Source organism: Anoplopoma fimbria, chromosome 17 (genome assembly GCF_027596085.1).
Source record: "Anoplopoma fimbria isolate UVic2021 breed Golden Eagle Sablefish chromosome 17, Afim_UVic_2022, whole genome shotgun sequence".
Classification (NCBI taxonomy): Eukaryota; Metazoa; Chordata; class Actinopteri; order Perciformes; family Anoplopomatidae; genus Anoplopoma; species Anoplopoma fimbria.
This window is the reverse complement of record NC_072465.1, coordinates 17867662-18397660: the sequence shown is the minus strand read 5'-3', so window position 1 is coordinate 18397660 and position 529999 is coordinate 17867662. Positions and strand designations below refer to the sequence as shown.

Here is a 529999-nt window from a genome sequence, read left to right as displayed (position 1 = left end):
CTAAATACGTTCACATGCGTGCACATAGAGTAATCAGATTAAGACAATGGATTAATTTAACTACAGTGGGGCATTTCCACAAGCTCTTCACCATCAGATTTTATGAGAATTTTTTGTTAGTGTGTGTTCGTTATTATTAATTTAGGCAACATAATTGTTTATCACGATATTTCAATATATGATTTAATCACGATATGATTCCATTGAAAAACAATAAATTATCATATTGAATTATCATTCAAGGCCTTTTCTTATTCTTCTTTCAAAACACAAAATAGGTAGACATCTTTCTAGACACTACCCATCCCAACATACGGGCATGTTAAACTGGTAGTAAATAAATACACAAGAAGAGACACAATGTTTACAGTATCCTTTTTCATTAAACAAAGTTCTACAGTACTTTGACGTTTTGGAAAGAACACCTATATTCTTTCTCGCGACGATGAGAAGACTGATACCACTCACACATATTGGTCGGGTGAAAAAAAGGGTACGGTCAGCAGCTGGTTAGCTTAGTACCAAGACTACATATGAGTAGTTGCTAGGCAACCAGGGAGACTCCAGGAAGTTACTGCTCCCAGCCAAGAAATAGTCCATCCCTGTCAACTTTGGTTCATGTACAGATTGTACAAACAAAATATCATTTTCATTAGTTAGCCTTAGAGGTGCTGGTAGGCGGATTCTGTTGCCTTCGTACAGAGCCGGCTAGCTAGCACTTTACCCCTGTTTTCAATCTGTGTGCTAAGCTAACAGCTGCTGGCTGTAGCTTTATATTTAATGGACATGAGAGTGGTACAAAATTTGTCATCTGACTCCCCACCAAAAAGTTAATAAATGTCTTTCCCAAAATGTCAAAGTATTCCTTTCATTCCTGTGTGTGAAGTGTGAACTTCAATCTGAAACACGATTCAGGTTTGGATTTATGAAGCTTCTTCGGTGTGAGGCACAGTTGTGAATGTAAAAAATTTGTACCTTGAACTAATTTTAACTGACACAAGTCTGACCAAAGTTCTGCATCACTTAACATTTCCACTTCGCTATAATAATTTGAACACATTTCTCAAAAGAACGTCTTTCAACAGATCATATACATTGCTGCAGTTTTGGAAATAACTGCCGAAAGGGATTCAAAGCAATTTTGCGACTCTCAACTTGAGTTGGTTGACAAGGAAAGATGTGTTATATTAAAATATATGTGGCAGTTTTGGACCATGTAAAAAACCCATGGACCCACATCAATTTTATATGTTACTTTAATTCAGCTTACAGAGGGTATGAGAGTTAAGTGCACAATGTAAGATCAAGCTCAGTGTTTAGAGGACATTAGTGGTGTTGTCTTCTTCTTCCACATAATCAAATTAAACTCAGGCATCTTTGACTACAATGTCTGGTGCAGCCTCAACCTTTAAAGCAGACTCCTCCAAGTAAAATATCTGGTCATCTGAGCGTCTCTAACTGAGCTGTCACAGATGATTAGAGGAGGAACAACTCGTCTTGGTATCCCGAAGAGCATGGGGTCCTCACGAGAGAGTGAGCCACAACTAGAATCAATGTCACCGTTCAGATAATCACGCATTGCCGATTCACCATGTAAGATGCATTTTGTTTGCTGCCTAACTGTGTAAAGCCTCTATTCATTTTCAGATTTTTCCCCAGAAAAAACGTGGTCAACTCAATAATGACGCTCTTCTCTTGAAATTTCAGCCACGGTTGTTGAGAATCAAGTATTTTTTTGTGTTATGTTGAAATTATTTCTGTGACAAACCAAACTGACAAAATGTTCAAATTTTTCTGAACACGCATCCTTGGTTTTCTTTTCAGTTATATAAGTGTGTGAGAATTTGGGTAGCATGATATATTGGTGCTTAAACATTATGTACTATGAAGTATTTCACATTCCGGCATTTTGTTTTCAGTATTTGTCATGTTTCCCCTTCAAACATAGCATAAATAATTTGCAATAACATCCTAGCTACAGAGTTCTGCATTATTAGTTCATAATTAGAGAGGGATTTAACTTAATAAGTTAGTTAGACTACATTACAGAAGAAATTGTAAAATATAAAGTGGAAACCGTCTATGCATTCTTTACTGAAAACTTTGAAAACATGTGATGGAATGGGATTAAAATCAATTGTATAAAAAAATGTTTTTATAAATATTCTAAGCAATGTCTATTATGCTGTTTGTAAGTCAAACCTTGCCTTATTTATGAGGAGTCACACAGGGACAGTTGGATATTTTCAGAAATACAAACGAGGGCCCATCTCCTTTGTGTGTCTTCTGTGACCTCTCCCCACAGAAAACCATGTGTTTGTCACACACACACAGAAAAACAAGCTTTACACAACAGGAGTGTGAAATCACCATGTTCCAAGACTGGGGGGGTATTTGTGCTCCCAGTGGGCAGAGATCTCTTGCACTCAGACGACATCAGGCAAAGCAATGACCCCTGAATTCATGATCGCTCCTCAGGAAACAAGTGTTTCATCTCTGCTGGGGTCAACAGTGGAAACTGATTTGAAACTCAATGCATTTCTGATGTAAGACGCACAATACATGTAGAGTAGAAATGATAGAAAATAGTATGTGAAAGATTACCTGTCTGATGGCACAGATATAACCAGAGAGCTTATAAAATGAAATGAAGTTATTTAGCATTTATACATATACATGATATATAAGTGATATATAGTCTATTGCACTTTTCAATCCACTGCATTTATCCGACAGCTGAAGTTACTAGATTATAATTTTACATACAAAACTAAATCTGTTTATAAAATATGAAATTAATTAAACTACCCATCAGTAGGCCTATAAAACGTAGTTTAAATTGGATCCACCTCAACCAGCTAAAGTATTTAAATGCTGCTTAATATACCAATAATAATCATAATAATAATAATAATACAATTATATGATGTAGTAGGAGCTAATATAATATTAGCACTTCATCAGTCACCAGGGGGAATCCTGTATAATGAGTAGGCCTACTTTTACGTTTGATACTTCAAGTATCATTAGGCTGATAAAATTGTAATTTTACTTAAACTTGAATGCATGACTAAACTTATACTATATTATATTACTTAATAGTGTGTTAGTAATACTTTTATTTAAGAATCTGAGTATTTCTTCCACCTATGAAAAAAGTAATTCATAAAATCACAGCATACAAACTTGACTGTAATGTCCATGTTTAATGGGGCATTTTAAATAAGTTATTTTTTAAAGTTGAGTGACATACTCAAGGCTGACATAAAACATCTTCAAAATAGTTTTAATGTGTCCGAAAATATTTCACACTGAAGCATACACGTTCACAACTCAAACTTTAACAGTAGGCTACACGGTATTGTAAGCCAGGCCTTTAGTTTCCTGCGGTAGAGTGGAGAGCAGTGCAACAGCGCCATCTGGCGTCACTATGATGCAGTGACGTCTGATGTAGCTACGTCACTTCCTGTTAAAACATGGCCGCGCACTGACAAATGTCACATTTGTCCTGCTGCTGTAAACATACAGTTATTAACGTTGATTTTATCACCTGTCCAGCGCATAAAAAAAGGCAAAAACTGGGGAGATTTTGCTTCACTACGTTTAACATCTGCAGAGGTATTTTGCTCATTTTTTGCTCGTTTCTAAACTGCACGTTAAACGTTAGTCCTCCAACAGGAGATGCGCTTTAAGAAGTTAGCCATTAGCAACAGCTACATATTACATTACAGCCATTTAGCAGACGCTTTTATCCATAGCGACTTACAATAAGTGTATTCAACATAGCTATTCAGTGTTTATCAATGGATATGTAATGAACATGTGACAGTATGCGACTTACTGCTGGCGTTGTTTAATAAAACACGTTTAATATGAAATAGACTGGTCCAGTATATCAGTGTATCTGTAATGTGTAGGAGTTGGATTGTGTTCACATTTGTTTAAACTTGGTTTGAAATGCATTTTGTTCATTTGTTCACATCGTGCTATTGCTGTAAACCCATCTGGGCTGGGCACCTTTTGGTCCATCCTGTTTCGAAAAATAAATGACTTACCTACTACTAATATACACTTTGGTTTAAAGTTAACTTTTTTGTTGTTTGCAGGATAATCGAGCCAACACCATGGTTCATTTATGTGAGTATACTACAGGCACATCCAGACGGGTTTGATGTTTTTGTCTTTAAGTGTATGTGCAGTCACACGTTTCACTACTGCTCCTCCCCTCATGTCTCTTCCTTCCATCTTGATTTGTAAAACATAGGGTTGTCAAGCAAGATGTCAGTCCGTGGTTTAATTTCATGATCTGAAATATGCTTTATTGAAAAATTACTTAAACAAGATGGTCAATATCTCTAAAGTTACAATAACAATGTTTACTGTGCTCATTTCCTTCTGCAGCATCTCTCCTGCTTAAGAAGTACCATGGAGGTTACGTTGTCCTCCGATTGGCCCTTGCAGGCCACAAACAAGCAAACAGACCTTTTTATCGAATAGTGGCAGCTTACAACAAGAGGGCCAGAGATGGAAAATATATAGAGCAGCTGGGTACCTATGACCCCCTCCCCAACATCTACAATGAGAAACTTGTCAGCTTCAACTTCGACCGAATCAAGTACTGGATCGGCTGTGGCGCACACCCTACGAAGCCAGTGGCCAAACTTCTAGGTATGTATTCACTACATGAGCAGGTTCTTTTAAGGTGGATCAACATTTTTACTAAAATACATTGGCTTCCTCTTTCCCCCTACTTCTTTCTGCAGGGTTGGCAGGATTTTTCCCTCTCCATCCAATGACGATAACTGAGGCAGAGCGTCAACGAGCACAAACACAGCTGATAGCAACAGGAACAGAAGAGGGACTGCAGGAGGAACAGAAAGAGGCTGAAGTGTGAGAGTTAAAGCTGTGGCCTGTGTGTGTGACTGTCCAGGTCAAAAGGATGTCACAGTTATTTGGAGGGAACTGATCTATTTGTTTCCTGACTTGTTTGGTGGACTGCTTGAAGCAATGTCAGATGGCATATTGTAGTTCTAGTTACTCTATTTGTCGCTATGGACCATTCTTATTAAAACTGATTCTCGATAAAACGCAATGGTTTCAGGTTATGTCTATGAGAGTGGAGTGCCATGAAAGACAGTTGTGTGTATTTACTGTTATATTTGACTTAAATAAAACATTTCAATATAATTCCATTTGGATGAGGTTAATAAGCTGATTTTTTTTTCTATCGTCCTCTGTCTTACATTTTCAAGACCTTTATGAAAAAATGATTTATGATACTTTGAACCTGACTTGTGAAGGGTGTTATAATTCCTTATTTGTCTGTGTTCTTTCTTTTGAAATGAATAAATATTTAATAGTCCCTAGCCTATGCCAACATATAAAATAAATTACCTGGCTTTGTTGAGACTGTCTATTGAGCTCCGCTGGCTCTCAGTGCCCGGGACAGTGCCGAAATGACCCACACACCCTCTACACACACAAACGGCACTAGCCGTCTGACAATAAATCAAAGAAATTCCTGTTGATTCTTAATAAATCATTTGAGATTTTGGGTTATTTGGGATTTTTGGGGTAATGCATAGCATATATATAAGGGAAAGAAAGGTGCATTCAAATAGTGATTTGGACGTCAATTACCATGGCAATAGTTGAGGCATTTGGTTCGGCTGTAGTAAATGTCAAACACAAGAATAAGGAGAAATCAGAAATGAGTGGGTTTGCTGATATTCTTATTGACAAGCTTTACGGCACTTAATTTCTTATAGGCTCAATTGTAAATTCTCCACCAGTATGCTGAACTGTGTTGCTGAAACCTTTTCAAACTGGAAACTTACTGTTAACCATTACATGAGTTCTGGGAGTTAACAATGTTGTTGAAACCATTATGCAGTGAATCATGTTTGTCCTGTTTCAAAGGAAACAGCCGAGTGTCGTTTTATTTTTTTAAATATTAGAGTGAATATTTACGGACCATATTAAGCTACTATCGGTTATGCTGTAAGCTCTACTTTGTATTGATGACCACTTAAATGAAAAACAAATCATACACAAAGTAAATAATCAGTTTCAGAATATATTTGACCTTCATGATGGAAAAATAAATGGTAATATAATTTTGATATCGCTAAAACATGATAACTCCATACTTAACTGTGTGGTTAACAACCTTAAGCAGCAAATCTCTTCTTTATTAACCGGTCATATTGTAGAAATAAGATTGCTCAACCTACTGCAATGAAAACAAACACACTATGTAATTATTTCTGTACTGTATTGTTTCGGCTCTCTGTTAACAAAAAACTCTTAAATGAGCTCTGTGGACAGATCATTCAATGAAGTACTACAAACACTGAACTGATATGTAGTCATGTTTAGATAATATTTTTTCCTTAGTATATGTAAATTGCTGTCTGGTGTGCCTGTCACATGTGTTTCCTTGCATGCTTATTTTATTCTGAAGAGGTCCATATGTCAAACCACAAGTATGGCTTGCGTCAGTCAGGTAATTATTAAAAGAGTAATTTGAGCCAAAACACACTTGACAACGCCTAGGTGATATTTGATAGTCCCGCAGAAACAAACAAAACTTAAAATATTCCTGCCCAGATTATTGTAGCCCTGCTCTGACATTTTTGCAATGTAACAGGAAGTAATATGTATTTTTTAATGTTGCGTGGCATTCCAAGAAATGATTTTCTAATAAGCAAACAGGGGCGTGGAGAGCTTTACAAAAAAACGTACGTGGCTCAAAGGGAATATTAGTGTTTAACCTCATCACAGCTCATTTTATCCTTGTGCTACTGAGTCGGTTCATTTACCCTCCTGTGATCATGTTTACCAGTCTATTTATAGCATAACTTCAATTCAAATGACTTTACTGTCAATATGTTGCTCAATGTAAAATTCCTTAACTAAGCATAATTTGACCTTATGTATTATGTCCAGCTGAATGCCACAGCATGTTATTGGATTGAATTGAATGTCAACAACAAAGCAAATAAAATACTATTTTCCAGATCTATTGCAATAAAACAACTAATCAAATAAATGTGTATGAAAAGCATAACAATGCATGCATAGTCATATGAATAAGACCATTCTATTAATAACTATTTCTGTACTTACAGGATGAAAATTTCTATCACTTGTCAAGCTATTGCATGACACGTGTATATTAAATATCACGGGTGTCATTGACAATTAATAATGGTTAATGATATAATATTGGTTTATAAGTCTTTTCATAAAACACAGCAACCCAAACCCTGCCTCACCCACTCAGTCCTTGTCCACTTCAACATCACAGGTGTGCACTTCCAGGGAAACTCACAAATCTCTGCAGCTCCATGCCACAATGCATAAAAAAAAGGTTTGCCTAGGGAGGGCACTGCATCAGTAACAACCTCGGTTTACAAGTTGATCATTGATGACACAGAGTATATATGGTACTAATAGACAAATGTTTATATGGCATACGACTGCCAACAGGATCAGACTGAAGTGACAACTTGCAGAAGTTTATGAGGGGCAATAAAAGTGTAGTGAAAGACTGAAAATAGCATTACATCTAAATTATTCAGCTACATTAAACTGTATGCAAGTTTATGGATTGAAAGTAATTGCAGCAGGTGAGATATCTCAGTTTTACATCTTTGGATGATTACCTGAATGGACGGGAAAATGTTAAAGTGGATTTATTTGGGATCCTGTAATTGGAGGAGGCATTCTCTTATAATCCCTATTTTTGTGGTCATCGTGTTCTTGGCATTTTGTGTGTTCTTAACACAAAAAAGAGGTAAGTCTATGATTTCTGATATTCTTTGCATAATCAGGTGAGCCTGTATCAATTGACTTAAGATGAATTTTGAATATACTACTCTTCACACTGATATCATTGGAGAGTATTTATGTACTGTATATTGCCATAACATTTTGACATTCATTTTAGTCCTGATAATCCTTTAGGACAAACTACAATTAATGCAGAACGTGCAAGCACTGCTCATCCCTGTTAACATGCACACTAAACATCACACTATAATTTATATTCCATATATATAAGTTTTTTGGATCATAAATGTTCACAAAAATGGGACTGAATTTGGTGACTCATATATTAATTTATTTTAAATGTTTATGTATAAGTCACCTGGAGTAATGTTTTGTGGATGCAGTTTAGGTAGCTTATTCACAAACCTATCTCACATCCAAATCACTTTTTTTCTATTACTTGCAAAGCGCAGCCTAATACCGATGGGTTTTTACGTCAGTTTTCAGTTCATTTTTAGTATGCATAATCTCAGGATTGGATTTTTTTTCACGGGTGCAAATTGATACTGTAGATTAACTGGCATATTCAGTTAATAATTGAAGAAACAGAATGGTGTGAGAAAACAAACATTACACAGCCTTTGGATATTTGCACGAGCTAATCAAAATAAACTTATTCAGTGTTGGAGGAAGTGATTATATCAAAGTTCAGAAATCAGCCTCTGTACTACTGTAAATAACAATGCTAAAGTAGTTAGCATTGTTATGCTAACTACTACTAGTTCCAAGCAAACGTTGTTGAAACAATAAAACAACTAAATATTTTAAATAAAGTGTAAAATAATTTTAACTTAAGTTTTGACTGAACTTTAATGGTGATGCCAGTTGCTGTGATGTGCAATGACAAATACATTCATCATGCACAAATATTGTCTTCCTAAACAGATGATCAAAATGCAAAACAAGATCAAACGGACGAAACATGGAGGAAACCACAGAAAGCGAATAACCACAAAGAAAATAATCTGTCAAACATAAATGTCCAACCATATATGATTAATTTACTAGAATCACAGGAATCACCCCTACTGACTACTGACTTCACTGAAACTTCAACTGAACAAAAAACTGAATCATCAACATCAGCTGCCAGCACAACTCAGACTCAATTGAATAGCCAGGAAACATCTACAACAATGGTGCCTTCGACGACAGAGCAACAACATACGACCAATGAAACGGCAATACCCACAGGGAGAAGGGAATCAACAGTATCAACCTCAACACTCACCACAAATGGAGGAAGAAGCACTACCATCACTGATCATTCCGCAACAACAATCAATCCCACCACAAATACAGAGGTATCAGGAGGTTCAATGTCTATATCCCCCCCACTGACTGCTCACTTTACTGAAACATCAACTGAACAAAATACTGAAACATCACCAGCAGGTACCAGCACAATTCAGACCCCATTGACTAGTCAGGAAACATCGACACCAATGGTTCCTTCGTCTACAGAGCAACAACATACGACCAATGAAACGGCAAGACCCACAGGGAAAATGGAAACAACAGTGTCAACGTCAACACTCACCTCAAATGGAGAAAGAAGTACTACCATGACTGATCATTCCACAACAACAATCAATCCCACCACAAATACAGAGGTATCAGGAGGTTCAATGTCTACATCCCCCCCACTGACAACTGACTTCACTCAAACTTCAACTGAACAAAAAACTGAATCATCACCATCAGTTGGAAGCACAAGTCAGACTCAATTGACTAGCCAGGAAACATCGACACAAATGGTTCCTTCGTCGACAGAGCAACAACATACGACCAATGCCACGGTAAGACCCACAGGGAGAATGGAATCAACAGTGTCAACGTCAACATTCACCTCAAATGAAGGAAGAAGCACTACCTTCACTGATCATTCAACAACAAGAATTAATCCCACCACGAATACAGATGTCTCAGCAAGTTCAATGTCTAAATCCCCCCCACTGACTGCTCACTTTACTGAAACTTCAACTGAACAAAAAACTGAATCATCACCATCAGTTGGAAGCACAAGTCAGACTCAATTGACTAGCCAGGAAACATCGACACAAATGGTTTCTTCGTCGACAGAGCAACAACATACGACCAATGAAACGGCAAGACCCACAGGGAGAATGGAATCAACAGTGTCATCCTCTATACTCACCTCAAATGGAGGAAGAAGCACTACCATCACTGATCATTCCACAACAACATTCAATCCAACCACAAATACAGATGTCTCAGCAAGTTCAATGTCTACATCCCTGCCACTGACTACTGACTTCACTCAAACTTCAACTGAACAAAAAACTGAATCGTCACCATCAGGTGCCAGCACAACTCAGACTCAATTGACTAGCCAGGAAACATCGACACAAATGGTTTCTTCGTCGACAGAGCAACAACATACGACCAATGAAACTGCAAGACCCACAGGGAGAATGGAATCAACAGTGTCATCCTCTATACTCACCTCAAATGGAGGAAGAAGCACTACCATCACTGATCATTCCACAACAATAATCAATCCAACCACAAATTTAGAGGTATCAGGAGGTTCAATGTCTACATCCCCCCTACTGACTACTGACTCCACTCAAACTTCAACTGAACAAAAAACTGAATCATCACCATCAGGTGCCAGCACAACTCAGACTCAATTGACTAGCCAGGAAACATCTACAGAAATGGTTCCTTCCTCGACAGAGCAACAACATACGACCAATGAAACGGCAATACCCACAGGGAGAATGGAATCAACAGTGTCGACGTCACCACTCACCTCAAATGGAGGAGGAAGCACTACCATCACTGATCATTACACAGCAACAATCAATCCCACCACAAATACAGAGGTATCAGGAGGTTCAATGTCTACATCACCCCTACTGACTACTGACTTCACTGAAACTTCAACTGAACAAAAAACTGAATCATCACCATCAGTTGGAAGCACAAGTCAGACTCAATTGACTAGCCAGGAAACATCGACACAAATGGTTCCTTCGTCACAGAGCGACAACATACGACCAATGCCACGGTAAGACCCACAGGGAGAATGGAATCAACAGTGTCAACGTCAACATTCACCTCAAATGAAGGAAGAAGCACTACCATGACTGATCATTCCACAACAACATTCAATCCAACCACAAATACAGATGTCTCAGCAAGTTCAATGTCTACATCCCTGCCACTGACTACTGACTTCACTCAAACTTCAACTGAACAAAAAACTGAATCATCACCATCAGGTGCCAGCACAACTCAGACTCAATTGACTAGCCAGGAAACATCGACACAAATGGTTTCTTCGTCGACAGAGCAACAACATACGACCAATGAAACGGCAAGACCCACAGGGAGAATGGAATCAACAGTGTCATCCTCTATACTCACCTCAAATGGAGGAAGAAGCACTACCATCACTGATCATTCCACAACAATAATCAATCCAACCACAAATTTAGAGGTATCAGGAGGTTCAATGTCTACATCACCCCTACTGACTACTGACTTCACTCAAACATTAACTGAACAAAAAACTGAATCATCACCATCAGGTGCCAGCACAACTCAGACTCAATTGACTAGCCAGGAAACATCTACAGAAATGATTCCTTCCTCGACAGAGCAACAACATACGACCAATGAAACGGCAATACCCACAGGGAGAATGGAATCAACAGTGTCGAACGTCACCACTCACCTTAAATGGAGGAAGAAGCACTACCATCACTGATCATTCCACAACAACAATCAATCCCACCACAAATACAGAGGTATCCGGGGATTCAATGTCTACATCACCCCTACTGACTACTGACTTCACTGAAACTTCAACTGAACAAAAAACTGAATCATCAACATCAGCTGCAAGCACAACTCAGACTCAATTGAATAGCCAGGAAACATCTTCAACAATGGTGCCTTCGTCGACAGAGCAACAACATACGACCAATGAAACGGCAAGACCCACAGGGAGAATGGAATCAACAGTGTCATCCTCTATACTCACCTCAAATGGAGGAAGAAGCACTACCATGACTGATCATTCCACAACAACAATCAATCCCACCACAAATACAGAGGTACAGGAGGTTCAATGTCTACATCCCCCCACTGACAACTGACTTCACTCAAACTTCAACTGAACAAAAAACTGAATCATCACCATCAGGTGCCAGCACAACTCAGACTCAATTGACTAGCCAGGAAACATCTACAGAAATGGTTCCTTCCTCGACAGAGCAACAACATACGACCAATGAAACGGCAATACCCACAGGGAGAATGGAATCAACAGTGTCATCACTCACTCACCTCAAATGGAGGAGGAAGCACTACCATCACTGATCATTACACAGCAACAATCAATCCCACCACAAATACAGAGTTATCAGGAGGTTCAATGTCTACATCCCCCCTACTGACTACTGACTTCACTCAAACTTCAACTGAACAAAAAACTGAATCGTCACCATCAGGTGCCAGCACAACTCAGACTCAATTGACTAGCCAGGAAACATCTACAGAAATGGTTCCTTCCTCGACAGAGCAACAACATACGACCAATGAAACGGCAATACCCACAGGGAGAATGGAATCAACAGTGTCAACGTCAACACTCACCTTAAATGGAGGAAGAAGCACTACCATCACTGATCATTCCACAACAACAATCAATCCCACCACAAATACAGAGGTATCAGGAGGTTCAATGTCTACATCCCCCCTACTGACTACTGACTTCACTGAAACTTCAACTGAACAAAAAACTGAATCATCACCATCAGTTGGAAGCACAAGTCAGACTCAATTGACTAGCCAGGAAACATCGACACAAATGGTTCCTTCGTCAACAGAGCAACAACATACAACCAATGCAACTGTAAGACCGACAGGGAGAATGGAATCAACACTGTCAACATCAACACTCACCTCAAATGAAGGAAGAAGTACTACCATGACTGATCATTCCACAACAACATTCAATCCAACCACAAATACAGATGTCTCAGCAAGTTCAATGTCTACATCCCTGCCACTGACTACTGACTTCACTCAAACTTCAACTGAACAAAAAACTGAATCATCACCATCAGGTGCCAGCACAACTCAGACTCAATTGACTAGCCAGGAAACATCGACACAAATGGTTTCTTCCTCGACAGAGCAACAACATACGACCAATGAAACGGCAAGACCCACAGGGAGAATGGAATCAACAGTGTCATCCTCTATACTCACCTCAAATGGAGGAAGAAGCACTACCATCACTGATCATTCCACAACAATAATCAATCCAACCACAAATTTAGAGGTATCAGGAGGTTCAATGTCTACATCCCCCCTACTGACTACTGACTCCACTCAAACTTCAACTGAACAAAAAACTGAATCATCACCATCAGGTGCCAGCACAACTCAGACTCAATTGACTAGCCAGGAAACATCTACAGAAATGGTTCCTTCCTCGACAGAGCAACAACATACGACCAATGAAACGGCAATACCCACAGGGAGAATGGAATCAACAGTGTCATCGTCACCACTCACCTCAAATGAAGGAAGAAGCACTACCTTCACTGATCATTCCACAACAACAATCAATCCCACCACAAATACAGAGTTATCAGGAGGTTCAATGGCTACATCCCCCCACTGACTACTGACTTCACTCAACTGAACAAAAAACTTCAATCAGCTGAACAAAAACTCAATTGAATCATCACCATCAGGTGCCAGCACAACTCAGACTCAATTGACTAGCCAGGAAACATCGACACAAATGGTTTCTTCGTCGACAGAGCAACAACATACGACCAATGAAACTGCAAGACCCACAGGGAGAATGGAATCAACAGTGTCATCCTCTATACTCACCTCAAATGGAGGAAGAAGCACTACCATCACTGATCATTCCACAACAATAATCAATCCAACCACAAATTTAGAGGTATCAGGAGGTTCAATGTCTACATCCCCCCTACTGACTACTGACTCCACTCAAACTTCAACTGAACAAAAAACTGAATCATCACCATCAGTTGGAAGCACAAGTCAGACTCAATTGACTACCCAGGAAACATCTACACAAATGGTTCCTTCGTCACAGAGCAACAACATACAACCAATGCAACTGTAAGACCGACAGGGAGAATGGAATCAACACTGTCAACATCAACACTCACCTCAAATGAAGGAAGAAGTACTACCATGACTGATCATTCCACAACAACATTCAATCCAACCACAAATACAGATGTCTCAGCAAGTTCAATGTCTACATCCCTGCCACTGACTACTGACTTCACTCAAACTTCAACTGAACAAAAAACTGAATCATCACCATCAGGTGCCAGCACAACTCAGACTCAATTGACTAGCCAGGAAACATCGACACAAATGGTTTCTTCGTCGACAGAGCAACAACATACGACCAATGAAACGGCAAGACCCACAGGGAGAATGGAATCAACAGTGTCATCCTCTATACTCACCTCAAATGGAGGAAGAAGCACTACCATCACTGATCATTCCACAACAATAATCAATCCAACCACAAATTTAGAGGTATCAGGAGGTTCAATGTCTACATCCCCCCTACTGACTACTGACTCCACTCAAACTTCAACTGAACAAAAAACTGAATCATCACCATCAGGTGCCAGCACAACTCAGACTCAATTGACTAGCCAGGAAACATCTACAGAAATGGTTCCTTCCTCGACAGAGCAACAACATACGACCAATGAAACGGCAATACCCACAGGGAGAATGGAATCAACAGTGTCGACGTCACCACTCACCTCAAATGGAGGAAGAAGCACTACCATCACTGATCATTCCACAACAACAATCAATCCCACCACAAATACAGAGGTATCAGGAATTTCAATGTCTACATCCCCCCTACTGACTACTGACTTCACTGAAACTTCAACTGAACAAAAAACTGAATCATCACCATCAGTTGGAAGCACAAGTCAGACTCAATTGACTAGCCAGGAAACATCGACACAAATGGTTCCTTCGTCAACAGAGCAACAACATACAACCAATGCAACTGTAAGACCGACAGGGAGAATGGAATCAACACTGTCAACATCAACACTCACCTCAAATGAAGGAAGAAGTACTACCATGACTGATCATTCCACAACAACATTCAATCCAACCACAAATACAGATGTCTCAGCAAGTTCAATGTCTACATCCCTGCCACTGACTACTGACTTCACTCAAACTTCAACTGAACAAAAAACTGAATCGTCACCATCAGGTGCCAGCACAACTCAGACTCAATTGACTAGCCAGGAAACATCGACACAAATGGTTTCTTCGTCGACAGAGCAACAACATACGACCAATGAAACGGCAAGACCCACAGGGAGAATGGAATCAACAGTGTCATCCTCTATACTCACCTCAAATGGAGGAAGAAGCACTACCATCACTGATCATTCCACAACAATAATCAATCCAACCACAAATTTAGAGGTATCAGGAGGTTCAATGTCTACATCCCCCCTACTGACTACTGACTCCACTCAAACTTCAACTGAACAAAAAACTGAATCATCACCATCAGGTGCCAGCACAACTCAGACTCAATTGACTAGCCAGGAAACATCTACAGAAATGATTCCTTCCTCGACAGAGCAACAACATACGACCAATGAAACGGCAATACCCACAGGGAGAATGGAATCAACAGTGTCGACGTCACCACTCACCTTAAATGGAGGAAGAAGCACTACCATCACTGATCATTCCACAACAACAATCAATCCCACCACAAATACAGAGGTATCCGGGGATTCAATGTCTACATCACCCCTACTGACTACTGACTTCACTGAAACTTCAACTGAACAAAAAACTGAATCATCAACATCAGCTGCAAGCACAACTCAGACTCAATTGAATAGCCAGGAAACATCTTCAACAATGGTGCCTTCGTCGACAGAGCAACAACATACGACCAATGAAACGGCAAGACCCACAGGGAGAATGGAATCAACAGTGTCATCCTCTATACTCACCTCAAATGGAGGAAGAAGCACTACCATGACTGATCATTCCACAACAACAATCAATCCCACCACAAATACAGAGGTATCAGGAGGTTCAATGTCTACATCCCCCCCACTGACAACTGACTTCACTCAAACTTCAACTGAACAAAAAACTGAATCATCACTATCAGCTGCCAGCACAACTCAGACTCAATTGACTAGCCAGGAAACATCTACAGAAATGGTTCCTTCCTCGACAGAGCAACAACATACGACCAATGAAACGGCAATACCCACAGGGAGAATGGAATCAACAGTGTCGACGTCACCACTCACCTCAAATGGAGGAAGAACCACTACCAACACAGATCATTCCACAACAACAATCAATCCCACCACAAATACAGAGGTATCAGGAATTTCAATGTCTACATCCCCCCTACTGACTACTGACTTCACTGAAACTTCAACTGAACAAAAAACTGAATCATCACCATCAGTTGGAAGCACAAGTCAGACTCAATTGACTAGCCAGGAAACATCGACACAAATGGTTCCTTCGTCAACAGAGCAACAACATACAACCAATGCAACTGTAAGACCGACAGGGAGAATGGAATCAACAGTGTCAACGTCAACATTCACCTCAAATGAAGGAAGAAGCACTACCTTCACTGATCATTCAACAACAAGAATTAATCCCACCACGAATACAGATGTCTCAGCAAGTTCAATGTCTACATCCCCCACTGACTACTGACTTCACTCAAACTTCAACTGAACAAAAACTGAATCATCACCATCAGGTGCCAGCACAACTCAGACTCAATTGACTAGTCCAGGAAACATCGACACCAATGGTTCCTTCATCGACAGAGCAACAACATACGACTAATGAAACGGCAAGACCCACAGGGAGAATGGAATCAACAGTGTCAACGTCAACATTCACCTCAAATGGAGGAAGAAGCACTACCATCACTGATCATTCCACAACAATAATCAATCCAACCACAAATTTAGAGGTATCAGGAGGTTCAATGTCTACATCCCCCCACTGACTACTGACTTCACTCAAACTTCAACTGAACAAAAAACTGAACAAAAAACTGAATCATCACCATCAGGTGCCAGCACAACTCAGACTCAATTGACTAGCCAGGAAACATCTACAGAAATGGTTCCTTCCTCGACAGAGCAACAACATACGACCAATAAAACTGCAAGACCCACAGGGAAAATGGAATCAACAGTGGCATCCTCTATACTCACCTCAAATGGAGTAAGAAGCACTACCATGACTGATCATTCCACAACAACAATCAATCCCACAACAAAGACAGAGGTATCAGGAGGTTCAATGTCTACATCCCCCCTACTGACTACTGACTTCAATCAAACATCAACTGAACAACATACTGAAACATCACCAGCAGGTACCAGCACAATTCAGACCCCATTGACTAGCCAGGAAACATCGACACCAATAGTGCCCACAACGACAGAGCAACACTATACAACCAGACCAACAGGGAGAATGGAATCAACAGTATCAACCTCAACACTCACCACAAATGGAGGAAGAAGCACTACCATCACTGATCATTCCACAACAACAATCAATCCAACCACAAATACAGAGGTATCAGGAGGTTCAATGGCAACATCCCCCATACTGACTACTGACTTCACATCTCCTCCGTGTGAGGACTGTCACTGTATCAGAGGTACCTGTAAATTCAACCAGACACTTGGACGATGTCATTGCCAATGTCAAGCATTATTCCTTGGAGATACATGCTCTCTTGGAAATAATGACGTCCCAGCACGTGTCGGTGAGGTTTTATGAAAATCAATCACAGTTCTTTAAAACATTGTATAAATTGCAGGGAAAAAATGAATGCAGCTAAATTATAGGATTTAAGCAGTATGCCAACATTAATATGTCTAATACTGGCATTAATATTTCTTACCACAGTTTTTTTAAATGTTATTGGAAGATCTATTATGATTTAGCAATGTCAATTTCATGTGTGTCATCATCTTTTGCAGATACTGGAGCAATTCCAACTCGAAAAGCAAATCTTACTTTGGAAATCAACATGAATTATTCCCTGGCTTTCAATGATCTAAGCTCACCTCAATCATTAGAATTCATCACTACATTAAAGCGGGAGGTATATATATATATATTTCTTTTTTTATTATGGTTGCATGACTTAATGATATAAGTCTTCGGTATTATATTAGTATTCATCATGTCTTGTAATACTTTTTTACTAGGCAATAATTGCACTAACTCATACTATATAAAGATCTTTTGTTTTTCATTCATGTTTTGCTCTATGCTGTTTTTGATGTTATTGATGTTTTGTTTTTGATAATGATCACAGAATTGTATTTATTTTGTAACCGTGCTATAATGACATCTGTCCTGAGTTTCAGCTTGAAGTCTTATGCAAAGAAGCAGATCCTGAAACCTTTAAAAAAGTACAAGTCATCAAGTTATCGTAGGTTTTCCATAAACTTTACTGATACAATTATTTTAATTACTCTTTAATCAAGCACAAGCTGTTTTCTTTTGGTAATACCTTTTATATTTTTCTACTGTAGACCAGGAAGTGTTGTTGCAGATAGCGTGGTGGAGTACATCTATCCAAACAATGAAACTCAAATCCAGTTTGTCAACACTCAGCTTGATGGGGTGTTGACAAATATCTTGAAAAACAAAAGTAATATCAAAAAGATTTCTCAGGCCTTTAACAATTCTGGTGTGCAGTTAAATGGACTCACCTTTCAGACACCTGAGATTACAAGTAAGTGTACTCTGTCAGTTCTAAATATTTGACCTATTGCTGCTTTGCACAGTCAGTGTTTTGTCATTCAATGCATGTCATCATTTCTATATTTGCATAATGGTACTAATTAATACAACCCTTTTTATAAATCAGATATCACAGATCTGAAGCATTATGTAAAATGCTCACAGTTTGCTAATTACACTGCTGTGATTGTAAATGGTCAATGGCAGTGTGATGGACCTTGCAAAACAAACCCTGACTACTGTCATCAACATGGAGAATGTCTCAATGACATTAACAAAGGGCCAACCTGTAGGCAAGTATCTCTTTGTAAGGAGTTTAAATACGTCTAATATTTTGGCTAATAATGATAATCTCATTAACATAATTCACTCTTTTGACCCTTCATTCCAGGTGCTACAAGTCTAGCCTTGAGCAGTTTTATGGCCCACAGTGTGACCTCTTCCGTCGGGGTCCAGGTTTCTACGGTGCCCTGTTTGGATCATTGGCAGCAGCACTCCTGCTCTTGATTATAATTGTCATTGCTGTCATCCTTTTCAAAAAGAGACATACGGGCATTCGGTGGGTTATGATGCCCAAAATGCTTTTTCCTTTACTGAAATATGCAAATGTTGATTATTTTTGCCTGTTATCGTAAAGTTACAAACATTGCCATGTGAAACTAATGAAACTTTCTCTCCATATTAGGAAAATAAGCAACTCCTATAACAGAAGACTGTCTGCTTTTGAGGAAGATTTCTTTGACTTCTCCATTAACGGTGCGTCCTGAACTCGTTTTTTTTTTGTTATCACAGATTTTTTTTTGTATTTTAACAATTTTTAACAATAACATCGATTATTTTCCCCAGGAGATCACAACGTGGGATTGGCAGGCACTTACACATCAGTAATCAATTTTGACAACCAATAGCAGGTATTATTGTGTATCTTGTGTACTATTCTAAATCATATATATAGTACATATGGACAGCTTCTGGAGTACAAGGATCAGATAAATGATTGTCGTTAAAATGTTGATACAAAAATGTGATCATTCTATGGACCGCAACATTTTCTTTTAACTACAATGGCTTTCGATTCTTGCGGATCAGTATGAGCCAACAACTTAATATTGAACATATCAAAAAAAAAAATGACTGTAATGTAAATGAACATGATATTATATACTAGTGATTTGTTGTTTTTATATTTATGATTTTATATCTATTCTAGTTCCCTTCGTGTTCCCATATATACAAATGAACATCAGACTCCAGTTAATTCACACCACACTACAGCAAACTGTTTTTGCCAAGATTTGTTTTAAATGTTGTCCTCATCTGAGGTCACAAAGCAGGGACTTGTTGTCAATGCGCAATACTGCCGTGCTGAATGGAGTAACAAAAGGAACAAATGTAACATTTGTTGGGGTCAATAAAATGCTGTTCTTCACATTTTTGACCTGGTGTTATTTTGCTGAAAGCATTGTACTGTACATCTACATTTACAAAGAATACACAAACTAATTTAAAATATGTATAAAATGCTCTCAAGTCCCATAGGTTCCACATGCAATAGGGACCAGGAGTAACCTATACAGTTAGTATTCCCATAGCAGTTATTGATATTTATTGTAACCATATAATATCTGTAACAAAAACAATAATATTTAGGTTCAATCACATGGGCTGGATTTTTTTTTTGCAATCCAATACAGTGGCCTTACCAAATTCTACTTCAACTGCCTAAGAGGTTTGTGTTTGCTTGTCGGCATCCCTTAAAATCAGTACAATATCCTGTCACTAGATGGCATACACACACTCATTTTAATGATGTTTTGCCTTTGCAGTATGTGAAAAGAGAGGCACAGAGATATAGTGAGTTTAATACTGTAGTGACCCTGTTACCTATCAAAAAAGGCCCCTATGTTTGCTGATTGCTTTTGATTAGCAGTAAATGCAATAAATTATGTAAAATCCAGTTTCCAAATTAAATGCAATTTATTTGCTTACATTTACAGGGTTTTCAAACACTAACAGAGCACAGCCTCTTTCTCTGTTAAAAGTGTATTCCATGTGTCCTACACAAAATAAATCATAACATTCATCTTCATTCACTAAAGCATGGTCAAAAACTGTTTGCTCCTCCCAGTCAGCAACAGCTGTTTTCAGGTTCCCCCACTGATTATATTGAGCTCTCTATGCCACCAATTGGTTGGAGGTTTACCAAAACAAAACAATAACAAAATGGCTCTACAAATACATGTATGATCTATAAAACAAATGAGAGTGATCTGAAAATGTGTCATTGTTTAATCAACCTCAGAAGTGACCATCACTGTCCTGTTGTAGAATTGGGACTGTGTACTGTCAGCTTCAGGTAATAACAGCTCTACTGAGCAATCCTACTAGTTATGATAATAGAGTTGGTAAGATTTTTTTTTAACTGTGCTACTGCACCTCGTAATACTTGCTGGTCCTCAACAGCAATATACAGTTTGTCGATTGTCTTCCCATCAGAGCAGGTGATGGCTGTTTGTGTCCACCTCGTGGTTGACTCATAGCACAGACTTGTAACCAATTTCTTTACCTCGCTTGATGTACTATATTTTCTTTACAAGTACTCAGACCAGGGTAAAATTTAACTAGCAGCACTTCAGTCAAAGTTAAATATTAACAACTCAGTCCACCACTCACAGCAAATGATAGGAAAAGTTACACCAAAAGTAAATGCACACAATGGAATTCATTTGCAGATTTTTCCGATTATCTGGCTGCATGTTTTCATCTATTGAAATTATGACAGATTGCTCTTGTTAAAACTAAAGTATATTTATATATAATAGACATGAGTGAGCACAACAAGTAATATTCCCAGAATAGCACCGTGGATTCTTTATCAATATTTGTCAGCTTTTCCAGCTCAGATTCTCATTCTTTTTTAAGATATAACAAAAGCCTGCAGTTAACTTTCACTCACAATGAATCACAATACATTGCCAAAAAATGGGCACAATTTTATGAGAAAGGAGTTTCAAAAAAATAGCATATAGTTGAACGTAAAAAAAACATTGCAGATGTTTTATAGATGGATTAGAAATGAGATCTGGTTTGAATATCCTTAAACTTCGAAGACTATATTGTTGAGTAGGCCTATTTCAGAACAAAAATAAAAATGCAGAAGAAAGCTATTTGGACCTTTAAAGGTTTTAAACCAAATATTGATTGTGAATTTGCTTCCATATAGCCCTGATTTGCAACACATTAGACAAAGGTTGCATTTAACCAATTCATTGTTGTGTGTAAATAACAAAAGCTGCTTGAAAATCTATTTCAATTTTTGGCCTAGGCATCACGTCAAATAATTAAGGTCACTGAATTTGATCTCTCAGTTATGTTCGTGGTCTTGGTGCATTTTTGGAGAGTGTTTCATATTATACTGGACAGTATATCATTTGCAGTTAATTGTACGCCGTGCATCCAATGTAATGACTTATGTGCCCGTATCAGTTTTCACGGGATATGAGGAACTGTAATGAGTTTGTTTTCGTGGAAACGTGCGTAAACCCTGGATAACGTTACCCGGCAGCATCATCCAACTGTTACTACAACCGTTAATTACCAATCTGATGAACAGAGGACACTGAAACCCTTGGGATTGCATATTACTTGAATTGTACGTTGAGTTGTACGAGTTCATGTGACAAACGGATAAAGGGATGGAGTGTTTTATTGTTATGCTAACAGGACCTGCCCCCACCGAGACTCAATTTTCTCCAGCTCCACCTGGGAGCTACTATCAAACAACAAAATGAGCACACAGCCAAAACATTCTAAAGGTGCGTGGGTGCATAAGGGTGCTGGCCTTTCTTCTACTTCCTGGAAAACAAACAAGAAGTCATTGCAAAAGCTGCGAATAGTATTGTGTCAAATCTTATCTATGACTTACTGAACCAGAAACTGAATAACAGAAAACTAAACTTTTTTTTTTACAGCCATTAAAATAAATGAGGTCTTACCTTTGTTTGTTGTTTGTTGTTTGTTTGTTTGTTGTGATCAAAACTTGTGCTCCAGGGCATGTCAATAATGCTAATTGATACTCCAATGTCTCTGGGTCATTTCGGGTCGATTCCATCTGTCTGTTATTGATTAGTTGCACTCATTTACTTGAGTATCGAACAGCCCGCATAGGGCTTTCACATAAAAGGCTGACCTTTTATGTGAAAACCTGGTCTATGTTTCCATCTTGTGGATGAGTAGTGGAACTGCTTTATAATAAAAGAATTGACCTTCAATACTTGCATGAGATCAAATAGACCAATGGGTTATAATTTTCTTTGAATGGCAGCATGTATAGAACATATGTAGAGGTCTGATTGATTTATTTTTTTCTGAAACAAAGCAAAGAAAATGCTGGATTTAGGGACATGTAAAGAGTGTTACTGTTACTTGAAAAAAGTTTCAAATCTCACTCACGCTAAAAAGTGTTCAGTTTTGTTAATCTACATTTACATATACCCAGTAACATAAATGCTGATGCTGACACCTGCAGAAATCTCACAAGTGTTACCTATATTATGATACCAATAGACATTGCAGTTGCAGATAAACACTGGGGCCTGAGCCAGAGGCCACGCAGCATACCTTTTTATTTAAAGCAGAATTTAAAGTCGTTTTTTTTATCATTTTCTTTGCTCTCTCAAATTTTGATCGTATATCTGTATCTATCTAGCAGTGCAGCCATGTGTTAAGAGTCACAGAAAACCTTCATTGCTCTCTTCCGCTCAGACAACTGCAGACTAATCAGCAGAGGACATAAAGCAATAATGAGGCAGTAATCTTAATTACTGTAATAATTTTTATCATTAAAGTTTGTTGCACTTGTTAATCCATCAGCAGTGCTGTTCAAGGACTTCAATCTCATTAACTGGAATTAACTGACTATGTCGTAAAAAATGGATGTAGTTGAGCCACTACAAGTGGAAGTTAAGTCCCATATACTCGATGCTGAATTGAACCCATGTGAGGGTCAAAATCCAATGATGTATTTAAGCAAAAGATTCAAGTTTTGTTGACTAAATCAAGCTAAAAAGGTTTAAGGAGACATAATCAGCCACATAAATGGTTTGGGAGACAAACTGACTTAATTTAACAAAGAATGGTAATGATCTCTCGTACCTTTTTTATGCCAAGTTAGATAAAAACGTAATGAAAATGGTGAAAGTGGAGCCTGAGCATGTCGGAGCTCTTATTTAGAGCACAACAATCCCTATTAGTGCCACAGCAGTGCAATAATGTGTTTCCCTCACAAGCTAATCACAAACCACACGCTTTGTTAATTCACCTGGCACTTGATCTTTCTTGCCCCCAACGGACATTCAGAATGAGCAGCCTGTGTCTTTAGTTGCTATGGTCACCTCCCATGCTGTCGCCCAGCAGCTCACCTTAAGACGAACCAGGTGAAAGGGTTTGCCTTGATAGTTCAAACTGCCGCCTTTTGTTCGATTAAGACAATAATGGTATACCATAAACCTACCTAAATGGTCCCTGACTTGCTGAGAGTTTATGGTGGACATTGTTATTGCAGCTAAATTTGCATCTTATTTAGTAATTACTTGACCTCTAATGCTCTGTGTGTGTTTCGCTGCGGTTTGGGCTCCATGCCTAAACCACATGGACTCAAGTCAAGAGTAAAACACTTGCAACATTGTTAAGCGCATAGAAAACCTGTGGGCGCAAATCTGGCTGCCACAGAGCATCTGAGCCGTCATGCAGGAGGAGAGCGTGTCATAACCAGGAAGAGGAAGGCAAATGCACTGTACACCTGTCAGTGGACCATTGTAAGTGACTCTTCTTTCTCTGGATAGAGGCCAGTCACAATAAGGCACAGCATGAGGGTGTGTGGGTGATACAACAGGCCAAACAGCTGAGTCAAGAGTTCAGGCTTGACAGATTCAAGAAACAGAACGAAGCAGGCTCATAAATAAGTCATTTTATTTTGCTTTCTTTTTAAAGACTATATAGGTATCAACTATTCATAACAACAAATGGAATTGTTAAATACTGTACACAGCATACTGTACCCTCCCAGTGCATGTCTTCACCACAGCAGAGAAGTTATTTCATGATAAACTAGTCTTCATTCAGTTTTATTATTTCTAATAAGACATATGAATACCTTAAGATTAAATAGTATCAGTGTATGATGTAAACATTTTAAATGACATTTAAGTCAAAAAGCAACATTGTGTTGGCAAGGTTTTGTGAGCAGGAGGGAGAGAGAAAGTATATTTCAATGACCGTTTGACCTTAGCAGTTATCCGTTTCCCAAACTCAACACCGTGTTCGATACCAAGGGTTACTTCAATACATGTGCTACATTTATTATATCATCCTGACGCCTTTTTAATTAATCTACAACAATAAAAATCATATATTTTCTAGGCTGCCAGCAGCCAAAGTCTCTCAGACCACACCCACTGCAATCATGTAAGGCAGGAATGCATGAGCAGAACAGGAAAGTCTGTGTCAGGTAGGTAAACCCTGCACTGTCTTTGTGATGCACGTCTGTATTAACAGGTTAGCCTAACATCTCCGTGAACTAAGATCAGCGTGATCTAAAATTTCTATTTAAGGACATCCGGTTTTAATTACCTTTGTGTTACTTTTAACTTTAGTGTACTTGAATTAAACAGTTAAACAGTTTGTCAGATCACATATGGAGCTGGTTACCTCATCTTTTGTGGATAATATTTTCAAATTGTTCCATTATTAATGGGGAGTATGTGAAATATAGGATTAATATCAAAGGGAGGTAGTACTTGAGGCAAATTAGTTCCAAGCAATGACTCACAGCTTGACAAAAAAAGAAAAAAAAGAAAAAAGCTCCTCCAACTGTTTGATGGAATTTCACTGAGAATTGCATTCACTTAATGTTCAACAGGCCAATTTCTGTGCAACAAAACAGACCTGGACACTAAAAGAAAGCAATCACTTTTTTAGAGGGCTGTACTTAAAAGCAGGCGCTGAAAACAAGCAGCGCACAGTAACAACTATGGTTGACAGTTCTCTACCAATTGTAGAAAAGTCATTTTTATAAAGTCTCACCGGAACACTTTTCCAACTGATGATCACAAACACGTCCACGCTCACACATATACACACACACACACACACACACACACAGACACACATACTCATCAACAGACAACTACACCACATAAGCTGCACTAGACATTCCAATGGAAACATGCGTAGCTACCAGTAATGTACCCACCTCTTAGTACAAGGTGTACCATCTGGGAAATATTAATTTACACAGATACAGTGGCCTGAGTAAGACTGAAACTTCATCAAGGCATGGAAACAACATCGGTATTGATATACAATAGCAAACAGAAAAGAGATTTGTGTGCTAGCATCCTTCATTTTGTTAAAAATTAATTGGCCTTGTATTTAGACTTCATATATTAAGTAATTCATGGTTACATTACTGACCTTTGTCCCTTGTGAGACATAAAAGCAGCGTCAATGCATCTCACAAAACATCCTCAACCTTCCAGACACAGAAAAAACACTGAGCACATGAGGTTCAAGGCCCGCTTGTACCTTCTGACTGTACCACGACTTCAGCAAAAACACACATTATTGAATGTCATGAAATAAAAAATATTATCAAAAGTAAGCTCTACAACGTTGAATTTTCCCCACAATCTATAGTCAGAGATACAGTTTTTATAGAAAGTATCTCAGCTGTGATAGCTACTCAACATTACCAGTAACTGAATACAGTGCGCTCATACCCTGTGTGTTCAGAATACATAGAGGGTTAAAAAATAAAAAGTAAAAGCAGCAGTTTGAGTGTTGTTAGCGTCCAGTTTCACCATTTTTCTTCAAGTGGCTTTTGCTCATGTACAGTAGAGTCCTCTGCTACTTCCACTTAAACTTTTTAAACTAAATCCACATGTGCTTTCCTCCTGGGGTGACAGTCCCAGTCTGAGTCTGATACATCTGTACTGCGAGCTGCGGGGCTTTCCATGACCCGAAGAAATCTATCTACACAAGGTGAGTCCACGAAAGCGGGCCGCTGAGGCAGGAGATAGTAATGTGTGGTGCTGGACTTCCTGCCGTTCTCCATATCGGGGAGGATGCAGGGGGAGCCCTCACTGTTCTGTCTCATTAAACCCCGACAGCTGACGTATTTAGGATCCGGTGCAAAGCTTTGGGTTGGGGGCATGACCCCATTAATGTACGTCGGGAGGCTCTTGGGGCTCGGGGTGCGGGAGCTGCCTGTAGACAAAGGTTCCCTCGGCGGCACCTTGGGTGGTTTGTCCTCATCGCTGTAAGCCCCGGACGAGACCTCTGCTGACCAGCGGCGGTAGTCTCCTGTCTTGATTGTTCTCGGAGGGATAGGGGGCGGCACTTCGGGCTTATCCATACTTTGGGTGTGGCGTTTGTGGCACGTGAGGCGCAGCAGCGAGGGCTTGTTAAAAGATCCAGCCGGGCCAGAGTGCGAACGTCGCAGTCTCCTCTGAGCTTTCTCCTGCTGTCTCTGATATACCACCGGCTCAGGTGGTTCCTGTCGCTGCAGCTCATAATGTTCCTGTTTAGGATGTGCCTGATGCTGCTGCTGCTGCTGCTGCTGCTGCTGCTGCTGCTGCTGCTGCTGCTGCTGCTGCTGCTGCTTGGGCTGCCTCTGGCTTTGCGGTCCTAATGGGCCATCATAGTAAGCATAGTTAATCTGCCCGCAGTCCCTGAAGCTCCTCCGACTGGGGACTCCATATCGAAAGGGAGACGATTTGGGTAACTGATCTGACACCAGGCAGCGGCTGTCGTCCGAACTCGTGAAAAATTCTACCTCATTGTCCATAGCCTGCTCAGGGGAGATGTCCGTTTGCGGAGGGATGGGGGGCAGAGGCTTGGAGCATCTGCCCGGCGTCTGTGGTGGACTGCTGCACTCGTACACCGAGAGCCTCTGGAATGAGGGGACCACCTGGTCGTCATCAGCAGGACTCGGAGTGGAGGGTTCAGCACTGCAGGACAGGGGGAGATGGGAGGGCCGGGATTTCTTTGGAGGTAATCTCTGTGAACTGGGACTGTGTTTCTGTCCTGTCAGAGAGAAAAAAATAACCATCACATTAATGACGCAGTAATAAATTATAAAGGTTGGTTAACGACAATCACAATTTACTACTTCAAACCACTTACTACATGTAAGGCAGGAATGCTTGAGCAGAATCTAATATGCATGTAGCAGATGATTCAAAGAAACAGCACGTCCAAAGTAGCATGTGTGTATTTCAGAAAACCTGCACGATGCAGATGACAGATCAGCACTTACTTTCAGAATTTAGAGACGGTGGCGGTGGCCCTTTATGATGAGCACGAGAGCTGTGATCTGAGTGTGCAGTGTCCATACTGAAGTAGAAGCTGTTAAAAAGGAACAAAAAAAGAATTAGTACCGGTTTTTAAAAAAAACACATAACCTTTCATCCTAATTACCAAAAGAACCTCTGACTTGAACCATAAAATTGCAGTACGCATGCAGATTTTTAAAAAACCCTTTCTAAGAATCTTCCCCTAAAGGGCCTGCTAGTCTTGGCACCTGAACACTCACTTGTCCAGCTCATGGCGATAGTTCCAGGAGGGTTTGGATCCCGCCATGCAGTGACAGTAGCTGCCCCTCAGGAAGGGGTTTTCTACGGGAAAAGAAATCTCCTGGGCCGTCAAGCCCACTGTGGACATGCTCCAGGCAAACTCGGGTCGCATCAAAGTCAGGAAACACTCAGATCACCCGGCTGGCTGCCCCTGCTTCTGGTGTACCTGTAACACAGCCAAGACACAAGGCATGAATGACGGGGAAAGGGGGTTAAAAGCAAAAGCAGATGAAGAGAAACAGAACATGTGGTAGCACATTGAAAAGTACTCTCTGTAAGCAGAGCCCACATCATCTGCTGAAGAGAAGAAAGAAATTCAGTCCTGATATTAGAGAGCAAATGACACAAATCTGCCCCATTCTGCTGCCCACCAAACCAAATATTTAGGGATGGCCTTGTGCTTTGTTTCCCTCTGAGAAGACAAGTCAACAAGCTCCTGTGACAGAAGAATGAATAAAGCTCACTTTGACTGGATTTTAGGACTCTCGTGTCAAAAAACACCAATAGGACGGAGCCGTTCATAACTTTCTTGTCAGAGTATTTTACAAAAGAAAGCAGAAAAGTAGTCAAATAGACCAAAATAACAAACAAGGATCTTGATGTTAGAATGTCCCTATAATGTTGTTTTTTTGCGTTCTTCAAGTCTTCTCTATTTGAACAGTTGGCCTGAAGTAGATAGAAGTTAAGAGAGTTGAGTTTTATAAAGTGTAAACAGTAAGAATAACTTGTGCTTCAAATTGGTAAACAAATACAATTGTTATTTTTCCACCAGCTCACTGAATGATCTCTACATTACTATAGCCAGAGAGTACATAAAAGTCTAAATTCAACCATACTCAATAAGCTCAATCTTATGTGTGACCTCATTAAGCAACTTTCAGACTTCTATTTGTACAGACTGTTCCACCTCATAATAAGTTTACAGTTTATTTTAAACTAGACTGTGCCGTGCTCCAGTGCTGCAATCTCGCTTGTCCTGAACAGCAGAGGAAAGGGCTCCTCTGGTTACCAGAGATATACCTGATGTTGCAAGAACTCCTAAAGTCAAATGACCTGAATGTGTCATGTCAAGTATGTGTCACGGCTGAGTAAACAATGTGTACAATATTCAGAGGGGGAGAAACCTGGCAGCATTTTGATATTTCTTGGGTCAGCAATACATTGGATGTAAAAATCTGACCAATATATTTTTTCCTCGCACTGGATTAACCTGCTCAGTATGTCACGATATCTGGAGACATACGTTTAGAAAGTGTTGTATCAGAGTATGCAGAGCCTTTAGGTTTTCAAGCAAGTGTATCATGGGTAACTATAGGTGTCTTTGTTTGTCTTTGACTTCAGCGCCCTATCAGAAGTCCTTTTTTCCAGAATGCAGCAAAACAGGTGCATCCGTCAGCCTGGTGGTCAACTCTTCCGGAGACCACAAATGAGGTGCGTGCACACCCAGAGACACGCTGTCCTCCTTATAACGCTGAAGTGATGACTGAGAAGAACACGGCCCCCCCCTCGCTCCTGGTCTCCTATGAGCCATATTTATGTGCTGCACTGACAGCTGGTGAGAAACAAAGCTCTAAAACAACAGGAAGTCCGGGGCATCAACATGAGCCAAACTGCCCAACAAGGCATGCAATCCCAATGCCCAGGGTCGTCGATTCGGAGGGGATGGGGAAGCAACATGATCCTCGATAATGAACCCCGGGGGCTTGTGCTTCCTCTTGCAACAGGTGCAAAGACGGTTCATCCTGGCAGTTAACTACAGGAGAATTTACAGGCAACAGGATTAAAACAAATGACGAGTCATGCAGAGCATTAACCCTCTTTACAGGGAATGTGTTTAAGTCAGTTTTAATAATTCAGATAACTCGGCCAGAGAATGGGAGTCTGTATATGGTCTATAAATGGTCTTTAAAGTCTGGCCTTTAAAGTCTGGCCTTTAAAGTCTGGCCTTTTTCTGTTTATACAATAGGTGGCCAGGCTGAATGCGTGTGGAGTGTGGAGATAACACAGGGCCCATGGGTGCTGGAGAGGAAGAGGCCTGATGGGGTTAGCGGTGATGTAAAACGCCAGGAGGGAGCTCGCCTTTGATTGAGGATTGCAGCAGTCACGCAGACCTTGAAAGAAGGAGTTCACACCCCGCTCATGACACCCCTGCAGCGGTTTCCGAGCAACCATACCCGCTCTACCTGTGCGGCAAGCAAACAGCGCGCACACCCCCTCACTTTACCGGATTGAGATAATAATGGTTAAAAGCCCTCTAGCAGGCAGGTGACTCACACCACAACAAGTCAGCTATCTGGCAAGGACAGGCAGTGATGATACAGAATGGATTGCTATTTCCCTTTAGTATAAGCGGAAAAAGATACAAAGATTTATTGAAGACCTCGTAATAAAAAAATAAATAAAAATAAAAATAAAAAACAGTAATAGGTTTGCAATCGATTTACAGTTATGTAAGGGATCACACATTTTATATCCATCATAAAAGACAGACATAGTCTTATATACTGAGTAAAAAAATGAAAAATGTGTTCCCAATTTGTGGTTTAATTTTGTAAGAACTTTTTTTTTTTTTTTTTTTTTTTAAATCCTCGAAATGTCGATTTAAATGACAAGTTGCTCTTTTGAATGGCTTAGAACAAAACAAAAAAAAATAAAAAAAATAAAGAAACACACATATACATAAACGAACAAATTAAAATACACACGAATAGGTGTCTAATCGCAATGTTCCATCAATCAGTCGTGTCTGTCGTGCTGGCACCGACATACACAACAATAGACAGACGTGGGCTCTGGCTTACAGAAGCCCACACCAGACGTTTCAAACCCTGTTTCTGAACTCACCTAAATAACTTCAGTAGTTTTCCCTCCGCGGACTCCTAGACTCCTCTTTGGTGTAATATAGCTCCTCCGTTTCTTTTGGCTTGTTTGAGTCTGTAATGGTCTTATTGCATCAGGGGGGACAGAAATTGTAGCGCTCCGGTTTAACTGTGACACTTTTTATAGATAAGTCTAGTATTGTAGTGTGCAATGTCTTATAAGCTCCACCGCACAAGAGGCGCACTGGCTCCGCCTCGAACACTTGCCCTTAAAGGCGCAGTCGTCGTTTTTCACCACGTCTCTCTGCAGCCTACGTGCCCCAGGACAGGCTGAGTGCACATATGGGACATATACACACAGGGTCTACTTTTGAGCGTTAAGTTCATTTGATGTGATCAAAGTCTACTTTTAAACCATAGGAGAGCTTGAGCAGGTGTGAACACAAGGATGCAGTCAGCTTGGGGGACATGTAATATACAGTAAAACACCTCAACAATTATTATATTATTATATTCCTTTATTGATCCCCATGGGGGAAATTCAAGTGTTGCAGCAGCTCAACTACACAGACACAGACAATAAATACACATACTATACAACTACACAGACAATAAATACACATACTATACAACTACACAGACACAGACAATAAATACACATACTATACAACTACACAGACACAGACAATAAATACACATACTATACAACTACACAGACAACAAATACACATACTATACAACTACACAGACAATAAATACACATACTATACAACTACACAGACAATAAATACACATACTATACAACTACACAGACAATAAATACAGACAAGACAATAAATACACATACTATACAACTACACAGACACAGACAATAAATACACATACTATACAACAAAATAAAGATAGAACAGGAATAAAAATAAAAATGTACAGTATATAATTAAGACTGTTAGGCATGCAGCTGCTCTGCGAACTGGCTGCAGCAGCTCAATGGGGATTGGTTGATGCAGTGTAGTGATGTTTAGGCATAATTGTATACTACTGCTTTGCATAAGTAAATCGATAATTATAAGGTGCCACATTGTTTTTGTTAGTTTAGCCTTTAAAAACATTCCACGTCTTGACCTATATTGTGCTTTTACTGTGTCTCTGCTGTGTGGGTTTTAATCAACAGCAAGCATATGTGCTGCAGTCACACATAAAGTTCATGGATCTGCAGGGAGACAAAGGGCAGTAATGGGGATGCCTCCAGGGTTGATAACACAGACAACAGGCAAAGCTACACAACAAGAAACACTCTTATCTGCAAAGCTGCTAGCTGAGTGGAGCCCAGATTGTTTAGCAGCTCGCTTATCAAACAAGATTCTGATTATTTCAACTTGACCTGTTTACTTGACATAATGTTCACTTAAACCCAGTATAATATGATAATCCAGTCTACAGGGTTGATGTAAATAGATTTTTCTTTGTTTCTGTTTAGGGTAATATGTGAATTAATTGTGCATGTGCCATCCCTCGGTCCCCCACCCTCTATTTTCAGTCACTTAACCTACTTAGATCTTAAGTGGTGTTGTATTAACTATGTCACCTACCATAACCTGGCTATACAAACCCCATCACTGACATGCACACTAACCAAACACAGTGATACAATGGCTACAAACAGCTTGTATGTTGAATCAATAGTTACAGAAAGCAGAGGTGTGTGCAGAGAGAGAACAGAGTGTTCTTGTGCCTGAGTTCGTAAATCCTTTCCAGCTTGGGCACGGGGGCCGCTGAAACCCAAAAGGCTTATCATTACATATTTGGCCCCAACATGGACCAGGCTACTGCTAATCCCTCTTTATAATTTCAGGCACATTTTTGGGATTCCCTTGGCCAGTTGTGAATAGCCGAGGAGGGGGTTTTGCTGGGTGATAAGTTTGTGTGTGAAGGTGAATAACATGAGCATCAGAGTTTTATAAATGATTTACATGCTTGATTTGATGAATGGTGCAGGAAATACTCACCTTTAATGATAAATGTACATTTTGTGAGAGAAATGAAATGCATTCAAATCCAGTTCAATAAAGCATCTGCTTATGATTATTCCTGCTTTACATCTCTGAATCTGTCAGTAAAACTCTTTCCATGTTTCACCAAGCAGACACACTCAGTTGGATAAATAGGCCTCAGTTCAAACAGTCTCTCCTCCCACTCCAGTCCCCCTCCCCTCCCTGTTTGTGAGCCACATCGTGATGTCATCACTCACAGGAAGTTCCTTATAAAGTTAGTCAGGGAGGGAAAAAAAAAAAGTAAGGGAGGGAGATAAGCACCCACTGCTCGAAGCAGCTCTGATGAGAGTTTGAGATGGCAGATGAAAATAAATCGTGCCAAATAGGATGTCCTTCTCAGGGAAAATTACACTGCCTTTTTTTTTTGGTTCTGCTTCATGACTCACGCTGAGATTTATCCAGCAATATCCAGCATCCTCCCAGCCCCGAAAAAGTGACACTTTCAGCTCGTCTCTCAATCATCTGCACTTGGAGCAGAAAGGAATTTCCCTTCATGGTTCACACGCCAACACAAATGTATACTTATCGAGTGACGCTTCAGTCTCTCGGCTTATTAGGAATCATCAACAGGAAGGGAGGAGTTCAGATGGAAATGAAAAGAAAAAAAACCTGTATCATCATTGTAAATGATTTATTGACTATGGAGGTCATAGCATTGATTGCTTCTACCTGCAGAGGTAATTACATTTTGGTATAATTAGTCTACGTCCAAAGTTCACGCTGATATAAACAGAGCAGCAGAAGGTTCAGTGTTGTAGTAAGGTGATGTCAAGCTTTTCTAGATTCCAGTGAGTAGGTGATAAAGTTGTGTTTGTTTTTGCTCTGTTAACATTTTTTTTTCTGTTAAACTAAGGACAGGATTGGACCATTGTTTGCTAGCTATCCATCTGTCAAATTGAAAGGTTATTGTAAGGAAAGTCTTCAACTTTCTCCCGTTAGACATGAGAATTGTGGCCGATGTTGAGAGTTTTAAAAATCACTGTAGTTAAGTTAAAAAACTAAGGTTAAGTAGAAATCTGCATATAGCCTATTATATTTACCCCCTATTGGTATTGATCAAGTCACACTATTCCTTTGAAAGCAAATTTTCAAAGCTTTTAGAAAAATAATCACATTCACTTACATTATATTTGCCATGTGGAATTGGGGGGAACTGATTTGACCTGACTTATTTTGATGTATTTGCAATTAAAATAATTTGTGACTCTACAGAGGTGCCAACAAATGAACTGTTATGAGAACCAATAGTATCGATAAATCATTAAATATCCACAAAGAAATGGCCAGATTATCCACAGATAGACTCTACTTTTCAGATCTATATGACTGTGCTCACACCGTAGATGAGCTGAGCTTCCATCCAGTGCAGCTGTGGGCAGCAAAGTCGAGACTCGGGCTGACACATCGCTGTGTATTAGTGCTGGATCGTGGTTTTGTCTGGCAGACCCACACACTTGGCTCTTGCCCTGGAAACAATACACAAATCCCCAGGCAACGGACTGTCATTTCTCTCTACTATGTAAATACGACCATATTAAAGCACTTCTACTTGTTAACCATACCAAACTCCTGAGAATCCTCCAGCTGCCTCAGTTATTAATCACTTCCTGTATTGGTACAAAGACTTCTGGGAAATGAAGGGATTTTAGAGTAAATTGCCTCACACACAGGTATTTTCTATTTGGAGTGTAATATAATCAAAAGCAGCAACAACGAGTCATGATTGCATCACTCCCCGACATTGTTATGTGGAGTGGTTCATTGCAGCCACAGCCTGCTGTTAGTTACGGGTGGAGCGAGCCACACCGCCTCCTTGATGATGACAGGGTGTGTTTAGTCTCCATGACCGGAGGATCACTTTAGACATAGACTGGGGGAGTTATTGGCGAGCTCATCCTATGACTGAGACTGAATCAAAGTCATGTTAGTGATTATGACGACTTAATATAATTAAAGCTAACATACCTTACTAATTCTTCCTTTTTGGATTACGGGCAGTAGTAAGAAAGAATGGAAACATACACTCGCAGTCACACGTAATCCTCTACACAGACACCCACACAAACGTTCTCATTTGAGTCTGGTGTTTGGGGAGAAGCTGTGAAAACGACAGCTGTGGTGTGATGGAGAACGTCACGCTGGTTCTCCAGCCGCTGGTTCAGAGCCAACTCTGCTCACAGGCTGCACCTCAGGAGCTCTACAGGATTGACTGACACAGATGGAAACCCGCGCCTAATGTGCCTTGTTTCCGGCCTCACAGCTAATGTTCAGTCCACAGAACATCAGTTATCTTTTGCCTACATTTTCATTTTCTGTGCTGTCTGCATTATTAAATCCTAAAGGGTCTAGTGAAGAGCCTGTTACCCGCAATGTAATGCCTGTATTGTATTTCAAACATTTCAAACAGAAGTTTCTGGCATTTGGCCAATGAGTATCCCAGATTTCCGTTGCTTTTGATGTCAGCCTGCAGAGGAGAAGGTTTAGGTTTTTGCTTAATGTAGCAATCTATTAATCTTAGGTAACATCTGATTGCTGGGGGAATTCGTTCTTCCCCAGATTTCCTGCCTCAGCCTCACTCATGGGGAATATTAGAACTCAGGACACAGCAGGACCCAAGGCCGCTGATAAAGATTTCAGATGTTGTCCACTGAGAAGATCACCAGTCTTAACATCAAAGGAGGACACTTAATTTGCAGTAAGGTATAAATCAGTAACCACAGGGTTAGGAAAGTATTGCTCTCTTGGTGCACCAACAGGACAGAAAAACACATGTTCAATGAAGGATGGGGTCCACAGATGAGCTACAGTCAGTGAACTGAACAAGTCCTGTTTCCCCATTTGTATATGTGTGTGTGGGTGTGTGTATGTGTATGAATATTTTTATGTGGTGGGGTCTGATGACAGGCACTGAGTCATTCAGGGCAGAGTATGTGCTTTGTCAGAGTGCCTTTTGTTCCATTCACACATGGATTTAGGGCCCCTGATGAAGTCAGCCAGACTACCTGATCTGACGCTGGGCAGCAGCCACATTAATTCCTCACGACAGAAATGCTATGGATCACCGCTCACACAAGCCTCTTAATGAGCGAGCCTCCTGGATCGGGAGAATGCAGATGAGGTCCAGCTCCCATTTTTCCATCCCTTATGAGTAGATTGGTTGTGCAGATGCATATGTTTGGGGCAAAATGTGGCGCTTCAAGGGAGAACCGTGCATGGGTGTAAATATAGTCCTGTCCTGAACTCAATCGTCAGGGTAGGAGGACTATTACAGCCTTGGGCTTTCACGGTGGAAGCTAATGATTAATTAAACTGTCATCTAATCTGCACCAAAACATCATTTGTACCTTTCTCAAGAGTTAATGCAAAGTCACACTAACCGAAGGTGTGAAATGGAGAACACTAAATTCTGGACAGTCACAGCTTCATTAATGCGTTTAGTAAAGGTCCCTTAGACGTATTCATGCATAGTATACTGACCTGTTCCTTTTCATTATTTTAATTTTCCACGTTTTATATTTATAAAAGGTGAAGGAAAAACCTAAATAAATTCAGGGATTCAAAGATATTCAAGGTTTTATTTACACAAACAATATGTAGTGAAAGACCCTTATGGCTGAGCCAAAAAAACAAGAATGCAATGAACACTAATAAATAAAATAAGAATTTGAAAAATCAAACAGAGGGTATGAAAAAAAAGTACTGCAAGTACAACAGAAGTATTGGAATGCATGTATATCAGTTGAGTGTGTGGGTGGGTTGTCCAAGTTTTCAGTTTGTTAATATGTAAAATTGTACGCAATTGCAAGGCAAACTATACAAATGTGTACGCTGGGGTGCAAATATACAAATGCTAAGAGTAATAAATGAGCGGAGAGACTGAACAAATGCAGATGCTTTTATACAAGGCAGGAAGGGTCACTGAGTGATTTGATGTTTATGAGAAAGATGTTACATTTTAAAAAATGCCATGGCCTCAGCAATCAACAGACCTCAACCCAGCTGGACACTTTTATTTACATCTTCATATTGTATCATATTTACTGTACTTACTCCCAAAACAACTGTATAATGCAGAATATTTTACACCATGGTACAGCCAAGACAAAACCAAAGGCAAAATATAGGCTTCACAGGAGCCACCTTCACTGCTTTGTAAATTTAGCTCTGGGTGGAAAGAACATTCAAAGTCAAGTTTCAATAAGGGCTGTAATTATCTTGGAGCCAGCAGATTATTCTCAGCTTTGCAGAAAAATAATGAGTTATCACTGTGGTACACCCTATTTTTAAATCATGAAACAAGTAAAGATGATGGTTCTTGAGCTGAAATTACTTCTGTGCAACAGAGCAATTGTGATTTAGCTTCTCTAACATAGTTCATGCTTTGTTCTGTAGGTCTACTGTGCATTCATTGAACTAACCGTTTCTAAAACAGGAGGGTAACTAAGACGTACCGCTTCTGTTTGAAGAGGCATTGAAATGTGTAATTAACTGATGTTATGCCTGGTAAATTTAACATAAATCTCAGTTTATCCTTGTCCTATTTATGCCCTCTTGCAAACCCTGCAGTCACTCTCCTCCCCGCACCGATGTGGTCCCCAGCAGGAAGTAAATCAGCCAGGGAGCCGCCCCAGACCAAACACTGCAAGGGCCTCTGGAGCCTGAAGGCGTGTGGGAGGTGTGCACCGAGCTCACGGGGCACAGTGTGCTTGTTACTTCCTCGTCAAGTGAAAAAACAGACTCTGCTGTATACACATACTTGCAAATAAACTCATATTGACTCATGAAAAAAAGCATGCACCTAAAGACGCTTGCACATAGTTCAGTATACACACAGACAGATGTACAGACAGGAATGTTTAAGTCAAACATTTTCATTTTCATTTTTCTTTCCACACTCTAAACAACACTTTGAGCGCAGTAGTCTATACTTAACACCCTCTACCTACAAATCTCCCTTTGAAACTATATTTACTGTAAAGCCCCTCACAAAATTACTCCATCATTTGGAGCCTTCCCCGAATCCCCTTGACTGACAAGCGCTGTGAGATATCCACTACTCAGGAAAAGAGTGTCGTTTTACACTTCTCTGAGAGATATCACACTCACATACGTGTGCTTCTGACCTCAGACTGCCTTTGTTGAAGGACTGGCTTTAAATAGGGGCTCATGTCGAAGTGATTAAGAACCATTGTGACACTTCTGCTTGCGTTAAAGAGCCTTGCGTGTTATCTCTCGTGACCCAAACCAGCCCCTGAACGTGTCTGGATTCAGGAGACATTCTCAAAAGAATTAAAGATAGGAACAATTTCTCTAATTTTACAAAAGAAAATAAATGGCATCTTGTTTCTTACAGCATGTTTACCAATACTACTCTCTCAGAACATAGAGACAGTATTGTGAAAACATCCTCAGCTCATGTTAAGTGTCCACTGTGAGTTTTAAGAGAGATCAAACATATAATACATCAGACAATAGAAAGCGTGTCTCCCTGAATTAATCCGGCCTGATAATTAGCCTTTATTAAAATGCTGCTATAATACCCTGGAATAACTCTGCCCTGAATACACTTGAGCACAAAGCCTCAGATGAAAGCATGGGTAGTTTTCCATGAGCATGTGTGTCTGTGACGTCTGAGACATCAGTATCTGTGTCCTTCATTTGTAGGCGACTGTAGCTGGCCATCCAATTACCAATCCTGTTTCCTTGACAAGGATAAGCTCGGCTATCTTGACTAACAATGATAGTCCTGACGCATCTGCTCTTCACTTGATTATTTAATCATATCCATTTCCGTAACCCTTATCCTCAGACAGGATGAGGAGCCTAATGTTTGCATTAGTCCCACCACAAACACAGATTTGAATGCATTTTTCCCATAGACTGGCCTCTGGCCACCATCGTGTCATAAACGAGAGAGAGGACACACAGTGTGATAGACAGACCAGACAGACGGGGAGGAGGCCTGTCTTTGAATGTTTACTCAGATTAGAGTTCAAACTGAAAGTAAGCATCTTGAAATGCACGAGAAGTTGCCAGGAGAACAAGATTGCAGTTTGTCACGTTGAAAGGCTTCATAAAAAAACAATGATGGCAAAGGCAATCACACCTACTTGGCCACGACAAGAGAAACAGGGTAAAGTTAAAGTTTATATAAAAAACATCACATTTTAAACAGATGTTTGGCATATAAATGTGATGGTATATTATAGGCTCTGGTTGTTTATATAAAACAGCATGCTGCTACACAGTGAGTGCTTTGAGCTTATCCCGCATAGCTGCAATTTTCTTTTGAAGTGAGCTTGCAAAGTGTTCCCACCAGGACGCACTAATTAAGTTCATGCTCATTAAAATGCTGAAAGTAGCTCCTTTGAAATACTGTCTGAAATTCTGCAAACACCAAACAAATCCCTGTGATATCTCTCAGCAAAAATCTTTCAGATTAATGTATAAATGTCTGCTCTCTGTGTGGTGAGAAAGCATGATTCAAGTCAGGATGTAAAGGTGTTTTTACATTAAAGTCCACTGATGAAGAGCTATCTGTAGCTCTGCAAAAATTGGTTCCTATTTGTAATGGAGAGGGGAAGCAAGGCTCTAACACATTCTCTCAAACTGTGCCCAGCTCTAACTAGTGGATGCATACCAAACTCAGGCCAGATAAGATTGTAAGTCATTGAAAGCGGTCCAAAACACCCAGCTCTCCCCCCCTTTTTCCAACAGCTCCTTTCAGGGGTATCTCTACTTGAACCTCTATCAGGACAGGAAGCACCCAGCAGAGAGAGAGACAACAACAGCTCTGCTTCCTCTGGCTTTTCCCCTGCCCTAGGAAACTGCGCTAATGGGAAGTAGATAAAGCAATCCTGGAAAATGAAATGTGATGAGTTTGTTTTTATGAGCTTTTGCATGCACGTACAGTATGTCCACATGCACATTGTGTCGTAAGAGTGGGACATATGACGTCAGCATGGGATGAACAGCAGAGCTCAGAGCACAGGCAGCACTTCATGGGAGTATGTCAGCATGTTGTTGGCACTCCGTGTGAGAAGAAGCAGACGCGACCCTATGTGTTTTTCTAGCTCCCTGGTTGCCTGTTACTCAGAAGAACAGCAGACACACAGGGGAAGAATTGCTTTTTTTAATGGGACAGACTTTGGTCTGATGGACGTGCTGGCCTGCACCGAACACCTTACTTATACAAGAGCACAAACACCACTCCCTGCTGTCTTCTGGCCCTTTGTGTTTGCATAGTCACATGTCCATGTGACGTAATGCGATCTCTCATGTGACATGGCTAGAGCTCGGCAAACAGAGCTGTGTCATGTTGTTCCAAAGCCAGTGTAGTATTGGTGAGATTTTACACCTTCAGTCAGATCTTGGTCAGGAGGTGAAGAGAGTATTTCTGAGGCTAAACATTCTTAAAAAAAAAATCTACTTGGTGATTCACATGGAAAAGAGGGAGTTCAAGAGGAAGAGAAGCCACCCACACTTACCACAGAGGCTTGACTCATGCGGTTTGGTTGGCACACAGCTGTGGGACGGGGACATTACACTGGGGATCCTCTGCAGGATGTGATGCCCTGCCCCTGAGACGGAGCAGAGTGGAGCATCCAGATCACTCATAGCAGCTTTCACGACTGGAGCCACAGTGACTGGCCACTGATTAGAATGGACACACAATTATCTTAATCATGACATACAACCCTGCAGAGAGCACACAATGTCAGAGCGTGGAGTCATGCACACTGTCATAAGTGTCACTCCTACTGCAGTGAGGGTGTGTAGCATGCTTCAGCAGTGAATAACTGAGCTCTGCAACGCTTTATACTTCTGATTGTCCGATCGCTACTTTTCTACAACTGTTTGTTTGGTACTGTGTTTGAACAGTAGTGATATACACTGTTGAGAAAGGACTGTTTGACATATTGTGTGCTTGTTATTGCTCTTTTTCTACAATCTCTAATCAGCTCTAACAGGGTCAATCATATCTGTGTGGTGGTCAGAGAAAACAAGACAAGCTCCTCTTCCTGGAAGAGAGATTGCTTTCCTTCACATGACAAAGTAAGACATGAGAAAGGACGTTAGGCAAATGAGCTGTGGTGCAATTTCTTAAGTATTTATTGTTCCTGTCCCATGTTAGCTATCAACCTGAGTTGTTATGATTGTATGTAACACCTGATGTTTTGTTTTAGCACCTGGCCTTCCCTGTTTTCCTCTCACTGTGTCCCTGGTCACTTTGTGTACACTCTGTTTCTCTCCGGCTTGTGTAGCCAAGCTGATAAAACCCTCCCTCCTATGGACACTAAGATAAGAGTCTGTGATTACAACATCTAGAATGGTTAGCGTGCACTCTTTCCAGGGCACAACACACACATGTGATGTGTATAAATCTGTTCTTACCAGCTCTCCCAGGGCTTTAGGGTGTTTCCTGATTGGATATGTTGAAATCTTTTTGTTCTACGGAGGCCACACGGTGACACGCAATGTAAAAACTTTCCTGGAGTGCACCTTGTGTAGGACTTGATTACTCAACAGCCCAGGGGTCAAGTTGTGTTTGTCACCATTATATTAAATTAAGAGCAGGTGCCAGCTCTGGTGTTAGTCAGCTTGGCCAGATGCATACAATTAAAGTCAGATGAACAACTGCACAAGCATACTACAGTATGAGGTATTACATATTTTGATTTTAAACACCCGTGTAAAAATGTTGAAAGACTGGCCATCTTAAACACATTATTGAATTGGCGTCTCCAAGTTATCATGACCTGTCATTGTTCCAAGCCACAATGTTACCAAAAGTCTGGGAAAAGTTAAACAGTTAGGAGCCAGCTCATCTCAGAGTCAAGTCAGCTGGAAGAGACCTCAGTGAGCTCTGGATCCAGGCATGCCGGGTTGTTGGAATAATGTTGTGGCAAACCCATGTGTTTACTGAGCTCCCCATTTTGGTAAACATGGATTAGAAAAGGTCTGACAGTTTTTAAACTCCCACCACCCACACTGTCTCATAAAGGCAGGACGTGGTTGGAAGTACAGCTTGAACTGGGCGCAGACCTTTGAGCTGCATTTTGTGTGGCTGACTGATTTGAGTCTAGTGTTTCATCCACATTCAAAACCCACACATTGTTTGTTTTACTTGTTGCCATAGTGATAGTGGCATCTCTCAATAGTTGACCTGAATAGATGCCATGGGTTTAGTGGAAGGCGCAGCTTCAATTTGCTTTGCTTCTGCTAAACGTATGGGAATAGAAATGGACTATAGTCTATCAATCCAAGCAAATAAATCATACTGGGCTTGCTTGCTTTCAGTAGCAAAGTATACAGTCTCTGTCAGCTGCTGATATACTCTTACAGTGCTGCTGTCCATAAGGCTTTGTCTTAAATAAGACCTTTCCAATAGGTAAATTCTAAAATAACATGGTCACTTTCAGGGCTGTGTGTATGATTGGTAGCGCTATCCTACGTGAAGGAAGCCTGCAGTCTTATTCTGGACTGACAGTGATGGAGAGCGACTAAAAACAGATCATCCTGGGCCAGATGGGGAGGCGTGGGGGCTGTACGCTTTTTGTTTCTGGATCAACACGCTGTTCCTTTCCTGCTCTTGTTAGCTATTTGATAGGCAGAAGGGTATATTACCTCTGTCTGATTGCTTTACAACCCGTTGGCACCAGACCGTCTGCCTCAGGTAGGATCTGCACCTGTGTGCTCAGCAAGACTGATAGGGCGCACACACACAAACTACACACAGGTCTGGAGACAGCCTCCTAAGACTTCAAAAGCTGACTGTCTCCTGAGTCAGACTAGTCAGGTATTTTATGAGCAAGTGTTAAGTGAGGATTCAGAGGAAACCATACAACACTGTCACACACTGGAACAGTGAATTCAATGCTACTGTGCCGACAATATGAACATAAAAGTGCTTAACAACAAACTATGAAGTTACAGAGACTTCTATTAGTTCCACAAACCTTTAAAAATGAATAATCTGAAACTTATTTACAAAATAATGCCAGAAATTCAAATAAGTTGGTTGCATTAACAAGAAATAAAACTTTTCAAAGAGAAGAAATTCAGAAGAAATTCAAAGAAAGACTCTTGCAGAGGGTTCAAATGTTTGTCAGATAATCGTGGGGCAACACTGAAGGTTTGTCATCTGTGACTGGTTGGACCTGATCTGTCACTTGTATCTCTGTCCTCCCTCTGAGCACAGGGGGTGGGGTTTACCCCTGGCCTTTCTGCACAGAAGGGTAAAAGAAAAAATAAGATTTACACTGAATGTTTCTGTCTGTATCGTTGAGCATTTTCTGTTTTGAAAATCATAGCGTCTCTCCACTTTCCCAAGGCAACTGGGTAAAAAACAACAGTTTTTTTTCTCGAAACAAATTAGATTAAGTTAAAATATGTCTTTTGTGGAATAGGTAAAAGTTTTTTACTAAAACAATGATGTGACCACTCACTTTTTATTAGGCATCTGAGAAAGGAAGGCTAATTGTTGCTGCGATGCTCTGACAATATAACTACCGATATGCAGTTTATAAAAGTGTCACATATATTTATTGCAGCTGTGGTACACTTCTATCTTTACAATATTTGATGCATGACTTGGTTCACAACTGCATGCACTCACTGAAGCAGAGAAAAAAACAGGACAGCGTATTGAGCAACCATTTGACACAGAGATCGTTGTGAGGCAGGCCATGCAAGTACAATGTGTGCAGAAACAAATGCAAAAATTGCATTTTGTAACCTGAATGTGCATACACGTGCATCTCTGATTCCATGTCCACACAGATGTATGATTTATTTATTTTAATGCATTACTGAAAAACGTATTTTATACGGACAGATTTGTAGATTGAAGTACTATCGAGTAAGTCAAACCTGGCCTCTCTCTCTGTTCTAAGCATGTATTTAAAGAAAAAGAAAAAAAACATGGAAAGTCAAACAGGAAAGTCAGGATTTATGAAAGCAGAAAAAATGTGTTGCTGCAAGGTTAACCCAGTGTTGTACAGGAGAAATGTACCGATCTCAAAGCGAGCACCCCCCCTTTCATGTTACCTAACCTCTGGACATACATGAGTACATGTGTTTCGATCACCTGTGGATCTGTGCATATACATGTGCACTGCAGGCTCTCAGTGTGTCATATGGCTACAGTTTACAAACAGAGTCAGTCTCCCGTTACCGGACACCGGAGCTATTCTAGCCTCCTCTTCCGATGCACACCATCCTAGTGTCCGGTCTCCATGTGGAAGTCGGCAAGCCAAGGTCACCGGGTCACATTCCTCCAGCTCTTTGGCATTCTGCCCCGGGGTTCAAGTAGTGTGGAAGTGTGTGCGTGCGCATGTGTGTTTGTGTGGCGTGTGTGCATGAAATGTTTGTCTTTCATGCCACAAACTGCATTCTGTTAGAGGAGAGGCATTGCAAGAGAGTTTTGCACTTGTGACAGATAGAGGGGCACACACATACACACACACACACACACACACACACACACACACACACACACACACACACACACACACACACACAGGTTGTATTTGAAATATAGAGCTTTAAAAGGACATGTTATACAGGAGTGTGATTAATGTGGCTGTCTCCACACATACTTTCAACAGTGCTGGTTGGCTGGGAAGTGAGTGCTCTGAGGAACTGCTGTTTGCTCGGGGGTGGACACTGATCCTTTAGGATCAGTTGCAGATAGGCATAGTCTAAGTCTATCTGGTTGATTTAGACTCTGTGCACTTGACACTTGAGCACACCAGCGGAAGTGAAGAGAGTCCATGGAGCACTATAGTGTGAGAAATTCAACACAGTTTGGCATCTTAAAAATCCAGTCGTAGAGATCCAGCCGAGGCAGAGACTATAGAAATAAACTTGTTTTTTTTCATATAGAGTGCAGGACTACTGCATGGGTAACCGGCATCAGAGATAATTTGATGATTATTTTTCTTAAATTAGATTTGGAATCAAATTCTTTATGTGAATAAGAGTATTAATACTACACTACAAAAAAACTGCATTAAAATAGCAGCCCAACATTAATGAAAGAACAACCTAATATCAACAAATCAGCAGAAGAATTGAATGCATTAACAGAATGCAGTTTAATGAATAGCAATTTATCATATTTTATAAAACCATCAGAGTAATCTGTAAAGTTATAGTAACAACAGCTGTTACATAAATGCAGTGGAGCAAATGTGTATTGAATTAAAAGTTTAAAGAAGCAGACAGTAATAATACTAATGTAAAGTCAGAAAGTCACAAAACAGTGTACTACTTGAGTAAGTGTATTTATAGTTATATACATTACACCACTGGCTACAGCTTTGAGTTTTTGTATCCATATCCAGAAACAATTCATGCCAAATTTCATGCAAATCCAACCAAATTTCTCTAACGGTAAACTTTCACTGGATACATACACTGTATCAGTAGTAATACTCCTCTGAGCTGACGTGTTTGTTTTGGTAGCCCAGTGAGGGAGAGGAGGCCCAGGTAATCCCAAAACACCAAGTCCTGGTCTAGTTTTCTTCCCTGGCCAGCATCTGGAAAGGGAGGAGCAATCTGATGAGCCCACAGAGGACGAGACACACATACACTCAGCAGATCTCTGTCTGTCTGGAGAGGGTGGGACGTGGAGCATGGGAGGCCAAGACAAAGCTTTTTTTTCTTCAACAACTGTGATTACATGACAACACCAGTCAATCACTGACATGAGACATGTCTTAATGCTGCAAACAGATGAAATACAAACAGCACTGTGAGGTTTATTGTTGGATGACCAACTGATTTTGGTAAAAACACATGTGCAGGTTTTAAGTTAGGGCTAACAGGAATCTTGTCACACACCAAAAATGTTAATCATTAAATGCATGAAAACATGCTCACGTGTTAGCATGTTAGCATTTGGCTTGCTGAAAATAATGTCACCATATTGAAACACAGTTAGCATGTCAACATTAGGCATGTTTTCAATGTTAGGATTAACATGCTAGCGTACTGTACTAAAATTAGCATTTACCATTCATCAAAGAATAGCTTAAATGTTGGACAAGTGGAAATTCAGACCTGTTGGTGGCTCTAGACTATAAAAGTCACTCAGATTTATCCTCTAGGTACCTTAACAGTCTGAATCAATTTTTATACTTTAATATTTACTTGCTGTCTTATAGGACGCATCCTAAAGAGACTTAATACACATGTCTCTTTAATTCAATTCAATTCAATTCAGTTTATTTTGTATAGCCCAGAATCACAAATTACAAATTTGCCTCAGAGGGCTTTACAATCTGTACACATGCGACATCCTCTGTCCTTCCCTCACATCGGCACAGGAAAAACTCCCCTAAAAAACCCATTTAACAGGGAGAAAAAAGGAAGAAACCTATGGGAGAACGACAGAGGAGGGATCCTTCTCCCAGGATGGACAGAATGCAATAGATGTCATGTGTACAGAATGAACAGCATAACAGAGATACAACACATTCAATGTATATGACATAAATGATTCATATAATGAGACTACTTATAATAACAGCAGCAATTATTATAGTAGTCGGCTCACAGCAGGAGGCACGACTACGGTCCAGGTACCACAACAATTCATGGAAACCTGCAGAGCGAGAAAGCAAAAGGGCTTCAGGGTGGAAGTAAAGCTAAAATGCTTAATGGTACAGGTAATAGTAATAGTAATGTGACTAGTAATAATAATGGTGGTAGCAGTCGGTGTCAGCAGGGCCGTAGCAGGATGCACGACCACGGTCCAGGTACAGCCACGATTTATAGAAGCCTGCGAAGCGAGAAAGCACAAAGACTCCAGGGTAGAAGCAAGTCAATAAGCGTAATAGTACAGGCAATAATAATAGTAATGTGATTAATAATGATAGTGGTAGTAGGATGCGTCCTATAAGACAGCCAGTCAGTGGCAGACTCAGGCTGTCTGAGGGGCAGGGAAGAAGAAGTCCGTTTGGTGGGACTCCAGCACGTACAACATTTTCTAGGAAATAGCGCACTTAATATGGCATTGCATCATATTTTTTTCCACTGGAAAGCCACCCTAGAGGACACTTCATCCTGTTTTCTTGCACATTGGGACATTGTAGAGCATTTAACCATGTTTTATTTACTATAGGGGCATCCGAGAGGGCACTTTTGTAAAGTGAGAACTTTCGTCCGCCAGTGCCACCAGTGGTTATGAAATGAGTGCTTTGGTTTTGTAATTAACACTCACTTGCTTACTTTGATTTTAGAAAAGTGCAGACCAGTTGAGCTTATTGCATGGGTCTCTGATCAGTTATAGATCAGTGATCATTATCAGCTGTGAAGGAAGTCAAAATACTACTTTTAACCTTTATGCCCATCCTATTCTTCTACCTTTAGGCATCAAACGTAGTTTAAACCTATTTACTAAAACTCCATTTTTCCCACAGTAAATGACTCAAATTAAACAACAGACATGTTTTATTTACAATAGGACAGTGAAGCCTGAACCCAAACAAGGCCATATCCCAGAGCTTCCTGGAGTTCTGTTCCCTGAAATTCCAAGAGTGCTGCCGGAAATCCAACATGAGGCAACAGGCCGCCCCCTTGAAAGGGTCGCAGAGTGTGAATAAGTCCACAGAGCGAACATGGTCGTGGCTGACAGACGGACTGAGTCAGCGCCGCATTCCAGTGGAGTCAACCATCCACTTTGCCCTCACAACACACACCCCTCCACACACACACACACACACACACACACACACACACTCACACACACACACACACACATCACACACTCACACACACACATACACATCACCTCTTTACAGTTTTTCTCTTGCTTACACACACATACTGAACACTTAAGGTGTACCCAATATATACCATCTACTTTACCCTGAAAAAACTTTCCCCTTTCACACCATCTGTCTTGCTCTTCTGCACATACACAAAGTATTCCCAGTGCACATCACGCTTTTCATAACAGTCTCAATCTTGTTGCTGCCAACCAAATGTAAACATATGCAGTTTGAGGTCTTAAGATATGAAGAGTAGCTCCTCCCTGCTCCTGTTTTGTCCACTCAACTCTCTCTCTATCTCTCTCTCTCACACACACACACACACACACACACACACACACACACACACACACACACACACTCTCTCTCTGCTAAAGCGAGGTCTGGCACTGAATAGCAATAGCTGGTGGTTCGGACTGTGCTCTCCTTCACACACTGACCAACAGCAGCAATACAGCAGCATGCAACTGGTTTAAATTGATGTAAATGCATCTCTCTGAGGACTTGACAGTCAGTACAGTATATCCCACGCAGCTGCTAATGGATGTCTAGATTGCGCCTTGAGTCATTTGCTCGTAGACTAATCCTCTGCCACATCAATCCAGTGAGTCCTACTTTACAGCAAAAGCACAGTTGCAACAGTAATTTGCAGTAACGAAAGTAAAAATTAATAGAGAGAGACATTTTTTTATAGTGTATCAGTAAACACCAAACAACAATTATATTAATTGATTGATTTAGTACATGCCACTTCAAACAAATGAAAGGTCAAATATAGATCAAACAGAGTCTGTCTCATTGTTCTCTCTCTCTCTCTCTCTCTCTCTCTTCTGTCAGTCAGGAACAGTGCAGGCTGTTCTGCTGCGCCGTAAAGGTGTGTGATTAACTCTGTGTGAGTCAGATACAGGTGTTTTGCAATTTAAGGGAGGCCTCTTAAGCCTCCCCCTTCCCCAGGTTTTTTTAAGGTTTATAGTCATGAGGCAGCCTGCATCTTCACACGCAAGCCCGCTGTCAGTCAGGAGCAGCATCCAGGTTATTATTCATCACACTGGAGACAGTCGGAGGGTCTGCAGCTGGGGTGTCTGTGTTTACACGTTGATAGATTTAGTCCATGCTTGGATACAACTGATCTCTCCCTTGGGTGGCAAGTTGATAGCAGACGCAGGTAAAGTTTGCACGTACTGTGGTTAAGGATAACAAACACTGATAATGGTTGTATTGCGCACCATAAAAGAGACAAACAGAGTTAAATCTGGATGTTCAGATTAGATACACACACACTGAGGATCTAAAAACACAGAAGACATTCTTCCTTTTAGGTTAAGGGAGTTTTCAACAAAGTCAGGGGTCTTCGGTCCAACCCAGAGCCCTGCCCTATATCACAGTGCTAGCCTGTCATCATCAGGGCTATTACCAATGTATGATAATGGTGATGACTGGTATTGTCACTTGCCTGGAGTAATGCAATGTGGATTTTCCTGTAAGGTCACCAGAGTGACGCAAAAGCCGATGTCTCAAGAGTACAAACTCAGTCATCTATCCAAATAAAATGCAATATACCTGGTGTGAGTACAGCGCTTTTACATGTCTATCAGCTTGTGTTTAAAACATATTGTGCCAAATCTAACAACATGATAAACAGCAGCCCTCTTATGCAGATTTTCATCTTGAGTAGATGACAAGAAATCCTCATGGTTCAGTGGTTCGGAACCTGACCAGGTTAGACAGGCGTGTTTCTGAGTGTAGTTTTATTGATCTCTCTATATGGGTTTCCACAAGTCATTTTAACTCTGATACTGATTCGTATAACACCTACAACACCATGTCAACCTCATACGTTAATAAGTAGACCACAGGACACCCTTAAGGATCACATTTTAAAACTGTTTTAACAAGCCTGTATGTATGAAAGATACATTTATGTATGAAAGCAGTCATTCCAAAAGACTGGGTAAGGAGATTTCAGTAGGGTTGCCAAATAAATTTGCTGAATTTTGAACTTTTTAATTTAATATTTGTAGCTCCAGTAGACCTTGAAGTCCCATGAGGGAACTTGAATGTTCGTTTTGTTCTGATAATTGAGGCCTACTTATATCATTTAATCTAAAATGACAGGCTGTCGATCGTTCTGTTTGTTTAACTGATGAGAGGAAATAAAAACAACGAGATAGCTCAACTCGTGAACAATAAAGCTTACGACATCTACATGTTTGCCAGCCCAGCTAGCAAACAGACCTCAGAAATGTCTCACACAAAAGAGTCTAACTAACTTAAGGCTGTATGATTGTTTTTAAGACACACTTAAAAAACATGATATCACAAATCACAAATTTGTCTCAGAGGTCTTTACAATCTGTACAAAATACAACATCCTCTGTCCTTGGACCGTCGCATAGGATAAGGAATCCCCCCAAAAAAATATTATTTTTTTATACCAATGAATCAAGTGACTTTGTGTAATGTTAAAGCAGTCCCTCATTGTGGCGAACCTCGAAAGAATGATCAGACTTACAGTTCCCCTCAGCTTTATTGTCTTTCAGCTTTTTGTTCTCATTTTCCGGCCCGCTAACAGACTGCTTGATTCACTCTCACCACACTCCTATTGTTGCAAGCAGCTGTTTTTAGCCCAAAAAGAGCCCACTCACTGCACACTTTCTGTCTAGCAACAGAGAGAAGACAGACAAAGTTAACGTCTGGCTGTGAACATTGTGGAGCATTTAGCAGCTTAGGAACCAGATATTTCCCTCAGGAGTCGGTGGAGAGCAAAGAGCTGATTGGCCAGTGAATTAGGGATCTATATAGGTGGACAGAAACATGAGTACAAATGAATGCTAATGTTGCTCTGTGTTTGCTTGATGCGTAATAGGCAACTGTTTGCAAACAACTTTGCTATATAAAGGTGATAATATGTCCGTGTCTTGTTACAGCTTAAATAGACTCCAGCTTGATTAATGTTCCGATGGCAAAAGAAGGTCATTTAAAGGAGTTTAGAATAGTAAGACCATTTGTTTTAATACAGCTAACACAGCACATAAAAAACCCTTCCTCCTTCCTGAAAAAACAAATCTGTTAATATCCTTTTTACCAATTTCCATTTTTTCATCCCCTCCCTCTCGTTTCTCCCTCGTTTCTCTCACCCACACGGCTGCCCTTGGGCTGGCGGCACTAAAAATAATTGAAATAGTGATACACTGTCAAGCAGCCTTAATGAGCAGCTGGAAAGAGCTGCAGAGGTACTGCCTTCATCCGAAACTCATCAGTGATCGCTGGAAAATTTGGGACAGTGATAACAGTAACGTGAAGGCTGCTCTAGTTAAGTGATGATGAGGGTCATGCCAGTGTTTCCATTACATCTAACAAAAGAGGCTGGCAAAAGTCCAAATCTGAATTATCTTTCTTTCTTTTTTAGTAACTCTTTATTTTAACTTCCAATTGTGAAGCATTAATAGGCAGTATAGAAACATTTAATAAATGGTTAACACACTATCAGCTGTATACAGATATAAGCTTTAATTATTGTGTTAATGTACTTTAACTCCTTCTGTGGATACACATAAGTGGCTGCTGCATAAACAGATAATGAATGAAAATATAGTAGAAAACATGTGGTAATAATATAAAATAGGATTTCAGGAGATATTAAAGGCTAATTGTTGACAAATAACTACAGGTGAAAGCAGAGTGTTACCCATGTAACGTACATGAAAGTATAAGTTTTGTTTAAAACTAATGAAATTGCCACAGAAAATTAAAAATGATTCATTCGAATTTCTTCATGTGCATTGTATGATTTCAGTGATGATGGTACACTTTTTTTAAAGATTTAAAATGGCAAAATTGACCTAAAACAATGAGTCATTTACCAAGATAATGCAAGTGGAAGCTTAGCAATGATGATATAAGGACTATGACTGGAGACAGAGTCGGGTTCCCTGACTGGGCATGTGGCTGCATGGGGCAGCTCCTAACCTGTGTAGAGGAAGACAGACACCCCGAGGGTCAGACTGTGGCAGCTGGCATGCTTCTAAAAACAGTCAACCTACCCTCCCTTCCTCACCTCCTCCACTATTCTTCACAGCAGATGCTGATCCTGTCTGTCTTCAGGAGGAAGCAATTATTGAGTCAGAGGGTGAGACGCGCCTCCTTTTAATAAACCCACATCAAATCATCCGATGACTGACAACCTGGGAGTGTGACTCACATGTTGGACGGAAGTGAAGAGCTTCCACAGTGACAAAGAGAAAACAGATTTATAGGTCTTAATAGAGGCAGAGTCATGCAGTCAGGACAGAGCTTCGGGCACCAGACATCCCACACTTTCATTTCTCTCCTCATGAACAGCATTTCAATCCTCCACTCGAGCAGTGTGACTTGGCTACAGTCTCTCTGTCCTCTGTGTCCGTCTGGTTGTTTGACTCTCATCCTCTGTCCTATTACATAAAGTTGACCTGGTAAAATCCCACAATGCTCGCATTTCTCCCTGCTCCTCTCACGTCCAGGTGTCTCACCCTGTAGCGACAAAAAATGTCTTACTGTTCAGATCTAGCTGCCCACTCATAGGATGTTTTTCCAGCTGCTCACAAACAGGCCGCTTCACTTTAAATGGAGCCTGAATGGAGGAGAGGCTTCACCTTTATGAGAGTCCATCATCTGAAAACACTGTGTGTCACTGTTGTTAGTGGTCTTCCCACTCTCAAGCGTCTTCTGAAGCTACTCATGTGAACTGGTGACGCTTTGTCTGCTACTGATCTGAAGGACTTTTATCTATAGGGAATAGGAAACTAAATATGTGATTGAACTAAAGTTGGCTAAACACTGAACACAGCAACTATCGGATGCTAATGTGGTAGTAATATATTAAATACTATATTAAGTTTGTTCACTTAATAAAAAAATTTAAATCAGGGAGCTTTGCACATGTTTACAAAGTTTCAGGAAAAAAATGTTTGCAGCTGTAACTGACAAAATTATAATGTCTGAATGCAAATGAAATGTGCAATAACTATTTTTCCACTTGGTTGAAGAGAAAACAGTTAAATGCACAAAATTGACAAAATATTGAATTTTATAATTAAAATGAAATGAAAAATGCCCTTTAACCCTTTTAAATCCACAGTCATATTGTGCAACTATTGTCCAAATATACATTAACAAAAACTACATTTCTTCATATTTTTATATCAATATCTAATCATTGTTTTTTCCTGTAAAGTAAAATATGAAGTATACTAACATAAGCTAGTACTGACCAATTTCAACCAATAATATCATGACAATCTTTAACTTTAGCAACAAGGGAATTCTAATCCCTCCCACTTTTTAGCCATCCAATCAAATACAAAGGATTCGATTAAAATCTCTTGTGTAACTGTACACCAATACGTTCTGTTCTACTGGGGAGTAGATCACATTATAGGAGCTCAAGGGTCTCTAACTTCTGTTTCACTAGGCAAACTTGTTAGCACAGAGTATTTACACATCCATGATTAAGGAGAACTATTTTCATTCATTTGGAGTTGTTTCTGTTCCAATTCACTCTCTTTAAGATCTGTTTTGGTCTCCGCCAACTCCTGGCTCTTAAGCTGCTAAATACTGCACTATGTTCACCAGCTTGTTGCCAATTCTCTCCATCTGCTGTTTGGTGCTGGACAGTGGGCTGTTCATGTATGGCATAAGATAGGCTTTTAGAACTTTTTCACTGAGAAGAGGTGAGATTGTGCCAAGACAGTAAAGTTGTGTACCGGACAGCTAAACAATGAGCGGAAACTTTATGTAAAGCGCCATAAAGCTGAGGCGAACTGAAGATTCAGGTAATAATTCTCTGTAGATTCATCACTATGGGCCACCCCTATCACATTGTCATGTCATTTTATACAATGTTATGATGAAAAATATAGTTCACAGCTGCTTTAATCTTTTAAAAGTCTGACTCTAACCCTGTTGCACTAAATTGTCTGTTCATTTCTTAATTGCTGATCAGATTCAATTTATTTTCTACTTTAGAGAATGTCTCAGATCACCAGTTCCAGCAGGTAAAAACCGCAGCAGGAGAGAAGATCAACTCAGAGATCACAGATAACTCACTTGATGAGTCACACACCAGAGGATGGCAGATGAGACCTATCAGTTCGCTTTGGGATGTAACACAACACCACCAGAGGAGAGCTCACACACACACAGACACAGACACAGACACACACACACACACACACACACACACACACACACACACACACACACACACACACACACACACACACACACACACACACAGTCAAACATGACGGATATAAAGTCAGATAGTAAGAGCTTTCTGCTGCATTACTCATGTTCATTTGAAATCTGTAAATCCACAGAGTGCAGCATCAATAAAATGGATCAGTTACACACATCCTGGCTGATGCAATTCCCAAACTACTAAATTGTTTCTTTCTTTTTCTAAACACTGACATCTGAAGAATTATATCTGAATATGTTTGTATACTACGATCACATGATGTTCCTTAACAGATGAACAACTTTGTCCGACAATGTGCATTTTATGCGCAAGATAACAACTGAGCACATCTTACTTTTTCTGTTCAACATATATACAGTGCAGTGAGTGCATATTGTGTATTCAATTTTGTACAGGTCTGGCATTGGTTGTACAACACAAACTGTTCTTTCTCTCCATAATGTCAACAGACTTTACACAGCTGTGACAACCTGGATTTCTAAACACTGAAAGATAACCGAATCAATCGTTACACTGATGTCAAAATCTCAAGGTCTTCTGTCATTCTATCGTTCACTTCTCCCCCCTCCAACTTTCTGCCCTCACAGTCTGAATAAATCATGCAACATTTGCAACACTTAAAATAGTAACTCGACTTTTTGCGTGACAACTGAGTGCAAGTTTGCCAATCCCTTTTCATGTCAACACAACACGAGCCTCCAGAACCAGGTGAATCACTTTTCTTTTTCTTACTCTGATTATTGAACAGCTCATAAATTTCCAACTGCTTCAAGCCCATGAGCTGCTGCTAGTCAGTCATTCACAACTATGTAAGTAGGAGTGCAGACTGACAGAGATGAAGCCAAACACTCTTGTCCCAGATATGAACTGTAAATGGTTTTCAGAGCCGAACACCAACAAGAGCTTTTCTTTTTTCCTGCAGGTTAGTCAACTCAGAGTGCAAACACCAATGTTCCAGTCCTTGGACAGTGCTGACACAGTTCTAGGAATCGGGTTAATTTGTAGGCACCCTTTGTTGAATTTTAGTTAAGTTTTCTCACTGCTGTGTACAGTAAAATGTTGTAGCCGTGGATAAACCTCCACAGAGAAGATTAGGCACTCGTGGATGTGAAACAAAGCAAGGGCCTGAACAGTCATCCGACTGTAACTACATAAATCAATGCACAATAATGTATCCTATTGTTTATATATCCCTGCACATGTGAATGTATGTACAAATACAAGTTGCAACACACTTGTGAGCCACACACACACACACACACACACACACACACACACACACACACACACACACACACACACACACACACACACACACACACACACACACACACACACACACACACACACACAGGCTAAAGACACGAAGAAGAACAAGTTTTACTGCTGGAAGGAGGGAGGATGAATCCTTTATTTAACCCTTCGTGGTGCAGTAACAACACCTTCCTACTGCAAGTGTTCAGGCTGTGATAAAACGCACAAGCGTTTCTGCATGATGTAATAAACTGAGCAATGTTGCACCACCACAGCTAGTTCAACTGTTCAACCAGCCGCCCCCACACCGTCGTATAACAGAATCATGTCGTTTCCACATTTCCTCTAGAATCAATGCCACAGAGCTGATCAAGACAGATGTCCGGCAGCACAGCTTAGCTCTCTAGTGCATGGCTGCACAGACCCGCTGGCTGGCTGGCCTCACTCTGCACCGAGAGGCTGGCTAATAATTTGTCAGCCCCTGTGGGGTATGAGGCCAGCATGTCAACAACGGGCCCAGTGTTTCTCAGGCCAGCGATGGAGATTAGAGAGCGGGGCTGATCCGGCCACTGTGCTAAAGGGGGGGCAGTAGTGGGAGGGAAGGAGGGTGAAAGGAAGCAAGGGAGAGAGGGTGGTATTCCTGGGTCTCTCTCAGGGAGGGAATGTAGATCAGTGTTTTGCAGCAGTCACGGCCGTATGGGACTGACAGAGGGGGCACTGGTGGGATATTATGTTTGCCAGCCACAGTACATAACACATGCACAAAGCACACAAACATGACCGTGTATGTATTTCTTCATAGCACACATGGTGCTCCCTTGATGCAAAGAACGTCTGTGTTTTCACGATCTGAGAGGTGTTGTGCAACAATGTTCCCTTCTTTGCAGGTCATGAGGCTAACCCGGGGAAATCTACTGACAGCACAAAACCTGTGTCTTCAGGAACCAAAACATGGCAGTAACAAAAAAATCGTTTCAGCATTTACGCAGGTTGACTCCCCTCCGTTATCAGTTGTTCAGCCCTTTGCTACACAATGTACCTGCTGCCCACACAGCAACAGGAAGCTCCTCCTTCACCTCCATCACCAGCAACACAATACGTCTCGTTCTGAGTTTTCTCAACAGCTCCTCATAACGTAAATATTCACTATCTGTATCTACAAGTAAAGTGACAGATTTCAACAGCCCTACTAGACAGATAATATGAGTCCAAGGGTGAAGATACAATACAATACACACACATGACATCTAGTGGTTGAGCTATGTAAATGTACACATATCATAAGATTCACTATATCGGGCAACCAGAGGAGTAGATGTAAGTGTGAACCACTTTTTAGAGGATCAGTTCATCCAAGATACGGAAGGAAATATATGTTCTCATTTGCCTCTATCAAGTCAGGTACATTTTATTTACATTAGAGCTGCTCAATTTAATAGTCTACAACTATTGATAATTGATAATCATTTCAGTCATTATTCAAGCAAAACTGCCAGAAATGTGATGGTTACAGTTTCCTAAAATGTGAGACTTTGCTGCTTCTTCTTGACCTATTTATTGTCAATGATGTGATATTTTTGGTTTTGGACTGTTGGTTGCACAAAGTTAGACATTTGAAGACAACACCTTGGACTTTTGTCACAGTTTTCTGATGTTTTTTTGGCCAAACTATTAACAGTTTTCTAGGTTTTTGGGAGAACAACTGGGCATGGGAAAAAGGTTTTTGTGGCTCCAGAGAAAGCTGATAAATCATAAAAAAAGAGACACTTCAGACAGCGTTGGTTGTGGTTGAAGTTTACAAGATTAAAAATGAAAAGAATCTGGAGGTGTGGAGTTAGAAAGAAGTGGGATTAGAGCGGTTTAGAGGCTAGTAGCCGCACCTCTCTCATCTTAGACTGAACTGTCTGCGCTGCGGTCAAGTTGCATTGTGGGTAATGTAGCTGCCACGTTTTGACAAGGAACAAAAATGCATGGAATAAGTGCAGTGCTTAATCGGTGCTGTAATCTTGTAATTATTTAGTGTGCAAAATGATATGCAGATTAATTTATATTGAAAATAAACATTAGATCCAGTTGTAAATGTTGTGTGTACAGAATGGACCGGAATAAATCAAATTATATTATTGAAAAACAGGATGACATAAGGTGTCCAGTCAATTTTGGTTTACATTTCACCACTGAATACTCTGATTATGGTTTTCCGTCCATTTACGAAATTTACAAAACTACTTTGTCAATGACATTTCTATGTCTGCCCCTGTAGGTAGGAGGAGGGAATGGATTGGTCAAATGTGTGAAACTAAAAGCATGGTACCTATTTTAACCAAAAAATATATCTTTTACGAAATGTAGTATTTTTGTTAAAAACCTAAACGTCTTTGAGAGTGCAGTTTCAAAACAGCAAAAGTGCCACGAGTGGTTAAAACACTTTAAAAGTGATACACACATGTGTAGAAATATTGATATTACAAGTAATTTTGGTTCAGAAGCACACGTATGTAGAAACTGAGATTGATTTTGAGTAGAGGGTTTCTATGAAAACAGTTGACAGTAATATATGTGGATTATCCAGTGTAACTGGGACATTGCATTTAAAAATATATATATTTTGCAGTTTTTCAATGCTGATGCACCATTAACAAAATTGTATTTTGATTAAAGCATAAATCAATATCCAACTAATGTCCCAAAACCGAACGTATAAAAACAAAACTATTTCCATGCCATTTTTTAGTTGCCATGTAATTTGAGGGTTTAACAAGCATTCATCTTATTGCTTACACTACGTTTACCTCCAAACCACAACATTATTATCATGCATTGACTCTTCTGAACAACCCACAGGGAGCTTACTTATTTGACCATCAAGTGGCAATAATGATAGTGATTGTCCATGAACCAGTTGTTTTCTATTAAATGTGTCTCAGTCCACTGAGAAAATATGTAATACTTAGAAACAAAACAGAGAGATGTGTTTGCATGTATGATGCTGGCTCAACCAATCAATGAAAGTTTTCTGCAGCTATGACACACAACAAGGTAAAAGGTGAATTCATGCTTGAGAAAGAAAGCTGCTCAAACATAAACAAGATGTTAATCTAAATTCACTGTCTGCACACAAGAACAGAGCAGAAACACCGAGCCAACACAAGAACCAATCAGGAGTTTGTTTGCAACTTCAAATGTTTCTGCAAATAAAGTGATTCAGATTATACACAGAGAGGATTGAACCTTGAATACCTAGCTGTTTTGTATAAGAACGTTCAGTAGGTGGAACAAGATGACATGCTGTGCTAAAGGAAAACATTCAGCGTTATCAACGGTCTTCTTACGTCAAGATGACTAACAAGATAGGCAACAGAATACCTTCTTTATGTCCCTGAACAAACCCTTCCTGTAACTGATACGTCTTTGCAACAGTCTGATTCACCTCAAAAGATAGATTCACATGAGATATATGATAATGCAAGAAAAAAAAAAAGTTGCAATCAAATATAATTACAAGAACCTGCAGAGATAAATGTGTCTTGGTAACTGCAAAATTATTAGGAGTAAACTTGAAATTCTATATTGTGATAAGACATCAAATCTGATGCAAAATGCTACAGTCAATGAACAAAATCTATAGTTTTTAAAAAGTCAAGTAAATAGGCCAAAAGACAAATATGTCTATGTAGCATTTTTCCACAAAAACAACAACACTTTGAAACCAATGTAAATAAAAAAACAAAAAAATAGATATTATAAGAGCCAATTGCACTGTTCAGTCAAATCATTAATGAATGGAAACTAAAAGTGGTTGTTGATTCAAGTAACATTAAGGTGTGCAGGGTAATTACTTTACACTGACGCTTGCTCTGTCCGGTTTGGCAACTAATTCTTGACCTATAAATCAAATGAGAATCTTGTGTTCAGATGTGATTCAGAAGGATACGTTTGCCCCATGTGAGGCGCATAAAAGAAAACACTTCCTCCACTGACTCTGTAGTCTGTATGAAAGTGAGTATGCAAACATCAAAGAGAAATGCTCAGGAACAAAAGCAAAGTCTTCCTTGTATAATACAATGAAGCAGTCTCCCTTTGTTTCTGTTTTCAATTACCGCATCCATCATTCTGTCATTGTGCTGCAATGAATTAGTTAATGTAACATTTCTAGCCTGTGACAAATGCCATTAACTTAATTTTCTTACTTTAGTGATGTAATAGCAGACAAGATTATTCTCATATTTAGCCTTTGTTTGAGACAGTGCAGCATAGTTCACCATGCAGATTTTAAATATCTTTACTGTACAAGAGGATGTACATTTCATGTTAAATCAGAAGAAACAAAGCCCCGACAGTCACAGATAAAAAGTATTTTTTTGTTTATCGTGGGAAAATTACGAACGTGCTACAGCTTGAAGCTATCACAAAAAAAGATCCTTTATCTGTGAGTGCCGGTGCTTTGTTTCCTCTGCCCTTGCTACTTCCATGCACCCAATACAAAATTTGGAGCCGTGCGCGCTGCCACTTTCCACTATATCATAACATGTTAGATAAGAAAGGATCATTTTCTCTTCTTATGAAAAAACCTTCTAATTACTTTCCTGACGAAATACATAAAAAGCATGACAAGAATTGACCAATGAGTACAATGACTATGAGTAGTATTCTGATAACAAGACAGCTGAAAGGGCAGTTTGCATATTTAAATATTTGCTTAAAATTTGGAAAAGTAATATGGCTGACACTCGAAACCTTTGAGAAAAGTGTACCTAACATGCTTTTGACCCTCTGGACAAAATCATTTATAATGTAAGTGAATAAAACAGAAACAATCTGGGCTGGTTTAATTGTGATAGTTAAACTCTGTATTCATTCAGGAAAACTAATTATAATCAAGGTGAACATTTATGAAAAAAAAATGTTTTGTATTTACCTTCAAATATAGCTAAATAATACACATTTGTTCTTATTTCACCACTTTAATTGTTTTCTACTATACATGTTAAAACATGTAAACAAAGAAGCTATGTGGTTTACCAAGTTCTGTGATCAACAGCTTTGAAAAAAGTAGCCTGGACCTGTAACAGAACAAAAATATTACAGCTTGTTCAAAATGCTGTTGACAAAGACCATTTAAAAAGAGCATTATGTCTACTGTAGGTTTACGCAAATATCTTGGGAGGAAATATGTCAATGTCCTTGTATGGATGACAAACAATCAGTGTTGCATGCAAATGTTCATGCAAAAGCAACACTGAGGTGAATGCAAAACATAACAACTAAAAAATAAAAGCATCCAATACAAAAAAGTCTTAACATATATTGTATTATAAGCTTTAGGAGTATTGAGCTTGACACTTATTGGTGGTTTTCTTAACTACACACTTAACTGTTAAACAGTGACTAGGTTAATGTGGTATACATTTTGATAAGACAACCACAAAAAGTAACATTTGCAAAGTGCTTAATGTGAGGTTTTGCTGTGATTACAACTCAGGGTGAGAAGGAAAAAGGGAATTTACTGCGCTTATCTCCCGACAGATAGTTAAACCAAAGAGAATCAAAGAGCAAGCCACAAGCAAATGTCAGGAAAATGCTCCGGAAAGATGAACACCACTTGCACGACACAAACGTATACAAACACACAAGGTGCAGAGTGAACCTTTCCTTCTTTCATGCAGCGCCTGACAAATAAGACAATAATGTCATAAAATAAGATGCTCATCATTCACAATTCCTTCAGAATTAAGGTTCTATTGATCTACATGATCACAATAAAAGTGCAATTAATGCTACAGCTATGGCTTTTTCTGATAACATTAGCAAAAAAATATTATAAAATTCCATGTTCTTTAATGCCACAAATGGAAATATGGGTGAAAAATTCTAAGGATCATTTCACATGATTTGCAGTAACTTGGTATTACACCCTCAGGTGGCCGGTAAGGGGAGGGGCCAGTTCTACCAATTTCACTTTGGGGGTTTCGGCTGAGTTTGCATACAACAACTGATGTACTGACACTTATGCACGCTGTCTCATTACTTTAGCTTCAGTCCCCCGGTTATCTGCATCATGGCTGCACCTTTCACTCTGCTGGTTTTGTGCTGTGCTTTCACACTGAGCTGCAGTGAGAAACCTGAATGGTTCCACAACATTTCTACCAATCTCTTCAATTTGTCCGGGGACATTATGCTCGGAGGGCTCTTTCCCATTAACCAGCTCTCCAGCAACCTCAGCCAGATGACGGAGCCTAACAACATCAGCTGTGAAAGGTAAGGGGTTGGGGAAATAGCATTTTTGGGAAATAATGACCCTATTCTTTAAGATTCTACACAAATATTCATGCTCTACCCAACTAACAAGCCTTGTACTTTGTTTTTTATCTGCTTGTGGTCCCACAGTATAAATGAGTTTGGACTGGGCCTCGCTTTTGTAATGAAATATGCAGTGGATGAGATCAACGCAAAACAAGTTCTGCTCCCTGGCATCAAGTTGGGTTATGAAATCTATGATACGTGCAAACAATCATCCATGATTGTGAAGTCCACCCTTTCTTTCCTCACTGCAAAATCTAACAAAGCCCTATCTGTGGAGTGTAATTACACAAATTATGAGACCAGCATATCAGCAGTGATTGGTCCTCTAAGCTCAGAAATGGTGTCAGTCATTGGAAAACTCCTGGGATTCTTTCTGATGCCGCAGGTTTGGCTACAAATATGTCTGGTCATTTGTTTGCTGACATTCACGTCCTGGGCTGATTTGACATTTACTCAAGAAATACTCCTGATGTTAAAATTTTATTTTGAAAGTGAGGCTAAACATTTGCCTCTAGAGTGTGGTGGTTTATTCTTTTATCTCAGAGGGAATTGAGAAAAAAATGAATACTTGCTGTCCTTCAAAGCAAGCTGTATCACATAAAAAAATAATTTGTTATCAATCGTTAACTGCTTTGTCATTTTTTTTACAGTTTAGTTACATAAAGAACAACTGCCCACTTGCCGTGCAAATTATCTGCAACCTCAGTAAATGTGCATTAGGCCTATTTCAATAAGGGAGAATTGCTGGGTAACGTAAGTGGTATAATGTAACTTTTCTCACTTCAGGTAAGCTACCGTGCCACCAGTGACAAATTCAGTAACAAGCTCCTCTACCCGTCATTCTTCCGTACGGTGCCTAGTGACAAATGGCAAGTGTATGTCATGGTGCTTCTGCTGAAGGAGTTTAACTGGAACTGGGTGGCAGTGGTGGGCAGTGAAGAGGAGTATGGACAACAAGGTGTGCAGGAATTCTCCAAAACAGCAGAAAAACAGTCTGTCTGTGTGGCCTATCAGGCACTGATTCCAGTGTATAGTGACTCTAAAACAGCAATCGATACCATCATCACTAATATCCAAGCAACAAAAGTTAAAGTGGTAGTGGTCTTTTCTGTCACAGGGCCAGCTGTGGCCTTTTTTAAAGAGGTTAGCGAAGTACTTTAGACAAAAATTACATGAAATTGTTGTATAGATTATATTCAATTCACTACCAACGGTCAAATCTAATCCACTCCAGGTCATCAGGAGGAACGTAACTGCTGTGTGGATTGCTAGCACAAGTTGGGGCATCAGCGAACAACTGTCTTCGCTCCCCAATATCCGAACAGTCGGCACAATTATTGGATTCATTGACAAGACACAGGACCTGGACCTGCTCATTCCCTACACACTGGAGCTCTTCACCAAACTGAGTGAAGAGAGGGCGAGGACTTCCCCTCCAGCTCGAAAGTCCACAGGCCTTCCTGACAATCCCTGCCCACAATGTTGGGACCTAACCACTGCTAATATTAGCTTGGTGAAAACCCCTGCAGTGACGCATGCAGCTTTCAGTGTGTATGCTGCCACCTACAGTGTGGCTCAGGCCCTGCACAACCTGCTGGGATGCAATTCAACCGCCTGTATGCAGGGACCGGAAACCAAAATCTTACCCTGGAAGGTGATGTCTTTTTCTTTTGGTCTGCTATATAGGTGATTGTTATTTGGAATGAAAGATTTTTTAACAACATTGAGATTAATTTATGAATAAAATCTTCTTTTGCAGCTGTTGGAGGTTTTAAAGAATACTTCTGTGGACATAAATGGCACACATTTAAAGTTTGACAGTGATGGCAACCCAAACATGGGATACAATATCATTGAGTGGGTCTGGAAAGATTCGGATGTCGACTTTTTAGATATTGGAAACTTTCATGTACAACTGTCCATCAACAAAACCCTCATCAAATGGCACACTGAAAACTCTGAGGTTATTTCTGCAATTTGTTAAGAAATTGTTATAAACTTTTGAACATGTATACTTTAAAAGTTTTCCACCTCATAGTCATCTAGTTTGGGTTCCTGAAATTACCTAATTGTTACTGTAACAATCCTAACTCTAATGGAACAACTTTTGCAGGTTCCTCAATCTACCTGTTCAGCAGACTGTGAGAAAGGCCAGGTCCGCAGAGTCAAAGGCTTCCATTCCTGCTGTTTTGATTGTATTGACTGTTTGCCAGGAACTTACCAAGCAGATCAGGGTAATGTGGTATCTGTCAAATACTTGATCCTTATTTAAAGTAATAGGGGAGCTTTTTCGGGAAATGTGCTTATTGGCTAAACCAACAGCTAAATAAGAAGATTAATTTAAATCTTTCCAAAGGTAACATAATCTGCCTAAAAAAACAACTTCACATTTTCACAGTTCAGTTTTACTTACAGATTAAACATAAAAGATAATGGGTTAATTAGTGAATTTTGGAGCTGCTAGTATGCAGATTTTTACAACATTCGGACACAGCCATGCTAGTCTGCCTCAGTCTTTAGTGCTAAACTAATCAAGACAGCTGCTGGCTGTATCTTCAGATTGAATACACAGACATGAGAGTGGTCTTCTCATCTAACTCTCTGCAAGACAGTGGATTAGCTATTAGCTAATTTAACTAAAAGGTCAAACTACTAATATTCCTTTAAAAGTTATGCAATCGAACCACACATCATATACAGTCATGGTTTGGTTTGATTTCTAGATGGTGTGCTTGTTAATCAAAATAAAATTCTCTTTGTGCTTTCTGACACATAGATGACATCCAGTGCACTAAGTGCCCCGATCGTAAATGGTCTCTGATCCGCAGCAATAATTGCACTGAACCCAACTTTTTCTATTTGTCCTGGGACACGCCTGAGGCTCTGGGAATGACACTGGCTGTGGTGGGACTCCTGGTTATTCAGATTTCAGTGTGTGTCGTGTTCCTGAAACACCGGGGGACCCTGTTGGTAACGGCCTCGGGTGGAGCCCTGAGTTTTGTCACTCTGCTTAGCCTGATGGTAGCTTGCCTCAGTCTGCTACTCTTCCTCGGGGAGCCAGGGGACTTGGTGTGTCGTCTTCAGCTGCCCCTCACCTCCATTTTCCAAACAGTGGCCCTCTCCATTATCATGTCCATCTCACTGCAGGTGAGGAATGACAAGTAAAATACATTAATGTAGACAGCTGTAAAACAAAATAAAGAGCGCGCATTGTAATCTGGCTGCAAACCCGTCTTTTTAAACAGATTCTGTACGTGACAGAGTTCCCAAAGATGGCCGCCTCTCACCTGCACATACTAAGAGGCCCTGGAAGATGGCTGTTTGTGCTGGTCTGCTGCACTGTGCAGGCTGGTCTCTGCGGCTGGTTTGTTCAGGAAGGTCCTTCGCTGTCTGAGTATATGTCAAAAATGGAAATAACCTTTGTGAGAGAATTTCTATCATGTCCAATGGCACCTTTGTCCGGATTTGCTATAATACAAGGTTTCAACGGCGTGATGGCCCTTGTATCATTCATGTGCACCTTCATGGCAGCAAAGCCTCTTCGTCAGTATAACCTCGCCAGGGACATCACCTTTTCCTCTCTGATCTACTGTGTGATTTGGGTGAGCTTTATTCCGATCTACATAGGTCTGAATGAGAAGAACAGGTCTTTAGTGCATGTTCATTTCTCCCTGGCAAGCAACCTGGGATTGGTAGTAGCCTACTACTTCCCAAAATGTCACTTCCTGTTGAGAAAGCCTGAGCTCAATACAGCAGAGCACTTTTGTACCTTCCTAGAGGGCGCTTCAGTAACACAAGCTCAGGAGGAATCACAGCCCCAGAAAGACTCAGGGAATTAAACTTAAGTGCAGTTTTATACCTAAAAACTCAAAGAAAGTATCTGTACCAGTCATATGTCTTCTAAATTGTACATTTGCATGCTTTATATGTTAACAAAGAATGTTTGTGAGTTTTGAAAGCTAGTTTAGGCCCACATTTAGGCTCCTATAATGTAATAGGAATATGATTTTGTGAAAAACATGCATTTTGTAGTGTTCCATAATAATAAAAGGCCAACATTTCTTGTTAACAACTCAAATGTGCATTTTGTAGTGTTCCATAATAATAAAAGGCCAACATTTCTTGTTAACATTGCTAACATTTCTATGTTTATGCAATATAAACTTAGAAATAAGTATATACGTATATGTATATATGTATATATATATATATATATATATATATATATATACATATATATATATATGTATATATATATGTATGTATATATATATATGAACCCATCAGTGGTGAAGATGTCTTCAGGCAATATAAACTTAGAAATAAGTATATATGTATATATATGTATATATATATATATATATATATATATATATATATATATATATATATATATGTATATATATATATATATATATATGAACCCATCAGTGGTGAAGATGTCTTCAGGTTTTTTTAATATATTTTTTTTATTGTTACTATCTAAATGTACTTAAGTTCAAAAAACAAATGCTGTCATTAATATGTGACTTATATTTTACTTCTGTATTGTCTCAACAATTAAAGAGTATTTCAATGTGGCTGGTCAAGTTGGAGGCTTGGAGCCAATAATGGGGTTGCCGAATTGATGATATTGTGACTTTTTTTTTTTACTCAATATGGGGTTAATGTTAAAACTATTTGGCATTAATTCACTGTACATTTTAACTCGGATCCCAGGCAGAGCATTTGTTGTCAAGGCAACAACTAAATGTGTAAAAAATAAACTGTAACAAGATAAAAAAAAAAATTATATCTATTTTCATAGTCTGACAAAAATGCATTTTCTTGGGTTTGAATGCTTTGTAATTGAATACACAAACAAGAAATAGCTGTGAAGCTAGTTATCATCTTAACGAGAGCAGTGGAGCATTAGAGTGTTAGCAGACTGTTTGATCATTTGGCAGTGAGCGTACGAGACAAAGTAGAAGGAAAGATACTACATACATGACCGCGCCAGAGCCCATAAACAAATACAGTTCAAACCTCAAAAAACATGAAATCTGCAAAGCTCTTTTACTGAGTCTCCACACAGCACGGATCCTGACAGCAGTGGCTGAGGATACATAGAATAAATCCTGACAAACAATGCACTCATTAATCCAAAACTGGATATTTATAAAAAATATAAATGGAAAAATATAAAATATTACACCACCTGTAATCAACCACTGGTGCTAACATACTCACGTCGGCCTAGGTTTATTTATTTATTAATATTTATTGATATTCTTCAAACGTTACCCTGTTGTGTGGTTGCAGCAAAGACTTAATATAAGAATGTCTTGCATATGGTCATTCAATTGTCTTGACTTTTATTTTGAATACTTTTGAAGTTACTTTTCTAACCTGTTTTGCTCCGGTCTTTTTTTTTTTAAAGGAAACAACAAAAAAAAATTTAACAATCCATTAGAATGCTCACAGACCCTTCTCCTATCAGGTTGTTTGTTTGTGCTGCTGGCAGACTCGGACTTCTTTACTAAACCTGGCCATTAGGGACTTCCGGTCCCAGGGCACTTAGCAACGGTTGCTAACAACTCAGGCTGCTGTGAGCCTGCTGTGTGTCCTGGGAGTTGCCACTGGGGTTTTTACTTTTTAAACATTAAACTGGTGAGATAAATTCTTATTTGTCCCTAACAGCAGCCACCTTTTACACACCTTTCATATGTTAGATAACTATTACCAAGATAAGTATTTCAAGTTTTCCATAACAGCTAGGAAGAATCATGGCAAATTTGTTTGGTTTAGCTAGCTATGTTATTAATGTGTGTTGTGGATACCCTAGATTTGACGACCTGTTCATCTTATAAATGAATGTGATGCCTATGATTTGCTATTCTGCTAGTTAGATGATCTTAAACCTAGATTTTAATATCAAGGTATGATTGATATATGCTGTAAAGATAGGAACATGCAGCAGTGCACACTAATGGTTAGTGAAGATAAATGTGTCTCATTCAACGTAAACCTATAACACAAAGTATGCAATAATCAAATAGAATGTCTGCATTTTCAAATGGATGTTTTAAGTAAATGGGTAAGACAACAAGACAAATATGTCTATGTAGCATTCCTTACATAACATACAACTTCAAAAACAATGTAAGGGGGAAGAACTATTTCAATTTCCCCTCCAATCTTAAGTCTTACTCTAGTGATGCAATATGCTGACAAGATCAATGTTAATCAAATGCTGCTTCAAGACACTCACTGAAATGAAACATTCTAACTCATTTAGTCTTATATTCAGGTGAGGTTGAGGTTTGTAAGCTAAATATGAGATTAGGTTGGATAAAACTTAATGTTCAGAGGACAATGACATTTCCACAAGTGAAAGTACAATATTTTCTGCGAACAACGTCATTTTACTTTTTATTTTCACCTGGTAAAGCCCAGTGTCACCATGCCACGTGGAAGATTGGCCACTAGTGCCCGCTCTGACAGCAGTGAGATGGATATTGATGGTACAGGTAATGTTGGTTATGTTGCTATCAACTAGTAGATGTAGATGCTCTCTTAGTAATAATATTTTGCAAGTTGCATGGTTAAAACGGTTATAATATGCATATTGTTTTTTTTAAAGCAGAATCAGAGATAGCTAAGCTGCAGAGACAGTTCAGGATCATGGAAGGAGATCGGCAGGCCTACAACATTCAGGCCCGGGAGCAGATCCGCAAACAACAGTGAATAAGCACTACACCTACATCACATTGTAAACCGTGTATGTGTGGGTTTTTTAATTCACCTGATTGGTTGTATATGTGTGGTGGATGAAGGCAGGAGATAGAGAAGCTGCTGAAGGAGCAGGAGGAACTGCATAGAAACCTTGGTGCATGTAAAAGCTTGTCACGCCAACAGCAGGACAGTGAGGACACCCAGAGTCTTCGTGCTCTGCTGGAGCAGAGAGACATGTTGGAGGAGGAGCTGTGGAAAGAGAAGCAGTGTCAAAAAGAGCTGGAGAAGGAGGTGAATTAAGTCCACTCACTATATATGATACTATACATTTCATGTTGACTGATATTTTTGGTCACAAACCACAGTTTATGACATGTGTCTGTAATGTAAGCAGATTACAAACATGGAGTTGAAGCTGGCAGAGTTGAGAAAAGGGAAGGTCAGTTCTGGAGATACACAAATGTCTGAGATACGGCAGACTCAGAAGGCCATAAGCACTTTGGAATACAAACTGGACCGAGTGAGTTGTTAAAGTCATTATCACAAAATACCCCAAAAACGTATCTCCAAATATTACCATATTATGAAATCATATTAATGTCCTTAATGTCTGTTTTCACAGTGCATAGAATATCTTCACATATACTTACATTGTTTTAAGTTTGTTACTGTTCTATGTCCTCTCCAGTCCTCGACTCGCTTCAATGAGCAGCTGACCAAAAACAGCCACCTGAGAGAGGAGTTGCAGACACTTCATATTGAGCGCATCCGTTTCCAGCAACTACACAACAAGCTGGACAAGGTCAGAGGTCACACCACACTTGATTTAAAGACATGTTTGTAGACTGGTTTTCAACACCTCGTTGTTCTTTTTTGTGTGTTTTAGGAACTTTACGATGTCCGCAGGAAAATTGGGGAAATTGTCAACCTGTCCACTGCTGCATACGATGCCAGGTCAGATTTTAGATGGTTGTGTTATAATATTTAAGAATCAAAATGATATGCACGTCATCATCTTGGTTTTGGGATTATTTATCAACCTTTCTACCTCAGGGTGGAGGCTCAGTCCAAGATGACCATGATGAGGGAGAAGGCAGTGAAGGACCTCGCCCAGTACAACGCTGAGATGAAGGAGCTGGAGAGGGTTATTGCACATGAGTGCAGCCTGAAAGAGTTCATGACCATAAAGTGCAGCGAGAGGAGCGGGCAGGATGAGGGCCATGAGATGGGAGACAGACAACGTAAGAAACAGCCACTGTGTTGTAGCTCATATTGCAGTTTTGACAATATTCATAATTATGCTAATGGAAGTAGTGTTAGCGACCATAATCACGCTGGCAGTGATTATTCAGTGTTTATTCAGTGGGGAGTCTGAGCAGTTATTAGCTTGTGCTTTATGAATGCCCCGGCAACAGTCTCATAAAATAAATAGAACAAGCTCAAGCTAGAGAGAAGAATCCAATGTGGTCTACATGTAATACAAATGTAAGGTCCAAGAAGTAAGATTTTTGAAACGATTCAAAGGCCTGATGTAGCAACATTGAGAAGGTTTTTCAGGGATTCTGTGTTATGATGGTTAAACAACAACAGCAGGGCTCAACAATCAGGATCGCCCTATTCTTGGGCTCCTAAATCTAGCACTTCGTTTTTCACAGTTAAGCTCACTCACTTACTCACTCACTCTTCACATCGATGACATACTTTGTCTTTGTTCTGATTTATTTGAAGACAGATTAAACATGACAATTAAATTCAGTATTTGCTATATAACCGCTAATAAATAAAACAATTTGTATAGGGGTAAGTTAATAAAAATTAAAAAAGTAGATTTCTGACCCACTTGCTCAACTGGGCATGTGAAAAAAAAACCTTAGTGTTGAACCCTGGACACTACAGATATATATCAATGTAACAATGTAGAGGAACTTTTTGTTTGATTCATCAACATCTATTCGTCATTCCCTGTCTGTGCCAAACTGTATTCTGGCAAACACCATAGCATTGCTTTGTTCAGTTTATGCTCACAAAAATAAGGATGGTTTGCTAAAAATCAGTATGTCCTCAGATGTATCAGTAATGTTTGTTTGTTTTTAATGATAGCTTTGTGTTTCCTTTCAGTCAGGACAAAATAAGAATATAAGAATATAACTACATTACCACCAGCAGTGCCTGCTCAATGCAAATAGTAGGCAATACAACGTTAATAACAACTTACAGTTGACACAGTAGCCAACAATTATTTAGGATTTTATAGCAGAAACAATCAGACAGCAGCCAGAGTTAAGGTTATATTACCACAAATGAAAATAATAAAAATCAGTAAAAAAAAAAAACTGAAGAAAGAAACTGTGCAAAGGTTCCTGTTGCCTTGAGACAAAGAAGAGGGAAACAGTATAGTCTGTCCTGCCAGCGAGTCCTTGCACACTGTGCTATGACCTGGCCCAAGTGGAAATAACAAAGACAGACACGCCATATGAACAGCTAACAAAATAGGGTTTATCTAACAAATTAAAGCACTCTACACCAAATTAAAGGGTTAACTTAAGTATTTGAAATATGGGGCGTGGATATCAGTAAAGTCTGACGCGTGTGGCGTGCATGAGTGGAAGATGTGGGTGCGGGTGTTGAAAAGGTGCATTAAAGCTAAACAAGAAACTAAAGCAACATAACAAAGCCAAAAAGGAGAGAAACGAAGCTGCAGCAGAGTGGATGGTCAGTCAGAGCTGCCTTAAAGAGCCCTCAGGTATTCTCAGTTGCTCTAACAATCACCTGCAGAGAGAGCCCTGACAGGGGAATCAGGCAGCAAACTAAATAAAGGAGAGGAGTCATCACAACTGTAATAGAACCAAACACTACACTTTTCCCAGAGTGTGTTAACTTGTTTCAGCCACTAGTAGCCAGAAATGGGGATTTCAACAAGTTACTCAAGTCACACACACAATGACTTGAGACTTTGTGTAAGTTGGAGACCCAGTGTAATTATACAATAACCATAACTGTTATTGAAAAACAGGTTATGCTTATTTTTGCATTCCCAATAATGTTAGCAATATTTTCCTGTTACCCTCAGCAATGTTGTTCTATATTGATTTTAGGGGCAAAATACAGTAATTTACCTTACATTGTTAATTTAGGCTTGTTAAAGGAGGATTATAGGAATAAGAAAAACGTCAGAGTTAAAATCATTCAAAGCAGTAATAGATGATGATGATGGTTTTGCTGATCGTGGCTGTTATACAGCTCTGATGATACTGATATGAAGGTGCTTTTTTGTCCAAGTGTCAGAGATGAAGGAGCAGAGGAGGATGGACTCGGGGAAGAGTCGCTGGACGCTTTAGAGGAGGTGTTCGAGAGGATCCACTCAGTGACAGGGGAGGACGACCTGGACATGCTGGTGACCAGGTTCATCCAGGGTAAGTCCTACCAACCCAGGCTGACTGGTTCAGACTCATGCATTCAGAAAGACAACACTTCTTACGGTCGTTTTGGCTCTGGAGCTTGTCTTCATTATTCGAGTTACGAAAATGTATAATATTTGCATAGTTATTGTTGATTCATAAACAATGACAACATAATTACATCTCTTTACTTTGATAAAAGATTATATAGGATTTTTTTGAATTTTGTTTACATTTCTTTACCTTCCACTAAATCAATTTTAGGTCCCCCTTTGATAATAATCAGTTTCAGATGAAGATATTTAAATGTGTCTCTCTGTTGTATTGCTGTTTCGCTGTGTAGTTGAAGACCAGAACTTTGCTCTCTTCAACTTTGTTAATGAGCAAAACAATGAGGCTGAGGCACTGAGGGATCAAATCAGCAAGGTGAGTTTGTTTTCTCCATCTACTCTTTTTTAGCTTCACAAAATGTACCTATGGGGTGGCTATGGCGTAGTGGAGAGCAAGGTAGTTCTCCAATCAGAAGGTAGGTGGTTCGATACCCGGCTTCAGCAGTCGATGTGTCCTTGGGCAAGATACTTAACCCCAAGTTGCTCCCGAAGGCTTGCCATCGGTGTGGACTGGATGTTGCATGAATGTTAGTTAGAGTCTGATGGTGGCACCTTGCATGGTGTGTGTCATCAGTGTGTGAATGGGTGAATGATATGTAATATACTATTGATTGTAAGTCGCTTTGGATAAAAGCGTCTGCTAAATGACTGTAATGTAATGTACCTTTACTCCTACTCATTGCAACAATTGAGCAGTACTAATTCTAGCAAGTTCTTGCTATTTAAATGAAAACGGTAAATTTTTGACTGCAGTTAGAGCAAGTGAAAGGGAGCATGTGGTATTCAGTGTTGTTGGTTCACACCAATTATCTATATATTTGAATGTCTATGTGTGAATGTGTGAATTTGCAGACACAAGCAGAGATACAGCAGTTCCGAGTTGCAGGTTTGCAACAGGAGGAGGATCATTGCTCTCTGCTGAGAGACATTGATGAGCAGCAAAAGGAAAGCGAGTCTAAAGCTGAGGACTATGAAAACCAAGCCAGCATCATAAGCCAAATCCTGGACCAGATCAAAACAGGTTTGACATACAGCTTGGACTTATGTCAATATTGTGAAATGAGACAAGATGTATTACATTTTGATATCCTAATATCGCACAAACGTCTTTTCCTGGTTTTAAAAGTGAGTCATTTTTTCCACATTACTGATGATTTTATCCAAAATCTCATTGTCATAAATATTTTGTGAATACACCAATAGTCAACACTACATTATCATTGCAATATTGATATCTAATTATTAATTAAAAAATATTATGATGTTCTATTTGGCCCATAATGCCCAGCATTAGTTTGGCAACAATTTATTCTGCTGGTTGTAATTTCATCATTCGTCGTTTTATAATTGGTAATTATAAGGGAAATAATCATAATCAAATAATGATTCCAATAAATAATCAGCGTAACCTGGAGGCTTTTAGTCAGTGTTTAGCAGGTCGGATGAACATGCAAAGATTTAGAATTTGTCTACAGGCAAGCATGCAGTTCCACACAATATCCAAAACTAATATCCAATAGTAAATTGATAATCACTGAATATTTACATTGGGTTGATTTGACCAGTTATTTCTAGCAAAACCTATTTTCCTTAAAATAAGTATCATATTATTTTTCCAGGTTATGTTCCTTAAAATGATCAAGCAATTACAGATATATGTATATATTTTTATCACACAAGAAAACACAGACAGTTCCAGGTACTCCTGACTCTGGTCTTTCCCATCTCACAGGTGTGAACAGCATCTTCTCTAAAATGGAGTGCGACCGCTCAGTGATAGAGGATATGCTGAGCTCCTCTACTGGGATCAGTGAGAACAACATCATGTCCTACCTGGGTCTGGTGGAACAGAAGACCAACGAGCTGCTCACCATACAAGCTTTCCTCAATTCTAAAGTAACCCGTCAACCTGTGGTTCTGTCTTTACTTAGAAACATTCCCGTTTTTTCTTCCATGTAATGTAATGTGTTCTCTGAATTTTTGACTCTTACAGGATCTAGAAAAAGACTACAATCCAAAAGACCTGGCCAAATATCTTTTGGGTCAAAATCCAGAACTGCTTCAGCAGAGCGTTAGCATCCCTACAATCAACAGGTCTGACTGTTATCAGTTTATTTAAAACTCATGTGTTTATAACAAGTAAACCTACAGATACATTTAAACACCTCAAACATCAGCTTGATGAGTGTATCTGTGTTGGTTTGAACCCCCCAGTGTGGAATATGACGCAGAAGAGTCTCCTGTCACTGATGAGGAAGAACGACCGCTTTCACAGGGGGAACTTCGCCAACGAATACTAGAAGGGGTTAGTGCAATGCAAAGTGCCAATCCTGCACTTAAGTGATTGTTTACGCTTTACATCATGATACATTTAACAGGTACTCTGTTCATTCTTCTGGATCTGATTCACAGGTTCTGCATAAAGAGAGTTCAGCCCGGCAGGCAGCAACCAAAGCCTCAAAGATCAGCCAGCAGTTTGATGGCAAACAACGCTCACTGGAGGACGCACTAATCTGACCCATTGAGCTGATGTTTAAAATAGGATCCTCGTCATCTGCATCTGAAGGGCCTGCTTTCATTGTTTAATATTATGTAGATCAATGACCATGGTCGCTGATGGAACCAGCCTGATTGGCCATTTTGAAATGTTGCAGCTTGCACATGTAGACATTTAAAGCTTAATTATGTTATGTATGTCCCCTTTTATGATGAATTATTGGCATGGCCTGTGCAATGCCTGCATGTTGGTGTGATTTGTTTTGTTGGAACTAATTAGGTTTGGAGCTATAAAGATGCCTTTTCAGATTCTGGTAACCAGCTGTCCTTTTTGATGTGGGACTTGCCATCTGGCTTTGACTATGCAATCTGGTTGCAGTACAACCCTCCCGCACTGGCAACGTTTCATTACATGATAGTTGCTGCTATGCTCAAACGGAAAGGTTGGGGGCAGCAGAACCTTTTGTAATTCTAATTGGCATGCTGAGACCTTGAGTCTGTGTTTCCGTAAAGGACATGAGGAGCTTTCACTGTAACACACATTTTTGTTGCTGGAATAATGCTGATTTTTCTCAGATGTATTTTGCTGAATCACGCTCATTTATTCAGATTTATGTGATCAAATCAGTGTCATTATTTAAATGACTGTTACCTTCCTATTAAATTCATTATATGTTTATTTACACCACAATCATTAACCTTGACCCTTTCTTCATGCTCAGTCAGCTACCTATTTGTACTGTAGGCTTGCCATATTATCTTCCTGTGTACCAGTAATATCAGGAGCGTCTATCTTTTTTTCAGCCAGTGTGGCCTATAATGTGCAAAAGAAACTTCGCTTTGATCTGCATGAGTTTCAAATTTCATCTTATCCAAACATCCTGGTGCTCGCCTGTGGTGGGGAAAAGATGGCAGTCACTGCTGCAGAGATCAGTTTCCTCTGTCTAAATGAGAACATCGTGAGAGGGGGACTTATTTTAAGGAACATATTTTTTTAACTGTGAAACAATTAACAAAGGGTGTTGCTATTTTTAGCATTAAAGGTCATCCTGATGCCATCATAGTTTTTTTTTATTCATCATGGGCTGTTCAAGGAAAGAAAGATTTGACAAGTGTGCCTGTCCAAACAAGAAAGAGACACATAGGTTAATATGATAATTATTTAACTTGAGATATGTGGCTTTAATTAGCTAATCTGTTGAAGGTTTTTTTCCTGTCTCGACGGCAGCGATTTTGGGAAGTGAAACTGTTACTGTGCAAACATTTATGACTGATTGACCAATGACTTGGTTTGCTCAGGATAATCCTCCTTGCAGTCTGAACTGTGTGGCTGTGAAAACAGATTATCGGAGATAAAAGAGCGCTGTGGAAAGGCAGACGGGTGGCGATGGTGGGAGATGAGATGGAGGAGGCTGCTTTCTTTGAAATTCTACTCTCACTTAGCCCCCTCCACTCCCAGCAAACGCTCTGTGCACACGGCCCTCTGCATTGCCATAGAAACCTTCCTTTTAATCACAACAGAAACCTCATTTCCTACTCCTGACAAAAGAGTCCTCATGCCTGTAGAGACCGCCTGCATCAGCCATTTCCAAGGCCCGCCTCCTTCTGCTGGCTGTACCTACCAGCAGCAGCAGCTTTATTTACCCCTCCCTCTCCATATAAGCACATTTTCCACCTTTTCTCTTTCTTTAGCCTAACACTTTCCTCGTTTTTCTAGTGCACCTTCTGCTTCGCACCTTGTAATCTTTTGTAATTGTAGTCCTTTTCATTCTTTTTTTATATTAACTGCAGGCTGTTGAGATTGTTGTGTTAAGTCCAACTTGTCCTGATCAAAAAGAAATAATTAGCCATTCCTTGGAAACACCTACACACCAAACCACAGCAACAAAAACATGCAAGAACAGGTAGCGTTTCTCAACACTCATCAAGAAACTACACGCTTGTCCGCGGCCTGTTCATCTGTTCCTCATCAAACTGTTACACATTATCAACTGCAGCCTCCCATGTCTTTTTATGACCATACTGTTACTCACAATTCCACTCAATCTCTCCAAAAACTAATGCTGGAACACATTTGTCTCAAGCCACTATAGCAGCTTATTATGGAATGTAAAGTTCTTGTCAACTTTCATCTCACTACAGGCAAAGTTTTCAGTGTAACGCTCTCAACTTCCTATCTCTAGTCTTGTTCTGCTTTAGGAACAGACTGTGTTAGCACTTATAAAATGCCTTGTTCCGTTTATCTCAAACATGATTGTTATCCGGACCCAGAAAGTACCCAAGTCCTCTGTCTCCCGCTCTGCCCTCCTCTCTCTCTCTCTCTCTCTCTCTGGTTTGTTTATTTGGGAATTTTGCCAGGTATTTCCCCAGCCAGTCTGTCTGCTGCACCCTCAATGTTCCCTCCTCTAGACAAACTCCACCCCCCCCACCCCCGAACCTCCACCCCCTCCCCCTCTGCTTCCCAACTCTCACACCCTCCCACCCACAATCAGCCCTTCCATGAATGTTGCTAAGCAACATGAGAGCTGGTGCATTTTCCGGCCAATCAAATGATTGAACATATTTTCGAACAGTGTTGAGGAAGGAACAAGGATATCACTTTTTTTCCACTATCAAGTCCTTCTTCAATTACGGGGTTTACACCTTGCAGGTAACTGTGGCTATTTCATTTGGCTGCACACATATTTTAGAGAAGTGAGCCTTTGATCGTGTTCAGTGCCAGTTCATTCCTAGCTTGTACTGACAGAGCACCACTGGGTGGCAGCAGGATCAGTTTCTGTTACCACACAGGCTGCAAGAATCTTTTACTGCTGTTGCTAAGCAATCCTGACTCTCATGTCTTACCTGTGAAACATTTTTTGATTTTTACAGATGTCCCTGCCACCATTTTGTCTTTGTTTTCACCATTTTGAAATGCAAAATTCCACTCTAAAGAAAAAAAATATTGGTTGCACTATAAAATCTCGTCACATCCCAAAATATTAGCCCTCATAAAGATATTATTACCAGTCAGGGCACTGCAGAGACAAAGCCTGTGTGTTTCTGCCGGCAGAAGGAATGAGATATCCGCCGTGTATGAGATCAAGGTTTGGGTTAAATATTAGCCTTGAACGGCTTCAGTTGACTTCATCTCATCATGCAGGAGGCAGGAAATGTGCTCTTGAGTGATTAGGCCAGCAGCTCTTGTCTTCCACTTTACCAGCAGTGGAGCGATCCATACACTCTGGGCTGATACGTTGTACAGCTTCCTGTTTTCTTTTTTTACAAACCCTATGAGATATTCAGCACTGACTGCTTTGATGTTTTTAGACAGCATCCAGCTGATCAATACCCATTCAAATGTTTCTTAATCACTGATTTTTTTATTTTATTTTTACACTCCCCAGGTTCCAGTGTCCCTCCCCCTCCTAGATCCCCCTGTGTGCGAGTCCCTCATCTCAGCTTTGGTTGCTGTGCAGATGGCTCTTTGTTGGTGCTTCACAATGGGTCTAAGGTCAGTGTGCCTCATGCCATCAACACACTCAAACTTCTCCACTGCAGCTGTCTCGTGGCTTTATTTGTAGTATATCTAAAATAATTCACCAGCAAGCATCAGGGCCCCTTGTGTGTACACGTTATGTTGTGGTCTTGAAATAAGAGGAAGTTATAAAACCACAGATGTAGCGTAGAGAGCCTGGACCTCTGAGGCTGTAAACACGATAACAGACATCACCTTGTTTTCAAAAGCCTGCACTAAGCCGGGGCCTTCTTTGTGAGCTCTTAAACACTCGTTACATTTCCTGATTCTTGATATGACAGTTGAAGAGCATCTCTGAAACCAACCAGACAGCAGAATATCAGATCAGGAAGAGAAATAGAAATGCAAATCTCCCATCTGTTCTGTGATCCCAATCCAACCCTTCATCATTCAAGAGTGAGTGTAATACTTACACTTATAGCTTCCCGTTTTTTGTAGTAATTCTGAGGACAACTAGATGTAGTTTCAGATTAGTAAACAAAGAAACATTTTTGCATCTATCTCAGAAAGATCATTGCAAATTACACATGTACTAATCTGACTGGCATCCACATGAAATAGATCTTAAAGCTCTAATCTTTAACATGTTCAGTTTAAGGACAATAATTTGGTGCAAATAACATACATTTATACATAAATGATAATGCCATAATCATAAACAGATGTTATATTTTGTCTATGGGAGAAATAGTAGGTTTTTCCATTGTACAAAGTAAAATCAGCTGGGCCACACACGGCTCAGCAGCAGAGGGCCGTGAGGTCTTGGTGTTTGCAGCAGGAAGGAGCAGGTAGACTGAAAGGCGGGAAACTGGAAGGGGGAGGAGCATTTCTTGCAAAGCAGAAGGAATTACTGGAAATTTCCACTTCACTGGCAAAGCAGTTACACGGGTGGAGCTGTAGGAGGTGAAATAAATAAGGTAGTGCAGCTGAACTTCAACAGTGAGGAGGGAAAACTGTAGCTACTCTTACAAGCATGTATTTCTTTATTAAGTTTATGAAACCTAAAAGACATTTTTATGTGTGCTCAGTAATTATAACACTATAACAATACAGACATTTTTCAATTATATCCATCTGATAAGTGACACCTGTGTTCCTATTTTTGTTACTTTGTTTGTTCAGTTATGCATCCAGCTTAATATACTGTGAGGCAATGTTAGAAAATGGGCTTATGTAAATGCAATAAGTTGTTGAATAATTCATGTATGTTCAATTTCTGATTCCTCAGTACAGAATGTTGGAAATTTTTAGAGCAATCACAAACAGTAGTATTTTTTCAGGTTCTGGCATAAAATAATCAGGATATCTTACTTGAATAAACCAAAGTCACCACAAAAAGCTTGGGATATGCAAGATCTATGAAAGACATTGTAATTTGAAATTTAAGAAAAATAAAATAAGACTTAAATGATCCCTGATGATTCACAAATTCAGCTTAAGATTTCAATATAAAATATGAATCTTGTTTTTGTTTTAAAGAGAAATGTAGTATGCATGTGCTCTATTGGTATTATGTATAGTTTTCCAGTTAAGTGGGATGAGTGCTTTCTGACACATGATATGTTGCACTGCAATCAGATGGCAGGACTGAAATATGCAATATGACATTTGCTATTGCTCTGTTGTAATAATAAATACAAACACAGTATAAATCTGTGCACATTTCAACGTCTGTTGAATTTAAATAAATTATTTGACATTTAAACCTTTGTTTTGTTCATACAATGTACAAAATACATGCAGTATCTTGACTTCTGTAACTTGAGTACATAATACATTTACACATCTCTTCATCCATCAATCCATTTATTCATTTTCCAGCAGCTTCTCTGAGTCAACCTAGCTGTGGCAACACAGTGAGTAGAGTCACCCAAGTGACCTTTTCCACAGCAGTTCCTTCCAACACCTCCACCAAACGCTCACAAGCTAGCTGGGAGATGTAGTCCCCAATGTAATGTCCTGAGTCTGTTCTGGGATCCTTTTCCAGTCCTTCAGAGGGAGGCCTCCATCCAGTCTGTAGTTTGATTTTTTTCCCCCAAGATTTCAGCTGCATGTATTCTCATTGTTATTCTTGGTCATTACTTTTAGGTCAGAGACAAAATAAAGATGGACAGCCAAAAAGCATGCTTAATGGTCCAGTAGCTTACAATGGCTACTGCAGCTGATGCACTTTAGAGTTCTACTCACATTTGTTAATAATGAGACCCTGCAATATCTGAACTCCTCTCCATATGGTAGTTGCTTTCCCCTCCCTTGGATGGGAAAAGACATCTTTATCTTATGGAGAGAATTCTTAGCCTCAGTTTGGGAGGTGTTACTCCCCCCCGATTACTTTACACCCAGGAGCCGTTGGCTGCTGTGCTTAAAAAATGGAGCCAGAGCCAGCGGAGTTCATCTCCAGACTTTTTGCTGCGCCATGATATCCTGGAAACAGGAAAGGAGACAACGCACATCCTTTTGAACTGGGTTGAGATAGTGACAAACTATAAGTGTTTTAAATCCGTGTGTACGGAGACCAATAGACTTTGATATTGGGAAACACTAGCTCTGGCATTTTCTAAATCCTCAAAGAACCTACAGACTAATCCGTGCAACACTGAAGAGACAACTACAACAACCCCAAATAGAAAACCGCAGGATTTTAGGATCTCTTGGCAGTCTGCCTCCGAGGAGCTTCTGTTTACATTATGTGTGTTCTTCATAACTTTTTCATTCTGCATCTAAATTTATTTTGTTCTATTCTTACTAGCCGTTTGTTTTTAATTTAGCTATTTTGTTGAAACATTTCTTTTTTTCACATACATTTAATGTAGTCCTGCACTTATTATTGCTTACTTTTATACCGTTTTTTCTCTTCCCTTTATCAGTTGAATCTTCTATGGCTCCAAAATAATAAATAGATTTTTCAATGAATTTTTGGGTTAATTATTTAGTTTTCAGGGGAAATTTGTTGGACCCTTGCAATGTAAAAAAGTTGTTTAATTTCATATACAGTATTAATGTACTTATTTATTTATTTTATTGTTGTTGTTTTATTATGTTTTCTTTGTTTGGTGTTTGTGTTGTTATTGAGTGATACTGATGCACTTTTATTGTTCCAACAATTATTTGTATCATGTCAAATAATATTTAATGGGATATTAAACAACAACAATATTCATTAAAATGCCATTGTTTAATTCAATATACACCTTGCATAACTGCATTAGTTTACATAAATTATATTATACATGTGACTCTTGGCCATGAAGTCACTTTAGAAACTCCATGAGCGTCTGGGGGTCTTGTGGCAGCACTACTAGTGTACATGTTGTCATTATGGTCCACAATGGCTGTACTTAATTGTGTTAATTATAGATCAATAACTTTCTTCCCTCACTATGCATTCGACTGAAGCGTGCCACTGAGAAGTCAACTTCATGTTGTCCTGTTCTGGAAGCCAGAGAAAGCCAGACGGACCATGCAGGACCCCGCTGTTCAAGACAAAAGAGCTCAGTTTGCCCCCCACCAATTCAACCAATTATTGGGACCCTTCCCCCGCCTAATCCCGACCTCCGCTCTCTGATGGGCCTCCTTTACCTCTGAGCACTGACATTCCACAAGTCAGGTCAGTCCTTTATCCTGAAGAAATTAAGGTGCTGCACTTCCCATCCTATATCCAGTTTAAGAAATGTTTCCCGAAGCTATGGGAACTGATGCAAAACACTTAATTTACTGTTTAATTTAATGTTATTGCAAACACAAAGAGGCTTTTCTTTCATACAGTATTGCTTTCTGTGTTTCCATAACTTTCAAAAGCATCTAAAACGTTTTCCTGTTCCTACTTGTGGAAAGTGTGGTAAACACTCCAGCTGTTGGGAAATGAGAAGTTTGCAAAAATCACCACATAAATAGAATCTCTTTTTCAGCTTTTCCTTGACCGCCCTACTTGCTGCAACAGTTTGGTTCACTTCTTTACCTGCGGAGTGAAATAGGCTGCCCATAGATGGACTTTTTTGTTTTGCTACAGATTGGTGTTACATGGAAACATGTTGAGGTAGGCAAATAAGAAAAAAAGGGACAGGAAATGATCTCACAAACACTCCCCCTCTGATTGCTCCCATTTTCCAGTTACAGAAAAAGAGTGAGTAATGCCTTCTGCTGCTTTGAGTCTGCTCCTCTGTTCCTCCCGAGGATCTACTGAAGACCATAACATTGTGGATGTCTGCTTCAATGCTCTGTAGTCTCCACATGGTCTTCGTTTCCCAAATAAAAGGGTAATACACTTTAAGCAAGGCCCAGAGGAGTCCTTGCCTTTAAGTGCAGTGACATAATGCCTTAAATGGCTGTGTCAGTGTTGTTTTCTTTTGTGTGTTGTTTGTGATGAGATATATATATATATATATATATATATATATATATATATATATATATATATATATCTTTCACATAATATATAGTATATACCCCAAGTTGCTCCCTGGGCGCTTCTTAGCAGAAGGGAAATTTCGTGTATATGTATCTATGTATGTACATGACCATTTAAGATGATAATCGTTCATTTATATTCATATTCATGTCAAGATTTTGTATTAAAATAAACATTTTTTTACATGTCCTTATAGTAATGTTTGAACAATAGAATAAGTAAAAAAAACATTCTTATAATAGGCATAAAATAAATCTCAAAGTAACCAGATGGCACACTGACACACAACACTTTGATCTCTGTAATTACAGTCTTTATGATAATATGTCAGCTGAATGTGAGGTGAATGACTAAATGAGGCCTGGAGGCTTCTTCAAAAGCTTGAAGTAGCTTGAATACTGGCATAGAGAATAAGTGAGGCGGTTTAGGATCAGGCCCTGAAATTAGAGACTGAAAACATACTTGTGTCAAGATATCCTCCATGAGTTTGTTGGGGCAAATTAAGGACACAAACAGTTGTAAGGCTGTCTAGATATATTTAAAATTCATATAATCTGGGACACACCCAAATATGTTTTGTAAACTAGATTCATGCAAGTGGAAATTACTCTGTTGCTCTGACAACGATCTGATAACTGCAGGTAAAAGTTTTATGATAGCTGTGTGTGGGTGGAAAACAATAACAGGCGTGGCAAATAAGGTTGTTCTCGTTGATTATGTTGAAACTTGAGTTCATGGTATCTTGTCAAAAGAATGTGTAGATTTTACCTGTGATAAAAAACGATGCCTTCTTTTTAATTGAGGGACTGACCATGTGGAGGTTTAAATTACAGAGTCCAGGACCCACAAAGTGCTGTGTGTTGCCACTTCCTTTGGTTTAGCAGTTGGATGAGTGAGCGCAGTGACGGCAAAGAAAGAGCAGTGTTAAAAAGTAAAATAACTTCTGAAGGAGAAGTAAAACAGACACTGTTTAAATAAGACAATGCTTCTTAATTAAGAGGAAAGGGGACACATATCTGAAGAAATACAACCTTTAAATAAACAGTTGCACGTGAAACTGTCTATATATAAAAAACAATCGTATCTCAGAAGCATCTATCAGGTCTGGCAAGTCTCTTCCAACCAAAAACCCCAAGACACATCATACTGTATTCATAAGGTGCATCCTGTGATTTATCATTTTTTGCATCTGTATATAAGTGCTTATAGCAAGGTCACCTTGTACTTTCCCTAGGGGAGAAAAAAAATCACCTTTAATGGTATATGACAATAACAGTGATTCAATGCGTGCTGTTAATGTTTTCATACACTTACTGTACCACACATCACCCCGTTACTGTCCCCGATACTCACTAATCACAATGCAATTTATTGCTTAGCCTGTTCTCAGCAAGTGTGTGGCACATTATGTTTTTCCTTTTCTTTCTATCAAATATTGCCTTAAACAGACTCTAGTTTCACTAACTTATTGTTCTCCAAATTCTTCAGAAGGAAAACATTATATAAAATGATCAATTTATGTTTATTGATATCAAACTATTAATCACTGCCAACTTTAGCGTTTGAATACATGTGTAAAGTGGATGTATAGCTCATAAGCTTTGCAGCTATGTTGTCTTTAGGGAGTTTTGTAGTAGAATAATTAATTGCTTAATTACGCTTGTTTAATGTGCAAATTTGCAGTGTTGTAGTTTACCAGGTTGTTCAAGCTGTAAAGTGTAAGCACATTTTAAGCCAGAACACATTTTGTTACATGTGTAAAATATAAAAGGAGGAGTGGCCTTAGTGTGTTTTGAACTCGTCACATTAATCCTTTCTGCTTGTAATTTGATACCCCATCTCTGCAGAGAAAGGGCGCTAAGACAAAAGATGCCGCTCATGGGCATATGTTTAGAAACTTTTTCACTCCATCTACTCGATTCAATATTCAACTATGAGTAGACTCTCGTGGTTTATCAAAACTTGAACAAATGGCCACTTACATTCATTGTTAACATTTGAGGAACAAAATTCAAACGCAAAGTGATGTGTAGTAAAATAAATAAGAAGAAACGAAGTCTGATACCTTAATGCGGCGCTTTAATACAATTGACCAATCAGCGATGAGATAGCCAGTAGGCGGGTTACCTTGGGATGATTGACAGGGCATCCCGCCAATCAGATATTCCGGTGGAAGAAATTGACCAATCGTGTGCCGGATCGACCCGCTGTATCCAACACCAGTGGATTTTCAACGAGCTCGAGAGAAAAGCGGAGACGGGCAGACATCATTTCTCTCTCAGAGCCCTTTGGACTATCCACACGAAGGCAAAGAGCCAAGAAATAAAACAAAAAATTCTGAACAGTAATATATTTATCTAAATTAATTTAGAAAAATTAGCCATGGCCGACACAGCTGTTGACACAACCGCAACTGCAGAGGTTACAGCCAAGGTGCGTTTCATTCCCTTTCTTTTTATTTATTTTTTAATTTTTTTTTTATATTTAACGCATGTACCGTCGTGTGAAAAAGATTTTGGGGGAACTTTTTTTGAAGTTGTTGTATTATTTGTGCCAAGTGCACAGTGGTGGGCGGTGTGCAGCAGCTGAACGGTACCGACAGCCTTACTTCATTTTGAAGTTCACAGTAATTGGGGGAAAAATGTGAATTACCTAAATGAGTCTTTTTTTAATTGTAACCTGTCGACAACCTTTCACCCCAGAGGTGATGCATGTGTTATCTCCATTGTGCACAGATGAATATATTGTGTGTGTGGAAACTAAAAATGTGGATGTGGTTTGCTGAACATGTCTTGTTGAGCAGACAAAGCGGTGAAACTGTGCAGAGAAGCGGGGCTGCTGCTGCTGCTGTGGGCGGGAAGACACAGTGTCGGTAACGCTACATTAAGGGTTGGGAGGAAAAACGCTCCACATTACCACTAATTCACTCCAACATAGTCTCGCGTGAATTTGACTTTTTATCCCAGTTAAGGACAAACCAGCTTTCTCATTAAAACCAGACGTGTGTGTGTGGGGGGGTTAAGACCGTGCGGCACTTCAGAATAAACTCTTTGCATTGATCCAGAGCCCATGCTTTTATTTTGTAGGAGCTGAAAGAGAAGAAAGAAGCAGACGTGAAGGAGAAGGACAAGAAGAAGGAGGAGGAGGAGGAGGAGAAGGAGAAGAAGACCGACAACGGGGACGCACCTGCCAATGGCACAGTGAGTTGGAAACGAGGACCAGCCTCATGGCCTTTTGTCTTAGCGCCCCTCATCATGCAGGTGTCGCTGCACCCGCCTCCCCTCTCTGTTCAGCTGCTCTCCACACAGCGCTTTGTTTGGGTTGTGAAATGGCACAGATGTTAGCTAGTCTCCATTGGTGTCTTTAGTTTAGCTTGGTGGCTAATCCTCTGGGGAGTAAGAGCTCACCACACACAAGCCTTTTTTTTTGTTTTGTTTAAGTGTCCCCACAGGGGTCTGTATGTGTAAGACCCTAGGAGGATTATTTTAAATATGCTTGAGTTTCATGTTTTGTTTTTTTGGTTTTTTGGTTTTTTTTTAATGCAACATTACTCTTGTCATAAAAGCCCAATTCTTGAATTTTGATGAATTTTGATGTTTTATTGGACTTACATCTCTCTCTCTCTCTCTCTCTCCCTTCAGAATGGTGCTGATCACAGTGACAAAGTGGAAAAAAAGAAAGAGGAGAAACACAAGAATGGAGATGGTATGTTTATATAAAGAAGTGTTACTGTTTTCAGGAAAATACTTTAAAAATCAAGTTTAAAAGTCTTTACATGTCTGACTTTGTTGTTTTTGAATTTGCGTCTTGTGTGGCCTTGAGATCAAAATTCTATTTTGACAAGACACATTTTTTTTTTATTTTTTTTTTTCACGAATCTTGTCCTATTTACACTCAAAGTGAAGGGTTTGTATTTTTCTGAAGTGACAAACTGTGCTTACAGGAGATGCAGAGGAGGCGCCCCCTGCTGAGGAGACTGATGCACAGCCTGTGAAGCGTGCAGCGGAAGAGGAGGAGGAGGAAGAGGAGGAGGTGGGTTGTCACAAGGCTGAAATATACAATTATAATCAAGTGCTTTCAAATGTGTTGCCTAATCTGGTGAACTTCAGCCTTTGGTAATGCTTGATTATAATTGATAATATTTCTATTTTTTTCCCCTGTTTTTTTAATAGGAAAAGGTGGAGACAAAAAAGCAGAAGACAGAGGAAAATGGAGATTCAAAAGAGGCAGAAGTGAAGGCTTAGGTCTCTGTCCTTCTACTTGTTTGCAGCACTGTCCCACCGGCCTGGTCAACATCCTGTTGTAGAGCTTGTGCTTTCTATACCTTTTGAGAAATATTTCTTTTTGTTTGCTCCCATGTTATCACATTGCACTGGAGTCCTGAAACATAGTGGCCCTGCATCCTTTTTTTTTATGAAATGTTATTTATTGGTCTTTAAAATGAGCTTTTTTTTTTACTTGTACAAATTGGGCCACACCATGAGATCATTTTGTTTTCATTTCTTGAGGTTTTATATCAGTATGTTCGAAGCACAATCTCTATTATGTCAGTGCTGACCAGATGATTCATACGTACAGGCAGCTGCTCAACTCCTCCATGGCTCATGTTGACCTCTCGGATTCACTTAAGGACCAAAGATAAGTTTTAAGCAGGGGCTAATGGACAGTTGTTAGCATTATTAGTTGAGGCATCATTTTTTTCTTGTGTTGAGCTGCTTGTTAATCCTTGGCTTGGCTGCCCTGTTAACATAACAGATGGTGCAAATGAATAAAGGGGCTCTGTCTTGCGCCTCCATGATAAGATCTCTTGACCTTGTTTAATGGAGGCAGGATTTTGCAATGTTAATTAACCCCTCTTAAATCTTAAAGCTTTGGTCATTTGTTCTGTATGCATTCCACGCAAGTTTGTACCATTTATACTTTGTTTTTCTTACAATTTCAATGAGTTTTATGTTATGGCTGGGTAGCCCAGTTTTGTGTCCAAGACTGCCTTTTTCCGAACCAGAATGACATTCGGTTACTTCAGCCACTGCTTTGTATATTCTGATTAACAAATAAATTGTCTTTTTACTTAAGTATATTGTTTTTTTGTGTGTATGTTACTTGATCATCTGTGCTTCTTGAAACCATGGTTTTATAAGTAGATGATGTCACTTGACCCAATTTCTTCTTAACATGGAAAATGGCTGGCTTAGATGCAGGAAGGAATAATCTAATTCACTTGGTTATGGAAAAGGGGGCTGAGAGTGGATTGCAGTCTTGTCTCCTGGCGCCCCCGTGTGGTGTACTTAAAGATTGCAGATCATTATTCCATCAGTCAGCTGGCTCGGCAACTGGTAGGGACCATAATGGTTATCAGTGCAAAACAATAATTGACACAGGAGTCCAAAATGGCAAAATGATCATTTTAGTTTTTTAACTGAACCCTGAATAAAAGTAGCTTTTACAGTAACACTGCTAATATTGAGCATTAGGTGGTACCATATAACACAAAAACTGGTGTTTTTCTTTTTTTTTTTCTCAAGCAAGCTGCAACAGCATGATCCATACAGTTACTGTTCCCTCAGAAACGTTAGCAGGGTGTGCATCCATTCAGTCCAGGAGGCTTAAATAGTAGGCAATTAATGACATTCTGCTGAGGCAGCACTTAAGACTGGCACCCTAATGTTGGTGTATTCAGTGTGAGAGCCAGTCAATGACACTTATCACAATGGTAGGCTTAAAACAGGTTCTATACTTGAATTAACCTTTAGTTAAAGCCCTGAAGTCAGACATGGTGCCTGTGTTGGCCAGGCTGAATAGACAAAGCGTACCGTTTGCCCTGAATCAACATGTAAAAACAAAGAAACAAAAAAATACGTTTTCTTTAGGATGCAAAAAGGAAGTGAGGAAGCTGGCTAACGAACATAAGATAATTACTATGCTTTGTTGATGGGCCGAGCGGGGTGGAGCAGAAGCCTACTACCTTTAGCATGCGCCCTAATGATGACAATAAGCACTTGCTGCTGGCTCTATGAACCCCCACAGTCTGTTTCCTTGAATGTCGTCCACCTTCAGGGTTACCCATAGTTCACATGAGTCTTCTCCCTGTTTGCTGCTCTTCAGTTTTGTTCGGTTTCCGACTGAATGCTGAATCACACCCCAGTTTCAACTTCTCCTCTTCCTGATAATGACAAGAATCACTGTCATTATTACAATGGCATGGCCAGGAGCAGGGTGACAGCTCACGGCTGCACCGTGGCTTTAGTGAGGGCCCAGGCAGAATTTGCCACCGGCACGCATTTCTCTGTGTTTTTTGAAAGTTTGTGTACGAGCGTGTGTATGTGCGTCATGTTATAAGTCATGGATTGATGCTGATTAGGTACTTAATTGGCATTGTACTCATACTTGGGACTTGATTAAGAGTCAACCAGCACCAACGTGTGAAATTTGGGAATAGCACACTGGTAAGTCTCATAATGATTGTTTTTTTGTGGAAAATGTTGTTTTTATTTGCTGTTAAATGTGAACAATGTGAAGCCCTTCAAGACTGTTACAGTGATTAAGCGTAGCTCAGCTTCTAGTAAATATTAAGTATGTGTTTGCTAAACTAAAAAGCTCTCAAATGAATGAAGGTGCATTAACAGTGAGTGCGAGTGGTCACTGGCGGCACATTCATTTAGTCAGACAAAAGCTGCCAAAAGGTGTAATGCTAATATTCTAACTCAGAGAAACAGGCAGGTAGACATTCCCTTGGCCGTGTGACCAAACAAAACAATAACACGAGGCTTTTAAGAGATTACATTGCAGCTCATGCAGACGTTAGGCAACTGATAAAAGGAAGAAAAAGAGGGGGGAAGCTGTGGTTAGCCTGTACGTAGTGATCAACATTTCTATACTCGACACAAACAGGCAAGAAAAGATGATGCAAGATGTTACAGCAAAGAATCAGACAGAGGAACAGATCAGGCTTTTCTATCCTCAAAGAGATCACTCATACTCTCTCTCTCTCTCTCTCTCTCTCTCTCTCTCTCCCACATCCACTTATCCCACACTGCATTCAAAAAGGTCACACATTTGTTTTCAAGAGTTAGGGAAAAAAGGCATGGGCACGCACACACTGTATGAACACACGGGTCATGTATACACCTATTAGAGCGGTGGCCAATGTCTGTCTGTCTGTCTAGCTCTGAGAAGAGCGGTGCCGATTGGTGTGATATAACCCTATATACGGAATTGTGCTGTACAATGTGCGGCGTGTTTGTCCTGTTGACTACTGTGAAGGTCAAACACACTCAGACGCTAAGCGGCAGCGTGAGAGCGTGTGTTCGTCGAGACTGCGTGTGTGAGGTGGAAGTAAATAAAGAGACTTTTCTAAATGTGCACCAGTAGTGGCTGGGTCTCGCTATCGGGGGGCTCACCCTCAGGGGGGGGCAGATGGTACACCACGAAGAGAGAGGAGTACAGGCAGCCCACGAATGACATCAGGCTCGCAAAGTACATCACTCCCTGGGCCCCACCCACCAGTGAGGTCAGAGGTCCCATCGCCACGGAGACCAGGATCTGTGCCAGGAAGTACTGGCAGCTGAGCAGAGAGATGTCCACCCCCATCCCTCGTCTGGTCCCTTCCTCCGACGAGCCACAGAACTGAGGAACATATTCAAACAGTTTACGTACAGGATCAATCTCTGTAGTGCGCCACAACACTAACAGCGTTAAAGGAGTAGTTAAACATTTTTGGGACATACATTCATACACGTTCTTGCTGAGATTTAGATGAGAAGATTGATACCACTCATGCCTGTGCGCTATATATGCAGCTACTTTTAAGCATTTGGCTAACTAACATTTGCATTAAGAATGCAAAACAGGGAAACAATGGTGTGAAAATCTGGCTACCAGTACTTTTTAAATATCTTAAATAGTCTGGTACATAAAGCTTCATTGTTACACTTTGTTTTTATGTACAAAACAAAGTCTTAGTGCTAAGCTAAGACAACCATCTGCTGGCTCCGGCTGCATATTTACTGTACAAACATGTGAGCGGGATAGATCTTCTCATCAAACTCCAAACAAAAAAACGCAAATTAGCTTATTTCCCCAAAAATATTGAACTGTTCCTTGAAGTAATTAAAATATCATAAAGCTCCATATGTAGGTACTGACCTGTGGGCTCTGGTAGTATTCACACAGAAGAGAGTAAGGCAGCGTGCATAGAGAGGAGAAGAGCACCCCATAGGTGACACAGAGAGAAAGTACCACGTAGAGGTTGGTGGATAGTGTGGCCAGGCCTGTGCCCAAACCGAACGCCAGGTAGGCAAAAAAATAAAGAGTGCGAAGAGAGAAACGCTCCTCCAGTTTCTCCAATATGGCTGAAAGTTGAAGAAGAAACCCAGAAAGGAAACAGAAGGCACAGATTTAAAGATTACCAAAGGAACGGGAAAACAAATGAATGTACAGAGATGCACATGCGGTGATTGTGAGTGTAGCTTACCTGAGTAGAAAGCAGCACTGAATGCATAGATGCACATTCCCCAGCAGCCCATGCTGACGCCAGCATTGTACCGTTGGTAAGCCTCAGAGTCGTGGGGTGCTTTGGGGTCTCCTTCAAACACAACCTCCCCCATGAAGTCAGTGTAGAAGAGCAGCATGCCTTCAAAGGACAGCCAGCCTACAGAGAGACAATTAGTATCAACTCTGTTATTAATAAATACAAGGCAGGCAGTTTTTACAGTGTTGCAGGCTTGTTTTATGTGCCACAAATTATTAATAGTGGTAATTCTCACCCAGGAAATGATTAGTGCATAAGCTCCGCAGAGAGGGCGGCATCCTGTAGATGGCCACACACAGCAGCCTCATTGACATTTGCGACTCTCCAGTCTCCACATTCTCACTGATGTCACTCTCATATTTGACCCCATTCAGCAAAATGTTTGCGACCTTAATCAGAAAAGGAAAGACACAGTGTTTAAAAATGCTGCAGTGGCCTCTACCGATTAAACACCTTTTTATCATTTTCAAAATATGTGTCTAGACCTGCTGGCTGAAGGTCACTGTTCTCCTGCGTCCGTTCTCCATCCCAACAATCTGGGTTGCACTGGGGTCCTCCATTAGTGCAAGACTCTGGGGTCGCTTCAGGATGCTAGCAGAGGAGCCCCGATGTGATCCAGCACCACGCTGAGCCCCAGCTGTGACCTGAGATTGTGCTTCTCCATCAGGCTGTGGCGCTTCTGCATCCTGAGCTCCCCCAGCTGGATGAGACACCACGGCGGCCTGGGTCTGTCCTGCAGGATGGCTCCCTGGTCCCTGCGTGGACTCGTCAGGTGGATGGGAGTCCCCTGGAGGCAGGGCCACAGTGGAGGCCTGGGCCTGTGGTGTCTGCTGACCCGTGTAGCAGTTTATGAGCACACTGTCTATATAGGAGGTTCCTAATGAAGAAGCAAAGTCATTGATGCCAGTGAGAGAGCTGTCCCTGCTAATAAAGCTGCCGTATTTCGGAGTGAGGGGGCTCATGGGCGATATGGGGCTAGTGAGACCGGCACAGAGGCGTGCATTGGCACTGCAAGAGTGGGCAAGATGCTCCGAGTTATATGGGTGAGACTTTGAGAAATTGTAGCTGTAAAGACCTTCCTCGTCTTCCTCGTCCAGTCCCAGTGCTGGGGGGATAGGAGGGGAGGGAGGTAGAGGGAGGATGGGGCTTTTTAGATGAGTTTTGCTGGAGTTTTTGTTCTTTGGTAGGGGCCGTTCGGGGATACTCATCAGAGTCATGGCTGTGGCGAACACCAAAGTGATACTCGTAAACATGTAAATGACCCGAAGTTGACCTCCCATCGACCTTCCAAATTGTGTCTGGTCCCAGTTGATGCCACCCACAATGTAGCCAAATCCACCTCCTAGTCCTGCAGAGCAAGAGTAAGAAACACAAAAAATATTAGTGAAGTCTTAAAGCTTTATTTTAGGTCTGTTTTCTCCAAATAATAATGAGTATAAGTTATTGCTTCCACTTTGTATTGATAAAGTAACCCTGAGTTTGTACCGTGTGAAGTGTTTTCTTACCTGCCAGTAGTGCATGGATGTTCAGCCCCCGATCCTGGTCCTCTGGGCTGCACACATCCATCATGTACGCATGGCTCGGGTTGTCGGCTGAATCAGCACTGAAGTCCATCAGGACCACACCACACACCGTCAGGATGATTCCCCACTTGTGATTTGATGCAGTGTCAGCCAGCGCAACTCCAATGTCCCGCCCATTCAGCACCAGGGTTAAACCAAACAGAGCCCCTAAGAAAGGAGGAAAGTAAAGTTAAAATGAAATCCTGGGTCCAGGGTTAGGGTTAACCTACCCTCCTCTGAGTTTACAGACAATTTACTAGGCATGGAGAGAAGCGCAAAGCAGTTGTATAATGTCTTCTGTGTTTCTGGAGGAGCTTTGTCAAATATTCATGTGACATCAACGAGGCTTCTCGGTGTGGGCTTAGAAACTGTTTAAAACTGGGCTGTGGGGTTTGGAAGACATTTGCAATAACCAGGCAGGAAAAAGTCTAACAAAAGATGCATTACGAGAAGCTTAAAATCCTGTGTTTTTATGTTATAATACAGATTAAAAGTCAGGATGTTATAGCTTCTGTTGCATCAGTTTCAACCATTTATCTGTCTCTTTTAAGTCCCCCAACTTTACAAAAGAATACAAACATACATACTTTTATTTAGTATTGTACTTACTAGGCACAATACTTTTCTTACCTATAGCCAAGGCAAAAATGAAAGGTCTCCTTCGTCCAAACCGGGATGTGCAACGATCACTCCATGCACCGAGGAGAGGCTGAACGAGGAATCCTTCAAACCAAAGACAGAGGAAGGAGTGAGAGCCTTAAGTACTTCACAAAATCATTGGCACTCAAAATCACAAGATAATGTATCATAAATCCCAACGGATAGTCATCTCGCCTTGCCCTTCGCTTACCCAGAATGGGGCTAATGAACCACACCAAGCTGTAGAATTGATCAGGCAAGCCCATCTGTAGAAGCACGGGTGTCACATAAGCCGTTTCCATGGCATAGCTGAATTCAATACCAAACAGGATGCAGCCATTGAAGAGCAGATCTTGGAAAGTACGCCTCGGGGGAAGCTCACTGAGGTCCAGCTGGTCCAGGGGACAGGGTGTGTTGGGCGGCGGAGGTGGTGAAGGTCTTATCAGCTTCCGGCGCTTTGGCTGTCTTTGGAAGTTGTTGGCTCTGTGACTGAGGTGCCGGGTGGTGGACGTTGGGAAGCTGGCTGTTTTGGAGAGTGAGCTCCTCCAGAGACCTTCCTGAGCTGAGGATAACCTCCCTCCTGGACTGGCCAAGAGGGGGTCACTGGGGGTGCCCATACCCGGAGATGACATCTCTCTCAAGCCAGCGTAAACTGCAGCATATAAAGGGGTTGATACACATTGATTTTTACACATTAGAGGTCATTCAAGATCATCATAATGTAGCATGAAAGAAATATATTTTATTTTTTTCATGTGAGCAACTTAGTGCCGCTGATGGTTATGTGGTGCTACCAAGAGGACACTAAAGTCATCAGCAGACAGCAGCGATGGCACAGCAGTGATGAGCACGACGCAATGCAACCAATGCGCATGTTAGTGTTGTGCGCAAAAGCCCATGTGCTCGGCGTGGCTGACTATACAGCAGGGTCGTATGCGGCATCGCTCTCATGAAGCCTGTTTCCATTTTAAATATTTTATGGAGGAAGATCAAACCGGGCACAATGGAGTCGCTTGGGGGGGGGGGTCACAATGACGGCTTTCAAGGCTGTTACAAGGATAACGTTATCATTATCGCTCAGATTTAAACTAAACATTTGTCCAATATAGATCCCGCATGTAGCCAGGTAGCCGATCGATTGCTTTTTTTTTTTAAAGTGTTTTCTTCTAATAGATAGAGAGATATTAATTGACATTTGGTCCTTAACGTGAAGACCACACAATCGTAATCTAACTGTGTTAGAAGATGATGCAGGCGTGCACATTGAAAACGTGAAAGATGGTAATTACCTTATCGGGGAGGCTCGTCATTTATTGCGGCATACTGAGTAGGTAAACAGACCAAAGCATTATGATTTATAAAAGAACGAAGGATGAATTACGGGAGTCATGATTGTTGTTTTTTGTTTTTGTATTTTTAGTTTTTTCCTTTTCACGCAGTCATCCCCCCGCTCTCTCCTCCGTCCCTTCTCCTTCCCCCTCTTCTCATCTCCTCCTTCGCCTCATCATCACGGTCTCTCCCGTGACGTCACGTCCCTCCCTGCAACATCAGCACCGCGGAGAGTCACCGGTGGAAAAAACAACTGTCTGTCCATGTGCGCATCTACTTTTATATATAGTGTACTTCAGAACTGAAGTAAGATGATAATAGTCAGTGAATAATGTTGATTGACTGAATATTCGTTGTGTTTAAAGGGGCACATACATACATACATAAATATATATTTATATATTCTCTTTCAAGCACTTTACAATCTATTTGTTAGAGATAAGGTTTATTAACCTAAAACACATGTTTCCCTTTTTGGGAGAAATTCAATTCAATTCAGTTTATTTTGTATAGCCCAGAATCACAAATTACAAATTTGCCTCAGAGGGCTTTACAATCTGTACACATGCGACATCCTCTGTCCTTCCCTCACATCGGCACAGGAAAAACTCCCCTAACAGGGAGAAAAAAGGAAGAAAGCTATGGGAGAACGACAGAGGAGGGATCCTTCTCCCAGGATGGACAGAATGCAATAGATGTCATGGGTACAGAATGAACAGCATAACAGAGATACAACACATTCAATGTATATGACATAAATGATTCATATAATAAGACTACTTATAATAACAGCAGCAATTATTATAGTAGAATTCTAATTATGAAAATAGGGATAGTAATGTGATTAATAATAATAATCGAAGTAGCAGTGGGTGACTACGGTCTAGGTACCACAACGATTCATGGAAACCTGCAGAGCGAGAAAGCAAAAAGGGCTTCAGGGTGGAAGTAAAGCTAAAATGCTTAATGGTACAGGTAATAGTAATAGTAATGTGACTAGTAATAATAATGGTGGTAGCAGTCGGTGTCAGCAGGGCCGTAGCAGGATGCACGACCACGGTCCAGGTACAGCCACGATTTATAGAAGCCTGCGAAGCGAGAAAGCACAAAGACTCCAGGGTACAAGCAAGTCAATAAGCGTAATAGTACAGGCAATAATAATAGTAATGTGACTAATAATGATAGTGGTAGTAGTAGTGGGTGTCAGCAGGGCCTCAGCAGGTGGCACGATGACAGTCCAAATATAACCCCGATTCCTGGGAACCTGCGAGGCGAGAAAGCACAAGAAAGAAAAGGCTCCAGAACAATTATATGTAATATTAAAGGGTCTTCAGTTGTTTAAAACCCCTTAAACCTTGGTGGGTCAATTATTACAAACACATGTTGTGCAGCTAAACATTGTTCAAACCTAAACAAGTTTATTTTAAATTCTAGTCAATAGTTAAAGTTTTAAAGATACCAAATATTCCAGTATGTACTTTGGGGAAATGTGCATAATGTGAGGGAGAAAGAAATATACAATATTCATTATAATGGTAGGTTTGATTGTTTCACTGTCTAAACATCATAGAGCGTAAATGAGGATGCAAACAAGCTGCATATACATAATATACAATTGTCAAATAATGCAAAATAAGACACTTTTTAACAACCGTATGGCTTCTTCAAGACCAAATGGGAAAGCTGGGTTAAATACATTTTTCTCTGAAACAATGAATTGTTAAATAATTAGTATAAACTCAATTTGTGATTAAACAATTATATAGAAAAAATATGGTCACTAAAATAAATAAAACTAATCAAATCAAAAAAATTGCAAGCTATGAAAGATAAATGAAATACATCTTTGAAGTGTAAAATAAAATGAGGAGACTGTAATATAACAAAGGTACAATTTTTTTTCAGCTATTAAAATGTGTACATAGGAATAATTTCAGAAGGCTCTAGCTCATTAATTTCAGTCTATTTTTTCGGGTTTAATATTGTAATATACCATTAGGGGTTTTAGCCTACAAGCAACAGAAGACAAGCGTATAACATTTGTGCATCTTTTGTTCAATCAGTGAAAGTGAAAACAGGTGTGCATGATTAGGTCCATGGTGGTGAGAGAGCACCGTCAATGTGTAGAAGGAAGGAAAAGCACAGGTGACTACTATTTCATTAACAAGGTGACAGTCTCATCAAGTGTTCCAGTAAGATATGACAATACTAAGACCATGAAACTAGCTAACTTAAATAGAGTTTAATGTCATCAATTACACCTGTGCTTGTCCTGCTATGACGTGCAGTAAATGCACCCATGGGTGTATACGTTTGTGACCAATAGGAACTTGTGATTGTCAGCCATAATTAAGGAATCCTAGAAGAATTATTTGTTGAATGTTTTGAATTGGTTTGGCTCACCTTATGGAAACCTGAGTAGGTTACAGTTAGGCGAGGCAGAGAAGGTGCTGTCACTGGTCAGTAGAGGTGGCAGATGCTGTGAGGCTGCATCGTCGTAGCTGACGTGTAGATCGATAGTTAGTTAGTATTATTAATAAATACAACTTTTAGATACCTTATTTTCATTTCATACACTATATCAGGATGCACCGATACCTATAGAAATACTTAAGGGATTTTAGGGCCACTTCTGACAGCAGGCTCATCTCATATCTAATTGACCTGTTGTAAGGTCTGGCCTGCAGGTTGTCCAGCTTGATACTGAGGGATGGCAACAACGGCTAAGACACTGATGTATTAAATGAATTGTCACTGAACCACAGATATAATACTTTTTTTTATGTACACTAAAATCTTGATCTTCAAAGTAACTAACTATATATGTTTGAAGAATGTAGTGCAGTAAACAATGAACAATATTTCGTTCAGAAATTGAGTAGAAGTATAAAGAGGTAGAAGAGGGAAATGCTTAAGTTAAGTACATTTTTAGTTTTTAGTCTAGTTTAGTTTATTTGCACAATTGAAAAATATAAAAAACATAACATTGATAAATGATATTACAGTGCAGGAAGAGGCAGAAAGCCCACTGGGCTTATTTGAAGCCTCCGCCTATATAATATTTTTTTTAAAATCACAATACTATAACGAATACAAAAAGAAAATACATATGATATGAAAATATCGTTGAAAAAGATATGATTTATAATAACAATACATTATAAACAACAAGAAAACAAAGAAAAAAATGCAATGAGTCAAGATGTGAATGAGCACAAGTGCCAAACAGCAGAACAAAGTGTCTCTGGTTGGCTCAGGGGTTAATAGAAAACAGACAGATGGGACCCAACTAGCAGTAATAAAATGCAAACAAAGGCCGTGCAATAAACGGTGTTACCTTTGAGCTCACCTGTACTACACGCCTCGTGCACCCTGCATTATGAAAAACTGAATGCGTTCAATTTATTGTCACTATTTGAGTTTATGTTAAAACTGTTTTCATGTGTGGTGCTAGTTATGAGAAACCAGTAAATGTAAGCTGATGCCGGCTCTTAATAACAAAAACACAAGGAGTAGATTTGAGAGGTGTAAATGCACGTTTTGACAGCTGCCCTTCCGAAGCCCCGCCTCCATTCCACACCGCTTCGCTCTAATTGGCTCACTTTTCAGCGCCAACAGAATCTGATTGGACGTCAGTGCTCAGTGGGCGTATCAGGATGCAGATGTTTTGCAACTGTTGTGTGGGCGTTACTACTGCTACTGTGTAACGTTATACAATTACTACCGAAGGAAAGCTGCACGTTTCCTGTAGCTTCGTTCAGCAGGTTAAGTCAGTGTAGGTTAATTGTAGAAAAATGGCAAACGTCGACCTCGTTCAACTCGGAAAGAACCTGTTAAAGAGCGGTGAAACTGGAGAGGTAAGCTGGAAAGCCAGACGACTGTATGTTTAGAAAGATAATTGTAATTATAATAATATGTATTTAAAGGTGCTCTGTTTTAATCTAAAGCCTTGCTGTTAGATTAACTGAGAATCCCTGCTGAGACCAGCTGTGTTATACCTGCCATTACCTCACAGCATTGACATAATTGGTGTCAAATGAGGCCTCAAGGGTGACGTAATGATGATCTGAAGGAAACACATTTGGATGTTAATAATGATACTGCTCTGTTATTATCTATGATGTGTGTCATAGTGTGTAATCTATCCACACCTTATACATTCCACCTGTGCGTCACATGTTTTGTGGCCTCACTGTGAGTTCCCCCCCCCTGTGTGTTTCAGAGTGTGGAGCTCCAGTCCCTGTGGCAGGACCAGCCGGTGGTCTTGTTCTTCCTGCGCAGGTTTGGCTGTCAGGTGTGTCGGTGGATGGCAACGGAGATCAGCAAACTGGAGCCCGACCTGAAAGCCAGCGGTGTAGCCCTGGTGGGGGTCGGACCGGAGGAGTTTGGGCTGAAGGAGTTCATGGAAGGAGAGTTTTTCAAAGGATGTAAGCAGTGCTTACTCATCTACGACAAACACACTGGTTTATTTTCATATTCAAATAGCTAGCACCTAGGACCTTCATTGTGGTCAGGTATATTTTTCATTTCATTTCATTTTTTTTTTACTTGAGCTTTGCTACAACACTCTTTTTGTAGCTTCTAAATAGCTGCATTGTCACTCTTACACAACCAAACTATGAAGTTGAAAATTTGGGTGTGTCATGAGTTGGGATTCACCAATTTGACTTTTTGAGTCCAGATACCGATACCTGGGCTTTAAGTATCGGACGAAATTGAGTACAGATCCAATACGAGAGTTAGATTAATAAGCCGTATGTCTCACTGTGTGGACAAAGCTGGGCTCATTCTTTTATGTGTAGGGCAACATGTAGGCTTGATTAAAACATTGCTTCCTAACATTTATAAAACAAAATGTAACTACATATAAATACATAGATATAAATGTACTGAAATGTTGTTTATGAAAATATTGGTATCAGATACAAGATCCAGCTTTTTGAGTCTGCATCGGGCTGACATCAGTATCGGTATTGATGCATCTCTAGTCACAAGGATTCAGACACGCTTATTGAGCCCATCACTTTCAACAGCCAGTTATTTTGTAGGATTGTAAATGACCATCTAACAATCTTCCTCTTTCAGCCATTTATGTTGATGAACACAAGAAAAGCTACAAGGATCTGGGCTTCAAAAGGTGAGTACAGCAAATCCACATTCCCTTTGTGTAATAGAAAAGCTGTTTTATGTGACATTTTGCTTGACCCTGATGTAAATTGCTTTCAATTGTCAAAGATGATCTTAACTTCAATCACATGATTTTGAGCCACAATGAGTAATCTATTCGTCATTTAGTAATTTTTTAAGCAAAAAGCCAAACATTTTCCGGTTCTATCTTTTTTTGTTATATATGATATAAATCTAAATATCTCTGGGTTTTGGACCTTTGTTCACATAAATTAGGACATTTTACTAAATCTCCTTGGCTGTGGGGAATTATAAGGTTATTAGCTTTTACCGCTCATGCTAATCCGCTCATGCTAATCTTCTCTCCTTTGCAAAAGATTAGCTGCCTTGTGATGATCTGTAATTGAGAAACTGTGTTTCTTTACACTCAGATACACAGCATTGTCTGTGGTACCTGCTGCTTTGGGGAAGAAAGTACGAGATGCAGCTGGAAAGGTATGTAGCTAATGGTTGTATAATTACTTCACGGCTCATATGCGTGGTCACAGGAGAAGCAGTAAAGTTGCTGAGTCCCAGATTGACACTCTGACCCCTGACTGCCTGTTTTCTGTGCTGTTTTCAGGCCAGTGCTGAAGGCATCAAGGGAAACTTCTCAGGAGATCTGCTCCAGAGCGGAGGCATGCTCATTGTGGCCAAAGGTACGGTCAAAATACAATAGAAGGGGTATTACTAGGGTCTGTCTTGAGAAGGTGTATAAAGGAATTGAACAAATCGATAGTTTAAAACACCTTATGGGGATGTCAACATGTAAATGACCTTGTAGCATTGCACTGGTAAGGGTGAAGTTTGTCCTGTCATGTATATAAAGGTAAATAAATGGTCAAAGGAATGCATTTTTGCACCCTGTCCTCTAGAGGGCAGTGCTGCATTGTAGTTCAAACCACTCACCCTCGAACGACTTCAGAGCTCTCCAGGGCTGGCGACTTCCCTCACTTCTTTATTTCTCGTATTTACAAAAGTATAAAGATTAAACTATTCAATGAATTTAACTTTCCAAATATACAATTGTGTGTTGGTTACAGTAAGGATGGTTTTAATGTGGTGTGTAGAAGCACAGACAGTCCAAAATAATTTACAGCACAGCACTAGGAAAACTAAGTAGCGCGTCAACATTTAATCGTGTGCCTTCTTTATGGGCAGCTTGTTCTTATGGAAATAAATCAGCTGGAGGAAGGAGATTGCAGGTCATTCTCTCCAGATCTTGGCTCCACCAAAAGTCCTTATTGGAGACAGTTCTCAGCCAGCATTACTCCTCTTAAACCAAACCGCATTGCACAGGACTTATATCTTTTTCCTTTGTTAATATCTTTTTTATTATCGGCAGTAACATGTGGATTTGAAATGTGCATTAAGTATTTACTTGAACTCTATCTTGTGTTTTATTACTGCTTTTATGAGTCATGAGTTCACCAAAGCAAATTCATAACAATCTTTATTTGTAATGGATAAAGTCAGCAGGCTGCTTCCTTAGCTGATTTCTCTGACATATTCTTTGCTCTGAAAAGGAGGAGAAAAGGTCCTACTGCACTTTATCCAGGATTCACCAGGAGACCACGTACCTCTGGAGGATATTTCCACGGCCTTGAGTATCTCATCCAAAGCAAAAACAGGACAGATGCCAGTGGTAAGACATCCCATAAACAAGAAAAGATGCACACTATTACCATGTTCCATTATTCATTTCCTCCCTCTATTTTCTTTACTCCCCGTCTTCACCCTTGAGTGATCTTGAAGCTGCATAGTGAAGGATTAAGCACAATGGTATCATTGTTTCTACTAAACCACACTGGACGGATGTCAGTTCGTCACTTTCTTCCAGCAGTTTCTGTTTTACGTCAGTAGTGACACATGAATCAGAGTAGCCTTGAAAGACAATTTCACACTTATTACCCCATCTTCATGGTCCGTCAGTATCATCGGACCCCTAAACCTTTTTAAACTTGAGTGATGATACAGTATGTTTTCCATAATTTAAAAAAGAGAGAATGAGCCTCGTAGTTGATTCAAGTCTGGTGGTGCGAATATATAATAGATCAGAAAATAGAAACTACCATGTAAAATGCAGTCAAAGCGTAGTAAGGGAGAAATCGCTCAGAGGTCATAGACTTAATATCTTGTGTCCAGAGCGCCAGGGGGTTTGTCCTGTGATCGTCAGGGCTTTCAGCATGCCCACGACATCCAGCACATGGTGTTCATAGCCCAGTCCCCCTGGCTCTGTTTGCTTCCCACAAGACCCACCATGTCAGAGCTTTTGCAGCATGTACAGTTTGGCATCCCCATGACCTGTCTGAAGACAAACAGATGTCATGCTGAGCCCCGGGAACAGCAGAGTACTTGTTTATTTCCGAGGGGGTCAAAAGGTGTCAGAAACAAATGCGAGTCACAAGTTAGCTGACAGGCTTGTGTGGAAGAGGCCCTGAAAAAGTTGAAGCCCTGTTACCAGAGTGAAGTCGTCGGCTGATCTGGATAAAACAAACAAACGTCTTCTTGTTCAAACCTTTCCTGTTCAAACAGCTGATAGACCTTGTTCACTTCTCTTATCAGCGTCTAGAAAACCTCATACTAGATACTTTCTCTGAAGAAAACTCTATCTTAACTTCAGCACAATGATTCTGAGGCCCCATAAACAAGACGTGTTTAACGCTTCGTCTAACATGGGCCTCTTACCTATAACTTGAGTGCTACTCACCTATCACCTTATCTAAGTAACTCACAGATGAGTTGTGAAAGTCAGCAACATTGTGTTTCATGGTGGCCTAGTCAACACAAATACTTATCCACAGCATCCTCAGTATGATCCTGTTTCTCACCATGTTTCCTGGCTACCTTACTACTGTGTAAAGGCAAATTGCCCCCAAAAATTATAAAAAGTGTTTTTACATAAGCGAAACCAGGCACAACAGGAAATAAGCCTGTTATGATGAATCTAGCTCATTAAAAAAAAATCCCATTTGATCAGCATTGTCCCTGGGGAAAAAAATAAATATATATAATAATGTAATGCAATGTAAACATCTAATTATATGCCTGATCATACAGAAATCAATTGTCTTGCATTACATATCAAAACACTTGATATGCAGTAAGCTGTAAAATCTTACCTACCTTGCTTGCCATCCTCCAAAATCCTTTTTCTTCATATATATTCAAATCATATTTTTCATATGGATTGTCTATACTATAATCTATCCCATGTCTGTCTGTCCAAGGAGAGGGATCTCTCCTCAATTACTCCTCCTGAGGTTTCCACTTTTTTCCATGAATTGAATGAATTTTTCCTTATCGAAAAGCGATGGTCAAAGGACAGAGAGGATGTACAGATTGTTATGCACCCTGAGGCAAATTTATAATTTGTGATATTAGGCTATAAAACTGATTTGACTTGACTTCTCCTGTACCTTCTCTTGCAGTGCAATGATGATGTTTGTACACGATGAGGACAGCTGCACATCCTACCAGATGAATCTCTACACATCTGGAAGCTAAAATGGAGATTTGAAGTGGAATGTCAGTGAAATCATGAGCTGCACATAAAACTACTGCCAATATTCTTAATTGCTTTTAATTTCTTTGTGACAGCCACATAATATGTAAATCTACAGGGAAAGCAACAGCAACATTTAAGTGACATTTTAATTGTATGTGGATTGTGTTTCTTGAACTAATATTGGCTTTTTATGAATTTGCACTTATTACAATTTATAAAATAAATAATTTTATTTATATAAAAAACATTATTTGCTTTAATTAATGAGCAGTTCCATGCAGACGTGAGTGGAGTTCAGTTAAAGGTGAGGAGGTCTCTTACTTGATGACATAGGTATACTGACCATATGGAAGATCAATTGTTTATTACATTTAAAATGAAAAACTCTTGTGGCTCCATCACAAAACTAAAGTGTTTTCTTTACTCGCCTACAGCGAGAATTCTTCACTTTATATCCACTGCTGTGTTGACTCTCCATCAATGTGTTGACCTGAGACTAGAATAGCATGATTATGTCACCTCCAGTGTCTCAACGTTTTGAGATAAAAATACACATTGTGTTTTTGAGTGCTTTTACAGGATCACAAATGCATGAATAGAATTTATAATGAACTAAAATGGCAAGAACCATTAAAAAACTTCTTCACAGATTTTGAATTAATGTTTTTATATAAATCTATTAAATAAAAATTACACATTTAAATTTGAGACTTGAGATCGTACCAGTTGAGACAGTCACTTTAATGGCAATCTAGATAATTACATAGCAGCAGGAACATTCATAAAACATCTTTAACGTCTAAATTCTTGCAAAGCAACAATGTTATATCATAAATATTCATGTAGATAAATAAACTCTTCTGATGGGTATATAGATGAAACATCTTCATATATAACAATAATGTATTTGTACTTGGCTGGTAATTTTAAAACGACACAATTTCACCATGTACGTAAATGTGAAGCTAGAACTAAGGTAAGAGATGTACGCCTCCTTTCTTACCCGATTTAAATTCTTTATATGTAAATACTGCAGAATAGAACATCAAGTATCTACAATAACACATTCTATATGATATACCCTTTAATGTTCAGTTAACAGTTTAGAACGGTTTTACTCCTTTAGAGGAAAACAGACAAAATAAGGAGTCTAAGCTGTCGCCCTTCAAACAGCAGCCTGGGTCAAATCCGACCTGTACGATTTACAGACGGAGTAGTTTGACATTTGGGGTAGGACGCTTCATCGCTTTCTGGAGTAGACTGAGATGAGAAGACTGATACCACTCTCGATTGTTTGTCTGTTAAAAATAAGGCTTCAGCCATCAGTAAGTAAGACTGGAAACGGGAAGACAGCTTTCCTGACTCAGTCAACTTGAAACAAAATCAACCTGTTTAGTGGTTCACCCAAGTGTTACATTTATATTAGTCCAGCATATATGGCAAATTAGTGACGACAGTTTTAGTGTTGCTGAAAGGCAGATTCTGTTAATAATGCCAGACTTGTATGGAGCCAAGACATTGGCTTTAGATCTGAGCATTAAAACTAAAAGTTGTATTGGCACTGTAAAAAGTTTTAAACGCGGGTGTTCAAAAAAAATCAATTTTTCCAATAAAGAATGAGGTCAACACACTTGTTAATTTTGTGACCCTTCTTTTTCAATGATTATCCCTTTTTGTTTTCCATGTCACTCTTCTTTCAGGCTGACAGCTTCTAGTCAGTGTTTACTACAGAGTTTGACAGAGGGCCTCTGGAACAAGTGTTAGGTTTTCAACACAAGTTTTTAAATAGTATTTCAATAGTTTCTTTTTTTGATCAGTTTATTTTTTCAAAGCCAAAATCTAGTCCCTGTTCTAATCTCGTCAATCTCACTTGACCCACCAGATGGTTATAAGCATCTGAGAAACCGCCGTTAGAAACTGAAGAATGAAAACATCTTTTCCATTGAGGAAAGCCTTCAGTGTCGTTCTTTGCTCCTATATTTTCCAGTTCTGAAATAACTGATGCTGCTGCAGCATCTAAACTAAATGTCTTCATAAGCAGCAATTGTTGTTAAGAACGAACAGTTGTCCCTCCGTGCCGTCTCACACACACCTAAGCCACTCATTGCTGTCTGTTGATTCATATTTAACAAACAGATATGAAAATGTATACATTTCCTCATCTAAGTGTTGAACTCTCAAAATGTCAAACTTTTGCCACACTATCACTACTTACATGGTAGTTAATCAATGTGTCCTCTCCCTCTGCTAAACACAACAGTATTTGCCAATATGCGAAGATGGAGAGACAGACTTTGAGTAAAGCTTCTATATGCACATTCAATTCGGCAGCCTCTGTTGAGACCTAAAAAGTTGTGTTCAGGTTACCAAGGCATCCTGAATGTGAGTAATGACAAGCAAACATTCAAAACTGCATTGTGTATTTGTTTTTCTGCTGTGTTTGAAAGCTTTCTTCAGCACAAAAACGGTGGCTTCCTGCAGCCAGTACCTCTCTGATGAGTTCTGCTATGCTTTGATTCTCCTGTCATTACTTGTTAATAAAGGTAGAAAATAACAGTCCTGGCCCTGGCCATCTCTTTAATGACAAGCCCCATTCTTACCCGTGTGTGTGTGTGTGTGTGTGTGTGTGTGTGTGTGTGTGTGTGTGTGTGTGTGTGTGTGTGTGTGTGTGTGTGTGTGTGTGTGTGTGTGTGTGTGTGTGTGTGTGTGTGCGCCCGCCCGTGGGCTCGAGGCTTGGCTACAGCGGTCGCAACGCTTCACCACACCACACTTCATCCTTTAATCTTACACAGCACTGATCAATGTGAGATCAGAGGACAAACCACTTCATCTGCTGCTTGTCCATGTGTGAGTGTCTCTGTCTGTGTGTCTGTGTGTGAGTGTCTCTGTCTGTGTGTGTGTGTGTGTGTGTGTGTGTGTGTGTGTGTGTGTGTGTGTGCGTCTCTGTCTGAGGGGTTTTCTTCTCCCTTAGCATGTAATTGGCTTTACCAGAGGCTAAAAGTCTTGTTATCACTGTGTTCGCGTTTCTTGTCAGGAGGTCGTGTGGTGAAGGAAATAACAGTTTGTCTATATATCGATCACCATGTCGACTTAAATGTAAACTTTCAGATATGATAAAAGCAGTCATTATAATTTGAAAGTGTCATCTAACAAATGGCACGTTAGTTTTATATAACCTCTCGGTCAAAATCTGGTAAAAGGTTGAATGTGTGGAAGCAGAAAAAAAGAGAAGCAAGCTTCAAACACATAACACCTAACCTACTGTTTATCCAAACCTGTATCTAAACTTGTCAGTTAGCATTAATGCAATTAAATGATATACATTGTTTTTATCATTATCACATCACTATCTCCAGCACAAGTTTTCTCACTAGCTAAAAAATTTGCAAGCCAGCAGTATTTTTCAAAACACCTGGAATATGGTTTCTTACAGTAAAACTTTCATGACATATGGATACATTTCTGCAGTGAGTACTGAACAACAATCATTTGCAGGACATGATAAAGAAACTTAGAAAAAAATTGTCCTCTAAAAAGTACTAAATAGCTTTGTATATTTTAAATATCTATCCACTCTGTAAATGTAAAAATGTTGAAAGCCGCAGCTCTCAGAATGTTAATTTAAGGTTAAAGCTGCAAAGATTTAACAGTCTTAAAGTCTTTAGGTAATTTGTTTCATGTAACAGTAAATGAACAAACTCTTAGAGTGTGACTAATTCCATTGTAGTTCTATTTCGGCAAAGCCCCGAGCTTCCATTTATTTCATACTCTACAGTGAGAGTTGGATTTTTTCACTATTGTTTCTTCTGAAGTGGCCCACTGTCTTGAAAACAATACATCAGGGGAAAGATACCAAGGCAGCTCCGTGCCAAATGAAAATGGATAAATCACAAAGATCTGCACTTTTTCCAGCACTGATTTCTTTAAGGATTATTCAAGAAAGGCTGGCCAAGCATTTAAAGCTAGCCGTATAAGCTCTAACCTTTTACACAAGGTCTTAGTTTTCTATGTAGCTTTTTTTATTCATGTACCCGCACATCTGCGGTGGGACACAGCAAAAAAAAGAACATGTGACTTACTCATCCAGAGACAAACTTGAGGAGATATTTTAGAAAGTTTCCTTTTAAAAGTATATTCTTTAAGTTTATTTGCTTCGAGTTTTGAAATTAGGATGTAGTCCAGACATGACATCCATTTTAATTACGTCTACAGTGTATGCAAATATCTGTGTCATCAGACGCCCAAATAAATTGGAAATTAGCAGTGTGTCTCTGTGGGTTTAAGGAGCACAACTTGTTCTTTTGATTTAAGTTGCCCAAGTGGAGAAATACATTTCTTAAGAATAAAACTTTCTACCAGACGCGACACTTCTGCTCGGGGTTCATTTGACTGCCTTTTTGGCACTGAAAGGCTTCTGAGAAGGCTTCGAAATTCTGGAGAGATCCAAGCACCCTAAAGACAAAAGAAGAACAAAACACAATGACAAAAGCTTCAATGAGTTATGATTGCCGGAGGTCCAGCTTCCAAGTCCTTTTATCAGGGATCAACGAATGGGCCTGCTGATTATAATTAATTTAAAATAAAACTTATTTAAAAACTTAATTGAGTTTTCATGCACACATCGAATAACAGGCACAGGCCGGTAAGGAGAAAGACAGAATTATTATACATATTGCATTTAGAAACAAATCTCAGATTTGTCATTACACAAGAATTTAAACCTATAATAACTGTTTTTTCTTTGGCCACTTTGAGGGCAATAATAATTTGTAGTTTTGTTTCCTGCCACCTGACTAATGTAAATCCAATATTCAGTCTCCTTTTAGCTCCATATTTGGTCTCTACCAACTCATGACAAAAACATCAGTATCTTTAGCTGCTTAATGCTCCACTATGTTCTACAGCTTGTCACATACTTTGTTTGGCTGTCGTTTGGTGCTGAGCAGGTTGAGTATAAAAAGTTTTTTGGGAGCTTTTTTGCTTAAATCTGCTGCTGCACCCAAACACAAGAGGGTCTGCAGAGTAATAATTATCTGTTGGTTCAAACTGAAAATATCGCAAAACTACTTATGTTGATACTGAAACACATGACCAAAGCTACAGGAACTTCTTTGAGTTTAGCACAGCTGTTAGAATAAAAGTTGGCCACAGATTTTCAGTTCTAAACCAGAGTGAGTCAATTTAGCAGCAAGCTGATCGTATGGCTGCACAAACAGAGTGCCTGGTTCATAATAATGATTGTGAAAACATAGTAATGTACTTATTCTTTATTTCATTTAGAGTTTTGATAATTTGCACTGCAAATTTGGATAAAAAAAATGTAATTACAACAATAGATTCCAGACCACAATGTACTTACAAGTAAGCTACAAGTAATTAAATCAGTCAAACTACTTATTAAAATATTCAAAGCTCCTTACCTGTACTCCAAGGGACTGTGTGAGTCAGTCTTGATGGACTGGCTGGCATACTCAGGCCGATAAGCACCACACCACACCTAGAAACAAAAAGTGATTACATGAGTTGAGAATAATCTACTTTTAAAAGCACTCATTTAAATAGGGTGCTACACATTTTGTATTTTACTTCAAATATGAGTCCTGTTTATACTATGTATTTACAGCACTTTGCATCTAATTAAAGTGACTGTAATCATGTACCAACCTCACTTGGAAAAATTCACCATCACAATGGGGAATCATTTGGAATACTTGTAACGTTTGACCTGTTTAATTGTAAATTTAAGTTTTCTGCTTATTCTTTACGTTACCTGTCACTGAGATGCTCTTCTTCCACCCGTGTGTGTGTGTGTGTGTGTGTGTGTGTGTGTGTGTGTGTGTGTGTGTGTGTGTGTGTGTGTGTGTGTGTGTGTGTGTGTGTGTGTGTGTGTGTGTGTGTGTGTGTGTGTGTGTGTGTGTGTGCATCTTATCAAAGATTTTCTCTGGCAGCCTCTCCCCCTCGACCCTCTCCCTTTGCCCTGTTGTTTACTTCTCCGCACTAAACATCCACCGTAAAAATGTACCTCTGAACTTTGACTCTCGACTGCAGTCGGAGAAGTCATTGTCTGCTGAAATAATACACTCACCATCCCCTCATTATTCTTACTTACTTGGGCAAAGTTAAGAAAGAAAAGTTGCTTGTGATCCATGTCTAGACCAGGTAGACGAGGCTCCTCACCCTCCATCTCCACCCACTTCAGATAAGCCTGTAAACACACACGCACAAGCTAAACATTTTGGACTTTGTCATTGTTGCTGGAATAGTAACATGTGGTTTTGTTCAACATCCAACCTTATATGCTTGACGAACGCCTCCATTATCTGCTATATTCTCCCCCAAAGTGCTGATTCCACTGACCTGCAGCCACACAGACCAAACCATGAACACACACACACACACCGACATAAAAACACTCATTCTGGTGGTCACTTAATACATGGTTTACATTGTCTGGGATTACATGCCACTGGGTGCTTACGTTTTGTCCACCTGCTAGCTTCCAGTTGAAGTTGCCATATTGTTGCACCATGCACTGGGACTGCTCTTTAAAATGCTCAGCAGAGTAATTACTCCACCAGTTTAGCATATTACCATCCTTGTCAAAATTACGCCCTGTGAGGAAACAACGCATTAGAGTAAAGTACTGTTTGCAACACATGATGCATCTAAAAAAAAGTCACTTGTGTAACCAGCAAACTGTAAAATTAAACTGTTGAAATGACAGTGAATGATAAACTGCTCAAAATAAACATGAGTCATTCATGTCTTACCGTTGTCATCAAATCCGTGTGTGATCTCATGTCCGATAACCATTCCTATTCCACCAAAGTTAAGAGCCTGGTGCTGCTGTTTACTGAAGAAAGGTGGCTGCAGGATTCCTGCTGGGAACACTGGGCAAACAACAAAAACAACAGGAATGAAAACACAATAAGCACTGTTAACAGTAAACAGGATTACACTGAAGGGGTAACTCTGTTACCGTAAAAAAACATTATTGCTATTATTTGTCCACAGAGGCAAAGCTCTTACCGATCTGGTTTCTGTTGGGTGAGTAGAATGCATTCACCACAGCGGCACCAATGATCCACCTGAGGAGTGATTGGTTTATTATTGATAAAAGAGCATTAAACTGCATTTTCATTTTCTAGACGCTATGCTGTGAAATCCATGAACAGAGCATATTTTGCTCCATGAAATATTTAGACCTTTTTCAATATTTGTTGGAGTTTGTTTGATGAAGACACAGAGAACCTTTCTCTGTTCAAACATTCAATGCAAACTTTTAGAAAATAATTTGTGTTGTGTTTTGGCTGAGAACAAGGCTACTACCATCTTTGCAACAGAAAGGTGGAGCAAAAATGTCATTTATCAACCTAATTTAAGAGTTTATGTTGTCACCCTCCATGACGTTTTATGTCTTGAGATTTCTCTGACCACCTGATTACAAGTTTTGCTGATAAGGTCAGATTGGAATGTCAGATGTATCGACATCTTACAAGTCAGGGTCAACTGGTTCTCGGAGCTTCTTCAGACTCTTGTGCGCTTCAGACTTGAGGTTCTCGAGGATGTTCTCAAAGTAGTGTTCTTCACTAAAATTCAGCTGGAACGAGACATTGGAATAAAATCAGATATCAGTGTTGACATATGTCAGCCTTTTTCCAACACGGCTTGGAAACAGACTCAGCTCTTACTTACATGAGCGTACTCCTCATCAAGCTTCTGGTTGCTTTCCTGCAGGATATGATCCGGGTAGCCAATATGCTCCTTGATCGCCATGGCCTACATGACGTGCAGAACAATAATTATGATAATATGGCAACTTCTAAATATACACCCTTATTTACTTAGCTTGGCTGTGTACTTTACCTTCTCTCTTGCCTTCTCCTTTGAGGGAAAATCCATCCAGCTCAACTCCTCCAGTGTTTCCACATACGCTTTTTGGATCTTGCCGATAAGGTCACTGACCTGAGAACAATGTAATCACAATCCCATTCAGCAACACACTGTTATAGTTATAGGGTCCCAGGTAACACAATGCATTTTGTGAACAAATAGATTGCACTTGATGTACAAAAGTGTTAATTAACATAGAGAAATTATTCTGAATCAATTTGCTTGATTTAGTGGTACATTTCAACAGCAATGCAGCATGTGACAGTTACAGCTTGCATTCATAGTTTAACTGCCTCTGTGGTGATAACTGATTTCCATGCATCAAGGAAGCTGATGTTTCTGATATGTTCAGGAGGAGGGTTACAGACAGAAAGGACTTACCATCTGTTTACTTTCACCAGCAAAGGTTTCACGCACATACAGAGCTCCAACTGCATTCTCCATGCTGCTCTGGACATAACGGACACATTCTCGCCACCAAGCATCCTCCACAGTTGTCCCATAGAGAGTCTGAACGTACAGACACGCACACAGACCGTCAACACATTATAATTCAGTTTTTGAACGAGCTCATTTTTAATCTGTGCTGCTCTGTTATGTCACGCTCATCTCACCTTTCTGTAACGAGCTCTGGCATCTTTGAAACGGCGACTCAAGCTATTAACTCTGTCAATGATGAGCTGCCAGGTGAGGTAGTTCTGCATAGTTCTGCAAACATTAATGTTTTTTGGGTTTAAGTGTTATGATAATTACATTTTCATGGACTCCTGTTTGCATAACTCTCTCGGACTGACCTGACACTGTGTTTAGAGAGAACGTCATTCATCTTCTCAAGGTAAGGGGAGCTGTAAACCACCACCTCCTCCTCTAGACGCACCTCAACAGACACACTGGACAGCACACCTTGAATAAATTGTGTCCAGTTAAAACCCTGGAAAACAAAAGGTAGGAGACGTTTTGCATGTTAAATATGGTTCGAATACCATAAGGTTAAATATGTTTTAAATGAAAGTGTTCTCAGCTCCTTTTCTAATCGTTTCACAGAGTTTGGGAAAGTTCATAGTAATGACACCACAGTCAGTGCAGCTTAATTCAATCTCTATATACAAGTTTCTATGCAGTATTTTGTGCCATTTAATAGAAATAAGCTACCTCTTTTGAACAAAAAAAAAAGAAAGAAAGAACCAAGTCAAAGGTAGAGCTAACCAATTACTTCATGTTTTGCTTTTTATTTTATTGATGCATCTTGTACACTGTCAGGAGGGGTATCTATGCTACTTTGTACCTTTTTTCTGCTTCCTTTTTAGATCCTATTTTCTACTATTTTTCTAATGCAATACTATGAATACCTGTCTCTGCACGAACAACAATGGTCTCAAAGTCTGCCATGTTGTATTATCATAAATATATTAGAATTTTATCAACATTCAATGTGTGTTTGAGCAACAACACTTACAGCGAGCAAGAAGTTAACAATAAACAGTGACCTGATTGCACTTTATGTGACACACAATGAAGAAGGGAAATCACACGTACATTGAAGCTGAATGTGCTCTGCAGCTCTCCAAGTGTCGTCTTGTAGTAGAGAACAGTGACATCTTGGCGCTCCTCTGCTGGTGATGTGGCCTGTCCATCAACAGGAAGGGAGAAAACTTCTACAAACTCATGCTTGATTATTTATGATTATTTATATATATATATATATATATATATATATATATATATATATATAAATAAATGTGAATATATATATATATATATTCACATTTTGCTCTCCTTTCATCAGCAATGTCTCATTTGGCATGCTCCTCTTGACAGACACGGAAAAAAATGGTTTTATGCTTGGCTTATCTCCTGTCTCCACACTAAATGTAGCCTGGTTCGTTCATTTACTGGAAGCAGAGATGAAGTACTCATTTTTCAGTTGTCATTATTCATTTTCCTGTTTTGACTGGCACTCACATTGGCGATGTCTGTCTCCAGCTCCAGCACTTGCATCATTTCCTCCCACACACGGTCGTCATCCTGAGTCAAGTTCCTGTCCTCTCGGGTTATCTTCGCAATGGAAACCATGAAATGTAGGTAGGCCTCTCGAACCTATGGTGCAATGACAAGCTAATAAATGTTGTTTTCACAACAAAATCACAGGTTCAAACAACAGGGGTGAATAGAATCATATTTGTACCACTCAAATATTATTTTCTAAAAATAAACTGTATACCAAGGATAACCCAGAGACTAGTAAAACCAGAGATGATTAACACGTGACTGTGGACAGTTTCTTCAGTAGAGAGTGATTTCATAGCAACCGTGACAAACAAAATATCTTGTGACAAATGATCCGACTGACTACAAGTCCGAAAATATGTTCTTTTGTGATTTGTGTGAACCGATCGTTGAGGCCCTCACCTTTTTGTAGTTTCCATCATTGAAGTAATAGTCTCTTGATGGCATTCCAAGTCCTGGTTGGTCAATCTAATCAAAGTAACCAAAAATAACAATAAAGCATTATGGTTTGGTTTTAACAATTTATTTATAGGATATTGATATTCTATATCTGTCTTATTGTTAATAATTCCCATTAAATTACCAAAACCAATAATGAACATATTTTACAAGGAGGAATGATATGAGTAGGTAAACCCTGAGTCTAAAAACACATCAATGAGCCAACGTGTTGCCTTGGACGTTCCTTCATTGCCATGAACAAGGTCACTGTAGTTTATATTGAGTCCATCCCAAATACCCATAGAGATTTACATCTTCAGTATAATGAATAGGTGTGAGCTGACTGCCACAGACAGGGTAGGGAAGCTGGATACATACTGACTGTATAATTACATTATAATGGTAATTTGTTCTTTGTGATCTTACATAAATTATGTGGCGCCGAGAGTCACGGTCGTCCGTCCACACGTACATGTCCAGCAGAACCTTCTTGTGGAAATGAGCGGTGAGCTTTGCCAGTGTGTTCTCAAGGCTCCACGCTTCCTCTGCAAGTGCACAAAAAAAACCAGCTCTTAATTCAAACAGTTATCTAGCTGTAAAGAACTATTCAAAGTAGCAGGATACAAAATATCTGTCTCCCTCTCTGCCTCTGCTGCCCATTTAACTGGGCTCTCTTTGTAAATCTGTGCGTGCAGATGCAGTAATGTGTGATTAATTCTGTTTGAGCCACCGTCCATGATTACATTTAATTAAAGTGGCAAGAGCCAGGAGCTTGGGGAAGAGCTGCGTGGACTATTTAAAGCATCCTTCACAGTCCTGAGTGAGGACCTGCTCCTCTGCCCACTCATCACGCTCCTGAACCCCACACGACTGCTCAGCTGAAGAGCCCGATCCCGCTAACAAAGCTCACACTCAGCAATTCAGTGCAAATATGACTGAACTAGCTCTGCATGAGCACATATTATTGAGTAGGAACATGAATGCTTGTTTGTGCGGATGTGTTGCACGTGCATGTTTGTTCAGAACAAGTTGCAGATATTGATCAGAGTGTGTTTCTACCTGTAGTGGTGTTCCAGGCATCTGACGCCACAGGCCAGTCTCCGATACTCTCAATGAGCTTCAGGAGGGGCTGGGAGTCACGCTGCTCTATGAGGCCTGCAGGTAAAAAAACACAACTTATAGAACATAACCACAACACTGTCATCTTTCTACTACTCGTTCTGTATGACAACATGCCTTATTGTGGCCCAATCCAAAACTCTACACTCAAGGATTTACGGACTTTGAGGCGCGCTCCTACAAAATCCGGTTGGGTTAAGGTCTGTCCCGCTGTCAAATAGTTGTGTTTAAGGGCTCTCTCACAGACATTTTGAGCCCTTTATGAACACTTTCTATGAGTCTGCATTTCTGCAGACTTTGCCCAGGGGAATTACCCACAATTCATAGCAAAGTAAAGTTAAACACAGGGTTACCAGTGTAACCATGGACGTAAAAAAGGTAAACAAAGAGGACAGCACATGGGTGTTCAGCCTGGCAGATAACATTTACTCAGAAACATTAAGGTTTAAAGGCAGAACATAAAAACACATGAAATCAGAGGAAAAGAAGCAGAGACTATTACAAAGATTTATTCATCAAACTTTTAATTTACTTATTTAAGCTGTTTTGACAAAAAACTAAATAGATTATTTTTTTCATTTTGTAAGGAAAGAACCTGGAATACTTTCAAATCAGGGTGTAAAAGGTTAGAATAAATACCCAGAATTGTACATTAAATTATTCTGACGTTGTCATGGTAACCTGATATGCAGCAAAGTGCTGTCAAATTCGTTTATACACTATTTCAAGCCCTTACAGTCTCTCACAGTCAACCAATTACCAGGTGACATCAGTCAGTCCCTGAGCGTTCAGGGTTTAAGGCCTTAGAGGAGGAATTGGGATCAGGCCATTGAATGAAGTTTTTGTTACTTTAGAAACAGCAGTTAACAAAAACAATCCCGCCACAAGAATAAACTTTAAATCTCAATCCTAATCTTAACCAATATGGACAAGAAATCCTCAAAGGGAAAGTAGAACATCTACTTCTATAGGCAGTTACTTGGTTCTTGTATCTGCCAGGAGAAGTTTCACGTATAAAAGTGGGATTGTTTTGACCGATGAATGAACTTTAGGAGGCCCTTCAGTCTTCTCTGGTGAATTTTCAGTTTGCAACATCAGACCTATGCTTCTATACTTGTAAGTACTGAAAAACGTGATATAATATTAAATAAATTGAGGCCATTTCTTCTCTACTGGTTTCCATTAAAATCCTACTATGGCCAGTATGATCTTGAAACAGGTATTAAATTGCATTCTATTTGTAATTAAAAATGGCTTAAAAAGACTAGACATCCAGGACGAAACAGCTCCAGAAACACAAACTATTTATGTCTACGTATTCTCGTCTCCTTTTAGAGGAATACACCCGTTTTTAGACAATGTAAACAGAGCCTTACTGTCATTCATGCAGGAGTTGTACAGTACTTTTGCCTTCATGATGGCATTTCTGTCCTGTTCATTCTCCGTCTCAAGAACACCTGCAACAACAAAACACAAGCACACGTCATCTCGTCTCTGAATGAAGCCCAGGCATTGGCTCTGAATGCTCCAGCCCACTGACCACCAAAGATTATACCCCGCTGACCTTTGAGGACAATCTCCAGCTTGTCCCTCAGAATGTCAAAGACGCTGTGGCGGGAGCTCGTCTCTGGGATAACGTGTCTCTCCAGCCAACCCCCGCAGGCATACTGGTAGAAATTATCGCACGGCTTCACAGACTTATCCATGTTCTGCAAGAGCCGAGCAGCTTTTAGGTATCACAGAGACGAGAGGGGAGAGAGAGGGAGAGAAAGAGAGAGAGACACATGATGGTGAACATCCACATGTGGTAAGCTTTTTCTGCAGTGATGGGGGGGTTTCACTTTGTTTGCAAAATGACACAGCAGGATGAGAGAAGAAAAAACAGTTTCCCTCACCTGCAGTAACACAGTCTGCAGTTGTGCACACACTGTTGATGCCGGAGCGAAACAGCTGGCCTGGAAAAATCAGTTTCAACATTCATGAGAAAGCATGCAGGGTTTTTGACAAATTACACACAAATGAGACGAGAAGGATGCTCTTATGTGAAAAAACAAGCTCATTCTAAATAGTTTAGATCAATGGTGTAGTCTCTATATGTGCGTGTGTGATGGGCAATGTCTATGTCAGCAGTGACTCTGATCTCTCACTTTTGTGTGGCACTGCTGATCAGGCAGTGAAGGGAATTACAGTGACTATCAGAGGTGCAGGCTCCAATATGACACATGCCAGTCCACTTATAACACAGCGCTTTCTGTGTTCAGTTAACAAGCTTAATGCAACGACACTCACCTTCACTTGTTGAGCTCCTTGACACACTCGTCTGGTTATATTGTTCTGAATTGGTTGGACAAAAACATTTTTGGACATCAGACACAGTCAGGACGACTTTATTCTAAATTGTAATAATTTAACAGTGAGACAAGAGAAACACAATCAAGTCTTAAACAGGGTTGTTCTTTTGTTTCTATTCCTAAAAAAAAAAAACTCTTGAAAAGCGACCAGATGACACGTGCATCAGTACATTGCAATAAACATTGTCATTGTCATATCTGAAAGCGTTTCAAAGGTCAGGATCATTTCCTGTGTTAATGTCAGCTTGCAGTCACACATAAAACAGAGCAGAGACGCTGCCGTGTCATTATCGCTGCCATCTGTAATATCTGGATCTTTCCACAGTCAGTCTGACAGAGCCATTACCTTTCACAATCGATGTGTAGAGGACTGCCAGCCCGGCCAAGGCACAGCTGACCAACAGCAGCAGGACGGACAGACCGATTTCTGCAACAGTCCAACGACGCTTTCCTGGTTTACTTGATTTCTCCATGATATCCATTTGGCTTTCCGATTTGCCCATATTCCTCCTGACTGCCGGCTCTGTGGGAAAGACACCGTTTGAGTGTGGGATGGTCCAGGCACAGAGCTACGAGAGTGTGTGTGTGTGTGTGTGTGTGTGTGTGTGTGGGCTGTGCAGTGATCCATCAGTAAACTGTGCCAGCTGACCTGCAGTGAGTGAGCTTCAACTGCTGAACACCTACAACAACTTCACTGACAGGAGTTGTGAAACTGTTCTGGGCTCGTTGCACAATACAGTTGTACATGTTATTCTTTGCTTTAGTGTAGTATGTTCATTTTTATAGCCTTTTCATTACTAGTTTTTGAGCCTGTTGATTGCACAAAATTGGCCTTTTGGTTTTTTCCTCACCTTTAAAAGGTCACGACAGCTTTGATTGGGAGATTTAGGACAATGATTGCCTTGTCAGAACAACTTTACTCATTGGTTCCCAACCTGGGGGTCCAACATTATTCAGAAGGGTCACAAGATGATTAAAGGGTCAAGAAATAAAATAAGATTTGAAAGGTTTCTTTTTTTCTGACTTTTGCCTTTGTCATGTCGAATTTTGGATACGTTTAGCTCCTCAGGTCATCTCAAATCCTCTAAATTAAACATCTGAGAAAGATACAAAAAAACAAAAAAAAAAACACTGCTCACATCTCATGTTCTCACTCTGATCAAAGCCTTTGAGGCGTCAAGCACTATATTCTTTTATTAGAGATATACGCAAGTATATCATCTCACTAAGACAAAAAGGTTATTTTCTTACAATAAGACCTCTGCTCTAGACCAATAAGATTATTATTGTCCATTTTGTAAGGGTACTTTGGTAGCCGTCTTTATACATTTTGTTATCCAAGTTAACGATATACATGTTAACACATGTTCAGGGTATGAGTTAATTTAGGACATTGCTTCCAACTTTACTATTGAGCTCCATCTGTTGTTAATATGGATAAAGAGTTATTTAATGTGACATTGAATCTGGAAACAATTAGTGGAACAGTAAATTAACCATTAAACTTACTTTCACTGACTATTGTTTGACATATTTGCTACGCACACATGCAGACACACACGCACACAGAAACACACACACCAGGCCTCCAGCCATAAGCCTACTTCAAGAGAGCTAATTTCTATGCACAATAATTATGTATGTGTGAACACAATATTGCAAATGAGCATTTGTGCAGGGGACAAAATGACAATCACCCATGGCTTTCAGCAGCATTGCTTTGCATCTATTCACTCTGCAGCACCTGTTTCTTCACTAACCAGCCCCATTGCCCTATCATTAAGGCCTGACAGGGGCCGGGCTGTAAATCAAAGGTTCCCACTGCTGTGCTCCATTAGCCCTCCCTGATGAATACTCATGGGCACATATCTGGCACTACAGTGATGAAGAGCACGCAGGGGCTTGTTAGAGCTTCACGGATATCCTCAGCATCAGACTGAACACAGAAACAGTCTGAGGCAAAATCCTGTTCTACTGCATCAAAGACAGGCCCTCACACGGTGGAGAACTGAGCAATAACTTGTCTACTGTGACAATACAAAAATACTTGTCCAGTAGAAAGAGTTGGTCACATCTTAAAAAATGTCCCTTGATGTTAAGCTGTGTGTGATTTCTTTTTAATATTTCTACCCATTTTAGTAACACCCATTTCTAATTGTATTTATAAGCAGGACAAATTCATGCATATAAAGTCCATTGCCTCTTTCATTTCAAGAGGAAACGATAAAAACAATTAAAAAAAGACACGCACATCCCAGAACCCAATAGGGTGGGTGCTGGATCAAAGAAATATCTAGCAGAAAATGTTACAAAGCATTATAATCCTTCTCACAGGAGCTATTTTGAGGGCATTTCTATTTGTTTCAAGTCCATTTTAATACAGCAAAATACAGACAGGGCTAAAGACTTATATCCTAATCTTTTAAGTATTGGTGTATATCATTGTGATAAAGTGGGTGAGAATACACAATTTGTCCCCATATTTTACTGCCATGTTGTTACAAATCCAACCATGCTTGGCAATTGTTTGTTTAGCCATAGTCCATGATCTGTAATTGCAGACACTAACTATCCCGGGTTTGTTTGTGTTTTGTATTTTATGTTATTTTAGTACAGATCATATAATAGCAACATCACTGGTTAAAGCAAAACACAGACAGGTATTGTAAGGTTTAAGTATTGACTTAGCATATCCACCATGTGTTCCAGACTCTAAAAGGAGGAGGTGCTCAAACATTTCCTCTATTTATACACTGGATGACATCAGCATTGATGTCATTGGGTTAAACCAAGACGATGATGTAAAGGTATGTATTTAGTTTAGATGTTATCCCTTATGCATGGTTGCAACTGTATAAGCATATGGTGAGTTATTTAAAAGTGGTTTCTATCAGAAGGTTTGTAGTAAGGTAAAGCCATTGTCACTTACCTGTTTGAGAAGGTAATACGTTTCCCCTGCACTCATGGTACGAACCAGATCCTGCTAATGGAAGGCTCTATTTAAGCAGAGGCCTTTGGCACTTACAGGAGGAGGGACATCAGTGTGTAGCTGTGTGCATGGGGTGTTAGGTTAAAGCGAAGTAAACGTTATTATGAGTTGAGATAACTGTTTGTCTTATTTATATATATTTGGTTGCACATATAGCAGGGTGACTTTTGTAAATAAATACATTTTGTTCTCTGGACAAAGTTTCTCATGTCTGCCTCCTACCACTTTCCTAGCCACTCTGGTCAGGCTTCCTCACAATCCTTATTATTGGTGTGTCATTAATGCACTAACACTGCTGAATATCATGTTATTTTATTATTTGAAAGATATAATACAACAAATATTGAAAACAAAAAATTACAAACAGATATACAGTATTTCCTGTTTTGCACTTTACTGTCTTTTTACTTGATGATGTGCTGATTGTTCTTTTATGTTGTCATTTTTTATTCTTTTATCTGATATGTTTTATCTTATGTTTATGTAAAGGAATTTGTAACATTGTTACAAACATGATGTATAAATAAAGTATTATTATAATTAACTTATATAAGTTGACTTTGAAGCTTTGTAGCTTTGTAACAGAAATGTTAAACAGTGAGTTAAGTATAAAGAGGTAAAGTGACAGTATATGGTCTGTGGGATGAATCTGTCCTTGAGCCTGGTGGTGTGGGACCAGTTGCTGAAGAAAATTCTGAAGTACTAATTAATAAATAATATAAATAATAAATAATTGAAAACTGATCTAGTTCATTTTCATCAGTGTGAACTGGACTTTGAGCTCGTACTTGTTAAGTGTGAAGATGCACAACACTGATTCAATATAAAATATTGGTTTCAAATTGACTTCAAATTGCAGCTTATATAGCTTCTATGCATTAATGCAGACAGTTTGACAGATGTAGATAAGAAACACAATCTATCTCTCTGTCAACAGTGAAAGGAGCATCAATGCAAAAAGCTACTGATCCGGTCAGTGACATTGATGATTTAGTTCAGCTCAAGGATTCTGAGTTAACAATGTGGTCGTTCATGCAGAGACTGAACTCAAATAACAATTTTCTGACTATGTCTCAACAAAACGAGTAAGAAAAGGACATTATATGAAGCATGAAACGAAGCATTAGCACGGTGCATTCTAACAGGGCAACGGTTCAGTCTGTCAAAATAAAATCCATTTTCTGAAAGTGAGACCAATCTGTACTAAATGTTTTCAGTTCTCCTTGTCTTAAGCACAATACGATTACATTCAGTGACTGGTACTGTTCTCTAAACTTACTGCTCCAAACAAAACAAGGATTAACTCACAGGTCAGACTGCCAACACACTTTCTTTTATTCAGCACTTTGCTACTGAGTATATAGCTTCAAGACTATAATTATGACAGCAGCATTAAATTCAAAGTCCAACCAGTGCAAAATCGTATAAAATGTCTTATAAATCTATCCTGGGACTGCTGACATGAGTGATGCCTTAAGGCTGCAGTTTCAGTTGGCTAACTTTAACCATCTTTACTTCGGTGCTTGACAGCAAACAGGAATGTAATCTAAAGGATCCAGAGGCTTACCTTTGTATGTGGATGGTAGAAGTCCCTGAGCCGTTGCCCCCCCCACAGCGCGCTAATATCTCAAACACCCCTGCTGAGCATCCACTCAGAGCTGGTGTGTGGAGAAATGAGTCTGTGCTGCGGGTTGAAAGAGACGTTATCCGGCTCAGTGTGCTGCTCAGGGACTGAGTGAGGCAGCAGAGACAGACGGAGAGCAGGAGATGGAAGGAGGGAGGGAGGGAGGGAGGGAAGGAGGGGAGGAAGATGGGAGGTGATAGTGGGCTGCAGGATTGTTTTCGATTAAAGTAGATGTTGGGGATGTGTGTGTTATGTGGGGTTATGATTTGTGTGTATCTGAAGGGTCAACATGATGTGTTACAGTGATCATCGATTCCTCTTTTTTTCTCTCTGTGGAGTGACCACAGCTGCTGAGAGGAAAGAAATTCTGGAAATCTTACAGGGAGATAAGACAAACATGTTCTTAAAGCACTCTGTGGGCGGATAAGACAGATTCCTGAAGCCCTTTCAGCTGTTTTTATCATCCCTGCAGCCATAAAAATGTGGAGTTATGCCCTCCTGTTATCATGAAAACGAGCACCACTCATCACTGTTGACCTTGTCATCCCTTTCTCCTCTCACGTCCAGAAGGACCCGTCTTCAGGGAGATCTCTGATGCCCAAGGTGATTCTTGGTGGGGATCTGAACCCTGGCCTGGTGTCAGATTGAAATGGCATAGCGCCAAGGCTCATTATCAGCCTGATTAACCACACTAATCAGCTGATAATAAAAAAGGAAGAGTGTGTTTGGCCGACGCTCAGTTGCTCAGGTGGCTGATGCTGCCCAAGATGAGATGAGAGTCAACAAATTTAGTGGATCGAACCCAAAATAGATTGCGCATTTAATACGTTAAGGATCCTTTTTGTTGCTCACATGCCAACACATTCTCACACCAATGCACATGCAGGATCATTAAATATATTGAGGATTAATGTCGCAGAAATGTTTGTAAGTGAGGAAGAATGCAGACATTTAACAACAACATGACTGATGGAGTGCAACACGGCGGGGAGCGGAGGTTTGCAACAGAGTTCATAATTTATTCATAGATTTTATTTAGCAGGGAGGATGTTTCAGCTCACATTGTGTGAAGTGCCATATCATTTATTACCTTATATACTGAATCCTGAATTTCATTTTTAGGGTTGAGGGAATTGAGACGTTAATAACACGTCCTTGAGGTTTGATATTAGTAATTAAATATCCAGGTGGAGGGGTGAAAATAACCAAAAATATTGTTCTTTTGAGGTTGTAGTCATTTCTTACATTCTATACCAGTAATACACACCTCTCCCCTAATTTCAGATCACTTCAATTCCTGCCTTTAAGTGTTTAGCCACAAGTTTGTGTGTTACTGTATTGAATAGTTTTGAAGCATTTTTATTTGCAGTGATCTGAATTGTTTTGACAAAATGAGCCCTGTTTTCATAATCATGCTTGGGAAACCGTGAACATTTTTAAGAATTCTGTCTCCAGAACTTCAGGTTTGGTTTGAAAAACCCACAGACTTCAGCTGAGGCTGCATACTGGGTTTATGCATTTGTGGCTGCTCAAAGAAAAAAAACAGTTCATTCAAAGGCTGGAAGAAGGACAGCCAGAATCCTGTCAGCCCAACATGACCCAAGACTAGACCTGAGTGTTGGTTAGTCTCCTGTGAGATTGAAATCTTCATCCAAAATGCTCCAAAAGCATCTTGCAGAACCCTTACTTGCTATTTGTGTTCACAGGACCAGAACCCAGTTAAACTCTCTCAGATGTGCTTTGTTCCCAGGGAGAGAGTTGTGAAGTCCTTAAGGAGACATCTGTGGAAGTGAACAGTCAGACACTCATAGAGCTGATTGACATAGGAAGAACACAGACACTTGTTCAATGCAGTTATGTTTCATCTGATTTCATCTGAGATGGAGACGATATCCCACAGCAGATGTCTGCATAAAAGTATATGAAAAACATATCTGTTAAATGTTGGTGTCATAGACAACGTTCTCCTTTTTTGCCTGGTCCCTGTCTAGGTGACACTTGTTTACTTCAAGGTTAAGCCACCCTTTAATAGGGGATGTGTGGTATATTTTCAGGTCTTGCACAATACAGCGAAGGCCCCACGTCTCTTTGTTTTAGATAAGAAGTAGATGTGCAGGACATCAGGGTCCAACGGGCAAAATGTGTAGAATAAGGGGCCCCATCCATGATCTGGACTTCAGCCCAAATGTGAATAACATGTACCCTATATAAGAAGGTGTGAGCGCCCGAAAAGTAGGATTCTCACATTCGACTCGAGACCTCCGGGCGCTCTAGACGTCCGTCATGACATGTGTTGCTTGTTTGTAATAAACTTCATTATACCAGCAAGAACAGTGTCCGCGGAGCATCCTTCCTCATCACTTCAACAGCACTGTCGCATGAAAGATACGACAAATTTGGCGTCACGAACAGGATCGGAGGTGGCCTCACGGTTTTCTGCTACAACTTCACATACGGTGAGCGCACCCGATTGAATGCTGGTCATGAATTGGGGCTGTTATGTGGAGTTGTTTGGTCACACCGTAAATTAAGAACCTTCTTGTTATGGACACGTCCTGTTGATTTGATGTTTAAAGTGAGGCTCCGTGCTAAATTAAATGTAAAAAGGGGGAAGATAAAAAGTGAAGGAAAGAAGTATGAGAAATACAAGGAATAGTTTAGAATAGCTTCATGGTAACGATAAGGTGTGCTAAACAGTATCGTGCAAGATTAATTGAAGAGGGGCCCTCAACTTCTTAACGGTAAGACACATGCATATTAGCCACTGCGTAACGATGGCTCTGACATAGTCCGGAATTAAGTTAGAAAGACAAAATTGGGGAAACCTGGATCCAGGTAATTTGTATAAATAAATGTAAAAAGTGATAAGGAAATAAGGAAATAAAGGAAATAAAGGAAAGGATCATATGATTGAGCCGCAAAATCGGATAGGATAGAGCCCTCAAGAGTAGGAGCATGTAGTATGGGCCGAATAAAACCTGGAATGACATCTGATGGTCAGTTTAATAACTGGAGAGTGTAGAATCACAATTCGATTGACTGTTCCCACTCTGACATTTGTTGACGAACGGTGTCTGATGCAGCCTCTCATCGAATATCTACATCTCAGAGGTAGCATAAATTTTATGAAAAAATAAGGAAATAGCGGCAATAAGCATGCTGTATGAATGAAGGGATCTAAAACTGGTGAAGAGAATGAGTGTGTGTGTTTACTTTGGGATGAGAAGAGAGGGGGAGAATGGGTGTGCGTAGGAGTGCTGCATGTGTGTGTGTGAAACTTGGCTGCTGATGTGTTCAAACTGTGTGCCATAAAATGCATAGGAAAAGAATAGATGTGTTAAAGTTAAAAGAAAGAAAAACACATTATGATTGAATAAACATGCATAGGTGGTGATTTGAGAACGGGACATTTAATAATTTGTAAGGATAGATATGTGGCCCGATGTATTGTGTAAAAAACTATGAGCTTCTTTTTAGAAGACGTAATGAATTAAATAAGTATTGTATAAAACTATGAGCTTCTTTTTAGAAGACGTAATGAATTAAATAAGTATTGTATAAAACTATGAGCTTCTTTTTAGAAGACGTAATGAATTGAATAAGGTAAGGTATAAAACTATGAGCTTCTTTTTAGAAGACTTAATGAATTGAACAAGTTAGTAAATAAAACATGAGCTCTTCTTAAAAGGGACGTAATATAATAAATGTTAAATGCACAATGAACTTCGTTTAAGAAGGGTAGCATTTGAAACCCCCCCTCACTCGTCTCAAAACTCCCTCTAGATGGAGGTCGGAATGTAGGGGTGTGAAGGCGTTCGGTGACACTTTCTTGGGAGTTACAGAGAATTCCTTTGCCGTTTGAACTGTTTGGTCCAGTTGGTGTTCACTAAATGCTACAATGTTTAAGTAGGGGTTTAATTTAGGAATAAAATGTATGATGCTGTTAAAGGGACCTAATGGGTTCACAAGAGACTAAATCATTGCCTGTTTCTTGTCTGTTATGTCATTTACGGTGAATGAGAATTGAGACGGGAGGCAAGGCAGCGGGCCGGCACATCACGGAGTGTGGCTTGCTGACGTCCAAGGGGAGGCTTCCGTTAAGTAATCTAAATAGCCTTGAGTAGTTTTAATTTTAGCAATTACTTCTTAAAGTACAATAACGAAACATAAGGAAGCCGTTATAATGGGGAAAAAGAACACTAAAAATCCAAAAGTAATCACTCCTGTTGATATAGTACAGAAGAATAATCCTTTAATTAGAGGCAATCCGAGGAATTGAACCACAGATTGAAGGACTTTTTAAGGCGGGTGTTTTAAGGATAACACAGGATCCCCAGAGCAACACGCCTTTGTTGCCAATAAAGAAGCCAGATAATTCATATCGCCTGACACATGATTTAAGAGCGGTCAATGAAGTGGTGGTTGATTTTCCAGCAGAAGTGCCGGATCCACATACTTTGTTAGCCCAACTTCCGCCAAATGCGACACATTTCACAGTGTTAGATTTATGTGGTGCGTTTTTCAGTGTTCCACTTAGTAGGGAAAGCCAAAGCTTATTTGGGTTCACGTACAACGGACAATCTTATGAGTATGAGAGACTGCCACAAGGGTTCAAACATAGTCCTCACATTTTCAACAAAATAGTGAAAGACGATTTGGAGGGGATAGAGCAGGTATTAAAAAGCAATGTAATTCAATACGTGGACGACATCATCATTTGTTCACCAGATGAGGAGACATGTCATAAGGACTCAATTAAATTGCTACAAATACTGGCAGAGAGGGGTCACAAGGCCTCTCTGAAGAAACTGCAGTATTGTCAGGAGAAGGTAACTTATTTGGGTCAAACAATAACGCAGGGACACAGAAGCATCTCTGATAGTCACGTGGAGGCTATTCGCAAGGCTCCAAAACCCAGAACAGTCCGAGAGATGATGACATTTCTTGGTATTGCAGGATATTCTTCAGCATGGGTTGAGGATTATGCTAGCTTGACGGGGCCTTTGAGAGCTATGATTAAAAGTACTGGGAATGCTAAGCTACACTGTAATCTGTCCTGGACACACGATGGCCTTTTGGCATTTGAAACGACAAAAAAGAAGTTGCAAGAGGCTCCGGCGCTAGCAATTCCAGACTACTCTAAGAATTTTGTGTTATATGTATCGACTTCTACTGGGGGTAAACATGCATGTGCAGTTCTTTGTCAACCAACGGGTACGGGGACGAGTCCTCAACCCATTTCATATTACTCCACGGCTTATTCAGAAGTGGAGCTAGGGTTACCACTGTGTTACAGAGCTATGGTGGGAGTTTCTCTAATGTACAATAAAGCATCATCTGTAACAATGGGTTATCCAGTGACAATTCTTACACATCATAGTCTCAGAAATCTTTTGAATTATGGTAAGAACAACTTGACTATGTCTAGGCTCAGAGACTATCATAGGCTCTTAGAGCAGGAAGATGTTACCCTAGCAAGGTGTGTTACGGTAAATCCAGCTGAGAATTTGCCAACTCCAGAAGATGGTGAGCCACACGATTGTGTTCAAGAAGCAGAGAAATACTCTAGGCTTAGATCAGACTTACAAGCTCTCCCATTGCATGTGGTGGACCTGGAGTATTGGACTGATGGGTCTTGTTATCGTGTGGGCGATAAATTAAGTGCTGGCTATGCGGTAGTAAAAGCCCAAGGAACTGGATTTGCAGTTGAGAAGGCTGAAGGGATACCACAGCCTGCATCGGCACAACTTGCTGAGCTGGTGGGGCTAACTGAAGCGTGTTTGTTGGCAGAAGGGAAGCGAGTGACGATATATACCGACTCTGCATATGCACATAATGTGTGCCACTTGTTTGGAGCAGTGTGGAAGAACCGAGGGTTTAAGAAAACGGATGGTTCGCCGATACAGCATCACGCCCAGATCATGAAATTGCTGCATGCTATGATGAAGCCTAAAGAAATAGCAATAGCTAAGTGTGCAGCACATAGGAGGGATGCATCAAGGGTTTCACAAGGGAATAGAGCGGCTGATGAAGCTGCAAGAGCAGTCACAGGAGCAGATAAATTGGGCAAAGTTCTTCTCGTCACGCATGAAGTGAACTTGGAAGACAAAATTACGCTCAAAGATGTGATTTTAATGCAGGAAGCTGCTCCTGAAATGGACAAACAGTTGTGGCTAGACCGAGGTGCCACCCGAGATTCTACTGGACTTTGGAGAAATCATGAGGGGCTGATACTATCACCTCCAGACCTGTTGGGTCTGATGATTCAGGAGGCGCATGGTTTAGCTCACGTTGCAAGGGGGGAAGTTAAGAGAAAGATTACAAAAGAGTATGGTTTTTGGGCACCATGTTTGCTTGAACAGATTGATTATGTCATAGGCAGGTGCACTATCTGTCTGAAAAACAATGTTCGGAGGGGAGTGACGGTTCCTCCTGGCCACATCCCAACTCCAAGGGGTCCTATGCGTGAACTAGTTGTGGACTATGTTGACATGATAAAACCGATTGAAGGGAAAAGATATATGCTAGTCGTTGTGGACAGATTTTCACGATGGCCTGAGGCTTGTCCAACAAAACGGAAAGATGCTCAATCGGTTGCCAAGTTCTTATGTAGAGAGGTCATAAGCAGGTGGGGACTTCCAGATCGAATATCCTCAGACAATGGGAAAGAGTTTGTGGATAAGACGGTGAAATTGATTTTGCAAAAACTAGGAATTAAACAGCGTCTTGGTGCAGTCTATCATCCGCAAAGTCAAGGGATGTGCGAAAGAATGAATGGTGTTCTGAAAAATCGTATTGTCAAAATATGCCAGCACACGGGGTTAAATTGGATAGCAGCGCTTCCATTGGCGTTAATGGTATGTCGCTCTAGTGAGCTCCGCGATTTGCATATGACACCTCATGAGTTGGTTACAGGAAGACTGATGCCAACGCCTTGTCTGCGGACAAGTGGGAAAGGTCCAAGTCTGGCCCTTTTAGAAGATGAAATGCAAACATATGTCACATACATGGTTAATCTACATAAAAGAATATCCACATATGTGTCTGACAGGCAAACTAAGGAGGAGGTGCAGGAGAAGCTCAATGAGCAAAAAAGGATCACAGTGCAACCTGGAGACAAGGTGTTCGTGAAGGTGTTTAGACGGAAGTGGTATAACGAACGCCGTGAAGGACCATTTGAAGTAGTTCGCAGTACTGGAACCGCGGTCCAGGTTAAAGGGTCTCCCACGTGGTATCATTTATCACATTGTGTCAAAGCGCCAAGTGAAGAGGCGCCACATTCACCGAGCCAAGATGTTGAAGGCTCAAGAGAGCCCGAGGACAATGTGGAAGAACACACACCAGAGAGGGAGATGCATGACAATCCCCAGAGTCAGAATTCAGAAGGAGAGATCGTCCAAGTTGTGGACAATGGTGATGTTTCTGTACATATTCCTGATGATGCCAGAAATGACTCGGCAGTTGATGGACAGGAAAGAAGATTTAGAGACATTGTCTTTCAACATGTCCCAGACCCAGCAGGACCTATTTCAGTTGCCTGCAAAGCGCCAGAGATATCAAAGGGCGGTGACTCCGCTGCAGGACAACCCAGGGATCCAGTTAGACAAAGGAGCCCGAGACCAGTTAGGAGAAGAGTCAAACCAAACCGTTACAAGAACCAGGGTTGAAGCAACCTTGGGGGAGTCAGTTCGGCTTCCATGTCAGTGTACAGAAGAAAATAGTGGTAAAGGGAAACTCAGAGTTCAGTGGAAAGATGGCCATGGTAAGATCTTAGATCTGTCAGAGACATTACCATTAGGGAAATATACATTACTTAATGACAAAAGGAGAGTGAAGGTTGAGGGAGACTGTAGTCTCTATGTACATAAGCCTCAACAGGAAGATCAGGGTGATTACAGGTGTACTTTTTACGATCGACATATTGGAAGTAAGCGGCCCGAGTTAGGATTTAGAGTTCGCATAGTGTCTCTAGTGATACTAGGGGGGAATAAGAGTATAGACCTCCAAGATGTTGGGGAAACAAGAGAATTGACAACGATGACATCAACTCTCCAGACGAAAGCTGGGAAAATGGAAGAGAAATCTACTCTTTCAATGGCAAAAGCTATTGAAAGTATAAATGCATCACATGTAACTACAAAGGCGCCTCAGGTGGTATCTATAACGTCACCTCCTTTGAGTACTGTGATCAGAGTTAGGTTAGGAGGAACAGCTTACCTTCCTTGTCAATGTGGGAGATGGAACAGTGGTGGTAACTTGCCTCCCAAATGGGAGAATAGTCGTGGTGAAGATTTGTTGTTGACAAGACCTGAAGATGACATTGTGCCTCGTGATCAAAGGAAGTATATTTTGTTTAATGAGATGAGGTGGAAGAAAAGTACAGATGATTGTTCCCTTGTCCTGCGTAATGTTACTCGGGAAGACGAAGGAGAATACATGTGTACTTATGTAGAACCGGAGTTTAAATTTGTTCCATATCAAAATTATTGGATCGAAGGTCGTGTAACTCGTAGAGTGTCACTCCTGATAAGAGATTTGGGGCCTATTGGAGTTTCTACGAATACTAAAGGGGTTCAGAAACAATTTACTACAGTAACTACTCCAAAGGTGATTAGTACACAGATGAAGCTTGTTACGTTAGTTCCAGAAACAACTAAGAATGTTCATGTACCTACCCAGGCTACTACTCTAGCTATGACTCCAAAGGGGATGAATGCTACAACAGTGACGACATCTGTGGCATCTACGACATTTGTAAATATAACGCAGACATCTAATATGACATCTTGGACATTTAAGGATGTGATTAATGCAACCCAGAAGCTAATGTCAAAATTAGAGCCTAGCGTGAACAGCAGTAATGACACTGTTGAAGTTAGAGAACAGAGGATAGAAGAGAGGTATGTAGAGTCATCTATGACAGCTCAGAGGACTATTTCAAACGTAGATAATAACTTTGTTGACTCTGATCAGACACCAGAATACATGATGGATCAATACCATACAGTACAAAAGAGAGACACTAAATGGAAAGCATTTGGGTTTGATCCTTCAGTGTTACACATCGCAGACCCTTGGGCAGGTAGGAACTTATGGTTCCAGCAAGTAACCCACTCTGTAAGATCGGTTGTGAAAACGGATGGTCCATGTCTGGTGAAAGTCCTATGCCGAACTCATGGCCTTCGATTTTAGAGACTATACCAGAACCACTAACCACTATGTGTCAAAGTTATGCATTATCATGGCTGTTGTATCACCAGCAGTCAGCAGTAGATATAGTGATGTCTTTGTCAGTGCATCTGTTTAGGCCTAGATTTACTTGTTCTTGGTTGATGGAATTATCATATGTAAATTTACTTGATCAGCATGAAGATATCAGAACTGCGTTCCCTGATGTAATGGAGGTGACAGAAGTGGGAGCTACCAGCTGTTTTTGTTCAAATACAACTTATGATGGGCCGGGAACGTTTATGGGGTTATCAGATTGTGATGACTATATGATGGACTTGGGTAAAATGAAACATGGGAATAGTAATGATTCGTATGAAGCATCTTTTCAGGTACCAGAACACAAAAAGAAGACAATTTTAAGGGTACATAACCAGATATTGCCGGGGAATGTGACTATAGGAAATTTCAAAGATATTTGGTGGGTCTGTGGTAATAATAAGGCATACATATTTCTACCATATGGGTGGACAGGATGCTGTTATATGGCACTGTTGAAACTTCCATATGAGGTTCTTACTATCCAGAAGGGAGTAGGGCCAGATGGGGTCCAATCCGATGTCGCTTCAAGTAGTAGGAAGAAACGTGAGTTGGCACAGTTCCACAATTTGGAATCTTACCATTGGAGAATAAGTATAGGAGAGAAGTGGGGTATAGGATTATTTCCATGGTATGGGGTGACATTCTTGGCAGATCACATCGACAACATTACCTACACCTTGCAGGGCTTTGCGAACGAAACCATAAGAGGTTTTGAATATTTGTCAAACACTCAGAGAAGCCACAGACTGACGTTGCTAAAACATGACATGGCTCTTGACTATATTTTGGCCAAACAAGGGGGCCTTTGTATGACTTTGAACTTAACAGGGTCGGCTTGCTATACGTTGATTCCTGATAGTTCTGATAATATGACTAGTGTCATAGAGGCATTGAAGCTCATAAGAGATGCGTTTGGCCCGTCAGAAGACGCGGGATGGTCTGCAAATGCTTGGTTGCAGGATAAATTGGGGCCACTAGGAGCAGTGTTAGTTCAGGTTTTGGTAGCGCTCGTTCTGTCGTTGTGTGTGATGTTTTGTTTTTGTACGCTGTTGTTGACCTTTGCAAAGGCTATGATAATTAGATGGGTTGGAGTTGTGCTGCCCGGCGATCAAACTCTGATGCCATTATTACACGAAGCTGACACGGACGTGGATGAGGATGACGCGATAAAGATCGAATTGGTGGAGGAATATCCATTTTGAATATCTCATATGATTATAATCCTATTATTTACCTCTGTTATTGCTTGCGTAGTTTGTAGTGTTGATTTTGTTTTGCTCTTTCGAGACTTTGTTTAGTCTCGAAGGGGGAACAATATGATTATGGAAACAAATGAACAATATGATTAATGGACAATATGATTTATAATTTCACATTTTTACTTATAGAAGTGTTCTTATTCTGTGTTTGATGTTTTAATTTGTATCTGTTCTGTATGCAAAAGATACTGGTTTTCTTTTCTTTCATTCTAGAACATATTGGGGGAAGACCACTGTGAGGGTGGTGGATTGTCAGGGACTCCGATGGGCTGAATGGATTCAGACACTTCAAACATGAAAATACGAATGGTCTGAAGGACTCTGAACGTGGACTGGCGATACAACATCCAGATTCAAGACGTCATCGACACTACACCTGAGTCAAGGCTGCTGAGAAACTGCAGCGTTATACAGTCTTATGTCTTCTCTTAGATGTTACATTAGTATTATTAAAAATGAATTTTCTTCTTTGTGTATTAAATGCTTGGGAAATGATGGTTTCTAAATATAATGGGACCTCGGATGTTTTCTTTTTCTCGATGTTTAGGGACAGTGGGGTAGGCAGGAAAAGGTCCATAGAAAGGTGCGATGGGTCGACCAGCCTGACTTTGGACATTGTTTTGTTTTGATTTACTGAGAGTTCCATATATTTGCTTAAGTCATTTCCTTACACAAATTGCTAAAATTCCACATTTCAGTGTTATGGAGTACTGCGTATGGTCGCCTTGGCAGAGGGACCGTGAGAGAATTTTCCTGTCTACATTGTTTAATGGATATTTCAAGAAAGATTAGCTGCCTGACAGGTTTTTCACTCTCACTTTTATACTCCGTACAGTTGCTTTAATGTTAAAAAGGACGGGTTGTTAAGTTTGTCATGATTATACACCTGTATGTCTCTTCTTTTCTTTTTTTTCGAGACTTTGTGTAAGTCTCGAAGGGGGAATATGTGGTATATTTTCAGGTCTTGCACAATACAGCGAAGGCCCCAAGTGTTTTGTCCTTATATGATAAGAAGCAGATGTGCAGGATACCAGGGGCCAAAGGGCAAAGGGTGTGTAGAATGTCGGAGCCCCATACAAGGTCTTGACCTCAGCCCAAATGTGAATAACATGTACCATATATAAGGAGGTATAAGAGCCCGAAAAGTAGGGAACTCACAGATTCGACTCGAGACCTCCGGGCGCTCTAGACGTCCGTCATGACATGTGTTGCTTGTTTGTAATAAACTCATTATACCAGCAAAACTCTCTGCTGTAAGTAATCTTTTCATTAATTCATTGAAACTCTCCCTGCCTTTCTTATCACTTCATCTGCATTTGGGTCTAATCATGGAATTTCCTTGAATACAGCCACCAAAAACATACATTTGACAATTTAGCAATTTTGGTGACAAGCCCTATTTTGCATTAAAAGGATAATTACTTTGTCTAACAATCCTGTTGCTAACAAAAAGACCCAAAATAAATCGAAATACAACACTCTAGCAGTGTAGGTTTTAAATATAATGTGCATCATATTCTCAATATTTATATACTTCTGAGGTAAGTCATATTGTGTCATATGTGAGCACCGTCTTCAATGAGTGCTCAACGTCCACATGTTGTCCCTCTGGGGAGAGATGTACTCACAGGAATCAGAAAAGGCCAAGAGAGCGCATGTAATCAAGCATAACAGTGTTAGGTCAACTTTCTGTCCCTCTGAACTATGAAGTCATCCTGTAAGCGTTGTGGTAGGTACACTGCAAACAGAGACGCATATACCTGCCCATGTAACTCCTGTAAAGAGCAATGAAATTCAAGTAAAAAGTCTAATTAATGCTCCTGAAAGCTGCTTTATTTTAGTCTAAGTTCTCAGGACATCGTCTGTTCTGACTAAAGTGCAGACAGTATCCTCTGCTTTTACAAGACTCTAATTACAAGAGTCTAATAACGTTTTAAGTAGGAAAGTTCAATGTGATTATTGGAGATTTATTAGCTGTAAGGCAGCGTATGTTTTTTCTCACACAGGCCATAAACAAATAATGGACTGCCTCTGTGATTAGTGGATCTGATAAACAAGCTTGAAAGCTTTTTAATTAGGGCATTGTTGATGAATGCCACTGTACGTATTTCATGGAGAAGGCTGCTCAACTTTACTAAAAGCCTGTGGCAGAAAATGTTGTGTGCTTGGAAACTGGAGAGAAGGATGTTGTTGTTGGATGACAGTTTATATATTTCAGTAAAAACTGTCTCATAACGAACAATGATATCAAATTACAGGTTGCACAACAAGGACCAAATGACTCTTTTCTCTGGTTCGGACAGAAGAACTAGATATAAAAACAGCTTGTTTTATATCTACTTGTAGCCAGATTAATTAATCAGCATAAAACACAGTTTTTCATTTCTACTGTTTTCTCTTTTGCCTGAAATCTCTATTTTTGAGCTTGCGGCTTGACAATAGTATTAATCACTGCTTTACATTCTCCTCTCCCTGTTAATTATGACTCGGGTAAAATGCTGTCGGATTAGACCGGCAGTCAGCTTAACCAGCCCAGAATATTTGAGTTTTTAATTGCAACGATTTAGGCCAAGGCTGTTTTCCAGCAAGAAGCCTATTTATTGTGAAGAGGTGACGCTATCTTTCATTTATCCTTTTCTTACAAATACTAACAATGCTATAGTCTTGCTTATATAAAGAGGGTTTGCTGGATGAAATAGAGGCATTGATTGTTTGACGCAGGTGGCAGCTGAGGCAGACTGTCTGTCTGACCAGACAGCGTTGGTCGTCCTCACACACTCTGTCAGCTCGGTGGCGTTCTATTAGATTCATTGTCGTCCCTCAGCCCCGAAACAAAGGCTGAGGCCTATTAAAACACATGCACTAAATCGAAGGAGGAGAATATAGCAGTTAATCACGGAGAACAAACAGGTCATTAAGCACAGCAGTGACATAAAACCCTGACGTGAGGTCCCACTGCTGACTAACTTGGAGAAACCGGACCTGAAGCGAACCTCATGGTCTCTGTCCTCTGCTCATAAATCAGCGGCTATTAAATCACCATTTCCAGGTCTGATGTGTTGAAATACGGGCAACCACAGCGTGGTGGCTCTGGACATTTTCACTGCCATTTCTTTTTTTCTCCTCATTCAGGCCAAACCTGAGCGTGAACGTGCATAATTCTTTGCAACAACAACAAGTAAAAACAGGCCATTTAAAAGGAGACTTAATCTACTTATGCAGGGCCGGCTATAGGGAAAATGTTAAGTATTTGTTAGTGTCAGTACATGTTTATGTGCACATGTGTTATTGCTTACAACTCTCAGTAAACTTGGTGCTGTTGCAACAATATGAAAAAGGTCATAGTAGATGGAGCATACAGTTTTTGAAATAGTCTGGTCTCCATTTGTAAATATTATATGTAGTGTCCCAGAGACACCAACAAGAGCAAATAGTTATTTCCTGAAAGTATTTTGTCAAACTACACAAAAATAATCTGAAAATAATAACAAAAGGGGGAGTGATGAGAACATCATAACATCTGTTCCTAGTTTGGAACAAACTGCATGAATATAAAAACTTTGTTGAAATAAAAGTTTAACAGTGCATGAAGCCCAAACCAGCCTTTGACTTCAGTAACATTTCAAATGCCAGACTTTACTTTTAATGGAGTATTGATACGTTGTGGTATTGCTACTTTACTGAAGTGATGGATCTGAATACTTCATCCAGCCCTGATTAAAATGTTTTGTGGTTCTCTGTTTTCCAAGCTCACGACAGAGTTGCTCGTGGTGACAAATGCAACTGGATTGCTCTAAATCCAAACACCATCCTATAAACGTGACAACAAACCCCCCTGGATGGGGTCTTTAACTCTCCACCTGTCCTCAGGGTGTAGCAGCTAGGACAGCTAGGTGGCAGGTCTAATCCTCCTTATCTTAATGGCATCCACCTCTATCTCTAGAGCGGTGGGAGCAATCGACCCTTTCCCTTTCTTTATCAGCAAAAACCACTTCCCTTCACAATCCTGTTGGTCACCCCCCCTCTGTCAGATCCCCCTCCCTCTCCATTAGACCGCTCGGCTGGTCTTTTTTTGCTCTCTGATGTTACCTCATCTTGTTGTGCTTTGTCACAGTCTTACCTAACTAGTATTTATTTAGAGATGTCTGGTTCCAGGAAAATCTAAAAAGCTTGTTGGGAGACGTGGCTGCTATTGAAAAGGACTAATGGCCCATGTTTTCCACAGAACCACAAGCTCACATACGTGCACACACACACACACACACACACACACACACACACACACACACACACACACACACACACACACACACACACACACACACACACACACACACACAACACACACACACACACACACTAACACCGCACACATCGCACACAGGGCGGCTGTGTACCTTGGCTCTGGGTTATTATCGTTGCCTTCTCATATTCCAACTGGAACAAATACCAAGCTCTAAAACAATGGAGTCAGATTAGACTTTTTAAGATCAGATAATAAAAAGCAGAGATTGACCAGATCATGTGGTAAAACCATGTTTTCTTTTCAAAACCCTCACATAGTGAGGTTTGTAAAACCACAAACTCTGGTTTCCCAGGACAATTGCTCAACTGAAGCTAAGTGTAGAAATTGTGTTTTAGCGGGTATGCTGTACTACTCAAAGTCAACATGTACGAAAATCAGTGTGCTTTACTTTAAAACAATATTCCCTTTGCTGGTTTTCCTACAGTTGGTTAACTTGAAGTAAATAAAAAAAACAATAGCTTAGCCTAAATACATTTGTAATTCTCAGTGTGTCTCTCTTTTTCCTCCACTGGAAACTGATGATATATTTCATTTTTTAACAGAAAAACTCTGGAGGGAAAAACATAGTGCCATGTCTCAGAATCCTGACTGTAATGTTTTAGGTATGATTTGATACGAACCTCCAGTTTTATACTGATCTCACTGTACTATTCAGGAGATCATTTTGTGTCCTGTTCTGTGCAGGGTTTTTCTCTGTGTGTAATTTGGTGTCTTTACTTTATCATTAGGAAACTGATGATAAGGAAATCTTTGTGTGGATTCGGGACAAACAACTGTTATTCGAGCAGCACTCTTGTTTACATGTTAATTGCCACTTTTTAAAAGCAATTTCCAAAGTTGTAAACAAAGCTCATTGATTTCCATTCAAGAGTCAGACAGAAGACTGCAGTCTGACTAAACAATGTTTCAACTGACAGCAGGAATACCATTTCCTATTGAACCCCACTTATCAATACATATAACTGTGTAGTCAAATAATAATAAATGACTCCAATATCAGACATTTGGAAAATGACTGTGATATATACTGAGAACAGCCCCCTAAATGGTCAGGTAAATATATAGGAGACCTGAGAATCTCACCTTTTTTTTTAAACATTAATTACCCGGAAATTAACATATTGATGCATGATCGATGATCGATGACCATATGCTCTTAGGTCTTCTTTCCTTCCTTTTGTCAGCTATTTCTGCACTTTGTTTGTTGCAGAGACCTGTAAATACGAAGGACATTCATTTAAAATTGTATATGATAGCATAGCATCATTTGAGTTGAACAGGAAATATTCTGCCAATCTGTCTGAACTCTTCTTACTGGTTTGAGGTGATTGGGCTTCAGTTGAAAAAAGGTGATGTCATGTGCGTTCATGCCAATCTGATGGAAGATCTGGAGCTGAAAAAATGAATCGACGTGATTTATTTGTCAATAATGTTTGGCACCTTCCTCCAAAACACAACTTTTCATTTCCTCAAAATAATTTATCTTAGGTGATATTTTGTTGTTTAGTAGAAATATGAGTAATATCACTTTTTCATGTGTTTTTGTTGTTGATGTGTCCGTTATCTGTGCTTAATGAACGATGAAGCGTTCTGGCGGCAGGCAGTAATTGCTCGGAGCCCAACAGTGGGGGTGTAATTAGAGAGACAGGGAGGAGTGTATGACTTCATGACTGCCACCGTTTAATGATAATGGGGTGCAACTCCACACTACTGTGGTCAACTAATCATACTGGACTGGCCTGGACAGCTCTCAATGCAAACGAGACGTGACTGGAATACTAAGCAGCAGCTCGCCCACGCAGTTCCACACCATTCGCTCCATGGGGGATCAGGCAGACGATTATGGCTGTGACCCTGCAACACCTGCAACACTGTCATTAGTGCCACCACGGATGGACAGGTTTAATGTAAATAAACTAATGTCATCAAGCCACCAAGCAGAGTCGCCATTTTCACAAGCACAGGTTGTCCTCTAAGAGATACAATGGGGAGAAAATCCGCATGTTGATCCATCGACCAACATTTAGCCTACTGTATGAAGGAAATCAGAGAGAAATCATGTTTGAAATGGGGTGGGCAAAATATTAATAAAAAAACACCTCCCAATATAATGTAGTCCAATGCAAACTCCACAATAAACACAAAGTTAAACTACAGACCATCTTCAGATGTGTCAAAATGGGCCAAGGGCCACTTTCCCGCTTCCAGCCCCTTGCTTAGACCACACCCCTCTTTGAACTCAACCTTCATTTTGAGCTCCACCACACACCTGTAAAGCTTCATGACTGCATCGTGCACAGTTGGGATGCTATATCGCGACCGCAAAATCTTTCCACAGGCATTTAAACACATGGCAAAGTACTCAAATCCACCTCTATGGTAGTTCCAGCTATATAAGGTGCTTCCAGGATCACATTTCCCCATGACCACACACACACACACACACACACACACACACACACACACACACACACACACACACACACACACACACACACACACACACACACACACACACACACACACACACACACACACACACACATTTATAAGGTGAAAACAAGAGCCACACGTTGTCACAATATGACCTTTGTAGGTAGCATTTGTGGATGAGCTTTTGTATTGTTTTGCATTATATTTTGCCATTGTACCTAATCATATAATGGCAACTGACTGAAACATTTTAAAGGCTGCACTGACAAAAGTTAAAATGTAATTTCAATGCCACTGTCTATGATCTTCTGTCATTTAAAGGTTTGTGCACATAGTGGATTGGTTAACTCCTCATCTGACATTTTAAGATGTTCGAATTGAAGTTCCCTGTCGCATGACATTTGTCCTCCCTCCCGACGAGAAGGAAGTCAGACCCTGAAGAGGTTTATAGTAGCTTTCTGATAATGTGCAGGCACAGTGGCATTTGCCTTCTGATGGTGCACAAGTGAATAATATACAGCATGTATATCTCTGAGCAAGTATGGCATTACATACTTATTCTCACAACTTCTAACCTTAACTGATCATGTAAAACTGGTTGGCCAGATGTCTGCTCATACTTTCATGTTACTCCTGGGCTCCTTATTTTATCCTGGCACCCCTTGTAGATTTCCATGTATGAGATTCCCTCTTTAAATCATCTGGCCTGAAGTTCAGTCCTTCTTTCTACCTAATATGGTTTTATGTCTTGTCCCTGTTATCTCGCCGACTGTAGTGGGACTGTTAAGGCTCAACTGCGTCTGTGAAGGGTTGTTATGTCTTCAACAGACCGCCTTGTTCTTTGTTTTATTCCCTGAGTTTAAGTCTGATTTACAGCAACTATTTCGCTTCAGTTATCAGTTGGATTAAGTTAGGCTCAGGTTTTGTTAAATTTGTTGAAAGATGCTTTGCGAATTAATTTGACCTGACATGATAAATAAACAATGTAATTTTGTGCATTGACTCAGCGGCTGACCTTATTAACAAATGGTGGAACGTAATTGAATTAGTTGTAATTCACATTTAATCAAGCTATTAAGAAGAATAAGAGGTACTTGATCCTATCGACCCCACTATATTTCAGAGGAAAATATCCCAGCCTATACTTTTTATTCCACTGCATTTCTTTAACGGTTGTTTTTAGCTCTGCTGATTCAGATTTTACTACAAAATATATAATCATCTGATGTAATATGTTCATATATTCTATGTGAACTGACAGCTTTACTTGAATGCAGGACCTTACTTAAAGCAGTAAAGGATAAGGGTGTCAATGTACTATATTTTTTGTATTGTTAACAAATCCAATAAATAAAAAACAACAATATCGGCTTAGTCTGTGTCTGTCTGTGGCATTCGGTCCCAAACCCATTGGCTCCTACTAAAATAGAAATCACATTGCCAGTTGTAATTGTTTCTTGATAACACTGTGGCACAGAGATGTATACTATATCAGGTGTTGGCCGAATAGGCAATACTTAAATCCAATGTTGGAATTTGATGCCAATAAGAAAAATATAGAACTTCCCCAGACGACTGCTTGAATAGAGTATCATTTAACATATGATATTCCTTTTAACATTTTATTGACAGATCTGCATTATCTGCACTGACTACCATCAACTGTGTCCATTCAGTGTCCCTAGTTAAATAAACAGCTCCCTCTGTTGTTCAACATCATGTCCTGTAACGTCAATCAAATGTGTGTCTGTCCCTTTAAGATAGAACCTCGGACGGTTGCAAGGCATGATGGGTAGAAAGTCGCCAGCCAATCACATCATTGTTATCAACGCGTCAGCCAATCACATCATCGTTATCAACGCGTCAACCAATCACATCATTGTTGTCAACGCGTTGTCAGGAAGCTGCTGGCGAAGTCCGGTTTGAATCACAAAAGAGTATGAAACATTTCCTGTTTGTTTCCCCCTCAGTTAAATACACGTTATTTAAACGTGTTGTTTAAAAAAAAAAAAAAAAAATGTCCTCCGCCGACCGAGTGGACGTTTTACGAGAGCGTAACAAAGATTTATTGAACCGGTTGAAGCAGCAGCGAGAGAAACTGGAGCTGCTCAGCGTCTGCAGGGAGAGCCGCAAGAGGGAGAGAGAGGACGAGGCTGAGGAGAGCAGAGAGCCGGCAGAGACCCGGACCGACGGGCACCGAGGCCCTGCCCGGGCCCTGGCCAGACCCACAGTCAGGTTTGCGGGTAAATAAACCATAAAGAGAAGAGCATATAAGGTCCTCATTTGTATTGATTTTTCTAAATAGCTTGCACTATATTCAGTAGGTAACAACATATTTTGATCAACTTGAGCTTGTATTAGTTTGTTTCTGCACTGTACTTTTGCTCTGGTTTATGCTTTTAGTTAGATGCTTGTTTAAGAAAGGAGATGCACTTATGACTTCTGGTGACTAGTAGTTCTCTTGAATATGTTGAATACACTTATTGTAAGTCGCTTTGGATAAAAGCGTCTGCTCAGTAAATGACTGTAATGTCATGTAAATGTAAATGTAATGACCCTGTCGTCACATTAAAACCCAAAGCTTTGACAGGAGTCTTTTTTAAGTTATGTTCAACGTTAGAGATGTAAAGTGTGAAGCTTCCGTCACATTTTAAGATGTTGGATGCGGTTGAAAGCTTGTGTAAAACTAGACTGAACTACTGATATGTGGGTTTTTTTTTTAATGATATTTCTTGTGCTTTTTGACCTTTTACCATATTCTCATGTTGGACATTAAGTCCTTGTTGCTTTATATTGCTTATCATGTTACATTTCACTGCAAGCCTGTGCTGTGCATGTGATTAATAATAACGTGTCTCCATCAGATACATGTGAGGGACCTACAGACATCTGCAGCACGATTTCATCACCGTCTTTGACCTCCAAATACAGAAGAGGGACTGCTGAATATACAGAACCATCCCACCTCTTCAAAGACAGCAACAGACTTCCTCTTGTCCACAGCGGGCTGCGGCATATGAACCAGACCACAACCAAGTCCTGTCTAGTAAATCACAGCAAAGAACAGGTAGGAAAAAAGAAAGGAAAAGAACAAGTTCATCTCTGTTTATGTTTTTGTAATTAGCTGAACAATATTGAGTTTATAATCGGCACTACCCTGATCTTTCCCCCCTAAATCTCAGTTATCTTTAACAGTAAGCAGCATTGTCAAAACTGGTTAGCTTAAAGAAATAACTCATCCCAAACTGAAAGTGTACTCACCCCAATGTCGCTGGAAACTCACTGGATCTGTCTCTCTATCTTGTTTTAGACCTTGAAATAGGAATAAAATGTCAATCAGCTGTCTCAGAAGAACTTTTCAAAATTATTCGGTTTATTTAAAGCAAAGCAATTGCACTGAGAGTCCAAAAGTCCAATATTATCGTTGTTATAGCTTTTTGGAGCTGTAAAGAAGAAGTATTTGGAACAACAAGTTTCTGCATGTTGCTGTGTGTTGGTTTTGTTTGAACTTAAATTTTACAGTAGGATAAATATTTTTTTTAACAGCAGATTTGCTGAAATTGATTTTAGTAGATCATGTTAACCACAATACTCTGTCTGCTCCACTTGTTTGTTTTTAGAGGGAGGTACGGAGTCATCTCACATTTCAGTCCGATGAATCAGAAGAGATATCTGCCTCAGACAGGCATCGGTTGCAGCCATTACTCGGGTATGACTGGATAGCAGGTACGCACGCCTTATTGGTCTCTCCATATACCTGGTTCTGTCTTATACACACAACCATCTCATAGAGCCCTAACAGGGGATGTTTGTTCCCTCCAAGGTGTCCTGGATGCTGAGGACTCATTGATAGAGCACTCTGACGAGTTCTTCAATGACCTGCATACATTTCGAACGCTCAATAAAGACGAGTGTGTCCACAGCCCACAAGCAGAGTGAGTGCTTCACCTTTGATTGTGCTCGCCTGGTTTGCTTGTGATTAATGGTGGCTTCATTAAATTACTATTAATTTCCTTTCCTTATAGATTTCCTGAGGAGAACCAATCAGTCCCATCACTGCTCACTGACAAGAACCGTCCAGAGGCTAACACAGATACTCATCAATGTAAGACAGGTTATGTGTTCAAATATGCTTGTTCCATTTATATTTTTATAATTGCTGACGCAATTCTCATCTCTGCTTGCTCACCTTTTTGTTCAGGTACGTTTTCTTACAGGATTAACAGCAGACTGTTCCCCGTCCCACTTCACTCTCAGGAGTGCTGCCCCGTGTGCAAACAGCACAAATCCTCCCAGCCTCACACTACTGCTGAACCGGCTCTAATCAGGTAATGATCATGTGCACTGAAACTGCCTTTTATGACCCCTCAGGTACAGAAAAACACTCAACCCATGAGTGAGGCTGAGATCATTTATACTGTGTTACTTTTCCTAGTTGTTTACGTATTATAATCATAAACAACTCCTGGTCCTGGCTTCAATTGTATCTCTGTGAATATCACAATCAAATAATGGTACCTGTTGTAGTGTGTTTTCCTTTAAACACGTAATAGGAGAATGAAAGGGCTCTGTGCCAAAGCTGTGGGGCATTGCATAACACTTCTAAACATAAAAAAACATATGAGTGGTGAGTGAGTCAAAATTGTGTGTCTGTGTCCTAAAATTAGTCTTTTTGATTGTCCATATCGTGAAAATGTTTGAGAATACACTTCAAACCAGTACAATGCCTTTCACATTTTTTATCTTCATGTTTTATGGAGATAACTCTGACGATCAACTATCAGATTAAGTCAAGTTATAATAAAATCACTACATTTTACAACTGTAGCAGCATGTCTATTGTCTCATGAGTTTTCTTTTTGTTTTCTTTGTTAGGGTCAGCATCCCTCGCTCCACCCTCTTGCCACCCTACAAGTACAAAGCTCATCGGCGATGCAGTTTTGACCCTTCTGATAGTTTGGGGTTACCATCGGTGAGTGAGGGACCCCCCCTCTGTGCCATTTATCCTTTAACATTTGTTTGTAATTCTTGTGTTTAGTTTAACATTTTAAGTGTTTTCTACAGTCATTAATCGTCTTCATGCATCTCTCTGGTCCTGTCCAGCACTGTCTCTCAGGCTGGTCGAACACAGGTCAGAGCACGCTGCCGCCACCCAGCAGCCTCGATCTGCGGAGCAGTCTGAATATGAAGAGCTCCACCTGGTTGGAGAACAAGGAACTGGAGGTGACACACTGTAGTATCTCAAACTTAAATGTTGTTGAACTTTTTCACAGGAGACATTTTGATATGTCATCGTAGGAAAAGCATGTGTGCAACTAAAACATTAAGTTCCAAAAGTGAACCAGCATGCACAATAGTAAAACCCCAGAACTGGCTTATCTAAATATTATGCAATTGTTGTTAATGTTATAAAACAATGTAAAAGAGGAAGATCAATGTTTAATCTTGTGAGGACATAAATGAGGTGAGGTGCCAAATTCTCATATGGTGGTTTTAATCATTTTCAGGATCTCTCTTCACCCAAAGTGTCGGGTAAAATCTCTGCCCAGACCTCAGATGTGTCCTGTTTGGCTCGTCACAACTTCCAACACTTCTCCTCCAAAAGAAAGCTAGGAAGCATGTTTTACCCTTTGCACTGACAAGCAATCAACATTCTATTTTGTGGTGATAAAAGAGGTTCCTGAGACATTTGACACCACCCAAAATGATTTCCTTTCTCGTGCTCATGTTTTAAGTCTCTGTATTGTGGGGTTTTTTGACGATGTTTTATGTCAATAATGGTTTCTGTCATAACCTAGTTAAACTGTGTATGCTAAAATTAGTTTTTCAAAATGAAAAAAACAAACAGTGATCTCAAAAGGTAATGGGTTGACATTTGTGCCTAGTCTTAAATAGATTCATTTGAAACATGAGATCATTTGTTTTCAAGAATTGAATTAGTTATAGGATGAAATGCTACATTTTAGGATGTTTTCTGTCTATTTACTTATACATAATGTAATTAATTACATGGCAGCTTAATTAAATGGCAATAACTGGGCACAAGACAGCGTAGCATATTTCATGTTTGAAGGAGTTGCATTTCATTTGTCCTGATCTGAACAAATAATAAAAAGTTTGGACAGATTTAGACTCCACATGTGACTCTCAGCACTCTGATGGACAGGAAGCAAGAGCTCATAGTGTTGCACCACCATGGAGACTCTTTTAGAATCAACTTTGGTGTGTCAATTCCACAACATTGAGGAAGTCATTTTGAATCCTCTCTTTTGCCCTTTACAGTTGTTTGCTTTGGCTCCCAGGTTGATGCGTACTTCTGTTTTTAACTTCCTTTGACTCTTCCTAGCTGCGGGACACCAAACACTGAGGCTGATGTACAAACTGTAAAGACAGTGCAATTCACAGGAAACCACAACCGTCTATACTTAATGTCAAACACTGTAGCACTCCCAAAGTTGACACTTCATTGTTTCCAGTTTGTGTCTTGCAGGCTTACACATTTGAAAAATGTAGCTAGTATAAACAAAATGTGTCAGGGCACATTCAATAAAATAAGCAAAGATGACCAATAGAATGAACTAAAAATCAAAGCAAATGTATAGTTATCTTTTGTTGTGAAGCTTAACAGATTTATAGATATATCTATTTGTTTTGAGTTCCTGTTCAGTGTTGTGGCTGCAATACTTTGATGTTGTAGCACAAACCGCTTGTTCAGAGCCGTGTGCTGTGTTCTGGCAGGCAGCAAGTCATCTTAGAAAAGGGATGCCATCATGACATGAGAGCGAAGCTTCGTGTGAGATGAGGCTCTCTGATAATGAATTTAATTTTTACCGCAAGCACTTGTGAAGGGAAAGACTCAGCACTGATCAGATGATAATGGGGAGTTTACATGGTAATTGTCAAAGGGAGATATACCAGGTGATTTTACTTCAGTGGTAAATACTCGAGTCTGCAGATACTAGCCATACAAGTGTCTTTTTCATGTTTTAGTTTTACTTCCTTCGAGTCGATAATAATACCGTCCTTTTTCAAAGCGTGCTGTACTGCCTTAGATAAAAAGTTATTGCTCTACCTTCAGATAGTCATTGGTTCCTATTTCACTCAGTATGGAAAAAAACAGGATTTGAAACTTGCTTACTTGAGACTAACAGCACATCACTGACTGTGAACATCATGTCTGAGTTTACTGTTTTCAGTTCAGTATAGCTGTCATCAGACTGATGTGAAAAAATATGCACCACGCAATAAGAAATCAAGGATGTGAATTCAGCAGGAAAAGTATGTTCATATCCGCTTGAAGCAAGTTTCAAGTCTTTCATATAAAAATCGTAACCATTATGTTGTGCTTTTCGGAATTACTCATCAGAAGCGTACAGTATACAAGATCAGTAAACCTGAAAGTAGGCCAAACTTAATCTTTTTAAAAAAAGGTTTCACTTCTGCTGGTCACGTTTTTATGCTTTAGCAACCAACCCAGTTAAACACTGAAGGTATGATATAACAAAATAGCAGAATTTCATGATAAAAGCAATGTACTGTAACAGTCCAAACATAACCAGATCACAACTGATAACAAGCTGCTACTGGTACACTTGAGTACCAGTGAAATGTTGAGAATGTGGGAGGGGAAACTCTATTGTGAAATGTCAACGTCTCACACAGGAACAAACAGAGCGAGTTTTAGAGGCATTACTTGGCAGTCAGTAGTCAGTAGAGTACAATACAGTTAAGCTTTCTGCCTTTGTTTGACTTTATTCCCTCGTGTCCACAGGGAGTTCAAAGGGTAAAGTTGGAGATGATGACGGTAACACTTCAGTTATGACAAATACTAGCAGTCACGAGCAAGAACTAAACCTGGGCCTCTAGTGGAAAGATGAGTTCTGTTATTACGCATGTGGAATGGAAATACCTTTATTATGTAAATATCAGCTACAATTTCATCCCACAGTGTAGAAGTCCAACCACACGGACTCTTAAAAAAACACTTTATTGTGCCATTACTAAAACAGTTGCTATTACAGTTGATGCTGCACACCAAGCTGGGCTTTGTTGAACTCCACTGCAGCTGAACAACAAAATAAAATTCCAGTGAGTCCACTTGCTGTTTTGGTGGGGAATTTATTTTTTCACTACCTGTCAGTGCTGCTCATTTCCTACCGATTCACACAATCGACATGAATCACACGGGAGCAGCATAGAGAGATCACTCATTTTCACATGGTTTCATTTTTTCCGCAGCCTTCATACTATTCAAGAGAATATATTAATAATAAGAACGAGATGATAACTTGCCATGTCAGGGCTTTGTCTTTTCAACTCCAGTAGTGGGACCAGGTCATTGGCATTTGATCAAAAGGTTTACTGTACACTGTAGGTTGTGCAGTGATGCATATCAACAAACATTAGACCTTACAGATAGAAGCACTTTACGTACACACAGGGACTCCATTTAATTATGTGATGATTCAAACCAACTGGCTGCATGATGGGTTTCCTATTAAAGGGGGTTATTAATGCAGACAGGTAATGTACTTAAATCCCCTTGTGGAGATCTTTTTTTTGTTTTCAAAAAAGTCACATTAAATCTGCTTTGATTCAACTTCAAATGGGTTGTGAATACTAATACAGAGACTATATTTTTCCTCTAATCAGCTGCAGGTAAAAAAGAGATTAATTCATTTTATTCTATTCTGTATATATACAATAGACATCTGTTGTCGGTCATATGGCAGTACAGTATGAATGTTCAACCCCATTTAAACTGTGTCAAACCTCAGTGCTTTTTCAAAACCAGTAAAGTTAGTTTAGAGCGTGCCTGCTTGTTTCCTTCCTCCAAACTCTCGACTCACTTCAAGGAAATTGTTGCAGTTCGCACAGACTGCTGGCCCGCCTTTCTAAAATGATCAGTGCACACGCTGTTCGCTGTATCCTTGACAGTCTACAATTTGAGTTAAAGAGGCAATGAAGGACATATTTGTACTGCTGGTTCTGCTGAATGCCCAAACTCTTAAGGTAGGTTTTGTGTCTGTCTGTAAGTCTGTCGTGCATTTTTACAATGTTTATCAGGGACTCTGGACAGGTTGGCTATCAGCCAGCGTCCGCATTCTTCTCTCAACCAGCATACAGCAGTGCTTTAACACAAAGTGAATTGTTAGATTAAGTTTCACTTTCTTCCATTATTAAAGGAAGTGTGACATTAAACAGGGATAGTAATTTAAAAATCAGCTTTTGGAATATGTGTAAAACAATGTTTGTGCCATCTTACATGTACATTTATGAATTGTATTTTTTAAATATCTCGTTTAATTTAATTTCTGATGCGGCTTACTTTGTCACCTGTCATGGAGCAAAAGAAAAGGGAGACTTTTGTATCTCTTTTAAAACATTTCTTCTCTGTATGCATGCCAGTTTTGTCAAGTGTGTGACAATGTAACATTACAGTAGAAAGTCTAACTGTGGGGCACCTGTATGAATATTTGGTTTCAATTGCTTGGCAGTTTCAGACACAATATCTCATTGATAAGACCCCAGCTGCAAACTTTCTCCTGTTGTCCGGCATCCTTGTGCATTTCTATGAAGAGGGCGAGTTGGTTTTGGCACGCAGCCAGGAGAATGGGGAAAACAACAGAATGTTCTCTTTGATAAGCTGACTGTAATTAACAATGTGGAGCTTCACAGAAGTTTATCTTTGTCATCACATCCCGTGCTACTGGTGGTCAAACCACAGAAGAAGTCACTGCTGTGCAGAGGGCTTTCAGCTTGCCGCCTCTGTTTCCTGTTATACGAGAAATACAATGCTTCTGTCAGCATAATCTAATTTCTGCATGTCATTGGAGGGCACTGTGGGAGACTTTAGACTCTTAAGCACAGGACAGGTGTATCAGCCGCTGCGCACTGTGTGGAGACTTCTCAGAACACCAATGCGGTAGTTGTAGTAGCTCTCTACCTGATATTTTGGTATGTGTGAGGGAGAGTTTGTACCTGCATGGGTGCATGTGTGCAGTGCCCTAAGCTTGAATATTTCAGAGGGCCCCAAAGACAGGAAGAGACTGTAAAGGTGAAATGCACCTCCTACAAATTCAGAACAAAGGCTGCCTGTTTGACCATGTATGCGGCTCAGGCTGGCAGCATTACCAGAACGGAAACGGTGGGCACAGGTGTGGGTGGTCTGGCATGACTTGAAGCTCCTTTTTAACTGGTTCTGTTTAACTGTGGTCACCCAATGACTAAATGTCTTTTTAAATATTAATTACTACCAGGAAAAATGTCTGGCTTATCCGAAAGTGGGCGGCAAACCCATTTCCCACATGGGTCATTTAAAATAAGTAGTTACCTGGAAGTTTAAAGTCCCCAGCAGCCTTAATGCAGCTTTGTGTCAGAGCATTACAAGAAAAGACTTTAATGTTCTTCGCTCTCCTCATCTAAATGGCACAATATGAGTTGCTCTTATGCATTGTCTCTTTCCCATAGGTCTGCTCTCAGCCCTATCAGGCAGACTCAGATGGAAACTGTCTCAACTCAACATCAGAGTACCGTTCGTTAGACGATTCAAACCTGTGTTGCAAGAAATGCTCCCCTGGTAAGTGATGTCCTGGCAACACAACAACGACTGCAAGTTTCTAAAATAAGTAATACCAGGTGTTATACCTTCACCAAAAGTTATTTGATGATACAGGCAGTTAAACAGTTTGGTAAAAGGTTGGGCATGGAGGTGTGAAGTTTAACACCTACAGGAACTTAAGACATTCAACACCTTGTTTCATCCTGTGAGACTACATGAAGCAAGTTTATTGTGTACATTATTTATCTGAGGAAAATATTTAAAATAATTTTAAAGTAGGGCTAGACCGAAACTTTGTCGGGTCAATATATCTCACACAGTAACAGTATATGTGTATAAGCTGATAATTGATGAGGAATTGCATTGCATAAAAGACAAAATAGCACTTAAACATACCTTCTCAACCAAAGTCTCAAATGTCCCATGCAGTGTAACTTACTAAGCCCCAACCCTCCTAGTTACTGTTGCTATGCCTGTCAGATTTCGCTCTCACATCACAGGGTCCATTTCAGACAGAGGAGGACAAAAGCAGCTTATCATTAACCTCAAGCAATCATTGATTTTATTGTCTAAAATAACTGTCATTAGCTGATTTTATCATCCAAATAGCGAATTAAGCTTAATATTAGCTTTATAAGTGGGTTGAAAATGTTGTTTCTGGCTGATTCTTTTAACTTTAAAAGAATCAGCAAATTTCCCCGCTGCGGGACTAATAAAGGATTATCTTATTTTATCTAATGTTCCATGCTGACTAAAAGGGGGATACTGCGGTAGCAAAACTAAGATACCCATAATCCCATGTCACATGCTTTATATGTTATCCATTCATTTTATTGGTTAGTTTTGTCAGGTTTTCTTTTTATTTGTTATACGTTTGAAATAAATCTATCTAGTCTAATCTAATCATTTTTTATTTAACCTTATTCTGTTTGTTTGTGTTCTCAAACAGCATGTTTTAATTCAAATGTTTGAGAAAAATGTTTGGCAAAGGTAACACTATCTTGGGTACTGTTGTTGTGATTGCTGGAGTGTAAACTTCAAATCCAATAGAGCAGCACAAAGTCGCTAACATTAGCCAAATAGCCTCAGAGATCAGCTAGTGTATAGTGCTAATGGGGAACAGAACTCTTTTCGTTATATTGTAAAATAGCCTGTTACCCCACAAAGAATAAAGATACAATTGTAGCTTATGATGCACAAAAGTGTTTGGGCTTTGCAGCATTGCAACGTTGCAGCTCATGAGGGGCAGAATCCAGACACATTGTCGAATGTATCCACATTAGTACAGACACGTCCTCTGTATGAATTTTCCCTGGAAGTGTTTTTATCAAATCCGTTCTCCCCACACTTTCCCAATCTTCTTGTAAAGATTTGGGCCGTAAAAACTGATGATGTGCTGAAACAGTCCCTTGATCTCATGTGTCTACTGACCTCATGTCTCCCACTCGGTGTGGAGTTAATTGTCTTTCATCCCCCACAATGCAGTGAGCAAGTTTAGCAGCATGTGTTTATTTGAATGCCTTTCAGCTTTAAAATGTGTGCTTAACTAACCAACTACTGAATGTATACCAAATTGCACAGCCACAATCTCTCTCTAAATTAACATTTCTAATTGCATTATTAAAAAATCATGACATAAAATACACGTAAGCCAGTATGCTGCGTCTGTATCACACTTTCATTTCGGACTGTGATGAAAAACACAATTTTAGGCGTGAATATGTGATGATATGTTTTAATCAAACCAACATAACGGCATGGTACTGTGATGCACAATGAAAAAGTGGAATAATCTGAAATGTATCTTTTAATCTTTACATTTTCCATCTATTGGTGGAAATTTTGGAGTTACAATGCTTGTGTGCTGTTATAAAATGCATTTTGAGTAACTAACAAGAGGCTTTTCATTCATGCATATGTTCCAACAGGACAGCGGCTGTCAACAAAATGCAATGAAACTATGGAGACTGTGTGTGAACCATGTCCAGCAGGCCAGTACATGGACAGCTGGAACTACGCTTGGAACTGCTTCTCATGTGCCAAATGCAAACCGAGTCAGTAGCTACACTGTTAAGGATGCAATCTAAAAAATATTGTTTTGCTTTATTTTAAACACATAATTGTTCCTGTAAGCGAAACCTTTTTTTTCTACTTACAACCAGCTAAAGGTCTGCAGGAAGCTCAGAGCTGCTCCTCTACTGCAAGGTCAAGGTGTGTGTGCCAACCCGGGAAGTATTGCAACATGGAATTTGATGACCCGTTCTGCTCAGCATGTATAAAGTACAAGCTATGCCGACACGGTTTTGGAGTGTCTGTCCCAGGTACAGCAACTGCTATTGGTCAATTGTCACTGTTTGTGTGTTTACCATCAAATATATATTATTAAATATAGACATGAACGCTTTATTAAGATCTCATTGATATTCAATTATATTTATTGCATTATTGCATGTGTCAAGAACAGATTTACAGATTTGGTTTCATGGGTCAACAAGACACATTTCACTGACTATCAATATATATATATTGTAATAACTCATATCCATCGTACTATTGGTTGCTTACATCTGTCTCTGAGGTCTATATTAACCACATTTACTGTCAAACTAATTACATACAGTATGCCTCATTAAGTTTAAATGAAATGGGATGTCTGATAGTGAAATGTTAGATAATAGCAACATGTTTGGGTGTTGTTCTCAGGGAAAGGCAACGCAGATGTGAAGTGTGAACGCTGCCCCAGTGGGACGTACTCTAACACAGTCTCTTCCACGGACCCCTGTCAGCCCCACACCATGTGAGTGAATCATATACTCACATCTGTATGCAGCTGTTTGAAGCTCAGATCTTTGATCTCTCACTCTGTTTCTCCCCAGCTGTCATAAGAGGGTTGTTGTCAAAAATGGCACCACTACCTCGGATACCGTGTGTGGACCTGAGCTTTTTCCAACCACCATGTTGCCTCACAGCTTAAAACAAGAGCCTCGCATTACAGTGATGAGCACAGTCCCAGCAACCTCAGCCTCCAAGGCTCCACATGGACCGACAGACACCACACTGTCCATTAGCACGTCTTTTTCAGATCCAGTGTTCAACTTTTCGACAAAAACCCCGCCACCAAGCTCAGTACCTGACAGTACAGTGGGTACGGTAACTGATTCTGTGTTTCTAAGCAAGTCATCGTGAGAAAACTGTGAGGCCTAATCAATGTGTCATCTCTCTCCTGCTGCCTCCGTGTTGTGTCTCTGTTTATCTCTTTCTTAGTTGCAGTCATTGCCGCTGTCAGTGGGTTATTACTTTTCTTCATCGCTATCATTCTGCTGTTCCTTTGTAGACCAGTCTGGAAGAAAGGTAACTTCATCCTGTAAAAAAAAAAGAGTCCATTAATCATGTTCTTGTTTTGTGGAAAAGCAATGATTGTATCTACATTATCTCCAACTTGAAATACAGAATGATAATGACTATTATTTGTCAAAATCTTTATCAGGAACTGTTTGTCTCAAATTTTTTACTTCCTTACTAAATGTTCACATTGCTTTTTTTGCACAGATGCAGCAATATATTATCCTAAAGTAGATGCAAATGGAAATTGTGAGAGTGGTGATAAAGTGAGTCTTCCTTGTTTTTTTTTCTTGAAAACCTTTAAATATAGTTTTATCCTTACAGAATACTGATTATCCATCTTTTTGTTTCCTTCTACTGCAGATCAATCAGGATTATTTGGTGGAAACCCAGCTGAAGTATATCACAGTACCGTCACCAGAACAACAGTGTCTGCTGCAGAGAGGGGAAGCCAGCAGTGACCACAGTCAGTGCAGTAACAACACTGAAACTTTGATCCAAACAGACGGTTCCAGCAGCCAAGAGTCCATCGGCCCTTTGCAATCCACTGTACCTCTTCACAATCCACCCTCTGCCCTGTCAGAGCCCATGCCATTACTCTCCAACACAGAGCCTTTCACACCGCAGCCCAGCGTCCAAACACAGTTCTCCTCTCAGCCCACCAGCCCGCAGGTCATCAGCCCCGTGACCACCAGCCCCCATGTCAACGTCAACATCACTTTCCACATTGAAAACAGGTCTTGCGGGACACCGTCTGTCATTCCCACAGACTCGATGCAAGTCGACTCTAAACTCCCCTTTGGAGAGGAAGAGCAGACGTTTAGCATCCCACAGCAAGAAGCTGGCAAACAATCACTGATGTCCGTGCAGGAGAGTGAAACTATCTGCGCATGAAGAGTCACCTGCTTGAAAGACTGATACGTCCATTTTTTCCTTCCTTCAGTCATGAAACAACATTGAAAACATTTGACTAGCATCAAGATACACTGAATAACATGTTTCTTAAGAGGACAACCAGACAAGCTCAAACCTTAATTGTGTTTCCTTATCAAAGCCATCAACTGTCACTGTGTGTTTATATATGTATATACAGTAAATAAAGATGTAAATATTGTCTTTTCCTTCAGTGATGTAGTGCAAATACAATTAAAAAGGATATAAATGATGATCTGCAGTCTACAGTCATCATAAAGTAATTTACATATCTTTACAAGAGGACAACAGTATTCTCATATAACATTGTTTCCAATAATGTCAGTTAAATTTACAGTATTTATATCTTTTATGATAGTTATGAGTAAGTGTAAAGAATACTCTAATATCCTGCAGTCATAATCGTACATATAAGGACGTAATAAACTAAGTAAGTTAATAAATTGTGAGTACTCATTAGGCGGCTCTCAGTTTTACATTATGATTGTATTAGAACACTATTATACTGCTGCATCACTGTGTAAGCCACATTTAAATGTTGTAGCTGGTCATTGTGGAGATAACATTAACTGATTTAGGTAAACTTGTAGGCTAGTTTTATTATAAGAATGCCCCCCTTTTTTTTTTAGCTTATACCATATTTTGTACCCATCATAATAATAGTCAAAGTAACTACATCTTTACAAAATTAAAGTGGAGTGATAGTATAAAGTAGCATATTAAATGGAAAAACACGATCTAAATACAAATGTGTACCTGTTAAATCTACATGTTGCAACACTGATCATTGTGTCACATGATTTTCCAACATTTGGGGGAATCACCAGAAGCAGATTAAACAAAAGAGCTGGGCCAAGATTAAAGCTTTAACAACACATCGACTCTCATGAAGGAGCCTCCCAGGCACTGGGGAGAATAAGATGTTTTCTCCTGACACCTGCTGGTTGAATGCGGACACTGCAGCCTGTGTAAGCCGGCTCATAAACGCGTTTCAGTGAAAAGTGACAGTCAATTTTTTTACGACAACTTCTACACTTATTTGATTTGTTTGAAGGCAAATCGTTTATTGTACAAATCCAGTTACAGTTCGTGTATGTTAGGGTGTTTATTTGTTGTAATCAAGGTAGCTAAACAGCGATGCTAAGCTGGAGGTGAGGAAGTCTGAGCCACTCCATTGTCAGAGGGGGTTCAACTTTATGTGATTATTTCGTTAACGTCGTATACACAAATCAAAAAGCTCATATTTTCAAATTATATTAAATTAAAGCACATTCTTTTTGGTAACGTATTTATTGATGAACAGCAAGTAATCTTATAAATGCTATTGTTAATAAACCCCCTCACTCCATCTCCCCCTTTGTTTAATGCACTTGGTATGGTCTGCTACCGCTGTGTGCTGCTCTCCTTCCTGAAAGACACTTGCACTGGAGCCGCGGATGTCGCTGCGAACAAGTCGGTGAGTTGAGGCTTTTTTTTTTTTTTCCTCCATTCCTATTCATTTCTTCGATTATGAATTGTGAAATGTAGACACTTTTAACCCTGACATGTTGCACCACTTTTTAATACGTGGCTTGTTAAATTAGTTTTGCCCCATTTTGTGTGTCTCTGTCCCCTCTCATCCTCCTGTTGTGGTCCTGCTCGGGTATGTTTACAAATCCAGCTGGCAAGCAATGTGGAACAAGCCAATTAAAATAGCATGCATGCTAAGGTGCAACACAAATGTAGGAAGTAAAACAAGCTCAGGCCAGGCTGTTAAACATATCTTCCCTAATGGGAATTTAAAAGGAAGCTCCTTAACACCGGTGTAGGAGGAAGACAGCAGCGGATATATAAAAACGCTGCAGGTGTTTCCCTTTTTCCTTGTTGGTTGGTGCTCACAGTTTGCTGTGGAAATAATAAAAAAAAATCCTCAACAGTGATAGTGGAAAGGTATTCAGATAAAACTGTCAAAATATCCAGGTGTTTCCTCAGGTGAAGAGGGAGCTTCCAAAGTGAAATTAGACGCTTTGCTCAACATAGTATGACATCAAATTGAGTTTATTGTTTTTGTTAAGGAAATTAGAGGTTACAAGAGCAACCTGGGACTTATGATATTAGATTTTTGCACTTTACACTTATTCTGAGGAAAAAGTGCTCTCAAATAGGACTGCAAGCCTTTTTGATTAATCCATTAATCTGCTGATTGTTTTTTCAAGCCATGAATCATTTGGTCTGGAACAAATGTCAGAAAGTTACAAACAAAATCGAATTTGCCCAGATCCCAAGGGAAGTCTTCAGTTTAGTTGTTTTGTTAGTTCAACAGTACAAAACTGTCCAACAGATGTTAAATATACAGTCATAAAATGCTGAGAAAACTAGCAAATATTAGGATTTGAGAAGCTGGAACCTGTGATTTGGTTGGTGTTTTCGGTTAAAAAGTGACAGCCAATTGAAATCACTAAGAGAAAAATGAAATGTCTAACCGGCTCTCATTGAAGTGTGTTTTGTTAATGTGTAACCAAGAGAATCTGCACCTGTTAATCATTTGTTTTTTTTAGAAATGTATAGAAGCCTGTACTAGGTGCCTAATTTAAGATTGATGGCACCTTATTGTTGTTGTTATTGTTGTAGGTGAATATTCCTGAGGATCTTGTCAACTTGTCTTGTCATCTCTCACATGGCAGTGAACCCCTCGACTGAAGATTAAACCAAGTACACTCAGCCCCAGAGCTTTGCCCCCGTAGATGCCGCTCAGTCTCCGTCTTTGCAAATGGCTTGCTGCTTGAAGGACGAGCTCCTCTGTTCCATCTGCCTCAGCATCTACCAGGACCCCGTGAGCTTCGGCTGCGAGCACTACTTCTGCAGGAAGTGCATCACCGAGCACTGGAGCAGACAGGAGCTCCACGGAGTGCGTGACTGCCCTGAGTGCCGGAGGACCTTCACCGATCCCCTCCTCTCGCCGAGCCTCAAGTTGTCCAACATCGTGGAGCGCTACTCGGCCTTCCCGCTGGACGCCATCCTCAACGCTCAGAGGAGCTCGTACCCCTGCAAGGACCACGAGAAGGTCAAGCTCTTCTGCCTCACCGACAAAAGTCTGGTGTGCTTCTTCTGCGACGAGCCGGCGCTACATGAGCAGCACCAAGTAACGACTATCGACGAGGCCTTCGAGGAGATACAGGTCAGTCATGGCGCTCGCACTCTGACAGCTCATTAGCAAGGGTGAGGCTGACATTTTCTTAAAACCCATCAGCACTCTGCGCCACATTCAGGCAGTTGCACTCATTCGCCCTGTGGGAGCTGCTCAGACAGTCCATCCTCGGTCCTTTACTGCCACAGAGCAGCTCCACTGAAGCAGTTTGGGGATTTTGTGCTTTGCTCAGGAGTACTTTGGGTCCAATAGGTGCTCAGGAGTGAAACATATCTAATTTACTTTTCCCTTACTGATGCCGACATTAACTGGCTCATCCGTGAGTTCAGTTGTGTTTCATTCCTTCTCTGAAATAAAGTGTTTATTACACAGTGAACAAATGTAAAAACTGCCTTTTTTTGCAACGATTATTTTAAATATAACTTCTGGAAACACTCACAAAATGTACAACAACCACTGCGACACTGATGAAATGGATGCACTGCAGTTGATAGCATTAGAGTGTCATATTGCTCTGAGTGTTTTGGACATTAGAAGTATGCGTCGAGTATTGTCTTAGTGAAGGGATTTTGACTCTAAAAGTAAGGAAGTGAAAGTGCACAGATGTAAAGTGTTTGGTGTTTGATCAAAAACTGATTCCATAAAGTTCAGATCAATAATATTTTTCATGACAGTGACTTTTAAGATATGAGCTCCTTTCTGAAACTTATGATAATGTGTCATATGTGTTGACACTGAGTCATATTTTCCACATTAACAGGAACGGTTCAGTGTTTGCCTTCCTCTCTGTGTTTGGATAATTCCATTCCCACAGAGCCAAAATCCAATAACTGTGAAACAAAGCTCCTAATCCTGTTCTTTCTTTGCTCCAGTATGCAAAGCAACACATTCCAGTCTCACATCATGTCTGTCTCATTCCTTAAGTCTGATGTTACCAATGTAGATATTGAGATCTGCTCCAATGATATGTAAAAAAAAAAAAAAAAAAAAAAGAACATTTGGTTTCCAGGTTTCTCGGCAGAAAGAAAGGTGAACTTAAAACCAAAATGTTGATCGTTGACACTCAGCTATGCAGGTTTGAAGGGATTACACTCCCCTGTTGCAGCAACACTCAGAACCACATTGGATGTCACACTAACATAATCTGTGCTTTAGTTTCACAGTTTTGGTGATTCATGACATTGAGTTTAATGCTATGCAATCACCTTTGCCGTAGGTCCACATTTGTAAAAGGTCAGACACTGTAACTTTGACTGGTACTTTATAAGTCCTCCCTTGCTGCAGAGACTGTATCAGTGAGATTGACTATTCATTACACTCACCTCTTACACCCTCCTGAAAGTGTATCTTTGACACTGGCAAGCTCAATTTGCTCTCACTGCTCTGAATCTGTGAGCAGGTTCATGTTGAGACTGCAGCTGAATCATGAATGCCCTCTGATGAAGAGTAGTGAGACAGAATTGATGGACATTTTGAATGACAAATAGCCAAAAGATTATTCAGAGATTCTGATGTCTGGTGTCTGCCTGATTGACAGCCGGTGGAAAAACAACGAAGCCAATCAGAGTTTTGTAAACTGGATGAATTAGGATCTCATCTTTTGTTGCCAGAGACAGATAAATGTCCAGGAAAGTAGCGATAAGTGTGGATGAGATTATGCAGCTATACATGTGTTACTGAAGATTTCACGTTGACTGAAAATTAAGTTGCAGCACAGATACTTTCCTTTGCTTATTAGTTATCTAAGCTGCTGATTACACTGGATTCACTTATCTAACAGCAACATTACCGGTATCTGTTTACACTTTGTACATATGACCCATCACACACCCTTACTTCCTCTGTTAGTTATATATCCTGCATAATCTTTCTAATTATTTAAATTTATTTTGCTACCTTTTTTGTTGTCTTCTTCAGCTATCTGATCTTATTTTCTTTCATTTTACTGTCGTCTTGACTTTGCTGTTCTGACAACTGCATCAAAACAAATTGCACAATGAATAAAATCTCAATCTGTTCAGGCATAATTAAGAACCCTTGCAAACAATAAACGTAGTGAAACAAAATGGCAATTCAGTCTAATTAAGAGGCTAAATATCAATTGCTTTTAAATATTAATAGTTTTTAGGGATGTTTTTAATTGGATTACAACCAATTACCTCAATTGAGGTAGCTGTGAGGAGAGAATTAAAACATAAAAGACAAGTACAATTCAATTAGTAGAATACATGTAAACATAGTAAGACTGTTAGTGGGTAGTATGGAGCTACAGCGGTGCCCTTCTGTGTTCTGCATTGAATATAATTAACAGCGCTGTGAACATCAATGCTGTCCTCCTTAATTTCCAATCAGGCTCTGCACTGGAAGCCTGAGAAAGGTCAAAACCGTGTAATCTTAAAGCAGAAGTAATTAGGCCCAGCACAAGATGTTTCTCTTTTCTTGGACACCAGCTTGTCCTGTCTGCTTGGAGCTCTTTTCAAGGCAGCGTTCTGGCATTTTGTATTCTGGCAGGAGCTTTGGAAGCTTCCCAGATCTACAATACTGAAAGAGAGTATGAGCACACAGAGGCCCCGTCGGAAACAACCCCGTCCCATGACGAGCTTGGCATACTCTCCTTTTTAGATCTACAAGTGGGGTGTTTTGTTATGCAAGGTCTCATCCTTTTACCAGACAAACACAAACATCAGAACAAGGCAGCAGATGGTGTTGCAATTCTTTTCCGTCAAGTTCGTTTGAGATTATAAAGTAAACTTCATTAGGAACGTGTCTATCCTAACTGTTAACGTTATTCTCTGAATAAAGGAGCCACTACAATTGCTAAACTATGATATTATTCAACTTATAAGTTTACTCATCATTCCTTTTTACCTCCCAGAGCAGACAGGAGCTGTCGGATAGAAACAAACGCGTGAGGGATACGCCTGCAGGCACAAGCTTCCCTTTTAGCATGAGGCTCGACAATGCTTAACTCAAGTGCCAAAAACAACATGGCGAGGATGTGTTAATGTGCACCAGCAATCAGCTCCAGTGTTTTGACTGGCTGGGCCAGAGGGGTGCATGCCGTGCCAGCTTGGTGACCTCTTTTAAAAATGAACCTTAGAGTTTTTGTTGGGTGGGAAAGTTTGTAGATGAGATGAGTGAAAGGTTTTGGTATGGCTTATTTTCATGTTTTTTTATGCTGAATTTGTTTGACACTTTGGCACATGGGGTTTGGGATTGGCAAACGCTGTCTCTAATTATATGATGCTTACTCCTCTGCCTCTGTAAGGGTGATATAACTCATCATTTGTGTGGCTCTTCAGAACTGTGACTCGCTCACAAAGAGGGGGAGGAGAACTTCTGCGCTCTGCTTTAGATTGCCAGATACTCTGTTAACAGTCATGATCTTGTTCTGTGGGAAAATCCGCAAAGATAAAAAATAAAAAACACCGATGTCTGAGTAATAATGGTTCACTGTTGCTGTCCATTTCCCCAGAAGTGTTTGCTCTTTAGTTACGTCATCCCCTCTTCCTATCATCCGCTAGAGGAGCAGGATAGCACAGACGTGTCCTCCATCGCTTTGTTGTTAGCAACCCTTCCATCTTCAGACAGCAAAACACTGATGATTAGTGTGTTTCACAATCAGAGCCACAAGACTGACAAAATCCCATTTCAACATCCACAGTCCACACCTATGATGGGCCACCATGAAGAAATACTGAAACATAGAGATGTAGTCTGTCGTGATCCAGAACTGCTGTGTGTCAGCCAAATTGTTCAGACGTTTTTGGGGTGATTAATGTCATCACTGTCGATACGTCATTTTACATAAGCTTTAATTCACTGCAACAACACGTTTCAGCACCAAAACCTTTTAGATTTGATTTAGGTTTAAATGTACTCCTGTTATGTCATGGCACCACTGCTGTCGACTTTGTGTCCACAGTGTGTTTGGCTGGCCAGTGGCCACTGACGAGGCCAGCCGTTGGTTAGTCTGTGGCAGCCTGTAATCTCTTTAGCCTGGCATGTCACTCCGCTGACCTCCGGCCCCCGAGTCTTGTTGCTGAGTTGAGAGCTTTTACCTCCTGCTGATTTGCATCCTTTTCCTCCTGAAATCGCTCCTGCGGCCATTTTTTGTAACGTACAAACACCCGCTCGTTGCAGGGTGACACATGCACATCTGGCAAACAGTCACCCAACGCGTAATTGCTTGCTTGCTTGATAATTCACAACCTAAAGGATATTAAGGTGGGATAGAGGAGGATTTTTCTGCGGCTTGACATTCATGTCAGGTAGCGGAAATTTCACAGGAAACTAATGCATTCTGATTAGTGGTTTTATTCCACCAGTCATATTGAACGGCATTAAACACCATTTAAACGTAACGTTAGAGAGCAGAAAGCACTCTAAATGCAAAAAACTTTTCTTGAACTGAAACATTAAACTGAGACACAATCAGCACTCTCTGGATCAACACCTTCTTAATATACACCAAGCAGTCTCATCATGTTATTATTATTTATTTTGTTGTGAAGTTGTTTTGGCATGTCAGTCTCACTTTGAACTTATTAACTGTGGTTATAACCAGAGAGCCAGACTTCTAAATCTACTGAGCCACATCTCTCACCCTGTTCAGTACGTGTTTCATGTCCTGGGAGATAAAGCCTTTTCTTCTAGGCAACATGGTTAATGGTGATGAGATTACATCCCTCCCTCAGTCAAGCTACACTTGGAGCGCTGGCGCCATCTGAAATAGAGGTTGGCTGGATCGCTGTAACCTTGATTGGAGCTGGATGAAGCTGTGCACTTATTATCACACCACTGTGGCCGAAAGTTGGCAGTCAACTCCTGCAGAGGACAAAGCAGCAGCCACAGCAGCCTCCGTGCCTTTTAATTGTGATAATCGAGGCTGTCAGCGGTCCGTGTGCGACCACGGTGCAGCAGAGCTGGAAGGACCCATCCGGCTGTGTAGTTGCCCTAGGGACGTGTTTCCGCTCTACTCGACAGCGATGTAAGACCAGACAAGAAGGGGGAAATATGTCTGCAGCCCCTGGTTTATCCATATTTGGGGACTTTACTTTGTTCCACATAGTGTATCGATGGTATAGCAGCGGGCAGATGTGCAGCAATGCCGGTCTCAGTTTGACTCACGCCCGCGCAGCTGAAGAATTAAATGATTAGTGGCGTTGAGTCACCCACACAGACCTGTCACTCAAAGTGTCCAGATGCACCTGTGTGCTGTCTTCCATTAACACCGTTCCTACACCTACTTATTCCCTCCTTATCAGACAACAAACAGAGGGGGTTAATCATGAAAACGTATTGTATTATTTTTTTTTCCTTGCATGCCTCGCTGTAATGCAGGGTGGTGTCAGAAAAAGAAGAACGAGCATCCTTTGAAGTGTTCCTCTGGCGTTTTTAAAAACATGGCTGTCTTTCACTCTCCGACGGTCAGAGCCCAGCAGAGAGCTCTCTCTCTCTCTCTCTCTCTCTCTCTCTCTCTCTCTCTCTCTCTCTCTCTCTCTCTCTCTCTCTCTCTCTCTCTCTCTCTCTCTCTCTCTCTCTCTCTCTCTCTCTGAGCCTGCCATCACCACGCACGGCCGTACTACCGCAGTAATGAGTCAGGCAATTTCAAGGGCACCCACGGCTGCCATCTCCCCTGTGGCTCGCCTCACACTGCTCTCCTTTCCTCTAGCAGCTCCATCTTGCTTTTTCTCTTTTCTCCTGTGTGCTGTCTTCTCTCTCAGTAATCGTCTTGTTTCGGAGGTTTGCGCTTTATTAAAAGCCAAGGATCTGGTTTGGTAACCAATTCTTTTGGGGGAACTATTCCCAGTCCAGCCACCCCCCACCAAACCAAACAAATGAGTTTGTCCAGCTTGGCGGTCAGTCAGGGTGGTGTGACAGAGAGGCAGCGTTCATGCGGAAATGGAGCCATGGGGAAAGACAGAACAGTCATGATCCATTAGAGGAGCGCTGGCATATTCTCCTCATCCAGAGAGAGGCAGTAGCTTGTACTGCGCTTACTACTGATTCCACTGATGATGCTTGAGGGAGGACAGATCTGAGCTGATCTGCATGTTTCCTTCAGCCCAGGCTGCTGTTAGATCAGCAGATAAACAGCTGCATTGATTGGAGAGATATAGAGCTGATGCTGCGTCCATCACACGTGACGTTTTGTCTTGTTTGGATGATTGCTTTGGCTTTAGTTAAGTGAGTCAGATGTCGATACACCTGTTGTGCATTAGAAATGTTCATGTAGGCTTTCTGCACAGAGGTGTCTGTTTTTGCAGTTTGACATGTGTTTGCCAGCAAGTAGGTTTGATAGAAGGCGGGAAAACACGCAGGTGAAAGATGTCTTTCAGCCACAAACTGTAAAGAGAATACAGCTCCGTTAATTTAATTTAAGGTTAAGATGATCATAAAAGCTTTAACGGGTGTTTCTCAAAAGCATATTAACTAATGATACTCTTAGAAATGATGGTAGACTAACGAGTAACTCCCCACCTGCCTATAGAAAGCTAAGGGTGTCTTAAGAAGCTCTTGAAGCTGCAGGATGAACCTCAAACTATTTTTTTTTTTTTTTTTTTATCATAACCACTTATTCTCTCAAAGGAGTTTGAAGTAAAATTAGTAATATTATATGACAATAAAACTAAACACACAAGCACACAAACGCTAGATTTGATTTGTGCCAGTTTTTGTTGCCATCGTTCTCTTTCCTTCCTCTCATCTTATTACCACTTTCCAGACTTTATGTTTTTAGTCTCCATATTTTCTGTTTTATTTATTTATGATGCCTATGTTCTGTTGTCAAATGCATATATATATACTGTAGTTGTAATGTAGATTCAACACACAAATTCTCAATTATGAACTATGGAAAGGGTAAAAGTCACATAAGAGTCATGAAGCCCAGATATCCCCAGAAGGCATTCGTTTTAGTAATGTAGTACAACCTCCAAAACACTTGAAGAGGAATGTTTCTTCAGAACTGTATTTACTTTTCTGTTGAAATAGACAAGCTCCCACACGAGACTCTTTCCGTGATTCATTATGAATTAATGCATTGTACCTATCTTATGTCATCATTAGTAGAACATGTATGTGTCTGCCAGTTTAACCTGTTGGTCACGGGGGTGCTGAACGTGCCATAACTGGCCCGGCAGGCCGGAGAGGAAGAGGAAGGATCATTGGTGCAGAGATTTATTGGTCACCTTAGCGGATGAAAGGGGAAGTGCTGTCCTTAAAGTTTTGCAGCTTAAAAAAGAGGCTTAATGCTGAGCTCGGGCCTCCCTAAAGTGAGGCAGATCAGCAGGGAGAGCCGCCTGCACACCGGCGACACCGCTATGAACATTTAATTAAATGAAAAAGACCAGGCAGAGAAAGATGTTACTTTTTCCTCTCTCAGAGGTAGAATAGCCTTTAAAAAGTGGTGAATATGAAATGAGAGTCTGAAGGAGATTGCGTTTCGGGCCGACAGACAATTTAAGATCTTAGTAAATGTTAAAAATCCACGAGTGGTCACTTTATTTAGGCTTCTCTGCTTTATAGATTTGTGTATGTGTCAGTTTGATATTTGGGTGGATGTGAACTGCTGCACCCAGGCGTTGCAGCCATGAGACTATGAGCCCCGCGTTGCTTGATTAGCTGGGGAATTAAGACAGATTACAGCTATTGTTCTCTGGGGTTCGGGCAGGGCCGGACCGGAGCTGTAATCTCCTGTAATTCCCTGCGTCCGTGATTTGTTGCAGATGATTTAATTAGACCTGCTGCTGATAGGAGTCCTCCTTTACAGCTTCTAATCAGCCGGACGCAGGTCTGACCTGCTCACTGAGATAACAAGTCTCTGGAGGAGGGGAGAGAGAAGGAGACTGAAGATGTTTACCTGTTAAATACCTCTTTTTTTTTCTTCTAAATGAGAGGGACAGGACATGATTGATAGGTGGAGAAGAGCTCAGTCTCAGGCTAGTTTTATCTTTGGGATTAGAGAAATGGTGTCAAATTAACCAACATTTCTTTACAAAATATATACAAGGGAAAAAACCTTGTTTAAGATTCAGTTTTGGTCATAATGTATGGAAGGGGAAAACACACGGTGAAAGTGAATAAAGGTTTTGCATGCCTGCCCTGGTTTGGCCTGCATAATGATTGATATCCCCATTAGCTGTTTTTAAACACCATAACTCCTACATTGCCTGTTAGTGTGATGTATAGCCAATTCAAGTTTCTCTGGCCAGGTAATGTTAGAGCTTGTTTATTTCCCATAATGCATTTAGTGTGCATCCAGGGTCAGGCTAATCAGTGGGGAGCAGCCAGCTGTGTTGTGTGTCCTCGCCCCGGTTCCTCCACTCATCATCGCTCCACAGTCTGCACATTAACAGAGGTTTCCTGCTCCAGCAGCTGTTCACAGTTTAAGCGTTTAGCAGAAGCTCTTATCCACAGTGACGAAGAATAACTGCAGCTGTAAAACAAGTGAGCATTCGTCAAGCATCAAAAAGTGTCAGAAAGTTTACAGGGCTGTATAAAGTGTTACATCTTAAAACAGGAAAAGTTAGAACATCTGTCTTATCAGCACTCTCATATATTGAGGTGACAGAGAAAACTCTTAAATATGGAGAGACTAAAAACATAAAGTCTGGAAAGTGGTATTAAGATGAGAGGAAGGAAAGAGAACGATGGCAACAAAAACTGGCACAAATCAAATCTAGCGTTTGTGTGCTTGTGTGAGTTTTATTGTCATATAATATTACTAATTTTACTTGAAATACAAGGCAGAGCTGTTTGGTATGATTGCTTGATTGACTCGTCTCTCAGAAGACTTTTTTTTTTCCCCCTCATTTTGGCTTTTCGTTGGCTAAGTTGATGTTTTTGACACCTGAAAAATGTAGCTTTTTGAAAACTGTATCCAGAGTGATTAAATCTGAAAACATTTTAATGTGTAAAAGAAAACTGAGCTTTTGAAATGATGTGATCCTGAATGGGGACTTTGTGGAACTAGAGTTAGGGAGATAATGTTAAGAAGATGTCTGCCGCCTCTAACCCTATTTCAGTTTGAATGTCATTCACATGGTACAGGTGATGTCATGAGGCGACCTCATGATCTTATTGATTCGCACCAAATTTCAACATGGCAACAAAGGAATTACATCTTGCCTGATTAACAAGTAGCATTCATGACCTGCAATGAAATGACTGTTAACAGGAACAGAAAAATATTTAAATGAAAACAACTGAATTCTGAATTTGTCTGCATGAAAAATATATTGTTCATTGAGGTTAGTAACTTGGCTGTGTCTGTTCCACTCCTCACCAGGCGACATGCGAGCACAGCTTTTGGGTTTGCTGGCCAAAACGGGACGATACAGAAAAGATTTATCTGCTTTCCTTTCTTTTATTGTTTAATGTGTGGCCAGAGATCCTCACAAAAAATACCCTAAAACTCCAGAGTGAACGAACATTGATTTCACATTGTTGTTTTAAAACCAGCCATGAAATGTGGTTCAAGATAAGCATTTTCTCAAGAGGCTGTATGGAGGTCGGAAGTCCTGCTCTACTCTCCAGTTAGCCTCTGTTCCACTATCTTGTAGAGAATATCTGTCTTTCTGAAAAGCAAAACAAAATCCATGTTTTAAGCTGAATTGGTATTTATTGCTATGCTAACAAAGATTAAATGACTAAGCCTTCAACAACTACAGCTCCCATGCCCATTTCTGTTCCGCACAGTAGTAGATACACAGCACATTCAGCTGGGAGCCAAGTGAAAACAATCCACAGTAGAAAATGTAATTGTTTGGCTGAAGCAAGTGAAACAGAAACTAGCCTTAAAAAGGTGAATTAACTTGTCTCTCTATAGTGTAGTTGTATTGATTAATAATGTACTCTGTATTCTTTATTTTCTGTTTTTTGTTTGCAGACCACACAATACTTTGCTGTTTATATGGCCTTTGTTTGACTATCATTTGGAGCAAAACAGAGAGTGTGTTCTTGACGACTTTTTTTTTTTTTGGCTGAGCCTTAATTTAATGTTTTTTTTATATGATGATCCCAGCTTTAATATGTAGATTAATGGAAATCATCAGAGGATTTAATAACATGCAGACCTGACTGAAGGCTATACTTAACATTCATGGAACTCAACTGCCAGCTTCTGCAGAAACAGTCTGTTATTCTACAGTGTGACTTGACAAAAGAGGCATACATCCCAAATATTTATTTGATGTCAGGGGACTGCGTGGAAGAGAAGCAGAAGCACACTTTATTTGGTCAGAGCTGCTGGCGCGCTGTAACAAACACGACTGCATAGTGCAAACACAGGAGCTGTAGCCGAATGGCTTCCAGCTGCGCCCAAGCAGCTAAAATGATGTAGAGGGGGAAAAAAATCTGTTTGTGATCCCGGCCGTGTGGTGCTGACTGGCATGCAACCACATCATGTTTTTTTCACGCGGTGATTGGTGCGCGAGGCTCATGCTAAAGGTTTTATATTAACAACATGTTGACTATGACTGATTATGAGAGGTTTGTCTAATCCTGAAAAGGCTTTTTGGAAAAGATGACTCAGGCTTGTATTTTGTTGTGGAAACATTCTGCAGGCAGTCAAAACATATCCAAGGGTCATTTTCAGGGTGTGTTTACCCAGTGTGTCCTCAGAGTGAAGTCAGAGTGCAGCAGGATAGAGATGTTGGTGTAAGCAGGAAATGCAGGTCTTCATAGCTGTGTTGTTATGCCTGCATGCGAGTTTGGTTTCTGCATAGCAAGGTGGAGCTTCCAATTATAGCAGCTTATTCTAGCAATCTGGCGGATGACCCTTCAAAATAAAACTAGAAAAAGCTAAACTGAAGAAAATGTTTGCTTGGTGTGAACTGTTGACATTGTTTGAATGCTGAAAGGAGTGGAAGTTGTATTTGAAGCCACAACCAAAATATTAATATGGACAGAAATTGAAAAGCTTTACAAATATAAAAATCTTTTACTTTCCATATTCTAAGACAAATTAAGACAAGTTAAACAACAGTTGCTTTGTGTAAAAAAAGTAACTACAGCTCCCATGAACTTTACCTGTGCACTATTCAAAAACAGAGCTGACAAAAGGACACACAGTTAACTTAACCTGCAGGTCTTTTGGCTTTGTCGTAAAAAATGCAGGCACAGGGAGAACATGCAGTCTTTCAATGTCCCCAATCCTGTTTGAGAACTTCTCTCTGTCCGGCTGGTGCTACAGACATGTCTGAACTCACCTCAGACCCTCAACTCTTCTGTCGAGCCCTGACTTGTGACGGTGTAGGTCATATATGAAATGCTGTTCCTTCGAGGAGGATCCTGACCCTCCCTTAAGAAACATATGGAGACAAACACACAATACCACTTGGACTTTTTGAACAGAACCAGGAAGTTCTGGTTTCACTTTGGCTCTCTACATACAAAAATATAAAAATCTGAAAAGGTCTGGTTTCTCCTCAGCCAGTGGAGCTTCCAAATAAAGTCACTTCTTAAACCAGTTTTCCTAATGATCCCATGATCACTATAGATGTTATTGATTGATGTAATACACTTTTGGTTTGTTTTGGATTGTTTTTAATCCCATAGGCCCAAGGAAAGTACATTTTTGGAATGTGACATTTTTTTCACCGGTTGCCAGTTTAGATGATGTATAGCCCTCTCCGAGATTAGCACCTTGCACTTGACGGGGGTTGAATAATAGCTTTTCAGAGATGGGTTGAAACTGGTTGCTGTGGTGAGAGTATTCTGAAATTACATAGTAGGCCCGTAAGCATTTAAACCGTCTGTCTGTCAAATACATTTCCAACTTCTGCTGCATAAATTGTGTATTTACCTCAGACTAGTATTTAAAAAGCTATGAGCTCGTTCTGCTGCAACAAATGGTGAAGCACTGAGTGGCTTCTGTCAAGCTGGTGACTCTTTGCAAACAGGCTCGCTCTTATCTCAGATTTCCACTCTAGTGCCAACAGCAAACCCCTTGTTCCTCTTAAATGGCTTGTCCTGCACTGTGTAGATTATCTAACTTAACGCTGACGGCTCTGAGACCTGTCTGTCTTTCTTAAAATCGTCAGACATCCAGCTACCTTTCTTCCCTGGCGATAATAACACACACACTCTGTTCTCACTTCTCTCTTTAGTTCAGTGTGTGGACTCTGTAGACCTTTGTCAGCAATTCACCACCATAAATCTTTTTTATTTCAAAGATAAACAATATTAAAACAGACACGCAGTGTTGTTGTTTTTTTCCCTAGCTATTCATGTTTGGGGTAAAACATTTGCATACTCTGTGCCCTTCCTCACTCCAGGAAGTGGAGCAGCAGCCTCCGAGCATTCATCATTTACATGACGTGTCCTATATTCACAGGACTGGAGGAAGCCGCCAGCATCAGTGCCTCCAATAATCCCCACTGCTGTTACCAAATGTTTCCTGTAAAATAGATGTAGTAAATGTTGGGGTTATTTGTGATCTGACCCAGGATCAGTCACAGCAGACCTGTTTCTCCAGCTCTTATTTAGATATCTCTGTGAAATATTCTGCTGATATTGTAGCAGTATATTTTTAAAGGGCTGCTTGGTAATACAACTAGATGATGAATTCACATTCTTTGGCCTTACAAGTTGTTAGCTAAATTTACTTGATGGGTATTTAACAAATTAGTAATTGCGCTACAATTAAGGGTGGATAAAAATGGATGATGAAAATTGATCAAAAGAAATGTATTGATTAATCTTTAAATCATTTATCAAGCACAAATGCAAAACATTTCTTGGCTTCAGTTAATTCTATATGACAATTTGCTGCTTTTCCCCTTTGTTTCATAATTGAAATCTTAATATCTTAGTTTTTTTTAATTTACTCTTTGCCAGTCAGAAAAAACTATTTTACCTTAGTTACTGAGGTAGATGAATGGTGGACTTAGGAGCATGTTAGAAAATAGTAATCCAAAATGTTTATAACAAAGTTTCCAGAGCCCAAGGTCTCCTCTTCACATTTCTTGTTTTGTCCAACCAACAGTCCAAAAACCAAATAAATTCCATATACAGTCATGCCATAAAGTAAAAAGCAGCAAATCCTTACATTTGAGAAGTTGGAGACAGTTTGGTATTTTTGCTTGACATTCAATTTAAGCAATCAATAAATGATCAAACTGTTTGGCATTTAATTTTAAGTCAATGAATTAAACCATCTTGCAGGCTTTTCAGCACTAAACTGCTGAGTTGGAAATATAAGCAGTAATGAAAATAATTGTTAGTTGCAGTCCTAAGAACAATGATCTTTTCTGATCCAGTGCTGTGCAGCTGGCCTCTGCCTGCTCCGCTGGCTGAGCTCAGGGTGCGGGGATGCTCTCATCCCACTGGAGAGGCTGCAGGCTCTGCTGATGATGGAGGAAACACGGCTGCGGCATGAAGTCCGCAGCATGAGCTCAACTTGATGTCTGGGTACAAATACACCAGAGTTTGCAGCATTAAGACAGCATTTTTTTTGTTATGGCTGCCTCCCGGGGCTGGAGGGTGGCAAGCAGCCGTCACACCAGACGGACAGGTGAAACATTTTTGTGATTGGTCTCGAATAGGTCCACAGTTTATCACAGCACACGCCTCAAATATATCAGACTCTGTTACGAGAGTGATGACTCGTGTATAAGAAATATTTTTGAAAGACTGCATGCTTACAAAATGTGTTCTATTCCCAGAGGTTATTGGTCTGCATTTTGATTTTGTGCTGAACGGCAGTCCTTGTAAGAACAGTGCGTCAGAGATGACAGAAGAAGAAAAAATTGAAAAAATTCTTGGACCTCAGCTCATATGACAGAGTGTATTTCTGTGGTTGTGACATCAGTAGTTGCTGTTTGCTTGTCGAACTCCGCTGTTGGCTCATTCACTGTGTCAGTGGCTCCAGGCTGCACTGGGTTTGTCATTGAGTGTTGTGGAATGGTGCTTTCACTGCGAGGACAGGTCCACACACAGGATAGTAGCTTGTCGCCATGTTTCATCAGGACAACCTGCTGAGGAGATGGCCTGCATGGTTCACTGGTGGTTTTATTTGTGATTTTTTATTTCACTCCTAGCTTCTGTATCCCAATTAGAAAACACAGCACTTTGAAGAATTCCACTTCTCTTTGGTCCACTGGCAGATATTTTATCTTGGCTCTCTCCATTGTTTTCTGTTTTGTTTATTTCCCTTTTTTACCTGCATGTGCCATGTTTACTTTCTGCTGAATCTAACAATGACATGAGTGTTGATGTTTCATCTTTCCTCTTGATGTTTTACTCATTTATTATTTTCTTCTTGCAGCCAGGAATGTCATCCTTCATCATCAGTACATGGGCCTTAGATTATATCTCATAATGTATATCGATAGATATAGGTAGGAAACCAATATATATCATAACATATATAGAAATAGGTTGGTACGATTGTATATCAGAACCTATATAGAAATAGGTTGGTACAGTCGTATTATATAACAAATATAGATAAATGTAGGTACAATTATATATCATAACATGTACAGATATAGGTAGGTACTATTGTATGACATAACATATATAGTTATAGGTAGGTACAATTATATATCATAACGTACATAGATAAGGTAGGTATTATTATATATAGTATTGATATAGTTAAGGTAGGTACGATTATATATCATAACATATACAGATATAGGTAGATACTATTATATATCATAACGTATATAGTTACGGGTAGGTACGATTATATATCTTAATGTATATAGGTATGTATGATTACATATCATAATATAGAAGTAGGAAGGTATAACTAGGAAAAGCAAGAGGCATTATGTATCATATTATATTTTAATGGACGGATAGTTACTTTGTGGTCGCTACAGTCACTCGATTTACAAAGTATTGAACAATAACAATGAATGAACCTTTAACCTTCAATAACGAATGAACACTTTCAAGAATTAAGTCAATGCACTGCTTCCCGCCTACAAATGGGGAGAACATTTTTCTTACAACTTAACAATTAGCAGACAGATTTAACAGCAGTCTGGCTTTGAATTCATGATAGAGTAACATCTACCATCACAAAAACCTGTTGTGTACCAAAGTCTGACCCTGAGACCCCACCCAATTGAGTTCGAGTGATGATTTCACACCACAACAAACCAAACCAGATCATTTGATAGAAGTGAACCAAACAGGTTAGGTGTGAAAGCATCCTTACTGTGCTCTGTCTACAGATACTTAATGTGAAGAATAACGGGAGAGTTCTTGTGCGTGGGTGAACATTTGTGTGCTGCTTCCATGTAATATCCAAAGTGATGGTGTTGAATGTCGTTGCTTCTGCGACTCTGTTCCTCGGTGTACCATAAGCATCGGGCATGAATGACATATTTCATACCCGGTCCATGTTACATTACAACAGGCACATTAAGCGCACAGCCTCACTTAACGGCTGCAGTGTGTTCTCTGCTCCGTCATTGGCTGGCGTCCTATTTACTAACCCCGTCTGCTACCTGACAGAATTATACCCTCAGCTCGATGAAGGTTATGCCAAACTGTCCTTGCAGTACATTGACTTATTGTGGGCTCTGCTGGGGTTTGAGTCCATGTCTGATGATAAACAGATGAAAGAGATTCCACTTTAATTATAAGTCTAAGTAGCATATTTGCTCTGCATTCTGTATGTCCTCCAGTCAGGAGATGAGTTGCAAGTGTAATTTGTTATTTGTTTATTTATTTTTTCCCCTTTCATCAGTGCGTGTGAATAAAATCACTGGAAGCGAGTCCTGTCTGTGTGTAAGAGGAAGTTTCCCATCCTGTAGGCTTTTTATTATTCATACTGTGGCACTGCATGTTGTTTTGTTCCCATCTTCTCCGGGGCTAGCAGTTTGAAGCCAATAACGCTCTTTCAATCCTAAACGAGCTGCTGAATATAATCAAGCTCGCAGCTGTAAGGAAAGTTTGAGGAATTTTTTAAGCCCCATGCACATTTTGAATCTTGCTGATGGTCTATTGTTTATTCATTTATTTACTCCAAAATATCTACCAGAGCTGCTAACCTGACAGGAGAGGAGGAGGAAGTAGGTAATGACGACAGGATGCGATGTATTTTAGATTTAAAATCCCCCAGCCGTGACCCCCATTTCCCACAACTTGATGTCCTGGGGATATGTCACGTCACACTTGTTTTGGCCAGATGTGATGGACGCAATAGCAACACCTCCGCTCACAACGCAAACACACAAACACCCTGTCAGAGTCTTTGTTGTTGTTTCATCACATAATAATGCCTTTTCCCTGAGATGCCAGCGATATCACATCTAATTCAGATCCTCATTCCTTTGCTCATGTGTAGTAATGGACACTACAGCTGTGGCTTTTTCTCAGTTTCGGCTATATGTCACCACAGAAAATCTCCCATCTGTAGGATACTCAAAGGGCGGTGTTTGCTTCCAGGAGGATTGAAGAGGATTATGTAACAGCACGTTATGGACGAGGTTTATGGCCTTAAACTGTATGAAGATGAATTCACCAAGTTGGATTTTTGCTGTTTCTATATTGCAGCTTTGCCTGCTTGAATTCAGTTTAAGTACACATTCTACAGTGCTTTTAATTTTAGCGACAAGTTCTCTTCAGAGCGTACCCAGTTTGTTACACTCTGTAATGCAGAAGACGATTCAAAACTCTCGGACAATGTGAATCTAAATTTAGGTTTATTATTTTGGGTTTTAGTATTCATGTTGATGCATCCATCTATTGGCGTTGCAGCAACAGTTAGAGCTGCCCGTCTCTGACCAGTCAGTCAGTCAGACAGACAGACAGACAGACAGACAATGTGCAGCAGAAGAGTGGAGGAGCATGTTTTCTCTGCCAGTCTGTCAGTGTTGGTCTACCTCAGTGTGTGGGAGCGGCCTTTGACCTGCTGCAGACAAGCATGTAGTGATGAGGCGGAGAGCCCGCTGAGCCTGCCGCACTCCTGTCATTAGCATGGAGAGTCACGCTCCCCCTCTGCACCAACCATTGTTTTCCACTGTTCCTGTCCTTGAGAGGAAACATGCTTCATGTTCAACAGCCCACATTTGCTCCGTTGTTCATTTTGCAGCTAATCATCGAGGTCGCAAATTTTCTGATATATCACCATTTGTATTCTCTCTCTACCTTAACCTGTTTTATCTTTATAGATGGTTACATTCTTATGTATTTTTCCTTTCCTGTGGAGAGCTATTCTGACATTTATTTCAGCCCGGTAGCCGAGTGCTGGTCGCTTTATTAGCCCCACTAAGCTGACAGTTCCATTTGGTGTTTTTTTGCCGCAGTTGGTGTTCAGGGGAGGTGACACTGTGTGACACACGGGTTACATGAGCAGAGAGACCAGCAGCAGGGGTGGCTTAACGGTGGGGGTTTTGAAATAAATGAGGCTTGTGCCTGGTTGTTTCTTTTGCTTCCATTTTCCATTTTCCCCTCAATTTGAGCAAAGACAATGACACCATTTTTACTGCCACCACACATATATTTTTATTTAATGAATTTCGCTTTTGTACAATGCGTACTTTCTGTTTAATTTGTGGCTATGTTGTAAATAATAATTTGTACTTGGCCCATTTTCCAAAAATGTTTACTGACAAACTGATAAAGGTGTCATTTGAACGTTTTGGCATTCTTCCCCTGATGTTCATTTTTTTGCTGTTTTTTTACATAAAAATGTGTTTTTAACTTACCACTTTTATTAATGAGCAGAAATCCCAACCCTCTAGATATTTACCAGAATGCTTTTTCTTATCACTAAAAGGACTTTCAGGTTTTTATAGTCGGCCACCTTATTATGCTCTGCCGTAGTTCATAACCATGCTCCACATCAGTTTGACAAGAGTCAGGTTCATGATCCAGTTTATCATAGTTCTATGATTAGAAATGTTTTTTGTATATTAACGTTCAAGGTAGTAATACAAGTTGGTACTTCCCCTACATACCTGGGGATAATTGCTCATTCTCTTGGAGCGGACATGTGTCCCATCAACAAATTGAAGTGTTTTAGTGAGACAATGAATTTTAAACTCTCGACCATTTCATTCCTCATTATTTACTCAGTAGGAAAATTTCAGCCGAGTACTGAATAACAAAGTGCTGCACCGTGAGCCTTGTACTTGCACATTTGTAAAAGCAAGTCTCTACCTAACGGAGGAAATCTGCCGAACCACTTCTATCCTAAAACCTAAATCTGAGTGCGCCGGTTGTTGGCACATGGGATCTGCACAAAAAACTCTGCACCGTTCGTGACAGCAGCCATCCCAGGCAGCTCCTGCAGAGCCTCTTTGCTGCCTTGGGGAGACTTGAAGGTGGCTGAGTGGTGCAGGTTGTGCCAGCGTGTGCCCGACTAGAGATGAGACCCAGTTTTCTCCGACACAGCCCAACATCTCCAGAGATTGCATTTCATCTCTTTCATATCTCGCTCTCCATCTGCCTTGCTTGTTTGGTAGCTGAGCCTCAAATCTTTGCTGCCTCATTCTCGAGCAAAGAGAGCTGTTACACAAATAATACAGTTTAAATAAATAGGAATAGAATTGCAAAAATATCTGTTTATTTTACAAATGTATGCATTCATTTTCATGCAAATGACTGTTTTGAGACATTGTTTTAGCAAAGAAGAAGTGTAGCATTTTTTAAAAGTGATGTCATACAGTATTTAATTAAACCCTCTAAATACATTGAATGTATTCTTCTGTTTCGTTATGTTGAGCTCCAGTCATCCGTCACTGACCTGTTGTTTGTTGTGTTGCAGAGGGAGATGAAGGAGCAGCTGGCCACCCTGCAGGACAGTGAGAAGGGACACACTGAGGCCCTGCAGCTCCTGCAAAGACAACTTACTGAGACCAAGGTACCGAAACAGTTCTGCTTTTTGAAACAAACAATTCTCGTTGATAGAGCTGCACCAGCAGCAATCAATCAGCTGCATACAGCTGCAACTAAAATCAGCTTCACCGTCGATTTAGTTAATAGAAATGTCAGAAGATAGTGTAAAATGGCTACCACAATTTCCTAAGGGGAAGTCATGCTTTATCCTGCAACAGTGAAAAACATTCAGTTTACAAAGATATAAAACACAAAAGCAGCCGATCTTTAACTTTGATGAGGTATTTGGCATTTTTTCCGTGTGGAAATTTTCGAACAAGACATCTATGCTCGCATGTTAAACAAATGACACAGTAATACTCACTTAGTACAATGAGCTCTTGTAAAAAATGTCAGATTGAGCATGAAACAGTCAGGGCTGTTTAACCTGTGCAGTCTTTCAGTCACTAATTATCAATCCGTTCTTTCAAACCAATTCGGACTAATCCAACATGTAAAATGGCCGTATTGAGCGGCTGTTTTTATCTGGACACCTTTTATTTTTAAATCGGGGAACCATGAGCATCCAGTCAATATGTCAGTCCCTCACCCCTCCACACATTGTCTCTCCTGTGGTGACATTATTGACCAGGGAAAGGTCTCTTTCTCAGAGATGATGTCTCAGCCGTCAGCGTTATTTTTCATTTACGGAGCACATTCATCTTTCTCCGGTTTTTGTACCTGCTGTCGGACCTCACAGCGCCACTCGTCTTTCTTTCTGCCACAGAGAGCCGGTCCCTGTGCATTTCAGCCCGTCCATTGACTCACGCTGACTGCTCGATGTAAGCCTTTCAGCCGCCCCCACTCCTCATTGGAATTGAGCTGATCTCATTAGATTTACATCCATTTGCACAGAGTGCTCTGCCTGGAAGAGAGCCGCACTGTTACAACATTGATCTCTGATGCGTTTAGGTAGCTGACAAGGAAATGTCCTCCTGCATATCTTCATCTTGCTAAATATTGGTCATTTTTCTTCTTTCAGGTTTTTACCTGAATGTTGTTAAAGGAGTACCTCATCAACTTTGTATTTCTATAATGTCGTCAAACTCAAAAAGGACGGTTTAAGAAGATAAAATTAATGTTGCAGAGTCAGAGATATCGTCATATTTATTCCACACATTCTAAATCTTTGTTGGATCCTGGCATCTAGATTACCCATAATGCATCTCTACCGCTGACAGTTCAGTTGAAGATTCATGAGAGAGGGCAGCTGTGGCGTAGTGGAGAGCAAGGTAGCTCTCCAATCAGAGGGTCGGTGGTTCGATACCCGGCTTCGGCAGTTGATGTGTCCTTGGGCAAGACACTTAACCCCAAGTTGCTCCCGAAGGCTTGCCATCGGTGTGGACTGGATGTTGCATGAATGTTATTTAGAGTCTGATGGTGGCACCTTGCATGGTAGCCCTGTCATCAGTGTGTGAATGGGTGAATGATATGTAATATACTACTGATTGTAAGTCGCTTTCGATAAAAGCGTCTGCTAAATGACTGTAATGTAATGTAATGTGTGTTATAGTAGCTGCTACTGAAGCGTTGAGCCTTAAGCAGAGAGGAAGTACTGAGGTCTGGTAACCTCCCTGCTTTTAAATCAAAGCCACCAGATTTTTTTAATTTTTAAACTTGTAGTCTTCAGCCCCGACCAACGCTGACTCACGTGACATCATTCGAGGCAATTTACCAGATTTTTCTCAGCTCTGTCTGAGCCACAGAAGGCTTAATAAAACATTTGAACATATACAGTAGTACCCCTAAAGACCTTTTAACAATATTTGATGTGTAAAATCAGTGTTGATGACTGAGTTGCGTATCAGTTTCTTACACTGAGATTGTGTCTGTGTTTCTTACACTGAACAGCCCGGCTGTCACTTTAACTGAATGTGTCCGCCTCGCACTCCAAAATGTGTCCGTGGCTCGTGTGTGTGCTCTGGAGGGTTGCCGTCTGAAGGATAGACATTGTGTCCTATTCACAGGCCCACCAGGGATTCACTTGATAATCACATGCTTCCCTGTAAGGTAGCCAGCCTCCTGTCTCCAAGGGCTGCAGACGGCCTCTCAGTGCCTCACAGCCTGCTGGGCCAAAGCAGCAGACACGTCACCAAGAGACTGATAGCTGGGCTGCTGCAGTCCTCCTCCTCCTCCTCCTCCTCCTTCTCCACGCCATCGGTTTTCAACTCTTAACTGGGTAGGAGGGCTGCAATACAGCCCACCTTAATGTCATAACTCTCATGCTTGAATAGAAATAGTCGTCTGAGGTTTCCCACAGGCAGAGTGAGAATACCTTCCCCTGGTCTGTGAGAGAACAGGAGTATCACACCTGCTGTTTGAAGGATTGATTGGATTTTTTCGGCAAGTTTAATTAAAACTCAGGTTACAGCTCCTAAATTCTGAAAAGATCAAAGGAGTGGTTGTAATGCCCAACAGAAAATTGAAGCTATTTTCTTATTTCTTGTTTTTGAGCTGCTTTTTGATGCGCTGATTTCATTTTATTCTACAAACACTATTATAACTTTTTTCAGTAAAGCAATGACTGTTTAGGACGGACTGGGAAACTTTTAATTAAATCTCTGAATGAAGTCCAGTCTTTGCTTTCCTCAGATGCTTCTAATTGGAAGGCTCTTATTCTGTCTCTCTGACACTGTGATGATTTATTCTCTTTAATGTCCAGCTTCCCATTTTCCCTCTTCAGTAACAAGTCCGTTTTTTTCAGCTCCCAGTCTGCTGTCGCCTGCAAACTGCTCGGTTCTGTCTGTAATAGCTTCAGCTTCTCTGTCTGAAAGTAATCAGCCGTCTCCACAGGCGGGATGTCCTTTGTGACCCTTTCCTGGTCGTCTTTTGGGGTTATTTCTGCTACATTACACTCCTGTTTGTTTCTCCTTATTAAAATAGTGTAAAAACTACTTCATTCTCTCAGTGGAAGGTTTAATACACACTGTTCTCAAAGGGCCACTTAAAATCTATAAAAATGGAATCAATGAATAAATGTTAATGTAATATTAACACAATTTAGAGCACTTTGTAAGCCCTTGAATTACTGACCCATGTCTAATTAAGAGTCAGGCTATTGTGACTCAAACACTCAACAAACCCAGCTCACTATGAATAGCTAGCTATAAATATTCCTGCTGTTTTCTTTTTTTCTTTTTAAGTCAACAACCTATTACTTTTTATTTCAGTCCTCAGCCAAGAGTCTGCGCGCAACCATCGGCGACGCATTCGAACGTCTTCACCGCTTCCTGCGCGAGCGTCAGAAGAGCATGCTGGAGGAGCTGGAGATGGACACGGCCCGCAAGCTGGCCGACATCGAGCACAAGATCCAGCGCTACAGCCAGCAGCTGCGAGACGTCAAGGAGGGCATCCAGATCCTGCAGGACCGCCTCAACGAGACGGGGAGGCACGACTTCCTGGAGGGAGTAGCCGTCACATCTGAGAGGTGCTTCACCTGCTCTGAGTTTGCTAAAGCAGTCCCAGTGTCATCACTGCAGTCCGATAAGAAACAGAATGTGGTTGTAAACACATTTGCTTCAAGAAGGATCAGGTTTTTATCAACTCTTGAAGTCTTGCATCAACACTTGAGCAAACAGTAAAATATCTGCTGTTATAGTTGTTCTAGTTATTTTATCTCTCAACATGTGTGCTCTGCTAGTATGAAATGTACAGTTGCTTACATTTTGGAGAAAGCACAGATTTGAGCAACAGCATCAGATTATCCCTGAACAGATGGTGCATTAGGCCTGAAATGAACCAGCTGTAGTGTTTAATCTGGGAGGGGTACTTGAGGACGATTTTAATTGAACAGTTTAATATCTTAGGGCAGATTAATGATGTTGAATATAGAGCTAGCAAGAGTGACATAACATAACATGTTTTTGGTAGTATTTCATCTAAACTGGAGGTGGATGATATGTGTGAGAAGAGATTGTAAATATGATGGACAAGCAGGTATAACAATGTACGATTCACTCTATGATTCAAAAACTGAATTGTACACACAGAAACATTATATTCATTTATTTTCATTCCCTGTTGTTTGACAATACACCATGAATAACCTAATGCACAAATATATAGAGTGAGTGAGTTATTCATGTGGAGGTTCATATTGAATGACATTGTTATGGTGTTATAGCTGAACCCCCCCCTCTCACTGATACATTTATCTCTGTTCCTTGAGATTCATAAAGCAGTTTGTCTGCTGTTCAATTTCAATAATGGCACATTTCAAAATCACAAACCAGAATAATTACTTGAAGCAGCGACGTTGGGTTGTGTTATTAAGAAAAAAGCAGCAAATTGGATTTAGACTATTATTGATCTGTTTTTTTTTTTTTTTTGTTTTTTTTATATATCTGTACCAGGATTAAAGGAAAGATACATGAGACCAATCTGACGTATGAAGACTTCCCGACATCCAAGTACATGGGACCCTTACAGTACACTATATGGAAGTCTCTCTTCCAGGATATCTCACCAGGTATGTGAACATGACTGGAACATGAGATTTATGTTACGCAAACATGCTGGTTGATAAATATTCAGTGTGTAATTAAGAGTTAAGAACTGCAGGTGTTGAAGGAACTGTTCAACAAAATATACTTATCTCCCTTTGTTTTTTTGCCGAGAGTTAAAAGAGAAGATCGATACCACTCTCATGTGTTAAATATAGAGCTGCAGTCAATCAGCTTAGCTTATCTTAAATGCTGGAAACGGGAAAACAGCTAGCTAGTCTGACCTTGTTCAAATGAAACAAAATCCAGCACCTCTCAAGCTCACACTTTATATCTCCTTTGTTTATTCTGTGTGGTTTTACTCACAGTTATGAGCTGATGTATTTCTAGGCCAGGTGCCAATTTAAAACCACAAATTGCTGTTTCTTTAGCAAGCTTTAGAGATGCTGTAGCAGGATTTTGTTACATTTCAACGGAGCCTTGCAAGCTGTTTTCATTCTTTATGCTAAGCTAAGATAACCATCTTCTAGTCGGCTGTAGACCTCTATTTAATATTACAGACAGATGGGAGAGTGGTCTTTTCAACTCACTGTCGGCAAGAGAGATAATAACCAAGTTTTCCGAAATGTGTAGATGTTTCTTCAAAGACTTGGTTGATTATATAATTGTACTTCAGTGGCTGCATGTGCGACTCAGAAACACAGTGCAGGAACTGATCCTGCCCTGAATCAGGATTGCTGGGATGCTTTGTCTTTTTCTTCTTTTTTTTCTTCCTTTGATGAGAAATGGTGGTCGGACCTGGAGGGCGGCCATGCTCTTCTCTGTTCGTCAGTGCCTAGAGGGGCTCTATACCCCCTCTGCCCTACAGCCATCACTCACTCACAGGAGATTATTTAGAATAATGTGCTGAGGTATTTTTTACACCCTCAATCAATTCTCCCATTTCAGCCCGCTACTGGGCCGAGGGAAGGGGGGGCTAGGCATTTTTTGGGCCTCCCTTGACTGGCTGCCAAATGGAACAATTGGTTACGATCCATCACCAGCGGTTGCCTGAGACGAAATAGAGACATTCCTCCCGTCATCCCTCGCTGTCACTGATGGGTTAGCGAGAATTTTTTTTTTTCACCCTTCTCATGTTCAGCAGGAAAAATCGTTCCTCCGCTGATGTGTGTACGCTTGCAGGTCTCTCTGTATGACACAAAGAGGCACTCAGGTTCTGAAATATTAATGACTTGATTGTAACAAACACTGGGGATGTCATTGACTAGAAAAGGCATTGTCCTGTCCGCTGGACGGGCGCCAAACGTTTCACCTCCATTTATCCTGATGTAACTATAGAGGAACTGGAAAAAAAAAAAGCCTTTGCCACTCTGCCCTGAGAGCAAAGAGAACAAGGCGTTATTGTTCAGCCTGATATGGTTCCCTAATAAGCAAACTAGGGTGCCAATTCTCCCTCCCTAAAATCACATAACAGCACTGAGAAACAGCCTCCTACGGGCCTGGAGCCTGTGGAGCCTGGAGCAGCCCCCCCCTCACTGTAATTACTGCTTCACTGTATTATTTGCACTTGTCCTGTGGTCTGATATTGCTCAAATTGAGCTACACAATCAGCCTCTGGAGAGCACTTGAGTTGGAAGACTCTAGTTTATGCATGAAGGTAAAACAGATTATAAAAAAATGTTGCTCATATTCTTGAAATAAAAGTTGAAGAGCCAACGGTGGCTTTTTACAATAACAAGTCATCTTTTACCTTGATCTTTTTGCTTTGATCACCTCCTCTACCTCAACCGAGAAACTGTCCACAGTGAGGCTAACCATTCAAAATAACCGGTACATTTTTTTTTAATGTAGTAGTTAATAGTGTCCTGTGGTGGGAACAGGTCTACTGCTGCATTCACTGTAAGAGCAAAACAGCAACAGGCGACATAAAGCAACAAACTGACGCATCAACCAATCGTAGGTTTTTGTTCCCCCTGTTCCGTTCCATCTTCCCAGTGCAGTTGTTGACATAACTACGTGAGCGACACATCAACAGAGACTTATCGAGGAGGCAGCTGGCCACGCTCGTCCATTTTGTCACCAGCTCTGTCGCTTGTAGTGTGAACACAGCAAGGTGCATTTTCTAATATCCTGAACGGTTAACTTCTGGCTGGGGACCTTTTGTTGTTGCAGCGTATTACTCCCTCTGCTCTCTACCAATCTTTCCTCTCAGCCTCTGTAGTCAACACTATCAGATAAAAGCAAAATGGAAGTAAAATAAAAAAAATCTTTAAAAAATGCGATTTCTCAATGCTTCGAGCGCCACAAATTACATTTAATTGGCCTCCACTGAGTTAGGGGGATTTTACATTAAATGTTAAACTTAAGAACTACAGATCCTGAGGAGCTGAAAGGACAGGCAGCTGACTGACAGCAACGATTACTGTGCTAAAATAGTTTACAGGTTGGATCCATGGGTGAGAGGAGACAGGAAGAAAGCTAGACTTGTTTTTTCATCGATGCATTGATTTTATTTCCCACCGTAGTCCATGTTACATAAGAAAATAAATCCAAAACCATTTCCAGTGACCTCCTGGTCAAAGTATTTTCACTATCTGTTTTCCAACCAGACAGTGTTTTTAATCTGCTGTCTGTGAAGATTTTTTTTCTATGGGAGCATTTCAGAGATCAGTTCATAACCTTGACCCCACCTGTCCTGTAAAGTGCCTGAGCAGGATGTATTTACTTACTGCCTCAGCATAAAACTGTTCTCACACGGCATCTGCAGCGATAAAGAAAAAATGAGAATAACACTGCAGTCCTCCTCGCTTTTCTGTTTGACCAAACAACATAGATAAATTTGTGCTTTATCTAGAATGACTGTTTTCTCTCCAAGGTGCTCAGTCTAAGATAAATGCTGACTCTTTGTGCTGAAACTGTCTCGTCCTCAGTGCCAGCAGCGTTGACCCTCGACCCCATCACAGCCCATCAAAGACTGATCCTCTCAGACGACTGCACCATAGTGGCCTACGGGAACCTCCATCCACAACCCCTGCAGGACTCCCCGCGTCGCTTTGACGTGGAGGTGTCCGTTCTGGGCGCCGAAGGCTTCGTGTCGGGCGTTCATTACTGGGAGGTGATGGTGTCGGAGAAGACCCAGTGGATGATCGGTGTGGCCCACGAGACAGTCAGCCGCAAGGGCAGCATCCAGATCCAGCCCAGCCGCGGCTTCTACTGCATCGTTATGCACGACGGGAACCAGTATAGCGCCTGCACCGAGCCGTGGACCCGCCTCAATGTAAAGAGTAAGCTGGAGAAGGTGGGGGTGTACCTGGACTACCACAAAGGCCTGCTCATCTTCTACAATGCAGACGACATGTCCTGGCTCTATACTTACCGGGAGAAATTCCCCGCCAAGGTCTTCCCCTACTTCAGCCCGGGCCAGAGCCACGCCAACGGCAAGAACGTGCAGCCGCTGCGAATCAACACTGTGCGCCTTTAAGAGGATGCATCACACATCTATGGTCAAGATTGTCCCGACGGATAACTCACAGGACTTCTGTAGGTTTCAAAAGATGTGCAAGAAATCAGTTTAAAAAAAAAAAAAAAAATGTTTAATAGGGTGTGTGAAATGTTTAATTATTTCAGTGCAGTTAAGAATTGTGCTTGATGTTGCTCTTAAAACGTACGCTGTTATTTTTGTGTGACTTGAAACGACCGTGCGATAATGGCCTGCAGTTGAGCCTCATTCCACATCTTTAATTGAAAAGATGACACTAAGTGGAGACAGAGGTACCCCTGGGCTCCTCTGGGGTCTGCGGCAGATGTTTAAAAAATGAGAAAAAGAGATCCCCCCCCCTCTTAAAGCCCCAGGCCCACCTTGCACACTGCCAGGGGGCACCGCTCTTCCCATCAAGCTCCAGGCTTGTCCGTCTTGGCGTTTTCTTCTCTTTCCAGGCAAGAGGACACTGAAGACCGGTCACTCTTCTTCTCTGTGCTGTACAGTTGGCTTAGCTTTGTGTGTGGAATGTGTTTGACAGCACTCGGCTTTTGTTTGTCCAGCAGTAGACCTTGAACTCCAGGCCTGTTGGCACTTTTTACTCCTGTCTGAGACCATGACCTTGTTTTCTTCCTGCAGGTCACGTCCACATGTCCACTGTTCATTCATTATCATGGCAGGAAAAGCTCTTGTTCTAAGTGCAGCAGCGATTATCCACGTCTCCTAGAACAAAAGCAATGAAATGAATCAAAAAGTAGTTCATAGGCTACCCATCCTTATCCACCGCCCGGCCCTACCCATGTGTGGTAGAAAAGTCTGTTTTAGAATTGGAGATTGTCCAGAAATATGCTGCTACTGATGGAGGATTTGCATGTTTGTATATAAAGTATCAAGGGTTAAAAGATATAAGTCTCTCATCATGCTGGCTCATGTTTAAGTTTCCACATCATAACCTCAAAGTATGCTAGCCATCAGCATACACTATACCTGTTTGGTTTTTCTGTCCACTTCAATGTTGATTTTAAGAACATGTCTGTCTTTCAGTCATGATGTTTGATTAGTTTTTCTTAAAAACAAAAGAATGTTAAATCATGTAGTCTGAGTAGACAGAGAGCCCCATGAGGTGGAGACCTCTATGACCTTTTCACACTGCTGTACTATCCTTAGCCCTGGGCTAAGAGTTGACCCTGGGATAACTTTGCTGCTTTTCACACGCACATTGTAAACCCAGCGTTAACTTAGCCCAGGACTATATGATCCATAATGCTGTTATGCTAACCCTGGGTTAAATGTCAGTTGGAACATGTGACTTGGCTTTATATTCTAGAATGACGCGTGACTACTCCAATTAGACAGCAAAACATGACGCAAATCACATTTACTTTAGCCCGGTTTCACACTGGCAACTTTTAGCCCTGTGTTAAGTCGATTTCCAGAAGATAACCACACAAACTCTAGTCTGACCCGGCTCCGAAGCAGCACATGCGAGCCCTAGGCTAAAGTCGGCGTCAGCCCTCTTTGGAATGTGCCGGTGTGAAAGCTCCCTCAGCCCAGGGCCAAGTGCAGTGTGAAAAGCCCTGTTGTTGTAAAAGCTTAACTCCTGAGATCTGAGAATCTAAAAGGTTAAAGATGAATTATTACAAAAATTCTACAGACACCAACTGATCTCTCTTATTTTAAATCATATAACAATAAATGAAATCAAGCTGTATGTTTTGGGAAATGGCAATTATCACGGAACATGTTGATGGACGGATTGACTCTGGCGCTAAACATGCTATTCCTGTGCGTCTGGCATTCCCAAGGCTGCTGCTGTCTGAATCCATGATATTTCCCCCTGAGGCTCAACCATGTTTATTACTTCGCCCCAGGTGCCTCAAGTGCTCTTGTTCATCATTATTTGTACACAAGTGCTGCAGAATCTGCTCTAGGAGGCTCTGCTCGCTCAGCCAAGTCCAGCATATTGAGAAATGTGTCTGTGGGTGGGTGGACATGTGCACGGGTATGTTTGTGCGGCCAGGTTCAGCTGTAATTTTTAAATCCAGCTTTGGTTGTGCCTGCTAAAGCCCATCTGGCCCCCCGAGCACCAGCCAAAAGTGATTATTACAAAATACTTTGGAATCAGGTAGAACTTTGGTAAATCCGTCAAAAAGACCCAACAAAAATAAAATCACCTCACTCTTCCTTTTTCCGCTGTACATCTTTGCATTTGTGTGTGTGTTGTCTGTGTTGTCCATGTAAAAGAAAATTGGGGCAGTGCCCTTGTTTTTATAGGATGTGATTCCGATATGTGCAGTATGAAGCAAACTAGGGTCAAATGTGAAGCATCTGCAAAATATTCTTGGTATTTGTTTTAACTCGCACAAATGTGCAGGAGCCTGTTTTCAAGAAGCAGATCTACAGGTCTTCTTTCCTCTGAATTACTCATCAGATTCATCCAGATCATTCTGTAAATCTTTAGTTTTGTGAGACAGGATTTATGTAATTATGTGTGATTATAATAATTACCAGATGGTTTTAGACAATCAGGACAGATTAAGTCATTTTACTTCTCTCTGATTGAGACTTTGTTGCCCTTGAGAAGTAAGTCCCAGCCAGCTGGTGCTTCAAAACAAATGCTTACATTTGACCCCAGTTTGCTGTGTTGCAGACGTCATTGGACTCTGCTTCATTAAAGACTTTCTGTTGAATATTAAGAAGGAGATTATTGTGAGGTGGTGTTGGGTTACTGGTGGTGGTGTTGATGACGTGAATTGTCAAAACAATTTATGATGATGATGATAACTATGACACTTTTAATGATTATAATGATGATTGTGTCTTTTGATGATGGCCGCTGTGCACCCATCATTGTGTGAATACACTTTAGTGTGCTTTAGCTGCAGCTGAGGTTTGTGGGTAATGTTTTAATGTACAATAAATTACTGCAAAAATCAGTGTGTCTCTTTATCTGTATCCTGTACAGCATCAACGCAGATTTTTATACCAAATCAGAACAGTCTGCAGTAGCCATGACTGAATGAATAACTGATAGGTCACACACTGAATTGTACTTAATAATAAATAATATAAACATATAAATATAATAAATATGGATAAGGTCATGTCATGGCCAGCATCAAAATGGCCATCCGCCCTAGTAACGATGATTATGTCATATTTGAAAGGTATTTCCCCTCTCCAGTATTGGACCAGACCAATTTGGTGCGAGGTTGACCCATATTTTTAGATAAAAGGCCTGCACTAGAGCAGCTCTGTGAGGTTTTGCTTAGGCACAGTGATGCTTTGAGCTAAATGCTGACGTAAGCATGCTAAAAAGGTCACAATGAAAACATGCAGATGTTTAGCGGGTGTAATGTTAACCATGTCATAGCACATTAGCATGCTAACATCACCTAATTAGCTCTAAACACAATGGGAACGTCATTAGCATTTGGTATTATTTGGTATATTTGGTCATAAACCAACAAATTACCCCACTTCTGCAGCAAGATGTTAGAAATATTCTATAAGTCTGTGGTGACCAGTGCACTTTACTTTGCTACGGTCGCAGCATTGGAGCCGGTGACACCAACAGACTTAATAAACTGATTCTGTAGGCTGGCTCAGTAATTGGGTGCAGACCAGACACCTTTGAAGTTGTGATGGAGAGGAAGACACTGAACAAACTGTTACCCATCATGGATAATCCTGTCCACCCTCTCAACCACCTACTGGACGGTCAGCAGAGCTCTCTAACAGACTTATTCATACAATCTTTCCTTCCCGAGGCATTAACCATCTACAACACCTCCGCTGTCTAACAGAGAACTCTCAGGTTTATAGTTTCTCTGTTTTACTCCTTCAATAACCTGCACATGGTGATTTGTACATCATTATACTTCCCGCTACCCCATTTAATTTGATTCCAAAGAAAAAACTGCCACCTATTTGCAAACTTATTTCTAATGTAAATAGTATTTGATCCTATGTTTATATTTCAGATTGTAATTGTTTGATATATTTACATTGTATTCTAATCAATTCTTTATATTGTGTATTCTATAGATCTATATCTCTATTGTTGTTATGTATATTTATGTGTATTTACTGTTGCCGTGGATACTGCTGTTATACAATCTATCTGTATTGAACAAATTAAAACTTTGACCTACTGGTAAGCACTAGATCAAAAGGCAGGGGATCAATAAAGTCAGTGGGACTTCTCTGATTCCCATAGATGAACAAACGTTCAAAGCAATTATCGAAATAAGATACAAATAAATCTTTACTTCAAGTGCTCAAAGCTTCCTAAAAATGTTGTCTTTGAAAAGTTTGACATGCTTCATTTTAAAGAGCATAAGCTAAAAAGGTAGAGAACCAGGGCTGTAGAGGACATACTATTTGCTTTAATACTGACACTGGAATAGTGTTGTTACCTTTAGCCAGAAAGTGAACATGATCCATCACGTTAATTTGAGAGCAAGAAAATCAACATAGGTGAAATTGAAACTCTCAAAATGAAACATATCTGGGAGGCAGACAAGTTCTCTTTGAAATGTAGGAAGGCTCTGCTTGTCAATACCTGTTCCAGAGGAAAAAGAGTTTCATGCCAGGAATTTTAGTTGAGATGTGCCAAACTCTCAGTCCTGCTATGCCATCCAGCTGGGAGGTGGGAGGCTGTGCTCTCTTTTTATTACCCTTCCCCATTTTGGCATAGGCTGAGGGCCAGGCATGTGACATGATGAATAACAAGATGTCTGCATGGGTTCAGTGTTCCCTCACTGCGGGTGAGCTGCCGCTTTCAATAGGTCCTCTTCATTTGCCATCTGTGACGCATTTGAATGACTGGTTGTTAAACTGGTGGGCATAAATTATCATTCAATCTGAAATCCTGATAGAAAACTAAGAACTGAGTCATACATTGCGTCAGAAACCGAGAAAGTATTGTTTTTTTTGTGCAACTTTGTAGCCTTCCGCTTTGTTGATTCAAACTCTGAAGTTGAGTCGTGTTGCATCATGATTACAGCTGTTCCACAACAAACCGTGCAGTTTGAAGCAGAGTGCCTTTTATTCACAGCAGACCCTCAGGACAAGTGGCTTCATATCCACAGCTTTGATTCCGGGTACTTTTCTCCTCTCACTCCTGTGATTGAGACCGAGGAGAAGGTGTCCATTCTGTAATAGACATTTTTACCTGAGGGGAAAGTGTCCATTAGAAAGTCACTGAGCTCTCCTTTGAGAGACCTTTATCTGATTTCAGTCTGATGTGGCCCTCCTGAGGCGCGAGTGTAAGGTTTTTAATCTTGTAAGCGATGGAAAAAGCAGAAATGAAGGCTCACTTTTGCTATCACTCACAGTTAAAGAACAAGAACTATAGTTATAACGCTAGTGGCACAAACCACCAGATACATCATCCATATTATTATACATGTTTTAGGACTATGTATCAGGTTGAATAATGCTTAAGGCTTAAAGATTAAACAACAACAATAAAAACAACAAAAGTTTATCACCAACTGTTGTTGTAATTGATATATCATTTAAGTAATTTAGCAAGCAAAAATACCAAACAATTCCTGGTTCCAGCTTGTCAAATATCTCGTTTTCTCTCTCTTTTACATTATTAAAAATAAGGTATATTTAGGTTTTGGAGTGTTGGTTGGATAGTCTGACATTCTTAATCAATCTGTTCAATCTGAACATTAACTAAGATAAAAGACATACTTAAGTTGCAGCCCTACACTGTTTAGTGCCCTGGAGGATGTATTACAGTAGGTCTATTCATCATGGTGGAGTTATAGAATTGCACTTCTCTGGTTATTTTTCCTCATTTTATATACAAAAACATGTTCAAACATTGGAATATCTACAGGAATACCACATATTTAAGTTATTTTAGCAGTCTGTTGTAAGTTATAGCTTTTGTTCTTGTGAATATTTTAAATGAATATAAGGGATATCTATATGTGCTTTGCAATTTTATTCATCTTTCTGGGAGCAGTTAAATTACCCGTGGATTTTTTTCTAAAGCAATAAAATGAACCACTATAAGGAAGAAAATGACCTCCACTCTACTTGCCTAATAACATAGTTGATGTTTCTCATGACATTCATATAATTATAACATTGCAAAATATATCCTCAGACACTGAGCACCATTGCACTCATTAACCCTCTGTCTGAAGCAATAATTTTCCTTTGGATACATCTGGGCTTTAACACTATCTCCATCTGTCCTTAAAATAGCATGGACACGCAGACATAATGAACGTGAACCTCTCATTTAACCTCATGCTGCTGTTTTAGTATTTTCCTGCACGGGTCTCTGCACTTTGAAAGAGGAGTTGTGCAGTCCGTTTACTTTGCCCTGAGGCTCAGTAAACCTAAATGTGCAGTCTTTTGTCTGCAGAATCCGCTTCATCCTTCTCATGTTACTTCCCAAAGCTCATCTATCAAACATGTAGGGGGCTTCAAGGTCTTTGGTGTTAGTCGCTCTGAGTTGTTGTTGTACCAGAGTGCCCTCTGGTGTTGACATCTGTGTCCCTGCTCACCTTAAGCTGCAACACCTGACGGCTCGCAGGCTTGGTGAGTCCTACATGTGAGAACAAGGAGGCCGTGCCACGTTGAGATTATCCACATACACACTATATCTATCTGTGTTTTATTTACAGGAACAGCCGAGACCACTCGTCGCCTGGATCCAGTTCTTTAAATCGGCCCAGTCCACCGAGTCAGGAGAGGCCATTCTTGTCTGTCCTTTAAACAGCACGCAGCCTCAAAGGTCACAACAACCACCTCCGAAGCTCCCTCATTATTAAACATGTTACATCTCGTTTGTTTCTTCCATTCAAAAAACAGAAGTAAAAACACCACCTGTGGTTTAGGGGAACTAACATTATGTCTCGACAGGTTCAGCAACTTGTTGAAGACTTGTCATACAGTGCGGTTGCCAGGCAACCAGCAGAGAGGAAGTCACTGCACACAATGTAAAAACAAGGTCTTTTGTACGGATTGAAGCAAATATTTTACAGAAATAACATAAATAACATGTTTATCAGTGAGCTAGATGTGCTGGTGGGCTTGTTTAATTCATGTTGCCCCTGTTAGCAGTTTTAATGCTATGCTAAATTAAGCTAAAAGGCAGCTGGCTGTAACTTTATGTTTATGGGATTAGAATATTATATTGAACAATATAATATAATTAAGAATGGTGTATCAATGAGTCAGCAACATTATATTGTTGTTGCTGGCCAAGATTTTGAATAGTTTGACCTATTTTAGCCTTTAAATGGGTATTTAAGTGAAGCTATATGAGAGGTTCAGAAGACAAATCTCTCTTTGGTGAAACTGTTAATGTAAATTCTTAAGCATAAAAGTCACTGTTCAAATACATGCATTTCTACCTGAAATGTAGTGGAACAGAAGTATAAATGTGAACAAAAGTGCCTTACATTATACTTAAAGTACATTACTTGACTAAAGGACTTTTCAGTGCTGAGGACTAGTACAATCCTTTCACACAAACTGGTTTAAGAACAAAGACAAAACTACAAAGAGTTTGTGGTCCACCCTCAAGTCACTCAGTATTTATTTATATTGCTTTATGTAGGGTGTATGTGATGCAGCATCAGAACACTTCATATGACTGCTTTGAAAACAAAGTTTGCATCTGGATTAGTCTTATTTACTTTGGAGAGGCTGGTTCTATAACCCATTGAGTAATGACAAATCGCTGCAGATCTTGAGGCTCTGAACAATAAAAACAGGCCTTCCAGCCGCCTGTTTCTCTCTAGTTTAGTGCCTTACTACCAAGCACGCCTCAACATGACTCCTCTGTACCTTTCAGCAGTTTCTTCATTTTATTCTTCCCATGTGAATAGCTGCTCAGAAATGCTTATTTACACTCTATTCAAGCCAGTGTTGACAGGTAGACCTCCTGTCTGCACACATGCAATATTAATCTGCTTATCCTGTTGCACCTAGCCTTCAATCAGCGTCCACTTTTGCTTCTCACTAGTCTGGTTTTATACAAGCGTTTCATTGTGAGAGGTGGATGCATTGCTTGTGTTTGCTGCAGATGAAAGTAAATATTTGATACACAGCTCCAGCAGAGTCTCTATAGTCCTGATCAGAAGAATGTTCACACTGAGGTTTAGAGGCAGCACAAAGATGAAGAGCACACAGACGAACCCTATCACATTCACCCCAGGGCAGGGAAAACCCCACTGTCCCCACCCACTTTGGCTCCTGTTTTGTGCATCCACGTCCTCTGTGATAAATGTCAAAGGTATACAATTCTTTGTCCGTTCGTGCTCCTGTCCTCTTCTCTCTGCAGACAAACATTCAGGGGAGATGAAAACAAAGTCTCCATGGTGATGTGCCGACATCTGCACGCCGTTCCAGGAATACGCTCTGTGAACAGTGCAGCTGCTCTCTGTTTTCCCTGGGTCAACACACAGTGCTGGCTCCGGCTCCGGCATCCCAGTGTTCGGAGGCTTGGAGGGCCCAGACATTGCAGAGGCGAGGTCTTGCCAGCGACTGTCGCTGTCGTTATTGTTAACTCCACGTTTCTCTGTGCGCGTCCTCGTCGTCTGTGCAGGGGCCCGGTGTCGACAGTGCAGACCTGTGCTCACGGTCAGGAGGAGCAGGAGGACGGAGAGGAAGGTTATGCCCCAGCAGGGATTCAAAGTGCTGGACATGGGGCTTAACAGGTTGGGCAAGCATCTGACGAGGGAGTTGGTTGTGTGCAAACAGTCAGCAGCCCACGCCTCCTCCCGCTTCCATCGCCACCTGACATTGAGGGCGACGACGACCCACACCGACAGGCAGCAGAGGTAGCTGACATCATGATGAGACAACCCCTTTTCTTTGTTTCTGTTGTCTTCGCTGTCCTCCTCCTCTTCCCCAGTTACCTCCCAAACATAACAACGTTGTCCATCAGAGCCCACTGTCTGTCTCACTGTCCTGGTCCTGTGAGCGACAACAGAGCGAGGCCACAGCAGTCTGGTCAGAGTGTCCACTGCAATCAGAGGTACGGTCAGAAGCAACACCCCGCCGTATGTGTGGCTGAGGAAGATCAGGAAGCGCAGGGCAACAACATCACCATGTGGGGTCTGCTCAGTTAGCCAGGACTCAGAGATGCAAAGGAAAGTCAGAAAGACTGTGGGAGAAAAAAATGATAGAATCTCAGTGAGTCAGGTGAGCATGGGGCATGGGGAAAGATGGCAGAGCAGCCGTATAGTTTGGGGGGAAAAAATGATTTGAAAGATCCCCTCAAGATATGGGGTACATCCCAAGTCTCTTAAATTGCCTCCTCGATTCCCTCACTTGAGTCTTTTCCTTGCGTCTTAGTCCCGCCCACCAGGGATGCATGGAGAGACGCAAGGAAACCAATCAAGGAGAGAGGAAACGAGGAAATGTGTTTTAAGAGACATGAGACGTCCTTTCCTCTGAAGCATCACGTGAAGCGACGTCTGTTTTCTGATGACGGCGGCCGCTGATCACAGCTGATCAGCTGTCAGTCTGCTCTAACAGCTGGAGAGACTTTTGATTGTATGTCTGCACACTATACTAATATTAATAATGAAACAAAGTAATCATCACTGTACTAGTATTAATAGTGAAACAAAGTAATCATCACTGTACTAATATTAATAATGAAACAAAGTAATCATCACTGTACTAGTATTAATAATGAAACAAAGTAATCATCACTGTACTAATATTAATAATGACACAAAGTAATCATCACTGTACTAATATTAATAATGAAACACAGTAATCATCACTGTACTAATATTAATAAAGACACAAAGTAATCATCACTGTACTCATATTAATAATGAAACAAAGTAATCATCACTGTACTAATATTAATAAAGACACAAAGTAATCATCACTGTACTAATATTAATAATGAAACACAGTAATCATCACTGTACTAATATTAATAATGACACAAAGTAATCACTGTACTCATATTAATAATAACACAAAGTCATCATCACTGCCAGAGTATAAATGTATTTCTCTCTGCAGCCTGTTACCTGTTTAACAAACTGTGTATTTAATAAATAAGTGAATGCCAATATTTCAGTAGCTTTGGGTAAGCATAAGAGGCACTTCATCCGGTACGAAGAGTCTTTCACTCCAACATAAGAAAACATTTCTCGCAAATATGGCCACAGGTGTTGGTCTTCGTCTCCACCGTGGTTTGTTGCGGGAGTAGCAGGTGCTTCCGTTTCTGCTTCCATCATGAAACCAGTCATCGTAGAGTGGAATTCTACTCATGTGGTCGCTCGCTAGCTGGCATCACTGGGCATCAACAAACGCGGCTTTGAGAGCACGTGTTTGCAATTGCGCATTAACGTGATTAACCAATGATTTAACTTGCTAGCTAGGACCACTGATTCACTAACCTGCTTGCTTGCAGTCTGTGTTCCACCACAGTCCCCGACGTTGGTCTCATGATTCATTTTTTTTTCTAAAGATAGATTTGATTTTGTAGCGAATAACGAAGGTTTCAGGGGAAATGTATCGGAGTCAAAGTATCAGTTTTCTTTGCAAAATGTAGTGAAGTAAAAGTGAAAGTCAACAGAAATATAAATAGTAAAGTAAAGTACAGATATCCAAAAAAACGACTTAAGTACAGTAACGAAGTATTTCTACTTCGTTACAATACACCACTGGTATTTATACTGTGTTCTTGGTATTTATACTGTGTTCTTGGTATTTATACTGTGTTCTTGGTATTTTTTACTGTGTTCTGTGTCCTGCTCATAAGCGCAGCTCACCGATTTCTACCGGCGAAATGCGTTTGTCTTATTTATTAATTATTAACGTCTGTATGTTTTGAAATTCGGATTGTGATGTCATTATTAAATATTCCAGAATATGATTATGGTTTCTCCTAAACACTGGAATTAATTTATTAGGCTCAATGTTTCGGGGTAAATTGGAATTACATAACTCATCCAACATGACACTCGGGAATTATTAGCCTCATATGAATGAATGGAAATGAAGATACATTATGTATAAAGTGTTTCTACTGACAAACAGACAGACTCTCCAACTCTTTAACTCTCTTTCTAACTTTAATCCATTCAATCTGTCATCTGTCATCACTCTGGTATGAATCTCCAGTGATGATGAGTTGTATCAGATCAGTACGATCAGATAACAGATGAACGATGAGGGGGCGTGTCGGCCCTCACAACACTTCCTGAAAGGATGATCTCGTGCATCCTCGCTCATGGCTCCTCGGAGATCTCTCCTCGCTCCTCTCTCCTCGCTCCTCGCTCCTCGGTGCTGTAATAAGAGCTTTGGGACGGCCGGCAGTATGGCGGCGCAGAACGACTTCCGGTTCAAGCGAGGAGCGAGGAAACGACAAATAAGAGACTTGGGATGTACCCATGTTTTAAGACATTTTATAAGTTTTAATTTGTGTCTTGTAAGTCTTTTTTTCAATTACCAAGTTAGAAATTCCTAAAATTGCATCACCTGTTTCTACCTCTTTAAAATAGATCCAGAATCTATGAATATGCAAATATTGCTAATTTCAAAAGTTTGACGGCTGTACTCAAGATGTGTCCTACTTCACTGTAAAGAATATTTCACTACCATTATTATACATGAATTCACTAATAATTTGCTCTATAACTGAAAACTGTGACAAATGCCCATTACAATTTATTTAAACCAAAACTGACTTTAGCAAATCCTCACATTTGAGAAGCAAGAAACAAGAAAGTAAATTAAATGTTTAACCCTTATGTCTTGAATGACAAAAATATTGTAAAATGTGTAAAAACTGTGAAATATATTAGTAGTCTAATTTAACATCCTGTTTAAAATATTTTAAAGGTGGAGTTGGTGAAGCTGTTGGGGTACGTTAGACTGGGAGCTTCTGGACCAGAACACAGTGCTAAACCAGTACACCTGGTCATGGGCTGATACTCACCTGCGACCAGGAAGTCGGTGAAGACCAGGAGGCAGCAGCAGCAGAAGCTGACGGGGCTGTTTGAGCGAGCCAGTGAGGGCAGGAAGGGGAGACTGCAGGCCAGTTTACACACACACAACAACGCTGCTCCTTCCAAAACACTATCCATGGCTGCAACAAGACAACACATACACGCGGCTCAACTTATCGAAAAACTGGTTTTCTTTTTGCTTCAGGGTGGAGGAGCTCAGGAATGTCAGGTTCTCTGCTGTCTGCGCACCCCCCATCAATGTTATTAAATATATAGTATATATATATATATATATATATATATATATATATATATATATATATATATATATATATATATATATATATATATATATATATATATATATATATATATATATATATCTGTATAAATTGTTTTTAGGTGGTCATTCCACTTTCAGTGAATCTTTCTGCCCCGTGGTTGCAGATCAATATTTTTTTGTTGTTTACATTAGTAGTGAACTCTGGACTAGACAGCTGTTTACAGTTGATCAAAAATCAGGAAACTAAGGAAGAAGTTCAACTGTCAAGATGATATAAGAATTGATTTCAAACGTGATATTTAACACCAGCAATGAATAAACAAATGCCATGAAACTCCTCAGTAATGTGAAAACGCATGCAAATTAACAGACAGACTGTATGTCCACCACCGAACGATGATACTAAACAGACTACTTCAACCTGTAAAAACAACATTACCTGTTATCACATGGTTACCGTATGAAAATTCAAACTCTGTAACTGAAATGTATGAATATACATCAAAAACTGCAGTGAGGTACATTAGTTCTTACCTGGACTCACAGGAGCCTTCAGAGCAGCATGTCAATATGAGCTTCAAATGTTTCATCCGTTCTCTTCACCTCCCCCTTCTGCTCCGCCCTCATGGGGATAATGACCCCCCCCCCCCTCCTGTGCTCCCTGCTGCACCTGGCCTGTGTTGAGGTGAGAGAACATGTGCGTCTCAGAGGGTGTGGCACTGTTTGTACAGGCAAGAAAACCCGTCCAACAACTAACTAACTAACAGTGAGAGATGCAAAGTCTGCTTGTGTCATCGTGTGCATGTGTGTTAAAGTAAACTTGTTGACACCAGTGATGGATATTCTGGACAAACAATGTTTAATTTTCACTGAGGATGTACAAACATTCCTGTGTTACACCATTCTTGTGTAATCCACAGTATGTCTTTTTTTTTTTAGAGGTTACAGCAAAAACACGAATGCAGGTTGTTTTTGGAAAGCAGGATTAAACTGTACTGTAGATCACATAACACATAACTATATAATTCATTCATGCTTTTATATGCTTCATTTTAACCTGAGACCCTATTCAAATGCTGTTCCCCATCAGTAATGAATCATAAATGATGATTGCTTTAGTTTAAAGTTGTTACAGTTTGGACAGGTGGAATGGCAATGTTTAACCAACAGAGGAGAGTTGCCTTCTACATTACGTATATATATATATAAGGCTCTCCTGGGAGAACTGACTCTTCATCTGTTCTCCGATTACCAAGATCAGTTTTTACTCATATAAAAACTGATCTTGGAAAGAGAATAGTTTGAAACAGGATGATCCTCTCAGATAGAATGAGATATGAAAAACATTCAAGTTAAAACCTCTTTTTTCCATTTGGGGACTTTAAAACATAACACTCTGTGAGTGAAAGTTCATGCTTGACCTTTGAAACAGCTGTTGACAAAACAAATGACCCCACCAGCAGTTCTGGAGCTTTTGCTTGTATCACATGATCTTCTTCAGTAGATGGAGTTGGCCAAATTGACATTAAATTGTCATTTCCGGAGCCCTTTGAGGACTTCTCTTCCATGTTGGCTTAAAAGCAAAGTTTGACGGGTTATTATTGATGATCAAAAGCCCCAGAACTAAATAGACCTTGTGGTGTTTTCAAGGTCAAGAATCTGAAACTCAACTATTAAGCCAATGAAGACGTGAAATCCTAAGAATGCTCCGGAACAAAAAGAAGTAACATATTCAAACTGTATCTGCTGAGGAAGATTGTGTAATACGATCAAAATCTCTATTAAAAAGCTACCTAAAGGAACTGATCATGAGAGGCTTTTAGAAAAAAAGGAAGGTCCCAGTAATGTTGATGTGTACTACTGATACAAAGAAGTTTGCGAACCACATTTATTATCAGGTTTTATTACCATTTTCTTCTCTGAGATACGTGAGCAGCAGGAAGGAGGAAATTGTGCAAAGTAGAGTCAGATAAAGCTCACAGAAAGAAATGATTTGTCACTTTTTTTTGTTGGCAAAACCGAAAACAAATTAGTTTTTGAAGATCTAAACAATTGCTTAATTTGTGCATGATTAAGTTTCTTTAAAGTGCAAGTGAAAAATTATGTTAAGCCTTTGAATAGAGTCTATATAGTAGGGATTGAAATATCTATCTATATATTCTATGATTAGAATTGAACTTTGCAAATTTAAACTGCTTGTTTTTAGTTCTAGCGTTTGTAAAATCCATAGATTTGGAGTGATGGGACGGTAGAAGTTTGGCACAGTCCTACTTCTCTAATTATCCTCTTTGTATCCTCAGTCTGACTCACCTCAAAGATATGAGATGGAGGCCTGTGGAATTTGCATTTTCTTTGAATACCTAAACATAAATTTGAATGTGTGTGTGTGTGACTTTGTATATGCACAAAACACCATGTAGCCCAAAGTAAAGAGGATGCAGCTAAGAAAAACAGCCTTTGTGCAGGGTTGAACAGTAGTAAAATGTGGCCTCCATACGTATAAATGACAATCACACTTAAAATAAAAAATAAAAATAGTTTTTGTTGAATCTGTTTTAGAAAGTGTTAATTCAAATGATAACCATTTTGGAGGTTAGTGTTTGCGGTGATGTCAACCTGCATTTCCAATAAACATTAGGCATCAAACACATATGATAACTTGAAATAAAGATGCAGGAGCACTAAGGTTGGAGCTTTATTATACTTGTCTACACCCTTATTGATACAAAATATTATAAACAATAATACTCAACAGGGCCACAAAAACTACAGCCTCTAAAATGAATATTTGATCAAAATGTTTTGAACTCAAGAAAACTTCCAAGTTCCTGGCATAATAATTCGATTTTGAGATGTGTTTTTTTCTTTTCTTTCTACCTGAGCACCCTGGGTTTAGTAATATCTCCTTTCACATGTAAAGTGTTTGCTCATCGTTTATACCTCCTCATACTATCATCCGACATGATCACCACTCGCTGAAGCTCTCAGACTTGTGGCAGCAGTGCCATCTCCTGCTGAGCTAAGCACAGAGCATATTAGCAGCCTGTCATGCTGCTGCTGAGCGGATTACACTTCACATTTACTGTACATGACATGTAAGGCCTCAGACAGACAGACAGAGACAGACAGACAGACAGACAGACAGACAGGCAGGCAACATTATTATCATAATAGAGATAAGAAATACCGGAGCTCCATCTCTGGTGTACAGCGTTTATTTGTGACTATTATGAGTGATGTGGCACATAAGATAAAAAGTGAGCCTCACACATGCAATAATATCTTAACACCACAACTGTCACTGTGCAGGACACACATGTTTAATGATGTAACTCCCCGCACACATGCACGGTTTTTTAAATCCAACGTGACAACACAACATCTGCAAGAAAAAAAAAAAAAAGCCACCGTTTAAATTAGAAACCAGAAAATGGGTTAAAAAATCAGTTTCAGCTCAGTGTGTTTGGGAAGCCTGCAGCACCCAGAAGTGAACAGCAGGCGACCCGGAAGGTTTGAAGTCCGACTGAGAGCGAGCAGAAAGAAGAGTCTAATCCTTTTTATAAAATATTTCTTCCCTCGCTGGTTCAGGTAGGTTGGCCGCTCGATGCATATAAATATCTGCCTTTTTTTTCTTCCTCCTTTGCTCTTTTCTCTATACACACAAGATATGCTGGTGTCGCTTCGTCCTCGTTTCTGTTTAAGTCATGCAAAAGTTGCATTTAAAAAAAAAACAGCATTTGTAGCGCAGAGATGAAAAAGACTGAATTATTTGCTGCTGTCGTGCAAAAAAAACAACCCAGCGCCAGCATGAACACGGGCATCGGGTCTATGGCTCAGCAGCTGCAGAGGATTCAGCGAGGGCATGATGATTGTTGTAGGAAGTGTCAGGCTTTTTTTTTTTTTTTTTTTTTTTTTTTTTTTTTTTTTCTCCTCCTCGAGCCGGGCTATTCAAACCTGAATCAAAGTAAACAATCATTCCTACGCTTAATGCAAATACGCCACATCCCCACGCATCGCGCGAGCGTTTTATTTCATGCCAACTGGAGAATTATCTCTTTATAATATTCGGATCTGCAGAATATGGCGTCCAGTGCTTATAAAAATAAGACAGGGCTGCCATTTTTGTTTTCCTTTTGTCTGAAATTTTTTAATAAACTGTCTGAGAATGTGGGAGAGGCGGCGGCAGAGCGAGGCGCTGCGCTGCGGCCGCTTCTCTCCGGAGGAGATGCTCCTCGTTTTAAGATGCGCATCTTTTAAGATTTAAAAAAAAAAAAATGCATTATTTTTTATTTTGCCTTTTGAACGTAGGAATAAATCAGCACAGCAAAAAGGACAAAAAGTTAACCCTAACTTTAGTTTTTAGAGGTAGACTTGTATTTCTCTCTGGATGTGATCGAACAGCAGGATGATGATCCTGCATCGCGTTTTATTACACTTAAACTGGAATATATTGCTTTGTCTGCAAAGACGGGCTAACTGCACGTTGTTGTTTTTTTTGTGGTAACACTTGAACCACCATATGTAGGATTATTATAGCACCCAGATGTCAGAGAGCACATATATAGTTTCCTCTACTTATGAAAGAATACTAACTGTTATTAATGAATTTACATCATGTAGCATAAGTGGCTCTAATATTACTTGAGTATCACTTTCTATTATCATCTTTAAGGGCTTATAAGTTGTAACAAATGGTTTTTATTATTAATAAGTTATTTACTCATACTTAATAGATCAGTTATACGCAGTTAATAAGATATTTTGAGTGTGCTCTTACTAATGTTTATCTTTCAAGGTAGGTGTTAATGGAGATAAACATGTTGGCAATTCATTAATAAATGATCATGGATTTTGCACTATATAAAAGGACGTCATGTCTCAGGTTATAAATGTCAATAAGTCATTAATAAAAAGGTTTTAAGCCATCAGGTCTGTAGTCGTATGGTTATACTCTTAAGTGGATGGATTTTGGTCCCAAGAAAGTGTTCACAACCTGCCAACACAAAAGATGTTCTGAAAGCTTAATGATATTCCCACAATTTATTTCACAGTGTAGCATATTAATTACTTTGTCAATGATTAAACTTAAGTAAAAAGAGAACAAAACGCTGATGTAGAGTGCAATCCATATAAAAACAATCATTAACCGTTATGATAGTGAATTAGTCGTTTCAGTAATTTTCCAAGCAGAAATGTCCAAAAATCGTTGTTCCAGCTTCTTAAATGTGAAAATGTGATGCTTTTCTGTGTCAAATATTATAATAAACTGAAAATTGTTTGGTTTTAGAATGATGGTTGAACAAAACAATGCATTTGAATACATCACCTTGTGACCTTGGGAATTATATTGGCCATCTTTCACTGGCATTGGCATTTATCATGAAAGTAACCACAGTATGAATGTACCACACAGGAACTTTTAGTCATATACAGTTACTTGCTGCCATTCATTTTTTTTTTTACGTGAATCATGTCTTTTTAGAAAGTGACACAAAGATGTCCAGCAGCCATCAAACTCCTGAGCCTGCTCCCTCGAGGTAGAAAGCCTCCAGGAAGTGAAACTGATCCCCACTGGCATCATTAGAGAAATATTTTGTGGGGTTTACTGTACGCTCGTACCCCTGAACGTATCGTTTTTGTTTCTCTTGGCTCGCGGAGATGGGCTGTTTTATGCCTGTGCTAAGCCAAACAGACTTAGGAATGGTGAAGACTGCCAAAGCACGCAATGCAAAATGTTTTAAAAAAGAAACTTCATACGAGGTTGAGAAGAAAAGCTATGGAAAGAAAAGCCTTCAGATCAAAACTTCAGCACCGTTCTATCTACTGTCAAAAAAAATTAGCTTTCTGTCCATCTGGCCTAACGCAGTGTGGAAAAAAGCCTTGTGCTTAATTGCAACCCATAGAAATAAGATATTCTAATTTTAAAGAAAATACTCTATGCTCTTAATTTGCCATAAAAATAACTACTGTGTCACTTACAAATCAGTGTGGTTTCTGTGCAGCATCCTCATTTTAGTTATTCCATGTTCTGTTACTGACCTCTTAGCTTTTTGACTACGTCATTCAGGTCTCGCTGTACTCTGAGGTGAGACCTGTTTCCCATCAGACTCTGAACCTGTCGGGGCCCACCTGTGTCGAGGTGGAGACAGACAGTGACAGATCAGGATCTGAGCCACATTGCTTTTAAAGTTTCTGTTTTCTCTGATAATCGTTTTTGGAGAGCTCCCTAACTAGCAGTTGCAATCATGTGAGAGCCTATCTCTCAGGCAGCATGCTCATCTCAAAGTCTTGTGGTCGGAAATCCTAAGAAAAAGCTGCATCACTCACTTAAGCGTCCTCCTTTGACAACAGAAACATCCTCTCTGATGAAGCACCGTGTAAAGACACAAAGTCTCCTCTTGCACTTTTGAGAAAGGAAGAGACCTAATACAGAAATACACCATCACAAGACTGTGATAAGTTAATCTCCAACTATCACGTCAAACAGTCAGCTGCTGTTTGGGTGGAGAGCTCCCGTCACAAGTTTTAACCACTGTGTTTGTACACTAACAACAGATCTTAACATTTATTTATGTAATTAAGAAGGCAGTTTTTAGGAATATCTAACAACACTGGTTCCCAACCTAGAATAAAATAAAAAAACCAGAGGGGTCCCAAGACGAGTCAAGGTTTCCTCTAATCTTTTGCATTTTTGTGTGTAAATTACGTTTCTGAAAATTAAGGAAAAAATCACTCACCTATTCAACCAGTAGTGATGAGCCACACTTACACATTTCTGCGTTTAAGAAGTGCGAATCCAAAAAGGTTGAGAAGCATTGTCTTACCAGTCTGACTACAATTATACCCTTGTTACGCTGATGGACGGAGGAGCTGCCCGCACCTTGTTTATGATCCTTGTGTTTTTATTTCAGGATGGCTGAACCTCGCTTTAACAATCCCTATTTTTGGCCTCCTCCTCCTACCATGCCTGGCCAGGTGAGTGATTCTGGTATTCACACTTAATTATGGAAAAGTTAACCTTTAGCTGTAAAGATTATTGTAGTGTAAATATTCAATGTAGATGTTTACTTTTGTTGTTTTTTCTAACAATATCTTTGTTGATTTTATAAAAACCCAACACAGATATACATATATACATCTTTCTTTTTTTTTTACAAAAACGCACACTACACAATCTGCCCATCAATCCTGATGTAATAGGGGTAATACACTTGAGTTTATTTACATCTTGAATGAATGTATAAATATTGAAAATAACAAAACTTTGGATTTGGATGGAAGGATACTTATAGTATATCCTTAGGTGCTTATAAGGGCTAAGGCTGTCCTCTCTAAATAATATATGAATGGACCCTAGATGTTGTGAAAGAGTTATGATAGTGTCAGTGCATATACTAATAGTATGTGTAAGGGCAGAGTCGTAGATAATTCAGAAATCCATCTACCCAGGCCTACCAACCTCTTTCAGTGATAGACCAATAACTCTTTGGGACGATACAATAACCTATTTTTAAAAAACAATGTTCTCCTTCTAATGTTATGAATAGCTGGATATAAACCTAAGTTAAAAAGCTATGGGTCTAGAGGTATTTGTATTGATCAAATGTCCTGGACACAGAACTTTTTATTTGAGTACACTGCCAAAGACAGTGGAAAAGTGTTCTTTCTACATTTTCACACTTGAGATATATATATATATATATATATACATTCACATCACCTGATGATACTGCAGTAATTTAAGATGTGTGTTACTTGTTTGTGATTATGTTACATAGCCTCTCCCAGTCCTTGATAGTGATGTCTATTCTCTTTACGGATGACTCTGTAGACTCAACCGCCAGAATTTGTCTTGTTATCTGATTTTAAATAATGCGCCATTTAAAGGAATAGTTTGACATTTGGGAATATACTATTATTTTGCCGAGAGTTTCATGAGAAGATTGTAGATCTTTTGAAGATTGGTACCTTTGGACAGCCAGGCTAGCTAAGCTAAGCTAACTACCTGCTGGCTCTTGCTACACAGTTAGCGTACAGGTCTGAAATCTTCTCATCAAAATGTCAGTAAAACACTAATAAGCGCATTCATCGAAATCTCAAACTATTCCTTTAAAGCAGTGCTTCCCAACCTCTGGTTCAGGACTCCCCATAGGGTCCCAGGGTTAATTTGATGGGTCATCATGATTAAATACCTTTAAACCTTTTTTTCTTACTTTTTACTAATTTAAGCTATTTTCCCTTGAAATACTGGATTCTATCTATTCTGGTCTCCAAAAATCCCTCAAATTACAGTAATCGGAAAATAAAGAGTGCATAAAGCTCGTAACAAACAAACATTGCTTCATTTTAAGATGTCTCAGAACAAAAAGGTTGGGAACCACTGGTTTTAATATGGTGTTTAACTGGAAGGATGTTTTCGGTACAATGTCACGTATCAGCCTCTAGAGGGAACCGTCGCCTCATAAAGTGAAACTGACTGAACTGATGGTTGTTCTCTTGTCACAAATGTTGTTTCCTGGCTGTCAGCTGGATAACCTAGTCTTGATTAATAAAATCAAGGAGCAGCTGATGGCAGAGAAGATCCGACCGCAACATCTGCCCGCTGCCTCAGCCCCTTCCCAACAGCCCTTACTGGCTCCCAACATCCAGGTGGATGGCGGCCAGCACGCCATGTCCAAAACTCACCAGATGCAGGTTCTCCACAGCCACAGCCCGTCTCAGCCCGATATCGCCCTGCACGCCCGCCCCGCCTCCAGCTCAGTCACAGGTACTCCTCACCTGCCTCCCTGTCCTCACTTTTTTTTACCAGTGGTGGATGAAGTATTCAGATCCTTTAATCAAGTAAAGGTACTAATACCACACTGCGAAAAAACTACGGCTAAAAGTTCTGCATTTAAAACTTTGCCTAAATAAAAATGTGTAGTATTATCAGCAGAATGTACTCAAGGTATCAAAAGTATAAGTAGTCATTGTGCCGTAAAATTGAATATTTCTATAATATATATATATATATATATATATATATATATATATATATATATATTATTATTATTATTATTGCTTCATTGAAGTCGATGTTGTATTTTACTTATTTAGATATCTCCATTCCTTTACATACAGTTGGGAAGTTTAAGCTACAGCAATGCATCATATTCTATTAGATCATATCTTTGTGGCGTCGCTGTCTCGTATCTCTTAAATAGTCAACTTTCATGAGCTCAGATTAACAGTCCTGTTTTTTCAGCTTTGTGACAATGCATTTTTTCCCAGCTGATCCAAGAGAGCTTTTTTAATAGTTTATTTAGCTTAAGAAGGAGAAGAAATGTCTTAGCACATAAAGGAACACTTCAAATTCAAAACCACAGAAACTGGTTGTTTTCACTAGACTAGTGAGTGTGAAATTTAATAACTAAAGCTGTCAGAGTAAAAAGAACAATATTTGCTTCTGAGATGTTGTGGAGTAAAGGTATATTTTACCACTTGCTGACCAATAACTGCAATTTTTCCTGCCCAAGTCCTTTGAGGAGAATAAAAAATTGAGAAAATCAAGCCTAAGATTAACTCAATTATGTACTTATCATGCACGAAAGCATCACATCAAGATTTGTCTTAATGTTGTGAAAATCTTGTGGTTGTTACGTGCTGCCTTAATGTCGTTGTATTGTGAAGTTACTGTCTTGTGATTGTGTTTTTATACTACAGAGTGTAATTTAAATGAGCTTATTATTCTGATACAGCTAAGAAGCTTTGCACTGTCCCTGTCAAATTAATTCATTGATTAAAACAGTAAAAGGTAAAGCCAACAACAAAAAACAAAGGATAAGACTGTTTGTTGTATGAATGTTGCTGTACAATGGCCTAAAGAAAATTGATGTGTTTTTATACCAGCTGTAAATTGTTGACAAGTGAACTTTCCTGCACATTTTTACCAGGTCGCATTCTGGGAGATGTAAACTTGAATCTGGACGACAAGGCAGCTATAAAAGCCAGAGGATTATGGGAAGACTGGCATCTGCGTCAACTTATAGACCATCCCTCCAGGACGAACCACGTCTCAGGTAGCACCAGTTTGTCCGGCTGGTACTTCCTGTTTGCTTTAGAAACGAGGAAAACGTTGTCCTGGTCTGCAGTTTGTGATGCTACAGTTTGTATGTGTTGGCATGTTTGACTCTCCTCACCTTTGCATCCAATAGGTGTGGCACTGGCATCCAGGACAGGCAACCTTAACACTTCAGAGATTATCACCCCCACCACACCCACCTCCAGCAGCCACAGCCGGCTGGGTGGAGCCCCCACACCTCACCTCATCTCAGGTTTAGCCTGCGGCCACGGCATGGAGCACGGGAAAAACAACGGGGGCCTCGTGGGACTCCTCGGCCCTCCTCCGAAGGAGGAACGAGGGCGTAAGAGGATCAAAGCAGAGAATGGGTCGTCTCTTTTGGTGGTGCCCTATCCAATCCTAGCTTCAGGCAACGACCAGTCATGTGTCACCATTACTTCCAAGCAAGGAAAAACCTACAGGTTAGAGGGACTTTTTCTAAAGATTGATGCATAGTAAACCGAGGTGCAGTGCATCTGACTCATGGCTCCAGTTGTTTTAAGATAATTAGGAATCCAGTGGATACAGTAGGTTTAAAATCTCCCTTTACTCCTCAAAAGGAGGAAATATAGTGATTTTTTTTCTTCATTAAGAAACAAAGGAATACAATTTAAACTGAATGTCCACCAGATTTGAGAATTGTCTTGGCCCACCAAAACATAAAAGCAGTCCAAAAACCCATAATATATCGAACAAGAATGTTAACAGAACCCAGTACACTGAACAATATAAATATCATTGCTAAAAGAAAACTATTAATACACAAAATAAAATACTGTGTGAAATGATGTCTGACTTTCAAAGACACCCTATCATGCCTCCTTTAGGTCTCAAAATGAGTAAATAAAGGAGGAGAACTGCATGTTCATGGCCTTCTCTTGACTTCACAGTTTACATGTCACTCAGCATCAGGGTTGATATTTACTAATCACAGACTCTGGGGATGGAAGACATTTACTTGGGTACAAGTAGAAATGCAAGAAAACTAAGCAAAAATACTCAGTCTAATGTGAAAGGAGCTGCTGATAATGAGGAACCCCACAGATCATTTCCATCTAACTCTTTGGTTTATTTTGCCACAACTACTGTTTGGTTCCCTATTTTCAGGCATGTGTGTTCACAAAAGAAATCTAAAAACATACTGTATGGTAAAAACACCAAACGGCCAACAGACTCAGTTAGCAACTAAACGTAGTGGAGCATTTGGCAGCTTAAAGGCCATATAATTCCCTATGGAGCAGGAAGAGACCAAAACCGAGCTAAAAAACAGTAAATATTGGACTTGCAATCGCCAGTTAGACACAAACAGACTCCAAATGAATGAAAATGTTGCTCTGTATCTGCTGGATGTGAATATAAGCAACTGTTTGCTAACAAGTTTGCCATATCGACATAAACAGTGATGATATGTCGGTGAGATGTTTTACAGCTTGTTTCTGCTGCCCTGCTGGCCAAAAAAAACTGATATTTAAGGATTAAGTAAAAATACATGCATTAGCATGAAAACTAAAAGTACTCACTGTGCTATACAGTACATTATATTTCAGTATTCTGCAGTAGATTATTATAAACTGATCATGTGTTTTGTGTATAAAATATTTAGCTGCAGTGTAACTAGTAACAATAGGTGTTATGTAAATGTAAGGAGTAAAAACGTTTAATGTAGACATAAAGTGGGCATACTTAAGTCAGTACAAGTACCTCAGGAAATACAGACAGACAGTGTTTCAACATTGTTACACACGATGTTATCTGTGGTCTTGCTCAATAATGAGATAAAATATGATGAAATAAACCTCAAGTCCCTTAACAAGTGTCCTCTGTCTGTGTCGCTGTGTTTTTGATACAGGTGTAAAGTTTGTCCGCTGACCTTCTTCTCCAAGTCGGACATGCAGATGCACTCCAAAACGCACACGGAGGCCAAGGCCCACAAGTGTCCTCACTGCACTAAGTCCTTTGCCAACGCGTCGTACCTGGCCCAGCACCTGCGCATACACCTGGGCATCAAGCCTTACCGCTGCTCCTACTGCGAGAAATGTTTTCGCCAACTCTCCCATCTGCAGCAACACACCAGGTCTGATCTCGTCACAGCACATCCATGACATCAATCCTTCTTCAATAACATTCTTTATATTCTTAGCAGGAGTTTTAATGTTCTGTTTCCTAATGATATGAATCACAGATTAAAAACTTTAGTAGGGTTTAAAAAAGGAATTGGAGGTAGAAATTGTGTTACTAAAAGAAGGTTAGTTCCTTCCCTCTGATGATATCTGCCGTAACCATAGTGATAGTTAATGTTTTAGAGAAATTCCACAGAACTCACAGTGAATAGCATTCCTAGAAACTCTTTTACTTAGGAACTATGAACTCTGCTGATCTAGCATTTACCCACAACTGATACTGAAGAAGACAATGTCACATTTAACCTTTTAATGAGCTTTTTAGGGAAAGGTTTAACATTAAACATAAAAATGTTAATTTTTGTAAAGACTATATTGAAAAACTAAACACATTTTCTTTGACTGTTTATATTAAAATGGGTTTTGGAAAATTTCCCATTGCTTGATTGAACAGAGACATACAATGTTTAAAGGATAGGTGCACAATGTTATTGCTCCAGACAATGTTTTTCAATGTCTTAAAACAGCAGTCAGCAACTGCTGCAAGACACTTTCCCTCCGGGTAAATAAAGTCTCTTCTCATATAAACCTCAGATAAATTTAACAAAGCTGTGGATTTTGTCCCCTGCGTTACTTACACTGGAAGAGCATTAGGATTAATCTAATACACAGCATGAACAAGAGAAATAATTACAGCAGGAAAAACCTGTTCCAACATGGATATATGGGTAATTGCCTGTCATTTAAAGACAAATTAGCTTTTAGAAATGATTGTGTCACATATTTCTACTAGAATTGAGAAAATGTCATCTTGAACTTGATAGGATTTCTTCTAATTTTGTAATTTCTTTTCCCTTTAAAATAGTGTTAACTTGTAGTAGCAACTGTTTCTTCTGTTTGCTGTGTCCGGTCTTATCAGTTAGGGAGGAGCATGCGTAGAAGATGTTTGTTGCTCCACAAGCCATCACAGACAAGCATTTCCGCAAACAGGAAATGCAAATTTAAGGGAAAGTTGTTTTTGGCTTCCTGTCTTACCTGGAAAAGAGTTTGATCAAACATTTGCATCCTTTGGCTTGTCACAGAATTCACACAGGGGATCGGCCTTATAAATGCCTGCACCCAGGATGTGAAAAAGCTTTTACTCAGCTATCTAATCTGCAGGTAAATATTAACTTCACCTGTTTTACCGGGCTGATCCTCCACAGCTTAAACTCTGAGGCAAAGTGAAGGTGACTCAGTTTTCATTATGTTGTTTTTTTTCCCCTGCTGAAGTCTCACCAGAGGCAGCACAACAAAGACAAGCCCTTCAAATGTTCCAACTGTTACCGTGCCTATTCAGACTCTGCCTCGCTGCAGATCCATATGTCTGCACACGCCATCAAAAATGCCAAGGCCTACTGCTGCAGCATGTGCGGCAGGGCATACACGTCGGTGAGTTGGAATTCCAAGTTTAAAAAAAAATAATCTGAGCTGACTGCAGGGAAGATGTCAAAAAGTGTTGTTCTTTGTTGTTTTTATCCAGGAGACATACCTTATAAAACACATGTCCAAACACACAATGGTGGAACATGTGGTGTCCCATCACTCCCCCCAGCACAGGACAGAGTCTCCCACCATCCCTATACGGATCTCCCTCATCTGAGCTCCTCACCAGTCTCTTGCCCTCCCATCAGAGACGTTTCCTGTGATGTCTGCACTCCTCTGATGGACTTCGAACCCATTAACGGGTTTAAAAAAATGTGCCGGATTGTACAAGTATCTTGTGAAGAGGTGCTCTTTTAATGAGTGTATCCTCCTTTTCCTTTCTTGCTGACCAGATAGTATTATCGGGGACATCCAAAGATGACTTCTCAGCACTTTCAGGCCGGGAAATGACAGGCCTAAAAATTGTCTCTTTCTATGTGACTACACAGGGGGAAAAAAGAGTATTGCTCCAGGCAGCTACAGTACATGGGAAATCTTTTAAAACTTTTTGTGTAATAATGAGATTACATTGTCTTTTTTTATATGGTCCATTTCTTTCTTTATTCAAGAATTTGAAAACAAATATATTTGCATCAGAGAGAGTCTTCCGTCAGCTGAGTGGCCAAGTGAGCATAAAGGAGAATGCTTATATAATGCGTATTCATGTATATCTTGCCACTTGTTATGTCAGTGTTTGCAATGTTTCACCAATCACATGGCCATTACATTTTCATTACAGTATTTTTTACCCTGTTGCCAACATCACAATGAGGTGTGACTCATAATTAGACAAATAGATATATTTTATTTTACTTTTGTTTTGTGATGTTATAAAATAAGCTCAAGGCAGTCCTCAGGTTTCCTCTGTTCTAGTTAAATCAGTGCTGTAGGTCTCCTAAAAAACAAGAAGTGTTAAAAAAGGTTAGATATAAAGAACCACACAAACCAAGCAAAAAACTTCAATTCAAACAGTCAAAACCCCCTAAAAACATGATCATTTATATGCACTCAGTGCTTTTTTTGTCCACTTTTGATGAGCAAATAAATAAATGCAGTGGAAAGACTAAAATGTGTTACAGATGTGTTACTTTCCAGGAAAACATTAATAATGAGGTCCGGCTTTTGGATTTTCAGCCATAATGTTTAACTAAAGAATCACACTTTTTTAAATACTCATTTTGCCATTGTTTTATGAATGAAAATGTTGACATTTGATATGCATTTACGCCTTAATTTGTTACAACTCTCCACGCTGTTGTTTTATCACTTTACATTTGCCTTTATTTCATAGCATGATATATACTGTAAATAAACTATATTAACTGTCAACCTGTTTTATAATAAATAACTATAATTACAAGTATTGGTGAAAAGCTTTATGTTTTCTTTGCCTGTAAAGGGATTGTTCTGCAAAACAAGTTAAACAATATAAAAAGATAAAGGACGGCATTGTATTCATCAGCATACCTTTATTATTATTATGTTCCTTTATTGATCCCCATGGGGGGCCTCATCAGACCCTTTCTTTAGTGCACCAGGTTTTACTCTTTTCACTCAACAAAAAAGTGATCGTAGTTATGTGACTCAAAGCTGTAGACTTGTTTTACAATGGACCACTGCAACAGCTGAAGATTAAGTTTCAGTTGGATTATGCACAGAACAATGGCAGTTAAGAGGAAGGAAGTGTCTGTTCTAAGAAACCATGTGATGACCTTTGATAAACAAACTGCAGCAACACATGTGAGATAAAATGTGTTCTGGTGCTAATTCAGTTTGATGACAGTTGAGGGTTTTAAAAAACAGCCTACTACAACTTCCACAGACTGTAGCCTGTAAAGTGTGGAGGCCCAAAGTGGCATTATGGAATAATAAAAGGTGACATGAAAAAAAGTTACATAAAAAAGAAATGGCTGTTTTGTGGAGCATTTAGCAGTCTCAGAGAAAGTGGGTAGAGAAAGAGCTAAAGCGAGTGAATATTGAACACTAAATCCTCCGAATGTATCTAGGTACATTTACTCAAGAACTGTGCTTGAGTACTTTTCAAGATACTTATACCTTACTTGAGTATTTTCACTCATTGTGTTACTTTACACTCATGCTCATCTACATTTATTTCACAGTGTTAGTTGTTTGTTACTTTTCTGACTACAATTGAACATATAAAAAACACATGATGAGATTTTAAAGTACAATGCATTGTTAAGGATTAAACTAGTCGTTTCCAAACTCTTGGTTTGTGTAAGCAGTGTCTAGTTTTGGCTTCCTAACACGTTTCAAATCTCTTTGAGTCACAAAGATATTTTCCCTTTCAATTTATCAGCTCTTTGAGGCCCAAAGAGGTGAAACCCTCAAGAAAACAGACAACAAAGGTTATATAAAAGTCTAAGAGCAATAACTACACATTTGTGTATCAGAAATTTCCGACCGTTTGTACTTCACTAATCATTTCAGGACAGCTCATATTAATCTGGTGATAGTTTGGAGGCGTCTGACTCCTAGATTAAGAACCACTAAACTAAACTACTTAACTCTATAAAAAGTAGTGCCACCTCGAGCAGCTACAACAGTAAAATTCAGCTTTACACATTAATGCATATTATATCAGCTACAAGAGCCAATTTTTTGCCAAAAGGATTACTTTTACTTGAAATACATTAACATGTATCTGATAATACTCTTGTTCATTTACTTAGGCAGCATTTTAAACTTGGATTTGTATTTTTACATTATGTCTTGGGTACTAGATAAAGGATCCGAGAAGTGTCTTTAATCACAGACAATAAACCACAAACAGGAAGGTGGGCGAGGAGCAGTATACAGCATTCAGAGCGTCTATATAGCAGCAAACAACTATATGTAAAAACTGAGTGCTGACACACAGACAAAAATATTTGGGCCTCAGGCAGTTATGTAAATTAAACTTTAAAACTTTTGTTAAACAGCTGACAACTCGATCCATCTGGAACATGACAAGACACAGATGTTGAGCAAACCCTGAAACAGGCCTTTTAAATCAGATTAAAGGCTTGCACTCAGGTTGGAGGAGGCCCCATGTCAGGAATTCTTCACTGATTAATCAAGTGTTGTTATCATAAAATACTATGCTATACTAATACTTGAGGCTATTAAAAAGCTTGTATCATTAAAGAACTTGTGAGATCATTTCTCACTCAAAGCAAACAATTTCCACAGTAAGAAATAACAACAGGTGACCTCAGGCATACATTTAGAACATAAGGGGCATGCTGCAGTATTTATTCAGACCTTTTTTACTGGTTGTGCTGTTTATTGGTCATTCATGTGTGTAATCGTTCACTTTGTAAACTCATTATGAATATGATCGATACAATTGATCGCCACTGTGATTGTGTGACAAACGGCTCCATGGGATGAAATAATGACGATAGCAGCCACCTAATGGGCGTGTTTAGGCGGTCGGTGTGGATACCCAGCTCTTTTGTAGGGGAACATTACTAGTGAAGGCATACAACAAACCGTCCACGCGCTCAATTATTGATCTGAGGAGAATTGTTTCTGTCCTTGGTGCCATTTTTAAACTGGATTACCTAATTTATTTATTTTTTAAAATCTGATTGTTTCCCATTTTTATTGTGTTATGGAGACATGCGCATCGGCCCTCCCACTTTCTATTCAGAGCAGTTTCGACACTCAACTTTCGCACAGTAGAAAGGTAGGCTGTCCGTTGACACACCTGATGGACTTTAAGGTGGAAGCAGAGCGGATTCTGCGTAGACAGTTCATGGTCTACTGAGCCTGGAAGCCACCGTTTTCAACCATGGGGTATCTTAACATATTTTAAAACTCAACAATATTGGTTAATTAATTGTGCCACAGAGTTTTGCATTTTCAGAATTATGATTCAGAGTTTAATCTGACTTTCTTTTCCTGTAGGCATGTTCAGACGATGAAGGGTGTTTTGAAATGTTTATTCTGCATTCCTGTCGTGCTCTGTGTTTTCTACTTAATATCTCCATCTTTACGGTGAGTCTGTATTTAAATTCAAGAGACAACACTTACTGTTCTAGATCTATTCATAAGCTTAAATGCAAACATAACATTATTTCAATTTGGTAATTATTTTTGTTTTTGATATCAGAATGTTACTAGGCCTTCTCCCTATGGACAAATGCACGTTGGAAAGTTCAAAGATGCTGGTTTTTGACAACAGTGTGGACTCCAGCCTCGACCTTTGGTAAGTCCATTAAGGCCTTATGTTTGGGCTGCACAGAATGTCCAACCTGAGAGAAGTCAAACCAACACTACCATGTTTGACATGTTGAGAAGCCACTTCAATGATCAATTTACCGTTAATTATTACCATACTAAAGTAAACTGAATGTTTCAGGGTTCTTAAGTTGATGGTGTATTATATTCGTATTAGTCTGTTGCAATTATTGTTTTCGTAGTAATTTGCCTCTGCACTATACTTTTGCTCTGGTTTATGCTTTAAGATGCTTGTTTAAGAAAGGAGATGCACTTATGACTTCTGGTGACTAGTAGTTCTCTTGAATACCTATGTTGAATACACTTATTGTAAGTCGCTTTGGATAAAAGCGTCTGCTAAATGACTGTAATGTCATGTAAATGTAATGGTGTCCCCTTAGTTGTTAGGACATTTTAAAGACGAAATGATCAATAGTATAATTTAATAACTGCAGCCCGAAACTTTAGATTTATAAAAGGCTGATGTGGTTTAAACAGTGTACTGAAAGAAAATCAGCTTACCCTTCACAATGTGAATACAATATAATTACTAATAAATTATATATATAAATCAAACTATGGTAATTATTACAGCAAATTGAAAGCTATAGAGTGGAATTAACTTGGTCACAGCACTCTGACAACTAAAGTTGCACAGAAGGGCAACAAAATACGTGTTTTACTTCAACCAGAAATTATGGATGATTTCACATACAAGAAACATTTTAAATATAGGAAAAGGAAATTTAAGAAGCCAATCAGTTTTTACTGGAATTACTTAAGTTTAGGAAAATAAATAATACTGAAACTGAATTTCTGTAACATAAACAGTTAGCTGGCAAAATGCATGTAATAAAGAAGTGAGAGTCTCTTTATTGTAATGCAAAATACAAAAAGTAAAATAAAATAAGAGAAAACTCATTGCAGTGCGGTTGCTTGTTAAAGCTTTCTAGGTCATTGAGACAACATGCTTGGTAGAAGAGCTGCTGTGGGTTTTGTTGCTTTAGTGTGATGGTACATAAAGAGAATAATGTGGAGGCTCTAATGTGGAGGCTCTGTGGCACGATGAGAGTCATCTCAACAAGTACATGTGGATTCACAAACCGAGCAGGGTGCTTTCTCCGGAGTACTGCTGGGACACAAGTATCGGCTACAGGAGAGACATACAAGTCACCCGACTACTGTGGGCACCAAAATATTATGATACACTTCGCACACCTTAGTGCAAAATTGCCTCCTATATTTAGTGAAAGACATTACACTCTCAGGTTGTCGGGCTAGTGTGTTTGATTTCCAAATTGGTTATGGCTTCTTTCATTGATTGACTGCTGCAGCCTAGGTAAATCTATGGAAATGTTGCCCTTGCTTCATTGTCAGTGTGGTGATTACATACAAATTGTAGACTGTCTGTGCTAGTTGATAAGATTTATATTTATGTGGGAGTCAGTTTGTCAAATTTCCCCACTGCGGGACTAATAAAGGATTATCTTATCTTTTATACCAATGTTTCCCAAATCACCCTTTTATGATTTTATGATACTGATTATTTTATTTTATTTTTGCGCTGTTTTTTTCCAGTTTTGTTAATTCATTTATTTATTTTTTATTAGTCTTAAATTCAGTTCGTAATAGCACTTATTAAGTCTACTCAGCTTGTCACTCAAATGTCAAAGCTTTACATTTTTTGATGATGACTGACCCCATTTATATTATTGGAGTAGGATGGAAGTACAAATGCAATATATTTTGTAACACAACCTTGAAAATGATGCGTGCAGCGGTGTTTACCACAAGATTGTGTGATACTATGGTGGGTAGACCCCCGAAACTTTAGATTTATAAAAGGCTGATGTGGTTTAAACAGTGTACTGAAAGAAAATCAGCTTACCCTTCACAATGTGAATACAATATAATTACTAATAAATTATATATATAAATCAAACTATGGTAATTATTACAGCAAATTGAAAGCTATAGAGTGGAATTAACTTGGTCACAGCACTCTGACAACTAAAGTTGCACAGAAGGGCAACAAAATACGTGTTTTACTTCAACCAGAAATTATGGATGATTTCACATACAAGAAACATTTTAAATATAGGAAAAGGAAATTTAAGAAGCCAATCAGTTTTTACTGGAATTACTTAAGTTTAGGAAAATAAATAATACTGAAACTGAATTTCTGTAACATAAACAGTTAGCTGGCAAAATGCATGTAATAAAGAAGTGAGAGTCTCTTTATTGTAATGCAATCTCGTAATACAAAAAGTAAAATAAAATAAGAGAAAACTCATTGCAGTGCGGTTGCTTGTTAAAGCTTTCTAGGTCATTGAGACAACATGCTTGGTAGAAGAGCTGCTGTGGGTTTTGTTGCTTTAGTGTGATGGTACATAAAGAGAATAATGTGGAGGCTCTGTGGCACGATGAGAGTCATCTCAACAAGTACATGTGGATTCACAAACCGAGCAGGGTGCTTTCTCCGGAGTACTGCTGGGACACAAGTATCGGCTACAGGAGAGACATACAAGTCACCCGACTACTGTGGGCACCAAAATATTATGATACACTTCGCACACCTTAGTGCAAAATTGCCTCCTATATTTAGTGAAAGACATTACACTCTCAGGTTGTCGGGCTAGTGTGTTTGATTTCCAAATTGGTTATGGCTTCTTTCATTGATTGACTGCTGCAGCCTAGGTAAATCTATGGAAATGTTGCCCTTGCTTCATTGTCAGTGTGGTGATTACATACAAATTGTAGACTGTCTGTGCTAGTTGATAAGAGTTATATTTATGTGGGAGTCAGTTTGTCAAATTTCCCCACTGCGGGACTAATAAAGGATTATCTTATCTTTTATACCAATGTTTCCCAAATCACCCTTTTATGATTTTATGATACTGATTATTTTATTTTATTTTTGCGCTGTTTTTTTCCAGTTTTGTTAATTCATTTATTTATTTTTTATTAGTCTTAAATTCAGTTCGTAATAGCACTTATTAAGTCTACTCAGCTTGTCACTCAAATGTCAAAGCTTTACATTTTTTGATGATGACTGACCCCATTTATATTATTGGAGTAGGATGGAAGTACAAATGCAATATATTTTGTAACACAACCTTGAAAATGATGCGTGCAGCGGTGTTTACCACAAGATTGTGTGATACTATGGTGGGTAGACCTTTGGCCCTCTAGAGGGGTACGGCATGCTAACCCCGAAGAACATTTTGTAAGTTTTAAAGTTAAATGCATTAAAATGGTGCACTTTGAGAGCAAAATTAGGAGGCTAGATCTATGAGGTGTGCCCTTGTTCTAGCAGGGGTGGAATGTAACTGAGTACAGTTAGGCTACTCATGTACTGAATTACTTAAGTTTAGGAAAATAAATAATACTGAAACTGAATTTCTGTAACATAAACAGTTAGCTGGCAAAATGCATGTAATAAAGAAGCGAGAGTCTCTTTATTGTAATGCAATCTCGTAATACAAAAAGTAAAATAAAATAAGAGAAAACTCATTGCAGTGCGGTTGCTTGTTAAAGCTTTCTAGGTCATTGAGACAACATGCTTGGTAAAAGAGCTGCTGTGGGTTTTGTTGCTTTAGTGGATGTTTTGCATGTTATGTAAATTGCAGTGCTGAGCTGCATGTTGGTAAAGACGAGTTTAAAGAAATGTGTGCAAAAAAAAATAGAAGAGCTGCTGTGGGTTTTGTTGCTTTAGTGGATGTTTTGCATGTTATGTAAATTGCAGTGCTGAGCTGCATGTTGGTAAAGACGAGTTTAAAGAAATGTGTGTAAAAAAAATACAAAAAAGAATTAAAAGAAATAAAACACACAAAAATGATGAGAGAAACCTATCCAAAACTATTTTTAAAGTGAATGTCTTTTATTTTTTATTATAATAATTTTCGTGTACTGCAGGTCCAGATCTGACGTGCAAACATGTACATCTTGGAACGCTCCCATCATCTGGGAAGGGATGTTTGACCCTGACCTCTACGACGAGGTGCACAAGAAGGAAGGATCATCTGTGGCTCTAACGGTGTTTGCTGTGGGCAGGTCTGTTTTCACATTAATACTGTAATAACTGTTCATCACACCGGAATACATCCTAGTCCGCCAACTGCTTATTTGTTTATGTGTAATTGTGATAACTATTATGATGTAAACACGACATTGTCCTTGTCTCCCCTTCCGCCCAAAGGTACCTGGATGCTTACCTGATGACCTTCCTAAACTCATCAGAGCATCACTTCATGTTGGGATTGCCCGTGACGTATTACGTATTTACGGATGTGCCAGAGAAGGTGCCAGACATCAAGCTCGCTCCTCAGAGAAGCATAAAGGTCATCAAAGTGGAGAAGAACTCCAGGTGGCAGGACATCTCTATGATGCGAATGAAAGCCATATCAGATGCCATCGGGTCGGATATTCGCCACCGCTGCTCGCATGTCTTTTGCTTCGATGTGGATCAGGTGTTTACTGGCAGATTCGGCTCGGAGGCTCTGGGAGAATCTGTGGCTCTGCTCCACGCCCACTACTACCACCTCCCAAAGAGTTTGTTTACCTACGACCGCAACCCTAAGTCCCAGGCGTACATGCAAACTGGGGATTTCTACTACCATGCTGCCATCTTTGGAGGCTCGTGGAAGAGTGTAAAAGCGTTGACTGACGCCTGCTATCAGAGCATCATGGAGGATAAAGAGAATAATGTGGAGGCTCTGTGGCACGATGAGAGTCATCTCAACAAGTACATGTGGATTCACAAACCGAGCAGGGTGCTTTCTCCGGAGTACTGCTGGGACACAAGTATCGACTACAGGAGAGACATACAAGTCACCCGACTACTGTGGGCACCAAAATATTATGATACACTTCGCACACCTTAGTGCAAAATTGCCTCCTATATTTAGTGAAAGACATTACACTCTCAGGTTGTCGGGCTAGTGTGTTTGATTTCCAAATTTGATTATGGCTTCTTTCATTGATTGACTGCTGCAGCCTAGGTAAATCTATGGAAATGTTGCCCTTGCTTCATTGTCAGTGTGGTGATTACATACAAATTGTAGACTGTCTGTGCTAGTTGATAAGATTTATATTTATGTGGGAGTCAGTTTGTCAAATTTCCCCACTGCGGGACTAATAAAGGATTATCTTATCTTTTATACCAATGTTTCCCAAATCACCCTTTTATGATTTTATGATACTGATTATTTTATTTTATTTTTGCGCTGTTTTTTTTCCAGTTTTGTTAATTTATTTATTTATTTTTTATTAGTCTTAAATTCAGTTCGTAATAGCACTTATTAAGTCTACTCAGCTTGTCACTCAAATGTCAAAGCTTTACATTTTTTGATGATGACTGACCCCATTTATATTATTGGAGTAGGATGGAAGTACAAATGCAATATATTTTGTAACACAACCTTGAAAATGATGCGTGCAGCGGTGTTTACCACAAGATTGTGTGATACTATGGTGGGTAGACCTTTGGCCCTCTAGAGGGGTACGGCATGCTAACCCCGAAGAACATTTTGTAAGTTTTAAAGTTAAATGCATCAAAATGGTGCACTTTGAGAGCAAAATTAGGAGGCTAGATCTATGAGGTGTGCCCTTGTTCTAGCAGGGGTGGAATGTAACTGAGTACAGTTAGGCTACTCATGTACTGTACTTGAGAAGAATTTTCATTTCATGTAACTTTATACTTCTACTCAGTACATCTCAGGGGGAATGTTGTATTTTTGTATTATTAAGTAGTATATAGCCTACTATAAAGTATGAAAGTAGTTAAAAACAGCTCCACCTTAACAAGCTGCAACATAAAAAATTATGAATATGAGATAAGGCCTACATTATCTCATATTCCTTTTTGTTAGTTATGAAACCGTGTAGAGAAACATTGGTGTAGAGTTATCTGGTTACCAAGAACTTTTTAATCAGATGTATCATATTGGTCGCATTCTTTCAAGTGGCGTTTTTGGCAGGTTGAGATTAATTTACTGCTTCAGCTGCTTTTCTGCAGGGAAACTACTTTTATTTTTATTTTTAAATTAACTTAAAATACGTGGTAATAAAATGAACATTTATAAGGAGAAATCTAATACCCCAATGAACCCTGTCCCAGAGATGTTTTTGCATTTATTAGTTCTTTAATACATATATTTTAATGGAACAGTAGTCTGTCGACAGACACGTTACAGTCTCATGTAGTTGCAGACCTTTGTACTGGTCTGACCTCATTAAAAGTCATAAAGGAAAGAGCCTTTGGAGTTGCCCTGGCTGCACATTAGAGATGATCAATATAATTTACTTTGCTGTTTGTTTGAATAAAAGTTGATAAGGCCACACATTGGTTCTCTAAAATGTCCAAGTTGTTGGGATGTAGTGTTGGAAATAGATTTGAGGACCCATAAGACCATAATCTGGTCCATTCTTATACATTAAATCTTGTACATTTATACTAAATGTTTTAATATAGTTTATGCATGATAGTTTGATATGGAGTTAAAGCGTGAAGCTGTTATTGACAAGTAGCTGTAACATCTAACATCTGTATCAGTGAGCACTAATTCAGAATAGATCCCTTTGGTTAGAAATATTTTGAGCTGTAGTCACTGTCTACTCAGATGTCTCACTGTGTTTAACAGACCAAGAGGCCAACTAGTCAATTGAATGTTTGTAGTTTAAATGCTAACAAATGCAACAGGCAACCAGCCACAAAAAGGACATTTTAGGACTTAATATAAACATAATAAAAGTACATTTCATTGATTGCGGCAGAGAGAGAGAGTAGGTACAGTGGCTTCTTCACCACTGCTTTATGAAACCCCAGAGTGCAGTTCAAAAACAATGTTTTTATTTGTGCAAAGGAAATCACACGAGAAGTATGTGTAAAAACAATCATCATGGCGGAAACTGTGACAGGTTTGTGTGGCTTGCGTTCCCCTCAGGGGAAATTCATGCAGCGTAAATGTAAGTCTGGTCGGGTTTTAATTCTATATTTTGAACAGTCGCAGGATGTGGATTAATTTTTAACAAGAATATTAAAAATGTTGTACATGAGAACTGTTTTCACTCAGTTCTAGAGAGGTCAATAATTTTTTTGTTAACTTGAAAATTAAACCGAAAGGGAACTGAAAGACAGAAAGGGAAATCCCTATTTCTGTACAATATATTCATGTTGCAGATAGACAGTTAATCTAAGGAACACGTACTGTCTGAGTTGCTGAGGGCAACCGGGGGAGTCGAGGGTTCTGAGTGTCTCTGAGTGGAGGTCAGATTCAGGTAGCCCATCTCTGCTGATCGAGACAGGGGCCCAGAGATGAAACAATGAGGGGATGAAGTCACATCCGTCTGCTTTCTGTGAGTTTTGTCCAATAAGCCCTGATTTTCAGACATCTCAGGCTTCACCACACTAGGGACGCAATCAAAGTTGATTTAATGGTGTTTCACTTAGCAAGAAAACAGATTTTGCTTTAATTCTGAGTTGGGATCAGACTTACCTTGAGGTTTGCACAGGGAGAGATTTAAAAACCTGCATAGGATTAGATGTTTTCTTCAGTTCCTAAAAAAAAAGAGTTGACCACAATAAAGAAAATAAAGTGAATCAGGGTGTCTCAACCCTATGTAACTCAAGGTTCACTTATGATGGTAAAAAATGTCCAAGTGCCACCGAAAAAAACAAACATAGAATGACTTAAAAAGGGAGAAAAATAAACCTGGCTGTAAATTTGTGTTATTCATCTGTCAGCTGTAATGAATAAAACAGATACTCTGCTTCTGTCTCACATAGTTGTTAGCATGGTTAAGGTATTTTAACTGTGTCCCTTCTTATGGGGGTAGTTGATCTGATATAGCTTTACAATGGCCAAACTACAACAATAACAGCAGCAGCAGTGACTCTAGATCAAAGCCTGTGAATAAAGATGAAGCAGACTTCGTACCTCAGCAAAGTGGAGCGATTGCATGTTTTGCAGGTCGCGTTCCAAGACCGCTAGCTGATTGAACATGTGGAGTATTTTGTTTCCTAGTTTCTTGTTTTCCATCTCTAGAAAATCCACCCTTGAGATCAAGACAAGCATCTCTTCTTTGTCAATGAACACACATTTGGTAAATGTGCAGTAATCCTTTCAACATTATGTGTGGACTCTGTGGAATCATACAGTGAAGGGTTGTCTGTTTGAGTTAAGTACCTGCATTTGGACAAAGAGGCTGTTAGGTTACTGTCTTTCTTGTTGTGCTCCTCCTCATTTAGCTGTTGTAGTAGCCTTCTTCTCTCAACAAGTAGTTTCTCATTTTCCACAGTAATGCTTATGGTAAGCTCTTTTTCCTGGAAGAGTAAAACAATTAGATTTTCCTTCAATTCATCATCCAACTTTATATGTCATCTATTTCTTAAAGTCTATAGAGTGAGTTAATACAGTAATTACAGCAGGACTCATCTCCTACGGACTTTCAGCGCTGCCACCATTTTCCATGATTGTTGCTATTGGATGTGCATGGCATGGTCACTGAGTCAATATATGCACATCCAATAGCAACAATAGTGAACATAAGCTGATATATTTTTCTCCAGAGCAAACACTCTTATGTTAACACAGGTGGGAATAAATACTGATATTGAAATCCATCATTAAAAAAACTAAAACAAATAAACTAAACAGACATAATGATTAATTGTGATTAATTGATCCAGTTGCCCCACCTCAAACATCAGGGTTTCTTTTGTGTGAAGTAGGACAAAGCTGCAGGTTTACCTTTGATAATGAATGGGTACACAAAGACAACTCTCGCTCTAGATTCTTTATCCTCTCATCACGCCATGATGTTTTGTCAACACATTTCTGTTTCGCTCGACACAGTTTTGCCTTGTGCTTTTCCTTCATTTCATGGTATTTCCTGTAAGCAGAAAGACCAAAGTGACACATAACGTACGTTACTTACAACACATATTTATATTGTATTGTTATATGAGGGGACACATTGTCATATGTGGTCACCAGTGTCAAAGTTTTCAATGACCTCTGCAGGTTGAAGAAAGTATTTCTTGTTCGTTCACACATGTAAATATTTAAAAAAAAATATTATTATTATTATAAAAAAAATTACAATCTCATCAAGTTTTATATTGTTTTTCTCATATTCAGTCGGGTTTGAATTTTGAATTTTTTCAGCTCACGGCAACATCATGGGTCTGTTACCTTCGCTCTCTGTCGAGGCATTTAAGGGTTTCACAGATCTCCTTCTTGAGTGTCTCGCACTCATTTTGGGTGGCCAACAGAGTCTTAACTGCTTCGTGGTATTCAGGACACTCCTGCAGCAGTGACAGGAATGAACTGTTACCATCCATGTAGTAAATAAGCAACTCCAGCTGGAACCTTTAAATTATTTATATATATATAGCTTTTCCTTAGCTTAACAAGTGGTTGGCAACAGTTTTCTGCCCTTTACTACTGGCCAACAGGAAGTTATACTAGTAACCAGATATGGTCCTGATAAATGAACAGTTCTCCAATAAAGTCAAATATATAAGAAATTACCTCACGCAGTGTGATTTCTTTGTTCTGCAGCAGCTGTAGTTGTGCCTGAAGCTCTTCATCATCTTTAAGCCGACAGTGAGTGTTTTCACAATGTTGCCCTTTTTGCTTCAACAGCCTTCAAACACACACAGAAACCTTCACTAACCCATGTGTTACTGCAAAATTGAGAGTTAGCATGCACATACAGTAGCTGCTGGATATATCCTGGAGGTAGAATCTCCTACTTTTGATCCTGAACATTGTTTTCTTTAGTGCAGATGTTAGCGATGAGGTGATCCAGGTCATTATGGGAAGTATCCAGCTGCTGCTTGAGGGAATGTACCTAAAAGGATAAGGGAAATATTTGAAATCATGTAATAGGAAACAAAGGCCATTGTAGTCCATTTCTTTTAACAAATGTAATGTAATTATAAGATAAGATAAGATAATTAGTGTTTGCAGGCTTACAGCAGCATAGGGTAAAGTGCACACAAGAGACATAGTAAAAGAAAGACAAGATAAAAATATAAATGAAATAAAAAAAAAACAAGTATTATAAATAAGCAATAAAAAAACAGTAGAAAATCAACAATAACTGAAATATTATATTTACAGACAGAAAAAACTATTATAGTTATAATTGCACAGTGTATTGTATTGTCATGTGTCATGTGGTCTGCTGGGAGCAGAGCTGGTTGTGCAGCCTGACCGCAGCAGGAAGGAAGGACCTGCGCTACTTCTCCTTCACACACCGGGGGTGAAGCAGCCGGTGGCTGAAGGAGCTGCACAGAGCTGCCAGGGCGTCCCGCATGGGGTGGGAGGTGTTGTTCATCAGGGATGACAGTTTATTCAGTCTCTTCCTGTCAGCTGCTGAGATGCTGCTGCTCCAGCAGACCACTGCATAACAAATGGCTGATGCCACCAGAGTCGGAAAAGGTCCTCAGGAGTGCTCCCTGCACTCCAAAGGACCTCAGTCTCCTCAGCAGATACAGTCTGCTCTGACCCCTTTTATACAGTGCATTTGTATGATTAGTCCAGTCCAGTTTATTGTTCAAGTGAACACCCAGGAACTTATAAGATTGCACAATCTCAATGTCCTGTCCCTGGATGTTCACTGGTTCCGGAGGACAGTGTTTACCCCGGCGGAAGTCCACCACCAGCTCTTTGGTTTTACCAGAGTTGATCTGGAGGCGGTTCCGCCAGCACCATCCTATGAAGTCCTGGTTCAGTTCCCTGTATTCCCTGTCGTCACCGGCAGAGATGAGGCCGACGATTGCAGAGTCGTCAGAGAACTTTTGCAGGTGGCAGGTAGCAGAGTTGTATTTGAAGTCTGATGTGTAGATGGAGAAGAGGAATGGAGCCAGAACGGTTCCTTGTGGGGCCCCCGTGCGTCGTGCGTCATCCACACCGATGCCAGATTGGTAGGCGAACTGAAGTGGGTCCAAAGATGAGATCATCAGGGGGCGGAGGTGCACAAGGACCAGCCTCTCCAGGGTCTTCATCAGGTGGGATGTTAGAGCCACCAGCCTGAAGCTGCTGAAGTCCTTGGCCCCCGGGGTCTTTGGGACTGGTACCACGCAGGACGTCTTCCATAGCTGTGGTACCCTCCCCAGCTTCAAGCTCAAGTTGAAGACGTGCTCCACTATCCCGCACAGCTGGTCTGCGCAGGATCTGAGGAGCCTTGAGCTGATGCCATCCGGACCCGTGTCCTTTCTCACCTTTATTCTCTTCAGTTCTTTCCTCACCTGGTTATTTGTGAGGGACAAGTTGGGGGAAGGGGGCTGTGTGCTGTAGGTTGTTGGAGTGGGGGTGGGGTGCTGGTGGAGTGCAGTGTTTGAGGAGTGTGGAGGGGAGCAGAGTGTTGTGGAAAAGGGGGTGGAGGAGTAGGAAGAGGAGGGGCAATCTACAGGCGGTGCAGACGATGGGGGCTGCAGCAGTAGGGAGGGGTGGGTGGCTGATCAAATCTGTTAAAGAATGAGTTCAGATCATTCACCCACTGTTGGTCCCCCACAGGCTGTTGGTTCGGCCCATTGTGGCCAGACATGGCCTTGAGGCTCTTCCAGACTCCGCTGATGTTGTTCTGCTGCAGCTGATCCTCCATCTTTGTCCTGTAGACATTTTTCCCTTCCCTGATCTTCCTCCTGAGCTCCCTCTGCACATTCCTCAGCTCCTCCTTGTTTCCTGATCTAAAAACCCTCTTCTTCTCCTTGAGGAGGGTCTTTATATCAGGATTGATCCAGGGTTTGCTGTTGGAAAAACACCATACAGTCCTGGTGGGTACGGTGTTCTCCACACAAAACTTAATATAGTCTGTAATGCAGTCTGGGAGACCGTCGATGTCCTCCCCATGGGCATCACTGAATACTTCCCACACAGTCGAGTCAAAACAGTCCTTAAGAGCCTCCTCGGCTTCATCGGACCATCGTTTGACTGTGCGGGTCACAGCTGGCTGCCCCCAGTGAACACTAGACGGGATTTAGACGTCTAAATCTGGTTGAAAACTGGTTGAAATCGGGTCTAAACGTCTATAGACGTCTTTTAGCCATCTTTTCAACTTTTTTAAATGTTTTCTGTTGTAACGTAAGGCTGTAAGAGAGACGATATTTACATATTATATACATTATAGTATTTATGTAAAGTATTCAACTGGTCGGCTAAATGTGGTCTTCACGTAGACGTGATTTCAACGCATTTAATGTTTCATATAAAAAGTCGGAAATATCGGACTTTATCTACTGTTTGCTGCTAAAATAAGCTTCTAGGACGTCATGATCCGGTCATTTTTATACATTACTCTGAAATAAGAAAGTTCGCTTACAGCTGTAACGATTCTAGAGAGTTTGGAACTTCGACTGAACTGCACGAGAGCAACGGTCGAGACTCACGAGACACAACGACAGGAAGGAGCTAATGAGCACGAGGCTTCACGCTGCACACACTGTGTCAGTACTGAACTACTGGATTCAGTTATTCAAAGAGAAATTAGCATCATTAATATCATTTTAAACTGCTCACGATGCAGGTGAGCATCGTGAGCTACTGCTACATGGACAACAGTAAACATTAACATGTGTGTAAGTTAATGTTGATGTGTTTATGGGCTGTCGCTGTAGTTCATTGATATAAAGTGAGTTTTAGGCCATTTTACATTTAAATACATTACAGAGAGCTAGTGGGGCTGTACACAGTTTAAATGGGGAGGTAGTGAGTAAAACAAATTAATGTACAAACATGAAGACGGTCAGAACATTGTTGTTGTTTGGCAAAGAGCAACTTATGAACAACATAAAGTATTATTTGCCAGTGAGCATGTTTCCGTTTAAAAAACGGCTATGGTCACCGGTGAACAGACTGGTTCAACTGTTTTTATAATTCTTGTTTACTTTACAGACCTGAAACCTGGAGGCTTTGACAACATTTAAAGAAGAAACGGGAGATTCTGTTGTGTGTTTTTTTCAATGTCATTGTAGTTGTATGAATAAAAACTAATTAATTGTTGCCTGTGTCAGATGGTCTTATTTGTCCTGTCAGTGTACACTGTTAATGTTTTACTATGACTACGTGTTTAATTGGTACATATTTTACTGTGAGCATTTTGAGGTTCAAAAGACGTTTAAAAGACGTCTAAAAGTGGTTCAAAAGTGAAAGTTTAATCAACGTCTATTTGTTGACGTCTATTAGACGTTCACGTTTAGACCACATTTAGACGTGATTTGCAATAGTGCATTTGTAATCCTCTACATTGTGCTAATAATGTTATATCATCATTTTAGAGGCTTACTATGAAACCACTTACCATTTATCAGTTGAAAGCCAATATTGAAAATCACGTCTAAATGTGGTCTAAACGTGAACGTAATAGATACGTTAATTAAACTTTCACTTTTGAACCACTATTAGACGTCGGCCATAGACGTCTTTTAGATGGAAAAATGCTCACTGGGTGGCTTTGCTGACATTGTCAGGACGGCGGTGCGCGTTTTTTGGTTCATGTTAGGCTAATAACGATAACATAAAAATATTAAACAATTATAGTCTAATTAGCCATAAATAAATTATTTAAATTTTACTCGAAAGTCTGGCCCCCACAGTGTTTGCTTAAAAAAATTCTGGTGCTTGGAAAAATGTACTTGATGACCCCTACAATAGGTGAAAATTATGGGTTTCTCAAGAATTCTACACAATTTTCTACAAAGAAGAGAACAACCTCTGCATCATTTTAAGTGAAGACATTTACATTCCAAACAACCGAAACAAAAACTCACTTAAGTCACACACTAGTCCCTAAACACAACGTGATTTATACAGTTCTATCTCACATTTAGTCTTTGGTCCAAAAAAGTGTGTTGTCTCCCAGCAATTACACCGTAAGCCCACAAACCCTACGGTTCACAGTATTTAACCCAGAATTTTCTTTTATTTACACTGAATCCTTGACATTTCAAGTTATTGATGGTTTAAAGAAATTTAAAGTGCGAGGGGAGGTAAAACTGTGCAAATGAATAAATGTCGTTGGCATAAATATTAGAGACATTTAGGTAGACCTTCAGAACTCACTTGGATTCACAACACTCGGATGATACTTCATAGTCATTAAGAGACATTTGATGGTATTTCTGTCCAGTTTATTTGATTGGGAGGGAGCTGAAATTGCTTTGTTGTGTGATTGACAGCCCTACACTCGAAACAATCCTTTATAACTTGCATTAATTTGCTCTCTTATCCTATTACTATGTACTCACAGTTTCCTGCTTATCCAAAAGGCATCTTGTCTGAGCAGTGAGTTCCTCTTGTAAATGTCTGCAGGTCTGGTTGCTCTGTGCTAGTTCTGCTGCTTGAGACTAAAAAAAAAACAAGACAGTACTTTTTCAACACAAAAATACACAATCTATCAGGTGTGCCATTTTAAAGGACTTTGATGAAAAAAAGGTCCTACTGGTGATTTACTAGAAAATAAACACCAACTAGTCTGTGTTAGTACTGTCTCCTACATTAAAGTGGTATATCTCCAGTAAAATACATGCAAAGAATGGTGATAATGATACAGATCTGTAGATGTTTCAGTGTCAGATGTAATGCTCATGGGTTTGTGTAGTAGAACCAGGGGCGCCGCTAGGGATTTTGGGCCCCATGAAAAGAATCTTTACAGGGCCCCCAACACAGCGGCAACATTTTTTGATGCTATTTTACATACAATTATGCATTTCAATGGTATTTTTGAGGGGCCCTGCAGGGGTTGATGCTTCCAAAACAAATAAAGGAATTGTTACCAGGACATGGAAAATAAAACATGTGTGATTATATGTTAGTTAATAACTTAGTGTCATTATTTTTTCTGTATTATAATTTCATCATCATTAGGGGCCTCTCTGGGCCCCCCTCCATCATGGGCCCCTAGAATCCGTCTCCTTTACCCCCCTTTTCGGCGCCCCTGAGTAGAACTTACTTACTTTAAATACTTTGCTTGCCTGAACCTGTTCAGTCTGCTGCTGCAGCTCCTCCAGGGCTGCCTCCAGCCGCTCCACCTCCCTTTTCAGAGATAAGACCTGGGCAAAAATATAAAAATTAGTGAGGCTGAGTGGAGGGATTTTAAAGTTGTGATGATTTAAAAACTTTTGCTGGTCAATGCAAATATGTGTCGTGCTGACAGCATAAAAATTAGAAGTATCTATAAATGTGATTTCAATCATCACTTGACATTGAACGGAGTATTCTGTAGTTCTTGAACATCTAAAACAGCTATTTGTTTTCACAGTTAATCAAGGAGGCTTACTTCGGCAGGCTCTGTGGCCCCGTTATCCTGAACCTGATCAGGGTGGAGCTGCGGCTGCTCCTGCGGAGCTGACTCCAGCCACTCCACCCTCTCCTGCAGAGTCACCACCTGAGACAAACATATATACAGTAAAGTAGGGCTGCAACTCCTTGTCATTACTGATTTATCTGCTGATCATTTTCTCAATCAATCAAGTAACCATTTAGTCTACAACAGCTATTCTCAACCACTGGACCCACTGGTTGGCCTTAGAGCTGTGGAGGTACTGCCACATCCATGTGTGGTAAGATTAAATTAAAAATATATTTCTTTGGTTATCTTTATATCTTAATGTGCTTAGTTTACTATGTAAATTTTTTTGACAACTCTTCACATCTAAGTAGCTGGAACAATAGAATTTGGGTTATTTTTGCTTGAAAGAAGATTAATCAATTGTCAAAATAATTACCAAGTAATTTGATGTCAATCGATTAATAAACTGGCACTAAAGTGCAATAACATGATATCACTGGTGTGTAATTCTTCTGTATCTATACCAGTGACACACATTTGTACATTTGTAATGCACGTTTCATTTTCAAATAATTTCTTCCTCAGAGGTGTTTTAACAGAGCACTGTGACCCCGAGGTCAGCTACGCTAGAGGGGTGTCATTTGTACGTTTCCTGTCTGTTGGTTGAGCAAACAGGAAAGTCAAGTAGTTAACTACAGTACTGCTTGGTTGGAACACATCAACAGCCAATCGTCGATGATCTATGTGTTTACACCATACATATTGAAAAGATGCTGTGCTATACAAACCAAGTCGAAAGTCTTTGCTGCAAAAACTGTGGAAAATACAATTCTTGATGTAGTGTGATCTCAGCATAATGTTTACTGATAAAGTACCTTACTCCAGCATCTATCTTACCATCTGCTGCAGAGAACTCTTCTCAGCGTCCAGGGTGCGTACCCTGCCCCTCAAGGCTCTGATCTCCAGGTCCAGGCGATCGTTCAGCTCTTTGGCCTTTCGCAGTTCAACCATTTCTTATGAAGTAAAGTCAGATGATGCACTTATGTGATTATAAATAATACATGTAAATAATTTCTCTGTTACCACACATACTTGTCTGGGAAATGCGGGTCGATTGTGAGTATTCCAGCATTTGCATACTGAAAAATACAAATATTGATAATTTAGGTTTATATTTTTTTTTATGATTTAACAAAAAAAGGAGGTAGCTCTGAGACCAAATACTGTAGTTGGTCTCATATCTAGGGCAGCCACATCCACTTCCTGTTTGTGTGGGTTTACTCCCACAACCTTTTGAATGAAATGTACTATGATGTGTACTCTAAAGGTCGAGAACCTCGTCTCTCTGTATGTTAAGTTACACTGTGTGGAGATGTTACACCCCCCCTGCTCCTTATGTCCCTTCACCCCTCTGTTTTTCTACCTTTTCTTTGATATTCATGCACCCCTTTTGTTCTTCATACCCCCTCCATCACACATTCATTGTCAGGAGATGCTAACTCAGAACTGAGCCTGGCCACCCCGGCTCCCATATATACAGGGGTGAGCAGCCTTACTCGGGAGTTCAGTACTTTGCAGGCTCCCGGTGACTCTGTAAACTTCTGGCTCTTTCATGCAAAGAAATAAAATACCGCAAGGACATTTCATTTGTCATTTGATCATTATTTCAACGCTCATTGGGACTCATCTCGGGACATAGATAGTACTAGTACAAATTGGGTATTAGTATAGTAAATTGTATTGGAGATTTCCACCACACGACTTACACAGAAATCATGCAAATGTGCAAAAGCAGAAATGTGCATATACAACCTTTTCATCATATCTATAAAGCCGCATGTATACCTGACTCTAGATATCTCAATCGCTGTGGAGCTGGCACACAAGCACAAGCCTCATTTCCACAAATAAACTAAACTAGTTACATCCCACATACATTTCAGTTTCTGTGTAGGGAAAAGGGTATGCATATTTTCTGTCCGTAAACATAGTTTATACATCTGTCCCCTGCAGGTTGAGTGAACCTATAAATTGTCTTAGCCGTACGAACATGAGTGTGACTTTCTTTGTTTATGTGTGTTATCGACTGATGACATGTCCAGGGTGTTGCCTCTCACACATTGGTATCCAAAATAGATTCGTCCGACCTGTATCTTGTCTGCCTTTTACACCCAATATAAGCTCAAGAACATCTGTCAATTCTTTGAAAACAGAGTAAAGAAAGCACATGAAAAATAATTCTTACCATATTTCTTCAGTTTTTGTACTTCCTGCCTGAGTTCATCGACCTCCTGCTGTGCTGCCTGCAGCTCAGGCTCTAAAAAGTACAAACGCTAGAATAAACTCAAAGTTGCTGCGAGAGTTTCTGCCTCAGTTTAGAGCAGTGGAAGTTGGTGGTAACTTCAATTAAAGTTCAAAGTCTGTCTGGATATTGTATGATGGTAAAATAACTTCTGAATGCTAGTCATTTATAAAGGATTCTGCTAAAGTTTGTGATGTTTCTTTCTTTTAGCAGTGTTGGCAAACTTGACTCAACTGACTGTTTTTTACAGTCTCCTTAGTAGCTGATTAATATCTCTCACCATAAGCTCTTTGGGTCAAATGAGCAGACTCCAGCTCATCAGTCAACCGCCGGATCTCATTGTGGGCCATGGCCAGCCGGCGGGAGCCCTCCTCCAGGTCCCGCTCCAGACGGGAACATTCCCTCTCAACGCTGCTTGCCTGGCCAGCCAAATGGCTGGCCTCGATCTAAAGAGAGAGGGAGAGAGCACACGACCAAGATTGAAGTGATTGCCCTACCATGAAAAGAACCGATTTATACAAACAAGAAATGTTCATAAATGCATGCCATAACAGACAAGAGACCTTGAGAAGTGCACTAAATCAAGATGCATCAGTGGTGAGTATCTTGACTTTCCTCTGCCATGCAAAGTTTCCTAGCTTGAGCTGGTAACAGAGCTTATAAACACTGGAACAAAAAAAGAGGTTGCAGTTAATGTGGATGCTGCTGAACTGGAAAAAAGTGCAAAAAGATCCTCATATTCAAGCGTGCACTTTGGGATACACAAAAGTCAGTGTGGCTGATTGTCCCTGATTTTGCAACTGACCTGAGTGCAGTTGTTAGTGTTTGTTAGTATGTGATGCGGAAACATTACTGTAGATAAACATACAGACATACAGGAATAAAAGTATGTTTGCTCTGTGAAGCTTTGTGGAGTCCAAAGAGTCTCCTCCAGGGGCTCTGGATGCCACGTGGTGCCCCCTTGTGGAAAGACTGTGGAACAACATTAGATCACAATCAATGTATGTGTATAGCAAGCCCTTTTAATAATTGTAGAAGACCAAAAATCTTCCTTTAACCTGGTTTGCATTGCTGTTCAATGCCTGGTCTTCAGTCCCCAGCAGGCTGGCTGTGTTTACATCACCCGTCAGATTGTTAGGATCCTCACTGGACTCGAGTAGTGAGGCTCTCTCCACCAGGAGGTAGGCCATCTGCTCACTGGGGCTGCTGTGAATCAACTCTGTGAGGCCCTGCTGGTACAGCATCTTAGCCACCTCACTTATCTGGGAATCTAACACAACAGAGAATGGGGACAGTTAGATTAATAATGCTTTAGTATCTGAAATTTTAGACTGCGGGGTGTCTGGGGTCTTGTCTTAAGAGGACAGTCAGTTCACATCAGCTTTGACAACATGACTTGTGCTCTTTGAGGATGAAGACTAACAGGTTGGTCTCACATCGTCTGACTTAGTCCTGTTCTGCCCATTCTTCCCTTTCTGTCTCTCCCATTAGCCACCATTGTTGGTACCCTTCCGTTAAAGAAAGAAAAACCCACAATGGTCACTGAAATAACTTGAAACTGACTAAAGTAATAATAAATTAAAAAAATACTGAAAATTAACTAATAAAAATCAGACATTGCTTTTGAATTGTGGTTCAACAGAATCATTTTAAAAAACAAACTAATGAAAATGGCCTGGACAAAAATGATGGTACCCCTAGAAAAGATTGAAAATAATTAGACCATAGGGACATGTTAAACCAAGGTGTGTCCTCTAATTGGCATCACAGGTGTCTTCAAACTTGTAATCAGTCAGTCTGCCTATTTAAAGGGTGAAAAGTAGTCACTGTGCTGTTTGGTATCATGGTTTGTACCACACAGAACATGGACCACAGAAAGCTAAGGAGAGAGTTGTCTCAGGAGATTAGAAAGAAAATTATAGACAAGCATGTTAAAGGTAAAGGCTATAAGACCATCTCCAAGCAGCTTGATGTTCCTGTGACTACAGTTTCACATATTATTCAGAAGTTTAAGGTCCACGGGACTGTAGCCAACCTCCCTGGACGTGGCCGCAAGAGGAAAATTGATGACAAAATGAAGAGACGGATAATACGAATGGTAACCAAAGAGCCCAGAACAACTTCCAAAGAGATTAGAGGTGAACTCCAAGGTCAAGGTCCATCAGTGTCAGATCGCACCATCCGTCGCTGTTTGAGCCAAAGTGGACTTCATGGAAGACGACCGAGGAGGACACCACTGTTGAAAGCAAATCATAAAAAGCGAGACTGGAATTTGCCAAAATGCATATTGACAAGCCACAAAGCTTCTGGGAGAATGTCCTTTGGACAGATGCGACAAAACTGGAGCTTTTTGGCAAGTCACATCAGCTCTATGTTCACAGACGCAAAAATGAAGCATACAAATAAAAGAACACTGTACCTACTGTGAAACATGGAGGACGCTCGGTTATGTTCTGGGGCTGCTTTGCTACATCTGGCACAGGGTGTCTTGAATCTGTGCAGGGTACAATGAAATCTCAAGACTATCAAGGCATTCTGGAGCGAAATGTGCTGCCCAGTGTCAGAAAGCTTGGTCTCAGTCGCAGGTCATGGGTCCTCCAACAGGATAATGACCCAAAACACACAGCTAAAAACACCCAAGAATGGCTAAGAGCAAATCATTGGACTATTCTGAAGTGGCCTTCTATGAGCCCTGATCTAAATCCTATTGAACATCTGTGGAAGGAGCTGAAACATGCAGTCTGGAGAAGGCACCCTTCAAACCTGAGACAGCTTGAGCAGTTTGCTCACGAGGAGTGGGCCAAAATACCTGTTGGCAGGTGCAGAAGTCTCATTGAGAGTTACAGAAATCGCTTGATTGCAGTGATTGCCTCAAAAGGTTGTGCAACAAAATATTAAGTTAAGGGTACCATCATTTTTGTCCAGGCCATTTTCATTAGTTTGTTTTTTAAAATGATTCTGTTGAACCACAATTCAAAAGCAATGTCTGATTTTCATTAGTTAATTTTCAGTAAATTTTTATTTATTATTACTTTTGTCAGTTTCAAGTTATTTCAGTGACCATTGTGGGTTTTTCTTTCTTTAAGGGAAGGGTTCCAACAATTTTGTCCACGTGTGTATATACTATTATGCTATTTGAAAAACATTTGGAGGACTTTGCAATAGTGCAGATGAAAATCAAGACGTTTTAATGGTGTCACTACTGTTCTTCCTGTTGGAGTATTTCTTATTTGTATGTGGTGTAAAGGTAGAAATGTCCAACCTTGAAGGGATATTACGCGTTGCAGCTGGTCCTTGAGCTGATCGTTTTCATCTTGTATCTCCTGAGTCAAAACATCTTTGTGCTCAGTAAAGATTCGGATCTGCTCCAAGGACTTGCGTACCTTACAGACAAGACAGAAGGCCGACGCATGCATTCAGTTATTCTGTCTCTCCTTTACAGTTTGGGATGTCACTGGTAATTCAGTGATTACTTACATCTGCCATCTCTACCAAGTGTTGTGAGCGGTGGGTGTCCAAGTCCCATGTCACACTGTTAAGACGACTTCTTGTACGCTGGAGGGCACTCCATAGCAAACACAGCTGAGCCTCCTTAGGGGAGTCCGGAGCGAGTCCCTCCTCACTGAACCATGTGGCGATCCGCTCCAGCTCCGCCTAAGGATGGGGATGGTATGGGAGACATGTGGACAATAGTCACAGATAACCCACCTTATCTCTTATACTAGAAAGGGCTTACTGTCTCTGACTACTTGCATTGTTATGTGCATTGTTGGAGGAGAAACGGAATTACATTTCTTATCTTTCATTATTATGATGTTCACATTATGTCATTTCACTGTGCCGTTAGGATATCTTTATTAAAAGATGCATTTTTTATTTTTTTTTAAATCTCACCCTGCAACTTCATGATTAAAATAGATGTATCCAAACAATGTGTTTGGATACGATTAGGTGTTTGTTAGCATTGTTTTTATAATACTTACATGTCAACATACATCTCAAGATTGCAAGAGGCTTCTCTAAATAATCTTTATGCATGAAGGCTCCCCAACTCTGAACTAGACACTTCTGTTGGCTGTGGCTAAAGCTGTTTGCACATTTTGGGAACAGCTGTGTCTCTCTCTCTCTCTCTCTCTCTCTCTGTGTGTGTGTGAAGACAACTGGCATTGCCATGATCACCCTCTTCCTTGTTTTTAAGTGTGTGTGTGTGTGTGTGTGTGGGGGGGGGGGGGGGTATGAAACTTTTACATAACGGAATAATAAAACAAAACAATAACTGAACACACTTTATTTTGGGTGTTAAGGTTAACCCCTTCAAGCTCAGTTATTATAAGCATGATCTGCAAACCAGCAGATATTTATTTAAAAATATAGTAAAGCATACGAACTACATCAGGATGAAACGATTAGGAAAACAAGTGTTACATGATGCAGTAGACCTCTACCGTGTTTCCATTTGATGGAATGGAGCATTAATACAACTCTTCACTTCACTTAGTATAAACAGCGTAACTGGAAACAACTGATGATACTGTTGTATTATAACGTTGCAGTGTGGACTAAAGTTTCCATACTCAAACTGTAACGTTATGTAAAAGATTTACTTTGATTGCATCACAAGCTTTCTCACGTTATTCTTTCGTTAAAGTTGTAGCTGCTTAGGTGTGAAGTAAACTAACGCTAAAGGAAGACAGCGCGTAATGCGTCTGGTGACGTTACCTCTGGTTGATCCATTGGTCCTGCGACGGGAAACGAGTTTCGATAATAGTTTACAATCACTTGTCAGCATTCATTATTTTCCTTGTTTTTGGGTTTTTTCTCCCCAAAGTCCGACATAAACTCTTAACACCGAAAATCAGCCCTCACGAAGCCTCGCTCGCGGCGTAAACATTGGCGTCTCCCCGTTGTCCGACGGTAATAACAATCCATAACACTCCGTTACGCACACACTCAAACCTTACTCCCACACGCTTTATAGAGACACATACTCGAAACGTTCACCCCCGAAACCTGCGACAAAGAGCGGACACGCGATGTGGGCCGAGGTTGAAGGAATGTACAGTAAGGTTTCACAGTCTGGGGTTGGAATGAGTGATAGTGCGAGGTTCTGTTAGGAACAGTACTTGTGCACTGCGAACGTGGAATGTTCGTGGGTCATTGAAGGTGTCTTGCGGGATCGTTGCCAGTGTGAGTAGTTCAAATCCACCGGAAAACCTCAGAAACTTTACTGGAGTATTTCCATTTCTACATCATATCTCTACTCCACTGCAATTGAGATGAAAACAAAAAAACCAAACATTTTAGTCTAGTTTGACACAGTTTTAGTTAAACTTAGGCTTGTTAGAAATTAAGATTTAATGTACAAAAGTTGTGATTACGCATGTATTGTTGTCACTGATTAAACTACCCAACATACTGTATATATAACTGATTATAATGTTTAAGCACCACATCAAAGGCAACCAAAATAAAATGCTGCTCACTCATTTCTGCAACATTCATAATATCCCATGATAAGATTTATAATAGTATTTCATTCAGTGGCCATTTTTTCCTGCTACTTTTATCCATTTTTCTTAATATACTTATTAATGCTGGACTTGTCATGGGGAATGTCACAGTGTGGGTTACCTACTTTTACTAAAGTAAAGGATCTGAATACCACTGCTTATTGGTTAATTTAAGAAACATCAATACTACACTAACTGAACGTATCTGTAAGCGCAATCAATATGAGGATCAAACAGCATTAAAATATAACCAGCTGGGAGATTATTGGTGAGATATTATGTCCTCCCCTGGTGGGAGAATAAAGTTTATTTTCACTGTAACTAGTGTCATTTAATGAAACTGAATATCTATGTTCTATCTATCCTTATTCTTTCTGGGTATTACATTTAGGATTAATCACTGTGTGTTGTGTCTTGGGTGGTCTGAGATTTCCTGCACATTTACTGTCAAAAGTGGGCACTAATCAGCCCTCACTTCCTGCCTTTCATTCACCCCACTCTGGAAATACTGCTGTGGTCTTAATGCCAAGCTGCACATCTGGATGAATAGTATGAGTGCATGTGCAGCTCTGACAAAAAAAAGTGTGGCTTTAATAGTTCACAATGTAACAATTGCTTGCCCACACATCTGAGACTGTTACAGTTATGTGTTTCAAATGTGTGATTCTATTTGTCCTTCGCTAGAATCTGTCTGATGGATCTAGGCAAACATTACCTCATCATATTGTTCCAAACTCTAATGCAGATTAGACATCACCAATACCGATTTGGGGGAAATGTTCTGTATTTATTCAGGTCTAGAGGAATGTTATTCTTGGTGCTGAGTCGGTCCAGACCACACATTTAAGGGGGAGGGCAGGGAAACTTAAGAGGAAATGGGTGTTGAGAACTCCTCCTAAATCTGACTAAACATTCCTCTTTTGTACACTTCTCTCAAAGTTTCGGAGCTCAAACGTCTTTGAGGACAGAGAGAGCACAGAGGGACGATAACAATACCAACTGGGAAAAGGAAAATCAAAGAAGATCACTGAAGGGTACAGACTCAAAGGCACTGAAGCTGAAGGGTAAGAACTTCATCTTGGTTATGTTAAACAGTCACGTTATTCCTGGATTTTCACATACATCTTAGTATGTAGCTATTGATGAGATGCAGGCCACACCCAAATATGATCAGATACTAACCAAATGATATTGTTTGAATATGCATTTCTGTTCTTCCACAGTGTTCATTACTTCCGTTGTGTCTGTGCCAGTTACCTCACACTGTTACATAAACCAGATGTAGTGTGTAATCAAACACATGCCTCTCTGAATTGTCCACAATCGAATGGCAACAGAGGTTTCTGCCTCTATGGACAGAGCTGGGTGGGAAAGGCAAACATGTGCAAGGCATTGAATACCCACTTCTTTGAGTGTACCCACTTCTTTGAGTGTACCGTACAGTTGAGGGATGGTCATTTAGGAAAAGGAAAAGTCTACATTTACACATGTATTTGAAAGTAGATGCAATGTTTTGTGAAACCAGGCAACTCTCTCTCTCTTTCTGACCAACAAAACTAAATGTACCAAACCCACAGCTTTTATGTATTAGTATCAACTTTTGATTGGAAAAAAGAATTATTTTAGTTTTTGCGTTATGCCCTTTTTCTAATTAAGCCAGCTGTGATGTAGTGGAAAAACAGCGCACAACACCATATTCCTGTTTAAGGATAATTCCTTAAACAGGAAAAACACAATAATTGTGTTTTTTGGTAACTATTTACAATATCTAGGGGAACTGAAACAAAAAGGGAACAAGTCTTACTTAATAATATGACTTCCCCTTCTTGTGTCCTCAAAAATATATCTGATAAAAGAAGTGAATCAAATCAGTGAGTCATGAATCTTTTTTATTCAGAGTTGGTGCCTTTTGAAGTAAATGCCTTTTTCTCAATAGCTTTCTTTGGAACAGATGGTTGTGGAGATTGTTTGAAAATATTAAGAAAAGGGGATACGTTTGTAGTTTTCTAATATTGAACCTGAAGTGTAATGACAGATTGTCATCCTTTATACTGTAGGTATAACGCTTGTAACCATGGAGATTTTATAAAAAAAGACACAGCAGTAAGTCAGCCCGTTGGTAGAAAGGGTTTCAGCCTGCATGCTTGTTTACAACAGTCTCAGAGACTGGACTGACTCTGGAGACAGAGACCCTCTGTCGGGCATGCTTTTGGCCTGATAAATGGGCAGATATTGTCAGTGCAGATGTCAAGACGCATGATGAAAGTGCTCCGACTATCCATGAGGGGCAGACAGAGAGTCCACTGTTTCAGAAATCTGCAGGCTATTTCAAACGACACGGACGTAATGGTGTTTCTTTGACTGCAGAGCTGTTTGGTTCTATGTGGAACCACCAATATTAACACAAATGAATCATACGCAGGAAACCAGATTGGTCCCTCATATCCAGGCAGCCATGGTCTTCCTGCTAATATTCCTCACTATGCTGCATCTGGTCATCTTAACCATGCTCTTCATCGCCACCTTGGAGAAGGTGAGACACATCTAAACTTAGGCCTTAAATCATGTTTTCTCTCTTCTTACAGTAGATGTCACTGTTGATCCCTGTATGATGCCAATACACCCAAACATAAAAAAAATGCTGCGTATTGACAGATGCATTTGTGCTCTGTGTCGTTTCTTTCTGCAGTCCTGGTGGATATGGGATGATTTAGAAATCACCGACCTCTGGTATAACTGTTTCCATGATAATGCCACAAATACCTGGTTGTGTGCTGCTACCAATGAAAGTGGTAAGTTTGAGAAATATTGGTCTGTGTGTATTTCTGCACTACTTGTGGTTTATACTTGTGAGTCAGTGTCTAACACTCATTCTCTGACCTCCTCCCTCAGACTGGCTGCAGTCTGTCCAGGCCCTCATGGTCCTCTCGGTGGTCTTCTCCTCCATCTCCTTCGTGGTTTTCCTCTGTCAGCTGTTCACCATGAACAAAGGAGGACTCTTCTACTTCACAGGCCTCTGTCAGGCTTTTGCAGGTGTTTAAAGTCTTATTCATTTAAATAAACCACATAAAATGTTGTCAATAAAAAATAAAATAATAAAAGCATTGAATGTTTTCACTCTTTGAAGGACATTTAAAGCTTTTCATTTTGTGACACTGACAATGTAACTGCACTTAGAATTTTTTATTTAATATTTACGTAAGCATCCTCATTTATATTTACATATCATAAATAACAGTATGACTGTGATGAGATAAGAGAATTCTAACGAAAACTTTTTTAACTTGCAGGTTTCACAACCTTTGCTGCTTGCCTCATCTTCACCTTCCACAGAAAGGAGATTTTAAGTGAATCCAGAGATCTGAGCAAAGGTCGCTTTGGCTATTGTTTCATCCTGGCGTGGCTGTGTGTCCCGCTGCTCCTCGTCAGTGGAGTCCTTTACGTCCACCTGCGCAAGAAACAGTGAGCCAAAAACGTAAAGGATGGAAAACCTCTTAATAAGAGTATGATGCTCTTAAATCACTTTCCAGCTAATAGAAACTGCACCTGAGGAAATAAGATGACTGAGAAGGAAATACGTCCTTTAATGATACAATTCTGTATTCTTTCTGACTTAATATCCGCTCTACCGTGATGCATGGTTCGAGGGACAATATGTCATCATGGTGGCATCTTTGTCTGAGAGACACATAGTTGTCACTCAAGATCAAGAAAACTAAAACTCAGTCATGCTGTAAGATCCAAAGCTCTTTTGAATGTAACATAGGGATTCTGATATAAAAATTAAAATAATGAATGAATAACTTGTGCTTCATGAATGATTCATGTATCGGTTTACTTATTAAAAAACGTGACACACTGATTGTTGACGTAAACTTTACTAAAGAGCACTCCTTTCTCTAAAGGGCTAAATCTGTGTAAGACCTGTTTTGTTTGGTATTAAGTGCTTTCTGTGTAACAACAGTGCAGGTGCAATCCTCTGATACAACATCATGGTTGCAAAAAGGGTGTGCCCTCTTTGTCATTTGATCACTCATCGTTTTGCGTCACTGATTGTATATTTTATTAAAGTATGCTCGCACAGTTTTTTACAGAATAGAGAACAATGTGCTGATAGAAAACTGTCTGGTTGCACTTCTGAGTGTTGTTTTTTTACAAAGGTATTTCCACAGAAAAAACCCCAGCTGTAATTGCACCTGACACCTTTACATGGGAAGTCAGATACAGTGTTTCGTGTTTCTCAGCAAACCTACCTGTCAGGCTGGACCAGTCCAAAAGGTAAACTGTGAGGTAAATAGAAGCCTCTTAGATATGTAAATTATTTGCCGAACACCTTAAGCAAGTGTATGACCTGGAACAAGAATATCAAAGATGACTTATTTCAAATACTGAGAGAGAGAGGCACAGTAGGATCGAGAGTTTGTGTCAGAAGAAGCCAGCTGATTTGTCAGCTGCAAAGAATTTCTGTAATCTGTGAACAATGTCGGAAAGAAGGAGTGGAAGGTAAAAGAGTTTTGAGATGGCATTCAGGGGAGGGAACAAATGAAGATCTACAGCTCCTGTGAGCTTATGAGATCTCTATTACTTGAGCCTGAGAGATGAGACATGTAGCCCAGGAGGTGAGTTTCACATTAAGTTGCTTTTTGTGTGTTGAAACAGATTTTGTTTTGGAAACACTGATCACTTCTACTCATCTATTTTTTTCTTCTTATGTCAACATGAGGTGGGAGACGAGGCTGGTGAAGACTTATAAAATGTGCTCAGGACTGAACTTGTGAACCCTGAACAGACTTTTCTCGGAAACGACTGTCTGCAACATCAACAGCAAGATATCATACGTGTTCTTGGCAGCTCTGGCCAGCATGGAAATATTGTGACTTTTTACCTGAGGGATGAATTAAATCACTTTGACTAGAAAGAAGGCTGACCTGAGCTGGCCTGTGTTAGTGTTGTCGTCACACAACAGGAGTCAGTAGCGGGAACTTTGACAGGTATCACATATTCCCAGAGACACACAAGGCTGCGGTCATGTCGGACTCCAAAGAGCAGAGCCTCGATGAGAATGCAGTGTTCCTGCCAGTGAATGAGTCCTCCCCGGAGTTCCTCCACTGTGAGAAGGAGCGAGAAGCAGTAGAGAGACTCCTAATTGCAGGAACAGAGGCCTTCTACAGCTCCACCGGCACGGAGCGCTCTGGCTGCTTCCTGTCTTCTGAGGAGGTCGGCCAGATAACCAGCTGGGCTCAGGACTATCACTTTACCCCGCTACAGGTGCAAAGTCAGGAGAATGGAGAGGAAGGCAGCTCGGAGATGGAGGACTTGTGTTCCACCTACTTCCCTTCCGACTCAGACACACCGGCCCCAAACTTGGAGCTGGGCTGGCCTGAAAGAGGCCCCTGGGTGTCAAAGGCAAGCGTTACAGTCCACACCAGCCCTCCTGCTGACGGAGAACCTCCAGTCAGACAGATCATCAGACAGCACTTGCAAAGGGCTGGCCAAGTATGCAAACATTTCTTCATAAGGGTGGAGGTGAAGCACATCAGCACTAACTTGAGGAACTGGTATTTTACTTATCAAAATGTTTTGACTCTTAATACTTTCACACCGCCACATCTCAGAGAGAAATGTTGTAGTTTTTGCTTCACTATGGTTATTTGGTGAATTTAGTTTAAGATTTTACTTGAAAAATAATAAATAGAGCACTGCTTCAGTTTAAACTCTTCAATAGTATATGGAGTATCCACAAATGAAGCAATCTGCACCAGCTAAGATATTAAAATTCTGCTTAAAGATTAATGCATCAATAAATGATAACCATCTGACATAACCTGCTTTTGCTGAACAACATTTTTGATGGTCAAAGCCTACTTGTTCAGTTTTACTTCTGTAAATACACAATTTTTTATCATTTGAGAAAAACAAGAAGATTTCATCTCGGTGTAAGCCACTTTCTCAAGTGACATTTTGTGTACTACACAGGTAATTGCCATTGTGACAGACAGATTGACGGATGGTGCAATAATTGGCGATTTACACAGTGCTGCCTCACGGGGTGTCCCGGTCTACATTATCCTGAACCAAAGGTCCATTCAAGAGAACTTCACGCTCAACAGGCTCAGGCATCCGGTGAGTCACCTCCTGCAAATCAGCACACACCTATAGCAGCCATCTGCTGTGTACGTTTGACATGGCAGGGAATAAACCAGGGACTTTGTTTGGACAAAACCAAACACCACCAGTTTCACAGAACAACACATGGTGTTTATGGGTTTCTTTCTACCAAGGTTTTATCCCAATGTAGGCCTTAGAGTTATTAAAAACTTGACACACTGCATATATACTATTGAGAGGTATCTCATACGTGTCCTTTACTTTGACATGCTTATCTTAGGAATGTAACATGTATCTTTAACATTTAAACTGGTTGGACAGCATTCATTGTTGCCTGTGTTTCTTTCTAGTGGTGAAATGTTGCAACTGATGTTGTAAAAAAAATTGAAAAATCTTATAATCTTGAATATGATACATGAAATTGATCAACTGACTGACTGACTGACTGACTGACTGAACTCTCCGTCTATGGAGTGCTGCAGGGATGATGTATTTTGTAGGCCAACCGCAGAAGTTAACATCGCACTGGTCTCCTCGACAAAATTTCCCTCTGATTTTTCTACTGGATTTTGTATTATTGCAGAAAACTTCAAATAAAATAAACTGTGGAAAACATGTTTGTGATACTTAACCTTCACAAATGTACAACACTTTCATGGTTTTTAAAGTGTGAATATAATTACCAGAAGTAACCACATTAAGATTTAAACAAAGACTCATAAATGCCAAAGAAGAGACTGTAAAGGGGGACAAGTCAGCGTGATGACATTTTTTTAGTCTCATTTGCCAATTGTCAACAACTTTATTTTTAAAGACACTATTTAATATTGTAGAAAAACCTTCAAAATCTCTTAAGCTTGTGTTAACCACATACCTTATTTCTGGCTTCTAACCAGATCCCTTTTTTTAGATCATTGCCTTCAAGATGAGGGAAAAGGAATTGCAAAAATGCAAACTCATTTCAGGGTTATAGGAGTAAATCCTGCAGCACTTAATTTGGGAAATTACTTGTTATGTTAATTATATGATATTAATTACACTGGTAAGCTTTGACAATAACAATCTGATGCACACGTTTGGGCCATGCTAGGGGTGTGGCTCTAGAGATGTCAATGTTGGTTGGTCAGTCTGGCACTTTGGTCCAGACTGAAATATATCAACAACCATTTTATAGGATGCCGTGGAATTTGGTACAATTACCCATGATGCCCAGAGGATGAACCCTAGTGACTTCGGTGATCCCCTGACTTTTCCTCTAGTTCCAGCAACAGATCAAAGATTTAATCAATCTAGTGCAATATCTTAACATCTAAAAGATGGCTTGGTATACATTTTGGTACAGACATTCATGATTTCTTCACGGTGTATGCTACTTTTTCCTCTAGCACCACCATGAAGTTGACATTTGTGTTTTTTGTGAAATGTCTCAACCACTATTGATTGAATTGCCAATAAATGTTGTACACACATCCATGTCCCCCTCAGGATGAATAGTAACAACTTATAACATTTCACATAGCACAATTATCAGGTCAAATACTTTGGTTTATGACTAAATACCTGGCACAACAAAATAATTCCCATCAGCCATTTTTATACTACAACTGTTATGTCCTAATCACCAAGGTCAGCATGCTAACACACAAAAAATAAGATGGTGATCATGATAAACATTATACCTGCAAAAATAAAAGTATATCAGCATGTTTGCATTGTCAGTGGAAGCATGTAAGCATACTAATGGTAGCATTTGGCTCAAAGCCCCTAGCATGGCTGTAGACTCCTTTATAAATACAAACTTTGTGTAATACAGGATACTATAGGCCAGTTCATCACATTCCGTCATGGATAAACACCAAGTTTCAGTGTTTCAATATCAAGTTTCAATTTAAGTTTTTGATCTGGCAGAACATGCAGGTCCGGGTTCTTGGAGGGAAAACCTTCTGTTCAAGGACAGGAAGAAATGTGATCGGGGAAATGAAAGACAAGTTCCTTCTGGTGGATTTGGAGACAGTGATTCATGGCAGCTACAGGTGAGCAGTCTTTTCTTTTAGATCATTTCTTTTATATGTATCACACACACTTGAGAGTGTTGTAACACGCTGTCTTTTGCGCTCTGCAGCCTCACGTGGACAGATGCCCACCTGCACCGGCAGCTGATCACTGTTCTGAACGGCCCAGTTGTTGAATCATTTGACAGGGAGTTCAGGATCCTTTTTGCTGCTTCGCTCCCCGTCCCAGACACATGGAGGGCCACAGGTACTCATGCAAATGTGCCTCATCAGCTCAAAGACCGCTCAGATCTTGGGTTTAAAAGACTTCACCATCTGGATCCGGAGATTACCAACCCTCCATCCCTACCTGCTGATTACCTCCTGGACTGGGAAGCCATGGGGGTTATCCAGAGTAACCTCTCCATCCCGGGCAGTCCTCTTGATCAGCATGAGGAAAACATGGCCAAGGAAATACCACTGCAGAGCCAAATGCTGTTTATGAAAAAGACACCCATTCTGGGGGCTTTCAATAGCAGTGGAAACCAGTTTGTGGAAAAGAAAAGGTACTTGGATCATCTTGACTTACAGGTGCAATGTAAGGGATTTAAAGCATAGCAACAAACAACAATATGCTATCTAAATGATAGTGGAGTTATATTTATCTGAGCAGAGAGTAAAGTCCCTCTCCCTCTGTGTGTGTGTCGAAATCCAAACTTCATCTTTGTATGCTTTTTGTGCACATTTTGACATGTGGAAGCCTTTGAAAGGCAATGGAGTTGCTCCCAATGCCGTATATTGCACCTTTAACCAATCTAAGTTGTCTTTTAACCAATCATAAAGTATACATATGTAAAATTGACTTTGACATTTACACAAATACAACCTTTCTGTACGCAATCCAGGATGTTTTTGTTATATTTCTACCATAATTTACCTTTTACTGAAACTTACACAAAATATTGAAACATGTTAACTGTTTCTTATCATTCTTTTAGTAATTTCCTCCGTGTAGCACAGCATAGCTGTGATATTTTGTACTGCATGTTTTTTTTATTTGTCTTTTTCTATGTGACAGGGAATATGAATGCACCTCTCCAGTGACAAACAATGTGCCAAATACATCAACAACTTTCAAGTGAGTCTTGTTACAGCCAATTCTGTCAGTATACAGTATAGAGTATTGACTCTTGTCTTTTTCTGCTAATTAAATCTTTCCCCAGGGACCTTTATCATTTTAACAGCAACACACAACCCTTGCTTACAGACCAGACAACTCAAGAAAGAATGAAAAGGTAACAGCCAAAAGATAAATGAAACACACTGAATAAATAATTATTGACATATCAAATCTAAAAGGAAATTTTTTTTCTCCTGCAGGGTGGAACACATAATAAATAAATCCCTTTCCAGACAACTCTCCACTGAGAAGAGCACCAATTTAGATGCCCGAAAAACAACATATCTTCAAAGTATTAATAATGATAAAGCAGTAGAACCAACACACAATACAAACATACTTTCCTCTTCTATGAGGAGAGAGCATTCAAGGATGGAGGCGTTTTTGGAAGAAGAGAGGAGCATGAAAGAAACTAGATCCAGGGTGGAGAACACACCATCTTCTAGAGTAAGTAATTATTTTTAGTTAAGCTTCTGAAAAAAAATGTAAGAAACTGAGATGCATTTCTCTCCTCACAGAAACCTATAATCCTGAGGATGCCGCAGTCTGAGAGTTTCAGCTCTCTAAGTGACATAATGAAGAGGATTCAGCCTCGGCAGAGCACTTCAGCATCAAACGTCGCTGTGTCAGAAGTGAGCCAGTCCATGATGGACCTGAGCGTACACAAGAAAGATGATGACAGAGTCCCAGTGCCAAGGTTCAAAGCCAGTGTAAGTGTAGCAGATACGTTGTGTTCTTCCGTGTAAATGCTTGTGAAGGATTGATGGAGGAAGAGATACTTCATACAAAAAGAGATGTTGTGCTTGAGCACATGATTCAAAAAAATGTTGTTGCAAAAAGTCTCCTGTTTCCTTGGCAGTGCTTGGACCTGGAACAAATGACACCAGCTCTTGCCCTGATGAGGAAGAGGAACGAAGAGTTGAAACTATCATTGCACAGAACTCCAAAAAACTTTCTGCCCAGAGAGAGGCCTCGCAGCTCCAGTTATGGACTCTGGAGGAGGTCACTGGCAGAGACGAACGGAGAACAGGAATGAGGAGTGAGGAAACAGATGCATGAGAAATATGTTCTCTAGTAACAGCTTCTGTCAGTGAGGAAAGGCAGCTGACGTTAGCTGTTAGTTACAACCTTTGCAGTGTTAATAACCTAAACTATGCCCCAAAAAGGCTGTGACTTTTAGAATAAAATCATTGTTATATATGCAGAATGAATACAAGTTATATCTGTTGATTTAATGTCCCACTGAATTTGATGGGTAGATGTTTTACTATATACAGTCTGTTTGATGCAAGGTTTACATTAGAATGTGTTTAAATAAATACAATTGTTCTGTTAATGCTGCTCACCATGAAAAATATAAACGGTTTAACCACTGGATGGCTGGATGAACGTTATACAGTATATCATGAAAAAGAAGGGATGAGTAAATATAATAAATGGTTTTGAAGGAAGATGTTGAGTGTGCTGATAAGATGGAAAAAGGTCCAATGTAGAAAAAGACAACAGGCCTGTAGCCAACAGTAACAGTTTGTTTGAAGAAGCAGGTACCAATACATTGTCTTTAAAGACATTCTTTATAGGCCAAGAATAATATATCTAATTTCAACTATTCCTAGAAGTTAGCTTATTTGTGGCACAGTGGAGAAAACTATTTTAAACCATAATGTAGAGACAACAGTTTTGAAATGAAGGAAGAGAAAAAAATATAATGCAGCAACTGAATAAGTCAAATTGCGTAAAAATTAATATAATTTTAAAGTTGAATGGCTGCTTTGACCTATGACCTCAGTATTTTTTTTAAATAAGAAGGTACCTCAGCGTTAAAGGTTTGCTAGAGTTAAGGAACAAACAATGGGAGTAAAGTAGGATAATATAATAGTTTAGAATATACCAAAGAAAAGGAACAATCTTCATATTTCCAAACACATTTCTCACAAGCAAAGCTCGATTTTCAATCAGATACAGGGTTCCTAATTAATTAAACCCTTTCCCTACTAGGTTGATTATTAATTAAGTTGTGTCATTTTATTTAATAAAAAAATATATTGGATAGTTTCCTCTTTCTGCACATTAATTTATATTTATATTTGGTTGCCATTGTTTGGATTGTTCGCAGAAATAACGCACTACAAATAAATAGTGAAGTCCACCCTCCGGTACAGCAGGGGGCGCTGTGAGTCTTTCACATCGCTGAGTAGACCGACATCTAAAGAACAGAAGAAGAAGAAATCACGGAAGCACATGGTTCCCAAAACCAGAGTGGATATATTAAGATCTAGCTAAACTCTTCTGGATATTTACACTTGTTATTTTCCATTATCTCCAGATATCAACACTGACGTTGAGCCGTGTAGTTTGTAATCATTGCCACGTCTTTGTTGGTCAACGTGAAGCAAACACGTTTATTTCATTTCCATCATGGTCCGAACAAAAAGGTGAGTTTGGCTAAAATCGGATTATTGTTTGTATGTTTAAAGAAACGATAAAAACGATAAACTTAGTGTCCTTACCCTGTTTATTCCGATGTCTTGTGCTCATTAACAACAGATGTGTTATGGTTCCTTTTTACTTCATTCACATTTCTCACCAGGTCCTACAGGAACTTAACAGATGTTCTAGTTATTACACATTGTCTGAATGTTGCAGAGCAGAAGTTTGAAGTAAACCTATGTCTCCTTTATATTATCACTTAGGACTATAAAGATACCAAAGCCAAAAAAGACCGATCGCCATGATGAAGACGACCCTGAAGCCTACAAGAACATGCCTGTCCCTGACAAGGTAAGAGGAGCCAGCAGCAGATGGAAAGATCCATTACTGTGTGTGTGTGTGTGTGTGTGTGTGTGTGTGTGTGTGTGTGTGTGTGTGTGTGTGTGTGTGTGTTATTTATGTACAATCTGATTCCAGTTGGACAGAGTTGCAAAAACATAAACCAGTTTAAAATATGTCACTGAGTCAAAAGCTTTGTTTCGTTACTACATTAACACACACCAGGAGGATGGGCCCAGCGAAAACATCATATATGTGAGGTTCAACATACTCCGAGCAAAAGAAACAAGTTTGTATTATACTGTATATGTCCAACTATATAACCAATTAATACCTAAAGAAAACTTCACAACAAGCTTCGGAATAATTTATCAAAAGTGTCAAATCATGGCAATTTTTACGTTCATACTAATTTGGGTTTCTACTGGAACCTGTTTACATGCTTAAAGTAAAAAAAATAATCAGTTTTAGTGTCTGTCTCTTAAAGCCCCCTTTCCTGAAAATGCCTAGTGGGCTGTAACTGGCTAAAATGTGGTGCAACTCTGAAAAGGTGGTTCTCAAGCCAAGCTATACAATATTCAGATGGAGGCCAGTATATTCTAAAGAGCCTGCATGTGACAGAGGAAGCGGACACACATCTGATTTCACAGGTTGTGGGTTGGTGGGCACTCCAGATACCCAAATGTATGTGCACAAGCACTGAAAAAAAGACCTTTTTATGACATGGCCCCTTTAATATCGGTGGATACAGGGCACAAAAATGGAACTCAATTTGGAGCTAAGCAATATTGGCAAATCAAATATTGCTGTATATATTTTATAAGTAACCTCGTTACCTTTAGACAGTATTAACCCACCTGTACATCAGGGGCACCTGCTTTGTTTTTCATAACTGTCAGTGATGTGGTGCTTCTTTTACACACTGATTTTCTTCCATCAATACTTTAATATCAATAATGTTTTGACTGTTGGCTCTGGTATACAGTATTCAATCTAAACTAGAGGTGGCTGGTATGTCTAAGAAAGCAGTCAGTAGTAATGTGGAAATGAAGGCCAAACAGTTAAAACTGTGGAATAATAATACGAAATATGAAAACTTTTCTCTTATACTTCTACATTCTCAAAGTGACCAAAATCTGATCAAATGTACTCTTAATATATCAAACAAGCCGCTCTCAATCATCAACAAACTGTCCCTAAGTGAACCCTGCTTTGGTGTTGTTGTTACTTTCAACTGTCAGATATGAACAAGTCTTCTCTCTGCTTTTCAGAAATCGTCACAGTACACAAAGGACAAAATTGACGAGTTTCACGATGATAAGATTGCAGTAAGTTTACTTCAATAGATCTGTTGGATGTTTATGGGGCTGCTGTTTTTATTTTCTCTAAACTTGTTTTTTTTGCTGTGGTCTCTTTTCCACAGAAACTTCTCGCCAGCGGTGTTCAAATGGAGAGCGACCAGGAGGAACTGGATGATGAGGTGATGACTTGTGTGTTAGTTTTGGATTTACCTTCTGAAAAATGAATGTAGTTCAAAAAAGAAAATTAAAGCTCAGCTGAATTTCACAGGAGGAAGTGATGGCCCTGGACGATTCAGAGGATGATGACGAAGATGAGGAGGAAGAAGAAGAAGAGGATGAGGGGACAGACATGGAGAGTGATCTAGAGGGCAAAAAAGAAGAAGGTAAACATAAAAAACACAAGTTTACGTCCAGGATTTGTTTTAATGTCATTCTATCTTATTTAACCGTAACTGTGTTGCCTTCCTCAGATCTTCCTAATGAAATGGCCTGGGGCACCAAGAAGAAGATGTTCTACGACTCCGACTACGTCACCACCAGTAAGCGTCTTTTGTCCCCAGCAATATTTTTGGAAGAATTCATTATATTTTTGTTGTGTGTTTTCTAACTTTTGCTTATGCTAAATTGTGTTATTCTAGAGGGAAAATCTCAGGACGAGTTGGAAGTTGAGGAACAAGAGGAAGAAGAAGAGGCTAAAAATATCCAAAAACGTTTAGCTGCAAATCTGAGCGAGGAGGATTATGACTTAAACTTTTTTCAGGTATTTTGTCTTTGTTAATCTCTCCTGTACACCTGCAGTTTAAACATGTCATGATGGAATGTGTTTTTATTCCTCCGCACGGATGATAGCTGCGGCCGGAGGCATTTTTTTTTCAGGTTCGTCTAAGGATGAACCGTGACCACACAAAACACATTTTTGGCCATAACTCAATCATTCATATTCTAATTATGACAATTTCACACAGATGTCTCATAGGATAAGATGATGACATTTTGGACAGACATGGGCTTAAACTGGAACATGACTGGTTGGCGGAGGCAAACGAGTATGAGGCCATCATTTTAATTTGTTTATTGCAATTGTTATGCGTGTCTAAATGAAGGAATTTGCTGTGGAGGAGAAGGATGAAAACAAGACTGTGGAAAAGGAAGAGAGGATTGTGAAAGACCTGAAGCAGATGTCCAAGAAGGAAAAAATGAAACTTTTAAAGAAAGAGTCACCAGAGCTGCTTGAACTTATTCAGGACTTCAAGGCAAAGGTAAAACACAAGGATGGAACCAAAACACCTCCGTAATTCACCCTTAGATTTACATTTCCAATAGATATTTATGCAGTTGCCACAGACCAACATGTAAATGATGTGAATTGTTTTTGTATGTACTTGATACGTGCAGCTTAGTGAACTGAAGGATGAGCTGCAGCCTCTCATGCAGATGGTCAAGAATGGAAAGATCCCACCAGGAAAGGTGAGCGCAACTTAGTTAAATTTGCAGCTCTGAAATTTGTCACTAGACTGAATTTTAAAGGCTATGATAATCATTTTGTAATAACAATGTATCAAATTATAATGTGAACGAAGTCGCTCATCGTATTGAACCCACAGTCTTAGAGCATCAGCTACTCTGCAGAATTGTATGACATACCATCTATATAGCCTGTTTATGATAAAAGTTAAAATGATTGTTTTCCATAACGTGCTTAACATGGAGCTGTATGAGTATGACTGTAATCACAACAACAGTTACATTGTTTCATTCTTTTTTTTAATGAAATGGCTATTGTGACATTTATGAATAAGAGAGAAAGTTGAGCTGCCGTGTTGAAAGTTTGTAGTGTGTATTTGTGTTGGGGAGTAACAAGAAACGTATGAATAATGTCCTGTTGCTATGGCAATCCAGTATGTGAATCTCAATATTTTTTCTTTTTTTTACTGTTTTCCAAAGGGTGCTGACTACCTGAAGACTAAACAGCAACTGTATCTGAAGTAAGTTGTAATGTGATTGTAATGACATGTTGCAGATTCACATCATAGTCCCTCATTGAACGGCTCATGATTCCTTCCTTCTGCAGTTACTGCACAAACATCAGCTTCTACTTGGTGCTGAAGGCGAAGCGAATCCCTGCTCATAACCATCCAGTGATTGAAAGACTGCTCACCTACAGAAATGTAAGCCGACACGTTGACATTAACATACAGTATCAGTGGATGTATTTGCAGCCTGTTTGTCAAGAAAACTGCACAATTACGTTTTTATTTTAGACGGCATCCTTTTGTTCTGGCACGTTTTTTTGATACAACTGTTTGACATCACACGGCCAGTGTCATGGGATTCAGATGATCATGAAATAATCTATCCTAAGCACATGACCACATTAGTTACAACTCTCTGTCTTACTGACTCTTCCACACCTGTCTGCAGCTCATCAATGAGCTCGGTTCGGTAGATGCCCGGCTTGCACCTCAGTTTCGCAAGCTGCTAGCTGGTGAGGAGAAAGAAAAGACCAGCGGCAGACCAGCGGAGGGAAAGAAGACCAGAGTCGCCAGCAAGAAGGAAAAGGTGCGTGTCGTGATTTTTCTCGCTTTGAATCTTTTGCAGGTGTTTTTAATGTGGAACTTAAATAGTAATAAGTTCACGTCATTTGCAGGACTCGGGAGAAGCTATGCCGGAGGATGAGGAGGACTCTGACTCTGACCTGGACGAGGAGGCGGCTCTGCGTTTCTACAGAGACGTGGAGGAGCGGTCGAAATTGAAGAGAAAGGGCAATGACCCAGAAGTTGAAGTTGAAGAGTAAGTATGATTTGGGTTTTAAAAATAGCAGTTGGGGACAAAGTCAACTGGGGATCTGATAATTCTTCATTGTGTTGCAGGACGGAGGAGAGAGAAGATCAGGAGGAGGATCCAGATGCTAAGAGAGGAATCACTTACCAGGTACAGAGTTACAACCACTTACACAATGAAAGAGTAGTATTTACAGTCAGATGCTCTGAACGAGATAAACAAAATACTCAAATGTTAACCGAACAGCATCTGATGAGGTGATTGATAACAAATTGGCAACAACTGAATGTATCATCCCAGTGATTATTTGGACAAAAGTGCAAGATTTACTTTTATGCTGGACTAACAAACCTGAATGTATTATATTATACAGGTTTATGTATATTAACAGGATTTAATTTGTAATTTAGTCTTACAGCAGCTTAGGTCTTTTGTATTCTCAAAGAGGGTAAAATGTATATTTGATTGTTTTTTGGTTAATGAGTGCACATTCTGGGAAGCTACAGGTACATCAGAGCAAGCTTACAAATGTTTTTTTCTTCTCAATATGATTAAATATATGGTGCCCCTCACACTGTATTCATTTGATGCATTTACATTTTTAACTGTCATTGCTGTATAGTTTTTTCTAATAATGTGCCTCTACTTATTCCACAGATGGCCAAGAACAAGGGGCTCACACCTAAGAGGAAGAAAATTGACAGTAATCCCAGAGTCAAGCACAGAGAGAAGTTCAGACGAGCCAAAATCCGCCGAAAGGGCCAGGTTAGTATTCCTCACATCGATGAGACCATTTTTATAAAACCGTTGAGGTGCATCATGAAGCCTCTGGGATCTGTCTCTGTCTGTAGGCTCATCAGTTTGAATCTAGAGTATATGTGTCAAACACGTTCTGTTCATATTCACCAGGTGCGAGATGTTCGTCGGGAGGAGACGAGATACAGTGGAGAGATGTCTGGTATTCGTGCTGGTGTCAAGAAGAGCGTCAAACTTAAGTAACCATGCAAGAATAGAAAATATGCTGCCGAGTGGAATCACGGGATTGAAAAACTACCAATGGACTGTACTCGTAATCTTTCTTATAGGTGTGTAGTAAAGCATGTCACTGAATTATTCAGCGCTCAGTAATTTGTTGTTGAAAAGTCATCAACTTAGTTTTCTATTCTAGATCAATGCACAACGTAAATAAACATTTAATAAACTTTCAAACTTGTATATTGTACCTGTTCAGAGACACCATTATTAAAAGGACAAGGGAAGCAGTAATTTGTTTAAAGTTATCATTTTTACTAAAGTTATGCAACCTTACAGCATATACAGTAAGACAGCAGAACAGGCAATTAGGACTCGAAGCCAAACTCAGGATGTGGGAAGAGCACAGACAACGAGGTACAGCCGCGCCATTGACTCAAACATGCAGCGTGGACGATCTCTGTCAACCTCCCTGTTGAGTTATGAACTTGTTGTGTGCCGACGTCAGGTTGCTCACTATCCTCTCCTCGATCTCCACTTCATTCTTCACGTCCTCGTCTGTGATGATCAGCTCAGCCTGAGTTTCGGGGGTCACCACCACCACGTAGCCCCGTCTAGAGTCCAGCGCGTTGGCCACCACCGCCTGGTGCCTGTAGGTGTCCAGAGCCCGTCGAGCTTTATCCAGCAGGATGGTTGCATCTGTCTCCAGCTTAAAGGATATGACAAAAGCTTGAGGTGCCCAGTCCTTCACCAGCGGGGACAGTATCTTAGGGACCATGTTCAAGCTGAGCTGAAGGGGAGAAAGAAAGAAAGAAAGAAAGAAAGAAAGAAAGAAAGAAAGAAAGAAAGAAAGAAAAAGAAAAGTACATTCTAATTAATTACAAGGTTAAGAGTCTACAGCTATGCTAGCAGCTATTTGTGGCTAAATGCCCTCACAGACATTGCCATCTCCTGAGCTGTGATGCTTGCAAGGCTAAAGAAATAAGACATTTTGCATGTATATTCGCTAGATTTATTATTATTTATTTTTTTTCACTCACTTGAAGAGGTCCATTGGAAGACTGGATTTTGTGTTCAGGCATCTCTGACGCTGGGATATAGAAATCAGACACCGCTGCAGCCAAGTAAAACATGGCCTTGGATCCTGAGTGCAGAATATTGAGTTATGAACAATATGCTGGATAAGAGCCACAACCTCAACCTGTAAATAGTTCTTAATCTGTACCTATTGTGCTGAGTGCCTGTGCTGCTGCTTTCAGTAGATGCAGATACTCTGACAAAGTGCTGAACTCAATGGGCAGAAGGAGGTTGCCTTCTTTCACTTCCTGGTATTGCTTCAGAGCTTTGGCAATGTTGGGAAACACCTGCTGGTTAACCACCACTTCACCAGAGTTACTGGAGGCTCCTTCTCCACCGCTGAAGTTCAGGGCGTCCAGCATGTTTACGTTTGAGAACATCCGTGTGTAGGGGTAAAGGGAGCGATGCCTGTGTAGGAAGATGACGGCGTAGCCCGAGTCTATGAAATACTCTGCTGAGGAGGCTCCTCGTCTGCCGCTGCTGAAGTTATCGAGGAAACGGACGGTGCGGGACTCGAGGGGCACTTTGGTTCCACCTGATGTGATGAGAACCACCCTGCGACCTGCTGCCGCATGATGCCTGGCGAAAGCGGCCATCTTCTCTTTGACCTCATCGACATGGGAGGGAACGGCAAATTCTTCAGCCAACTTCCCGTCAATGGAAGACATTCTGGGTTTAGCCATCACCTAATGAGAGAGAGAGAGAGGGAAGATTAACACTGCTTTCCAAATTGTATTCTTTTTCTTTTGACTTTTAGCACTTTTACTGCAGCTGCCCAGACAAAGTACGTACTGTTGAAATGCGGTGTACCTTCAGTTGGGACCTAATACTCCATCATAACATTGCACCTTGCACTTTGACCCTGTCGCTCATATATCTGCTGCGAAGGGGATTGTCTGTTAGAATAGACAGAAAGGCATGCTGGCTTGCATACTGTGAGAATCAAACAGACGCAAACTATTATTAGTATTTTGTATACTGCATTTGATATGCTATGTATTGGGGCATGCTTAATCTTTTTCTGGTATGGTAGTATGAGTATTGGAACGTACAGGTAGTGTGTCTCAAGACATAATATGTCAATTCCAACTGAATGTATACTACATGCAACAATACACACTTTGTAAAAGCAGCTGCTGTTTGTTCTAAGAGCAAAAAGAAAAACTATGCAAAATGCAAAGAGGTTTATTGGAAACTCTGTGGATGGAAATACTTTCCGACTGACTGTACGGTTTTACCTGTAGCGTCTCAGAGAAGCAGCGTTATGATGTCTGTACAAAAACTCAAATTCTGTGTTTCAATCTTAAGCTGCATCTTGAACAGAAAGGCAGGGAAATGTTTGTTTGAAAAATGATATTAATTATTAACTAGGCAAAGGATTTATTAACAGCAGAGCCACGGATCAACCCACAAGAGGCGCTGTTGACCTGCTGAACAGACATTACAACATTTCATCATTAATGCTGTCCTTGATACAAGTTTGATTAAGCTGATTCGTTTCCAAACATTTCGTTGATATGTATGTTTACGTTTATAAAAACAAAATGGTCCTTTTACTGAGACACCACCAGTTAAATAGACAATATAAGAGTTTGTTCAGGTTTTGAAAAACCAATACGTGGAGTCATGTGTGTTAGTTTAAGACACACATGACTCCAGGTAAGTCAAATAGGCCTATAGCAAAATATAGATACAATATTTACTTTACAATCAACTTATAAAATGGCAAAAACACAACAAAGATCTGTGTAGGTTTATATGGGACTTTCTTTTCAGGTCGATTGTTTTCCACTGATGACATTTTTCTGATGCCCACAGCTGGAGGCTTTAGCCCTGAGACTTAAAGGACCTAGTTAGTAAAACCATAAAGTAATATTTTAAGGCCTCAACAGTTACATGTTTCAACACTTTGTCATAAGAATACACAAAACAATTAGTATGTATGAAACATGATGCTATAACTCAAATATACCACATAAAAACTATAATTTATGAAGTATGGAAAGTAATTTGAGACAAGGTCAACCTGAGCTCACTGGAGTGCTGAGGACCAGGGCTGCAGGTCCCATTGGGGACATTGAGGTCATGTGAGATATACATGCTGGGATTATAAAGGGGAATACAAAAAAGTGTTTTACCTCACAAGAAAAAAAAATAATGAACATGAACACAGTCTACATGTTTTTCTGGTATACTGAATATTGTTAGTATTGTTATTAGAACTCACAGTCAGTTAAGCAAAGTAGTGAATGTCTGTGTTCAAGTTTAATAGAGGACTTTTGGATATCATTGTTTAACCTGTTGTAAACTGTAATTTTTGCTTCCATTGCAGATATCCAGAATGCTTTTTTCTAGATTAAAAAAAGAAAATGCAATTGTGGATATCTGCACTATCAATTTAATTGAAAGCCCAATACACATGCATGGTAAACGTGACGCACTTTATTTTTTTGGATAGGAATAATTAAATTACAGTTATTTGCAATACATATCCCGTCCAGCTATTCAATGCTTTAACAACCACTTATACTTCTGAAGGATTTAAAGAGATTTTATATTTAGTTTTGACTAGTGCAATCAAAGTTACTGATATCTTGATTTTTTTTTTTTTATTATTAGTTAATGTCGATATCTTGATTTCCCATTCTGACTCGTGATCAAGTTTCAAAGTGAAATGCTATTAGTGTTATCTACACTGTAACACTTGCTCATTACAGATGTGAGTGTGGTTCATGTTCATGTTGGCATAGCTGTCCACAACACCACGTTACGTTAACATTACCTGCTATCAATACAATCATTTACCACCGTGACAAAAGCCTGAATGCAATAAAAACAACGCTTGTTTCATCACAATAGTTCAATATAAAACTGCGAAATGTCCTACTTTATATTCCGATGCTGTTTCTCAATCCCCTTCTTCACAACAACTTCTGCACTTCCTGAATCCACTGAGCTGAATTCTTTGGTATTTATAAATACAGAAGAAACCCCACAGCGCCCCCGCTGGCCGTGGGCGGTACTGCACGTATACCGCTACCCACCACATGGTAATTATGAGTCAGGTAAAAAAAAAAAATGTCGCGCGTCAATTATTGTTTTTCACTTTCATATAAGGTGTGAGACTGTGAGCATTAGCATCACCAGTGGCGCACACAGACACCCAGAGGGCAGAGGGGAAGTTCCTCTAAAAGGGGATCTTTTGAACTGGACTGTCCCCACTGCCTCGGCAGGTGACATGGCAAAGAAACGCATATTGAATTGTTTAATGTTCATCAGTATTAGGTGCTCATATTCCCTTGAGTCACCTTTGAAGCTTTTTAAAAAAAAAAAAAATTATGAATAGTTTTTAAAGTTCTCACTTCTTCAGAAATGCTGGTTGACTCTGGGTGTACCATGCACTATTGATTATGGGCTACATCGAATTGCTGGTGAGTTTTGCAATCATACTTCTTATGAAAGGAGGATGTACTGAGATTTATAATTGAAAATTACAGGTACAAAAATGACTTTGAAATACCAAGTAGGACTCGCTGCTGTTTATTCTCTAAGTGTGTTTTCTATCTCCCCGAAACTTTATACAGAGTAAAAAGATTGAGATTATGTTTCTTTTTCTTTTTTTAAATAGTTTTAATATATAATACATGAAAGCTTGGATATCCACCAGGTTTTTAAACATCCACTACACATTTGACATCTTGCTCTAGGCCTTTTTGTCACGTTTTAATTTATTATATATTCTTCAGTTGGATATATCTTGATGTGACCTAAGAAAATGCAACATTTGCCCCTGCAGAGACCGCCATGATTGACTAGATGTTCATAGAATTCAATGGGGAGGAAAAATGTTGCTTTGCTGAATGTTAAATCATTTTGAAGGGGAATTAACGACTGGTATGAAAAAAATGCAAAGAGGTTTATTGGAAACTCTGTGGATGGAAATACTTTCCGACTGACTGTACGGTTTTACCTGTAGCGTCTCAGAGAAGCAGCGTTATGATGTCTGTACAAAAACTCAAATTCTGTGTTTCAATCTTAAGCCGCATCTTGAACAGAAAGGCAGGGAAATGTTTTGTTTTAAAAATGATATTAATTATTAACTAGGCAAAGGATTTATTAACGGCAGTGCCACGGATCAACCCACAAGAGGCGCTGTTGACCTGCTGAACAGACATTACAACATTTCATCATTAACGCTGTCCTTCAACACTTTGTCATAAGAATACACAAAACAATTAGTATGTATGAAACATGATGCTATAACTCAAATATACCACATAAAAACTATAATTTATGAAGTATGGAAAGTAATTTGAGACAAGGTCAACCTGAGCTCACGAGAGTGCTGAGGACCAGGGCTGCAGGTCCCATTGGGGACATTGAGGTCATGTCCTTGTTTATTTTTATTTTTTTTCCTGTACATTTAACCTCAATTGCAGTTTACATTGTACAATAGAGAGATATACATGCTGGGATTATTAAGGAAAATACAAACATGTTTTTTAAACTCATAAGAAAAAAGATGAATGAATGAATTCAGTATTTCACGACTATGAAACAGCATTTAGACCAGTATGGTACTCAGGAATATACTACTGCACTGAAACTGAAACAATAAATTATTTTGATTAGAGAAAGACTGGTATTTCTAGGTATTTATTTTTTCCAGCCGTAGTCTGCAAATGAACGGTGCCATAATGTTGTTTGTATTAGCCTATTCTGTCTCTAGAGGAATTAAAAGCAGTAACAAATAGAGTTAGAAGTGACTGTAAAATCAAATTGGGTGCACACTGCAAGTTTTCAGAGAGGACCATTGCTAGCTCACACCTATCAAGGCCTATATTGTCCAAGTTTTTCTACCAATTATTTTATTTTATCACATAGTCAACTCCTAAAAGATCCATATTTTAATCATGCACAGAATGTTTTTTATCAGCTTCTGTGCACTTATCAACACCACTTTAAAATAAATCTCTATACAAATGTGTATAGGCTATAACTAAAGCCTTTACTTTGATAGCCTAAATCATAAACTAAAGCTAGGTTAGTTATCATCCATTTATAATAACAACATATTTAAGGTTGCCATCATGTAAAATAATCCGTCTGTAGGTTTTTTTTTTTTGTCTCTTTGAATCATCAGGAAGACCCATAATGGACGACTTCCACTTCTGGAAAAACCGGCTGCAAATGTGGACCCAAATCCATTTGTTAACAACGTATAAACATGTAGAACTGCAGACTTAAATTAGGCTTATTAGAAAGTGTGAACCCAGAAGTTTGTTAATAGATTAACATCATGTATTATTATTATTATGATTATTATGCAATTGCACACAATAAAAAAAGAATACACACCAGTAAAACCCAAAAGTTCTTACTATTATCGACTTGTAATTTATTGCAATGTAATCGATTTTTATAAAAAAAAAAGCGGCAGTGGTGCACACGTGGACTATCTTCTTCTTTTTCTGTGATCCAGTCTCATTACTTCACTTCTTCATTTAATTGGTTATATATCTAACTTTGGGTCGTAGTCACTGACAACGCGCCCTAAATAAAGCTGAGTTGTTGATCAATTGACTGATTGATAGTCAAGCTCATGTGTGGGAGCACGCGCCACCGTTTCCACTGCGGGCTTGTGCGTTTGACCGCGCGCTAGTTTCTGTGGCGGCAGGGTGGTGAGCGAGAGAGAGAGAGAGAGAGAGAGAGAGAGAGAGAGAGAGAGAAACCTTCATGTGCGTCGTCGTATGTGAAAGTAGTTCCGGGCACCTAACCCAAACGGGGGAGAGTCCCGGATGTTGGCTCGGCCGCCGAGAGAAAGGCGAACGGGAGAAGGCGGAGAGAAGCCGAGGAGGGACGCAGCGGCACCGCGGGCACACCGGCGAAGCGACGGCTACGGCGCTTTCTTTTTTTTTTTTTTTTGCACAGGACGATAACGTGAAGAGCGCGGGGACACTCCCGGGGAGCCCCCGCGAGCTGAAGACGAGGAGCTGGACGGAGCTGGGAGGGGGGCAAGCTTTTCACTCTGAAAACTACCGTCAGGAATTAAAGAGAGACGGCGTCACAGCGGCGTCCTCAACCCCAGAGTAAGTGAGCGACGCGGGCATGGAAGTTGAGCCGAGGCCCACGAAATGGACGACTTTAACGGGGGAAGTGAGCCAGCAGCGAAGTTCTGGGGGGGTTGAGCCCGGCGAGCAGGCCTTGGCACACCGGGCTTTCCGCTCGGCTTTGCGGGGCGTGCGTGCGGGTGCGGGTGGGGGTGGAGGTGGAGGGGACGGGACACCTTTTTTCTCCCGGAGAGCCAGTCAGTGTTTTCACCCTCTGTGGTCAGTGCTCACTGTACCCCCCTCCTCCTCCTCCCCCTCTCCCCCCCCGGGCCGTGTTGCTGCAACTCTCTCCCCAAGTTGACAGCTCTCGCGTTAGCCTGCTAGCTCCGCTGTGCAACCGGTGACAACTGACAGGGCAACTTTGACAGCTAGCTAGCACAGTTCATAGCATGCTGCTAACTTTAGCAGAGCGTCTCCCCGGGGCCGTGTGTGTGTGTGTGTGTGTGTGTGTGTGTGTGTGTGTGTGTGTGTGTGTGTGTGTGTGTGTGTGTGTGTGTGTGTGTGTGTGTGTGTGTGTGTGTGTGTGTGTGTGTGTGTGTGTGTGTGTGTGTATATGTATGTGTATGTATATGTATATATGTGTGTGTGTATATGTGTATATGTATATATGTGTGTGTGTGTATATGTGTATGTATATATGTGTGTGTGTTCCTCGCATTAAAGGTGGTTTTAATGACAGATCCCAGCCCTTCAACAGCTATCGTTAGCTAGCTGTTTGGTATGTGAGACTGTGTGTGTGTGTGTGTGTGTGTGTGTGTGTGTGTGTGTGTGTGTGTGTGTGTGTGTGTGTGTGTGTGTGTGTGTCTCTTTCCTGCATGCTCTGATGGTATTTGACTCACAGCTGTTGCAGTGTGTTTTCTCGTCTGTCAATCTCAGGCGGCTGGTAAACTAGAAAATAATGATCCTGGTATTTAAATAATAATAATAATAAAACACTAGTCTGATCTTTATGAGGAGGCGCAGGTTTGTCACGTGGCTGGACAATCAACAAGTGCAAGGCATGTTTCAGGTGGATTTTTTTTTTTTTTTTTTGTGACTGAATTGAATCTGTGTGTTGGTGGTGGTTTACATGCCTAACCTTGTGTAATGCAATGAGATGGCACTGTTGCATTTAAATATTTGGACCTGTGTGTGTGTGTGCAAGTGCAAGACCTAGACCTTTCTCAGGGCTTCACTCTCCCTTTGATGTCGGTGTGTGTGTGTGATCGTACGGGGCAGGCACCGATTAGTTAATGCCACGACTGTAAAACTAAACAGCTGTGGCATTTGTGTGCAGCTGTATACAAAACGGTGCCCTCGCTTTACCCTGACGGCTTCTATTAGAGGATGGATGACTGAACTCTTCATTTTGTCCCGCTGTCAACTTGTGCATGTTTTTATCAATGATGTCACGTTGTTATTCTAAAGACGATGCAATGGGTTGCAGAATTAATAGCTGCTCCCTAAGTTTATTTTGTCATAAGGCCAGCGTTAAAAAGGTTGAATTTATGACTAAAACAAAACATTATAAATTCCCCCAGAATATCCCAACCCTGCCAGACCTTCTGCTTCGACTAACAAAATGCCCAAAGCGTTAGTCAGCACCCACAATCAAAGGTCAGACCTGGTTTGCCTCTTAATCACCCATCCTTTAAATAGCAGGCCAACAGCAAGCTGTCTGCATCCAGGCTATCTGGGCCATGCAGCTTAAAAATGACACATGGTTTGAGTTTTTCATGTCACTCCATCCAGGTAAGCAGAGCCAGGGTAGAGCCATTTGTCCTATTGTCTAGAAATGAGAATGAACAGTTGTCAGTCACTCTGTCACATCCTGTGAATTGTCCCGCTGCTGTACTTTCTTTGGCTCTGTGAAAGGCTCCATGTGCAGTTTATGTTAATTGGCATTTTATCGCTGGGTCTAACACTGACCGACATCTAACTCAGTGATGGGAAATACTTAAAACTTCCATGCCATTCATGAAATTCAGCTTTTTTTTTTTTCAGAAAGAGTTGTTTTTATATGCAAGAACTTATGTCGATTAAAACAAATATGTGAAATGCAGCAGTGGAATAATTGGCAGAGACAGCGGAATTGGCATTTTGCTGTTGTTTGCTACTCGGCTGTTAAAGAACAGACCGAGAGTGCAGCCAATGCGTGCATGTTTAGAGATTGCATGCAAAATTATGAATCATGGCTCACACATTGCAGATTTTGTTCCTTCAGAGCTCTACTATAACATCTATCAAATTCTGTTGGTGCATACGTGTAGTTATTGGAGATGTTGTGCGGGCTGAGATCGCCATGCTCCTGTTAATGCATGTTTCTGGTGATTTATAAGCCTTTTTTAGTGCTTGTTATTTCCTATTTCTATGCAGAGTTGGGGACTTTTTATGAATCCTTTTCTTTTTTTTTTAAACAACCTCAAGGTGTTGATGAATGGATCGAACTGCTGCGAAGAAAGTATAGAGAAGATTACACATCTGTTTATTCTCACAGTAACCGTTTAAAAGTGTGAATGGGTTGATGTGTTACAGCTTCCCTTTTAATGGTGGTTCTAGCCTGCAGTGGTGTTTGAGAAGTCTGTTGCCTCATGGTTTAAAAACACGACACCTACTTCTCCAAGGTCTTCCTGTGTTTGGTGTATGTCCGTTGCTAGTAACACATTCGTCTTTCATCTCTGAAGAAAAATGACTTTGTCTTCATCTGTAAAGTGATAATAAGTATAATTGAATAGATTCAATGGAATTGTGACATGATACGGAGCTCATTTTAATAGATGTCAAGGGTGGTCAGCAAACCATTGCAGTAGAGTGACTTTACAACAGGTTTCTACTTTTTAAATACAAGCTCCTCATTTGGAATTCAGTATGTGGCCCTGTGCCTAGCCCCATCTCACTGAGAGGCTTTTTAATTTCCCCCCTTGTTGAAGTGATTATTCAAATGGCCATCCGTGAGATGCAGTTATCAGACTCCTGGTGGTAGTTGAGCCTGTGGCAACATGAATGCCCATCGCATCCCCCCTCCCCTCCCCACCACCCTGTGTTGTTGGACTGTACCCAACAGGTACTCTCTGTAGCAACCCCTATTAGACCTCCACATCTTACCCCTCAGGCTGAAAACCTATTGTGTTATGCGATTGGCAGATGGCTATTTATTCATGAGGACGTCCTGATATATATTTTTTTGGCATGGTGTAACGGTGATGCTGTTGTATTAAAGGCCTCTGTTTAGTATTTTTACGATGACTTACTTTTGGTCTCAGCCCAAAGTGGGCTTGTCTGAATTCCTCTCTGCTCTGAAATGTGAAGTTATTTTTTGGTTGGAGTTTCTTTCTTTTCACTTCATCGCTCATCATCTTCCCCTTCAGTGTATGTTCACCTTGGATTGGGCAGAAAACACCAGGATTTTCCTTTTCTTTTTAAACGGCCTTCTAAATCTGCGTCAAGGCTAGGTTGTCCTCTAATGCGGCTCGGGGCGAACGGACTGGACCGTTTTGTTAGAAATGTCTCCCCGTGCTCTGCTTATGCATCCAGCGTGTGAAGTTCTGCTCTCATGGAAGCCATGTTGGTGAGGAGGGACTGGCTCGGTCTTCATTAGCAACGCCGTGCATCACTAGAATGCAGATGAGCTATGAAGCCATTCATCTGCTGGAAATGCCTCCCTGATTCCAATTTGAATCTTGTTTGCAGTCACATTGTGTGAGCCCACTTCTCCATGTTAAAGAAGTCTCTTTATGTGAGAGATCAGAGGGGGATAATTGCACTTAAGTGAACCTCATTTAGTGCTGGCCAGAGCAATTACTGTAACTGCAGTTCTAGGCGTTTTTTGGGGCCTGGAGCAGCTGTCATTAAGTCTCTGTAGCTGAGATATCAAATAGTGAATAGAATGACATTGGCATGGCATCATGGGAATGGTAGATCCTTGGATGGATTTTAATTAGTTTATGCAGGTTTTTGCTCAGCTCTTTTTTTTTTTTTTTTTTTTTTTTCCAAATGAAAGAAAGAAAGAAAACCATAATTAAAAATGACAATTAGAAATGCATTATTTTAGTAATGATTGAAATAAATTATTCTCAAGGTGCTGTAAGGTGAGAGAAGCCAGAACACATTTTTTTTCAGGCAAACCCCCCCAGGGCTTGAGGGAGAAAAGGCTCCCTCAATCATTTTATCATTAATGTTATTCAGGAGCCAAATTTTGAGTTTTGCTCAGCTGGGTGCTTTAATCTATTTTTGCTGTAAATTAATGAATTTTTAAAGAGTCCCTCGCTGGATGCGGGTGGATGTGGGAATGCAGCACTGGTTCGGTTTTCAAACAAACCTCTACTCCGTCGTCACCCCCACCCCTTCACCACCCACCCTCCTCACGGGATGGAGAGAGCGAATTTACTGAAGCACTACACTTTCATTTTTTATTCATCCAGCAATACACTGCCTAGTTCTGCTCATCCCGACCCCCCCTCCCAGTCTATTGAGTTGAATCTGTCAGTGAACTAGTCCTAGCCTATATGCTCCAATTCACATCCTGGGTTGCAGTTGGATGTGGACATGAATCAGTGAGGGAGGTATGTGATGTTTAATTCAACGGGGTTTGCTGCCTAATATTATCGGCACATTTGCTCAGATACATGTTTTATCTGAATGTGTTTAGACCTTTATGTCCCCAGTCTGGATAATCAGGGCCTTTCTTTCTACCGGGGAACGACCGTAACAACCCGCACCAGAGCTGGCTGGGGAAGTTTAGAAAGTATAGGAGAAAAAGAGTGGGGGTTGGTGGGGGATTGGTGGTTCTTGTAGTTGCAAGGTGGTTACTGTGACTCATTCCAGCCTTGTAGTGGCGAAAAAGACTAATATATTTTGTGGCAAGTCTATTATGAATGTTAGGCTTGATCTTATCTCTGCATTAAGTTCAAGTTTAGAAGGTTGATAAAGTACACGAACAGAAGTGTAAATATTAAAAATAGAATACGTGTTAGCTGGTTTTAATGCACGAAATGAGCACACGAAATCAGGGCTTACAAATCCCCTCCATTAAAGGGGAGTTAATGTGGTGCTCAATGACATGTAAAACAAAAGAATTCAGAGTAAATGCACCGCTGTGTCGTTTGAGATTTGACTTACTCCGGTGCCAACGAATAACCAAGTCGAAACGAATAAGACTGGCTTGACTTTTCTGTGGCTTGAAGGATTTGATAATTATCATATTGTATGCTTTGTCCTTGAGTCTTGATAGGCCCTCAGTATCGGTGCATTTCTTTTTAAGCTTTTTTCATCTTTACTCCGTAGAAGCAATTGATATGCTTATATGATTCACACTCGTTGGAGACTTTCAAGCTTTGTGCAGGGAGAGAAGCTCGCTAAGCTGACACCGCTTAAGTAATAAGAACGGGGATTTCTTCATAGTATTTGGTATATCTGTTTTAATCATTACAGTGGCTCCTGGGGCAGACAGAGAATTCACTTCCAGGTGAAACAGCAGAATACCAGGAGACAGTTTAATATAGAATATATGGGGCGCCCTGTCAGTTTTTAACTGAGATATTTGAAAAGAAAAATGGTGGCTCCAACAACTGGCTAAACAAAGCGGCTTTGTCCGCAGAGCAGCAGCCACAGAGCTGTTATTTATGACTGGTTGTACAAATTGGGGAAACAGCTCCTGTACTAAAGTCCCACAGAGAAATTACAATTTAATAACATTATATTCCAAAATGTCACCATCAGCCCCCTTCTGTGGACTGCATGCATTTCATGACAATTTAGAGGAGATACCATGACTGACAAGTGCAGAGTCCCATAAATCAGACTGAGAAAAAGACCCTGATTTATAATGTGATAATCTCACAGTTCTGTGAGGCGGTGGTTCTTTACATGTGTATGAGCAAAGATAAACACTGGATATTTTGAACAGTTTACCAGAACTTTAGATTGACTGACTCTTGAGGAGTGTAACAAACCTGGAGCCAAAAGAGAATCAAGTTCTCCTTTAATTTACCCGCTCAAGATGGTCAGTGGTGTCTGGTGGCATAATCCCTTCTGTAATAAAAAACGTGCTTGTTTAATGCAGAAGTATTAGTAATTGTAAAGGAAGCGCGCAATGCAAATTTTTAATTTTGTCAGCCTCACAGGTTTATTGGCTTATTGCTGTGTATTGTGTGTGTTCACTATGCAGCAATGTAGTAAGAGTGGAACATTTCTCACATGTTTAAATGTCAATCTGCCGACTCTGAGAGGAAAGTCAGATCGGGTCAGGTTTAATTAAGAGCACAGTCCTAAATCTGCTTAGTAGGTTAAATTGTGAAGCCTTAAAGACGTTGTTTACTCTGGTGAGAATCACATCATTTATCATTTAATCACAAAACAGGGCCACATTTGATCAGACCCGAAGGCTGTGTGTAGCTTCTCCATTTGTTTTGTGATTTCAGACAACGTTAATGTGGGCTGGTCCAGAAATAGCTTCATGTTGAAGTTGGAGACTGTGTGTGATGTGGTGTGTGTTTGTGTGAGGCTCATGATCTGTAGGGGCGATTGCCAAGTGTTGCAGATGTGGTGCTGGTTGGGAAGGAGCTGTGTTGGATCGGTTTGACTCTGTGATTTAACAATTTTTCTCCATGTGTCTTTTTTTATTTTATATGCCCCGTTGTCCTCTGCAAGCTCAGCAGAATTGCACTTCAAAACCTCTCTGTTGTTGTCATTTGTCACTTTTTTTTTCCCTGCACGAAACCTGAAGGATTAGCCTTAAATGTAGTACTTGGAGTCTCCATCTGTGATTCAGAAAACCCCTAAGAGAAGCCAAGGATTCTCTCGGTGGAGTTGGAGGAAATGTTGATCTGCGTGGACCAGGAAACCCACACAAATGATGACTCGCTCTTGCCCCGTCATTCCCACCCCATCCCTCTTTCTTCCTCTCTCACACACACACACACACACACACACACACACACACACACACACACACACACACACACACACACACACACACACACACACACACACACACACACACACACACACAGTCTAATCTCTTGATTATTGTTTCATTTGTGTCCTCCCTTCTTTTTCTTTATCTCTCTCTAGACCTCCTGTGCTCTTCACTTAGCAAACAACACGTCTGTAGAGAATTCAGAAGAATGCATCTTGTTACTCAGATGAGTCATACTTCCTCTGGCCTGCATGCCTCTCCCTCGGGTGGATGAATGAGAGAGGGCGGAGAGGTTAGCTGGAGGAGGGGCTCAATAGCTGAGGCGACGTGGTCTGTGCCAGTTGCCCAATGTGATTAAGAAGGTATCGGTGCGTTGGTCACAGGGCCTGAGACGTGCACATTAGTGCCGACTCAGAATGCGGTTGCCCCTAGGTGACTGTGTGACCGACGGCTTTGACCAGGCTGAGTCACCGACTTAAAAAAAGTAACTGTTTGGAAATCCCATGCCCAGCTCTCACCCACGCAAGTCAGCCACACTGCCAAGGTGCTGTGGCCCTTGGAGAAAAAGCCAGGGGCCTCGGCTCTGGAGTGTGTCGAGACTGCACCTGCAATCTGAGAGAGTCTGCTACACTGAAGGGAATGTATACAGTGGGATGTAAAGACTGTGGAGGAGTTTGCATGCAGCTACTGGGCTTAAATGCTCCTCAGGAGGCCCGACTACAATATCCATTTGTGTGTGTAAATTTATGATGCCGTTAAGTGTGTAACACTCCAGTTTTCTGGTTTTAATTCCCTAAACTTCTGCATCCAATTTTGCTTGATATTACATTGTACCACAAAATGCACAGGGTGGTAAATAAACTTGATTATCTTTTTATAATACTAATGAAATGGTATCAGCATACCATTAGGCCCCTCTCGGCTCTAGCTCCGTCTCTCTCATACCTGCTCTGCTTGGTCCCCTGCCAAAATCTATGACTCACAGGAGACTGAGTGACCTACTTATTTTAGTCTTCTAGGATTGCCAGAAGATCTTTTTTTATTTGCAAGACAATACTGTGGGTAAATATAAGTCAATTAAAATGCACTTAATGCACCCATTTTTGGATTTAAGCACCTAAAGGCTGTGTCAGCACGGCAGCAACCTCAGAGGAATCCCTTCATTATCACAAGGAAAGAAGATATGTAGTAAACAGTTGGTATCTCATTAGAAGCAAACTGAGTTTAAGGCCACACTGGCTCTCATCAAGCTAATTTAAAAATATAACTCATTTAAGTGTTCTCATACTCCTGCAATATCTGTTTGCTTTCATACTGCACATTCCCAGTGTATCCAGGTTGTCAGAGATTATGGTCTCTACATGTAGACAAAGCATTTATCTACATGAATCAGTGAAAGTCGCCTCAAGCCCTAGTCTGTTTGTTTTAGTAATGATTGAGCTTTGGCTGCACTGAGAAGGTAAAGAACAGTTGCTTTTAAATATTATAAGGATTAGGGCAGGGGATACAAATGTCTGGGTACAGAGGCAGTCTTTCGAAATGCATGCTTCATAGTTTGCCTACCACTGAAAAGAAAAGAAAGATGGGATCAAAGGCCATAGGATCACGCCGATGGTTTGATGGTTTGAGCTTGTTTTTGATTGGGGGGAAAAAAAGATGCAGCTTTGCAGCAGATGGAATTTCCACTTTAATCGCTAATTGCCGTTTTTTGGTCGTGTTGTCTCTCATTGAAGCAGAAACAAGCTGTGCAGCTGAATGCGGTGTCTTGGCTGCTCTTTTCCCTTCTACACGGCTTGGCTGCTTTGATATGTCAGTTTTGTTTTAGTCTGCCGCCTTCGTCTTGACACGATTGGCCCCGCTTGCTCCGACCTCCTGGAAACCCCCCGGCATGCCCGCCCCAGGGTGTGTGTTCAGTCATTTATTCGGCTTCCTCTAAAAGACTGCCATGCCTTCACTTCCCTCTAGTTTCCCTCCTCTTATTAAGATGCAGAAGGCAGAGCAGCGTTTGGTCTGAAAGGCTTAGTATAGGGGGGGGGGTTACTGGTGTGTACAGTGGGGGGTAGGGAGGGACTGTGAGCACGGGGACTTTAATGACTTAATGTGCGCTGTGCAGCCCGGCCACACTCAAGTTCTGCAGGCAGCTCGCAGTGCTCAGATTTCTGCCTTTTCATTTGAGTCCAAGTCAAGGAAATTCAAAAATGATGCTCTGACAAAAGTGACAATAATTGGGGAGGAACAAATTATCAAGTCTTCGGTTAATGCTGATTGCTGCTTCCCTTTTATGTCTGATAATCCCTATTTAGTCATCCCAAATGACTTGGACATGGTTTGTTCTCCAATTAATTTTGACATCTTTCTGCTACTTTTTAAGAAGTCCCGCCACTCTGATAAAACAATAAGAGGAATCAAAATGCCATTTTTGGTGAAATCCTGCTAGTGCCTTTTTTATAAAACACAAGCATGAAAATGCTTTACCTCCAAAGTCGCCTATATACTATATGTACTCCGTCTTTAACAAAATGCATGTCCTTGTATTTGCTCTTTGTGTGGTTTGGTAGAAAAATTGCTCCAGAATTGAAAGAAAAAGCCGAGCTACAGATCACTGGTGATACTTGTGCCAGTTAAGTTTTTTCCTGTTATTGGCTCGAGCACAAAATCTGGTCACACCCAAAAATTTGCTTCGGCACCACACATTATTCCCCACGGAACCACACGTATGCTTTTCGACATGCAAAATCAATTTTAAAGCTGGAAAGGAGCTGCACTGATGAAATTTAAAGCCTCAATTTCAAATGCATTTCAAGTAGAGGTCATACACAGGGCTGCACAATGAATACACAGTGACATTAAGTGTCCCTTTGTTTTTCACAAACAAAACTAATAATCTAATATGACGTAATACAACTTGATATGATATAGTTGCAAATGGCAGAGGCTACTTTTGTAAGTCTTGACTAGAATCCTCTCAGTCACCAACACGTGGCATAAGGTACACCTATCTGAAACTGATGCTGCCTGATAAAGAAAACAAGTCCTGCAATAAATCCTCCCTTCGTGAAGGTTTATAAAGTTCAGTTTTTGTTAAAATTGTTGAAGAGAGGTGTTGATTGAACTGTATTGCATTCTATCGAGTGGTCTATAAGTGAAAACGTTTAGTTGCACTCAGCTTGAGACATATCGGCTCAAGTAAAAATAACGTTTCTCACCTTTTCCCTTTATGTGTTGTTATGATGCACACTGTTGCCTTGTGGTTCACATATCACAGCAGTTTCCAATTTGCCACTTTGCTGTAATACATGAAATACTGTCCAATAATAAAGACAGCTTCAATACAAAAACTGCTAAAGTCAACAAATTGACTTTAGGTACACAAAAATGTCTGCCAACGAAAATACTCAACTCGTAGCAGTTACTTCACCGACAGCATAAAACGTACACACGGCACTGCTACGTTCACACTTACACGGTTACTAAGTTTAACTAACTTAACTGTCACACACGCTCTCTTGCTCGTTTCGACAAAGAAGCCCCGCCCTTTGCCGATATCCTGCTGGACAGTTTCATGTCAGATTTAGTTAAAAATAGTTTGCTACAGATGTACAGGGACCCAACAACCACCTGCTTTGCGTTGGGGGCCTTAAATCTACCCTTCTGCACCTTATTTTGCAATATTCGCTTGTTTTATATCTTATATGTTCAAATATAGTAGTAATACAGTTGGTTATCTCAACCTCATAATGCAACTTTCTGAGAATATGGATCTGAAAGTCTTGAATCAAAAATAACGAGTTCTCTTTTTTACATTTTTTCTTTATTTTATTTATCTGCTGAGTATGAGTCATAGTGGACTGACTAGGATTTTCCTTCTCGATATGATGCAACAAATGCATTTATTTTTATTTTTAGGACTGACCTTTACAGATTGCAAGTCATCAAGGTTTAGAGTCCAGTGAGGAACAATACCGGTCAGTTCAGGAGCTAGCATGTTGAAAGTCCCTCTGCCCTCCTCGTTCACGGTGACTCATCGCACATGATGCACAACTTTCACCAAGGGAGTCATCCACAACAAAAACATCTCATTTAAAAAACGAAACATACACTTTTTCCCCCTTTTTTGAGGGTTGCTCTTTTTTTAGTAAAGTATGTGACATTTAGTCATCGCTGACCAAGAAGATAACATACCACAAAGCAGGTGGTAGTATCAGAATGTGGCAACACACTACTCTACCACCTTATAGGACTATACAAAAATTATCAAATATTTCAGAGGTGTTGCATTTGTCTGGTTTTGCCTCAGTGACACCTCGTGCTGGTTCATACAAGGACTGCAATGACTGATTTATTGACTTGTTCATTGCTTGTCGTCTATGCTCCTTTTTAAGGGTGATTATGGAAATAATTAATATTGCAATATTTATTAGAGCATTATTTCTAATTATGTACATTTCTTTAAAATTAAAATTATGTAGTTAAACAAATTTCTGTCTCGTTGGGTTTAAGTGTTATTTATTGTTTCACTCAAACATTATCGAGGTTAACAAATACATAGATTTGTTGTTTTTAAAAGGTCAGAAAATTGTGAAACATGAAAATAACATTTTTCCTGCGGCCAAGTAATGTCTTCAACTTATCTCTTCCGAACCAACTGGCCAAAAACCCAAAGATATTCAATTTACAATGATTTAAAACAGCAAATTCTCAAATTTGAAGAGCTGTAACCAGCAAAAAGAACAAGCTTTGGAAATGACTCAAATAGTTAATCCAGACTGGTGGCAATTCATTTTTCAAGTCAATTGACTAATATGTTTGTTGACCTAGCATTACAGCACTGATGTGTAAACAACAATAAGGTGGTAGTTGGTATTTCTGAAGTATCATCCAGCAGTAGCTGTCCCACAAATGTAATGTTATTAAATAAAAAAGCACCGGTTAAAGATCCATGACTTAAATAAGAAAAGATGGTCATCGGTCTTCGGGTGTGTGAGATCTCAGTGGGAACGGGGACAGATGGCAGAGTAACATGACTTGTGGTGTCATCCTCCTCAGCTGAGCGGGCTTGATTGGTAATGCGCAGGGAGGGGAGCAATGTGCTGGAAGCTAGACTTCTTCTGTTTTTCAATTTATTTCCTGAATATAGATATATTTAAACCGAATATACGGCGCAGCATAAATTCTTTCTGGGGGAGTATCTTTGTGTTTGTTTGTATGTATGTATGTGTGTGTGTGTGTGTGTGCGCGTGTGTGGGGATATGTGTGTGCTCGTGGCCTGTTTAAGAAGCCTGCATTTGTTTGCTGGCTGTGTCTGGGGCCCAAGGTGGAGCTCTTTCTGTCAGATGAGTGAAGCTCTGCAGAGGCAGCCACTGGGAGTTCTGTTTCATCTCCTCTCATACTGCTCTGGAGCAGACATGCAAATCTGCTGTAATGAGCGCTGCCTGTGTGGTGTTAGTGGTAGTGGAGGGGGGAGAGAGGAGAGAGAGAGGGAGAGGGAGGATGAACTCAGGAATTTAAGGTGGGGGTGGGGGAGAAAGGTGGGACGCCGACAGCCGAGCAGGATAGCGGCGCACGTAAATGTAAGGGGTTTATGAGAGGGTGATGTCAGGAGCGCTGGAATTGACAGGAAGTCTTCCCTCTCAAATCAAACCGTCATTAGCCCGCTGTGGCTGCTCTCTTCCCTTCCCTGTTGAAACATCGAGGTAAAGATGCAAATGGTGCCATGTTAATTAGCCTTATCTTTTACACCAGCGAGAGGTGGTGTGGTGTGAAAAAAACAAACAACAACTCTGCACCATCGCCACTGTTAACGAATGTAATGAGCCTTTTGTGTGAATTGTGCTGAAAGTTTAGCATCCTAAAAAACGCTTGTTGTTGGTGTTATTCCGAGGTTGGCAAATGTTTCACAGCTTACTACAAAGAGGTAACATGTTAACTCTCACGGCAACAAAACATTTTGAGTGACAGTATCTTGATATTGTGATCAGACGGATCACAGAAGATCCAATCAATTGTTTTAAAAAAAAATAAAAAATGGGAAATCACTTGATTTATGCAGATAGTAAATGCAGTGCTGCGGCTGCTTTGACTGACGTGCGTTCACACTGCAGTCTGTGTAGTGTGTCATAAACCCCAGAAGTCTGTGCTGGGCTGTCCAGCAGCTGTGTGAATGTGATTTTAATTCACTCATAAAGAATTCAATTCCCAATCAATGTTGGGACGCTTTTTCCTCGGTCTCCATCCAATAATGTATAATGTATATTGATGAGCTCTGCAGATCAATATAAGGTTAACAGCCACTTAACATACGCTGAGACCTACAGTATGTCATGCGGTCTTTAAAATCTTGACTATTCGAGGGCCATAGTAGAAAGATTTTTATTCCCCAAAAACACAAACCATAAGCTCCATGATCTAAAAGTCAGTAACTAACTCAGGAACTTAAGGATCCATTTTCTACCACTTATCAAGAACCATGAAGATTAGGCAAATTTGTTGGAAAGAGAACATACCAGAGAAAGCATCCATATTAAAAAAAAAGAAAAAAGAGACGATTTATGTGTTCTAATCATTTTTTACGACTCCATTGTAACAATTAAAGTTAAGTTTCAGTTTAATTTCTCTGACTTTCTGTCCCCTGCTTTTGTACTCGTCATTGACACAGTTCATCAATAACATACTGTAAACATTTCCATCTTTAGCTCTCATATGAAGGACTTAAGCTGTTTTCACACCAAATCAGCTGTTGCAGCGAAAAACGCCAGTCCTCCCATTAAATTGACTGTGGGTAGTGCGTTTCAGGCTGTGTAGGGGAAGCTAGAAAAAAAATGCAGCGACAAAAAATTGAAACAGAATCGACTGTTAAAGAAACGCAACCCAACGTCACACTGCAGTGGCCAATCACTTAACTGTCAATCAGACTGGAAGATGCCCACATAAAGAAGAGCGCATGAATAAACCCAAAAACAATGAAAGGTAAAGTTCTGTGCCACGTGAGAAACTCAGTTTGTCCGTGTGCGCCGGTTTAAAACCCACCGTTTTGTGAGGCCTCGCATCCTGGTTAGTTATTGAAAGTAGATCCGATTTTGATCAAATATGTTGATGCAGACAGTCAATCCCTGGAGTACGTAACAGGCAGCACCCACAACAAATGGGCCATTCAAGTGACACTTGCATTGGTTTGCAAGCAAGTGACAACCATTCTTTTTTTTTTTTGCCGTCTGAATGAATGCTGTGCGTAGTTGTTGTATTGTGAGGCTGGTTATTGACTGGAAAGGCATTTTCTGAACTGCAAACAAACCCCACGCTGTTAGTGTTTTAACCAATAGTTGGTAGTACTTAGGGAGCAGAGACTTAGGGGAACTCAGGAAGTGAAGTTGGACCAAACATTTGACATTAACTGACTCTACCCATGTCAAAGGCAAGCTATTTCACAAGCTGGGAGTGAGCTGTTGACCCATCATGGCCAGTATGATGCCAAAGATCAGGATTCAATGTCAGCAGCCCACACAGCTTCTCCACCTTCCTTCTTTATATTAGAGTTCCTCATTGGAAACACCACTTCAAATTTCACAACAGTACTACCGTTTCTCCTTCTGCTCTCGCCTCCCGTCTGACAACCCTCTCACATTGCTGCCTGACTGCTACTTCACACTGAAGGTATTTCCTGTGTTTGTGACGTGCTAGGCTGTCAGAAGGTGCAATGGGCGGGGACGTCAGCGGAGTTCCTCAGGGTGTCTGACGCGGCTGTGACGTTTATTCCTCACTGGCTGACTAAACAGGTTAACTGATCTCTTTGAAATTAGAGCAGAGTTATTAACGGGCATTACGGTTTAATGTTGTTGTTTTTGGAGAAATTAATTGACCAATCTCATGTTGTAATAGTAAAATTTGGGCTGAGCATGATGTGTGACATTAGTAGTTTCAAATACTTGATAAAGTACATTTCAGTCTTAGTCGTGAGAAAGTTATTAACTTATTCCTTTTCCTCACTGTTTCTGTAATGATGCTCAAGGACCACGACAGTGTTGTCCATGTTGTACCCCAGTGCGTTTCATTTGAGCAGTCATGTGGTGCGGTCATGTGCTGCTGGAAAAGTCAGCTGCTGAACAGCAATTGGTTTTTTTTTTTCTTTTACACAAGAAGCTGCTAAATTCACATTATCTTTTCTTAAAAATCCCATTTTCTACAAACCGATGAACGACGATCAAAATATTATTTGAAAATGTAACCAAACTTTACAAAGGATGTTTCAAGGGTATTTATTGTTATAATGGACATTAGTCATATTTACAAATAATGCTCGCAGCAAATCCATAACTTACCTAAAAGCCTCTCGGTGCCACTGAGCAGGGGTGGTTTGGAATCTTTTTTGCATCGTGGTTACGAGTGTGCGACTGTTTTCCTTCACACCTGTACTTTCACTTGGTCAGCACCTCTCCAGGACCGGGTGCGCATTCCTCCTCTCTCTCATCACTGTGTTTGAGTTGCCGTTAAATCTCGTCTCGACAGTTCTCGGTGGAAACCAAACGCCTTTTACTCTTTAACTCTCGGCTTAACTCGTGTGTCTGCTATTTGTTATGCTAAATCCTCTGCTTTTGTGATGACCCATTGTGGCTCTTGTAAGATAGTAGCCTCAAAGCGATGAATCCATTTTTTTTTTTTTATGACAGAGGAGGTATTTTGACTGCAGAGCTTAAACCAACAATGGCTGCTGCTACCTTCCCCCATCATCCACACCCAGATAAATAGCAACATTGTCTCCAGGAAACCAAATTAATTGAAATGATGTGGAACGGAGCAGGGTGAAGAGAGCAGGTATAGACACCGACAGATGTCCGTTTCAAGTGAAAACAAATTCCCGGTGTGTCGTACACGGTGCTGTAGACGGCCTCAGACTGCTCTCCTCTGATCAGCAGTAGACGAAAACCAAGCTGCCCCCGAATTACCATGGAAGTCATCTGGAGAATGCCCAAGGAATTTATGATCTTTTATAAACACAGACAATTCCTGGTGACGTAAGCCAGCTCCGTTTAAATTCAACAGCTGATTGGAGTTCTTTCGTACTGTATTCTGCGGCGTGCCCGACTGCTCCTGCAGTAAATGTTCCCCCACACGTCTCTTCAGGAGGCTGTGGGTTTTGATCAGGTAGATGATTGATTGACTTAATACAGTTAAAGATAGTGTTTTTTTTCCCTCTATAAGTGCCTACATGTTGTAGTAAAGCAGCCGATTTGAGCACCAAGAAAATATGAAACTATTGACCTCTGACTTTTAATTTATCTAATAAAGCACATATTTAACAACACGGGGTGTTGTGCAACTTCCAATCGAGGCGGCATTATCACTCGGGGGGGGGGCAGGGCATGGATTTATGGCAGGTGGCCGGCCGCTCCTCAGCAATATCCCATCGAAACCTGGATCATAAATTGCCTCCATATACTGTGAAGCTTTTGCATTCAGTTGATTTCTTTAAGCCTTGCATCTCGCATACAGGTTCCCTCACGTATCTATGTTTACGCGTTCTGTGCTAAAAGCCGTATCTGAGTGAAAGTGGGAGAGTATACATGCGGCATGTTATCAGTGGGCTGTGTTATTATCTGCAGGTACAGTACGACTCCAGGAGCATTTTAAAAAGGCTACACGGAGGCGCAGTAAACCAGGGAAATGGGACACGAGGAGTCAAAGAGTAAAGCGCTTCAACAGCTTAATGATGTGGAGGCATCCAGCTCCGTCAGGCAGTAAACTCTTTAATATGCTGTTAATTATTTCTGAGAGATTGGATATTGATTAAAAAAGCAAAATGGTTTTAATTACAACTCCATTACCATTCTAAATGATGATTTTTAAGGCTTTACGTGAGATGAACATCTAACAAATCCACCAAACCTCAAGCTATATCAAACTCCGTTTTGAATTTTGTTTTTGTACTTTGTTCTTTTTGAGTTTGAAGAGCGAGCGTTGTGTCTCGGTGTAACCCGTGTTGCAGCTCCTTCTCTCAACTCCAGCTTCTTAGCGGCCGATGCTGATCCACTGTCTAAATTTGAAATTCATGACCTGATTCCTGCTCCGTGTAGCACTCAGAACATGCATCGCCCACCCAGGTAATTCCTTCAAATCACGCTTGGGTAGTTCTAGCATGGTTCATTTTGTAGCGCGCCTATGTTTGCCACTTGGAAATGAGGCTCTAACACGGTTGTTTCTTACCGGGAGACTTTTAACCGTGCTAAAATATGTCTGACTCACAGTATACTGTATTATGTACACAATTAAATATGAGTTATTCATTAGACCGAACAATCTTTTGTAATTCTCATCTCATTAGAAATATTTGAGAATGCCTGTCACTCAGAGTTCAGATTAGGGCTGTAACTAATGAATATGAAGAATAAGCCAATTATTAAGTTTATAATTAAGTGTCTACAATTGCCTAAAAATCGTTAAAAAAAAAAAAAATCCCAAAATATTTAGTTTAACAAAATAAGAATAGAATTGGTTTTCAAAATACTAATAATTAATCTTTACTAAATTCTGACTAAATCACCACTATAGAGAGACATTGTTCTCCCAGGTGGACCAATGCTTTCCTGGCTATGACTTTTACTATGGACAGCTTTAAATCCCAGTCTAGCGGACCCCAATCTCCCGTTACCACCCCGCTCGCCTCGGAGGCTGGCTCAATGTTTAACATCGACGCTGAAATGGATCTAGTGAATGCAGATGAGGATAGGCACTCTAGATTGCCACCAAAACGCTCGGCCTGCCAGAGCCTTAAGTGGTCTGTTTGTGATTCAGCAGCAGGATCTTGCTGGCTGCCAGGCTGGCATGGAGTCAACCTCCCAGAGGGAGTGTGTTAATGCGGGCCCCCAGGCCGTGGGACCGAGGTAATTGGGTTTGCATGGTCGGTGTCAGGGCACCCCTGCCACCTCCAAAACAAAGGCCACCTCGCAGGCAAGCTCTTAGGGACGGCGAGACCAACCCCTCCTGATCGCTGCTCTGATTCACTGCAAGCTTATTCAATTACTGGACTGTTTTATGTGGGTTTCTTTTAATTGACCTGCAGATTACACAATGAGGTCCTTGTACTTGCGAGGGCTTCCTTCATCTGCCGAGATCTCTCTCTCTCTCTCTCTCTCTCTCTCTCTCTCTCTCTCTCTCTCTCTCTCTCTCTCTCTCTCTCTCTCTCTGTGTCTCTGTACCTTTTTATCTATACATCCAGCCCACCAAACACACATTAACATGTAAAGTGGCCGACGGCTGAGAGCATCTCTGGCATATCTAATATCTAACGCTGCTGCATCTAGTCACATTTTTTCTCTCTCTCTCTCGAATTGACTGCGTCAGCATTCAAGGGTCACAAACCCTGTTGCTCGCTCCGTGGCCTCTCCAGACAGCCTGAAGCGGCTCAGTTGATCCACAGCCAACTCCGAGATCTTCTACTACTCTGATTCTCTGTCCCTCTTCATTGACTGCCTGCCTGCCTGCCTGCCTGCCTGCCTGCCTGCCTGCCTGCCTGCCTCCTGCATGTCTGCAGCAGCTAAATGTTTTTTTTTCTCTTCACCAAATACTTCGAAGACCTCTGTTTGTTTGGCACTGACTAATAAGATAACGGTGTCTCTCTTTCCTTTTTAAGCTTCAGTGGGTTTAAAAGAACTCGAGGTTTAGCTTTGCATTGTTGACAACTCTCTCTCTCTCTCTCTCTCTCTCTCTCTCTCTCTCTCTCTCTCTCTCTCTCTCCTCTCAGCTTTTAACTGCCCCACAGCCACTGTTGCACTCCCGATTGATTGGCAGAATAATTATGGACTTGATTTGTTCAACCATAGGCGGAGTGGGATTGAGTGAGTAGGGGAGCAGAAAGAGCATGTGTACCTTTTCTTTTTTTTTTTTTTTCCTTCTTCTTTTAAGAGCACAGCAGAGAGGACTGCATCTTAAAAGCCAACTGTAACACAACATAGCCCACTAATAACACTGTCACAAAGATTGCACTGTAAAACAAAGACGCTTTTGCACATTCTGTTAACGGCGACGAGGCCCAGCTTGGCACCCGGCTCTGCTCCAGGCTTGCAAAAGGCTAAACAATGTGCTCAGCCGCGTGAGTGGGGAAGTGATAATTGACACATCCTAAAAATGCAAGTAAGGACTGGGTTATTAATGCTTTCTTCCTGGGGGTGGTTTCAGCTGAACCATTAAGCCTTTAATTGAGAAGGAAGACTGACATTAAAAGCTGTTGCCTTGGTATTGCCGTTACCTACTTTTTGTTTTCTAATGAAGATGAGGCTTAGGGTTATTCGCTGCATGATTACAGAGCACACGTGCAATCACAATACCCAGACGCACTGCTATTTTAGTTTGAGGGAGATCAAAAATAACTCCCGAAGTCCTTTGCCTCGAGGGCTGGAAAAAGTGAGGAGTCTCCTTTTGACTGAAGGGCAGGTGAGCCCAGGTTCCCACCCCTCCCTGTTTATCCCCCCTTTGCAATCGCTAAGAAAACAAGGGCTTCTCCCACGCTAGACATAAAGCCGTTGAAATGGAAGGTATGACCCGGGTTTCGGTCGAGAGTAAAGATGCCAAAGGCTTGTTACCAGGTTACATCACTGTTGTTGTTGTTGTGAGTGCATGTGCCAAATCTTCAGGCATAACAGAGGGAGCACGCTTAGCAATTCCCCTCCCATTTGCCAAGTTACCATCACACTACAGGAAGATTCTTGTCATAATAAGCTCTTTCTCTTGCTTTAATGTCTGTCTATCTTTTCACACACACACACACACACACACACCAAAGTCTGGCCAGCATTTAACAATCAGTGAGGTAAATATTTATTGTGGTCTGTTTGAATTCCAGTGACATTGTTTTTAATTCGGCACTCATCACGTCTACTGTTCTGAGGCAGCATATATGGCAGCACAGCCATCACAGGCCTTAATGGTTGTGTCTGTGTAGCTGAGCAGACGCATGCTGTTGGAGTGTTACCCGTGATGGATGCATGACTGCTGTAAAAGGGGATTAATCGCGGAAATTGCAGATAAGTGCAGGAGAGCACTGGTCTGGTACCTATCAACAGTCTTGTGTCTGCAAGTGGGAGTCAGAATGCGAGCTGAATAGCCGACTCTTTTCTCAGAGAGGAAATGATGACAGTAATGCACTGGTATTCGGAGGGAAGTGGTTCTAGGTAGGCAGCTAGGTGTTCAAGGTAGAGAATAAAATAGGTTAGCTATGGTGTTCTATGACGTAAATGCATTGTTGTCTGAGACACCTGAGACAGCATACTGAAAATGGAAAATCACACCCAACATGGGAATTTAGGATAAAAATAAATAAATGCTAATGCTTTTATTAAGGGCCAAATCCTAAAAGGAATAGAAGTGTATTTTATGCTAAGCTAGGCTGATGGAGTGCTGCAGGAATGAGTCCAAAATCCACAAGTTAGTTTTTCCTTTTTAGGTTTTTTGGTTAGATACCTAAAATACGGTTTAAGCTTTTCATGTCTTGTTTTGCGACCTAAAATACGCTTGAATAGTCCACTCATGAATTCAGAAACCTTTACGTGTCTGAAAAAGGCGGTTGCTAACAAGTGACTAAATGAGACTACAGAGGTTGTCTGAGACGTTAAACGTCATCAAACCAAACACATCAAGCTTTGTGGTGTGACATGAAGTCTGTGGTGTGACATGAAGTCATGCTATCGTGGTGTAGTTCGTTAATGGCCTAACGTTAGCTTTTTATTTCTGGTGATTACATTTACGAATAAATATCATAAATGTTAAATATCCATCTTTTTAATTCTTGAAAAAGGAATGAATTACCTTATTTGCCAAAATGTTGAACTAGTCCTTTAATTTACAGCATTTCTGTAACATGATCACCTAAAGAGAGTCAAGCTTCCAATTTCTAGTCATGTATAAGCATGCTTCCATAAAAGAGGGGGTGAGGGGGGATTATGACTGAGAGTACAAGTAACCAATAATATCCGTTGTGGAGAAAATCCTTTGTGTTGTCCTTAGTGATTTCTGTAGTGAGCACGTGCCCAGCAACACATGCCCCTTTTCACAGGTTGAGCACTGTCAGACCTGCTTGAAACACTTGTTACGAGCAGGGCCATGGACTCATATCAGATAAGCCATGTTGACTCATCCACAACAATATCAAACTCCCATTTTTACACCAAGTAAAGCACTACATCTGATTTTGTTCATGTTTGTCTTTACTAGCGTTTGGTTTTATCCCTGCACATTCTTGTCCTAAACACACACACAGCTTACAGGTAAACTGATGTGTGTTCGGTTTACTCAAACACAGTACAAATTTATTTGGTCAGGTTTATTGACCTTACATTATCAAACCATGGCTGATGGTTTGAAAATGGGGGGGGATGCACTGCAACCTGCTTTAGTTCTCTCGGCTGAGACTTGGACTGTAATTCAAATAGTAAAACCAGTCTTATTCACGTTTTAATTCTTCATACTTCCCTAAAGTGTGACTCCTCTACTTCTGCTTCAGTAGCTTCCTCTGTCTGCAGAATGTTGTGAACCACAGGAACAATGTCAGTTTCATTCATTAGAGTAGATCGCATGTGACAAGAGTGCAGTGATCTTATTATAGCATATTTAGTAGTTGTAGTTTATTTCAAATCTTGAAACTAGTGGTTTGAAATTGTTGCTTGTGGGTTTCTGATATTTCTAGGGATGTTTAGCTCTTTGACCTACAAAGTGATAACAACTAGTTCACATTGATTTTGATCTTAGAACTTCACAACAGAAACTCAATATGCGCTACAACATAATTTTGATAAAAGCTAAATTGTTGGATCGGAGATGGATTACCCATCCTAGCAGGTTTCAGGTCGTTCAAGGTGATTTTCATACCGGATCGTAGAGCGCAGAAAAAAACCCATTCAGCAATTTAGACCAACCAACTGTACTCTGTGGAAAAGTCTCAGCTTTATTATAAAGTGTAATGTTAGATCATTCTGTTGGGAGGGGCTAGTTAAGGTCATAAATGGTGTGACGTCTTTGAAACGTTGGTCAATGGAGTGACATGTTTATACAAGTTAACACAAAAACAGCAACTTTTACTTGGACACAGAAAGAGCATTTGCAGTACAAATACAGCCCATAGTGCAGGCAAACACCGAGTCCTCTCGGTGAACAGTTGAGCAGGAGGAAGCAGAAATAATCTGTTAAATGGGAACATAAAATCCATTTAAATGTAAATCAGTGAAAGTCAGTAAAAAAAAAAAAAAAAAAAAAGAGGGAAAACATTGCACCTTACATGTGTTGCAATAAATATTAACTATGTTCCATTTACCATAGAGTATCAGACTGTAATCATGCAGATGACACGTTAGGTACTTATCTTTGATTAAATTACCTTCATTAAACCATTACCTTCATTAAAGCAGATCTTCAGACTGGTTCTAGAAGGGTGAAAAGGCTTCAGAGCCCCATCGCTGCCTTTCCCCATAGTTCGATTGAAGCAGACTGATATAGTCAGTGCAAATTGAGTGCTGCACCTGCGTTTAGTGACACTGCGGACTATGTTTAGCTGCTGCTGGACAATAATATGCAATGAAATGATAATTAAAGTGTCAAACAGTATAATTACCATCAGGTTCAGGTTGCTCTTGCTTGTAGAACTGGTAACATCCCCTCCCAACTGTGGGGAAAGTAAATTATATGCGATATTTGATTATAACGTAGCATTTACATGGAGGTGGACGCAGCTGGCACCAACAAAATAACTTACAAAATACAACATCCCATGTGGATTTACAATATTCATCAAGCAGAATAACATGGTAAATGTTCATTCATGTTCATCATATTAAATCACGAGTTAGAAAAAAATTCAAAATAATAAGAATTTTTAAAGAATGTATCACGTTCAAATAATTAATTACCCACATTCAGGAAACATCTATACCTGCTGCATTACAAAGTAAGCAGATGGTAATTGTCATTATAGGAAATGTTGAAGATCACTGAGTGCCATTCATTGTAGCAATATCACACTTGAAATATTAATTTCATCCTGGGCCATCCATCGTTAGGGGTACTAAAACTTTTAAGTAGTTGCTAAGTACAGACATGAATTTTGCAACAGTGGAGATGGGGAACAGCACATATTTCTATGACGCAGTTGCTGACTTGCCATCTCAGTAGCTACTTGCCTAACATGACGAAGTTGACGTAATCTGCTGTGTTGTGTAAAGCAATCCCTGGTTGTTACTCAGCTGGTTGCCTCGTTGTATTTTTTTTCTTTTTTTTTATAAAATAGGGCCTGGCACATGTGTAATAGTGATGCCGTCAGTTTGATTGAGCCACTTTGCTGAGACGCGAAACACAATCACAGATATGCCGTCAGTGCTCTGTTGGCAGCAGGAACATTGATATTTCCTGTCAAGAATGAAGTAAATTAAGACATTTTTAAAAACTCTTTCAATTTCCCCGTTCAGAACTGAATGTCATTAATCCTCGGAGGATCAAGAAACTTTGAATGCTGAATAGAGAAAGCGTTTGACCGTCCGTTTCTCTCTTTCAGCCCCCGAATACTCTTAGTGCTCAATTCTAAAAAACTAATTAGAGTCGAGAGAGTTAAGAAGTTTCCTTTTTCTTTTTTTGGTGGTGACAGTGACGGAACCCCATTTTCCTAAAGCGTGTGTGTGCGTGTGTGTGTGTGCGCGTGTGCGTGTGTGTGTGATATCACTCGGTGTCTGTTCACTTGGGACTCGTAATCATAGCGCCTGAACTCTCAGACCTCTTGGATGCAGAGACTCTGTTGCCACTTTCTGCTCTCTGCCGGGCCTGATGCCAGCATCGCCCCGTTGTCTTCACACCCCCCCTCCCACACCGCTCCGTCTCCCCTGGCTTTTCCTCTCATCTTGCTCACCTCCCCCCAGCGATCCTCTGCTTACCCCCCAGAACCCGCCGACGAACACACTCAGACAGTCATCCCTGACGTGGCAGCAGGCCGGGGCTTGTCCCTGCTCTGACCGTCCCGCTGCCTGGCAGGGTAATGAAGGCGGGCGGGGGGGCGGCGCCGCCTTACAGCTCCCGCCTGTGATGCGCTTCATCATTCCTGCCACAGCCCAAGGTTCTCTAATTAAGACACCGACTTGGCCCTGCAGATTATGTAGCAGCTGGATCATTAGCGTAGAGGGTCAAATGGCTTACGTCTCTGTGTAGCAGGCAGGAGCGCCTTTCATCAACTCCTGTCTCCGTCAGCTAACCTCTGGTGGCCACCAGAAGACTCTGCCTGCTTCCTCTTCTTCCACAGCCCCATTCATACTGAGCGTTCGGTGTCAATGGAAACATAATCAATTAATTGTATCAATTATTTGAAGCTGTCGGGCTCCACAATATATTATTATAATATATGTGTGCCTACTGTATTTTGCTATCAACCTTTACGTAACGGGTTGTTGAATTCATTGCAGTTTAGGTTAAGTGATATGTAACTGAAATGTGAAAGGTTTCCTATAATATACATGGAACATGTCAAAATAGAATGATTATTAAAAGTGTGCCGGGGTGCGGATATTCAAATAGTTAATAATATGTAGCTACATGTTCAAAATCTAATTTAGTTTTATATTTCAATAGGCCGCCACTCAAAGAGGAAAATTACCGTCAACAGCAGCTTTGTGAGTCACTTTTGTTTCAGTTACAGGGTGGAGATATTTGGTGCATCATTTGTTTGTCTTTTTGGCTGATGAGGAACTGATCTCCACCATTAGGCTGAGTCACCTGTCAAGAGTCAGTCAGCAAGTCTGCTCATCTATCAGTCTGCTTATGACTGCAGAGAGCGGGAGAGTTACAACAAAGCTTTTGCTGTTTTCATCCAGGCCTCCAACCGTTTTGAGCAACCGTGGTTCAATGAAGGAGGAATTTAAAAAAAACACAATAAATCATTTTCAAGCAATTATCCAAGCAAAACAGTAAAGTGAAACTTCTTCTCATTGAATTTGAATATTTGTGGGCTGCTGAATTTCAGTTAGTCAGTTACAAGAGATTACAAAAGTGACAAGTATTCATAGTGGAAATAAAGCATCAAAACATCCATAAAAACTTCTCAAAACAGCCCTCGTTAGCCAGATTCTGGCTAAATACGCAGCTTTTTATCCCAAAAGTTCAGCCAGAAGTAGCATGTTTGGCCATAGATCGGTGATATATACACACGTATGAATATAGTAGATTTAAAAATGATCATATTAGAGGATTGGATTATTATTATTATTCAGACCTTAGACATTGATTTTTTTTTTTTTTTTTTTTTTTTTTAATGAAACTCGACATGAATTCAAGATGACTACAGCTGCTTTGCTTCATCATCCACCTATAAGAATTCCCAAAGGATATATTAAATGTGTGTCACTGCCTTTAAAAGACAGGAAATCCAAAAAAACTTACAAATGATCTTCCCCAACTGGATCTTTTTTTTTTTTGACTTTTTTCTACGTTCCGTTTGGATGTGTGAAAAATGCCTTCATCATCTGGCTTTGGCTGTATACACTGGTAGCGGTTATTGAATTGGGACTGAGAGATCACTTGATAGGGACACAACCACAAACTGTTGTGACCAACTACGGCCGAAGCAGTTTGCCAAATTTTGGAATTTCTAACTATTCATCCTGTATTTCATATTGCTACCACCCTTCACTGCCTTGTGACTCACTAAAGAAGTAGGATTGAATATATATATATATATATATATATATATATATATATATATATTTAAGATAATAATCATAAAAAGTACTACATGGATTTGTAGTCAATGTCTTTTTGGATAAATTGTATTCAAAGTGTTTCAGATTAATCTGAAAGCCTTTGAAACACAGTTCGAAAAGAAATCCTTCCTTACTTACAAATACTATTTTTGAAAGATACGGTATTTGACCTATTGAGTGCCGTCAGGACTATTTATTCCCAGCCCGACAGCCTGAGTGCACACTCAGACTCACACATGCTCACACACACAGACACACACAAACACACAGGCAGTGATGTGAGCATGCTAGGTCAAGAGAAAAATCCCACAACTCGGTGAGGATTTCTCATTCTCCCGCCCGTTTTCTTTTTTCTTTTTTTTTTTTTTTCTTCCCCTCAGCTGGATTGCCGTGTCATCCTGCTCAGGTTTTTTTTCTCCCCCCCACACATATCCCCGTGTTCACCTATGCTTGTAACTTTAGGCCTTTTCTACTCTGCCCCTCTATTTTAAGACAGGGAGGGCAGTGTGCTGAGAGGGAAAGAGAGACAGGCTGTTGCGGGCTGCGCTCTGCACAGCACGGCCGTCACGCACACGGCCGAGGACGGTTTGCAAGACGACACTGGCTGGCTTGTTTACGGCAGAGGCTCCGTCTGGGGGAGGAAGGGGGAGCAGGCAGGCCAAGCTGGCAGGCAGGGAAGAACAGAGAGGGGGGTTTACTAGCCTCAAGAGAGTCGGAATTCCTCCTGAGCCATTCCCCCATTTGGCTGGCAGTTGTGAAAACAATTGCCTGGCATTTTCTCTCTCTCTCTCTCTCTCTCTCTCTCTCTCTCTCTCTCTCTGTCTCTCTCTCTCTGTGTGTGTGTGTGCAGATGGAGTCCCAGCTATGAGTCAGCTTTGAGAGCAGCAAGTGGTGGGCTTGTGATCTGCTGCACAGCTAATATAAGCATACTTTACAGAGACACTTGGTTTTTGATGTTGGCCAAACTGTTCGGGGTCGCCTCCTCCCTTGCGTTTCTTTTTCGCTCTCTGCAGTACTGCTGATATACATATCTTTTATTTCCAGTGTACTCCTGTATTCCTTGTGAAAAAGAATAGCTGACTAATAAAGGCATGTCTGTTTCCCGTTTCTCCAGAGTTGACCTACAGAAGACGTCATGCTGATGCCTTGAGGTGAGGAAGACTTCATCCTCAACCTGTCTCTGTTTATTATTCCACACCTGGTCCCCTCTGCGTCAGTCAACGGACAGCATCCACCTCCACATTCTCCCCACCCCCCCCTCCTGCCCAGCCTGCCGTCACCATGACGTCGGAGCTGGAGAGCAGCCTGACCTCCATGGATTGGCTTCCTCAGCTGACCATGCAGGCGGCCATCCGCAAGGCGGACGCTCAGAATGCCCACGGGCCAGGCATGGGCAAGAAGAGTACCCTACTGGATCCTAACACCACGCTGGACCAGGAGGAGGTGCAGCAGCACAAGGATGGCAAGCCGCCATACAGCTACGCCAGCCTCATCACGTTTGCCATCAACAGCTCGCCAAAGAAGAAGATGACACTGAGCGAGATCTACCAGTGGATCTGTGATAACTTTCCCTACTACAGGGAGGCGGGAAGCGGCTGGAAGGTGAGAAAAAGAGCCACCTGGCCTTTTATTTTAAGCTGATTTTAAAGCAGATGTTAAAGTTTGTTGCCAATATGATGGTTCTGGTTATAGCGGGGCTTCTGACTCGAGCAAACTTCATGTCAATAATGACACATAATTGTAGACCTTTTTGAAATTGGATGTCCGTTTAGTTTTGAATATATATATATATATATATATATATATATAGTACCAGTCAAAAATTTGGACACACCTTCTCATTCCACTACTTTGAAGAATCTAAAATATAAAACATATTCTGGTTTGTTGAGCATTTGTTTGTTTTTGTCAAACTTTTGACTGGTAGTGTATACAGTAAATGAAATCCGCTAGTTGACTCATTAAACTGTTTCTTTGACTTAACAGTTTTGCAGTAAACTGTGGACAGCCTGTAGAAGAGTTGAGATTGATATTCCTTGAAGTAAATCATTGTTTTGTGGTCGCCAGGCATCTTAAACAAAGTGAGATGCCATTGGTAATCACCATTGTCACTTCTGAGAAAGCTTGTAGAGAAACTACGAGTGTGCCGAATCACACTAAGTGCCTTACTGCTTCCGAATGAAAAATGGTGCAGCCCTGAGAGAACCATATGAAGTGTAAAACCCTGGATTAATATTCAGAGAAGTGGCCCCTATCTGTGCGAACACAGACTAAATAGCCCATTCATGGGTGGTATTATTCATTGCAGATGCCTTGATAGGAGAAGGCCATTATGCAGAAGAGAGAGCCAGTGCTGTGTCATCATCTCAAGGAGCCCATGATATACCGAGATGAAGCTACGCTGATTGCCTTTTAAAGGGCCCAGATGGAAATTGATATTAGAATGAGTTTTCCAATCAGTCGACGTTTATTGGAAATAGAATCTTAGGCTCTGCTTTATTGCAGTCAGACAAGATGTATGAAGCCCATTTCCTGGGGCGACAAGATCTGGCGTGTGTACAGGCTGCATGGAGGTGTGTGTGTGTGTGTGTGTGTGTGTGTGTGTGTGTGTGTGTGTGTGTGTGTGTGTGTGTGTGTGTGTGTGTGTGTGTGTGTGTGTGTGTGTGTGTGTGTGTGTGTGTGTGTGTGTGTGTGTGTGTGTGTGTGTGTGTGTGTGTGTGTGTGTGTGTGTGTGTGTGATGAGAAAGCATGTGTTATTATAAATGGATGGATTTTAGTTTTTGTGGCAAGGCCTTTTGAAAGGAAATGAATTGTTCCACTTTGCATCCTTTGTTTCCTCTTTTGCCTTAATCGCCCCTTTTTTAGTTGGCAGCAACTTCGCAGCGTGTTTTGCCGTCGGTCTGCTTTGAGTGTGAGGCGTTTATACTCGACACCGCGGTCAGATCTGTATTCTGTATACCGCCCACCTTCTTTAGCATTAAGTTTAACCACTCATTGTACAGTAAACGATTTCTCTCTAGACATCGGCACAAGGTCGCAGCGAGGTTTTCGGCTATTTTTGTTGCTGCGTTACTGTTGTTAACAAATGCGGTTGCAGAGCATGTAGCACTCATTGCTCAGTCTGTATCTAGCAAGGTAAACCCTCAGCAGCAGCTATGACTAAATCATCATTTATGTGGGTTGAAGTGGACTTATTGAAGTCTTGTGCACATCCGCAGACTTTATTGCTAGGAAATATGAAGGTGTAACTGACTAGCCCAACTAAAATAACTGTAGATAAGACACAGCATTTATTTGACACTCAAATGCATATACTTCTCATATATTTTGGAGTGGGTGTCCTCAGTGGGAATCAAACTGGTGCTGCTGGCAGGTTCCGAGAGGTTCTCTACCCACAGAGTTCCAGTCCCACTGTAGATACAGCAGAAGAGACTACGTGGTATTTATTCATCAACGCTTGACTAATATGTGCAGCTTTTCACATGCCTTCGGTTCTTTTGTTGTTAAGTGTAGATTTATCCCCAAATCAGCTGCTGATTTTAGGATTCACATGCTCAGAAAATGTATGTATTTAAAAAACGTTGTTTTGAATTCCTACAAATAATAAATGGCAGTCAGGATTTGGAAATGTCATGCAATCCTTATTGATAACAGGTTTTTAAAAATAAAAGAGCTGTTTTTGAAAATGTGACATTTTAGATGTGGTTAATATGCAGCAGCTCAACTATATTTTATTTTTAATTTTTTTACCCGTGTGTCTGTCTTAAACTTACAGAAAACATAATTAAATTCACTACTTTATTTCACTATAAGAAAATCCTGATAACATAAACACGTTTTTATTTTTTTGTTTGTTTATTTACTTTATGAATTTGGGTTGGACCGATGGGCCTTGAATCAAGGCACAATTGATTTTGATTTCATGTGATTTCATGTGCTTTCTACTTTTTTTTCTACCACAGCAATGAAACTAACATAATTATACACAGTGGCGTTGCGATGGTAAGCATTTCTTTTCAGTGCCGGGTGTAACAGAGATCTGACGTAACTGGAATGATGTCTTAGGTGTAAGAGCAAGTTCGAGAATTAGTCAGCGTTGGTTATGATTGACGCTCTTCAAGTACTTTCTCGTTTAGCAAAGGCGTGCATAGATCAACACACTCTGACCTTAATGTGGGCTGCAACTGTAGAAATATCCCCCATTTTCAAAAGTGACAAAAACCACATCACTCTAACCAGGATGCTGTACAACACAGGAAACGCTGAAAAAGCGGTTTGAAGATGTGCTCATACGCTAGAGCCTGCGTCACAATTCTTTCTCAGTTCTTGTTAATGGGGGGTTTTCCCTGCCATCGTTTTTTTTCTGAGAATCTAAATACATGAAATGATGTGTGTAGAGTATTTAAAAAATCATTTCAATGCACAGACATTTGAATGAAATCCAATATGCTGTTTCCATGCCCGGGGCATTTGAGCAAGCTCCAGTAGCCTTAGGTTTGTTCCTAATGTTTTTTGTGCTTGGAGCATTTTCACAACCCATCACACAAATTATATTTTCATCTAAGCCTTGTGAAAAAAAAAATCCAAAGTAAAGTTTCTCTCCCAAACATCAGGAGGTCACTACGAGCTTGTGCAGTCATGAGTTGTTTTCAGCTTTAAAACCCTCAGAGATTTGCTTTGCAAAAGTAGCATGCATGCGCACCAAATTGAAATTGTATAATTCTGTGATATGCATAAGGCAGTAAGGTGTCCCTGTACTGTTAACATGTCTATGGTATGAATCCACCTACAGTGTGGCAGAGTATGCATGTGTGTGTGTGTAATTAGTTGGAAGCGAGCGTGCCTGGGTGGGGTGAATGTAGGTCGGATGTAGTCATCGCTCCTCTGTTCCCCTGGAGATGTCAGTCGCAGGAATTTGGGACTCCACGCACGCATTAGTCTGTTCCGTATGATAATGCAAGCTGTGCCGGCGAGATGAGACCGGGCTAATCCGGGCACCAGCAGCTCATTTAATAATCTCAATAGGACTCCATTAGCCTGCGCTTTTAAGAAATATCAATAAGTGCTGTCAATAAAAACGGATAATTCATCAAGGTCACAGAATGTGAAGGCTGCATCCGAGAGTGTAGAAAATGCGTTCGGCATCGATGAGCAAGCAATTAGATGTTGCTTTTCTTAACACTCTCTCCAGCTCTCTGAGGTACTTTTGATTCATACTTTGCAGGTCAGTCTAAGCAGCCTTTTGTACGATCCGGCTTGTAGCTCCTGTGTCTCACTGTTCCTTGTATGGCGAGCGTGGCTTTTTTTGTTTTGATCATCTACCTGAAGGAGTATCAAAATTCTGCGTAATCTTTCTATGTGTTCCTGTATATATAATTCTTATCTGTTGCCCAGTCCTTTCTATTATTCCTCACAAACATTAAACTTTGGATCAGTTTCACTATTTAAGATTTCCATAAGCATACATGTTGGAATTCGGTTAAAGATTTAAAACTGAGGATTCTTCATACGATCAGTAAACGGATGAATAAAATAAGGGCGGAATTTAGTTTTCAAATCTTTTGTCAAAACTAATCAAATCTCCTCCGTCTCTTCACGGATGCCGTCTTGCGTGTCGTGAATGGGCGAATCAGCGATCTCTGACTTTCGCTTCAACTGTTTGTGGGGCAATTGTTGCATAAATGATTTGCAGACGCGTGGCTTCAAGACACTTCAAGAAGACGGATGCAGGGGAGGGGATATTCCCCTAGTCAACCTCTACTTGCACGCACCATGACCGTAGTGGTGAGGAGTTTATTGAAGTGCAAGTGTTGCTTTGCCAATTACTACTTTTTTTTTTTTTTTTATTTTTTTATAAAGATACTTGAGTCTCTGGTTGATCCCAAAGTGAACCAGTGTCATATCCTTTCTTTGCTGTCAGCAAAGAAAAACCCACACATTTTCTGCTCAGATAGACATTACTCCATTCAATCTTTATATAGCAAACCGTTGTTTGTTCCTATATTAATGCTCTGAATAAATAATTCAGCACTTTTAAGGTGACCAAATCAAAATGGACATCTTAAGATAACTGCTTAAAGATTAAAGTACTTCTCCTCATGACAAAGATAGAGTAGCATTTATAACATTTTACATAGTAGAGTGTCATCTTGAATAAACAGGAGGTATTACAAGAAATACATTTGAGCAAATATTTTATTACAAGGTAAACTTCTCTTTCATGCATTTAACTATTGACTTTATTGTTAACTGCAAATACTTTCACTGTATTTAAACTTAAAATAAATGTAAGCTCTCATGTGTTTCTACAATAACGCCTTAATACTAGATGGTTTAATTTAAGCAAACAGACCTCCCTAATTATTCTTGTCTGTATGCAGTCCTTCTCCCAACTCCACCTCCGATCAGGCCGTCAGAAAATACGAGTCTGCTCACCTCCGTCAAAGTAGGAGCGACGTTGTGTGCGGTTTCTTTTCTGGTATATTTTGTCAGGAACAGTATTGAGTACTTGAGACTCCACATATACTCTCAAACGTTGACCCCCATGCTGATCTCAAACCTTCTCCCAGCTCCTCGTAGGCTCACTTCAGGCAGTGTGTCAATTCCCCTCTGCATGTCTTCCAGGTGAAGGATGCCAAAGAAAATCTGGTGCAATTCTCAACCAGTTTAAAAATGTTTGAAATGTTTGCTCTTGAACTCTAACTGTTGAGGAGATTGTTGCTACTGGCATGATTTTATTTTTCTTTTCCACTTGCACACCTGTGTACAGGAAAGAGAATTAGCTGGAAGACGATGCAGGCTACTGTTGATTGCCTCACAAACACTGAGTCTCCCGTTGCATTTTCACTGAGGCCCATAGCTCTTACATGATCTTGTTAACAGGGAAATATAGCTTCGGTCTGTAAACCGTCAGGGCTTCCTTCTGCAGGGGCCCTGGACCTTGCTTTGATCTCATTATAAAATGCAAATACACAGTACCCTAAACAGATCAAAGGTTCAACTTCCCATTGGATCTGAGGCTTAATAATAGCAGCCTGGAGCAGTTTTCTATTTTTTAAGAAGCGATTTGGGTAGCTACTGGTCCTCCAGGACATTATTTACTCTGGAGATAATGTTCCTGCTTCTGACTAGCGACTAGCCACAGCTCAGAAAATCCCTGCCCCTGTTGCTTATTTAAATAAGATTGGTCAGGTATGAGAATTTGTGCTTCCTGCCACTATCTCCCACCTAAAGCCTGGGTTTGCGGTGCCTGAAATCTGAAAGTGTAAAATTGCTTCGGTGCCAGACTCTCTGATACCTTCATCTACTTTCTTAGCTTGTATCATCATTACACCGTAAAGCAAGCATTTAAATTTTAAGCACTTTGCAGATACTGAATTTTTCAGTAGCACTGATGCATATTTAGAGCTACTCTGTAACTCACACGCCAACCCCAAGTCCAATATTATCCTTTTTCGTGAACTTCATTGCCGTCTCTTCTTCAGTCCAGTGTCATGTAAACCTCGGCTGAGTGAGATGCCGTCTGAGGAGCGCTCAGGTGACACAGCAGTATTTTTTTCTAATTGTAGAGACAATATTAGTGGCTACGTTCTGGCCCGGCAACGACTTTGTCAGGTAGTGGGAGGGGTAGTGATTCACTCGGCAGCCAGTTTGATCCTGCTGTGAGGCGGGTTCCCGTGTCAGGAAGCTCCAGCCTGGCCACCCGCCCACCAGCCTCACCTTGCACCCGCCTACCGGCGCCCCACCGCTCACGCTCTGGCCCTCAGAGTGGGCGGGGAGAGCAGGCTGGCAGGCCTTGGCACGGATACATTTTGGCAGGAGCTGCTGTCCCCACACTCCGCTGAGTGAAGTGCTGACTGCAGTGCAGAACATAAAAGGCCTGAGGCTTCTATCGCTTCCTCTTGTGGCCTGCAGGCCTGTGTAGAGAAGTTGGCTTCACTTTTACTTGAAACTGTAGCTGTCTTTTTTGACAGTCATGGCTATGGCCATATACGATGTTGTGGGTTAATGAGCGTTTAAAATGATAAGAGAAGCCATGCTATATATTTCTTAGCAAATATGGTATAGCTTCCGCTCTCCTGTTCAAACACTCATTAACCCATAACAGCCAGTAAACGCTGTTGACCGTGGTTATCACTTCAGTGAACTTCCTCCTCTGTCATAATGACGTCTGTTGGAGTGGATATCTGATTTACAGGCTGGGGACACACCACTTCTGCAGCCACCTATTTTTCTTCTTCTTTTCTTTCCAAGAATCATTCATAATGCATAATTAACTCTGGACAATACTTGGTTGTTGATCCCTGTAGACATTCTTAGTCACAGCTTCAGGCTTTTGAAAGTTATTACAAGTTTGTATTGTTGAGGCATGCACTTCACTTAGTTATGTAGAATTATGAGAATTCAAGGATGTAGGATCTCTCCGTATAATCATGTCTGTCGGGTAGTTATTTTACCATATGTTCACAAGTTAGTTAAGGCTTGGCATTTGTCTCGGATGGATAGAGTTTTGGATATGAGAACTATAGAGTAGACTGATGTATTTAGCTGACTGGCATTATTGAGACCCATAAGGTTCTTTAATAACTGGAGAAGGGGTTAGGATCTGTATTTCTATGTCTTTTCCAGAGCGGTCCATTTTTGTGGTGACTGACATCATCACCTCCAGAAGGCCGTGCCCTTTCTCTGTCACAGATATGTAGCCTGAAGCGCAGATGGGCAGGAAAATCAACCCCAGTGTCACAGTCAAAAGTTGTGAACTGCAAGGAATTCGAGGCACATTTCAAAATAACTCGTAACTGGAAATATCATTAGCTAGTTCTGCGATTCTTCAGAGGGGAAGATGAAGGGCCACGGGGAGCTGCTCAGAAACTCTTTAGTCATCGTTCCGTGGCTAGAAAGATTTAGACAAAAATAGTACTTTGCTTTCCCTGTATTTTAACTTACTTTTCCCAGCGAGTGGCCTTTTGCCCTCCATCATTTTTCCGCTTGGGTTTTCTGTCGCCTTTGCATAATACAGCATATGTACAGTTAGAGCTAAATATTGCTGAGAATTACTGTGAATACTGCCACCCCCTCAAAAGAAATCAGGAACGTGTTCATCCTTTTTAATACAATCCTTTCAATGCTACAGTACGAGTGTTTGTCATTTTGACCAAAAAAAAGTAGCTTCACAAAATTTTAGATGACATTTCTGTTTGACATATTTCTTTCTCAACTGATGATATAATTGTCTAAAAAAAAAAGCTGTTTTTCTTAGAATGTAATATTAAACTGTAAGTGACTAAAGTGTGAATACACAGTAAACCAGTTCATAGTTATTATTTAGCTAACTTGGCAAACTCCTTTCCTCCGGCTGCAGCACACACAAGCTAAGTTGAGCAAGCACAGTCTTCAATAAATCTTAATTGTTTCCTCTATTTGTCTTAAGATAATAAAGACTTTGTTTCTTTGATATCTCTCCATTTAATAACTGTGACGATGCTCCTCTGTTGTGATAAAACAAGAAAACAATGCACTTATTGAATTCTTATCTCGTGTTGTGGAAATAGTCAACGCTGCTTTGTCTAATACTTTCCTGTACCTGGACACAAAGCCATGTGTGGTATTTTATAGGCAAATTGTCTTTGCAAAAAACTGAATCTCAATACCAACTGCTGTTTTCTGCATATATTAATATCAACTTGCACTAACTGTACGCAGCCTAACAAAGCCGGCGCCTCCGGATGCATTAGTTCAGTTATGGGTTCGGGTAAAATCGAATCCACCCTTCCAGAAACGACTAATAAGAAGCCAATGTCGGACTGAATAATGGAGGTGCACCATAATGCTTGCACCATTCTGAATATCAGGCTACCTTTGTTGACATTGGGATCACAGATGGTCCCTTTTAACATAGTCTCTTGTGTGTGCACTGATTTTCGCCCTGACAAAGAGGCAGAGAAAAAGCGAGGGGGGAACGCTGATGAGTTCTGCGAGCTATAAATAGATCACAGTCCCTGGAATCTGCCTGTTAAATTAATCTAAGGTGGGTTAGACAGGCTACTGCTCCCAGCTCCGTCCGCATATGCAATTTTATTCTAGAAAAGTAAACAAGGTGTGATTAAATTTTAATAAATATCTTTTAGCGTGAGTCTTTTTGATTGATTTTTTTTCTTTCTTTTTATTTTTTTATTTTATACTTCTCCTGGTCTTTTTTTAAAAATGTAATTAATATTATTCATAATTAAGGTAGCCTGCTCTCCCTAAAGAATGGTTGCCTCCTGTGAAGCATGCAGCTAATTTATCTGCCGGCACCGTAGCCTGCACACAGCGTTTCCTTTTTGGAAATGAAAGGAAAAGAGGCTGCAGGATTAATTAGCAGAGTCTGGAGAAGGGTCTTTGAAAAAGTATACAGCAACCTGAGACTGCTGATAGGGTCAAAGGTCTGCAGCTTGACTGAGGTAAGCCCTCCGCTGAATATCCACTTAGAGCGACTGCGAGTTCAGCCATGCCGCCTCACATCCAGACTGTAGGTCATTCACATCTGATAGGAATTCTAGCCCTGATGGTTGCCATGTTGATACAAATCTGCATGGCGAGTAATTATCTTGGAAATACGTCTTGCCGATGTTGTTCCATTTCATCTTTGTTTTAATCCACCTTCTCTCTTCTCTGGCAATTACTTTTCCCCGCATCACCTTCTGTGTCAGCCTCTCGCAGCTAATGGCTTCACTCTTCACAATCCTTGCTTTTTTTTTGAATGCCTCCGTGCCGACTGCAGCCGTGGCCAGAGTCATTCTGTTTTTGTTGTTGTCTGTCCTTCTATCTATCCGTCAGGTTCATTCTCATGAACACGATAACTCAGGAACTCTTTCTTCAAATTTGGCACAGAAATCAAAACTTGCGCTCAAAGTTGGACTGACCTTACACACATATTTAGCCACAGCTCAATAATTAATCTGCAAATCAGGACAATGTCCCACAAATGTCCATTATGATAAAACGATAAAGCGCTAACATTTTTGGACGGACATGAATGTTAACTGCGACATGTCTGGTTTGCAGAGGCGATTATTCTACAGCCGTGTGTCTCTACACTACTCTGCTGCTACCTTCTATTAAATGCTGCTTATTGATAAAGATATCACCATGGCAGAGGATATGTAGGCAAGGGTAGTTTTTGTCTTCTGACTTGCCAGTGAAGCGTCTCTTATCCCTGCGAGATATTTGATCATGCTGCTGGTGCGTCCTCAGTGGGGTCAGCAGTCTGTGAGAGGGGGGGGACAGTGACACAGCTGTGGCAGCCGAGTGGAACCAGTGATGGATGACATGCCAGAATGGGCCCGCGCTGCCTTCCCAGGCGCCTGTGTTGACAGGCATGGCTCTAGCATCTCACATTCAGCATCAGTTGGGCTAATCGCGGGTCATGCCGGCCACAGATGTGATGCGTGAATATCGCTCCTGTAATTGCTCATTTGTCAACGTCACATTCTCAAAGAGCAGATTTCTGCAGCGACATTATTGAATAAAACAACCATCAGAAAGAAACTGATGAAATTAGAAGGCAATTTAGGGCAGTGTAAGCATTTCACACGTTTGTTGTCTTGTGCAGATTTGCATAAGGGTCCTCGCATGATGGACGTGGGGGCTTTCTCTGAAAAGTACATTTTTTCTTTTTCTTTTTAGCTCTACTGCTTTGGTTTACTCTCACCACTCTCATAGTGCCGTTTTGGTCACAGCAGGCAGCTGTCAGAGTGAAAAGCTCTAAAAACAGACTATCTGTTACCTACCCACCAAGCGACTGACAGATACAGCTGCAGATACTAGCTGGTGAACAAAGCAGAGCATTTAGCTGCTAACAAGTTGGTGGGGACCAAAACTGAGCTAAAAGAAAGCGCTGTTGGACTTGCATTCAATGGGTGGTCACAAACGAGACTCCACATGAAAACCACTGTTACTTTGCCTCTGCTAGATGTGTAAACAGGGGACAGTTGGCCAACATGTTTGCCATATCAACTTCAAATGTGGTAATATGTCACGTTTACTGCTGGTTTCCGTGTTCATTTCAGCGTAGTGTTTGAGCAAAACACGTGGCTGACACAGATTATGTAGCAAAGAAACACTTACAAATAGTATTTCTAGAAATAAATATGATGATTTAGTGTAAATGCATTAATACATTTTCTTTTTGCTTCTGGTATCCAGTGGTTAAAGCTAAATTCTGTAGTATTGAATGTATTGGCTAATTTCTTATAGCATGTAAATTGTTTTCTGTGTGTGTGTGTGTGCTCACAGTGATTATAATCCAAGCCCTGGCTGTAAACCCCTCCGTCTGTGCTCCACGAGCCTCAAGGCCACAGCCTCTCCCCACCAGTTAATTGCATCTGAATTAGTCCATTAATGTGGTCGTGTAGAGAGATGAAGGAGTGCACAGAGGTGTCTGGCCTCTTTTGACCACTGCAATGTATTATTAATGGGTCAGCAAGTCTGGCAGCTCTGCATTAACTTGTCTAATGGACTGTAGGGTGAGTCTGTGATTTTTCTCTTTCTCTTTTCTCAGCGTCTCTTTTTTCGTATTTTTTCTTTTTAGCGAGAGCAGAGCAGTGATTCAAAATGTGACGTTGCTTGTTGCCGTTCCTTGTTGGATTTGCTCCATGCTGACAGGTTACTGCGGGAATCCAAGGTTACACTGAGTCATCACCCTGTGTCTGTCATGGACATGTACCGTAATGTACTTTTGCTAATGAAAACTAAGAATTGGATCAGATTAATACAGACGATGGTAAATGCAGTGGCTTTACTCTTTCAATGGTTGTGTAGTAGCAGAGTGTATTGAAGAATTTGAGGACAACTGTAGTAAATGTAACAGTGAAATGCAAGACAACGACACAACTGGATAACAAAAACAAAGCCCTTTCTCGAGCTGATCTTCACCTTTTTCTACTGACAAACCAACCTTTTTGAGGGATACACACCCAAGTCATTTTGAAAATATGGAACCAGAGTGGCGCTCGTATTCAACATTTCCCTCCGTACGGTATTCAAATGTCCTATTTGATTCTGATGCTAGAGTTTCTTTAAATATATATCAACCTTAATAGAATTATTTTATTTTTATCCATCTGCACAGAGATAGAAAAAAAAAGAAAAAGGTATCCAGCCATGGTCACTATTTGTTTCTCAACTGTCAGCATTGAGCAGTCACATGAACATGACTATGCAAAGACAGAAGGTTAAGGGATGCATACGACTGTTCTATTTATTTGCAGTCTGGTGGTAACGTGCATATTGAGCAGCAGCATAAGCTCCATAATGTTTGTGTAGACATGCAGGAAAAGTAAAAAGGTCAAAACCGTCTCAGTTTTTTTCCTCCGCTCGTTATAATGTGTTTTCAGTAGGACCTTGTTCTGTTTGTCAGTTTGTCTTCCAAACATCACATTTAAAAATGTTGGTAAAAAGATGTAAAGCCTACAGTGAAAAGAGCATACATTGAAGTAGCACACAAAAAGCTTTCTGTGCCGTTACTTAATTTGTCCAACTCTTAAGTGGACAGTTGGCACTACCCCGTCACCATTAGTAGCTGCAGTCAGTTCCTCATTGTTAGTGGGCACTGTAGTCAGCAGGCTGCTCTGAGCCATTGTCAGAGGATAGCATCAGAGGCTCTTCTTCTGGCTGATAATTAAGTGGCGTACTGACAAACGGCTTTCATCAGATCCCTCATGTGGAACTGAGAGCATGCGAAGGCTTTCAGGGAGGATAAACTGGAGGACGTCACTTTGCCTCCAATCTTTCATGGCCTTGTGCTGCCTCTGCAGTGGAGGAGGAAGGGAGAGAAAAAAGCGCCCTGTGTAGTGTAGCACAGGAGAAGAGTGCGAGTCTGCGTCGCTCAGAGAACCAGACTCAATTTAGAGCACTGTGCAGGACGGCTGTCTTTGCTGATATTGTCAGTCTGTACCGAACCAGTTTCCCTGTTAGTCTCGAGTGACCAAGCACACAGTATGTGCTACGTCTTTTTTTTTTTTTTTTTTTTCCCATTTGAGTATCTGTCAATTACTTTTGTTTCCTCAAGGCTGATGTAGCTTGTGATGACCTTAACTGCTGAGTGCGAGAGAATAGATAGGCTGACAGAGTTTTGTCCACAGCGCGCTATTCTGACTATAACCCCCTTAAAACCTAAAATGTCCCATCACTACAACCTCCTGTTCCCAATCCTCCTCAGAAAATCAAGGGTTGTCAAGCTCCTCTTTTTTATATTAATATATATATATATATATATATATATATATATATATATATATGGTGTATGTTTGCCTCAACAGAAAAGTGTTGTGGCAAAGGTCATTTTAGGATTTGCAATAATGCAGCTGTTATCCCTAAAGTAAATTTCAAGCAAAACCCTGGTGAAATATTTGTCAGTGCTACAGTTAACATTGGTGAAACAAACAGGTGTACTTTCTTGATCGCCCTATTTTTTTATCCATATAATGAAGAAAAAAAATACTCATTAGTTTAATTAAAAACGTTATTCACATAGTATGACATGTCTATCAATTGTCATGTCATTTTCATATTACCTAGCACCAGTGACCCCCTAGAAAAGTACTAATCTGGCCCATTAGATACAATCCTGGCTCATTCTGGATTATCTCCAGTGGCTTTTGCACACTTTTGTTTTGCTCTCCTGACTTGATTTTTAATCGTGCCGTGTCTCAACCTTTTTGTTTCAACCTGATCTACTGTGTTGTATTGACTGGTTTACTGTTATCTATCGCTCAATCCTGCCAACTACCACAGAGGTCTGTGCCCATCATCATTTCTTCTCAATTCTTCTTTGTTCATCGCCAATGACAACCCTGTCGAAGGTCAGAGATGTTCTGAAATAATCCACTTAATGGAATAATGCTGCACTTCTGCACGCTGCACCGTGCAATAGTGTAGAAACAAGCGGTTTGACTGAGTGCGGTTTGGCTCTGAGCGAGAGGGCGGGACAGAGAGGCAGAGGCTCTCTGAAGGACTGTGATCAAATAGGCCTCATACGAGTGGCTCAGGGCCTTTTGTTGTCATGTGAAATGCCATTCAGCGTTGCATTAAATGAATTTTTCCCCCACAGCTTTTCAAATCTGCAGTGTCCGCCTCCCAATTTATAAGGGGAGTGCTCGAATTTCATAGGTGGCATTCAAGCCAGGGCTGTAACCTCAAGTGCACCTAGAAAATGATGCAGAAGTTGTTGTTTTTTTCCCTTGAATCGCTGCAGGTCCATTCCAAGGTTGGTCTTGCAGCAACAAAGCAGGTAGGGAAGGGAATGTAGGTGCATGTGCCTGAGTGAGATTTAATTCAGAGCATTTATATTGGAGCTTTTGCTCTCTAACCTCACGCTTCTGTTGAAAAGGGAACATCCTTGGCGTAGCATTCATAAACTTTTCCTATGCCACTATGGGGTTTTGTCTCGGCTCCGTCTATTGTCTGAGCTCTATAGGAAGCAGTATCCCTGGATTACCCTCAGATAAAGCAGGATTGCTTTGATTTCTTGGTATCAGACTAGGCAGAGAAAGTCAACATCTACTTTTACTTTATGTTTGGACATTTCTTTGGTTAATGTGTATCAGAGAGTAGTTAATATGTAGACAGCCTGGTCTAATGTGACCTGCTGTAGTTATCAGAGAGAGTGAAGTGGTGCTGTAGACGTCCGTTAGCTTGCTTCTATTTATCTAGAATAAATGTCTGAGGTGGCTTTGTTCCACTGACGAAGCACAATTTGTACCCGCGGCCTCCTCTTCTGTCCTCTTTGCCGTTCCTGCAGTTTGATCCCATGTAGCTGGCCTCTGGAAAACCATCCACCTGTGGAGGCTGATGCAAACCAGTGACCTCAGTTGTCATCTCAATTGGCCCCCCTGCAGTGGCAGGCGATTTTTTATTTTTTTCCCCATTAAAGCTAGGGTGGGTCATTTCTTTACTGTACCTTGACAGCTCTGTTTGTTATTTTTTATTTTTTTCCCCATTAATTATAGCTCTTTAAAACCCGTAAATAATAAATAATAAAGCAGGCATTTCAGTATTTAAATGTTCTGAACGTTTTTTTTGTTTTGTTGTTGATGCCGTCATTGTTCTCACTCTGAGTCCACACAACATGTAATAGCTTATCAAGCTAATTTCTTTCTTGCATGTATTGGCTTCACTATGTGAGGCTGCCAGTGAAAAATGGGTTTAATTTAGCCAAATGCTCACTGTTTGGGGGGGGGCTGCAATTTCCCCATAGTGTCATATCCTTCGGCAGAAGTGGCTGTTGAGTTCTAATTAATATAATACCTCAATGTGCTACACCAGATGACCTGTGTCTAGAAAGCAAAAGTTGGCGATCATTTTTGAGTCGTCTCGATCGCTCGTATTCTTTTGTCGTTGCATTATGGACGTAGACAAAGAGCTCTCCTAGCACCGAATAACAGGTTATTATAATTATGACAGATTTCACCTTGCCATGTATTTTTCTGCGGCAGGCAAGCAAACTGTTTATGTTTTATTAAAACTACATACAAGTCAGTAAAGATCAGAGACTACCGGGCTTAAAACCTAGCATGGCAACACATAACTACGAGATGCCATGGGAGGCAGATCAAATGCCTTTGAAGATGGTTAGAAAAAAAAATCAAGTTTGAAAATCGTTATCGTTGACTTAATTTGTATTTGAGTGTGGGCTTTGGGTCTCTTGGTAGCTTCGCTAGATGAGAGAGAGCGTTGCGGTGTGCGTTGGCAGACTTTTTGAGTCTGACAGTACGGCATCGGTGTGTGTGTGTGTGTGTGGGGGGGGGTCACTGTAGTCAATAAAGCTATAAATGCATTTAACAGGTGCAATATGTAATTATTTTTGTAATCGAAGCCCAGAAAAACCCACTTTACTTACCCTTCTTTTTCTTGATTTCCCTGTACATGATGTGAATGCGTGCTATCAAACAGGAGGTGGTTGTAAGTATTCTTAAGGTGAAGCATTCAGCATCCTTTGTCGCCATACAGCAGGTTTTCATCCTGTCAGTCAGAAGTGCTGCGTTCAAAGGCCTTAGGGTCACCGCTCTCCAAACGGCTAAAAGGATTAAATCATCTGGTGATTGCACCTGGACGAACTTACCTTTCTCTACCTGTGAGGGTGCGCGTGCGTGTGCGCGTGTGTGTGTGTCCAATAAAACATGTTGTTTTTTTAAGCGGTGCCTTGCGGAGCGAATGCTGAGTATCCCACATGCCTTCCCACACCCACTACAAATAGACAGCGAAGGTGCTACATTCCGTGGCCTCGGTGCAGATCCCCGAGGCTGAGGAGTATGTTCTGTGTTGGTGGGCATGTCACAGGGTCCTTATGAAATAACAAAAGCCTAAAAATACAGTAATGTACCTGTGCATGTGTGAGTGAGAGAGAGGGGGAGAGAGAGAGAGAGAGAGAGAGGGTTACTGTATCTCTACTGATTCACTTCTCATTTCTTTTATTGTGGGTTTGCTTGCTGCACTCCGTTCTTACCGCTCCTCACTGTCACACTTTATCTTTTTGATTTTCAGTCGGTCTCCTGGTTGGACTTTTTTGAAATGTTAACTGTTAATAAAATTGTCCATAGACTGCTGCAGGAAAAGTCCTAAAACCTTGAAATGAGTGAGCATAATTGTGTTTCTGGTTCCCTTGTCTTGAAATCAAAGGTTTTTTTGAATGGGTTTTTGGTTAGATTTGTGAAATAAGGTCTGTGCTTATCAAGATTAAGAGGTTTTAATGTTTTCTTCTGCGGCATAAAATACGTTGGTGAATACCCCATTCATGAATTTTGAAAAAGGCGGTTGCTAACAAATGGCTAAATTAGAACACTATTTTTTGTTTGTTTACAGCCTAATGTTAGCTTTTTACTTTTGACGATTGTATTTTCACTTCAAAAATCATAAAAGTATTGTTCACCTGTGAAGATTATCTTAATGAACAAAATGTGTAAGTGTCAAACACTTGTGTTTGCCACGCAGCTTATCTTCTGCAAAAATCTCACTGGCTTCTTGTTGAGGGAACCAATCTGATGCAAACTACCGAGGTTGGCCTACAAAGAGACCTCATCCCTGCAGCACTCTATCAGAGAGATATGGAGACACGGTGGTTCTCAGTACTGAAGTCGAAATAAATGATACATTTACTATTTCCAAAATCTGTGGCTGCAGATTAAATACTTAAAAATGTATTTACTCAAAAATCTTTTAAAAGCTTGCAAGGTTATTGTGGTAAAACACTAAGATTGTATGATTTATTATTTTCAATACTGTATTGGATATATTGTAACATGTTGTTAATTATATAATTATTGTTTATCTACCAATTATTTTCTTGAGTTATCTTTTTTCTAAAAATAATAACTTAATGTGACACTTTATTTAATTTCTTTTAACCAGTCGAGAAACCAAACCTATTCAGAGTCCTATCATACATACAAGCTTGGTAACAAATCCCCACATCTGAGAAGCTGAACCCAGAGATTGCTTGGAGGAAAAATTACCTTATTTATTAATCAATTAGCCTATTAGAATAGTTGACAATTTTCTAATAAAGACCTAGTGTTATTTAAAAAAAAGTGGTGCATTCTTCAAGCATGCAGCAGGAAATGCTTTGTCATGCTGGACCGGCTTCCTCCTTTGCATGAAATCATTTTCACACATTCATTAAATTTCACGATTTCACTGCTCACTCTTTTTTAGCAATATCTACACTCCGTGCTCACAAACAACCAGCTCTTAGGTCTTTGTGTTGGTCCGTCCTTCTTTCCATTTGCTTGGCTGTTTTTTTCACTCGTTCATTCACTCGCTCAACTCACCCACTCAAAGACCAGTTCTTTCTCTCTGTCTCACCATTCATCCATCCAACAGATCTTATTTTGTGTATTTTTCTAAAAAGATCTGAAGCATCTATCTCGGCAGCGGCTCGGTTCTTTTATTTCCCTCCATCATTCAGACTTGCTGACAGGTCAATTAGAGGTTGAGGTCCTCTCCTCCAAGCGGTGGCACCAGCAATGTTTGGTTCTTCTGATTCGTCATTCTTCCCTCTGAAGACGCTCCATACAAGATATTAGATGTGGCAACACGGGCCTGTACAATATTTTTAACATGGCTGCTTTTGTGACTGTAAAAGCCCTGTAAAAGTACATTCTGTCTTCTACTTCATTGTAAATGTGAAAAGACTGTGATCAGGTACACAGTGTCACCTCAACTAACTCTATAGCTTAAAACTGTGCATCTCTTTGACTTTCTCCCCAAACCTGCTCTTTGTTGGAAATGTAAATTGAACTCAAGAATAATTTTTAGTTTGAATATTTGACTTTAAGAGCAGCTCCTGCAGTGGAGGTCATTGTAATGTTTAGCTGCTGGTTCCTGACACCCTTCACCCCTGAATATTTTCCCACAGACAGCAATGCGAGGGAGAACACTTTGATCGCAAAGGAAGCAAATCCAACAGCATTTAAGTTCCCCTCCATTTGTAGTTTAATCACTTTAAGAGCTCCTCTAGGTCATCTCAGACTCTCACTCAGGAATGTTTCAAGTAAAGAGTGGGCTTGGTGTGTGTTGGTTGGTTCGAGCCCCCGCGCACTTTATTTTTCCTTTATATATTTTTTAGCCTTGAGTAGAGGCATAACGTTGCAGGTAGATGGTGTGAATGTGGGAAGGGGACCACAGCGGGACTCTTCCTCTCCCTGGGTTGCTGCTGTTCGTACCTATGTCATAACCGGTATGTGTGCGTACGTGTGTCCGTCCCAGCATGCCGAGCTCTCTCCCTTGGGTCCCCGACCGTGTGCACAGGGTACCTCCTCCTCCCCAGCTGTGAGGAGCAGGGCTCTGACATGGCCTGTCCCTTTAGCTCACTCTGAACGTTTGACACGCCGAGCGCAGAGGTCAGCCTGACCTACTTTCCCCTGGCGGCCCTTCTGCTGAGCTGCAGCGCTCCTCAGCAGGAGGGGGGGGCAGCGAGGGCGGAGCTGCTTACGCCTCCACTGCTGTCCTGGTGTGTTAAATCACCGCCATTTGTTAGGAGACACGTACCAGTGTGTGTGTGCGTGTGTGTGTGTGCGTGTGCGTTTTTTAGGTGTGTAGGAGTCATCCCACATACACACACACACAGGCTTGTGCTGAGGTTGGATATGAAGTGCTCTGTGGGGGTTGCAGGTAGAAGCTGGGCAGCACTTGGGCAGGACCCCTGCAGTGAGCTTTGTCTGACTCACTTTATGTATCGCTGCTCACACCTTCTGACCTCTTCAAACTTACTTCACGTCTTTCTCTGCTGTAGATCCACGTATACCCTAACACACAACCTATAGCCTACTGTCTTAAAACCAAACACTTTGTACTCACACAGACGTAGATTGTAAACCTAATGAGCCACCGCTCAAATGCTGACATATTGTGTACACGTGCAGAGGTAATTGGCCTTAATTTGTCATCAGCCTATCGTTGTCTCGCTGTCCCCTTTCCCTCCTACTCAGCAAAAACACTGTGATCTATCAAATGAAGCGACTGTCGCTGTCATTATGCTTTCTTTCCCGTTTCTTTCCCTGCTGCCGTTGTCATTTTTTTGAAGTCCCTTTTGTCTTCTGGTTCATGTCTTCACCTAAAAAAGACCCACAGCCTGTTAGCTTCACTCCACGAATGTGTTCAAAGCAGCAGTGGAAAGAGTTTGTCTGACACAATACGGGACGTTCGCGGGCGCCGGGCCTGGCAGGAAAAGAAGAGAGCAGGCAGAGTTCATTAAAAAGTAAACTTCTAATGTAGCGTCAGGCCTTGGCTGCTCGACCGTATCAATGATTTAGGCCCAGCAGAAGGTCCTTAATGGATCGAGCCACCTCGCTGTGCAAGTTCAGCTGCTTCTGTCCACCTTGCATCAAGTGGCCTACACACTCAAGGGCTGTGAAGGGGAAATGGCTTTAAGTACTTAAGTGTGTATGACATTACAGCTTGCATCACACTCCCTCCCGCTCAGACACTGCCTTGTTGGACATAGGGTTTTAAAGGAGCATAGTAGCTGGCTAAATGGGGGAGCCTCGTGTCTGTTTGTCACCATCCACTATGCATGACGACATTCTGCGTTCACATTGTTTTATTCATCTGAGCTAAAGTTGGAACCGTGACAAGGCAAGGGACAGGGTTTGGCTAAAAGGATAAGGCCTGTTTAATGGTGCCGTATCAGTCTGTGTAAAGTAGTCGGGGTGGGCCTAGTGAGGAGGAGGAGGAGCATCTATGAGCCTCAGAGAGGGCGGGGTCTTCTGTCATGTTTATGTGTCAATCAGTAAGTGTTATACTCCACTAGATCACGATTACTTTGTCTGTGTTCTATGTGAATTATTAGAGTCTACAGATTGGCGTTTTCTGCGTCAATGCATTGCACCTTCTCCCTTTGGAGAGAAAGTGGCTGTCTTGTGGCTGGAATACACAGAGTTCTGATCGCAGTGCAGGCCTGGTTGCTTCCGTATCTTGTTTTGAAGGTCCGATAACAGTGTGATCAAAATATTTTGTGGTTTAAGACCCCTCCACGGATGTATTCTGGTGTGTAACAGTGTCTTTTTTCAGTTAACCGATTAGTCAATCAACAGAAAATGAATTAATTGACAATCGATTTATCATTGCAGTTTCAAGCAAATGTGAAAATAAATGGGAAGATCTGCTCCTTTTCCGTGTTTTTTTATTTATTGAAGATGTCACCTTGGGCTCTCAGAGCCTGTGATAGCAATCTTTGCTCTTTTTTATTTTTACATAACCATAACGATTTATCATTATTAATTGAAAACATAATTTGCTGATGAGACGGAGCACACATGTTTTAAATGTGGGAATCTTCCGTTTTGTGTCACTATTTTGTTTCCTGATAATCTTGCGTGTTAGAGTACGATGCCTGCTCCTCACATGACTTCTAAGTATCTAAGTTTCTTATTACCCTCTCTATTGTATGTTGTGCAGTTGTCTTTGAATTTGTGTGGTTTAAATTTCCTCTGTTCAGGGATATGGGTGACACTCCACCCAAAATCTTTTGAGTATCAAACACTCAGCCCTGCAGTCTTAGAAGGTGGCTGTTTTAAAATTGAGTATTTTTCCCCTTCAGAAAAAACAGGAGCTATGGTTATCTTGAATTTGTGTCCCTTTATATTGGATTACAATGGTAGTGAAATAGATATAGTCAAAAATCTCCTGCAGCATTATCCACTCCTCTGCAGTCCATTCTCATGCTCACGTTGTAAGCACACAGAAAAAGTAAACCCTTTTGGCACAGGAGGAGAATTGTTTTGACTCTGGCGCCGCTTTGCCCCTCTATATTTTCTGCTGGAGAGCAGTTTCACACCGGAGTGATTTAACCAGAGAGATTGACAGCATTTCAACGAGGCTGTCATTATCATCCCTCCTGTGGTATAATTGCCTATAATACTGTTGAATAAGCAGCTCCCATCTTTTGCACTTGGGGGTCTCTCCCTGTCTCTCTCTCTACTTATCTTCTGCATCCGTTAAACTCATCAGAGGATCCTACAGCTTTTTAGTGTGGCCATCTGTCAATACCACTCCATAAAGTGGAGTGGAGAAACGTGTGCATACATTGGCTCTTGCAAGCCCTGAGCTGGCCTGCCTCCAGCTGGTTCTGAGGGCCTTGCCGTAGCTGGTTAACCCAGGACTGGAGCATCGTTCTCCAGCCCTCGTGGCTACTTCAGCCCACCTCGCCTCCCCAATCAGGCAGCTGGATGAACCTCCCTCTTCACTGCTGTGGAGTAGCTTGTAACATTGTAATGAGTTAACTTTCAGAATGATCTACATAATTTATTTCCTCCCCCCGCAGGACCTTGCTGAAGCATTAATTAATATCAGGCCCTGGTATCAGCAACCATCCCAGTGTGGGATTCCTTCTGGCTCCTATTTTTGGCACCTGAGGAATTTGATATGTTGTGCAACCAGAATGCAGTTTGTTGGACATTGATGAAAGATATTGCTTCCTGTTAGCCTTGTACACGGATCGAGCCCATGACTATGTGTGTAGAGGGAAATCTGGACACAGTTGCAGGCCAGATCTCACGCCACTGAAACACGCTGACCTCGATGACAGGAGCTGTGACTAAACCGACATGATACATGCCAACAAGTTGTATGCCCTTGTTGCTGTTGGCACTGATGTTTTCCACACTCAAATACTGCAGTCTTGTTTGTGTAATATGTTTTTTTTTTTTAATGTGTTCACTCACCTTTCCACCTTTTCTCTCTGTCTGTTTCCTCCTACAGAACTCAATACGGCACAATCTGTCATTGAACAAGTGTTTTCTCAAAGTGCCTCGCTCCAAAGATGACCCAGGAAAGGTGAGACGTTTAAATACAACAGGAATGTATGCAATTATGAAAAAAAAATGCAAAAAGAGAGATGTGTCTAGTTTACTTTCACAGCTGTCTAAATTCCCAGTTACAACATTTTTGTGGTTTGTACCAAGCTATCTGTGGTAGAAAAATGTTACCTTTGAATGACTGCCAGGGCTCTGCCAGTCTGGAAATGCACGGCATGCTCATAATCTATTATGAACCTCCCACCCCCACAGAATTGCATTTCAAATGTAAGGAGAGACAAGTTTGTTGGACCAGCACAGACAGCAGATTTGGGTGATGTAGGAGAAAAAAAAAAAAGTAAAAGACGGCCTTAGCAGGGTAGAAGTCAGGAGTCTCATTTTTAAAACAGTGTGAGGATTCCATCCTAGAATATATGTGCGCACTAGACATGGAATGATGTGAACATTTAATGTCATGATCATCCTGCTCAAAAGTAATTCATGATTATCCCGATAATCATAAAAATATGCTTAGAACTGTTAAAATGGTACTAAAACATACTGGAATCACTTTTTGCTAAACAATGATGTTTATTGCATTACAGATGGGACACGTGTTTTTTTTAGTGAACATCGTTTTAAGCGAAAAACAGTCAAACAATCTTGAATATGTTAACCATGAATCATAAGGTCCCTCTCCTTTAAAAAAACTAATTTCATATAAAAATAGTAACATTGTGTCAATCTGTTATTTTCTATGATTCCTGTTTATTTTTAAATTAGGCTCTAGTTCTCTCTTTTCTACAGTGATGGAGAAGTCTCTCATGAGGGTACATTCACTATTATCCCAACAATGGAAAATTCACCACAACAAACTAAATGTGTTTGTATCGCAATGAAATCCAATGTCGTCCCATCCCTAATATGCACAAAAGACAAAAATGGTGGGCAGAAAAAAAAAATCACAGACTTATCAAACGGTGGGTACGCACACCTGCAGGCAAAGTTACCTTTATCAATCACAGGCCACCTGGAAATGTTTGAACTAGCCTTGTATCCCGCCCTCTACATACTTACATTCAGACATAAATGGTCAATGCAAATCACCTCATGAATGTTGTGCATACCAATGAGCCTATGGGGAATCATGCAGCATAACACACGAGTGTCACTGCAGTACATCATATGTTTACAGCAATCACACTGATTGCTTTACAACTTGCCAAAATGAGTGAGACAATCAGTGGTATCCTCCAGCCTGGATATCATTCAAAAATGGAAGCTTGATAGGTGAACACAATGTATTTATTTATTTAGTTAAGAATGTGTTATGGTTAACCTGGCCTGCATTATGACTGATAATGAAGATATGGAGTGTAACAATTGTGCGAGAGCTTTCACTTTATTTCCAGATTAATTTAATTTACACAATCAATGTGTGCAGGGTGAGTCACCCCACCTGGCACACCTTAAGGGCAGAGTATGATGAAATATTGGACAGATTTTTTTTTATATCTTTTCAAATTGAAAGCTGTTTATGGAGTAGTTATAGCACAAAAACAAGTAACACTGGCGGTTGATAATGTAAATCTGTAATTAGCGTTTGATATTTAGTGAAGTTAAATGTGTGAGAGGCATCATTATACAATCTGGCTTCAAAGCACCACCTCTCCATCCGCGTTGCCAATTTCCCGTCGTACAAATGGGTCGATCCTGTACAGTTGCACACATTCTCCCATCAAGTTTGTTTCTATATATTTCATAACTCAGACCCTGTTTTGTGTTTACGCAATGGTTATAAATGAGGCATTCAGGTTCTTTCTAGATTCTTGTGTCCCTGAAGTGTTTACTCAAGGTGAACCGGAACCTATTCAGAAAAAATAATAATTCCGTCTTCATTTGCTCTCTACTCAGCCCCCATTTCTCTTCTCTGTAAGAGGATGTCTAGTCCAACATGTTAATTTGACACTTGAATCTCAGTAGGACCACCTACAGTTGCTTTCTCAGCCCGATTTACTTCACAATCTGCCCCGATAAGTAGTAGTGTCCACTGGTCCACTCACTAGTTCATGGAGAAGGAGCCTATGGGCCTATATTTAGTCTTATGGCGTGCTTAGGTCTAACCATATGTAGCCTAACCCAGATTTCATCCCCGGCACTGTCAGAGCATACGCTACATATGCTTAGGGAACCGCACAAATAATTACACACACACACACACACACACACACACACACAACACATGCATGAAGAGCTACGCCTAGCTGTGTAGAGGATGGGGACTGAATGCTAATTTCATGTTTTGCTGTAATCCTCTGATATTGACACTCCTGGGAGCTGCTCCACTAAATACAAAATAATCTATTGCTGTATGGATCCCATTCCAAATGCATGGCCAACATGCTCGCATCCTTAATGTTTAATTTGGAATTTTCCTCACTCCCTTCCCCCCCGAAGACAACTTCAAAGAAGCGCTAGCCGCTCTTGATATGTTGCATCAATATTGTAATGTGGCAGGAATATGAGAACTGCTGGTTGGGGGAGATAGGAGAGTCATGTCGCTGTCTGTCTGACTCCCTCTCTGAGATGGTGTAAGAGATGACAGTTGGTATTGTACATACACACACCCTGTCTACCTCGGAGGTAGAAATGCAGCCTGTGAAGGCTACCGTTAATAATCAGTATTTTAATTGCTCTTATATCTCCGTCTGGAGTTGCCAGGATAACCAGTGTACTTGTTGTGTTTGTCCTTCCTATATTTACACAAAAAAAGGGGGAACTAGATGACAAAATGTGTGTTGATGTATGAAAATGAGCTGCGTCATTTACGGGTAGTGAGCAGGTAGAGTGCATCTGTTACCAGGATCTGTTTTTTTAATTTATTTTTTAAAACAATCTTTACAGCAGCCTTTGTTTTGTCTGTAGAGGATATTGTGGCTTTGCACCCAGACTCCACGGGCACACTTCGCTTGGCATTGCTACAGTATATTGCAGCATATTTGTGAATAATTTAATGACTCTTTATATGTTTCTCTTTTTTTTTTTTTTTTTTTTCACCAACTCTCTTGGGGTGGGTGTAGGGAAATGCAGAAACTCCCCTCCCATGAGGGTTAACCTAATGTTTTCTTCCCCGCCTAATTAAAAGAAACGTCATCAAGCATGGCTTTGTCTTTGTGACCTCTAATTTTGAAACATCTGCATATGTACCTCTGCATTTAGCCCCTTCTCCTAAACACAGAGATGAACCACATGTAGAGACATCTTTTCTCACCTTTACATACATTCTTCAGTGAAGCTTCTTGTAAAGACATGGACTGGGTAATGAGGTGTCTGCTGCATTTTTCTGTGGCCTACATCAATATGAGATGTTTCTTCATCTTGGGTTGATTGTGCTGTGAATTATTCTTCCCTCTGAGGAAAATGTTAATTGACCCCAAAGCCTCTCACATATTAAAACTTATAATTTTAACCCCCCTGACAAATATAGGCCAACCCTGGCTTTTCATTTTTCAGCAATTGCAGCAGTGGTGTAAGCAAGCTGTGAAAATAACAAGAGCAGCCCATTATGTAGCGGTTATTGTATAGATACTTGAGATGCAGCTTGTTCTATGGCCTCTCCTGTTGTGGAGAGAATTTCTCATGGAAGTAACAATTATTCTCTCTGCTAAGGAAGTAATTTTAAAGGTCCTGATCTCACTTTCTCTGGACAATTGCGATTTTTATCGAGGGTCATATGAAATATTAAAAATAAATTCAGAACTCGCAGGGCCCTCGGGTAAAAATCTGTACTGTGAGCGGCGTTCCTGTTGGCTTCGAGGAAGAAAAACCATTGAAAAATAAATTAAATGGGGCCGAATGCAAAGATAAATAATGCAGCCTGGATGTGGGATTGCTAGCTGCAGCCCCAGAGCCAGCCCAACTGTTCTCTTCTTGATTAGCCTTGCTCAGACCTTAACAAGAAAGCACCGCGGCAGGGCGAGCACTGCCTCCATTCCTGGGCCGAGACTGCGGAGCCTTCATCCTTGGCAACAGCACTCTGATTCAGTACCTGAGGCAGAGGAAGTACAGCTTCAGGAAAGGCTTAGCATTTTCACCACCAGCAGCTGCCCTCACCAGCCTCTCATTGAGAAAGCAGCCGCAGAGGAGGAAAAGCCAAGCCTTTCTTACTAACAAAGCCCACCCACACGCTGCACAAACACACAGCTATCAACTCAACTAAAGACTTGGACTATTAGGTCAGGCTTTAGCAGAGCAGATGAGGCCTCTCTGATTTCTAAATAATGTTGTACCAAAGAGAGAACCGAAGTGCAAATGTCATGTAAAAAAAACAACAAATGTTTTATTAGCTCACAGGTCTTTTTTTTCTGTCTGCAGGGCTCTTACTGGGCCATCGACACAAACCCAAAGGAGGACGCCTTGCCTACACGGCCGAAGAAGAGGCCGCGGTCTGGAGAGCGGGTGAGTCTGATGACACAAACTCTGCATATTCCCAACAATAAAAACACTCGACATATGCTGTTCCTCTGCTCAAGCCTCTGCCTCCGTCTCCACTTGGTTCAATATTCATACTGTGCCTCTACTTCTGCCTCAGTTTTCCTTTTCCTCTTGCCCTCCTTTCTCTCCCACTCGTTCTCTACCTCATGCGGACACACATGCATAAACACACACACACACACACACACACACACACACAACACACACACACACACACACACACACACACACACACACACACACACACACACACACACACACACAGAGACTCAGTAGGAGTTCGTATCCAGACTTTATGTAACTGCCTCTCCATGCTGCTCCGCTAGCCTGTCATGAAGTGGGGTCCTCAATAATAAACTATGCCCGAGGCAGCCATTACATACATTACATTCTGCACTCGTTTCTTTTTTTTTTTTTTTTTTTTTTTTACAAACATCAATTAATGCAGAGCTGTGCGCCCCGGCTATTCTGAGCGGGAGCTTTTGTCTTTAATTATGGATGAGTTTGTTCCAGCGTTACGTACAGCTGTACAGGTTTTTAGTGAGCTGCTCAGATTGACCGGGCCCTGGGGCATCCCGACACAGCCAGCTCTTGTCTCCTCCTTCCCCACAATGTGGCTGACCAGAGGCAACGATGTTAGGCTGACAAGGCAGACTCACGCGAGCACACGCTAAGACGTGCCATTGTCTCTGCCACACACACGCACATAAAACTTAACATGCTGTTCATGTAGTCTCCCTACAGCCTCAGAAATACTATCACATTCATTCAACAAACTGCGTCTCTTTGCTGGGGTGGGATTTTTGTATACAACAAATGTAAAGGTTCAGGAAAAGCACATTGATTTTAATACACAGCCCTGCCAACAGCTTCAGCTAAAGCTCTCCTGATGCCGCTCTGTTGATTTGAGCATGACACAAAAGAACGCACCAAGTGAAGAGTGTGTTTTCTGTAGGACACATGCGCTGCTCTCACCCCGCTCCCCTCCCCTCTCCCCTAGACACTGTCTGCCTACAAGGCATTCCATTAAGAGTCAGACATTGAAATTGAGAGTTTGTGAAATCTCATTTATGTTTATCATGAATTAAAAATGGTATTGTTGGCAGCCAATCCTCTTACAGTAAGCAGTTTTGTGAGACAGGCATGGCAGAGTTATCTCTCACAACAGCGCGCCTATACGCCAAGACGAGGGCATGCGTGTGCGTTTGGGTGGGAGGTGAGGGCTGGGTTGGGGGTGGGGGCTGGCTGTCTCCACCGTCTCAGAAAGCACAGTTCAAATGTGACCTAAATAAAGGTGTTGCTCTGCCAAATGACAATAGATCTGGTTTATTTTTTTTAGTATCGTGCAAGAAGATTTGTCACAAACATTATACAGGTCTTTTCCTTGCAACCTGCTGTGGGATCTCGTGTGTTTGATAATTAGACTGTGTTGAATTTTTATTATTTATTTTTTCTGTCTGCCTCCACACCCTGCCCCGAACCCCCACAGGCTTCCACGCCGTACAGCCTGGAGTCGGAGTCTTTGGGGATGGAGTGTATGATCTCTGGAAGTGCCTCTCCAACACTGGCAATCAACACTGTGACTAACAAGGTACTAGAGCCAGCCATCCAGCCTCCAGCTCCAACACACACCTGGCTACAGGCTGCACCCTGACCCCACCCACTTCTCCAACCACCTACTGCAATATTCCCCACAGAGAGAGGAGCACTCTAGTGGAGGGGAGATACACACACACATACACGCACACACACACAAGCACACGCTCATATGCCTAAAGCTTCTCTGCAATGCAACCCACACTAAAATACACAACTATCTGCACTGCAGCACCTTTTTCCTCTACAACAACAGGCAGCAGGCTCTTGTTATCTTCAGCACGGAAATATGATTCTCACACTGATACTTAGTACTTTGCAACCTGATAGACCTTACACAGTCCCTTGCAGACTTGCAATAGGATACACTGCACGCGGCGTGGGGTTTCTGTATTCACACCTGTAGTGGAGGTTGACGCCCAGAGTTCGTGTTTCTCATTCTGTGACCACATTACGCCGCCACGCCACAGGTGACCACCCCTGCTGCCGCCTCCTCTTGCTCTCTTTATTTTATTTTTCAATACGTGTAAAAGCTTGGAACCACTTGTACCTCGCAGAGCAAAGCTACAGGGACCGCTAGCTGTTAGCTGTGAGTGTGCCGCTCACTCTGAAATTTAAATAGGCTTTTTAACCTTAAGCTCTCATCCTCTGGGCCCAGAGGGCGCAGCTCTCAAGTGTACTTTTAAAAAGCCTACAAGAGTCGCTTATTCATTTGCTGCAAGCATTACAAAAAAAAAAGTGAACAGGACTGTTCATAGGAAAGAGGAGTTAGTGTGTGTGTGAGGGGGACTAGAGTCTGAGCATATGTCGGTGTCTGATATTACTTGTGTGTACATGTATGTAGAGTATGTTACAGAGAGTTTCGGCTTGTTTTGACGGGTTTGTCAGTGACTATTAGCTTGGGGCTGTATCTATAGAGAACATACCGTTTCAGATTCATGGGCCCATGTGTTGGGAAAGATGACCCTTTTTTTTTGGTGTTTTTTTTTTCTCTGTGATTGCTACTAAAAAAGCACTTGCACAGCACCCGTCTCCACCAGTGGTTACGGCATAATGAGGCCCTAATGTAGAGAGCTGACAGCTTAGAGTTTGGCCTCCTGCCATCAAATACCTCTAGTCAAATAACTCACATGAGCAACAAGCAGAAAACATTAAAAACGGCAGAAAACATGACTGCCATGCGATCGCAGGAGCTGATGAAAAGAAGTTTTGATTTGTCTCTTTTTGTTCACTTGAGTGTGACAAAAACTGTTAAGGTGGCGAAGTGAACAGAAGACAAAGTGAAATAGTAACAGATCTGAGGCCTTAACTCCTCGGAGAGAGCTTGTTTCTCACTGTCTTACACTGTAAACACACGACAGGCCACGCCTCTTTCGGTGCAGTGTGCCAAGCCACAGGAATTCCCTCTCTGGTTTTCTCTCTCTCTCTCTCTCTCCCTTTCTATTCCAGTCTCTCTCCCTCATTCCCGCCTTCTCAGATAGACCAATGAGAGACGCTGGCAGGACGAATACTGAACCAGCAAGAATCTCTTTTTTCCCTTTTTCTCTTCTGTCGGACATTCCTCACAAGATTGTCCCTCCTCTCTTTTTTTCGTGTGCCTTTTCTCACATAGACTCAGATGTTTGTCAGGTTGGGGGGGGAGAGGCGGCCCTAAACATTGACTTGTATGTGATGAAACTCTGGCACGGAAGTGTGATGATGAAGGGAAAGAGAGGATTGTTGTGAAGTATGTTTGCTGATGAATAGTCTGGCTTTTTTTGCTCTCTCTCGCTTTCCTCTCTCTCTCTCTCTCTCTCTCTCTCTCATATCCCTTCCTTCTCTCTCCCTCTGCCTTTGCCTGTCTGTTAAATCCTGCACGCAGGGATTGTGCTGAACACTGGCTGGCATTGTTGGAGACACCTGGGCCAATCTTGCTTTGATTTCATAATCCATGTCTCATGCTCCAGATTAGGCCCCCATGTAAAAGACACCTCTGGCTTTTTACTTAATTCACTGCTAAGAATAGAACTCTGACTCGCTTGCCTGCTAGCTAACACTGTACACAGTATTTACCATGGAGCCGCTCCTGCCTGTATGAGCATGCCTGCCTCTGTCTGTGTGTTTTTGTATGTGTGTTTGTCATCCTGCCGTTGTGCACATCTGTAGCTGTATGAGCGTGTGAGAGTGTGTGTATGTGTGTCTGTGTGTCATATGTTTGCGCATGCTTCTACGTATGTGGGCGAGATGCGACTGGGTGTTCGTCTGTGACGGAGCATGCTCGAGTGGGTGTCTTCACTCAAGGGACTCTGGGGGTCTGCGTAAACCACAGAGCAGTGAGGTTTTGAAATCATCACACTTTATGGGTGAGTAGAGTAAAAATAGATTGCGGTGGGAGAGTTAAGGCTAAAAGCCTGTTTTATGACTTCATTACACATAACATTTATATTTCTGTGGCACGCTGCTTTTGATTAGCATTGTAGGGCTGATATTGTAGACGTGCTTAAGCCTTCAGTCTTAGCTGCTCATTGAGTTCCCCTTCACGCTAATGAACACTGGAGCCAAGCCCACACTGAGTGGAGGAAGGCTAGAGTTGCCTAATGAGCTTCTCTTACTACCCCCCTATTCTCCTCTCCCTCAACCTCACCCCTTTTCCTCGTACACTGTTGCCTGGATTCAGCAGTTGCGCCGTTTTTTTTGGTGGTGTTTTTTTTTTTTTTTTCAATTGCAGTACTTCTTTCTCATTCTACCAGCTCCATATTAAAAGCTTAATACCATCGGACGCTCTCACTCTGCATGTGTGCGTCCTGGAGTCGTACCAGCATGTTAGTCAGCGGGCCAATCAGTCAGAGCAGAGAAGGCAGTCAAGGCTGCCTGGGTTTCCTTGCGTCCTTGTGGCCTCTGTGGCAGCTCACTGTGCCTCAGCAGAGAGACAAGAGGCTTCAGTCCACTGCTGCTGCTGCTGAGAGGCAGGATGCTGGGCAGGGCCGGGCCAATCTGCCTGGCTGAAGGCTGCTGCAACTGCTGTCTCATTGTGCTGAGCACAGAGCCCACTCTGTTCCACTCACAGCGATGAGCAGAAGCCACCATGCTGCACTCCGTCATGGAAGGACACACACAAACACCAATCTTCGAATGTCAGGCCCTCTTCCACCGCAACACCATCAGTGCATTGCTGCCATTCCTTTCTCACAATGCAAAACTCAACACATGGACTATTCTCTGTGGGTATCATTATATTAATTATCTGGATCTTTCTTACTATTGTCTTAGTTGTCTGACGGCGCACGTTATTTTGGGAAGGGCGGGTGGGGGCAGAAACCTTGTGAGACGATAATTAAGATTGTCGTCCTGAAGTGGTTCGGCTAGTTTCGCTGCTATATTGAAAGGTCAGTCTCTCGGCTGCACTGAAATCCTTTGTTAGTTGTCCCAAAAGTATTCGCGCTCGGTGAGCAGATGTGGCTGACATCGCCAGTAGTGTGACCTTTAGTGATAGGAATGTCTCAGCTGTCTCCAGACCCCTTTGCGCGCTCAGCTTGAACCCCTTAGTGACTGTGGTGGTTGTTCAGCAGCACCCTGTGTCTCCTACACACACCCTCAAGTGAAAAGCAAGTACTCTGCTATTATGACATGTCATTGCATGCAGCACACACACACACACACGCACGCTCAGGCTTTACATTTCCATACTAAATTACTTTGTTTCACCATAGACCAGCATTATCTCAGAGGAATGCAGACATGCTCTTCCATCAGCAAGATTGGTGATGACAATTAGTAACTAGGAATGTAAATCGCAAGTTTCATCACGATACGATACAATAACGATACGATATTATGGCGATTCTTTGAACAATGATTCCATATCTGGTGATATCACAGTCTGCAAATGTTGATTTTGATTTGATGAATTCAGGGTCCCTGCAATTATAATTAAAAACAATCAGTTGCATTTATACAAACTCTCAAAAAGCAACTCAAATGTTATTTGACAATTATTTTACTGGGTTCTGTAGGTGACACATGCATGCAATAGGAATTACAAAATGCAGTACATCTTAACAACATTAGTGAGTGTCTGAGATAACAAGCTAACAGTACATGTGTGTGTTTCAGGTGGCGTTGTACAACACAGACCAGGAAGGGAGCGATAGTCCAAGAAGCAGCCTTAACAACAGCCTGTCTGATCAGAGTCTGGCCTCCGTCAATCTCAACAGTGTGGGCAGTGTGCACAGCTACACACCGGTAAGACCAAGAGCCGCTCTTCATCAGTCCACATTTTGCGGCGGTACAAAGACAGAACAAATACGGTCCCGCTGTGGCAGTACACTGTTGCCCTGCTGTTCCTTAAAGAATGCTGGTAATTCTGGATGTCGATGTTGCAGCTCATAAATGTCTCTTAGTTGTATATTTGTAACACGGTATTTATATAAATGTGGCGTAGCTGATGATTTGTTTAGCACTAAACGCCAAGACCCAAAAGATGAATTCTCATTTTATTCACATATTTTTTTTTCAAGCTGTGGGAGAGCCACAGCCTCTAAATGAATGAAAATGAAACACCGCCAGACTTAGAAGGTGTACTGTATCCCATATTTCATCTGATCGAGAAAGCCCCAGGAGGCTTTCTTCAGAGGAGCCAGCCGTAGACAGCAATAGACGGCGGTTCAGGGTGGACATGCACTGGAGTACAACATCAGGAAGGGGGTTAAGGGAAACAGAGAAAAATGTGCACGCTCCTGGAAGCCAGACAAAGGAAAGCGCTTCCTCTGATGTCCTCCCACCAGAGATGCCCCCTCTTTGGTGTGGTCCTCCTGCATCCTAGAGTGCTCCCTGCTTTAGGCGCTGAGCATCGATCGGCTCAGCCTGATGGATGTGCTCTCGCTCGCTCTCTCTCTCTCACAGCCAAAGCAGCAGCTCACAGTAAACACTCTGGCTTTTTTTCTTTCTTTCTTTCACCTCTTCACTCTTACCCAAGCCAGACTGTGAGCCATTCACTTCAGCAGCCTGGCCACATCTTGGGAGAGGAAGATGTTATGATCAAAAATTGGACATGACCTCTCATGTAATGCTAGCCCCACAGTTGACACAGGTCAGGGCCTGCTTTGGGGGGGGAAAAAACGATGGTTTTTAAGTGCTGCCCTCGCTGCGATGAATCTGGTAGACAAACTCGTTGCTGGAGGGAACGCTGCTTGCCGTCTCACACCTCGGGGCAGTGCATAACATTGACTGCCCACACAAATACATGGATAAAATGGCTGCTTATTTGTAGAAGGTATTGCTATTGATTTTGTTTTAAATACATTTTGCTTGGCCACCAGAGTATTGGGTTTGTGTCCGTTCGAGTTGGTCTTTTAATGGTATGTGAGCCAAGGCAAGCACTGACCTAGATCATTGTGATCTGTGTTATTGTTCTTTACATGCTGAGTGACAGACACCTCTTCAGACAGAAACAACATTATTAAAGTGGCTCCTCAGAAGTCTTGAACCCTCCTCATATTTGACTCGGGGTGTTTGCTGCGTGCATTCACATAAATCACACACTTTGCACTTAATGTTCTAGAGGTGTTCTGTTTTCTGTTTTTGCTGCTCCATGACCAGATGAGCATGGCGGCTCTTTTAAAAAGTATGTATGTTATTGATGTGTATGTTTGAACATTATAGTGCGCTCCTCTAAGCATCAGTCGTACCTGTAGTCTGTGGTGCAGATGTAGCAAAACTGTAGTTAATGTACTTGTATCACACGTCAAACATTAAACATAATCTGATAAATGAAACACGCGTTTAATCTTTATCGTTCCTTATCTCCCCGTCTCTCCAGGTGAGCAGTCACCCAGAGCCCGTGTCCCAGTCGATGAGCCTCCAGCAGCCCCCCCAGTCCCAGTACAACATGCCAGACAGGGACAAGCAGCTCCTGTTCTCTGAATTTGAAGATCTCAGTGCCTCCTTCCGCAGCCTTTACAAGTCTGTTTTTGAGCAGTCCTTCAGCCAACAAGGTGAGTGGCCTCACAGGAGCATCAAGTGGAGATCTAATAAAGAGCCCAAGCTTTATTTATCAAGGAATGCGACGACTTTCAGAGCGATTTTCCTAATGTTGGTTTGTTCTTAACAGCTCGGGCTATAGAGAGTCTTTAGGTACTAATTAGATTTACTGTGAAGTGAGCAGGTATTCCACAGTAGCCTATTGTGCAAATCTATATTGAGTACTTTCATGGTCTTTTTGCCAGAGTAATGTGGAAAAGGCCCCATTTCATATTCAGAAGCCGAGTCTGAGAGATGTCTTTAATATTTCATTAGAGGATGTAAAATGAGATGTTACTGCATTCATTTAATGGTTAATTCAGATTTGATACACCAGCCTTTTTTACTTTATATTTTTCAAATGATATGAAAGTTGTCTGCGTCTCGTTGGCACGTTTGAAATGTTTTCTCATGTAGGCTGTGTTTCATCAGAGGAGTGAAGGAGGTTAAATCTGCTGGATTTGAGGTTCATTTGTCATGATGATTGGGAATTTGTACGATATAATACATAGTAGCGGATAGTGCACAGCTTTCCAAAAGCTTGCGAATCCCTGCAGAACAAAATGCATTTTAGCTTGTAATCTGATTGACTGATAAACAAAGAGCACTTGACAAGCAGGTTATGAGCAAAGTAGACTGAGCTTTCTGTGTATAACCTACTTTCACAAATCAAATGCATTTCATGCTAATGTTTTCAAAGAGTTCCTCTCCTTTAATCTATCATCTATGTTTCATTAGTTCAAAGTTGTTACCTTTTTTTATGCGCATAAAAGTGAAATCTCTTAGTCAGACAAGCTTTAGCAATTAAAAAGCGTAAATAATCGAGCTAGAGGATTTCACACTCTGCCGCTGTAGACAGTGAGCTAATTCACTGGCTTTGATAATAGGTAATGAGCTCGCATTATTATTCTGGTGCCGCGTTAATTGCTTTCTGTATTTCCCTGGTTGGACAATGGGCTTTCGGTGCCGATAAGAGATGCACCTTTGTCACCCCTGCAGTGAGTGTTACGTGCCGATTGTGGAGGTGCAGGGCTAGAGTCAGCTCTAAAAGCACTCCAGTGAAATAGGTTTACTGTGCCAAAGCTGTGAAGGACAGGGCCTCTTAAGACCACTCCCTGCCACTCAGATGATTGCAGTTGGGTGTGCAGATGTTCATGTTCCAGTCATGTCTGTTTTAAGAGCCGTGCAGCGGCACAATGAATCTGTCAAAGACAATCCAGAGCTGTGTAGCTGGAGACGAGAGGCGACGGCAGCTCGGGAACCTCAGAGACACAACTGATGCTGAGTCATTCCCAGATACAACAAAATGGCAGCTGGTCCGTCTCAAGCGTACAACTACTTAAAGGAATTCTTCACCCCCAAAATGACAATTTTTACATCAGTTACTCGCATCATGTTACCTTGAATTGGTGAAGAATATTTATCTTTTTCTTACATGCCTTTACGGGGAATGAAGACTCTAAAAACTGAGAAAACATTAAATACATTAAAGGCAAAACTGTTTTAAATTGCAAGTTTTGAGGGAGGATCCATGTGTTTAAGAAGATGTGAACATATGACTGGATAAATGAGACTTGGATTATATTGCCAGAGTTGCGAGTTTTTAAACGTTTAAATGTAGTTTGTTGTTGTATATGTGGCCCCCTTTAACTACAATTCATCAAGAAATTTCTCATTTTTTTTCAGTCTTTGTTCAACATTGAGGCATGTAAGGAAAACAAAAAAATTCCTCACAGATTTAAGGTAACACAGTGTGTGTCATTGATATACAAATGGTCATTTAGGGGGTGAAATATTCCTTCAAACACGTGAGACATGGATGCCATTTTTGTAAGATGTTAAGATATATGGAAGAATCTATATTTATATGTGACGCTCCTGGCTCTCTTTGTGTTGTCCTGAAGTGCATTATGCCAATACACCTCAGTACATAAACTATGTGACTCATATTTGTGTGGGGACCTGGAATTAGCAGTCTCATTTCAACAGCAAAGGGTTCAACTCAAGATATTTTCATTATCAATTAAGATTATTAGATTCAGTGATTCCCAGAGGTTGTGTCTTCAAATTGCTCTTTTCTGTGGTCCAAAACCCAAATCTATTCCATTTACAATGAGAAGAAATGGAGAAAGGCAGCAAATTCTCAAAATTGAGAAAATGGAACTAGCAAGTGTTGCAATCAAGTGGCTTTTTTTCCTGAAAATGAATCTGCAACAATTTTATGATTGATTAATCGCTTGAGGCCATTAGCTTGTTCCAGTTCTTTCAGTCTGAGAATTTGTTGATTTTTGCTGATTTTTATATCAAGACAAAACAAGATATTTAAAGAAGACATCTTGGGCTCTAAGATAATTTGAACACCATTTGTAATTATTTTCTGATATTTATTAGACAAAGCAACTTATTGATAAATTAGGGAAATCATTTCCAATTTAATCAACATTAAAAGATTAGTCGCAGCACTATCAATAATCAAAATAGTTGATAATCATAATTTTCTGTCGATTAACATATCTGTTACCGACTATTTGTTGAAGCACTATTAAAAGCTGTGTGTTGGTGTGCTTTGTTTCCCAGGCCTGATGGGTTTACCGTCAGATTCCTCCCAGCAGTCCCACACCTCCTGCTCCTATCAGCACTCCCCCAGTGGCACCATTAGCACTCAGAACAGCCTGTCAAACAACCAACCCAACAGCCACCCCAACAGCCACTCCGCCAACAGCGGCCAGGTGCCCCTGTCCCATCCGGCCCAGGCCCACCCTGGCCACGGCTCGCCCCACGCACAGCACCTCCCGCAGCACGGCGGCCCCCACAACCAACACAGCCAACATGCCCAGCACAGCCAACACAGTCAGCACCCACAGCACGCTGCGCACTCCCAGCACGGGCAGCACCCATCGCAGCACCCGTCCCACGGCCAGCACCCGCAGCAACACACGCCACACCCCTCCCAACACACGCAGCACAGCCAGCACCCTTCTCAACACGGACAGCAGCATCAGAGCCTCGCCCACCAGCCCCATCCTACCCAGCAACAGATGGCCTGCAACCCAGGTAGGACCCTCTGTCTGTCATTGTCTTCACCGCGTTGTTCTCTCCTCATCATGTTCATCACTCAGACGCATGTCAACCAAGACAACAGCTGCATATGGTTCTGTTCTCATTGTCATTTTTAATCATAAAGCATTTAGAAATGGTTATGTGCTACGGACACGTAAAGGTGCTCAACAGTAAATCATCATCTGATTTATTATCTGTGCTGTTGTGAGAACAAAGCAATGCTGCATCCAGTGACTTCAGCAGCTCTTACAGAGTCGACTGGCTCCTCCTAGTGGCCACAACACAGAGCTCAGCTGTTCAGGAGCCTGACTAACTGTTTTATTTGGTGCTACCTCCTCATTCATTTGGCTATACAACCGCCTGCACAGCTATACAAATGTGACTTCAATGAAAACGCATCATCTGGCCTTATTACCGGACCCACAGTTTATAACATTAACAGCAGCCATCATTGTGCAGTTGTCCATAAATTCTGTAATCGGGACTAAATCTGCATTTGTTCCAAGAGTGAACTAGGTGTCAACCAAAAACCAAAAATGATCTTTATCCTTGAGGTCTCTTATCTTGAAATGTTAAAGATAGTCTGCTGTGTGTGTGTGTGTGTGTGTGTGTGTTGCAGGTTTACTGTCTGACTGGTACCCAAATCTGGATGCACTGAAAGAAAGCTGTCGTATTGCTAGCAGCTATAACTGGGCTGATGTCGACCTTTCACCTTTCCAAGGTGCGGTTTGGACACAAATACTAAACAAATAATAGTCATGTAATGTATTTGATTTATTTGTGCGAGATTACGATTTTTCTAGATTACAGAAGGAACAAAATATGTAAAGCCAGGAGCTGATAGTACTGTACTGCCCCAGCTTTTGATTGAGTGTTGAAGTGTGGAGTTGATTACGAGTTTAATTAAACCGAGCTCTTCAATTAAATAACACTGCCTTCAAGTTTAATTACCAAAACACTGAGCTCAGCAGGTCAGTTTATCCAATTACAGTCTAGGATTGCAAGGTAGGATGTTTTTTAAATATCACCCACTGAAGGTTACTGACATAATGAATAGATATTGCAACCAAAGTTTCTCCTTGTGTTTGTTAATTAGTTTCTCATTACTAAATTTATATTCTTTGGACAGTCGGCTGGCGCAGTTTCATACATTTCATTGTCACAAAGGCCTTTTAGTGCAGACAGATACTGTCACTAGATCTGATAGTAACTCCAATTGTCTATAAATGTGTTTTATGGTCCTTAGGATTGAGAGACAGTATGAGACAAGCAGAGTTGAACAACTGGTCCCTGGAACCCACCCAGATCGCCGACCTCTGCTCGTCCATCAACCAGTTCTTTGCCCGCACCGGTGTAATCCAGCCACAAGGGGCAGTGCAGCCTCCTGTTTGTCATGGCGCCATGCACCCCAACAAACCCAGCCAGCACCTCAACACAGGTTAAACACCCGCTCCTTAACCCTACCGCCTCATATTTATCACGGTTGGATGGAATGTGTGTTGTTCATTATCATATAGATTGCAGCTGTTTCTCTGCCTCTAAATGAACAATGTAACTTGACAGATGTAGGCATCTCATCTGGTGTTGTTTCCTCGTTAGGATGGTGTGTTTTTACAGTATATAGAAAAAAATGTAAGTATAGCTATGAGGTCTATCTCTAAGAAAAAAAAAAAAAGCAAAAGGTTGAAAAATGTAATTGCAGACGATGAGCTCTGCTTGCCCTTCATGCAGTGATTCACAACCCCTTCAAATGAAACAGTCTGCACATGTCTACCAGTTGTAACCAGTTCAACCAAACAATGATTTTTTTTTTTCTATTCACATATTTTTTAGAGGCCTGAAGAGATCAAATTATTCTGTAATTCATGAAGAAAAAACTAAAGATAAGAGTAAGGTCTGAAATTTTTTTATAAATTGTGTGTCAGATTTTAGCTTTTTTTCCTGCTCCCCAAACCTTGCGAGTGTACACGTGACTAATTAACTCTTCCTGTTTCTGTTTAAAGTGAGCCACAGGTAAAATACCGTGTAGCTGAAAGCCAAACAATGATTTCTGGCAGCCGTGTAAATAATAGTAAAGACCATGATGTGTCACCTGTGGGTAGCATATATCATTTGGGAAATTGCAGAGCTCTTCTGTTGAAATGACTTAATCACACTGCAGGGTCCTCCCCTAAAAACTTTTTTTTTGTTCAGCTGCATTACTTGAATTTAAGAGGTGCATTTCCTGGTTTGAATGAGGCCTTAAAATAAAGATTTGTTCTGATTCTCTCTTCAGGAAATCTTTACATGGACACCAGACAGAGCATGTCCATGATGGGTCCTCCAGGATATTCCCACATGCCCCCCATGAGCAGCACAGGACCCACAATGACAGGTGACAAGAAGACACAGAGAAAGACATGATTAACACAATAACTTGCAGCACATTATGAAACATTATATTAACGTTTTTTTTTTTTTTTATAAATAAACCCACTAAATCCAGCTTTTTGCCTTAGAAAAGCTAACAGCTGTGTGGATCTGACTCTCCCTCCCCTCTGTTCTCTCTCCAGGACACCATGCACAGATGAACCAGCAGCACATGATACCTACCAGAAACTTCCAGATGCATCGCATGCCAGCTGATGACATCCAGGATGACTTTGATTGGGACTCCATTGTCTAGCCCCTAGACCTCCTTGTGCAACACAAAAAGGGAGCGAGGAGAGGAGGTGGAAGCCAGAGGAAGCCAGGCTGAGCTTGAGAGGCTGCAGGAGGAAGAGGAGGCCACTGTGGGTGGAATGCGGAAGAACTTTTGACGATCTTTGGAGAAAGACAGACTTCAGAGTCCTGACATTTTTACAAAAGCAAAACATAACCAGAAAATGTTACTTTGAAGACAATCATATTTAGTCGGACATGTTAAAGTGATTGCTTATGTACTTGTCTAGAGACAAGCAGAACACATTCTCATCTAAACCACACGCTCCTCAGCTCCTCAGCCAGCCCTCTCCCCGTCCCTAGCCAGCAGCCTTCCAAAGTCCAACCCCCTCTCCCGACCCCCTCCCCCAACCCCCCCCCACCCCCACCCCCACCCCCTGCTCCGTAACTGTTATGTGATTTGAGCGAAGTGTTCAGCTTGTAATTCTTCTCGTGTTGACATTGGCCTCAGCTGCCTCTTGGATGAGTTTATCTCTCTTTAAAAAAACAAAACAAACAAACAAAAAAAAAAGATTTAGTTTTAATTTTTTGTTTTTAAAGAAACACAGGCCGTCTCTGTGAGTAATGTGATGGTGCTCGTTGGTCACTTTTGGGAGAAAGTGGGCCCCACTGTGGCTGGATTGGTGGTGAAGCAAGGTTTACAATTACTTTGAACAGGGTGTTAAATGTTTAAGCAGGCTTGATATTAAACTAACCAAGAGAGGAAATGGGAGAGAGAGATCACAGAAAGTATCGGGATCTGTTTTCATAGACTACCAATGTGATCAGGCTCACTGCCACTGACTAGTTATGGGAGTACAGCAACCTTTTTTTTTTTTTTTTCTTTTCTTAGTTCTCTGTCTGAAGCACTTCAAGCCAAGTGAATATGATGAGTGTGAGAGGAAGGTGAAAGCAGGGATGTCAAACATTTCTTGTCTTTTTTAATTCATTCAACCCAAAGTAACCTGAGGTTTTGGTCCTCTGTGTGCATCATGTAGGTTAATAATTGCTTAACCAATCAGAAACTGTTATAATGTGAAGACAAAGTCACATTTTCAAGCTAGATTTAATGGTAAAGAACAGACATTTTAGGTGAGTAGCCTATTGATCATTAAACAAGCCCCATGATTTAGAGACAATGAAGTCATTTGTAATGGAGTCTGATTAGTATTACAGGCTGATCAGCAGATCACCAATATATCTGCTTGTGTCAGCTAATAAGGAACAATAAATCGTTAAATGTCAAAGATGTGTTTGAGATAAACTGTGTTTCTATTACACAGTTGGCCAAGTGGAGTAATTTGTCCCGCTCAGCACGTATCATTGTCACAATTTAAGAAAAAACTAAAATGTTAAAAAAAAACAAATATTGGCCGATATATCGTCATCTGACCTTTTTAAAACTTTCAAATACAGATATTATTTGCAATCCAGTATCGGATGGGCTCTAGTTTGCAAGAAGGTTTTTGTTCAAATTTATTCTCCAAGTCAGCAGGTTTTGGTGTGATTAAAGGTGTAGTAGTCTGACATTTTGGGAGTTGAGAAGATTTTATGATAAATATGAAACTTCACTAAAAACATCCAGCCTTTCTCTGTCCGAAGGTGACAAAGTCTGCCTACGAGTTCCTCTAAAGCTCACAGATCAACACGTTAGATCGGTCGTGTTTTAATTCGTAAAAAAACTAGAGCGTAAACAAAATTGTGTTGTTGCAGGAGTTATGTGCCGGACTGTCTCTTGGCAGGTTTATTGACTTCCTGCAGATATAATGTGTTCATTTGTTACAGTCGGACAGAGCCAGGCTGGTTGTTTCTGTGTTTTTCCAGACTGGTATTGATCGTTTACGCAAGAAAGCTCAGAAGAATATCTCCCAGCATGCCAAACTCATTGTTCCTTAAACAATTTGACTTCAAATTGTATGCAAACCATGTTATAATAATTAATGCTAATGATGGTAACAAGTCAAACATCATGAGCCTGTATGCAATTTTTAGAATCATGGTTTCAACCTCACTGACTTGAAGCATCGCTAGTAGAGTATTATAATTATATTATTATGTTAAATTATAAAAAAAACTAAAAGAAGGCCGTTAAAACTTCTTAGTGTCCCAATACTTTGATTAATGATCAATAGGATATGCATCAGATGTTGTCTCCATTTGAAAAGGGCAACAACAAAAAGCACCAGTTTTACTGTACGTTTCTTCAAATTTATGCCTTTTTCCACCTATTGTACATCAAAGTGAGCTTTCGACGCTACACTCAGTGTTTGTTATCTCTTCTGACTTTTTAAATTACAGATATATTATTCTTATTTTTAACTGCCCAATGTTTTGTTGTGATAGTTGGATAGCGTCAGATTTTGCTATTATACAATCATGACAGAATGAGAAATGTGACTCATACTGTGTGCGTGTGTGTGTGTGTGTGTGTGTGTGTGTGTGTGTGCGTGTTGAACAAAAGGAGCGTGCATGTGTTTTATTCATGGGTTTTATTGTAATTTTAGGGCTATGATTGATTGCTGCATTCATCTCTATGCCATCAATGAGCACAAAAGCAGATGCACACAGTGATTAAAGACTAGATTTGAGACATGCCTTTTTTTTTTTTTTTTTTTTTTTTTTTTCAATGTTTGAAGGGTTTCCGAAGCACAGAACAGGGAGATCAGCGGTTCCGGAAACCTGTAACACATGGCTCCTCAATCAGACAGGTGCTGAACCTTAGAGACACTATGTTGGGAAAAGAAAAGCCCTTTGCACACTTAACGGTTTTTAAGATGCAAAGCACCTCCTTGATCTCAAAAGCTAGTCTCATTCATTCATTCATTCATTCATTCATTCACTCAGAGTGAAAACGTCGGCCATAGCAATGAACAGGATTATTTCTCACCTCTTCAATACTGCTAAACTGTGTATGGAGCTTTGCATCTATAACACTGTGTCCTTGCTTAAAGGAATAGTTCAACATTTTGGGAAATGTGCTCATTTGCTTCCATGCCCAGAGTTAGATGAGAAGTTTGATACCACTCCTGTCTGTGAATATGGAGCGACAGCAAGGTGACCGTTAGCATGAAGACTGTATATGTGGAACGGCTTGCACGGCTCCGTCAAAAGGTGACAAATTCTGCCTGCAAGCACCTCTAAAGCTCATGAATCAACATGCTGTGTCTTGTTTTTTTTTTTATCCGTACAAAAACCTTAGTGTTAGGGAAATGTGTCAGACTCTTTCTTTGCCAGGTGGAGTCACTTACTCAAGATATAACATGTTAATTTATTAGCTTTATAGGTGCTGGGAGGCGGAGAACCAGGCTAACTGTTTCCAGTCTCTGTGCTAAGCTAAGCTAATGTGTACCGGCTGTAGCTTCACATTAACCGTACAGACATGAGAGTGGTAATCGGTCTTCTTATCTGCCTGTGAAGTGTATTTCCCTGTATGTGAATCCATCCCTTTTAAGGATAGTTCAGCAACCAGAGACTCCAGAGGTCACCGTAGTTTTGATTTCATATTTGTATGACAATCATGGACTTTTTTTTATTTTATATTATATAAAGCCTTTGTTGTAGTTAGAAAGGGCCCGTTCAAGTCTCGCATGGTTGTTTTATTGGATATTTTAGAACCAGATGCTGTGTTTGAACACAAACAAGATTCTTTTCAAACTAAAACCAGTCCAGTTTTCTACTGCAGAGCTTCTGTTAAACTGTCCACAGCTGCACTGTGCAGATGAAGTCAAGTTCTCTTTCAACTGATTATACTGCCATTCATTTTTATATTTTTCCTGCCAATCATGCCTGTCCACACCCAGTTCTTTCTGCTCTGTTTTGTCTGTCTTTGTATATCAAATGCCCGCTGACCTGCCGATTTCAACTATGACTTTTAAAAGTTTTGTTCAACTGCCATAAATTCTTATAAGTGCTCAGACAGAATACTTAGTCAGTTAAGTGACACAACTCCTGACTCTTTTAGGTGAGTGTGGGCCAAAGGACTGCAACTAAAGGCAGCAGAGAAAAAGCGTCAGTGTGCGTTTCATTAGGATTCTAATGGTTCTAAAATAACGAGCATCCTGTGAGTCCTCGGTTGGTGTGAAGGTGAAGTGTGTCTCAGTTCTTCCAGGAGAAGATCGTGAACACACAAGCTACTATTTGAGAACAGCGGCCCATTGGGAAAACAAAATATGTTAAGCAAGCAGATGTGGCTAAAAGGGAAAAAGCTGAAGACAATGACTGGATCACAATCACATTTTTTTAATTGTGTCTGTATGTGTGTGTGTGTGTGTGTGTGTGTGTGTGTGTGTGTGTGTGTGTGTGTGTGTGTGTGTGTGTGTCTATTTGTGTTTGCTTGTGTGAGTTCTTTTTGAAAAGACGATTTAAGTTTTCAAATACCGCTGGACATGTACCTGCCAGAGAGATTACTATTATTGGGTTAAAAAAGATGAAATGATAAAAAAAAAAAAAAAAAAAAAAAAAAAAAAAAAAAGCCTTGTTACGATATGGGAGAGAACTGCCAACAAGAACTGCTGATTGGGGCCTATTTTATTCAGTGCTGGTGTGTTGTTGTGCTTGTACATATGTGTCTTTTCAATCATCCCTTTTTTCCTCTTGGGGGTGGGGTATCGAGGCTGGGGGTGGGTCTTTTTCACAAAAGACAGGAGCAAAAAGAATAGAGTATTTTGTTATTGTCCAATCAGAGGGTGACAGTATGTATATATCTATATTGTATATATGTGATGAAAATGCGTTTGCTTTTTGTGTGACACTACCTTTTACCTGTACTATGGTTCTACATTCAGTGTTTCAGTGTTGATAATATATATTTGGTTTGTGTTTTATTTTTTCTGTTTTGTTTGATTTCGTCTTTGTCATTTCTTGTATTTTATTTCTCCTATTTGTCCTTTTTGTTTATTGCACGGTTTATTACTTTTGTTGTCCAATGAGGTGACACAGCTACTCTTTGTATTCGTTTAGTGCTGTAAAATAACTCTCAAGTGTTATTAGAATTGTCGATACCACCGCCCACCCCGCCCCCTTCCCCAATATGCATGAATGGCACTTAAAGAAATAAAATATGGTAACTTCACTGTGGAATAATGTGCTGTTTGAGCTTTCTTACTGAAGACTTCCATCAATATCACATGGCAGGATGATGTTTCAGTCTCAGTATGTTCGCTGGCTTATCTTTTGTTTCACCATAACAGCAACATAACTTAACAGTAATGCACATATAACTCGTTAAGGCAAATAAAAGATCACTCTCAAGGTTATAACATTAGGGCTTTGCCAAAATGATTAGTCTTATAAACATGCACAAACGTAAGTATACAGATCTAAAACTATAAAGGTTTAAGGCAATTTCAAGCTCTATTCCAGATAATGTGAGTGTTAAAAGGTTGTGTATCCTTTCTTGAAAAGGTACCAAATTATAGCTGTATAATTTCCAAATATTTTAATTGTTTTGAGATTTGGTGAATAGTTCATGTATTGGATGAGAGGGTTATTCTGTCTGCAATTGAACATGGTATTCACAGAGCAAATACCTTAATTGTAAATAGAAAAACAAAAATGGAACACTGTAAATCAAAACTATTCTCTAATTTCTTTGAATATGATTAAGAAAGAGTTTAAAGTCTTGCAAAAACAAAAAAAAAAGTGTGTAAATTATCTTTCAAGCAAATGCAAATATGCATCTTTATGTAGTATTTGGAAAGTCACCAGAATACAATGTGTATTTTTTATATACCTCTTTTAATAGGCATCTTTTTTAGTTGTTTTAATAGAGTATTGAAGCAGTTGGACCTTTTGATCCAGGACAAGGAACAGCTGGTGCAGTCTTGTTGAAGAAGTCCATGTGACCATATCTCACAGAAGGTCTTATTTTACCCTCCCAGTATTTCCATATGCTGTGTCACTTCACAACTTGCGTCTGCACTGACACTTTACATGCTTCACCCCTCCAGTATATCCCTTCACAGTGGGGTTACCGGTCTGACTGCTATGTTGGACTTATTGGAAGTTGTTGGACTCTAATGAAAAGACTCTGAAGACGGACATCATGTTCAAAGCTTCCTCTCTGGTACTGCTGACCCTGGTCCTAAATGTACAGCTATGCTCATCAGCACCAATATGTAAGCCATGCATTTCCTCTGACTCTTTTGGCATGACACAATTATTAGAAATTAAAAGGTTCTAATTCAATGATATGCGAAATGATTGCACGGCCAGCTATCTGGAAAATAAAGTAGGCTGTTAAAATATTTATATTTGTATATATCGCACTGCAAAAACATGTATCAGGGTACATAAATATAAAATACTGTGAACTAATTTCTCAATGTTACATATTATTACAGTCTGAGTAAATCTAACTTGTCAATTTAATTCTTATTCATATACTTTCTCAGTTGTATGTGTTACAATTAATTCAACAGATTGCTGGAGTTGCAGTTTATGTATATTTGTTCATTTACATGAATGTCAGAATACAGTAAATTGTGCTAACTTAATTCAGAAATATGATACAGAAGTAAGTAAATATATTGTTTAAAAAGGTAAACCTAAATTTGGTGTTACATAAAAGGTAGTCTATGAGCCAACAGAATCTAAGACAGAAAGGCAAATATTTCTCTGAATTTTCTTTAGCTGTGAGAAATAAAGAATATGCATTCAGTTTTGAAAAAGACCTCAGTCACCCTTGTCAATTGAGAATAAAACTGTTGTGCTTGACTGCAAACATAGATGTGATTAACAACCAAAAGTTTAAAAATACTTTCATTGCCTGTTCAACGACACACTTGCTCCTGTTAGCGTGCTCCCCTGTGAGACGTGAGCTAAACTTGGATCCCTACACACCCCGTTTGTATCAGGTCACATAATCAGCCATTGTTCAGAGCTATATGGTGCTGTGGGGGTTACTTTATGAAAAACAGCTTTACTAATGCTTAACTTCAGACCCTTTCAGATTACAATAAGTGTCCAAAATACCATATACTGCGAGGTATTAAATTGAGTATTCAGTAGTTTGTCACGTTTGGGCCATTTTAGCAAAACCAAAAGTAAGCTTTAATTGGTAACTTTATTTAATATTACGCAAGATTTCTAGGAATGATGAAGGAAAAGAATGTGGGTTTAGAAATATATATTAATTAACTTAATCTAATGTAAAGTTCCCAATTTTATCATTCTGATATTTATTCAAATATATTTAAGATAAATGAGGGTTCCTTTGTTGTCTAATTATAACATATCAAATGGCTATACTGTTAAACCACTGGAGAACCAGCTCAAACTCTTTCTGAGGCTCTAACCTCTATTGCAGCTGCCAAAGTTGTTCAGGCACCTGGACCAGGACCGGAGGAACCCGCACCAGTAACCGGAGACCAGAGTCACTTTAAAGAGGAAAAAGAACCAGTTCATGAGAAACTCCTTCCAGCTGTTGCAGATGAAGCAGCTCCGTCTCCTGAGGAAGCACCTGCTGAAGAAGACATTTCGATTATTGCAAAAGAACCAGAACCAATTTCCAGTGAAGATCAGGTGTCTGATGACACTGATGAGACTGATGAAACTGATGAAACTGATGAGACTGATGACACTGATGACACTGATGAGACTGATGAATCCACTCCTCAGGAGCCGTTGGCTGGAGCTCCTCAAGAATCTTCAGAGGATGAAATTGTCTCTGAAGAAGCTGCCTTTGCAGAGTTTTCTCCAGATGAAACAACAGATGACATTGTCCCGGCTGTTGCTGTTGAGAGTGAACAGCATTATGTGGAGGATGGAGCTCCAGAATCCCCGATTGGGGTCATTCGAGAGGGCAATGCAACAGAAGAAACTTGTGCTTGTAGAAATGTTGCTGTAGAAACTGCATCCCCAGAGGATCCAGTTCCAGCAGCACCAATCCCTGTTATTACTTTAGAAGATGAAGCTTCAGAAGAACCTTTACTTATAGTCCCTGATGACAAAACTGAAGTAGAACCTGCAGCTGTTCTTGAAATGCCAGAAGAAGAGGAATCTGTTGTTCTAGTCCCTGCAGAACTTGAGATAGAGGAGGCAGGTCAATGGGAGCATGCTGCAGAGGAGTCATTCCCAGAGGAACCAGCTGTTATTGTTCCTGTGGAACCTGCTGAACAGGAGCCGAATCAAGAGGAACAAGAGGGAAACAGCCTCAATAATTTCTACAGAAACACAAGAGGAGTCAGGCCCAGAGGAACCTGTTGTTATTGTTCCTGTGGAACCTTCTGAACAGGAGCTGGAACAAGAAGAAACAGTATTGATTATTTCTTCAGAAACACAGGAGGAGTCAGGCCCAGAGGACCCTGTTGTCATTGTTCCTGTGGAACCTTCTGAACAGGAGCCGGAACAAGAAGAAACAGTATTGATTATTTCTTCAGAAACACAAGAGGAGTCAGTTCCAGAGGAACCTGCTGTTTTTATTCCCATGGAACCTTCTAAACAGGAGATGGGACAAGAGGAACAAGAGGAAACAGCCTCAATAATTTCTTCAGAAACAAAAGAGGAGTCAGCCTCAGAGGAACCTGTTATTATTGTTCCCGTGGAACTTTCTGAACAGGAGACAGAAGAAGAGGAAAGAGCCTTGATCATTTCTTCAGAAACACAAGAGGAGTCAGCTCCAGAGGAACCTGCTGAACAAAGGCCGAATCAAGAGGAACAAGAGGAAACAGTCTCGATCATTTCTTCAGAAACAATGGAGGAGGAAGCTCCAGACGATCATGCAAACAAAGAAGAAGCAGCTGCCCCGGAAATCCTGGAAGAAAATGCTCTTCCCAGTATGTTAGAAGAAGAATCTGTTGCCCTCTTTCCTGTAGAGCCTGAAACCGATAATGGAGGTGATGTTGAACCTGCTACAGAACAAACAACCCCACAAGAGTCAGACCCAGAAGATCCAGTTGTCATTGTCCCGTTGGATCCACTTGATGAGGAGCCAGAGCTGAGAGAACAAGTTATAGAAGAATCAATCCCCATAGTTTCCCCAGAAGCACCAGAAGAAGAAGCTACAGAGGAATATGCAGAAGAAGAAGCTGCAGGGGTGCCGGTCGCAATAGTCCCAGAAGAGGAACCTGCTACGATTGAAGAACCTCTCCCTGCTGCACCAATAGAAGAGGAATCTGTTGTCATCGACACAGAAAGGGAAGGTCAAGTGGAACCGGCTGCAGAAGAAACAGCACCAGCTCTGGAAGAACCTGCTGTCATTGTTCTTGAGGAACCCACCAGCGAAGAACCGGCTCAAGAAGACCCAATCCTCATCATCTCCCTGGAAGATACAGAGGAGAATGCTCCAGAGGACAACACAGAAGAATATGTTGTCCCATCAGATGTTCAGGAAACTGCCCTGGAAGAGGCCACAGAAGGTGACAGCAATGCGGATATACTTCTACCATCTGTCACTGAGACCCAATCTGAGAATGTCACCATGGAGACAGCACTGGATCCAGGAGTGGAAGACCCAGAAGCTGTAACCGAGGCTATTGCTGCGACAGAGATCTTAACTGAATCCCCAACTGAAGCAGTCACAGATCATCCTGCCCCAGCTGTCCTAAAGGAAAAATGTGTTGCTGCTCCTTTAGAGGGAGGTAAAGGCATCAGCAAGAAGAAAATCAGCTGAAATGTTAAAGCTGCAGCTATATTGATAGAAAAAGAACCTGTAGGTAAGAATCCAACTCTGAGCTTTATGGAAAACTTTTTTTTAATTAATACTTCACTGTGATGTAAATGTGTCTCTTTGTTCAAGTTTCCAGGATGTAATTATTACAAAAAGTGTGAAAAGCCTCAATTAATCCCCTGTGATTGTGAGGAAATGTTCATGTCTGCTTAAAAGCTCACAGCGTGAAAAGTTGATTTCACTAATGGCGCCTCTGGTCTTCCAGCTCAGGTGAGAAGAGGGTCAGTGCTCGGTGCAGCATTCTTCACACTGATGTCTTTTAAACTTACACATAATATTTTATGTTTTAGGACACTGGAGTAAAGATTGAATCGACAAATGAAGGAGGTGTTTGATGACATGGAGAAACTAAAGCACTGTGAAGAACAAGTTTTTTTACACTGGATGTTTGCTTGATAAAAGTCCACTAAAGGATCCTCTATAATAATGGAAACCAGTGGTGGATGAGGTATTAAGTTATTTTAAGATGTGAAGTACTCTACTAGTCCTTTTCATATTTTACTGCAGCATAAATATGGAAAATTAACTTAAAATAATTGTATTCATTCAACAGCATTTTCCTGTTGGTTGAGGTGGAGCTATCATTACCTGCTTTATTTACTTTTAGGTAGATTAAAAGAGTCCTGTTGAGTTTTTTTTGTAAACAATATGTTTTGTTAACATTCAGTTTGTCTCACCGAAGTACATTGTTTGTTCTCTTGAGAGATCTATTGATATTTTAAATCCTGTGTTGTTTACATGCTAGCAGGGCCCTTGTACTGCTTGTCTTGCCCTTGTCTGCTCTTCCTTGCACGTTATAACCCCCTACTGTTGAAAAGCCTGAAACCGGTGGCTGGAATGTGTATTGTGTTGCCCTTGTCCTTGTGCACAAACACAATACAAACCGGGGACCCACACTTAAAAACATTGCTACCTGGCGCTACCTTTAAGTGGTTGAAAGCTCCCCGGGTTACCTTTAATCTATGCAAATGGATACAGGTGTCAAATAAATGCAGGGGAGTAAAACATTCTGCACTATCCTAAAGTATTTGCAGGATAATAGAACAGCCTAATAAGCTGGTAAAAATGTTGGCATTGTACGTTTCTGCCAGCAACGTCTACGTTGAATGTCGCTGTTAGTGGATTTGGTCAGAGAAAGTGACGTAGTACAACGAGCAATGAGCAGAACAAATAACGTAGTATATCGAGTGACCGTTGTTGAAAGTAACGTGGTATAATTAAGAGTATACCAAGGGAAAATGTCCACTAAGGGCAGCTGGGAGGGTCGGTGAATAGGTTAAACTAACACAGGACTTTCACCCAGGAGACCGCTGTTTGTGTCTAAAAGTAAACACTAACCTTACGCTTGTTACGCAACCTTACGTAAGAAAGTCTGCCAAGAGTGGTTGTTCTTTATTTCTGCTAGTTACGTTTCTTACTATTTCAACACAAATCATTATCTTTTTTACCAAGTGGTAATGTTGCCTTGTTAACCTTAATGTGCATTTCTGCAAAAGTGATATGTGGCGGATATGAAATGTATTTAAGAAAAAAATGTTGGGGGTTCTGAAACGTTTACATTTAAAGTGTCCTGTGGTTTGAAACATGAAATGGCAAAAGAAATTGCCGACTAGGTTGAATAGAAATACTCAAGTGAAGTATGAGCACCTCTGATCATTAAACTGTGTCTTGACTGTTTAATGACTGTACTTGACGTAGATTATTAGATACTTGAGATGGAGATAACATGTAGTGTAAGCATTTATGAATTTCTGAGTGATCATGTTTTGATTTTGAAAGTCATGGATGATGAAAACGTTGACGCACTTAAACTTTACTTTTGGAGATTTTTTAATCATTTTAGTTCCTGTAAGTGAATACACTTACAGGAAGTGTATTCAACATAGGTATTCTCTTGAATACCTATGTTGAATACACTTCCTGTAAGTCGCTTTGGATAAAAGCGTCTGCTAAATGACTGTAATGTAATGTAATGTAATGTAATGTAATGTGTCATTAAAGAAAAGGCAATTGTGGATATAGTAAATATTTTGTTTCTTGGGATGCTCAATCAAACACTCATTTCAAAATGTTCTTTACATCCAGTATGCATATTTCCCTTGGCCTCATGGCTCATACATACAGAACGATTGCATGAATGCATGCATGAAAAAGCCCAAGCCTCCTACATGCTGTTTAAGAGCCAAGTAGGCCTATCACTTTTCCTGTTCTGTCATGCAGCATGAGACGCAGAGCTCTCCTATCAATCACACTTGGCATGCTGCAGCACCGGCTACATGTCCACAGCTCCGCCTGCATACAGTAAATATTTTTAGGATGTTGAGGGGGACATAGTGTACCAAGTGAGAGCTTTAAACTGTGTTCTGTATTAAAACTGCACCACATATAGTAAACATATCACACTGTAATCATTGCACCCTTTTTTTAAAGAGCCTGTATGAAACAAATTGAGATTTACAAAACCTGTGGGTTTAAAGACTCAAACAGTTTGGTGTTTAGAACTTTTATGAATTTACAGTTGATACTACGCCTTCACATACTGTAGAAGACATTTATTTAGGTGTCAGTGAGAACAAATTCCATACATCACAGCAAGACAAAGCAGTCATACAAAGCAGTCATCACACAAACAATGACAAAGAATCACAAGAAGTGCATTTTATATTTAACATCCAGTATATTAGGATGTGTACTTTATATAAATATTGGCTCTTTTGTGTATAAGCAAGAATAACCCAACATCTTTTGGAGAGTTTTAGATCATTCTTTGTGAAAATATGGATTTAATATTTTTGTCATTAATACCAGATTTATTTTTTGGGGGTTCTTTAGCACCCATAAACTTAATTTAATGGTTTCATGTTTTTAATATTCACATGCAATTTGATGTACCTGTGATACTCATGGTCTTTTTATAGATCATTGTGTCTAAAAGTGTATCCACATTCATTCAGTCAGTTCTTTTACAGTAATGATTATATCCCATTATAGTGCTGAATAAATGAAGACTTGTTCAGTTGATTTTTATTAGTTTTTTTGTTTATGTGTTTATTTATTTGTTTAAAATGTATTGCAGGTTTATGTGGGGCTTATATGAGCCCTTTGCCATCAGAGCCTGCCAAATGCAAGTGGATATTTTCCAAAGTTAGTCTTTTTTGTTCACTCCCTCTTTTTGTAACTGGTTTTACTGCAGCCTGGCAAGCAAACACAAAGAGGAATGTGCTTTCACATGAAGTGATGGGGGACAAAACCTACAGCCCTTATTTTGTGCTTAACTGTATTCCAAAGTTTGTCTGAAGCTTTTACTCTGCTTCAGCAGTCTCAGTTAGACAAATCAAGTGGATATCTTTTTTGAGTACAAACCTCCCTCTTTGTTTGTCATTGGACTGTTTTTTTTTCTTGCTGCTGCAGTAGATGGATAGTAGATGGTAGATGGTAACAAAAAGAAGGAGGTTTGCAATAAAAAGACTGTAACTTTGTAAGATATCCACTTGATCCATCTAACTCAGACTGCTGAAGCATCATATTGGTTTCGGAGGAACTTTTGAGTAGTTTTCCACAAAGTGAGGGCTGTAGATTTACATTTAAACAGCTTTAAGAATGGATGATTAGATCATGTGAGCGCCTGACTATTGTCAAGTATTGTATCCTTTAAGAATCCGTCATGATTTGTTCAAAAACACTAGTAATTGATGAGGGTGTCCATCAACTGCTAGTTTTCACACTTCTACATATGGTAGACGAGGAGTCATAAAAGGCAGGGTGACCTGGGGCAGCTGGTGGACATGGGAAGGTCATCAGGGTGGCGCAGTGGTGGAGGAATTTGGCACCGCTTGAGGAGTAAGGGTGAAAGCTTGTGAAAAGGGGCCTATGAATAAGCACATCTGTTTGAGGGATGCTTTTGAGCACTGAGTTTATAGACACTAAAGAAGCAGATGCGGTACATGAAAGGTCCATTTGAACAGATACATGTTGGAATAAATGTGAACGGAAACTCAAAACAGGAGATGTGATGATTATATGAACCCTGAGTACCCTCCGGTGCGCCGATTGCCAGACTTTCAGAGTAAGAACTTTGTGTCCTAATGTGGCATGAGGTCCCGCCTTAAGAAGCTGCAAACACAGATCCTTTCATATTTATTAACAGAAGGAATTGTGTGGCATTTTGCTCCTGCAAGGTTTATGTAAGAAAGACACATTGTTGCATGATTGCTCCTGTTCAACTCAGCCAGTAAATCCGTAGTGCTGCTCCGACAGATTAATTATTTAATTATATCGGTCCTGTTCTAACTAGCTCACAAACCTCCCGGCACAGACTTCAACTTGAAGAGAACACAACCTGTTTATGGTAGCACAGCAGCCTCTAGTGGCCACAGATATAATGATAACAGTCATGATTACCTAGCATGCCCTTCCTTTGAAAGGCAATGTGACATGTGGGAACTGAAGTAACAAAGTATCCAAACAGGAACTGAATCCTACCGAAGCTAATTCAGGCATTAACACCTGCACACTGCAGAGAACAGAGACCACACACTGTACAAAGATGGACTTTAGTTTTGTCTGAGCTGTTGTTATCGTCCCATCTCATGAGAGCAATTAAAATGTTTTCTAGTTTTTCTCTATTGAGGCGTTGTTGGAAAACATGATAATATATACCGTGGTCAGATTTTGAATTTGTATCCATCAAAGATGTTCCTTCTCTTACTGTTTTTTTTACCTGGCAGCTTCAGCATCCCTTTAACATCTATCGGACTTTTATGTGTCAGGTAAATAACCGAAACAGGTATTCCTGTCTGGTTGTTTTACTAATAAACAGGTCTTCAGAGAAAATGTAGACTACCTTAACAAGATGTATATATGGATAGTGTAATGTTATTTTTTCAATGTGATAGAGGATTTAGAGACCTCTTTCCCAAAATGCTGAAAAAAATAAATAATCTTTTAGTCATTGCATCATTTTTGCTGATCTTCATGCCCATTTGGAGACTTTTTCTCCAAAATGACAAATAAGCTGACTTGTCAGTTTATTAAGTACACCAAGCTAAAACAACTGCATTATACTGACATATTGTGTCCATCACATTTATAAATGAGGGTAGGCTAAATAACATAAACACCTCTATGCATAATACAATACAGTTCAAGAGCACCACAAATTACATTCTACAAAAAGACCATTCAGGGCTTTAACAGTTATATTAAAAATGGAACATTACAACCTTCCAGAAAAGGAGGATGTATTGCATGACGTTTGTATCAGAGTACATCTGTTTTAGCTAGGTGTACCTAATAAACTGGCTACCGATTGAATATAGTATTTAGAAAAAATAACCCTGAAACTTTGGCATCATCTCAACTCACGAGATAATGTATCAGTTTATGAACAATTTAAATACATTTAGAGAGTGGTTTCACCTCAACAATAGGGGAACCTTGAACTTCACCTTGCACCCCACTGCTGAAAATTGTGAGTCATATGTTAAAATCATTTGCTTTCAAAAATAGTGCGGGTCATCTTTGCTTTTTCTGTTGTCACCTAATTTTGGGTCCTGAATTCATAAACTGGAATGTGGAAACTTCAATTAACAGACTGTTTGATGTGTTTAAACTGTCTTGTTGTTTGTTTCATACTATTTTGTAGGACTCCCTTGAAAGATTAGTAAGATACTAAGTAAACTATCCAGGTGAAATAAGACTTTAATTGAGTCAAACCAAAAACAGTGTTTATGCAGCATTTTTCAGACATTCAACTCATTTGTTTTTGAACTTGTAAATTACTCACTTTTAGTAATCAGTTGGTAGGTGTTTTACAATAAGAGTATCATTAAATAAACAACTGGCAACTATTAAAACATTTAATACATAAAAAAAAAAAAAAAAAAAGAAAGATGACTAAATAGCACCTTTAAACCTGCATTTATTTGCCTGCTTTTATTGAGTTCTCCTCAGCTATTCATGGCTGCACAGATGGCACCAGCCTACAGGCCCATTATGCTCACAGATGAATCTAAGCAAGGTACTTAATTGGCATGGTTTCATGTGAGGCTGCATTGTGGACAGGACTGGAGCCACTGCCTGCAGGAGAGGACACCAGGGAGCCTTATGGGCTATAAAAACAACCCCCATAACTGCTCCATCGCTGTGACAGTGTTCTCGGGTCTGACCGGCTGCCTCTCCCCCAACTACAACACACCACGATCCGAGTTACAGAAGAGGCTTTCGGCTCAAGCCTCCATCCGCCATTTTTCAGCAGATTGAAAGCAGGTAGAGCACAAAAAGCACAAGTCCCCGGTCACATAAAGCAGGTAAGTGCGAGTGTGAGTAGCCTAAACCCCCCACCCCAAAAAAAAAAAAAAAAAAAAAAACACCCTCCGACAGGCAACATTGAGGAAGAAGAAGAAAACAAAAACCTCCCCGTGCTCCGGCCAGCGTCGGGGAGAATAAGGAGAGCGGACGGTAACAATAAACTGCATCCTTCAGGCGCTGCTGGCTTTACACAGCCGCTCATTTTATTTATGTCTTTGTCAACTTTTTTTTTTTAATGCATGGGAGCAAACCGCTTTAAAATCCGCTATACGCACACACACACTTGCACACACACGCACTTGCACACACACACTTGCACACACACTCACACGTTTAAATCTCTCACTTTGTTGCTTAAACTGGAAGGGGATTTAAAAATGTCTGATCACAATTCCAGCACCAGTGGATTATAGTGAGGGGGGGAATCAAATGTTATCCTTTATTTAGAGAGGATGTTGAATAGAACATAGCTCGAGCACCATGCATCTTTAATAGTGAGGTTCATTGTCTGAGCTTTGTCAGCCTTATTCTTGTCTTTTTGAGATCATACCTCATCAGTAAAGTCAAGAAGGAGTCGTTAAGGTCAACCTATCTGCTATTGAGGTATGTGGAATATTGTTTGAAGTAATTAAGTCAGTGTGATGTGTGAGCCTAAGCCCCTCAACACATGGCTCAGTCCGCTCATTGTGCATCCTGAACAATTGACGTTTAAATTGAGAAGCTAAGTTACTAAAGCAAAGCAGTTTGATGGAAAAATCTGTATTTCCATTAAGGCAAGAAAGGGAATTTAATAGATGAGTTTATCAAAAGAAAGTGTGTTTGACTTTTCTGATAATTGACAATTCACTTGAATCATTTTCTTAGCAACATTCAGCAGATTAAGCTTCTCAAATGTCAGGATTTTTCTTTTTATTCATGTGTACGTTGACTATCGCATCTATCTCATATAATCCTGAATAAATAACCATGGTATCATTTGGCAGTCGTATCAAATACATGTTGAATTGTCACATCTCATTCTGTTAATTACACAACATGAATTTAGTCAGAAATCTTAAAGATCTGCATATCCGTCTTTCCTCATGAAGATTTTAGCACATTGAGCCTTTCTTGGCGCTGTGCTCATCCTATCTCTGCGCTTATCTTTGGGGTTTTCTGACTAAAAAAAGCAATTTGAAGACTTCAATGGTACTACTGGTAAACATTTTGTTAATTCATCTTAAAATGATCTGCAAACTAATTCACAATAAAAATAGTTTTTTAGGCTAAACTTCTTTTTAGCTATTTTTATGAAAGGCGGAGGAAAGTATCTTCAATATGCTGTCTACCTGTGAGATCAAATTGTATGTCACAACTTTCATGAAGCCCATAGGCACAGCATTCTATTGTGATGAACTTTAGTATAGGGCGGGCCACTATTAAAGATAAGAAGGGTACATTTTGTTTTAATCTGGTTCAACGTTTCATTGTTATGCAGAAAACCTCAACCCTTTCAAAGGAAAGCTGTATTAGACAGCTGGTGTGTTGCCCTCACTAAGATGCAGTCATGAATCTTTGTAATGAATAGGCTACAATTTGAGCACATCCATTCACTTTTTAATCACTTTCTTCAATCATAGTCTATGTGATAATGCTCCATTAAGACCTGGTGCCTTCTGTCTTTTTGAAAACCTACAGTACCAGTCAAAAGTTTGGACACACCTTCTCATTCAATGTTTTTTCTTTATTTAAAAAAAAATCTACATTGTAGATTAATATTGATGACATCCAAACTATGAAGGAACACATATGGAATTATGTGGTAAACAAACAAATGCTCAACAAACCAGAATATGTTTTATATTTTAGATTCTTCAAAGTAGTTGAATGAGAAGGTGTGTCCAAACTTTTGACTGGTACTGTACCTGAACACAAATATCTACTTCTTACAATCTATAATATTAGTATACTATATTGATGTTCAACATGTCATGCATAATTATATTTGACATTTTTGCAGGGCTTTGATGCGTTTTTATAACAAAACATTTTAATGTATTGCAGATCATGGCTTTCATCGGAGGGACAGTGGAAACTCTAGATGAAATTCCAGGTCATGTGTGGAAGGATTTGCCGGACTGTTTGAGTCTCAGACCTTCTGCTATAAATCAAAGCCGCGTTGGTGAGTACAAAAGTGTGTCTATTCTGTTTAGATAACTGCAACTTTTAAAGTATCTATATACAGTATGCAGAGCATTAATATAGCAGCAAACCACTATTTGCTATGAAAAGATATAGTGGATTAATGTCTACCTGAGCAGAGAATGAAGTCAACCTCCCTCTGTGTGTTTATTGTAATCTGAGTTTCTCTGTGCTGTGTGAACATAGCCGCTCATGTATTTTAGTGCATGAGAGTCTTGGAGAACCTTTAACAACTTTAAAGACCATAGGGAGGCGAGGTGCTGCCCTTTCTGGTGCCACAGCATTGGGGAAAAAAGTAAGGTAGTCAGGAGTGGAAGACAAATATTTTTTTCATCCTGTTTGAATTGTGCTATAAATTACACATAATATGTGTAATTTAAAGCACAAGTATCAAGAAAGTTGCATTTTGTCGTAAATAAATATATTATAAGAAAGACTCAACACCCAAAAGTTGCTTAAGTGTTGTCTTTCACTGAAGCTGTGTCTTGTACCAGCATGTACTCACACTAACAACAGGTATTGCTCATTCTTTCCCTTCCGGGTCAGACAATGTAACATGTGCCTGGAACATAGCTAAATCACCTAGCTTGCTACCAAGTCCCTTCGGCCATGTTTGTGCTGTTGACATATATTTTGCAAGAAGAGCTTCACACAAAACTATATGTTACTATGGCAAACCTACGACAAAGTGTGAATTTCTTGACTTGCAAAATTATCATTTAAATTGACAAACATCATATCTGTAATTCATGGCACATTCCAAAAAACATTTGTCTCTCGTAGTTGACTACCATCCAATTTTCTTTTTTTTAAAATAAGGTCCCATGGGGGACTAAACCTCTCTATTGACTGATGACCAACTTTGAAAATGCCTTCCAGCAGCAAATAACACTGAGACTAGACTGTGTTGGAAAATGAAGAATTTTAAACGCATTTAAGGGATGATCAAATAGTGTTAACAAAAGTGAATTTAAATGCCAGTGATGTCATTAGCTATACGTATCTCTTCTTTGAAACTGGCAGATTAAGGTTTCCAGGCCTACAGTAGACAGACTTGTTCTGTACACAAGGCTAAGCAACAAAATATATATTTGAAAAATATAAAATCAGGTTTAAATGACCTCTAGTTACTGTAAATCTCATTATGCCAATCCTGAAGATCCACTTCCTTGAGTGTAAGGTGAAGTTAAAGGTTCCCCTATTGTTGAGGTGAAACCACTCTCTAAATGTATTTAAATTGTTCATAAACTGATACAAATTTTATTATATTTAAACCTTATAAATCTCAAATGTAATGTGTATAAGATGTTTTACTTATTCTTATTTCCAGGTGTCTGGGCCACTCAGTTCATCCCTAAAGGCAAGAGGTTCGGCCCGTTTGTTGGGGAGAAGAAAAAAAGGTCCCAGGTGACCAGTAACGTGTACATGTGGGAGGTACGTTACAGGATGCTCCTTTAGCGTTGTTCCCTAAAATACTCTTTTGCACCTTTCTCTTCTCTGCATAAAACGAGCCCAACTACAGCCTACAGTTTCAGAAGATTATATAGGTAACCTACATAATCTGTTGTCACCTGTAAGAGTTGAATGATACATTAAATTAAACATCTCAAGTCACAACTGCTGTTTTGGAGGAAATAAAACCCTTTGTTGCTATGACAAATGCTGCTGATTATGTTTTAGCTCCCTCTCGGGTAACTTTGACCTCATTCAGTGTTCCTGTCTACATATTAAAACATAATTGTACGTGTGTCCTGCAGGTTTATTTCCCATCGCGGGGCTGGATGTGTGTTGACGCCACAGACCCCATGAAGGGCAACTGGCTTCGATACGTGAACTGGGCCCGCTCCGGTGAAGAGCAGAATCTGTTCCCCCTGGAGATCAACAGAGCCATTTACTACAAAGTTTTAAAGGTAGGTCAAACACATTCATGCAGCCTATGGGTCATGCAACCATCGGCACGTGTGCATATAAATGTTAAAAACACCTCTCAATATAATGCTGTCCTGTTCAACACCACTGCAAACTACAACCCCAATAATAAACATACAATGAAGTGTCTAACAGTGTCAATCAAAACTAAACCTAATTATTATTGTCAAGGTTGGCTAGAATTCAAACCTCTTCCATCGCTGGATTAAACTGACATACAGTACCAGTCAAAAGTTTGGACACACCTTCTCATTCAACTACTTTGAAGAATCTAAAATATAAAACATATTCTGGTTTGTTGAGCATTTGTTTGTTTACCACATAATTCCACATGTGTTACTTAATAGTTTGGATGTCTTCAATATTAATCTACAATGTAGAAAAATTAAAGAAAAAACATTAAATGAGAAGGTGTGTCCAAACTTTTGACTGGTACTGTATGTGTGTTTATTTAGCGGGCAACAAAAATGTGATTTTCCCCCACTGTTTCACAGATTTACTCTTTGCCATTATTGTTTTTTTTACCAGTTTGTTGCAGGCTATTAATGATAATAATCCTCACCATGCATATTGATTGTCCTTAATCTGGTTAGTTTATTTGGTGCATGATCAGTGTAAATGCTGCATTTAATTCATCTGAAATTAAGTCTAATATTCATGAATTTCCCAGCTAACATACAGTACCAGTCAAAAGTTTGGACACACCTTCTCATTCAACTGCTTTGAAGAATCTAAAATATAAAACATATTCTGGTTTGTTGAGCATTTGTTTGTTCACCACATAATTCCACATGTGTTACTTAATAGTTTAGATGTCTTCAATATTAATCTACAATGTAGAAAAAAATAAAGAAAAACCATTAAATGAGAAGGTGTGTCCAAACTTTTGACTGGTACTGTATATTGTAATATAGAGCATAAATGCATCTGTTTTGTAATCACTTCCTGTGATGTAAGAAGCTTACCACCCTTTCATAATCATACAAATATATAAAAAAAAGTGGTTTAATGCAGTTATGGTAAATAAATGTGCCATCCAGAAGTGTTTTTAGGTGAATAAACTGCAGACTATGGTGAAAACACTGTCAAATTCCAACCCCCCCCACCACCCACCACCCCACCCCTCAAAGACAGATAAGATGCACACTGGCCCAAATATCCCCCCCTTTGCCTCCCAGCAAGCCGAGCTGTGATTGGTGGCCGACCTCATCTCTCATTGTTGCAGCCTATCGGGCCGGGAGAGGAGCTGCTGGTGTGGTACACCGTGGAAGACAACCCCGAGATAACAGCTGCACTGGAGGAAGAAAGAGCCAGCAGTCTGAGCAAGAAACACTCACCCAGGAGGGCGAAGCGAGGTGAGGCCTTACCGACTGCTAACCCCCAGATGTCAGACTGTACTCCCGTCTGATCCTCCGGGCTCTAGCTCAGCCACGCGTTGTTTTTGTCCCTACGCTGCTCGGCTAGAAGTTGTACCAGGGGGAGCTAACGCTAGCTAGCCGCAGACGAAGCTAAGCTGAAGCTAACGTGATGTGTGTGTGGAGCTTTTCTCCACTTTCACACCCCGACCTGAAGCCCCGTCGCTGCATGCACATTTATCTTCCGCGATACCACCCGTAACCTGTTCAATCCCACGTTTAGCTTTTAAACAAGCACCTGGGTAACTTTTTTTTATCCGCTTTTCCTCCTCCTCTGGGTCCGGACGGAGTCGAGGATGTGACCTTCCCTGAGTTTCCTAAAGCGTGAGAGCCATCCATCGGCGAGCCTCTTACTTGGTGATGGCCTTAGCCGCTCGGCTAGTTAGCCCGCTGCCTTGTCCGCCGACAGCAGGCCGACAGGGAGCGAGGGTGTCTGATAACAACCTGCAGGACAGACATCACATGTTGTGGAGGGGGTCTCACATGATCTTGCGCTCGGTTTTGGGTCCAGAATAACCAGTTGATCGAGTTGTCAGACTTGGGGTGTTGCATGCTAGCTGTGAAGCTAAGCGGCTAAGCACGGAAACCCCAGAGTACAGGAACAGATGGTTAACTGTGTGAGGAGCACATTGTTGTTATAATAAGTTATTATCAGGATGTGATGAGAAGGTGTTTAGCAAAGTCTGCATTCTTTGTGGAGGGGTTCTGTAGTGTTGTAGCCTCGTTTGATATCATTTCACATTTTGGGACTTCAGACATCCAAACACACACTAAAACCTTTTTTTTTTTTTTTTTTTTAGTAACGTCATTGTGACAATCTTTTTAATAACTTTACATTTTGTATTCAACGTATTCATGAAGACTGGAATACGTTTAAAACATTCACTTCTCAACATGGCTGCTGTATGTCATAATTACAGTTTTTTTTTTTTTTTTTTTTTTTTTCCCCCCAGTATGAACTTTGGACACAGGCTCTCCATCTAATGGATCCTGTCCATGAGGAAAAGTGTTAATTGTTTAAAAAAATAATAATAATCTGATGTCAGTTGTGGGCTTTTATTGATACTGTTGGATTCACCTATTCATGGTAAATCATTGTCATGCGGGATAGGGGGCATTGTGAAGTGTGTTGTAATGTAGGAGAAAGAAACCCTGCAGAAATATCAGTACATTACAGTCAATTAGCAGACGCTTTTATCCATTGAATGTTGAATAAGTGTATTCAACATAGGTATTCAAGAGAACTACTAGTCACCAGAAGTCATAAGTGCTTCTCCTTTCTTAAGCAAGCATCTAAGAGCATACAAAAAAAAAGTGTTATGAGCTACCAATAGAAAGCAAAAGCTCTGTGTTGATTAAAGCGGCAGTTAAATGCGTGCAAATGTTATTCAGAGAGACTTTTTTTTATGTAGATGCAATTAAATAAACACTTGAATTCAGGCATATATAGGGTAAAAATCTGTCCGTCATACCTGACATGTCTGTGAAATAAGGTAGAAAACTACATTTAAGGGCTTTGAGCCTAATGTCCTGAGTTTTTATTCTAACTGTACAGTTGGTTTTGTGTCATTTCTTATGTAGCCTACAAGAAATAGCCTCGAGCACATCATTTCTTTATACTGCAGTGCTTTTGGCAGCCCTGTGTTGTACTGCAGAGTCAAACTTGATGAAGTTAGCCCACCTATCCTGCTAGTTTCATCTGAGTATCAAACACAATGCATGTTATCTAACCGGTGTATGCCAGAGTTCGTGTGCTTGCACAGCACCTGTTGGATAGAAAAGACTATAGGGCCCCCAAATGCTATTTCATTACGAAAATGTTTGTGTAGTTGTGTCGCGGTGGTGATTTATCAGAATACCTGTGACCATGCTGGTCAGATGACTGACCTGCAGCATGTGTTTCTCTGGTATGAATAAGGCTTTGTAGTCCACGTCAGGTGACCTTGTTGACACGCTCTTAATGATGAGGAGGTTATAGGCAAGCCTCTTAAGTCAGACGGGTTAGATATACAAATTAAAGATGCACGCAATTCAATAATTATGAGTGCAATACGAGGCTGTTGTAAAGCTTTTTTTTTTTTTTTTTTACATAGGTTTCATCGGTCTAATAATCGTATATTAAAAATCATATCTTAACAACTGTTGCTGTCTTTTTAAGTAACAATAAAGTCTTTGCACCCCTCCTACTACTATAATTTATTTGCAATAAATAACCAAAGCCTTCTATTTAGCCAGACATGTATGTTATTATTTGGGAACAATAATGCTCAAATGCATATTTACCATGTCATTAACATGTTACAACAATGGGTCTCACACACTCTTAATTTTAAACCTCTGTTTGCTTTTGATCGAGTCTGATACTGAGGTGTGTCTGTGTGTGCTTGCGTTCATTTGCTTGCAGCCAGAAGAAAGCTGCTGGAGAAAGCCAGACAGGCTGGTTTGGGTGGATTCAAGAAAACGAGTGTAACCAAACCTACTGGCTTGGAGATGTGGGATGGAGAAGAAGGTAAGGTGAATTATTGTTGGGGATAAGTCGGCTTATTTTTCACCCACTCATTAATAAACATGTCTCAGTTAGTTACTTAACCTATTTTTTAATAAATAATTTTACTGATATTCCTGAAATTGTTTGAGGAAAAGCATAACTTGACACTCTTGCTAAATTGTTTACAGGTCTGAAGGAGGAGGACGAGAGGCCTTCAACCTTGGGGCCCTCACAGGAACTCCAGGAAACCCATCCCATGAGAAGCACTGACCGTAGGGATGTGGAGGACATGTCAACAGTGACAACTGACCGGGGAAACAGGGAGGAGGAAGAAGAGGAGGAGGAGGATGCTGATGATTTGGAGGAACCGAGTGAAGTAAAGCAGCAAACTGCTCAGCGATCACCTGCAGCTGATTCCATACTAAACAAGCAGCCGGGCTCATTGCTGAACAGTGGCGAAGAAAGCCATAAAGATCCACAGGGAAAGGTTGAGTCTTCCTCGCTTGCAGGACAAGAACCACAGGTTGATCCTGATCCTGATCTTGACCCCGACCCCGATGGTGACCTTGAAGGCGATCCCCATGGAGAGTCATATCCCTGTCAGCACTGTGAGCGCCATTTCTCCACCAGACAGGGTCTGGAACGTCACATACACATTCACGCCATCACTAACCAGCAAACACAACTGTTCAAGTGCCGGTACTGCAGTAAATCCTTCGGCTCACAGGTGGGGCGGCGGCGGCACGAGAGACGGCATGAGAGTGGGCTTAAGAAGAGGCCTGGCTCTCTGGCAGGCACTGCCAATCTACTCAGTCCTGTGATGCAGACTGATGGTTCAAGTCCCGACTGCACCAGCCCGCCCACTCACTATATAGCCATAGGGTCCCAGTTCACTGGAGGAACTCTGCACAACTCTGAGATGCAGAGAAAGGAGTCGGGGCCGTATGCCGACCGTCCTTTTATATTAGATGAAAACGGGGAGTCAAAGGAACTCCATCCCTGCAAGTACTGTAATAAAGCGTTTGGCACACACACAAACATGCGTCGACACCAACGTAGAATACACGAACGGCACTTGTTACCGAAGGGAGTTCGCAGGAAAGGCATGCTGCTGCAAGAGGCATCGGTGCCCAAGCAGCAGCAGCAGCAGCAGCAGCAGCAGCAGCAGCAGCCCGATGAGTCACCCAGCACCAGCCCTCCGACCGTCTACGTGCCCAGTGCGGACACAGAAGACGAGGTGGACAGGGACGATTACGCCGTTGACATATCCAAAAACATCTCTGAGAATCTGAGCTTCTACATTGACGGCAAGATCGTGTCCACCAGTTCAGTGAGCAGCTGTGATGTGATAGAGGTGGACTCCAGATCTGCAGCCCTGTTTGGTCTGGACACAGTCATCATCAGCCCGAATCAGATCAGTCAGGCACTGAAGGTGGAGGGTCGAACTGGCGCCACAAAGCAAGTCTCCAGCATCGGCCAGCCAGCAGGAAAAAGAAGAACATCCACACCCCCGTTTGTTCCCAGCCTTAAAGTCGAGACGGAGTCAGCATCTCTCACAGCCTCTTCATCGTCTTCATCATCCTCTACATCTTCCACATCTAACTTGTTAGTGGGTGGACTGTTCCAGCAAGCTGGCGATTCATCAGCATTTCAGCGAGAGAAGACTGTTTATCTCTCACCTAAGCTCAAACAGCTCCTTCAGACACAAGACATTCAGAAATCAACCATCGCCCTGATAACAGAAAGCCATAGACTGGCCTCACCGCTGTCAGTCACGCAGCTTCCAGGGGCTTCGGGCAGGTTTAAGAGGAGAACATCCTCTCCTCCGTCATCTCCTCAACTCAGTCCTGCATGTAAAACAGAGAGCTGTAAATCCGACGCGGTGAGCTCATTCGCCCTAAAGGTGCCAAAGCTGGAGAGACTCAATGCGTCGCCTCCTGTGAGCCTACTGGACAAGGAAGATGGAGACAGCCTGAACCTTTCTGAAAATAATATGCACGGCCAAACCTCATCTAATAGCGGTGGAAATTCCTGTAATCAGCAGCCCCTGGATCTGTCAAACTCCGTCAGCAGGAAGAGGGACAGCTCGAACAAGGTGCTCGGGGATTCAGCTCTAGATTTAAGCTTCCATCGGAAGAGCAGCGTCGAGCCTGAATTAAAGGGAAGTCCAGCACCGCAGCCACTGATAAAAAAGAGAAAGCCCAACACCAGCATGCTTGAAAAGGTGCTGATGAATGATTATTTAGGTCTACCTTTGTCAGGAGAGGAGGGCCCCTCGGCCTTAGCAAACTTGAGTTCTCTCCATTCTCGCTCTCCAAGCATTGCGACAGAGTCTGCCCACCCGTCTCCACCCGCTCTGACCCCCGTCACCTTGAACCCGTCTTCCCCCGCTAACTCCAGCGTGACATCCCCGACACCGCCTCCCCCTATACTACCTACCATACCGTCTCCGCCGGCTATGCCTAGCTCTCCTCTATCTCAGCCTTCGGACTCCTCTGCCCAGAGACCTCTTCCTGTCCTCTCGCCAAAAATGTCTCCAAGATCGGTGGAACGCGATCCCCTGTCAGACTCTGAGGACAATTTGTCTGCTGAAGAAAACGAAGATGAGGAAGGGAGCCATATCTCTGAGCCACAGGACTTCCCCAACACTCCACTTAAAGATCCCGCTAATCGCTCGGCGTCATTAAACCCTCCTGAGGAGACGTCTGTAGATCTGGACGCTATCGAAGAAGATGTGTCCCCGACTGTAACCTCCGCCGTGATGGCAAATGGCAAAATTAACCAAAACCATGACCTGGTATCAGAGGAATCTCCTGCTGCCCGCTCACCTCAAGCGGAATCCTCATCTTCCTCATCATCTCCTCCTGCATCTCACGATCCATCCCCATCACTGGTTTTACAATCCTTCCCTCAGATTAAGATAAAAGAGGAGCCTCAGCCCTGCGTAGGTGAGCTGCCAGATACGAATCATGGTCCTCCGGACGGTGTTGCCCCTTCTCCTCAGCCCAGTGCTCCCGATAAACCGTCTGATAAAACCTCAGAGGCAGAGGAAGTCGACCTGACCTACTGCAAGACTTTTGTGTGCAATGTCTGCGAGGAGCCGTTCAAGTCCATCAAAGAGCTCAGCGGGCACATCAGTGAGCACGCTGCAGATTGGCCCTTCAAGTGTGAATTCTGTGTGCAGCTGTTCGGCGACGCTCCGGCCCTGCTGGCCCATCGGACAGCGCTGCACGGAGTGGGCAGGATTTTCGTGTGCTCCGTTTGTTCCAAGGAGTTTGCATTTCTCTGTAACCTCCAGCAGCACCAAAAAGATTTGCATCCCAACGAGACATGTTCACATACCGCTTTAGAGAGCGGCAAGCTTAGGCCACAGAACTACACGGATCCATCCAGAGCCAAAGAGGAAAGCAGTCCTTCAACACCAGCACCGGAGGCGACTGATGAAGCTGCTCCACACAGTGACAGCGATGTAGCAAAAGAAGAGCCTGACGTTAACGGTAATCATACAGAGGACGGGGCAGAGGACCCCAATGAGGAGCTGTACACTACGATAAAGATCATGGCCTCAGAAGGAGGGAAGCCTAAAGCCCCGGATGTTCGCCTTGGCATTAACCAACACTACCCCAGTTATAAACCACCCCCTTTTCCTTATCATAGCCGTTCCCACGCCGGCTCGGTGGCCTCGGCTACTAACTTTACCACCCACAACATACCACAAACTTTCAGCACTGCCATACGCTGCACCAAGTGCGGCAACAGCTTTGACAACATGCCCGAACTGCACAAGCACATTTTGGCCTGTGCCAGCGCCAGCGATAAGAAGCGCTACACTCCCAAGAAAAACCCCATCCCCCTCAAGCAAATAGTGAAGAGTCCGAACGGAGTCGTGTCACCGTCGGCAGCCGTCGCAGGCCAGAGTCCTTTCCGGAGAATGGGTCAGCCAAAGAGACTTAACTTTAATCAAGATACGAATGGTAAAACAAAAATGAGTGCCCTCAGTAAGAAGAAAAACCAGCTAGTCCAGAAGGCGATCTCACAGAGAAATAGAGCTGCCACCACTGCAAAGAAGGCTACTGTTAAAGTTGAAGAAGAGACGCCCTCTAATGTTTGCCCCCACTGCAGTCGGGAGTTCACTTATCCTGCGAGTCTCTGTAAACATATGGCAGTCAGCTGTCCCATGAAGCCTGTTGTTAAAAGGGGCAAAAAAGGTCTAGCAGAGGTGAAAAAAGAGGGGGGGTCGGCGGTAGATAGAAACATAAACCTTAGAAAGAAGGCCTCAGACTGTGAAATGCCACAGACAGAGCCGCAGCGTAAACCCCTTGGAAAGACCAGAGCTCGTAGCTCTGGTGCAGCAGACCCTGAACCCTCCCAGGCAAACAAAGGAAAACCCGCTGCTACGCTCGGCAGACTAAAGAGGCCCGCCTCGTTCCCAGCACAAGTTTCTACAGGCAAAAAAATGAAGAAGGCCCAAATTCAGTCTCTACCTCCCACCCCGTCAGCCCCCGACACTCCCAGTGACGCTGCGCAACAACGACCAGCCATGAGGATGCAGCGTATGGGCAAAGAGGCAGCACCCAAGAGACTAGCCGAGGCCAAATCACCACCACCAGCACCACCACCACCACCACAACAGCTGAAGAAAGAGGAGCGGTTCTCCCTTCGAACGAGGGACAGAGTAGGTGGTCCAGTCACCAGGAGCTTACAGATGGTCAACGCCGCTCCTTCTGTTGACGTGAAAACAGAAGAACCACCGATTCAAGAGCCAAAAGAGACTCAGGTGAGACAACCAACACGTTGTTTGTTTCTTTGACTCTCTTGTTGTGTCTTGTCTATCTTTGTTGGGGCCAGACCGATTAACTAACCAGGTAAATATGAGCTTATTGCAGATATGTTGGAGTCGCTGTACATGCCAGCTGATAGGTGACAAGAATTTGCAGCACATAATTGGCAAAGATATGTTAAAGGCAATTTATTAACTTTTACCCTTTACATAGTTTTATATCTTGGTCACAATTATTTTTATTTTTTTATAAAAATCTTGATTATCGTTGCTGTTTTAAGATAAACTGGAGAAATTAAATGGGTTTTCTCAAGACAATGTAAAAAAAAAAAGAAAAGAAATACCTGCTGATATATATTGTTTTATTGTTATTCTTTATAAAGTTCTTTAATGTTAATATTAGCGTCAGCATCAGAAGACGGTTTTGGTCGGGCTGAAATCTTAATATCCTGTTTCTTAAAAGTACTGTTGGACAGCTGAATTTTGACAAACAAATAAATGTAAAGTCCTCATGTTCTCATGTGCGTCTCAACTTATCTCTGCTTCTCTACACAGTTCTTTGTTGGTAAACTTTTGTTTGTCTTGTGTGTTACAGGAAGTGCTGATGAAGTGAGCCATGTGGACACTGTTGAGCTCCTCTGGGTATCCGGTGCTCACCTCTCAGGCAATGCTCCGGACTAATCAAGGCACTGAGGTCAACCTTTTGTGGTGGGATTATTCAAATCAAAACACGTGAAGTCTCTCAACTGCCTTTGCTGGATTTAAGGAGGGAACTCTCTTTATCTTCCATCTATCTTATGAACTGAACTGAGCCTCGATTTCAGCCAGCCTTGCAAAAAAAAAAAAATGAAACTGTAAATGACAATGAGTTAATATATAAACAATACGAGTCATTACTTGACCCAAAACAGTAAAATTAGGGCTCCGTTATGTTGGAAAGCTGATATATTGCAAATGGCAATCATGTATCAGTGAGGGTTAGCGAAAATAGTTTGTTTATTCGTTCGTTCCGTATTTTCCCCATTTGGTTGTTTAGATTTTTGGATGTTTCCAGAGTCTCTTAATGCATGTGCAGAATAGAGCATCAACTAGATTACGCCAATTCCCATGTCTCTCCCAACAGGCACCTACTTCAGTTTCTACATGATTTGCAAAGTATGTATGTTTTGATTTAAATTTCTGTAGTCATTATATTGTAGAATATATCTTACTGGTATATTTTTGTTTGGGAAACAAAAATGAAAATGGCAGTAGTTTACTGCAACAATTGGTCCTCAGGAACACTGTATATCTGTGTGGTAAGTATGTGTATGGTTCTAGTCGGATGTGTGGCCTGACAGCTATTCCTTTGGATAAATCTCAAGTATGTCATGTTTTTACTTGGTTTCTCATATTCTTGTTTGTTCCACGTTGGCAGTTAATTCGAGTTGTAAAATGATAGAAATTATGTTTAGTCTCCTTTAAATAATGTTCGTCTTGAAAATCATTTTGAGTAACACTCATTCAGCCCAGTGTTTCTTACAGCACTTTAAAACAAACTGCCAAAATGTCTAGCTGAATCAGTAGGATTGGCTTAATTGAACGGTGAATAATGGAATGTATTCAGACACTTTGCAGACACTGGCAATTTGCACCAAATTGGTGCAAAGCATTCATCTGATCTCAAATACTTCTTTTACAGCCAACAAATCTCTACATTGGTTTTTTCCGTTAAGCATGAAAATGACACATGAACCACCTTTTTATATGCCAAAATGCATGATGATAATTCAAATCCTCAGATATGTTGAATGCAGCAGTGTTTTGTTTTTGTCCGATGTAAGTGGACGTGTGCAAAGATGTTTCATGTGTCAATTTTCTTTCAGGAGCCATACAATAGTAAAAAAAAAAACATTTTTTCTTCTAAGGAAAAAGTAATCTTTGTTTCTGTGCGTCGATATATTTGGCAAATTTGTACAAATGGAAAGCTTCTTATTTTTAATTAATAATCTCCAGTGCTCATCCCACTTTCTCACTCTTGACCATATCCAGTTGTACCACGGGCAGTGCTTAAACGCTTGTAGCATGTTATGGGAAAGTAAATTGAACAATATGATTTGAAACTAATTTAATTTCCACGTGAAATCTTCATTTATGCCTTTCAGCATCAAGATTATGTATTTAAGGATGAACAAAGACAAAAATCCCGAATGACCTCAAGTAAAACATTGCTGTAATTGACATAATAATAATAAAAAAAAAGTTTTTCAAATTGTGTTTAAGCTTTTATTGTTTTTGCTTACGGGGTTTCCAATTATGCTAGCTGTGCGAGATGTGAGTAAAAAAAATAAATTTAATGGGTGCAAATGGTTTTCTTACATTGATCTAGGTCCATTTCCACGCATTCAATTTCATACTTTATAGAAAAGTACATTATAGAAAGGGAGTTTTCAAGTTCATGATGTTATATGTAATGTATTGCTACATTATTATAGTTTACTGGTTATGTAAAAATCAATTACTTTGTGGAAGTAGAACGACAAAATGATTAACTCCATTCTTAAGTGGCTCTGACTCCTTGAAGGCTATTTTATTCACCGAGATGTTAACTCATTTTGTATTTATTTATTTTAATATAATAGATGTCCCTGCTATTTTGGCTGTAATAAAGTTTTCCAGATTACATTTGCTGATTGCCTGCTCCACTTGCAGCCTGTCAGGGACCGGTAGGATTATATATTGATGAATTTTAGTTTATGTTTGATTTGAATTCGATAGAGGGCAGTGCTTCACATAAATCAGATTTTAAGTTGCTGCCTCTACTCCGCAGGTCAGCGAGCTGCTACTGGAGGGCCATGGCCATCTTCAGCTTGCTAGTTGCAGCGAGATCTGTTTCTATTTTGGGAGCAATGCACTTGTCAGAGAGGTTGATATGTGAGTCCTTCAGTACCTTAAATTCTTACCTCTGCTGTGTAGCTTCACTCTGTGTAGAGGAAACGGGAGCAAATTGTGCCAGAGTAGTTTGTTACTCACAGATATTTGATATTATAATAAAATTAATAAGGATATCGCACTAAAGGGGTATTTTTCTTAATAAACTGGTTATTGTGACAGTTGAACTTCTGTAAATTAGTCTGCTTATTAGTTTCTTATTGGCCACTGCCTTTAATCACAGCAGGGGGTACAGTTAAGGTTTTTTCATTAAGAGACAAAGCACAACAAAACTGCTAATAACTGCATAAAAATCTGAATATACTATGAATATAATTAAATCAAATCAAAACTATAAATCTCATTTAGGTCTCACAACATAAGAAATAAACTGGAAATAAACGGAATACCAAACACTTAATCCTCACCTAAAAAGTAATTACATTATTATGTGGAAAAACAGAAAATTAAGTCTCTCAGGATAAGTGTCAGCAGCAAAGGTATTAAAAATAAAGTCCACTTTTTTCAGTCACAGTTAACTCCTTCCAACGTTTTTTTGTATAATTCATGTTTGAAATTAATCCAAATAAAGTGACGCATGAGAAAACCTTCTGAATTGATCAATATTCATGAGATGCACTCTAGCGGCTTTAGAAATAAACCTTTTCCCTCACATAATAATAGAGTTTATAGAACTTTTTGTTTCCAGAGCATCACCCAGTATAAAAAAAGTGTATTAGCCTGGATAGAAAACCAAAGCATCTCAGAATCACTGATGTCACTTTCGTCACCATGAACACCTTTCAAGGTCTCGACTGGCATATGTGCATCTGCTGAAATTATTTCTGTCCAGACCCCATCCATCACGCTCGAGGACATTAATGAGCTACGAAGCCCACCGGACGGACAGTGTGGAGCAGAAACTTGGAGCGCTGGGATTGTCTTATGACTGGATCTTCACATGACGTTATCACGTTGATGGATGGGGTTATGAATTAAATGCAATCTGTATGTTTGATGTGATCCACAGGCCGGATTATTTCTTTATTCAGAGGGATGGGGAGACGTGTTCATTTGCCCCAGTGCCATGCTGGTATTGTTTATGACTGGATGTGGTTTATGACTTTTCAGCTGTGTGAGTGTGGAGGGGTGGGCTGTAGGAAGAGTGCTGCACCATACTCATGCTGTCAGGTTGATACATCACTACACTCTCTTGATTGTTGTGTACGGTGCTTCAGCCCTATTCATAAAAATGTAATTCCATACAGCTCTGTGCCTGGCTCGAGGAAATAAACTACGATACACCAGAGAGGCAGCTTTAAGGCGTAGAAGAGCGCCGAGGCTGCTCCATTACCGTTCAGAAGGTTCAGGACAAGCATCTGTTTGTGGAAATAGACTCAAAGTATGGTGCTCTAATATTGCACTACATAACTTGATATCAGTAATACAATGTAATGTATTGTCGTGGGGATTTTTATTATGACTAAATGAATCCAACTCTTTAAGAGTAACTTAACACCGTTTTGAAAAGCAGTGTTTGTTTCCTCTCTGGTTGAACATTTCAAGTTTCACCTCTGAAACCACCCAGCATCACTGTAAGGTGTGGTGGGTGTTCGGCCGTGTGCTCTGTTGAACCTGTAGTCACACCCAACAGTGATGTCACCAGGTCTGGAAAGAACACTTATCCTGCACTGCAGCAAGGTGAAAAGCAAAGACAGGATTGTCAGGGAGGAGTTAAGTTACTCTTTAAACTAAATAAAGAATTAAAAACCAATGCAAACATACCGATGTTAATATGATGTTTATCGTATTCATTTGTATGTAATTTGATTACAGAGAGCTGGTATACTACAGAATACTTAGCCTTGGTATAGTATTATGTTTTGTTATTGATTATTTTCATTATCTTTAAATCTGATGTTTTCCTGGAGCCATCAATTAATTGTCATGTTGATAAAATGTTAGAAAATAGTGTAATATATGCCCATCGCAAATTCTCAATGTCTTTAATTTGTTTGATTTGTCAGAGTAAAACTAAAGATACAATAATGTGAAACAGATCAAGTCCTCACATTAGAGAAGCTAGATCCAGTCTTTTGGGGGCTTCTAAATGATTAACTAATTCATCAGAATTGCAGCCTTTTCATTTTCTGTCTCAGCTAATCGATCAATCAACTACTCGTTTCAGCATGAGTGTGAACAGCATCGTTGTAGCTTCAAAAAAAATGAGCTAGTGTTTTCCTTTTCTTACAAAAAAAGATCTAGTGGAATATAAAGAATCTAGATCAGACTGGATCGCTGGTTTTAAACAATACTGTTATTTGTCTTTGAGAGAATGATAGCCCGCCAGTGATGGGGAGACAGAGTGGGAGGGAATGACAGCTGCTCATACATGACAATATACAGCCTCTGAAAAAAAAAAACCCCACTCTGCCTTTACTTCCTGTTCAAAGAGAATAGCATTAAAGCTGATGAAGAGGGAGAGGAGATGTATTCTGCTGGGCATTAGTCTCCTACACTTGAAAGTGAAGTTTCGTCTGAAGTCTTCTCCTTGTTTGTAAAATGTCTGCGCCCAGTTTGACCTCAGTATTCTGCAGATTGTAGTCGTGTTTATATGCTACCACATGCTGTCTGTTACTGCTTCCAACTTCCTTAACCTGCTCTTAAGCAAAAACACATTTATTTCACATTTATTTGGGTTTTCATGTCTTGTCTGTTTTCTTCTCACCTGCAGAACCACCTGCTTAAGTCAGCCCACCACCCGAGCCTTCCTCCAAACTTCCCACTGAGGCCCGCTGAGCGTCCTGCCATTTCCTTTCAAAACAGGAGGATGTGATGCGGGGATGTAAGTGCTGCGGTCAGGTCCCCAGTGGGCTTGCCTCGCAGAGCGCTGGTGTGAGAGATGGCTCCATGACAATAGGCTTCCTGGCAAAGTTATTTTTTTTTTGTTGCTTGGGAGGAAATCGGCTGTTTAACGCAGGTTTTACACGCTGCAGAAAGGTTAGACAGTGCAGGGGTGAATAATAGGTTGGAATGTCAGAGTCTTGTCTGTGGAAGAGGTCTCCATGCCAACGGCTGCACAGTGAGTACAATATCTGTGCCTGAGAAGGTATTTTAAGACCTTGTAACGTTTGCTCATTTGTGAATCTGTTAATTTATTTATCACTACACCTTTATGTACCTTTTTGCTCCAGCAAGTAGAGTTTTTTCACACATGCCAGTATATCTCATACACAGCGAGGCAAGTAGGAGTTTACAAGAATTATTTTTCAGTTGAGTATGAGCTAATTCTAATTTTATACTCAGCAGTTTTCTACAATTCCTTTTCAAGATGAAGCCTCTGGAAACCACCAGCTGTACCAGCCCTACTTTTCACTTTTTATTCAACCCCTCCACTTTCTCATCCTCTTTTCTTTTTTTCCCCCTCAGCACTGGGGGAAGATGAAGCACTCGAGTTTGCTAGAATCTGTTTCCCAGCAGCGGCCCGAGCTTTAAGATGGATCGAGGGGATTTGCATGGGGTGGGGTGGAGAGAGTAAGATATGTGTGTGAGAGAGAGATGTTACTGCTGAGGCACAGCAAATGAGGGCTGTAGAGAGGAGAGGGGAGGAGGGAGGGGGAGGAGAGAAAAGGGGGGGCATATTCACACAGATCAGAAAACAACAGTCCCGTCCTGTGCCCAGAGGACAACCGCTGCTGTCTCCTCACACTGGTGACGGGGGGAGGATTGACATTCTACCTGCCGTAGACGCGGCGCTCACCCCTCGCCTCCCCTTTTCTTTTGCTCTTCCCTTCATCCCATCCTGTCTGGAGCCGCAGAGGACTGTCAGCCTGTACAGACGAACACAAGATCAGAGTGCTGGCAGAGCAACTGTGCCTACAGCAGCTCTGCTACCTGCTCTACCACGCTGTGTTACTCTCCCTCACACACGCACAGCAAAAATGCTCTCACAGGCACACATTCAGAGAACTTTCTCTCACGCGCACACACTTACACGCTGACAAGCAGGCAGGCAGGCAGGCACACCCCCTTCCATTATCTGTGCGGCGAGCAATTCTGCTCATATTGGTGTGAGCAGCGAGGGGCTGTACTTCGCTCCTCAGCAGCAGCAGCAGCAGCAGCAGCACAGCAACAGCAGTACAGGTCCAGATTCGAGCAGTCATCACCAGAGATCACACACAGCAGCTTCTGCAACTGAAGGCAAGTATTCACCCCCCAACTCCCCCTACGCTTTTGTCTCCCTCTTCTTTCTTTCTCTTTTTACCTCTCTCCTCTTTTCTGTCTTGATGTGACGCAGTGTTGCTGACCTTCCCTCATCCCCCTCCTCTCTCCTTCTCCTCAGCGTGTGCCAGTGGGACAGCCATGGAGGACACCCTCACCTGCAGCCATGCCACCTTCTCCCAGGTGTTTGGACGCCAGGGACAGCTCATGCAAGCCAGTGAGTAGCCACAATTACAATCTTCTGACAAATCATTAGCCAGCTGCACGTCCCGCACGTCAGCGTTACTGATCTCCAACATCTGCATTGCTTCCCGATACCATCCTCAATGGTATTGCTATTTGAATTTTGCAGGTGCTAAGAAGTATTAGGTACAAAAGATTAAAGCATCATCGTTTAAATCTTCCTGGGTTGCTTTTTGGGGGGGCGAACAAAGAAAAAACTGGGTTATTTTTAGGACGGATGTCAGAGATGTGCGTGCTTATGTAAAGGGCAAGAAGAAATATAATTTAGATTGCGGTTGATGTTTCTGTATGCTCAGCAAGTTGCTGTTAGGCAGGTCAAATAATTAACTTGTGTACTATTGTATTTCAAAGAACAAGCTACAAAAGCTTGTATTTTTCAGACAATACACAGGTTGAACTCAGGGTCTGGTTGCATTTGGACAAAGAGGGGCACTTTATGGGGAGATAGGAAAGTAGGCTGTTTAGTGGATACGTTAGTGTTTTGTTAACAGAGCTGGACATTTCTGCTTGTCGCAGCAGCAGATCTAGATATGTCTTACTGTCAGGTGTAAAACCAATAAGACAGCTGAAATGTATTTATAATGTTGGTGCACAGTATTAGTGAGGTTGAGTCTGACAGGCTCAGCCACTCTCACAGATGCTCTCAGAGCTCAGACTGATAGTTGAATTATTGAAAACTGAATCTATCAAGATCTTCAGGGGCAGAGGAACATTGAACACAACCTTGGAGCGCTGCAAATGAAGCACACTTCAAGTGATATCTTATTATGTAATTCACATGGTCAGAATACATATTTCCCTCGGGAGGAAGAAAGAGCGAAGATTGACTTGCCTCCAGAAAGAAAGTGTCCGCTGCATCCTCCGTCATCTGACCTGGCATCTCTCCTCCTGGAGTCGTGCTGTGAGAACTTAGTCAGTGCCTTTGATGCCTCCACTCAGCCATAAATGTAAAGTGATTCTTCACGTAGTGTTATGATGGATAATGAGGAGAGCCCAGGGCAGACATCAAAATAAAACTGCCTTTCGAGCTGGATCCCATATATTGAGTTTGCCACATTAGTTTTAAAATTCCCGTGTTTCCCTTCATTACCACCTGGAGAGATAGAAGTGTGTTGAGTGGAGTTTCAAAGCGAGTGTCATTAACAACAACAGCGCTAAGACAGCACTTTGCGCAGCTAATAATGGAAACACGGCAGCTGGAAAATTCATGCTCCTTAACACGTGTTTCTTAATGGCCTGTGTTGCAGGATTTCATCTGTTGGGATCTATTTCGCCTGTTTGATACGTGGAGGTATTTGAGAAGATAAACATGAAAATCTGGTGCAGTGGATTGTTGTTTTCTTTGCTGTTGTTGTTCGCCCCACTTTGGACGAGGCTGCCCATTATATCAATAATGCACTTTGTTTTAATGTATCTGTGGGCTTAATACTGTGTTGAAGGGCATAACACTGTTGAAAGGTTAAGGGCCTGATTAATATTCTACTTAATACAGGCAGAATGCTGTAAACATCTGTACTTACTGAGTGGTTTTGGAGTGGCGCAGATCTAATGGGTGTTACTCTAGTTTGATGTTTTTTATGGCAAGCAGTGAGGGCGACCCTCTCAGGATTTATGTGCAAATAATATGTACACAAACACTTAAAAAGTCAAACATTTAATGCATGCTGAGTTTGTTACATATGTCGGGCCTATGTTAATCTCCGTGTGTTTTTCACAGCCCTGTGCTATATGTGTGACTCAAGCCAGTTTATCTGGAGGGCATTACACAGTATAAAAGGGAGGTAAAACAAGAAGAGGGTGTGGCAGTTCTGAAGATTTATATCCTATAACATTATGCCTGATTGCAGAGACAGTCTAGCCTTCAAAATAAAAGCCTGACATTTTTGAAACGTGAAAGTGCAGCACAGGGTAATAATTAGAAAATGAACATTCTTAAGAGACACTACAACTGTAAGATACAGTTTACACTCAGTTTGCAAGTTTATTAGGTACACTTTGTCAAAACTAATACTGTCTATAACACAACAGTCCTGCAACAAATCCTCCCTTCATGAAGGTTATAAGGTTCAGTTTTTGTTTAAGCTGTTTTAGAGAGGTGGTGTGCTTATTAATCCTGCCACGAACCCCTCAGATTTATCTAGCAATCTCCAGGTTGGGTACCACAGATGTTTACTGATGAAGAAAAACTCAGATGCTGCTACTCCTCTTACCACAAGTAAACACAACTGATTTCTAAAAATGCCATATCTGTTTTTTATTCAGCCCACTGTGTTTTATCACGAAAGGCCGCATGAAAGTGGGATGTGAAGTGTAAACACAATCTGCCTTGCACAAATTCTGTTTGATTGGGCCACAATGAACGGGTTAGCTGTCAGAATGAATTTCACAAGCAAGAGGGGCAAATCTAACAGATATGCAAATCACAGCTCCAGTTAGGCTGCTGTTGGGTTTTGGTGCATTGAAATTGGGTTTCATTCTAAGGGACTGACAAGTTTTTGCAGAACAAATAACAATTTTTATGAGAAAGTGAAGTTATAATGAGAAGAACAAGAGCTGTTAGTCAGTACACAAACGCTGCTTCATCTTGATAGTATAGCTGTGTTCCAGAACTTATAAGAGAGATAAAACATTGTCCTTCTTCTGTGCAGAGATATACAAGTGCTTAGACAAATGCTTACATGGACACATGTCAAGCTAAACACATGTCAAGCTAAACACTAGCAAAAGTGTCCTCTTGTCCTTTACATTTGTGCATCTTTGCGCCATGCTATAATTTTGCCCCAGGCAAACGGCAGTTGAAAACTCTGTTTCTGTGAACAACATGCATTATTCACTACATCATGACTTTCTTTGTGTTGACTCTTCGGCGCTGGATGAATTTACTCCTCTTTATCTTTGCTGTCTGTTTTACCAACACTCTGTCCTACTTCTTGCGGAAACAAAATGTCCATAACTGTTAACAGCTACAAGGAAAAAAAGCCTCATGTGCACTTTCACTGTGTTGGCACAAATCCCTGCACGCTCAGACGAGGCTCCTTCTTGCCCAAATGACCGTGCCCTGACAGTGCAGCGGTTTCAGTCACCTTTCTGCTCCATTGGACCGAAGTGATGTGAGGATCGGTGCGGTGTAAGGTTGTCCACAGTCCACAGAGGACTATAACTCTAAATATCTTCATTCTCTCTCTCTGCAGTAGAGCCATCCTCATGTCTCTGCTCAGGGAGGTCAAGGTGCTGGCTTATGGCCAATGTTCTCGTCCCTATTAGACTCCCGGGCTGCCGGCCATCGAGCCCGATAGTAATATAATTCAGAGAGAGAGGCTCTTTAAATGGCTTTTTTAATTGAGTCATTTTCAGTGCAGGTGTGTACTGAATCTAATCCCAGAAGAGCTAACATCATTCTTGAACGACATAATGAACTTTACTTCTCTTGGGAAAAGCCCAATCAGATATATCAAATACACAAATAATAACTGTGACCATTGCTGAACTGGCCTGATACGTCCCTCACATTGGTTTATGCTTACTTACATTATTGATCCTATAGTCCCTTGGTATCCCCGCCAGCACTCAAAATCGCTCAATCAGAGTAGTTACAGGCCCGATTTAGATCTACCTCTCTCTTCTAATCCCCATATTGGATTTAAGAACCCCAGTTGAGCTGAGAGTGGTGGACCTCGTCTGCCTGTCAGTCAGTACATCATGACTCACAGCGACAGCCTCAGGCCAGTTAGACATATTCCATGAATCTACATAAGCTGCTTTAAATATATGTGTTCAGTTAAAGGTAGATTATGTTTTGGTTAAATCAATGTACAGCAGTGTGCTACATTTGATTGAGTCATTATTACATGCATTAAGGTCCATTCGCTCCTCTAGTTCTTCATGGTAGGGGATCACATGCATCTTCATTAGCAGACTTTGCCTTGGGGTGATCAATAAACCGATGGGCGTTTACTGACTGCATTAGTTCGGTGTTTTCTTTTAGAATTGAAGTGCCTGCTCTTGGTCTGGAGACCAACATCTTATCTTTGACTGACACTGGTCTCCTCACTGACTGTAGATGCTGTTTTGAGGAGATGTTGAGCTTCATGAACTGCTGAGCAGTTACTGAGAGCATGACAAGACAGTTACTCTGCTAGAGTAGGATAATACAGCATGTGCTGCATGCTGCACCTCCACCCACACTTTGACTGTGGGTGTTATGGTATGAAAAAATCAAACACAGAGTGAAGGGAATACTCCAGGGAATGGACTTTGTTACTAATACATGTTTCTACATTCTCGCATTTTATAATTAGTTGTTCAATTTTGGTATTTAATCAGCCAGTAGAAATAAACAAGACACATAGGGAGAGTCGTCCTTAGCTGGAATCAAAGCAGGGACGTTTGGGATTTCATGGTGACCACAAGGTCAGGGGGACTATTCTTATTTATAGTTTTGCTCCAATATGAACGAATGTGAAACCGGTGTGACAGGAGACGTCAAGAAGCCATTGTTCTAAAGCCATGCTAGCAGCTCGGTGACTCTGAACTTAGACACATGGTTCTTTGAGTTAAATGCTAACGTCAGCATGCTAACATGCTTTCAATGAAAATCCTAACATGCTGAGCTTTAGCAGGTATGATATCTACTTATTTTCACTATCTTAGTCCAATGTCCAATGTGTTAGCATGCTAATGCTAACACACTGGACATTGGCAAACAGCTGACAAAACAGAGCTCAGGCTGATGGGAATGATATAAGGTTGGCAGGTTTTTTGTCTGGACCAACATTGACTAAGATTACTTAGTCATTATGAATTACATGCAATGACAATTCCCTTTCTTTCTTTAATTATAAAAATGTAGGTATATAAATGATAGTTTGTTTTTAATAACATGTAGGCATTCATTTATATCTATGCAGAGGGAATACTTTCTGTTTCTGGTTTAAAAGCAGAAGGTGAAGATGGTCAACCTGTCTGCTATTAGGAAGTAACAAAAAGATGATGGCACAGAAAGTTAAGAAAATATATTTATATACTACATAAAAAATCTCATTACATGGTCCATTCAGTGGCCGTGCTGGAGCTTTATCACATCTTTTTTTTTTGTCAACAATTGCTTCCAAGACGAAGAGGAACAAACTCTAAGTCTCTCTGCATTTATTTTTGTGTTATATTTCTGAATAGGGGGCACAACACAATGCTTCACTTTCTTTTTGCAAAACTAATTTTGACCTGACGCTTGTCGCATCCCTCCCTGCTCCACAAAAGGCAATTTTTTGCTGCAGCACACGACTGAACACAAAGTGTTTTATTGGAGCTCCTGGATTTATTGAGGACAAAGTGCTTTGCTTTCTAAGACATTTCATACATTGCTGCATTGTTTCAAAGGATTGTAGTTATTTTTCTCGCATTTTGAACATTTGTGCCTCCCTTTTCTCTTAATCTCCCTTTCTTTCTTTCTTTCTTTCTTTCTTTCTTTCTTTCTTTCTTTCTTTCTTTCTTTCTTTCTCTATCTCTCTGACACACACACACATAGAAAAGTGAGGTTATTGCAAAATTTTAAGTGGATGCATATAAGCTGAATACTGTTCGCTCAGTGAACACATCTCCCGGATTTAATAGTCACTTATCTCCACCACTTTAAAGCAGCTAAATTTGTCACTGCTCGATCTGCTGTGTACACTACCGAACTGCTGGGAGAGTTTTAAAGGTATGAACAACAGCAGTTTTCACGGGGGGGGCTAATCCTGCTCATTTTGGCACTGTATGATTACGAGTGTGTATCTGTGGGGTTTGTGTAAATGTGTAAATGAAGTAAGTGTGGTGTTAGTTTGAGTGAATGTTTAACTTCCCTACCAGTGTAAAAATACACTTTCTTATCTCAATCAGGTCAAAGCTGCCCCGATGAAAGATGTTCGTAATGAAATCATACATCTTGAGAGCAGCTTCCAGTGTGCAGTTCACGTCCACGCTGCGTTTTCTGCGTCATTGAACCACTCACCTGAGTGTTTGCTGACTCTGCATATCTGCCTCTCTGTGCCCAGTACTGCTGGCCTCTTTTTTCCTCCGTGCCCGCTAGTTACATTGTTCAGCCTTCTGCAGACACATGCTGAGCTGTTTCCCCAAACACCAGTGTTCATCTTCTACAATACTCCACAGGGCAGACGGGGACAGAGAGAGAGAGAGAGAGAGAGAGAGAGAGAGAGAGAGAGAGAGAGAGGAGACAGAGGTTTGGGACAAGATAACAGTCGACACAAATTGAAAAACTTACATAGAACTTACATTCATAGAAAAATTTAATTCAAAGTCTAATCTGCAAAACTGTCACCTTGCTGCAGCTAACATGAGCTACCTGAGCTGAAAAATGCTAAATCTTTGTTATACGGCTCAGCGTGACTGTAAATAGTCTCCTATTCCATCAGACATCCCACTTCTCATCCCTCACTGCATTACAGCACTGTGATGCAGGAAAGCAGAAGAAAGAATCTGCCATGCTCTGTATAAATTTGCATCAGTAGTTAATGCGGGCGCTCCTGTGGTGATGAAATATAGCCTATTCTCCCGAGTGCTTCTCCTTAACATGCAGGGCACGCCGTGCATGGATGGGAGTGACGGTGCACACTGTGTGCACGTCAATGTTACAATAAGAGATCGAGACTTTCAGTTGGATTGACTGTCTGTGTCTGACCAGAAAGTATGGACGCATTTATTTTTAGTTCAAATGGGGCCATTTGTTTCCATTAAAAATAGAAATATAGAAAGAGGTTCTTAAAGATTATTCCTATGAATTATAGCTAAGAAAGAGAAGCACACTTTTTGCTCAAGCACATAAAGTTCAGTGAGGTTTTGACAGTGTAAAAGCTAATGAGAAGAGCTATGTTTGAACCTACGCACTATAAATCAGATATGCTTGCAAAGTGAGTAGCTTGGCTGTACATGGTATAAATATATACCACAAAGGGAGGCATATCCTCAGTTCCGAGAGTTTCTTAAGATGTGTACAGAGTTTGCATGTCAGAGAGTAGTCGAATAATTTCAAATGGCTACATCACGAAGGGCTTTGAATCAACCGAAGCTCGTGATAAACGACTCTTCATAAGAAAAGGCTCAATGTGAAACCCCCTGAAGAGACGCCATCATTCTGTGGGAACAAGTTAACAAGAGCATTGTGAAATGAGTTTTTGTACATCTGCAGATGAGTGTCTTTATGTCTGTGTGTGTGTGTGACAACCAGCCATCCACCAGTGTAGTCAGGCTCAATGCCTGCTTTGTATTCATGCCCGTCTTAATGCGGGTGTAGAGTCACTAGTTTGTCATATTACATTACATTAGCTGCTTATTTTTTGTTTGAGGATTTGTTACTGACACCAAACTCACCAGAGCCAACGCCTCAATGAGGTCCAGTGTCAAACACTTAATGCCTCTGGCAAATGTCTCTGGTGAATTCTACATAAGTGCATAAGCGCTGTGAGGATGCTTTCTCAGACTGATGCAAAGCATTGAGAAATGACTGTGTGAATAAAAGACCATTCTCATTAGAATCTCTAAAAGCGTTGCAGCACCTGTTGGGCACACGGCACTGCTCTTCATTCTTCACCTTTGCTCTTTCAGCCACCAGACTACACTAGCAGGATAAAAATATCCTCTACTTACCAATCAAAACGCACTTTAGTGCAAAAACCGATACCTTCCTCGTTACCAGGAATATAAAGTGCAGTCAAACCTCAGGACTGGCTAATTTGACTTTAGTTTTTACATATTGTATATTGTATATGCTAACAAAGCCAGTCTACAAAGGCCACAATGAAAAAAGTATGTTTAATATTGCCAGTGGAGTAAGGCTTTAAATATTGGGGTAGAAAATAAGTCAAACATGTCATGGAAAGTGAATGTTTTAGTAATAAGGCATGCCAATTAGCATCTTGATAAGTTCATTTTTTGTTTCTACAAAAGATAACTAACCAGGCGTCATCTGTTTCCAAATTGCCTCTGAATTAGTGAAAAAAAAATTAAGTGCAGAAAACAAAATACATAAACATAAAATTGTAAATTGAATCAACACAGGAATTGTTTTAACTTTTTTTTTATCACTATATCTAATACATTAATTAGAGCTGCAACTAATGATTATTTGTATTGTTTTAATTTGGTAGTTATATCCTCAATTAAGACAAAGGCAAAAACATTGTTTATTAGATTTTGATTTTGGGCTATTTTGCTTCCATGACATGTCTTCTTTCAGACTCTTTGAGAGAAACACCCAAAATATACATTTATGTGTTTATTTTGCTACACTTTGTTTATTTGCGTCTGTAGATTTCTCTGAATCACCAGAAGTTAGCAAGAGATAATCCATTATTTGCATATTTTAATATAACATTTTAGAAAACTTGTATTACAAAAGATTATTGTCTTAATTCAGTGAAACAACTAGGGACATTTCCTGGTGTTAAAATATTTACCCTGTTCATCTGTGTTGCCTCCTCTTAGTCATTTTCTAAGTTGGTCTATAAACTGCCAGAAAACATTGAAAAATGGGCTTAAAAATCATCTATGAATGTCTTTCTTTTTGTGGACCAACATTGAGACACAGAAAAATGAATGAAACCTCACACAGCTGACCTTTCAGCAAAGCTTGCTCCATGGATTTAGTTCATCATTAATTTTTCATGTTATCAAATCCTCTCGAGTGTGAGTTGTACCAAACATGTGGACAGAGCTGAGATCAGAGACCTTGAACACAGGCTGTGTGTCAGAGGCAGCGGCTCCGTCCTGGTTCACAACCGCATCCAACCGGCAATTATGTCAAGTGGTTTTTGCATCAAATCTCTGATGTCATCTTGGTCTGAGTTGTCCTCCACAAACGTGAACTTGGAGAGACATGCTGGGCATCATTAAACAGCGCTTAGCTCTCTCCTCTCCGACACAGTTTGCAGCGTTTGATGTGAGAGGGAAGTGGAAAAACTCACGAAATATGGCAGCAACAGTTTTCTCCCCAAAGTAATGTCTAACTTGCTAAAATGTTGAGGTGATGTGCCTTTGAACTTGCAGAGTTGTTTACCTGCAGAGAAACGTGTTAATGAATGATAGTGGGAAAACCTGCAGCCTGAACTCTGATTGGCTCGTCTACTATTAGAAACCTGCCCTGAAATTGAATTTTGAGCATCAAAGTGGCTGATAATAATAATGGATTCAGAACCGTCACCCCATATTTGAGCGAATTTGAAGTTCAGCTATTTAATCCCCATCTGTCTCATTTTGAAGTTTGTATGTTGTGTGCTACCTGCCGGTGTGCTCCGGTACAAAGATACGCTGCAGCTCTGACCCACTTTCATCCGCTCTGAAAGACAGACACTTGCTCACAAACAGTCCTAATTGGCTGCGGCCTTGTCACCGGTGCCGCCTGTAGCCTGGCTCTCGAAAAACGCACTCCAGCGTGCAGCCTCTGGATTTTGAAATGTCACGTTTGAGCTCACACAGGTCTGCTCTAACAAGCTGTGTTTACCCTGACTCTGTTAGAAGACGGGAGGATCCTTATTTCCTCTCCTTATCTCGGCTGATGCAGAGATTACTTCTCTGCTGTCTGTCAGTTGTATCTTCAAAGTTTCTCCTGAAGCTCATTTTCATGCTTTTGTAGTTGCTGCCTAAAAACAGCTATTAGCAATGCACCTTTGCTTTTCCTGGGTCCAGTTTGTGCAGTATATGTCTCATTCCTATGGATAAATGTAGACACTGTGATATAGTGTTGAGATATTAGTAGCACAGCTACAAAAGACCAGCAGTCATTTGTTTCAGCTATCTGCAGTTTCTGTCTCTCCCTTTTTCTGTCACTGTCACTTATGCTATATTTCTCCACCTACACATATTACCCACAGCTCAATGCGATGTGTTCACGCCCGCTCTTATCAAAGGGAGTTTGAGAAACATTAAAGTTACTGACTGATGAAGGAGCACATGAGTCAGTTTGCAGTAAAGCGGGTACACCAATGAGATGAATTAAAACACAGTGAGTCCTAGAGTTCACCCAACAACAACAAATGATTATGTAAGAAGACTGAGGTTTGCATTTTTTCCCCTTTAACTTATATACACGGCTGCAAATTTCCACGCTGCAGGACTAATAAAGGATTATCTTATCTTATCTTATCTTATCTTAAAGGATTTCACTCCTTTGTTTGCTGCATTTACCTGCTTCTGCTCTGAAAAATGAATTTAGCTTATTAATGAACCTTTGAGCAAGAGAATCAATTTAAATCATTCAAGAAGTCTGTGTCCTGACCCCTGACCTTTTTGTAAGAATAGACAGTTACCTTCCGTTTTTTGCCATTACACACACCATTACACCTGATGTAAAGGAGAACTGCTCCTTATCTGTAAATTAATTACCTGTGTGTGATAGGAAGAATTTCAGTGAGAGCCACAATCCTCTCTGAGTGGTTTCATTAGGTGTTGAAGAGGAGGCCTCAGGCAGATTATCAAAGGGCCATCGGAGGCTTTTATGTTCAGCCGGTGGTTCAGCGCCCCTCCTGAGATTTGTTTTTCTAAAGTCTTTGGCTCAAAGGAAGAAAGCGATACCTGGATCGCTCTGCGGTGATCTCTTGTACTTCTCACTAGGTGGCACACTGATCAAAGTTATGCGAGGAGGACACTTAAGGGAGGCACGCTGGCTTTCTGTGGACTGTTAAAGATCATATTTTAATTATAGATCACAAACAGGTTTTGGGGAAATTAGAATTGGCCTTTTCCTTGTAATAAATGTTGATATTCTTTGGAGATTATTGGATTGTGATTGTTAAAAGTGCAATTGGAGTTGTTGTATAATTGAAATGTTAATATGTACGTAGGTTTGGCCATAATTAATTATTTAACACAATTGGTGTGATGTTTTGCAATCACTTCTCTGCGATAACTTAATGACCTCACTTTGTGGAGGCAGTGGCAGATGTTTTTAAGGGTCGCTGTATTTACCCGTCTTTGTCACTGCTCCACTTGTATCTGTTCAGGCCACACAGTCAGTGAGACAGCTAAGAGAGGTACATTTTTATTTCATGCGGTTGCAGCATGTACCAAAGCTACCAGGTGGTGGCAATGTTGCTGTGGGCAAAATGAAATCCCTCCTGCAGTTTCTGCCTCCAAACTGGAGAGCTGGATGACAGAGTGAGATGCAGCTCCCTCCATCCCAATGGGTCCTGAAGGGCTTCACCTCAGCTCTAACATGAAAGGGAAACTTATATATTTGTATGTTAGAGATTCTGCAAAGATGCCTCGGAAGTTAATTTTACGGACTGTTGAGAGTGAAACCTTCATGTTAATGAAGCCCGTAGCACATATTTTCAGATATGCAAATCACAAATTGCATCATAACGATTTGAGATTCATGTGAGAAGTAGTCTGTGCTCATCTTCACTATATGTCCAAAATAATGTTGATAACCCTGTCTGCATGCTAACATACATAATATCAGGATTAGTACCACTCAGTCTATGAAAACAGTTGTATGATGTCGTCTCTGTGGCTCTTAAGAAGCTTTCTAAAGGTTTAGAACTTCTCAATTTTAGCCTTTGAGACCAAAAGATGAGACATAAGCCCTCATTACAAACTGGAGTTGAGTTTTGGAGCGTGAACCATATCAGGGACTAAAAGTTAGGATATCTCTCTGCCTTTGGTGCTTAGATTAAGAAAATTATTTCTTAAACATGCCTCTGACAAGTCCCACAACCTTATGGAAGTGCAACACGATGACATCTGAGACAACGGTATGTGTCCGACTTTGTGGAACACTTTCTGTGGATCGTTCGCTGTTTCAACATAACACCATCATCTGTTTTTGTTAATTGCCAACAGGCTACTGCCAAACTGCAATCTTAAGAAGCTAAATATTACACAGTGTCGCTGGTGGTTTGAAAAGCTTTTGTATTTCATTTGTCACTTGTGTTTCCCTCGAGTTCTTTTTATTCACATGTAGGTCTGTCTTGGAGTTAATTAGTATGCTCTCGACTTGTAAGCATGAAATAAATTACTGTGTGTTTGTATGTTAACAGACTTGAGACAGGGAGGTTAATTGAATAGTTGATTTAGGCTGCAAAAACAGTTTTGGGATGCATGAAAAAGTGTGAGGAAGGTTTTACCACTCTCAGTCTATCATAAATTTAGATTTGGTGTTTCTTGGTGACACTGCGGTGCAGAGGATCTACAGGGAGAGTAGAATTCTTTCCTGCCCTGCAGGCCTCATTGTGAAGATTTTTTCCACTGGGCTGCCCTCAAGGTCTTAACTTTCTTACCTTTAGGAGCTGAATAGCAGACTAGAATATAAACAACCTGTTAGAGAGCAACTGAGGTTCAGTGGAACCCACTTATAGTGATAACGGTAACAGTGATCAACTGTTTATAAGCCGGGATTTACGATCATTTTTTAAAGCACGTTACCACATAAATTATGGTTTTTATTTTACTTTTTATACTGATAACACAAAATATATTGGGATATTTACTGGAAATGACATGCTATATAATTATTTATGTACTTGTTGTGAAATGAGGACGTTTCATATCGATAACACCTAATTTCATCTTCACAAATTAGCCATTCCTCTCCAACTGACCATTTCAAAATGACCAAATAGTATATTGTGAAATATCACTCTATTTTTGACCAAATCTACAAATATTTACACAATGAGATTGTTGATACATAATCATCAGTAATGTGGATATAATGACCAAGTGGTTAAGGCATATAATAGATCAACTAGAACAGTCTGCAAGTTCAGATACCTGCAGAACTAATGAAATTCCCATCAGCCTCAGCTGTACTTATGTGTTTAGTGCTAATTAGCCAATGTTAGTTTACAAAAATTTAAAAGATGGTCAACATAGTAAAGATTACAACTGTTACACATCTGCATGTCAGCATTGTCATTGTGAGCATGTTAACATGCATCCTCACAAAGCTGCTGGAAAGGCTGTAGACTCTTAGTCTTGCATTAAGATTATATATATTATGTTTAATTTTTCCATCCATCCATCCATTTTCCGTAATCTGCTTATCCAGTTAAGGGTCGCAGGGGTGCTGGAGCCGATCTCAGCTGTCAATGGGCGAAGGCAGGGTACACCCTGGACAGGTCGCCAGTCTGTCGCAGGGCTGTTTAATTTTTGTTTAATTAATTATATTACTGTATTAGAGACAACTGTAAAGTGTCCTAGAGACAAGTGATGAATTGATTTAGCAGTTGACTCAACCAATTTTATGATACTCTTGATAGACCTATTAGTAACACAAATGCAATATAAAGCCTATTGTATATAGATCCTTATTTTGCTTGTTTACATGCAGTAGAGCAGGGTACAAAACATGCACAATAGGCCTGTGTGTTACTCCTCTCAGCTGACTCAATTGAGTTTAGTGTCTGATTCAGATCTGATCCGATCAGATACAGTTTAGTATCTAAACAAGCCAAAACATGCTTGTTGCGATGTGTGGGAACTGTGGGAATGAGAATGAAATGTGGACTCGAGGGATGCTCCTGCTCACTGTGGACGGAGAAGAGACGCTTGGCTGTCTGGCTCAGCTCCTGCCTGCATGATTGTTTTGGGCATATTCTCTGATTTCTCATAGCTAGAGTTCTGAGGAAACACAACGGCACAAAGACACCCAAAACCCATGTAGTTTGTTTTCCACAGAAGTCAATCTCTCTATAGCCACTGTCACAATTATGCACTCCATGTTCACATATTCCCAGCTTTGCCCATAAAGGCAGACAAAGCTCGTCACACACAAAAGCTTCCATCTGCTCTGCATCAGAAGTTAGTGGACACTGGCCACAGGGAAAGGATCAAATGCATTTTTGATGAAGCGTGACATTGAAGTGAGGTGTGCCTTTTGTGCTTTACATAAAGATGAAAATGATTTGTGGAACATGCTGTAACATGCTTGCACGGTAGAGTAGTATTCCTTTGGGGGAAGGTGTCCAATTTCTCTGGGGAATTGCGACGCACAGACCATCGACGGGTGAATTGGACCCTGCTGATGATAGTGATGCAGAACAATGAGGCAAACAGCAAAATTACAGGCTTGTGTTGATGCTGTCAGATACTGAGGGGGATTCAATTCATTCTATGCAAGGGAAACTTTGCTAAGCTATCCCTATCCCTGCGTTTGAACAAACTAGCAGTTAGCTTTACAGTGGCATTTCAAAAGCCTCAAAATGAACATTTGCTGTGGTGTTATAAACCTGGTGGTCAATACAGGCTTTTGTCCCTCAACAAGATTGTGTTGTGTATTTATCTGGCATTGGTGTAATTGAAATGTAGCCATGCTCTCTCTCTTTCTTGAGATTGCCTCAGAGTCTCACAGACTCCTCCATCCTTTCATCCGACTCTCGGCCTATTTGGGCTTGAAGTGTGAAGTTTTGTAGCTTCCTCAAATTGCCTTGGCAAAGGCTGCTCGGCTTCTGTGACTCTGTGGCTGTAACAGTCGGTCCCCAAAGCGAGCAGAAGCAAAAGAGTCATTTTAATATTTTTTCTCATCACACCTCCTGGTGGGAAAGCTGACTGAGCTCATTCGAAAATATTTTACTGTATTCCAGCACATCTGCATAAAAAAAAAAAAAAAAAGTCCCTTGTTCTTGTATTTTTCAATTTTGCAAATTAACAGCGATCATATAGACAAACTCGACCGGATAATTTTCCCGGAGGAGAGATAGAGTTTTATGAGTGAGGTATATATATTCTCCTTACACAAGGACTGTGCAGACTGACAAAACCCCAACATGCCTCATTAGAGTTCATTGTTGATGTTGTTTTGCTCCTGTGGGTGAAGATTGTAATGAGCTGTCCACATCCCACAGTCACCAGCAGCACTGAGCCACCTGTGTGTGGGAGGGTGCTTCACAAAAAACATAATATCCCTCTGATTTGAATAATTGTACTCTTTACATCAGAAATACAGATGTGAAGAAATAAAGACCTGACGGGGGAGATTTTGTATATGCACATCTTTGAAAAGTACTCCAGAATAAATTAAATGTGGTAAATACACAGCAATAGAGACATTTTGTACAGATATAAAGTAATCTCCATCTATTTATCTGTGAATACATTTAGCAACTTTATTTATGTGTCATGTAGTGAAAGGCTGAGAAAACTCAAAGTTTTAAAGAATAATGAAACATTTTATAAAATGTTTCATTATTCATATTTATTCATCTATTTAAATGTAAATATGCTGTATTATAGTTGCATATCTTTCATGTCTGTGCTGTGTTTGTGTGTAGAAATAGTAAAACAGTATTTTCTACTACTATAACAATATTTTGAGCAATTTTCATATAAGATTTGGAAACTTTAGTGTCTGCTGGTGTCATTTTTCTTGTATTTTGGGTTGCAGGCAGCTTTGTATTTGTTATATTGACAAAATGATAAGTCACGCTGAGTTTGTGCTGGAAAAAAAGAACACCATGCATATGGGGTATTGACAGTTTAAAAGGTGCTAAACAAAGACAAAAATTAATTCATAGAAAGTTGGCAAAAATGAACCTGATGGAAATAGCTTTTTCTCTGATAACCGATGCGAAACATGGTTTGACGTATCCTCACTTACATTTTCCCAGCAGAGGATCATGCTGCTGCCTCGTCTGGTTTGCTCCAACCAGAAAAATATTTAATGTGCAGGTTGTGGAGAGGTACACATGTACTTTCATAGCTGAAATACTGTCAAACGCTGGAGTTTCAGCATTTGTTGTAATTTCATGATTGAGAAGAAATCCATTACAAAAGGTGGTGTTTCTGTCACATCTCTGTGGTCTTTTATGGCTTTGGCCGGGGCGCTGTGGCTCTTTGATTCTGATATGGTTTGTTGACATATTCAGGGTAGGCAAAGTAACACTGCTTTCACAGAAAGCCACCTGCCTTCTCCATCATGTATCAGTGTGTGACAGGATGCATTCCATATAAATTGAAAGTGGAGCAGAGAGGAGGAGAGGGTGTGTTTGTTCTCAGGAGTTTGACAACGTGTCATTTTCAGAAGCAGAGTGCCATAACCTGACGCGTTTGGCCGTCTTTGGGGCAGAGAGGTACACCTTGTAAATGTTGAATGTGAAATTAGAATCCGATCGTCGACCTCTCTCGTAAACATTTTATCCCCCCCCTCCCTCCACCTACCTTGTGGGGATTTGATGTATGCCAAGCTGCCTGCAAGGCTGATGTGTGCTCGTAAACATGCCTCTTTTGGCATGCAACTGCAGTTCAAGAGAAGTGCTGGAAGGTGTGGACATAAATCTTTGATCATTCTGCTGAAAAGCTGACCTTGACTGTCGTCTGTGAGTCACACGTTGCCTCAGTCGTTCTGTCACTCTCACCCTAAATTGACCTCTTAGCCTCTTAGGTGTGTTGTGTTTGTGAGAAAGTGATGCTTTGCTTGGAGCAAGTGTCCTGACCGCCTTCAAACATGCTGTACCTGCAGAGACTGATGTTTACATTAAAGTCCATTGAACAACAACGGTTTTGATAACTGATGAATTTGGTCATTTATCACAGCAAACATGCCAAACATTTGCTAGTTTGGGTTTCTTATATGGGAGGATTTAATGCTTTTCTCTGTTTAATATCATAAATTGAAGATATTTTTTGACAGAGAAAAGAAAGAATTTGAAGACGCCTCTATCTAAACAATTAAAACCCTTCAACATACAGTTCAACCTTTTGTTTACCCATCAGTAGTTTTAAAGTTGGGAAAATCATTTAAGTCAACACTGTGACTGACACAATCATATACAGTATATTCTGTATCTGCTTGTTCCAAATCGTCACTGAAGCCATATGAAATATTCAAACCCACGACTGCAGCGTTCCATCAAATGTAAATATTCTAGATGTTTTACATCGTTTTATAAACATCTCTCCGAAATTGAACCTGACATTGTGGTTTATTTGAACACACTAATAAGTGTCTCACATTTGGCCTCAATCATTGATAGATTACCACCAGTCTAATGCAAATGCTTTCATTTATATCTTTGTCCTTGTTTATCATTTACTTGACTTATTTAAGTGGCTGGTTGTGTTTCATCATGTAACTGCATGCGATTACATGATACTTACTTGACAAAATGCTCCTCTATCACCCTGCTGACTTGTTTTGGGACAGAATTTTTTCAGTATTGATCAGACATTTTTATATTACCACCCACAGGCTGTGAACAAAGACCAAAGAGCTCCACATTGTGTTGATATAGCCTCTGACCGAACAAACCCAACAGAATAGACTTTATATTACTGGGACTCTCTCCATAACAAAATGGATTATATAATGGGTTGAGTGTGAGTTTCTGTGTCTTGTTAATGGATTTAGCCCTAATGATGCCCCTCTTGTCCAAAAGAGGGATTATTCTGAAGAGGAGAACAATGGAGGCCGTTCGACTGTGGCCGTGGATGTAGGAATTGTCTCAGATCGCACAAATTTAATCCAGAAAATTTTACTTTAGGGAGAGGAAAGTGTCTTTGGAGCTCCTTGGCCGACATGGCGCTAAAATAAAGCATAGATCAACTGTCATGTGTTTTCATTTCAGTTCTCTTTTCGCCTCTTTTGCAGCGGTGCAGTCTCTCAACAGCCTGAACGACCAGATCGCCCAGTTCATGGTCACCAGACCTTGTAGCCTGGCTCACGAGGACCAGGCCTTCATGCCTGGAGAGAGAGACACCTTGAGGAAGTCCATGACTCTGATGAGACACCTGCTCATGGATGCTCAGGTACAGCCCCTGCCGACAAAAGGTCAAAGGTCACTTGGTGCATGCTTGTCCTTCTGATTAAGATACAGGTTCACAGAATTCTACCTCGCTCAGTGTGGTCTGGTGAGGCTCAATAGCAATTGTCTGGTTTAGTGTATTCGTCAGTTACCTTTTGGTTGCTGTGTAAACCTTTAACAGTTGTATTAGTAAATTAAATAATTAATTTGTTATCATAATGTCATGCATACAACTATGCTCAGCTCAGTTGGGCTTACAAAAAAAACATAAATTAAACTTTAACAATCAAAGTCATAAATCTCTGTCAAAAACATTTACTGTGTAATACTGTAGGAATAAATATGTTGAATAGTCAATCTTGCCTTCTTTTCCAGGCTTTTGAGTGTTTCTGGGTTTTATCTTGAAATAGAATGGTACTCTCTTGTCCTCTCATGCTCTCTTATACTAAAATATACCCGATGAGACAAATGTTCTACTAAATTAGCATTTTTAATGTCGTAACCCTAACCCTGGAAACATCAAATCTGATGTTGACATTTACATTTTTATTTTTGTATTTGTTTGTTTTATTTTAAATAAATAAGCCATGCATTTGCTAATAATGCTTAATGTGACATTACATTACATTTATATGTATTATGGTTTGAGTGGTTAAGAGTTGATGTATGTCCCTTTAGCTTGATGATTGGCCCATTGGCATTTTGCTGCCAACAGAAAAAAAACATATATATATATATTTAAAAGCTTTGTCCATTGTTCAGTAATAAGAAGAGTTCTACAGAGCAAATCATTCTAATTCAACAAAAAATATTTCTTGTTAATGTGTATTTTTTGAAATAACATTAAATCAGCCAAGTAAATCAATAAATATTTTGCTGTGCACAGACGGCTTTTAAACACAACAACAACTTAGACTGCAGCTTTTCATATTCGACCCATGTTTGTCCATATCAGTTGTTCCCTGCAGTTTAGTTTACAATAACCTAATGTTCCTCTCACACCTTTTTTTGCAAACTTTCCAATGAACTGAGAAAAAAACATGAGATGTTCTGTCTTGTCTCTTTTGCCTACGGCACGTCACTGTGACCTCGAGCCGAGGTTGAAACCACAAGTTCATCCCTGAACTAACTGAAATTATTACCCACAGCACAACCTCTGTGAAAGCTTTGGCAGACTTTTGTCCTTGTTATCCTCAGGATCCATGGAAGGGAAATGCTTGTTTCCGTCCAATCAGTGTTGGCTGTAGTTTTTTTTAGAGTTACTTCCAGAGGTTTATGCACTCTTTCAGTCTTAAAGGTGCTCAATGTGAAATTCAAAGCATATATTTTTCCTCCACACCGCTCTCAACATGGTGACGGCTGAGCTGGCGGCTCATAGCCATCAGTCCTAACAATGTGAATAGCGGCAACAGTGCCGCCAGAGCTATCAGTGTTTACCACAGGGGGAACCAGAGGGTGGGCGCTATGCTTCCATGACGACGTCAGGACGATGTTATCACCTGTAACTGTCGTATGAGCACAGAGTAGGGGGCTGTGAGCTAACCATTGGGGCACGCTCACTGTAAAGCCCAGCTGTAAACAAAATATAAAGAAGTCCAGATTACAGCACACAGAGTCTCTGCTCTGGTAGACATTACTCCACTATATCTTCCCAAATCTAATAGTTGTTTGCTTCTACATTTGCTTTAAAAAAAGAAAAAGGCAACCAAAGTAGTAAAATCTTTCCATCTCTCATCTTTGCTTCAGATTACATGAAAATGTATCCTTATAGTGTTGCTTTAATTTGTCCTTTTATTTATATTTCTACATTTTGATGGATGACACATTGATGCATTGGGGTTATCCATTAGCCCCATCATGGACGTGCATGATGGATACAGTATCCCTCTGCCATTCTCCTGGAGATATTTTCTCTGTCGCGGTGTCATTGATTAAAGGGAAGGTAATTCAGCAAAAGGCCATTGCTTTCACCTCAGCTCACTTGTATGCAAGCTGGAGTGAAAGATTGTTAGCCTGCAGTCAGTTTTTTTCTGTTAGTCAGGAACATAGCATTGGGAGTTGATGGATGAGTGGGAAACTCAGCCGCAGATGGAGTGCCGATTATCTCCCCGAGAAGTTGTACTTGGAAAAAGAAAAAAGTTTGCCGGTAGTTCAGTGTTAAGTGAAGCGCTCAGACACGTCAGCATGACAGATTTCTCTGCATGTTGGCCTTGTTTGTGTCAGACGGTACATCCACAACCTTTACGTGTTCTCAAGTTTTTCTCTTAGAAGGTTTGCAGAGGGGGGGCCTCTGTCAGATGGGGCTTGTTGCTCTGAACTATCAGAGGACGAAACGGATCAGCAGGGTGTGCTGACTTTTGACTGACAGTTGCTATGGCGATATGTTTGTTAAGTCTGAGGCTACAGCCAAGTCCAATAGAAAGATTATGTGTGGGTTTTAAATGGGTAAATCAAATCCAAAAACAACCACCATGGTCTCTCCCTAAGCTTCAATAATTATTATAACCATGACTATGTTTCTCTTACCATAACAAAAAAATGTTTTATGCCTAAACCAAACCTTAACCATAGTGTCATAGTCACATCGTTTTAGAGTTTGTAGACAAACAACGTATTTTGTCGTTTTATTTGGAGAACTTGTTTCACACTTTAACTGAAACTTCAACTTCTTTCAGCCCATCCATCTAAACTGCCATGTCAACTTATTTCAGTAATTAATTTCAACTGCCACTTCAACCTGTGTTAATTGTAAATTTTTAGCCCCTAGCAAGTGTTCTTCAGAAAATGTTGCCTTTTCTTCTTATATATAATATAATCCAGATTTCAAATGAATAAAACAAAGTTAATTATAAAGCTTTCACTTTGTTATTCTAACTTAAGTCATTTATGAACCTAACGTAACCTAATTAGGTACAATAATGTTTGAAAGGATTCATGTTTAATTACTGTATATGATACTGTATTCATACTCAATAACTGTGTTTAATACAGGGTCCAGCTTCAACACTACAGCACTACTGTCTCTTGACTTTATTCACCTTATCAGAGCAGCAGGATTGAGCTCTCAGGCTCCCTATCATCACTCAGGCTACACCAGACTGACTAAATAATTGTTGGCAGATTATGCATCAGATTTCTTTGTTCTCTGAGTCTCAGAGGTCAAAGTGAAGTGTGATCTCATCTCACATAGAGGAGCTCGCCTCATCCATAGGGTTTTCCATTCATAGGGAGAGTAGTGTTTCTGCTGTCAGATGGGATATTGAATTAGTCCAGCCCTCCTTCTCCTTCTAATATTGTCTCAAGGTCTGTGTAGTTCAGGCTCTGATCTCCAGTATTAAATGATGCCAGCGTTGTAGTGAGACTTTTACTGCTGGTCTGAGAGAACTCTCCAAAGCTCACAGTCACTGTTACTGTATGTGTATCTTGTGAAAACATATCCTGACACCAAACTGTTTGTTTACTTTGTGGAAATCAGGTTTAAAAAAATCATCTGATGAATTCAGCGTTAAAATTTCAAGTCCACGTCCACTAAAAGGCAGAAAATTAATTTAGAGGGGATTTGAATAGTTTCTCTTTGAATACTGTCCCAGAATTGATTGCCTCATTTGTCATTTGCACAGATGAATTATTTATGTCCCTGATGCCGTGCTGGGGTGACTAATCAAATGCATTTCAGAGGGTGTGGAAGCTGTGAATTGATGTGGTGGAACGTTGCACTGCATTAGCCACTTTGGTTGAGAAGTCAGCGGGGCTACAATGGCGGCCTGATGATGGCGTGACAGAGAAGACATTGCTTGCCATAATTCTTTAAAAAATGCTTTTTGCTCTGATCTGATCCACTCCCCTAGGGTGAGGAGAAAACCTCCAACGTTTTTTTATTTATCTATTTTTTTTTATTTTTATTGCAAGACAAGAAAGACAAGTTAATACATACACAAAACAACAAAAGGACAACAAGAACAGTGAATACAGGCCAGCTTAAATCATGGAGTCAGTGTATAGCTATTAAACTATTTGACACAGAGAGATGGGGAAAGAAAGAGATATAGTCAGAGAAAAAGGACAAAGGTGGTCCAAGGATTGCAGCAAAAGTGTAGCCCTAATCCTGCTATCCAGCCATGATTTCATTTTTTCTATTCAGCCATTTTAAGTCTCAGTTCCAGCAGGAGAGGTGGGTTATCATTTATGAGATCCTCCTTATTTGCAGCTATCTTTGTTCTGTAGGTATCTTTGGGTGTTTGAACACAGAGAAACCAAAGCTTTCATCTCATGCCTCATTTTGAGGCACATTTTTTACCCTATTGTATGAAAATCCGTCCACCCCTAATCCTTTAACTGTATTTCAATGTTACATCCTTTGTTTTACAGTGCGAGCTGAAGTGGGCCGGACTTCAAAGAGCTGGGGTTGCTCTTTTTTCTTTTAACAACTGCAGTTTCAGCCGGTAGTCGTCTCTCATCAGTTTCCACATTTCTACTCACTCAGAAATACCAGGGGAAGAAAAAAGATTAATGAGTACGCATTAGACTGACTGTATTGGAGCTGACTGCAGAGAAGATTTCAAAACACGTCCGTCACAGCTGATGATAAGGCGAACCTGAGTGCAGGGATAAAATGAGTGTAGATATATATTTCCTGATACGGAAAGACAGATGAGATTGTTTTCCAAATGCCATGAGGCAGACACGTTCATTTCTGTGTTCCTAGACCCCGTCACATTATTATTCACACACAGTAATCTCTAATCCGATCAAACAAATGCTGTTTTGTAAATAATGGAGGTTTCAAACTTTCACTGTGGATATTTCTAACATGACAATATGGCCTCTGTCAGATGAAATGATGCATGCCAGGTTGTGAGACTTCATCATCCTTCAGCTTTTCCAGAAACCATCTGTTGATGCGGTTCTGGATGTTTAAGGTGGCGTGTTCGGGGTGCGCATGTTTCTATGGAAACCCTGAGCACTGTCACAAAGCTGATCCGGATCAGTACTCGCATCTCTCTGCGGATCAAAGGTGTTCACCTCAATTTCTGAGGGAGTTTGAGTGATATGGAAAGGCTTCTCTCCCTGTCATTTTCTTCTTGAGTGACGGGCTGTTTGTGCTCTTTGCAGCCCTTTTGTTGTGGGGTTGTTTGTGTGTCTGGCTGGTGTGGATAAGTGCTTAGAGTTGGCTTTGTGTCCTCCTGTGACTTTCTCCGTCAACCACAGAAAGCTTAAAGTTCCTGGAGAGATTTTCACAGAAGATAAGTGAACCCACCTTCTGGTCTACGCTGCTCTGAGTCATTCAGAGAAAAGAAAACTGATCTATCAGTCCATTATTTAGCGTTCAGCCTTAGGTGAGCTTCCTTGTGGTGCTGCTGCCGGAGTTGCCTCCACAGAACTGAAACCTGAATAATTCATGAGAAAACATTGGCTTCTCTGTTCACAGCAGACATGAGTAGGGACGTTAATGTGTCGTGGAGTGACATTGGTGTGCCTGTTGTTTCCCTTATCTCAAACATTGCCCCTGAACACAGTTATTCGTTCACCTCGTCTTGTTTACTTTTAAACCTTCTGCACAACCCCCTTATCAAAGGCAGGATTTCTGCAGAGACGAGAAGAGAGAGTAAAATCAAAGATGGGATACGTGTTATCAAAGCCATTGAGTTCCCTGTTGACCTTAGACGAGATTTAAATGCTCCCTGGCTCCACAGCTTGTGGGGTGTTACAGGAAATATAAATGACTCTCCCTTCTATCTGATTCTCTGCCAGAAGCAATCGCTCTGAAAAGTCGGGGCAGGCGGGCATCTGGCCCAGAGCTGCTTAACACACCCTTTTTTATTATTTTTTTAAAGCAGCAAACACTTCCAGGTTTTTTTTATTTGACCGCTGCACCTTCAGTTGGCCACTGATCATTTTCACTGGAGCTCTTTTAGTTTTCATGTTTCCTTGATAAACTCTTGCTGCTGTGAAATGCTTATGACTTTCATTGATCCTGAAGGCCTTTACGCAAAAGGGGCGTTTATTGTTATCTATTTTTAATCTATTAATAATAATATAAAAGTGTTGTTTTTGTCATGAGTCCTTTCACACAGAATGGGAATATTACTCAGCCAAAAATAAACTTAAAAAAGCGTAATTTTTTTAAAGAACGAAAACGTTTTTTCCAACCTTTCGCACCATGAATAAAGGCATCAACCAATCATGTTGTGCAGAACAGACATATTCAAAATATTCACTCTGTTGTACAACAACGGACACTGCGTATGTAATGGCATACATCACAGCTGTCTTTACAAAGAACGTAATGTTGCATGCATTCTATTGAGACTACTTTGTCATAACAATGGACCTTGAACTTTGACCCTCATATAACCGCTGTACAGAGGATTGTGGGTCAGAATAGCCAGAACAGCATGCTGGCTTGCATACTGCAAAATGCAACTGGATGCAGTGGACATCCTGGTATTTTTGGCATACAGCATTTCACGTGCTATATATTGGGACATACTAAATCGTTTTCTGGCATACCATATAATATGTAAGCATTGGTAGCAAAAAAATTATATTATCTATTATATCAACTAATAGAAGGAAATAGAAGAAAATAGGTAATTTTTTTGTGCAGGTTTGTTTGTGCATGATTCTCAGTTGGAACATGGCATGTTTAACTTGGAGGTATAAATACGATAAATACCATACTAATACTATCTAACAACACTGGATGACTTTAAACAAAATTTAAACAATATAGGATTTCAAGATAGAATTTGAGACACTATAACAGTGATACAAAACAACACAATACAGTGATAACATAACACATAATACCCAGAAACAATGAATGGAATCACATCGTATAGATCAAGAAGCTTGATCCCTCTGATCCTTATCATCTGAACCATACAGTGTTCAGGTTCTCCCGCCATACACTCCTGTAATCTATTGGTGTAATCTGCTGCAATGCAATTAAACAGAGAGGCTGAATGTAATTCCACCATGTAAATAAGGATCAAGAGGTGCAGGTTGTTGTAGACCACCAGCCCTCAGTTCTGGTGCTCGGGGATCATTACACGTGTCCAATGGGTCTGGACGTAGGGATTCACTGTCCTGCTGCCCTGTGAAGAGTACGCCACCAGGTTGTCATTGTAAAAACACACTCAGTTCTCCCTCAGATTAAATCCAAAAAGACATGATGAACATTTTGCTTTGGTCTAATTAATATTCACCGTATTTCACATTTATTCTTGACTGCACATTTTGAGACTTTCTGGGTAGTCTGTAATTTTGAGTTCTCTTCAATAGACCTTTCTGTCAGCAGATATTAAGATTTTCATAGTAGGTGAAGTGTTTCTCACAGACCTAATGATGGGGCTTCTCCATTCAAGTGTATCTGTGAGTGACATTGAGCCGAATGGCAGAATTTCAGCAACCTGAAATCAAAGCACCCAAATGGAATTCAGCCATCATAGATTTATGTGAAAAAAAGACCAACAGTATCTTTTAAATCCTTAAGTGGTTTAATTTATGCCAGAGTTTCAGTCTAAACTTCTAGCTTTTAGAGATTGAACTGCTTATCTTAGGCAGCTAAATCGTTATATAAAAGCAGTTCATCATTTTTTTTTATTTCAGTTAGATATATTTAATGTTTAATGGGTTTAGTGAAAAGGGGTCTCAGTTATGGAGAGAAAGACAATTTTGATGCTAGAGGTTGAAGCGAAAGATTATTCAGAAATTTGTTTATAATATTGTAGAATTTATGTATTGTTTTATTTACACCTACTGGCATATGATTAGGTAGCTAACATAATAAGCCATTTCACTGGGCTTAATTTTCACATAGACTTTGAACTGTATTAACTAAAACTAATAACTAAATAAATATTGTGACTTAAATAACTTCACTGTTCTTATGTTTAATGTTGATTGGGACACTCACACCAACACATGTTAAGGCTGAATAATTTAATAATTGTGTCAAAATGTCATAAACTAAAAAGGACTTCAGCAGGGCTTTTGTGCACCTTTAAAAAAAATGTTTTGAAACAAGACGAGGCAGATTGTTTACATGTGAACGTTGTCAAAAGCAATGTCAGACTTAATGACTCATAAGATGCAGATGTTTTGCATCGTTTTGCGATAGCAGGTTTCACTTTGCAGAGAAGTGATAGCACATAGGTGACTGCAGAGCAAAGGAGCGCTTTGTCTTCCGACTTCTGATTGGTTCCTATTTTTTATGTGACTGTCACTTTCAGCACATGTGTGTGTGAATATTTTCTATGACTAAAATTTTCAGGATATGATCTCAGACTTTTTCTGCAAGCACTCAGTTTTCTTTCTCTCTGTGACTTCACATTCTGCTCGTGTGTGTGTGTGTGTGTGTGTGTGTGTGTGTGTGTGTGTGTGTGTGTGTGTGTGTGTGTGTGTGAATATTTCATGCAAGTGAAACTTTAAACATACAAGCTCAGATTTTTGTTCCACAACTCACATCGTTTTCTACAACTTCTCACATCAAGTCTACAACCTCTTGCATTTTGCAACATATTTACCTTCATAAATCGGTGCTACAACAGTCAGCAGGCAAAGCCTACACATAATCGAATATGAGTCCCTGGGCTTAGAGACCTCACAGTAACAGCTTAAAGTATAAATGCAGACTTTGATGCTTAAATCTGTGGGGATTCTCCTTCGGTCTCTCATATTTAGTTCATTTAAATATGTTTACTTTGTGCTCTGGATGCATCATAATGTACATTTATCATGCTTCACTCGGCCATAATCCACACGGTCGCCCCTCAATTTACCATATTGCTCATGCATTAATACTCCTCTGCTTCATCTCATCACTTCCTGTGAACAAGACGACATGCTAAATGCATAAAGAGGCAACAAATATTAAACGGAAAGCTTTGCTGTGAAAGCATGACGAAGTGTAAATGCAGCAAATAGGATCAGAAATGTCAAACACAAATGCTCATAACGGCAAAAGCTAATTTCAGTATGTTGTTACAAGCTTATTATTAAAAATGGAAGCAGTCTTTGTGATTGAGCAGTATACGTTCTTGTGTAATGAATCATGTTCTTAATGTGCTATTCTGTTCTTCCCCAACCTTGTTAGTATTCAAGATTGTAAGTGCTCTCCTCGACTCTGAATCCTCTTACGCTCTCCTACGGTTCTTCATGTATGAATTTGTCAGTGTGTGATGCTGGCTGGTTGCATCGCTTTGCGCTGCCTGGATTCTCCACTTATTGCTGTTTGACTGCTTCATGTTTCAATCCTATCAGCCTATCAGCATGCATAATCATGCATCACTGTTGCCAGATTACTGAATTTTAGCAGTTTTTTTTTTTACAGTTCCCTGGAGAGAAATTCTGCTGTTGTGAATCTTTGTGATGTTTTTTGGTGAGCAGATGGTATTTTAATGAACACCACAGAAGATATTTTAATGTGATACTTGTCCTTTTGCAACCCTGACATAAAATGCCAGGCAGGTGCTTTTGAAAGAGCTATAACTGTTATTCTTTGGAAGCAAGGTGACACTCAACAATTCTGTTATCTGTATTGTAAATTACCGAGGAGTCTTATGTGTGGTCTAAATTCACTTGATTTTACCATTTAAGATGAATGAAAATGTGACTTTAGCATCACTGTATTTTAACTCCCAGGATGCTACTTAATGTTCTGTTTAAGTCATCAGAAGTTTATCATATTCTTTTCTTGGTTTCAGTATTTTTTCAGTCTGGCCATTTACATTTTTATAACAATATTTATTTTTATGTTTCGTAACCCTTCCCAGGTTCCTGCAAAATGCGGCTCAGCAGGTTTCCAGTTTGTTAGGCTGAAACCAGTTCTGCTCGTTCACCATGCGAGATAGCACAATGTTTGATCTGGAGTGTAGCTGTTTTGAAAATGGACCTTGAGTGGAATATTTTGAGAGCTGATGCTCTAAATAAGTCTAGTTTATGTAAGTTTTAGATCAAACTGTGTCAAACATTGAAATCTTGGAACGATAACAGGAAAATAAGTAGACTTTACAAGTGAATAATCAGTTTATAGTGTGGATATTTAGGCTTTATATAAGAGGTGGATGTCAACGTGAGCATGTTATGGGGATGTTGGCATTCAACTCAGAGCACCACTGTGCCTCAGTAAAGCCTCAAAGAGCTGCTAACTTGACTGTAGTCTTGTCATCAACATAATGAGAAGACAGTTTGTAACCTCCCTGCAGTCTGTGCGATACAAGAAGGTAACACTTCTATTAAAAAAATAAAAAAACATAATCCAGGAAGCAATTACATTTCTTTTAAAACGTCTATGGCAAAACAATGTAGTCCTGAGGGAATTATAGGAGAAAGGGCTAATGCAAAGTTGAACTTTTAGTAGATATTTACAGAAATAACAGGGAACAAAAAGCTAAACAACAACTTAGCAATTCTATGAATATTATACAGGTTTTGCAAACAATTCATAGGTGACATTTTACAGTGTATTTCACTTTAATACATGTTCCATCACATTGTTTGGATTATAGGTGACATTTGAATGAGACTTTATATATTTTAGTAGGGTAAGGGGTGGAGAACATTTTGTATATTTATCCAAAGCTTTGCAATTGAAAAACAGAGGATGTACCATCTGTTCTGATGTGTATTTAAGTGTAAGAGCCCTTCACTGTACTCTGCAGCCTCTCCGCCACATCTGTGGTTTATGTTTAGGAATGGGTTTTCTCTTTAGGGAATAGCAGGATGACCATTACGTTTTAAAAGGCTTGTGAAATGAAAGATGGTTTTGATGTGATGAAGAATTGCAATTCAATGTGATTGTTGTCCTCGGTAAACATACTGCCTTTTATCGTCGATCAACAAATACTCTTTTTGTCCTCATTCTTCCTATTTCACTCCCACTTTCATCCGACTCTCTTCTCACTTCTTCTCATCTCCCAGACAGAATCACACATACAAACTGCAAGACAGCAGTCATATTTACCCAAACATCTCAAACAAAGTCTTAATACATGCACACACACAAAGGACAATATACACACAGGGACATGTCTACAAGGATACTGCTTGTGTACATACTCTGGAGCATATTCATCTATCCAGCATGACTGTAAAATTATACGATGGTAATTAGTTTGTTCTCGTGCCTTTTTTTTATACAAACAGAAAGAAACATTTCATTGTTTTTTGCTTTCCATGGATGTTAATATTAATACCCTGTTATAATCCCTTACAAGAGCTCAACTCCCTCAGCCAAACAAGTTTCAGACAAACTTAATATAGCATGAAGATTAATGCAATTCCCGGCTCCTGCAGGAGGCAGCCTATTAAACACATTTAAATCACATACATTTACAATTAGAATAAGTTGGAGCCATTAAATAAAAGACATAGTACAAAACTATCTCATCAGCACAGTTTGTCTCTCCAAACACATTTGCATAAGTGCTTTGCCCTTCTGCACTAAAGCATATGTAAAGTAGTGGCACCCTCTAACTGTAGTCGCAGTCTAAAACAGGTTTTCAGGCAGAAGAACAAACCTCCTTTTCCTTCAACTATATTCGTGGATGAGTCAGCCATATTGCTCTAATTAAAATAATCAAAGTCCTGCTGCCAGGTTAGCACTTCTTCTGCACTGTTGTGGCTTGCATTTAATTGCTTTTGCATGTTAATGTTTGAGCTCCCTGTGCTTGTGCATATGCATGTGAGTACAAGTGTGTACATGTGTGTAGTGCTGCTTATATGTGCATTAAAGGCCCTTCATGCAGAACAGTATGCTAAGCCTGGAATACTGAGAGAGTTTGCACCGGTCTGGTCTTCAGTGTTCCTCTTACTGACTCCTACTGCATGCTTGAATGTCTTTCAATTTAGTCCTTCTGATAACTCGGCTCCCTCTCGCAGAGATAAATGTTGAAATATAATAAATGACTTCACATGTTTTGGTTTCCACCTCGCCTCTCTCTCTTACACTGTCTCACACTCACTGTGCCATTCCATTTCTCAGCCTTATTTATCTTTCTCTCCGCTTCCCTTGTTGCTCATCTTTTAACTTGTTCCAACAAGTTTCATATCTTGTAGTATTAGCTTTCGCAAATAAAGGAAGTAATTCCCAGAACACAGAGACACAGAGAAGTTCTTAGGAACAATTTTGAATTATCTCGGTACAACACGACTGTTATTGCACCTTTAACAATGAAACAAGAATGTCACTCTATTTATGTCATCAATTTTTTTTGTCATCTTGAGCAAACATGTAGCACTTAAATACATAACTGAGACAGTAATTGGACAGGGGTAGTATTTTCCTGCTTGCAATAGGCATTTTTTGCTAAGAAGGCAACTAAGGATGTCACTTGGGCAAGAAAGAATTGGAAAAAGTGTACAGTGTATTGGCGTGCATACAAAGTAGCTGCATGAAGACACAGATAAAGCGGTGATGGAGTGATTATTGTCTCTAGTGTTACCATTCATTGGACCGCTCCTCTAGAGGGGGAACACATGATAGTAAGAAGAGTCTCTCAATCAATAGGCTCTGCAGATGTGCATTTACACACACAGACAAGGGGATAAGCTCCTTATCAATATACACTGTACCAAAACAGCTCTCCGTCAGATATGGATTAATCTGTTCTCAGTACTGCACAGCTTTCCCCCCCTAAACCTGTCTGTCAGTTATTTGCCTGCAGTGCTACATTTAACCTGGGAGTGGTCTTTTTTGGTGCAGAAAATTCCTGTTTGGTCTCAGCTAAAATGTTTTCACTGCAGTGTAGATGGACTATATTGCATCTGCTACTGTATGATATTCACAAGCTTGGTCACTTAAAGCCATGTGTGACATTTGGTAAATGCATGTTGAATGACACCACTCTCATGTCTGTGCAGTTATTTTCAACAAACACGCTTTATTGTATCATTTGTGAGCTGTATTTTATTAATTTTGGACAGAGCCACTCTTGCTGTTTCCCAGTGTTTCCATTCTTTGTGCTAATCTAAGCTAACAGGCTACTGGCTGTGGCATCATATTTACCACACAGACATGAGAGTGGTATTAATCTTCTCAACTCTCAGCTAGAAAGAAAATAAGTTTTTTTTCCCAAAACGTCAAACTACTTCTTTAAATGATCTTCCTTTCTTCCATTAATTAGAGATAAATTGTTTAACGTTGAAAAAAAAGGATCACCCCAAACTCTCCGTTATTCACAGACTAAGCCTGGCAGCAGTCCTGCCCCTTCATCTCTTTATCCGAGGCTTGCCCAGTTGTCTCGGGAGGTGTACTCTAACCTGCTCTCAGCAGCCTGCAATGATTAGCCAATAAATAACTAAACGTATATCATAAATCACCAGGGGAGAGCTCTGTCAGGGTGATTTCCACTGCAAGTGCCCTCTGAAAATCACTCTGCTGCTCTGAGAAAGGAAAGAGAGAGAGATGGATGGAGGAAGGTTTGGCAATGAATGAGGTTCTCTTTGTGTCGTAGAAAATGTTTTACCTTGAGAGATATCCTCTTGTAGCATCACCCATAGACAGATCCTCAGCTCCATTGAACAGCTGGTCAATAGTTATAACCTGTAGTTGATTTTTTTTTTCTAGAATCAGGACGGTAATAAAGCTTCCACTAGCTACTCCAATGATTCCATGTTACTAGGATTCATTCAATTGAGTTTAATTATGTTGATGATTATAACACTGTCAGCTAGCTTTCCCATCTCCCCCTGGAGCTATAGGCACATCTCACATCCTCTCAACATCAACGTGTGATTGTGCCTCCTGCAGTAGAAAGCAGAGAATTATGACAGGGGTGAGGAACTCAATTAGAACACAGCAAAGTGGCTTTGTGCAAAACACGGTCCTTTTGTGTTGACTACATCTCTGTGTGTGATCTCACATCTCTGCAACATGACTGCAACATTCAGCTCTGCAGGTCTACACGTTGAAGACGAAAGTATGACCACAAAAGAGAGGAATAGAGCAGATGGACAGCAATGGGCTGCGCGTTGTGGGGACCACTAGGAGAAGAGACAATGACAGAAAACAGCCAGCAGGGTGCAGAAGAGAGATCGAGGGGAAGTGCATCAGTAAGGATCTCTGTGGGGAGAATGCGTGTGATAGGGTGGAGGAATGGCATTTTACTGCAGTTTTATTTTCCATTATAAGACATATATTTCCCATCCCTCAAGTTTTGAAGTTCATCATAGCCAACCCCTCCTCCCTGCATCCTCTCTCACTTCAATTCCCCCAGAGTCCTGCAGACAAGTCTTTATCTTGATCCTCATCAAGGCCTCTGGCACTGCATTTCATCCACAACCCTGTCGACCGATATCTCAAGTGGAGGGGGCTGTCAAACTGTTTATTATTACCAGACCATCAGAGATGGGAGAAGGACATGGTTGCAAGGCGTTAGAGTGGAACTTGGGGAAGACGTGCTGAGTTTGCCAACTGATAATAGGTGCTTCTCTCCAGGTCTTATCTCAGCCTCCATAGGCCAGCGCCAAAAGAGCCAGAGTTCAAGCCGCAGAGGAGGAAATGAGCTACCGCTTACCACTGTTCAACAACCTGTTGATAGCTGACAGTTTGACTGAGCGTTCATTGATTAAAGACCACAGTGCATATAGCGACGTCAGGAGCCGCCTGGACTGTAGACAGGTACATTTGATGGCTTTGCTTGAAAGGCTGACAAGTGCTACTTATGATCAAGTGTCTTGTTTCAGATGCTCAATACTAAAATTGACTACTGCAATAGGAATCAGTTTCTTTTGACTTTAAAATTTCAAGGAAGCCCCAAATGCAACTTAAACAGAATACAAAGACAGTGCAGCTGTGTGCAGATTTACACAACCAGCTTCTTGCAACCTGGATATTGTAAGAGCAGTATTCACTCTTCTTTTAGCTCTGTTTGGAAATATATGGCTTTTTAACTGCTCATTTTTCCCACTATGTTCACTAATGTTTTTACTCTGCGGTTTGGTGCTGGAAATGTATCGCTGAAATACAACACTGATGAGAACGGTGCCCCAGTGCCCCAAAACCGCAACCTGTGGGCAGTAAAACCCAAATCGTAAGTTAAAAGACACTCAGTAGATCTGAGGGGACACCTTTCACATTACATACAATCGTGTGACCCACTGTTCATTTAGAAATACTGGCTATATCTGCATTAATTTATGAGGTGTGGTGAAACCAAAGACAACGTCCATATCTTCAAATTTTCCGCGTCATGAACAATAAAACTCCTGGCTAACTAACTATAAAGCTAATGGAGTGAGAGAGTTAGAAAGCTGATGGAAAGCGACAGAGCAGGAGAGGGAGAGAGAAAAATCTGACACACACCCAGACAAAGAAAAATAGTTGAGTTTCCGCTCCCTGACATTCACTGTTTACTCCATCAATGCCCCTCTGTCCCTGTTTGTCACCACTCGGGGCGAAAGGCTTTCTCTCCCCGTCACTTAAACAGACATAAATACCCATTTTTCCCCCTCCAACTGTGACATTTGCATTTGATAAATCTGCATTCTGTGTGCACAGAAAGCAGGAACTTTAAGTGACAGAAACTCAGCTTTCTATAGTTTTTTTCCTGTTTTCTTGCTGTCAAGGAATGCATGCTTGATGATCTTTTTTATGTTTCATCAGCACATATTCTTTAGTAAACAAAAGAAATCAACCACCATGTTTTAACAAACGTGTCAATGCTGCCTTTTTGCTGTGGGAAAGCGGTGCCGTATTCCATCCGACTAACAGAGGCCAATCTCTTTTCAAGTGTCTTGTTTGTCAAGAATGTTGGAAAAAGAAGCAGGAGGTAGTGGGACAGAAAGCACTTGTTTTGATTTGTAACTTTGATAGGAACTCAACACACTCACTCAAACTCGTCCTCTCATCCTATTAATGCAACACTTTCTTTTCACTTCACTGCTGGTGAATGGACAGAAGTAAGACACAAACACGGTGCCAATTTACCTGTCTCCAAGAGGAGAATCAAAACTCTTGTACGCTTTGATGTTAGCAGAGAGTGTGCTGTGTACAGAGACAGCTTTTACTTCCAGAATAATATGTCCTGAAACCTGCTGTTTTGTTTCAGTCCCCAGCAGACATGAAGATATTTAGAATTTCAAAAACTGCTGCCTGTGAAGGGTTAGATTCAGAGCAGCTCTACTAGCTTTGTAGGCTGAGAAATACTTTCTTAAGAATCTATCTGAAATAAACATAATGTTAGCAGTGTGCCGTAATAAAGCCATCCAGTGATGCTTCTAGTCAGCTTAGGGGCTTCATTGATAGTGGAATAATTTGTGTTATTCTCTGTACCAAATAATCAAAGAGGCCTTTTATTACTTGACCAAGGAATAACCCGGAGTATTGCAGTTTCTGATCTGCCCTAATCATAAAAAAGAAGGTTTGATTTGGAAATCAAGTTAATGGTATGTATTGTGCAGGGGCAATTATCTTATTGACACTATTGGCTAACATCTTAGCCATATTATGTTTAAGTAAGTAATAGTAAATGTTGTGTTTAAATCTTTGGCAAAAGAAAAACCCATCCAAGTTGTATGGGATTTATAAATATGTACAAACAGTACATAAATAATCTGATTGTTTGGAGAATAAGAAGTGGTCTTGTCTCTTTTTTCTCACCATTGTCTCATTGTCTCAACATATCTTGTAATTTCTACCCTGATGAAGCTTACAGTAACAATTTACTTTAACCACATTTTTCCATCAGACATATTCTACATAGATTTAACATGGTTTTTCTATATTGTCATTCATTATCTGTTAATACACCAGCCTCCACCTATGGGTGACCCAAGTATGAGTTGTGGTTAGTTAAATGGTATATTAATCAACACTTGATGCTTAGCAACACAGTTGCTAACAATGACATTTTGGTGTGTTAATAACCATTTATTAAATGTTTTTTACTGCCTGTACATGCTAAATGGAGGGGGTTGATGTGATGCTGTGGAACAAGGATAAGTGAACATGAAGATGTCGAATACAAGGACACCAATTTCTGGCTTCCTTTCTTTCATCTTTCTGCAAAGTTATGACCTTGTGGCATCAGTTAGTTCTTCTGTTCTGTAACTCATCTGTCTGCGCTTCAATCACAAGGGACAACCACAATGTGAGATGTTACTGTGCATTTTGACCCTGCAGTTCATACTCACCCATGGAAGTTTGCCTTTAGTCCACCTGCAAACACCAGCCACATGTCTTGATCCAAACTATACTTTCTCTTTTTAAAAGTATCACTCCTCACCAAATGTAATTCTCTGGATGTGAAATCCTGAACCCTGCACTGTGTGCCACCAACACATTGATTTATTCACAAGTAATAAACACATAATTTGGACAAATAACACGTCTCCCACACCTTCTTAAGACTATTTTTATTCTAGTTTTCAATATTACATTTTTCACAGCTCCTACTACTCACCCATAAAACTACCCGATATTCACACACCCTGCAGGGACTTTAGCTTTCTTTTTGTCATAGCATTTGATGGACATTAGTAAGTCTAGTAGAGTGAGGTGGATATTTTCCCCAGGCCCCTGATAAGACCGGTATAAATAGTCGAGTACGGCATTATATCGCTTTGCTATTGGGAAAGAATGGAAAGCATTCCAGTGCGCAGAGGATTAGTCGATATTCAATTAACCCAGGCAGACACTCATGGTGACTGTTTATCAATACCTCTTTTTAACTGCACACCCTCGGCACACTTAATTAAACTTCCCATTAATAGCATCAAACAAGTGAGCAAGCTGACTACACAAACACTCTGCCATGATTGTAAAAGTGAACCAAATCCATAGAAGCACTGGTGGGAGCACTGGTTATTTAAGGGAATCAACAAAGTTCCTGCACTGGTCTGAAGTCCCTGTTATGGCTAGAAAGGCTTTCAGTCCAGTTGAGGAGACAGAGGATGACTTTGTGCGCCACAATTCTACATCCTCATAGTATTCATCTGGTTATTGATGTATATCTGGGACATGTCCCGACCCTTGACCCCAAAATCATTCATTTCCTCGCATTCCACAGTTGAGAGTATAAAAGCCCTCACTGAGCACTTAGCAGACTGTGGTTGTGGTTAAATATGAATGAAGACTTAGATGTCACGTTGTTTAACAAAACCAGTTGTGTTGGAATAACGAGACCCTTCTGTGAAAAGCGAGCCTTCTCCACGCTCTGTGCTACATTTGTCCGTTGATAATCAGCTACAAATCAGGGCCAATGCACTAATCTATGACGCCGATATGACTGTCTAGACCGTGATAATGATCTGCTAACATGTGATGTGATCAAACATGCCAGTTCTGGTGTATTCTAGTAACTGTAATATTTGTCCTGTTTGCATATCATTGGTCATGAGGTGAACAGCAGAGATGTTGATAATCGTTAGAGAGAGATTAAATGATTTAGAGGCTGGAGACAGAAACAGAAACAAACAGACTGAAATATCTGGACAACTGCTGGATTGATTGGCATAACATTTTGTCATTCATGGACTCAAGACTATGAATCCTACAGACCTTTGGGGTCCCCTGACCTTCCATGTAACAGGTCAAATTTTTAATTAATTAATAATTTGGTTTATGAACCCATAAAACTATATTTCCATCAGCCTCAGCTGTTTTGTGCTGATTAGCAAATGTTAGCATGCTAACATGTTGAAATGTGATGATGAACATGGTAAACATTATACCTGCTTAACATAAAGATCTTAGCATTGTGACTGTGAGCATGTTAGCCTGCTGTCAACTTTTATTTGGTTTACAATATGAAACTGTTGGATTAGTCTGTTGACTGAGTTGTTATTTGACTGACTGATCATTTTAGCACCATTTTTATGATATCATTCATGATTACTCTTTGTAATTTTAGGAAACACAATGAATGAATGCCTGATCATACTGTTATTATTCAAGTTCAGACAGTTATCAGACAGTTAAGATTAAAAGTTCACCTCAGGTGTTGAGGGAGTCAAATGTTGCAGCACAAACTCCATTCTTATGCTATTTATCTGACTGTGTGATTGTATTACCCTTGAGATGACTGATTGATACATATTGGTCTCGTTTTCACCATGCAGTCATGATAATAGAGGCTTTTAAGCTTAGCTGCTTTTATCAAGGCATTTCTAGGGAATAATTCCCTGCCTTGTGGACAGACTTTATTATTCTATTCTATATCCCAAAGACATTGTGATATGTGTGTATAGTAAATATTCTAGAAAATCTATTGGGAATTCATCCATAGATAAATATCTAACTGCAAACCCTTCTATATCACACAACCCTGATACAGTATTACTGTAGAGAGTACAGGAGCTGATAAATTGAGGCAAGACACTTGTTATATTCTCACACATAAGGCACTCACACTGATGGTCTTTATCTTATAGAAATCTGATCTGTTACACCACCACTGTGCAGACGTCATCATAAAGCAGCTAACAAACTAGCAGTGTAACCAACAAGTTGTGTGTCTCCCTCGGTCGTCAGTCACACACGCTTGCAGTCGTGTCATTGTTAGTCTCTCTCTGCCATTATATGAATACCAATGAGCATTGAGCCGTTATTGCCCGAGCCTCGGATGACAGCATCTGAGTGATGTATCACTCATCTGCCTCAGTTTGTTGCAGGAGACAGTATGTGTTTTCTTACTTGGGAAATGAAATGTCTAATGCAGATTCTAAGTTGTGATGGCTCAGCAATATCCGGGATTGTTTTAAGTTAAGATGAACGGCATACCCCCGTCTCTAATCCTTTGTGTGTGATGGAATGGTTCTGCTGTACAGATAAGAATTGATGGTGTTGCTGTTCTTCCAACTGTTTTTGATCAAAGAATTAAAGCTCCGCTATGTTCTCGCAACAGCTCGATTCTAATTCTCCGGGCCTCTTCTCTTTGTGTTTAGCCCATCAGAGGGCTGTGCCTCTGCCCTCTGCTAAGTTTGCTCTCAGAGTTGAAATGTTTTTCCCCTTGGGTGCCTTGAGCCAGCCCCCTTCCACCGTTGTGGGGGTGAGCTTTCCCAGGACAAAGAGATGAATATATAATGGGATGAAAAAAGAGGGGGTGGCAGAGACAAAAAGACAGCGGGAGTGTTAGTGAGAGGGAGGAAGGGAGAGTGGGAGCAGGACTGAAAAGATATAGAGGGCTTGACAAGTGCCTGTCAAAGTGTTCAATACTGCTGCCAGGCTCTGACCGCAGGGAAACACAGAGAAGAAGAAGTGAAGAGAAACAATCTGTACTTTTACCCTATCACAGAGCCGACTGCTAACTCATTACAGACTCCATAGGGTGTGTGATACACAACACACTCTGTCGTTAGAGAGTTGCTGGAGAGCAGCACAGTCCAACTGCGTCCCCCCCTCTCCCCTGGTCCTCCAGCACATGGTACAATCCATTTAAAAGGCTGCATGTCATCTCAGTGTGTGCTGGGTCCTCTCTGAGAGCAGCTGCTCACAGCACATTCTCCTCTGCGGGAGCACTCACTTTCCCCTCCGCCCGCTGAGCTAAATCTCTTTTTCTCCTCTGTTCTTTTTACTCTCTCTGCTCTCTTTACGTTCTCTCTTCCTCTCTTTCTCCCACGCTCACTGTCTTTCTCCTTTGCCCTGCACACACACTCACACACACACAGACATGCTTTCTCTGACTGTGTGGTGCTTGGCCACACAGACGTTATTCTTTGTGCAGTAACAGGTAGACATCATATCTGTGCTGCTCCGCGGAGGACAGAAGAGGGACCATCGTTTTGGCTTTTTTTCTTTATATGTGGAAGTAAACTGTAGGAGAGGAAGCACAGGTGGAGGAGGAGGAGGAAGAGGAGAGGGGGATAAGAGGAGGAGGAAGCTTCAGCCCCTCTAATGCTCCACTTGACATCATGCTGCTCTGTGTGGATTTGGTCCTCAGGGGAAAATTCTTAAAATGATGGAAGACAACAAACAGCTGGCACAGAGGATTGATGGGGCCATCCAGTCCGCCAGTCAGGAAGTGACCAACCTCCGCTCCGAGCTCTCCTCCACCAGCCGCAGACTGGCCGAGCTGGGTGCCAGCAGCCCCCCTGCTCTGGAGAACCACCACCAGTACAACCACCACGATGACAGCCTCCACTACCGGGGTGAGTGTCACAGCATGTGCATGTATGTGACAGTGTGTGTGTGTGTGTGTGTGTGTGTGTGTGTGTGTGTGTGTGTGTGTGTGTGTGTGTGTGTGTGTGTGTGTGTGTGTGTGTGTGTGTGTGTGTGTGTGTGAATGTGTGCACACTCACACCTAATCCTCAGCCTCTTTGCGTGTGTGTGAGAGTGAGAACATGAACGTGTGAGAGTGTTTTGAGATCAACAGTGGGAAGTATTCGAGGAATGTGCACCGGGGAGACTTAATATCATTCCATCCTTCCTCCAATGACTCATTTTCCCCCAAAAGTCCACACCACAATGACAGTGGAAAAAGGCAGCAGATTGGAAAAGAAAGAGAACATGAGGCAGACTGAGTGTTGTTATTAGACGGGAGGGGCTTGGGGTTAGAGAGCGTGGGCCAGAGCCGGTCCGGGTTTGGTTTCCCAGGCAGCAGCTGGGCTCCTCTGGGGCATATCCTCCCCTCAAGCTCTGGCTCATTCTCCGCTCTCTCGCAGACTCTGGCAAGGAGTCTCAAACTGAGCTTTAGGCGGAGGAACTGTATGCCAACATCTCTGACGGGATGCCGACAGACACCATGGCACCGTCACTTAGCTGGGAAAGAGATGTGATGAATGAAAAATGAGCTTTAAACTGAAGTTTTCATGGGAATGTTGAAGTTTTTGATTCATGTCTTGTCAGCAATAACCCAAGTACTACGAATAATAGTTGTTGCATGCCCTAATGTTATATTTTTTTAAAAATATCTATAGCTATGTTATTTTTGCTTCAACTTTTGTAAGACAATGGCCTGTGTTTAATCACACCTTCTATTGACAGATTCAGCTAAGCTACTTTTATATAGTTGACATCTTGGATTTGATAATGAGTTTTATTTTGTAATGAGTGGAATAATTGTGTAAGGGGAATTCCCTGTGACAAGGGTACCCTGAACTGAACAGCAAAGTCCACTGATCAGATCAGTTTGAGCAACTAACTAGCCACGACAGACTTAAATCTTACAGCTGAATATAGCAAGACATGGCAGAAATATCTGATCATCACCTGCATATACAGAAAGTTTGGCTGTCTGAAATAGTGAATAGACCACTGAACAAAAATACGTTATGTTGGAGGACTGCAATGGCCTGGGATACCTTTAGAAGCCCAGGGGTTATTGAGATCATACCCTTTCAGGCAGCTTGCTGTCAGTATCCATTAAATGGCTCCCTGTGTTGGACATATGTAGTGCAGCAGCAGGTGATTCCTTATATCTGCTGCTGGCTTTAAGGCTTAGGGCTGATCTGTGTGAAATGTTGTTTTTAGTGCGCTGATGTACTCGGTATGTGAGTCATGCGTTTCCTCAGGTTTGCATGTTCTCAGGAATTAACCCATTAATGTGTCCTCAACTTCACTGATTAAACACATGATCATCAGCTGTATAAGGTCCTCTGCAAAAATAACACGGATTTTTATAATGACTTCATCTAAGAGATACAATTTGCTATCACGTTGCATTATGGGAAATGTAAGACAGTGATTACGGAGCCTTAATTGCTTTGGTTTTGGACATCCTTTTTTAATTGTGTCTTGCAAGTCACTCAACTTTAAGGAATTGAAATACAACTAAATTGAATTATTATCCTTTTAAGCACATGAGAATTGGGGATAGTTAATCAGAATGTGAAGTAAGCGCAACAGCACACAGTGAACATATCGCAACAATGGCTGAAGGTTATTAGAGATAAAAAAAGATTGTTGCTGCTGCTATTTTTTCTCCTGTGCCCTCATCAACCATAAAAAAAACCCCACCAGTGTTAGGTTATATTTATATTTATTTACCAGGTTGGATTCAACTGCTGCCTAGTGGATCTACTTTTTAATCCTCCAGGTACACACAAAAGTATGCAAGGCAACTTGCATCACAGTCATTTGTCTACACTTTTGTTAAAAGCAAGTAAGTCACCAGACTTCAACTAGTTGGGTAGATTTTCTTGGCCTGTGAGACTGGTGAAGTAATTGCAGCATTTGAACAGGTACAGTATAGCAGGTTGCGTCAGGTTCTCCACTTCTTAGCGAGTTCATAGCGAGAACAGCCATGTTTTAAAAAATACAGTGATTGTTTGGGGTTTGCTGTTTTAAGTACTAATGAGACAACATGATCCAGGAAGTCTAGTTTGAGTAACAGATGAATGTTTTTGAAGGCTTATCAGACAACCTAATACTAAACAGCTTGTTATTATATCATGATGAGAGATGTTGTAACTCAAGTTATGATGTCAGCCATCATTGAATTGTTTGTTGCGCGGGTAAGCAGCAAAAATATGATGTTCACATTACGAAGTAATGTTCTAGGGATGTGAGCTTGCATGTATTTGATTGGCCAGTACATCAGCATCCATTGTGCTAAAGTCGAGCCAGGTTGAACTTATTTGCTTGACGACCCTGCGTCAACAAAATGGACTCATTCAAATGAAAAGTAGTGTTTTTTCCCCCACAGGAGGATAACTCAGCTGTAGTGAATTATCCGTTGTGGCTGTCCTGCTCGCTTGCTGTTTCGTTCCAGCAGTGTTAACAGGCCGGCTGACATTCCCACATTCCTGAATGTCAGTGATGTCATACTTCCTGTTCCCAGAGGCCAGGCCAGCAGTCAGGTGACTGATCAAACCAAACACCGCCACACAGTCCTCCACCACCCTCTTTTTCCTTTAAAATAACACAACAGAGAGGGATGAGCCTGAGAACAGCTTAGCTTAAGGATGTTTTTTTAAGATTTAAGATTTAAGATGATTCGTCTGAGAGATCTCAGGGTTAGGCGGTTTTGGTGTGTGATGAGCCAGCGTCAGCGTCCAGTGGCTTAGGGAGATTAAATGTTCTTTAGGTGTGTATCCCTCTCAAGGCAAGGCTGTTTGTTAGTCCATTTGTTGGCTCTGCCCTGTGCAGGATCAAAGCAAACACACAGACAAATTTCTTTAATATGCATGAACTGACTTCCTGTAGATATATAATATGATGCCAAAATGCCAGGATTTTTGCGGTTTCCCTGTAGAGCTTCAATAACATCTCTGACAGATGTCCAATAAGGCTATAAACACAGCACTTCAGCCTGCTGTTCCTTTCGGCCTTGCCCTTCGGAACCAGGCGGTAACAGCCGGGTGTGAAAAGTTAAGTCGATGCATAAATTACTTCTTCAGGACAGCATGATGTTCATTTAGTAAATTATGGTCACATTTAGAGTAAAATAGAAGAAAAAGCAGGTTATGCAATAGCACATGGCTACCTTGTGATTTACAGCTCGCGTGTCACTTTTGGTTGCAAAAAAACAAGATGGCGATGTCCAAAATGCTGAAATCGAGGCTTCAAAACGTCAGACCACAAACCACATCCTCTTCTCGTGGGGAAAAGAGATTAAATCACCTGAAACTTTCAGTCTCTAAAGTGTGCATCAGGATTAATTTAATTATGCTTATGTACATTTTGTGTAATATTTCAAAGCATATCTCCGTTTATAAGAGATTGTGTAAGTATTGTCTATGTTTTAGAGTACAGTAGAGTCAATGGGAAAGGAATGACCTGCATTCTTTTATTCAAGCCACTGACAGTAATGTATTCATTGCCAGGGTGATGACACCCCTTTATTATTGGCCAGTCCTCTTAATCCATCACATCGATGTCAAGGATTTGTTTAACGTTCCTAAACGACGTTGATGTTTCAGCACCAAGGGACTTCACTGCTGCTATATCTAATGTTCATCTGACTTGTGAGGAAAAAGATTTAGCTTAGACACAATTCGTCTTTGGGAACAGAGGCCATAGGAAAATATTTTGTACTCTAAAATCAATGTGAGCTCACTTTATGGGATATAACATTATTTATGCTCTTATGCTCCTGGTTGATCGGTATCTTGCAGTCGGTTGGTGAGGAAGTGCTCATCCCAGACTCATGGGAATCTGCCAATACTAATCCATAAACCTTTCTAAAAGACCACCATGATGCAGCTGTTAGTGACTCAGAACAACATGAGGAGTCTGGACGACACATTTCCACTTGTCCCAATCACAGTAAAGCTAAAATAAGGGGCTCAAGGTTAAGACCAAAGCTTTACAGTGAGATGATTTATGTCGGACGCTGAGGATTATGGAAGTAAAAGTAATTTTCAGCTTTGGCGATGTCCGTTGGCTTGCAGTTGGAGCACGCCTGGGACTGGGATATATGATGAAATTCTCCAGGCTGAACAAAAGATGAGCACCTGTGTTTTAAAATATCTGGTTCATTAATGGAAAGCTACAGGTAGCACGAGGTCAACTCCCAAGGAGAACTTGGTGAATAATCCAGAGCTTAAAATTCTGTCATGTGTGCTCCCAGAACAGGAAGTGGTGGCCGAAGTTTATGCTTTTTTAGAAACATCATGAAACATTCAGCAGTTTAAATCATTCAATTTGAGACATGGGTTTAATTGTGGATGTATTTGGTAACTATAGCTGTTTATTTGGTTCCCTGACAAAGAGTTTTCAATTTGCTACAGTTCTGATTCTTGCCTGTAACTGGATTCTTCTCCATGGTGACAGTGGTATAGAGGCTCATTGTTATTCAAATAATAAAACCATCCAGTGTAGCACAGACAAAAAGCTTTCTGATAAACAAATTTAAAAACAATTAACACTGATGGCCATTATGGTATCGTCAAGTCTTTTACAAGAGTCCAGTGTTCCCATCATGTGTTCCTGACATTGAATTTTAAAGGCTTTTATTGTAATCAGGAATTAGAGTGACTTGGTTTTTACTCTGTTAGCAATAGACACAGCCCTTTACACTAAAGAGAATTGCTTGTTGAGTGTGACAAATATATATTCCCTTTTGTTCATGAAGCAAAATTCACGCCAGTTTGTCCTTTTTATGTTTATTCAGTATGTTGAGGTACGTTGAAAATATCCTTTGAAAAAAACTTTCAGATGAGAATTTAGATTTGTAAAAACTAATACTTCCAGAACCAGCTGGGTTTTCAACCCTATTATAGGTGCTATTGAGCATGCTGGGCTACTGTAATCAAGGGAAAGAGGAAGATCACTCAGATTAGACCGTAAAAGACATCATTTAAACTGTACAGAGAGCTAAAAACAAGTGTTGATTAAGTATCTTTTTTCTCAGTAAAGGAGAAGTTGCACTAGCTCTAATGCTCTCTGCTGAGTAATTGTGGGGAAGAATCCTCTCCCCATCTGGCCTGAGTTTGCCAGAGGCCCCGGGTCTCTCATTACTTCATCGTGCACATGAGCAGGGCTGGGAACAGAGCGGCAAACTACGGGGGCTAAATCCCACCCACTCCAGCTCTTTCTCTTTCTCTCACTGAAACACTCACCAGGGACCACCCGCCTTCCTGTTCGCTGTCCACATGCAGAGAAAGTATGCAGTGCGCTCTAACCTTCACCCTGTATCCATCACCACTCGAATACCTCCCCCCTCTCCCCCCCTGATATTCCCTGCCTGGCCTCCCTCAGCCACGCCCTGTCTGTGGTCAATGCAGCGTGAGAGGAACTGTATCCAAACAATAGCAAGAGGGAGGCAGCCCCTCACTGCCCTCACATTTCTCCCTCTCTCTTCCTCTTCCTCACTAGACTCCCGCCAGTAAAACAACTAATCATGGCGTAGCAGGGGACTCCTGGGGCTCTAAAACCAGATGAAAATAAGGGCGCTGGGGGGGTTCGGAGGTTTTACTCTTACATTTGGAGAAGATTTTCAGACGACAGTGATGTTTGCAAAAGGCAGTGATCTAAAAGTTCCTCATTATCCTCTTCAATGATGGTAGACTAAAGGCCTGCAGCGTTCACTTTCAAATTAGGAATTTACGACATTGTTGTTGCATTACTTTCTTGGAATCCAGCTGAGGTAAATGAAGATGAATACAAAACACGAAATCAGTATATTGAGTGTATAAATAGATAAATAAGTCACAGAAAGCTGACAAAAATATGACAACATATGCAATTAAAAAAACTGCCACAACACAAATAAAAAGCAAGTTGAAACCAATGCAGAAAAATATGACAGATGCTTACAGTATCTGTCATATTAGTAAACAAACACTTCTAATTGGATTGCGACTTTAAGTTAACTAACCCATCTTTATTGCAGTCTTTGCAATTTACTTACTTCATTGCTAAGGTCCTTTTTTCAGAGTTTAATTTATTTTATCCTCCATATTGTTTCAATTTTAGTCGAGTGTTTCTGCACTTAATAGCTGAACAGGGGTTAGAAGTACTTACTGGCACATTGGCTGCCTTTGTTCTACAGTGGCTGGTAATGGCTTTAAATAAATAATGACTCTGGTTATTTGTTTTGCTTTGTAATGGAATGCAAACCCAGGTAATGAACTGACAGAGCTGTGCAAGTTGACAGTGGGAGCTGAAGCCCCGTGGACTTTGACTTGGGAAAGAGTTTCCGCTCCTGAATGTGGCTGCCTAGAGAGCAGGGAGGACAGCTGGGCGGCACGTATTCACTTTCATGTCCATACAGGGGCAGACGAAGCTGGCTTCTATTGTTCCAATCACTCTGAAATCTTTCCAAGTTTGTGGTTCAACGGGAGGGCAGTGCGGCGTGCTACTGATTTCTGGTTGCAGCATTAGTGAAGGGTCAGGTTTGACAGAAGACAGCTGACCCTTGTGTGTCTCAGGTCTATTAGCAGAGGTGACAGAAGTGTTGCCCTGGATGGCAGCTGGTGGTGGCATTCCTTCGGTTTGGATGGCAGATGGACGAAGATAGTGACATCACCACACGGCCCCTGATGTGATGTTCCACCTTAGGGGGAATGAGCCTGCAAAAAAGGAGAGGCGGGCAGACAGGTAGACAGGCAGTGGAGCAGAACCAGAAATGGAAGCTGTAAGAAAGATGCCAACTCTTAGACAGGGTACATCTCCAACAGACATTCCTCTGCACTTAAATGTTCCTGGCACGCTTTATCTGAATGAAACTTCACAGAGCAAGTCAGTGAAAGCCAATTCAAGGAGAACTGAGGAGCACTTTAACCGTGGCACGGAGCATTGAATTGCTCTCCGGTGTGACACTCTGCCTCTGAGATGATACTATTCCTAAATGAGACTGATATGTCTACGTATGCTAATTAGATTCAGAACTGAATTACTTTTTTTTAACTGATTCCTTCCCAGCGGCTCAGGACACACTATGTTTCCCAGATAATTATTATTTTATTTTTTATCAAAACGCCATTTAATATGGATTTCTAGCGTCTAGGTCATGGCTCAGGTTAACAGCACATTATGAGACTGGCTTTTATTAGTTGGGGGAGTAGAGATAGGAATCGACTAATGAGGATATTCCTCACCGTTATTGCTCCCTCTTATAGTCCTTTTCTCCCCCATTTCCTTCGTATGGGCCCCTCTTCAAAACATTGCATGCAGTAAAGAATTGGACAGTAGGAAATAAGAACTCCTCGTATCTTTGGTGGGTATCTTGTTTTTATCACCACCATATGTCCGTAGAGAATTCATGTTGTGGATTGGGTGAAGTATTGCTTCCTGATTGTGTTTTAAGGCCCAACTGGATGTTTCAACTTAATCATGTGCATCTAAGATCCGACTCAAGGTCTAGGATTGGGAAACTTGCAACAAGCAGCTCACTGAAGATGATCTCCCTGACTCTCTGGCTAAGGAAGTTAGTACAAGACATGGTAGGATGGTATTATGTTGAGGTCTGGTGATAGCAGGGTGTCTGACTGAAGCCTGACACAGCAGACTCTCATGTGGTGGAGGATACACTGTATGACTCCTTTAATGACACACTGGACTCACGAGTGAGCAAGATTCACTATATGTCTGTGCTGAGACGAAGAATGAGCTCTTACAACGTGTTCAGTATAATTCTCCCATGTGGGCTGTTTCACGGACAGTGCCTTGGTGTTGCGGTGCCCGCTTTGCAGGAGGAGCAGATAATGATCAGACTTTAAACCTCCCACATCTAACCCTTCATTTTCACCTTAAATCATCCAAATCCCTGTAGAGTCCAAACTTCAAACAATTGCAACTCTAAGAAAGAGAGGAAGAGACAGACAGCGAGGGAGAGAAAGCCTGGTTGCCTTCACAACAGTCTCAGCTCATCCTATTAAAATGCCTCATTGCTTTAGCAGCGGAGACTTTTTATTGCTGCTGGTACATATTGTTGCCTTGGCTGCAGTTTAAATCCATTCCCAGAAGAGAATGGACTAGACAAGGAGGAAAATGAGTTTTGAGGAAGAGCAGAACACCCCCTCGTATCGAGAGGACGCAAAGCGTGACATTCCAGCAGAGCGGAGGATAAGCAGAACACTTTGCCACTGCTTCACATCGTCTGGTTCACGCAGGGCTCTCACAATATTGATGGATTGAAGACATCCTGAGCATCAGGACAATGCTGTGCACTTTTAAACACCCACACAATCCATATATGGCAAATAATTTGTATTGCACTTCAGTGTCATCTCCTCTCAAATCATTTAAATAGAATATCTGTTGTTTAACTGATAATCTGTCAGAATATACTGGTGGACTTGAGGCTAAACTTCAAGTCCTCTGCAGACATCAATTTATATTGAAACCAAACAAAGTACATGCATATACTTTACAGTCTGTACAGCAAACAACACTCCCTGTCCTAAAAATCCTCAAAACTTATTTTAGTATTATTGCTGAAATTAATAGGTGATTGATTGATTAGCAACTGAAAATTAAGAAGCAATGATTTAGATTTTAAGCAAAAAATGCCAATTATTCACTGTTTTGTGCTTCTCTAAATGTAAACATTTACAGTCCCTTTAGTCCTCCGTGACAGTTTACTTTTTGGGTTTCGGATTGTTAATTGGACAAAATAGGCAATCTAAATATGTCAACTTGGGCTTTCGGGAAATTGTGATTGGCATTTTTCACAAATTTTACAATTGAGATTAATTGATTATGAAAATTATGAAATTGTTAAATGCAACTTTAGTTGATGGACAAGAGTACATTTGCAGATACTTAATCAAATATGTGGTTTGTCAAGCAAAAATGCAAAACATTCACTAGATTGCCTCTTGAATATGGGAATTTGCAATTGTCTTTTGCTGTTTTGTATCCTTGAAATTTGAATTAGTCATATGAAATGAGAAATTTTTAAGATGTCGTTTTGGGCTTTTGACAATTGTGTTTTTGCTGTGAGTAAACAATTACAGATTGCAACAAATAAACTAATTATAAATCGATTAAAAACAATGATTAGATGCTACACCTCAAAATATGTGTCTGCATGTAGAAGTTGCGTTTGACTTTCCATGTTTCTCTCCATATACCTTCGGTATATCTCCACACTGCTCCTCCCAGACAACGACAGATGGCTCTCACAGTAACACACCTCACTATTCACTTTCTGGTGGCGTTCCATGGAGCACCGCTGCTCGGGTTGTTTCCAATTACTCTAAAATGAATCAATTCAGTGTTTGAATTCATCATTAGGGAGAACATGGATTTCACAAATGAGATTACATACTCCTGACAAAGCACGCCATTAAAGTTGGAAAGAACGTGACTAAACTTTATCTCATTTGTCTGTCTGGATAAAAGCTACTTGTTGGGGACCTATATTATCGACCAAAACCAGACACAGTCAATAATTATTTTTACTGTTCTTTATTGTTTTCATTTGTTTTATGTCTCTTTTAGTTAAATAATCATTTATGTATATATTATTATGTTCTTTTTTAGGAAAAAAAAATTGATTATTACAAAACAGCACAACAAAACGTTTTAATGTTTGTGTTGACGCATCACCATCGACTCCACAGGCCCCCTGAAATGTTGACATGAAGCATGTAAGTGGGCTCCATCCCTGAATTATTTTTGGTCTGCAGCCTGAAGGCATTAGTGTTGAAAGCATGCCTGTCTGTTTTCTCCTGCTGTGGAGGTTCTACACAAATATTTATCAGGTCGCCAATTACTGTACCCCGTGTACTGAGGCACACACACACAAACCGGCTGTGGCTCTGTTGAGAATGTTGTGTATATGCATTGCCGTAAATTTGTTTATTTTTTGCAATAAGTGGATACATTTTTATCTCAAACGCAAACGTGCTTCACCAAGCAGGAGAGAGGATGGTGTTTCCTCAAAGCTTATGTGTATTGTTAGAAGAATGTTTGTGCATTTTTAGTGGAGGCAATTCAAAGAAGCATCTTTATCACCAGGCCTCTTAAAGTTGCTCACAGCTAGCAGGCAGTCCGATCAATGGATAGAGAGATTGCTTTCTTTTTCTGAAAAGTGTCCACCAAATTTTTCCACCTAAAAGGATCTGATTACATACCACATGTTAATCTCCATGGATGAATTACACTCATTGTTCCTTTTTAGAATAAGAATATGTCTGCATGTTAAAAAAAAGAAAAACAAACCAAAAGCTGATAGAAGTCTGTATAATTCCAAATTGACTTTACATCTATGCCTACTCAAAGAAATTGCCATGGGCCATTAGATCCGGAATTATGCAAATTGCAATGAAAATAAGAATGAAACAATCAGCAGTTTCTATTCTATTCAGCATTTTTTTCTAGCTTTACAGTATCTGCTTCCCATTATGACTAATAAGGTAAACTAGGAATACATAGAGCTGCATTAATATTCCCAACAGGCTACTGCTGAGATAGACCCTTCATTTGTATCAACATTATTTCAGTTTTCATGCATAGCAATAAGACAAATTAAACTGTATGGCTCCTCGCTGCAATGATTCACTTTATTGATTGAATGGTATGTCATTTTGTCATCTGATCATGATTTTCTTCTTGCTATCACTTTTTTTTTACATCTCAGGCTGAGAAGCTATTTTTTAACACTCACATCATAATTTCTTCAGACTTTAAATGATGTGTGTGAGTCAACACTTCAGTACTATGTGTCCCTGATAACATTTATGTTAACTTTCCTTTAGTCACTGCTTTTGTCTCCCTTTTGTTGTTTTATTATTGTTTTGTCTTTTGTCTTAAATTGTAAGAAATAACTGTGTCCTGACTAAAACTGATTTTTAGATGCTATTACTCATGTTTGGACACACCCAACATTTATACCCTCAAAAGATGGTTCAGTGTTGGATGATGCAGCAGAGGCTGAAATCTCTTGACTTTTGCTAGTAGTCGGAGCTCTGAATATGCTGGATCCTACACTGCCTATAATGCAACTTGATTGCTTGTGTTCTAGTCTGACTCACTGGGCGTAGGCTGTATAAGTCAGCCATTGGCCGCGTATTTCATGTTGCATTCTCCTCCCCATCTTTTTTGCAATGGCATGGTCACAGCATCCTGTGTTTAGCGTGGTCCAAAAGGATTATGTTTGTTTGAAAGAAATACAGACAAGCCAGAGCGTTTTTTTGTCCAGTGCAAAAATGATAATGTGTAGGTGGCCCTTTCTTTAACGCTGACACAGCGCTGTGGAGATCTAGCTACGCAACACCACTTGCCCAGTAAATGAGCGGGGCCACAGACCCCAGAGACGTGTCAGGTTTTTGGAAATAGGATTAACTCAGTTTTAATGTAATTAATTTGTTTGGTCGTATGGACCACTAAAGCACATAAAATAATTAAATGATAAGGCACTTTAGCCGACTCTGCTTTTACACCTCATGTTTTTTTGAGGAGCGCTGTATCAAATCTAGTTTTTATGTAGTTTGATAACACAGCACTGCAATAAAGCCTTACCTTCAAGAAGTTTAAATAGAGAGGCGTTGTTTCAACATAATGGACATTTTGCAGGCTGTAGTTTGAATTGAGTTAAACAGAGAAGTATTTCAAATTTTTAGTCCACAATTATTGATATATAGATGGGTTCAAAAATATATTAAAAACAACCACCAAGAGGGGCCCATAGCTCATTCTTGCCTTTTGCCTTGTTTGTAATGCAGGCCTTTCATAAAAAAATAAAAGGTGCTGTGATAACCCTAGTTATTTCACTGAGGTTGTTTTCTCAGACTTCATAAAGCCCCTAGAGCCAAAATGAGACATTGCACCTCTGTTTTAGTGCTCATTGTGACTATGCAGACATGTTAAATTGGTGTATTTCCCCTTCAACCACCCCTTTAGCTGTTATCTTTCTTCTTACTTTTCCTCCTCTGTCGTTTGGTATTACCACCTCAGCCACACTCTGGTATTGGCCCTCTCTATGTTAGGATGACAGCTCAGACGACTGGACGAAAGTGATGGAATCTTCCGTTCTGGCCTCCGAACAATGAGCTCCATTCAACATGGCCGCCATTACTTGAAGTGGTGTGGTTTTTTGGAGGGGGGTTTCCCACAGACTCCCCTAATTAACCACGGCAAGAGACTCAGCTACTCTCTCTGTCCAGGAATGTGCTCCCAAAGCAAAGTATGCCTCTGTTCCATCCCTGCAGCAACCTCCTCATTTCCAAATACTGTGCACCAGAGACGCTAATGAGAACCAAAATGAAGTAGTTTATTTCATGGTAGTATTAAATTGTTGGACCATCACTATTATCTGCTGTGGAGGGATAGTAGTGCCACCTGCCGTACCTGTGTGTTTTACTGAGTCAAGTTTACCTGTGGGTCCAGTCTCAGGGAGGCACTGGTGATGTGATACATTTTTTCATGGCTATTGTGTGTCAGCTGAGACAGGCTCTATTACTTTCCCTTTATAAGGTTAATGTGTGCCACAGGGCTGCAGAGCATCTGCTGCAGTGCTTTGTCAAGGAACTGGTCTGTACGAGAAGAGCTGGTTGTGTGTAATTTACTATCCACGGTGAGGTCCTGAAGCAAAAACTAGAAAAGAAGAGGTGAGGAGAGGCAAGGGGATAAATATTGGAGGTTATGAGAAAAGAGGTTATGAGAAAAGAGAGGAGAGGAGGATTTTTAGACTTAGGCTCCATTAATAGACCCTGTGTGCTGCTGAATTGATTTTGAGGTCAGTCCACAAAGCACACTGCCTGAGCACTGTACTAACAGTGGTATCATTATGGTGTTATAAGTGAGGAGGGGGAGGACTGGCAGAAAGGGGGAGGCTGATAGGGCTGTGGAGTAATTTACAGGTGCGTTAAACTGCCACTAGAAACAGAGAAAAAGTACCGGGGTGGTGTTCTGAACACTTCGGTAGTGCTTCTGTTGGCCAATTAGCTTCAAAGTGTACAGAATCTATTCTGTCTTTCACACATGTTCACTTTCTGCATGAATTTGTTTTCTTTGCTGTCACATGAGGCCCAATCAGAGGGCCACACATGTAGAACTATAAGTGCAATTGATTGCGAAAATAAAAAACGTATCTTTCTCCAAGCATTCAGATAATCAACTTAAGTCGCAATATAACCTATGAAAATATTCCATTACAAGTCATAATAAAGCACAGAAATAATGGCAACAAAATGTACTCCTTATGCATATGCATGGTACCTGTCAGTGTTAAATTATTATATTGTTGGATACTTGTTTAAGCATGACTTGAATGTTGTAGTTGGCTGAGGTGAAACAAAGTTGAACAGCTTTATGTATATGCTTTGGGGTATTTGAATTCATACCAGCAACACATGTTCTGTATGTAAGCTCTCATACTGAAGAGTAACCAGTAACTATGGTTGTGAAACAATTCCCATGCAGTAAAAAAGTTCAATATTTCACTCTAAAAATTGGAAAACGTTATCATCTTAGCTGCTTCCCAACGCTGTTCACACCTTTACAGTGTAAATGGATCTGTGTGAAGGAGAAACCACCTGACAAAAGAGGTGTCACTGGCTAACACCTCATGGTAACAATATGGCATGTTAGCAGAGCAAGAACAATTAAATAAGTTAGAATTAGATTCAATTGACATTTGCAACAAAATTAAATCTCACCATATTGAGCCCTCTGCAGGCTTTCTGTTTGCTGAGTGGACTCACTGGCCGCTCCATCTGGACTCAATTAGAGGTCCTGGTATTCACTGTTGAGACCAAGTGACCATTAGTATCTGATAATACATGCAACTTTTCCTTATTAGTCGTTCTGACCTTTCAACAAGTTAACAGGGGTTTAAATGGTTTCTACTCACACTGTGCCGCCTTTATGAATAAATGAAAAGGAGCAGGAGAGTTGTACAGTAATTATTAAGGCTGGTTTCACTTCAAAGACCTATAGCAGTAAAGCTGATTATGAAACGGAAATTATTAATTAAGGGTGAGAAAGTTGAGTCACTCTCCTGTTTCCTTAAGTTGTTGTCGTGGAATAACCTCTCTTTTCCTTTTGCTTTTTCCCAGCACCGCTAGAGTCATGGGGGAATTCCAGCCATCTCAGTGCTGAGTCAAAATGTGCTCCAAAATTGCAGCTAATTTCTGAAAGGGTTTACGGTTACATGGTCTGTAGTGTGTTTTGCAAGAGGGGAATGTGGGAATTTTAATCGTTCCAGATATGTCATCCATCTCACACGGACAAACTGTTTGGACAGCCTAAGCAACACCATACACAAACACACACATACATAAACACACACAACAGCACACTCTCTGTCTGTGACAACAGTTCAGCCCTTTGTAGCTCAACATCTGAGTGTTTTGTTTTATTGTTTTTTGTGCCAACAGAAAGGGAAAATGTAGAGGGGCGAGCCTTTTGTCAGTGTCTGTGCATTTATGGATGTCTCTGCATAGTTTCCATTAGGCGCTGTAGGGTATTTCCAGTTTTGAATGAGTCCATGAACATGCTCCTCTTTAATTTCTCTTTTCTTTGTGCCTAATATAACTTAAACTGTAACATATGTCCAAACTGATTCATAATCATTCACAGGCACAGATGATATTATCTGTAGGTTAGAATATTGGAGAATATATTTTGCTGCTTCCTACATTTCCCTCTTGTAACAAAGAGACAAAGAAAAAGAAAGACAGAATTAGATAGAGGGAGGCACACAGAGGAGATATAAGACAACTAGAAAAAGAGATGATATGGAACAGACAAGTTGATATGAAAGGGAAAAACTCTGAGACTTTCAACAGACCAATGAGCTGCGATGTGAAGAGCAGCAGAGCACTGTGAGAGTCAGGTAATGAGTGTGTGGTAATACACCTCCAGACCTTAATTGGTTTGAATGAGCAGACTGGAGAGGCTCTTCCATCAGGCTGTGGATGAGCAGACTGTCAGGTGACAAGCCGTGTTGGGGAGAACTAATTGGTTCTCTCCTCCAGACACGACTCCTGTCTCTCCTCATGTAGCTGTCAGAAACCTTGGCTACTTGGTTGATTGAGTGGTTTTGCTGCAAACCCAAAGCCTCAATGTTTAGATTTCTTACCTGCTTGTTTATGGAATGTGCTTTAATTAATGAACCAGGCTTAACAAAGCTTTATGTATACTCAAATATCCCTTCTTTTTTTTTTTTTTTTTTATCTGAACCCGTGTCTATATTGATTAGAAAAGGCAACGTTTCTGAAGAACATTAAGGTGTGGTCGCTGAAGAAAATTCACACATTGTTGAGATACTGAAGTGAGCTAAAGTTGAAGTGGCAGTTGAAATACAATTACTGGTACTAAAGAATTTGACATAGATGTTAAGATGGAAGGCCTGAAAGAAATTGCAGTTTAAGAATGAGTGTTGGGTGAAGTAGAAACAACAAGTCCTCCAAGTTAAGCGACACAATATGTTGTTCATCCTGCCCCTTATAACGACATGTAAAAATGTTTTTCTGATCAAATCCCTCATCAGCAGGACAACATCATTGGTCTATGCCTTTCAAAACCGTAAAAGATCACTGCTGAAAAATATGTTTTGTAATGGGACAAAAATATGGTTTAGATTTGGTGCGGTTTTCAGCACAAAAACAGCTTCCCGTCATTATTACAGCATCTTACAGGCTTTTGTCGATTAAACGTAAATAGTCTTCGTTTTGGGGCTCCTGCTGAAACCACTGATGCAGACGTTCTTTTGAGGACGGTTTCAAAGTGACTGGATGAAAGGAGTTGGAATGACATTTGATACGTAGATGATAAACTGAGTGGGAAGTTTCAGATGAAGTGGAAGTCATCACAGAAATGAGTGCCAGTCCAAGAGTATGAACTAAAACAGGGTGTCAGCTGAAGTGTGAGCTCTGAAGCAGTTTGAGTAAATTGAACATGAACGCTGGAAGTTGTGGGCTGAGGAATGTTGATGTTGTTGTTGTTCAAAGTTGAAGGCACTGAAAGGAGTTGAAATGTCAGATCAAAATAATTGAACGCAGCTGAAATGCCTGTAAATAATTGTCATTTTAAAAGGGATTCCAGAAATAAATGTCCAGAAGAATAACAATTAAGATGTAATTACGAGAACATGATTAAAATGCTGTAAACACACAGACATGTAGTATCTCTTACAGTGATTACAGTATTTCAGCACACATTCTGCTGATTTATGCTCTTGTACAGTGCTGGATAAGTACTCTCATGGGAGACAGCATATTGGCGTCCTTTGATTTCTCTGACAGGGGTGTGAGATTCTAAAGTGGCTGTTGAAATGCAGACTATGACTGCAAGAGTGTCTCATTTCCATGTTCAACCGTGCCCTTGGTATCAGGGGAAGTAGACACAATGTTGCTGCTGTACTGTATGTTCCAAGTGGATCCTTTAATACCGCTGATATCAAAGGATTACACCAAGATTGTTTCGGGCCTTACATATGTCTCTGTGTCACTAACTTGTATTAACTTTCTAATACAGTCTACTTCAGCTGTCTGATTACACAAGTTGCCGGCTTAAGAATGACTATAAGCCAGCAGTGAATCAGTGTCTTTGGCCTTTACAAGACCGTCCCAACTTTCATACTGGGATTGATAGTAGAGAGGGATCTTTGGGGTTGTTTAAACCAGCAGGGGGTGGGCAAGTCCATCGCAGGGTGGTACAGGGTAAGCCTCACCATAGTTCTTTGGAGGGTTAGGTGGGGGATGGAAATGATGGGAGGTTGATCCTCATGGTAATCTGTGTCCCAATCCCTCATCTGGGATACTCAGTGTAGAAAACTGATGCTGCACTAACAGTGTTTAGACTGAAAGAGAAAGATGCAAAGGAGGAAGCACAGACATGGATTTTTCCTTCGTGTTGAGGGCTGAGAAGATGCTGCGCCCCAGCTGTATACCATGGGATCTGCGTGGACCTGTGACGAATGGAGGTACAGCGGCAGCAATGCATTACTTTTCATACCAGGGTCAGAAATACAGCGAGGCGCTATATGCGTTAGCTTCCATCCAGTGTCATGCAGCTGAAGTGTAGTAACTTTTGATTTATGAGGTTGTGTGTCTTCAGCCTTCAGAGGTATGCATGGATATGAACATAGCATGCTATCACTTAACCTCTTGAACGGCAATATGTGGTCGTTGCATACTAAAGGATTTGTGGGTTTGTGCATGCTGTGAATGCACATGATTGGGTGATACGTTCTAAAATGAATGATGTTTGTGTCAAAGAGGGTCCCAGGCACATCATGAAACAGGAAGTGGATGAGTGTGAATCAATATGCGGCGCTGCTCTCTGTACTGAGTCTTCTGAGGCTTTCCTTTTTTCTGCCTCTTATTTCTGTGCCTCGGACAGCTTCTTGATAATGCAGTCCAGCAATTAGCTAAACTTACACCATCAATTATTTTCATTCTGTCAGCTCCACTGCCCTGTTATAATGAGCTTACTAAATCTGTTTAAATATTATTTCTTTATGTGTTTGATGGCTTTGCCATTTCCTGACATTCTTAAGCACTAAATTAGCCTATTTAGCTTGAGTCCTGCTGATCCAACAGCAGCCAGCTGCTCTGACATTTCTAGGCCAGGATCAGGTACGAAGATGAAGAATGGTTAATTTAAGAAAGGCCAGCCACCCACTGCCTTCGTTAATTCAGAGCAGTTAGGTGTTGGAGAGACTCGCTTGAGAAGATAAGCAGGGTTAGTTTTATCTTTTTCAAATATTCTGTAGATGTGGTTATATATGTATGTAAGATGTAGTTTGTCCTTATTCTATCTATACAGTTTAGAGAGAGGCTTTTTCAGTTCCACTGAAAGATGAAACAATACATTTATTTTTACTTAATATTTTTGTTTCCTGCTATCTGTACGCCAAACTCTCAGACAGCTCACAGAGTATACATATTATTTAATTTTCTCTTAATTCGCTTCAACTTGGAGTATTGTTGATATCTGTATTAATAGATTCATAAAATCAGAGGAATTGTTGATTGATGGTAAGCCTCCTGAATCCTGATCTCGTCTAGGGATCAATGTAGTGAGTATATTAAGGCCTAAACAATAATCACACACATTAAATGTATGGAATGTACTCTGTGAAATAGCACCTCTAATCTTTTTATAGAGGTTATATATTTGTGTGGTCTCCGCTTCAGAGAAGATGGCCAAGCTCCAACTGCTGCTAACCGTTCTGTGTGTGTATTCTATAAAATATTCTGTACAATAACATAACACTGTTGGCCAGCTTGCTATGAAACCATTCCTTTCAAAAAGTAAAGGAGAGGAGAGCAAAATTTATATTTCAAGACAACTGCAGAGAATGTAACAAAAATGCAATAAAAGTTCAGCGAGCTTTTTACAGAAAGTGGCATACCATAAGAAAATGTTTTTTAAAAATGTGTTCTTAAACATCTCTGCTAAAGTTAAAAGAGTTAATATGTGATGTTGGTGGGCAAGTTTTGAAAGCTCAGACTGCATGTGCAGCTTAATGAGAGTTGCGTGTGGTGACCGTTTCTGAACAGGACTTATGCATGAAGACTTTTGACTTTTAATACCTCACATCAATCGTGTGCTGTATAATTCAGAGGCTCTACTTTCTCTGACATGCTCTAACATTTTCTTTAGAGAAAGGATTAAAGCTTAAGCCAAAGGTTGCCGCCAAAACTGTTACTTAGCAACCGTGGTAGGACGGCATGCCAAGGAGCAACAATGGATGTTGAGGTCTCTCCAGTTGCTTGTTTTGAAGCTGCCAGTTGATTTCAGTCAATCTAAGAGAAGAAAATGAGCATCACTTAATCAGCATCTGATAAGATTAACTCTGATTTGAATTTGACATAAAAGCTTCAATCATCCGTAGTTTGAAGTTATACATGCCAGAGCTGACACTATTAATCGATCGGCAGAAAATTCACAAAATTAGATTATTGATTACTTGCACAAGTTGTTTTATCAAGTAAAAAATGCCAAACATACTCTGGCTCAAGTTTCTCTAATGTAATGATTTAATGCTTTTCTCATATTTTCTGTCACAGCGCATTGACTCAGTGTGTTAGTTCAGAGAAAACAAGACATTTAAACATTGACTTGTTGATAATACCACTGTACTCTTTCAAAATGTGCACTGACCTTCTATCGATGTAAGAAAACTCTAACTGTGTCTTGTTTATCGATAAAGGTCATCCAAACAAACTGTCATTTTTTTACATCTTTATCTCTCACAAGGCGATTTAAAGTCTTTTTAAAGTGTTTATGCAGATCAGTTGCAGGTTGAACAGTAAATACACTGGAATTTGCTTTCAGATATTCTGCTCCATCCACATGGAATAATTTGCAGTCAGGGCCATAGATTTCATAGAGGACACCAAGGATATGTCCTTGGTTTTGTCTCAGCTAATGCAGGGGCTCTGATGACCTGAGGACAAGGTTACATTACACGATTACACATAAATTAGTGATTACTTTTAGGAAGATTTTCAGAGCCAATGCCTTAAATGTTGCGATCTTTAATCTGAACAATATGTTAAAATAGAGTGATATGTCTTTTTGCAAAAACTGAATTACATCCTACAGGGTTTCATGGTTTAGATCATTGTGAGGAGAGCAGAAATTAAGAGACAATTGCTAACATTTCTCGGGCTCACAACCTTCAATGTTAATCAAGTCCCGGCTATGTAACAGTTTTTAAAGCTTGGTATTTTGTCTTTAGTTTCAAAAATCAAAATGATTAACCTTACATATTTTAGTGATGATGTTTTCGATCGACTCTTTCCTCCCATCCTTGTGCTTTGATGCACTTCTTTGCTTTTCATCTTTTTCTTTGATTTTTTTCGTTATGTGTGTGCGTGAATGTCAGTTTTGTGGTGGTTCTGATCAATTTAAATTCAAAACTTGGCATACTTGTAAAACTTTCTCTAAATATCTCTCTGAGCATAAAGGCTGATTTGAATTGATTCTGGGAAAATACTTTTCAAACTGGGAATCAGAACCAATAGGATTATTATTATAAGCCAAAACTCCAAAATTCATCCCACATTGAAACAAAATCTGAATTATCATGAAACAGAGGTGTATTTGACTAGTGAGGAGACAGCGGCAGCACTGACCCATAAAATCACATTTAATATTTTTCAGTACGATAAAAGTTTCAATGTTTTCATCGCAGTTCAGACACATTTTCCTGTCTGTGAATACTAAAGTAATCTTCTGCTTCCACACAACAGTAACCATAGTTTCCCCCAGACAAATTTCACACAGTAACTTTCATGGTAAATTGATCTCCGGTGTTGAAATAGAAGCTTTCCTCGGCTGTTCAAAGTGAAAAAGTGGTTATTGTATGAGGTTGGCCAGATGCTCACGAATGTCTTGGGAGGTCTGCCTACAGGAATATGGTACAAATAAGAAACAAAACGGCGCCTCAAGACTCTGAGCTGACTGTTCGTTAACTACACTTTGGACTACACTTTGGACTACACTTTGGAGGAAGAGGCAACGATGAAGGTCTCCAGTCACCTCAACTCTGTCCCTGGAGAGTGCACTGCCTCAGGGAGACACAGGAACTGAAAACTTGCTGTTTTAATGTTTCTGGTTTGATAATGAAGCCATGCTGATACTCTGCAGTGGTGTCATAAGGATTTGTGGAAATTAATGTTTATAGATCTAGTTTTCTCATATCCCTTCTGCTCTTAATGTTGGACTATGTTGAAAGGACCTCATGGCTCTCAGGCTGCTGCCCTGCAGGGCGCTGGCTGTCTCTGCTCTTATTACTGCAGTTACTCTCCTGGGAAGTGGCCCCAGCAGATCGAAAGTACAATTTTCTGTGCAGTCGCATTAAAGACGTAGGGAGAAAGAGTGACAGACGGAAAGCAAAAGAGAAAGAAGGAATAGGAGAGAGAGAGGGAACATCTATTACTTCAGGAGTTTCAGTACGCGGGCAGGAGAGGCTTCTTAATAATCATGAGGAAAAAAATCCTAAGAGAGAAAGAACTAGATGAGTTGAGGGATTTGGGGATTTTAAAACTTCGAGAAGAGGTTGATTGATGAAGGAGGATGGTGGAAGAGAGGGCAGTGAGAGAGAGGACAATTGCAGTGTTGGCTACAGCATAGGAAAAGGCCGGGCGAATTAAGAGTGTACACACCGACATATGGAGAAAAAGTGCCTGCGTCCCTCTCAGCAGTTTCAACTCCTATAGTTAATGATATGCATTAATCACTCAGTGGACCACTAAGCCAGCGGGCTATTGTCTGCACTCGTGATCTACAGTATCACACAAAAGGTCAGCTTCCTGGACAGGTGGAGGAGCTTTTTGGACTGTTGCCTACTTACCCTGCTTCCTATCAGTAATTATCATTACAGCCTGTAGCAGGAGTGCAGGGAAACAAACAGAGTGAGGAAGAAAGAGCTTAGTAAGCAGCATGAGACAACATCCAACAGCATAGACCCCAATGACTCCTACAGACCATATTCTCTAAATCTTATAAATGTTGAATTATTAAATGTCGTAGGGGTCTACCACACCAAAAAATGGATTCATCTGGTTTTTGAACAGACATTTTCAACATCAGCTTGCATCAGACCATTGTCCTGACAGCTGCAGGGGAAGTTGCGCTGTCTTCCACTGAGACAGAGTTTCATCAGAACACAGTACTTTCAACTTGGACATAAAAGTTTCACATTAGATTACTTCAGTTTTCTTCCATTTCTATCACTTATGAATGACATATACTGGGTCTGTAAAATGCTTTCTTCCTTGTGTTCCACTGCTATTTTGAAAGTTAGCTTCATGTTCCAGGCTGGCCTTTCTCCTCAATTAAGTGTTTTTGGCTTAATTATATGAGCTAACATGAAGCTTGAAGGTTCTCCCTTCCTTGTAGATGCCATTTAATGTTGTTAATGATATGGTAAATACTTTACAACAAGACTGACACATGTCTGAGTATTTACTGTGAAATGTGTAAGTAAGTTATCAGTAACTAGCTAACTGCTCCCTGTATATAATGAATAGTTTACATGTATTAATAAATCTGTGTACTATACTGGCCAGTCAAGTCGGTTGAGAAAAGATGGCGAGAAAGCCAACAGAGACAGGATTCCTAAAAAAATTAAAAGATAGATACTGGTAATCCTATTTGGATCTGAAACATGGCTGCATGGTGCTGCAATATAACAAACTTTGTACCATTGAATTGTCTTGCGCATCCCCACAGGTGTATTCACTTCTGAATAGTCTTTTTTACAGGATAAAGGTAGACTAAAGAATGATAAAGGTGTAAGTAATCCACCCTTATAGAGTCATAAAGATGTCAATCAAACACCGTTTGTACATACTCTTACAGTGTGTAGGTTTACCATGGGGGTGCAGGGTATTTTTAGATCACATAAAAAAGAAACAAAGCATATATCAAATAAATAGAGTACATGGCCATTTCTTATATAGCTTTCTAAAATGAAAAATCACATTGCGACACTACTGCAAGTATTTCTTCATATCTCTATTAGCATTTGAAGAACGAACCCTGCAACATTCACTCACAAAGGAATCCTTTCAAGCATGAATTACACACACACGCCTAATGCAACATACATGTACTGTACGGTATTACAACCATACGGATGCTTATTATAGCTACTCATAATATCAACAAACACTTCTAACAGGACAACCATGCGTAGATCTTCTGCAAAAGCTAAAATGATGTTTCACAAGCAGCAGAATAGGTGACTTGACTTCACAGGTGTGACACAGTTTTCTTTGACCTGTCTCTGTCTGCCATATGGCAGCGTCTTAGCGCCCTGCAAAGAAGAGTAGATCAGAGCTTCACAGAGCTATACCATTCCACAATTAATATACTATTATGAGTGAAGAATATGAGGACATTATTTCTTTCAACAAACTCTACGACCCTGAATAGAGATCACTATTAAAAACAACTAAATGTGAGATACAGGTAGAGCATCTTCAGTAATTGGTCGAGATTTGAAGTGCACTTAATGGCAAGACGTGTTTGGTGTGTGAAGTGCATGAAGCAAAGTGGTAAAGTTAGTAAACTTATCTGAGATGCCAATTAGCACTTCCACTGCCATCCCACTAATTACAGTTTCACGTAGGCTGGATCATTGACGGAGAGGAGAGAATGATTTGATTTTAAATGTGGATGTTCTGCTTCACAGAAACTCATCTCTGTGCTGCTCTCTGATGCGGTAGGAGAGGAGTAAGTGGTCAACTGCCTTCTGGGGATTGTGCCCGCACCGAGACATTAGTCATTCTGAGCGGTGCCTACTGCCGAGCGAAAAGCTGATTCAGGTTCTTATAGAACTGTAAGGTATTGCAAGACGAAGGCGATGACCTTAAAGACTTTAGCATCTATTGTAACACTGGCTGTGAGTAGAAGTCACGGCGTGGATAGCTTACTGGGTCATTTTTCATTTGCTGAGTTTTTTCACCATTACTGTTAAACTCAATGGGTAATTCATCACCTCAACAGTGGGATGTAAATCTGTGTGATGTATTTCCACCTCCAAAGGAAAACAGAGTGACTTTACTATTTGTATTTCGCAAACTCATACGTCCCTTTACTATCAGATCTTATTACGTAATTCATGTGTTGTAATATCAATAGTGGAGGTGGGATGACTTGCACTGGATATGAAGGATTTCTGCAATAATGTAACGCCTCCTCCTTTGCGGACCAGGTCCATTCACTGCAGTGCTAAACTGACTTCTAACAGAAAGTCTTGAACAAGCTTCCAAAGCCACCATGACACACTAAACGCAAATAATGTTTTTTTTATTTTTTATTTATTATCATGGATATACAGTTTGTTTTTGTAATTTACCTTTAAGTGTCAGACAGAGAAGCCTGTAGGGCATGCTGTGAGGTGAGTCAGTGAGGGCACTGTTGTCAAGTCACCTTCCCTCTTCTTAGGCCAAAGTACGTAACTCAGATATGTGAAGCACAGGTTTAACCTTTCATTCCAAACACACAAGAGTGAATAGTTTGCACGAGGTGGTGCCCAGAATGAAGCAGCACAAAGAGGCTTAATGGACTGCTACACAATAATGTAAATAATCACCAAGCGCCGATCCGACTTTTTCAGCCCTGTTACCGCTAGCTGGGCTTCGGGTATTTGCCGTGTCTTGAGTATCAGTCTGATACCAATGTTTAATTAATAAGCTGTAGGCCTCACTGTGTGGAAGACACTGGGATCATTATTTTGTGTGTAAGCAAACATCATCTTGACTTAAACATTTCCTAACTTTGTCAAACTAAATGGAACAAATAAATACATAGATATAAATGTACTGAATCGGTATTAACTGATATAATGATATTCTATAGCAGATCAGTCTTTTGTCACTGATACCTGATCCAGCCATTTGAATCAGTATCGAGCCAATATCAGATATCAGTATCACAATGTACATGTCCTAACATGATATTCTCTATCTCTCTCATACTTTCAGTCATGCCTGAGAGGTTTTACGTACAAAAAGATCAGAGAGTTACATTTCTTCAGAACTCATTAATGCACAAATTAATATTCCTCTTTACGGTAAAATTATAGCTGCCATAACTTTTGTCCTCCATCATGGCCAGAATCTCATTGGAGAGTCTTTGTGGAGGTCAACCAATTGTCAGCATTCGATTAAGTTGCTTAGTTAGTTACTTTGGCAGCTATGTGGACAGCTATGGCTCGCTCAGCTGCCTGAAAAAGCTCAAACACTCTCTCTCAATAGGAAATATTTGACATCACTCTGCACAATGTCAGATTTGCACTTGTGTGTGAGAGCCCAGTTAAACTAAATTCCAGCCTGAACCTACTTGTTGAACTCTCATCAATGTGAGCAAAATGGCCATGACCATTAATTTATTCCTGTGGCTGTCAACCTAACATAACAATAACATGTTGTTGACCGCAGGGGTTGTGCAAGATGTCTTCACTGCCACTTGAGGAAGCCCTTGGGTGTTGGGGATGTGTGGATTGGATGAGAGTGCCTCGATTTTTGTGCAGTTGAGAGTTTTTTTTCTATACTTCTTTATTCATTTTTCTAGTTTCCTTGTGATATATATTTATTTACATGCCTTTTTGTTTTTAGGGATAATCTAATGTGAAATAAAGACAGACAGGTTTCCCCTCAGGGATAATCAAATATAATGATCTGAATCAGAGATTCATATATTCATTACTCATTACATTACATTACATTACAGTCATTTAGCAGACGCTTTTATCCAAAGCGACTTACAGGAAGTGTATTCAACATAGGTATTCAAGAGAACTACTAGTCACCAGAAGTCATAAGTGCATCTCCTTTCTTAAACAAGCATCTTAAAGCATAAGCCAGAGCAAAAGTATAGTGCAGAGGCAAATTACTACGAAAACAATAATTGCAACAGACTAATACGAATATAATAAGTGCTACAAACTACTACGAATAGGATAAGTGCAGTAAACAAATACGAATTCAATAAGTGCAGCGAACTGATACGAATACAGTAAGTGCAACAACTAATACGAATGCAATAAGTGCTACGAGGAAGGCTCAGGGTAGTGCTTCTTGAAGAGGTGAGTTTTCAGCCTGCGCCTAAAGATGGGCAGCGACTCTGCTGTCCTGACGTCGGTGGGGAGTTCATTCCACCACTGAGGGGCCAGGACAGAAAAAAGCTGTGACCGGGTGGATCGGCCGCAGGGACCTCTGAGCGACGGGGCAACCAATCGCCCCGAGGCAGCAGAGCAAAGTGGTCGGGCGGGGGTGTAGGGCTTGACCAAGGCCTACTCCTGCTGGTATATTAATACAAACTGGGGAGTTTTTATACCAAATCTATTATTTATTTTATTTTATTCATTACATTTAAATGGAGTTTACTTAACAAATTAAAAAAATTTAACAGGAAAACTGTGTCACAAACTTTGCACACCTGTTGTAAATTTTGTTCATTATAAATGCATTTTTTCATGGCCCTCACACTCACACTTTCATTGTGTGCCTTCCAGTTTGAGCATCATTACTACAGCAAGAGAACTAATTTTGACTAATAGCTCGAGACTTTGTTGTCAGGTCTAAGATAGCAGAAGAGCACTTGTGGCTTTTTTGCATATCACGCTTGATGCCAGGAGCACAGCATGGCTTTTGTGTACTCTGTTTTTCTCCTGCAATTAGCAACTGTAACAGACAGAAGTGTCAACGTGCAGGCAAGCACTATTTATAACAAGAGCAAGATATGTCACACCACAATAGGATCTTTGAAGATCAATGACATATGTTGCCACCGTTATTTTTGCTCCTGCAGAGATTTAGTCACTAGGTTTGAGTTAAGCTTCGCTTTAATGAGTTGTTGTACATTGCAGCTGATATTCTGTTTGAAGACGGTATGTAAGCTAATAAAGCTGACAGCCATTTCCTGTGTGAGTGATTCCCATCTTTCCATCTGTAGCTGGCTTGTCAAGGCCCAGTGGACATGGTTCTCTTAGTTCTATTATTCACACCTTTAGCCAGTTTCTCTCTTGATCAGCACTTCAAACTGTGCCTCACATACTACTACAGCCAGCCATTATACAATAGCAGCACCAACAGAAAATCTCTGTGCTCTTTGTGTTACGCCCACCACTGACTTCACTGTGTTGTATTATTCTGTCTTGATGAGTAGAGTAGGTTTCCCCTGGAGAAGAATATCTGCTCTCCCACTAGTAATGCTTGTTGGGTTGCTGTTCCTCTTTCCTCTCAAACCTCACGAACAAACTATTAATTCACCTTTTTGGTTGTGAAGTCAAGAGTTGGAAAATATGTTTAAAAAAGTATAGCTAAGTCTCTCAACCATTTACACCTATGAATTCCCCTTTAGCTGTCTTTTAAAGGCAGATGATGCCCAGTCCGCCCTCTGTCCCAGTCCTGCTGTCCAGAGAGAAAAGGGTCCCTCTTGGATCCTGCAGAGGCAGCTGGGATGGGCGTGGCGGGACTGGCATGTGTGAAAAGAGCATAAATCAATTCCCAGGCCCATAAGAGGATAGAGGTCAGCAAAACGTCTCACATTTTCCAAATGTCCCTGCTTACTCTGTATTAAAGAGCCGAGGCCAAGCCCGCTGCTGCCATCCTCGCAGCTTTTACCCAGAGCAGGAAAGGCCTCGGCACAAGAAGCTGGAGGATTTTTTGTTGTTGTCTCAGTGCTGGATTCCTTCCAGGCAGTTTATTCTGCTTAATCTTCACTTTAAATCCGCCCTCATCTAGCTTTCCTGGTCTGGCATGCAAGCCTATGGGTTATGTCGGGGCAGATGATGCCCTGCAATCACAAGCTGTGACCCACAGTATCAACGAGATGAGCCATGAAGTCCGTCTGCATGTGTGTGCACAAGCTCACAAGTGAGTGTGTGAGAGTACGAGAGGGATTTTGTGTGTATCTTTTTGTGTTGTGCTCTTGGGTACAACAATATATGAGAAAATGTAGGTATAATTAAATATTTGTAAGGATATTGCAGCATTTATGACATTTTAGAGATGGTATAGAAATATCAAAAATACTTGATATGAGAGCTCTGTTATAAAAACCTCTTTTATCCACTCCAACATATTTTCCATCTCTTGGATTATGCCTGATTACTAAGGCAAATTTAGCCGCATGAGGGTGAACCCCAAAGTTAACCTGAAGTTATGAATTTGTTCAACTGACCCTTGAGCTCACTATGGAGCTCTTGAAGGAGGATGTGTTGGATTAGCTGGTGTACGAATGAATGAAACTAATCCTGTGGGTTTACAGAAACATCTATTATCTCAGTCATATTCCACATTTTTCACTGGTTGAGCCACAATGATAATAAACGTTGATGGACTGTCCTACATCTGTCCTATGTCCACATCTGTAAGGTAGCCATCATGAAGGATGATGTGATTTTTTTTTTTATAGTTGTATACAGAAGTTTATCTTAAAACCGTAGTCCCTTACTATTCCAGTTTGGCAGGTCAGTCCCACTGTGATTATTCACCAGTCAGCGTAGATCATCATACCAGTCATTTGGGATGATGCATAACTACATCATACCACAGTGACTCCAAGGATAGGCATCATCACACAACCTGGTTTTCCTGATGGTATTGTTATGAATAATCAACTGAGGTACTTTCTGCTCTCTTGAGCCCTTCAGCTGTTTTGGTTTCAGCATAACAACATAGCTCAGTTTAATCACAGGGCTGAGCTCTGCAATGCTGATATTGTTTTGAGCAGATGTGGCATGTGATACTGAATTAGTGATTCATAGGATAGTGGTTCAATCTCCCCCCTGTGTACTTGTAATGGATATTCAAATTTCTCTTTCAGTTGACATGTCAGAGGGTGTTTTGTACTCTTATAATGCTGTCATTTCCTTCTGACATAGTTTAATTAGCAACTTAATTGCATTGACCCTATAGGACTACTTTATGTTGTGTTTATTTTACCGGCAAGTCCCATTGAGATAAAACATCTATTTCAAGAGACACCTGGCCAAGGAAGCAGCTGTACAAAATCCTAACACAGTAAAATACAACATGACAGACGAAACAATGTGGTTGATAAAAGCCTCTATCATCTTCGTTTTATGTTTTAATCAATGTATATTGTGATATTTTCTGCAAATTCTATTGAGAAACAGTTTAGTAAGAGGGGGGCATAGTCATTTTTCCTTTGGCTGAATGTAGTTTTGGGAGAGCAGCTGAGGGCTTTTATCTTTTTTTCCTCACCCTACAATTATGTTTTATAACAGCCATCCTTTGCAGTGCAGTTAATAGTTACATAAATTCATAAAAGTTACATAAATAAAAAACACCAGAAAAAGACAACTTTCACTTGTGCCATGGTTCATAAATGTGTTCTTTGCAATATGCATTTCTGTCTCTATATCAGGGATTTGTTAATGTGTTCATGAGAAGTTCCATTAAGATATTAAGAGGAGGGTGTTAAAGTCAAGAAGAAGGTTAAAAGAAAACATTAATTTCCCGGCACTGCTTTTTTACAAAATGAAACATGGATTGAACTTCATTCAACCCTTTGAACAAATGCATCTGCCAAATAGATACATGTAAAAAAAGTTCAGCAATATGGATAAAATAAACAGATGGGAATATGTGTTTTATTATAATCCAGTGAATTGGATAAGTGACAAATCACTACTTTGCTTAACTTTGACTGACTTTGTCACAACGTTTCAAAAATCCCCCAAATTGCCATAAAACTGTTCTACTCAGTGATTTGAAACATTGGCCACAATGTCCTTATACATCCTGAGATATTTGAGATATAACAACCCCTCATAAACGGTGTGGAAACATTTTATCATCACATAATATATTTTCTTATCACCCGTCTCTCAGTCCTGTAATGAAAATCCTGTAGTTACAGTTTAACAACACTTAAAAAGGATTTCCCGAGGTTTCTAATTGCCTGTCAGGACGCCAACTCTCTACGGCACATGTTGCTCTAAAATCCTCCCTGAATGTAGTCCTTTGACACTGAAATCATTAGAGCGAAAGAAATGCACCATAACAGCAAACGGCTGAGCAACTGAGCAACAACAGCCTTAACACCGGTTACCCTGGACACTCGCTTCCTCCAGCAATTTCTCCTCATTGATGTAATGGACGTGTCCCTGAACGGCCGTTTTTTTCCACGTATGTTTCCTCAGGGCAGACTGCTGTTGTGCTCTTAACAGCAGCACACAGAAAGAATCCAGAGGCTATGGATCACGGCAGCCTTGGAGCAGCCTTTCAGGGCTGATGTTCTGTGAGCACCGGGGGTATTGATTCACTGTGTCACGTATGATTATAAACACAGATTAATGCACAGTAAATTTTCAGCTGCGGCCATAGATAAGTATTAGAGGGATGACATTTTGCTGCATAGTTTTGGCTGCATGTTTGGGATATATAACAGAGATGTCCCAGCTCCACCTTCGATTTACAGTTTATAGTCTCACATTCAATCTGTCCCAGAGGAGAAATCTGCCCGTTGCTTTTCTTAGGGTGTAAAAAGTGCATTGAATACTAAGTCAACTTCTCCCCAAAGTATTTCACTGCTGTTGTTAAATAATGATTTGACACATTTACAGCCTGTGTTTATGGCAGCTTCAATTTGTTGTTTTCTGGTTTTACACAATATTTTGATTTAATATCTAGTTCCTTCCTAAAGGAACTTTATTTCCAATTCATCGTAATGATACCTACCAGTGGAGATGCATTGTGCCGTGGGTGTGCCGTGTCAGCATTCTGTATGCTGGGATTTTGGATGAGCTCCATGTCTCTTTGCCTGATAAAACCAGACGCGACCTGTGAGCATCGGGGTCAGGGATGAGCAATCTCCCTTGTGAAATATTCAACACTAAATATCTCAGCCGAACTCAATCCCGTTGTCTTATGTAACCAGGCGATATTTCCTGGCTCCGTCTTTTGCCAAAGTTAGAAACCCAAAAGGCATCCCATCATTTAGCTTTGTTAATGGATTCACTGTCGCCAATGCTGTGAAATTGCATTTAGATGGTGTTTGAAATTCTTCTCACATGATGTCGTGCCAATTTAAATAGAGAGAGAAAGAGAGGAAATAATGGACATTTTAACACTGTGGTTATAGTCATGCCAATGAGGAATATATACTGTGTACCACAGAAAATGGTTAAATTCTTTAGGGCTTTACATTTTAGGATTATGAACATGCAATTTTCCCCATAAAACGTCTCAACTTTTTTTTTTGTCCCAGTGTTACTTAAGCTTTTTATCAGCGCTTTTGTTCTCAACATCCTTTTTCAACATATCTCTCTTACATGTACATAGAATAAGCAATTAACAAAAAAAATCCTCTGCATCCATTGCAGACGCTTTGAATATCTGTATTTTAATGTGCACCACAACCCCCAATCATCACCTAAACCCCTCTCCCCTAACAAAAACCTTTTAGTAGTTGAGAGTATGTGGTAACAATACACATTACAGTGACCTTTTGTGTGCTGATAGCCTCTCAAAGCCAGCCTGCTCTTTTACACTCTCACACACAATGCACACACACACACACACACATGGCCTGGTAATTACAGCATGTTTCCAACCATTGTAATTTATTGTAAGTGGTACCTATACATGTTCTGTCTTTCCTCAGAAAGACACATAAAGCCATGTTATTGCAGTCAGCAGGACGGGGTTTCACGGTGTTGTGACTCCACAGTAACATGGAGATGTTCCCTTCCATTCCACTGCGATGACTGATACAGGAATGAATGCGTCTGCTGCCTTCATGACGGACTGAATGCCAGTTTAATTAAAGGTTGTCTGAGGGTGGGCATTGATGAGCTGTCTGCACACCAATGATAGTTGCCTCCTTTTTCTGCTTGAATACCCACTCTTTTTGTCTCCTCTTTCCATCATGTCCCTTACAGCACATGTCGCCTGCATCCCTCAGCTGTTAGCGAGGAAGGGAAGTTGTGTCAGATGTTTGGATAGCCTCTCTGACTTCCTACCACACCCGGGGACGTTTCTGCAGTCACACACTCTCAGTATGTTCTCATTAATAACTCGTGGGTGTTTTCCCTTGTTATGCCGTCAGGGCTGTGTTTTTCCCTAGTCGTCTGTAAGGAAGTCTCTTTAATATTTAAAAAGATGGTAGATACACTTTTAAGTCTAACATTAATGAAAATGTGTATTTATTGCTTAAGTTATATAGATATGACATATCTTGCTTTCTCCTTGGAGGAAAATAACAGAATAACCAAAAAGGGAACATTTTCATATTAATATATATTTTTAAATATTTGTTATTAAGGTCTATTGTCTGTTTCATTGAGCATCTATCTCTGGAGACGGTGAACTTATTTGCCTGAAGCCAATTTTTAAAAAATGTTTTTAATCATATATGCTTCACATGATGCTGTCGTTGTCTTTTCATCTGCATGACTGTGACAATAACTGATTGCAGGAGCCAAAGCTACAGTTACCAAGAACCAGGTTGTTATCTATGCGTCTGTGCGCCACTGAGATGAGGTTATAACGTTACTGTGGCGGTTCTGGAGAGACGTTGTTATTTTTTCTCTTTATACGTCCATGGCCTTTCCCCTGTCCCGTGCACAAGAACAGACGGCCCTTGTTGCTGATTAGCTGTGGCTCAATCCAAGCAACTTTGTTTATTTCCCATTTACAGAGCCAGGGCTGTGCATCAACACCAGATTCTTTTTGACATGTTCATTATATGAAGCACACGTGATAATTCTGGCACATACAGTAGCTCCTTTTTTTTTATTTACAGGCTGCACATTTAAGAGTGATGACATCTTTAAACAATGGCTCCCCAACTGTAAATTTATGTATTGACGTCTTTATTTTTAAGTGCACAAAGCGTCAGCACCTTCAGCTAAGTGCTGGAATAGATTGTATGTGAATTTGTCTGACTGCCAGCAGCTCTCTCTCTCTCTCTCTCTCTCTCTCTCTCTCTCTCTCTCTCTCTCTCTCTCTCATTACTGTTGGTAAAGCAGCCTGCCCGCTGTCCAATCTCCATATTAAAGTACAAGGGAAAGGTCAGTTTAACAACACCTAAACAGCTTTCGACGGGTCAGGAAGACCGAGGAGGGGAAGGTCAGTCATCTAGATAAATACCATACGGTCATGAAATTGAAACTGTCAAAATATGCAGATTAGAAAGGAAAGCTGAGATCATTGTTGAGGAAGAGTGGTTGTGCAGATGGTTCTCCTCAGAAGGCCCCCGAGGGTAGACGGCGGTGCTGTGCTCATGGACGAGGTTCATGGTTAAACTAGAAAGCACGTTTCATTTAAACACTGCATTAGCACGTACACAGGAGGTACTGTCACGCCTTCATCTGGTATGAAATCCAGCATTTATGGCGTCAGAAGGATTTATAAGATCAGCAGAATTACTATCGGTTTGGAGATTTTAGATCAATAGCTGCATCTGAAGCCCACTTCAAGAGGAAATCATTTCTGTTGTAATGCTATGGTATCTGCTTTACAAAACCATTTTCCGGCACAGAGAGGATATTGCTCCCTCCAATAATCATTGTCATTTTTATAGCGTTTCATGCTTCACACGTGGAGGTGAAACGTTTAGAAAAGGAGATGGAGGGAAAGCAGTGGACAGAGGGACCTTGATGAATTTAAATCAGATATATATTTCTCTCAATCCATTTTCTTTTTGAAGTGAGTGGAGAGAAAATGTTCTATAAATGAGCCTCAGTTACTGGAGCTCTCTGAAGTACTTGATCTGTGTCATTAGAGGAATGTAAAGAGCAGAAAAAGGTATAGTAAGTGTATAGTGGAATCAGATAAATGGGTGGATAAAAGATACAGAGAAAAGGGAAAAGGTATGAAAGAGTAATACAGTGTGATCTAAAATAAGGCAAAATATTTGGCATTGTAACACAAGTCAGACACGCATGAATCATTACTAATACAGTGTGTGCTTCATTATTACTTTGAAATGCAAATGACAAATGCAGTGATTTGTAGGACAGATTCATATTTGCAACGTGTCTGAAAGCTCAGGAGTGCGTGTCGAAATTGACATCCTGTCAGAATGAATCATCTGATTTAACAGGCCTGCTGTAGCTACACAGTGTTAGTATGAGCCCAACATACTCCAACAACCCTGCTGAGTGAATACAAATAAGAAGTTTTGATGAGAGAATAAAAAAAGTGATTTGCCTGATGGTGTGAATTTGCATTTATTCTTAATTTCTTTCCCCGTGCAGATCCATCTGTGCATCACAGACAGAAGACAGTTGTGACGGACATGTGCTACCCGACAGAGATATCCAGCCTGATGGACTTTGGCACTCAAGACTGCTCGCTAGGCAAAGGTACGGTGCTGCTTGAAAAAGGTGTTGCCTTGGTGACAGCAGGAAATGTGCACGGATATTTATCCTGGCAGTGAAAAGACACAGAGCTGTCAGCTTGACTGCGAGGTTAACACTTGAGCAAAGGCCTGAGAGGGCTAAGAGTGTAAGAACAATCAGACAGCAGCTGTTGGTACCTGGCCACCAGGGTCTAACAGTTCAGCGCCGGCTTTGATTTATCGCAGCTAGATAACATGTTTTGTCACCCAATGTGTGGCTCAATAAGACTCTGAGACTGGATTGACTTCTTAGCAAAGAATCTGAATGGAGCTTTATTAAAGTTAATTGCACCAGAGTTGTATTGTAATGTGCAATTATCGCATCGCAGCAAGGGCACTTATTTTCTCCAATCACTGTCATCAGGTTGACAAATAAAATGTTTTATAGAAAGGCCTGTGTGGCTCAGGATAATAGTCTCTCTCAATCCCTCGAGTGCAGTAATCAAACTGACCAGCCTGTAATAACACGCACCACAAAAGGTATTGATCATAAAGTTTATTGATCGCATCTGTATTGTTGTCCATTTATTTTTCTCATCATAATGGCTGCTATTATTCTGTATTGTTCTCACACTGATGCCAAACCCCGAGAGCCTGCAGTTTAATTCCCTCAATAATTTCAAATCCAATCTTTTCATCCCATCTATCCCCTTATAGCTGGCAGAGCCTGCTCAGCGGCTATTAGACAAGCCTTGTGTCATTTCCACCAGCGATGGGCAGCGACAGTGGTGACCTCGCTCACTCATTCTCCTTCTTCCCCGGTGCCCATCACTGCTTTCAGTCTCCCTCCTCCTCTTTTTTTCACCTCTTCTTCTCTGTCAAGGCTAGCTAATATCTTAATGCGGCTCCATCCCGGCTCTCTATCAACACTCCCCAGCACTGATAATGCAGACTGACAGGTCAACCGTCTGCAGCTGAGAGAAGCGAGAGCAATACTGTGGAGGGAGTAGGAGAAAGAAAAAAAAGGCCTTCAAGGATTTCTTTTGGCTTTAATGTGAGCAAAGCAAATGAATGACATAGTGATACAGGGAGTTAAGCCGAAGAATAAGGACACTGAGGAGTGGAGAATTTCAGACTGAAGAACTGTCAGGATAAAAGCAACGCTGTGAATAAGATTCAGTGTAGCTGAGAGGCAGGCTACAGCATGACCTTCAAATTATGAAGTGTTACATTTGGTCAAAATTTTCTTATTCATGTAAAAGGCTGTAGCTATTCTGACAAGTTAAGAGCAGCTCGATATTGTAGTTGTAATACTACCGAGGTGACCCGCACAGAAAAATATGCATTATCTTTTGATGAGGCGTTAATTCTATCCACTTCATTGTTTCAATCTTTTGAGCTCGGATCAGTCAGAGAGAAATGAGCCTGGCAGTAATCCTTGAGGTGTCAGCGTGTGATTGACAGATCCATTGCCTCATGTGACGAGTATGTTGTTAGAGCACATCTGATCTCTGGACGGAGCAGAAACACAGAGGGTCGGCCTCTGACAGGCAGGACAAATGAAATGCTCGCTCTGAACTGCTGTCACGTCCTAAGTGGAAGAGGTTTAACTCGTCTTTCTCTTGCACACAAACTCAAACACATTGTGCCTACACGTGTGCTTTAGTATGCTAGTTATGGCGCTCAAGTGCTCATAAACCAAAAATCCCATTATAAATTTATATCCAGCCAGGCTCTGCAGGCTGAATTAATTCAGCTGCAGCCCTATCTGTTTTCCTCAAACCACCTGTACCTGCCTTAGGGTTTCAGGCCTAAACAGCCCTGTCAGGCAAACGGGTCCAGCCTAAACTTATTTACTGTCTGCACACATCTGAGTTCCCATCAAACATGAGACAGACAGTTCTTATTCAGAAAGGCAGGAGAGAAATCCATGGATAAATCCCTGCTGGGTTAAAGATAACATTTGAGAGCTGTTATTAATGATCCAATCTAAGTGTGTAGAGCTAATGCAGTTCAGTCGGAAGCATGAACTCCGTATCACTTCACTGCTGTCATGATCCATTTTTTGAGGCGTTTCTACTGAAGTTCATATTGCAGCATTTTTATTCAGAGTTTACATTCCTACCTCCTCTGGCCAAAACACACATTCACATTCAGGAAGTGAGTAATGTAAACTCAAGTAGGCTACAAAAGGCACTGTGGGCTCAGAGGGAGTGCACAGCTTGCATACAGAGGGGAGTATTGTGTTCGGTCGCTGAGTGTAATTGCACACGCTGTCCTTTGTTAGCTCTCGGCCATCAGGTGGCGTGAAAGCTCCGCTGACTCACCTGGGTTTTACCTGAGGCCTGAGGTGCAGTTTGTATTCCCCCTCCCCCTCATCCCGTTTGTACACTAGAGGGGAAAAGGTGAATAGCAGGAGTGGGCGTGGGGTGAAAGTTGTCCTGGCTGCCACAGGGCGTGTCACTAAACAGGTAGAGAGTGGGAGAGAAAGAGAGGCACGTAAGGAGGGAAAGAAAAAAGCAGGAAATGTAGCCGAGTGGATACCAGGGGACGACTTCCTGGTAACCTGTCTGGGTGGAGCCTCAGCAGGCAGGGTTAGGAGCGGCTGGCTGTGGTGGTGCATTCAGTGCGTTGGTTTGAATGGTGTGTGTGCACTGGTCTGTACGTATACATGTGTGTGTTTCCTTTTTTTTTCACCTGCTATGAGAGCTCACACCACAGTTGACAGTGGAGCCGAGTGGAGCCTGTGCCCAGGAGGAGGACATGAGGTCTGAGAAGGAGGAGGGGAAGGCCGGTGAGTGACAGATAGAAGTGGAGATAGAGGGGGAGAAAAGATGTTGTTTGTGTGTATTGGAGGAATAGTGAAGGCCATAAGAGTGGCTTGAGTCGGCTGTGGGTGAGCAGGCTCAAGTTCACGTGTGTTTATAACTGCGTGCATTGATTGTATGAGAGGAATGTGAGAGGAAATGTGTGATACAAATGCAATGGTGGAAAGTATATTTATTCAAGAACAGTTTTAATACTGTACATCTTATGCTTCATTAGACATCTTCGTTACATTTATTATCTTTAAATCTACCTCTTATTTTCTTGATTAATCACTGAATTGTTTGTTCAATAAAAAGTCAGCAAATAAGGATAAAAACAGTTCCCAGAGCCCATAATGTTAACTTAAACTGTCTCAGCCTGAAACTCAAAATATATTTAATTTACTATCATTGAAGACGGAGAAAACCACAGATTATTCACATTTGAGAAAGTTTAACCAGATACCTCTTCCATTTTGTTTAAAAAGTCACAAAAACATAACAATTTCTGGCATCGAGGTAGCTGCCATTAGATATTTGTCACCCAGATTTATCCCTACCCCAACCAGGTGCAGCATTGAAATGTAGCTTACAGTACATGTTAATCAGGTTTAGTTTACTCATGGGCCTCTTTGCAAAATGTCAGGAGTTGTCCTCTCAACATGGCCATGGCTGAGCCGATGGCCCACAAATAACGTTGCTTACAGAATGAACAGTGCCAACACAGCAACAGTGGTGACAGAGCTAACAGTGTTTACCTGAGGGGGATCTTGAGGGTGGATGCTAAGCTACTGTGACGACGCTGTCGGTGGGGACAACCTCTGTGACCGCTGCGTCACGAGCACAGAGCAAAACGTCAGCAATTAGCTAGCCAGTGGGGCACATATACTGGGACTCACCGTCGTTCATGTTTGTGCATGTGTGAGTCACTCACATGCACAAAGCACAGAGAACCTCAGATTACAACACACACAAGGAGTATTTTTACTTTAAGTATATGTTTATGAAAATACTATTATTGTATTTTGGTAAAAAAATTCCGGACTTTTACATCCAATGTATTATTTTACCACAATGCAATTAATTCTTCCTCTTATATGTTTACAACGATATACACTGAAGATTATTTTCCATGATTTATTTTTGTATATCTATTCTTTGGCACAGCCCTTTATAGTAATTGCTGATTTATTTAAATGTATTCCATGACCAAGACTTATTTACTGTTTTACTTAAGATAAGAGCTAAATGCTGACCTAGATATTACATGTTCATATAGATAACATAGTAATCTGTTAATCTTCTATAATCATTGTACATGAATATAGTGGTATTTGGTGAGATACTGTGCAGTATTACAGACTGTAGTAGTGCAGCAGACATACTAAAGCTGGTATATTATGGGAGAAAATATCACTGAGGAACAATAATATCTGTTGGAACCTAACATGCAATAAAGCTTGTGAAGATGTTCGTGTTGTATGGTGGTGTATGAATTAATTTAAATTAGTTTGATTCAACTGTGTTTTGCATGACTCCCGCTGCGGTGTACACCCTGAGGTCACCGCTCAAAACTGCAGAAGATAATGAGTTTGACCGATTGCACAAAAAGAAGAGACAGATGGTACCATCAACCTAGGCTCTACACTCACAGCTTTGTTGTAATATCCTTCATCTCCATATAAAGCATCATTTTGTTGTTTTGTTTTCCAGAATAATTAATCTTCAGTCTCTGTGTGAGCTGTAGCTACCCTGAGCCTATCAAGGACCATTGTTACTTTCATCATCTGACAAAGTGTTGAATATTAATCAGAATAGGTATTTGTTGACAAACCCCTCAGTAATAATTTTACAGTTTCATACAAAAGCTTCAGTAGCAGCTCCAGCGCCACATCAGCTTGTGAAATTACTCTGCCATGCCCATGAAGGAGGTTGTGTATCAAATCATGTAGATTTCCGGTTCTCCACAGACTAGATCCTGCTGTTTCTGACAGATGTTGAGTCCCCACTACAGATTCAACAGGGACAATATGGCCTGTGGCATTTTGGTCCTCAGTGGTTTATACAAGTTAGTCGACCTCATGGACCCCGCCCCTTTGCTGATTACTCTGTACATCCGCTGTTTTGTAGATACTAAGACCCAATTCCAGTTTTTGCCCCCATGGACTTACAGACTATGACACATGCGCCCACTAAATCCAAGAGGTTTCAGGGCGGTCCCATAGTGAAATCGGCAAGAGTGTGAGGGCTCTCAGGTCAACTTTGGTTTGCCGGTTGCCAGATTTGATTTCCTTTAGACAGAGCCAAACTGTTTCCCCCTTTTCCCAGTCTTTGTGCTAAGCTAAGCTAACATGGCTACCGCTACATGTTTACCAAACAGATACAGAGAGTCTACTCACCTAGGTCTCGGCTAGTAAGAGAATAAACTTGTTTTCCAAAATGTAAAACTATGTATTACCGTATGAAATATCAACATTACTGCCCAGGTAATGTGATTTCACAAAGTACATAAATTCATTAGGAGTCCTCACTTCTTCCACTCTCTGCACAGGTAACAGTAAGTCGGTTAGTGTGTGAGGTTTCATTACTTACTGCTTAGGCCAGGGGGGTGACACTTTGAGCCAAACAGACATGATCATGTCACCTGCAGTAAGTGGAGGAGATAAGAGGGTGGTGCTTAAGAGGGACAAGGGTCATCATGGTTGACTGAATTGAAAACTAGGATATCCAATGCTCATAAATACTAGAATTACTGCGCAAAATCACCTCATTATCATGGCTTTGCAGAAATCAAAGGACTCTCTGTTTTTGCTGTTCAGAGACACCATGTCAGTCAGGTTAATCACTGTCTAAACCCAATCCATGCACAGCGAATGAATGAACGATACCGGTGTCAAGTTAGAGTGAGGGTATGTTTTTCAAAATGCAGCTCTTGACAGCAGTATAAGAAATCTAAACAGCCCTGTCTAAGTTCTCGGGGCTCTTCCCGTGGCACATCCTTGGCAGCGTGCCTAATCTGCACATAATAAAACGTGTGAATCAATTACAGCTATCTGCACTTGGCATCCTTGCACTGACCTCAGTTGTAGTGTAAACCCACAGGCAATTCATTAATAGAGGCTGTTCCCAATAGATACTGTATACTTGCACAGATATACTGTACACGAGTACATTTGCAAACATGCACAGATATAATATTCAGACCAACATACAAACAAACAATATGCAGGACACATATGCTACAACCATATTAGCATTTTATCTACTTTCAAGTGCTGTATGTGAAGTATCTTTTAGAGACAAAACAATAAAATGATCTAATATATATTAGGATTTTATAGATGTACTGAACCAGCAAGTGATGTTTTGTCTGCATCTACAGCCATGAATTACCATTAAGTGGTGAATACTCAGGTAGGTTTGAGAGCCAGCAACATGCATTATTTATGGCCATATGTATTATAGAGAGGCAGTGCAATACCCAGAGTAGGAAATTGACCTGACCCGTACATGCAGGTTCTTTTCAAGATGCAGAAAATGCAGTGCTTGGAGTCTCAGTGTTTTAAGGCATCAGGAATTAGGTGATTGCGCCGGGTTCTGTTTTGTCTCCTCTGATGTTGCCGGGTAGCCGTCCTGCTTCTCTGATGCATTAAAATCAGAAAAACACAGTGGACTCACCATTGATGGGCACACTCTATTTATTCCCTGATAATCAGAGGCGCCAGATTAGTTTTAGGAGTGTGTGTGCGTGTGTTAGACACTGTAATGATAACACGAAACAACTTTACCACTAGTTTATTCTCTGCAACTATCGAACAGCGAACAGCTGATCTGTAAGACTAAATGCCCCCTGCTGCTAAATATTTGTGCCATTTTAATTTATCACCAGATGTTCAGAGGACAGTGTTTTACCGCTGTCTTAGTCAACTTTCATGTTTGTGATAAAAGTTTCAGATCACTTTTGACTCAGTTAATTTGATAATTTTAACTAATTTGATAATGTTTTGTATTTACATTTTTCATATTTGGGATTTTATTTGTTTAATTTTCAGATACATTTTCAACACACCTTAATATAACCATAATTATAACCATATTCATTTATATGACATCAAACACGAGTTTAACGCATTTTGTCAAAAAACACACATTTTATTGGTGACCCACTAAATTTTCCTGGGACTCACTCAAATGACTACTCCTGTGAAAATTGAAAACCCATCAACATCACTGTCTCCTGCTACATGAGATGGAGGCTTGTCACTTCTTTTACCGCTGTTTGTACCTTAAGCATGTCAAATAAACTCTACAAACCCAAGCAGGTCGAAAACCTCTGTTCCACTAGCGCACAAGTTCCTCCTTTGCCTGTTGCACAAATTAACAATGAAGATGCTAAATATAATCCTGCTGATGATTTAAAAGAAGCCCCTAATCGCTGCAGCCTACATCTGCTACCCACCCACCCGGCCTCCCTGGGATTTGAGACTCAGCAGGTAGCCGCTGACAGAATGAATGGGGTTATTTGTGAAGCCTCGGATGCAGTCTTCTTTTCTCTTGCTTTCCCTCCCTTCTGTCTTTCTGTCAGATTTGGGTTTCATGCTGATTTTACGCTTTCCTTTCATAAATCGTTAAGTATTTTGGCTGTCCTTTTGTCTCGAGTTGTAAACGGAGTGCCTTAGGATCATAGGATGTTTCTTTTAAGTCTTATCAGTTTCACAAAATTTGGACTTGTTGTGCAAGAGATGTTTTTTTTGGCAGCTCCGCTTGCTGATTTTGTAACCAGTTTGCAGCAATGCTAGCAGCTCTGTGAGGCTGAAAAACACAGCCCTGCTTTGAGCTAAATGCCTTTGCTTGTAAGGCAAATGACTCACATTGATAATGCTATCAAGCGGATGTTTACCATGTTGATTGTCTAAGTTAAGCGTTGTAGCATGCTAACATTTTCTAATTAGCAGTGTTTATGCAGATATTATGTTTGAAAATTTAGACAAACTGAAATTTTTAACTGTTAGCGGTGCAAGATTAAAGGTCAGGTGATCTTCAGAGTTATTACATTTCATCCTGAGAGGAACACAAATGTCTGTAGCTACTTAAATAACAATCCATCTAATAGTTGAGATATTTCAACTAAAACCACAGATATGCTAGATTCGTTTTTGACATTTTTATCCTTCGAGCTATGCCACTAGCATGGCTTAAAACAAATATAAGTTTTGAGACATAAGGCGTACTTTGAAATAGACAATTCCTGTTGACAAGTGCTATCCGTACCATATTATTACATATTCTCTCCTTTGCAGCTTAATTATCTTGAGCCAGACTGAGTGTCATATGAGGAAACACTCTAAAGCAACACAGATTAATAATAAGATGAGGTTTATTGCACGCTCGTCGGCGATGCACAATTTGCAGGGTTTTTTTCAGTCCATCCATGCTCTATTTTTCCTGCCTGTCAAGGCTATGGTGTACCTCCAGGATGAGTTTAATCAAGAACTGAAGCAGACTGCTGTCTTCTCCCAGAGCAAACTCAACTGATCTTTATACTGTAATTAGTGGAAGCCAGAGCTCAGCAGACATATGCTACTCTCATAATACAGTGCAGAGATGGCCTTACAAACAGGCACATACACACGCACATCCACACAAACACAAATCAAATAATCCACCACCAACAGGGGGAAAACACTTCACTAATATAATGATGAGTATATGAACATAACTAATTGGATAATTACCTATAACATATATGATGCCAAAGCTTCTTAGTTTGCTTTCTGGTGTTGTGTACATGTGACTTTGGAGTGAAACAGATTTGCTTTTCATCTCTGCCTCATCAACTTAATTTCATAAGTGCATGTCTTTAGGCCCATTCAATTAATTAGAAAATGTTTAATGTTGACCTTGATTAGTTTCATCACTTAATTAGTTGACATTTAACCCATTAAGTTAAAGTGTGATAGACCTGCAGATGTAATTGGCAACCTACTATGCAATGTACTATGTAGACTGACCATGCAGACAGAAGATGTGCATTTTCTTTGTCTCTGTTGCTTGTCGTCATTTGACCAATATGTTGATTAATTAACTATGAGCGCATTTTATTTGAAAGCTTAAATACAGAAAGCTTAACTAGCTTTTCTTTACAGCTGTTGGTATATTTTTGTTAGAGTTTTTTGAGCATTTTTCTGTCCAGCCAGTATCTCTGAATCTAGTTTTTACTGTGCAGGACTTAAAATAAAAAGCTTACATTGATGTAATCTCCCTGTAGATTTTGATTCAAAGACTCTCATTATGACTTCATGGTATTGTAAAGCAAGAATGTGACTTATTGTGTCATTGAGGTAAACATAAGCAGGAGCTTTTTTGTTCAAGTGGTCACCGTATGATTTAGCTCGCAAGTCGTTACAGAGACACGCCGGTGGCTCGCTTCCCCTCAGGGAGGCCGACAGTTTGAGTCAACACAATCACCTGCATTGCAGGTACTCACTTGAAATGTTTCCCATTTCACAGGCCGCCTCTAAGCAGGACTCTTTCTGGGTAAACAAGTATTAGTTTTTTTAAGGTTCTTTCTCAGTAAAGCTTATAAGAAGTCTTTGATGAAGCATTTTAAAGATGTTCCTTTTTGTTTGAAAAAAGCTCATGCTCATATCAGCAAGTTACAGAAAAACCTTTTGTTGTATTGCTGCTTTTTACGTCCCTACTGAAAATTTGTCATGTTGCTTCTAATTTGGTTTAGAGAAAACTTTCATTATTTGCTGCATTGTAATATGTGTGAGAAATGCAACATAAAAAGGGCGTTGCTTTGATGTCTTGCTGTGTTAGCTCCAAACCCTGCAATGCTACAGCAAAAAATCTCTTAGCATTTTCTTTAGAAAGCCATTACCGTTTTCTTCCTTAAGCTCCAATAACTCTGAACACCCCCCTCACATACACATTACCTGTCTCCACCTTACAGATGAAGTATTACAGGTGTGCACCAATGCCACAGGAGCCTCCAGGGAATAGGAAAACAGTGAAAAGTTTCAAGGAGAAAACGTCAGTTGGGGAGACTGACAATTAAAAACGAATCCTAATCCAGTACTATATTTAAAGAGGTGTTTCGATAGTCATATCTTGAGGAGTGATCTGTAAATATCTTTGTTCCATTAAAGCTTAAGATGTTAAACCAGACCGAGCAGCCCTCCTGTCCTACCTCGACATGTCTGTCACACAGCAGCAGTGCATGTTCATGGGTATGTTCTAGTTGTTTACAAGGTCAGGACTGCAGCAGGAAAAATGAGATCTTTTATGAAATGACAGTGTAAGGGTTAAAGCCCCTGTTTTAAAAAGGCCATAGTTATTATAATTATAACACAGCCATGAAATTTCAGCAGGTATTTCAAGGTGATAGAAACAGGTTGAAGATTTGTTTCTTGCTCTTTAAACTCGTCCAGAGTCCAACAAGAAGGTGTTTATATGCTTTAGTTGTTCACAGGAGACGTCTACTAAAAATATTGTTATTGCAGCGCTGTAAGTCTACATACAGTAGTAAAGTTCCAACATAGTGTATGACCTTGTTGTCAAACTATCAGTTACTGTACCTGAGAGATTGGAGGAGAGGGATAGGCAGCTTTGCCTCTGGCTTTGTGTTGGGAAGAAATAGCTGAGCTGAACCACTGTACTCACTTAAATTACACAGATTTGAATTGTCAGGGAGGCCGATGTGGAAAAGTGACAGGCGTGCACATCGTAACTCCTCAGGGCAGAACAGTTGGCTGCTGTCACTTTGGAGATATTTGACACCCCTCTCAATCGTTTATACCCCTGTAGTGTTTTCATGGTTCTCTTTTCACATAAACTATGGTCCATTGAAGATGTGTTTTTTTAATGTTGTTTTAATTGTAGTTAAGTATATTAAAAATAAATGTATTTTCTCACTTACCCTTTCGAGGTATCAAGCCATGCAGGCAGTTTTAGTTTTGCTTGTCCAGGTTTTAAGTTATGTGGTTCTGAGAATTCTGCTGTTTGTGACACTCACAGCATTACAAAAATTACGGTATATTTCAACAATTAACAGCCATTTTTCACCAAAATGTTATTCTGGATAATCCACAAACCACCATGTCAACAGTTTCCACTGGATCTACTCTTTGTAGTCTTTTTCAATGGAACCGATTGCTAGGCAACGGCTTGGTTCCATGTTTACTTCCTGTCAGCTGATGTCATTCACTTCACTTGACTGCAACAGCGAACCTATAATAACAATTATAGTTTCCTTGGACTGTGAGATGCAGAAATGGTCCATTCAAACTGTTGACAGTGAGGTCTGTGGACTATCCAGAATAATAGGGACATTGTTTATGAATGGAGCTTTACTGTTTATGCTTTTTTAATAAAACTTTCCAGAGCTTGGACAATTAGTCAAATAATAAATTAGTCTATCAACACAAAATAAGTATTTTGATAATCAATTAGTTGTTCAAGTCATTTTTAGGGTAAATATATAAATGTATACATACAAAAGAAGCTCACGATACTAAACTGAATCAAAAAAGCAACTTCTCTGGTTCAGATTAGGTAAACAATGAAGGAAGCTTTCCAACAACATGTCAGTTCACTTGCTGTAAAGTTGCCTGATTGGTGAGTGATTGATTTGCGATTAGAGCCAATCAATTCAAATACACTGAGAATAGTTAGTCTTTCAACTGCTTTTACAATTTCTAAGATAGAGTTTTTCCAAGAAGAACAAAACCTTAAAATTGAACTTCTCATCCAAACTCAGTATTCCAACAAAGCTCACATTAAGCGTCTTTGATCATTCATGTATATAAATAGCTCAACTTTAATCCTGCATACGCTTCAGAGGAGACTAGTTCAGGTCTTTGACCACCAATCCACACATTTTCAGACCCCTCTTTTTTCCTTGCCAAGCAGAGAGCCATGCTTTCTTTCAATCCTAATCATGACCACTACATTACCTTACATTACAGTCATTTAGCAGACTTACAATCAGTAGTATATTACATATCATTCACCCATTCACACACTTATGACAGGCTACCATGCAAGGTGCCACCATCAGACTCTAACTAACATTCATGCAACATCCAGTCCACACCGATGGCAAGCCTTCGGGAGCAACTTGGGGTTAAGTGTCTTGCCATATCGACACATCGACTGCCGAAGGACACATCGACTGCCGAAGCCGGGTATCGAACCACCGACCCTCTGATTAGAGAACTACCTTGCTCTCCACTACGCCACAGCCGCCCCACTACACCTCCCTCCCCAGCCCTCTCTCTTTGTGTGTGTGTGTGTGTGTGTGTGTGTGTGTGTGTGTGTGTGTGTGTTGTGAAGGCTCTTGTGAAGGCTCTGCTATGCGGGGGGAAAGGTACTGGGAGTGATGGCCTGGACCTCACTGGCTTTGATGGACACTTTAATCAGGCTTGGATGAGAAATTAATAGAATGGGCCTCTGCTGAATACGAAGAAGAGTGGGCTTCTCTCTTTCTGTGGGAGGACCATAATAGCTAGACCAAGCTCACTGCACAACCACTCCAGGGTCAGAGCTGAGAGAGCCCAGATGAAAACAGAGTATAGACTGCAGTGCACAGCTTATATGACTCCTGTCAATTTAAATAGCTTTTTAGATCAAATGAAACAGTGCGTGTGGAGGAACATTATCTGTTGGTAGATTATTTGTGTTTGTGTCATAGGTGAAGCTTTAACCCAAGTCACTGTGCAATGAAGCAGCTTTTCTGTGTCCATTTACACATTTCTTAAATGTGAAATGGCAACAAATTCAGGGAAGATTGGAAGATCACTGGACTCTTTGCCTTGATTTTACACACAATTTGAGTAGCAAGAAACCCGTTAGAGGAGAGTGTGGGTTTGTCTATACCTATGTGGGTATGTTTGTGGGTCTGTGTATATTAGTGAATAAAAGGATGATGCTATGTAACTGATTTATCTGCAAATTAGACACATTTTTCACTAATACAATTATAACACAGTTTTTAATTAACCTAGAGTAGATAATAGCACACTAATGTTATGTGTGCGATTATAGTTAATACTAAGCAAGTTAAATAATCTTAGATTCTGATGTAAAAGAGGAAACGCCTCATCATCAATTGAGAATACTATAATTAACAAATTATCTGCTAAACACAACTGCTCTTCCTGCTAACAACAAGAGCAGGCTAACCTTCGCATCACAGCAAGAGCAGCCGATAATTTAAACAGCCTGTTTAGAGTTGCAGATTAAGCCAAACACAATAAAGCACCTTAAAAATGCACACTTCTGTCCAGTGGCATAAAAAGCAGCAGCTTGGCTCCCCGCGACAAATATAGGAAAGCCTGTAGGTAAACAGATGAATAAGCGGATTTAGGCTGCAAGACGCCCGTGAACGATTGCTCTCTCAGGGAAACAAACTCTTTTTGTCACATGCAGCACAGAGCTGCCCGGTGTGATTCCATAGTCCTGAGTCGACAGAGACCGATGCACTGTCCCTTCCTCTCTTATCGGAGCTGCTGCAGCCCCACGAGGTCTGGCTGCAGGCCTGCAGAGGCCTTCTTTCTTTTCTCTGAGTCACACACATGCACACAAACACACACACACTTACACACTTTGTTGCATGCCCGCTTGCTCTTGAATTTTACATAATTGAACATGGAGTCTTGTAGGGATCTGCATAAAATTAAGGGCACAGTCTACTTTTTTTGCGAGCAATCTTCCACATAGGGAAGGAAGTGTTTGACGGTCGATTGGCACTAATGTCCAGTGTGAAATAACTTAATGACCATTGGATGTATTGCAAAGTCATCCGTAGAAATTCATGGTCCCCAGAGAATGAAGCCTACTGATTGAGGGGATCCGTTGACTTTTCCTCTAGCTCCACCAGTAGGTTGACATGTGTGGTTTGGAGGGAAATGTCTCGATAACTGTTGTGCATGAATTTTGTAATGTGGTCCAAACATTCATTGTCTTGGTGACTTTGGTGATCCCCAGAGTTTTTATCTAGCACCATCATCAGCAATAACAAACAAATACTTAAGCTCATTTTTTAAATTGGCAGAATGCAGTGGGAAATGCTAATCACAAGTTCCTGATCTCAAATTGCTCATTTTGTTTTCCAAAACTCAAAGATATTGCAATTATAGTAATGTAGGGAAGCAAATCTGCATATTTGTAGATAAAGGTTGATAAAATACTTAATTGTTAATCAAAATAGTAAATGCTCTTCTGATCCACTACCTGACTAACTAACAAATCTTTCCTGCATTATTTAAGTTGCAAACTTTCTTTGTTGTACTCTTCCATCTTGAGGTGTCATAAAGTTTTCTGCTGTTGAATTACACATTTATCATCAGGGGCGGCAGATTTTACAGTGAAGTTGAATGTTTTGGCTGCTTGTGTGTGTCATTTGTCTCTGTTCTTATGAAAATAGTCCATTCTTCTGTGACAAACCTTCTGCCCTTATGTGTGCGATATAAATCATTATGACATATTGTTCCTCTGTTGCTGGTATCGACTTGCCTCACTGGACTGAAATTCAACCCATGAAACACCTCTTCTTATCTATTTCATCTTTTCTGTCGTTGCTCCTCAGCAAACATGTCCACCAGCTCCTGTCCGTTGGTTCCCTCCTCAGCTCGCTGTGTCCTCTCCTTAGTTACTTGCTCCTGTTTGTTTGCCTGTTTTCCCTGAGGGTTGGGAGGCGTTTCACAGCCGATGAAAAACACATCACTGTGGATAATGCCTCAAGTGTGTGTCGCTGATATTTTATTAAATCTTATCAGACTGCTGTCTCTCACTTACCTACTACCCTCACAGGTTTCAGTCCTAAGTCTGTCACTCAGCACTGAATATCTTAAACCCCTGTGGCAACAGCTGAGGGGGAGCTGTGAGTCTTGAGGGGTTTCATATGTTGATTTTAGCGCATATTCTATGATATGCAGCATAATCACACCCTCTTTTTTTATTCCACATGTCCAATACGACTTCTTTCATTTTATCCTGCTTGTACATTTCGTTTTTTTCCTCTCTATTTGCCTCCTTTTCTCTTTTCTTTTGATTTCCCTCCCTCAGTCTTTCTTCAAATTCTACTTAGTCTTTCCTTTCTTATTATTTCATATTCTCAATCCTGCGCTCTCAGTTTCCTCATTCCTCTGCATACTCTAAATTCCCAAACTCTCTCTCTCTTTCGCCCTCAGTGTTGTTGCGTGAGGAGGTGGTCCAGCTTCAAGAGGAGGTCCACCTGCTGAGGCAAATGAAGGACATGTTGAGTAAGGACCTGGAGGAGACCCAGGGAGGCTGCTCTGCCAATCTGCTCTCAGCCACAGAGCTCCGAGTGCAGCTGGGTGACAAGGAGCAGGAGCTGGACCGTGCCAAGGAGGCCTTACAAGGTCAGGAGCCAACACGGGCGTCTTTTTGGTCCGCTTAATCCCCCAGAGTCTCTTCTTTCCAGGGAACAGCTACCTCAAATATGCAGCAAATACAGCTGTCCATGCTGTCAGTGGGAACTTTCATACTTTAAAATTCCAACAAGCAAGATTGTGTAGTAATGAAACCCACTTTATCTCACCAATGACAATATTGAGTCAGTTAATGTAATTAGTTTTTATTTCTGTGTCATGATAGTAACCCATCACCCAAGGGATTACAAAAAAACAACTAAATAAGACTTCTGATGTAACAATTTTACACTGCAAAACCACAAGAAACATAACTGGCTAATCTATACATTCTGGCAGTGATGTGTTACATTTCTTACCCTTGATGTCAAGGATGGCAAACAATTGAATAAAGGCCGTTAAGTCTGCTTGCTTCAAATTTGGTTGCTACAAAGATCAGAATCATTGTTTTGAAGTGTCTTTTTCTGTGACATATTTTATTTTATTAATGTGCAACAAACACGAATGAATCATTTAATGAACTACATATTTTATCCAATTTCAGATTAACATATTTCTTTATAGCAAATCAAACACATGCCCCAGTGGATTATCTGACTGTATGTGAACAGCCAACTCAGTCTTTGTGAATCATCCATCATTGTTATCGTACTCAAGACAGTATTGTGGGGCTCCCGGTAAAATGAACACTATAAAATATTATGAAGCTCATTTTAAAATCGGTTACAATCCATTACAAACCCATTTTTCTTCCTCCAGACTGACATTGCTTCCAGTTTCAACATTGAGTAGTAAAATACCAATAAAAATAATAATAATACATTTATTGAATGGCGTCTTTCATGGCACTCAAGGTCACCTTACATCACATAAGATCGGTAATAAAATATACAAAAAGCAACAGAGCACCAGCAATAAAACATACAATAAGCAACAGAGCTCAACTTAGCAATGAGTCAAAATCGGTATCGAAGTATAAAATAAGATGCATCGGCTTATGTAAGAACATAAAGATCTTTGCTTATAAGATGAATGAAATGAAGAATATATTTCTGTAACACATTCATATTTCATCATCATAGATCGTTCAGTTCATGTTCTTTACTCTCAGCAAACAAATGATAAGTTGTGGCATTAAAAAGACGAGGACTGTGTGTTTAAAATCAGTTTTAGGGGTCATCTGTTTGGTCTTTTATGTGCCAAAGATGTCAAACGTGTGCACTCGAATGGCAACAGTGTGCAATCATTCAGAAGAGAAACGTGATCTTTTAGAGTAAACGTCTTATTTTTTGTGAGGTTAGACAAGAGATACTGTATATGTGCATGTGTTTCAACATTGTTCAGTCTCACAAATGGGCGTCGCCCCTGATGAGCAGCCAAGAAGACTCCAGGTTTACCTCATTTTAATTAACATCCATCAATCATGCAATAGAAGCTTTTCTCTGAAATATTAATGTGGTATTGATGTAGACTGGAATGCCGTGCTGATTGTGTAGTTTTGGATTGTTTTCATTTCTTGTATGAAAACAAATCCAACCACAATGAAAACCAGGGAGTAAAAAAACTTCCATCCATTAAGGATCATTTCTTGTAACGAAAATAGGAGAGGAAACTGAAAAGGGAATTGTGGATTTAGTTTTGTTTGCAAGTATTGCTTTGCATGGTTCTCTACTCTGCTCTGAGTCACAGGTGGTAAACTGCAAGCTTGTAAACTGTGTTGTGTAACTGCAGAAAAACAGGTTTGAATGTTGAGTGTAAAATGTGAAGAGACTGAACCGTTGTCAGGAGGAATGCCTCCTGAATGACACATGTGTGCAGTTATGAAAAATACAGGTTCCAGTCTTGTTTCTCTGTTGAGCACAAACCCTCAAGGTAGCATTGATATTATTATTGCTTGCAAAGAGCCCCTCCGGTTGCATCATGGCTGTTAAATTTTCTTTGAAAGTTGAAAGAAATCAGATCCAATTGTTTTTTTCCGGGATGAGCCAACAGTCTCCACATGCCAGCCGAAACAGTTAAATGTATGAATGAATACTTGCTACAGTGCCAATTATCTTTTGGGATGATTTCATAATTTTATCTAAAACAAAACAGAAAAAACACCAGCTGCAGCCCCTCGTTAACAGAAGGCACAGTGTCACCTAGTGGCTCCCTGTTGCAATTGCAAAGTTGTTTCTGATTTAAAGGCGTCCAGATCCCACTGACACATATTTGTTTGACAGTAAAATTGGCTGTTAAAATGCTCCTTGATTTACTTCTGAATGTGCTGCTCAGTTGTGAACGTGTTTGTCTTTGTGTTGCAGCTATGAAAGCTGACCGTAAGCGTCTAAAAGTGGAGAAGGCAGACTTGGGGAATCAAATGCAGCAACTGTACACAACACTGGAGAGCAGAGAAGACCAGCTGCGAGAATTCATACGCAACTACGACCAACACCGAAAGGTAACAGCGGCCCTCCCCTATTCATCAGCATTAGTTTATTGTACTGAAAAGCCCAAGACAATGTCTCAATATCAGAGTTTTGCCACTGACACATTTATTTTTAACAGTTTAAATGTAAAATGTCTCCCAGTGTGGTAACACTTTACTTAATGTCCTATTTAGAGCATAAAACCGTATGTAAGGGCTTAATAAATGGTTTGTAACACACTATAATGTAGTTGTAAGCAGATATAGGTGTTTATTAATGTTATTGTCAATGACTATAACTCCTCCCCTGGTCACCCATAAGTGGAGGCTGCTGCATAAGCTGATAATGAATGAAAATATAGTAAAACACAGTTGTTGTAATAATATAAAGTATGTCTTCTTATGAGAAGTTATAATTGTTTACAAATACTATACATTTAAAAACACTTAAAATGTATTTATATCTGTGCACAAACACATTATAGTGTTTTAGAAACCATTTATTAAATGTTTATATATTTCTCATATTATGCTACAAAGGCTAATTCATAAATGCTAAAAATGCTGATTCATCTGATGTAGAAAAAAAAGGACTGTTTGCTGATATATCAATTTACATATATACAGTATATATCAGGTTGTTTACTGTGATTATTAAAATAATTTGTCTCTTTAGTGTCACCTTGTATCCACCCTTTCAAAAAAATACAAGTTTTGAAATAGTTTACAACACAGAATGTAGCTCTGATAGGCCTCTTGACTCAAATGTCGCGCTCCATTGATCGTTCAATGTGAGTTTGGAGAGGATTAACCGTGTCTTTGTGTGTGCGTGATCTTCAGGAGAGTGAGGATGCAGTGAAAGCCCTGGCAAAGGAGAAGGACATGCTGGAGAGAGAGAAGTGGGACCTGAGGAGGCAGACCAAAGAAGCCACAGAGCAGGCCAACATCCTGCGTTCTCAGATGGACATGAAGGAGAACAGGGTCAAAGAACTGGAGGCCGAGCTCACCATGGCGAGTCACCCTGCACGCAAACACAGTCACAACTTTGTGGAATTAATACGTCGAGCACGAAAAGTGTCACATTAGCATCGTTATCTGGTGTTTATGGCATAAATGCAAACAAGGTGTGGGTTTGCAATCCCGTCGCCGTATTCATATCAGTTCAAACACATTCAGTAAGCCGCTCTGCCATCCTCATCCCCTTCCTCTCTCAAGGCATTAATTCTTTCTCCAGGCTGAGGAAGAAATTCAATTTTTTTTTTTCTGTGTTGCCTTGTCGGAGCCTCGGAGGTACAGTTGTCAGTCTGTGTGTCATTAATCTCTCTCCTCCCTCGGCGAGTCATAACCGCCCACAGATCCTCACATCAAGCTGCATCACAGATCAGAGTTGTTGTTACATCAGTGCAAGAACTGCATCGCTGTCAAGCAACCAAGCAACAAAGCAACAAATATATCTTTCTACCTTTCTTTTTTCTCATCTTTTCTTTTCTATTTAAAATCCTGCTGTCGCCAAATGTTTCCCTTACCACTAAGTGGATGCCCACTAAATGCCTTTTCATAGGCTTCCAGTAGACAAATCCTGTGGAAAACATCAAACATGTATAGTTTTGGCACAGTATTGAACAGTTTTTAATGTGCTGTATTAGAATATTGCCTGTTGGCTAACTTCAAAGGGTAGTGCTGCTGTTCTTCAATATTATTATTATTGTATTGTATTGTGTCTACTATCCCATGAAAAGAGCAAAACCAATAATGTGTTACTCCATTTCTCAACACTTTCCCAATTTCCTACCCTGCTGTGGCCCTCAGCCCCAAGCCAGTTGGTTCCTGCTGTAAACATAAATCTTTATAAACAGGTGAAACATATATTTTTTTTTAAGGTTGAAATAATTTCCTAAAACAGCTGAGCATTGTAGTATTTAGCAAACATTGCTCAACCAAGAGTAGATGATGCATTTGTTTGTAACTTCAGCAGCAGATTGCTCTTGTGAGTATTTACAGCAACAGGACAGTGAATGTTGGATTGAATCAAAATGAACTACTATGCAAATAATAGAGGAACATGTTGGCCAGTGCAACCATCAGATTTTTCATAGTGTTTGGAAAACAGCGGCGCTCTACAGCACAGAAAAATAAGTTGTTTGTTGGTTTTGGTCTTCATGGGATTTGTTGACAATAAGTAAACAAAGAATACTACTAGTCCATCTTATAGCTATCAAGATCCCACATTTAGTTGTGTAGTGTAGCTAATATTGTGTACATGTGTGTGTAGATGCATACATTCAGCATGCATACGGTGCTCATGTGAGTTTATGTGTAAGACATGTTTATTTATACAGCACATTTCAAGTGTTTTACATAATGCATAACAGACATGAAGACATAGAATAAGACACTGAAAACACAAACAAAAGACATAAAAACACAATTTAAATCAATTAAAATGATTTTTAAAAATGTGTGTATCGGTGTAAGCTTTGTTTTACATTCAGCTCATGCTCAGTTTCTGTTTCTCGTGTGTTTCCCAGGCGAAGCAGTCTCTGGCCACTTTGACAAAAGACGTACCGAAGCGCCACTCACTGGCCATGCCTACAGAGCCCGTGATGAACGGCAGTCAGGAGTGGGTGATGCAGGCCGACCTGCCGCTCACTGCCGCCATCCGTCAGAGCCAGCAGACCCTCTACCATGGACACACCACTGACAGACAGGGTAAGCTCTCTCACTGTATCTGCTCTGCTTCTCAGTCTCGGTGCTGCTTTGTGTTGCTTTTACAGACTAAACATACTAACAGAGGGTTTCCTAGAGGTTTCTCATACTAACTGGGTATTTTTCAACATTTCTCAACGTATGTGTGCACATGTGTGTGTGGCACATCCAGCTGTGGTCAGGATCAGCCCCTGCCACTCTCGCCAGCCCTCTGTCATCTCTGACGCCTCTGCGGCCGACGGAGACCGCTCGTCCACGCCGAGCGACATCAACTCACCTCGTCACCGGACCCACTCCCTCTGCAATGTAAGAGCTGCCTGGCCTCCTTGACCAAGTAATCACACCTCCACACTTGTCTGCGTATACCTCCCCCTCTTTGTCTTCTCCTTTTTGTGTCTGTCTCTCTGTTCTGTCGGCCTGCTGGGTGTCAGCCTGCCTGCTTGGTAGGCGTGATGATGTTATTTTGCATTTAGGTCACTTTAAAGCAATATTTGACATTTTAGGAAATATGCTTATTCATTGTCTTGCTAAGGAAGAATCTGCAGCCAGGTGCAGGGGTTTATTTTCTGGACTAAGTCTTCTTCAGCGTGAGGTTTCCAAGGCAACCAGTCGAGATTCCAAGAAGTTAATCTTCCAGGCCAAGAAGTAGTTTGGCACATAACCCCATTAACTACATTAACCTTTTTTGTATATATTAAATAAACAGGATATAATTAGTAAATCGGTGAACTTAAGATCAGGGGCTGAGCCAGAGGTGGCCAGGAGTGGCACTGGGCCCCTTTGGTGCCCATCCTAACAGAGTAACAAGGTGATAGAAGCAACTCAGAGAGTCATTTTGTCTCTTTTTTCAGTCTTGGAGTCTTGCTCCTATGTAGGAGGGATGCAGGAGATCGTACCTGTCTGTGTTAAGGGGCCCATTTTCTCTTAGTCCATTCATAAAATAGGCTAATTGGAGTTACAAATAGCAGCATATTATTTATCAATTAATTTCACATTATACCGTTTTTGGGGTTTTTTTGCCTTCATTCTGACACTGAATTAACAATGTAACAATAATGTGTAGTGTATTATTGCCAGGATGGCAGGCAAAAAATTGTAGTCTTAACACATTTTACAAATTTGTCTAGGCCCCCCATTTAAAAAGAATCTAAACCTGCCCCTGAGTTCAAGGTGCTGGTAGGTGAATTCTGTCTCATTTGGACAAGGCCAAGATAGCTGTTTCCCCCTTTTCCAGTCTTTGAGCTAAGCTAACCATCTAAGCTAAGCAATCTTACTCTCAAAATAAGCATATTTCCCAAAATGCTATTGCCATTGCTTTGACTCAGCTTTATGAGAGGGCAAACCCAAATGTCCTGTCTCCTCTGTCCCATTCAGTCCATGGAGGACCTGGAGGACCAGAAGCGTAAGAAGAAGAAGGAGAAGATGACTCTGGGATCCCTGTCGCGGGTGTTCGCTCGAGGCAAGCAGCGCAAGTCACTGGACCCCGGCCTGTTTGATGGTACAGCCACCCCTGATTATTACATAGAGGAGGATGCCGACTGGTGATGCTGAGTGTGTGAGCCTGTGTGTGAGTGGTAAACCTGTGTGGATATTCACCTGGCTTTAAACGTGTGTAAAGAGTGTTTCGTGTGTGGGTTTGTCTGGAGGGGGGGTCAGTTTTAAAAGAAAAGCCTAAAAGAGACTGCTATCCCCATAAATGTACAGTATATTACCATTAAATTGTATGTTTGTAAATTAGATATATATTTATAGATGTACATGTATGCATATGTATATATGTTTACATGCATATAAATATATACATTGGGTTATTATTATGTGTAGACATGTTTATGCTGTATTATCTTCCCAATGTCTTAATGTTTTATGTTTTTTTTATAACTGGAGACTTGAAGGACCGCTGTTCATATGTAAATAGGAGCTATTGTGAAACTAGTGTTTTTACTGTAAATGTCATTTGACTTTTGTTACTTTACTGTTGCTTTTATCATGCTTTGCAACATTGATTTAAGGTTTCTTCCTATTCCCAATCTTACTTGGCCTGTTTCTTATTATGAAAGAGAAGATATTACCTGATTGGCTTTAAAAGAAATGTATCTTTTGGAGTTTAATTGGCCAAAATTCTGTTGTTTCAAATTGCCTGTTGGAATGGAAAGTAGTACTTTGTTTCAGAGGTATTGATGCTACAAGATTGCCATACTTTTCATTTTGTAAAATCTGGCTCATATATTAACATATCACAATGTGGGCAGCAGGGAGGTTTTTTGACGAAGCTTTCTCATCCGTTTATGCTCAATATCATATTATCAGTTACAATAATTAACGACTGGCAAACAAGAGTTTTTAAGTCAATCTTTCTGAAAATGTAATTGCACGGACCTGAAAACAAAAACAAAAGTGATGCATAGTCACACACCTCTCATCTGCTGTTGAAACCATGCGCGAGTGCCAAAGGTGAAACACTCATCTCCAGAAAGTCTGCGTATCATTCTGTCACTGTTAGCACTAGCCTCGTAACATTGTTTATGTCTGACTCATTTCTTATTGAGAGCTATCTAACGTGCCAATATGAGACGAAGGAATGCGCATTAAACACCTGCATGATCCCTCTGTGCTTCAATTAGATGTCCATTCATTGCCAATCAAGTTTATATTCTCCATACTCCTGTGTTGCTCCTGTGTTACCTTTTCCCTTTGCAAAGTTATCTTCCTTGCATTATGAATGCACGGCCCCTTTTATTGTTTTTTTTGCTGTTTTTGTTTTGCTTTATGTAGAATCCCTCCTCATTTCTTGCAAATGTGGCTCTAATAGTTATATGTTAAATGCTTTGTAATTTAGGAGATGTTGCATAAAAGATTAAATCTATTGAAGTATTTTATTTAAAAAGAAAAAATACAAAGAAGAATTAACTTCAAATATTTATCTGCTGCAGCTGTTGCAGCCAGATGTTGAGGAGGTTTTAGCATTTTCAAAAATGAATTATAATTGAAATGAAATCTTATTTTAAAAATAAAACTAGTAACTGAATACATCCTATGTGGTAGTTTTCTGTTCCATGAGTAATCTTGTTATTGTGTCCCAGTCTAACGTGTCTCTCCCTCTCCTCCTGCCATTTCTAATGGCAACTCTTTCCTGCCAGTGAGTAACTCCTCATCTGTGATTACCAGCTGTCTGTTTCTGCACTCTGGGGATTATTCATACTACTCAAGTCCATTGGAGAAATTCAAGTTTGTGTCATTTTCTTGTGGAAATCTTTTTGAAAAAGAAATGGTGGACTATGCATGCAGCGTTTTTGTCAGCATGTGGAGACGAATCAGGTAAACACGCAGCGTTCATCCTGGATTTGTTTGTTCAGTATGAATCAGTGTTTTCCTGCATGACGTTTTATGAATAATCCCTGTGTCTCTAATACATTATCCTAATGGTCTTTAGTCCCGTCATAATCATCAGATGGTTGCTGAAGTATTTAAACAACTTTACTAAACATGGTACTGTAGTTTTACAACCCACCGGACTACTACACTTTAATGAAATAAAAATAAATGGATTGTATTCCTTCTGAGATTCAGGTTTAGATGGACTCAATTGTGTAGTTTTGTGGACTTTTTTTAATTTATTTTTGTAATAATCCTGGTAAACTATTTCCATATTCAATACAGTTCTTCCAAAGACACGAGAGGTGAAGCTACAATGAATTGTTTGGCTCTATCTAGTGGCCATTTGGTGCAATTTCAATTAGTTTTTTAGACAAAATTTCAGTTGTTGATATACAAAAGAGATTCTTTGTATTTCTAATGCAAACGCCCTCTGATTTTGATGTAAACCCTTTTTCTAGATGAGTCACTTTTGTTGATTTCCATATCCCTCTGACCCTGAACCCCTCCTGTATGCCAAACCATAACTTCTCCTGACCAATCCAGACTCTGACAGCCTCACACAGCAGAGCCTGTCTGACGGCGAGGAGCAGCTGGACCGCCTCCAGCAGGCCGATCTCACTCGAAACACATGCATGTCGCTGTGGAGGGCAGGTGCAGTCCAGGCCTGGCTGGAGGTTGTCATGGGAATGCCCATGTACATCCGAGCCTGCTCTGAAAACGTCAAAAGTGGCAAGGTACACCTTTGGTATACAAGTGGAAGTTTGTTTGCTTTGTGCTTGAGAATGTGGTATGATGCTGCTCTTGTTTGATTAAGAACTGGATTTTGGTTCTTCTAGGTGCTGTTAGGCCTGACAGATGATGATTTGGAGCTGGGTCTGGGTATCAGTAACCCCATTCATCGCAGGAAACTGAGACTGGCCATTGAGGATTACAGGAGAGCTGAAGGGGACCAAGGGTGAGCAGCAGCTAACATAAAACTGAAGTTTAATATTAGTTATCAGCATCGGAAGAGGAGAGTTAGTACATTTAATAACCAAGTACTGTAATTAAGTACAAATCTGAGGTATTCTTGCTTGAGTGTTTACCTTTCATTGCTACTTCATACTTCTACTTCACTACAATCCAGAGAATAGTATTTGATCCAATACATTTAGAGATTAAGGTATTAAACCACACAACAACAGTATATGAAATAGTTAAAATCCTCTCGCCTGGTCCAGCTACAACAATAAAATGCATCAGTAATAATAATAATAATCCAACAATAAAATATTGAACAGTCATAGGGACAATTTTCATACATTATTAGCACTTATTTCTGACACTGTAAGTACATTTAGCTCATCATTCTTGCGTACTTTTAAGGTCTATTTTTAATTCAGGAATTCAACTTGCAGTGGGGTATTTTGACTGTGTGATATTCTACTCTTTTTTGAGTAAAGGATCTGAAAACTTCTGCCACTGCTGATAAGTGTTGTCCAATCATCTTTTAGACTATCGAAAGCGTCCGAGATGGACCATCACTGGGTTGCAACGTCTTGGCTGAGTGACGTGGGGTTGCCTCAGTACTCGCAGACCTTCCAGACTCATCTAGTGGACGGACGAGTGCTGAACTCTCTGAGCCGCAGAGACCTGGAGAGATTCCTCAACATCAGCGACCAGTTCCACCAGACCAGTCTGCTCATTGCAATACAGCTCTTGCAGATACTCAGTTTTGATAAAGAGGTCAGATTATAGATTAACATTTACATTAGACTAGATGAAAAGGAACTAATAGCTGTTCCTTAACCACTGCATAACGTTTAACTCAACTACACTCACAAAACTGGATGTGATTTACATAATTATCCATCGTAGCTTGAGGCGCACTGGAGCCTTCGCTGGAGCATTATCTCTGTAGGCCATCATCTTTACCTGTCCTAGCTCTGTGTTTTTATTGGTCCCTTCCACATAAGTGTTATCTGTGTTTTGTGTTTTCCCAGGCCCTTCAGGCACAGCGAGCAAAATGTGAACACCAAGACCGGGACCCCATTGTTTGGACATGTCACAGAGTAATGAAGTGGATCAGAGACATAGACCTCAAGGTGGGTGGGAGGTCAGTGATGGTATTCCCCTTCGCTCAATAATTTGAGCAGATGTGGTTCAGCGGGTGGAGGTAGTTGTCCTTCACTCTCAAGGTTGGAGCTTCGATCTCCGGCTCTTCCTGTCCGGATGTCTTAGCGTCCTTGAGTGAGACACTGTAGTTTCTCCCCGACGCTTTACAGCAGCTCACTGCTACTTAATGCTTATGATTGGTTTAATGCAGGGGTCAAAGTTCATGTATCTATGTGACGATTGAAATTAAGTTTAAAATAGTGCCTTGCCACAAGTGTTTTTTTCCGGATCGGAAATGAGTAATAGTTTTCCTTCTTCCATTTTTAGAGGAACTTTTGGCACTAAAACAAAAACACCCCCATGATTGTGGTTTGCCTTGAACTAATTTGACTATTATTCAAAACTCAAATTAGTGAATACATCTGCCCATGAGGGTTGGGCATGACACGAAGATAAGGATATCTATCTATCTATCTATCTATCTATCTATCTATCTATCTATCTATCTATCTATCTATCTATCTATCTATCTATCTATCTATCTATCTATCTATCTATCTATCTATCTATCTATCTATTCCAATATGACCGTTGACAAGACTGAGTCTGCATATGTGTTCTCTATGTTCTCACCAGGAGTTTGCAGACAACCTTCAGGGTAAAGGGATTCACGGAGCTGTGATGGTTCTGGACCCGTCCTTTGACACAGACACCATGGCCAAAGCCCTGGGGATCCCCAGCAACAAACACATGCTGCATCGACACCTGTACGAAGAGATGAAGTCACTCGCCGTCCCTCACAGGTAGATTAAAAACACTTCAACTCTTGTTACGTACTTTCCTATTCTATCCTGCTCTTAAAGCAACAAGTGATTTTGTTCTACGATATTAAAATATGTATTTGCCAGTTATTTTGTTGCATTTGAAAATGAATGTGATTATCTAAGGATTCAATCTTAAACATCATGCACATAAATTAATATTTTTATTCCTTGTATTCACAGCAATGCAGAGCAGAGTGGTGAAGTTATCGGTTCCTCTTCGCCTGTGGCTGTTAAACGCTTTGCCGAAGAGAGGGTGTCGATGAGAAGATCAGGAAAGGTATCATTTCATTTCACACTCTTATAAATGTACACATGCCTTTATTTAACATCACCAGACTTACAGTAGTTAAAATGTTTTTGTATATATTTATCTTCCTGGAGGTTTTCTTGCATTCTAGTGATCTAAGACATGGTTTGATTATGTCCGGGTTACTTTGTTGCATACATAAATATGTGGTGGTACCGCACTTTTCTCTCTCAGACGACACATGCATGCAGAAGGACAGTATTTTTTCCCTAATTATTTTAGTAGCTGCTTTTTTTCTGCATAGCAAAACTACTTGAAGACCTTATACAATTACACAGCTCAAGATTTGAATTAAAGGCATATCTCATTTTTCCTTAATGCTTTGGAAGGGTAACATTGGAGAAACAGCAAGAGAACGCTAGATTAAAAAACTTGAGAAAGTGTAATTTGCTTCAAGTTTTAGAAAGGTGAAATTGTTTACAAATCTGTTTAATTGGTTGTTGTAGCATGTTAAAGTTTGGACATTTTAGTCTTGTGAAATAGGTATTCTTAAAAAATCCTTTTTGTATCGGAAATGCAACTGAAACTATTTGTTCATCTAAAGTGAGTCCTCTGGCAATTTCGAGGTTTTTATTGGACAGTTTCACTTCAATGTCAGCTGATAATATTTAAACAATGTGGTCACATGCTTTTTTTTTGTTTTTGAGAAATAAACTCCACATTCTGTTTAATGCCCTTTTATTTACAGAGTCCACTGAGGTTGCGTGCCAACAGCCACTCTGTGGAGAGAGGTCTGGGCTTCCACGGCAGCTGCGGCTCTCCGCCCAGAGAGGCCCGAGTTCAGGCCGTTCCCCGGGCCAAAGGCAGCCCGATGCACACCTTCAAGAGTGTTGAAATCACCAACGTCTGAACCAGCCTCCGCCATCCAGACCATCCACATTGTTGCTATTGTTTACATTGCTATTGTATTATAGTTGTTTACTACTGAGAATTACCTACAATCAGCATTGATTTACTTTTAAGAGTAACTTTTAAAGGGGTGTACCACTTGATATAATGATTCATTATTTTGGGCCAATATTAGAATAACACACATCCTCTAAACAGAAACAACAATAATTTTTGACCCGAAATATAAATATAATGAAGAGGGAAATTTGCTTAATTTCGACTGAACGCCCAAATAAGTTTTATTTTATGAGTTTATACAAGGCTTAAGAATAACCTACAAATAAATGAACACAGTGTTGTTCTCCTGGGTTGCCTTATATGAAATAGGTCTCACAGCACTGTTGTTTACTGCTCTACTCTTTTGACTATTTCTAACAATACAGTAAATAAATGATTATGCTTGAGTTATAGGAAAAAAAGTCATTATAACATGCTTTCACTGTAGAGATACATATCTGCTGTTGTAACCTGAACTGTGTCAGGTCAGCAGCTCTACATATATGAGTGAGATGTTGTTTCATTTTCATAACATAATTAAAAGATATGTCATTTGGACATGTGGGAAGCAAAACATGGTTAAAAGTTAAACTTTAATGATTCTACCATCTTTAATATGAATTCTCTAATTTTGAAAACTGGTAGAAATCCATTTTCTCATTAGTGTTACATTATATATTCATTTAATTAAATAATTGAAATTGTTTTGGTTTTCATTTGAATGTGAATGTTGAGATATATTTTTTAACAAAACTCATCTAGGTTTTATGTAGATAAAACATACAGCTGAATGTTGGGTTTTGAAAGTGTAAATGTGTAAAAAAATTCAAGCAAACGTTCTGCACATGTTTATACTGTATTAGTTAAGCACTGACATAAAGGCAATGCTGTTACTTATATTATGAGCCCAGGTGAGAGAATGTAATGGTATTTTTGTACAGTTCAATCGTGTTTTATAACACACAGGTGTTTAAAGTTTGTTCCTCAGCATGAAAACACACATATTAAATGTCACAGGGCCACACTGTATGCAGCTGAATGCCTGAGGTTTATCCACATAGTAGAAAACAGGTTTGTCCATCACAATCTTGGCATTTTCCTTCACAAAGAGCAAAGTTGTTTAAGCGGGAAGATCAGACCAGTTCAAACCTGTATTGAAACAGAAGGGAAGAACTCAATGGTTTATGCTTTTAACACCAGTGTTACTATGACTGTTTACTGTCTCTCTTCACCCTGCTGTCAGAGCTTTTCATGTACGCCAACATTAAAGCTGAAATTATTGTCAACTCATATAAAGCTTAGGCCTGTTATTGGGGTTTTTTTCAAGACAAATGCATTCAAATCTCTTCTAAAAAAGATATTATCCTATGAAGATCTTGGAAAGATACTTTATATTTTTATTTATATTACATATTTTAAAATCTGATCAGAATTTTCCAAAGTGTCACATTAGCTTTTTGATTAGTTTGTAATACTTAGTTTTTTAATTAAATAATGCATCAAAATTCCTGTTTGCATTTCATCCCCTTTAGTTTTGAGCAGAGTAGGGGTGGAATAATGGCCTTTAGGCCCCGTTGTGTTTGGTAATGAGGAGAGAGTGCTGCTCTACACTCAAACCAGTAATCTTTTGGGGCTCTAACCTTTAGACCACCACTCCCTCTGCTAAGTACGATTGTGTGACACAATCTGAAGCTCCAAAACAGCTACTGAGTGGACCTTATAGTAGGTCTGTCTTTGTCAGACGTATCTTTGATGGTTGTGATGATATAAAGAAGAGGAGTTGTATACTTCAGACCACAACATGTTACACCAGTTGGTCTCCTCTTCTATAAAATTAAGGATACCTTTATTTTTGCTTTAATTATATCTTAACAATAATCATTGGAGCTGAAATGATTCATAGTTTAACTCAGTTTTCAAGCAAAAAGATCCAAATATGACTTCAGAAAGCTGAATATTTTGGTGTGTAAATTTAGATCGTGAGTCAAACAAAACAAGCAGAGAAGCCCTCCTGGGTTCTGGAATACTTTTGGTGTTTCGTACACTAAACATAAAAATGTAGAAAATAGTCATCAGCCACAATAATCATTTTTTATTTAAAACTTAAACATTACCATGTTTTATTTTATTATATCAATAAATTTAAACCCATTAAATAATCTATTTCCGGGTGTGTCCTCCTTTCTTGTCCACCAAATTATCCCCAGCAGAAGTTACCTGAGCGGCGCTAGGACCATGCGGAAAACGAGTCACTAACACGCTTTACAACAAGGAGAGGGGAGGTTTCACTCCGCCCGGAATTTGCCAAAAGTTTCTCTTTAACATCAGCTGTGGTGGTAAACGTTGTATATAAGTTTATATAAAAAAAAAACATCGTGATTTTTAAAAACGAATATCAGTTGTCAGTCGTTGCGTTTATGTCTTCTTCCTCTTTTTCCCTGTGATCTTTTGGAAACACCTGCGAGATTCAGGTGAAGAGGGAAGTCCTTGAGCGCTGAGCGGAGAAAGGTAAGGCCTCTTCCTGATCACCTTCGACACGTTTTGCTCATTATCAAATTAACAGGGGCTTGTAGTTGGGTCGCATATCTGTCTTTATGAACTCTCTGTGTCCAGATAAGTTGTGTTTTTAGTGTAGCTCCTGTGAGGGGACGTGCATACTTTACAAACAACAAAATAACTGGCAGCTTGATTAAATGCGTTACTTGCCCAGTAAAAGTTGAATGTTTTAGAAGTTATTATTCCCCAAACAGTTTTCCTTATTGAAGCAGTTAGTAGGCCTGTTATCATTATAGGAGGGACTGTTCTTTTTAATGTTGGGAATGTCCTGATGTTGAACAGGACACACCCATGCACACCGTCCAGCTTGTAACATGCACAACAAACTGCTCTATAATTGTGTGTTAATGCACAACAATATACTGGTGCATTTAATGACACAGAATGTCAGCAATGCAAACTGATAAAATCACAGTGATACCAAACTGTAGCCATATTTAGCCTTGATAAGATGGTAATACATTATATGAGGGGTTCTATATACCAATTCTGATCCAATAGCAGTGCTCCTTTTTTTTCCTCACACATTTAAAATCTGTATGATTGAAATAATTTTTACCTAAAGTCACAGAAGGCTAGGCGTAAATGTGGCACTAAAAACTCTGTGGCCCGCCGTGATTTAATGGTAGCAGAATTGTATAATGACATTGACTAAGAAGTTGTGTTTAATGTGGGTGTGGTATTATTTTTAGCGTGTTAGTCTGTCTGTGTGTCATCATGATAATTGGTCCTGGAGACGACTACAGTAGTGAGAACTACCACAGAGGGGGTTTTAATTAGTTTGCAAGGTGTTTGTATGTTTGTCTGTCTGTGGACAGTTGCAACCGTGCAAGATGCAGTGATGAACTTTAAATGTGTGTTGTAATAAATTAACGCAGAGTACCGAGATGATTGTGGTCCGAGTAAGGGGTAGGAAGTAGGACACACACACACACACACACACACACACACACACACACACACACACACACACACACACACACACACACACACACACACTAAGCCAAATACAGTGTACATGAAATTGCTAAGGCTACATCCTCACTACTACGTTTCCGTTTAAAGCACATATCTTTTGCTATTTTTATGCCTTTTGTCCACACTACTCCAGAGTTTTAAAACCCCCAAAAAGGGGGGCGTTTGAAATTGCTACCGTCGCAGTGTTAGTTTGAAAACTCCGGGGTTGCATCCTAGTGTGGACAGGCACGGAGACCTTTGAAAACAATGACGTAAACACCTGTGTTTGCTACTTTGATTGGGTCTTAGCAGTCACAAGGTATACTTCCCTTATGCGTAACTCTGCAGGAAGAAAACAAACATCAAAACAAACTGATCTTGTTGTCTATACTAACAGCTGTTGTGCAGTTGAATTCTGCATTTCATAATGCTACTACTGCCTACATGCCTAGGAAGCAAGCTGTTATTAGAGTGAATAATGAGCGGCAAGTCCAGCGACATTATCAGCCCAAGGAGCAAATGTTTGAAGTCACGGTTTGCGACTTTGAGGAGGGCAATTGACACAAAACGAGGGACTTTCCTTATCTTATCGGTGATTAGTTTGTTCTGCACAACTATTGTGAAGTTCACATAGAAACTGTAAACGAACAACAGCATAAATGCTCTCCAGTGCAACAGGGTCTTCAAGCTTCCTGGCAGAGCTAAGAGTGTGAGAACAGACAACAACGAAACCAGAAGGAAACGAGCGAGAGCCATATGTCAACCATATTTCTTGACCCATAATATATATATATATTTTTTTTTCAATTCACTTCAATTCAATTTATTTTGTATAGTCCAAAATCAAGAGTCACAAATCTGCCTCAGCGGGCTTCAAAATAAGAAATACACACTACATCCTCTGTCCCAGGACCCTTGTATCGAAGAGGAAAAACGAAGAAAAAAAATGGAATCAACCTTAGGGAGCAACAGAGGAGGGATCCATCTCCCAGGATGGACAGAAGTGCAATAGATGCCACCTGTACAGAATTAACAACATAATAGAATTACAACATAGGTCAGTGCATTTGATATTGATGCATATAATGAGACATACATTACAGATTCAACTGTTTTTCATCTTGTTAAATAAAATCTGTGGGCCAAAAAAACGGCCTCAGTATCAATTCAAATGCACTGTGATACTGGTGATGGTGTATCAATAGCATATCCCACTGATCACATCATGATAAAAGAGATAATCAATTATTGATCACCCGATACCAGTCATCTGCTCTCCCAGACTCTTTGAATCGTGCGTACAGAGCATGCAGGACCACTTTATTAGCATTGTTCAGCCCTCCCTGCCCATCCCATCATTTCTTAGTCAGAACAAGAAGACAGAAACTTAATTGCAGGGCGTGCTTTAAACGAAGGGTTGGACTTTCATTTGCATTTAGCACATTAATGACATGCGTAAAATATTTTGCCCTTTAAATCATAAATCATCAGTTCATCTGTGTCAAACCTGTCCTGAGAATAGTGCAGCATGTGGTGGCTTATTAATGATGGATGCAAGAAACTGGTGGACTCACTTAAATTCATGATGTACAGTAGATTAAAGTTATTTATTTTGGACCAAGAAATTGCCAGATTACAGAATTAGGAAATGCATACCTCCTCCCTTTGTTCACACCAGCTCCCTCGACCCACTAACGTGCTGAAGACTTGCCTACCTGTCCTTGTCCTCACCTCACCATCCTCACAAGCCTTCTCCAGGGCAGTTCCCATGCTCTGGAATTCCCTTTCACAAGACAATAGAGACTCTGTGTTCCTCCCGATTTTCCAAAATTGCCTCAAAACCAATCTCTTCTTCACTGCTTTCCCTAAGCGCCAACCCCAAATACTGTTTAAACAGCATGAATATGGATCCAGCCTACCTTGCTAAAGATAAAGTGTTTGTTTGAATTTTTAGTGGTCTAAAGGCTTGCCATTTACTTGGTGCCCATCAGCACCTTTAGTACTAATGTAGCATTTTATGAACACTGCAGTACAACAAGAACATTATCGCTAACCTGTTCTACGTTTTTTGTACTTCCTGCAGGTCAGTATTTGAATACGTTTCCATGTTTGAACATGTTTCCAAACACACCCATTTAGTGTAATTAACAGTCATCACACAATGCACATCGGTTGAGGCAGTAGTAGAAGAGGCAATCTGCAATCTTTTTCAGGAGTACCTCCCAAAATCATATTCTGCTACATTAGAGAGTCTGTGTATTTTTTTTATCATTTAAAAAAAAAATGTTGAGAAATACTAGCTGCTTGTCAGCCATCTAAAAAGTTTTTTAATTGAACAATTTGAGTGGAAAAATTACTCACTGAGGTAATGGAGGGTAAAGATGATCCTTTGCTTTAAAGGTTGACAATAACAAAAAATGATAAAGTCCACTGTTTTATTGCAAAGATTTCTGAAGAAAGCCCTAGTTGGATGTACCCAACGAAGCATGTGTATATGTTACAGGTAGAGAGCCACAATAACATGAACTCTTACAGTACAACTAAAGTTACAACAATTATGCTACCTTTCTTATCTATTTTTACAAGTTCCATTCGGTTCCATTGTGTTTAACTGTATACATCATAATGAATGTTAAGTAATATATCATTATACCAACATACCAAAGACATGTTTTGTCACTCCATTTTTTGAGTGTGAGTCATACCCTCAATCAAAAGATCTGATGTCTCTCGTTTTGTCATGTTCAGACACGTGTGGAGCTACTAATGCACTTGTTTTAGTTAAACCTGTTTTCTTGTCAACCTGCTCTCTCATTCCTGTTACTCAAAAATGTAGCAATCTCATTATATATTTGTAAATAACACAAATTGATGTTTTTAGGCTTGGCTTTACTTGACATGTATAAAGATATAATAATAATAATAATAATAATAATAATAATAATAACTGTATTTATATAGCACCTTTAGAAACAGAGTTTACAAAGTGCAAACTACATATGACAGTGTAGTGTTAGAGAAGGGCTCTTAGTAAAAGTAGTAGTAATAGTAATATGTGGTTGATGGTGTTGGAATGTTTATTAAACAAGAAAAGGACATTTGAAGATGTTACATTGGGCTCTGGAAAACTGTGATCTGCATATTACTGACAATTTATAAAGAAAACCACATATATATTAATTAAATAAATAATAGGCATATTCAATAATGAAAAAGATGGTTAGTTGCAGCACTACATGTGACTGTTAATCTACTTCTGTGCCTGCCAGAACTTCCACAACCCTCCATTCAGGCCTTAGCTGGTAGCTGGTTATGAACGTAAACAGTATTTTGCTTTAACAATTGTAATTTAAAACTTTTTCAAAGAGGCACAAATCAGGAAAAAACAGCTCCCTGTTCACCACATGAGTTTGCATAACAAGCAGTTAAGTGAGACAGGTGTGCTGAATAGGATTACAATTCATTTTTATTATTGTAGTATGACAGCCTTACAGTTAACATCTCTGTATCTCTAATTTATTCTCACTCTATTGGTGATCCTCTTTCTCAGTTTGTCCTGCAGGGATGTGTTCCAGTCGGGGTTTATGCGGTGACAACAACCGTCCCAACAGATCCTCCAGCTCAGAGGGCACTGGTTCAGGCGCTCACTATGCCCTGTGCGCACTTGGAGTGGGACTCATCGCCCTGGGTATCGTCATGATTGTGTGGACTGTGATACCGACGGATGGAGAGGACTCAGGCGGCTCCCCTACACCGCCAAGCAACACCACTGGAGGGCCAGACGGTGATGGGGAAGACAAAGGCAGCTCGAAACCTTCAGTAGTGGCTATGGTGCTGGTTGGAGTAGGGGCATGCATGTTGCTTTTATCCATTTTCCTTGGTGTGAGGAGCAAGAAGAGACAAAGCAATGCAAGAAGGCATCCAGTGGCAACAGGAGTCCCCCTCATGAACCATGTAGCCAGGGCGCCGGAGGAAGCGTGAGTAATGGACCTTTGTCTTTTTATTTTATTCATAAGATGTTATCAACTTCCAGTATTACTGCAATTTGAAACGTATAGTGCGAACATTATTATTATTATTGCTGAAGCATTTCAACTTTGAATATCTAAATCCACTTTGTTTAGGATTTGAAAGTTCTTTACTTGGGCATTCCCCCTTTAAAAACAGACCTAAGAACATATTAATGCACCAAATCATCACTGGGAGCGTTTCATTTCAGTACACACAAAAAACGTATGTCATCAGAAAAAATTGAAATATGCTTTACTCACCTATACATTATACGTAGTATAGATGTGAGCTGTTCTACTCAACCCCAGTCCAGCTAAATTAATAATCATGCTTCATGAAACAGCCCAAATAGCTGTCACATAATATGATATATGGATTTTTTTCTTATGTTATGAATCTAAGCAGTCAAGTTGCCCTGCTGACAGTCAGACTGTACAGATTCTTCTCAAAAGCATCAACCAAATCATCATAAAGCAAAAACCTCAAGTACAGCTGAGAAACTAAGATCATGGTTTGTTATATAAGGAAAACGGATGCTATAATCAATATGTATATAATAACAATGGATCAATGACGGGAGCATGAGTCATGTGAAATTGACAAATTCTGAACTAGTGTTGGTTCAGTCTTACAGCTCTCATAGCCACAGCAGGCTGCTGTACAGACAGCTGGTGAACACAGTTGAGCATTTAACAACTAAATAACCAGATATTCCTGGTAGTTGTCAAGAGACCAAAAAACAGAACTAAAAGAGAGTGAATATCGGAACTACATTTGATAAGTGAACAATAACACGACTCAAAATTAATGATAATATTGCTCGATATATGCTGATTTTGAAAAACTGAAACCGTTTGCCAACACCTTTGTCATATCAACATAAAAAGTGATATGTCAGTGTTGTATTCACGGCTTGTTTCTCCTGTCCCTGAGTGGCAACAGAATAGTTGTTCTGGTTTAAAGTTAATGATTTTCTTACCTATTTTGTTTTATACTGCTCTTTCTCACTGAGACTTTTTTTGCAGAGCGGCCGACCGAGCTTCGTACAACGTGCCGAGTTACGAGGAGGTTGTTGGCAGTGGCGACTACCCTGTCCGCGAGAGCAACCTTCGCAATAGCACCTCCCAGCTGCCGTCCTACGAGGACATCATAGCTGCCGTGGAAAATGAAGGAGCAGAACCCACTAACAACCCTCCCGAGGTCACACCAGCTCCTGCTGAACCTGCTGCTGAGCTCCAGGCTGACCCTCCTGGCCTTACATCAAACCCCAGCCTGCCCACTCGCAGTACCAGCCGGGCGAGCCGTTTACTGCGGCCCCTCCGAGTGAGGAGGATCAAGTCAGACAAACTGCACCTGAAGGACTTCCGCCTCCAAATCCGCACCCCTACACAGAATCCAGTGACCATTGAACCCATCACTCCACCACCGCAGTATGACAATAAGATGCCTGAATTAGGGTAGTGCTCCCAATGAATATAAATAACTCATTTTTCAACCCATTTTCAAGGTTGGTATTCAGTAGGTTAAATATAGCTTGGAGCAGCGTGATGAAGGCCATACAGACACACTCCTGAAATGAGAACATTGACATCACTGAAGCTTGTGATTGGCTTAGTTTTTCCATATTATTATAAAAACCAAAATTAAGTCTGTGTAAAAGGATAAGCTGTCAACGTTGAGATTTTGTGCCAGTACTGTCAAACATGAGGAAAGCAGTTCAGTTTTATTTAATAGCCAGTTTTGTGTTGCAATGGACAATATCCTGAACTTTTATATATGTTTTACACCTTGCCAAGATTTATTATTGTTACTGTATATTGATGCTGATTAATTGTGGAATAATTTCAACCATATTGTTGTAATTCAAAAGGGGAAACTAATAACCAGGGAGATTTTAAAGTTGTATTAAGTATCAAAAGCATTAGATGTGCAACCTTTTTTGGGGGATTTGTAACGTTGAAGAAAATGCACTGAGGCCAAACATGTATGATCAAAACGCTGCTTGTGATTGACTTTTGTAAGTTGTTTTTAAATCTTTGTTGAAAATGAAAATGCCATCTATTTAACATTCAGTGTGAACAGTAAAAATATTGGAACCACTATTGGATATTCTGGTATGGGAAGTGACATTAGTAATTAAGCATTGCTTCATAGGACTTTATAGGTATTTAGATGTTTAAACTATGCTGTATGTTGTTGGTAAATAGTGGAGAATAAATGTATTGTTTCATTTACCTCATGACAAGATTTTATACTTTTGTTGCAAAATGACACTGAAAAATAGTCAGGTGGGTGCAGCAGGCTGAAGAGGGTATTCCAAATGTATCTCTTCCCAGCAACGCTTTACAGCTCTTCCTGGGAAACCCCAAGGGGTTCCAAGGCCAGACAAGCTATATAATCCCACTGGTGTTCTCAAAGTCTATCCAGGGCCCTCTTACCACTTGGACTTGCCCGGAAAGACTCTAAAGGGAGGCATCCAGAAGGTATCCTGATCAATTGCCTGAACCATCTTGGCAGGCCCCTTTCGAGGCAAAGGAGCAGTGAGTGGCTCTGCTCCACATACCCCTCACCCTATCTATAAGGCTGAACCATGGATGGTTCTACTCCTGAGTCCTCACCAAGTAGGACGTGTTGGATCGGGTTAAGGAGTTCATCAAAGTGATTTTCCACCGTTTGACAATATCCACAGTCCGAGTCCACAGTTCTCCTCCCATGCTGAACAGAGACTGAGACAAGCCCAGCTTTACCTTAGTCCTTGCAGAACTTTCTAACTGCAAACCGAATGTGCTTCTTTATAGTCTCACCGAAGCTGCAGCCAAAGTGTACCTGTCTGCTGTTTCCAGAGTTTTCCGAGTATAGCATGTAATTGAAATTTCATTAAAGTCATAGAAAAGTATTTCAAAAACAAGGTCACAAAAAGTCGTATGTCAGTAAAAATAAAGAAAATTAGAGTATAAAGCGTGTCATTAATATTTTATAAAAAGTCATAGTATAGTATGTCATGAAATGGTCAAGAAAATGTCATAGTATAGTACATAATAAAAACATGATAAAACTCACACCATTGTGTGACGACCCTCTCTGCCCGGCAGAGGCTCGTCAGCAGAGTGGTTGCACCTGAGCAGCTCTATGTTATTTAAGAATCCCTTTGTGTTCAGTGCTATCTCTTTCCTGCTCGAGACACCCATTTTTGGTTTCTGATCATGGTTTGTTTCCACACCATACAACATAGCACATACACGTTCCACTCATGCACTCACCTACACTGCTGACATTACTGACTCCACACACCACTGTTAGATTAGGTTTTTCTTATATTTTGCCATTTGAATTAATAAATAATTTGAAAACTTCTTGATTGTGTGTATCTCACCTTTTTGTCATGGCCGTGCGGCCCGGTTTGTGACAATTGTAAGACAGAAAAAAGGGTATCATCATTCATGTTATAGTATGTCATAAAAAGTCACAGTATTGTTTTTTACTAATAATTCACATTTTAAAAACATAATTGTTTTACTTAAAGGAACAGTGTATAGGATTCCGGAGAGATTCATTGGCAGATAAGGAATAGAATACTCTAATAACTATATTTTCCTTGTATGATGGAATAATGATGACCACAAATTAAGAAATGTGTTTTTGTTACTTTAGAATGAGCCGCTTATATCTACATAGGTAACTATTTTTTTCAAGGAGTCGGCCATGTTTCTCGGTAAGCAGAGGGGTTTTCAGTTGGATGCAATCTGCAAACTCACCACTAGATGCCAGATGACTAGATTATTTTAGAATTTTGGATTAAGTATGAAGCCTATAACATGAAAGAATTTCCTAGAACACAATGTATAGACTGATACAAGACATGTATGCATGTATTTTCTCTTTTCTTCATATTTTGTTGTGTTTGGGACGTTTCCTGGTCTTGGCAAGGAGCCTTTTAGCTCCAGGTGGGGCCAGACAATAACACCATGCAGGGTGTGCAGCCTTTTCAGATTGTCAAATATCAGGAGTGGCCGATTTTAAATGCTGTGTGTTTGCAAACACCAACTGACAAATTAAACTGATTATATCTTCAAGTGCTACAGAAGTATACTTTACTCACATGCACTTTAAACTACTTTCTGGTTCCCATTTTAGTACACCCAACATGAAATCTGCTATTCTGTTCCATGAAAAATTGCACTTCAAGTATGAGAAAACACAATTTTATTGACATTTAATGATTAATACAAATTTTACACACTGTACAGCTTTGTAAAAAATAAATTAGAATGTACATATTTCAAGATGGCAGCAATGGCCAGGGAACCTTGGTGTTCCCTCATTGGTACATTTAATCCACAGCAGGGTTCGGATCTCGTTGAAATTGGTATTCGGGCGTTCTCGCACTGTGTCTGTGAAAATAAGGACAGGTAAAATTTAAGATGAATTTCATAGGAAAGTAGCACACTAAGTCCATTGGTGAAATCTAAATTATTTATTTATGTGTCATAACAATAACCTATTTCTAGACTACATAAACAGGGCACACTAACACAAAAACATGGAAAATAGTAATTTTAAAGACTTTTTGCCAGGATTTGAGATCCTCCCCTGGGAGGTTTAGATGTGGGGGAAACACTAGTCAAGTGCTGTCAGGGCTTCACTTGCATTAGGATCGGTTATACACAACCTGAGAAGCAGCTGTCGCATTCCTAATTTCCCGATTTAAAAAAGGTGCCAGATCCAAGAATTGGGGGGGGATTTCAATCGCCTCTCAGTGGCTCTCAACATGTCGTCAGCGAGCTGGCGGCTTGTGGCTAACAGTTCTAACAGTGCACTTTGGCCAAAGTACACAAACTACACCTCTGCGACGATGCTGTTGGTCAGGGAGGCATTATCAGCTGTAAATGTGTAGGAGAGCATTGCAGAGCAGCAGCTGTGAGCTACAAACCCAGCAATGAGTTGTCTACTTCTCTAAGCTTTCCCCACAAAGGGCCGCTCCCCAGAACCAACAGCCCACACTGAACCGTCTCCCTTTCAACCTAAGTAATCCTTACACCACGTCCTCATCAGGCACAGGTGAAGCCTCTCATTCTAACTTATTGGTCAGTGATAAAAAGGTAGAACCTGCTTCATGTGAACTTATCTTTATCTTATCTACATGCAACAGCTGGACTGAGCCATGATCTGTTTGGACACCAATATCAAGGAAGCCACACAAAAATATGTATCAGTCAAAATCAAATAATTTGTTTTGTTTTAAGATAAAAAATATGTATCAAATAATTTGTTTTGTTTTAATTGGTGGAAAAGGTGAAACAGCACATATATGATGTTTTATAGTGGGACTTGCACTGCCCACAGTCTGGCACCAATACAAAATTAGAATGCTGTCAGGATGACGTCATGGCCCTTCCTTCTTTTTCGAGGTTCCTTTCAGTTAATGCGGAAGTTATCCTGCTACTACCACCCTACTCCCGATCAACTCACTCTATTTCTATGGGTTGAACACAACATAGTGAACCCGTATGATGGATGTATGTTCTGCTCTAAACGACCCGTAGCCTGTCTGAAACATATAATCATGTCTTATGGGTGAACATTTTCAAATTAGAACCGCCAAAGTATTGTGATTCGTCCTGGCATTGTTTCTCAGTGATGCCGCGCACTGATTGGATGTGGAACCTCTTTCGGTAGATGCACGACAACTTCCGAGTGCATAGCGACACCTACCGTACAGGAGTATGTAGAGCAGGACCTATTTTACATTAGCCTGTAATAAAAAAATAAAAAAAGAAAGGGTGGAGAAAGGAAAATAAACTACAGTAACAGTCATAAGTTTGGACACACCTTCTCATTCAATGGTTTTTCTTTATTTACATTTTTTTCTACATGTAGATTCATATTGAAGACATCCAAACTATGAAGGAACACATATGGAATTATGTGGTAAACAAACAACCAGAATATGTTTTTATATTTTAGATTCTTCAAAGTAGTTGAATGAGAAGGTGTGTCCAAACTTTTGACTGGTACTGTATATTATATTAAACGCACCTTTGTCGATTAAGAAATATATTACCTCACTTAGCTTCCCACAGCGTATCTCCATTTGTTCCTAGTATCCCCTCCAAACCCCATTCTCATGCAGCCTCTCTCACTCTTTGTTACAAACATAACCTTTCTTGATTATATTTGACACAGTGCATTATTATGTGTTCTGCATGGTCAGCTATATTACAATGCGCACATACTTCTGAATTCACTTTCCCCAAATGGCTAGGTCTGATGTGGAAGATATTCGTTGAGCTAGTCAAGAATAATTATCAAAATAAAGTAAAAGTTCAAGTCCTATTTATTGTACATCAATAACTATTTTTTTTTGATAAAAATACAGGATCAACAGAAAACAGACCAATGACACATTTTCTCTTGAAGAATTCTAATTGTATTAAAGTGAATCTTTGAAACATTGAATTAAAGTCAACATTTTAGGAGTGTATTAATATTATGATATCCAAGCATGCAAATAAAGTCACTTTATTTAACCAAAATACCTTTACGTAACCATTCTATTGCTACGGCACAGTTTTTGTCCAAGTTTACTTCTGTCAACTACTACATAAAAAAGCTTAGCAACCTGAAATACAAAGGGCCAATTTAGAATGTTTATGTTGACAAGACGTATTGTAAAAAATAAATAATAATAATAATAGAACTGCTTAGTATTTTATCTCATTAAAAATGTATGTATGACATAAAAAGGTCACCAAAGGTCATAGAAAAGTCATAAAATATCATAATATATTATCTCGTAAAAAATATCATAGTATAGCACAAAAAAAGTCACAGTATGTCGTAAAAAATGTCATCATAGTATGCCATAAAAAGTCATAAAAATATCATAGTATAGCATTTCATACAAAATGTCATAGTATAGCATTTCATACAAAATGTCATAATATAGCATTTCATACAAAATGTCATGGTATAGTATGTCATAAAAAATGTATGGCATGCCACAAAAAATGGCAGAAAAATGTATGTCATAAAAAGTCAAATGAAAAGTCACGCACAGACTTGCTGAACTTACAACAAATGATGTACACCACTTTTTATACTTATGAACATTGTTATAAGTTATCTCGCATGATTATAAACATTTATAAAGCATTTTATGAAGCTTTTTGAATGCATTATAATGTGTTATAAATTTGCTTATAATGCATAATAGACATGACCTTCACAATGTTACAGACTTGCTATGAGTTTAATAAAGACATTTATATTGTCTTTTTACTTTCTGTTAATAAAATCTAACTGTAGATGTTTTCTTTGTTCTATTCTATGTTGTGTAACCCTCACAAACTCTCCCAATTTGATATTTTGCATCCATTTCCATGAGTTAATGTTCATTGTTAATATTTAGCGCCCTCCAGTGGTTAAGGAAAGGTAAAATACCAAATTAGGTTGATTCAGAGGTGTTCAGTTACTTTTAAGTCATCAGTTGGTTGTTTGCTAAGAAACAATAAGAACTAGGAAACAGTAGTGCAAAGTGTAAAACAATTGCCAACGTATGAGAGGAGGCGTGAGCAAACGGAAATCAATGTGATGTAAATTGTTCTGCCTTTTGATGAATTTCCAATTATTTCACACTATCTAAGTTGCATTATATTGGATTTAAATATATGTAATACTGGTATGGAATTTTATTTTAAGTTTCTGAGAGTGACGTCCAACTCTTACATCCATAATTTCATTGAAATCGACACTCCTCCATAAGTAGGGCAACAATTATTCACATCGGAAAAAACGTTTTTGTTAACAACAATCTCATGCTATCTCTATAATTTTTCCCAAAATAATGTAAAATATGGAGCTGAGTGGTGATGCTTTCAAATTCCTGCTTTGGAAATGTTACTCTGGCGAACAAACATAAGTAATATCAGTGCAATACTTAAACAATAAAAGTGAAGGTATTCAATGCATGAAATGCATGAAAAATCCCCTTTGTGTGTTTATACAATGACATGTTAATCATTAGATTATCAGTACTTATGCATGCAATTGTATTGTTGTACTTGTTCATTTGTTTTGTTTCTCTAAATTGTAATCTGTAAAGTAACTAAAGTTATCAAATGTATAAATGTAGTGGAGTAAAAAGTATCATAAAATGTAAATACTAAAGTAAAGTATAGCCTCTAAGTACCGCAAATATGAACTTAAGTGCAGTCCCTGTTCCTTCTACTACCACATGTTTCTACTGTTTCAGGTTGACCTTCTCAAGCAAACACATAAATATAGCCTTCAGTATATTCTAGATCATTTCATTTTAACTTGCACAAAAAGTTTCTAAAGAAAGACAAAAACTGCTGATCTTCAAGGCTTAAACATCTGAAATACTAAAGTTTAATTTTACATTTCCAACTTCAACTATGTTTTCCTAAGCTCCACCTTCCCCTCGGTTCAGAGGGATTTTTTCCTTTTTTTTCTTCTTTTCTTTTTTTTTTTTTTTTTAATGTGCAGCTGCCATGTAGCAGAGGGAGGAACAGCTGGCTGAGGGAAGAGCCAGCCCGGGGAGTCAGTCACATTCCTGGCTGGGATTCAATGACTGAACCAGACACAAACAAACAGAGAGGGCGAGAGAGAGAGAGAGAGAGAGAGAGAGAGAGAGAGAGAGAGAGAGAGAGAGAAAGAGAGAGAGACACTCACACATTGAGTGAGTGGGGAGACAGACTGCGAGTAGCCTAACGCCAGACTGAGCAGACGAGGCATATTTGGAGCTCACATTAGGAGTGCGTAAAACCGCAGGAGCGCACAGAAACACGGTACCCGGTGATTGTACGTTGGATAATACGAGTCTCGCGTCTCGGAGTTGTCGACTTTAATTGCCTTCTGCTCACAGGAACAGCCCCTGTGAACCGAGCAGCAGTCGGTTTTCTGAATGGACGCGCTGGGAAGCTTCTCCGGTGACATGGAAATGCGCTTTATTGCGCGTGTGGCCGGATGCTGAGGACGCACGATCCGATCGGTCAATTTCAGCTTTCATTTTGAGTTTTTTTTTTGAAACTCTCTTTTTTTCCCCCCAAACGGCGACAACATGGAGGGCACGAGCTTCCAGCCCCATCCCGGACTTCAACAAACTCTGAAGCAGTTTCATCTGAGTTCCCGGCGCTCTCTCGGCGGACCGGCGGCGTTCTCCGCCCGGTGGCACCAGGACTCATTTTTCGGTAAAGATGGAAAATCCATGGAGATGATGCTCACCCTCCCGGCTCAGACCCCTCCGGTCATGTCCGGTCCACTTTTCATCCCGTCCGACCGGTCCACGGAGAGGTGCGAGACGGTCCTGGAGCGGGAGCCCATCTCCTGCTTCGTGGTCGGCGGTGAGAAGCGGCTGTGCCTCCCGCAGATCCTCAACAGCGTCCTGAGAGATTTCTCCCTCCAGCAGATCAACTCGGTGTGCGACGACCTGCACATCTACTGCTCCAGGTGCACGGCGGACCAGCTGGAGATCCTGAAGGTGGTGGGCATACTGCCCTTCTCGGCTCCGTCCTGCGGGCTGATCACTCAGACGGATGCTGAGCGCCTCTGCAACGCGCTCATCTACGGCGGTACTTACCCTCCTCACTGCAACAAGGAGTTGGGCTCCCTGGAGTTGGAGCGAACCGAGAAGAGCTTCAAAGTCTACCATGAATGTTTCGGTCGGTGTAAAGGCGTGTTTGTTCCGGAGCTGTACACCGGTCCGAGTGCCGCCTGCATCCAGTGCATGGATTGCAGACTCATGTTCCCTCCTCACAAGTTTGTGGTCCACAGTCACAAGAGACTGGAGAACCGGACAGTCCACTGGGGATTCGACTCGGCCAACTGGCGGGCTTATGTGCTCTTGGACCCGGACTACACCGGGAAAGAGGAGAAGAGTCACCTGGAGCAGCTGCTTAAAGAGTTAAAAGGGAAATATGACCTGTCGGGCAAGCGGTCCAGTAAATCGTGCAGAGTAAGTCTGTTCTGTTTCACCTTGTTTTTAACCACAACTTATTGTCTTTGACGTGTTTAGTTTGCATCTGTGGAGATTTCAATGACCCCAGGCCTACTACAGCATCTGCATTAATTAACACTCATTTTGAGGAAGGCTTCCTCCTCATGTCACTGTCACTGCCCAGCACAGTAATAATGCAAATCACATGTCTCATCACATCTTTCTCTCTGTGTGTGTGTGTGTGTGTGTGTGTGTGTGTGTGTGTGTGTGTGTGTGTGTGTGTGTGTGTGTGTGTCCTCTGCTCTTGCACTGTAAAAACATCTTGCATGAAGCCTCATTCAGCTCATATATTTCTGAAAGAGGTGACAGTGAAGCCTCCAACCATCAGCTGACACCCCTGAGCATCTCCCCCCCCCCCCCATCCTCCAAAACACACCGGCCCACCCCCACCCTCAGGGTTACCCAAGGGCATCTGCATTATGATAAATGGAGTCCCGATGATATATTTTATTAGTGTGAGAGGGAAGAGGGGGGCAGGGAAGCCCATGATGGTTCCACGAGGTGAGGAAGGGGGATAAGAGTTTAATGAGGTTTAGGATATGGAAATGTGTGTGTGTGTGTGTGTGTGTGTGTGTGTGTGAGAGAGGAGGCGTTGTGGCCGGTCAGGATGGGATAAGATATGAATGTGTGTGTGTGTGTGTGAGTGTCAATGTCCAGGCTCCTTGCGTGGGTCAGAGATGTTGAGTGTGGACAAAGTGGACAGGAGACGAGGTGGCTGTTCCTTCGTCACAGAGCAGCTGCTGTGTGGGACTCTGCTAATGAGTGGACATCTCTGTATGCATCACCATGGTGCTGCTCCAGTCTGAGCAGGAGCCAGAAGATGTCTCACAGGGAAACCTCAGTGCTCTCTTTAAAGAAGATGCTCAGGGAAATGTTGTTGGTTTATAGAAACATGTCAAAAATAACGACAGGGGGAAAGGTTATCAGTCCTGAGTTCAGCGTGTTTTCCCAGAAAGTGGGCCAAGTGAATTCAAGAAATATCTGTCTGTACAAACAAAAGTTATCACAGGTCCCAGGTCAGCACCTGTGACACATTTTTCCCCAACTGTAGTCAGCAGGACTTGACGTATCACCTGTAACTTACATATTTCCTCAGAATGGTGAGTCCTGCGCAGCCCTGCACTGACAGTCTTTCAGTGTGTGTGTGAAATAATCGAGGGCTGAGCATCATGGAGGGAGTGTGGCAGAGGGGGCAGTGCGTGTTCGCCGTGGTTCACTGTCAGCCGTGTCCCAGTTAGCAGACAGGCCTGGTCCTCAGGGAGCTGCAGACCAGCGCTCCCCCATACATCAGCCTGACAGGCCAAGCTGCTGAAAGGCCGGACGGGGGCTTGGCTTGGCTTACCTATGAAACAAAAACTCAATGTTATCGGCCGGCCTCAGCCCCCCTCTGATGTCAGAGTGTTTTATTAATAAGAGAGAGCCTTGGAAGGTTACCTCCTCTGCCTGTATCATCTGTCTAGACTCCCACCTCATCTACTGTACGTGGTGGCTGGTGCAGATACAGCACTGCTGGGGGAAACTGCTGAGACAATTATTGCTGATGTAGCATGTGTTTTTTTTTTTTTTTCGTGGAATAGTCCTGAAGCGCAGTTTGCTAGAGAGATTTAAGTTTGATTCAGAACTAGGCTGTGAATGTAGAAATTGAAACATAACCAGCCTCCTCCCAAAAAGCAGAAGCCGGATCTGAGGAGGGAATGAGCCCAGTGAACCATTGTGTCTGTTTCACATCAAATCCAGCATTTGGTCATTTGGCTCTTTGCTTAATGTGCAGATGAGGCCAGATTGCTGAGAGGAGGCTGCAGACTCTCATTCATAAGATGCAGGGTGTGTGTGAGCCAGGCCTTGACATGTGTTGTCAAAGGGCCGTAACCCCTGACCTTTCCCCAAAGACACTGACCTGGCCTTCCCCCATTCTTTTCACACCATCCAATCATGTGCCCTTGTGTCCAGTCCACTGGCCAGATGGCTGTCTGATAAAGGACGGAGGGATACACAGTGGACAGATAACAAAATCTCAACCGCCGCTTGAATCCAATAAAACATTGCCATTTTGCAATGCTTACAGTGCTCTTTATTTCAAATCCTGGATGATTCTTTTGCTGACACACTGCCAAAATAATGTAAATTCCATGGAAACTAAGTCCAATTCATATTACTTCTTTCATTTTGCTGAACCTTGAGTGTAAATTTGAATGTTAACTTTTCTGATTAGCATGAAAATATTCAAGAAAGGGGATTGGAATTGCAAAAACTCGTTTTTTTTTCATTCAAAGTCAAATACAGAGCATTAACTGTAAAAAAAAAAAAAAAAAAAAAAAAAAACAATCCTTAAGAAGTGAGGGCAATGTGATCAATCATCTGACTGAGTGGAGAGTAAAGGGGGACTCTGGAAGTGTGTAGACCCTCCTTAATGGAATGGATATTAAAGCCATTCAGCTGACGCCAATTTATGCCATTTTTCATCCCATTGTTCTCCTCACTCGATGAAATTAGCCTCAAACTTGGAGCAAACCAATCAAGTGTGTGTCGAAGGGGAAAGGGTTGTGTGTTTTCAGTTATTAGCTTTTATTAAAAGTGAATGAAAAATACATTTCTCTATCAGGTCACTGTGTTTATCTGCACTTGCATGTGTGTGTGTGTGTGTGTGTGTGTGTGTGTGTGTGTGTGTCTCTCTTTTAGGTATAGCGAGTATATGAGTTGTGTTTGCATGTAAACAGGCAAGTGTAATGACTGGATCAGCTGTGCGGGCCAGATTAAAGTGAGCTCTCTGCCGGCTCATTTCCATTCCCATCTGTCTGCTGACCTCTGGGAATCCCTGAAAGCTGACAACGTGCTTCTCTTTGGTCCTTGATGGGCCTGTCTGCCCAGCGTTGACCCAGCCAGCTAAGACCCAACCCGACAAACAAAACCCTGATACACACAGACTCATTTGCATTTAGTTCAGATTTAGCAAACTTCTAAATCTTAATGCTGGTACAGCAAATTCACGTTTCTGTTAGTTTGTCGCTTGTGTTTCACGTAGCTTCTCCTACTTATCCATCACTTGGAAACATCATTCTTTTTGAGAGCAGTCGCCTGACTCTAGAAACCCCCCCCCGAACTCCCTGCTGACCACCACCCCCACGCCCCAGTAGACCATCACCTCGTCTATGCAGTGACTGCTGGACGGAGCATTTCGGCCAAAGCACAGACAGCGTGTCAAGGCAAAGGGGTGTCAGAAGCTCCCAGGGGTTGTGGCCTCCATTCTGGCAGGGGTGACCCCATGTTAAAAGGGTGTCAGCTGGGGTTCTGTCATGGGTGATGTGTGCTAAAGACCTGCCGCCTCCTTTGTTTGAGGGCCGGGCTTTCAGATGCTGTGAAGTGCAGCCTTTTCTCTTTGTTGGTGCCTTGTTTCTTTCGCTGCTGTGTGGATTGGTCTATAACATCCAGCCTCTCCCAGGGTGGGAAATCCATGCTTGTGAGTTTTGCCCTGTCACTGGTTTCCCTGTTTCGTGCACAAAGACAGATTGGAGCCTGTAGTGGTGTCTGCATGTCTGACAGAGATAGGGCTGGGCCATAGTTCAATATAATTGTTTATCGTCTTTCAGCAGAACGGTTTTGCAATTAAATGATCTTATCATGATATTCCCTCACATAAATGTACGTTAATATCAATGATTTTACATTACATTACATTACAGTCATTTAGCAGACGCTTTTATCCAAAGCGACTTACAGTCAGTAGTATATTACATATCATTCACCCATTCACACACTGATGACAGGCTACCATGCAAGGTGCCACCATCAGACTCTAACTAACATTCATGCAACATCCAGTCCACACCGATGGCAAGCCTTCGGGAGCAACTTGGGGTTAAGTGTCTTGCCCAAGGACACATCGACTGCCAAAGCCGGGTATCGAACCACCGACCCTCTGATTGGAGAACTACCTTGCTCTCCACTACGCCACAGCCGCCGCATGATTCTGAGCTAGTTTTAATTAAAATCTAACAAAATTAGTTATTGAAATTTTGAGTTTAGCCTCAAGCATTACTTTGAACAGATCATATTGATTATATTATATGTGGTTTTGAATACATTTGAAATCATGTTCTATATGCTATATATTAATATTTGAAAATATCCTTAATAATATAGCGTGCCGTTTTTGTCTAGATATGTTTAAGACTGCTGGGAAACTAAAATATATCACAATACTTTTGACCAAATTCCTCCATAAAGTTATTGTGATATATTTGTAGTGATTGAAGAAGTATCCAGATCCTCTATATAAGCTAAAGTACTAAAACCACAGTGTAAAACATTCTACTTTAAGTAAAACACTGTTAAAAGTATAAAAATCAAATGCAGTTAATTCAAGTATCACAAGTAAATAGCAGAAATACTCATAATGCTTGTGTAGTTACACTATCATTCAACTGATCATATGTTTTGTATGTAAAAGCTGTGGTCAAGTTATTGTGTATAGTAGTGTAATGGAAATACTAACGTAAAGTACAGGTAACTCAAAATTCTACTCAAGTGCAGTACTTAGTACTAAACACACTTAGTTATAATCCCCTGCTTTACGTTGGGGACTCGGGCATGACTGTTGTAGAGGCATTTATAATTGATTTCACTTAGCTCCAACAATCAGATATGTTTGGAAGATAATGATAGTGCTAAATAAAAAAATGTATTTGCAATGTAAATAAAGTTTATTTTACAAAGTGTTCCTGACTGAACAATAAACATATATATGCCCACACGCCTAACATAACATTTTAAAAAAGTGAGGTTTTAGAGAAAAGATGTAATTACTTTATTGTGCGCAACCATTTAACCTGAAAAAGAAAACATTTCTGATGTATATATATATATATATATATATATATATCCAGTCGGATTCATTGCGATATCAGTATCATGGCAACATACTGTAAAGCCGTCTCTAATCACGATAATTTCATGCGGACAGTTTTTTGCTCCGTTCCTCTCTAAACCTCGATGACACAGCACAGTGCTAATGTGTGAAAGACTTCTTGTGTAACTCATGGAGTGAGGGAGTAGGATGATTAGTGCTGATCAGCGATGATGAGATGAGGGAGGAGATGAGCACTGGCTGTGACTGCAGTCAACAAGCCAGTCGGTCCGTCGATGTGTTAGTGGCAGAACAGATGCCTGTATTGGGTTATCATCAATTCCTCCTCGATCACCTCCTGATTTCCAGCTCTGTGATTAAGAGTCAGACCCATCTGGTGCAGAGACAGGAAATCCTGGAGTCTGCATCTGCTGTTGGCTGAGCTACTAAGCTGCTGCAGTCAGGGGGGGGTTTAAACTCTGATAATCCTACATAACCCCTGGAATGCAGCGACCACAGTGCACATCAAAACCGTCATCTTCTCTGGACAGCGTCTTCAGGAACACGGATAGACTCAGACAGACTGAATGTCAGCCATGGACTCTCTCCTCCCTCTTTGGCCCACTCTAAGCATCCTCACAATTTATAACCAGTCCCTCTGGAATCTTGTAATTAGATCATGAATTAGATATACTGCGGAGAGCACGTTACATGGAGAAACCAACATTGTAATTGTACATACCAATTCAAGAGTTCTGATGAGACTTTAGAGACACGAGCAGAATCCCTCTGTCTCTCCTTAATGACCCTCATCTCTAAGCCACATAACTGTTAGACCACATTGGAGATGTGCTATCGGAGCTCCAGCCAGAGCAGAAGTAGGCCCTGCTGGTGCCATATGACAAATCGGCATGCTGCTCTCGCCTACAATCCGCCCACCGACCACCTCCAAAGCTATCATAAGGATTAGCTCACGCGGCTAAACCAAACAGACTGCTTAGTGTTCAGACAGCATTTGGCCCAAATCTTGTTCGTGCCTCCTGTTTTGATGGCTAGCAGATCACAATTTGGGCCGCTATCTTTTCACTTGCAACTGGTGCTGTGCCAAGTTGAGGCACGATGCCGTGTGCGGCTGCGGGGAAAAGGAAAGAATAAATGCTTTAAGGATTTACACGTCTCCCCTGCTCTTTGGGATATGCATAATTAAAATGTTTGGATTAGGATGGTTTAGATTAACTGTGAATTCTCTGCTGAGTTCAGGAGACGGTGAAGCGGAGGAGACACAGAAGGGAGATAATGTACTTTTGTCTTTGCGTGCCAGTGACATAAAAGAGTTTGACTCTTGAGAAATAGTTTAAATCACAGACCTGTTTCGTGTACGTATGCGTGTGTGTGTGGGCAGGTGAGGACCTCAACATTTAGAGGTTTCTGTCAGACTCCACACACTATCAGAAAGGACTCGTCCTCAGTTGGAGTCTGCTTCGTACGCTTGTGATTGGAGGGCGGCTGTGGTTGCTAAGCAGAGCTGCTCTTCCTGTGCTAAATAAGAACTTCGTGCTCTCTGGCTGGTAGGCTCAAAGAAGCGCGCCAGAACACACACAAAACACACACACACACACACGCACACACACACACACACACACACACACACACACACACACACACACACACACACACACACACACACATATATGAACGCACAGACCTCACAGTGCATAGACCTCTTACAGTACAGAGACCTCAGCCTCCTCCATTCACTGCCCATCCTCTTTCATTGTGACCTCCAATGAAAGTCTCTCCTCCTCCTCCTCCTGCTGCTTTCCTTTCTCCAACTCCTCCTCCTACACTGTGCCTCACACACACTTCTACCACAGGTCACCACTGTATAAAGCTCCCCTCTCCATCAGCGAGACCTCCGTGTCTGACACCTCCTCTGCCCCGCCACCATCACTCACCTCCTCCATTTGACACCTCCTCGACCCTGCAGGCCACACACACACACACACACACACACACACACACACACACACACACACACACACACACACACACACACACACACACACACACACACACACACACAGACTCTCCTCCTCCACTGAGATCTCCTACTGCACTCCCCCTCACACTGCATTATACTTAGATCTCCACCTCCACTGTAGTGAGCACATGCTGTATCAGTCTGTATTCAGACTGGCCTACATACGCCGCACATGTATCACTGTACTGCTCCAGGGGTGTGAGGGCTGATCGTCTTTGTTTTGAAGAGATAAAAACTTGCCATCTGTCTGTGTTTCATTGTGTTTCGTAGATAGATAGATAGATAGATAGATAGATAGATAGATAGATAGATAGATAGATAGATAGATAGATAGATAGATAGATAGATAGATAGATAGATAGATAGATAGAAAGAAATGGAGAGGCAGTGCTTATTTGTCAGGATGACCTCATAACCATCCTCTATCTCCTTTTCCAGGCTCGTTTCAAGAGCTCGCTAAAATGAACAAATGAGTGGGATCCAAATTATTTTCGTCTCTCTCCTGTTTTGCCGTGTGCCATTACAGGCGCCTATCATCTCACGTATCTGCTCTGCTACCAGGACATTGCATCTCAAAAACTGATCTAAGAGCACTGTGTTTCCTCCATGACAATCTGCACGTACCGCAGGTTCCCCGTCCAACCCCCCTAATAAATGGTTTATTTCTCTTAGGTTAGTTTCGCAGGGGTCAGAGCTTTGGGTTATATAGCAGAACAATCATTCAGTGTTGGTGAAAAGCTGCAAGCCCCTTGTGTGCTCCTCAGACCAGCTCGACATGCTTTCTTGCAGAGATGGAGCAATGCAGCATTGTCAGCAGGCACCCGTATCAAATGAATTCAGCACAGCTGTCCTAGCAGACTCTATTGCAGTGAGTGGTGGTGGGGGGGGAGTATTTTTTCAGTATTACAGTCACCCCGGGATCCGTCACAGTCACTTATGCCAGCATCATCTGGTCAGGTGGACCTTTTTCCCCCCTTTGACCTTGCTTGTTTTGTTTATTACCTCATTGGAAAGCAGAATGTACTGCGAATACATCCCCGTTTGGTTTCTCTAGCTGCCTGCCCCACCTATTTCTCACTTTCTGCTCTTTGTCTCTGCATCAATACAGCGGGGTCTACATCTATAAAGACAGGCGTACAGATGGGCCACAGTTGCTCACATGCTGAGGACACCTCTTCCCCTCGCCCCCCCTACTCCCCCTTTTCTGCAGGTGTCTAATAGTTGCAGGGTTGCCCCCGCACTGTGCACGCTGTGCCGGCTGCCCAGCAGGGCCGCCTGCCTCCCTTGTGCTTGTGGCGTTGACAAGCGTCTGGCTTTATTTCCAGCTAGCCAACGAGCGCAGACGCAGGCAGCCATGGCCTGAAATAGAGCAGGCCAGCCCTTTATCCTATAATGAGGGGATTGTGTGTCTTAAGCAGAGTATCAGCAGGTGTCAAGAGAAGAGGTAGTACACAAATCATCTTAAAAAACATCAAGCTGCTTTTCAGATTATCATCAAAAAGTAATAGTGCAAGTAAGTAAAGTAAAGTAATCTCGTCTCCTTTTGGCACCAGTAGTCTTAACGTAAGTATGTGTTTGAGTCCAAGGTCAAGTGACCTTTTATGATATACAGTTTACACTCAACTGAGGCTCAGACAATATAGGAAGACAGTTTTGAACTAGAAAATATGGCTGTAACACAAACCAGATATTTTGGAGATAATCAATTCACTTCTGACCTTGTATCAATTGAATGTGTTAAATCAAATGCAACGACAATAGTCTGGTCAGGACATCTGTCCCATATGGAATGTATGAATTATTCCAGAGGTAATCGCAGGGCATTGTCGGTGCACTCATCTTCACAAAAGCGCCCATCTCTGCATGTCCATATTTAATTCACCCCTTTCAGCTGCCGAACTGTACAGGCTGCAGATATAATGTGTCCCTCCAACGAGATTAGTCGCCCTATCACCAATGCAGCTCCCTAATTTCTCTGCCTTTGTTGTGGTGCAGGCAGTACTAAATGGGATAAAGGGGCTCGGCCGGACACAGTGGGAGGAAGTGGCTTTTGTGTTGCCAGCAGGTGCAGTGGAGTGACAGTGGGTTTTTTGGGATGTACACGTGTGTGCGTGCATGCATGTATGTGTGTGTGCATGCAGCTCTGCGTCTGTCCGGGCCAGAAGGGTACGTGCTCGCCAAGTGCCGCTGAGATACACCAGGAACCTCTAAAGCTCGACTTGAACCCTCAATCACAGGGCTCCTCAGGGGTTTGCAGTAAATTCTTCAGGCGAATGGTTTTCTCTCCCCTTCCTCCTCCTCCTCTTTCTCTCTCTCTTTTTTTTTTTGCTCACATCTGGTGAACAGCGCTAGCACCCCTGTCATCTTTTACTGCGTTGAGGTCATTTCCACCCTATCGGTAAAGTGGAAACACATGATGTGCAGGGTTCGGCCTTAATGGGGTGGGGCTGGCATGGACCAGCACTGACACAGCTTTACAGCCAATAGCTGCCAAAACAGCCTCTCTGTGGAATGCCTCCGGCTTCAAAATTAAAGACATTTCGGGTAAATAATGTTAGAATACATATATTTACCCGTTAGATACTTAACTACTATAATTAGTTACTTTTTTAAACATATAGGATGTTAACATGTTTTTCCTGTAATGAAATGGATCTGCAAAGCAGAGCTGAACATGTCGTTCATGGCGCTTTGAAACAGCACACAAAAAGAAAAGACTAAGCATTGTTCGGCTACAGAGGGATATTAAGTGCATAATGAATACCAACTCCGGAAAGACATGTTTCTCCTTTTGGAGTTTTTCTACCTCCGTTCCAAGTTTTATTTTTTGCTGTAAAATTCCTCCCCTCACTCGCTTTTTCCCTCTTAATCACATTATTGATTCCAACTGGTGAGCTGGAGAGACTTTGGCAGACTCTCTGGATAAAGGGTGTGTCCTCAAGTTTAATTGGGATTCTCCTTCAGCAATAATGTGGATTTCCTCAGATCTGTGCCCTGCTGCGCCATTCTTATTCAAATATTTCACACCACAACCCGCAGTGTTTGTCATTATCTGAATCCGAGCTTGTTTCATTTGTGAAAACTCAGCTCTACCATCTGACACGCTGTAGTTGATTTTCTTGACAGTGCATTATTAGTATCAGCTTTATATGAATTAGTCATTCTGTCACGTTGACTTGTTTTTACCATAATGTCTCAAGCCATTTACAAATCTTTTTTTTTTTTTTTTTTGCTGTAAAGTAAAAACCCCTGTTCTGCTTGCAATGACTTAAACAGTCAAAAACATTTAGCCACTCTTAGATCATTTCTTGCTCAAGTATCTCCACGGAATAAACAGTTTTACTGTCTCTCTTCATGGATCTCAAAGTGTCTCCAAGCAAATTCCAGTCACACTGTGGTTTCCATTTTGTGGTAGACAGAGCTGCAGTCTAAAAAGGGGTGGGCTGCAGTCAGTCAGTTACTGCTGTCTGTGGGTAGACTACAGGCAGAGTGGCTGCTAGCAGCAGCTGCATGGATTTTTATCCCTGCTGTCCAACAGGACTCCATCATAGACTGCAGCAACACTCGTTATTGAGGGCACACACTCCTGTGCTGCATGCTTCTGTCCTCATTACCTCTGCAGCAGCTTAGCTCTCTGCCTTTGTTCTCTCTCTTGGCTTGAAACTGGAGAATATGAAGAGAAGTGCTGAGGCTGCAGTTAGCTCGGCTGCCCACAACTTCTGCCGCACAGGAAAAAACATAGCACAGACAACCACCACCCCCCTAAGCCCTCTTGTCTACATATTTCTACAGAACCGACGCATAGGGGATGCATTGCTTTGATTCACCATCCTGACTTGGATGAAGGCTGGTTTGCTCCGTGGTTTTCTGTGCTTGTTGTCCTGGCTGCTCGTGTCGCTTGTCTGATTTTAAAAGTGCATTTGTGTGCTGGCCTACTGACCAAATGCCCTCATGGCCAATCTGCTGTGTGAAAGGTTCCACAGACTTGCTCCTCAGAGGCGTCAAACAGCAGCCGTGCAGAGTGGCTGGAGGGACAGTAAACTTTTATCACACTAATAACCCACAGTCACAGCTACCTTAATGGCTTAGGCAGCCACACCAGGGGTCGCCTGGAGGTCAGGTTGAATTGCAGGACATAAATGGTAGAATCCAACCGGTAGAACAAATAAAGGAAGAAGAAAAAAGGAGGGGCATCTGAGGTGAGCAGAGGGGAAAGAAAGTTGTTATTGGAAGAGCAGATAATCACTTAAATTGATTTGCAGTAAAAGGAAGCCATTTATTGTAGTGCTGTTTTATAACAAGGGGCGATCTGTGGCCTTTTGACCCTCAATCCCACCCAACTCTGCACGCTCACAAACCTTGGAATCGGTCCGAGCATGCCGTCAAAGGGCAAAACTCCTACACAAGTGACAAGTGAGTGAAAACATTTGCCCAGCACTTGGTGAAAACTTCGGTCAGAGAAGTAGCAGAAGAAGAAGTGCGAGAAAAGAGGATTTGCTAATGGAGTTCAAATCTAAACTTTTTCTCAGATTCCTCTCTCTCTGGCTGAGGTGGACTAGTCCTGAGAGTGTTTGTTTTAGGTGAAGTCAGTGCTGGAACAGAATGTTGTGAACCGCAGGCCAGACTGTGGTTCTGCGGTTCAGCTTCGACCTGAATGCAGACGGCTCTGTTTGTTTTGCTTCTCCGTTTCTCAGGGAGAAATTTAGAAGCTGCCAAAGTCCTGCGCTCACACCCAAGGCACGCAAATAAAAAACCCTTCACAAGGAAGAAAAAAAAAAACGTACCTGGGTGTAGTCGCTACATCTGGACCTCACCACCAGCCCAGAGCAGGGGCGCATGTCTATTGGTGTCTCTGCTGTCCTGCTCTCATCTTGTAAAAGGGCTCTTTGGGAGATGAGATGGCATTTGATTGTTTCAGTGGCAGGATGTTTGTGTGTTTTGTTCCAAGCCTTTTCATAAATAGCAGTTTTTATGTTGCTGAGGTCAACTGGTTTTACTAGACTGGAGAGGCAAGTCCAGAGGCACGGAGGCCTCCCCACCATCTGGCAGCCATAAAAGGGGGAGCAGGAGGTTTTTAGTGGGGGTTTATGGGATGGTTGGGTGAGACATTGAGGGGAGGAGAGACAGAGTGGATGGTGGACTCTGGTTGCCCCCGAGCTGCAAAGCTTCCTCTGCCGTCTGAATGACAGGTCAGAAGTTCATTGCCTTCTTTTTCATCCTGCATCTGCCTTGTAAGGTGAAGGAGGTGACAGTTGGTTCAGAGTTCGAGGGCAAAGGAGCGGACGTCACCGTGAAGCTGTTACCACTGCTGCAAATAAAGATGTATTCTGGGCTAGAGATCTTTGTTTCGATTTAATGAGCTGGCTGGCTTGAAAAGCGTTTTAGAAGACGGTAGCTCAGTGAGTGTGTGTCCCCTTGTTGTTGCATTGCCGTCAGCTTGTTATGATATGCAAAAGATCAGATCTGAGTCCTACAGATGGTGCAGAATTATGTGGCTGCGTAACGCTGGTGATTCAATGGCTTGGTGTTGTTTGGGTATGCGTCACCCTCTCAAAGCGCCATGCACACCACAGAGTAACGAACAGTAAGTTGTTTTGCACAACTACAGCATCCAGGTTTCTCTCTTTTTGTCCAGAAACAGTCTCACAGTTAGGTGGTGGCTATATTTCGTTTGCACATCTGATTTACAGTAAGTGGGAATAACAGCATTGTTAAGCCATGAAAACACTGGAGTTTGAGGCCAGTGAGATTCGCGTGGAGATTTCTGCATTGAAGACACTCCTGAGAGTCTCAGTTATGTTCTGCTGGAAGATTTCTTTCCCAGTTTTAAGAGCCTGAGCTGGCGCTGTCTGGTCCATCTGACGCTGGATGCTCAGCCTTATAGGTTTTCCAGAATGGGGTTATCATTGCAGAGGACTGTGCTGCTTTGCTGACTCTGGCACTGATACCTCCCATAGCGATTTCATCTTTTGTTATGCTGCAGCTGAGATGTGTTAACCCTTTAGCCCCTTCAAGATATTTAGGTAATAGAACATCATGGAGCTGTATGTATATACATTCGTTGGGTAATATGAAAATAAGAGTAAAATAAGAGTGGAACCCGATGCGTTTGTTATATAAATGAGTTATATTGACCTCTTTCTCTCAGCGGTCTGGACTTGGGTTTTTAGACCCTCTGCCGCTTTGTACATTTTGTATATGAAGGGACAAAAAGTGCTGACAGCAAAAGAATGAGAGCGTGTTTGGCAGGCACGCCCTTGTAGGTTTCTGTGTCACTCAACTCTAATAAATTTTTAATCGTTTCCTTGCTGTGGTATAGAGCTCAACATGGCTCTGCTCAGTCACACACTATTTAGGCGGCTCATGCGCGGTTCAACTCATAAAGATAGGTGGAATAGAAAGTGTGAGTTAGATATTTTCACTCAAGATCAAAAATTTATTTGGGAGAAATGTTTGTTGGGTCATACAAATAAACCCAGCAGGAAACCAAGCAAATTAACGAGGAACCCTAAATATAAACGATGACTAAAATAGTTGTTACCTGATATCCTAATTTCCTCTGAGTAGACACCACAAAGTTATCTAGTTTAACAACAGAGGAAATTATTAAAGCAGAACCTCAGCGATGTCACTGTCATTTCAGAGTCTATAGTGTGAGGTTTATTTTGGAGTGTCTCCAAAAATTATCATGACAATGATAATTAAATATACTGCCATTGGCAGGAGCATTGATTGCACTTGACAAACTTTAAAGAAAGCATCAAAGACACCTTCAAAGGCAGCCGCAGTGAAAGAATCCAGCCAGAGTTTCACTGAGAGCCCTCTCAACATACTTCAGCCTGTTTGTACACTCACATTTTGCATCATGTCAGAGTCTCCAGCTTTAAGAAAAGGAGTGAAATAAAGCCCAGGCCCTTGATTGAGGGGCTGGAAATGAAGGACTCTGCTCCTGCTTTAGTGGTTCCGTCCACTGCAGTGATTCAGGGGATAAAAATGTGGCCTGTGTCTCTTTAAGAGCGCTGGCCTGTCTGCAGAATGCATCAGTCCTGTGGAGCAGACACAGGCCAGCAGGAGGAGGGGGGCGAAGGGAGGAGCGTGGGGCTGTGGCGGAGGGAGGGACGAGGACAGGAGGGAACAGCCGCAGTCTGGGCTTCCAGCCTCCTGGCTAGACTGCTGAAAGTTATTATTGAGTTCCTGTGTAGGGCCTCCCCTCCCTGCGGCATACTCCTCTGTGCTCTCTACGAGGTAGACGGGGAGTACTGGAGAGGCAAAGAGAAAAGTTGGCAGCCTCCCATGCCCCTTTGCAATGACCTTATATGCAACAAATAAAGGATAATTTTGTTTGATTGTGTGTTTTTGCAAGGGTGAAGCCTCTGAAAGACTGAGAGCAACCACACACGCTAACAGCCTTACAGCTGCTCGACGGCAGCTGAAACTGCGGCCTAGCTCACTGTTGTCTTAAGTTACAGTTTAGCAGACATGTTCTGTTTTTCTTAGGAATGGTCTTAACTAGTCAAGACAAGAAGGTTGGCGCTTCACCAATGAGAAAGCAGCAAACTAAATCCTCTCCTGGCGTGCTAAGTGATGAGTATGATTCAAGGACAGGTGGTGGGAGGACGACAACTCCTTCAGTCTCCTTCAAACAACTTTGTCTTTACAATAAATGACGGCCATGAAAAAAAAATAGGACCTCTTAAAGCACGAGTATAATGCAAGAGTCAATAGCCCCTTCAGCACAAGCTAGTTTGCAATTATTGCAGTGCTCTGTGTAATTAGTCTCTTGTAGGTTATCTTGTCCAACCTGCAGGTCCCAGAGATTTGCTGAGAAAGGCCATGGAGATTACATAGTTACACACATCATGCCCTCCTCTCAGGCCTGTGCCTGCCTGCAACACTAATCCCTGGCCTGCCTTCCCCGTTAGCAGCTACATTAGCGCCACAAAGCGCCTGCATCCTTCCAGCTTAGCCCACCAAGAGAGAGACAGACTTTTATGTAACGCTCTGCCCGGTGTATTTGTTCTGAACCTGCTGTTGCTTAAAGCGAGGCTCCCGCAGGTTAACAGTACCCAGCTGCTGCCCGTCCTACTGTACTGAACGTGTTTCATGGCTCTGGCTCGCGAAAAAGCCTGAGCCCATGCAGCACCTGAGGCTCGTCAGCAGCCAGCGAGGCTGTTTCCCTGCACATATCTTCTGTAGCATGTCACATATGTGCCCTGATTAATCCCAGCATGTGTCTTCATTCATGGTCAGGGCGATCGTTCGCCCTCTGTTTTAAAGCCGTCTCGGCCAGGGTTTGCAGGAAAGCTGGGCGAAGGGGGGAAAACCCTGGCGCTGAAATGGGTATTTTGTGGAGTTCTGTTTGTTGAGTCAGAGCTTAGTTGGGCTTTACTGTTATGTGGTTGCCATGGAGAAAAACACAGGCTCTTGTGCAATAAAATCATCCAGGAAAAGACGTTTCCAAGAATTTTTCAGAGTCAAGAAACAGACGGCAAATTGCAGAATTCATGAGGTGCTGCGGTCCACCGACCGCCCCTCGTAGCCCTCCATTTTAGAGCACTCGTATTCATTTTATGGAAGCTTCGAGGCTCGAGCCCTCTCACCTATTTACTTCTGTAAGCAGATATGTTTTCCTATGAACGGAGGAGGGAAACAAAACCAGTGTTTAAGGATGGAATGTGTGTTCTTAAGAGCGGATGTTGTGGGTGTTTTATCCCCTATTTCCCTTACAGTCAATTCCTTGAACAAGTGGAAACAAGTGAAATGCTATTTGATCTCTGTCAAATATTACTGTATACACAGACGCTCACTGTGAGGCCCTCCTACATTTGACTCAGTGAGGAGAACATTTTCAGAGGCAATTACTCCCAGTGTAGTTTTGAAAATGTGTCGACAGTTAATTGGTCGAACACTTATAAAACCCACTGGCTTTCCTTTTTTTTCTTGAGCTGTGATTCTCTTAAGTAGCCTCTTTAATATAAGATATTTTATTCTTTTATTCTTTTCCTGTCTATTTCAATGGAGCCATTCGCTTTTTTCAACCAGCACAGCTTTATGGTTGTGCTTTCTAGTATTAATTAAACACCTATTGTTTGTGGTGCTGTGTAAAAGCTATGATAAGCTAAATTTGAAGTTCAAAGCTAATCAAACATAAAGAATGCCCTTAAAAGACACATTATGCGTCTGTAGCATTAACTTCAATAGTATGCCCTTGTTTGAATGGTCCTAGAAACAACAGAGGTGGAGAAGAGATTAGGTTTTCTAACCTGCTGACCAGGAAGGCAGCATTTCAACAGAATGACTAGAATGGTATCAATACATTTAAGTAGAATTTATAACCTCGGTTCAACCAATTAGCTCCCGAGCAGTTCTCAGGACATATACTGTGTTGGTGAAATGACATCACATGGGACCCTGAGTGAGCAGTGACCCTAACTTCACCTCGCCCTCTCACAGATTTTATGACCTCCTCCCCTAAATCCCTGTCTTCCCCCCATCCCGGCTCCTCACACCTCTTAACCTCTGGTATTCATCCCATTTTCATCTTTCCAAATAAACCTGCCACCTGCCCTCCTCTCCACTGGCTGCTCGGGGAGCATGTGCTCATGTGGCTCAGCTAAATTAGCCGTGTGTTACTGTGCTCATAGTTATTGTTGCTCAAATTAAATTATTTAAAGCTCAAGGTCTGCTGAATGTATGGTATATATTTAGTCTGCAATACATATGCTCATGACCTAGAAACGAAAAGATGGACTAGTTAGAAGCTGAAATAATTAGAAAAATATCTGCAACTATTTTGGTAATCAATTATTTGCTAAAGTAATTTTGTAAGCAAAAGGTTTTTTTTTCCATTTCCAGCTTCTGAATTCATGATTTTCTTTTCGTATCTGATAGAAAACTGATTTGATTGTCGAGTTTGGGACTGTTAGAAGGACAAAACAAGCAATTGCATTTTTCATTATTAAACAATGGATGGATTGATCGGGAAAATAATCGTCGGATTAATCGATAATGAAAAGAGTAGTTAATTGCAGCTAGAATGGAGAAGACAGCAACATGATGGCCAGATAAAAAAAAAACCTGTGAGTATCACATCACATTACCTTGTAGAGTATTTGTTTCAAATACACTTATAGTGAAAAAATAAAATAAAATCAAGAGTTCCGTATCACAAGATCACTCACTGATAAAAAAGTGCTATCTGAGTTCTTGGGTGTCATTAGGGACCAAGGTGGTCTGTCATCCGGCCCGTCAATCTCTCAGAGCACTGGAGGTCTAGACCCTGGCTTTTGTAACTAGCAGTCCCCATGCGTTTGCTCTCCCTCCCCTCCGTCGGTCTCCCAGGCCTCCTCCTGTCCTGACTCCTTCACTGTCTCTGCCCTGTGAGGGAGGTGCAGAGGAGTCCTGCAGTACCAGGTACCGCAAGTGATATAATGGTCTGTGTATTTGGATCTGGTACTGTTTGGGTTGTGGAGAGGTTATCCAGTGACATTTTAATCGTCTTTCTGCCTTCTTTGCCGTGGCATTAGTATTAATCTGCAGGATTAAATCCCAGCCAGTCAGACACTGGACTTGCTGTCTTGTTGTAAGAGCAGAGGGAGTGTGCTAACAGCGAGAACGGCGGCTCACGCTACCCTGCGTACAGGCGCGGATGTGCTTATCAGTGACAAACCAAGGTTTCCAGTCAAGAGACATCCGACCTCTGATGAGAGGATGGTTTGTTAACTCACCAAACTGTGAGACCGGACAGAGTAGGTTTATATCAGTGAGAAAACCACAGATTTTCAATCATCTCTTTCATTACGCTGCAATTACTATCTTGTATTCATACATACAATCCTATGTTCATCTTTTGTTCCAGAAATGATTTAATTTAGGTGATTGTACACACATGAAGGTCGAGCTACTCATCATGGAGAGTACTTTTTTTCATCCTATGAAAACATATGGATTGTGTCCTCTGTGGCTCTGGAGGAGCTTTCTAAAGGCTGCTAAAGACTGGTGATGAGACTTCAATATTTAACGGAAACCTGCGTTTTAAACTGTGGGCATATAAAGTCTAAAAGACAAAGGCGTTTTATGGACAATAAAAGATGCTATTGAATTACATTATGGGAAATGTAGGATTTAGTTTTGAAGCTGGCTACTTATAAGGACTTAAAATCACTTCAAGCTTCAATTTCGATGATTCTATTTAAATCCTTTCATGTGGATGTCTTCCAGCTTTATGAATGTGCAATACCAAGTTGCTTGAGTGCCCCTTTAAAAGAAATCTTTTAATAGATTTTAATAGACCCAGATAATGTGTCCTTGCTATAATTTCAGTTTGTTCCACTTCTTGCAAAAGAAAAAATAAATTCCCATTGCTGCAATTCAATTGCACCCATACAAGTGAAACTCTTATTTGCAGAGAAAATTGTGGTTGTAGAACGACATCTAGTTTCAACTCACCCAAAATAGCATTCTTTTTACAAGTATGAAATAGGTCTATTTAATGTAATACCTCCTTTAAATTCCAAGATGTATTATACAAATTAAATACATCCTTTGTCAGCTATCCTTCTCAATCTCATCAAAGCAAACTGAGCATTTTATTTTTAGAAATCAATTTATTGTTCTTTTATGACCACAAATAAAATGGCACTGATTACATTATAGGACTTATTGAACCAAAGCTGTATTATTTACATTTTGGATAAGAACTGTAAATGTTGGCAATACGCATCTTTAATTGTTTTTTGACGAAACTGAATTATATAATATCTCAAAGCATTTTAAGTCCCAAATGATCAAGCTTCAAGTAAACGTAAATTGTGTATAATTTAAACTCACAGAAGCAGAGAAGCATCACCGGCACAGAGTAATTTGAGTGTAATGACAAGGGATTAAGCTTGCATGGCAAAGATGGCATTGGCACTGCTGCACAACAGAGATCAAGTTCTGTTGAGGCACGCACACATGTATGAAAGTCAGGATACAGCCCACGAAAGGTTGCAACACTGCTGCATGTTATTTAACGCAATTACAGAAACATTGATAACTTAGTAAATTTTGAACAGTAAAAACAGCTGAGATGCATTGAGAATTTCACTTTTTTAGGTTATGGGATGTATTCTGGCACAGGCCTACCTGGAAACCATTTTATTTTACCAGTAAAGACTTTCTCACATCATTAATTAAATTCAAGAGCACAGACAATCTGAATCACCACTATGTATTCCAGTGGCGTTGCAGGTAAAACTACCTGGTCAGAGCTTCCTTTAATCAATGAATACTGTTGCATATTGGATGCAAGAATAGAAAAAAAGGAATAAGTAATAATATTGTATTTGTTTGGCTTTAAGCATGAAAAAATACACTCTTTACAGTGAGATGTTTTGAACCCAGAATCGACCAAAGCCAAAGTGGTAATTGGCTTTTGAATCTAATTTCCTTCGCAGAACACCTTTCTTCTTTTATTCATGATGTTCCTGAAAGTCGCGTGAATACTTTTCAAATAGAAATTCATTTTACCCTTCAGGAGCACTAAATTAAATTCCATAAACGTAGGTCAGCACGAGTCTGTCTTTGCTCTTTCCCTCTTTTTCTGTCTTTCTCGTTAACCTTAATCCCCTCCGGCCTCCTGGTTAGCACTGCAGCTGCTCCTACATTATATGTGTTCTAAATGGGAATAGAAGCATAAAGGCATTGTGTGTGTGTGTGTGTGTGTGTGTGTGTGTGTGTGTGTGTGTGTGTGTGTGTGTGTGTGTGTGTGTGTGTGTGTGTGTGTGGTATGTCCCAAAGGATATGCAGGATTGTGTGTGTGTGTGTGTGTGTGTGTGTCTGCCTTTATTGGTTTGCAGACACAGCCTTGCGTCTTCCCTCAGATCACGTGATCTGATGTTTAATTCTCTTATTCCAATAGTAGGCCCACAGCAGGGGGGGCTCAGACAACTATCTGCTGAATTTGGCGCTATGTGCATCTATAAATACACTTGTTGGAAAGCACGTTTCATTTCCTAAGATAACTTTGCCTCACAACCATACCAAACATGCTCATGCTAATAATATATAATCTGCAGTGATGTCTGTTTTGTGTCTTTTAGTCTTGGGTTTCCATGTCTGTTGAAATGACTTATGAGCCCTTTATACTGTGAGGTCATCCTCTGAGGGAGACACAGTGATTTGGACACCACTGTCAATATACTGTAAGAAAGTCAGGCGGGCATGTCCTGTTATGGTTGCCTTGTTTGGACCTGAATTGAAATTAATTTCCCGCTATTGCAGTAGTCCATTAATCTTTCTTTTTGTTTGCTCACACAAGCGAAATGATCTTTTCAGGGAATTCCTTTCAACCAAGAACAGGTTTTCTTTTTCATGACGCAGAAGGTAGAAATTAAACATGTCATCAAAGGATTAATGAGAGTTAAGTGTGTCTTAATAGTTTGTATTCACATTGTGATTGGTATGATTGCATTGAGTGAGGTGAATTGAAGACAAAATAATACAGGTACTTTATGTCTTAACTGCAAACATTACAAAATGCAGTCCTGAAAGGTTCTCTATACAACATTCAGAGCATTAATAAAGCAGCAAACAACTATTTGACCGTTGGCTCTGTCTGTTAACACTGTGAGTTTCTTTCCTCTGGCTCAGCCATCCTCATGTTGAGAGCCATGTGGAGGCAATCCCTCAATCACAGATTTGCTCTGAATTCTTTGTAACGCTCCTTTAAAGTTTTAACTCTTGGATGAATGGCAAAAAAAGAATAATCAGCCAGTACCAAATGCATCCGAGGACAGGAAAGAGATTTTTGCAGCATTAAAGTCAAGACAGGCCAGTTTTATTTATGGAGTTCAAAATCATACATTTGCCTCAGAGGACTTCACAGCCTGTCCAACAGACGTAGCTCTTTAAACTTAGACCGCATAAGGAAAAACAAACACAAAAATGGACATGGAAATATATGAAGAGTTAACAGAAATGTCAGTTAAATTACAAACATGTACTATTGTTCTGTAGGAATAACCCCAACTGCTTCCACTGGGGTCGGTAGAGCAAACATTTATTTTCCACACACAGCTCGCTTTATGAATGCTTGACAAATGCTTGACAAATGCTGAATTCTTCTTTAACACGTCTGCCTTTAAGCTATATGTGTCAAGCTGTGCAGACCTGATGAGATATTTTCCACCTTTAGGAGCAGCAGCTCGTCCTGCGTCCTCCTCAGACCTCATCAAGTCTCAATCCCAAAGACAATTAGGGCAATCCAATAAGCTTTACTGTAATGCCGACCTGATGCCAGGCCCTGCAGCTCCCTCTGTGTGTCCGTATACTCTCATGGCTCAGTTCAGCTACATAAACAGAATATCCCCAAACTGGGCACAACGGAGACAGAATAAATTGATAAATTAAGCTAAGATTTAGTGAGGGGAAATGGGAGCTTGAGCTGTATCTGTGTGGAGTAAGGATGAAGTTTCAGTGATATTCTGGGTAGACACCAATAATTTTCCCCCAGCTGTTACAAAGCGACCACAGGGCTTTATATAAATCAAGAGACTGTCGCACAATTTATGCAGCGAGAGTTGAATAGAGGGCTCAGGGCATCTCCGGGAACATCCACACCAAACTACAGGGATCAGATTACTAAAACTAGTATTCTCTCACTTCCAACTAAGGCTGTTACCCAAGCGAGCCATGCCAGTTGGTGTGCCCTTGAGTGAGACAGTGCCCCACTAAGCACATGTCGATCTGGGGATTACATTCAGGGGTTTAGGAGGGGAAAAGAGGCTGTAATCTGAAACTGTTGTGTCTTGTTGCTGTGCACTTTTCTTAATGCCATGCTATCATGCACCATGCGTTGGTATTGTATGACTGTTGCCCGAGGAAGTTCAGCTGGGGAAACTATTTTTGTCCCACCAGATGAGAGCCCCATGTTTTATTTCCTGATAATTTAATTAGAGTTTATTTAAGTGGCACAACAGATGCTCAAAGTTTTGATTTAGACTGCTATTATAAGGATGGTCAACATGTACGTATGTAAAGTTATTTTCTTGGTGATACTTAGATGAGAGATTGATACCACTATCATGTCTCAAGCAGGTTAGCTTAGCTTAGCATAAAGCCTGGAAACCATGGAAAACAGTTAGCCTGGCTCTGTGGTAACAAGTCTGTCTACATGCAACTCCAAAGTGTCATGTTGTATCTTGTTTGTTTACGTGCTCCCGTTTAGGTCAACTGTTTCCTATTGTTTCCAGTTTCCAGGTTGTAGCTTCATATTCAAAAGTCTGTCAGGGCCAGAAACACAGCAGTCAGAAGATCCCAGGTTTTTAAATGTCATTTTTAATGCTGTGTATACCCTAAATACAAGTATATTGTTATTGTAATGACACATATTTTAAACCTATGCTAGTTGAAACCAACACTATCTGCACCGTTTGTGAGAATATACAGTACGTTTGTATTTTATTTGGGTGATCAAATCCTTTAATCAGCCTTCTCTGTGTGTAATAAATATATGTATATATACATGTATATATGTGTTTAAATTAAACCCCCATACCAACAAATGCCGACCCTGGTTTAGTCCCAGATTTACTGCATCATGGTTCAATAAACAAATACTGTTGATTAGCTCCAAGTGAAATAACCGTTCAATCGCCATCATGCTCCAGTTAGCACAATATTGACAAATGATTCTTCAAGCAGGTCAAACGCTAGACATTGATATGTTTGCGATGTGTTGTGTTGTGTAACGTGTTTCTCAGTGATTATCTGCCAGGCCAGCATGAAAATAGCTGGGGCTTATCCCGGTATTACCATACTATTATGTGGCTCTAATTAAAAAATAAAGCATGTCTCCTCTTGCCCAGCTGCTATTAGAACCTGTTTAGCCTACAGGTTTGCTTTGAAACGCTCCCTCATTACAGCGCCTCAAAGAAATATCATACAATAGCGAGTTGAAAAGGGCAATGCTTGAATGGAGACTTAAAGGAGAGGCTGTACTTGGCCTTCAAGTATACATTCCTTCAGCTCAGTGCTTCCTCTGTGGTCCCGCTCCCCTGGCCCACCCCCCTCCCACTCAAGACTCAGTTCCCACAGGGGACTCGGCCAAAGCAAACTCCTCAGAGGAAGTCTCTCTCTCTTACCAGAGAGAGAGGGGAGGGGGGATGTCCTATCATCTGGCTCAGTGGGACCTGCTAAAGGCAGTACGATGTGCAAGGAGGGTGTTATGACTTCGTGGCCGTGCTATGTCTATGATGTGGTGGTGAGTTAAGCCGGTGCGGCTGCTCTCCTGTGAGGTCAGTGTCAGATTTAGCCAGCAGGTCCCTTGTGGTGTCTGGGAGTGTCTGTTTTCTGACTCTATTATGTCTAGCGCTCATAGCCTTCCTGGAGCTGCAAACCTCAGGGTAGAAATAGTACCAGACAGGCAGACATCCTTTTGTCGGGAAAACAATAGTCATGCCAGTAATTACAGAGTCTGATTACACCAGGGCAGCAGTTCTTAGAAAACCACCAACCTTGAGTCAAGCAGGTGAGCGGCCAAGTCACTCTAGGCTGAGCAGGATGCAGTCAGCAGGAGGTCTGGGTACACAGATTAACCTACAGTAGCAAAACCAAACAGGACGCTTGGTAATTGTGTGTGTCTGTGTGTGTGTAATGTGGTTACTGGTTAGACAGGTAGAGACATTTGTGAGTCAGGGAGGAGGGAGGGGAGTGTCCAGACAAATATGTCATTCATCTCATGAAGCAAAAACCAGGGTGAAGTAATAGTTTGAAGAGTCGGAATAGACGTGAGAACAGTTATGGATTAATCGGTAACACTAAAACTTTAACTCAATGCATTAATAAGCAGTATATTAAAAATTAAGAAATTGTTTAGAACACACTTTGCTGTAATTGTAAGCAGATTTCTCATAAATAAATAATATATATATATATATATATATATATATATATATATATATATATTTATATAACAACTGTGTTTAAATATATTGTCATGTATTAGATCAAGTATATCTTTTTTTAAATATTAAACAAGTTATAGCAAAACATAACAAGAATAACCAATAAAATGTTACAAAATTATTATATTATTAATATATTGGAAAAAAATTATATAAACAAGTGTAGATGTTATTCAATAACCAGTTTTGACATATACATTAATTAACACTTATATCTGCTTATAACTACTTTATAGTGTGTTTTAAACCATTTTTTAAATTGAAAATGTAGTAACTATAAATAATATATAGCAGGGGAGTTAAAGTACATTACACACCAATAAATCTGTACAATGTTTTTAATAATCAAATAAATACATGTAAATAACCATCAAAATACATAAAAGTTTGAATAAACTCCAGGCATATTTCAAAGAGTACTAATGAATAATAACAACAGATTATACATCATAATGGCTATCAAAAAATCTAATCAAAAGAGAGGAATTCAGAAAGGTTATCAAAATATCAATAAAGGCAAACGATAATGATAATGAGGGGGAAAGGGATTTCTATACGGGAATATGAAATCAATATCAGCAGATCTGAAGAGTCTGAAGTTTGCCATTTTATAGTTTATAATTTACTCTATGAAATACCCGAAAATAGTGAAAGATGCTGATCATGAATGGCGATGTCTTATCGCCTAAAGATATTCAATTTCCAGTGACATAAATCATAGAAAAACAACAAATCCTCACATTATCAAAGCCTGAACTAGAGTTGTTTTTTTTTTGATAAATTACCAAAAATGTTATAAAACTCGTATAGTTTTGTATCCATTTCTGTCAACGTATTTTGTGCAATGCTACCACCGACTTTAGTATCTGTAGTTCAGGTAGCTCCACCATTGAGCACACTGTACCAGGCACACACACTCCCACACACACACATATGCAAGTCCACACCCGCACCCGCCCATCTCCCCCACGTTTCCCGACACCCACTCATAGCTGCGTTTGCACACACACACACATAAACACACACACTCACGCTTCATGTAGAAAAGCTGTGAGACGTGATTCATTACCAGCCGTTATTTCTCGCTTAATGCTAAATGAGGTTTGTCATTCATTTGCATCTCGAGGTGATTACAGCGGAGCAGTGATTAAGGTTTCACAACTACGCTCAACCCAGGCAGGAGTGTTTTCCATTGAGGATTTTTGAATGTAGACAGAGTAATCATTTGTCTTGAATCGCACACGCAGACGAGGAGTAGGGAGTGTTTGCCGTTCCTGGAGGCAGAATGTCATAGTAGTGAGTAAGAGAGTAGCAGGCAGGTCTGTGCTGGCCTCTGCGCCTGCCTAGGTAAACATATCCTCTGTCTGACAAGTGCAGACCTGAGGGCTGAGGAGGTTAGCTATCTCAACACATGGTCCTGCAGCTTGCCACACACACACATACATAGATACAAAATATATACAAGAGGGGTCTCTGGAGATTCTGTACTTTGTGGCACTTAACAAGGCAGATGCTTCCCTCCTCTGGTTGTTGCAAATCCCTCAAACATTTCATGCCTCCAAAGCCCTCCATGAACTCTCTCTGAACACTTCAACTCAATCGTCTGTCAGATCTGAGTGCAATTACTTTAATACATCGCCCTCTCTGTCTCCCTCTGTTTCTATATTGCAATATTTCTGTGGTGCGAGCAGTCGATCCGCTCCACCTGATGGCGCCGCTTCTGCCTGGCAGGGAGCAATGTAGCCCTGCTGGCTGCCAGCCAGACCAGCTTGAGTGTCTGCTCAGCTCAAAGCACTGCTCTAAGACACACACACATAAACACACACACACACAAACACACACAAACATGCAGACAAGCCAAGCTCAGAGCCTGAACGCTTACACAGACACATCTTCTATCCCCCTTGTCTCTCTGTGATTTCCTTTCTATGACTCTCTGCTCTTTTACTGTAAGGCTTTAAAAAGTCCCGTCTGTGTGTTGCTAAAAATGATACACTTTACAGTCATAGAGTAGCATTTTTAGAAGTTGTGGGCTCCTGAAATATCCACTGTACTCCATGATGTAATATCCGCACTTTATCTCTGTACAGATCGCAATGATTAACCGTCTATTCTCTCTCCTCTCCTCAGGCTCCCAGCCCCGTCCCAGCCAAGAGGTCAAAATTCGACAAACTACAATCTCCATCAGCTGACAAAGACAGGAAACCCGACTGGCTACAATCGCTGTCAAAGTCTGCACACAAGGTTTGTTGTGTGCGCATGGTGCTGGTGTGAGACAGGATTAGGTTAAGCTCAAAGGTCAAAAGGGTGATGCAAAAGCCGTTGTCCTTTTGAATCATCACATTATCACCTACGTATGACCTCTAGTCATTCAGCCTTGTTGAATGACGAGGGGCCCTTGAGTGTGCTCGTCACGGCTGATTTAATGTTCTAATGGCATTTTACTGTGAGTTTATTGTAAGTTTATTGTTTTGTTTGTTGATCCAGGATCTGAAACAAGTCCAGCTGAAACAGAGGCCCTCTGCTTTCCGCCCGTGGTCTCCTAAAGCAGCAGAAAAAGAGAAACCAGCCACTAAGATTGAGGTGGAGAGGTGAGTCATCTCATGAGAGCTGTGATAGTTTCAGTTTTAAAGAGACAATATTAGTTAAATCAAGCTTGTAACCAATGAAATTATTTAAATATGCCTGTATTTCTTCCACAGGAACTATTCAAAGAGCCACGAGACTTTGGCGGCTACCAATCTGACACCAGCTCCCCTGGCCCCTCCGGTCCATCCCAGGGACAGCCACGCACCCGGCAGGGGGCCTGCAGCCATTTCCAGGCCGCCACAGGAGCTCCCTAATGGAGACACACAACCTGACGCAAAACCGCCCCCCTCCAGTACCGCCGACCAACCTGAGGACATGGACACAGATGGAGAGATTGATGTGGACGACTGTGACGACGGTGAGTACGACCGATCCAAGAGTGTTTGTAATAATCCAGAGAAACAGAAAACTTGAAACACTACGAGAGTCCGTTGATATAAGACACAGATTTTACAGTTAAAACTTGAATTACACAGTAAGCCCCACCAGACATGAGCTAAAGCAGAGCTGGGTCAGGGTGATTCCTGTACAACTGCGCCACCTGGTGTTTATTTGAAGAAATATATAAAAAGAAAAAAGAAAAAGAAGAAAAGTTACAGATTTTGCTGTTTAAACATACCATTCTATTTAAGTGTAGCATGAATTATTTCTTTTGTAGAGCAGATGTTTCCGTTTTGGTTTTCTTTTTTTTTTTTTATGATGCTGATACATGCAGCTGTGAAAAACAATGATGTATGTTTCTTTATCATAGTGATTCCCAATTTCTACCGCAGGCGGTACTTCCACAGTTGCCAAAGTGTACGTGGAATGATTTTAGAGCAGCTTAACCAATCTGAAAACCCTACATGTCACATTTAAGAAAGAGTGAAAACTAGCTAGCATGTAAGCAGAGTCTGAAATGGTTAGCTAAAAGGATAAATTGTAAAAATAGCTAAAAGTTATGGAACATAATCATTTAGCTTAGTTCTATTATGAGAAGGAACACAACAGTATTCTTGCAATTGCTGTTTTATTAAAGTTAAAACTCTCTCTTCTTCAGGTCCAGTGCCAGCTTCCTCCCTCGCTTCTCCTCCTTCAGCCTGCACCAACGCTTCTCAGACTCTGACCCCTAAGAGTGTTGCTCGACCTCAGGAGGGGACCGTTTGCCCAGAGATGGACGGCCTGAGACAGATGCTGTACGGCGGTGCAGACACCAAAGAGGCCCGGGAAAAACTCCTGCAGGAGATTGTCAAAATGAGAGTGAAGCAGGAGGATAAGCTTGCAGCCGCTATGCAAGCTAAACGCAGCCTTCAGCAGGTATTACATCCTGTTCCTGTGAAATTCTACTTGAAAGGAATGACAGTGAGTTCTGAATATGAGTGTTTTAAACATGATATTATTCTTCATGTTGTTGTTTTTTACAGGAATTGGAGTTTGTGAGGGTGGCAAAGAAAGGCCGTCTTCGTGAGGCCATCGAAGCCAAGCGCAACCTGCGAAAGGAGATAGAACGCCTTCGCGTCGACTGGGAGAGGAAGATGAGGGACGCGGAGGAGTCATGTGGGCGGCTGAAGAGAGAGTTGGAGAGAGAGAGACAGCTGCGAGTGTGTGACAAAGGCTGTGAGGCTGAACGTCTCCGGGTCAAGTACTCCACTCAGGTAAGCCAATTGTTCACCAAAACCGCCAGTATATACTTTGTTTATTTGTGATTTTCTTCATCCTGTCCCTCATTTGAGTTTAATTTATACTGCATTCTGTTTCGGCTTGTGTTGTGCAGATCGAGGAGCTGCATGTGCAGCTGCAGCAGGCCGAAGCTGATCGTGAGCAGCTGAGACAGGAGCTTCAGCAGGAGAGAGAAGCTCGGCAGAACCTGGAGAGTGTTGTTAAAGACCTGCAAAGCCAGCTGGCCCTGCAGGCCGACAGAAGCCCTCCTGGAGACCCCAAGGACGCAAACACAGATGCACACAGACAGACCACACAACACACCAACGGTTCCTAAATTTGCACATTCAGAACTGGAGAAAGAGACTCAATGAAAAGGAGCATGGTTAAGGACTTTGTTGCACCTCCTGTTAGGGAAAAGAAAACTCAGCAAAATGCAAAGTCTGTTTTGTAGAGGAAAAATCTGTCATATATAATATGATGTGATATAAATCAATATCATTATGACAATATATTAATTTTATGAACTGAACTGGAAAGTAGCATGATGTCTGAGCATGTTGTAGAGCGTGAAATTAAGAAAGACTTCTTCAGTGATGACCACATCTCTCCAGTGACGTCAGAGACATCTGACGCTGTCCAAGGATTTTATTTTGGTATAAGCTATTCTAAGATGTGCAAATATAGCCACATAACACTACTTGAATATGAAGGGAAGAAAAATGTTGAGTGGTCAATGAAACTCTTGGTGCCACAAAATATTGGTACACTCAAAGGTGTCATTGCAGACCACTGGAAACAAGAGACACCAGTTTACCACTATTAACTTTTAATATCGGCTTGCTTTTTATAACTGTGTAGAGGATGTACTTTTTAAGAACTATTGCTTGCGCAGCACTGTTATTCCACAGGCAAGAAAAAAAAACCATCCATATACAAACATGTACGCATGTATACCAGCTTGTCTACCTTTTGTATTTTATAAACCTGAAGTATTGGAGGTTAGGTGGGCTTCCTTCAGGTCCACCACTGTTTTATGCTTAGACATTTTATGGAAGTGTTACCTTTTAATATTATATTGCAACTTTATTTGTTGTTTGAACATTGTTTTCCAGTAATGTTTTTTGCAACCAAGCCAAATGATGAATAGCAAAAATTCTTGCCCACATTAGCGCAGATAAGTCTACAAATGCCCTCCTAAAAGAAAAAAATCAATAGATGTCTGTTTTTGTTGAATGCGGTACTTCTGATTTTCTATTGAGTATTGTAAAATAATTTATATTCTATAATAATTTGCTGCCTATCAACAGAGAGCATACATTTTTAGTCACTGGTTTTAGGGCTCTTAAATCAACAAATGCTGTTTATATGAACAACATTTCTACATATATACAAAATATGGATATATATTTTTTTACTTTAAGAAAAAGGAATTGCACTTTTTAAAGAAAAGAACCTTGCATTGTGCATCGTACTCCCTGTTACATTTTTCCAAACTCAAGTTAACATGAACTTTGACTTTAAACACACTTTCCCTCAGTATCCTCTGATGTAAATACAATGATATTGTAAATAAGATATTTGTCGGTATGTTTGCTTGCTCAAGACTTAAATTGATTATGAATATTATTTTTTGCTCTTACTTGAAACCAAAAAGAGACTATATTTGGATTTGAAAAACAGCAGTTTTGTTGTTGTATCCCTGAGTATCATTGCAATCACAGGGCATTTAGCAGAATGGATGGACCTGTTGGTTTAAACAAAGAGAATGAAACCAACAAAGGTTGTGAACCTGTCAGTAGATTTTCAAGGTTTCACACCAACAGAATATTATAATTTGTCCCTTGATTTTGTTATTTGAGAAGATCTTTAACATTTGATGAACTATAGAGTATATATTACACCGCAGACCAAAAACTGAAAAATGGATTTGAAATCGCTGCACCTCCAGCTCCCTCGTCAGATAGAGTAGAAGCAACACCTTCTATTGGTTTCATCCTTAGGTGCTATCGTATATTTTAGACAAGAAACACTTTTATGTCTTATCATTAATTATGATACCCTCGCTCAGTATTTGTTGGGTACAGTGTAATAACAATATCCATTTTGTTAGCTGATGCTGTTGTAGTTTTGGTTTGGAAGTGGGCTTTCACTTGCCTCTTGTTTAAATGTTTTCTTTTCCTTCGGAAAACTTGTATAATACCCATTAAAATCTAAATCAATCCTATGTCGTGTTTATTTTTTTATTTCGACCACAATGGAAACAGTGTTTGTACATGATTGTGTGTGTGGATTAATCTTTTGTTTGTATTTCTAGAAAGGGTGATGTCTGCCACTGGGTCTACCACTTTTGTGTAGACGAAAAATATCTCAAATACAAGATGGACTGCCATGAAATTGGTTACAGACACTCATGGTTTTCAGACGATGTATCCTAGTAACTTTGGTGATCCCCTGATTTTTTCAAGGTCCAAGGTTTCATTTATTATCATTTTCAAACACAAGGTTTGCAACAAAATGCAGTTTGTAGTCACATTTTGCTATATTAGAAAAAAAACTAAAAAGCATATATATATTACATGGTGAAGGGTGGAGGATGAATTACGGAGTTTCACAGCCTGAGGAAAGAAGCTGCTCCGATGTCTGGTGGTACATCAGCTGATACTTCTGTATCTCATGCCAGACGCCAGCAGTGTGAACAGGCTGATGCTGGGTGGGTTTTGTCTTTTAACATCCTTTGGGCTCTTCGCAGGCACCTCTTCTCACCAATATCACTGTTCTTGGTGGTTTTAATCCCCCGCTGTGGAGCCCTCCTCTCCTGCGCCATGCACATGACATGCCAGTTTGTCATGTTTCCAGTAACAGATCCTTTCTATTGCTCCTCTATAAAAGTTAAAAATAACTTTTTCCAGAACAAGTTTCCTTAGAAATACAAATTAAGATCTCTCTTCAACAGGATGGAGATCACTGTTGACCATGTCAGGTTGTTTGTTATCCTTATTCCCAGGAACTTAAAATCGGTTCACTTGCTCCACCTCAGCACTATTGATGTAGACAGGGGTTGGACATGACTTTGCCTCCTTTTCCGTGAAATCAACAATCACATCCTTGATTTAAGTGACGTTGAGAAGTAGGATGTTCTCTGAGTCCGCCCTGCAAGATTGTTGATTTCTTCTCTGTATGAAGTCTCGTTTTTTCATATAGCGTCACCATCAGATAACATTTTTTAAATTAGTCCAATATTGGTTTATGACCAAATACCTGCAAAACTAGTCACCTTTTCATCTTCAGATCTACTTTGTGTTTAGGGCTTATTAGCAAATGTTAGAATGGTAGCATGCTAAAAAATACCTATCTTACAAACAAGTAAGGCCTGTGACATCATCATGTTGACAGAGGTGTACATTGTCCCAATTTAATAAGTGCAGCAAAGCTTACACAAGAGTAAGAAAATCTTCTTTGTGCAGGCAAATTCATGAAATCCCCGCATGGGTTATCATGAGCATGCAGGGCCTTAATAGTAAAATCAGCTTGAAATCACAAATAAGTAACTCTACATCTTATTATTAGTGTATCCCGTTATACATTATATGACATACATACATAAAATACATGTATGTCACACAGTTGCCTCCAGGGGGAAATCATTGCACAAAATTAAAGAGTGGTTACTTCAGGCTTGTTAAGACAAATGCACCAGTGTGATAACGTTAAATCACGATTATCCCTAAAAGAGGTCTATTAAATCTTCTGCAACTTCTATATTCTTTAATGATTCGGACTGCAATGAGTGTAGTTAAATGAATATTAGTCCCCTTCCTGTCCCACAGTCTTTCTTCAGAGGCTTACCGGTTGTGTGAAAATCCCTCCATTAAAGCAAGGCTGGATTACAGCTTGAGGAAGATTTAGTGACTGACACTTGTTGCACACTCTTTCTCTGCGAGCCTTCTCTGACGGCAAAAAATATAATACAGAAGAACCTATGGCTGCTTCACTGGATCACTGGACACAGGATGACGAGGAATGAACTTCAATGATGGGAATATTGTTTCCGAATCCAACGTGGGAAGACTTTAAGTGGAATAAGAGGATATGCTGCATGAGAGAGGCTGTGCTATTAACACACTGCTCAGGAGCCCAGCAGTATGAGGGGAAGGTGGGTTAATGTGGTGTGAATGGGACAGGAGGGTTGGACTCAAATGAACAGCTCAGGGATGAACAGCACCCCAGCGATGGCACCTCTGTCTCCAGGGCTGAGTTGCACCCCACCAGGATCCTCTCTTTCACCCAAGAAGGCCACCTTTCAGTCTTTAGGATCTCTGTCATCAGGAATGTTCTCCCCCTTGCTTGCTAGGGGCTCCACTCATCAGGAAAAACAGGCCTCAAGTCCATTAAATTCATCCAACCCGTCCATCATGAGCTCTCCAAAGCTCTGGTCGAAAGCATCCATCTCCAGACTCGCTGAGGAGTTTTTCTGGATTGGTGGTAGTGTGGTGGCACAGCCAAAATGGAGACTGGGTCAGATAGGTAAGATTCCTTAATGACATATTAAATAATGTCGTCTTCCAACACTCCAATTACTGCAGAATGTCAACAGGTTGTTAAGCAGAAGAGTCTACAAGCTGCAGCAAACTAAAAGAGGGGAGCTTTATAAATATATATTTTCCAAACAAATTACATTAATATGGTATTTATACCACAATATGTGAATTTGAAACTGTAACCATGACAACTTCATGCAACAGGCCTGTAAAATGTGTAAATGTTCCAACATAACAGAGTAGAGTTGCGGGGAAGCCTGTGAGTAGATACTGGGCATATGGACAGTCGACAATCCTTTAGGATTAGCCTGAATAATGGGCCAGAATGCGTCACATGCATCTGAGCTTTAGATTACAAACAAAGGTTACCTGCTCTATGCGCACAAAACAAACACACCTCGCCAATGTGACCTAAATGTTACAAAGTAATTGTTGGATCTGGCATGCTATTTCATTACAAGCACTGTGAACAGACTGCATTCAAAAGTTGTACGAAATATAAGGAGAGCAAACTCTAGAGAAATAATTGAGGCAACTGATTATTGATGGATTTGCTTTTAGGCAAAGATCATTTCAGGGTTTTTGTATCTTTTCCTTCGTTTCCTATCGTCATTAACACAAATAGAGCTACTTAAATCCCTCTGTGACGCAGCTTATAATCTCATAAACAAGTGCTTATTGGTGAACCTCTTCTTGTCTCGACTGCTTGAGTCTTCCTTCAAATCACAACACATCTACTGCATTATTTCATATATTACGAATTGTCTCAGAACATTTTTTGAATAACTATTATAAGGCACTTTTGACAAATCAACTGCAGAGTGGACAATCTCCAGCACCAGTATTCTTCATTTCAATTTCATTATAGTATTATAGATGATTAAATATTCAGTACACTAAATTATTTTATTTGCCTCTGATGTTTGCAGTAAATAACTGACAATATGATGACCTCTGTGGATTTTCTGACAAGCTTGACTCCTTTTGCTCCCCTATAGTGGAGAGGTGTATGTGCACCATGCAGACCGGCACTCAGATGACCAAAATGAAGGGGAAGAAGAAGGGACTGGTTCGATTCTTTTACCTGGACGAGCACAAGTCCTGCATCCGGTGGCGGCCCTCCAGGAAACATGACAAGGCCAAAAGTGAGCCATCACCAAACCATGTCCAGCACCACATATTGATTTTTGCAGCGCTTAATACCAACAGCATTGATAATAATACATAAATTGAACTTCCTATTCTTCTTCATACTCACACTCATGCGACCGTAGCGTAGTTTGTTTATAGGATACAGTTAGCTTTGAACCTCTGCCGATTGCATTCATGTTTCAAAAATCTAAAAAGTGTTGATAATTTGCGAGGTTTATATTGAGAAACAAAACTAGTGAGTATCATCAACTTGTGTTTGCAACAGAGCCTCTTTTCTGCAATGATCCAAAATCCAATGGAAAAATGTGAGGGGACCAGTGGCATGCTAACTTCTGGGTTTTGCCTACAAAAATATGTCATCCCTGCAGCAGTCGACTGTGCTTAATTGGGGCTATAAAGACTTCAATAAATAGCTGCCTGTGTTATCTCAAGTTATGATGTTTTTATAAACTAGACACAATATAGGAGTTCAAAAAAAAAGATAAACAAAAGTTACTCTGAGTAAATGTTTGTTGTTACAATGTTTTTTATTGGTTATTATGAAGTTCTGAACCCCAAATGTCTTTCATTTTCATCAAGAAGCTTAATAAAGTCATCGATTAGATGAAGCTCACATTTCTTCATCCTCTGTTTCAGTAACTATTGATTCCATCCATGAAGTTTGCGAGGGGAAAAAGTCAGAGATCTTCAGGCGGTACGCAGACAACCGCTTTGACCCAAACTACTGCTTCAGTATTTACTACGGGGAGCGAGTGAAGTCCCTGGACCTGGTCTCCACCAACGCAGAGGAGGTCCGCACCTGGATCACTGGTCTGAAATACCTCATGGCTGGCATCAGTGATGAGGACTGTTTGGCCCGGAGGCAGCGCACCCGTGATCAATATCCTTTATCCAGCGTCTCAACATGTTAAATCTCTCTAACCCTAACCCTAACCCTTATAAAAACGATTTAACAACACATCCACTTGTAGAAAAAACACAACAACACACATGAACTGACCTGTTTTTGATGCTTGTAGTTTCCTCCTTAACTGCAGCCTCACGTGGTTACAGCAGACTTTCTCAGAGGCCGACAAAAACGGAGATGGCACCTTGAGCATTGGAGAGGTTCACCAGCTGCTCCACAAACTCAATGTGAATTTACCCAAGCAGAAAGTCAGGCAGATGTTTCAAGTAAGAATTTTAACCAAAATGGTTGACAATGGCCCACCATCAAAACTGCCTCTGTGCCTTTGTATATTCAGTAATCTAATGTCACTTATATCTCTTAGCTGGAGATGTTCCTTCGTTCAATTGTGGCTTCATGGCTACAAAACAGAATACACAATCTGTGAAACTGAACTTAGCAACAACAGCGCTATGTGCTAAATGCTATCATACTGACAATGACATTGCTACAGGTTTTATGTATCTCATGGCATCCATCTTTGTTTAGCATCTTAGCATGCCCACATTTAAATAGCAAAAAAACTCAAAATACAGCTAAGGCAATGTCATTAGTTTTGCAGGTTCTTGTTCAAGCAAGAATACTTTTGTTGACCTGATGGTGGCGCTAGTGGAAAAAGTCAGATATCACTAAAGTTACAATACATCCTCAGGGGGAACATAAATGTACATACCAAATGTCATGGCAACACATCACACACACATCAGAGGCTCATTAAAGTCAGTAGGATTCATCTTCTGGGCACCATGAATGTATCTACAGAATATCATGGCAATCCATCAAATACTTGTTAAGGAATTGTTAAAAACGTAATCCAGCGCAAAATACTTTTAAACAAATGGGTAACAAAAGAGAGAGCATCAACCTGACAGGGCTATAATTACATTTTTTCTTACTGTAATGCACTGATGTTTCTCAGCGGGAAACAGAACGGAAAGAAAACAGGCTGGAAAAAGTAAAAAAACAAAAAAAAGAACGGTTCAAGATGCCAGATTCTGGATGTTTACCTGAGAGGCCTATTCTTTAATGTGGTACTCACATCTTTTCAGTCAGAGACGCAGGAAGATAAAGGACGGAGATGGAGCCAGCAGACAAATATGTGTTTACAGTATTTTGGCAGGACAGTGCAGGAGAGTACCACAGGAAGGCCATATGGCCACAGCTGAACAGATGGCTTTTAGTTGTACTGCAGTATTGCTTTAGTTCAGTAGCTCACTGTCCTCCCTCCTGATGGTGATAGTCTCTGTGAACGCGCTGCATCACGTTTGATGGTGATAGAGATATATCCTTCAGATAGGTCTATGGTGGTACATATTTTCTTTGGCAGGATGGTTATCTCAAATCACACATTGAGAGAGTTATTTCTTGCTCATAAAATACTTTTTGTCGTTATCTGTAGGAAGCAGACACAGACGAGAACCAGGGCTCTCTGGCCTTTGAAGAATTCTGTTCGTTCTACAAGATGATTTCCACACGCAGAGACCTCTACCTGATAATGATCTCCTACAGCAATCAGAAAGAAGTATTGGATTTTCACGACCTCACACGCTTTCTGGAAAACGAACAGAAGGTACATTTTACATGTAAAAAGGTCCATGCCACTTTTTTGTGTCTGTGTGTATTTGTTTTAGAGTATCATACATGTGATTTTCATTAAACAAATTCCCTTATTTTACAATATTGAGAACAGGGATTTTTTTACCTCCCTGTTGTTGGAGGCACAGTCCGCACAGGGGAGTCACAGGAAGCAATGCATGCATGTAATGCTGTGTTACTGTTTGTACTTTCATCTACTTTCACTGTTTACTAGAAATTTTAAAGAGAAAATAAAAAAGTTAACAAAGTTTGAATAAAACTGATAAAACAGTGGAATATCAGTTACAGCACAGCTACAGCGCAGTGCGAGAAACAAATTATAGTCCCAAATGTAATTTAATAAAAGGCATACATGACAAACAGACAGGTTTAAAGGTGCTAAATTAGAAATTCAGAGCATATTGCCTCGATGCGGCTCTCAACATGGCGACGGCAAAGGTGGCGGCTCCCATAAAACAGTGCAAAAAGTGTAAACAACCGCAATAGTGTTTACCTGATAGGGAACCAGAGTCTGGTTGCTACGTTTCTGTGTCTGGATGGAGTTTTCAGCTGTAACCGCCTGCACGAGAGCAGTGAAAAGAACCATCTGAGCACTAGCCAGTGGGGCACACTCACATGCACTAACATGCAACATAATTGCACACGCTATGGAAAACACGCTAAGAAAACAAAACACAGAAAAACTTGGATAACAACACACATAAAGGGAAAGCATCTTTATTCTCTGCTCAGGTACATTAGGTTACTCCACCTTTACATAGCAAATAGTTATTAACTGATCTAATAAGACTCTGAGTTTTGAATTTATCCTATTTAAACCTTGATATAAAAGAGCTTAAAAGAACAAACATTCCCTACTTCAAAATAAAAGCATTCAACAGCTGTGCAAATGTGTAAAATGTCAAATCAGTGAAACCAAAAATGACATTCATGATATTGTTTTATTTGCAGATGCGAGGATTGGTCAAAGAGTATTTAGTCGATATAGTGGCCAAGTTTGAGCCATGTCCTGAGAACCTGCAGCGTACGGTACTCGGTATTGATGGTATGGGGAACTTGCTAATTACAAACTATTTAACAATGCATCAATAACATCTCATACATCACTTGGACCAGACATACAACATATAACATGCAAAAACACACCTGCTCTGAAACCTTCTTCCTTCAGGTTTTACCAACTACATGAGGAGTCCTGCAGGTGATATCTTCAACCCCGACCACAATCAGGTGAACCAGGACATGACCCAGCCTCTAAGTAACTACTTCATTGCCACCTCACACAACACCTATCTGACAGGAGACCAGCTGCTCTCTCAGTCTCGAGTGGAAATGTACGCCTATGTTCTCCAGGCAGGCTGCCGCTGTGTTGAGGGTAAGAGCCCCCCAAAAAACAGCATTTCATCTCTCTTCATTGTGATTTTATGAGATAAAAGACACTCTTTTGTTCTTTCTTCGTCCTCTCTTAGTGGACTGCTGGGACGGTCCTGACGGGGAGCCTATCATTCATCATGGCTACACCTTGACATCCAAAATTCTCTTCAAAGATGTCATTGAAACAATTAACAAATATGCCTTCACAAAATCACCGTAAGTACTTCTGAGTTTCTGATAATAATGTGTTTCGTCAAGCCTTCACAATAGAAAAAAAGCATCATACCTGTAGCTCAGGTGCCATCACTTCAACCTCCCCAGGTACCCAGTGATCTTGTCCATAGAGAACCACTGCACTGTGCCTCAGCAGAAGAAGATGGCTGAGTATCTGAGAGAGGTGCTGCAGGACAAACTGGATCTTTCCAGCATCAATGTGCATGAATGCAAGAAGCTGCCTTCCCCTGAGATCCTGAAAGGGAAAGTCTTAGTCAAGGTAAAGTTGTTTTAAGCAACATGCGCCACCATATGCTGCTCAAGGATACACGAACAAAGCACAAAAACACACACAATAACACATGGACTTGTTATGCCATTAATTCTTGTTTTCAAGGGGAAAAAGCTGCCAGCAAACCTTGATCCTGATGCAGAGGAGGGTGATGTGTCTGATGAAGACACTGGTGATGAGGAGGAGGAAGAAGACGATGATGATGATGATGATAATGTTAACTCACAGGCAAATGAATACCTGATAGATAGATAGATAGATAGATAGATAGATAGATAGATAGATAGATAGATAGATAGATAGATAGATAGATAGATAGATAGATAGATAGATAGATAGATAGATAGATAGATAGATAGATAGATAGATAGATAGATAGATAGATAATTATACTTTATGTTTTACTGCTTTTAGGAGGGGGGTATCATTACCTCTACCAATCAGACCAAAAAGAAGAGGCGATTTTGCAGATCAATCATGAGGAGCTTCAAACGAAAGGTCAGCTCTTTTGCTTATTTTCTCAACTTATTTTGTATATGGTTACAGAAAAATTGCAAATAATGCTTCTGTTTTCAGAGGAAAAAGAGAATCAAAGTGAGAAGTAAGACGATGTCTGATGGCGAGGCAGACCAAAGCATGGACAGAGAGAGGACACAGATTGTTTACCATCCCAAGTAGGACTACTCATTGAATTAAGTTGTTTAAGCCATGTAATACTCTTAGTTCCAGCGGTTAGACTTGAAACATTGTCTGTTAACTCTCCCTTCAGGAAGAGGAAAACAATGAGGTTGTCCCGAGCTCTGTCTGACCTGGTCAAGTACACAAAATCTGTCCGTGTGCATGACATAGAAACACAAGGTAAAGGGTCTTCAAAGTTAATATCAAACCAGAACTTCTTTTTATCACACACACAATCTCAAAGTTCATCACATATTTTAGGAATAGATGTGTAATGATGTGGGGTTTTTTTCTTCTGTCTGGTAGCATTGATGAACAGTTGGCAGGTATCATCCCTCAACGAGACTGTTATGAACCAGATCTTACAGCTGAAGCCGGGGGAGTTGGTCCGTTTCAACCAACGGCAACTTCTAAGAGTCTACCCGTCCAACTACAGAGTGGACTCGAGTAACTTCAACCCACAATCTTACTGGAACACAGGATGCCATATGGGTAAGACTGTCACAGAGACTGCAATACTGCTCACTTTAACATTACAATGACAGCATTTGATTTATGTATTAATGTTTCATTTCAGTTGCAATGAATTATCAAACAGAGGGCCGAATGCTTGAACTGAACCAAGCTAAGTTCTCGAGCAATGGAAACTGTGGATATATTCTGAGGCCTAAGTGCATGTGTAAAGGTATGTACATATCCAGATTGTACAGAGTTAATAGCACTTTTCTGTGCATGTTTAGACTTTTTTTTTTTTCTCAGCTGCCTTTAACCCCATGTTGGAGGATCCTCTACCAGGACACAGAAAGACTCAGCTAGTGCTAAAGATCATCAGTGGACAGCAGCTTCCCAAACCCAAAGACTCCATGTTTGGGGACAGAGGAGAGGTTAGCATGCTGCAGACATGATCTACTATTGAGACACCTGACAAAAAAATCGTTTTCATCACTGAAATACTACTGTTTCTCTACTTACAGATTATCGATCCTTTTGTTGAGGTTGAGATAATCGGCCTAAATGTAGATTGTTCCAAGCAGCAGACCAGGGTTGTGGATGATAATGGTACTTCTCATCTCATGATCTCACAACAGACAGTCGATTTTCCAGTTTTTCTATTTGTGTAACTTCCTTTTAATGGTCATTCAGGTTTCAACCCAATGTGGGAGGAGACCTTCGTCTTCAACATTCAAATGCCACGGATCGCCCTGGTTCGTTTCCAAGTGTGGGATCATCATCCTATTGGACGAGATTTCATTGGACAGAGGACTGTTGCTTTCAGAAGTATAATGCCAGGTAGACTACATGATGAAATATCTGTATCCACAATTCAGAGTTGCACAGAGTTAGTCATTTTGTGAAAATACGCTTATTGCACATGGTAAAATGAGAAGATTGATACCACCGTTATGTGTATCAGATCAATAAGGCAACAACCAGTTAGATTAAGATAAGATAAGATAAGATAATCCTTTATTAGTCCCGCAGCGGGGAAATTTGCAATTAGCTTAGCATACTATCCTGGATCTTCCTAAAAGTGACTAAATCTGCCTACCATCACCTCTTAAACTCACTACTAACCATTAACATCTTGTAGTAACTTCCTGAGAAGTTAATCTTGGCGTAACACTCCAGGAAGTTTCTGCAGAGTAAAGAAAAAGTCCAAAACATAACTTGTTAAACCCCAACGTGTTGTTTCTACATTTTCTTTTTTGTAAAGTTTCAACAAATGGGACATAAATTGTTGATTAGCAAACTACCGACAAGAAGGTGAATAGACATATTTTCCAAAATGTCAAACTATTTCTTTAATATTAATGATGTTTTGAATGCAATATTTGTAGGTTATCGGCACGTGTACCTGGAAGGGATGGCGGAGTCATCCATTTTTGTTCATGTCGCTATCAATGATATAACAGGAAAGGTATGTTTCTCTAAAAAACTCACAAAACTATTTTCATCTTCCCCCGAGGACTCTATCCTAAAACCTTTGGTGTCCTTTGTGAAACAGATCAAACCCACTAATGCGGTGCAAGCAGCCAAAAAACACATCCAAAAAGCAGCCCAGAAGCATATGAAGGGTCCTCAAAAGCAGCCTTCTCTGGACTTCTCTGTCCAGTCCTCAGAAGACGGACGCACTCTCTTCCTACGCAAGGATATGGATACCATTTCTCAGGACAGCAGGAATGTGGAAATATTTCCTCTGGTACAAGGGCCAGCAGCCAAGGCTGCCATCCACAAAGGGGCCATGAGTGAGCCAGTGAGGCGAGCTCACAGAGTTAAAATTCATGAACCACCGGAGACAAGGAGAGGGATATTCAGCCCGATGTCCTCCACTGACTCCCACCACATCGGGGCTGCTCCCTGTGCGAAGGCGGACAGCTTTGACCTTGAGATCTCACCGCAGGCTTCTTGTTCTGATAGCCAGAATCTAATTCAAGAGGAGTTAGAGAATGAACCTGATGAATCAAACTGTCCTGAGCAGGAGACAGTTCAGATGTTTGATCCAGAGCAGCCTGAACAATCGGAGGAATCACCAGAGCGAGACAGGGGCAGTGCCATTGAACCTGAACAACCAACAGAAACTCAAAGTCAGACTGATTCACTCCCTCGACCTCGACTCATGCCCCTGCATATGCTCCCGCCTGAGGCCACATTTTCTCCACTAATCCCTCCACCGTCCCCTGCCAGGGTGAGACGGACCTTAGAGGCTCCGGCTAGACTCCCACTGTCCACCCCAATACGAACAAAGGCACGCTCACGCAGTTGCCCTCGGAAACCAACCACCTGCCCTCAGACACCGATGGTGAACCGCCAGCCTGCTATCCACTGGCAGACACAGCGAGCACAAAACTACGACAGCTCCTGCAGCCATGTGAGGCCCATCCCCAACGGCCTCTTTCTGTCCGACAACACATCCAGCAGCAGTGGAGGCAGCACCGACAGCCTGGAGTTTGTGCCCTCCTGTGTGCCAGCTGGGGCAGAGCAGCGTGAAGGCACCCTGCAGAGGGAGATGAAGGCCCTCTTTGACCAGAGGATGAGAGAGATCAACTGTAAATCACCAATTTTTTTCTAAATGGTGGGTCATTGGTGATGTTTGATTCATGTATGTGCAAAGATTAAATAAAAATAATTGCAAACTAAAGTTAGCATGTGTTTAAAATCATGGTGATTTTACTGTTTGTTTTTTTCTTTTAGATTAGACCAGTTTAGATTTGAACAACAAGGTCCTTCAGAAGACAAAGAAAAAGAGTGACAACTCTTTCCTCCTGTGGGAGGATCAGATTTTCTGACTAGATCAGTAGAAAGACACCACGCAGAATTACACAATTAGACCATTTTTTTTATTGTTTTAGAAATGCTGTAGTGTTTACAATCAACACAGCTTTTATGCATGAAATCATTTTTTTAAAAGAAATTGTTGATATCATGTAATGCCATTGCCAACTGTACAAAACAGCATGATGCAAAGTCATAAAACAGTTAACTCGAAAAACTAAGTACATGAGCATTATTTGTTAGTTGGATCATTTTAATTATTGTTTTTATAATATTCAAACTATAATGTTTGCTTTTTCATTTAAATTGTAGCGTTCTTACTTAAAAATCAATAAATGTATTATTTTAATAAAATGTGAGTTTTTTTATTTTTAAATGCAGTATTTTTTCTTTTCTATCTGATGTATCTCTGCAAGTCTATGTCAAAAAAATCTAAGTTAAAATGTTCAGACTTGTTAAAACTACATGTTTCCTAGGGTGTTCATGCTTTTTCTTTATCTTTGTCTACATTTTCTTCGGGTTTGTTTGCATTGCTGTTCCTCAAGCGCAGACTCAGTTCTTCAGTCAGCACAGTGCAGCAGGATTTCTGTGGGAAGGAAAAATAAATGTAAACAGTAGTGAAACAAATAAATCCATTAATATGTTGATGCATTTAATGTAAACAATGTTGTGTCGATGAGAGAGCATGACTGACTAAGTCTGCTTGTGTCCTCTGCATTTCGTTCTTCAGTTGATGTGAAAAAAACCAATTGGTAAACTGTAACTATTGGCTTTTAACAGTAACATGACTGTGTTGCCATGAAATTATTGAGCAAACGTTGCAGCACTTTAGGCTTATAAAACAGTTTAAAACCTGATTGAATGAACACATATGCACACTGTGGAGCACACAACAAGGCTTTAGAGATAGCTGGTTGTGGTCTTTCTCGCCTGACTCGCACGCACCCTCTGCTCAGCTGCACTTCTGCGGCTCTTGGAGGTGAGCTCCAGAACAGCCAGCAGTGCTCCTAACCCCAGGCCTAGGGACAGAACCAGAAACATCCCCTTGAGGCTGTGTGGCTGCACAGCTGAAGACTTGGCCTTGTCTGCTATGCAGCTGCTGGCCCACCACTTGCTTCGCAGGTAAGCCAGCTCTCCTGCCTCGCTCAGCTGTAGGATTGCCACGCTGAGGTTCTTTATGATGGGTGAGCCTTGAGGAAGAAGATGGTAAAATTGAGGCTTATTGTAAATTATACAATTCTAACTATTAATTTTTTACGAGTTTTCAAAAAGAGTAAGCTCACCAAGGCTGGCAGCAATGCTGTATCCCCTCATTCCAACGACTTCATGTGCTCTGACCAGCTCACAGTGGCGAGCTACTGCCAAGTCCAAAGAAACAGACTCTCCAATGAAGGCATAGTCTCCCTCTTTTGCACGCCGGACCCCTTCATCCATAGATGACACAAAACTCTTGGTTCTCTCCATGTGTTCATAGATTCTGCGGTACACTGGATTGTTTGAATTCTGCATGAGGGATAAACAGTATTAGAGAATAAGCAGTGACACGGGGGGATCCATAAGTGATCCGATGTCTGTACCTTAAAGAAGGCAAGGGTGGAAGAGCCAGCCAAACAGCCGTATTCAATTGTATCCTGATTAGCCAAGTCCTCAAACCCTTTCACTGTCAGGTGAGTGGACTCAGAGGTCTTAGAGGAGCTGAGGTTGGAGAAATAACAAGCCAAGAGGACGATGGTAAATAACCACCAGCTGCAGCTGATGATACGTCCTGAAAGAGCTTTGGGGTGAGGGCCAGCACCTGACAACACAAAAAGAGTACAATAAAAAGATTTATTCTGCAAAGAGGAAGAAAACTTCCAGAAAATAGACAAATCAATACAACCATTATCCCCAGTCTCCATTTGGTGGCATACAAAGTGTCTTGTTTTGCAGTTTACCTTGGAGCGTCAGAGCTCCAGCTGTGTACCACAGACTGTGGAGGAGGCTGAATCTGTTCTGCTCAGTCTGAGGCTGACTCCACTCACATGGGCTGAGTCTGCATTTACATAAACATTTTACTTATTAATGTGACCGCACTCCAAGGGATTCCACTGCCAGCAGAGATGTGAAAAATATCAACAGACAATAATTATATAAATTAATATTCAAATCCACAGCACAATAAACAGATAAATCAGTATTATCACTTTTCCCAGGACTCTAAACTACCTCCATCACCAACCTGGTAACTATAAAGATGCAAACAGCGGTCCCCAGGTAGGCAATGAGTATGCCGACCCAGGTCTCGGCTGCAAAGGGGGACAGGAAGTCAAATAAGCCTGTTCCCTCTGAGATGTCCTTCCTCAGCAGGATGCTGATTCCTGTCTGCATGAAAGGTTTGGTCATCCCGACCGCTTTCTCCCGAGCTGCAGTGAGAGTCAGTGGAGCGATCGCAAGGTCGGCTTCCTGTAGGAACGCATATATACTTACTGTACAATTATAGAAACTCCTAAAGGAATATGAAGATTTTAATTGCACCAACAATCCAGCTGATATTGTTCACACCACACATTCATTGATTTTGAATATATCCGTTGTGAGTTACAGATGCCAGCTGAATAATTCAAGCTCCTGCAGAGTGGTTGGCTGCCCTTTGACCCCTCCAAATGTCAGTTTTCATGTACTCACCCCTCTTACCACCTCTCCAACCATCCCATTCCAGTTCCCGTTCTCATCCTGTCTGCCGTACGAAGAATCTTTCACCAGCTGCACTTTGTACTTGAAGCCCAGTTTCTTTGCTACTTCAGACAGCAGGTCCATGCAAAAGCCTTCCAGTTGTGAGCCTTTGGACATTGCATACGGCTCTTGCTAAAAGAAAATATGTCAGAAGGTAATCAGGAAAAGGGGTTTTATCTTTAAATTTAGAGGCTCAATATAAAATAATTAATTACCTTTATTGTTGTGATTCTCATCTCTGGTTGCACTGATGTTGAGAGAGAAAAGTAAGGAGCACGTTAGTAAGATAAGTTTCAGACATAAGCAACGTTCATCTTGTTCTTGTCTATGAAAACTGGGAAGTTACTGAATATATGATAAGTGGTTCTTGACCTGGGGGTCAGGGCCTCTGGGTTTTAAAATAAATCTTAATTGTCACCAGATGAATAAAGGGTTGAAAATGAAGAAAAAAAATCTTAATCGAAATACTGGATATTTTTACCTCCAAGCCTGCTCTAGTGATCGCAACGTCCATCCACCACTTTGCTCTTTGCTACTAGATGGATCGGCACATACTTCTGAACAGACAGTAATGGTTCCCAGAGGATGAATCCTACTGACTTAAGTGATCTCTTGACTTTTCTGAAAATAGCATTTAGCTCAAAGCACCTCTGTATCTACAAACAGCCTTGCAAAACTGATAACGTAGCTGCAGAATCTTAGTCTTGCTTATATGATTCTAATTATTTTTGCTTGGTTGTTCTGTTATAGTAGGTTTGAAAATGTAATGTAATATGAAGATGATGTTAATGTTGCCTCGTTCTTAATTATGTGGTGAAACATCATTAAAAATAGCTGCCTGTTTTGGATATATAAGCATAGTTTGTCTTGACAATAAAAAGTGTCAAAGGTGTGAGGGGGAAACACATACCATTGATTCATTATGACAACTGACTAATGATTTATTTTGACGGACAAGTTTTTCACGACTAAATTTAGCAGAATCAATGAGCCCTTTGTGCTTGGCCATTTTCAGACTTTACTCTGACATGCAGAGATGTCTGAGGTGAACTTTGGAGCGAATGTATTGACCTTCTAGACATAACTGGTTTCCTGTATCCTAGAGATCTGGCTGCTCTCCTCTACTGTTTGAAACGGTTTGCACATCACAATCTATTTAGAGCAGTGTTTCAATTCAAAGAGTCTCAAAGATGTGGCACTGTGAGATGGGAGGGAAGTCAAAGAGTATCAAAAGCCTCGATTCAGGCCAAGGCATTGGGGATCCGTCACCACAGGGTGATCCTGACAACCATCAGATCCTCCTTTTCAAAAGATGACACGTATACAAGCTCTTCAAGACTTTTTGGCCACTCTGAGACACAAGGCCTTTGTTTGGTCCATAGAGTTGATTTGTGAGAGGGTCAACTGGCCTGCTTCCCTTTCTGTTTTTCTACAAGAGTTGGACAGGATGTAGCGCTACACTTTGATATTGATCCGAGCTGACTGTTTATGTATTTATGTCTCGTCAAGCCTGAGACATTTCTACCAATCCAGCAGCGAAAACATGAGACGTTTTGGCAGAGAAATAAAGCAAGCTGCCACCACACTGAATAACAAATAGTGACCGGGTCAAACTTTGTAAAATGTGACAACACTAAATTGTCTAATGTTGTCAATCACACCACTTCAGCACATACTTAGTCACCTTCGAAAAAATGTAAATTGATCAGTGTTGTCTAACCAGCCTGGTTAAATCTGTGACATTTGATTCAGTGGGTCAGTACTATTTTTGCACATATACAAAACTGTTATTAAAAGAATGTAGTTCCCTACCTGCATTGCACACTCCCATGTCCAGGAAAACCCCAACAGACAATACAAAGAAGCTAGAAAGCATCCTGATTCTCCTGATTTGCATCCTACAAGTACATAAGACAATTAGTGGTCGGTTGTGCATCACATGAATAAACATGGATAAACTTAAATACATGTATAGTAAGACCTTTCTTGGATCAAATCAACAAATGAAATAGTTCCACCAACAATCAATGAGCAGAGTAGATATAATGGAAGTACATAGCACCTGACAAGAGTCCAAGATGTGGCTGCTGCTGGAACGTCAGACTTCAGACAGACCCCAGTGAGCTCGACTGTGATGCAGTGTGATCTGAAGTTTTTCGGATTCAAATGTGTTGAGACAGCCAGCAAAGTTTTTGTGGGTGGAGAAAGAGGAAGAATTTTGAAGGGGTGGGAAGAAGCAGCATGAGGTTCGGACATATAGCTTTCACTTGGGAACAAAATGTGGTTTTTTTTACTCAAAATGAAGAACATATCTTAATAATATGAATGGTTATTATTTTCTTGTTACAGAACAGAAGCATCAAACTTATATTGTAGTGAAGCTGAGTATCAAATATTTTATAATATATTTACATTACATGTGAACAAAGTTGAACATTTGCTTGGAGCAGCTGTCATTGTATATTACACTTACAGAGAGCTGCACATAAAGTTTGTTTCGAAAAAAAGATTCTTAGAAATGTTGCTACTTCTGCAATGAATTACGTACTTGAAAAACTTCTATACATTAAAGGGACAGATATGAATGTTACAAGTGTAGATTTATTTGGATGTCTTTGTGCAAACCCAGTATTAGAAGATTAACAAGCTGTAACATCAGCGTTTGGAGCACGACAGCACTCTCTGCTCTGTATTAACACTTTAAAAGGAAAAAAATCAGTCCACAGAATTGACTGACTGGCTAAAGACTTTTAAGGCCCTGAAGGTTTATCAAATTGTTGCAAAAAGGAGAGAGAAAAATCTGAGTGAACATATTCATGGAGGAGGATAAAAACATAAAACATCATGGCCTTGGAAAGAAGTTGGAGGTTCAGTAAAACTGGGTAAAAAGTAAGAATCTTTTATTATGGATTGAGCACAGATAAAAACTACCAATCTGTTGAAAGGTAGCAGGGAGCCAGGACTTTTATTTACTGTGCAGCTCCGAAATCAATATTTGAACCAGTCTTTTTTTCTCAAACCTATAACATAACTGTCAAATCTAGTATTGTACCAATGGAACCAGAAGGTCATAAACCTAGCTACACATACTGTAATGGAGTCAT

General features: G+C 40.5%; 28 protein-coding genes across 40 annotated transcripts; 21 read left to right on the top strand and 7 right to left on the bottom strand.

Annotated features, from left to right (window-relative positions):
* Positions 1–3465: 3465 nt before the first annotated feature.
* On the top strand, positions 3466–5527 carry mrps16 (mitochondrial ribosomal protein S16). The gene is made up of 4 exons (XM_054617322.1): positions 3466–3618; positions 4107–4137; positions 4402–4668; positions 4764–5527. Exons 2-4 carry the CDS (start codon positions 4125–4127, stop codon positions 4892–4894), a joined length of 411 nt encoding a protein of 136 aa, XP_054473297.1. The 5' UTR covers positions 3466–3618; positions 4107–4124; the 3' UTR covers positions 4895–5527.
* Positions 5528–17505: 11978 nt separating this feature from the next.
* LOC129106342 (mucin-3B) lies at positions 17506–19580 on the top strand. The gene is made up of 8 exons (XM_054617729.1): positions 17506–17575; positions 17901–18025; positions 18294–18358; positions 18462–18664; positions 18800–18965; positions 19064–19231; positions 19358–19428; positions 19519–19580. The coding sequence occupies exons 1-8, from the start codon at positions 17506–17508 to the stop codon at positions 19578–19580; spliced, it is 930 nt and encodes a 309-aa protein (XP_054473704.1).
* Positions 19581–24635: 5055 nt separating this feature from the next.
* On the bottom strand, positions 24636–31291 carry errfi1a (ERBB receptor feedback inhibitor 1a). The gene is made up of 4 exons (XM_054617321.1): positions 31149–31291; positions 28265–28470; positions 27989–28077; positions 24636–27756 (listed from the first exon to the last, which is right to left on the bottom strand). The coding sequence occupies exons 2-4, from the start codon at positions 28414–28416 to the stop codon at positions 26597–26599; spliced, it is 1401 nt and encodes a 466-aa protein (XP_054473296.1). The 5' UTR covers positions 28417–28470; positions 31149–31291; the 3' UTR covers positions 24636–26596.
* Positions 31292–61504: 30213 nt separating this feature from the next.
* LOC129106340 (taste receptor type 1 member 3) lies at positions 61505–65588 on the top strand. The gene is made up of 8 exons (XM_054617727.1): positions 61505–61704; positions 61834–62134; positions 62536–62892; positions 62984–63403; positions 63509–63712; positions 63863–63983; positions 64526–64896; positions 64995–65588. The coding sequence occupies exons 1-8, from the start codon at positions 61505–61507 to the stop codon at positions 65586–65588; spliced, it is 2568 nt and encodes an 855-aa protein (XP_054473702.1).
* Positions 65589–67343: 1755 nt separating this feature from the next.
* Positions 67344–74488, top strand: odad1 (outer dynein arm docking complex subunit 1). Its single transcript, XM_054617678.1, is given in 16 exon segments — positions 67344–67398; positions 68180–68258; positions 68375–68471; positions 68565–68754; positions 68858–68983; positions 69152–69265; positions 69350–69417; positions 69517–69704; positions 71743–71772; positions 71775–71876; positions 72205–72287; positions 72824–72992; positions 73704–73867; positions 73965–74065; positions 74186–74276; positions 74384–74488. Coding segments are annotated over 15 exon segments (1695 nt in total). The 5' UTR covers positions 67344–67398; positions 68180–68191.
* A 10140-nt stretch (positions 74489–84628) lies between these two features.
* On the top strand, positions 84629–87467 carry si:ch211-222l21.1 (prothymosin alpha). Its single transcript, XM_054617409.1, has 5 exons — positions 84629–84825; positions 85479–85592; positions 86034–86097; positions 86336–86424; positions 86565–87467. The coding sequence occupies exons 1-5, from the start codon at positions 84775–84777 to the stop codon at positions 86634–86636; spliced, it is 390 nt and encodes a 129-aa protein (XP_054473384.1). The 5' UTR covers positions 84629–84774; the 3' UTR covers positions 86637–87467.
* A 1021-nt stretch (positions 87468–88488) lies between these two features.
* slc45a1 (solute carrier family 45 member 1) lies at positions 88489–93755 on the bottom strand. 4 transcript variants are annotated; one of them, XM_054617689.1, is made up of 9 exons: positions 93335–93755; positions 93115–93207; positions 92428–92652; positions 91408–92270; positions 91158–91311; positions 90866–91042; positions 90538–90743; positions 89793–90018; positions 88489–88555 (listed from the first exon to the last, which is right to left on the bottom strand). In XM_054617689.1, the coding sequence occupies exons 1-9, from the start codon at positions 93753–93755 to the stop codon at positions 88527–88529; spliced, it is 2394 nt and encodes a 797-aa protein (XP_054473664.1). In that variant the 3' UTR covers positions 88489–88526. The 4 variants fall into 4 exon arrangements, with proteins under 4 accessions (XP_054473664.1, XP_054473662.1, XP_054473665.1 ...); XM_054617687.1 differs by lacking the exon at positions 88489–88555 and having other exon boundaries at positions 89746–90018; XM_054617690.1 differs by lacking the exons at positions 88489–88555; positions 93115–93207 and having other exon boundaries at positions 89746–90018; positions 90866–91066; positions 91408–91897; positions 91973–92270; positions 93335–93620.
* A 4413-nt stretch (positions 93756–98168) lies between these two features.
* Positions 98169–105651, top strand: prxl2b (peroxiredoxin like 2B). The gene is made up of 7 exons (XM_054617198.1): positions 98169–98309; positions 98675–98879; positions 99538–99589; positions 100011–100074; positions 100202–100277; positions 101145–101263; positions 103050–105651. The coding sequence occupies exons 1-7, from the start codon at positions 98247–98249 to the stop codon at positions 103074–103076; spliced, it is 606 nt and encodes a 201-aa protein (XP_054473173.1). The 5' UTR covers positions 98169–98246; the 3' UTR covers positions 103077–105651.
* A 754-nt stretch (positions 105652–106405) lies between these two features.
* mmel1 (membrane metallo-endopeptidase-like 1) lies at positions 106406–121636 on the bottom strand. Its single transcript, XM_054617424.1, has 24 exons — positions 121494–121636; positions 117284–117460; positions 116876–116920; positions 116482–116541; positions 116151–116312; positions 115963–116043; positions 114527–114622; positions 113894–114012; positions 113429–113494; positions 112982–113116; positions 112556–112645; positions 111814–111950; positions 111634–111727; positions 111401–111529; positions 110993–111091; positions 110822–110905; positions 110623–110726; positions 110156–110214; positions 109897–110016; positions 109605–109738; positions 109418–109483; positions 109236–109331; positions 108547–108623; positions 106406–107578 (listed from the first exon to the last, which is right to left on the bottom strand). Exons 2-24 carry the CDS (start codon positions 117438–117440, stop codon positions 107479–107481), a joined length of 2310 nt encoding a protein of 769 aa, XP_054473399.1. The 5' UTR covers positions 117441–117460; positions 121494–121636; the 3' UTR covers positions 106406–107478.
* Positions 121637–140728: 19092 nt separating this feature from the next.
* Positions 140729–144910, top strand: miip (migration and invasion inhibitory protein). Its single transcript, XM_054617420.1, has 9 exons — positions 140729–141061; positions 141683–141885; positions 142439–142544; positions 142642–142753; positions 142844–142923; positions 143020–143146; positions 143694–143790; positions 143922–144041; positions 144326–144910. The coding sequence occupies exons 1-9, from the start codon at positions 140836–140838 to the stop codon at positions 144455–144457; spliced, it is 1203 nt and encodes a 400-aa protein (XP_054473395.1). The 5' UTR covers positions 140729–140835; the 3' UTR covers positions 144458–144910.
* A 2776-nt stretch (positions 144911–147686) lies between these two features.
* tnfrsf1b (tumor necrosis factor receptor superfamily, member 1B) lies at positions 147687–153835 on the top strand. Its single transcript, XM_054617414.1, has 9 exons — positions 147687–147830; positions 149289–149397; positions 151308–151433; positions 151542–151700; positions 152083–152176; positions 152256–152524; positions 152644–152730; positions 152929–152987; positions 153085–153835. The coding sequence occupies exons 1-9, from the start codon at positions 147780–147782 to the stop codon at positions 153613–153615; spliced, it is 1485 nt and encodes a 494-aa protein (XP_054473389.1). The 5' UTR covers positions 147687–147779; the 3' UTR covers positions 153616–153835.
* Positions 153836–155026: 1191 nt separating this feature from the next.
* On the top strand, positions 155027–186455 carry trim62.1 (tripartite motif containing 62, tandem duplicate 1). 3 transcript variants are annotated; one of them, XM_054617413.1, is made up of 6 exons: positions 155027–155110; positions 156265–156811; positions 175515–175610; positions 178795–179051; positions 179977–180092; positions 182997–186455. In XM_054617413.1, exons 2-6 carry the CDS (start codon positions 156404–156406, stop codon positions 183545–183547), a joined length of 1428 nt encoding a protein of 475 aa, XP_054473388.1. In that variant the 5' UTR covers positions 155027–155110; positions 156265–156403; the 3' UTR covers positions 183548–186455. The 3 variants fall into 3 exon arrangements, with proteins under 3 accessions (XP_054473388.1, XP_054473386.1, XP_054473387.1); XM_054617411.1 differs by having other exon boundaries at positions 178795–179156; XM_054617412.1 differs by having other exon boundaries at positions 155084–155110; positions 156318–156811; positions 178795–179156.
* A 4628-nt stretch (positions 186456–191083) lies between these two features.
* Positions 191084–196395, bottom strand: LOC129106091 (uncharacterized). Its single transcript, XM_054617419.1, has 3 exons — positions 196316–196395; positions 195489–195638; positions 191084–192686 (listed from the first exon to the last, which is right to left on the bottom strand). The coding sequence occupies exons 2-3, from the start codon at positions 195634–195636 to the stop codon at positions 191551–191553; spliced, it is 1284 nt and encodes a 427-aa protein (XP_054473394.1). The 5' UTR covers positions 195637–195638; positions 196316–196395; the 3' UTR covers positions 191084–191550.
* znf362a (zinc finger protein 362a) lies at positions 195502–210788 on the top strand. 3 transcript variants are annotated; one of them, XM_054617416.1, is made up of 9 exons: positions 195502–195586; positions 202693–202756; positions 204308–204548; positions 205714–205839; positions 205975–206302; positions 207730–207954; positions 209083–209161; positions 209273–209431; positions 209523–210788. In XM_054617416.1, exons 2-9 carry the CDS (start codon positions 202694–202696, stop codon positions 209640–209642), a joined length of 1341 nt encoding a protein of 446 aa, XP_054473391.1. In that variant the 5' UTR covers positions 195502–195586; position 202693; the 3' UTR covers positions 209643–210788. The 3 variants fall into 3 exon arrangements, with proteins under 3 accessions (XP_054473391.1, XP_054473393.1, XP_054473390.1); XM_054617418.1 differs by lacking the exon at positions 195502–195586 and adding an exon at positions 199131–199369 and having other exon boundaries at positions 204341–204548; XM_054617415.1 differs by lacking the exon at positions 195502–195586 and adding an exon at positions 199131–199369.
* A 2125-nt stretch (positions 210789–212913) lies between these two features.
* On the top strand, positions 212914–218847 carry LOC129105403 (alpha-1,3-galactosyltransferase 2-like). The gene is made up of 5 exons (XM_054616403.1): positions 212914–213265; positions 213377–213466; positions 213582–213677; positions 217604–217741; positions 217887–218847. Exons 1-5 carry the CDS (start codon positions 213261–213263, stop codon positions 218569–218571), a joined length of 1014 nt encoding a protein of 337 aa, XP_054472378.1. The 5' UTR covers positions 212914–213260; the 3' UTR covers positions 218572–218847.
* A 96-nt stretch (positions 218848–218943) lies between these two features.
* On the bottom strand, positions 218944–236382 carry si:dkey-264d12.5 (coiled-coil domain-containing protein 30). The gene is made up of 19 exons (XM_054616404.1): positions 236007–236382; positions 234765–234941; positions 234550–234670; positions 232346–232557; positions 232164–232259; positions 231568–231733; positions 231231–231302; positions 229883–229998; positions 228974–229081; positions 228651–228746; positions 227943–228041; positions 223446–223543; positions 223222–223336; positions 222883–222995; positions 222439–222580; positions 221875–222011; positions 221626–221743; positions 221185–221246; positions 218944–221096 (listed from the first exon to the last, which is right to left on the bottom strand). The coding sequence occupies exons 1-19, from the start codon at positions 236019–236021 to the stop codon at positions 220877–220879; spliced, it is 2283 nt and encodes a 760-aa protein (XP_054472379.1). The 5' UTR covers positions 236022–236382; the 3' UTR covers positions 218944–220876.
* Positions 236383–237744: 1362 nt separating this feature from the next.
* Positions 237745–240794, top strand: emp3a (epithelial membrane protein 3a). Its single transcript, XM_054617365.1, has 5 exons — positions 237745–237861; positions 239220–239330; positions 239487–239589; positions 239690–239830; positions 240088–240794. The coding sequence occupies exons 2-5, from the start codon at positions 239253–239255 to the stop codon at positions 240261–240263; spliced, it is 498 nt and encodes a 165-aa protein (XP_054473340.1). The 5' UTR covers positions 237745–237861; positions 239220–239252; the 3' UTR covers positions 240264–240794.
* A 1031-nt stretch (positions 240795–241825) lies between these two features.
* fam83e (family with sequence similarity 83 member E) lies at positions 241826–247112 on the top strand. Its single transcript, XM_054617726.1, has 6 exons — positions 241826–242293; positions 242774–242920; positions 244814–244938; positions 245028–245487; positions 246595–246786; positions 246936–247112. The coding sequence occupies exons 1-6, from the start codon at positions 241826–241828 to the stop codon at positions 247110–247112; spliced, it is 1569 nt and encodes a 522-aa protein (XP_054473701.1).
* Positions 247113–248298: 1186 nt separating this feature from the next.
* utp3 (UTP3 small subunit processome component) lies at positions 248299–254179 on the top strand. Of its 2 annotated transcripts, XM_054616858.1 has the most exons (16): positions 248299–248511; positions 248770–248857; positions 250117–250173; positions 250269–250325; positions 250415–250529; positions 250617–250685; positions 250785–250906; positions 251250–251405; positions 251542–251613; positions 252091–252131; positions 252218–252314; positions 252568–252705; positions 252794–252936; positions 253017–253077; positions 253585–253692; positions 253837–254175. In XM_054616858.1, the coding sequence occupies exons 1-16, from the start codon at positions 248495–248497 to the stop codon at positions 253924–253926; spliced, it is 1431 nt and encodes a 476-aa protein (XP_054472833.1). In that variant the 5' UTR covers positions 248299–248494; the 3' UTR covers positions 253927–254175. The 2 variants fall into 2 exon arrangements, with proteins under 2 accessions (XP_054472833.1, XP_054472832.1); XM_054616857.1 differs by having other exon boundaries at positions 250415–250685; positions 253837–254179.
* A 26-nt stretch (positions 254180–254205) lies between these two features.
* On the bottom strand, positions 254206–257942 carry ppcs (phosphopantothenoylcysteine synthetase). Its single transcript, XM_054616859.1, has 4 exons — positions 257864–257942; positions 255125–255662; positions 254940–255043; positions 254206–254689 (listed from the first exon to the last, which is right to left on the bottom strand). Exons 2-4 carry the CDS (start codon positions 255657–255659, stop codon positions 254363–254365), a joined length of 966 nt encoding a protein of 321 aa, XP_054472834.1. The 5' UTR covers positions 255660–255662; positions 257864–257942; the 3' UTR covers positions 254206–254362.
* A 3040-nt stretch (positions 257943–260982) lies between these two features.
* Positions 260983–328134, top strand: foxj3 (forkhead box J3). Of its 2 annotated transcripts, XM_054617237.1 has the most exons (12): positions 260983–261065; positions 287812–288299; positions 309933–310007; positions 314342–314425; positions 315951–316052; positions 320150–320278; positions 321855–322029; positions 324632–325108; positions 325734–325835; positions 326361–326552; positions 327390–327488; positions 327667–328134. In XM_054617237.1, exons 2-12 carry the CDS (start codon positions 287979–287981, stop codon positions 327777–327779), a joined length of 1869 nt encoding a protein of 622 aa, XP_054473212.1. In that variant the 5' UTR covers positions 260983–261065; positions 287812–287978; the 3' UTR covers positions 327780–328134. The 2 variants fall into 2 exon arrangements, with proteins under 2 accessions (XP_054473212.1, XP_054473213.1); XM_054617238.1 differs by lacking the exon at positions 325734–325835.
* Positions 328135–343528: 15394 nt separating this feature from the next.
* Positions 343529–359027, top strand: prdm2b (PR domain containing 2, with ZNF domain b). Of its 2 annotated transcripts, none has more exons than XM_054617077.1 (8): positions 343529–343727; positions 345813–345930; positions 347281–347384; positions 347708–347860; positions 349105–349234; positions 351699–351803; positions 351971–356559; positions 357158–359027. In XM_054617077.1, exons 2-8 carry the CDS (start codon positions 345816–345818, stop codon positions 357173–357175), a joined length of 5214 nt encoding a protein of 1737 aa, XP_054473052.1. In that variant the 5' UTR covers positions 343529–343727; positions 345813–345815; the 3' UTR covers positions 357176–359027. The 2 variants fall into 2 exon arrangements, with proteins under 2 accessions (XP_054473052.1, XP_054473051.1); XM_054617076.1 differs by having other exon boundaries at positions 343529–343768.
* A 43057-nt stretch (positions 359028–402084) lies between these two features.
* LOC129105641 (kazrin-like) lies at positions 402085–460042 on the top strand. Of its 2 annotated transcripts, XM_054616784.1 has the most exons (8): positions 402085–402755; positions 436634–436741; positions 451718–451909; positions 454222–454358; positions 455166–455336; positions 456854–457034; positions 457204–457337; positions 458406–460042. In XM_054616784.1, the coding sequence occupies exons 1-8, from the start codon at positions 402563–402565 to the stop codon at positions 458574–458576; spliced, it is 1287 nt and encodes a 428-aa protein (XP_054472759.1). In that variant the 5' UTR covers positions 402085–402562; the 3' UTR covers positions 458577–460042. The 2 variants fall into 2 exon arrangements, with proteins under 2 accessions (XP_054472759.1, XP_054472760.1); XM_054616785.1 differs by lacking the exons at positions 402085–402755; positions 436634–436741 and adding an exon at positions 439322–439510.
* A 229-nt stretch (positions 460043–460271) lies between these two features.
* On the top strand, positions 460272–465091 carry LOC129105643 (kazrin-A-like). The gene is made up of 8 exons (XM_054616786.1): positions 460272–460349; positions 460953–461143; positions 461246–461364; positions 461903–462134; positions 462392–462493; positions 463140–463306; positions 463508–463604; positions 464323–465091. Exons 1-8 carry the CDS (start codon positions 460310–460312, stop codon positions 464482–464484), a joined length of 1110 nt encoding a protein of 369 aa, XP_054472761.1. The 5' UTR covers positions 460272–460309; the 3' UTR covers positions 464485–465091.
* A 1640-nt stretch (positions 465092–466731) lies between these two features.
* Positions 466732–475148, top strand: tmem51b (transmembrane protein 51b). Of its 2 annotated transcripts, XM_054617312.1 has the most exons (4): positions 466732–466858; positions 466994–467030; positions 471586–472012; positions 473072–475148. In XM_054617312.1, the coding sequence occupies exons 3-4, from the start codon at positions 471600–471602 to the stop codon at positions 473505–473507; spliced, it is 849 nt and encodes a 282-aa protein (XP_054473287.1). In that variant the 5' UTR covers positions 466732–466858; positions 466994–467030; positions 471586–471599; the 3' UTR covers positions 473508–475148. The 2 variants fall into 2 exon arrangements, with proteins under 2 accessions (XP_054473287.1, XP_054473286.1); XM_054617311.1 differs by having other exon boundaries at positions 466732–467030.
* A 5610-nt stretch (positions 475149–480758) lies between these two features.
* On the top strand, positions 480759–512334 carry skib (v-ski avian sarcoma viral oncogene homolog b). The gene is made up of 7 exons (XM_054617133.1): positions 480759–482019; positions 508022–508135; positions 508379–508482; positions 508594–508838; positions 509520–509776; positions 509884–510114; positions 510234–512334. The coding sequence occupies exons 1-7, from the start codon at positions 481126–481128 to the stop codon at positions 510453–510455; spliced, it is 2067 nt and encodes a 688-aa protein (XP_054473108.1). The 5' UTR covers positions 480759–481125; the 3' UTR covers positions 510456–512334.
* Positions 512335–514332: 1998 nt separating this feature from the next.
* On the top strand, positions 514333–523980 carry plch2b (phospholipase C, eta 2b). Its single transcript, XM_054617719.1, has 19 exons — positions 514333–514375; positions 514448–514645; positions 515658–515804; positions 516448–516691; positions 516855–516984; positions 518157–518327; positions 519305–519398; positions 519525–519728; positions 519823–519943; positions 520049–520220; positions 520338–520426; positions 521002–521090; positions 521217–521402; positions 521488–521595; positions 521670–521794; positions 521885–521969; positions 522054–522200; positions 522749–522828; positions 522916–523980. Exons 1-19 carry the CDS (start codon positions 514333–514335, stop codon positions 523978–523980), a joined length of 3498 nt encoding a protein of 1165 aa, XP_054473694.1.
* A 684-nt stretch (positions 523981–524664) lies between these two features.
* Positions 524665–527012, bottom strand: si:dkey-183j2.10 (glutamate receptor U1). Its single transcript, XM_054617718.1, has 7 exons — positions 526857–527012; positions 526402–526625; positions 526118–526215; positions 525761–525978; positions 525467–525686; positions 525129–525373; positions 524665–524769 (listed from the first exon to the last, which is right to left on the bottom strand). Exons 1-7 carry the CDS (start codon positions 527010–527012, stop codon positions 524665–524667), a joined length of 1266 nt encoding a protein of 421 aa, XP_054473693.1.
* Between the last annotated feature and the right edge of the window lie 2987 nt (positions 527013–529999).

What these genes read in the sequence shown, in the direction of transcription:
- tmem51b (XM_054617312.1), top strand. Translation starts at nt 471,600, where the DNA reads ATGTGTTCCAGTCGGGGTTTATGCGGTGACAACAACCGTCCCAACAGA. An exon ending in GCCAGGGCGCCGGAGGAAGC is followed by an intron (nt 472,013 to 473,071) that starts GTGAGTAATGGA and finishes CTTTTTTTGCAG; the next exon opens with AGCGGCCGACCGAGCTTCGT.
- prxl2b (XM_054617198.1), top strand. Translation starts at nt 98,247, where the DNA reads ATGGCAAACGTCGACCTCGTTCAACTCGGAAAGAACCTGTTAAAGAGC. An exon ending in TACGAGATGCAGCTGGAAAG is followed by an intron (nt 100,075 to 100,201) that starts GTATGTAGCTAA and finishes TGCTGTTTTCAG; the next exon opens with GCCAGTGCTGAAGGCATCAA. An exon ending in AAACAGGACAGATGCCAGTG is followed by an intron (nt 101,264 to 103,049) that starts GTAAGACATCCC and finishes CTTCTCTTGCAG; the next exon opens with TGCAATGATGATGTTTGTAC.
- tnfrsf1b (XM_054617414.1), top strand. Translation starts at nt 147,780, where the DNA reads ATGAAGGACATATTTGTACTGCTGGTTCTGCTGAATGCCCAAACTCTT. An exon ending in AGTACCTGACAGTACAGTGG is followed by an intron (nt 152,525 to 152,643) that starts GTACGGTAACTG and finishes TCTCTTTCTTAG; the next exon opens with TTGCAGTCATTGCCGCTGTC. An exon ending in ATTGTGAGAGTGGTGATAAA is followed by an intron (nt 152,988 to 153,084) that starts GTGAGTCTTCCT and finishes CTTCTACTGCAG; the next exon opens with ATCAATCAGGATTATTTGGT.
- LOC129105403 (XM_054616403.1), top strand. An exon ending in TTAATATCTCCATCTTTACG is followed by an intron (nt 213,467 to 213,581) that starts GTGAGTCTGTAT and finishes TTTTGATATCAG; the next exon opens with AATGTTACTAGGCCTTCTCC. An exon ending in ACGGTGTTTGCTGTGGGCAG is followed by an intron (nt 217,742 to 217,886) that starts GTCTGTTTTCAC and finishes TTCCGCCCAAAG; the next exon opens with GTACCTGGATGCTTACCTGA.
- prdm2b (XM_054617077.1), top strand. Translation starts at nt 345,816, where the DNA reads ATGGCTTTCATCGGAGGGACAGTGGAAACTCTAGATGAAATTCCAGGT. An exon ending in GTAACGTGTACATGTGGGAG is followed by an intron (nt 347,385 to 347,707) that starts GTACGTTACAGG and finishes TGTGTCCTGCAG; the next exon opens with GTTTATTTCCCATCGCGGGG. An exon ending in GATGTGGGATGGAGAAGAAG is followed by an intron (nt 351,804 to 351,970) that starts GTAAGGTGAATT and finishes AATTGTTTACAG; the next exon opens with GTCTGAAGGAGGAGGACGAG.
- slc45a1 (XM_054617687.1), bottom strand. Translation starts at nt 93,755, where the DNA reads ATGTCATCTCCGGGTATGGGCACCCCCAGTGACCCCCTCTTGGCCAGT. An exon ending in GTTCATTAGCCCCATTCTGG is followed by an intron (nt 93,208 to 93,334) that starts GTAAGCGAAGGG and finishes TTTGGTTTGAAG; the next exon opens with GATTCCTCGTTCAGCCTCTC. An exon ending in ATGCACTAATCATTTCCTGG is followed by an intron (nt 91,043 to 91,157) that starts GTGAGAATTACC and finishes GTCTCTCTGTAG; the next exon opens with GCTGGCTGTCCTTTGAAGGC.
- ppcs (XM_054616859.1), bottom strand. Translation starts at nt 255,659, where the DNA reads ATGGCTAAACCCAGAATGTCTTCCATTGACGGGAAGTTGGCTGAAGAA. An exon ending in ACAGGCACTCAGCACAATAG is followed by an intron (nt 255,044 to 255,124) that starts GTACAGATTAAG and finishes TTCTGCACTCAG; the next exon opens with GATCCAAGGCCATGTTTTAC. An exon ending in CTTCCAATGGACCTCTTCAA is followed by an intron (nt 254,690 to 254,939) that starts GTGAGTGAAAAA and finishes TCTCCCCTTCAG; the next exon opens with CTCAGCTTGAACATGGTCCC.
- mmel1 (XM_054617424.1), bottom strand. Translation starts at nt 117,440, where the DNA reads ATGGGCAAATCGGAAAGCCAAATGGATATCATGGAGAAATCAAGTAAA. An exon ending in CTCTCTAAACACAGTGTCAG is followed by an intron (nt 111,728 to 111,813) that starts GTCAGTCCGAGA and finishes TAATGTTTGCAG; the next exon opens with AACTATGCAGAACTACCTCA. An exon ending in CTGGTGAAAGTAAACAGATG is followed by an intron (nt 111,092 to 111,400) that starts GTAAGTCCTTTC and finishes CATTGTTCTCAG; the next exon opens with GTCAGTGACCTTATCGGCAA.
- errfi1a (XM_054617321.1), bottom strand. Translation starts at nt 28,416, where the DNA reads ATGCGACCCGAGTTTGCCTGGAGCATGTCCACAGTGGGCTTGACGGCC. An exon ending in TATCGCCATGAGCTGGACAA is followed by an intron (nt 28,078 to 28,264) that starts GTGAGTGTTCAG and finishes CCTTTTTAACAG; the next exon opens with CTTCTACTTCAGTATGGACA. An exon ending in ACCGTCTCTAAATTCTGAAA is followed by an intron (nt 27,757 to 27,988) that starts GTAAGTGCTGAT and finishes TCTCTCTGACAG; the next exon opens with GACAGAAACACAGTCCCAGT.
- si:dkey-264d12.5 (XM_054616404.1), bottom strand. An exon ending in AATCGCTCCACTTTGCTGAG is followed by an intron (nt 221,247 to 221,625) that starts GTACGAAGTCTG and finishes CTTTTTTTTTAG; the next exon opens with GAACTGAAGAAAACATCTAA. An exon ending in CTCCCTGTGCAAACCTCAAG is followed by an intron (nt 221,097 to 221,184) that starts GTAAGTCTGATC and finishes TTGCGTCCCTAG; the next exon opens with TGTGGTGAAGCCTGAGATGT.
- utp3 (XM_054616857.1), top strand. An exon ending in ACATGCCTGTCCCTGACAAG is followed by an intron (nt 248,858 to 250,116) that starts GTAAGAGGAGCC and finishes TCTGCTTTTCAG; the next exon opens with AAATCGTCACAGTACACAAA. An exon ending in CCAGAAGTTGAAGTTGAAGA is followed by an intron (nt 252,937 to 253,016) that starts GTAAGTATGATT and finishes ATTGTGTTGCAG; the next exon opens with GACGGAGGAGAGAGAAGATC.
- trim62.1 (XM_054617411.1), top strand. Translation starts at nt 156,404, where the DNA reads ATGGCTTGCTGCTTGAAGGACGAGCTCCTCTGTTCCATCTGCCTCAGC. An exon ending in GACAACTTACTGAGACCAAG is followed by an intron (nt 175,611 to 178,794) that starts GTACCGAAACAG and finishes TTTTTATTTCAG; the next exon opens with TCCTCAGCCAAGAGTCTGCG. An exon ending in TTTGCTTCAAGAAGGATCAG is followed by an intron (nt 179,157 to 179,976) that starts GTTTTTATCAAC and finishes TATCTGTACCAG; the next exon opens with GATTAAAGGAAAGATACATG.
- miip (XM_054617420.1), top strand. Translation starts at nt 140,836, where the DNA reads ATGTCCTCCGCCGACCGAGTGGACGTTTTACGAGAGCGTAACAAAGAT. An exon ending in TAAATCACAGCAAAGAACAG is followed by an intron (nt 141,886 to 142,438) that starts GTAGGAAAAAAG and finishes GTTTGTTTTTAG; the next exon opens with AGGGAGGTACGGAGTCATCT. An exon ending in TGGAGAACAAGGAACTGGAG is followed by an intron (nt 144,042 to 144,325) that starts GTGACACACTGT and finishes AATCATTTTCAG; the next exon opens with GATCTCTCTTCACCCAAAGT.
- LOC129106342 (XM_054617729.1), top strand. Translation starts at nt 17,506, where the DNA reads ATGGCAACATCCCCCATACTGACTACTGACTTCACATCTCCTCCGTGT. An exon ending in GTACAAGTCATCAAGTTATC is followed by an intron (nt 18,359 to 18,461) that starts GTAGGTTTTCCA and finishes TTTCTACTGTAG; the next exon opens with ACCAGGAAGTGTTGTTGCAG. An exon ending in CTTTGACTTCTCCATTAACG is followed by an intron (nt 19,429 to 19,518) that starts GTGCGTCCTGAA and finishes TATTTTCCCCAG; the next exon opens with GAGATCACAACGTGGGATTG.
- plch2b (XM_054617719.1), top strand. Translation starts at nt 514,333, where the DNA reads ATGAACAGCACCCCAGCGATGGCACCTCTGTCTCCAGGGCTGA. An exon ending in AAGTCAGGCAGATGTTTCAA is followed by an intron (nt 516,985 to 518,156) that starts GTAAGAATTTTA and finishes CGTTATCTGTAG; the next exon opens with GAAGCAGACACAGACGAGAA. An exon ending in AGGCTGCCGCTGTGTTGAGG is followed by an intron (nt 519,729 to 519,822) that starts GTAAGAGCCCCC and finishes GTCCTCTCTTAG; the next exon opens with TGGACTGCTGGGACGGTCCT.
- skib (XM_054617133.1), top strand. Translation starts at nt 481,126, where the DNA reads ATGGAGGGCACGAGCTTCCAGCCCCATCCCGGACTTCAACAAACTCTG. An exon ending in GGTCCAGTAAATCGTGCAGA is followed by an intron (nt 482,020 to 508,021) that starts GTAAGTCTGTTC and finishes TCCTCTCCTCAG; the next exon opens with GCTCCCAGCCCCGTCCCAGC. An exon ending in TGTGGACGACTGTGACGACG is followed by an intron (nt 508,839 to 509,519) that starts GTGAGTACGACC and finishes TCTCTTCTTCAG; the next exon opens with GTCCAGTGCCAGCTTCCTCC.
- LOC129105641 (XM_054616784.1), top strand. Translation starts at nt 402,563, where the DNA reads ATGATGGAAGACAACAAACAGCTGGCACAGAGGATTGATGGGGCCATC. An exon ending in TGACAGCCTCCACTACCGGG is followed by an intron (nt 402,756 to 436,633) that starts GTGAGTGTCACA and finishes TTCCCCGTGCAG; the next exon opens with ATCCATCTGTGCATCACAGA. An exon ending in ACTACGACCAACACCGAAAG is followed by an intron (nt 454,359 to 455,165) that starts GTAACAGCGGCC and finishes CGTGATCTTCAG; the next exon opens with GAGAGTGAGGATGCAGTGAA.
- si:ch211-222l21.1 (XM_054617409.1), top strand. Translation starts at nt 84,775, where the DNA reads ATGGCCGACACAGCTGTTGACACAACCGCAACTGCAGAGGTTACAGCC. An exon ending in CTGCAGAGGTTACAGCCAAG is followed by an intron (nt 84,826 to 85,478) that starts GTGCGTTTCATT and finishes TTTATTTTGTAG; the next exon opens with GAGCTGAAAGAGAAGAAAGA. An exon ending in GAAACACAAGAATGGAGATG is followed by an intron (nt 86,098 to 86,335) that starts GTATGTTTATAT and finishes CTGTGCTTACAG; the next exon opens with GAGATGCAGAGGAGGCGCCC.
- LOC129106340 (XM_054617727.1), top strand. Translation starts at nt 61,505, where the DNA reads ATGGCTGCACCTTTCACTCTGCTGGTTTTGTGCTGTGCTTTCACACTG. An exon ending in AACAACATCAGCTGTGAAAG is followed by an intron (nt 61,705 to 61,833) that starts GTAAGGGGTTGG and finishes GTGGTCCCACAG; the next exon opens with TATAAATGAGTTTGGACTGG. An exon ending in GGCACACTGAAAACTCTGAG is followed by an intron (nt 63,713 to 63,862) that starts GTTATTTCTGCA and finishes CAACTTTTGCAG; the next exon opens with GTTCCTCAATCTACCTGTTC.
- LOC129105643 (XM_054616786.1), top strand. Translation starts at nt 460,310, where the DNA reads ATGCATGCAGCGTTTTTGTCAGCATGTGGAGACGAATCAG. An exon ending in TACTCAGTTTTGATAAAGAG is followed by an intron (nt 462,135 to 462,391) that starts GTCAGATTATAG and finishes GTGTTTTCCCAG; the next exon opens with GCCCTTCAGGCACAGCGAGC. An exon ending in TCACTCGCCGTCCCTCACAG is followed by an intron (nt 463,307 to 463,507) that starts GTAGATTAAAAA and finishes TTGTATTCACAG; the next exon opens with CAATGCAGAGCAGAGTGGTG.
- LOC129106091 (XM_054617419.1), bottom strand. Translation starts at nt 195,636, where the DNA reads ATGGATAGTGTTTTGGAAGGAGCAGCGTTGTTGTGTGTGTGTAAACTG. An exon ending in CACCGACTTCCTGGTCGCAG is followed by an intron (nt 192,687 to 195,488) that starts GTGAGTATCAGC and finishes TTTCTCCCACAG; the next exon opens with TCTTTCTGACTTTCCTTTGC.
- znf362a (XM_054617416.1), top strand. Translation starts at nt 202,694, where the DNA reads ATGGCTGAACCTCGCTTTAACAATCCCTATTTTTGGCCTCCTCCTCCT. An exon ending in CTCCTACCATGCCTGGCCAG is followed by an intron (nt 202,757 to 204,307) that starts GTGAGTGATTCT and finishes CCTGGCTGTCAG; the next exon opens with CTGGATAACCTAGTCTTGAT. An exon ending in AAGCAAGGAAAAACCTACAG is followed by an intron (nt 206,303 to 207,729) that starts GTTAGAGGGACT and finishes TTTTTGATACAG; the next exon opens with GTGTAAAGTTTGTCCGCTGA.
- fam83e (XM_054617726.1), top strand. Translation starts at nt 241,826, where the DNA reads ATGTCGGACTCCAAAGAGCAGAGCCTCGATGAGAATGCAGTGTTCCTG. An exon ending in TCAACAGGCTCAGGCATCCG is followed by an intron (nt 242,921 to 244,813) that starts GTGAGTCACCTC and finishes TTGATCTGGCAG; the next exon opens with AACATGCAGGTCCGGGTTCT. An exon ending in GTGATTCATGGCAGCTACAG is followed by an intron (nt 244,939 to 245,027) that starts GTGAGCAGTCTT and finishes TGCGCTCTGCAG; the next exon opens with CCTCACGTGGACAGATGCCC.
- foxj3 (XM_054617237.1), top strand. Translation starts at nt 287,979, where the DNA reads ATGACGTCGGAGCTGGAGAGCAGCCTGACCTCCATGGATTGGCTTCCT. An exon ending in AGGCGGGAAGCGGCTGGAAG is followed by an intron (nt 288,300 to 309,932) that starts GTGAGAAAAAGA and finishes TTCCTCCTACAG; the next exon opens with AACTCAATACGGCACAATCT. An exon ending in GTGTGCACAGCTACACACCG is followed by an intron (nt 320,279 to 321,854) that starts GTAAGACCAAGA and finishes CCGTCTCTCCAG; the next exon opens with GTGAGCAGTCACCCAGAGCC.
- emp3a (XM_054617365.1), top strand. Translation starts at nt 239,253, where the DNA reads ATGGTCTTCCTGCTAATATTCCTCACTATGCTGCATCTGGTCATCTTA. An exon ending in TCATCGCCACCTTGGAGAAG is followed by an intron (nt 239,331 to 239,486) that starts GTGAGACACATC and finishes TTCTTTCTGCAG; the next exon opens with TCCTGGTGGATATGGGATGA. An exon ending in TGCTGCTACCAATGAAAGTG is followed by an intron (nt 239,590 to 239,689) that starts GTAAGTTTGAGA and finishes CTCCTCCCTCAG; the next exon opens with ACTGGCTGCAGTCTGTCCAG.
- si:dkey-183j2.10 (XM_054617718.1), bottom strand. Translation starts at nt 527,012, where the DNA reads ATGTCCAAAGGCTCACAACTGGAAGGCTTTTGCATGGACCTGCTGTCT. An exon ending in ATGGGATGGTTGGAGAGGTG is followed by an intron (nt 526,626 to 526,856) that starts GTAAGAGGGGTG and finishes GCGTTCCTACAG; the next exon opens with GAAGCCGACCTTGCGATCGC. An exon ending in CCACCCTTGCCTTCTTTAAG is followed by an intron (nt 525,687 to 525,760) that starts GTACAGACATCG and finishes TCCCTCATGCAG; the next exon opens with AATTCAAACAATCCAGTGTA.
- mrps16 (XM_054617322.1), top strand. An exon ending in GCCAGTGGCCAAACTTCTAG is followed by an intron (nt 4,669 to 4,763) that starts GTATGTATTCAC and finishes TTCTTTCTGCAG; the next exon opens with GGTTGGCAGGATTTTTCCCT.